The sequence below is a fragment of the Wyeomyia smithii genome, chromosome 3 (genome assembly GCF_029784165.1).
Source record: "Wyeomyia smithii strain HCP4-BCI-WySm-NY-G18 chromosome 3, ASM2978416v1, whole genome shotgun sequence".
Lineage (NCBI taxonomy): Eukaryota > Metazoa > Arthropoda > Insecta > Diptera > Culicidae > Wyeomyia > Wyeomyia smithii.
The window spans coordinates 4,555,542-5,132,257 of record NC_073696.1 but is presented as its reverse complement, the minus strand read 5'-3'; the positions used below and the strand labels follow the sequence as shown (position 1 = coordinate 5,132,257).

General features: G+C 39.3%; 15 protein-coding genes across 26 annotated transcripts in view; 8 read left to right on the top strand and 7 right to left on the bottom strand.

The window, feature by feature from the left end:
• LOC129733354 (probable serine/threonine-protein kinase DDB_G0267686) overlaps positions 1-150,100 on the top strand; it is a 507,381-nt gene extending 357,281 nt beyond the window's left edge. Inside the window, exons 4-9 of the mRNA XM_055695171.1 lie at positions 141,069-141,653; positions 141,714-142,266; positions 142,329-142,450; positions 142,508-143,135; positions 143,216-143,361; positions 143,490-150,100. Of these exons, the coding sequence (XP_055551146.1) occupies positions 141,069-141,653; positions 141,714-142,266; positions 142,329-142,450; positions 142,508-143,135; positions 143,216-143,361; positions 143,490-143,648 (2,193 nt within the window). The 3' untranslated portion in view covers positions 143,649-150,100. The remainder of the gene's footprint in view (positions 1-141,068; positions 141,654-141,713; positions 142,267-142,328; positions 142,451-142,507; positions 143,136-143,215; positions 143,362-143,489) is intronic.
• A 3,740-nt stretch (positions 150,101-153,840) lies between these two features.
• LOC129731444 (serine/threonine-protein kinase 40-like) lies at positions 153,841-157,244 on the top strand. Its single transcript, XM_055691451.1, has 4 exons — positions 153,841-154,494; positions 154,594-154,731; positions 154,969-155,522; positions 155,859-157,244. The coding sequence occupies exons 1-4, from the start codon at positions 154,135-154,137 to the stop codon at positions 157,027-157,029; spliced, it is 2,223 nt and encodes a 740-aa protein (XP_055547426.1). The 5' UTR covers positions 153,841-154,134; the 3' UTR covers positions 157,030-157,244.
• A 2,452-nt stretch (positions 157,245-159,696) lies between these two features.
• Positions 159,697-161,152, bottom strand: LOC129731297 (uncharacterized). The gene is made up of 2 exons (XM_055691161.1): positions 161,018-161,152; positions 159,697-160,959 (listed from the first exon to the last, which is right to left on the bottom strand). Exons 1-2 carry the CDS (start codon positions 161,144-161,146, stop codon positions 159,901-159,903), a joined length of 1,188 nt encoding a protein of 395 aa, XP_055547136.1. The 5' UTR covers positions 161,147-161,152; the 3' UTR covers positions 159,697-159,900.
• An 8-nt stretch (positions 161,153-161,160) lies between these two features.
• On the bottom strand, positions 161,161-163,632 carry LOC129731298 (bolA-like protein 2). Its single transcript, XM_055691162.1, has 3 exons — positions 163,483-163,632; positions 161,357-161,451; positions 161,161-161,298 (listed from the first exon to the last, which is right to left on the bottom strand). The coding sequence occupies exons 1-3, from the start codon at positions 163,546-163,548 to the stop codon at positions 161,202-161,204; spliced, it is 258 nt and encodes an 85-aa protein (XP_055547137.1). The 5' UTR covers positions 163,549-163,632; the 3' UTR covers positions 161,161-161,201.
• On the bottom strand, positions 161,555-163,467 carry LOC129731296 (probable dolichyl pyrophosphate Man9GlcNAc2 alpha-1,3-glucosyltransferase). The gene is made up of 2 exons (XM_055691159.1): positions 162,311-163,467; positions 161,555-162,246 (listed from the first exon to the last, which is right to left on the bottom strand). The coding sequence occupies exons 1-2, from the start codon at positions 163,201-163,203 to the stop codon at positions 161,571-161,573; spliced, it is 1,569 nt and encodes a 522-aa protein (XP_055547134.1). The 5' UTR covers positions 163,204-163,467; the 3' UTR covers positions 161,555-161,570.
• Positions 163,633-169,737: 6,105 nt separating the features above from the next.
• LOC129727446 (dnaJ homolog subfamily C member 21) lies at positions 169,738-171,759 on the top strand. The gene is made up of 2 exons (XM_055685301.1): positions 169,738-170,714; positions 170,777-171,759. Exons 1-2 carry the CDS (start codon positions 169,906-169,908, stop codon positions 171,570-171,572), a joined length of 1,605 nt encoding a protein of 534 aa, XP_055541276.1. The 5' UTR covers positions 169,738-169,905; the 3' UTR covers positions 171,573-171,759.
• Positions 171,760-171,767: 8 nt separating this feature from the next.
• LOC129727447 (proteasome subunit beta type-6) lies at positions 171,768-172,783 on the bottom strand. The gene is made up of 3 exons (XM_055685302.1): positions 172,580-172,783; positions 172,309-172,508; positions 171,768-172,256 (listed from the first exon to the last, which is right to left on the bottom strand). Exons 1-3 carry the CDS (start codon positions 172,622-172,624, stop codon positions 171,821-171,823), a joined length of 681 nt encoding a protein of 226 aa, XP_055541277.1. The 5' UTR covers positions 172,625-172,783; the 3' UTR covers positions 171,768-171,820.
• Positions 172,784-185,656: 12,873 nt separating this feature from the next.
• LOC129733305 (facilitated trehalose transporter Tret1-like) lies at positions 185,657-421,168 on the top strand. 4 transcript variants are annotated; one of them, XM_055695073.1, is made up of 10 exons: positions 185,716-185,753; positions 185,923-186,824; positions 213,473-214,414; positions 333,803-333,862; positions 380,223-381,245; positions 408,131-408,305; positions 408,406-408,826; positions 408,887-409,242; positions 409,299-409,765; positions 409,827-421,168. In XM_055695073.1, the coding sequence occupies exons 3-10, from the start codon at positions 214,337-214,339 to the stop codon at positions 409,977-409,979; spliced, it is 2,733 nt and encodes a 910-aa protein (XP_055551048.1). In that variant the 5' UTR covers positions 185,716-185,753; positions 185,923-186,824; positions 213,473-214,336; the 3' UTR covers positions 409,980-421,168. The 4 variants fall into 4 exon arrangements, with proteins under 4 accessions (XP_055551047.1, XP_055551050.1, XP_055551048.1 ...); XM_055695072.1 differs by lacking the exon at positions 185,923-186,824 and having other exon boundaries at positions 185,657-185,753; XM_055695075.1 differs by lacking the exons at positions 185,923-186,824; positions 333,803-333,862 and having other exon boundaries at positions 185,657-185,753.
• Positions 421,169-421,678: 510 nt separating this feature from the next.
• LOC129733307 (GATA zinc finger domain-containing protein 14-like) lies at positions 421,679-429,419 on the top strand (the record flags this gene model as incomplete). Its single annotated transcript, XM_055695076.1, has 2 exons — positions 421,679-421,867; positions 428,670-429,419. Coding segments are annotated over 2 exons (939 nt in total), but the record flags the coding sequence as incomplete, so codon positions are not given.
• A 16,655-nt stretch (positions 429,420-446,074) lies between these two features.
• LOC129732844 (uncharacterized) lies at positions 446,075-446,902 on the top strand. The gene has a single exon (XM_055694171.1). The coding sequence runs from the start codon at positions 446,141-446,143 to the stop codon at positions 446,573-446,575; it is 435 nt and encodes a 144-aa protein (XP_055550146.1). The 5' UTR covers positions 446,075-446,140; the 3' UTR covers positions 446,576-446,902.
• LOC129732843 (piezo-type mechanosensitive ion channel component) lies at positions 446,840-523,987 on the bottom strand. 2 transcript variants are annotated; one of them, XM_055694170.1, is made up of 33 exons: positions 523,377-523,987; positions 518,677-519,027; positions 493,403-493,497; positions 483,261-483,356; positions 482,672-483,185; positions 482,328-482,616; positions 475,249-475,365; positions 474,871-474,964; positions 474,442-474,566; positions 474,189-474,386; positions 473,712-474,122; positions 473,502-473,650; positions 473,299-473,442; positions 471,751-473,241; positions 471,355-471,693; positions 471,133-471,293; positions 470,542-470,717; positions 470,321-470,470; positions 470,078-470,260; positions 469,681-470,008; positions 468,796-468,852; positions 467,269-467,408; positions 466,657-466,881; positions 453,766-454,077; positions 453,626-453,708; positions 453,160-453,453; positions 451,651-451,725; positions 450,812-450,986; positions 450,333-450,754; positions 449,380-449,701; positions 448,133-449,315; positions 447,758-447,983; positions 446,840-447,700 (listed from the first exon to the last, which is right to left on the bottom strand). In XM_055694170.1, exons 3-33 carry the CDS (start codon positions 493,464-493,466, stop codon positions 447,385-447,387), a joined length of 8,859 nt encoding a protein of 2,952 aa, XP_055550145.1. In that variant the 5' UTR covers positions 493,467-493,497; positions 518,677-519,027; positions 523,377-523,987; the 3' UTR covers positions 446,840-447,384. The 2 variants fall into 2 exon arrangements, with proteins under 2 accessions (XP_055550145.1, XP_055550143.1); XM_055694168.1 differs by lacking the exon at positions 475,249-475,365 and adding an exon at positions 481,861-482,010 and having other exon boundaries at positions 469,681-470,470.
• A 3,812-nt stretch (positions 523,988-527,799) lies between these two features.
• Positions 527,800-552,970, top strand: LOC129726783 (probable phosphorylase b kinase regulatory subunit beta). Of its 8 annotated transcripts, none has more exons than XM_055683868.1 (12): positions 527,800-527,965; positions 528,048-528,166; positions 528,322-528,457; positions 528,517-529,418; positions 529,479-529,690; positions 530,053-530,067; positions 530,711-530,728; positions 531,182-531,313; positions 550,689-550,793; positions 550,854-550,979; positions 551,036-552,102; positions 552,168-552,970. In XM_055683868.1, exons 1-12 carry the CDS (start codon positions 527,940-527,942, stop codon positions 552,682-552,684), a joined length of 3,375 nt encoding a protein of 1,124 aa, XP_055539843.1. In that variant the 5' UTR covers positions 527,800-527,939; the 3' UTR covers positions 552,685-552,970. The 8 variants fall into 8 exon arrangements, with proteins under 8 accessions (XP_055539843.1, XP_055539842.1, XP_055539844.1 ...); XM_055683867.1 differs by having other exon boundaries at positions 528,045-528,166; XM_055683869.1 differs by lacking the exon at positions 530,053-530,067 and having other exon boundaries at positions 528,045-528,166.
• LOC129726785 (phosphatidylinositol-glycan biosynthesis class W protein-like) lies at positions 552,391-554,835 on the bottom strand. The gene has a single exon (XM_055683876.1). The coding sequence runs from the start codon at positions 554,671-554,673 to the stop codon at positions 553,267-553,269; it is 1,407 nt and encodes a 468-aa protein (XP_055539851.1). The 5' UTR covers positions 554,674-554,835; the 3' UTR covers positions 552,391-553,266.
• Positions 554,836-566,402: 11,567 nt separating this feature from the next.
• On the top strand, positions 566,403-574,695 carry LOC129733352 (uncharacterized). Its single transcript, XM_055695166.1, has 7 exons — positions 566,403-568,084; positions 568,141-568,202; positions 568,258-568,341; positions 568,397-568,671; positions 571,885-572,067; positions 572,135-573,054; positions 573,110-574,695. The coding sequence occupies exons 1-7, from the start codon at positions 566,520-566,522 to the stop codon at positions 574,611-574,613; spliced, it is 4,593 nt and encodes a 1,530-aa protein (XP_055551141.1). The 5' UTR covers positions 566,403-566,519; the 3' UTR covers positions 574,614-574,695.
• On the bottom strand, positions 568,822-571,736 carry LOC129729956 (zinc finger protein 892-like). Its single transcript, XM_055688886.1, has 4 exons — positions 571,468-571,736; positions 571,274-571,416; positions 570,844-570,993; positions 568,822-570,518 (listed from the first exon to the last, which is right to left on the bottom strand). Exons 1-4 carry the CDS (start codon positions 571,670-571,672, stop codon positions 568,878-568,880), a joined length of 2,139 nt encoding a protein of 712 aa, XP_055544861.1. The 5' UTR covers positions 571,673-571,736; the 3' UTR covers positions 568,822-568,877.
• Positions 574,696-576,716: the final 2,021 nt, after the last annotated feature.

The following is a 576,716-nucleotide window of genomic DNA, read 5'->3' as shown; positions in this document are numbered from 1 at the left end:
AAATAACAAGTCGTAGTCTCATACCAACACTGTGGTCGTATCTCAGATAAAACTCTTTTATTCTTATATTTTTTGTTCTGACATGTTGATGGATTCTACTAATTTTTAGCTTCATTTCTCTTTGATTTATTCTCGATTTAATTCCGCAGTTTTTTCAGCTTTTTATTACATTTCAAAACCTCCAATTTTTTGCATTCTAAGACTGTCATAAAGTTGCCCAAAAATTGGACTTTTCCAAAACTCTCGGTTTTCAAAAATTTATAACTTTTGAGCCGTTTAATCGATTTTCAATCCTTTGACATCCAATTGAAGGTAATGACTGGATCTTTAAGGAAACATATAAAACTGCCCTTTGAATAACAAAAACCATGCGAAAACTATGATTCAAACCATTAGTTGCCGTTTTGGAGGATTTGAAATCAAGAAGACCTTGTCGTATGATTTTTTTTTCGATTTCTCAGAAATTTTTACATAAATTATCAAATTTTCACGGAGGTGTATTTCCTTGTTTTGAGGAAAATTTTTTTAATCTATTGTGTTCACCATAACCCCCATGCATCTCAGTTGAAAAAAGCAATTGCAGTATCATGATACAAACCGTATTTGGCTGTTTTGGAAAGTTTAAGATCCAGGAGATCTAATCATTTGATATTTTTCCATGTCAGCAGCTTTTTTGTAATGGAGACGCATGGTGGTTATGGGAGACATTGAAGATTAAAAAATTCTATTTCTAGAATTAAAATTAAAACTTCTTTGTCTCAATTATAGTGTCCTAAATTTTATATAAAAATTAACAAGATATAAAAAAGTACATCAAATTGGGTCTGCCAATTTTTGCATGGTTATTATTATTTAAAGTACAGTTTGTATTTAAAGTACAGAGTTGATTCAATGTGATACCAAAAGAATCAAAATCGGCTAAGCGTCTCAAGAGTTAAAAATTTTGCGTTGATTTCTATCAGCTCATCTTCGACGTTTCGGTCCTTTTATGGAAACATCATCAGGGCCTACAATATGTTAGCCGAATTTTCAGACAACCACATGACAAAAAGCGGGTCTAATTCATTTCAATAAAGAACAACCATAGCGATTTCGAGTATAATTGGGGCAAACAGATTTTTGCAGAGGTCTTTTTTCCATGGAATTGCTGAATTATGAGAAAATTTTTGTAATAACTTCACATTGGTTACACCTAATATGATGTGACTTCTATTAAGTATGCTGAAAAAATATTTGAACATTTAAAAAAATTTCATTTTGTTGCCGCTTAGAATTCTCTTTTATCTCAAAATTTAGTATCAAAATGTGTAACAGATTCTGTTATAATTTCCAGCTGTCCATTTGGAATAAATTTACAATCCATTGTCATTGTCATTGTTAAGTGTATAGCCCGTGCTTTCCGCTAAGTCAGCATATCTAGGGACTAACCCCCTGATCTATACACCTATTGTTTTCCTTCCCGTTGCACGTGTCGGCATGTGCGATACTCTAGACTCACATGGGTGGTCGTATCCGGGTCCTCCCCTGGGTAGGCGCAATGACCGGCCAGGTTCTGGTATATTAACTTACTAACCCGATTCCCATTTTGTTTCATTCAAAGATTAGTCAATATAATGATAAAATAGTAATGTTCAAAATATGATTGATCGTTACGAGTTTATGGTAACAATCAATAATACTTACGATAATAGTTATAATTATAGATTTCAAAGAAATATAGATAATAAATAATAATTGGCTTATCTGTTTGCGAATACGATGCTCGATTCCTGGCTATCCCTCTTTTTATTCTAACGTGTATTTGTGGGGATCGTGGAAATGCTTGTGAAAGCTGTTCTTCCTTCGGTGCGCGATGTTGTGCTTTCTATTGGTGCCGTCTCCGTTGTTCCCTGTTATTTGTTGTCATGTGCATGTGCTCGGGTGTGTTTCAAATTATGATGGGTGCGGAAACGAGAAGAAGGAAAGAAATGGAATTGAAGTATTAAATTTTAAATAGTTTATTTGACACGGCACGATACAATTTATGTTTAACTGAGCCAAGTACATTTTTTTTTAAATTCTAAATTAGCAGGGAAAAGAGGGGGGCCTTTTCTTTATTCTCGCGGCCGACTACGAGCTAGTGGGGATTTAAGGTGAGAGGAGGGGTGTTACAATTTTGTTTTTAATTATTTTATATTACAGAATGTATTCATTTGTACGTGGCTAACCAGTGATGTTCTGTTTGAGCAGTTTTGGTCTGAGGTGTCTGCGTAAACATAGAGATGCCGAGTCTTCATTTTAGTGTCTCCAGCCGGGTGTATCATTCTCTTTCAGTTTGTGACAGAAATTGTATTCTAGCAAATAGATAAAAGAAATCAAATTTTAATGCCAGCATTTTTTATAAACCCGTATGGTTGTGTCATGTACTGGAGATCACCGCTTCCCAGAATGTCTCTAACGGGTACGTTCGGTTGTTTTCCTTGGGCCCGAAGGGAATCTATAAGCTCAGACCTAACACCACAGTATTCGGTACACGACCAAACAACATGCTCGATGTCATGGTAGCCATCGCCACAAACGCAGTGATTACTGTCTACAAGCCCTATACGAAAGAGATGCGTGTTTAACGTATAGTGATTGGACATAAGTCTGGACATCACGCGAATGAAGTCCCGACCTACATCCAACCCCTTGAACCATGCTTTCGTCGATACCTTAAGAAAAATGGAATGTAGCCACCGTCCCAGTTCATCTGAGTTCCATGATGATTGCCAACTGTTGAGTGTTCTCTGACGCAAAATGCTATAAAATTCATCATAAGCAAATGGTCTTTCATAAATATCGCCGTCAATAGCACCCACCTTAGCTAAAGAGTCAGCCTTTTCGTTACCCGGAATCGAGCAATGAGAAGGGACCCACGCTAAGGTAACCCGGTAATTTTTATCTGTTAAAGCACTTAAAAACCGCCGTATTTTCCCCAGGAAATACGGGGTGTGCTTCACAGGCTTCATTGATCGCAGAGCCTCAATGGCACTGAGACTATCTGTGAAGATGAAGTAGTGGTCTATGGGTAGGGTTTCGATGATTCCAAGAGAGTACTGAATAGCAGCAAGTTCTGCGACGTACACGGAAGCAGGAGCATCGAGTTTGTAGGAGGCGGTAAAATTTTCGTGGAAAACACCGAAGCCAGTGGACTCATCTAGATTAGATCCGTCAGTGTAAAACCTTTTATCATAACTAACATGTTTAAACTTATTGGAAAAAATCTTAGGGATCTCTTGGGGTCGCAATTGATCCGGGATACCAGAAATGTCTTGTTTCATGGTGGTGTCGAAGAATATAGCATTATTAGAAGTAGCTAAAAGTGCGACATTGGAGGAATCGTATGAAGAAGGATTAATATCTTGAGCCATATAGTCAAAATATAAAGTCATAAATCTGGATTGAGATTGAAGGTCGACCAACCTCTCGAAATTTTCAATTACTAATGGGTTCATAACTGTGCATCGAATTAGCAACCGGTAAGAGAGATTCCAAAAACGATGTTTCAACGGAAGAATACCCGTTAACACTTCAAGACTCATCGTATGGGTCGACTGCATGCAACCCAAGGCAATACGCAAACAACGATATTGTATTCTCTCTAATTTTATAATGTGCGTGTTCGCGGCGGAGCGAAAGCAGAAACAGCCGTACTCAAGAACTGACAATATCGTTGTTTGGTATAACCTTAGAAGGTCTCCTGGGTGAGCACCCCACCAAGTTCCGGTAATCGTACGAAGAAAATTAATCCTCTGTTGGCATTTTTGTGTCAGATACCTAATATGACAAGCCCAGGTGCATTTAGAGTCGAACCAGACCCCGAGATATTTAGCGACTAAAACCTGAGAGATCGTTTTACCCGTTAGTAGGAGCTGCAGCTGAGCTGGGTTATGCTTCCTAGAAAAAACGACCAGCTCAGTTTTCTCCGGAGAGAATTCGATACCCAGCTTAAGAGCCCATTCAGACAAATTGTCTAAGGTATCTTGCAATGGTCCTTGCAGATCGCTAGCCTTGCCACCAGTAATGGATACAACGCTATCGTCTGCTAGTTGCCTTAGCGTGCATGAATTTGCAAGACATTCATCGATGTCATTGACGTAAAAATTATATAAGAGAGGACTTAAACATGAGCCCTGGGGGAGGCCCATGTAACTAATTCGGGAAGTTGTCGAATCGCCATGTGAGAAATACATATGCTTTTCTGACAACAAATTGAGCAAAAAGTTATTCAAATTTGGTGAAAGTCCCTGCGAATGAAGTTTCGCGCTTAAAACTTCTACAGAGACAGAGTCAAAAGCCCCCTTAATATCCATGAACGCAGAAGCCATTTGCTCTTTTCGAGCAAAGGCAAGTTGAATTTCAGTAGAAAGCAACGCTAGGCAATCGTTCGTCCCTTTGCCCCGGCGAAAGCCAAATTGAGTATCTGAAAGTAACCCGTTTGTTTCGACCCATTTGTCTAACCGTAAGAGGATCATTTTCTCCATTAATTTCCGGAGGCAAGAGAGCATCGCAATCGGCCTATATGAATTGTGATCAGAGGCAGGTTTCCCGGGTTTCCGAATAGCAATGACTTTTACCTCCCTCCAGTCATGCGGAACAATATTTAGCTCAAGAAACTTGTTGAACAAATTCAACAAGCGTCTTTTTGCAGAGTCGGGTAGATTCTTCAACAGGTTGAATTTTATTCTATCTAACCCTGGAGCCTTATTGTTGCACGACAGGAGAGCCATTGAAAATTCCAACATCGAAAATGGAGGCTCTTCCGTAGTTACTAATAACGCGTCGCGAAAGGTTTTCTGTTCCGGTACAGAGTCCGGACAGACCTTTTTGGCAAAATCGAGTATCCAGCGATCTGAATACTCCTCGCTTTCATTCGAAACGTCACGGTTCCGCATGCGCCTAGCGGTATCCCAAAGAGTGCTCATCGCTGTTTCCCTGGACAACGCGTTTACGAACCGCCGCCAGTACCCGCGTTTTTTCGCCTTTACTAAGCTCTTCATCTGCCTGCCCAGTGCCTCGTACTTTCGAAGCAGGTTGACAGTGCCGTACTCCCGGTAGTCCTTATACGCCGCGGACCTTCGCGCGTACAGCTCAGAGCACTCTTTGTCCCACCATTTGTTGGGAGGGCGCTGTCTAATCGTTACCCCGGGTATCGGTTTCGTCTGAGCTTGAGTCGCGGCGTCGATTATCAAGCCAGCTAAGAACGCGTATTCTTCCTCCGGAGGAAGTTCCTCGTGAGTCTCGATAGATTGCGCTATAATAGACTCATAACACTTCCAATCAATATTACGTGTAAGGTCGTAGGAAATATTGATTGTGTTCGGGGAAGTTGAACCATTAGCAATTGATATAACGATTGGAAGATGATCACTACCGTGGGGATCGTTGATTACTTTCCACCGGCAATCTAACGCTAGTGATGTCGAGCAAAGGGATAGGTCAAGCACGCTTTCACGTGCTGGAGGATTAGGTACACGTGTCGCTTCCCCAGTATTCAAAACTGTCATATTGAAGTCGTCGATCAAGTTACAGATTAAAGAAGATCGGTTGTCGTCGTACAGCGACCCCCATAGCGAACAGTGAGAATTAAAATCTCCCAATATCAAAAAAGGCGCGGGAAGCAACTCTGCTATATCAGTGAGATGCTTCTGTTCAATCCGCGCGGATGGAGGCAGATATAACGAAACAAGGCATAGGTCTTTTCCATTCATATTCGTTTGAATGGCAACGACTTCAATATTCGAGATCGAGGGGAGGTCGATTCGGAAGAAGGAATAGCACTTTTTAATCCCTAAAAGTACCCCTCCACCGTGTGAGTCTCGATCTCGACGAATAATGTTAAAATCGTGGAAATTGAGTTGATCGTTTGAATTGAGAAAGGTTTCACAGAGCGCAAATGCGTCACAATTGTATGTATTTATTAAATGAGAAAATAGATCGAATTTGGGGATGATACTTCTGCAATTCCACTGTAATACAGTGATAAAATTCCTAACCTCTTTCGCCGTATTAGTCATCGAAAGATATGATAGCTGAAATGAGGGGCCAAGTTGCTGCTAGTTGCATCAAAAAGGTTTTCACTGTAGGAAGAAGGGCAAGAAGAATATTTTGTAGGGGATCTGGTATGTTGAATGTTTTAAATATCCAGTCCACAATATCAGAAAATTTTATGAACCCTGTTTCTTTTTTATCTTCTGATCGAGAAATGGGTGCACGAGGGGTTTTTGGTGCCCCAGGAAGCGGTGGGTACTCCTGGTTTGATTTAAAATTAAAACCGGGAGGTACTTGCTTCGGTTTTTCTTCACCGCTTCCTTTTTGTGTTGGCTTATTGGTCATTCCGCTAGGGGTTATCTTGCGACCTTTGCGAGAAAGATTAGGAGAGTTGATCATTCTCCTCTTCCTAGATCCTTCTGGCATGGCATAAGAACACCCTTCGAGGGGATCGTCAGATGTACCCTCATCGGTTGGCAAAAAGGAAAAGATGTTTCCTGTCGAGGGTGGCTCAGCGCTCTTCAGCATTTCTGCGAAAGAGCGCTTTGATCGTTCCTTGAGGGAACGCTTTATTTTTTCCTCGCGCTGTTTGTACGCGGGACACGCCGAAAGGTCATGCCGAGTTCCCTCGCAGTAAAGACACTTTTCAGTATCCTCACTGCAAGCGGTCTCAGCATGATTGCCTCCGCACTTGCTGCAGCGTGCCTTGTTGCAGCAGTAGGTGGCTGTATGACCTAACTGCTTGCAGTTTTGGCAATGCATGACCCGCGGTACGAACAGGCGTACAGGCAGACGAACCCTGTCCAAAGAGATGTAGTTCGGCAGTGCGGATCCGGCGAATGTTACACGGAAGGAATCCGAAGGGAAGAATTTCTTCTTCCCTTCTTCGATGGATACTGAATGCAATTGCTTGACATCCAGTATCTTTACATCTTGAATCAGGGGGTTCTTGAAGCAGCCAACCCCGTGACGCAAAATGTCATCGACCGTGAGGCTTCCTTCGGTAACCACACCGTCGATCTCCACGTCCTTGGCAGGGATGTACACGCGGTACTCTCTCGTGAAGAGCTCGTAGCTAGCAATTGCGTTTGCTTGCTTCAAGCTACTCACAACAACTCGCAGTTTGTTCGGTCTAACCTTTGTAATTTCGGTTACGTCCGAAAACTGTTTTGCCAGGTCCTTGCCGATTTGAATTATATTTAGAGGCTTCTTTATGGGCCTGAAGTAAACTACGAACGGACCTTTCGAAGCATCTGGGTAAGCTTTCACCCGTGTTGCCGGTACCCTTGGTACGGGGCTAGGTAGCGGGGAAGGTAGAGGGGAATTGATGGGGGAGATCTCAATCTCTTCCCCAGTTGTTTCCACATCCAGGAATAGTTGCACCTGCATGTCGTCCATTTTGCGGGAGCGTTACGCTCTACCGCACACAAACGATAAATATTCGAATGTGAGGGGGGGTCAAGTAGTTGCTATTAAATTTTAAAAACAATTTTTCAAACTACAATGGATCAAAATAAAAAAAAGGCAGTAATACTAATACTAATAACAATAGTAATAATAATAATAATAATAATAATAATAATAATAATAATAATGATAATAATAATAATAATAGTAATAATAATTATAATAATAACAATAATAATAATACTATTAATAATAATGATAAAAATTCTAAAGTGAATACTTCACCGAACGTCTAAGTCACGACCTCACGGCTGATAGTAGGATTAATCGAGCGTCTCCGCAGAACAAACAATGACGATCCAGCTTCGTGTTGTGACACAGTGGCCGTATCCTACACGCTACCTTGTAGATGCCACTTGTAGTTGACTTCCACTCGCTCGATCGTATGGTGGTCCGTGCTGCTAGCGGGGTAACAGCGGTGCGGGAGAATTATTCTTGCTGATATATCAGCTGCGTATCGGATCACTGGCGGGGTAGCCTGCCCCTACCAGTGTGCAGAAGATGTTTCTGCCGATATATTGCAGGCTATTGTTATCGCACACAAGAACTAATCGAAAAAAAAAAACACCCGTACGATAACTCGTGTATTGTTATTTTGCGAATCAAACGGAGATAAACAATTTGCGTCTAATCAAGACGAAAGCAAAACAACGAATGAATTGAAGTATTAGTAAAGGGTAAAAAAAAATAAAAAAATAAAAAAAAAATTCAAAAAAATAAAAAAAAATTTAAAAAAAATAAAAAAAAAGATTGGATAATTTGATGATCGATTTGTGAAGAAGCAGCAGAGTATCCCCAATCCAGCGGAAGATTCCGGTGAGGCTCCCCTGGCACACCTTTCCGTTGTCTTATCGTTTAGCGCCACCCAGGGGGGACTTGGCCCTGTATCCAATGCGCTCAATATCTCTCCATCGCCCATCTATTTGCAATTGCTTGTGATACAGTGGACGAAATATCATTATTAGAGATAGTTTGCAGACGTCTTCCAGTTAGGAAGATCGACAGGTATTTGGTGGGTGTTCACCTGGCTCTCCGTAGTATGTGCTACGGAGAGGGCCGGAAGTTAGGATGAGCTTTGCCCCCCCCCCCCCCCCCAATTCTCTTTTATCACAAAATTTAGTGTCAAAATGTGTTACAGACTCTGTTATAATTTCCAGTTGTCCATTTGGAATAAATTTACAATTCATGTACCAATTCCAAAGCAGTGATTTCCAGTCCCAATTCGTTTGAGGTATTTTCACCGTGGAGTTGAACGTTATTCATAAGATATCGCACTCCGAAAACCCCTCTTCTGTAGTGCCTAAGTAACCTAAGGCTACAGCAGATTTAAATGCTGTAAAATTACCAGAGCACGGTTTTATTTTATTTTTTTCTCCCAATGCGATACGATCTTGTCATGGCGCGGCCGCTAATCAATGTTCGAAAATAATAAATCTCTTTACTGTTAATTTTCGCCTGTGTTTCTCCGTATCCAAACATCGGACCCGTCATCCGTGGAACCCCGTGCTGGAGCTTGAATCGGGTCCGATTCGAAAACGATAGGCGCAGCTCGAAGCAACAGCGCCATATCGTCATTAACAGTTAATCTATATTTAAATCAGAAGCGGATCCCATAAATCATTGATTATATGTGTATGAATACATTATTAGATACATACACGCTCTCTTTCTCTCCTGCTCGTATGTGTAACCCATTTGCTCGAGGGGGGAAAAGCCGTAGTTGAAAGAACGCTGTTGCTGTATAGATATAACCGGCCTCTTCCTGCTCCGTTTCGAGGATGAATATTAAGTTGAAAAAAAAAAAAACACAAGCATGAAAATCTCGGAGCATATCGTTGTCGTAGGAGGTTTTGGATTAGCCATAGAACTTAAATCACTTGCCAGCTGGTGCTCTGCTGGGGCCCGGCTACCGATGCGATGCGATGCGGTTCATACTAATCTGGAAAAAGTTCTCTCGTTATGAAACGGTCAACCGACCGACCGGTGGTTGGCCAAGTGCCCGGGAGCGATCGTAAAAGTAGTTAATGTAAGCATGTGCAAATGCTACCCACTAAAAGAGCAGATAGCGGAAAGCATTTCATAAGTAACGGGGGTGGTTTTCCGAATACTGTGAAATTTACTCTTTCTGGTGGCCATTCGTGTAGTATTAATGTTGCGCGCGGGATGGCCTTTGAATATTAAGTTTATCGGATTTTTCATGGTTTTTTTTTACCGTTTTAAAACGATTATTATGTTATATTGCCATTAAGTGTCGACTATACGAGTTTTGTGCATCACCAGCAGCAGAGTAGGTAATTCTGCCGTGGAACATAGCAGTAAAAATGAATACAACATCAACTAATTTCACATTTATAGCTCGCAAAAGCCCGAAACATGAAAACACGGTTATTTCGTTCACTTTCAGCCGATCTGTTGCTTGTGGCGCTACGAGTCAAACGCTCTGTTAAAGGAATGAAAAACTGCAGCGCCCTCTTCTTGTGTGTCCTCCTCCTCGCTCGCTTACATAGTGCATGTAAGTTAGCGGCTGCCGAGTGACAGCAGGTCCAATGGGTCACAACCATATTCACCGTCCGTTGTGCCAGAAGCGCAAAGCGCATGATATGAAGATTAAGAAACTTCGTAAATCATGCATGACTGTAGTACACACTACAATACACAGCCACAGAACGGAGCTTCGATGCTGGTCTACCAGGAGGAGGCAAAACTGGCAGCAGTAAAATCAATCCCACACATATGGCGCGGCACGGGTGGACGCAAAAACCAACAAAACTAAGCGGGAAAGTGCAGCAAAAGTTAGCCAACCCGGAGCGAAAATTGATAAATTACTTTGCGAGTAGAAAATGTCACTGCAAGAACCAGGTCGATAAGAACCAGGCCTCCGGTGGCGAGTGCCAAAACGTAGTCCACCTACTCAGCCGTCGCCTTTTCCTCCAACAAACACTCTAAAGTCGATGGGGTTACTACGAAGCACATTTCTCCGCCCCTCTCTTCTTCTTTTTCTTCCACATCAAATTCACTCCCCACAATCATCCATCAACCGACCCTACAGGTCTCTTCAGCACCTTCACAAAGTCATATGCCGGTGTGTTCTCTCAACCTAAATCAACTTACTGGCTGGTGCGCGCATCTCGGATGTCAAGAGAAGATGCACCATTGCACCCGCAGTAGCAGCGTCCGCCCTGATTGTCCGGCTACCCTTTCTGGCCACCCACCGTCATACCGCAGCTGTCCTACCCTCAGCCATTTCTTCTGATTCTGACAAAGAAAGACACTACTCTGGATTCATACCGCTGCTGCTGACTCGATGAGTATCTCGTTATACCGTGAAATGTGAGTCTAACTGCACCTCGCAGCCCTTCTTTATTCGCCGCACATGCAAATCTACACGCCGTTGGCCGCCCCACAGCAACGAGACTGATAAATTGCAATCCAGATGTTTGGAATCTATTTAAAGAACAGTTTTATACTCCAGCTAGTACTTTTTATCCTTCCCTGCTGCATTTGCCCTTTGGATCCCGGGTGAGTGCGTGCGATGCGATTGCAAATGCAATATCATCACGCGTTGTGGATCTTCGCGCGATAATAATTTCAAATGTTGGCGCATCTTTGTTAGTGCCGTTTTATGACGGAGAGGAGGTCAGAGGTTTTACTACAGCTCGGGTTTGTTTTTCGCGCCGATTTACTGAGAGGATGCTTTCTTAATCGTCAAAGGGTGCGTCATGATGTGCTCCTTGGCAATTTTTCCTATCGTAGTTAACTTCTAATTTTTTTAGTTGATAGTGAACTACAATCTTGAAACAAAAACATTTGGGATTTTCTAGTTCTAACTTTAAATTGTTGATATGAACCACGAAACGAATTTCATTTGTGTCCTACGGAACGTTTCAACGAAATTCCTTTGTTTTGCAGCAATCGACTGAAAAATCATTACGCATTCACCCAAATGCAGAAAATTGTAATTTGGTTATGCGAACTATTGCATTATTGACAATATTCAAGCCATGTTCAAATGTAAATTTCGACCTATGATTAGTTATTAAAGGTTGTTTCCGCTAGCACGGTCGACAGCATATCATATCTAGTTATTCGGGAATGCACTCATTGGGTTTTATAGGAGCCTGCCGCTGGTCAAACTAATCATTTTACTAGTGGATGGTGAGCAGGACGACCTCAACTTAGTAGCAGCAGGCAGCAGTAGCAACAGACTTGTTGAGTCTGCTTTCGGTTTCATAAATCATTTTACTAGCAGATGGTGTAACACAAACGGCCCCTTCCTCCAGTGAAGCCTTGACTTGTTCTGGCAACAACAAGCATTCTGAATCCTGCCAATCAAAAATTGCCGGCTGTGTGGCACTGTGACGTCAGAGTACCTTGTTCCCCCTATCCGGGTAACAAAGAGATCACATCCGATTTTAAGTTGCACAGCAAATCGTACTTTTAAGGGCAAAGCAAATGAATAAAAGAAGGTTTAATATTTTCTCGTTTTGCGCCTAATTTAAAAGGGAACATTTCCCTTTTATTTTTAATCTGCATGAACTCTGATTATTAGTCAGTTAGTCAGTTAGGAACAAAGCCGCACAGTGTTTGCTCCTTTCCTGTTCAGTGATGTCCTATTTATATGTGCAAATTAAAATTCGATAGCACAAAATATTCAAAATATTACCAAAATATTATATTAAATATTCATTACACTTGATTCAAAATGTTCGAATGTCCCAACAAAGACAGTTGAAAATTCTACTAAACAGCAACAGTTTAAATTCCATTCTCATGTCTGTTCGCACGAATGGATTTTAGTTGTTTTCCAGTCGCATAGCTGCAATATGCAACACGGAACAGTGTAATAAACTGTTGCGTAACTAATAATGCGTAGTATCTTCTGGATGTCACAAAGTTAAGAATAACAAGAATATCGAATTTGATAAAAAAAGAAAATACCAAAACAACCAGAAAATCATAAAACATGTCTAAAATATCTAAACTGTCAAAAAATTTAAAAAAAGCGTGCAAAATATCAAAAGCATCGTTAGTGTCAAAGAAGAATTTTTTTGGTAGAAAAAATTTGTTCTCATTGTGGAATGTACTGATTCTTCCGATATACTGGCTAAATTATTGTTCTAGAGCAAATTTGTGGCATTCCTGTTTGCCTAATCTACAGCAACAATGCCAGCCCGGCCAAAAAATGTAAATTTTTCAGTATTACTTTCGAAAAAAGTGCTCCCGAGGTGACACAATTTAAAACTTTCAAAGTTATAAATTCCCCATTGAGACAGAAAAAAAAACAGCCCCGAAAGAATGTGCCCTTGCTCGGAGCCATCCTACTGAGCTCGGCATGCTTCTATCACCCCGGACTGCGCGCTTGGTGCAAATTGCCTTCGCGTTATGGAATGCAAGTTTACACGTTTTTATGCATTTTTTTTTTGTCCAGCAACCAGAGCAGTGAATGTAGCGAACGGCGGCAAGCACAGGAAATGTGCGCTACCGAGTTTCCATCACGAACGGTTCGCTTCACATGGGCCACGGGCAGGCAGTGCACGCAATAGAGAAGCGGGAGGGAAAATTCTCAACCTCAAGGAAAATCGCGTCAGGAAAAAAGTACTCGTTTCGGAATGCGGTCACTTTCGGGACTGCTTGCATGCAAGCAACCAAAGAAGCCGGAGGGAATACGACACAGGAAAATAGCGGCCAGTGATTCGTAGAATGTTGGTGTTGCTATTCTCGGCATTCCGGGAATGTGTGCAAAATGAATCGTGATAATGTATCGGATGTGTGTCTGTGCACTTTTTCTAGCTCCGGGGAAAACCTGAAAATATATAGCAGCAGTTTGTTTTTGATAACGGTTGCCAATGTGGTCTGGTGCATGCAGCAGCTTCAGCCATTGTGAAGCAATAATAATCGAAACAAAAAGTCAGCTGCATTCTTTCGCTATCGAAGCGTAAAATTGAAAGTTTATTCTGCTGTTCTCTATCACTATTTATGGAAACTGCTAATAGCACTAATGTCCTCAATTTAATCGTTCTCGTTCGTTCGTCCGTTGTTTTATCTCAATAATCGGAAAGCCTGGCAAGAAGTCCAACTTGAAACTCATTCTGGTGCGTAGGCGTAAGGCAGATCTCGCGTGCGAGTGGTGCGCTTACCTCCTCCTGTGCGTTCACCTTGTACTTGTTTATCGTTCCAGCAGCGTTGTTAACGTTATCGACTCGCTCTGCCCGTTAAAGTCAACCCAGCGTGGGTTTCACTAGAATAATGATGGTGGCTTTTCATATGCCCACCGGTGTAATTGCCTCCGCACGCTCGCGGGATTAGGTGTATAATTTGTCACTACAACCGGACGGCCAAATGTCCACCAGGTAGTGTACCTACTACATACCATAGCGAATCCGTCCGACTGATTTGTGTCACCACAGAGTGACAGTCAGGTTTCGATTCAGTTTGGCGAGTCGTTGGCCGCGCGAATTACCAGAGCATCCGGAGGTGCGCACAACACCGGTACCGGCTGGTTATCATCGTGTGCATATCGACGAACAGACGCGGTGAATTTTTAATTAAAATTCAAATCAGCTTCGTCACCATGAACCGGGTGTGCAACTGATAATCTTCCCCCTGGGCGTGCAATGTAAGTGAAAAGGCAAACAATCGCTCTTGATTGTGTGACTGCGAGAGTCCGGCCGAACCGGGGAAACAGACTGGAACTAATTTCGATGGAATCGCGACGACTGCCACTCGATAAATTTCATTTCTCAGAATCATTCTCGGGTTAGCTGCGCGGCGCGGTCGAATTGCCTTTCAGCCGGAGAAGTGAATATTCCCAGTTGTGCAAATTTATCGCTCGCCTCTGGTTGGATTCGAATGATGATAACAGGCGTTTTAAAATAGTATGGCAAACGATCATCAATCAATCATTCGCTCTCGCTTGCTGCGTTATAGCCTAGCCCAGTGGAGTTTGGCTTAATTCATTGACTGCGAAACATTTGTCACACATTCAGTTCGACGACGACGACGACGAAGTATAAACTGCTTGAAAATTTATTTTACGCACAAATTACGTGATTTATCTGTTTTTTCAGCTTCATGAATGATGGAGCGTTCCAACTTTTCTCGTGCACCGCGATTAACCAGCGCGACGCAAGCAGCAATGGCAGATTGCTTTATTTATAATTTACTGCTCATTGATTCATTAAAACTATGATTCACACCCACTTGGCTTCGGGTCCGCGCTCCGGTTGGTGGATGTTGTTTGTTAGGGCCTATCAGTGGAATAGCGGATTCGAGAACAGATTTGCATTTTTAATGATATCGGATTTCCTTGATGTCACGAGTTTGATCGATTGAGCTAGGGAATGTTAATTTGGAATGCTGCAACAAGATCATATTTGCATCGGCTCAACATTAGTGTTTATAAGTTGAGCTATCTATTCACTGTTATATTACTTTTTTTTTTAATAGAAACAACTTTAGGAAATATTTTTCAGAATCTTACAACAAAAAATCTTGAAAATCGAAGTAAAAAATACAAATATTAGTTCCGTCATCCGCTTATTTAAGTCAGAATTGGTAAACCGAAACAGAAGAAAAAAATTTTAGTTCTGGGATTTTATTGGCAAATTTTCTCACAGAAATAATAACTGTTAGAGGAGGCTCAGTTCACATAAACAAACTGGCCAAGAAAAATCTGCACAAATAAAAACATATCATTTTGAGTCTCCTGCGCTCAAAGTTGTGTGATCATTTTACTACATGATATAACAAACGAATAAAGAGCAACCAGGCCAAAATGTGGACATCCGGTCTCCGAGAAACAGATTTATAATTGTAGCGTTTTTCGATTATTTTTTTAAAATTACACTGAAGTCGCGAGTAAACGTAACACGTAGAAGATTCCAAGACTCCAGCAACCTGCGCAAAAAAAAACTAAACGTGCAAAAATTTTTTAGTCGCGTCTGACAAATACTTTCGAAAAAGGGTTAACCCTTGGAAATCAAGGTGAAAATCAGGAATTTTTTTGTTTCTGGCGAGGTAAAATCAAAGAAAACTGTTTTGAAAACTTAACCGACACTCTGAATAAGTGAATGTTTTTCGTGGGAGAATACCGACTGATAGTTTTGATCACATGCCGATCATAGATAATTTAGTTCAATGATGGCAATTCTGGTCACGGGTTGCGCTACGAACAGTTTAAAGCTTCAAATACTGAGCGGGACGTGAGAGATGACGAGTTTAAAAAGACCGCGTTAATGAAGCATGCAATAGGAGAAAATCATAGTTTTGACATAGCCAATACCAAAATACTAACTTCAGACGACAGGACTCATGCACTACAAGTATTAGAGATGTGCCACATCGCATGTAAGAGATCCGCAGTAAACTATAGAACGGACACGAATAATTTAAGCATTGCTTACTCCGGCATGCTACGGTCTCTTACACGCTGAATAGGTGACTACTACAGTCTCTGGCACACTCTAGCTCTGTATTGCAACCCTTTCTCCCGTTTTGACGCAACATTTCTCCGAAGGCTTTAATCGTATGTAATGTGTGTTGGAAGATACTGTGTAAGTTTTGAGGCTCATCCGTTGATTCAAATTTTAAAAGCTTAAATTAACAACTTGCTATTTGTACATCCACAGTGTAGTTCAGTATATATTTGTGACGAAATTTAACTCCCACCACTTGACGAAAACTTGTTGTAATTGTTTGTAAGTGTTTAAATACTGAAATAATTTATGTAACTAATTATTGTGATCTGTACACTGTAAATCGTAGTTGCCCTGATGACGAGGAAATATATCTTCGAAACGCTGGCCTAGACAAAAAATTACCTTGTTTGAAAGCAACCCGTGACCAAAATTGCCATCATTGAACCGAATTACCAATTGGTCAAAACACCGCTAGATAGATAAGTTAGAACTTCGCTAATATTCTATGCATCTGAGGAGAAACTCCTTCTCAGTCACAAAAGTAACTCCCGCAAGGCAGTATGTATAGTGTATAGTGCTAAGAACGGGACACAATACCACCATGCCGAAGACTTCGGAAATCGCGGGTTCGAGTCCCGCCTAGATGAGGATACTTTTGTCTAAGCCTAAGTCACACCTTCAATTCTCGTTCATTATTCGCATCTTCGTTAAATTACATATATCGCCAGCTCGAATATACTGAAAGTTGCCATCTGGGAATTTGTATTGGCGTCGGATACTAATTTTAGGTGTTATTGCGTTTTCCCGAGTCTGGAAATACAATTATTGGAGAATATTTCATACAGCTTCTCAAAAACCAGATGTGGAAGTGGATCTAAAAATGGTGTCGAACATTATGTTCCGGTCAACTCTTTTTAGCCTCAAGAGATGACCGATGGTCTGAAAATACAATCATTGCGTTCTTCCAACTCGCACAACTGTTCTTGGTGAAAGATACATGTAAAAACATGTAAGATGATACTTCCCGGACGAACCCATAAGTTTCGCATAGATTACCTAGGATTCCACACAATAAAATAGTGGGCGTTATCGATAAGGAATCCTAGAAAAGAAATCCTCAAGACTGTGCAATCTATGGGACTAGGACTTTTGAATGAGAACCGTGTATAACCTTTTACTTAACCGTTATGTGCTCGACTATTTAAAAAGTATCTCACAATTATTGGTTCAAAGTTCATAAAATCATTTCCACGTGCCATTTTCGAGTATTATGGTGATATGCCCTCGAAATTGTCCTTCCGGAACAGTTTCCACTGGAGTTTCTAGGCACTTAAAAGCTTTTAAATAAAACAAGGTCGAAAACTGTTTTCTGAATCCGAGTGACGTCCAGAGATGACTTGTATGCAATTTTGGATTGAAAAAGATGAGTTCCGTTTTTTTATGAAGCAATCTAACATAGCCGAATATTACCTAGAATGACATTTCCGAAATCGAAATGATGCCCAGATATCGAAAACGACCCCACACGCAATTCCATTGTGAGGAATCCTAGGGAACCTACTTACTTTACTTTGTTGGCTAACGGACCGTTCACCGGTCTAGGACCGGTCTTGAGCAGCCGTTCCCCAGTCTCCTCGTACAGCAGCAGATCGTGCATCTTCTTCCACCGCGTGCGAGGTCTACCACGGAGTCAACGACCTCTTCCTGGTTCTCTACTGAAGATAATTTTGGCGGCTCTTTCGTCAGGCATTCTGGCTACATGTCCAGCCCTCTAAAGCCTGCCCCGCTGTATTACTTTCACTATATCAGCATGTTTGTATACCTGGTAGAACTCGTGATTCATGCGTCTGCGCCACACTCCATTTTCCAGTTTATCGCCAAGTAAAAACTCCGAGCACTCGTCGATCAGCTTTCTTCAGCGTCCATGCTTCATGTCCGTAAAGGGCCACCGAGAGTATCAGCGTCCTATACAGCGCTTGTTTTGTGCGAGTTTACAAACTACGAGACCTTAGGTGGTTACGTAGTCCATAGAAGGCCCTGTTCTCAGCTGCAACTCGTCGTTTCACTTCACGGCACATATCGTTGTCACATGTCACGAGCGTACCAAGATAAACGAATTTGTCAACCACTTGAAATCGTTGTCCATCTACTACGGGAACTCCCACGCTCCCTGTCAGCCGCCATGTACTTCATTTTGGCAGAGTTAATGACAAGTCCCAATCTCGCTGCTACGGAACGACGGCTTTCTCCGCGGCCCTACGGTTGATACCGATGATATCGATGTCGTTCGCAAAACCATGAAGCATGTGAAATTTCGTGATGATCGTATTGTTTCTTTCTAAGTTTGCTCTTTGTACTGCACCTTCAAGGGTGATGCTTAATAGTAAGTTAGAGCGCATCCCCTTGCTTCAGTCCATCCAACGTTACGAATCCGTACGCATGATTTCGATCCCTCCAGCGTCATACGACTTAGCTTAATTGGTTTCGTCGGGAAACCGTGTTCCAGTATGCTTTGCCACAGCTAGTTTCTTTTCACTGAGTCGTATGCCGCCTTTAAATCCACAAATAGATAGTGAGTCGGTAAGTTGCACTCCCGGAACTTATCGAGGATCTGTCTCAGGGTGAAGATTTGATCCGTCGTGGAACGCCCCTGTGGAAAAACAACCTGGTATTTGCCAACAAAGGATTCCGTTGACGGTCTCAATCTGAAGAACAGGGTACAGTAGAGCACTTTATATGCGGAGTTGAGCAACGTAAGGCCTCGGTAGTGCACAATCCAGTCGATGAATGTAGATGAATTTATTCTAACTGAGACCACAGTCATGTCGAGTACATTAAAGTCCTTTTTACACGGTTTTTTTACGCACGTTGCTTTTCTTAATTACTCAAAAACGGTACAAGATATCGACCTCATTTCAATCACGTTTTCCGTTTTAGGCCAAAGGGAATCATATATCTGTTTTTAAAAAAAATCACAATTTTTGGTGTATATACTGAAAATTTTAAATGTTGAATTTTGGTCTCTAGATTGACCACTATCATATTCAAACGAAATTCAAACATTTTGAAACGGTTTTCTTCGTTATATTTGCAACTCAAAAAAGTATTTTTTACGCGATCCTATACAAATTTGGGACGCATCCATCGTGTAAAAAAGTCTGTTCTTTGTTAATTGTTGGAATTTATAGTTCGTTTTTTCATCATTTTTATTCACCAGTTACTGAAGTGTTTGGCCAATATTACTTCTATAGGTTCTTTATACGTTTAGAGCTTAAATAACTAGCTACAGGATCAAACCAGAAAGCAAAACCTTTTGAGAATGAAATAACTAAGCCAAAATCTGTGTTTCCTCAATCAGATCCACCATTTTTTCAGAAACACAAATCCAGGTTAGTTTTCGTCAAACAATATATACTGTTGGCCTGGAGACGAAATTGTGAAACCGCGATGTGTTGAACCACAATAATTAGCACTTTTTTAGAAAACATACCTATTCACAGTACAAATCGGATCGGTTACAGATGCGGGTATGAGAATCCGAAAGATTTTTTAAAATGAATGCGAGCAAGATCGCGCGAAATGACCTATGGTCGAATATCGACCATTTTTGATTTGAATGAAACTTTGCACACGTATTTGGCTTAGCAAACTGAGCATTTTTCACAGATGGAGAGATTTTTTACACCCATGAGTTACATTCTAAAAGGGCGTATGCCTTTTGGCATAGGTTTTATTCGAAGCATTGTAGCCCAGAAACCGTTGGTTGTAAAGAAAAACTGTCTGAGAATGAGTTGTAGGGAATTAAAAATGCACAATAAAAAAATATACACTGTACAAAAAAAAATTTTTTTTGACCAACAAAAATTAAAAATAAACATTAAAATTCAATTTAAAAAAAAAAGAGTTGAATTTTTTTTTTAAAGAAACTTGACGTTAATACGCAACTTCTAAAAAAAAGTCCAGGGTGGAGAAATGAAAAATATTTTTTTTATGGTAGATTAATTTTTTTATTAAAATTCTAATTTAAACATTTTTCAAAATATTTGTATTCTGATGTTTTTAAAACATGAAGAAAGTCATTTTGAATCAAAAAGCTCTTGGTAGTAAACATTCTAAAGGCATCGGTTTTCGAGTTATTTTAAATTTAAGCTCAATAAATTATTAATATTTCGGAAAATACACGTTTTTCTTAATTTGTCCATGGTTCTCCAGCAAAAACCATCAGTTCATTGAAAAGCTTGATCAAAAATATACAATTCATTCTTTGACAACAAAACGATTGGTTAAATAACTCAAGCGCTAAACCTTAGCATATCTACACGTTCCCCCTTGCCGAATGTTTTATAAAAAATATTTTTGTCGTGCAACACTACCTACTTGTTTACTAATATGTAATAACTGTTTGTAAAGTACGCAACCAATAACTACTGGGTTACCTATAATATCTGTTTTCGTATATAAATACGATTGCACTACTCCAGATGTGTTAGTAACAGTTTGCATTTTGTGAAGATGAATAAAGTAAAAATGGAATACACCAAGCCCAAATGCTGTAAACCCTTTCCTGATCATCGGTGCTCATCAAGCTTACGCAAATTAAACGATAACGTTATTGCAAAACTAAAAATATTGAACAGTCAAGCTCATTTTAATACGTCTTTATCAATTTGTGATTCGTGTAGTTATTGGAATGATAGTCAAGCCACCATTCATCCCTTCGTTGTTTACTATTTAGAATCTGGAACACTGAAGAATATTAGCTTCATCATAATATCGGAAGTACTCCATTGTGATACTGTTGCGGTTCAGGTGTCCATTGCCAAATTAATGAGTTTTTTGAAAACAACAATAGAGTTGAAAAAAGCGATATTAATGTCTGATGGAGCTGCCTCACAATATAAAAATAGAAAAAGCTTTGCAAGTCTTTGCAAGTTCGAAACAAAATATAACGTCGATGCAGAGTGGCATTTTTTTGCGACTTCTCATGGTAAAGGCCCATGCGATGCAATTGGTGGCATATTAAAACGAATGGCAGGAAATGCAAGTTTAGCTAAAGAACATGAACATCCCATTACAAGCGCAAAAGAATTGTATAATTGTAATTAAATTTCATCAAAAATGTCATTTAATTGGGTATCATATGAAGAATATGAGTATAGTAACAGAATGAAGCAATATTTTCAAAAAATCTATAATACACTAAAGTAGCTTTTTACGCGGGGGATACGTGCCGCGTAAAAAGAAACCGCGTAAAAAAACCCGTAAATTCCGGAATCCGCGTAAAAAAAACGCGTAAATTCCGGAATCCGCGTAAAAAAAGCCGCGTAAAAAAATCCGCGTAAAAAAACGCGTAAAAGCGACCTTAGTGTAATAGCTGCCACACAAAAGATTTACTCTTTTGTTCCGATTTCAGAAAATACGATACAAACGAAGCTGTTTTCAAAAGATGACGAATCATTTACTTATGATGTATATAAAATATAAGGTGAAACTAGTTCTGTAAAGTATCTATGTCATAAAAAAATATGTTCCTAAGATAATAAAACTCGAAAATAAATATTTGATTCTTATATATATTTATATCACTTAGAACATTTAACTCTTTTCTTGAGAACCGTTCGCCCAATCGTTTTGTTGTCAAAGAATGAATTGTATATTTTTGATCAAGGATTCCAATGAACGTATGGTTTTTGCTGGAGAACCATGGACGAATTAAGAAAAACGTGTATTTTCCTAAATAAATATAATTTTCCGAGCTTAAATTAGAAATAGCTCGAAAACCGATGCCTTTGGAATGTTTACTACCAAGAGCTTTTTGATTCAAAATGACTCTTTGCATGATTTTAAAAATCATCAGAATACAAATATTTTGAAAAATGTTTAAATTAGAATTTTCATACAAAAATTAATCTACCATAAAAAAAAATATTTTTCATTTCTCCATCCTGGACTTTTTTAAGAAGTTGCGTATTAACGTCAAGTTTCTTTAAAAAAAATAAAAAAATTCAACTCTTTTTTTTTAAATTGAAATTTAATGTTTATTTTTAATTCTTTTTGGTCAAAAAAATTTTTGTTTGTACAGTGTATATTTTTTTTATTGTGCATTTAATTCCCTACAACTCATTCTCAGACAGTTTTTCTATACAACCAACGGTTTCTGGGCTACAATGCTTGGAGTAAAACCTATGCCAAAAGGCATACGCCCTTTTAGAATGTAACTCATGGGTGTAAAAAATCTCTCCACCTGTGAAAAATGCTCAGTTTGCTAAGCCAAATACGTGTGCAAAGTTTCATTCAAATCAAAAATGGTCGATAAAATTCTCGCGTATTTCCAGGCGATTTGAAATGATTTTGCTCATGCTAAGAATTCCAACATTCTTGAGGAATAAATTAGTAGGTTTTCCATATTCCGATATCCCATTCAAACAGATTCTATCCGAATTGCAGAAATGATTTTTCTCACGATTACGTGTATTCTGAGGATTCTCTTTGTGTTAGGATTGTGCTGGTAAACATTTTGTAATTTTAGTGATATTTTTCGACCAAAATACATTCGTTATCTAGGTTCCAAACCTAAGCTTGAAATGCACAAAAATTCTTGTTTTCCTTATCAATTAGGACCTTCTCTCTTTTCAAAAATTGGTCCTTTCCTCTTCCAAAACATTATGTTTAACTCTTTGGTAGAAGGAGGAATACGTATGCTGAGCTGGGTGGAATGACGGATTTGTTAGATTATATTTTTATTCCTGACATAAAACAATGAAAAATAGAAATACATTTCTTACTATTCGTCTCTGATGTGTTGAAAAATCGCCATTTGTGATTGACCACGCAAAATGATTAGTCTCTCATTGACAGAACAGGTTTTCATGGTTATCAAAAATGTTATTTTTGGGCCGAAGGGTATTAGGATTTTCTGTATACATATGAACAGAGTGATACAAACATAAGCAATAAAATTTATGAAATTGCTTTATTGCTGTCACAAAACCATTCTAGGAATGCGGGTATAGGGATTCACGTTATAGCTCCAGCAAGCTAGTTTTACGACTTTCAGCTGATTTGGTTGCAGGCGGAAAATTGCGGATGCAGGCACGTTTCACTCACATCATTAGATATATCACCAAATTGTCTAAAAACCATATATTACTATGGTTTTATGGGACTACTTCTGTGGCCTTTGTAAGCCACTGATAAATTTCTCTTTGATCGGATTTTTCAACTTGTGATTTTTGTTGAATACGCCCTTCGAAGGTTTTGTGCTTGTGAATTTTCCTTATTATTTTAGAGCAGGTTTCAGTAACCAAATTGTAGGTTATGAAACAAAAATAATCAATTAGCAGTTCTGGAAATTTATAATGCTTTTGACCTCAAGAACGAATTCCATTGCATTCTTTATTTCAATATCTAATTTTCCAAACAGCAATTTTTGGAAAACCTTTTATTAAGTATTGGAGTATGGCGCATCTCCATCATTAAAAATGACTCCGTCGTTTCGGAATAACCCCTTAGCAAACACACTGTGTAATGACCTGCAAGATTCCGTATAAATTGATACCAAACTGGAGCGGTTATGCGGATCACCAGCAGAAATATCGTAACAGCAGGAAGACAACAGCAGTTCTGCGCAGCAGCTGTGGCGATTTAATATCGTTCTAATAAATAAAATATCTACGCAAATAGGATGGGTACACTAAATAAACATCTTGCAAGCCACAGCCACAGTAGCAGTAGCCGTCCTCTCTGGACTGGAGTCGGATCTTTATTCATATAACCTCAACAGTTTACAGCAGGAATCGATTACTAGGGGGCTGAGGGAAGGGCTCCCGTGGGGAGCGACGACAGGAAGGAAACCGATGCCTGCATGTATGTGTGTGTTTGTATGGATTTTCCAGATCATTGACTTCTGATCCGATGAACTAACTCTGCTACTACCTGGTGGCAGCACTTGTGTGTGCCATCATATTGAACTTTGCGCATAAAATTTCCCCATCGTTAGCGTGCAGCAAACTGCCAGACGCATCGGCCAACCTACCGAGCGACCGACCGTTGCATCGACAGGTGCATCCATCATACTTTTTTATCGTTTCATTGAAATCAGTTCTTCCCGTTCGGCGTTTTTCGCTTATTTTTAGGCGTTTTTTTGTGTACAATCGATGAAAGATTATACTCTTTGTTCTGCGCTTTGGTTATGTATTTTTTAACTAAATCATTTTTTTCTCTCTTTTTCCTCCACAGGTGAGCGAGTTTTAATCCAATAGTTGACTACAGCTTAGCGAGGTTCTTTTTTTTGTTTGTAAGTAACTCTTGTAAGATTATCAAACAGCTGCTCCCCTAAAGCTGAAACTTGCTATTGACCGTGAAACCAGCTTCTATCGACCAACAATAAACTTCTAAACATCACATCACTGCAACCAGCAACCGAGCCGCAGCAGCGCGTCATGACGCCATACACTTCCGCTGCAAATTTAGTCTATCGAGAGTAGATATAGATAGAGTTCAGCAGAAACCCGAAAATAACGATGGTATCATCTTTCTTCACTGAACACAACAGTGCAGTGGGGAAGACAAACTTTCTCAGACCTTGGCCAGCCAGCCAAGTCGAATCTAGCCAAGCTAAGCCAAGCCAAGAGTGATAAGGAAAAATACATTAAATCCGTCTGTCTGCGAGGGGAATTCGAATGGCTGGTGGCAGCGGAAGTTGTGTGGGTATTTCGGTTTGTTGTCTGGCTATCAGTGTGGCCATGAGCCGCACTCCAATCGATGCGGAAACGGCAAGAAGAAGGAAGTTCTGTGTATGAAAAGCAACGACGGCGCAACATATTGGCGCTAATGGAACTGGTTGAGGATTGATTCTAGAGACACCGGGGAAGGAGTAAAGAAAGGAGAAAAGTTTTTGCCATCATATTTTATCCATTGCATTACACAGATTGTAATCCGAGTGCTCTGTTTTGGGTGGCGTGGTGCAGTCCAGTGGAAGGGTGGGGTGGTGAGGGAGGGGAGCTCCAGACGCGTTTGTGTTGAACTGTTGCAAGAAGGATGACAACAGCAGCAGCCAACCAGTCGGGGTAGATTTATTGATGGGTAAACAAACTAAGCATCATCGTATCATCGAGTGTACGAGAACGGGATAAAATCCGTGCTGGAATGGTTCACGAGATGCGTTTGCACGAGTGGCAAACAATTGTTGAAGTGCCGCGGCGGTTATCCATGAAGTAGGAATTTATGGCACTGGACGTTGTTGTTTTATCTTTTGTGCTGGGAAAATTCTTATATTAAAAATAATGTTTTAAAACTTGCGTAACTTCTTTGAATTGGAATTTGTTACGGATTTGTAAAAGTTCTAACAAACATTGTTTTACTCATCGAAAACGAGAAAATCTGAGAGCATTATAAAAAATTCTGATAACTGGTGTAGAAATTAATAAATCAACTCAGCTTAAATAGTAACAGAAACTTCCATTTCAATTGAAAAATCGTTTGTTCAGCAAATTGATAAAAAGTTTTAATTGCCAACATGCCACTCAACGGAGGTAAAGCAGAAAAAAAATAATCAAACATTCAAACCAAAACAAAGTTCGACAGACAATTCTCACCTCAGGTGTCTGTGCAGCGTTGAAAACAGAACATTTTCAGCAAACAGTGACCCCACCTTTAATTGTTTCCAACCAAAGAGGCTAGGAAGGGAATGCACGAAACTAGACAGGCAACCGTAGTCAACCGACGACGACCGGTCCTGTGCACACGGAGAGCGAAACACTGCACTGCAAAGCACCGCCCGCACCACTCGAAGTGTCTGTTCAATAATTCAATAATCATTAAATTGTCATTTTACGATCACGGAGACGATAACTTCACTTCACCGTTTCCTCTGCTAGAGCTTTATCAATAATTCATGACGCTATCTTTGAAAATAAAAACGTAAACTTTTTTCCCCCTTTTACTTGTATCAACCACGCCACGCCGATGATGCTGCCTGTCAGAGTTTTACCCCAGACTTCTACCGGTCGGTCGAAACTACATTTCAATTCGTACAGGACGCCTGTATCTCGTGCTTCCTGCTATCCTCCAGCAGTGTTCCAGCAGTGTACAAGTTCAACATCCTGCATGTACCGCGAGTGCTCGATCTTCGATCCATTTTCCGCATTGCTAAGCAGAAAAAAACACCCACTCCCGGGATGCGGCAAAGCTTTGTACTGTACAGCAGATTCTCCCCTCACGTGCAGTCAAGGTTGGGCAAAATCCGAATGGCGCCTTCTGTGCAGCAGTGCCAAAAATAACCCTCGCACAAATACGATTGCATTGAGCCACAAGGAATAAACTCCGTAGCAGCGTAGCTCCCGGTTCCGGAACCGAACGAACTAACTTGCACCAGTCAGCCACAACCAGCCAGTGGCAGTCAGCTAAAATTTAAACCGTCTAGACGTCGTAAAAGGAACTCATCTCCTCTACACGCGCCGGTCTCCCCCTGTACGCCCTTCGACTTACGAATTCGTGCACCAATTTCCGAATGTTCTTGCTCTGATGATATCGTATCGGAGAAAGAGGCCGAACTTCAACTCCCCGGAAATCAGCGGAATCGAGCCGAACTGGACTGGCTTCGGGCAGAGGGGACGCAACAAAGCATTTTTTGTCAGTTAGGTTTTTCGTTCTGGGATGACGAATTTCGATTCTTGAAATCAGTTTTAACCGTATCATATAATGTTCCACCCTGCCGGTTATTATCGCCGGTGTGGGTCAGTCAATAGCGCCGGTTTAATTGCTTTTGGAAGTTCTAATCATAACGCATGTGCAGGAATTTCCCCCTTGTCGGTGAAAAAAATGATGATGCAGTGGAACAGAACCACCAATTTACACACCAACTTGACAGTAATCGATTATGAGCGATTTAATTTCAATACACTCTTCTGAATTTCTATGAAACTTTGTAAGTTTTGTGAAAATTTGCCATTTCCTAGGACGAATTTGCGTGAAATCATCCCTTGAAAGTGTCGTGGTGACACTCTTCTTGTTTACACGCGCAAATTGTTATCACATATACCTTTATTGTCTCGACGCCAAAGCGAGAGTTTCCGTCGGTTGTCACCGGAACCGCACCGTTACCGGTGGTGGTGCTCGTGGGTGTCGGAAACAGGATCACCACGTGGTTTCACTAATCATTGTTCCTGCGTTGTGTTCATGCACGGTCACGACTCGCGGGTCTCGTCTAAGGTGGAGAGGGGTGGGAAACGTAGAGAAGTACTCAACAAAATTACCCCGGCAGTCTTTTCGCTTCAGTGCGTTGTATGTAAATTTTGTCAACAGCTCTTGTGGATAATATAGCATAAATAGTCGAAGTAAACAACTAACGTCGCACGTTCACGGAGTGTCATCATCCACTGTTGGCTGAATCAGCCGGAATTGTCGAGAATTGATGCAATCGTTACAAGAGCGCGCTGCTCGTTTGGGACTCCCACATCAGCTACAAGGTCTGGGACCCATTCAAATTTTATCATGTTCATATACAGAGCAAAGGAACATACATCTTCGTGAAGTAAAATGCGAAGGTACAGATAGAATAAAAACGATAACAGAGAAGAGCTGAAACCGTGACAGAGTGCTAAACTGTACGGCTAGATGCACAGTTCAATGATAGTATCAGTTCTCCCCGAGCAACAGAACATGTTGAGGCAGAGAAACTGCAGACAATGATAATGACGGAGCTGCTACTGATGATGGTGACGTTGATGACGTTCACTTGATGATGACAAACAGATGGATACTCTTCGTACGGTTAATGTGTTTGTTTACTTTTCTTCTACGGCTACGGGCTAGGGGTCCGGATCGAACGTTTATTCTGCGCTGGTGGGTAAATGTTTATCGCAGCTCCATAGTTTTATCACAAGAGCTCGGGAATGACATATGAGTGGGGCAAAACCACTTTTGGAATGAAAATGCTAGCGCACACACACTGTCTCGCACAGAAGGTACGGCTTCGATGCTCAAACAATGAAGCATTATCCTTTTCATGAGATGTTGCGGAAATAATGATTAGGGGAGAACCGTACAAGACGCACCAGTTGGGTAAGATGGCCCACGCTATTAATTCCCCAAAATACTTACACATGTGGCTTTTTATGACGAAATTCATCGCTTTTCTCATAAAAACCCAGCTTCTCTACAGTTCTTAATGAAAAAGTGTGCCATAATGACTAAAATACTCGAAAAACTGTGCAATTGGCTGTGGCTCTGTCCAACATGTAACTATTCATGAATTTTATTTAAGCATTTATGATTAACTGACTAGTAAATAATACAAAAAACTATGGTTCCCCTAGCCTTTACACTTTTGGAGTTTATAATGCTATGAGTATTTCAAATTATTTCACTAACTTTCATCAACTTTTACCTAAAAACAAACAAAATTAAAATTGGGGCAGAATGCACTATGAAGAGCTTGCAGGAGATTGCTTGACAACTGAGAGCATGTTCCATTATTTATGATTTTACTTTCGAGACTTCAAGTGCTTCTCGCTTCGCGTGCTGATATCTGCTAGTGGCATATTAGCCTACTGCTTTGGAGCATACTGACCTTTGTTGTGGTGCGTTTTGGTCACGGGTTTGTTTGGCGGCAGTGGTAATTTTTACCAAAAAAAGACAATGAAATCGAGTATCCTACAATCTTCCTACTCGTACAATGTCGCTTTGGAATGATTTGAAGCGCGGTAATTCGCACAAATGCTTAACTGGTGCGTTTTGTACAATCCTCCCCTACCAAAGTTGTGCATGTTGTTATCTGGCCGGGGAAAAGGAACGCACATTGCAAGCGATGAAGGAAATCCTGCGGTGATGGTTTTCGTGATGTATCATAACCAGTGCTTGAGAAGGGATCGAAATTTGATTGTGACTGTGATGAATGCACATGCATTTTTCGTTTGATTTGAACGGTAGAAACGATCGGTTGAACGAAAAAAAGTTTTTCTCTTTCTCTCGTGTGACGATTTTTTTCCTAACGATAGCGACCGCAGTTTCGGAGAAGCCGATTTTAAAACTCTCTCGCTCGATCATTTACATGTAATAATCGAGTTTTAAATTATATATAATAGAATCATATACATATAATCGAATCAATATATAATCGAGTCTCTATATAATCGAATCCGACCTTTATATCATCGGCCTAACAGATAGATACTTTTGAATTCGATAGTTATCAGGAGGCTAATTTTTCAAGTCAATTTGTATGCGGGAAATTCTTTTTCGTTATATTTTAATAGTGTTCTCCATACATTGTTGATGATCCTCTTCATGCAACAAACCGCCTGCTTCGCCTTCGCCTTAATCCGCTCCTGGGTACCAGAAACAACTAACAACTCACAACTAAAATTGAACTAGTTTCAATAATTCAATTTAGGTGGCCTCTAATGTTTCTGCTGATTTTCAATCTACCTTTATTTATTTTTTTGCATCTAAAAAAACACAGTTTGTAAGACGGTTATCAACCAATACATCACAAAACTATCAACTCAATTGTAGAACGTGATTTGTCAGGGCATAAGGATTGACATTTTCCACTATTTATGCATAACAAATCAGAAAAAAATTGACTGAAAAATTAGCCTACTGATAACGATAGATATAAAAAGAATAGAGTATATATCGGCCTATCTGTTGGGCCAATGATATAAGCGAAGCAAGAATCTGAATAAGCTTCGGAAAAAGATAAACTACAGCCGCGCGCAACGCAACATATGGTATAATGCTAGCCGCCTTGGCAGAAGTAAAAACGCTACTTGTGCCTGTCGGCCCTTTGCGACGTATAACTACGACGGACTTCAGCATTTCGCATGAAGAAATATTCAAACTATATCTCCCTCCACCTCATTTGTCCTCAAGCAATAATCGGTAAACATCAACAACAACAACAACAAACTTCTCCACCAAAAAATAACGTGCACCTTCATCGACCGTATTTTGACCGTTCAGACAGCCAGTCAAGAACCAGTCAAGAACGAGAGAAACGAAAATAAAACACGCCACATGCTGCCGATCATACTCCAGTTTGCTCCGTTCAACATACATTGTAAATGATCGAGCGAGAGAGTTTTAAAATCGGCTTCTCCGAAACTGCGGTCGATATCGTTAGAAAAAATCTTCACACGAGAGAAAGAGAAAAACTTTTTTTCGTTCGCCCGATCGTTTCTGCCGTTTAATTCAAACGAAAAAAGCATGTGCATTCATCGCAGTCACAATCAAATTTCGATCCCTTCTCAAGCACTGGCCCCAAGAGTAACTTGAATCTTGATGACGTCTAAGTAAAAGTTGTCTTTAAAATAGTGGAGAATAAATCCTCATCATTGGATAATGTATAATCCTCATCATTGGATAATGTATATATGTATAAATTGACGGAACCAAAAAATTACGTATTTCTTGCATAAAACAGCGTTTAAAGTTTAGACGGCAGGGTTTGGCACTATTAGCACTAGTTTTAAAAGATAGCTTGGAAAAAATGCCTTAAAACGCATCTAGTCCGATCTTGCGCAGAGTTGCGCAGAGTACCTTTCTTTCGAAGAGAAACAACGAGTGTTCGGCGCATGTCGGATTTCAAAAATGTAAATTTGGATTGCACACTGCAAACCGTCTACATAATAACAATTGGCTCATATTAGTCTGATAATAACAACGTTTTCAAACAAGTTTCAGTATAATTAATCACACTATTTGCATATTTACAAGTTTAACTGATCTATGTTTCGATAATTAACGAAGTATCAAAAACTAGTCATTGTTTATGTTTTGGATCACCAGCACTGATTACCAAAATCATGTTGTAAGTTTATATCATACCAGTCACATGTAAAAACAATCGTGTAAACATAAACCATGACATAATACATCGCCTGCTAATTTCTACAAAGCAAATAGTGAATAATTATTTTGACGTTAGAAACTGCATTTCGAAAACCCTTCTTGAAGATATTTTTCAACACGAAGCATATTTTTCAATTTTTTTTTCTTTTTCTTAATAACTGATTAATATTTTATGTTTTTTATGGCATTTGAAAATCTTTCAAGCATCATGCATTTTATTTTCCAAAAGATTAAACCGACGTAAAATTTTCCTCATATAATGTATATAAAAAACATGAAATTTTCCCTGGCATCAAAAATACGCATTTTCATGCAATAATAATATCAAATTCGGACTCAGCGTCCCAAAATTATATAAAAACCATGTATTTTCCATGATTTGAAGATATTTTTTCGATTTGTTATTTGTTATTTATTTGTTATTTATTGGTAAATTATCTGACACATTGGTGGTCTTAATGATAATATATATTACTAACTAAATGCTAATTTATATTTACAAACGATAAGAAACACTTTAAAAACAATTGAAACACGCTTCAAAAACAATTAAACCTGTCGTCTACGAAGAATTTGTTTGAATGTTGTTACTGAGATGTTAAAATCGAATGAATCTGCTACGACGTTGAAGCTAGCTGACATGAAACGAACGGGGTCGTGTTGCCCATATGATGCAGTGCGATGCGGTAGCGATAGAAAGTTTCTCCGCCTTGAAGTCCTTTCCGGAGCATACAAATTTAACTGCTGCAGAATTTTCGGGGCGTCGATTTCACCGGTTAAAATTTTGAAGACAAACACAGCCTGTGTATCGAAACGTCTTTGCTGCAGTGTTTCCATGCCCAAAAGCTGGCAGCGATCCGAGTACGCCGGTAGCTGCTGCGGGTCTCGCCACGGAAGAAAACGTAAAGCGTACCGTACAAATTTCCTTTGCACGGATTCAATTCTTGCAATCCAGTTTGCGTTGAATGGACACCACACTACGGAGTTTGTTTCAAGGACAGATCGCACCAGAGAGTAGAATAATGATCGGAGGCACAGTGGATCATGAAAATCCTAGGCTACCTTGAAAATAAAACCGAGTTGTCGGTTCGCCTTTGCTATGATCTCATTATAGTGTGGTCTTGAACAACTTTACATCGTCTGCAAAAAACATTCGGCAATTTTCTGGCAACACTAACGATACATCATTTATGTACAAGGCAAAGAGCAGTGGTCCTAAATTACTGCCCTGCGGAACGCCTGATACATTTGAAAAATGAGCAGAATGTTGCGATCCAATCTTCACGTAGAGTGTACGATTTACCAAATAGGACCTCAGCCATTGTACCAGAGCGGGGGCCATTCCAAGTTTCTCCATCTTAGCGAGCAGGATACCATGGTCGACGCAGTCAAATGCAGCTTTCAAATCAGTATAAACCGCATCAATTTGGGCTCCTTCGGTCATATTCTGCAGGCACGTTGCCGATTGGCCAGCATTTGCATGAAGCCGCCCCACTGTGCACCGCGCGACGCGAGCTGCGCAACATAAAGTGCTAGCCGCGTTGGCAGATGTAACTACACTACTCATGTCCAAACGCGATGCTTTGATTTCCATGGATGCTTTGAGAGATGTATGAAGAAATGATCAAACAGCTTCAACACCTTACTTTTCCATAATCGCTAAACATTAACAACAACAGCAACAACAACAAAAACAAGCGTCTCCAGCCACTAAAACGCTGTAACAGAATATACGCATCAGAAGCATACAGCGACTGCCGGTCAAATGAATTTTTCCGGTCGTTCATTGCCACTAAACATCAATGGATATTGAACAAAAGGAAAATACGAAAAAAAAATCGTCATAAAGTAGTGCGAACAGGATTGCGAGGATTCTACACTAGAGAGGAAAAGAGATGATCGTAATGCCCGTTCGTTTTATTTTGCAATCGGAAAACGAAATTGAACGCGATAGCTCGGAGAGGCGAACGGTGTACGAAGTCTCGCACAAAACGGATAAGATGGAATTGAATGACTGATATTTTTGTGTGCGGTAGAAAAAAGGATTGATCAGAGCATTGATCATAACCAGTGATGGAACCGAAACGAATATGATGCAATCGTCGTTTATTCATCATATGTGCACTTCACGATGTGTACAGGCCGGGACTAAACTCGAATCCTCTCAACCTATAATGAAATGATGATAGGGTGCTTAGGTTTCTGGGAGAAAACAAACACATGACTAGACTACATCAGCTCTGAGAAGCGATTCGATCGTTGCGTTTGTCTCTCCATAGGCCGGTAGTTACGGGAATAAAGGATAGCAACAGGAGAAAATCATGTCGCCTGAACAGCAGCAGAGGTGTGATGCGGTGAGAGGAATGTGTGGGGGAAGGAACTACCTTGGCAGCGGTTGAGTTTAAGCGAGAGTAGGAGAGCATACACTGTCATTTTCTTTCTTTTTCTGACAAAAAATCATATTCATGAGTCAAAAGAAAAAGGATATAACAAGATCACTCTCTGTAACAGAGACGAATAACTTCATATACCGAGTTGTGCACATTGAGAACCACGTATTGTGGTGTACACTAATGAATAGAAATAAATCGTAAAGATAATCGTAATTGACGGAACCAAAAAATTACGTATTTCTTGCATAAAACAGCGTTTAAAGTTTAGACGGCAGGGTTTGGCACTATTAGCACTAGTTTTAAAAGATAGCTTGGAAAAAATGCCTTAAAACGCATCTAGTCCGATCTTGCGCAGAGTTGCGCAGAGTACCTTTCTTTCGAAGAGAAACAACGAGTGTTCGGCGCATGTCGGATTTCAAAAATGTAAATTTGGATTGCACACTGCAAACCGTCTACATAATAACAATTGGCTCATATTAGTCTGATAATAACAACGTTTTCAAACAAGTTTCAGTATAATTAATCACACTATTTGCATATTTACAAGTTTAACTGATCTATGTTTCGATAATTAACGAAGTATCAAAAACTAGTCATTGTTTATGTTTTGGATCACCAGCACTGATTACCAAAATCATGTTGTAAGTTTATATCATACCAGTCACATGTAAAAACAATCGTGTAAACATAAACCATGACATAATACATCGCCTGCTAATTTCTACAAAGCAAATAGTGAATAATTATTTTGACGTTAGAAACTGCATTTCGAAAACCCTTCTTGAAGATATTTTTCAACACGAAGCATATTTTTCAATTTTTTTTTCTTTTTCTTAATAACTGATTAATATTTTATGTTTTTTATGGCATTTGAAAATCTTTCAAGCATCATGCATTTTATTTTCCAAAAGATTAAACCGACGTAAAATTTTCCTCATATAATGTATATAAAAAACATGAAATTTTCCCTGGCATCAAAAATACGCATTTTCATGCAATAATAATATCAAATTCGGACTCAGCGTCCCAAAATTATATAAAAACCATGTATTTTCCATGATTTGAAGATATTTTTTCGATTTGTTATTTGTTATTTATTTGTTATTTATTGGTAAATTATCTGACACATTGGTGGTCTTAATGATAATATATATTACTAACTAAATGCTAATTTATATTTACAAACGATAAGAAACACTTTAAAAACAATTGAAACACGCTTCAAAAACAATTAAACCTGTCGTCTACGAAGAATTTGTTTGAATGTTGTTACTGAGATGTTAAAATCGAATGAATCTGCTACGACGTTGAAGCTAGCTGACATGAAACGAACGGGGTCGTGTTGCCCATATGATGCAGTGCGATGCGGTAGCGATAGAAAGTTTCTCCGCCTTGAAGTCCTTTCCGGAGCATACAAATTTAACTGCTGCAGAATTTTCGGGGCGTCGATTTCACCGGTTAAAATTTTGAAGACAAACACAGCCTGTGTATCGAAACGTCTTTGCTGCAGTGTTTCCATGCCCAAAAGCTGGCAGCGATCCGAGTACGCCGGTAGCTGCTGCGGGTCTCGCCACGGAAGAAAACGTAAAGCGTACCGTACAAATTTCCTTTGCACGGATTCAATTCTTGCAATCCAGTTTGCGTTGAATGGACACCACACTACGGAGTTTGTTTCAAGGACAGATCGCACCAGAGAGTAGAATAATGATCGGAGGCACAGTGGATCATGAAAATCCTAGGCTACCTTGAAAATAAAACCGAGTTGTCGGTTCGCCTTTGCTATGATCTCATTATAGTGTGGTCTTGAACAACTTTACATCGTCTGCAAAAAACATTCGGCAATTTTCTGGCAACACTAACGATACATCATTTATGTACAAGGCAAAGAGCAGTGGTCCTAAATTACTGCCCTGCGGAACGCCTGATACATTTGAAAAATGAGCAGAATGTTGCGATCCAATCTTCACGTAGAGTGTACGATTTACCAAATAGGACCTCAGCCATTGTACCAGAGCGGGGGCCATTCCAAGTTTCTCCATCTTAGCGAGCAGGATACCATGGTCGACGCAGTCAAATGCAGCTTTCAAATCAGTATAAACCGCATCAATTTGGGCTCCTTCGGTCATATTCTGCAGGCACGTTGCCGATTGGCCAGCATTTGCATGAAGCCGCCCCACTGTGCACCGCGCGACGCGAGCTGCGCAACATAAAGTGCTAGCCGCGTTGGCAGATGTAACTACACTACTCATGTCCAAACGCGATGCTTTGATTTCCATGGATGCTTTGAGAGATGTATGAAGAAATGATCAAACAGCTTCAACACCTTACTTTTCCATAATCGCTAAACATTAACAACAACAGCAACAACAACAAAAACAAGCGTCTCCAGCCACTAAAACGCTGTAACAGAATATACGCATCAGAAGCATACAGCGACTGCCGGTCAAATGAATTTTTCCGGTCGTTCATTGCCACTAAACATCAATGGATATTGAACAAAAGGAAAATACGAAAAAAAAATCGTCATAAAGTAGTGCGAACAGGATTGCGAGGATTCTACACTAGAGAGGAAAAGAGATGATCGTAATGCCCGTTCGTTTTATTTTGCAATCGGAAAACGAAATTGAACGCGATAGCTCGGAGAGGCGAACGGTGTACGAAGTCTCGCACAAAACGGATAAGATGGAATTGAATGACTGATATTTTTGTGTGCGGTAGAAAAAAGGATTGATCAGAGCATTGATCATAACCAGTGATGGAACCGAAACGAATATGATGCAATCGTCGTTTATTCATCATATGTGCACTTCACGATGTGTACAGGCCGGGACTAAACTCGAATCCTCTCAACCTATAATGAAATGATGATAGGGTGCTTAGGTTTCTGGGAGAAAACAAACACATGACTAGACTACATCAGCTCTGAGAAGCGATTCGATCGTTGCGTTTGTCTCTCCATAGGCCGGTAGTTACGGGAATAAAGGATAGCAACAGGAGAAAATCATGTCGCCTGAACAGCAGCAGAGGTGTGATGCGGTGAGAGGAATGTGTGGGGGAAGGAACTACCTTGGCAGCGGTTGAGTTTAAGCGAGAGTAGGAGAGCATACACTGTCATTTTCTTTCTTTTTCTGACAAAAAATCATATTCATGAGTCAAAAGAAAAAGGATATAACAAGATCACTCTCTGTAACAGAGACGAATAACTTCATATACCGAGTTGTGCACATTGAGAACCACGTATTGTGGTGTACACTAATGAATAGAAATAAATCGTAAAGAGAAAAACAAAAAGAGTGCACCAGCACCGATACTTTGTTTTTCGCATACTGACGACGATGTCAACGCATCCTAGGCTTGTTTTATATGTATTCATTAATCGCTAGAGGTGATTTTTTTCCTTCGCTGATCATAACTAAGCTTTAGCGAATGCGTTACAAGAATGAATCCTTGTTGGTCTGCTGGCGATGAGTTTTGTTATAGATGTAGGATTTTCATCTCTTCCCTATTTTATCACCAAAAAAAAAAAAAACTAATTGGAAAAGGATTCAGATTTTTACGTTTCATGCATTTCTGTGCCCTTTGTTTGATAATATCCGATTGATTCTGTATTTTGATGTTATGACATGACGACCGTGGCAAAATGAGAAAAAACGCTTTTAATCCATTTAGCATCGTTAATGTGCATTTCAATTATGTTGTATGCGTCAACGATGCTACGTGCCGGTTGAGCCAAAATGTTTCTTATTCGGTAAGCACGAAACACAAGAAGACAAATAATGGTATGATAGTTATGAAACAGTCTAGTACCGTTATGGTATGGTGACCGTGACATGAAGGAGTTACCAAAAAAATAAGAGCTACCGTATAAAACCTACAACCCTTAGCAAAGCAAAGATTTTTTTTTCAATATTTATAATTAACAACAAACTTAGAAACCGAAGGATCCAAATCCCATTTTTGAAAAAAGCAAGAAAACTCTTAAAATTTTTAATGATGCAGAAGAGTTTAATAGAAAATTTTGAAGAATCTTAAATGATTTGATTTCTTAAGGATGGTAAAAATCAAAAATTTAAGGTACATTAAACGTTTTTCAAAAGAAAGTTATTGAAAAAGCTTCAAAAATACCAATTAATCCTCGAAAAATGTTGATATCCTAAAAAATGTTACTCTAAAACATAACTATTAACTCCAAAAAATTCCTAAAAGGAATTTTGAACATGAAAATGTGAGTTTATCAAAAATTCTATTGAAATGAAAACAAAAGAAATTATATTATTAGTATTAAATGAAAACAAAAGAAATTATTACCGACCAATATTTTTCAAAAACTTCAACTGTGTATGAACTTGATCCTCAAATGGTCTTTTTAACAAAAAATTGTTGTTTTTATAGAAAAGAAAAACATGTAGGTAAGATTTTCTTTTTTTACGTGAATTCAGTTCATTTAGCATCGAAACTACGGATTTCATACATAAATTATAATGTAGGCGTCATCGATGTTACGTGCCGATTAAGTTAAAGTGTTTTTTTAATCGGTAAGCACGGAACACAAGTAGACAAATACTTTGTTGGTATTATAATCATGGAAACAGTCTAGTACCCATACGGTATGGCGACCATGTCATGAAGGGTTTTCCAACAAAAAGAGAGCTATATCGTAAATCCTACAATCCTTAGCAATCAAAGAAATTTTTTCAAGACGGTTTTTCCGAATATCTTCAACACAATCCAGATGGTTTCACAGATCACTAAAAAAAATGATAAAAGCTTCTTAATGTTGCTTAAATCCCACCCAAATTTTTTTAATAGGACAGAATTTTGTGGGATTCTTGAAAATTTTGGATGAATAAAAATAAATCTTATAAAATAAAAAACAAACTGAGAAACCGAAGAATTCCAAATACCATTTTTGAAAAAAAAAAAAGCAAAAGAACCTGAAGAATTTATTAGAATAATATGAATTCTGAAGAATCATAAACGATTTTAAATATCTTAAGGATGTTAAACATCAAACATTTAAAGTAGATTAAACGTATTTCATAAGAAAGCTTTAGAAAGAGCTCCAAAGATTCCAAATAATCCTGGAAAAATCTTTCAATCCTAAAAGTATTACTCCAAAACCTGAATGTTAAACCAAAACGAATCTTAAAAGGTATTTGTGGCATGAAAATGTGGGTTTATCAATATTTTGAATTAATGAAAACAGGAATCGTTATTTTGTTACCGAGTAACATTTTTCAAAAATTCTCAACTTGGTAATAACGTGATCCTCAAATGGACTTTTCAACAAAAAAATGTTGTTTTTTTAGCAAAATACGTAGGCAAGAACGTTATATTTTTCGAGAGTTTAATCCGTTTAGAAAATACGGATTTCATACATAAATTATGATGTAGGTGTCATCAATGTATGGATGGAACACAAGGAGACAAATACTTCGTTAGTATAATAATCATGGAATTGTCTAGTACTATTATGGTATGGCGACCGTGATATGGAGGAGTTTCCAATAAAACAAGTGTTACCTCATTACCCATTCCGACCGAGCCCACACAATTGTGTAGGTAAAAAATGACGGATAACGAAACCTAAATCGAAGCAATTCCTATATAAAAACACTTGCTTGTCGCGGTTTTTTATTTTTTGTAGCGATGTTGACACTAGCGTTGTGAATAATAAACAATGAATATGTCGTTCAAAAAGCGAGAGAGAAGGTTTTGTTTAAGTCACCGTCTACCTACGCAATTATATGGGCCCGGTCGGAAAGGGCTAAATCCTACAACCCATGGCAAGCAGGGAAACTTTTTCAAGACAATTTTTCTGAATAATCTGAACAAACCAGCTAAATGGTTTCGCAGATTAAAAAAAATGCTAAAAGTTTCTTACCGCTGCTCGAAAAATGCAAAAATAATTTCAAAAACAAAAACAATCTATTTGGCAACATTTTCGGTCAAAAACAATGTTTTTTTCTGGATTCCTAGGCTTATTTTCTTCAAAATTTACCTATCAATATTTTTCGGGTGTCTTACGTCTATAAATTATAGAATAAAATAATTACGAGGTTCACAACTTTTTTCGTAAAAATGTTATATCCCGAGATTGGTGCATATTACCTCGGGATGATAGTTGTTTCTTATGTGAAATTTTCCTAGGAACACGATGAAATAATCAAATTTAAAATAAAAATGGCTGCATTTGCCGAAATGTAAATTTAGTTTTCAAATACAAAAATTATTTATCTGGCAACACTTCCGGTCAAAAGTTATATTTTTTCTGGATTCCTTGGTTTATTTTCTTCAAAAATCATTTATCAGTAGTTTTCGGACATCTTAAGTCTATGAATTGTAAGAAAAATAAAAAGAGATTTTTGCCAAAAAATGCGTGACTTTGCAATAAAGAGGGGGGCTATTCCAATCGACACCAAAACTGGGATTTTTCCAAAGAGACAGTAGATGAATAATTCCCCCAACTTTGAGCCAAATCTGTGATGGTCGTGTCCAACTGGCATGTACACTTCGTACATATCTACTTCGTACTTCGTAGAATTTTTGAACAAGTAAAAGTGAGCTTATCAAACAATCCGTTACTATTGAAACAAATTTTTTTTAAATTGCACCTTTAAATTGACTCTATTCTACAAATGGTGATTGCAAAATTTTTTTGGTGGAAAACATCTTTTCGGATTACGTAAAACCTTTGTATATTATGCTTTTCCAATCCATATGGCTTTAAAAACGGGTTTTGAACTGAAATTATCATTATCAGGTTGACATCATTACTTTTATGTACTATACGTTATGGTTCGTCTGCCTTCGTGGGTAATCTAATGTAAATAGTCTAAGTCATTATCGCATGGCGACCGTGACATGATGAAGAAAGTGTTGCCAACAAAATGAGAACTACTTTATGAAGCCTTTAAATCGAAAGAAGTAGGGGAAGACTTCTAAATATGACAAGAATTTTCTCACATAATTTGAAAAAAAATCGCGTGCAGAGCATTGAGATTCGGGACAGTTATATGTAGATCTTATAGAATCGAAAACAAGCTGCGAAAAATGCTACGAAAACCTCTAAAATCTAATCAATTCTGAAGAGTTTCACAGAATAAATCATGAATCAAAAACGATCTAAAATATCTCAAGCATATCATAAAAAGACTTTAAAAAAAACTCAATATATCTGTTACGATTCCGGCGTAGCAGTCAAAAAACTGGATTAGGTCTTCCCAACGTTTCGACGCTTGGTTTGCGTCTTATTCAAGGGAAACTGATTAAGAGGATTCCATTTAAAATTAATAACGAAAAACTATAATACCGATTCGACTTTACTCGCCTCTTAGAGTACTATATAAAAGCAGTTTATAGTTTTTTATTTTAATTATGTTTTTTTTATAATAATTTGTTTTTCGATATAATTAGTGAATGTTACTGATACTGACTAATGTAAACGATCGATGACCACTTGTTCAGGGAACAAACCGCTTGACCTAGTTCGACCAAAAATATTGTAAGTTTGTATCCAAATAATGTTTATTCAAGGTTAATTTTAAATAAAATCCACAAAATCAGTTTTCCTTGAAAAAGACACAAACCAAGCGTCGAACCGTCGGGACGAATAAAAGTCGATATTAATCAGTTTTTTGACTGCTAAGCCGGAATCACCACAGATTACAATCTCTACAATTGATCTCTGAACGAACATGAACTCAATTAATCCTGTTAAGAATCAAGAACCAAAAAACTTGCGAACCCACAAACTCGTATTCCATTATCCAAAAAAAATAAATTCGGAAAAAAGAAGGCTTTCAATAATTCACTATTTTTTGAAATTTTTTGAAACGGATTTTGTATATAAATTATAATTAACCGGGTCCCATCACCAGCTTTTGTTATGGTTTCTCTACCTAAAATTAACTTAAAAACACAGGAGCCTGATGGAAGCATACTCGTGCAGTAGTCTAGTATCATTATGACATGGCGACCTTGACATAATGGATAAAAAGTTGCCAACAAACTGAGAGTTGCCTTTTTCTTCTCTGTGTGGACTCATCACTGCGATCAGAGACATTTGATCTTTTGTGATATTACCCACGTGATTTCTGTACTCCGCACTTAATATTATAGGCAGCATTATTATTGAAGTAAATGATACGCTTTTCATTTAAATCCGTGCTTGTGTGTGATGTTTTACCTTTTCGTGTCAAGCTTACCGAGCCTATTTTGATTTTACCAATATTACCAAATTACGAGACTTATTATGTCAAGCGGAAAGGAGTCTTATCGAAACCTCGTTCCTCGTACCAATATCGCCAATTGCAATTCCCTGGAGAGGATCAATAATCCTCTGGTTAGTTTTATTATATGGATTTATTTTGTCAAGAAAAAAGAGTCTTAAAGAAACCTCGTTCCTCCAGCCAAGATCGTGCTATAATTACAATTCCCTGAAGATAAATATTACATATCACTCAGACCAGTTTTATTATAAGAGGGACTTATTTTTGTTAGGAGGGAAGCCAACGTCAACAACAGAAGCACGTGTAAAAATATTAGATAGGACATATTTCTCACACGCGCATCTTACACATCTACAGAAATGACATCATCGGTACTAATTTGCTTTGGAGGATGCGAAACTGATGGCACTGGGAGTATTTTTCTGTTGGAATTTATTTGATAAATATTGACGGAACGAGTATGATTTCACAAGATTTCTCTCCTTCTCTCTCTGATTGACGAAGAAAACTAAATATTGATGAGAATATAAACTACGATAATAGAATTTCACAGTGCATTTATAAGCTCGGCAAAACTTGTTGTAGCTTTTCTCAATGAAATTAACAAGATCACCAGCAGAAAAGTATGATAAAATTTAATTTAATTTGAAACATAACCACTGTCTAAACTACTGAGAACTGTTGAAATACTCTATCAGTACCACGATAGTCAAAGTCTGAAGTACTTAAAAGACAAAGTTGCTTAAAATTCATACTCCCTTAGTTTTTTGATAAAAATTCCCAGGTTCATTCTGAATGAACTGTGAACTGTGTGTATTCTTGACTCGCAATTTTTTTAAGAAAAAGGAAGACAAACTGTGTTTTGGTTATTTACTTTGAGCAACACGTAAATTTTAATGCATTTTTAGGTTCTTTAATTTTTGTTATATAAGTTCCAATGTCAAAAGTAGTAATCCCAAATAGAATATTTTTGCTCTTCAAAACTATGTAGAATCGGGTAATTTTCGTAAAATTTTTCCATAATTTGATTTGTAGTTTTCAAAAATACGGCATTTTGACCAAAAAGTCAATCAAATTTTGAATATAGGTAATGCCAAGGCAAAATGGCACTTTTAACTGGAGATGCTTTACTGTATTGAAAATAATTGATCACTATCTGTTTGCAATCTAACGAACTACTTTACCACTCAACAAGAGGTAAAATAATTACAGTAGCGCAACGAACGACTTCCAGTAGCAGAAGTGTCATCCCTCGGAGCTGATTGCTAGGAGCTAATTATAAAAAGTTTCACATTTTGCTTGTCTGTAACCACCCACTCGCAGACGCACAACCGGGTCTAGCTTAGCTAGCTGCTGCAAGTACGAGTAGCACAAGGAGTAAACACAGAAAAAAAATTAAATCATCCCACCAGCGCGGGCGGATCTGTGTGTTCTTCTTCTGCAAAGTCAGTATAAGAAAATATAACGAAACGCAAAACATCCGTGCTCGCAGACCGGAGTGTCAGCAATCAGAAATATTTTCGCTGTAAATGTCATAAAATTTATTGTGCATCCAACGTTTATCTGAAACGCATTTCTCCCGTACGCGGAGCAGCCAGACAAGCGTGCGCGCGCCTGAACGCGAGCGGCGGGTGTACATTTATTAGGATCAATGGTGATGGTTTATGGCATCCGCAGACAAGACAGTCCTTTTATCGGGTCGTGTTTGTTTCCGAGCCAACCGGACAAAGACCGTTGCTGCTGCTGCTGGTGCTGCGGTTGTAGTTATTATTGTTCGATGCTGAGCTGAAATACGGCATCGTTGATGCCTTTATCGACTTCTTTCCGCGCCATGTCCTACGCGTAGGAAGAGCTGAACTGATTGCGTGCTTCGGTCTTAGCGGAGAACTGAGGTGAGATTTAGTACGAGTAACTTAGATCAATAAAGTGACTGATTTCATTTTTTTGTGTTCATTTGTTGGAAATCGCAGCCTGCGGCTATCTCGAACTTATCATCATATGCATAATGCATGTATAACAGGAAATGCTCAGGAATGAGTTTCGTCGAATCATTTTGAAGATAATATGAAATAACATATTCGCTCAGGTTTATCGCGCCACTAAGACAGATCCTTGATATGTTCTGTCGTACGGAAAAGCTGCCTGTACACGGCCGTACAGTAAACCCAGTCCGTGCGCCACTGATAGAGGGGAAAATTTGCATTTCACAACATGATTTTCCTCTCCGCGGTCTGGTCTGGTTGCGGTGCATCGCGATGATGATGATGATGATGATGACAACGACGACGACTATAGGGTCGACCCGACGTGTGGAGGCGTATCCGGCGTATCCAAGTTGAGCTGCGCTGAGCGCTCTGAATGGAGGGAGTTGTGATCAACACGGGCAACGGCGGAAAGTGATTTCATCTTGACTGCGCTGCAACGAAATGCATTTCGAACTTTATCTGATTTCTAGAACACATTTGCCGTTTCAGAGTTTTGAAATGTGTTCGTTTGTGTTTTTTTTATCAATTGCCTAGGCACAACACCACACTAAGCACCGAACACCTTTGGTGCGATAAGTGCCTCACAGTAGATATTAGCGTGTTTGTGTGTGTGCAACGGCGGGAGAAAAATATGGCAAAAATAGACGAACCACTCATCGTCCCACCGGATCGGATCGGGCTGATGTAAACGGGGAGCGGATCCCATTTTCATTCTACATGGCACCGAGAAAGACATAAATATTCATTAATTTGCTTAGAAAAGGCGATTATCAACGTTTTCTTGGAACTTGTAACGTCGATTTGTTTGCTCTCTCGATCGGTGGAGGAGGAGGAAAAATAAAAAGTAGGCAGTCTGTCGCGCTGTGTGAGTTCCGCGATACTCGGCCGGTTGCCCTGCGAGAGGCCGCCGGTCGCGGCCTGGCGATAATTGCCCTCTGATATCATTCGGGCTTGGTAATCGTTGCAGTTAATTAAAATTGTAACTGCGCACACTCACCGTCTGAGAAACGTGCGCGGATGTGATGCAGAAAGGGGTCCCGGGAGGTGGCGATTTGGAAACTCGGTGCGCGGGTGGTTGAGGAATCGGTGTCCCACGGATGTGTGGAAACGCAGAGTAAGAGCAGACATTCACTTAACAGCTCGTTTAGCTAGGAAAGGGAGATATTTGATTTCTGCTATTTACCTAGCGTCGATTGGGATTATTTAATTAGCTTAATGATTCGATGGAAACCAAACGTAACATTTGAGCCGAGTGCCAAGCTTGAAGGCAGTAAACATTTGACGTAAATGTTTGACCTTTTGAATTTTGTAACAATTTAACAACCGGAAGATTAACCTCTTCATCTAGGGATTTCACGTCAATTGCATCCAGCTGTTTGAGTGAAACTTTGTGCATTCACAGTACCTAACTGAAAAGCAAATCTCTCTACAATGAAACAGAGAGTTAGCAGGAAAAAATTAATTCCGATTATGCACTAACTACTCTACTCCAAGGTTAAGAGAAGGTACTTTGGTAAGCAAAACCATTTTTTTCTCTGCGTACTGAAGCTACCGTATATCCGTGAATTTCCACTCAACTCTAGAGAAAAAGCTTACAGCTTCCATTCCATTTTCAGAAAGCGTGATAATTGTATACTGCTGTATATACACACTATAGGTATAAATCTTGCATCGCGGAGCAAGTTAGTAGCCAAATCTTGAACCAAAGAACAGAAAAACCCACTCAACGTTCCACTTTTAAATTATAATTAATGCTCTTCTGCTGTTCTCGCCTTTGCTTCCAGCGGAAGTAAAGCAGATTTTCTGGGAAGTTATTCAGGTTTTTTTTCTCCTGTTTGCACTGCTTTCGATCCTGTTGGAGAATTTAAGCCTAGTGCACAGACAGATGCATTAGGTGAAAGAATGATGTGAACAAACGAGAGCCAACCAGCCACCAAGTGGCTACCACGGCTGCTACTTTGGCATTTGCAAGTATGTAGTCAGATCATAAAAAACATGCCAATTTTCCACTCTACTCTTATGACGAACCTCCCGGCCCAGCCAACCTGTCGGCTGTTACCGTCGTCGTCGTCGCTGTGACGAAACCGGCCGCGAGACGACTTCTAAACGGAACGGAACGATACAGAGCAACAAGGTTCCACGTTGCACAAGAAAAAGTATCCCGAATGCAGCGGCACATGAGCCTGGGCCGAAGTAAATAAAGGTGGAACAGATTATGTAATTATCATAAATGCGTCAATGATTTCCATGCTTTAATTATGCAAATTACAAGCCATGTAATCATACACATTAGCACATCAACCAGGTCTCGGCATAGGCCGACACTCGGGGTTGCTTCATCAGCAGTATACATCGATCGGGTCGGGAGATGGAAATTGATGAGTTAGTGTCTTGGGCGTGTTGATTGCGATGTCCAATGTGATGTTTTTTCTTTTGCTTCCTCCCCAAGGGCTGCTACCTCGCTTTGCTCGGCTCTGCTGGCGACGTTTTTAATGTGGTGAGGAAAATCAATCATTATTAAGTTGATGGTGATGTCTTCTGGATGAAGATGACAGAAGTGTGGGAACGCTCCAATTTATGAGAGTCCTTTGAGTTGATTTTTGTGCGCTGATTGTAATCTTTTTTAAACGATTAGTAGAATAGCGCTTTTTAGTGGGTTTTGCTGACACCTTCAAAAACTTCAAAAAGCAACAAAAGTGCTGATGAAATCGCCTATAATTGATAACATTGATCAACACAGGAGGGGCCCTAATGTTCACATTGGAAACAATAAAAGATTATAGCTTTTTAATCATTCCTGTGAATTTTGGTGATCCCAGCCATCAACATTTTTTCAGAGACTTAAATGAGTTTTCACAAGAACATAACGTTGAAGTGACGTACCCAGTGAACAAGTACTATGCGACAATTTGACGTAAGTTCACGCGTTTCGACAATGGCTAGAGGCGCCAAATTTTACAGGAATGATTAAAAGCTATAATTTTTTAGGGCAACTATTTTGAGCTTTTGGGCAGCATTTTTTTGCTTTTGTATTTGAAGGTAACTTCCAATCAATTCATATGTAGACTAGTTGATAATGGTTCATGGTACGAAAAATGTCGTCTAAAGTTAGTTGAACAAATTACGGTTGAGAGAAAAAAGAATTCAAAACTTTTGACATTTTTTTTATCTTGATTTTCTGAACAAACTCTGAAGCATTTATATGTAACTCATGTAAATGAAGAATATATTACCCAAAAAAAAATGCTAAAGAAATTGAATGTTTTTCGCGAACATTTTTCACAATGAAAAACAAAAACAACTGTAAAAAACTATAGAAATACTTAGATTTTTTCACTTTTTTGAGAAAATTCAACTGTTTCAACATCGGAATATATTGAAGATACGATGTTCGCTAAACATTTTACAAAAATTTGTTGAATTTGCTGAATTTTGTGCTGGAAACGAGAACTTTTTTTCTTGAGATCGACGAATTCAAAAATTCTGTGATATTTTAAAGTTTGTCCTGCTTTTAAGTACACGGAATATATAATATTTGATAGTTGGTTTGATATGAAAAAATGATGATACCTTTTTTAAAAATAAGGGAAAGGCAAAATCCTCTTCTTCTCGTACTTGGCTCCAATTTCGCCGATAAATCTAATTTATCGTCTGCAACACGAAGGAAATGCATTAACGCGTTGGTTCCAATGGCACTTTTTAGCGCCCCAAATTATTGAATTTAAGTAGTTATTATTTTTCTGCCATTCGCCGAAACGCCGTTTGCTCATTTTTCTAATAAAGTATAAAACTATTATAGTCCTACGTTAACCACGCGGTCGTGTCTTGGATATTACCGCGTCCTACTATTTGTGGCGAAGAGGTACTCTATTTTTTACGGTGAAGCAGTGCTCTCCTTACAACTGTGTTTCAGCAGCTTTCGACATTATTTTCGAATGACTTCAGCCAATTCAACAACGCTTCTATTCTAGGTTACCAGTTATTCAAAATAAGGTAAAATTGAAAAAGAATTATTACTGAAATTTACTGCTTCGCACCATTAATCAACCCCAATTGAGTGTATTCCTTAACCTGTTGTAAGAATTACGTTGACATAAGACAGGCTGCCGTAATTCTACGTTAATTTTGCGGTCGTGTCCTATGCACAATCCATTAAACTACTTTTATTGGAAATTTAGTTTTCGAGATTCCTAAGGAATACAGTTTTAGCAATTCCTTATTGAGATTTTCGTGAATTCCTAACTTTATATTTGAAACCCATTTTTGCCTATGTCTTATCAGTAGGATTTTTCCCGAAGAATCAGAACTATTGTGAGATTTTGGGGAATTCTCGTTATATCTCAGGAACAGAAATTCTTTGCAACTGTTTCATTTCTTCTATTTTAAATTTTTCGGCAGGATCCAGAACTCTGAAGTAGAGTTCACAATCATGTAAAAAAATTATTAGCTTTTCTGACTACCGGGTACATTACGTTAGTGAACTTATTCGGCAACACGGTGCTCCCACAGACCGCTATTATAAAACAAAAAATGAGCTAAAGGATCTGAGTACAACATTTGATGCGGTATGACGTCCAGAATCTCTGGTCAAGATTTCAAAATCGTCGTACGGTACATTTTTGAGTAATGTCCTTTTAAAGGTCGTAAAGTACAAAAAAGTGATATAAAAACAACTAAACACTGATTGTAAAGCACGTTTTTCAATCACCATTTCATGAAATAACTTCCAAAACAGTTTCTACGTATTCCAAGTACCGTAAAAGCGGCAAACTTTGATAGCTTTTTTAAGTATTACTCAAATATATGACACTTCAACAAATTTACTCCGGGTTTCGTATTTTTAAAATAAGTACTAGGTATACGACAATGCATGTACAACATCGAAATTCATCAGTATTGTTTCAACGACGCTATTGTTCTTTTGTTGTAACCTATGACTAGTTTTTCGTTTTCGGGTAACTTTGATAATGCTGGAATAATTAGGGAAATGTTAGAAAGGTCCACGTTTATGGACCACGTAGACTCATTTTGTTCAGTTTAGGCCTCTCGCATCGTTAGACTTTAGTCCATACAAGCATAAATAAGAAGCATAGACTTTCACCTGAGGTTAGTTCATGATTTTTTAGTTTACAACAGTGTTGCATGAATAACTCTCAATATGCAAAAGGAATCAATTATATTCGGGTTTTGTATAACCATGTTTATTTGTCTCGATTTATATAATAACTTGCTACGGGTGGTAGAGATATGGTTGCTTGCTACTTCCTGTTGGTTATATTTTTCAACGGACGACGGTTTCGAGCTGCTAGCATCGAACCCTTCTTGGTGGATTTCGCTTCGCCTTCAACTTTCGGAGGGTTCACGACATTGGTATCATCGTCAACTTCTGTTTCAACTTTAATCTTCTTGACCAATAAATGTTGAGCTTGCTGTTCACTAACACTGGAACCTGGCTGAACATCAATCAACCGGCGCTTACGTGGAATGGTTCGTTCCTGCGCTAATCCGAACCGCTCTTTCTTCATCATTATAATCAGCTGTTCTGAAAACGAAGATGTGACTGCAGTTTCTCCGGTTTTAGGCTCATCAGCATTGCCGGGAAGGTTCTTGAGCACTGCCTTCTCATTCAATGGGTAAATTCCAGATGCTCTAAACCCAGCTTTCATATTGGTTTCACTATTCTCCATAATTTTCACCAAAGACTTCTTCAGAAGTCGAGGAAAGATGTGTTTTGGAATGCATCCTTTGTTTTGTTTCTTCCATTCGCTCAATGTATCTTTCCAGGCTTTTTTGAGAGGTCGAAAATAGGCAACATCGAGAGGCTGGCATAGGTGAGTAGCGTTAGGCGGCAGCAGAACAAAGCTGATATTGCTGGCCATGCAGGATTGTAGAACACGGAAGCTTAAATGTGAAGCAACATTATCGCCGATGATAATACGTTTTTTATCGTTACGTAGTCCGTTGAAGTATGGCAGTGCTATCGTGAAGAACCAGTCTTCGAACACCATAGAGTCGAACCAGCCTAATAATGCATTATGATTAAGAAAATGGAATTCATACTTATATTTCACATGTTACCAGATTTTGTGCGGTTGTATCTACAACCATCTGGTCCCCCTTCAGTCCAAGTTGGATACATGTGGAGAGCTGCATAAACGACATACGGTGGCAGCATTTTTCCATTGGCTGCCCCCGCAAACATTACAGAAAACGAGGATTTAGAATGGTCCATTACTGTGTCTACGTGTTTTTGGCCTCTTTGCACTACGACGCGCTTCGATCCCGGATCATCGCTGAAGTTGGTTTCGTCGTAGTTTATGATGTTTGTGCATCGGTTAGAACGGTTGGTGAACCAGGTTTCTTGCTGTACAAACCGTGTATTTTATGATACAACGTACCGTACGGTATGCTGAAGCTCCGGGAAGCCGCAAATATAGATGACCTTTTCCACTGCACTTCAGCTACAGCTGCCTGTAATTTTTCGGACGTGTAGTCTAAATAGGCCCTTTTCTTGTTTTCACACGACATTTCAGAGGTACAAATGCACTACTGTTTTTAGAAAACCAAAAAGAATATGAAAATCTCGAATTTGCACTACCGGAGGAACTGGTGGTGAATGATTTGTTTACACTGAAAATATATTTTAGTTTATTCCACGAAAACGTATGTTTTATATACAAAACCTTTTGTTATTTTCTGCAACGAAACCAATGTGTAATAAATATGAAGGTACTTTCGACAGAACTGTCAAAACTGTTACAGATTTATATTCGTATACGTAACGAAAGGTTTCAAAAATAAACGCAATCAATCGTACAAACAAAGGCTGCATAATGTAAAGTACGAAAAATTAGTAAGTTCACGCAAGTAATTCGTACTAAGAACGCCGCATTATGTAAATAGTACGAAAAATCAATAAGTTCACGCAAATAATTCGTACAAAGAACGCTGCATAATGTAAATAGTACGAAAAATTAGTAAGCTCACGCAAATAATTCGTACACAGAACGCTGCATAATGTAAATAGTACGAAAAATTAGTATTATACGAAATCAAAAATAAAAGAGAGAAAGATTGATCATCACCGGTTTTTGCCACAACGCGATTCTAGTTCTATCGATTGCGAGAGAGCGACGACGCGCGCCTTCCCAACTTAACTTTCAGTGTATAAACAATGTGTTGGTCGTTATGGTTACGGTAGTGTATGGTAGCTCATGCGTTCAAAGGCCGTCTGATTCTAATAAATGGAGCAACCAGAATGAACACACCATGGTCAGATTTTGATCATTTTGGGATATTATTTTCAAAAGTGCAAGTTTAAGGGACACATTCACATTTTTATGAATGGATGTTTGTGAAAAATTTGACACTAATATGTCACTGACTCTAGAAACTTTATTCAAATATTGCTTCTTGGGACAGTTATATAAGAAAAATATGATTGTTTGAGCACCTTATAAGATAGTTCTAAATCAGAAAACTGTTTTTTTTTCAGTTTATTGCAAAATGTATCACGCAAACAACACAAAATCCAAACTGTATACAAACAGTAACACCTCAAGTATGAAATAGTAGTAGAACAACTATTGTAAATATAATGTCTCATAGGTAATAGGTAGTTATGCACAGGATATCACGCGCTATCAATGTTACCCGCACTATCAAAGTTTGCCGCGTTTACGGTACTATATTTCATGACATTTACAATTGCTGAAAAAATTTATCTGAAAATCCCACAGTGCACAGGCCAATGAACAAAATGTACATGGTCGGTTTTCGGAATTCAATGATAATTTTTTTCCATACTGTCATTGTCACCCTTATTAGCGTGTATAGGGAAGGGCAAAAGTATTAAAATCTGTCACTTTCCACGTTGACAAAGTAACCTTCGTTTCCGTTATAGTCGTTAGAGATGCAGAGATAAAATCGGTCTTTTGTAACAACGATTTAACACTTCCTGCCCAATACGACCCAATGTGGTCCCCGTGGCTCTGTGGTTAGCGATGTCGGTCGGCTAGCTCTCCCACACGGTTGTGATATCGGGTTCGATTCCCGATCGAGTCCGAGAATCTTTTCAAGCTGGAAATTTTCTCGACTCAGCACTGGGGCACGGCGTATCCTTGTACTCATCCTACACATACAAATTGTGCCAAAAACCCTACACATAGAAAATGTGCCAAAAACAATATCGACAACGAATTCTCTCAACTAATCTAGTTGATCGAGACCGCTATTAGCCCCAAGGCTAAGCGTGCGATATTTTTTTTTCCCAATACGACCTACGGCCCTACGTAACTAACGCCGTTATCGATCTATATAAAGCGGAAGCTACTAAATTGTTGAACATAGAAGATGGTAAATCAATCCCAAATTAGACCCCTCACTAGCTCAGATACATCACGGAGGAGCAACTACGAAAATTGTGGTCGTTCGTGCTCAAGCTCAACAAATTAAGATTCTGCATGGTGTTACGATTTTTTGGACTCTTTAATATATCTTTTAGGGATCAAGATTTCCTGTATTCGTTTTGATTCATTGAAATTTTTGTTCAAATTTTTAAGCTAGAATTTGAAATTACTGCTTAGAACATCAAATGAAAGTTAAGAACCTCAATAGATTTTGTTAAATTTTTTCAATGATTTTTTTCAAATTTTCAGACCCTCCTTTTTTTTGTTAGGGAATTAGGATTACGTTGTCCATTGATGTGAACTTTTGTAATATATCCCAGTCAATTGCTTTACGCGTCCCTTTGCAAAATACAATGACCACTATTGTTGTGAGTGATCAGGTACCTGCACCGACACGCTCCCAATCAGGTAAAATATGGTTCCTGAAGCCAATAACCTTTCCAGGATTCAAAGACCAAATCTCTTTGGGCTGTAAGAAGCCACTGCCAAGAAGCCTTTATCTGCGTTTAAATAATGCACCACAACTGCAAAGCAGATGTTCCGATGTATCGCGTTCCGTATTACAAAAGCGACAGATATCATCCTGAACCCGGCCAATGTTCTTTAAATGATATCTACTCGGACAGTGCCCCGTTACTAGGCCAACATATGTACAAAGAGCTCTTTTGTTGAGCTCTAGGAGCTTTTTTGAATGGTTTTCGTTTGGTGTTATAAATCATTTAGATTGGGAACACTTTTTGACATCCAACCAATTGGTTGTCATCCCAGCGTTTAAGCTCCATTTTCACTGCACAGTTTGATATACCACAGAAAGGTTCTGGGCCGATAAACTGTGCGTTAGATCCTTGTTTTGCAAGTTCGTCTGCCCTTTCATTCCCACCAATGCCACAATGTCCTGGAACCCAATACAAATTTACTGAGTTTGTTTGACACAGCTGTCGCAATGTGAGAATACATTCCCAGACAATCTTGGATGTGCATTTATAAGCATCAAGTGCTTTTAGCGCTGCTTGACTGTCAGAGAAAATACAAATATTTGCATGTTTGTATTTTCTAGTCAGACAAACATACGCACATTCAAGGATTGCCAAAATCTCTGCTTGAAACACTGTTGGCCAGTGTCCCATTGCCACTGAAATATTAATTCCAGGGCCAAAGATTCATGCACCAGTTTTTGTACCTATTTTTGAGCCATCTGTGAAAAATATCGTTGAACCGGGACGGACATCAGGAACTCCGACTTCCCAGTCTGTACGCGACGTTTCGCATACCTTGTAGGGAATATCATGGTTATCCTGAGGTGCCATCCAGTCTCCATTCATACTCATCACTGGCCCTCTTTTGAAAAAGTCCATTATAGTCAGGTGACCCACAAGATCACCTGACAAGATAGTTTTTGTTCGTTTGAGCCTCAATGCACTCTTTTCTGCTTCTAGTTGCACGTATTCGTACAATGGCAACAGATGAAGAATTGCTTCAAGAGCTTTTGATGGGGTGCTGCTCATTGCTCCTGTTATAGCAATGCACGCCAGTCGTTGAACTTTATCTAGCTTTGTTCTGGCGGTGGATTCTTTAGTTTTCGGCCACCATACTAACGAAGCGTAGGTCAGTTTTGGACGTATAATCGATGTGAATACCCACATCATCATTTTTGGTCTCAAGCCCCACTTTCTTCCAACGGTTTTGGAGCACAACCATAATGCACTGACCGCCTTGTTGATTGCATAGTCAAGATGTGCATTCCAGTTTAGCTTGGTGTCAAGGATAACTCCTAAGTATTTAACCTGTTCACTGAATGGAATTTCTACTCCTCCAAGCTTGAGAGTTTTTAGATTGAATTTCCTCTTTCTAGTGAAAGGTACGATTACAGCTTTTGACGGATTAATGCTGAGACCCTCCTTTATACACCAAGACTGGGTATACTCCAGAGCCCAGTCTGAAGTACGTTTTGCTTTATTAAAAAGTTTCCGACTATTTTTTCGAAGACTTTCAAGCTTCTTGTTCCACCATGGCACGTCCCTACTTGATGACGATTGTTTGGCGGGACAACTATTATTGTATGCATTTATCACCATTTCATTTAGCTGAATTGTCATAGATTCCAATTCTGAAACTGTTTCAATTCTGCTACAATTTAAAGGTGAATCTTTTCGCAAATATTGTGCATATTTATCCCAGTCTGTTTTTTTAGGATTCCACTCCAGAGCCTCCTGCATTCTTTCCGAAACTATGTTGTCGAACTTTCCTCTTACCAAGATGACTATGTCATCTGCAAAGCTCACAATTTCGAAACCTTTTGCTTCTAAGCTTTTGAGAAGATCGTCCACCACCAAAGACCACAAAAGTGGCGAAAGAACACCTCCTTGCGGACATCCCTTCGTTGCCCTTACCGTAATAGACGAACCTCCCAACTCAGAAGTGATTTCACTTTTTGCAAGCATGGTATGAATCCAGTTAACAATGCTCGTGTGAAATCCTTTGTTCTTCATTGCACTGGACATTGAAGAATAGGACGCATTATCAAAAGCACTTTCAATATCCAAGAAAGAGCACAGAGCAATTTCTTCATTTATTTTTTTTTTCTCGCTTATTTTCCGTCGGTCTAGTTCCGCCACTGTTGTGGCCAATCACCGACGCCCAGGGAGGCGACTCCACACCCAGGACCCTAACTCACGACCCGTTTATTAACGGACCGGCGCCAACGGCTTTACTTCTTCATGCGATGGAAGGCGTGATCCCAGAGATTTTTCGCCTCAGAAAATCTCCCGGTGTCGGCTAGGATTTAATCTAGACCAGTTGGGTTGGTTGTGAGTGGATCACGCCACCTCACAACCATCGACACCTATGTCGGCGGTGGGATACGAACCCAGGCGTCGAGCGTGGTTGGCGGAGACGTTACCAACCACACTAGGCCCCTGCTCAGAGCAATTTCTTTAGCTGAAAGTGATTTTTCGATTTTAATGACCAGCGTATGAAGCGCTGTTATAGTGGATTTTCCAGTTTGATAGGCAAACTGGAACTTTGAAAGCGGTTTTGTTTGCATGTAAGATGTATGAATGAAATCATTCAGCACTTTTTCCATTGTCTTCAACAAAACCGAAGAAAGACTAATGGGTCTGAATGATTTAGGATGCGTCTTATCACGCTTCCCAGTTTTAGGTATAAAGATCACTCTTACTACCCTCCATTTTGATGGAATATGATTCAACCTTAAACTGGCCTTGAAAATCTCATTGAGTGAAGGAATTAGTATTGCTTCACCTTTTTGAAGCAATGCTGGAAATATTCCATCTACACTTGCAGAATTGAAAGGCGCAAAGGATCTCATAGCACTTTCCACCCTGGTTCTCGTAAAAATTTCATCCGCCACATCTGATACAGTACTTTCTGTTCTAGTAGACCCAGAGCTAGTCTGCGTAGAACAAATTTCAACTAAATCCGAGATGGCTGAATCCGTCTTTTCAATAGAACCGGGAAAATGCGTTTTCATCATTAGATTTAAGGTATCACGAGGACCACTAGTATAGATTCCGTCATGACGCTTTAGATTGTCAAGATCAACGGTATGATCTTTGGCAAGAGTCTTTTGTAATCTGGAAACAACTGGAGTTCTTTCTATAGATTCACACATTTGAACCCAAGACCTCCTTTTAGATTTCCGGATTTCATTGCTATATTCAGTTAAGGCTCTTCTATATTGAGCCCAGTCTGAAGTACGTTTTGCTTTATTAAAAAGTTTCCGACTATTTTTTCGAAGACTTTCAAGCTTCTTGTTCCACCATGGCACGTCTCTACTTGATGACGATTGTTTGGCGGGACAACTATTATTGTATGCATTTATCACCATTTCATTTAGCTGAATTGTCATAGATTCCAATTCTGAAACTGTTTCAATTATGCTACAATTTAAAGGTGAATCTTTTCGCAAATATTGTGCATATTTATCCCAGTCTGTTTTTTTAGGATCTCTGTAAGTAACAGATGATGGTTTCCCACCAATCCATTCAAACAAAATGTGCTTGTGATCAGATAGTGAGGTTTCATCCGATTCATGCCAGTTAGCAATTTTCTCAGAAATTGCTGGACTGCATAGCGTCAGATCCAAAACTTCACCTCTGATAGCATTTGTAAATGTTGGTTTGTTACCTTTATTGCAAATATCTATTTTATTCGACGAGAGAAACTCCAATAGACCCTCCATACTGTTGAAGCCAAAAAAATCAGGCATTCGGCAACGAATATTGTTCTTTGAAATCTTTTTGAATCCTGTTGAATCTTGTTTAATGAATATCAAATTAATTCAAATTGTTTTATTTTAAATTTTTTGACAGTTTACTTTGCTGCACCTTTTAATGATTTTTCGATATTTTTCGTGATTTTTTGAACTCTTTAAAAAGTTTGAAAGTCTGATTGTATAATCTCAGTCGTTAACAAACAATTCTTCTAATTTTGCTCGCATTCCTGTCTTCAGTTTTAGCTATTTCAAAAAACTTTTAATATATTCGTAATACTTACTTCTATTTTTACTAGATATGTTTAACAGTTTCTACATTTTCTTATAAAAATGAGATTTTTTAAATGCCTGAGTTTAGATGCGTGATAAAAGTTGTGCTCAATCTTCTGGCTAATATTTCTAGGATTTAAGAATTCTGTGAAATCTCAAATTTTGCCCAACTTTTGAATACACTTTTTACGCGTATTTTACGTGAAACTCGGATTCTACGCAGTTTTTTACGCGGATTTGGGAATTTATACGGGTTTTTTTCATGCGGATTTTTCAAAAAGGTCGTTTTTACGTGGCATGTTTTTATTGGTTCTTCGTGTTCAAATCGGTTATTCAGAGTGTCCGATGAGGTTACTTAATCCAATAACTAAATATTCACTGATTTGACCTAAGCTTTTTACATTTTTCCTTGATATTCAGCTCGATTCGCATGCGAAAATAACACTGCTATTAATTCTTAGCAAAAATGATTAAAAACGTTTTGCAAATGAAGTTTTTTTACGCGGATTTAGAAATTTACGCGTTTTTCTACGCGCTACGTACCCTCGCGTAAAAAAAAACTTTAGTGTTCATGCGCTTCATACGTCAATACGGTTGGCGATAGTGCTTAAAAATGCTTGTTATTGAAAATTGTGGACAGATGCGTAGAGACTTATTAGAATGCCAGCTGCACTCAAGGAAGAAGTTTTCAAAATTTTGCAAGATGTTCAGATTTTTTATCATCATTTAAAAAGCAAAGCCTTGGTGTTACATTCTGATTCGAAACTCGACCTTCTGTTTATTATACACAGACTTCGCAGTCAACTGTTGAGTGTACGACCCTACTGTCACTAACAGTCTCACCGAGCCTAGACTCAAACCTATGACGACTCGCTTGTTAGGCCAGCATCGTACCTCGAGACCAGCTGGGAGGGTATCATCATTTACTCATATCAAAAAAAAAATTTTGGAAACTCCGTGCCGTATCTCTCTCAAGTCCTGAAATTTAAAATGGTCATCAAGATAATGGTTTGTCAAGTTTCGAATGAATTGAAATTGTTTAGAATTTTTGAATTAATTTTTAAAAACAACTCGGTTTTTCAGTTTGCTTGTTTGAGATTCTACATTATGCTACCTCTCATGAAAGTAATATTTTCGCGAATTCCTAATTGTGGATCTACGATAAATCCCTTGTTTCAGCATTTTGTGATTCCCTAATTTATCTCGGAGATGAAAATTCTTCGCTATTGTTTCTTCAAACTCGTTTTTCGGCAGCATTTAGTACCTAAAAAAATCGAAATTTCAGAGGATCCCGTAAATTTCCGAAAACTTGGCATTTGGTAAATTTTGAAAATTGATATTGAAAATTGATAATTTTTAAAATTGGTTGCGATTTATTTTACCTTTTGTGGAGTTCCTAAAGATTTTTTTTTGCAAATGTTTTTGTATTCTCGAACATTTATGGTACCCAAAGTGTAAGAATGTTCACAATTGACCTCATCCTTGCTTCTTTTCGGTTCATAATTCTAATCGTAAGAAACCAAATTTCCTCAAGGGAATTCTTTGTACTAGCAATAAATTTTGGAGCTGTTTCTTACTTTGTGAAGCAGACCAACTAAACATCATTCCTCTTGATATAATGCACCAGATACATCGTCAGTAATCAATATTATAAATGAATGGCGAAAAATAGACTCTATAAAAACTTGTAAAAATTCAATAGACCCAAAACGCCATATTCTCCATCGAAGATCAAGAATCATTCAGAACTTTATAGTTGACATTAATTCGTTGAGACACTGGCATCTTTTAACAAAACTGAAAACTATTGCCACTTTACGATGACTGCCACGAAAAACCATTACTTGTCATGCAAAAAGACGAGAGAAAAAACCCGTGCAGGTTACGGACACTTACCTCGCGCCAAGTATTTCCGTGAATTTTCACCTTTAAGCTAGTGCTATCTGTTAGTGCCCTGGCCGAGGATGACCGAACACCGAACCCGACAGGTTCGCCGTGCGATACCACGAGCGACGGCAAAAACACGTTGGTCGTCGTCCTACTCGCACTCCTCTACATAGGTGGAGAAGATAATTTATAATTTTTACCTCGTTTTCACAGTTTATTTTTGGCCCGTGAACCATCATCTGGTTTTTACGGCTATCTCACACACTAAGGGAGCGTTTTTCACCGGTTTGCTAAACTGCAGATATACCCCCAGATATGAGATGAGATGATTTCATGTGACGACGGGTTGTTGGTCCGAGGTCGGGTACAGTTTACGAGTATTCTAAGTGGAGACACTTAGCGAACTGTGAAAAATCGGCTCCTTTTGAAACCATGCTCGGCTGCTGTTGTAAGAAGCGCGAAACATCCGCCTGGACGCGGGAGGCATGTGACACTGATTAAAATACCTTCCATCCCCGAGATTCGGAATCATTCAGAGCGGAACAATAATTTTTGGCCCCGGCCGTCTGGCCGACTGGCAGCGCATGTCGCTTCGATTCTTCCCGGCGCACTAATGGGTTGATGAATGATTTCATATTTGTCGTCCTGCTGGGCGCAGAACCTTGGACCTATCGTCGTGTGCACCGCTGCGTCACACGGTGGTGGCAACACAAAACCGATGGCGTTTTAACGATCTGTTAAAACCAGTCATGAGTGACCACATAAAATTATGATTAACGAAGTACAACTGAGCGGCTGCGGTTTTTCGAGAAGACTATTATTATAAACTTAGACCGTCGTTTTCAGCGTTTATTACCAATCAACCGAAATTCGAAGGCGTGCATTTATTCTAGTGAATTGTGGTTGAACTTATGGACTGGTAGCAAACTAATTTCAAATTGTTGATAACAAATGAAAACAACTCAAACAGTCTAATCATCGTGCAACATTGTAACAAGCGACGGTTTATTGATGACCGCCTCTCTCTAAACTGGCTGTTGGATTACCCCGACCAGTCAGTAATCGTCCTCGAATTGTGTCAACGACTGCAGTTTGCGTATTGTACAAGGTGGAACCTGTTTATAGTTAGTAGGTACTTGTGCTGTGTGCATGATGGTGTGCAAAACGGATGATCACTAATTGCGTTTACCGTACCTTTCTACCTTTCGAACAGTTCCGCCGTAATGGTTTCTCCGTCAAAGCGAAAGCTCTGACATTTGGAGATCTCTTCAACAGGGAAACATTGTTTCACAAAACACTGCGCTCATGCTCTACTTATCTTGTTGTCCTTTGTCGGAAACCTAGTTACTTGCGTTTGACATTTCTCACGCGATGCACTACTCTCTGCTTGATAAAGGTGCTCTTTAAGGTCTGCATTGTAATAATTAAAATTGCTTACCAGCCCAAAGCCATATGAGCTATGGCTTTAATTAATCGCTGTCGCTGTGCAAAATAACACACACAAAATGGGCGAAATGATTCTAATTGGTGACATTAGAGATAGGAGTTATCGCGCATCACACATCGGCCTGAGCAAGAAACTGAAATGTCAAACTATCACTTTCCGTCCTTGGTTTTTATTTTAATATATTTTACTGAAGCGGCAAACGTTGTCTAATCAACCGAGCGCTAAACGAACGAGACAGGTGATACTAACCTAATTATTTTTAAACTCATCAAAGATGATTTTCTTTGACTTTGACAACTATCAAACAGGAAGTCTTGTTAGTTTGTTGCGAATTTTGGCATTTTTATCGAGCTACAAAAAAAAACACTCATAATAGTGACCAGTCTAACGTGTAGGCCTGAACGTTGGAATAACGCCAGTGTCGGTCTTGTTTGAAAGTCAGTGCCAAATTGCAATGATAAATCGAATTGGGTGGTGGGATGCTCAGTCACGTGCAGCTAGTGTCCCGGTTTAATTTTCCTAAACCATGAAACCTTATGCCGTAGCACAATTTTTCACGGTGTTTGCTTTCTATTATGCAATCGGATCACACGTATCCGAAAGATTCTGAACGAAACCCGTCGACAGTTGCTCTAAGAAGCAATTATCGTGCCGAACGTTTTGCGGAAACAACCGTCACTTAGTGTTGAGAATTTTTTTTTTATCAAGCAGCGGATATTGTTTTCATATCAACATTTAGACATGTTTTGTTAAAAAATAACAATAAGAGAACTTCAAAACACTCAATTCAACCGTTCAATTTAAAAAACTATAATTTATGACGGTTACTCTAATTTTTCTCCTGTAGCTTGCTACTTTTCCATTTTGACAAAAGAATAAAACATATATTATCAATCAAGCTCGCATTTTCTCCCCTGTATCGTCCAACACCAACATCGACCAACAAACATTGTTCCTGCCTTACCAAAATTTCCTAGAACAAAAACTCTGCTATCGACACTATGAACCATTCCTCTTAATCAATACCGGAGAAAAGTCAAATAAGCAAGTCACTGTCGGCCCTCGCCAACATCGCAAACATTCATGCCATCTTTCCTATTAGGAGGGGTGACAATGTTCACGGTACAAAACCTATTTCTTCCTTCCCCCCTGGTCCCGTCCGTCATTTAGCTCGCTTCGTTACTGTTTCACTTTCGCGTAGTGTTGTAAAAGATCATAATTAGCACAATTAGATGCTAATGTACTCTCCAGGCAGATGACTTCCTCTCAGCCTCTCATCTCCCTCGAGTCTGTATATGCTGCTGCTACGAAACTTAACTAAACATTCATCCCCCACTGGATGGTACTTTCAGACAGATAGTATAGCCGAAAAAATAAACTCTTGGAAGAAGCGACTATTTGGCGTTAACTCGGTCGTGTTTTAGTCACTTTCAGTAAATTGAAACATCAGCTAATTACGCCGGTTTTTAGGCCCTGTTCTGTGTGTTGCTTCTAGCTAGAGGCAAGCAACAGCGGCGGTGAAGGAAATCATTAATCTTTCTATTCTTGCGGGAAAATTTTTCCCGAAATAATCGCTGTCGTTTCGGCTTAAAAATTAGGTGAATTTAAAGTATTCCAGCGGCTTTATATTATAGCGAAGTCTCGAGACCAAGCTGTAGCGAAACGTTTGTTGTGATTCTGAAGTGGATAAATTTGCTTCGCAAAACACTCCAAGCAAATTGAACAGTTGTTCTTTGGTTGATGTTGTACGAAACGCTCCGTTGCATTGTACGGTCCGAATTCGCCATCCGCCTGTGGGACCAACGGATCGAAAATGGCAGAAGCGGGTGATTCGAAACGTGTTAAGGTGCTTGTTGCACTGTTTTTTTTTTGTTTCCCTACGGGTACATATTCTTTCCTTGACCCGCGTCCTGTCCTGCATCTGCGTTTGCTTGCACACAGTTGTACAACATTTGTTCCTTGTTCGGAAGGTTTGGTGCGGAGTAAGAACAGCCGGCAAGGAATACAAATTTTAGGAAGGTGTGGAGAACGATCGTCGACCAAATAGGGGGGCCACGGGGGGAAAATGAACTGCGATTTTTATGCTGGTACAAATCGTTATGCTCTCTTCCTGACAGTCCCTGAGGTGAAGTGGGAAAACTATGCCAAACATTACATTTGAATAAATCAACTGCGTGTGCGAAACGAGATGGCGTGTTGTTATTTTTTTGTCTTGTAGCATTGTTTTATCATCTGCTCCAGTTCGTCGTGGTTTGTTTTATCTCGAATCATAAAACAAACCACGACGAACCTCAGAAAAAAAGCTCCAATTCATCACAAGTATCCTCCGATTCGTGATAACTTTACAATTAATTGTAAACTAAGTGGCTAGTCGAAGGCTATCCTTGCTTGAAATCAGACCCCTGGATCACAGCGCTCGTATAGCCCCCCTTTGAGTTCGATTTGTGTTTGTGATTTCAGCATCTTCCCATCGCCCGAGAAACGGCTGCAAAACAGCGGAAATCAGATACTTAGGAAGATTGCGCCGGCATGTGTTGAAGCGGCAATGTTTTGGGAAAGAAACACGAGAAACCGCTCTCGGCCCAAACTGGGAACGACGACGACGACGACGATGCTCTCTGGCGGGGCTTCTCCCGGGGGTTCGTCCCTCCCCCCGTATGCCGTTGTAACCAATTGGTCACGTGTGACTGTGAAATAATGTAGAGCTGTCGGGGAGAATCGCGAAGCGCGACAACACAAACAAGAAAAACATACTGAAAAACCTGGAAAAGGTGGACGGAGACCAGCTGTGCATAATGTAATATGGAGGATTTTTTTTTCCTTTATCACCATTTTCCACCGGCTTCTTCACTACCGGGCGACGGATGGTCTGCTTTGTAATGTTGACTTTGCACCGGGTTTTTGCTCCTTTGAGTTAAGTTGACACTGACGGTAGCGAACTTGATGATAAAGTAGCTATCCGCTGTGAATGATAGCAGGACATACCCAACAGACTTTGAGGGTTTTCTATCAATTCTCAGGCGGAATGGATTTTTTTCTCTGCTTTCATTATTTCATCATTATTACCTAAATATTGAAGCGTTTTTTGTCGTTCAATTTTTATGCATTATTCTTTCCTTGTTAGAAACCAATAATCGTGGGATTACTTCATCAGTTCTTTTTTTCTTTTTTCCCTCGGGACCTTAAACTTTCACTGCTTTGTAATGACATTCTTCGTGAAATAAGCTGGAAACGTTAAAAAAATGCCTAAAATGTCGCAATCTATTCTAAGAAGAGAAATAAAAGTATGTATAAATGAGTTTTTCCACTTCGCTTACGCCAGTAAATTTGTTAATACAGTACAGCTTAGTTCTGTTCAAAATGGCGTCGAAACAAGAAGCTTTACGGAAACCTATTGTACAATTCTAAATGAACTACTCAGAAATCCGGCAAAAAACTTACGGTAAATTATTTTAAACGCGAAAATGTTCTGGTTTCGAATGTGTATAGTATCCAGCAAACGTCAACCATAATTCGCAGTGGAAGACCGGCCATAGTAATGAACAAAAAAGGACTCCGTTATTCTTGTCAAAATCAAGGTCCAATCCCAGTGGTTTGGCTATCATTCAAGAAGTGAGTAAGAATGAGTTTTACGGTGTAAAAAGTAGAAGGTTATATCTGACGCACAACCGCATAATTGATGTAGGACAACGATGAGCTATCATTCATTAACACACAACACAGTGAGCAAGAGGGTAGAAAACTAAAATTACCACGTCCTTAATTGTTACTTGCCAAAGTCATTTATTTTAATTCATCACCGCTTAAATATTATCAGGTCTCATTTATTTCCCTACCCCCTCGCGGCGAACGGAAATGTTGGCATCGTGTATGTCTCGTTATGTCATAAATTGAATTTTATAATGAGCATGAGCATGAGCATGATTGACCGCCCGCGGTTGCCACTCCGTTATCGCCAGATCAGCTGTAGTTACACAGAGAACCAACAGATGATGTTTGGAACTAACATTCATCCTCAATGTGTAAAAACTGGTGACCTTAATCTTTTTATTAGGCAATACCGGCGCCGGCCGCATCCGGATGCAGGTCAATGAAGGAGTTTGTATAGGAATATGTTGACGTGATACTCGCTTAATCGGAAGCCGAGAACACCTCTGCACTTCCACGAGAAATCACTGGGATGTTGGAGAAAAGGGCAGGGTTTTCAGTAGGGTTCGTTCTGGTAAACGATGCGCTGAGTTCAAGTACCGGGTTCATAATAACAAAATCGCGCGTACGAGTTTATTATATCTTCCACGGAAATCATAACGCGATCATTTCTTTTTGATGATGTAGCACCGCAAAATTGAAGCGCACACAAGGTCCGGTATCCTTATTATGACTTATATAAACTGATCCGAATATTCGTACATCATTAAAACTATAACGCGTTGAAAATCTATCTGTGAAAAATTCGAAGGTATCGATGCGAAGTTTCTAGATCAAATCGAATAGTGACGTTTCTCGTATGATGTTCGTCTGTTGTTATGAAACGAATTTCTGATTTGAGACGTTTTTAGAGCAGAAAGCCAATAGAATGCCGGGCCACGCACAGGTGTGTGTGGTGTATATGATTGTAATGAAAAATATTATACTACACGATGTGGACGATTTAAACCGATGTATAGGGTTGCGGCCACTCCATATGTGTATGATTTAGTCGAAAGAAATTCGAGAGTTATTATATTTTCATTTCTGAAACCGAGCTTCGCAAACGCAACACATATAACTTTTAAATATCATGCGAAAGAGTTCGTAAATATTATGACTACCGTAAAACACCTACTGAGTATAAAAATTGGCAGAGTTACATGCGTTCAAAGCCTAAAAACTGAAAATAAAATGCAAATATGCATATGAAGCAAAGTTCGGTCAAGTATTTTTTCACACAAGGGATACGTACAAGGGATAAGTACGCGTTATTTATAAAAACGTCGTAAAGAGTCGTGTAAAAATGTAACTGTGTAAAAAAACACCTCTTTGTAGTCTGTTGTCGCTCTTGTTACTTAGTGTACTTAGTGTAGTGTAAACCGTGTAAAAAAACCGCGTTATTTATAAAAAAAGACGTATAAAAACTGCGTTACTAGGAAGACCGTCATAAAAAAACGTGTAAAATAAAATCGTATAAAAAAATCTTACCGTACAAACAAAGTTTATTTATAAAAAGCCAAACCCGTCAAAATCCAAATATAGTAGACAAGAACTCATGTCAAGTCCACTTACAAGTTTTAACATGATCAAATGAAAAAATATGAATATTCGACAATTGTTCAAAAGCTAGAGAAATCATGAATTGCAATAAACAAGAAAACAAATATATGTTCTCTATACCCGCGCGCGACAAATTATTGTTTCACTATATACTTAAACTATCGCTATATAAGTAAAGCGGATTATCCAACTAACAAAATTAAATGTGTTCGTAGGCATTTCCTCATCTCTTTCATTAGCAGTTTTATTGGTTAATTTGTCTACCCGCCGGCGAACGGCGGTAGCGCTGCGAGCGTGTCTAGTTTTACTTCACTGTTGGTATTTTTTTTGTGGCTAGTCCAGCTGATCTCAAAACAAATCGGAAATATAACGATACTTATCCTGTCTAGAGCGATTCGGTGATTCGCTTCTTCACTATTCAGGTTTAACAGGAGAGCTCGAACTGTTTCATTTCACTAATTACACCATTTAATTTCGTGGGAAAGAGCTTCTAGGGCCAAAAATTTTTACATAGAAGCAGTACGCGCAGTTTGCCTTCAGCTCTTCCTTCCTAATTAAACTTATCTCTAGGATTGTAGGTTATTCTTTTCACTTTCAGTATTTATCAACACCATGCACACACATATTAAAAAAAAAAGCTAAATAAAAAGCTACCGGTGGCGTAGCGCCATGCCAGTTTTCACTATTGGCATACTCCTGAACCGTGTGAAATAACACTTCAATTATTCGCACACTAACATTCTTTATGTAAACCTCCGCAAGCTTACAATAAATTCCAATAAAATTCACGGTAATTTACACAGGATTTAACAGCATTTCATCGTTTACATTACTCTGATATCCCGGCACTATAGAGGCAAACATGATCCCGTTTGTTTGGATGATTCACGTTACCATTTCCTAAATTTGAGCAAAAATTTGCACGCGGAAACTATTTTTCTCATAAATTGAATTTTATAATAGAGGACAAACAGTGTGCCCAAATTCGAGCTATCACAACCATATATTAGGGCACTTTTCTTCAAGCATTTCTAAATTTTGGCTATAACGGCATATATTATCAAAAGGAGAAAATCATTTTCTCAATTTTCGATTCTATTTGTCCTGTAGAGGACAGTGTGCCAGTACTCAAGCTATTACCACCACAAAAGAAAGAATATTTTTTCGAGTTTGTGTCAATTTGGTATATACCTATCACTATGTGTATAACCAAAAGAGAAAATTTATTATCTTTTCAGTTGTAGATTTGTTTGTCCTGAGAAGGACAGTGTTTGTATTGAAGAAGTTGTTCCCAATCATTTAACAAAAACCAAATTTCGTTTCGGTTAGTAGGTAGTGAGCACCTTTTCTGCTGGTTTCACAGCAACCCACCATCCACTTTTTGTTTCTATAGTCGGAAATTGTCTTCTGTACTGCAAGAATTGAACCGAAAAAAATCAGGCACAATCCGATCAGGTTGCCTTTCGCTTCTTTCGCCCTCTGCAAATCTGATGCTTATTTTTTCTTTTCTCAATTGAAATGTTGGTAGGGGAATATATAGTCACCAGGGATGTCATGTAGAAAACCTCATGTAGCTTTCGACGAGTTTTCTACGTAGAATACCTCTGGTGGAATTCCTAACCAAAAACGAATATTCTACGAAAACCTGCAAAGAGATTTTTGTGGTGAATTATATCAAGAATAAACGAAATTTAAGTTTAAAAATATTTTTTATTTTTAACTGTGATGATTATTTTGTATGAATTGAGAACGAATTTGACATTGAAAATCGTTGCTTTTAATCTCCATCGATTGAATTTGTTTCCATAAGTTGTCTGATTAGAATTACCTCCCGTTTGCAAAATACTCTAGGGCTTTCTAGCCAGTACAAACAACAAACCTAGGTATGTTTAATTTTATCTTCGGAGCTTTATATAAATTTGTAAATTAAATTAAGTAGCAATTCAGAACCCAAAAAATGAGTAATTACTTAACTCAAAACTGAGTAATACTGTACCCAAGAAGTGAGTAACAATCACTCAATTTTTAAAAACGCCTTGTTTATCAATTATGCGTATTTAAGGAGTTACTTAGTTTATTAGTTGTTCCATTTTTTACGAATAAGCGTTAAATCTTACTTATTTTAGAGTTATTTTTCCCGAGGGTGTAAAGAATTCTTCCTGCAACCGTTAAGAATTGTATGGAAATTTTGGTGGGCCTGTTTATATATGCCAGAGGAACCATGAACCATCGAGATGTTGGGTACGCTCTAAATATATGAGATTTGCCAGCGATAGCATAGTTCTGTAGAAATCAGACCTTAGATGCGCCTTTACTGTTGCACTGATTTCGTATGTGACGTATATTATGCGATTTTGCTTTTATTAGCATTTTTGGATGACAACAAATATGTTGTTGAACCGTGAATTACAATTGAAATTATTGAGTGAAAACTTTGTTTGCTGTTTGAGTTTCTTTATCACTGCGTGTTTCGTCATAATTAAAAAATGGTCCGGAAAAACACTTTCTTGCTTCTTCGTGTTTCTTTTTTTTTTGTTATAGTAATTCTCCCGTTACTTAAATACACCTAAACAGTGCAGCGAATGGCATTTTATGACTCATACTGTGAATTTCCGAGTGTTTGAGAATTTTCTACTTGCAAGAGGTTCTCTTCCGCAGATAACGTAGAATACAGTTTTCTACGTAGATTACATACGAGTCCCGAAAAATCACGAAGAATACCATCCCTGATAGTCACAAAATTTCTTCATGCATGAAAGCAGTACAGACATACGGCGCGCGCTTTTTTCCAATCTAGTTTCTGAAACAGAAAAACCAGCAACAGTACTTAAATGTCATCCGAGAGATGATGCATATTTTTCAAGTTCCGTCATTCTCGCTTCTGCATTTACGATGCGGCATATGACTGTACAACTTTTTCAAGTTCCGTCATTCTCGCTCTTGCGTTTACGGAACCAGACGTTTTCATTGCCTTAGAAAAAAAAGACCAGCTTCGCAAACGCGAATGACGGAATCAGAAAAATTTGTTTACTTATACATATGTGCTTCATAAGTCATACTTGAAATTAAAAAAAAATACTATTATATACAATATCGAGTCGAAAATTATAAATAGTCGAATAATGTATAATCGAGTCTATAGTCCCACCTGTTTATATTTTTTCCGTAATGGACATTTCTTTAGGAAAGAAGGTTTAGCCAAATCAATGAAAACTAAAAAATATTGAATATAAATATATATAATATAAATGAATGTGTCCCAATTTTTATGGAATCGTCCTGTTGAAAAAAAAATTGATTCAAAATATGAATTTATTACTATCTTTGAATAATAGTTTGGAAATAAATGCTAATAGGGCAAGGAACGGCTTAAGCAGTGGCGCCTATTTCAATCAGTCGAAGAAAACGGCCCTCAAACATCTGAATTTTTATCATTATTGACAATTTCAATGACTAGAACGAACACTCCGATTAACTAGCTGTCTAACGATTACATAAAATACCGGTAAAACATGAAATAAGTAAAATAATATCAAAACAAATAAATAGAATCAGACAAAAAAGGCATTTTTACTCAAATTTTCAGAGGAAGACGCACAAATTTGACCCTAACGTTTGCGGGAGAAAAGCGACTTTCCTCGAGTGATGTAAAAACATAACTAAGACAAACAATTGACTTTAATAAATTTACCATGAAAGGTAATTATGTTAGCTTACTTGCAAAAAAATTCTACGCCCTAGCGAGCACATGCGTGTAGGGATGTTTTTGAGTTCTTTATTCGTTTTATTTATCAAATTCCTCCTCAGTTTTCGCGACAAAACTGTAGGAGTAGATCTCACGCTCCAGGTTTGCCCATAAATCCTCGATGGGACGCAACTCGGGTACCACAACGATATTCAGCCGCTCCATCTCTTCCAACGATTGCTTGCAATAATGGGCCGACGCCAGATCAGGCCAAAACACCACGTCTTCGGCATTATGATATTTCTTGATGAACTTTCGGCAGGCACTTCGTGGCCGTTTCCCCGATATCGGCCACTCCGGAGCGAAAGAAGATGCTGATTGTGAGCCACAAAATTTAAGTTTAAAAATATTTTTTATTTTTAACTGTGATGATTATTTTGTATGAATTGAGAACGAATTTGACATTGAAAATCGTTGCTTTTAATCTCCATCGATTGAATTTGTTTCCATAAGTTGTCTGATTAGAATTACCTCCCGTTTGCAAAATACTCTAGGGCTTTCTAGCCAGTACAAACAACAAACCTAGGTATGTTTAATTTTATCTTCGGAGCTTTATATAAATTTGTAAATTAAATTAAGTAGCAATTCAGAACCCAAAAAATGAGTAATTACTTAACTCAAAACTGAGTAATACTGTACCCAAGAAGTGAGTAACAATCACTCAATTTTTAAAAACGCCTTGTTTATCAATTATGCGTATTTAAGGAGTTACTTAGTTTATTAGTTGTTCCATTTTTTACGAATAAGCGTTAAATCTTACTTATTTTAGAGTTATTTTTCCCGAGGGTGTAAAGAATTCTTCCTGCAACCGTTAAGAATTGTATGGAAATTTTGGTGGGCCTGTTTATATATGCCAGAGGAACCATGAACCATCGAGATGTTGGGTACGCTCTAAATATATGAGATTTGCCAGCGATAGCATAGTTCTGTAGAAATCAGACCTTAGATGCGCCTTTACTGTTGCACTGATTTCGTATGTGACGTATATTATGCGATTTTGCTTTTATTAGCATTTTTGGATGACAACAAATATGTTGTTGAACCGTGAATTACAATTGAAATTATTGAGTGAAAACTTTGTTTGCTGTTTGAGTTTCTTTATCACTGCGTGTTTCGTCATAATTAAAAAATGGTCCGGAAAAACACTTTCTTGCTTCTTCGTGTTTCTTTTTTTTTGTTATAGTAATTCTCCCGTTACTTAAATACACCTAAACAGTGCAGCGAATGGCATTTTATGACTCATACTGTGAATTTCCGAGTGTTTGAGAATTTTCTACTTGCAAGAGGTTCTCTTCCGCAGATAACGTAGAATACAGTTTTCTACGTAGATTACATACGAGTCCCGAAAAATCACGAAGAATACCATCCCTGATAGTCACAAAATTTCTTCATGCATGAAAGCAGTACAGACATACGGCGCGCGCTTTTTTCCAATCTAGTTTCTGAAACAGAAAAACCAGCAACAGTACTTAAATGTCATCCGAGAGATGATGCATATTTTTCAAGTTCCGTCATTCTCGCTTCTGCATTTACGATGCGGCATATGACTGTACAACTTTTTCAAGTTCCGTCATTCTCGCTCTTGCGTTTACGGAACCAGACGTTTTCATTGCCTTAGAAAAAAAAGACCAGCTTCGCAAACGCGAATGACGGAATCAGAAAAATTTGTTTACTTATACATATGTGCTTCATAAGTCATACTTGAAATTAAAAAAAAATACTATTATATACAATATCGAGTCGAAAATTATAAATAGTCGAATAATGTATAATCGAGTCTATAGTCCCACCTGTTTATATTTTTTCCGTAATGGACATTTCTTTAGGAAAGAAGGTTTAGCCAAATCAATGAAAACTAAAAAATATTGAATATAAATATATATAATATAAATGAATGTGTCCCAATTTTTATGGAATCGTCCTGTTGAAAAAAAAATTTATTCAAAATATGAATTTATTACTATCTTTGAATAATAGTTTGGAAATAAATGCTAATAGGGCAAGGAACGGCTTAAGCAGTGGCGCCTATTTCAATCAGTCGAAGAAAAAGGCCCTCAAACATCTGAATTTTTATCATTATTGACAATTTCAATGACTAGAACGAACACTCCGATTAACTAGCTGTCTAACGATTACATAAAATACCGGTAAAACATGAAATAAGTAAAATAATATCAAAACAAATAAATAGAATCAGACAAAAAAGGCATTTTTACTCAAATTTTCAGAGGAAGACGCACAAATTTGACCCTAACGTTTGCGGGAGAAAAGCGACTTTCCTCGAGTGATGTAAAAACATAACTAAGACAAACAATTGACTTTAATAAATTTACCATGAAAGGTAATTATGTTAGCTTACTTGCAAAAAAATTCTACGCCCTAGCGAGCACATGCGTGTAGGGATGTTTTTGAGTTCTTTATTCGTTTTATTTATCAAATTCCTCCTCAGTTTTCGCGACAAAACTGTAGGAGTAGATCTCACGCTCCAGGTTTGCCCATAAATCCTCGATGGGACGCAACTCGGGTACCACAACGATATTCAGCCGCTCCATCTCTTCCAACGATTGCTTGCAATAATGGGCCGACGCCAGATCAGGCCAAAACACCACGTCTTCGGCATTATGATATTTCTTGATGAACTTTCGGCAGGCACTTCGTGGCCGTTTCCCCGATATCGGCCACTCCGGAGCGAAAGAAGATGCTGATTGTGAGCCACAGCAGCACCTTCTCGGGGAACTTGGTGAGTGAAATAAACTTCACCTCGGTGCTCACTTTCTTCGTGGGGGCAGTAAAATACGAAGTGCCCTGCCAGTCGTTGCCATCCAGGGTGAGATGGGTCTCGTCGTCCATCACCACCGCCACGTTGCGATTTGCCGGAAAAATCATCTTGACCATCTTATGTATGTCCATTAGGCTGTCCTAAAAAATCGATGTTGAAAAAGTCAAGGTGCTCTGCCCTAAATTGAAAGATAATGTTATTTATAGAATTTTTGTAGAACATTTCGACTTTCTAAAAAATCGTTTTCAGGTTGCCCAAACGTGATTTATGAAAAAATGACTTTGCACTTTTTTCAAATCTATTCGATTCCTAAATTTTTCCATATAATTTTTTTATTTTTGTGGGGTTGTTTTTGAATATTTTGCATGGTTTGATTCATTCATCCGCATTCAATTATTTGACTCACAGAGCCCATTGAACATCACAAAAAAGTGAATTTTCCTTATAATTTTCAGATAAAACCCTTCAAAATAAATATAAATTTTTTTTTTTTTTGATCAAGAACTGAAATGTTTGGCAGCGGGATTCTAGACGAAAATTTACATGAAAAAAGATCCTTGATATCTTATCGGGGGGCTGAGATAAGATATCAAGGATCTTTGGCTCTTGGCGTTTTTACATGTGATGGAAAACTATGCATTTTGTCAAAAATGCCACTAAAGCTCATTATCTCCATTGCACAGCGTTTTATTTTACCGTTTGGGCGTATAATTTCCTAAATAGTGATTCAAATGTTGATTATAGACATGAGGTATTTTATCGGAGAAGTATCAGGATATTCAAAAATGCATCTTTTAACGTAGAAAGATGGGTGGTTAATCCACCAATAAGTGAGATAAAAAATTTACTTTTTAATCAGAATAAGATAGACGCAAGGTGTCTTCGACAAAATTTTAGGTTATCTTAAAACAAGAAACTTTACCGAAGACTTCATGTTTCTATCTCTTACATGTTACGTGCAACATTGCGTTTTCTATTAGAAGGCACTAAAAACCTCAATTTTCGTTCTAACTTTTTTCGCAGATTTTTCCGAATTTTCAAACCTTCTACTAAAGTAATCAGCCATCCAAAAATGCATTTGTTTTCTGAACATTGTTATTTTTTATCTCCCAAAATAAAACAGTAATTTAACATATTTGTTCAAATGCATAGTTTTCCATCACATAAAAAAATGCCAATATCTCAGCTCCTCGATAAGATATCAAGTATCTTTTTTTCATGTAAATTTTCGTCGTAAATCCCGCTTTGCAATGAAAATATCAGTTCATAATCAAAAAAAAATTTATTTGTGTTTTGAAGGGTTTTGTCTAAAAATTATTAGAAAAATTAATTTTTTTGTGATGTTTTATGGGCTCTGTGGGGTCAAAAAACTGAATGAAATGCTGAACTGAACCATGCAAAATACTCAAAAACAACCCCACAAAAATAAAAAAATATATGGAAAAATTTAGATTCGAACAGAATGCAAAAGAGTGGGTTTGTAGCTTAAAAAAGTCATTCATTCATAAATCACGTTTGGGCAACCTGAAAACGATTTTTTAGAAAGTTGAAATGTTCTACATAAATGCTATAAATAACATTATCTTTCAATTTAGGGCTGAGCACCATGACTTTTTCAGCATCGATTTTTTTGGGACACCATAATGTCCATGTTCGCCAGGTACTTTTTCACTGTTTGGCCGGTTGCACCGACCTCCCGGTCAAGAGCACGCAGCGAAGTAGCCACTTTTTCATTGTTATTTCTCTACAGCATCCTTTTGACCTTATTGTCACTCAGGGTCGTCGGCCGTCCGGAACCAGGCTTTCTCTTGATGCTCTGATTGTTGTCCAATAGTGCCAAGATGTTGCGTACTCGACGCGGCGGGGTACCATTCTTTGAACGCGCACACTTCTGAACGAAGTAGTTTCACTGTTTTCGCCGTCACGGTGAGAGTTCGACTGATAGAGTTGTCATTTTTTTCTGACTCATGGGTTACTATGATTGATGCTGTTTCGTCAGTACGTGTGAAGGTAAACCCATGAAAAATCGGCAATTTTTGTCCATGTTTTTTACCGCAAACGTTAAAACAAAAACGGAAATCGCTTTCAAAATTCACCAAGTTCATTGAGCTGCACGCAAATATTATTTTTTGACGTAGAACAACGTCTCTAGGGAGGTTGTTTTTTGAATATAATAAAAAGCGCGTAACGAAATCATGTCCAATTTCATATGCTTATAATTCGACATTTTTAAACCGAGTTTTTTACATTCTTGAAGCAATCGATAGGAAAATTAACTACGCGTCCGCTCAAAGGCAGACAATTGTAATTTAATGTTGTTAACTCTTGTATAGTTGAAAAAGGTCAAGCCTTTTAGAAACACGGATTTCAACCAATCAAAGTTGAAAGGCTGTTGGAAGTTGATCGCCAGTGTTGCCCGTGTAGCTTTTGGATAATGTTGAAAAATTTTAAATATTGTTTTGGATAAAAATCCAGATAAATATGTGTGCATGATTGTTATCTAGATTTTGTGTAAAATTTAGAATTTAGCTATTGTTACCTTCCTTTCTGAAGTGCATTTGACTGTAGAACGCTTAAATACCAATCAATATGGGTATTTCCGGAATCGGGATCATATTCCAGAGATCAATTTGTCAATTTTTGGTTTCTTTGAAACAGCCTAAAATATTCTAATGTCATTCCATACGGGTATTTCCCGCATGAATCGGGCCAACCTTATCAAACCCAACTTCTCTACTCAGCAAGTTGTGTAGAAAAGATAGAGCCTTAGTCCAGTCACTGTCAAGTCAAGCAAAATGTCGTAATAAGGAAGTCGATTGAAACTCGTTTGATCAACAAATTTTAAGCACTCGTCTCAGTCGAGGTACTCCATTGAAATTCAATCGATTCAACTAATGTTATTCTAAAGTTGGCCAGTCGAGTAGAGTGACTTTTATTACAAACTTTGATTGATGGATTTACGATCTTTTAGCAGGTTCATACGCAGGAATTTCATCCTCGTAAAACAAACTAGACAATACAGTCGAGTTACAGAATATATTCCAGTGATTTTAATCTTCTTCGTGAATAGGCTAATATAGCAACCTTGAGTGGCAAATATAGGAATGCTATGGCCAACATTGGAATCCAGAGGATTTTCTTGAATTGGAAAGTATATAACATCTCTAATTTATTTAACCATGATTTTCGTAAAAAGTATGAATAAAATGACCTGATTTCTTCGTTTAAATTATTCAGTTATATATTTTTAAAACAGTAACTACACTCGTCAACACAGGTTTTTCCTTAGAGCTCAAACTGAAATAAAAAAATTAAATAATAAGTAAAGTAATAAGTTCGCCAGGTTCGTCGCTTTTACGGTTACTTACGGGAAAGTTTATTAAAGTCTCTAAAGACTTCACGCACTTCCGACTTGGCTAGGAGCACCAAAAATCATAGGAAAAGTTAAAAAATCATAATCTTAAAATTGAAATTGCTCTTGAAAATTGAAAGAAATGACGAGCAAACCGCTTTTCGGCGGGTGATGCCACATGGCATCACCTGACATTCAAACTTTGATTTTAGTTTAACAATTATACTTGAAAATTTGCGTGATTAACTATTCAGTATGGTTAAAGAACAGATTAATCTTTAATATGCAATACAGTTTGTGTCAATTGTGCATATATTTGATGAGTAATAAGAGTTTGAAGTTCATTTTTTCACGATGGTTGGTTATAATTTCGGCTGAGCAGTCTTGAATAAGTAGAACGATCTGGTCTGGTAGGTCACAGACAACTCAACCACAGACAACTAGCTAAACTCTTACCAATTGTAAACAAATTTAAGAATTAAAACAGACACTAATCGCTAATAAACACCAACAGTTTCCCCTGAAGATGTCACTGATCAATAACGAAACGTCGGACAGTAAAAAACCAGATCGTTCTACTTATTCAAGACTGCTCAGTCGAAATTATAACCAACCATCGTACAATTTCCGGCAGTCGAACTATCATACAACATTCATTTTTTCAGGTAAATACTGATTTCTCCCCGCCGGGTTTGGGTTAATAGTCAAAATAAGATTTGTTGAAAAACCTATGACGATTTATATAATTCAAAATATATATGAATTGACTGGCAGCGAAAAGTAAACCAAGGAAAGCTAACTCTACATTTGCTAGTGCCCTGTACTGTAAACGAGCCTCCGATTGAAAATGTCGATATTCCATTAGAAAAATCTATGTTTACTAATAAGTTTAACTACATACTCTAAAAAGCTTCATACCCCCCATCTGTAAATTATCGGGAGAAAAAGTGACTCGGGTTCAGGCAGCCAAAGTGATGCAAAGTTAAATATTCCAACTATAAATTTAATGCCATTCGGAGCACCGTTTACGTTCAGAAACAATAAAGACGCCTGGGGATGCTGCTGCTGAGTACCTCCTGTCTCCCGTCATACCTTTCGCCGTAACTAGCGTTCACCACAAGCCACCACAGGATCGCCAGATTCCTCGTGTGAAATGTTGTAATGTTAGCTTTTTCTCTACATATATTTTTTTCTGCTGACTCTCCAACTTCGGCTGTTTTGCGATATGTTCGCATAACATACCATACCGGAGGGGGCGGAACCAACACGATGCGTATAACTAGTGTAATTAATTGCTAATTAACACTTTATTTCCATTAAGGAACATGAATCTTACACCTGGCCGTACACCGACGGACGGTCCAATGGTTGAGTGCGCATCTTCACCCTTGTCGCTATCGACACGGTTGAACGTCTTCAAGTTCAGGAAAAAGGGAGAACTGACTAATTGATGACAAAAAGCTCCCGGCGTGAAACTGGTTTCCAGTCGTTCAGAATCAAGCATGATCAGGTTTTAACCCCGAACGGCTGTTTTCGCGTGATCAGTTCTTTTCTTCTTTCGGTGATTCTGTTTGGCCCGAATTGTGGAATTCCTCATCATCACCCATCGCCGGTTACGAGGCGGGACATGGTCGGCCTTGAAGGCCGTGAACACATGACGAAAAAAAAAGAAGCACAATGAAAACCAAGAAGCGATGCAAATAATTGCATTGAAGGCAGTCGGGCGTTGCGGTTATGCAAACAGTCAAATTAGATTGATTTTCGATTAGACTGTGGTGCTGCTCACGGTCAGCTGGTGCGCGGTTGTTGCGTGAAGTTTTTCCATTTTTCGGTGGAAAATGAAGCAAAAGATGAACAAGAAACAACACAATCGCAGAAATATATCTTTATAATTATTTGGACCAAAGCAATTTTTTTCGATTAACATCGGTTGCTCTTTGCTCCACCCCGCGGTTGCGGCTCCCCTGGATTTAGACTTAGACGGTCTAGATCACGATGCTGTAATCGTAGTTATGGTTCGATTGCCGAAACGCGATGCGATATGGAATAATTTCCTAAAAGTGCCACTAGATAATAACAGCATGTGGATGTAGAAAGCTTACGGGACAAAGCTACATCCATCACCCTGCTAGATGAACGAATCCGAGCGGGGCTATTTTTTCGGTGGTAGAAAGTTAAGAAACCGACCCGCGCTGGCGCTATTTGATAATAACACTTTCGAAAACGAAGGTGATTTTTTGGCGGCCGCGCAACCAATCGCGCGCCGTTTGTTAAATCCGAAAAACAATTTTTCAATTATCGCGCATTTTTTCTTCGGAGCGCTTTTCATCGCCCAGTTGCTGCTATTGTTCTTTTGCTTCAATCGCGATTACGCGCGGTATCACGTATATATATGTGCGTATTTTTTTCTCAATTTCAACAAACAGCCCACCGGGGGTAATTTCTAAGATAAAAAAAAAATAATTAAACTCTGAGAAACAGGCAGGAAAATTGCTAATTGATTAAGATCAATCAAATTGGAAATAATTTCCTTAATCAACTGCATGTTTACTCGCCTCCGTTTTTTCCCCTCAGCCAAATTATCTGAATTGAGTTTCCTACGCCGCCACCGGTTTGGAAGATCTTCCAGATCTTGCCTGCCTCTGCCTCTGCCGGACATTGCAACTGTTTGTATTTTTGATTTATAATTAACATCAATCACATATCGCTCCAACGGCAAGCAGCAGCAACAGCAGCAGCTTGGCTTCACGGGTCGGTAGATAAAAACCGATCTAATGGTGAAGCGTGATCCGATCTTTTGTGCCACCGTTGATGGCTGATCTTCACCCAACGATTCCCGATCCTGGGAAATGCCGCGCTTGTTGCGCCAATCGATCGCAAACCGCTGAGTGACGGATTGTTTATAATTGCACATGACCGAGATGTATATCCCGATGATGATGATGGCGACGACGACGGCTGGCAATCGCAAAATTGGAGAAAAACAGCAAACTCCAATTTCTTCACAGATACGTTGGATACGTTGCGGATTCTTTGTTTTGTCGTGAATACTACACAATCGGAGAGTGCCACCCAACGGGAGTTCCAGGCAGCGAGCCGGATAGATAGAAGATCGTGTCGTTGAACGGGCGCTAATTTTACACCGCGCGCTCTCTAGCTGCTGACGGTGGCGTCTATTTAGTAGCAGCGTGCAATATGAAGCGTTTCCTGTGGGAATATATATATGCGCCACAAATGCCGCCGTCTGCCAGCTTGCCTTGTCTGTATGTGATGGGCGCCTGTCAGAGGAGTAGAAATGTTCCGTTGCAGTAATTGGAGTTAGATGCTGAATGAGTTTCGAACGGGGGATTGCTTTGTTTGTTGGTCTGTTTTTTATTCAAAGAACTTTTTGTTAACTCTTTTGGAAAGCAAAATCCTACAAATTCTCGAAATATCTTTATTTTTAATTAAAGATCAAGCAAAAAATATAAAAAAAGAAAGTAATGAATGTTTAAAAAGAAAGCAATGAAAGAATGTTGAAATCATTAGAAATTTTTAAAACAACAAAGCCTGTACCGTCTGCCAAGGTGAGATTGTGCCAAAAAAAGGATACGTTTCTGTCCCTTGTAATGCACACATTTGAGCAATGAATTTGATCCAGAATACGTCAATGCATACTCAAAGGTTTAGTTAACAACTGCCGCAAATGTGGTTCAGTTACAATAAACTATAATTTTACTGAAAATATAAAAGTATAGGGCCGACCATAAACAACGTGGGCTATTGAGGGGCTGAAAAGGGTAACCAGAAACTACGTTTCATACAAATTACAAAAAAAAATGTATGACTGTATTAGTACTTGGTTTATAGACAGCCTCTATACACATAGTGGCGTCCCCAGGTTTCTTAAAAGGGGAAAACGTTGGGGCATAAAGCCCCAGAAGACTTTTCTTTTCAATTACTAATTGTTATTTACCTACCACTGTAGATTCCATTGGAGATCTCAAAGCCGCTGGGCTTGTACCCACAACCCGCTTCCCTTTCTTTGAAAGTCATCAGTTTATATGAATGCATGATTGATTTATTGTAATTTTTCATTTGGAAACCTACAGTTCTCCAGTTTTTAGTCAATATTTTGAATAATAACATGGCTAGAATACCTACTCTATGAAAACCATGCAAATGTTGTGGTGTACACTGATAAAATTTTGTGATAAAATGAGAATTCCGCACACTGCACCGACCAGTACAGCTTGGCACAAAGTCACCCAAAAAGAGCCCGAAAAGTGTACAGCTTGAGAAAATATTATTTTCTGAATCAAGCCAGGCTTAAAACATAATATCTCTTCAAGACATTGAAGATGACATCCCAACGTACCATCTGAGCAGTAAATTGATATGATTTTATGATCGGGTTGGATTGTATGGTACATTTTCTGTTAACGTTATTTGTGCGTGTTTTTCACCCTGTACTTTGAAACATTATTAAAGTAAAACAGTTCACTAATATTATCTATATTCCATTTAAGGTTGTGAATAAATATGTCGTGTTTCATATAGTATCGAATTTGAGGTATTAGTTTCTATAGATCTCAAGTAATTTCGCATACAAACATAAACATCTCACCCCCGTGGCTTAACGTGGCAGACGTTATCACAATTCTTCCTTCAATCTGAATTCTAAAATACTTCTGTTGACTCTATCAAAACAAAGTCCATATCATAATAAAACTGGTGTGAAAGTTCTCTACAGGGAATTTGTAACTAGGCGATATTGTTAGGATGGACAGAGGCTCGCTATAGTATAGCAGTAAGCTTGAAACGGAAAAGTAAAAAGCTTACACACAAGCACGGATATGAATGATAAGCGTATCACTTACTTCAATAGTGATACTGCCAATATATAAAGTGCGGAGTACAGAAAACACCTGGGCAATATTACAATAGATCTAAGCTCTGGTCGCAGTGATGAGTCCACACAGAAAAAAAAATCACAATGGTAAAATCTGTTAAAACCCAAAATTATTTAATAAAGAAAAACCGGGTGAAACTTTAAACCAAAAGTGATTTAACGACGACACTCGCAAAATTCAGTTTCGAAAGTTAGAAATGACTTCAGAAGTCCTCCCTTTTTAAAGTGGTTTTCTTAAGGGAACATTTATAAATGACGTAGCTTTTGTTCAGGTTTTTTCGACCCCTCCCCCTTCCCCATTGTAACATTTAGTCACAAAGTCAGGCCCCCCTGGACAATTACGCAGCCTCATAACAACCCCCCTCCCCTCATGATATTTTTTTTTGCAAAATTTATTATCTAAAAAAAACATACCTTGTGTCATAATTGAACAAGAAAAGACAAGGAATAAATAAAAATGACCCTAAATAGACAAAACAGTGATAAAAAAAACAATTAGAAAAATCCAATTTTTTTTCCTAGTTTCATATTTACTACATAGCTTGGCTTGTCCCCCAACTCTCACCCTCGTCACACCCCCCCTCACCCTTGAATGCTACGTCATTTATGAAGGGGGGGGGGGGAATCATTTATGAAGGGAAGGGCAAAAATAATGAATTTTCATGATTTTTTTCGGATGTTTAGAATAAAATGAAGTGCTCGAGTATTTTGGTTATTGATTAAGGTATATTTGAAGATGTATATTGCATGTCGTGGATGCAGTAAATCAACCTCTTGTAACAGTGATTAGATTACTGCTGTTGCTACCCACTGCTACTTAGCTAAGACCGTCTTAGTTGCAATCCACCAGTAAACTGTTTGGTTTAGGTCTTTTGTAGTCTAAAGAGTGCATTCCCGGCTAACTAGGTATAAAATTCTGTCGACCGTGTTAGGGAAAGTGAGCTTTAACGAGCAATTTGATCACTTTTACTATGAAAATTTTTCTGCCGACAGATTGTGATTTTTTTTTCTCCCCTGTAGGGCCGAAACACAACTGCGTCCATTAGTAAGGACTATTGTTGTATGACCCATGTTTGATTTGGTATTAGTCGATTATCCTATCACAACTAAGGTGTGTTGGACACTGGTTGACATAATACCCGATCCCAGTTAGGGTCGACTCGTTTTATGAAGTCTAATACCTTACCAGGATCACAATGCCAAATTTCATGGGGCTCTAGTAGCCCTTTTCCAAATATTGACATCCTTTGATTGAACAAGGCTCCACAGATGCAGAGTATATGTTCAGCAGTTTCGGTTTCAAATTGGCAAAAACGACATTCTGTAGATCGAGTTTTTCCAATTTTGTTTAGGTGATACCTACTCGGGCAGTGACCGGTCAACAGACCCGTTAGTACCCGAAGATCTTTTTTATTCAGATTTAGTAAGATCCGAGCTTTCACAGCACTCGGTGTGATAAATCTTCTAGCTTGTCTGGATGTATCCGTGGCGTTCCAGCTTGATTCTACCGTGGAAATTTCCCAAGTTCTAAATTCAGTCCTCAGAGCGCATTCTGGGACTCCGCAGAATGGTTCCGGACCAATAAAATTTGATGCTGAGCCTTCTCTTGCTAGGCTGTCGGCTTTTTCATTTCCTTCAATGCCGCAATGGCCAGGCACCCAGTAAAGAGTAACTTCGTTCCTACTGGCCAATTGTGAACACTAGCCTCGATTTACATGTGAAAGCTTTTAGTGCATTTAAAGCTGCTTGGCTGTCAGAAAATATGCAGATTTTCGCAAATCTGTAATTTTTTTTTAAACAGATATCCACACATTCAATAATAGCATGAATTTCTGCTTGAAATACCGTTGGACTGTGGCCCATTGGTATAGCTCTACTGATTCCAGGGCCAAACACCCCGGCTCCAGTATTTTCACCCATTTTTGATCCATCGGTGTAAAACACAACAGAACCTGGACGTAGACTCGGCCCTCCTGACTCCCATTCATAGCGGCTTGATTCAACTACTTTGAAGGGGATGTCATAGTTTGTCTTCGTTGTCATCCAATCTTCTATTGTTTTAACATCAGAATTCAGTCTGAAATCCTTAAGGATTCGTAAGTGTCCCACAAGGTCACCATCTGAGATCTCATTATAACGTTTAAATGTCAGAGCACTTTTTGCAGCCTGCTGCTTTACATATTTGTGCAAAGGTAGCATACAAAGGAGGGCTTCCAAAGCAACTGATGGTGTGCTTTTCATTGCCCCAGTTATTGATATACAGGCAAGCCTCTGCAGTTTACCAAGCTTCGCTTGAGCGGTTACCTCATTAATTTTAGGCCACCATACAAGTGAAGCGTATGTAACCTTCGGACGAACAATTGCCGAATAGATCCAATGGACTGTTTTTGGTCGTAGTCCCCATGTTTTTCCCACGGCTCTGCTACAAACCCAAAGGGCATTTGTACCCTTAGAGATAGTCTTGTCTAGATGAGAATTCCAATTCAGTTTTTTGTCTAAAGTTACTCCGAGGTATTTAACTTCTTCTGCAAGCTGAATTTGAACACCATCTAGAATAGGCCGTTTTAAATTTAGCTTTTTTCTTTTGGTAAAAGGTACTATAACAGTTTTGGAGGGATTTACATTCAAACCCTCTTCTCTACACCATTTTAAAGTAGATTTGAGCGCAGTTTGTAGCCGATTAGAGATCGTGTCATCGAACCTCCCACGAACTATTATGGCTACATCGTCTGCGTATCCAATTACTTCATATCCTAGTTCTGTTAGCCTTTTAAGGAGTTCGTCTACAACTAAGGACCACAATAAGGGTGAAAGTACTCCTCCCTGGGGACATCCCTTATTAGATCTGATATTTAGCTGCGCACCTCCAAGATCAGCAGAAATTTCTCGATCTCTTAGCATCGCCATTGTCCATTCAATAATACAGTTATCCAGGCCCCTTGCTTCCGGACCGCATTGAGCTATAGGATGCGTTATCGAATGCCCCCTCTATATCGAGAAAAGCAACCAGAGCTATTTCTTTGCCTTGAAAGGACTCAATTTTGTTAACTAACGCTTGTAGCGCTGTTATTGTAGATTTACCTGATTGGTAAGCAAATTGGTTTTCGCTCAATGGAAACTTCACCAAGACTGTTGACTTGATAAAGTCGTCCAAATTTTTTTCCATTGTCTTTAATAGAACAGAAGAGAGACTGATGGGCCTAAAGGCTTTGGGAGCCGTTTTGTCTCTTTTCCCCACTTTAGGAGTAAAGACAACTCGAACCTTTCTCAAGGCTTTTGGTATGTAACTCATGGTAACACTGGCTCTGTAGAGCTCGGTTAACTGGGCAATAAGAGCTTCTTTTCCCTGTTGGAGTAGTGCTGGGAATACTTATTCTTTTCCAGCAGATTTGTAAGGTTGAAAAAAACAGATTGTGATTGCTAACACACCCGTTCGTGTGTTGCCAAATACGGCAACTGTTTGCTGGAGGAAGTGGCGATCAATTTAGCTTAGCTACCGTTGCTGCACAGAGGTAGCCTTTTGCAAGAAGAAGTAATACCGCTGCCGCTACCGCACAAAAGTAGCTTTATACTAGCGAAATTAGTGCCGCGGCACCACTATCGCTGACACTACCGTTGCTGGTACCCGCTGCAGCCACCGCTACTGGTATCCGCTTATGCTGCAGCTGCTACCCGCTGCTACTTGATTAGGGCTGTGCTAGTGACCATTCACTAGTAAAATGATCTGTTTGAGCAAAAGCAGGCTGAGGCTATAGCCCAAATAGTGCATTTTCGGTTAACTAAGTATAATACTTTGTCGACCGTGTTAGGGAAAACAAGCAAGAAGCGACCAATCAGAGGTCAAAATCGGCGTTTCAACAATTTTTTGCATTTGGTCTGGTAAATAGATGATTTTCCAATCGATTGCTATAAGAAATAAAGTGAATCGGTTGGAAATTGACTGAGTTTTGAAAATTTGAAAGCGAACAATTTTCGTGACGCTTCCGATGTTTTCGGTTTTGTAATTTGAACTCCTATTTATATGCTGCCGTAAGAATCATTTTAAAATTACATTCGCTATAATGATAATTAAAAGGCGCAACTCAATTTTCTTAATACTATCTTGCAAGAAACGTTCAGAACGTTTCTAAATACATATTTTTCATAATTATATTTAGACAGATTTCGACAAAAGTATTTGCGGGAGACTTCATCGAACATGAAAAATCTTCCACTTTTTTTTGGGTCAGCTCTGGATTGGATTCTAATTGAACCTGGATTGTATTTGGATATAAACAAGAATGAAATTCGGTTGGATTCAGTTTAGGTTTCAGTGGAAATTAAACTGTATTCAGATTTGATCTGGATTAAATCTGGACCTCACTATTATCAACTTTTGTTTATCTACATTTCATTTAATTTGTTTTGCTGTGTAAGAATTGTTGCTTCATCTTTTATTTTATTTCAGTAGGGTAGAAGCACCAGTTTTGGCAATAGTACCAGTTTTGGCCATGATAGAATAAAATTGATAATTGTGAAAAAGTATCTTAGATTACGCCTAATTCGATGTCTCCTATTGAACCTTCTGATACTATTCAACAAAACTATTACAAACTTAAGCAAATAAATATGCGTATTTTAGTTTTAATAAAGAAACTCACTATGCTTTCTCCAGGTCACTATACAGCCTAACGTTTAGGTAGTTTGTAAGCTATTTTTCATAGAGCATAACTTTGTTTGAATTTGCCCATTTCTATAACAAATCTTGTTACCAGTATCAGACACAACTTACTACAGCACATGGATAGAAAAAAGTAGACATTTTGATTTGATTTTTCTCTGCAATATCAATATTACCTACAGTTCCAAAAACGTTCATTGATCCATTCTTGGCCACATATTAATGCAATTCCATGATTCATAATCCTGATATTGGCCATATGTAAACAAAACCATGGTAACGTATTGATGTTTTACAAAACAGGAAATGTATGGAGTTTTTCGGGCTGATATTTTATTCGAATGAGATATGTGAAACTACAAAACTGGTTTGGGATTAGAAAGTCTCCGTTTGTTCAGATTAATCACAAATCTGTCACTTCATTTGCATTTACCAAAACTAACGCTTCGGATTCTCAACCTTAACCTGACTATAATAAATGGCACTTGAGTTACCGAAGTTGATATTAGCAAATAATACGAAAAAGTTTCTATATGAAAAGGGAATGAGCGGAAGCTTTTTAATGTAGATTAAAAATTAATATAGGTCAATGATGTGATGTCAGTGTTATTAAACATCCTACTAAGTTTAAACAAATTCTAACTTTGCCCTGCTAGCTATGTGTGAATATACTATCATTATTTAGTTTGATTATTATATATACTGGCCCTTTGGTTGGTCCAAAAACGAGGATTTTCTGCTGTGAAAGTATATCTATATGATAAAGTCAAAATATAAAATAAATTCGCGTGACTTCAGCTTTTTCGCGAATTGGCCACAATAGGAGACCTAAGTGGCCAATTTAGAAATGCTATGGCCAAAACAGGAGCCTATAGAAGTTTTTTGATTGTAAAATAAGCAAACAATACAACATAATTTGATTATTTAAACTCATTGTTAGTGCAGAATATAGGCGATTTCATCCGATTTTTCCGTTGAAATTATTCAATTACATATTTTTCGAAGAAAAAAGGACAAATATCTCTCATACATAACATACTATGGCCAAAACCGGTGCTCTTACCCTATTTGTTGTTATCCTTTTCCAAGTTTTTTGACACTGTCGAACGGTTGCGCAAAAATCGTCTATTTAAGCAAAATTTTTTCACTTTATATTCCTCTTCAAATACAGTCAAATATTATTTTACACGATTATACATACTGTGCAAAAAAAACTGTGTAAAATACCGCGTTATTTGGAAAAACATCGTCAAAAAATCGTGTAAAAAACCGTGTAAAACTGTATGTAATGACAAAAGTCTGTTACCGTTACTGTTACTTACTGTAACAGTTCTAGTTCTAGCTCAGTTTTTCGTTTCGTTTTCGTTTCGACCTAGGTTTGACGTTTTCTAGCCAATCATTTTAAGCTGACATTCAAGCTGTTCAGTTTATTTTGTACTTTCATGAACCATTTTATCATTTCGTCATTTTTTGCAACAACTTTTTGCATTTTTGATGTTGTAAAAATTATTGAATTGTTTGACTATTTTTTACCAATTTTTGACATTTTTCGGAGATTTCATATATTTTTATATGTTGTTGATATTTATGATAGGTATATTCCACATTTGTCGACATTAGTTTTTTTATTGGAGCTGGCTGGTATTTAGATTTCATCTGGATTGTATTTGAACTGGCTTTGGATTGGATAGACCTGGATCTAGGTCTACATTTGGTCTAGATCGGGTCACGATTGGTTCTGGACTGGATTTTGATATGGACGGAATTCAATCTGCATTGGACTTAAATAGAACTGGATTGTATCTAGAATCTAGATAGGTTATGGATTTGATTTACATTAGATTTTGATTGGATGTGAGTTTAGTTTGGACTAGATTTGGATTTGATCTTGATGGAATCTGGATTTGGTTGGGAATAAATAGGAAAAGGATTAAAATTGGATATGGACTGGATTGGATCCAGTTTTAATCTCATTTGGAACTGGATAAACTGTGTATTGGATCTGGATGAGATTTGGATTGGATCTGGATTGGATTCAGATTGTTTTTTCATTGCATCTGGATATGATAAGGTGTGGATCTATGGATTGGTTCTGGATAGGTTTTTTATTGAATCTTAATTTCGTCGGGATTGAATTAAAATAGGATCAGCATGGACTGGATGACTGGATGGGAAAACATGGCAGCTCAAGACGCACTGAAACGGTTGGATTGTGATTGTATCTGGACTGGATTAAAATGGGATCTGGAGAGATTTGGATTTGATTTACTTAAGTTTTTCATTGGATCTGGATTGTATTTAGATTTGATCTGGATCGGAGCTTGATCAATCACACATGATCAATTGATCAATACTGGGTTTGGATATGCTCGGGATTAAATCTGAATTAAATCCAATTCCAATCATGATCCAAATTAGTTTGGATCATGATTGGAATTGGATGAAATCTAGATTGGATCCAAATTTTATCTGGATTGGATCTGGAGTACATATAGATTGGATTTTAATTATTTTTTTGGATCTGGAGGGAATCAGAAATCATATGGTCGGGATTGGAATTGGAGTGGATCTGGATTGAACCTGAACTGTCTGATAAATTATGATGAATCTCAATAGGTCTGAATTTGATCTGGAGTGGGAGTCGAATAAGATTGAGGTTAAAACTGGATTAAATCTATATTGAATCTGGATTGGATCTAAACGGATATGATAGAAATGTAATGCCTGTTCCATTCCATTTTCTACCATTTTTTTAAATGCATTTGTAGTGCATTATACTAAAACTATATTAGGAAAATTTTGGGATCGGACATTTGTGTCTTAAAAATGGTTGAAAAAGCGCAAATCGCCGCTAGCGATAATCGCCACTAGTGATAAATCCTTTGATTCATTCCGGTTACATCGTCTGGTCACTGCTCCAAGGGACGAGAGGGGATTGTAAAATTGAAAATCACGCCCCATCCCCATCGGTCACACACAATGTTCGATTGTCCATCTAATTCGCCCTTTCAGCGTTGCTCTAATCCGATAACTCGAATGCCGGCTACGTTTTTCAACAATTTCATTAGCCCTAATGGCAACTACCGACCTATCTACCTTCCTGCGTTGGCCGTGCGGGATTCAGAAAGCAAACGGATTACTTCGTCCAACCAACCAGCGACTGATCCAACCTTGTCGATAATAACATTACCAATCGAACGATATTGAATAGCCGAGTCGAGTCGAGCCGAGCCGTGTCGCTTACAACAGTGAAGCTATTTCGCAACGCCGCTGCCGCCGTCGCCGCATCGCAGTACAGCAGCATCGTACGAGGACGGGTTCCGTGGTGGCACATCTCCCACACAGAAACCGGCGCAACCGCTGCTGCTGCTGCCGATGGGTACGGTACGGTTGGTGCAACATTTTCGTTTTCCCATAATGCAATTTAAATATGTAGTTTATGTTCATATCAAGCTTGGTGCCAAAAAAATGAATAAAATCCGCAGACAGTAGTGGAGACCTGCTCTAGTTGGTTGCTCTCTTCTAGCAGAAGTAACCCGAAACAACGAAACAGTGCACTGTGTGTCAAAGATATGCATATACAGAGCCAGAGGGAACTCGAAATCGATCCACAGTTGACTCTAATGAAACCTTTTCCCACAGTCCAAGGGGATCCGGAGGCGCCGATACCACCGGACTCCCGGGTATGATTTATTCGAACAAGATCACCTGCAATTGGCTTTGCGTGTTGCCGTGTGTGTATGTGTCTTTTTGTCCCAAAGTGCTGTGCTTTAGTCTAGTTAAGTCTACTTCATGTAAATTGTCGTTCTGACTGACGCATCTCTTCATAGCCGTGCGCATGGGAAAGGATTTTAAGGTAGCAGTTCTTTCCAGGGAAAAAAGAAAACTTATTAAAATATCCAAACTGATGACATAGGAACATAGAATTACAAAAATTTTTTTTACATTTTTCGCCAATTTTTATATTCAAAAACTTTAACTTAACCCAGAACCCCTCTCTTGCGGAAATCCTCCGCACGGCTCTGCACGGTACTTATATCTTCCACTGTGTTACATCCCAAATAAGCCTGACCAAACTCAGACTCCCTGATGGTCAATCGTTTGTCGCTTATTGGGTAATTTTCAAATTGGTCCAATTCATTCGAATCGAGTGTGATTGGAAAACAATCACTTCGATTGAGAGCAGCGTGATGGCTCTTCTGATTCTGACAGTGCAGGGCCGTGTTAATCCTCCTTGAAGTAAGTGAACTGGCCTTACATTCAGCCACTCCGGGGTTTACGGTGACCGTGGCGAGGGGGTAGCGGTCAGCTTATGGAAATTATCCAGATTTCCTTCCAATGAGTAAAATTGATTTAAAATCTCATTACAGAGTGTAATAAACATTTGACTATGAATTGCTTCAGATTTGTGCACTCGTGGTTGGTGTTGGAGGTTGAACACAGGTGGAAGGAGGTTAGGTGAAATGAAACGTTCGAAGCTCTCTTTCGGATGAGGCCTCGGGGTATCGATGAGAAGTCGGTCGGCAGTCGATCAAATAATTGATACAGTATGTGAGTAAGGTGAAGCCGATTAGCCTTCGGAGCGTGCAGTCGTGTGTCTCTATGTGTGTCTGTATGCAACTTAATCCGATTTGGAGCAGTTTTCAGAAGTGTAATTACGCTTCGTTATTCAATGGGCACGGAGCGAATGCAGCTATGGGTTACTTGAAAAGAATTTCGTATTGATTGATGGAGAATTGTAGGTGATTACACTTAGTCGGGTGCGGGTAGCGTGCAATCCTTGGTGCTCTGTGTGAAGTGCGCTGTTTACGAAATGCACATGTTGCCTGCTTTTCAAAAATTTACCGCTTCATGGAGGGCTTTGCACACCATTTCCAAAACCACCTCACAAAGAGAGAGTGGTTACAATTATTTGGCAACTGCAAAACCATCTGTTCCCATCGATTTTCCGCAAAGAGCATCAACTATAATTTAATCATATTAGTACATCTCGCAAAACTTCTCGGGAGCTGTTTCCCAAGCTCGCTTACAAATCCGAGCCATAGTTATTCAATTAATTATCGTCATCAATTTCGCGGGTTTCTCGGCCGTTTAACCACAGCAGCAGATGGCGACGCTGCTTCCCTATATTGTTCCTTTCTAGAGAAAAGAAAAACACTGTGGCAATTCGAACCGATTAACTGTTTGAGGCAATTGGAGGAGGCGCGGGAAATTACATGCGAACGTTTTCCCGCTCTAGAGTAGAGCCGCACGTAAAATATCAATATCATACCCCACAAGATCTTTTTTTTGTTCAATTCGCGGGAGAAGTAGGGGGCGCCAAACTGCGGTCCGTAGTTAACTCGAATTAATAACTTTCTCGCGATCTTATATCGGGAATCTTTGCCAACCGCGATCGAATCAGATCGAGTGTATAAAAAAAAAATAAGAGAAACGTTAGCCACACGTGGGAAGAAATTCGAACACACTCCAGAGCGGATCAGAAGTTAAATGTCACCTGCCTGCCCGCCTGGTGACTAGGGCACACAAAGGCGCGCGATGAAGTAACTTTCCGCGCGCAGGTTTATCCGCTCAGAGTCTCCTAAATCTTGCGCCGCTCAAACTCCATTCATTGTTTTCGCTTCAAATGTACCTCGGGGGGACAAGTTTGCCGGGCATTCGTGTGTCCCGGTATCGCATCCGTGTCATCAAGGCGTAGAAAGATCACGAGCAAAGTATCGACCAGCTGAGGGGGAATCTCGAGGAGTCGAGGATACGCTTCACAGTCGAAACGGTCATGCGACACACAGCTTTGTTTGGATGGCACGAAGCGGAGGGGTATTTTCCCACGACAGTGATGCTCCTAGAGCCAGTGCAAAAAGTGCAACTTTTACACGTTCCGCATTAGGCCACATTATCGATAGCACCCGGTCTAACAGTGGAGCAGTAACTGATCGTTCAATATGGAATCTCTGTCTGCCATTCAAGTCTCGCGGTCAGTGGTGAACAATGCACGATACACGAGACCCGGTAATGGGGCACAGGGTACTTGCGTAAGGGCTATTATTTATGGCTAATTTTTCTGGCTGTTCTTTGGGTTGGAAATAGTTTTAGATTTTGTTTTACCAAACTAGATGCGAAGATAGAAAGTGAACTACTTTTTTACTAATAGCTGTTTTTTTTCTCTATCATTTCAGGTGAGCATTCATTTGAGTTTTTTAGAATGCTGAGCAGGTGAATGTACGAGGGTGAAACACTGCAGATTTCACTTTTTAGCTGTCACTCAAGTACCCAAATTCAGCATTTCACGCAAGTTTTAAACTGATTTTAAATAAATTTTTAGAACGATTCACATGTAGGAAAAAGTTCATGACTATTTGCGGCTGAAACCAACTTTAGAAGGTTGTGATGGCGTTTTCTTTCAAACAGTTATTGATTTAAGTATAAAAACTTATAAATTTATTGAGTTAACATTATTATTTTTTCGGAATTTATCGAAATGGCTTTATGTCATTGGTATAAATTGCATTTTCGGTAAAACCGTGAAAATGTTCTGTTGAAACAGTATTTAGAATGATTACCTATGTTTTCGAATTGAGAAGTAAAGGAAATTCTTAAAAAATAAATCATGCACTACAGATATTAATATTCAGTATGAAAAGTTTTAAACAAAATTGTCTTAACATGACGCTAGAAAAAAAAACTTTTTTTTTCAGTACCAGTTTATTTTTGCATTTTGTGTTTTTTGTCATTCTTTTATCTGTCTTTTGTTGTTTTTTTTTCAATCATCGCATTTATTTACCACGGCTCAGAATCCCTAAATTTTTACGGAGCCAATAATCTTCACCATCATCATCGATGTCACGTCCTGTCTTCCAGTATTGTTGTATTTATTTCGTTTCCATTATTCTCGCTATTTACTTTCAAAAGAGTGCTCACTGTTTTTCTCTCACTTGCAAAAAAAATCTAATCAATTTTTTTTACTACGCTCATGCTCATCACTATAATTGGTCTTTATTAAAAAAATTTCAACCCGTTTTCTTTTGTTTGGTCCTTTGGGTAACACTGCCTAAAATAGGGTGGCGCAAAAATCAAATCTTTTTTTAATTTAAAATTTTCAAAAACTTCCTCAATGTGGTATCACGATACTTACCGTATTTTGCCGTTCTGGAGGTTTCAAGATCCAGGAGACACTAAGCAACGCAATGCCTTGGTGCTACATTCCGATTCGGAACTCGACCTTCTGTTTATTATTCACAGACTTCGCAGCCAACTGTTAAGTGTACATGACAATTGCGGGGCTAGCGCTACGATCCTTCTGACACCAATAGACTCTCCCGAGCCGAGACTCGACCCTACGACGACTGGCTTGTTAGGCCAGCATCGTACCTCGAGACCATTTGGAGACACTATTGTTTGATATTTTTGCATTGAGGAAGTTTTTTCAATGGAGACACATGGTGGTTCATATGGTGGATATTAAAGACTAAAAAAAATTTAAAAAAAATATACTTCTCTGAAAATTCGATATTTCATGTGAAATTTCCTGATAAATCTATTAAAAATATCAAAGGATAGGCTTTCCTCAGTCTCGAATTCACCAAAACGGCAGAACACGATTTATATCATGATTTTTGCCTAGCTATTGTGATTTAAAGCATAGTTTGGTACTTTTTTTGGAAGGCACACTAATTACCTTCAATTTGACGCCAAAAGATCCAAATTCGGTTAAACGGCGTAAAAGTTACAAAGTTTTGAAAATTGAAGATTTTGAAACAAGTCGGTTTTTTGCACCACCCTATTTCTGGAAGCATTACTGAGAGGGCTGAACAGGTTAATACAAATCTAAAATGTTAGAATGAAGAGCAACTGTAGAGATTTTGAGCATGAACGGGAAAAACATTTTGTCAGGTTTTTTTTTTTTTCACGCGGGGATGCGTTCCAAATTTGTATGGAACCGCGTAAAAAAAGACTAAGTTGAGTTTAAAAAATGACTTAAGAAACCATCCCAAAACGTTTTAACTTTGACTGATTAAGATAGTGGTTAGTCTAAAGGTTAAAATGCAATATTATACCAAGAATTATAATTTTTTTTGGCAACTGATATATGATTACTTTTGTTCTAAAATGTAAAACGTGATTGAAATGAGGTCGAAATCTTGCACCGTTTTTGAGTTATTGAAGAAAGCACTTCGCGTAAAAAAATCGTAAAAAACCTGAATGTATTTTTAGCATGAAGATGCTGATTTTTTTTATTATTTATCATTTTTTTGATTTACATTTTTTTCGATTTACATTCTTTGTTTCCCCTCATTTTTCTTTTCACGGTTTGTTCATTTTCAGTTTTCCGATTGTATTACTGTGCTGTAATAATTTGTATTTCAGTTTTCTTTATTCTTTTTTAATTACTTGTTTTTTTAATCACTTAATTTTATCAGTCGTTTCGCTCCGGTTCATCGTCCTTATCTGCCCATTTTGTCGTTAAATTGAAACTTTCTTCTTTTGTCTATGAAGAATTCTATATTATTTTACATTATATTTTTATGCTATTTCAATTAATCATTAACCGCATTCTTCTTTTGTTCTTTTCATTTTTTTTTTCATTTTTCTAGTGTTTTTTAAATTAATCTGTGCTGTTTACTTTTCTCTTTCCCTTGTGCTGTAAGTCTTTCGTCTTATCTTCCATTTTCTGTGTTTAAAGAACGTTTCAGTAGTTTTACCTTTCTTTTGGTCACTTCACTATTTGTGGCCTTTTTTGCTTACTTTTTACATAAGTTTTATTCCGCTACTTTTTTTTGTAAATATATCAATTTTCCTAAAAGTCTCATTCTCTTTTTGGAATGGTGGCTTCAAGCTTTTTTCCTCATTGCCAGTCGATCGCCAATTGTATTGATTTCTCTGCACTTATTTCTTTCCATTTCGACTTTTTAAATTAACTTATAATTTCAATGTTTTATTTCTGTTTTAATTTATTTTTTGTATATCAGCCAATTTCTGTTGCGCTTCCTTCTTTATTTATATTTTATTCACATTCAAGATGGCATTCTTCCTATTTATATGTCTTTTTGATCTTTTTTACTGCTCTCTTCACCTTTATTTTGCTCTCCTTTTTCTTTGTCGCTTTCTCTTTCGACTTGCTTTTCAGTTGTTTGTTTTGTTTTGCTTTTCTTTTTATTTACAAGTTTATTGCCTCTAAAACATTCTCATGTCAAATTTGTTTTTTTCACTTAGTTCTTGAATATTGCAGGAATTTGTGTTTCATTTGTATGAGAGCTTTTCCTTCCAGGAAAGGAAGGGGTTGTTGAACTACCATAGAAATATTTCTTGCTCTCAAAAACCTCCACATGCCAAATTTGGTTCCATTTGTTTGGTAAGTTCTTGATTTATGCAGAAATATGTGTTTCATTTGTTTGGGCGCCTCTCCCTTCCAGAGGAGCGAAGAGTGTCAAACACCACACAATTTTTGCTCCCAAAAACATCCACTATTATTTCCACTCCCCCCTAGAATAGGGAGGGGTGCCAAACTATCACTGAAATATTTCTTGCTCCTAAAAACCTCTACATGCAAAATTTGGTTTCATTTGATTGGTTAGTGCTCGAGTTGTGCAGAAATTTGTGTTTCATTTATATGAGAGCCCTCCCTTGCAGAGAAGGGAGCGGTGTCAAACTACCACAGAAATATTTTTGCTCTCCAAAACCTCTACTTTCGAAATTCGATTCGATTTGTTTGATTAGTTCTTCAGTTATGCAGAAATTTGTGTTTCATTTGTAAGGACCCCTCCCTTCCAGAGTAGAAAGGGGTGCCAATCTATCACAGAAATATTTCTTGATCCTGGAAACCTTCACATGCCAAATTTGGTTAGTGCCCGAGTTTTGCGACATTTGTGTTTCATTTGTATGGGACCCCTCCCTTCCAAAAGAGGGCGGGGTCTTATACCATCATGGGAACTTTCCCGGGCCCCAAAAACCCCTACACACAAATTTTCACGTCAATCGGCTCAGTATTTTCCAAGTCTATATGGATCAGACAGACAGAAAGACAGACAGGACTGCCCGCAGGGTCTGACAAGAAAGATACTCATCGTTCGTATTCGCAACGAGTTAACTTCACGCGCAACACTTTTCGACTCAATCACATACCATGGTGACACAACCCTTTTTTTCGTCGCATTCGTGGAAATGCAGAGGTTAACTCGGTTTCCGACAGCAGCGACTGTTACATCACCTTCCTTATAACATCCTTCCTCACCATAACCGTATGGACCGTATAGACGAGGCCGGCGCCGTTATCGATCCATACAAAGCATCAGCTACTGAATTGTTGTACACTGAAGATGGCAAACTAATCCCAAGTAGCCATATTCGAGGTTCTTTGTGCAGCTTTATTGGCAAAGATCGATCCCGGAGGAGCAACTACGAAATGTGCGCTCGACAAGCTCAAGCTCGTTTCCCCTGATTTTTATACTAATTTAATCTAATTTCTTTTATAAAAGCAAAGCCTTGGTGCTACATTCCGATTCGGAACTCGACCTGCTGTTTATTATACACAGACTTCGGTGCCAACTGTTAAGTGTACAGGACAATTGCAGGGCCAGCGCAACGATCCTACTAACACTAACAGTCTCTCCCGAGCCGAGACTCGAACGTACGGCAATTGGCTTGTTAGGCTAGCATCGTACCAGCTGGGAGGGTGCTTTCTTTTATGTTTTGCTCTATTTTCGTCTTTATAATTCCTGTTACTATTTCTTGGTTTTTTTTATTCTAGGTGATTTATGAAATTTATCAATTCTAGAAATGTGAGATCACTGATTTTCGAATCGAAACAAATTTTATGATTAAGATCCAACAACTTATTTAGCAAAAATATAATAAACTTGAACTAAAAAATAGTTCGAATAAATTTCCCGATGTCAATCAATGTTAATAAATTATTTAGTAATATGTTTATACCATAAAACATTGGCAATCGATATAAGTATTTATAACATTTACAGGTTTTAGTTTGATTAATGTCGACTTAATATTTTGTACGCCTTCCAAGCCGAAAATCGCACTAACTGTGCCACAAATTTCACACCGCCTCAAAACTTTAGTACCTAGAGAAAGTACTATTTACAGGGCGAAATTGCTTCCATTACAGCGCGCTGGCAAATGAGCAGTAATGTTTCGTTGGTACTGCTGGACTGCTGCAGTAGCAAAACTTTCTAACGTTAACAATGAACCAAATTTGGACCCCACCAAAATGCTGCTATAAAGAGTGGTTCACATCAGCACATAATCATCATCATATCGATAGCGTAGCGAAGGCACAGGGAAACGAAACAAAAGCTCTGGACGCGCGCGCTCGAATTTAATGGAGGCCAAAAAGAAGTTCACTTTAAACGCTGGCGTGTGCTATTGAAAATTTAATTAAGCTACAGTCAAAAATGATACCCCGGTAGAGTAAGCTCGAAGCAGTTACCGAAAAATTAAACGAACGCTGCTCATCGGAGCCTGAAGCGTCGTTTTGCGTACGTACGAATTTTGCCCGTAGGGGAACCGGGGTCTTACGCCAGTGCATAAAACAAAGAAGAAAAGACAGCTTTGTTACTAAATCCTACAGATCATATGAGCGGTAAAATGTCGATTTTGTTTGTGTGCATGCACACGAATGGGTGGAAAATGAACTTTTAATAAAAACCAAAATAAGTGAGAATGCTACGGCGGCTTAAAAGCGTCATTCACTTCGACCCGCCGCAACACAATTCCGAGTGTGCGACTGTCGGCTATTAAAACGAGATTAAACCTTAATTCAGGTGATTAAGGACCTGATGAAATCGCACTGAGTGTGGATTCCTGTTTGGGTGTGCCTTGGTTTTTTTTTTTCTGGTTAGTGGACAGCTGGATTTGGGGGTTCAAACTGGGCAAATTGTTCGTTTCGTGGACCGCTCTGTGGTCAGCAATAAATTATGTTCATGAACTCAAACGTGCGCCAGGTATGTTCTGCAATTACTTGCCATTTTTGCGCTGGGATTGTGTCAGACCATATGTGCTCTGCTTGAATGATGACCGTCTGACGGCGGTTTTGAAGTCGGTGAAATCGACTGTTGTTAGAGTTGAAACATTTGTGGTCAAGAGCAAGCTCGATCTAGATTTCATCAATTACCAGATGAAAGGATTTTGCTTTCATCAGGTGGAAATGGTCAGTTGACTGCTTTCTTCCTCAGGAAGAAGCACTTTTTCGAGCGCGAACTTGAAGCTGATGTCCACCGGAAGCATTTAGCTAAAAGCCTTGTGTAATAAACCCCTTTGGGGCATTTCGTTTCCCATCCCATCATCGGGTCGGTCGTCAGCCACGAAACCATAGCTGCAATTTCGATCAACGAGTCGATAATTGCAATGTTTCCAATCGACAGACAGTTTGTCGGAGTAGATGGTTGGCTCGAAAGCACCCAGCAACTAAAAGTCTGAATCGTAAGCCCACCAAATACTCCGGATATTCCTCGTTACAGCCATTGATCACGACCATCATCATCACTTCTCCCGGGCTGGGTCTTCGCTCCTCTTTTTCGACCCGAGTCCGAACCACAAAACTATTCCACCGCAGTGGGCATGGCGATATTGAAAATGTGGTGATGAATCGATATGACCGGAAGACGGATCCCGTTTTTGGGCCGTTTGTTGAGAGTTTCCAACCCTTCCCGCGCCATCGTTTGACGCTTCTGCATGCGTCTAAAACGTACCGTCATTCGATGGAACCAGCCTTCTCGAACGTTTGACCCGCGTCCCTTCGTAGCTGCCGCTACTGGGTTTCCGAAATTCAAATGCAGCCAACGTATCGATCGTATTTTTTCGGTATAGATGAACCAAAACCGATCGGCTCATTTCCCGCGCGCATTGAGACTTAAAAGTGCTCATAATTTTTAATACTACCTCGAGCACATGTAATGGGCGATTTGAGTAATTGAAAACTATTATCATACCGGGTACGATACCGAGTGGGCTTTCAGTCCTTCAGATTGGAGTACAGCAGCGATGATGAAAGGTTAGCGTTTTTTATTTTCATGAATGAACTTCGCCACTGCGTTCGGTGAGCATTGACCATCATTGAGCAACCATTTAAATGATATGCGGAGTGATGAAGCTCTTATGCCATCTGCTGATGAGGCGAAAAAAACCAAGCCAAAGCCACACACGATGAAATTTGACCGCTTGAGCCGCTGGAGACGGGAAGAAATTAACATACTTAGAGCTTGAAGCATGAAGTGCCCAGAGCTCAGCGCACAAACAGTTACGGTAAGGTACCGCAAGTCTTGCAATCGTTAAGATCTCTGGAACCCGTGCGGATGACGAACCGTTATCCCAGCCCCGATCGATAATCCTGTTTACCTTGCTTCACGAGGAATCTATTTACTCGAAGCAGAGCGAAACTCGTAAAAGCTCCACGTGAAGAAACTTCAATTTCAGCTTGTACTTTAGTAGTGTGTGTGTGTGTTTGTGTCTGTGTAAATACCAACGACAAACTTTGCTTTGCTTGGTGCGATATTAATCCTCTTAGGAAACCACTTAGTTTCCGCAGACAGACGAACGCACCGGAGTGTAATTGCAGGGCTCTTGTTCCGCCCAGCCTGGCTTTCAGAATCATTCTGCTTCATTGCTGTCCCCTGTGCACAGCTGTGGTGAGAAAACAACACATTTAAATCAGACCCGCCCGGCCTGCTGCTGCTGCGGCATGCAAATATCAATTATGAAATTTGTTGACCTAAAAGCTTCCATGTTCCTCCTTCCCGTGGGGCTACTTTTTAGTCCACACCAGATGTGCACGCACAGTGAGGGCGGACGCGATGGGAATCGAATTCAGTTTAGGAAATCGGCCCGCAACAATAGCAGCAGCAGCAGCCGCAGCGATTAGCGGAAGTGACCCGGATTGGCTCTAATCCGCCAGACAGGGCTGGTTTCCCACACCACCGTCACCGCTAGTAGTTCGAGAGACTTCCGGGTGGTTATTGAATTTGGGTTGAGGTTTGATACTGTTTGGAATTAGGGACAACAAGCGATCCATAATCTGCGGAAGGTGTGGGGTGGATTTTATTTAGATTTTATAATACGAAAATTAAGAATGTTCAAAATATTTGAGGCAGTTTTGTGTTATGTCTTGCATATATTTTTTGTTTTATTTATACTCATCTTTAGCAAAGTTCGTAGAATGAAGTTTCGCCCTCTTATTTACTTTAATGTACGGGTTTCTTTTGTTTAATTAAATAGATGTGTTTGAAGGTTATAAAAATAGATAAAAATATATGAAGAAAAAGATTTTAGAACAAATTGAAAAGAGATTTTAATCGCAGCTCGAAAATTTTCTGTTTATTTTTTTCACCTTATCTCTTAACGATAGAAATATTTCTAGCAGCAGTAAAGAAAAATGTAATAGTAATGTAATAATGATTGTAGAGAGAATGTAATGTAATAATGACTATAAAGCGAAGTTGAGATAACTATTAGAGAGCCACTATGAACTATTACACTCTAGTATCAGCCTTTGTATTCCTAAAAACGCTGGTCGACAAAAAGTTGCCAAAAGCTCAAACAAGTAACCCTAAAAAGATTATAACTTTTCAACTATTCCTGTGATTTTTGGTACCCCTAGTGAATGCAGAAGTGCGTCAATAGGCCACATAGTAATTGCTCGCCGGGTTCGTCACTTCTACGTAATCAAGCCAAAGTAGAATTATAATAAAACAGAAAACTCATTATGGCAAAATAGAGAATAATACGCAAGTCTTAAAAAAACAGAAACATAGACGAAAAAATGAGTGCTCAAAAGAAACGATGGAACTCAAAATAGATAAAGAAAACACAATAAAGAATAAGAAAATAATAAAAATACGTAGGAAGTAAACCAAACAAAAGAAGAAATAAAAAAAAATGGGGAGAGAAAAATGGATAAAAACCAAGAGAAACATAAGGAAACAAAAACCGATGGAAGAAAAGGAAAGGAAGAGAAATGAGACCGAAAGAAAAATAATAAAATAAAAAGGGAAAAGTACAAAAAAGACGAAATTAAGAAAGAAATAATCTTCAACAGAAATAAAATTAGTAGAAAAGTATGCCAACAAATAATTAGAAAAAAATTTAAAACAGAAATAAGCTGAAAAAATATGAAAGAAATCAAAAGATGAAGCAAGATAAAACAAAGTAATGTTAGTAATTATCGACCCAACATCAGAGAAACAGAAATGTGAAAACGATTTGAAAGAGAAAATACTTTTGAGGGAGAAAAAAATATTGTTACACAAAACAGAGAGAATTGAAGAAAAAATGAACTGGCATACAATTAGGAACAGAAGTACAACAAACAAGATTAGAAAAAAAACAAATCGACAGAACAAAAACAAGAAAAACGAGGAACGTGTTATGAAAAATTGGAACAAGTGAACAGTCAGTATCATAAAAGAACTGAAAATGGAAGAAATTACGAGCGTCAAATTAATAAGATAAACATGGGCACGGTGCTTCCACAGACCGTTATTATAAAAAAAAATGCACCAAAGAATATGAGTCCACCATTCGATTCGTTATGACGCACAGTGCGTTGGCCCATAGACAAAAGTCGAAAATTTGATGATTTTTTTCGTCATTTTAAACTATGTTTTTATGTTACTGCGACCTTCTACCATCGTATGAGTGTATTTGTGCAAGTTTCTAACGTCACTGTCACGCGTAGTAAGTGGAAACAGAAACAAAGGTTAGTGAGTGAAAAAGCACGTGTTTCAAAAGACTGAAATTGGCGCACGACGCTTTCTCTCTGATACACAAAAACCAAGTGACTTCTAATCGAAACTTGGCATGGATTACATGAAAAATGATTTGTATAATCCATTTATATACAATTTAGAGTGATTGTTATTGAGAAACATCGTGAATCAGTTGGTAAACATAAAGTTATTAACAAAAAAAAAACTGGAAAACATCAAAATTTTCAAACAAGCCGTGGAAAAATTTACGAAATTTTACCATTTTGAGATTTATGTTAAAAGTTACTATGAAAGGCAAAGAAACAATAGACATTAACTTCAACTGCCAATTTGTGCGAATTTTAGACTTTTTTGCATTTTTGTAGGTCAACTTGCGCGCCAGACATACAAAACCTTATTTGAGAAGTGGCATCAGCAATCAATTGGCAGTAAAAATGATGCAGTTTTCTCGACAACGGTGGAAGTATTTGGATTGATAGATGCTTCTAAAGCCAGTGAGCCAGCTGTGAATCTACAGGGTGCTGCGTAGCCGCAAGGTTACAGAGTTCGCTTTGTCAATAGGATGGTCATAGGTTCGAATCTTAGTAGAATCAGGCCATTCGATGTCAAAAAGGACTTTTGAGCATGGGTTTATTCTCAGGCTTCCCACTAGTTACCCTTCCTTTACGCTGAAATCTACAATACCTTTGCGTGTCTTCCTTTTAACAAAAATAGGTTCCTTTTATCGATAAAACTGGCCAGAAGGACGCAAGACGAAACTTTTCCAGGGAATTATCATTGGTGATATTTGGCAGGAGGAACGAGGCTCGGTATAGGAGAAACAGTAAGCGTGTAGAAGAAAGAGTAGCACATTACACACAAGCACTGATAAAAAATAATAATAAGCATGCCACTTCTCAATAGCGGTATTGCTAATAATAGAAGTGCGGGATACAGCAGACACCCGGGCATATCTCACAATAGATCAACGATTCTGGTCGCAGTGAGGAAGTCCATACAGAAAAAAAAATCGATCGAATCAACACAATGATCGCAGTTTGGTAATACTAATACTGTAATACTGTTCAAACTCTCTATAATCCATAGTCCATAATATTATCAAACTATATCACATAATAAAATTTTTCACTAGTACCATAATTGGTTCACTTAGCCTAGGAGATAAACCAAGTTTTGGTCTTTTGTATAGTACTTTTCTTTAAAAAATCGTTTGAATAGAAATTGTGCTGAAATAAAGCCTTATACGAAGGATTTTGACTTTTGTCCAAGCTTTCCCTATGTTCAACGCACTGTGTGACGTCGAATCTCTGGTCAAAACTTCAAATTATCGTACGGTACATTTTTGAGTAATGCCCTTTTGAAGGTCGTAAAGTACAAATATGATATAAAAACAACGAAATAATTATTGTAAAGCACGTTTTTCAACCACCATTTTATGAAATAACTTCCAAAATAGTTTCTACACATTCCAAGGGTTATATTTCAAGACATTACACAATTGGTGGAAAGATTTATTTGAAAATCCAACAGTGCACAGTGGTTTAAACTGGAAAAATCGTGATCGTTCTAGATTTGAGTGTGAAAAACTGATTTTATGTACTCAATGTCTTGAGCAAAATTGTTTCATAGAACAAGGCCTTACTTTTGGCGTTTTTAGTTTTTCGATCAATCCACCTAGCAGTTAAATAAAAAAAAAATATTTTTTCTAGTTTTCAATATACCAGATATCTTCCTTCGGAAGTTGTGGAAAATTTCAAAAGAAAAAAAATTGCTGAATGCTGCGATGTCCTATCTGTACGTTGGACACGACAAAGTAGAGTTTTTTGTGGAACCCCCTCCTTAAAATCAGTTTTTTGTCTATAATTTTGTCTGTAATGGTCAGAGATTCTGAACGTCATAACGAATCGAATGGTGTATTCAGATTCTTTGGTGCATTTTTGAAGTAGAATACTTCTCTCAGGAAGTTCGGCTACATAGGGATGTGAAATGAAAATCTAAAACCGAAAAAAGTGAAAAATATGTCCAATTTCAAATGCTAATAAATCGGTTAGTTTTCGATGGATTTCCTTCGTTCTTGCGGCAATAGATTGAAAAATCTTCTAAGATTCTTCCCAAAAGAAGATAATTGTAATTTTATTATTCACACTATTGTACTATTGAAAATAGTCAAGCCTTGTCAAAACGAAAAATTCGACCTCTGATTGGTCGTTATATGATTGCTTCCCAAGCACGGTCGACAGAATCATATACCTTGCAATTTAAAACATGCTATTTGGCCTATATTAGAGCCTGTTTCAGTCGAAGCCGCTCATAATAGTTCTAGACAGCGACAACAGCAGTCGTCCTCCCTTAGCAGCAGCACTAGCAGTGCAGTGGATACCAGCGATGGCGGAAAGCGGCCACAACTGTGGCATGGCTATGGATAGCGCACTAGTTGCAGCGGATCTCAGCATCGATAGCGGCTGATGCAGTGAGGCACTTTAGTGAAATGCAGTCTCTGTGCGATAGTGGGCACTAGTAAATGCATTCAATGAAAAGTTGACTCATTTTGACAACACGTGAGCCGTCTAGTTTTGAGTGTTAAATCAGCTTTTCACTGTTTATTTTATCACAAGGAATATTTTAATTCACATGGTCAGTGATAACGCAAAGATGTGATCGGCATCTTATCCGATACTAAAATGAACAACAAATTGTCCTTTTCAGGACGAAATAAACACTTGATTGAAGAGTTAATATTTTCTAATGAGTTAATTCACATTTTTAAATTTGTAAAAGTTATAAATTTTACTTTATCTCCGTGTCTCAGAACGTACTGAATTATCTTTTCGTTCAGTCATGAGCACGACATCCAAAAAAATTTCATCTAAAAATTTGAAAAGTGTCAAGCCCCAACCATGACAAGCAACTTACTATATAATTGAAAATGGTCAATCCTTGTTGAATGGCGAAATTCGATTGATCCGATTAGTCAACGTTTATTTACTAGAAAAAATGACTGACACGCAAGCAGCCGGGTTATCTTTCTTGTAAAAGTATTCTACTTCAACCTTGCAGTCGTGGCTTTGTACACAACTCTCCTGTTATTTTACAATAACGGTCTGTGGGAGCACCGAGATGGGGAAAGCTGCAAACATAAATCACGGTGAATAAAATAACAAAAAAAAATGCGAAGAAAAGCTAAGAAAATTTAAGTTGTTATTCATCTCAATCTTTCAATATTGTCTCAATAAAATCAAAAAAATGGTGGGGAAAAGAAAAAAAATTATCGGGAAAAGAACAAAACAGAGAGAAAGGAGGAAGTAAAAACAAAACACAAACAATGAAACGCACAAAAAAGACAAACAAAAACAATAAAAATCATTCCAGACAAAAATAAAAGAAGAGAAGTAAAATTATAAAAATTTAAGAAATAAAATAGGAACAAATGGGAAGGATATACTAACAGAAAGATGAAACAAGGAAAATATGAAGAGTTGTGATTCAATGGCAGAAACGAAAATTATACAGGTCGGACTCGATTATCCGGAGTTTCAAAAAAAATTTCATTCCGGATAATCGAGTTTTCCGGATAATCGAATCACAGAAAAAATATTAAAATTTGCTATTAACGAACATGAAATAAGTTTTTCCTCTTTCTTATTGTACTTTTTTGATTCAGTGGCATAACCAGAAATTATTTCTGAGGCGAAAAGTGGTAAAATCTTGAGAAGCAAAAAAAATAAATTGGACATCGATTATTTTCACATGAATTTGAAATTGAACATGTCCCAAACATGCCGGAAGTGACATAAATGGTCTCAAGTATGCAAGAAGGGATGGTAAAGGTAAAATTTCGTAGTAAAAATTAAAAACCAACACCAAAAAAATAAAATTCCGGATAACCGAGTCTAAAATTCCGGATAATCGAATTCCAGATAATCGAGTTTCCGGATAATCGAGTCTCCGGATAATCGAGTCCGACCTGTATAAGAAACAGCGGAAAGATTTAGGAAAGAATAAAAAATCTTATTCGGAATGTGAAAAAGGAAACAATCTTAAACAGAAATAAAAATTAAAAGACAAGTGAAACGAACAAAAATGAAAAAAATAAATAAATAAATCAAAAATAAATGGGAAACAAAAATGCGTTTAGAATTTGGGAGATGAGAGATGAAAAAGCGGAAAGAATTGAGGAAGAAACAGAACAAAAAGGAATGAAACAAAGAAAGAAAAGTACATGAAGAAATAATCTTGAACAGAAATAAAAATAAACAGAAAAGTAGTTCGAAAAAACTTAGATAAACAAAACAGAATTGAAAAGGAAAATAGGAAGAGAAAAAATGGAAAGAGATAAATATAGAGAAACCTAATAAAAATAACGACGATAGGAAAAGAAACAAAGAATGAGACAGCGAGAAAAAAGAAAGTTAGAAGGAGAAAGAGAGAGTGAAACGTATAGAAAAGATGACATAAAGAATAAAATATTCTTAAACAGAAATAAAAATTAAAAGAAAGGTGAAACAAAAAAAGGAAGAAAACTTGAAAAATAGGATTGAGTTGAAAAAATGTGTAGGAAATCAAAAGATGAAGATAAAAACAGAGAAATGATAATAATACCGACCCGCCGGTAGATAAACAAGAATCTTAAAACGATGGGAACAGAAAGTAAAACAAAGAGGAAAACAGAAAAAAATGGCAGCAGAAAATGGTGATGCATAATAGAAAGAAAAGAAGGAAAGTGTTATGAACAAAAATTTGAACACCCAATAACCACCGCGGCACAGTCGACATCATTTTTGTGTTGAGCACAATTCATGGGTTGAAATTAAAAAATTTTCGTGAGTTATCAGGGTCAACATTGGGATTGATAAGTCAACATAATCTACGAATCTCATCAGCCGATAAAAATTGGATACAAATATTATATCTCTAACTTTTCACTCTGCAGGCCAACAACAATTCTGCATTCGCTACTGCTTGAAGTTTAACTGCTCACAAAGATTGTTGATATTGTTAAAAAAATTGCCCAGCTATAAATTCATCGTATGGAAGCTCAATAAAATCTTCCTTCTAAAGTTCAGATTAGACCGTTGCTTGACTCTCGCAAATTAGTAACAATCACGAATTAATCCTGGATATTTTCTATATGTGTGAAGCGATTTTTAAAAACAAAGGTTAGAAAAAATATTCTAACAAATTTTATTTCGCATTTCTTCAGAAAAATGCGAATCTAAATTGTTAAATTAAGCCCTTACATTAAATAATTGATTTCGCCAAAACCACAAAGTAACAGCAACGCAACCAGATTTCGTTTCCCATACCTTCGCTGTAACCGTAGGCTCAAGCAGGTTGATTTTGTGTTTTTTTCTCTTCAATCGTCCCAAAGCGAAGGTCTAATCTGATTTCTCCAAACCACGAAAGCCCCAAACCGTGGTGAATCCTAATTCTATTTATCAAACTCGCTTGAGCGTATACGTTAGGAAGAAACGAGAGAGAAAAAAAAGCGATTAAGAACAACCCGAATAGCCCCATCACTAATCCCATTAATCCTTGAATCAGTGTTTTCCCACAAAGCTTTACACTTACATTTCAGAGTGACCACTCTTTTACTCTTCTTCCTCGTCACTCGTGCTGCTCCAGTGGGGAATCGAGTAACGCACCGACCGGTGTGCAAAACCACACCCCCTCTGCATCCCTCCTAAACTGGCCATGCCTGACTAAACAAACTGTATGTTGAATGCTCTCGAAAACTTCACTGTCGTCGGTTTCTCGATGCTTAGCTGGAGATTAGGCTGGCCCTGGGAGTGAGAGAGGATCGATCACAAATCTTGCAAATTTATTTGTTCATCATGGTGGCCAAAATCCGAAATTTGCGGAGGGGGACGGAAAACGAATAGAGATAGATAGTCCACACTAATGACCAATAAAAAGATGGAAATCGTTGCACGTTGGTCATAGTCGCAACGAATCCACAGCAAGAGGAAGATTTAATACCTATTGGCTTCCTTCTTTTTTTTTTTGCTCTGATCTAACTCTCTATTGGGGTGGGGGTTCTGCGCGGAGGCTACCGCTGCCGCCGCGGTTGTAACAATGCGCGGTAGCGAAGCGCGGTCCTATGCGGTGGTGAAGATGATGCGTCGTACGAACGCGCCATTTAGTCTTCCTTATGTCCGCTGATGTTGTTGTTGTTGTGGTACGATACGGTACACGACCAACGCACTCTGCGCTGCCACAACTGGCACACCGTATATACCTTCAGGCAGGGTAGCCGGTCGTACTTAAAAGCCGGGAGAGGCCCCGGGGTGGCGAAACGTGATCAATGAATGGATGAATGAAACGAACGAACGAACGAATTTTCGGTTGTAGACTTTTTTCTTCTTCGGTTTTGTCTTCGATAGTTTGTATGCTGTATTTATGTTCGGTTATTCTTAGAGGCGGTGGCAAGTGGTGCCAGTATGTGTTGAATTTTTTTTATTAATTAATTGAGTGGTTAACAATGTTGGCTCACGTTCCTCTAGAATTAGGCATGAGATAATGGCTTCTTACTTATTGTCAAAACAATTCATTTTAATCCCCTGCATCGGTTAAAATGAAAAAATCTATCTATGACGAATATCATCGCACATTTATTTTGTCATTAGGATTCTTCAATAACATGAATAATGGAAAACTTCAGAAAAAAGACATATGTTTAAATGAAGCCTTTTATAACCTTTATAATTGAAGTTTTGAAACTTTTGGTGGGATGCTTAAAAAAATCATGAGAAAAATTGGGGGGAAAAAGCGATATTCCAGGTTAAAATTCATTCAATTTGGCCTTCGAGACGCAATTTAATTTCGCTCTCGTTTGATCAACATTTAAATTGTTCAATTAAATTTAATTGAGTTTTGAAGAAGTTTCAATGTTATTCCTTTTTATTTGGAGTTAGTGTGCAAACAATTTTTTTTTCGCATCCCAAAAACTGATGATGGTAACTTTTGGGTCAATTTCGTCCCATTACCGAGGTATCAACTTTTCATCACTCGCTGGTCTTTCGTTTTGAGTTTCAAGAATTTCATAAATAAACAAATGAATTCTAAATTGCAGTTCTTATTGAATTTTTTTCTAAAAAGAATAATTCCAAATAAACTGAATTGTTGCACATAAACTGTAGTGCTGAAGTATCATATCACACTTTAATCCAAGTCCTCGTCTTCGAAAAATAGAAATGATTGAAATCATTTTTATTTTAAATGGGAAACGAAATAGTTGCTATACATTTACATATTTTAATTTTCTTTTTATTTTATAGTGTATAATACGGGTTGAAAGGATCTACTTATTTAGTTCAACATTAAGTTCAACATTAAGAAAATTGCCTTAGAAAAAACTCTTTGAAATGATGAGTTATAATAATAATAAAAACACATTTTCATTTAGAAGAGTGTTTACTGAAGAAATCTGTATATTGTTGGAATTCCAATTTACTGACTTCGGAAACTTCAGTAAGTCTGTTTCTGCAAAGTCAGTTTTTTTTTCAAATTGAATGAATTGAAATGAATAAAAATATCTCTGTCTCCATTTAACAATTTTCATAGGAAAGTATTTAAACATCGAAAACTCCATCGCATTCACACCCCTTTTCCTGGCAACCGGGCCGTTCTCAATGACTCGATTTTCCTCCGCAGTTGTTATTACTAGACACTATTTTTTATCCTCTTTTCCCCTCGGGGCCCGAAACCGAAATACGATCGCCATCAATCTCGTTCTCTCATCAAACATTATAATGTCTCTCGCCGTCGTCGTCGTCGTGATCTTGCCTTTTTTTTTCTCTACCCAACCAACCAAACACACTCTCTTTCTGTCTGCCGTAAAATGCCGTACGTGTGCAGTGCGACTCGATCTAACTTCTCACCGTCACCACCGCCACCCTTCCACTTCTCGCTCCTCCCTGAACGATTTGAGCTATTACAGTTTGCTTGGTTCAGAAGTGTGTTGTTATGTTTTTAGGAGGTTTTGATCTCCGAATGATCTCCTTCAGCAGCAGCAACAGCAGCAGCAGTCACTACCACCACCCCCGCCAACAACCCTGCTGCACAACACGCAGGTAGCTCTCCTAATGCTGCTCAACGCTCATACAGTTCGAATCGATCCATGTGTTTTGTCTGTATGATCTCTTTAAACCTTCAGTTAAACTTTGGACTCCGCAACGGACGCGCGCGCGTGTGTGCTGTTTCTCTCGATTGATGTGTGGATTTTTTTTTGCCTTCGCTCGTGAACGAGATCTCTTCGATCGAGACTTCCTCGACGACGTTTGATGGAGTCCTTACGAGCCACATAGTGTAAGGCCCAGTGAGTTCCGTGAACATTCTCCTATCGGTGGAGCCGTTCGTAGAGGCGAGAAAAAAAGTGCTAGATTTGCAGGACTGAGGGTGCCTGGGATTTGTTTATCCATACCGTACGTGCTCAAGTGGACCGCCGAACCGTTTTATTTGCCAAGGCAAATAGCATACCAATCACGGATGCAACAACGAAACCATTCCACAGTTGTAATCATCGACGGGTGCAGTGCAATCAGGAAAATCTTAATCGCGCAATAAAATGCAATTATCAGCACTGCATTCGAATCCGGGATGTTGCTCGCCGCCGTTGTTGTGCTTTTCCTGAAAGATAGAGAGCAGCAGCAGCAGCAGCAACAACAACAACAACCCTCTTGGAACCGATCGCCCACCGCAGCCGGTTGTGGGTGCTGCTCCTCAAGGGAAATAAGGCTAACCTAGTGCGGTACAGTGCAGTATCAGTCAGTTGTGTATGTGTTGTGTGTCGGTTGGTCGGTCGGTTTTTGCACTATTTGCAGTTTGTTGGGAATCAAGATCTCCTTTTTCCTGGCCGGTTGCATTTGCGTTTCGTACGTGCGATTCTCGGCGATTGCACGCTGCAGCTGCAATAAAAAAATAAACAGTGGTACCAAGTGTGAGACGAAGACCTCCGCTTTTTCCCGATAAGCCGCCACCCATTAGTAGTAGCAGCGAGAACAAGGCAGTTTTATGATCCCTGCATGTGACCATGGATGTGTGTTGTGTTAAAAGAGAAAGAGAGCTTAAGCAGTAGGATTGGAGGCCCTCCCCCAAAGCCGTGCGATTACCGTAGAAAAGCCATAAAGTAAGAGTTAGTGCTCAACAGAGGGTTTGTTTGTGTAAGTGTTTGCATGCGAAACGAGCGGGGAGAAGAAAATCCCTTCTTCGTTGCCAGTTGCGTTGCGTTGCGTTGCCAGTTGCGGGTTGGGTTGGGTTTGGGTCCGGTAGTGCACCAGATGGATGCATGGGTGGAATAATATCTGCAACCTATACCGGTGCAGTACAGCTCGTAGTGTGAGAAATCCAAGTGCAAAACCGCCGTCATACCGTGAACAGCACCCGTGTACGCGGGCGAATCCGGCCCCGAATCGGAGCTATGACGACTTCAGCGACCGGCCGAGAGAGAGAGGATTGTGCAGTGCGCGCTGTCTTGTTCTAAGCTGCAAGTTTTATCGTTGTTTGCCAGCAGTCGGACGATGTTTATGATGATTGCGGCACGACAACGGATTTCACTGTGAAAAAGGGAGAGAGACGGACCTAGAGATTGGCCAAACGGCAGGCAGAAAGGATTTGCTGTTTGTGGATATCCCAAGTCGCACCAACTGGGATAACGGAGCGTCTTTTACTGGTGAGGCCGAAAGCCCCCGTAGCCCGTGGCTCAATGTGTTTATACTGCTATTGGAAATTATGGATACAGCACTATAGGATTCTAGTAAGTAGCACAAAGAAGAGGACTGTTCTTACTCTGGGAGGATAGCATAGTTGAGACTTTAGAACAGTACGACAAACTTATAAACAAACGGTCTTGTGAAAGGTGTCGGAAATGTGTGTTGTTTCATGTTTGGCGTCTACATAATTTGCACTTGTTGTCGGGGAATCTTTATTTGCCGCCGCCGCCGCCGGTCCGAACGCGGTGACGAAGGGAATGTTGTTTCATCAGACTTTATAAACAACTGCATGGTAATCAATTCACAATGTCCGACACAATGTTTCTAGTTCTCTGCATCAGAGGGTATTGAAAAAGTTTATCGTTGAGGAATTTTCGTGTGAAATCTACTCCTAAAGAAGGACTCAACACTGGTTTGTTTTACAAATTTTACCTTTGTAACTAATACCAAAACTTTACACTAACAATGAAATATATATTTTGAAAGTCTCTACAAACAAGGTGAAGTGCATGAGAATCTTCTTCGCAAACTTTAAAACATCATTCAACATCAACCTTCGCAAACTAGGGTGATGTGTCGTGAGTGGACCAATTTTGCCATGCTTGAGTACGATCCATTTGATGCTGTCAGGAAAGGTTTCATTGTTCCTGATTAATTTAATTTTAATTTCAATTTATAAATATTGTAGAATATAATCTTTTCAACAGAGACATCTCACCAGCAAATTAAAGCAAACAGTCTTGCAAATTTTAAGTAGTTCAATGCCATGGAATATTTTAAATATAAACGTTAAAGATCAGATCTATCCCAAATTTTACCAAAAATTTATTGATTGAATAGAATACGAAAAAGATGATATTTAAATTTGCAATGTCATGAACAGTGTGTCGAACAATTGACATTTTTGCATGACACCGTATCGAAAAGTACTGTTTCCTCTCTTGAAGACTGCGACAGCAGCGTTGAACTGTACGCTTCTCTATTTGAGAGAATCGTGTGACTAGAAGCCAACACGGATGGTTAACGATTCTCTTTTGTGCCGATCTCCGGCCGCTTCGATATCTCGACTGTCGCATTGTGTGAATGACAATAATAAGCAATCATGCGACAGTGTAGTACAGTATAAGATGGAAAATAAATAATTTCTACAAATGTACTGCCAAAAAATATCATCAATCGTGTACCCCAGAAGATTTGAATCCCAACTTCTAAATTTTTTCATTCGAAAATACCTAGTTCGCTGCAGCGAAAGTCTCATCCAAATTTAGCATATTTAAGCAAAAACTGGACAATAAAAGCATGAATCTTACAAATTCAATTAACGTCCTCGGACCCAAATAAAAATCGATGCTAAGAAAATTCATTTTACTTCAATTTGTAATAAATGCAATAAATAGCACACAGCTACAGTCAATAACACTCGAGCCAGAGATTGTCTATACAATGATAACAATATAAAAAGAAGTGAGCGAGAGTATTGTTGTTCATATTGAATTCGTGACAAAAAGCAAGAGATAAAGCAGATCGTATAAAACTTCGGTAGCGGCTACTGTCGCGTAGTGTTTCATACCACAGAGGTAATCACAAAAATCTTGCTGCTGTCGTGTGAATACTGTAGCGTACCAGTACATTTCCCTACCCTGGTCATGAATGCCGTATAGTCAATAAACGAATGGAATTTAGTTTATTATTAAATTAAATTTTTTATTAAACTGTTTCAAGCAAAATTATCAAAACTGAAGAGTGATGAAAAATTTTGACGAATACCGAAAAGTATTACCCAAAAAATTGAGCATGAAACAACTTCAGAAATAATTATTCGAATCAGAAATAAAAATGTATAAAATGATGCCAGCGTAGAGATTTAAAACCAAATTGAAAAGGTTAAATCAGCACCTAGGGAAATCCGCCTTTTTTCTGTCTTAACGATGGATTGAAACGCTACTTTTTTTATGTCCGACCCACCTCAAACCACTAGAAAAACGACACTTGCTAGTCGAATGGTTTTTTCTGCAAAGTTGGGCAAAATTTTATTACAAAACTGTTTGCTGAATATCTCGAACCTCTAAATATTGAGGTTTGTTTTAGATTTTTTTTTGTAAAAGATGCTGTATCTCTGAAATCTTAATTTCTAGAGGTTCGAGTTACTCGTTTGTAATAAAATTTTGCACAACTTTGCAGAAAAAACTATTCGACTGGCAAGTCACGTTCAAAAGTTAGGTGTGGCGCCCTCTATATGGTGAAAATTGAAGCGGGTTGCATTGGGGCATATAAAGGACAACAGTAAACGAAACAACTTTCTAGAAGATACTGATAACATTGGACTTCAAAATTTCCTATTTCCGTCCTTTCTAGATTTAGCCCCATATTGTGGTGTCTGTTCGTTGGGCATAGAAACGGAAATGTAGTGTACGCGCCGGCCTTTGTGCTATAAAGAGCGCACAAATGCATGTAAAATCGGTAACTTCAGTTGGCCATACATCAAAAACTACAAATAACCCACTGCAGTTTTGGGTTTTTCTGTTAGTCAGAAAGGATTCGTTTGCGCCTTTTCGTGTTTCAACTCAAATAAAAAAAGCCTCTAGAACACTTTTTTCCAGTTTTTATTCATGAATACTGTATATAATAACCAATATATTACTAGAAGTTGTTCATCTTGATTTACCACGTCACTCTCAATTATATACAGTCATGTTTTAGGCCTTGGAGTTGAACATATGGATGAAAAACTGCTTTTTAAAAGCCTCTTTAGAAAACGTCTCAATTTCTAGAGGTTTGAGGTATTCAGCAAACAGTTTTGTAATCAAATTTTACACAACTTTGCAGAAGAAACTATTCGTCTAGCAAGTCACCTCTACGAGTTAGGTATGGCACCCTCTATACGGCGAAATTTGTAACTAATTCCAATAAAGTATATGAAGGACAGCAGTAAACGAAGCAACTTTCTAGAAGATTTGGATAACATAGGACTTGAAAAAATTGTTTTGCCGTCCGTTTCTCGATTTGGACACACTGTGCGACGTTTCGGCCTTTGGACTTGAGTTCATCTTGGTGTCATCAGAAGTGTAATAAAAAGCTCGAGAAAACGAGTTAAATTCATCGGCGCCTCGTGCTTTTTGATGTGGTATTTTGAAGGAGATCCTGTTGGTAGCTATGACAACCGATCGTAAGGCTTTGTACACTTAACGAAAAACGGAACAATATTATATCCCCTGAAAAAGGCCAAGTCCAAAGGCCGGAACGTCGGACATAAATTATAGTAGATACAATTCTTCATGTATAAAATTCAGTCTTAAGAAAAATGCGGTACAAAAAATCTAGACATGAAGAATCGTATTTCTATTTATATGAAGTTGTAACCAAAACATTTAGTAAAATCGAAAAATAGCCGAAATCCAGGGGCACACATATTTTGTAGCCGGCCACTGATGAACCAACTTCGTGCATCGAAACCAATTTGGCCAAGAATTTTTTGTCGATTTTCATTGGAAAAAATAAAAGTTTTAAGCAACGATTTCCTGCAGATTTTCTCGTGAATAGATTAAATAAATAATTATGCATTCAAAGTATTTGGTATGCATTTTAAAATTACACAAGTCCAAAAGAACCGAAGCGAACAAAAAGTAAAATTATTTTTTTTGGAAACCTGTGAAAATCAGGGATTTTTTAATTAAGGTTTCTACTGTATTCTAAGTTTTTACTGTATTGAAAGTTGCAAAGTCAAAACGCAATATCAAAATTGATGCGAGTAGAAATGTCCGTCAAACTGGTCCACTAATGATACATCACCCTATCAAAAAGAATGCCAACAAATGATCGAAGTAACCACCGCATCGACCGGACGCCGGGTGAACGTCGTAAAACTTTCTTAAGAGAGAAGAAAAGGAGGAAACTTTTCCCACATTACGTACCGCAGGGATATTCTCGGACCAGCAAAAAAATGACATAAATTCTTGCGGTTGAAGGCGATGAATGAAATGCTGAAACTCCAACGTGGCTCATACTCTGCCCGTTGCTATCCTGACCTTAAACTGATAATGTTGATTTTTTCACATCCCTCACTGCTGGGAAAGATTTTTAGTCTGTGAAGGTTATGGTTTTTCTTCCACGTTTTCAACCTTTTTTTTTTTCAATTATGTAACACAAACTAGGCGTGATTGATTCGAATTGAATACATTTTTTTTGAAGCGTGAAAGATGAAAAAGGCACGAATATTTCCATCAAAACCAATCTGGCTCTTAAAATTGTCAAAAAAAAAACACATCAAAAAGAATTTTGAACTTGTGCATCGCCGGATTTGATGATGCTACAAGTGATGCAAAATTTATGAACGCAGAGGATTAAATCACTACTGCACGCTGTTCGTGTCGGCATAACGATAAAAGTTAACGGGCCAATGACTGAAAGTTCGTTTGTTTATTATGCAAATTGAATTTTTGCCGACACGGTGTAATGTGAAATTACGCTCGATTTTTGACAGCACCCGTGCATATGTTGTGTTTCTGTTATAAAGTGAAATTGTGTTTGCAAACAGGTTTTAAATTAGTCAGAAACATTTCAATATTCTAAAAAGTTTTATTTAGATTGTCGAAATCATGGTTAATGTTTTTTAAAACAGATTCACAAATATTAAGCAGGTGAAAAGGAACATCGAAATTGTGCACGCCGTTTGAGTTGTTAGCCATTTTGTTTTATTTTTCAAGTAAATGCATGTGTCGGTTTTTTCACCTCGGAAAAAAAAAATTTCTCCGACGCATGACAACACCATTTAACCCCTAATTGTAGGGTTCAATGCACCTGGAATCAAATTAAAATCCTATATGAGTTCAACTCTAAACGGGCCCAAAATCCAATCACAAATAAACCTAATCCCAATCTAATCTAAATTTAATCCTAAATTTCAATTCAAATTGAAACCCTATCCAATCAATCCAAATCCAAATCCTACCCCATTTCAATCCAATCCAAATCAAATCCAATCCAAATCCGATCCGAATCCGATTCAAATCCAATTCAAATCCAATCTAAGCCAAATTAAAATTGATACTAAGCAAAGCGATCGATTCCGATTTCACTGAAACTTCGTGTAGACTCACGACTGTTGTTTCAAAAGAGCCTATCTAAAAATGTGACTTGCTTGATTTAAAAGGTGTCTTCAGCAAAGTTATAGGTAATGAAATTGCGGTTCTAGAAAAAATATATACACTGTATATTTTTTTTCGGCCAAATTTTCCAAATTGTCACAAAATATTGAAAATTTGAAAAATCTGAATTTTTTTCAAAAAAAAAAAAAAAAATACATTATTGTCTATACATTGATGCTTTTAAAATATGATAGAATGAAAACTAAAAAAGTTTTATTTTGAAAAAAGAAAAATTTTTTTACGGTGTATTTTTCATAGAAGAATAAAATTACTATCTCGCCTGCGCTGAGTGTCTATAACTGATGAAAAATATTTTTGTGTTCAAACGGTTTGTTCGATCGGTATAGTGTCTTCGGCAAAAATGTAGATAATAATTGTGGCCTCCAAAAAAAAAAACACTATTAAAAAAATATTTGAAAAAAAAATTTTTTTCTTTGTTTTTTTTTTCAAAAAAATATAAGTTTGTTAATTTTTGTTCTACCATATTCCAAACAGACAATAAAGTGTAGTTTTTGTGAAAAAATTCAGATATTTAAAAAGCAGACTTTTGTATATGTTCAATTTATAATATTTTTACATTTTTTTAAGAAGGAATTTTCTTTTCTTGAGGGATATATTTTTTCTGTGATGATAATCAAATTATTCACATTTTTGGATAGACACGGAGTAGTGAGTCTACTTGTAGAACTGACATCATAAATTGGCTTCTTTATCAAAAAGGAATAACTGTACAGAGTTTCACTGAAATCGGAAATAACATGCTGAAAGAAATATTTGTTCAAATTTGTTTTCCTTAGAATTGCTCTACTGCCGCTACTTTTAAACTTCGGTTTGTACAAATTTTAAGCTTATATGAACAGTTGAAAAAAATGTTCTGGATTTTTTATTCATAAAGTCATTCCCAAATTGTTACTTAATGTTAGTTTTTGTTACTACAATAAAAAAAAGCATTTTCGTAATTTTTTGCACTTCAATTCTCAAGTTTTTTTATGAGAGAAGTATATCATCCATCTATTGCTAGTCTTCCCAAAACTCTCCTTCTTTACGTGAGATGACGTGAAATTCCGTTACAAACGCACGTAAAAATCAACACCAGCGCAGATTACCGCGGCACTTGTCCGTGTCAACCTGATATCCCACGTTCCCAATCTCGACCAAAAATAATTGTCAATGCCCGAGCCGCGCCGCTCGAAAGGATGGAAAGATAGTGCCGCCAGTGATGCAAACAAGCGAACACAAACAGCAGACAAACAATCAGGAAAGGGTTTCATTTTTTCTTTTATCAAAAGTCAACCCAAAACCGTGGGAAAAATCCGTGCAGCTTTTCTTATCAATTCGAGCAAACAACACAACACCACTGCACCGTCGTCGTCGTTGTCGTTTTGCATTTCAGTTCAACGTTCGGCTCTCAACAAGAAGAATTCCTTTTCTTTATTTTTTGTTATTGTTGTTTAATAGCTTTGCGCTGCTTTTGGCAAATATTTACATGAGCAAATATCAGGCATCTCCCATGATGCCGGCCGACGATGGTGACGGGGCTTGTGCTCTATCTCTCCTGCCTTCTCTTTCTCTGTCGTGCAATAAAAAATTGTTTGATTTATGATAAGCGAGGTCGGGGTTTTTTTTTTAATGGCGTACTGTTTATGAGATTTGAACGGCATAAATCCTGGTCTTTATCTTAAATGTTAATTTCGCAACCGATCCACAATCCGCGTCGTCCACAAGTGAAACAATGTTGTAGCGTGAAGCATTATTTGAATAGTGCTCTGAGTGCTTTTGTAATGGCAAATATTTCAACATTCCCGTCTGGCGTCTGTAAGAGTAAGCCTTCGAGAGCGTGGCTAGTAATTATGATTGGGAACTGAATCAGCCGCCGGCTTTGAGTGAAAAGTGCTGAGTACGGCGATGATGACGGCGTCATATAATTCCATTCCAGCACAACACGAACTAATTCGTCACTTCCTGACGACGACGGCTGCGACCGTCACAATCAGGAATGGCTCCCTCGTGATTATACTATTATGGGGAGGCCAGAGCACAGAGAGAGAGAGAGAGACAGAGATCCAAACATGCGTCATTGTGTCGTATCAAAAGCTCGTAAAGTAGGAGAAAATTAAATCCCATTTGTCAAACCTTTTGTTTTCTCTGTTTGCCTTGGCGTGGCGTGGGCTTTCCTTTCGAGCTAGGCTAGGGTTAATGGGTTGCCATACATATACAAGATTGTAGGGTTTGCAATGTTTGGTTACAGCGGTGTTTTGCTGTTGTTTTGCTGCCACCAGCCAGCGCGATGTTTTTTGTCGCAGAGGAGAAAACCCATTTACGGTTTGAATGGATTCTTGATTTGAAATGGAACGGTGCTATAATGGAGGGCAATAAACAAAACGCATTCGAGGAGAAAATATGTTTTGCGAATTTTACGGCACTTTTTGCTGAAGACTTTTAAAATGAGTCTTTATCAAGTGTCGAGAAGGCTAAAAAGCAGCTAATAATTGTACCAACTAGATTCTATCCAGCGAAACACAGACCAAGGAAAGCAGCAAGGATCAAACGATTCAACTTTGTCTATCACACAGAAACCTTATGCGCTTTTACGTTAGGGGTCATTCCTAAACCACGTGGTCACCACACCCACAATGATTCGAAAAATTCTACAATGGTACTACCAGCCTCTTTTTGATTAGGAGATTAGAATAACGTTGTCCATCGATGTTAACTTATGTGCTCCTTAGTCGAGTAAGCGCGAAATACTTCCATAGTGATTTTTTGATAAGTATGCAATTTCGAATTTTTTGAAATTTACTTATAAGATCATCTATAGGGTAAAAGTGTCCTCTAGTATTTTAATCAAATTTACCACGTGGTACAGGAACGGCCCCTTAGTATTCAGAACGGATGGAGACACAAATGCGTCCCGTTTTTTCACTAGAGCGCTTGATGAAGCCCTGTCGCAGTACGTTCTTCACTTTTTTGTCGCTCCTTCTTCGATGTTGCAATGTTGCCCTGATGATAAAGTGTGCGAAAAAAAGCTCTTTTCAATTAAAATCCTGCATTGGCCCCGAGCATTGGATGCGTGCCACTCTGCGTCACTTCTTGTGCGCACACTGAAACTTGCAACAGTTTGTGATAACGATGTTGCCATTTTAGAGTGTTTGAAGCGCCCAAGGGGGTGTCTACTTACTGTTCTAGAATCATGTTTGAAAGTACCAATTTCCACTTTCTTGTAGCTTTCGTTCGACGTCAGCATGAGTTTAACGGTTCATGGCTGCTGTAAATTACAAACCGTAGTTCATACACTCGAAAGAGTCGCGCGTCTCGTAGCAGAAAATTGTTTTTCCTGGAAAATATTGCTTATCTGTTTGCTCTAGCAGACAGAATGAATAAATATTCTACCATCATCGAGTGCTGAACTCACCAGCACCGGTAACTAGAAGGATCCACGTTTCAAGCTAACGAAGTTCATTAATCCAAAGCAAACCTACGCAATTGTCCCCATAAAACAGCAGCAGCCCTCCCGAGCGTCGTTCGTTCGTTCGTTCGTTCGTATGCAAATGAAAAGATCATATCGAGAAAGACTTTGATTGCACCTAATCGTCTGTCTCCGGACCGCAAACATTCCACCCGCAACTCGCCATCCATCGCCAGCCAGCCACAGAGTATCGAACCGCATATCTATTTAAAAATGCATTCCTTTTGCTCCATCGCAGCCACAGGTCGACTTTCATTTCTGCCCATACAACACATACCCGGGCGAAGTGAGGCAGGCCCCAGCCGTTATCGTTCTCGACTTGGCGTCGTCATCGCCACTGCCGTCGGTCGGACCGAGCCGAGAGATCACGATACGAACGGTGGTGCATTACGCGGAATTGCATCGCTCTGCACTCCGGCTGCTATTGGTTTGATAGCATTTTCTGCACTCTGAATGCGGATGGGATGGGACGGTGGTCGGGGGAGTGCAATGGGAAACAAATGTGTGGTGTCACGCAGCAGTCAGCTTGAATCATTATCACTCCAATGTGATCGAAGGAATGGTTGCTATTTTGACTTGTCTTTCATTTCCTTCCCCTCCTGGGTTGGCACTCACGGATAGTAAATACCAACATCGGAGTTTGCAAATCTTGCACGGGTACAGCAAAATTATTCCGAGACGAGTGAGGAGTTTTATGAGTGAAATGCCGTAAGTATATTCACGCATCATAGGAGGAGGAATGCCAGCCACAACATCGGCCTTTTTACAGCTGGAAATGGTGGCATATCCTCGAACGCTGCGTGATATCTTCAACCTGATTGGTGGATATTCCCTCAGCTATCTGGAATTGCTCGCTTACCAATTGTCTGCTCATTAGTTATTTTATGCGTTAGCAGGGCAATTATACAGTTTCAATAACAGGCATTAACTTGCAAGCTATTTTATTTGGTAATAGAAAATGTCTAGCAGGCACATTTTTCCTAGACGAACTGACCGAAATGTTTGCAGTGGAAAGGCAATATCCTTACTATAGTTTCGAAAAGAGCTTGTTTCCGGGACGTCCCGGAGTTAAATTCCAAATCCCGGAATGGCGGAAAATATTTTCTATACAATAGAAATTATTAGAAAATCGGTTTCAAATTACAGACCCTTGTAAAATTCTGTACATTTTTTTGGCAATGTTGAGTAATGTTGTAACTTTTATAAATGACTTTTATTCATCTTTCTCGTTATTTGATTCGTAATCTTGGGCAAGCAAACACGGCCTTGAACAGTGTAAATCAGCTCATTCACATGTTGTCTATGAATGTGTTTCTGTTTGTAAATGACGTTCCTCCAAGAGTGCTTTTGATTCATATCATCCATTCTGCATTTTTTATAGGAAAATGTCCCTTTTCTTACCCTCGCGTCGTAGCTTTTTGAGGTTTTCGTTCGTAAACAAACAGTACCCACTTCTGCTTCTGTCTAGCAAATTGCTGACCTGCTCCAACCCATAGGTGATGAACTATTTTAAAGAAGGAAGGTTCGAGTTCGAAAGAATCAGCACCACGCAAGGATGAGCACCACGCAAGGAAAGAGCTTTAAAACGCCATCCGACAGAACTTAACAACACCTCAATTGATTCAGTGGGTCGCGAAAAGAATTTTCATAACGGGACAAAATTATTACAGAATCTAACATCTATAAAATCTAGCTTCACAAACCCTGTTAAATTCTGCAGCAGGAAACGTTTTATTTCCTTGAAGTCATGTTTTAATATAAATTGCTAGAATTACCTATTTTGTTATCTTTTTCGAATGTAGATGAATCAGCATAAAAAGATATTGTTTGGTACTTTTTTATCAATTAGAATCATTTTTGTTTTTATTCTGTATAACAAAACAAAATACCAACCAAATAATTCGCAAATCCGCTGACCACACGCGTACACCCTCTGTGAATACATGATAATATGGTGTATATTGAAAAGTATCACTCATTGCACAGTGGTCCAGGAATGCAATCTAGCTTGAGCTTGAGCTTGATTGATCACCACCGGTTGCCACTTCGTTACTGACCAGGATCGATTGGAGTTGTAAATCGAATTTAGTGATTACTGCTTGGGATTTTCGATGTGCATCTCCAATAATCCCTGCATTCTGATCAGTACCGACGCCTGCCGGTCCAGAACGTAGATCAAAGGAAGGAAGGAAAGGGGTGTTAGTTCGATACTTGTTGTTACTAGAGGCCGGATATACTCCTGCACACTCCACAAGCACCACGGGTATTGGAATTTTGTGTTAGTTGTCTGTCGCGTTTCTTCTCTACATAAGATAAAACTCTTGGCGGTATTTATGGGCACTCGTCCACCAAGATATTTTTCGCGAACCTATCTTTTATGTTTCTAAGACGTTTCATTTCATTGATTAAGGATTTTAGGAGGACGACGGGAATAACGAGTTTTGTACTATTAGAGGAACTGACCGACTCTTCCGATTTTGAACCCGACTTGCACGCACTTCCCCGAGGTAAGTGGTGCGATCTTCGATATATGAACTCACGAAAGCGCGCCAGGTGCATGTGCATGTTTGAAACCTTATCATATTTGCAGTGACGGGATACAAGCGAATCGTGGAGGTTAAGTGATTTCGGTTACCTTACGTATCGTACGACTCTACGCGTTTCTGCTCATGAACACCTTAATTTACCCATTCACGAATCAATGAGTAGCTTTATTTCGTAAAACGTTAAACTTTATTCGGAAACTGTAAGCCGACCGCAATTTTAGAGGATATAATATCTACAACGCGTTTTTTCTCTTGTAATATAATTTTTCGAGAGTTGGTGCTAGATAGAAAACTCGGACGGAATCTCTAAGACCTCCGGAACATCTCACTGTTACACCGTGCGATCATTAAAAGGTAAAGCCGTCGTACTCGAAGAGCAATACTGTGCACAACCACGAGAGTGCGCGCGAAATCCCCGACAGACCGCCTATTGCGAAAATAAGCTCGACGCGTTCGCTACTGTAATGAACAAGCTATGTCCCTCATCTAATCTGTAAAATGGCAAAGTTGCATGAATTCGAAGCCTGTGAAACTTGTACAAATGGAACATATGCTAGTTCCAAATTTAATCACAAAACGCCGAACTAATCACGATAAAGATAATGTCGTTGAGGTCGTCACTTCGCCATACATGATTTCAGCGCAACTGAATAACGTTTTTGTATAGCAATATTTGTCAAAAGCTAGGGGATTTGTTAGAAAAAAATTGAAATAAATATATTAACGGCATGCCAAATATTACCGATGCCGGAAGTTTTGGTGATGTCATTTTTAAGTATCACATATCATACGCAGAGAAATGGCAAGTCAGTTTGAGCTAAGTTTGATTCTTTGATCTTTATGTTAGGTGCGTGCCACATGCTAACAATAAAAAATTCGATATTTTTCATTAACCACTAAGTATGAGCATGAGCAAAACCACATTATTTGAAAAAAAACGACGTGAAAAAAAAGAAAAAAGAAAAAAAACCGCGGTATTTGAAAGCCCGTTGTAAAAACCGTGTAAAAAAAGATCTTACTGTACAAACAAAGTTTATTTAAAAAAAGCCAAACCATTCAAAATCCGAATATATAGTAGAACTCGTGTCAAGTCCACTTATGAATTTCAACATGATCAAATAAAAAAATGTGAATATTTAACAGTTGTTCAAAAGCTAGAGAAATCATGAATTGTAATAATATAGGAAGCGAATATATATATTTCTTTAACTCACGCTGATAAATGTTTGACTATATACTTAAACTTTCTCTATACAAGCGAAACGGCGTATTCTACTAACAGATTTCATTTCGTTCGTATGCATCTCCCCATCTATTTCATGGGCAGCTTTTTTTGGTTAGTTTGTCTACCCGCCAGCGACCGGCGGTGGCGCTGCGAGCGTGAAAAATTAAACTTCACGGTTGGTTTTTTTATGTCTGGTTCAGCCGATCTCAAAACTAACAAATAGCTTTAAAAATGTAACGGTACTTATCCTGCTAAGAGCGATCGGATGATCTCCTTCTTCAGAGTTCATTCAGAGTTAACAAGAGAAACCAAACTTTGCCATTTCACCAATTACACTATTTTATTTCATGGGAGATGCTTTCTACGCGCACAGCACTAAGTTTGCTTTGTTATCAGCTCCACCAACCCTATATGATTTACATTGCAGTGGCGTGACTGGCATCGTCACTTTCGAGAATACATCACACAAACACCATATGATGCAAAAGAATGAGTAGGGATACTTCCAAGTATGATGACAGTTCTACAAGGTATGCTACATTTTTGTCTATCCACGCACACAAACAAATCTCGTTATGAAAAATTTCGCGTTTTGTATGGAATTCAGAACATTTTTGGAAATTTCTCGTTTTATGTTGTTTTATATCTGATTTTTTTGATTGGAGAGTGAATCTGCAGTTGAAACACACTAGAAATTGATATTAATTTAGATTTAGCGTGAGAAATTGCGACAATATATCTGAATAAAATATATAATACTGCTATATTTCCAATAGTTGGAGCATAATCTTAGTTATTGTCATAGCTCACGACTTTTGTTACTGTATGAAACATAAGCGACTCTATTTAGAAGGGCTATTAGAGTACAAGAAAAAAACGAAAAGTGCAAAAAGGTTACCGGCAAAATGATGAAAAACAGCATATTTTACCTAAACCGCAGCATGTTTATGTATTCCCCACCAATAAAACATGTTTCAACATCATTTCTATAACTTTTCAGGAAAGTATGTTTTATAAGTTTAGTTTAAAATGCAAAATCATTTCAAATTTCATACAAAATTGGAAAAAGTTCATAACGATCACTAATACTAATGCATCGACGTGAATAGCATACCTTGTAGAACTGTCATCATACTTGGGGGATACTTAGCTGGTGTTGTCTCTTTCACGTTACTTTTATTTTCTCGTTTGACCGCGTTGTCCGTGTCAAACCAAAAGAAAGCGTTCTTCACTAGCTTTTTCGATGAACGATAACTTGTGTCATCCTGCTCACACTTTAGACACATTTTACACGACCGAAGATTTTCAATGTTCATTTTAACGATTTTTCACTAAACGATGCACTCAAACCTAATTATTTTTTCACTTCCGTACAAACCGCGCACCAGTTTAACGTTTCTAAGAACTTATGCTGTTTAAGCTTATAAAAAACACTAATAATTTGAAGATTAACATAGAGCAAGCAGAACTGCGTGTTGATTGTTGGCCGTGCTGCCAGTTCTCCTCAGTGGTCCAGGAATGCAATCTAGCGAAATAAAATTAACAACTCCGGATCGTGTTGGTTTTTTGAGATAGTGATTTCGGCAATGTTTATTAGAATTATCAAGGAATATTTTGTATGAAAATATTTGTACTAAACGTGTACTAAATTAGTACTAATTTTTTTGTCTTAATTTTTTCAATTTAGAAGGATGGTTTCTTCTACAAAGTTGTTCGTTAGCTAATAATATGAAAGTCTTCTAAAGTCACAACTATTCAAGAAGCCATCGTGTATGAGATATTGTTTTTTTTTTGACAAAATGGACAAAAAACTGTTATTTTCATTTCATTTTTTTTTCTAAGTGTACTAACAAACTTTATGAGTTTCTTATCACAAATCCTTTAAACTTTGATCTTTGCCGCAAAAATAGGATGGCTATGGGATGTACTTTTTGAGATATTTTAAAAAACCGAAATTTTTTGATTTTCTCCAAAATGTCATATCTCCATTAGCGCACGAAAGCGCAACCTGAAACTCTCAGGGCTGAAAGAATATTAAACTAGGTGTCTGTATACAAAATTTTAGCCCGGAACTCCTTGGAGCTTTTACTCTGTGAGTAATTTCATAAAATTCTTCAGAATTAGAAAAAAATGCTGTTTTGTTTCCAATATTATGCCCAATGTCTTCGGAGATGTTAAAGAGAATTGAATATGAACTCTTTTGGTCTAAAAATATTAAGTTCAATATTTAAAATAACTAGCATTTCATAAGACTTCATTAGTTCATTATTAATATTGAACTAAATATTTTTAGACTAAAAGAGTTCATATTTATTTCTCTTTAACATATCCGTAGACATTGGGGATAACATTGGAAACAAAAAAGCACGTTTATTCCTAATTTTGTAGAATTTTACAAAATTACTCACAGAATAAAAGCTCCAAGGAGTCCCGGGCTGAAATTTTATCTACAGACGCCTAAAAATTAATATTCTTTCAGCCCTGAGATTTTCAGGTTGCGCTTTTGTACGCTAATGGAAATTTGACATTTAAAAAAAAATCATCGAAATTTTAGTATCTTAAAAACTACAGGCCATAGGTATCCTATTTCTGCGGTAAAGTTCAAAGTTTGAAAAATTTATAATTAGAGACTCATAGAGTTCGTTAGTACACTTAAAAAATAAAAAAAAAGTCCATTTTGTCCAAAAAAATCAATATCTCATACACTATGGCTTCTTAAATTGATATGACTTTGGAAGAGTTTCATATTATTGGCTAATGAACAACTTTGTAAAAGATACCATCCTTCTAAATTGAAAAAATGAAGACAAACAAATTTAGTACTAGATTAGTACACGTTTAGTACAAATATTTTCATACAAAAATATTCCTTGATGATTGAACATTGCCGAAAACACTGTCTCAAAAAACCAACACGATCGGGAGTTATTAATTTTGTTCCGTTAGATTGCATTCCTGACAGTGACAGTCGATTTGGGGTTCGAAAACCTGAACCTTTACCATTTTTACAGAACACTTCCCTGAAAAATTTCTCGAGAAACATCGACAAAAACTCGTTGAATATTTTCTTGTTGTGTTGCATCAGACATCGTCGTTGTAAAACAAACAGGCAAAACAAAGATTGAAGTCTTCTCAACATTACCCTTATTCATTCTATGCTTATTTATTGGGTTTCGTTTTTGTTGAAACTGTCAATTATATGTGTATTTATGTTTATGTGTGTTTTTGTTTTTTTTTTTGTATCTAGTCTATTTTGTTTAATTCGTTTAGATTTGTACTGTAGATCGATCCACTTTTTCCGATTCACAATGTTTAATTTTTTAACTACTGTATTACTTGATTTTTGTGGTTGTTTTCATGCATTTTGACTCATGTTTGTGTTGTAAAATTTTATCATCATAACTTATCATTTCAAACATATCATTTCAAAAGCCTGTTCTAAAATATTCTACATTAGGACCTCAATAGCCCAACTGAGATTGAATTCCAAAAGATTCGATTTTCTGCGATTTTTTTTTTTTTTTTGAGATAACATCAGATCTCGACGTTAGCACAGGAGCACATGAAATTGAAAAGTATCGATGTATTTTTCGATGCCAACTGACAAGAAAGCATAAAACGTCGAGATCTGTTGTTATCTAAAAAAAAAACATTGGGAGTTTTTCGAGGGTGAAAAAATCACAACCTTGAGTACTTTGAGGCATCCCAAAACCATGTCCGATTTAGCTTGAAATTTTCAGAGGTTTTTTTGGGTCACTAAACAAGATGTACATGGTCGGTTATTGAAGTTTGACACGACCCTTTCTGTTGTCACCCAACTGGGCATAGAATAACTTTATACTTTACATTACACTTGCAATCCTCTTCACTTCCTAATTCTGTAAATTTTCCCCTTTTTGGCGATGCCTTGAAAAGTGTTAATGTTTCGAACCCTTCTCTTCCTTGAACAAAGGGCCTTCTAAAAGTACAGAAAACGGGTAATAAAATGAGGAAAAATGTTTTGGCTGAAACAGAAAACAGAAAAATTGGCAAAATGACTGGTCAAGAAATTTCAATCAATGCAGAACAAACTTCCTAATCAGTCTATTAAGAGCACAGAAGATTTTGTTGAAAATTCAAGATCCTCCGGAGTCCGGAGGAATCAATCAGGACTAGATAATGGTTTATTTTATTGTCACAGCGCTCTACCCGAGTGTCCCGCTGAAAGAAGCCATTAATCTTTTGGAAGATTGGCTTCGGCTTCTCTCCTGACGATGTGACAGTACTTGGAGAGCTAAAGTATGCAGTTATTTGAAATAACTTCAGCTTCGTGCTGAAGTCAATTATTTTACATTTCGAGGGAAATTTCACAAACAAACAAAAGGAGCGCCTATGGGAAACCCTCTTTCTTTCTTTCTATGCGAGTTTTGAAGTAGAATTCTCTCTCAGGAAGTTCGGCTACATAGAGATGTGAAATGAAAATCTAAAACCGAAAAAAGTGAAAAATATGTCCAATTTCAAATGCTAATAAATCGGTTAGTATTCGATGGATTTCCTTCGTTCTTGCAGAAAATCTTCTAAGATTCTTCCCAAAAGAAGATAATTGTTATTTTATTATTCACACTATTGTACTATTGAAAATAGTCAAGCCTTGTCAAAACGAAAAATTCGACCTCTGATTGGTCGTTATATGATTGCTTCTCAAGCACGGTCGACAGAATCATATACCTTGCAATTGAAAACATGCTATTTGGCCTATATAAGAGCCTGTTCCAGCCGAAGCCGCTCATAATAGTTCTAGACAGCGACAACAGCAGTCGTCCTCCCTTAGCAGCAGCACTAGCAGTGCAGTGGGTACCAGCGATGGAAAGAGGCCACAGCTGTGGCGTAGCAATGGATAGCGCACTAGTTGCAGCGGATTCCAGCAACGATAGCGGCTGATGCAGTGAGGCACTTTAGTGAAATGCTGTCTCTGTGCGATAGTGGGCACTAGTAAATGCCTTCAATGAAAATTTGACTCATTTTGACAACACGTGAGCCGTCTAGTTTTGAGTGTTAAATCAGCTTTTCACTGTTTATTCTATCACAAGGAATACTTTATTCGCACTGTCAGTGATAACGCAAAGATGTGATCTGTATCTTATCCGATACTAAAATGAACAACAAATTATCCTTTTCAGGATGAAATAAAAACTTGATTGGAGAGTTAATATTTCCTAATTAGTTGATTCACATTTTTAAATTTGTAAAAGTTATAAATTTTACTTCATCTCCGTGTCTCAGAACGTACTGTATTTTTTTTCCTTGAGTCATGAGCACGACATCCGAAAAAATGTCATCTCAAAATTTAAAACCATGACAAGCAAATGAAAATGGTCAATCCTCGTTGAAGCGCAAAATTCGATTGATCTGATTATTCAACGTTTATTTACTAGAAAAAATGACTGACACGCAAGCTGCCGGGTTATCTTTCTTGTAAAAATAATCTACTTCAACCTTGCGGTCTTGGCTTTGCACACAACCCTCCTGTTATTTTATTGTGAACTTGGAAAATAAACTAAAAAAAGAGTTTCCTCAGTTGGTGTAGATACGTGGATAATTTGAAAATTGAACAAAACAACAGGCTTCCATTTTTGGATGTATTTTCTGGTAAGAAATCCAACCACTTTGAATTCGAAATTTTTAAGAAACCAAGGCACTCAAAATGGGTAATACCTAACACTTCTAACTACTGCTTTCATCATTAAAACGCTGCTTTTTACTATATGATCTACAATATCAATTGCATTCAAATGTCCTAATCCATTGTCCTAATAATCATCTGATAATCATTTAATAATCGCAATATCGTTAAAATTGTCAAAATATCAATGAGAAAATCGAAGATCTTAAACAAGGTCAGAGAATTTTATACATGGTGAAAATGTGAACAAAAAAAAAAAGACATAATAAAGCTGAAGGGTGCTATCCTAAACACGACCGCATGGCTGACGTAGGACTACAATGGTTTACCTGCTGGTTCCAAAGTACTAGTATCATTGCAAGCTATTTGTCTGACTGTCTGCATCGTACAGAGATGACACATAAGAGATATTTAATTTAATTTAATTTAGGTTTTTATTAAATTTAATTAAATTTAGGTTAATTTGAATATTTTATCTGTATTTAAATTTAAATTTATTTAAAACAACGAAGATCCCAAATTTGAAAGGCATCTGTCTGTTAACTTCAAATAATCAGTGATAAACAATGTTGGACTCTGTAATTTCGCATGTTTGCAATTATTCTTCGTGCAGATACTGACGTACATATATTTGCAATGAACCATACAACTATAATTTTGGCATCTCTATTGCCAAGAATTTGGTTTGTACCGTAGCCGAAGGATGCAACTAAGATTTCCTTATTTATTTATGTTCATTTAGCGAAAAAAAAAAACAATTATCAGTACAACTCTGTAAAATATCTGTTCCATGGCATGTACAGAGAAAATTGGCTTCCTGTTGTATCTAAGTTACCTCATATTAAGTCAACAAGTCATGGCCATTAAAACGAAATGAGCGATTGAAGTTGTACGAATCGTACTAGGTTTTTTCTCAGCCTCTTTCCAAAGATCTTCTGGGTACATGTATGAACTTCCCTGGGAAAAGGTCCCAAAAACCGGCAGAAACGTCGGGGGATTTACACTGATTGTTGTTGAAAATCTTTGAGAAGAAGAGGTTGTTGTTTTTCTTTCGATAGATTTTCACCGTGGTCATTCGTCCTAATGTCCTAATGAGCGATTGATTTTGTAATTGGTTAAATGTGCACGATTTTCAACTCAACTTTCAACAAGTTTAGTAATAGGAAATATTTCAGTTATTACACCACACCAGTGGTAGCAACACTGCGAGCATTTGAAAATGATATTACAACATCTGTTACTGCCACAGTATGCGAACAAAACGAATGATTGATTTTCGCACATTCTTTCTATAGAGCAAGCCAAAACGCAGCAGAAAGCGAGCAAAAGGCAAGCGAACTTGTAATCAGTTGGATATGCACGATTTTTAACTAAACTTTTGATATGTTTAGTATTGAAAAGATATTCCAATTACTACACCATAAGCATGGGCTCCATTGAGTTCATACAGTGGCACTCGAAGAGGGTACATTTTCGTTACACTTTTCACAGCATGACACCCTATTAAAGTAAGACGTAGTCCTACGTCAAAAAATCATGAAAAAAAATAATTCAGTCAAACATGTTATGTATTCTATTTTTATTTATTGAGTCTCGGTTTTATAAAAAATTAAAATTAGGCCAATTCAATGTCCACTGTTCAATGTCTTGAAATTGTGTCAATAGGGTCCTAAAGCTATACCGGTTTTTATATATCATTCGAAAAAGCCGCGTTTTCTGAGCAAAACGTGATTTTTAAAAAACGTTTATCGTTTTCCTTCGATTTTTAAATGAATAATAAAAAAACTGCTCGAAAGGTCTAAGATGACGTTTCGCCCATGTACGGTATATGAGAGAACTGTCATTTTAGGCATTTCGAGCAGATTTTTATCCTTCATTTAAAAATCAAAGGAAAATGCTAAACATTTTTTAAAAATCACGTTTTGCTCAGAAAATTGCACTCTTTCATCTGATATATAAAAATCAGAAAACCGTTTAAAATTTTAGGACCCCATTGTATATTCGTTGTTTTATCGTTAATCTCATTCCCGTGTCGCAATTTTTAATTCGAGTTTTATCCAATTTTATAATTTTGTTCCGAATTGCGAAGTTAATTGAGTGGAAATTGGTTTTATCTCTGAATAATTTTGGTTTAAAACATGGAAAATGGTATAACTTCAAATAACAAAATAACACAAGATGTTAAATGATATGAGTACGATCAAAATGTTGAAACTAGTTGAATTGACATAAATGTTGAAAATGAAACTTTTGTAACAAAAATCACATTGTTTTAAATGTGTATGTCAAAAATATTTAAAATAGATGTTTCTTTTAAAAATAGCTCAATGCCTAAACAGCACACCGGAAAAAAACTATTGAATTATGTTTTTAAACCGTAGTATTTACCATTAGGGTCATATTTCAAATTTTAGGCTTCCACGAAGAAACTGCATTCAATTTGCCCAGTTACTATGTCGTCATTGGACATAAAAATATTGGATTTTTACGATACAATAGCAAAAATCACAGTCAATTGCGTCTAATTAAGCAACCCATTCGACAACTCGTGATCCAATAGACGGGCCCGCGGTGTTCATTAGAAGTGCCAATATTGTATACTTTTAATCATCTAATCTGTTAAATTGGCGGTCGACCCACCGCCTGTCGAGGCAAAGCAAGAAGTATCCTACACCGAAACAGAAGACATTCGAATATTGGCCACAGTTAGCGAAACTGTTCAGTTAAACGCAACAATATCAATTGGTTCACTTTTCGTGTGCACACAGTCTGTTCGAACTCATTGCCACGATATTGATAAAGTAACGGCACAGTCTATCGCACTGCAGGCAAATGCAGAGAAACGGGAATAGAAAAAAATCTCGGAGGCTTATTGATGACCAATAATAAACGTATAATGTTCATTGATTTCAATCCAGCCTCCACGGTGCTTTACGTCTGGGTGTCTGGGCCCGCTCTATCCAGCTATTTCCCGATAGCTTAATATCAGCTGGCTGTGCAATATTAATAGCTCCATATTTATTGCTAATAATATTTGCATCAATTAAACCCTCAATTGCTGTACTTGCTCGCAGAATGGAATAGAAAATCTATATCTATAGGAAAAATCTCACGCAGAAAAAAAAATTTTCTACTTGCCTCCACCTACGGTTCTGTCCGAGATGATGCCCTCTGGCGATTGTCGTATTCTGTTACGAGCTATTTACGCAGTCAGGCCGTTTTTTCTGGTTTTTCTATTTTCTATATTTAACTTGATAATCACCAGGTGGGCGATTCTATTTAATTTTCATTTTAAAAGAGTGAATTGGATACAAATAAATTCACACAAACTAAGCCTCTAAATTGGAGGCAATTTAATCAACGTCACGTGAAATACGCCTCAGTCAGTCGTGATCAACACGTGCCACCTCTTCATAACAGTTTCCCTAACTCTAACCGCCAGTTTCACGTCACTTCTCGACTCCTTTAGTTTCCCGCTCGGAGCAGGACCGCCCAAGAGGCGGAAAATTCAAGCGAGGAAGCTCTAATTCAATAAACGCTCTTTTCTGCATTCATGTTCGGACAAATGCCGCAGTCTCTTCGCTCTGGCCATGAGCTCTGGTGGTAACTTCTGCTGCTGCTGCTGCTTCCCCGCTAAGATGTCGTGATGATGAGTTGCATTGCAATGCACATGCCTTCTTTCGGGTGGTGGTATGACGCAAACGGGAAGCTGCTGCAGTGCATGAGAATGAGAATGAGGATGGAGAGTCCATTGATGTGACGAGTGGGAATCAGCTGACGACGTGACTCGATATGATAGTTTCCTCCGGCACAGGGTAGGACATGACGTGTGGTACCAGTACCAAGCACAAACAGCGACACGACGACTAAACGATGAGGATTCGGGAACATGCCCCGGGATGGGCAGTTCTCCGCGGGAGCCTTTGAACTCGGCGTGCAGTGCATGTATTATCCACTGCGGTGCCTGCAACTGCGGACTGAAGCGGCGCTAAGTGCTTTGATCTCCCGTTTTACCTTGTTATACGTTGTTGTTCGGTCTCGTTTGGCACGGTTTTCGATGCTCGCGTGCTCTCCACCAATAGGAAATGAGATTTACGGAAAGGAAATTAAAAAAATCATACACACACACACGAGTGGTGTTTCAGGATGAAGTTCAGGGGAGAAAAAAGTTGCAACCCATTTAACGCATCATCCTTTTGCAAGAATTGCAACTGAGTGATAACTCTGTTTCCGGAATCCAGAACACTAGCAATTTATTGTCTGTTGTGTTCACGATTTAATGCTGAACGGAAACTGAATTAAATTCATACTTTCATGATATTTTGAAGGCAGAACTGGATTTACTCGAACCATAGCCGTGGGCAGGATTTTAGCTAACGAGAGATCATTGAGCATTTGAATAATCTGTATATGTTATTTTACGTTTACCTGAATTCTGTAACAAAATTTGTAATTTTTAAATTTTTTGTCCACTCATTTTGGATGATAGAAGGTAACGTTTTTTTTTTGTATTTTGAAGTATCCTTTGCATTGCTTAATCTAAGCCAAATTAAAAAAAAAACTAAGAATATTTCTCTACTTCCATTTTTTTGTATTTCTTACTGTTAGCGGGCTGATGAAATTTGGCAAACTTTTGCTTGTTACATTTCGGTTTATTCCCAAGTGTTCTTCGAGATCAGAAATATTTGCAAACTTTTCCTATATTCTCTAAGATTGATTTAAACCCCTTAAAACTCCTCCCGTACGCACGGCTATGACTCAACCGTAATGAACAAAAGCTTTCATTCCTCCACCACGCTCGAAATACAGAAAACTTTACCTTCATAAATTTGGTAGACAGTGACCGAACCCCGAACCACATTCCATAAATCCATCAGCCGGCGTAAATCTGATCGCCGCAATTCGTCATAATATTTTTATCATTACTTCTCCCATCGGGTTTTGGTTTGGTCTGGCCTGGGCGCATTAATAAACTCTCGTCATTTAAATCTGTTCTCATTTCCTTCCCACACAGAAACACAGAGAGCCGGGTCGGGCAAGTTCGCCCCTGCAATCCCCTGGCGAAGGAAGGGGAGGGAGCTTTCGGGCTCATGGGATATTATCATCATTATCATGATGTTCAAGGCTGTCGAAGGCTCTGAAAGCCAAGAGTTAAAAAAGTATTTCCATACCATACACTTCGCCGCCGCAGAACGGAGAAGGAAGACAATATCGACGGCACACAAAAAACCATCGTAAAAGTCGAAGATTTGATTTTTCGTTCCACTGCGCGCACCTTTTGCTGACTGGGTTCTGCTCTTTTTTTTTGTATGTGCGGTTGATTTCTTGCACGTAAATGATGAATTATCTACGGTTTGAAGGTAGTTTTTATCGCTTATCCAGGAAGACGGTCGGTCGTTCTTTCGGCGGTTGGCATTAAAGATCACATTGTATTTCATATTAAGACCTCGGCCGGCCGGTATGACTGACTACGGGTTTGGCGGTGAGATTTTGTATCACGTGTATCCGTACCGACTTGTTTCTCTATTTTTAGAGTACGAGACAGACGCGGATGATGCGTTTTTAATCAACCACGACGGATGTTTTGTGGGAAAAAAGGAGGAAAACCATTCGTTCGGTGCTCAAATTGGTTCGGTTGAAGCCAAAGTGTGGTGAACATAGAATGGAATGTGAATATCAACCTTATTTCTGGTAATATATGTATAGCTTATGATACTGTACAGATTAAGTAACAAAAGGGTTGATCATTCAAATTGCATGCAGGCGTTTTTTGAAATATTTTTGGAATGAAATGATTCAGCAGATCAGCAGATAGTCAAGAAAAAAATCCCTAACATTTATTTCTATTAACCAAAACTATACGGCTTAAATTGTATGAAAAGTCGTCGGAGTTTGTTCATAAATGCATGCAGATTTTGGGTTATGTTCTCAAAACCAGTTTCTCTTGGACAGCTTACGAAGGTTACGATTTCTTTTGAAATAGATTGAATTGACGCAAACTCTATGCTTGACGATAGCTAGAGCCAAAATCACGCTGAGTAATCTGCGGTATTTCCGTGCAGTCTAATCCGGAAGGAGCTAGCCTTCTAGAAGCAACTTTATATTTTCTACTAACGCAAATTCGATATTGCCTCATTTGACGTCAATCCGCGTGACCGTCGGCACATGTCGATCGTTTTGCATATGCAAACTTTTAAACTGTTCAGAGTATGAAAACAAAATCTGTATTTCTAGTACAGTCTAAAAAAATAGTTAGATAATGAATGATTGTTGTTCATTTGGATTCTGATTCTGAGAAAAAAAAACAATTTGTTAAAGCTTGCTTTTTCCGTTGTTTGTTTTTTTAGGCTCTCTTATATCTCTGTCTTAAAAAGTCAGTGTTAGATAAATATAGCCCCGATACTGTCATTTTTAATTTATTAGATTTCATTTTAAACTCTGTGGTTCTACATTTTGGTACTATTTTCTGTATGCATGGATTTAATCATATTTTATCATAATTGAACCTAATTCTGATTGGGCTTTTGATCTGGATGAACCTTTGCACAGATGTTTTTCTAGCATTAAGGTGTCATATCGAGTTATTAGTATTTTTTTTTTAATCCGGACTAATTTTTGGAAAAAGGTTCTTGTAAAATGATGTTGAAGATTACAAATCCTCTTAGAGTCAGAACGGTTTGATCGGTGGGATGTAGACAATAATTTTGTCTTTCTAAAAAAAGGATACATCGTAGTAAAAAATGTTCTACGGTGTATACTTTTTTTGAAAGACAAAATTATTATCTAGAAGAAAAAGAAAAAAGTTAAAATATAAAAAAAAAAATATCTATAAAGCTCATTTTTGTAAAATTATTGAAGGTGAGCGTTGAATTTGGATTGCCATTTACCGATGGCACGGGATGATTCTAGTTCTCTTGTTGTTCTTCGCTCCACACACACTGCAAGCAAGCAAACAAGACACAACGATCATACACACAGGCTACCGGCACACTCACAGCTATTAATAGTGGCCAGAATAGCTGAAAGTAAACGCGATCCCGACAAATCCCGACAAAACTACTAACATGTCCGGACATATTCAACAATGCTGTGCAGTGCTGTGCTACCGTGAGATGACAAAGTGACGTAAGTGCCACTTTCCCGAATATGAGTTTTTCATGCCAATTTGTTCATTATTTGAGGCCTATCTTTTGGTATCTTCCTTTTCGTTGTTACTTATTCGTACGTTGCATAAAATCAAAAAAACAAAGTGACGTTTGCACACATTGCCATACAAAAGTTACGAAGAATTCTTTCGTTTTTGGGCCGTACTGAAAAACTGTTCACTTGTATCTACGTCACAATGTCATCTCACGGCAGTGTGGTCCACCGGTTGGCCCGTTTGCTGTGGAATGCTGCGACCGAATGAGTCGCCTGCTCAGCTTCAACTGCTGCAAAAATCAATAGCTGCTGCGTCGGCTGCGGGTCAGGCCAGTTTCCAGTAAGAGACAACCGTCCTCTTATCGCAGTGATTGGTTATTCAATGAAGACTAAATTTCTGCATGCTAGTTTTTACACGTGACTACTGAGAGTTAAAATTCCGGTTGGCATGACTTTGTGGACTAGGGCGAATATAACAACAACAACAAATTGGTTATAAAGTCAAAACGTTTGTTAAAGTATACGTGCTGCGGAAGATGGTCATGTTTCAGCTCTGATCGGTCGAAACATACGTTCAACAAGTCTACATTTTCCAAATAGTACTTTACGGTTTTTCAATTTGTACAGGGTGACAAAAAAGTCCGGTCACACAGAAAAATCTCAATATTTCAAAGAATAAAAAGAAAATCTGAATCTGGCTTTCATAGCTTTATTCAGTAACTCATAAAGATACTTCACAGACGATATCTCGGAATTACACCACCTTTCTCTGATCGAACCAGCTTTCAGACGTCTCTGAAAGTCGTCGCAAGCGGCGCGCACGTGCTCCATCGGCATCTCGTCCCAGATTTTCGTGATAACTTGCTTGAATTGCTCCAAATTTGTTATTTTATAGTCGTGCAGCTTCGACATCATGTTTCCCCACACAAATAATCCAGTGGATTCAGATCCGGAGACGACGGAGGCCATTCATTCTTCGAAATGAAATCGGTCAAGTTTTCCCCACACCACGCCTGAACAACCTTTGCGGTGTGGGATGGGGCGCCATCTTTCTGGAAGCAGTAGTAATCGTCTTCAAACAATAGTTCAGCTTGAGGTAGAACATTTTTATTCAAAACCGTGTACAGGTAGTACGCTGCGTTGATTTTGACCCCTTAATCGATAAAAATAAGAGGTAGTTTACCTCTCTTGCAAATGGCTCCCCAAACCATCACTGACGTCTTATTTTGGAACCGGGAAACGTTCAGCTTGTCCGCAGGAGCTTGCTGGAGGCTCACACTCCAAACTCGATCATTTTGGCGATTGACTGTTTGCTCCAAAACGAACAGCTTCTCGTTCGAAAAAATAATCTCGTCATCTGCGCGCCAACCGAGCAACTCCCGCGACCGTTGGTTCCTCTTGTCCTTTGTAGCTTTGGTAACCCCATGAACCGCCTGTTTTTTGTACGGTGTAAGTTTTAAATCCTTGCGCAGAAGCAGGCGGATTGATTCTCGGTTCATTTTAAGGTTTCTGGCCAGTTTCCGTGCAGATTGGGCGGGATTCCGGCGAATCCGGTCTCGTATAATCTTTTTCAGCCTTGGAGTTCTCACAGACCTTCGTTGTCCAGATTGTGCCTTGTCCTTGGTGCCTCCGGTCTCTAGGTACCGATTTATGGTCCGGTATACGAATTTCCGGTTGATTCCGAGCGGTTTTAGGTGTTTGAATACACATATTTTCACATATTCAGCGATAACAGCTGCTCTTAACTCTGCCATGGCTCACAACCAGGGATGTCATGTAGAAAACCTCATGTAGTTTTCGACGAGTTTTCTACGTAAAATACCTCTGGTAGAATACCTAACCCAGAACGAGTATTCTACGAGTATTCTACGAAAACCTGCTAAAAGATATTTGTGGTGAATTATATGAATAAACGAAATTTAAGTTTGAAATTATTATTTATTTTTAATTGTGATGATTATTTTGTGTGAATTGAGAACGAATATGACATTCAAAATCGTTGCTTTTACTCTCCATCGGTTGAATTTGTTTTTGATGTGTTTCATAAGTTTTCGGATTAGTAATACCTCCCGTTTGTAAAATATTCTAGGGCTTTCTAGCCAGTTCAAACAACAAACCCAGGTATGTTTAATTTTATCTTTGAAACTTTATATAAATTTGTAAAATAAATTAAGTAGCAAATCAGAATCCAAAAAATGAGTAATTGCTTAAAACGCCTTGTTTCTCAATTATGCGTATTTACGGAGTTACTCAGTTTATGAGTTGTTCCACTCTTTATGAAAATGCGTCAAATCATACTCATTTTAGAGGTATTTTTCCCGAGGGTGTAAAGAATTCTTCCTGCAACCGTTTAAAGTTGCATGGAATTTGTGGTGGTCTTTTTATATATACCAGGAGAACCATGAACCATTGAGATGTTGGGTACGCTCCAAATATATGAGATTTGACAGCGATAGCATAGTTCTGTAGAATTCAGACCTCAGATGTGCCTTTGCAGTTGCACTGATTTTGTATGTGACGTATATTATGCGATTTTGCTTCCATTAGCATTTTTGGATGACAACAAATATGTTGTTGAACCGTGAAATACGATTTTAATTATTGAGTGAAAATTTTGTTTGCTTTTTTGGGTTTCTTTATCATTACTTGTTTCGCCATAACCACAAAATAGTCCGGAAAAACACTTTCTTGCTTCTTCGTTTTCCTTTTTTTTGTGGTATTAATTCTCCCGTTACTTAAGTACACCTAATCAGCGCAGCGAATGGCAATTAAATACTCATACTGTGAATTTTCGAGTGCTTGAGAGCTTTCTACTTGCAAGAGGTTTTCTACCGTAGAAAACGTAAAATACAGTTTTCTACGTAGATAACTTACGAGTCCTGAAAAATCGCGTAGAATACCATCCCTGCTCACAACTCAAGGTAAACAAACTGCACAGAAACGAAACTCTGCCACTTTGGGCAGCAAAACTAACCCTTTCATTTGACATATAGATGGCACCAGAGAGATGCAACGTGTAGGCTACAGGCGACCCCAAAAAAGTGTGATCGGATTTTTTTATCACCGTGTATATATGTCGCCGTAAAACGTTATTCTACGTCAAAATCTAAACAAATAAATATGAATAAAATATTCCAGAAACTCACTTTTAAGTGATTCGATTTTTTTTAAAAAAAAACTTTTTTTTTCTTTATAGGGCATATTTTTTTGGAAGGACAAAAGTATTACTTACAATTTTGCCGAAAGCACTATACCGATCAAACAAACCGGTTAAAAGCTAAAAATATTCTTTATCATTTTATCATTCAAACTACGTGCTACGTATCACCCGCGTAGAAAAGAAGTAAGTGTATTTCCCGGCTTAAGGTTCTATTAATGATAAGAAATATTTCTAGCATCTAAACGGTTTGTTTGAACGGTATGGTTCTTCGGCAAAGTTAAAGTTAGTAAATTGTCCTCAAAAAAAAAAAAAAAAAAAAAATATACACAGTACGTGTATTCATGTCAAGCTCGTATACAAATACCCAGCCCTAAAAATACTCACTTTCACTGACGAGTTATAAAAGATGCATAGTTTTCGGCTGGACATGTGTAGAGCTCGACGTAAAGATCCCTAGCGAAAAGAAAATTTTAAAATTGTTTTTTTTTTAAATTATAGCTTTTTAGTTTTCATTTCTCTAAGTTCTACTTGAATCAATATTCAGCTAATAATAGGTGGTTTTTGTAAAGCAAAACAGATTCTTAAAAAGTGAGTTTTTTGAGGTAATCAATCTCTAATATTTTTCTTCGAGAAATTTTTTTCTTGCTGTGTATATTTTTCAGAAACAAATGATGCTCAGTTACAAAGGTTACAGAGTTTTTTATTCTTTCCCCTAAATTTTTTTAGACATGTGTTCAGCAACACTCGAAAGAATTTCTTTTATACTTGGCGCTATTGTGCCTGAAGTGTTTTTTTTTTGTTCCAGCAACATTTGTTTGATAAGGCACAAGCGTATCGTTGTTTTCGAACAAGCACCAATAATTTCTCCTTATGCGTTTAAATTAAAATTAATTCTGTTTTCTCGAAAAATAGATCTCTCAAATCCAACAACGCGTACGTTGTCATGATGAATGGTTTTGTTCTATTTAACTCTGAAATAACTATTTTTATTTAGTATACGAATCTTACTCAGAAAATAATTTCGAAGCCGTTACATAGGTTCACTAACTTTTGATATTATGCCGGACATCCGTTGATATTATGCCATACAACCGTTGCAAAAATGTTCAATTCTTGTTTAGTAGTTTATGGTTTTTAAGGTAACTATATTCATAAGATAAACTGTTAATCACCATCAGCAATAGCATTGCAGCTTTTCCCTGATTGCACAAGAATAGAAATAGTGTACCGCTGCAATGATAAACCAACGGCATTCTGCTCCACATATACTGTACAGTTGCCTGTACCAGCATGTTTTTTTCCCAAGACATCAGTATTTATTAGGTTCTAACGGCAGGTTAATGAATTGTTTAAGAAAGAGGGCTGTTCAAAACTTTTCGAAAAATCTTTACCTCGAGAGATCAAACTAGTCTAAGTTCATAGAATTCATAATTGATCTTTTGGGTTGGGGAGACTCTGTTAATTTTTTTCATGCTGATATAGAGAATGTCAAAGGAAATGGTTGGTGTCTATTTATGACGTCTGTGCTAGGAATGCTTGAGATTAATTGTTCACGTAAATTTGCCCTTGAACCTTATCAATTTCTACCGCTGAGCAATGAAATAAAAATGATAACTAGCGTATTACAAAATTGTCTAACGTTCTATCTATTCAACAACATATTGGTTATCTATTCAACAACATATTTCCCCAGCTGGTCTCGAGGTACGATGCTGGCCTAACAAGCCAGTCGTCGTAGGTTCGAGTCCTGACTCGGGAGAGACTGTTAGTGTCAGTAGGATCGTAGCGCCTAGCCCCGAAGTTGTCCTGTACACTAGAAAGTCGGCTGCGAAGTCTGTGTATAAAAAACAGAAGGTAGATTTCCGAATCGGAATGTAGCAGGAAGGCTTTGCTTTCCTTTTTGGTTACTGTTATCCACCATGCTGTTATGCTGTTATTATCGTTTGAAATCTGACAAAACATTTACCAGTTTCAGTTCCAATTTTACAAAATATATCCCAGTGTAGAAAACAAAGACGAAGTCCCGAAAAACTTATACTTAAAAAATTAATCAGGGTGAAACTGAATAACTTAACTAAAACCTGTTCAAATTGGTAAAACCTGAGGCGACACTTCTGAATTGAAATAAAACAAAGTAACAGAATTTATCAAACTACTGCAAAACATAACCTCGAGTAACATAACCAACAGCGCATCAAATTTGCAATTTCTGTATAGCCTTACACTCTAACCCTTTCCGAGTTGCAAGTAGGTAGGAAATAATTTAAATTTTCTACCGGAGAAAACTTCATCCCAACTCTTTTGTTTTTTGGGATACAGTTTTTTTTGTGTTCTCCCTCTATCGGGATAACGAACCGTGATTGGTAATCGGACCGGTATTGAAATTATCCGCCCCGCCGGTTACCGATTATTCATCGTTCCTTGCCAACTTAACTCAAAAAACAACCCACGAACGGAGCGAGAGCTGTCGCCGTCATTCGTGAGCCGATCCATCGTACGTATCTATAGAAGTAGTAGTGTACGTACGGACGTGCGGGGGTTAAATGACGAATGGTACTTGATTATTCCATTACTCTTGTCTTTTGTATGCCATTTTTCGGAGCGAGTTGAATGAATTTCAAAAGACCATGTAGGAATGTTGAGGGGCAATTCTCGATTCGATTCTTTATTATTTTGTTCTCCGGCTGACTGACGGTTATTTCCTCTTCTTCGTGGTTGAGGGGGAAACGAGCAAAAGAAATATTGAATGATAAAAACTATTCTTGGAAATGGAATCGACCCAAAACGAGAGATGAGTTGCAAGCAAGGTGTACAGAAGTAAAATCGTATTCGTGCCTATGCTTTGTTGAGTCAGGGGTTTAGGAACCGATTTTTCTTTTCTTTCGTACGATAGATACGTGATACGGAGGAAGGTTGCAGGGTATTATCACTCCAATATAACACTATTCTTAAGGGTTGTTCTGTTGATACATACATTTTGCCTACAAGAAAACTAAATCTTTCGGAATTCTTTTTCAATTGTAGGAAATACTCTCGCAATCGTCCGAGAAGCTGGAACACCTGATCGCCTCTTCACCCGCCTCGTTAGCCGCAAAAGCCTCCGCAGAACAGGATGCGATAGCAGCGTTGCAAGCATTACGCAACAATAACAATCATACAAAATCAGTTACCTCAGTACTTAGTAAAACGCATCTACAAAACCTGGAAGCAAATTCAGTATCTGTGATCCCGATTGAGAGCATGAAAATATCATCCTCCAATCAGCAGCAGCCGTCGATAATCCACCAAACGATACACCTGCATCCGACTCATCTCCAGCAGCAGCAGCAGCAGCAGCAACAACCAAAACAGCCCCTGATTCAAGTCAAGAATTTGACACAGCTCCAGCAGGAACATCTCGAAACCGCAGCGGTATTAATGGACATTAGCAAAAAAGTGATAATCTCACCACCCAGCTCGAATCCTCAATCGCCCAGCCTAATTGCCGAACAACAACAGCAGCAACTGCAGCAGCAGAAGCAGCAACAGTTACAACAATCGCACCAGTATCAAACCATCAACAATAACAATCAGTCGCAACTACAAAGTATTAAATCTTCTGTGATAAAGGTTAGTATAACTTATTTCCCTTTACTCTAAAAAAACTGAACCGATTTCTACCCTCTCCAGCAGCCTCACGAGTTTCTGCTGAACAACCTGAAGCGATCCCCCAGCAGCGAAGAGATGGATCTCACGATGAAACGCCTGAAGGTGGAACCGAACATCCTTTCGCCAACCCTGCCCGCCACGACGCTGGTGAAGAAGAATGTCATTAAGCGGGAAAGCTTGCCGGAAATAATCGCCGACGATCAAACCAGCCAGCACAGTGACAGCGCTGACAGTAGCGACTCCGGTCGGCTGCAAATGGACATCTCCTCCCAGGATGCCGGTTCGGAATGCACCACGGATGAAATCAAGCGGTCAAACAACAATAATAACAACAATAACAATCATCATCATCACCACCATCACCACCACCACCAGCAACACCAGCAGCAGCACCATAATAGCAGTAGTCAGGTTGACCACATGGGACGAGAAACGCCAGACAGTTTAAACTCAATTGAGGAACAGCAACACCTGCAACAGGTTCAGGTTCATCTCGGGCAGCAATTTGGTGTGCTGGCTGATGGTGCAGATCCGGCAACGACCCAGCTGTGGCAGGCATTGGCGCAAAATACGAGTAAGTAACTGAAACACTCATCCCTGTATGATTGAACTATCACAAACGGATTTCAATTGCAGATCTCATTAACGGTGCTGGTAACGAAGCAACTCAACTCCTCCGCAAAATGATCAACGCCCGAGCACTTGGACTGCAGTTCTCGCCCTCAATCCAGATCACTCCCGGCGTGTCGCTGATCAAGGTAAGCTTTTTCCGCTTTCAATTTTAGTTTTCAATTACTAAATTGCATTTCCCGCAGGCTGAAACCAATCGTGGCAGCGGCCAGGGCCGCCGGAAGCAAACGTGCCCGAGCAGAACACCGGTGGAGGAGAACTCGCCAAACACACCCATGGAAGCCCTGAAGCTAACAACATCCGGAAAATCGGGCGGTGCAATGACCAGCAACAGTGGCAGCAGTCCGATACATTTGGATGCTGCCGCCATCAGTCATTTGAACCGTGCCAATTCAGCTAACATCCTATTTCGAACGAAGCAGCACGATGCATCCTCCCAGGGGATGGCGAGTTCTATTGAGTCGAACAGCGGCAGTGTAAGTCCACAGCTTTTGGCCGCGGGTAAAAATGCTGCCCAACTGGCAGCTCAACAGCTAGCAGCGCAATCCGCTCAGCAGCAGCAGCAGCAACAACAGCAATCACAGCAGCAACAGGGCCAGCCGCAGCAAAACTCCCAACAGAAAGATATGTCCTGTACGAACTGTGGAACAACCACGACAACCATTTGGCGGAGAAACATACGTGGCGAGATGGTCTGCAATGCCTGCGGGTTGTACTTCAAGCTGCACGGCGTCAATCGTCCGCATACTATGCGACGGGATACCATTCACACCCGTCGGCGTCGCCCGAAGGGGGACAAATCGACCAGAAGGAGTGAGTATTTTTTCCTGTTCCGATTCAGTCAAGTTATAACGAGCATAAATTTTCAATGAATATTGTTCTTCCTTTCACAGAATCCATCAAGCAGGAGAGCAGTGAACCCTTGGACAATGGCGTAGTGGAAGGAGCGGCCGATTTGCAAGCTCTGCAAAATCACAACCTGCTGATTGCCCTGAGGGATGCAGCCCGCGCGACGCCGCCGAACTTTTCGATGCCACCTGTGAGTACCAATTAGTTACATATAACTCAATACGGCATGAAAATTTCACATGCCCAGAACAAGTTTGTCGTGAGCGCGAATTAGCGAGCGAATTAGCGTTAAACAAAATGAATCTTCTCTTCCCACAGGCCTTCCAGCACTACCTGCGTGTAACCCAAAATTTCGACCCAACCGGTGCCGACATGGAGGCCGGCGACGACAGCGGTCCCGAGAACGACATCGACTCGTGCAACCTGCCGCTGAATCTGGTCGCCACTCAGCTCGGCAGTGATTCTTCGCAGCACTGACTGCGTCGGAAACCCGTCAAGGCCAGCTAGGGCAAGCGGAAACCACCGGCGAGGAAACGCCGCCGACGCCGGAGAAAGAAAACCGACGGCAAAAAAGGAGGCAAACTGTGCAGCAGTCGCAATCGTCATCAGCGGCAGCAGCAGCAACATCAGCCCTAGAACTTATACAATCTTCCTCGAGTATTCATTTGATTTTATTTTAGATTGCTGTGGGGAAGTCTAGTAAGAATGGTTACTACTTCCGCCGCAGCTACTAATACTAAACTACTAAAGCTAATTAATTCTACTACTAGTGCTACCATAACTGCGACTACAGCAGGTCAGCAAGCGTGAGCAACTGAATGAACCAAAACACGGTAGAAGCATCTCTACAATTTTCAGCTCTAATTTTGGCCCTAATAGGAGAGTAGGCAGAAGATGATTCTAAAAGCTTAGAAAAAAAGGCCACAGAATAATACTAATACTCAGTAGATACGAACAAAGTAATTGCAAGACAAAAATCTTACGCCTCTCATGGCGATTGAACGGCAAAGGAAATACTCTTAGTTTTTATATATGAATACTGTATAAACAACTGAAAATCGATTTTATAGAATCCCGCGTAGCGTCGAACCTTTATTCGAACACCCGCAAAAGCATGAAGCGCATACTAAAGCAATAAAATTATCCGCAAAAAAAGAAACGATAAAGAATGAAGATTAGAATGTTGTTGTCGCTATAAGCCGAACCTGCTTGATATTACTAAAGTATTTTTAATCGTTAACTTACAATCGAACAAACAAAAAATCAAATTTTAAACTTGCTTCTTCTTCCGTAAAACTTTAACTACCGTTTGACAAAGTTTTTCTTTTACGTTTGACGTTGAACCATTTTGAACATTTTTTGTTGAAAAAAAAAACAAAACAAACAAACAAGCACATACTTTGCCTAGAGGCAGCAGCCGAGAGACGTCAATGCTAGGAAAGCGAACACAAAAAAACCGGAAGAAACATGTGATAAAAGTTGTTGGTTGATATTCTTAAACGATACTAAGAACGAGAACAAATGTAAACAGAGAATAATGAAGAGAAAAAAAAACGAATCAAAATTAATTTGTAGAGATGCAATAAGGCACAGAACACAGAAGTTTTAAACTGTAAATACTCAAATCTTCCCGCTAGGAGGTCTCTAGCTGCTGACAGTGAGACTGCTGAAGCTACATTCAATATTCAACTGAGAACTCCCAGTAGTACGCCTTTGGTTGGACGTAACTTACTTAGTTTTTTGCTGGTAGCGTTCTTTTACTTAAAAATTTAGACACCATGCACCGTGATCATCGTTAGTAGTCACAATACTTAATTTACACGCCTACTTTGATAAGAATTGTTCCTTCGTTCAGCTGAGTAGCCATGAGTAAACTAGCTCTCTTAAAAAAAAAAAACAAATTCCATCCAAACACTAATCTGACTTAAGCATAGTTCCCCCAATATCAGAAAAAAACAACAGTGCTCGCCATTTCGCGCCATCGGAACACACGCCAACAGAAAAATGTACAGTATTAAGCTTAACAAATTATCCTTCCCATTTCGTATCAGCTTGCCGTCCTTAAGCTTCCGTGAAAGATTTCATTTTAATACCTAATAATCGCAGAATCTCGTTTGTTGATCTGATCTATTATGCAGAAGTTAAAGCAAAACAGTAAGCGCAAGCCATCGAACTAAGCAAACAAAAACAATACAAAAACAGAAGCAGCAGCATCCGAATGAACAACATTGTTAAAATCTAGTCATTTCACCACACGTCCGCGTCAAGTCAGTCACGTACGAGCAGCAGCAAATCGCGAGCGCAGAATCTAATATATTCCTCCGCCTCCTTCTGCCCTCCCCCAGTACTTACACATACATGTTTATCCTCGCGCACAATCATTAATCTACCATGCATGCAATCGTCATGACAATGTCGAATCGAGTCGGAAGGATTCATTCGTTTGCCAGTTGGAACAAACAATTCAGTAGTTTTTTAAAGGACAGACCTAACGAGCAAGCGAAACGCGTTGTATACCAGTTGTTTACCAGTTTAGTTGTAAGAGAAATATTCCTTGCTCCAAAAAAAAAAAAGAAAACAGAAGGAAGAAAAAATTAATTTTTTGGTAGAGTTAAGTTAAGCCCGTGTCCTTTCCAGTTAATTCCTGCAGCTTTCTCGCAGCTACTAAAACTACTTCTACTACCCTTCAGGAGTGCTATCTTCTTTTTAAACTTGTGTATAAGATGAAGTACTAAAATTGCAGATCTGATATTTTGGATTTTAGACCTTTAACATATGCACTAACTCAACACAAACACACAGACACATACTTGCTGAAACAAGTTAGACTTACTTCTCATTGTATCACCATTTTGTTTTGAATAGCCCCTTTGAGCAGCTCTTGGCTTTCTGGCTATTCAGATGTTATTTATTTTTCAGTTTTTTACGCCACCTTTATGACAAGGTGGGGTATATGCGCGAAAAAATGGTGCAGTAGGCATGCTTCATAATTTTTTGTCACCGTTGTTATGGCAACGGACCAAATAGTTTTCAATGTTATTATATTATTTGCCCTGAAAGCCGAAAACGATTTTCTCTGAAAACGCGATCTCTGTTCCTAACGTTAACTAAGCAATATATAAACTAAAAAAAATATGGTGGAATTCAGTTCAATCGGAAGCCCATCCGTACAGACGCAAGAAAAAGTCTAAGATAATTCGAAACAATGCAGTATTTTTGCGTGGCTTAGCAAAAGAAAACAAGCAAAGAAGGAAAAAACGGTATGTTATTAAAATGACCCATTTTCCTGATTTTTTTGATACTACCAATTCGCAATCGCGGCTCAGCTTGCGAACAACTTCCGGGTTTAAGTTTTAGTAGGTACGATAGAGGAAGAGGCATCCATTTTGCGCTAGCGCAAAGAGTAAAGAACGAAACGTGATTTTTAGATACAAACCCAATCCCACACTCATACTTACATGTATACAACACACACATATGCATGCATTCATGTATTTATTTCATTTTCGTGCTGAACACACGAGCCTCTGCCGGAAGCCTCAGCCTTCTTACCTTTAGTGTGTAGCAACAACCCATTCGATATCGTTTAGGCTTTACTTAGGCTAAGGTAATATACACACACGAACACTCACTCACCTTTTAACGGCGGCATTAAACTCATACTCACTAACTTCGTTTTGTAGAAATATTATTGTCGATACATTCAGCCCTTTGTTGCGTGTTTCTTCATTTTCTGCTGATCTATTTCATTGTGTAGTTGTGTTAGTACACCACTACGGACCTTAGTTTTAATCGCAAGCATTTTAACCCTCCAGCTATTGCGCGCTAACCAACTTCGAAAGTAAGGAAAACAATATGAATAAAAAAAAAAACAATGACAGATACCATTTTTCATACCAACTAATTTATTGCATCCCACTCTTGATGTTTTTAGCAAAAAAATAATAAAGAAGAAAGTGAATGAGAGCACTTAAAAATTGTGAAATGTTATACCAGTACTTTATGACAGGGTTTTTTTTTTAATAATTCACCTAGTTTTAATGTTAGTGCTTAGAGATATTGAATTTTAGCTCGATGTATTGCTTTCCTACTTCTAGTTGTACAGAACCTTGCCCGAACAAGAAAGATTTCTTTGAATCTCACCTCCCTCCCCTCGTCACCTGTTCCCTTTTCCCCTTCCCTGAAAAAAACGGTAACGTCTCTAGTTTTAAAATGCTTTTATTTTATCTTATTTAAACACACGAGCAGCTCTTTCGGTTAATACATGTTAATAAATCTACTTATATGCGAATACGCCCACTTACACAAACACATACACACATACATTTGTATACTTAAGAAGAGACGAACCCTATTTGCATAGCAACAGCAGCGTGGGGACGCAAACGCTAATTGACCAACTGGTCCGTATATATGTAGGACCCTATGTGTATAGTTGTATTAGAAAGCAAAAATTGTATTATTCATTCAAACTCACGAACACACACAAACATAAATACACTGAACCGTTTACTTCCACCCCTCTGCCTCCCCAGCATAAGTTGTGTCATTCGTCGTCCCATTATCGCACTCTCGTCTCTGCCGGAATATTTGCAGCAATCAATCATACTCAAAAGGTAGAGCGCAACAGCAAACAAATTGACGATCATTTTTTCACGATGTAAATGAGGGCAGAGTGAAAAACTTAACAAGAGCAATACAAAAGGGAGAGCGAAACAAACAAAGAAGCAAACATAAAAAAATGGAACGCTAGAAATTATTATACTGTAATAAGGGAGGAAATAAACAAACAAAAAAGCTAAAGAATGAACAAAAGTACGGACCGACCCGGAGCGAACGATGGAATGAGGGATCGTTACGCCTGGAAAAGATACCCACACAAATTCGATTATTTTTAATTAATATTATTATTATTGTAACATGATGATACCCTATTACGATTACTTTATTAATTTTTTTTTATTAAGCAAACGTATTTTTTTTTTCAAAAATATAAACATGTTTTTAATTGAAATACTCCAAAAACACTTTTAAGTTTAATCTCTTGCTAAGTTATCAATTATCACAAATCTTCCTTTTAATCTTACGTTTATTATTGGAACTGCGGATTTTGCGCCAACTCGGGTCTACGGGATTGGATTACTACTCTGGGTGTAAAGCTATAAGTAATTGGGCAACTTTGTTTCTTCAAAGCCAATCTAGACTAAGTTTTGAAAGAATTGAATTTGTTATAAATTGAAAGAAAAAGCGCTTCAATAACTTTTAGTATATGTTTTCAAATGCTATCTCCTAGCTCGCTAATTTATTTTCAATGTGTGAAAAAAATCAAGAAAGTTACCTGAGTAGCTTTTGAATATTACACAACTTTTGCATTACGTTTTTTTCTGTCTACCCCATACAAACAAGCAAAGTAGTACATATAAAACTATTAAATTTGCTTAACAAAGGCTTCACCGATTTAACCTATAAAAAATGGAATTGTAGGGTTTTGTTGAGGAGCTAATTTTTTCTAATACCTTTTTTGAATCAAAAACTTTGTTAAAAAGTTAGGTAGCGCAAAATGTCGCAGATGGTTTTTCGTTTAAAAATTTGGAGAAATTCGTGAAAATTTTCGCAGATTTCTTTCAGATTTGTATTTTACATTTCTAAAAATAACCTAAAATTAGGTACTTTAACCCTTAAAATTGAAGTTTGGATGGTGACTAGAACTACGAGTTGGCTTTAAATCTGTCTCAACTGGAATCCATTTAATTCGTGGCGCCGGCTATTACATTAATCTCCATCAAACGGCGCGGGACTCATTTTTGGTTTATATTAATATATATGCTCGAAAGGCAAAGTCATGTGATTGTAGGTTTGCTTTCACACTGCACTCACCCCCACACAGCAGGGTTATCCTATTTAGCGCTCGTTAAAGTTGTAAGCATTATTAACTAATTACAAGAGAAAGGTATCGAATATTTTTACCGCCAGTAATAATCCAGTACGCAAACTGAAAAACAATACTATCTAGTTACTCTGCAGCAGTAATTTTGAAACTAACAGATAATCGCGTTTATAAAACAGATCTACTAAAAAAATAGAGTATAAGAATAGCAATTAGTGACACAGCTACTAGAATTCTCTAGTAGCCGAGTAAGTTGAACGTTTGAAAATTTGCTTCAATTTTGCACGAATGCCTTATGTAAATAGTGACGAAATTCAAAATACCAATCAGAGAGAAAGAGAGGGAGAGAGAAATAAAGAAGGTAAAGGAGCTCAAGCAAACCGTTAGAAACGCGTGAGGGCGTGATTTTTAAAGTAGAACCCCGGAAACACTTCCACACTTGTTAAAGTAATTCCCCGCTCCTTCTCCTTATTTAAGTCAGAAGAGAACGAACACCAAAGCAATAGACGATTGAAACTAATTTGAAGTAATTGATAATATCCTTTTAATTATAGATTAGCATGCGCGCAAATTCACCGCTTTTCGATGACAAAAAAAATGCGAAATCAATTATTATTAGTAACACCCCTCTCCTGAGCGTAGGACGTAGAAATTAGAGACCCCCTCCATCCCAATGTAGAACGGGATTCAGGACAGATCGCAAGTACAAGGTGGTGGATAGGGTCCGGAACAGCAACGCAGTGCCGAGCTATGTAAGAGCAGCAGGAGCTCGATCTAATCGGGCCTTCCTGGGGTTGCAATATGAAATAATCGCGAGGGCGCTAAATCACCATTAACAATAACAAAAACTATGAAACGATTGCAATTGATACAATTACGAGCGCGAGCGGTAGCGAGAACCGAGAGACGAAACCGTATAAGATAATCTTATAGAAATAGTGATACAAGGAAGGAAAAATATTATATATTAAAAGTATATATATATTTGCTAAAGTTAGAACTTAACAATATTTTTTTACGAATAAAACGTCTTGAAATTCAACTGACGCGGTGTCGCTGCTTGATTTTCCATCACATTCAGAGGATCGGACGAGATCCTGAGGCATGGTTTAATATGCCCATTTTTTTTTATTTCATTTCAGAATTACGAATTTTGGCTGATTATGTTATTTCCTAGGTGCTAATTATTCTTATTCTGGATTTTCTATTTTGATTTTTTAGGCCCTTATTCATTTATTCGAGACATGTTTTTCTGCACTGGTTGTGGTTACAATCATTTCTATTTTCAGTCTTTTCTGGTCTTTAACAGTATTTGTTTTGGGATTTCAAGGTCAAACGGGACGGAATCCTTGCATGAGATGACCGATGGCTTCCTCATGCCTACTAACACATATCGGGAATATTACATGAAATATCGTTACAATGAGGGGCAAAATAGAGTGCCTACTTATTATTTTTCTTTTCTTCCATTTTTCTGGTTTATTTATTTTTTTACTTAGATTACATCATTTTTTCACCCTCCCAGCTGGTCTCGAGGTACGACACTGGCCTAACAAGTAGGGTTACCATTTCATCGGAGTTAAAAATCAGGACAATTTTTTTCCAGCAAAAATTTATTCTAAGCTATTGTTATATTTTATAAATAAAACACGTAATTTGAGATTTGCGTTTCAAAATACGCCAAAAACCTCATATTTAACGTATTTCTCGAACGATTCAATTTTGCAACTTTGATTTATTAGGCGTTAGTAGATACCTTAAAAAATGCAACACTAGTAAACTGTTTGAAATAAACTTAACTCTCGACTACTTTGTGATAAGGTCGTATGTCTAAACGTAAATAAAACGAGTGAGAGTTATATCCCTTGTACTCCACAAGCATAAATCATCTCTCACTCGTTTTGTTTACGTTTAGACATGCGACCTTATCACAAAGTAGTCGAGAATTGCCAAAAAACGTTTAACGATTTCAACGACTAGACAATTTCTCTCATTAAGATTCAACCAAAGAAAAAAATCGTTCGAAATAAGTTCGTTTCTTCCTGGAGTCAAGATGAAAGTACTGAGCAATTTTTTCCCTTTTTGAATATCCGGCATCATTCAGAAAAATCAGGACAAATGCTAAAATATGAAAACTAAATCAGGACGCTCCAAATGGTTCTAAAAATCAGGACATGTCCTGCTAAATCAGGACGAATGGTATCCCTACTAACAAGCCAGTTGTCCTAGGTTCGAGTCTCGGCTCGGGAGAGACTGTTAGTGTTAGTAGGATCGTAGCGCCGCTAGCCCCACAATTGTCCTGTATACCTCGCAGTTGGCTGCGAAGTCTGTGTATAATAAACAGAAGGTCGAGTTCCGAATCGGAATGTAGCACCAAAGCATTTTTTAAAATAATAGTCAGATCTACTGTGTCTACCTAAGAAGCACAAAAGCTAAGAATCAACCAAAACAGCAAAATATTGAAAACAATCCTATGTTGACGTTTTTGTATCAGGTTTGACGTTTCCGTATCTTCGATGTTATACTCTGTCAAATGTACATCGAGAGATAGGAAAAGGCATTCCCTCGGTTTAACCCTTTAACGGGCCGAGGATAAAAAAATGTGATTAAATTTTATCGTTTATTTCTGATCACTGAATTATGAAGCAGAAAAAAAAGAAAGTTGTTGGTGGCAATATAGTTGCAACTGCCTTATAAAGGGTTAACTAAACAATGGAGAACAGTGGCATCGCGTGAAAACACGAAAAAATACTCTTTACTGCACTCTTAAAGCCATTTTTTGGAAGAGCAGGTAACCTAATCATTTTTATCATTTAAAACTACATGAGATAATACCATTTATTATCACAAATTTTATACAGTCAAACCTCCATGAGTCGATGTTCTAGGAGTCGATATTTTCCTATACTCGATGATATTTTCAGTCCCATCGATTTCCCATACAAACTCACTCCCAGTAGTCGATATTTCTATTACTCGATGCCTCCTTCGCTCGATGGTCCCTTATTGTAACTATGCTAGTTGTTTGGTTTCTATGAGCCGATGTTGTTTTCAAATTCTGGTGTGAAAGAGTGAAGAAGAAAAGAAGAAGAAAACTGAGAAATGAAGGAATAATGTGCTGACTGTCTGTTAAAATGTGATAGCGATCGGATTTTGATGATTTTTGTTAGCGAAACTAGATGAAACAACAATCTCTAGGGTAATAATAGTGGAAGCTATACATCTAGCAAAAAAATCTTGCTTCAACATTATCTAACTAAAATTATGATCCAGCAAGAAATCATTTAATAGCAGAGGCAAATCACCTAAAAGTCTCTATAATAAAGAAATATTATGAAATGCTCATAACTCTTAAGCCTGTAGTACACTCTTTGACCGAGCGTCAAATATTTGTCACCTTTTGACAGATAAAAATTTGGTCAAAGATAATTATTTGTCACTCTTCAATTTTAACATGGGGCAAACACGGGCAAACAACAACCATGATGTCAAATAAATTTGACCATTATGTCAGAAGGTCAAATATTTGACCATTAGACAAAGAGTGTACTACAGGCTTTATTTTTCTCATTTTAACATTTGCAAATTTCGACACTTGCTTTCAAAAAATTTTAGATTTATAGTATAAAAATTCAACGGACATATAAAAATACCCTCACTTCTTATACTTATTTTAACTTTTGCTATCAAAGGAAAAGTTACTTTTACATGATATATTTTTTCTGCAATTAACTTAATTATAACATTGTCGATTACAGTATTTCAATAAAACATGTCATTTTCTAGTATATTATATTTTACACATTGATATTTTTGAGTTATTTTTTCAGAATTGTGATTTTAAATGATCAATCAATGTCATAGAATAAAATCTCAATCAATATCAAACAAATTCGCAGGTATATCGGAAACAATCGGCCGGATCGATTCGCGAAGCAACATTTATTGACTCTATTAAACACCAATTTGAGAAGAAATCCCCCAAAGTATTGTGCCGTGTCAAATAAATGTTGTGTGAACAAAAAAATATGTATTGACTCTAGACACCTGTTGCTACTAAAATTGAATATCTTGAGTTTAAAATGACAAAAAATAGTGTACACAGCTTTATGCAATCTATTGTATGAATAATTGACGTCTTCAAAAATTTATTCTATGAGTCGATGGTCCCTTCGATGTCGACTCCTGGAGGTTTCACTGTAATTTGTTTCATGATTATTGGGAAATTTGTAGAATAATATGACATCAAGAAAAAATAAACATATTGCAATCAAGAACTGTTCTAGCATTTCAATGATTGTACTGAATATTAAGATTCTCAAGAAGTTTACGTTTAAAATACGGCGTCAAACCAAGATTTGGTTTTATTTTGGCTAATCACAGATATCTAAAAAAATCCATTTAAGCGTCTATGAAGCTGAAAATTATTAAAATTTTACTTCATCGTCAACATTGACTCTAAAAATATACTCGATTGTCTGAAACATTGCCTTTAATACTATATTGATTTGATTTATAGTACACGAGCTATATTTTTTTTTCTAACAATAATTTAGTCCTTAAAAATCAGTGGTGGAAGAAAATAGTATGGAACTCAACAACACACCACTACAAGCAACCATAATAGCAACCCATACCCTAGTTTCCACGCGTTCCTTATCAACCGGTAAAAAAAGCTCGCACGCAGGGAACTTCACCCAACAAAGAGAAACGTCAAAACGTTGTTCCATTTTGTGTACCAAATTTACAATCAAGAGCCTTTGTTTACATCAGCAGTTTCACCTTCCACCATCCTACTAGCCCAGCACCCACTCGCGTCTTGCGCCTTTGCCAGCAGCAGCAGAATCTTATTACGCTACATTTTTTTTTCCATAATCGCATAATCAGTGGGGTGAAGTGCTCGCGTCGTAGTGATTTTTCTTTCTCGCAGCGAAACTCTCTCTTCCTCATCGAAAATTCGTACGTGGTATCAGCTTCAGGGCTTTACCTATCGTGTTACGGATTAAGTGGTGGAAAAACGGTACCGTTTTGCAGTGCAAGGTTTCACTTACTAGAGCGTAATTAAGCTACAGAACAATGCAACGTAGAAGAGTTCTAGGAAAGCGCATCTATGGCGAATTCACTGCCAGTGGTTTTAGTGCCAAGCGGAACCGATCGGACCAGGAAGTTCCGACGATGGAGGATAACGCAACCGCTTCTTCGTCGTCGTCAGCTGCCGCGGTGGCTAGTGCTGCTGGCAGCGGGGGCGTCTTGCGACGGCCAAGCAAAGAAATTCTTGCCCAGGTTCCCCGTTTCGGTACTCCTGTTGAGCGAAGAAATCGAGTGCGAACAGCAGGACCCTACGTGATCGGGCATGAGCTGGGTACCAGCCCGGGTGTTCCGCAGACACAGTACCTGGCCAGGAAGGAAAATAGCAACGAGTTTTACTTGCTGAAGGTGGGCATTGTGAATCAATGGTGGAATCACCATTTTTAGCAGCAAGCATATTGTAATGGCTGCTCGTGCATGACAATGGTCTGATGATTTTGTTTACAGATTCTTAGCTACGATATCGAAACCGAAATGGTCAATAAAGAAACGCAGCAGGGAAAAACGCTTCTGCATACTGAATATACGTTGCTTTCACTGCTGGCCGATCTCGACGGGGTCATTCACCATCACGGATTATTTTGTGTGAGTATTGTTTTTTCTGTATTTGAGCTGAGCTGTGAAAGGTTCAAGAACGTTCTGTTAAAACTATTATGCGCTTTACGAAACTATTGCATCACTCGTCCTCGGGCCGCCTAGATTAGGATACACGTAGTTGTTAATTTTTGAAACTACGCCGCAGATTGCAATGTTACGCAAAGTTGCACCATATGACGGAACAGAAAATAAAAATATTGCTTATCTGTGTGTTTTTTTTTCTAGGATTACGCATTAGAGGAGAAGCAAATCGAGACGGCAGATCGCACCGTCCAGTGGATTTACACGGGGCGGGTGAAGCGTCGACTGATTCTTGTGCTGGATTGTGTTCATGCGCATGAGTTTTGTGAGCGTTCGGCAGCGTACGTGAATCTCCAGAAGTACGTCCAGACGCACAAGTTTTCCGAACTTGAAGCGCTGATGGTGTTCTACGAAATCGTTAAGGTTGTCGAGCAGTTGCACCAGCGCAACATCATCCACCGGGATCTGAAGCTGAACAACATTGTGCTGAACAGACGCACCAATGAAATTGTGATAACGAACTTCTTCCTAGCGAAGCACCTGAACAGCGAGGACGACAATTTGTTCGATCAACGGGGAAGTCCGGCCTACATTTCGCCCGACGTACTTGGTGGAAAGCCGTACAAGGGCAAACCGTCCGATGTGTGGGCCCTTGGAGTGATCCTGTACACGATTACCTACGGGAAGTTTCCGTTTCTGGACACCACGCCTTCGGCTTTGTTCAAAAAAATCCGCCAAGCGGATTACGTGATTCCAATGTAAGTATGATTATGATTACTTTAATAAGAAATTGAAACGAGTTTGTGCAAGATCGCTCCAGTGCAGTTTACTATTTTGTTTGATGAGTTGATCTTGGACAGTGTGTCCGCCATAAAGGTTAAGACGTAGTCTTGAAAAAGAAAAGGTTAACATAATGATAAAAGCAATGTTTGCATTGCATGTGATTAAAAGTACGTACACGCAGCCGAAAATCGCACAGCGATTTTCGCACATTGTCATGCTTTATCAAACTCGCATATCACTTAGTCATTATAGATTGGAACCTGTTTTCCGTTGAATAGAATTGAAAAATTCAACTTTTATTCTTTTTCTAGCGAAACCAAAACCAGTTCGCTGACGATTCAGTTGATCAAATCGATGCTGACATTGAATCCAGCGGAACGTTTCACTGCCACCGAAGTACGCATCGAGCTCGAACGAACGATCGCTAGTCTCCGTGGACCAAGGATCGAAATCGATCAAATCGTCCCGGAAGTGGAAGATTTCGAGCAGAGTGCCGAAGAGCGGAACAAAAACACTCGCCAAAGTACCACCGATAGTAAACCGACCTATCCCAGCCATGAGCTGTCGCGAGAATCGTTCACACGATTGCTGGAATCGGGTGTTCATCGACGAGAGAACGAAAGCTTTCTGCGGCCACGATCGCTGGGAACTCGAGTCGGCTCGCTGAGAGGCAATTCAACTATCATTCGTAGCTTCACTGCCGGAAACAATCGCCTGCCAGTGTTCGGTAGTGTTTCCAGAGCAACGACCACAAATAGTATCCCCTTCGGCAGAAACAGACCAACCACCACAAACGAGGCATTTGTTGTACGGACCCCTAATAATAGACCCGAACTGGTGCAGGTACGTTTGGCACCGATAAGCACCCCGAACGGAGACAACTTTGTTCAAGTAGCGACAACACAAGGTCAACAACAACAACAACAGCAACAATCCCTAAATCCATCTCAAGCTCAGCAGCGCTCCCTTCTCGTACAGGTAGATGCCCAGGCACTGAATCACATCATCAACTTCCAAAATTCGGGTGGAATTTCTCTCCCACCAGTACAATTGTCCAGTCCACAGCCAATCACTGCAACAGCGCCAACTGTCGGCGCCGCCCCATCATTCCAAAGTCCAGGCATTCAAAATCTATTTTCGGCGATGAACGACATGTTTGCACGTGGCCGCATGCCTCCGCCCAGCCGAGAGGATTCGCCCGATTTTCAGGGCATTATCACGCTCGAAATGGCCAGTAAAATCGTAACCTGGCTACTGACCAACTTCCGGAACCATGCAGTGATTCGGGAAATCTTCGGTAGCACTTCCGGCAACAAGGTGAACAACGTACTAGAGCTGCTTCGCCGATTTGGCGTCCAGATGGAGTCACGGGGTGGAAATGCGGTGATTAAAGTAGAGCAAACCATCGATATTCTGATGTTCATGACGTACCTGCTGCAGGTAGCCGGTATGAATAACAATTATTTTCTGAATTCTTACTGATTGCAGAAAGTTCTGCTTGTCCGTTGGACGGTTTAGTTTTGCAATCACAGTACCAAGAGGTGAAATTTGACGGAAAAAAGAGGTACTGTGTGTACGTTACGGATCTAGCGTAATTTGTAATTGGTGAGAAGATAATCTATTCGTAATCAATGCGCAGGGCATTTTGTGGTGGAATCGCTTCCACATTGGAATAAAAACTAATAACTGATCATAAATTACTTGCAGATAATTTTAATATATCACAGTCAAAAATATTTTTTTGCAATTCAAGTGGAATTACGTTTTTTCTAGTATTTTAGTAAATTAAGCAACGTGTTTGAAGCGATTGGGGTGCGATTTTGTGCACATAATTCTCACATTTAATTTCACGTGATTCAAATATTGCGGCTTAGGTTTTTTTCAGAAATATATTTTTTACAAATATGAAATGATTATTGTCTTGCATAATTAAAAAATTAATAAAAAAAATGTAGGTACTTACCACCGTGAAGAGATGTAGACGCCTTGAGTGCTGAAACACCGCGTAAAAATAGTAGTGGTATCTGGGATACGACCGCATAGTTGACGTAGGACTACAATAGTTTTAAATTTCCCTTTGAGGCTCTGTTTGATTTGAGCTCGTTTTACTTTTGTCACGGTTCGATTTTGGCACAGATGTGCCAAAACGAGCGATTATGTCTAAACACATTTCTTAGTCTTCTTGTTTATTTCAACCAATTTAAGCTCAACATCCTCCAAAAGAAATGTATTTTGGTTCTTTATGTTGCCGAAGCGAATGACCGAAATCGGTAAAACGGTTCCTGGAACATGACCGGAACTTGTGCCGGTGATATGTATAATGATCATGATCTAAGCTGTACTAAGCCTCTAATTACTCGGGTAGTAATATCAAGTATCTAGGTCATCAGCCTCAATTCATCAAGCGACACCTCAAACGACTTGGAACTAAAACTAGTTCATTGGTGAAAATATCTATGAAAAAACGTCATGAAAACCGTTCATTTTTGGCAAATTCTGCCATGTCGTGTTTGGCAAAATCGAACGGGGTCTGTATTTTGATTATTTATTTGCAGCACTCTATTCTAGAAGAAAAAATATTCTCTTCAGCATTGATGAATACCTTTCATTCTAATACAGTCAATTTTCTTCAATACGCGAAAGGGCAAGCTTCTGTACAGACCTAAATTGAGTACGATTTAGTATAAATTAAACAATATTTATTTGTCTTGTGAAGGATGGCTCACTCTCCGATCACCAAGCGGCAAAGATGTTATAAAATTTTCCTGCAGTTACAAGTTCGTGGAAAAAATAACGATAAAAAACTACAGTTTTTGAACAAAAATGTATATTCACAGAAAATTCAAAATGGACATGAGAAAAACAGAGTGTAGAGTTCAAAAATAAACAACACATTTTATCTGTTATTTATATAATAGAGGCAGATAGCAGGGTATATAATTTATATACCCTGCTATCTGCGTCTACCGACACGTACAGAATTTCGTTGTTCCCGGTAGCGCAGTGTATTTTGCGGCACCCGAATAATCATATTGAATTCTGATATTTGCTACTACATATACGAAACAAGAATAAGAAGACAATTCAAACGGCAATTCGATTGTGTTCCAGATTGCAAAACGATACCTACGCGTTAACCCAACACGCCCCACTATGCGTCGACAACGGCAATGTAGTCTTCACTTGGCTTGGTTGCACACAATTAAATATCGAGTTCTACTGCACTGATAGACGACGAGTGACCAGTATTCATACATTGCTCGGTGCAGTACTGTTGCCTGTGCCAGCATGTTTACCATCAAGACATCAGTTTTGATAACATTCTAAGAGCAGGACGTGAAACTGTCTGATAGTGGAGGTGGTTACGAACTTTCCGAAAAAGCTTCACCTTCAAGACATCAATATAGTCTAGGCTCATAGAAGCAAACGTTAGTTGACCTATTGGGACGGGGAGATTCTGTCAAATTTTTTTTTGCCACTGCTATACAGGATATCACAGCAGACAATTGGTGTCTATTCATGAAGTCTGTGCCAGGGGTGCCCGCATGTGATTGGTACATTGTTCGTGAAAATTCGACCTTGAAACTTTTATTCAATTCTCACTGTTAAACAATGAAATGATAATGATAACTGAGAAATCACAAAATTGTCCATAATTTTATCAATCCAACGACATATTGATTATTGTAATCCATCATGTGGTTACATCAGCATTACCGTTTGAAATCTTTCATTCCAACGTTACACCTTGGTTTTAGTTTCCGCAGAATGTATCTCGATATAGTGCGGTTAGACGTAGTCCTACGTCAAAAAATCCTAACTTCATACTTGCTTCTGTAACGCATAAAAAATCTTGATTACCAATCGTAGCATCACTTATTTTGTCTTTTTTCGTTCACTAAACAACGAGTTATAAAACTTCGAAAATCAAAAAAAGGTGTTGCACTTTAAAACAAACACGTGGTAATGAAAATGTTTTATCAGATTGCGCGCAATGTTTGCTTTGATCACATTTGTGTGTTTTAAAAGTCTTTTTTATGAGACCTTTCAATCTGTAGCATTTTTCAAGTTACAAACGAAAAGGCTTTGAACACAAAATGCGACTGGAGATTCGGATATTGTTACTGTACTCAAAATTTCATGTTCATGTTAGGTAATACTTTTTGCAACCTAGCGTTTCCAAGTTCTTTACTGTTATGAAACTAGAATAAATAATGCCCCGCGAACCAATACTGATTAATCTATCAACAATACGAAAACGAAATTAGACACAATTTTGAACAATATTTTTTTGATCAATCCCTACACCACTTGTTTCGAGAAATCGGCCGAATATTTGCGCTTACCTGAGCGTCATCCGAGCGTTCTAAATTTCACTCCTTCGCCGCCCATCGTTGTTTGAATCGAGTGAAAACCAGCTTCTTGCAGTTTGTTTGTCAACTGGGTAAACTCCTGCTTGGTTTCGTAGTTCTCAGGAAGAAACACTAGCGCACAACCGCCACCACCAGCACCTGTTAACTTAGCGTGGAATCCCCCGGCTTCGGCAAGCTGAAAAATCACCTCTAAAGACGGATGACTGACACCGATGGCTCGTAGTAAGTTATTGTTGACCGAGACCAGTGTGGAAAGCTCCTGAAACCGATCTGCTTCATCTTCCAGAATCGAGACGACATCATCTACTAAGTGACCCATCGCGTCCAGAATGGAATCCATCATCTTGAAGTATTTTTCCTTCATCGTAACAACGTTTGCTACCATTTTGGAGGTCGAACGACTGACGCCAGTATCCACAACCAACAGGTGGATTCGTTGCCGGAGAGCAACCGTCTCGAAAGGAGCGCCACGTGTGAACTTGATGAGATTACCGTAGGTGCATATGGTGTTATCGATTCCGGAGGGACGCTCGTGCATCACAATCTCCGAATCGAAAGCCCACTGAGAGATTTTCTCCAGCACCGACGGATCGCCGTGCTGGAATGAAAAGCTGCCGACATTAGCAGCATTCAGCTCTTGTTTAGCAATTTTCGAGAGAACGAAGCTAGCGGCAGAAACGCAAACACCGTAACCCGCGGAACTACCCAGTCCGGCGCCGATACTCATGACCGATTTAAGCGTGAATCGGAACCCGAACGGTAGCGATTTAATTCCTTCGGCTTGCAGTACGCGGTTCAGCATATAGAGAGCGGTACCAAGAGCGAATCGTTCCTTCACGGAATCACCCGCCGGCTGGGTGGATACGTATTGTGCGAAGAAGAAGGACTCTGTGTGTTTCATTTTCTGGAGAAAATCGAACGGTGCCAGATCTGTTCCGCAGTTGAGTTCCTCCAGGAAACAGTTGAATGATTCGAGCGATAGCGATGATACAAATGGTATCGAGGCGAAATCGAGTATTATTTCTGGTTGTTCTAATTTCTGAAGCATTAAAAAATATATTACTGACCAAGTCGAGGATTACTTTAATCGTTCCTACCGTGAACGTGAGGTAGGTTCTGAGTCCAATGGGACCCGCAATAGCAGGTTTGCCATAGACAACAGAGTGTTCCCCGTGAAGAATCACCTTTCCAGGGGCTGATATTTCAAAGGCATCTAACGTGGACATGGCGAAACGCTAGGTTGCAAAAGGACACCGACGGTTTTGGTAAGTTGTAGTTTTGCTAATGACCTTCTGCAGCCCACTGTTCGGGTGTGTAGGTCTTTTGCGAGAATGCGTGAATGGTTTTGAGTTCTTCAGCCAAAGCAGCGTTCACTAATCTAAGGATTAAATTACATTAGGATAGAAACCACTTGAAATAGCGTTGGATCGGTATACCTATGCCGTTGTAGGATTGCTTTGCCTTGGAACTGCGGGGACACGATAACGGTGCTGAACTTTCCACCGCAACCGTCTGATTCATCAATTACTTCCTGCAACGAAAAAAAAAAATCGGTAGTTTGACAGCAAACAGTCGTTAGTTTCAGCTGCATGGTTCAATTCTTCAAACAGATTAACATAACAAAAAGAACGCTGTAATTTGCTACTCCATTTATTTTACTTTTCTTTTGTCACTCTTTCTACTTCTAACCATGAATAATTTATCATCCGGAGAGAACTGTAGATAGTTGTAGTAAACAAAAAATAGTACAAAGTGTGCACAGCTGTACGCCGAGATGAGAAGCGGCCAAAGAAACGGTAGATGCTGTGGAGGTTGAATATAAACGAAACAAATTAACAATATCGCTTGCCCTATCAGAGAGCAGTAGAAACTGTATATCCATATTGGACTGATGTACCAAAGGCCTTGAGTCAATGAACTCATTTTGAGATAATCTATAATGTGGTATTTCCTCACTGACTGAAATCTATTCAGTGCAAATAGAGCAACTTTAAGCATTATTAATGTCATAATTGTTAGAGCAATGTAAGCATTTAGCAAATTATCTTTGTGAAGAAGAGGTATCATACTAAAGGTGGCTACTAGCAGAAACCAAAAACTTTGAAGGGGACGTAGTTGAAAGAGTAGCATAACCGGCAATGAAACCAGCAGGATCGATTTTTCATGAACTTGAAAACTAAACAAAAAGAAACCAAGGGACGAATTAACTAAAGCAAGAAGAAAATTTTGCTTTGATGGTTTGATGAGAAGCGCTAAGCTGCTTGGCAAAACGGCGCACAATGTACAACACAAACAGATGACAGCCATCCTGGAGTTTTCGAAGTTCCTGGAATTGGGAGAAAACATGCTTGAAACAACTTCTCAAAGTAAAATGTACCTACTAAACTTACTTTAGTTTGATAAAAACATTAACAACACACCAGACATTCGCAACTTTGTCCTCAAAAACTCCTCTTGCTATCGGAAATACTCGATGAATGACTTGGACAGTCGATTCGAGTGATTCTAACCAAGGACTCCAAATAGTAGCAAATGTAAGAACTACTACCGTTCCCAACATAATCAGATTTACGACGCCTTTCTTGAAGTCGAATCTCATCGAATGTTGAAAGCTCCATTGTAACAGATAAAAGAAAAACGGCAAGGCATGGTACAACTCCATCTGCTTGTAATTCAGAGCAGCGACAAACAGAACTGATCCAAGGAAATTTCTATCGGCCAGCAAAGCAGCGATTGCCAAGGCGGCCAAACCTAGCGACACGTTGTTGTATTGGAAGTGTCCATTGTCAATCAATATTTGACCGGGATACAGCACTGCGATCATCATCCCGAGCAGATCTTTACCGGTAACATCACCGCCGATAACTTTCCGTCGCACCACACTACTAGCCAATAAAATAGCTGGTATGTACAGCAAGCTATCCACCAGCAGGACTGTATTCCTCATGAAATTTTTATGTTCCACCTCCGTGAAACCACGCGACTCATGTAACCTCACAAAAGCCGGATCCCTCGCCATGGCCCATTTTCCAACTAGCAAACTATGATAGGCTGTCAACGGGGGATAGTCTAGTCCCCAATATAGAAGATCATTATCGGTGCTGTTCTCGTACCACTCTCGGATAGGAAGATTCACGGTAATTTCCTGCCAATGTCGTTGAGCTTCAAAATCACCAAACATCGGTGGCTTTCCTTCACCCGAGTAAGAATGCAACGATATTGTGGCACGCAGCAACATTCCGGCGGCCACCAGAGTGACCAAACTAACGCTATCTATGGCCATCGCTAAATTCCGATGCCGGCACAACAGATCAACACTCCACGTAGCGCAACTTTAAAGACTCTGTTGTTGTCGTTTGTTACGAACGGTGTTATTCTACGAACTTTCATTTGAACAAAATGTATGTAATGAATTTAACGATCTAGCCCTGAGTAGCAGTTAGTCGAAATTTGCCTTGATTTTGGCACACCGTCTGTGTTTTTGACAGCCGGAGCGATTCTTCAAACCTTCCACAAGGAATATATATTACACAAACTATGCATACGTGTCCAGCTTACTTACCACATGAGTAGCTTGCAGCTTCTCGATTAGCTTCTGCTTCAGATACTCCTCTGTGTATCCAGACATTTTGCAAAAGAACGGGAAGTAAGCACAAGGAATAAATTACAAAATTATATTAACACGTTCTCAGGATGGGAAGCCGCAAGTAATGTTTACCTTTGTTTAGCAAGAATGAAACAAAAAATGTCCTGCAAACAGAGAACGAACTTTTTGTTGCTGTGTTTCCTAGAGCTTCGCTCTCTCGTTTTGCTTCGCAGAATTTACGCGCTCTCGTTTAGGACGATGAATCTCCGCCGCCATATGACTTCTAGCAGGTCTTTTCGACATGTAGTTGGCGCTGCGGTAAAACTGAAATGCATATTTAATTTGTTCGAGTTTGTTTCACTAAAATTGCAACAACGTCCACAATTTGTATATTAAACGACATAAATCAGGAGAACAGGTAGAATGTGTTTACCTGAAAGCATAGTATTTCAAAGCACCTTTTTTGTGCCAAAAATATTAAAAACTTATTTCCATCAGTATTTGTCACTCGATTTGTTGAGGTGATTGAATTATCGATTGATTATCAGATTTTATTATTAGAGTAAAATAAAAAAGTGTCAATCGCAAAGGGAAAACTTGCAGTATGTACTGGCAAACTTTAGTGAGTATTTTAAGTTTCAAAAATATCTTCTTCTTAGGGTGGGTTGTCTAGCTGGTCGCCGTAAGCGAATTACTTCTGCACTAGGCCCAGATTATAATGTCAAAACCTCCAGGGGCAATTCATGACGCAACAGCCGCTGGCGGCCAATAAGGCACATGTGAGCGAATTTACTCTGGACTGAAGGTTTCAACGGCAGTTATGTGTTGTAAATGGGGAACGTACCTGTTGTTACCGGTTTATATCACCTTACTCACCACAGAGTTGACTATACCTTTGTTGTTCCAAGGCCTCATTGCATCGATATCAATGCCGGCAGTCTTACTTGTGGTCGTTGCGTCGGTTGCTCTCATTTATGCCGTGTTCTCATCCTCGGTCGCACCTTTCGACATATCCCATGCAAGTCCGTCCGCGTTAATGCTATGCTTGCCATGGTTCTTTCGGTTGTTCTGGTGATCTGTTAAGCATTTTGTCTCGCAACCGCAAAAAAAAAGAGAAAAAAAAGAATGGGAATGGTTAATGGCAAAGCCGAAAAGTGCTGTCACATACATCCACATTCAGACCGTCAACATATACCACCACCCAATGAAATTCATTCTACCAAAAACGTATAACTGATAGCGAATTTATCCACTCCACTGGGTCAGTGCCAACACCTGGAATAATGAAACGATACTGCGACTCACGACGTAATCTAAAGAGATGCTAGGCAGTTGTCTACATTCAGAGCTCATGTATTGGTGCGCCAAAACTGGCTCCACATTCGCTGCGCAACTATCCATTTCATGGTGCCAACTGCATAATAATGGGTCGAATCAAATCGAAATAGAATCGTTCTGACAGCAGTTAAAGCAAATTTTTAAAATTTTTATTCCACAGGGTCAGTGCAAGTCTACCCAAGAGTAAAGAAATGGCATCACGATTTAGAACGCAAGTAAGAAAGAGATACCAGATAATTGTTTATGAACTAAGCACGTGCGACGGTGGATTGAAACTGACAAATTTACGGTGCGCTTTGGGCAACACGCCGGGTCGATACTGCGTCAAAATCAAGCGAAAGTGGGTGAGCTGGGTGGAATAAAGGAATTGCCATTAGATCGCAACTGGGATTGACACTGGGAACAAATAAATTCGCGAAATAATAATTATAATGAAACATATGCATACACACATGTATATATAGAAAAATAATAATAATGAGAGTAATAGAAGTAGTAGTTGTCAGAGAAGTGAGAAGGGTTAGTAATGCTACATTATATGAGTGCAATGGGTGGTCGTTAGTTACGAGGTTTTGTTAGTGGTTTGAGGGTTAGTATAAACCTCGATTAAGCCCTACAGACCCCGCCAGTATTTAGTTTTGTTAGGTCATGCGAAACTAAAACCGGCGGTGTGATAAGTCAAGCGTAATAAAAAAAAGCGAATTGCAATTATTGTGTTGATCTCAATAAATTGTTAAATTGTTACTATTATGTTATTATTATAATGTTATTTATATTGTAATTTTAATTAAGCTTTGTGTTTGGAAATACGCTTGACGAATCACCGTCAAGTCCTCCACCCATGTGTAGGGATTTTAAGTTTCAAAAATATCAAAGTTAAATTAATTCTCAAATTTACTTTTACTGTGAAGAGAACACATTAGACTCAAAAGCATCTGAAAAGCAATGACGTTGTCAACTTCAATTCCACATATCAAACTATGCGCATTATCAATAAAATTCACGTGGCATCTAAGCATCAGACAGATGTTTTTGGTAACGTGCTAACCAGAATGATTCCGGTATGTACGATATTATGCTGACAACCAAAGTAAATTTTTTTTTGTGAATTTAGACAAAACCAGATGTTGATTGAAATTAAAAACGGTTCCTTAAACGTTTTCGTTAATGTATGCGCTATAAGGCATATTCCTGTTTTTCTAAAGCAAAGTGAAGCAATATTAAACGGTAGGTAAAATTATCTAATTAATAGGCTGACCAGACGTACCGTTTTGAACGGGACAGTACGGTTTTTTCAACTATTTTTAACCGTCCCGTCTTTTTGCTATTTTGTACTGTTTTTGGATACTCCTCGAAAAATTCTTAAATAAAGCTTTGCGTTGAAATTTTTCTTAATGAAATATAAGTTTCCAATCAGCCAGAATTTAATCAATATTACTGAGTACATTCTGTGCCTTCCTGACAGTACCGCACCACTGGAAAGGACATACCCTATCGTGAACCAACTAAAAAGTAGCGATTGAAGATGAGACCATGATAATTATAAGTCAAAATCTCGTCATGCAAGTGACAAATTTACGGAACCTGTTGCAAAAAATCACACTCTTCTACGAAAAATTCATCAAACGTACAGGATCCGGTAGGTTCATCAGGGCCTGCCACAAAAGATAATTAATATGATGGTCGCAGTGGCTCTTTAGGTCCCAATGTCCTTCAGGCATACAAAAAAAAAGGTTCATCAACAAATAATTGTTTGCATGCTTTTGTTAGTGAAAGTTTCCAAAAATCAGTATTATCATGTGTCCCGTTTTTTGACCACATTTGTCCCGTTTTTTTCCCAAGAAAATCTGGTCAGCCTACTAATTAACGATATCCTCCAAAATGACACTTCTGCATCCCATTGTTAAGTTTTATTATTGCCCCTTGCATGACTATTTGGACTTCTGTGATAATCATTCATTGCCCAATTTCTTATTTCGCTCTATCAAATTGACACCTCAGTAGCGCAGTGGCAGTTTTTTTGGGTTCATTGTTTGTTTTGTTTTTCATTTGAAACATTAGGTATATATTTTTGAGCAGCTCTAGTTGAAAATTAGGTTGAATATCGAAACAAAACTAATAGCGAATTTCTTTATTCCACTGTGTGCGGGCAAAACTGCCGTGGGATAATAAAACGTCATCGCCATTTAAGACGCAAGTAAGAAATAGATGCCAAATAATGTTTACGAACTTAGCACGTGCAGTAGTGGGTTGAAGCTGACAAATTTGACAGTGCGCTTCGGGCAGCACGGCAGGTCAAAACTGGGTCAAAATCGAGCGAATAAAGAAGGGTTTTGACAGCAAATAGTGCGCTTCCAGGTCAAAACGAGGTGAGCTGGTGGAATAAAGAAATTCGCTATAAGTGTTACATGATTGATTGGGTGATACTGAGTATCGATACTTTCTCAATTGTCATTGTATCGATACCAGACCTCACGGTTTCAAGTATACTTTATTAATATATATAGGTATCAAGCGCTGACCATTGCTGGTAGTGATGTCCGATTTTTTCAACTAATCGATTAATTGGTAATCGATTATTTTGTTCGTGTCCGCTAATCGGACTTGATTAGCTGATGCAAGATATTCGATTGATCGAGATAATCGATTACCTGATTGCGTGACTCCTACGTTCAAAAATAAAATGTTAGTGCTGACCAACAGTCAGTTACCAATAAACTTGATCTCTAGATTTTACTAACAAATCTGGCAGAAAGCTCTAGAAATATTCCATGGCCTACCTCTTGATTTCAATGTACGAAGTTGGTTCATCAAACAAGCCTATGATCGAATCTCTACTGCAAATTCTGTGTAAAATAGTGTTACACCTGAACTTTGCTTTTTTGCAGCAAAAAATATTGTACAATTTTACAACATATTAAAACTTTCTTCAAGACACTTTTTGACTATTCGGTTTGAAATCACATTATTTAATACATTTATTAATTCAATTAGCCTAATTCTTTATGAATCTTCGAGAAAGTATTTGTCCGATTCAATTAGTTCTTCAGTTTTGCAATTGTGCATTCGTTTGTAAGTGATTTTGCTGTACAAAAAACTTTACACTAGATTTAAGTGATCGAATCCTATATCCTAAACATTAGTCAAACGAATCAATAAATAGGAACCACTATATAAATTTACTTAATAACGTTTGAAAGTGAGAAAAGAAACATTTATTTCAAAAATGCTAAACATTCGAATGACAATGAATGGCTCTAGACACCCTGTGACGTGAGAAGGTGCCGTCAGTGGAACCATGCATCCTCTCCTATCGACTGTTAGATTAGGAACATTTCTAGGTGGGGTCTTGGGAGCCGATTTCGCAGCTTTGTAATAGTTTGACCGGCTTTGCTGAAAAGACTTTTGAAGGAACGGATGTTCCTAAAACTGGCATGTATTTCATCGGTATTTTATAAAGCGTTGGAATCTGTCCTTGAATTCGGTTCCATACTGGGTCAGAATTTCTTGGTGCCAAATCGCCATGCAAATACTGCCGTAAACCCCCGGATAATCCAACATATGGTTGATGTTTTTGTATCTTGATGCTTCTCTAGCAAGAGTACCGTGGGCAGCCCACAGGTCAGTACTTAGTTCGATGTTGACTGGTTCAGGTTGCTCCTCTCTACACTGCCTAGTGATTTTTTGCATCATATTAACTAAAATTGTATTAAATGTGACATATGTTTATACAAAGAAAAGCAACATTTTTCGTCATACTCACCAATCCAAGAAGTCGTTTTAGATGTATCCAGTGTTCAGCTCTCCAAATCTGCCAGAGATAATTGGCATACTTTGTTGGCCTGACTTGCTTCATGTTGTTGTACCTCTGCGTGATAACAAAAGCGAAAATATTCCATTTCTTCATTTTCGCATGCAAAAGAAACAAAATATCAGCAACACCGTCAACACGAATTCGTTCGGTTCTTGCATGCGAAAAAGAGGGAAGGAAATATTTTAGCTCTGGCACTCACACATATTTTAACAATCGCTTATGTGAGTTCGTGTAAGTGCAAACAGCCCTTAAAATCTTTTTTAACTTCGTAATCGCGACGCCAAGAGTTTTGTTTGTGAACACGCAAAAAAAGAAGTTTAGTTTTCGTTCGTGCGCGCCTTTTTATAATTTTGAATGAAATATTAACGTCGCAGCACTAAATCGAAACGCGACTTCTGGTGCGCGCGACTTTTCGCTGCGACTTTAAATATCCTTAAGTGGGAAGTAGTACGCTGTATAGCGCTATACAGCGCACTATTTGCGACGTAAGGTATAATGTGCGGCATGAGAGTAAAATCAATTGTCGCCAGTCGACAACTACAATTTTCAACTAAATTGATAATATAAAATAAGTGAGAACAGAGGTTTAGAAATCTCTTGTGTTTTCGTTACCGCTGGCATAACCAATTATCCCATTTTTGGACAAAGTTGAACTATAATCGAACAATAATCGGGGTCAACTATTCGATTATTCAATAATCGAAAAGTCGGTTAATCGATTGACAATGAATCGAATATTTTTGCAAATATTCGATAAACTCGATTAATCGAGAAGTAATCGGACATCACTAATTGCTGGAGTGATTTTTCATTAACCTACCAAGGTAGCAGTCATGATAGAGATTTTGTTTGTCTATATAAAAAAATATTTCTGTCAAGCGTTTCGATAACGCTAGTATCGATACCCATCACCCAAACTGCGAAATCGTGTGCGAAATTCGACTGTGATAATCGTGTATTTCGGGGTAGTCCAATTTGGCGTAAAAGTCGCAATAATTCGTGACAGTTCTATTTTTCACATCCTAATGCCGCACGGAACCTGTGTTTGGCAACCCTATAACCGCTGTCAACAAGACCAAAACAAAGAGCTAACAGCATGCTTGTTTCTTTTCGATTTTTCTTCGCACATTTTTCGCTTCATCGTTTGCGCTGCCTTGCTTGCTTGCTGCAGGCAACTAATCCGTCAGTCAGCGAACTTTCGTCACTTCGGTGGATTTAGAAAGCGCGTCTAGATTTTTCCGTTCGCGATGAAGTGCCACTACGAAGTGCTGGGAGTTAGCCGTACGGCCGACGATGACGAAATCAAAAAAGCGTATCGAAAGTTGGCTTTACGCTGGCATCCCGACAAGAACCTGGACAACCCGGAGGAGGCCAATCAGCAGTTTTTGTTGGTGCAGGCTGCTTACGATGTGCTGTCCGATATGCAGGAACGTGCGTGGTACGATAATCACCGAGAACAGATTCTACGCGGTGGCCACACCAATTACGAAGATAACTCGTTGGATTTGTTCCAGTACTTTACGACTGCTTGCTACAAAGGATTCGGTGACGATAAGGGAGGATTTTATGCCGTTTATGGTGAGGTGTTCAATACCATCGCTTCGGAAGAGATTGAATTCCTTGACGATGAGGAAGAGTTTGATGCGATACCAAAGTTTGGTAATTCTAAGAGTGACTACGATACGGAAGTCCGACAGTTCTACGGCTATTGGGAGGGATTTTGTACGAAGAAAAGTTACGCCTGGCTGAATCCACACAACATAAACGAGATTCGGGATCGACGAATTTTAAAAGTGATTGAAAAGGATAACAAAAAAGTACAGCAGAAAGCTAGGAAAGAAAGGAACGAAGAGATTCGATCGCTTGTCATGTTCGTTAAAAAGCGCGATAAGCGGGTGCAGGCCTACAAAAAGCTGTTGGAAGAACGGGCGGAACAGAACCGGATAAAATCTCAACAGAATCGATTAGAGCAAATTAGGAGAAAGCAGAAGGAGATCGAGGAGCAGCAGAAAAACTCGTCCAACGTTTTCAATGAAGCATACGAAGAGCAGCTGAGGTACATTTGAACCGAACTTAGTATTAATTTCGAGTAATTCTATTGTACTCTATATTTTATAGAAAATTGGAAGATTCATATGCAGCTGTTTCGGATCAGTCCGCTGATAAAGAGGATAAACCACCACAGTCGGTGGCAGATGCCATGGCCGGCTTGATTATCAGTCAAAATGAGAACGGAGAAGAAAACTTTTACGTAGATGATCTCTATTGTGTAGCGTGCGATAAAATGTTCAACAATAGGAAATCATTCGAGAACCACGAGTCTTCTAAGAAACACAAACAGAACATACAACTTCTCCGAGAACAAATGAGGAAGGAAGATGACGATTTGGCATCCAAGATACAACCAGAAGAAAAAAGTGACCCTGAAGTTAGTGAGGCAGAGTCACTAGAAGTTGAGTCCAAACGCAAGAAGGGCAAAAACAAGAAGAAAGTTTTGAAAAAAGTGCAAAATTCGGAAGATAGTAGCGAAGAGCTTGCACATGATATCCCCTTACCGGGTGCTTCGAAGGAACTTGACAGTGGCGACGACTGGTCTGATTTGAAGAAAAGTAATAAAAAGGGAAAATCCAAACCTAAGGATAATGCCCAGAATAAGTCCAAATTGAGCAAGACGGTAGCAGAAGAAGTTGCAGAACAGCAACCTAAGGCGCAACAGATTGAATCGGACGACAATACACCCAATGGCGATAGTCGACCAACAGAACATAAATGCGTTACTTGTAACGATAAATTTGGTTCTAAAAATAAGCTATTTAATCACTTGAAGCAGACTGGCCACAGTGTATATATTGACAAATTGAAGGCGCAGAAAGCCGACGCGGATAAGAGCAAAGGCAGCAAAAAGCGAAAGTAGTGATACTAATGTAAAATAGTTTGTACATAAATCATAGTTCATACGATAGCTCTGGCGTTACGTTAGTTTCGCCTTGGAAAGGTGAAAACATGTAAATGCACTGCACTGGTTTGCAATAAATTAACCAACGGTATGTCAGTGAAATCACCTCATATCTCCGTTTACCTAATTTCTCAACAATGTAACACGTAGAAATAATATTTAATATTTTTATTTATTAAATTGAGAAATTACCTTGGTTTTGCCAATTAGGCCTTCACAAAAACTGATGGACCGGCTTGTACTGCAGCGATGTTTTCATATTCTCTTGGAGCAAAGAAAACTTGCCGTTCGACGCCATCCTTGTTAATGATTCCAATACGACAAACACCTCCCGAGCTTCCATCGTGATACATTGCGTGGAAGATTGATTTCTTCACAAATTCAACGCATTCATCCTTAGCCATTCCCTCGCGGTAGTGCTCTTTAACGAAGCCATATATATAAGAACTTCCAGATCCGCCAATGGTGACACTCTGTCGGATATGCATTCCTCCCAAGGGAATGGAATAGACCTGTCCGCCGAGCTTTTTGTCCCAACCGGCTACGATGATACCAGCAACTAGTGAATCACGATAGTTATAACAATACTGACGGAACTCGTTAGCAGCATCCGCCACTAGAGACTGTTCTCCAGTTTGATTCCTAACAAATGAAAGGTTAGTTTTGTAAACACAAGAAAACAACTTTATCATACTCATGATAATAGAGAGAATATGCCACTATATCAGCAATCGCTTGCGTGTCAGCAGCGGACCCGGAACGGCAACAGTAAATGTTATTGGTCAACTTTGTTAGTTTGTCCGTAACACGGTTCGCGACGTAGGTCCCAGTGCTGGTGCGAGAATCTGCCCCAACGACGACTCCTCCGTCGAATTCCACTGCCATAATTGTGGTCTGAAAAGAATGAGACGACAGTTTCTTCGTTTGATAACCTAACATAACGAGAACTCTCCCGGCATACTTACACCAGTGCTGTGGGGTGCGTTTCTCCAATCGTTAGCGCCGTCCATGTTTTATTCTCAATAGAAGAATTGTATTTTGGGAAATAAGAGATAATTTACGTCGATTGCTTACAGGAAAACGAAACTAAACACGAAAAATGTTTACTGAATTCGCGTTAACACGACTATGTACGAGGAAAATGACAAAGCGAGTTTGAAACAAAAATGCTTTTTGACATTGACAGTATACAGTAGTGTGGTTCATGTTTATTTCTGGTCTTCATGAATGGGGACCATCGAATGACTACGTTACAACTTTCTAACGAATGGAATTTATTTTTTACAAGTTTTCGGATAATATATTTAAGAGAATTTAACGAGGAGATTTCCAGACTTATTGGTTCATGGTAGATCGATTTAGTTTATTAAATATTCATCGATATGTCAGGATGTTCAAAGCAAATCAGTATTTTAGTTTTTGTGCGTAAACCATGGATAAAAATTGCACACTCAGAAATTATCACCGAATACGGTAAAATAAATTACCGAGATTTTAACAGCGGAGATCACGATAAAAATCTCGATAATACATCAAAACACCTTGATTGTGTAAAACCAACAATTGGCAACTTGTTAAATTTTAACGTGATTCTCGGCAATATTTTACCGGGATATTCATGAAATAATGCCGAAGCTCATTTAAATTTACTGAACACTTTCAATTGTCAAATTATTACAAACACTTCGGTAAAATTTATTGAAGTACGTATTTGGCGATTTTCCAGATAAATCAAGAAAATGATCAAAACGATTGATTATCCGTATATTTTTAAATTACTAAGTCAAATGATTCAACTAATTACAGCATCGGTAGAAACGGGAGAGTTGTGTTGCTTCCTGGAATTAAAACAACATCCTTCATTCTGCCACTTCCATCCTGCGGAGCGAGTCGTCTACTCACAAAATTGAGTAAAGAAAGAATTAATCGGTTTTCTTTTAGTGTTATTTGCAATAAACACAAACAAGATCTGAGAAAAATAGTATATCCAGCTTTTTACGCGCCATAATGGCGGACGCAATAATGCAAAGTTCGTGATAAATTACCAACCCTTTTGACAACTCTGCTCACGTCAGTTTGAAGCCTTCATATATTTTATCAAAGGAAAATATATCTGGCAACATTTGTGTTGCCAATTTTTCAGAAATTCCAAATCTGACATAAGCAGAGAAGTTCGCATATTACGAACACGCATTATAGCGACTGCCATTATGGTGCGTAAAAAACTGGATACTCACTCAATATTTTAGGTTAATCTGAATATTTCAGATTTCTCCGTAATGATATTGAACCGCAACATCGGCTCCTTTCATATCTAAACCGAAACACGAACAAAACTGATAGTAAAGCTTTCGTTACACACTTAATTTGTCTCGGCAAACTTCCCAACAGCTGATCGAATTCGTCGATTCTGTTGCGGATGTCAGCAATATATTTCGACGAACATTCGGTAAATATATCAATCTACCGTAAACCAGCAAACATTGACATTTCATTTGCCGATGTTCTTAAATATTTTGCCGAAAACTTGTAGAATATTTCGCTGAATTTATCAGCTGTTGAGTTCTCGGCAATAAAATCTAAGTGTGTATTTTGACAGTTCTATTTTCCGGTATCTCAGTAGGAGCTTTTTTGGTTCAACAAGATCTCGGTTAAATGATGTTAGGGTTCCGAGATTCGGTATTGTAGTTTGCTAAACTCAGAAAGTTGCTGTTTTGCGGTTTTTTCAAGTCATTTTTGCATGTCTCCATAAGACAGAACTCAGCCAGACTATGTGCCATCGTAATAATATCCAGCCCTGTCTAAACTCTACACGTTTGTCGCCCACATATCGTGGCTTTATTTAAAATAAAAACTCGAGGCAGAAATCCCAGCAAAAATCCTATTTACCTACCAGTTTAGTCAGGAAGACTCTTCACTCAAATAGAGAGGTAATATCGGACGGTGCAATATTTGGGGAATATGGTGGATGAGGTAGGAGGAAGTACCGCTGCTGCTACTTTTTTACTCGCTGCTGCTGAATTATGTCCGACGGTCGCGTCCAGCGTTGCAAATCGAGCGAGAAGCAAAACCTTTCTTCTCCTATCTGCTTGAGAACGAGACATATGCTACGCTTCTCAAGTCTTTTGCACACACGCTTTGGAGATACTCTTTCTTCTTCATGCATTCCCCTGAGTGGCAGCAAGCACGTACCGACACGAACAAACTCTTTCGTATTGCTTCTCAGCTACCGTAAAAGAGTACGCGAGTTCCTGCTAGTGAGTAGGAGTACTCGACTAAAATTGCTTGACTAGGAGGAGTGCTTGAAAAACTGTGCTCGAAAACGAAAATGCTTTCTTCCCGACATGCACCGACAGCCGACAGTGGGGCAACGTGTAGGGTATCGGACTGCTTCGGTAAGTTTTTTACAGCAGTCTAATGCAAAACCAGCCGAAGCGAACCGCTGCCGAAGTAGTCCGATACCCTATCATCGCAAAGCATCTTGAATCATGTCTTCGGCTGGTCGTTCTCGCGAGTTGGGGAGTAGGTATACACGAGTACACACGAGAAGAGTAGACGGGAGTGTGTGCATATGATCTCGGGAGTAAGAAAGAAAGCAGGAAAGAACGAGAAATAGCTTGAATGGAGAATTCTCTACTGTGTGAAAGCGGCGACACCGAGAACCTCACATGAGGTGTTGTATGCTGCTTGCGAGCGAGACTAACAACACTGGGTCGCGTCTGTGTACTGAAATGAATCAATTTTTTGTAACATTCCAGAATGCGATGAGAAAAACCCTACTTTTTTGCCACTACCCAAAAAAAATTCGTTGAATGACGGCTTGTTAAGCTATAGTTCAGCCAAAATCCACTGAATTATTAAGATGTAAACCAACAAAATTGTTTGTTGGGTGGTGCAGTTGTTCTCGGGCAAAAACGAGACTAAACGTCCCTTGACTTTAAATCATGAGGAATCCAAGTTTCTTGTTATTTAATTATTCCCAAAGCATGTAATCGCTTGAAAATGGCTTAACGGGAAACCCCTCATACCGAACAAGCTTTACTTGCGTTTGGTTCTTGCATGGATCAAGATCGAGCAATTTCTCAAATTCAATGTCTTCGAAGGGTTTTGGTCTCCCTTCACTCTGACGATTCTCCAATCGTCAACATCGAAATTACCTTCTTTAAAGTGACAGTATCAATCACGATACGTTGTTTCACGAAGAGCAGCATTTTAATAAACCTTTTTTTGACGTAGAGCTGTGCCTCTCATACGTTCCGCTACAAAGGAGTGTGAAATGATAATCTAAAAACGGCAAATGTGGCTTTTGAATGTTGGTTAGTTTTCCACATAAATATGATAAAATTCATTCCTTGTTAAATGCTTACAAGTCGGTTATTTTTTCACGAATTTTCTTCGGTCTTGCAGTCATCGATTGGAAAATTATTCTCGTATTTGCCCAAATGCAGAGACATGTAATTTGATTATGCGAACTTTTGTACTATTGAAAATTGTCAAGCCTTGTTGAAACGCAGATATCGATCTCTGATGCTTACTTTCTCTCACAGAATATTATACCTAGTTAACCGAGAATGCATTGTTTTGGCTGAATAAGAGCCGGTTTCTGCTCAAACATTTCATTTTACTATTGGATGCTGCGATCGTCGTATATAAGCAGCAGCTGTTAGCAGCTATGGTCACAGCAGCAGTTGCGGCAGTGGCACTTGCTTTAGTGAAGCTCTGCCTTGTTTTTGTAAAAATACCTGCATTCTGGATTTTGGCAATTAATTAATTAATTAATTCTCGAAAAAAGTAACACTTCCCGAGATTTTTTTTGCACGATTATTTGGCACAAAATCAAAAAATAGAAGTACAGTCGAATTTCGCTCGTTGGGTTGCGTTTTAGTCATCGAAGTCAAACATCATTTCTGACAACGCTGATCCTCGTTTGCGGAGTTTGTGGATGTATTTCTTTAAGAAAGCAGTATTTTTTCAAATAAGAAAATCAAATGAAACTGAATGCGTACATTTATGAAAACAACATTGGAACCAATGGTTTGCGAAATAGTATAAGTTAATAAAAACAACCCAACAAACAATTATGTTGGATAATGGCTTGTTAAGCTATATTTCAGCCGAGATCCACTGAATAATAGCTTATTAAGCTGTAAATCGACAAAACTGTTTGTTGGGAACATTGGAATCAATTGTTTGTGAAATAGTATAAGTTTTTCTAGAGTAATAATTCAACGTCAGACATTCCACTCGATGACGATTTCTTCGATCAGAAAAAAGCAATTATTTTAAAATTTTGCTTAGTAGGCATTGATGCCGCTGGTGTCACTATAAGCAAGCGTGCACATTCATTATCGAAGACAAAAACCGTTAGTAATGCCGCTGTTGTTGCTCTGAGCGAGCGTGCACAACCCAAAGACACAAGCCGTTTTTACGAAAATAAGTTATTAGCAAAAACATCATATCTCGATATGATGTTTTGTTGTGCTCACATGGTGGCGCATGAGTGTAACGTTTCAAATAAGGACGTAGATCTTCTCCAAAGAGGCACGTCTGTTTGTCTGTGCGTAGAGCTATTGTAATTTTTTGAAGTATTTGATACACTTTATTGTTGAGCATTTGGGTTGTTTAGCTATATCAGTTTTTTATATCATCTGCGGCCGAATTCCGAGTATATGAAGAAATTTTCTTCTCTTCGAAGAAATGTGTACTCGGAATTCGGCCGCTGGAAGATCTTTTTTTAAGTAAAACGTTTTTAAAACTGCTGGAAATCTGCTCGAAATCGCTCGAGTTTGCCCATATACCAACTGTCATTGGAGCGAATTTTTATTCTTCATTTAAAAATCGATATCATTATATAAAGATAAAAAAAAACACGTTTTGCTCAGGAAATCACACTTTTTCAGATGATATATAAAAATCGGAAATCCGTGAATAGCTGAACAACCCATTTGTTTGACATGAAATGATCACACAGCCAAGCTGTAGCAATCATGTTGGTAAATTTAAGCTGCATAATTATTCTTCGTCAATTTTTCGAATTTAAGCTGCATAATTATTCTTCGTCAATTTTTCGAATTTATAGCTGATCTACTATAAGGATCATGGATAGTTGGCTAACCAGCGCAATTACACCTTGCGTACGAGTTAGCCGTTTGAATATTTGCTCTTTTTTCAGCCTCTCATTCGCGGTGACGCAACCCAAAATCTCAAGCACGAATCTGCGACTTACTTGCTTGTTCTCAGGGGCCGTTCCTAAACCACGTGGACATATTTTGATCACTTTTTATACCCCCCGTACCCCCCCGTGGTCTTTCGTGGTCTTTTGGCCAACCCCCCTCCCCCATTGCGACTTTAACCACGTGGTCTTTTTATTTGTCAAGTGCCGAAAATTCGCTTAATTTTTTAACATTTTTATTGTTATACTTTCAGTACCTACATTCATATTTCTAAAATGCAAAAGTTTAATTCTTGACTAAGTGGCAATAATAAATTATAAGTCAGAAAAGACCACGTGGTCATTTCGTCAACCCCCCCACCCCCGTGCGTGGTCTTTCGTGGTCTTTTGACAAACCCCCCCGTCCCCCTCTTTATGACCACGTGGTTTAGTAACGGCCCCTTATTGGTAAAATCCCTGCCAGCGCAGGTCATTAAACTCGGGAAATGAAATGGTTAGATGCATGAATCTAATGGGAAAGGGAGATATAAACTCGGGTTTGAATTTGCCGTGGAAGTTCGTTGTAAAATTTCCGGTTTCAAACTAAATGTCTCGTTTGATCTGAGGGGCAAACCAATCTCGCTTCGATCATTTATAATCGAACGGCGAAAGAAGCCAGAGTGTGTGATTTGTGTTGTTCGCGAGTTTGTTCGAGGTTTGTGATAGCGTGAGGTTGTCTTAGATTAGCTAGTTGTATTAAGTGTTGTTTCTTTGATAGGATTAGCGCATGTTAGGAGTAGCTATAATTTTAGTGGAGACTTTGCCAGCAAGTGTGGTGAAAACAAAAGGTAAAGTTTGTCTGGGTTTGGCTGTAACTGTGTAACCTAACCGCGTCGAACAGCCGTTCGACGGCTTTTTACGTTTTATTTAAAAGTGCTTGGCGAAGCCATAAACCCACCGCCAGCAAAGTACATCCACCCTCCTACCGCACACTTCTGGGACGCACCGTCAGCCAGGACAAGGCCCGTTCCGCCAGCCGCCGCACACTTAGGCGGCCTATGCTGATTCGCTGATCGGACTGATCGGCGCGTGCTGTAGCAGTTATCGACACCATTGCAGAAACCACGACCGTACCTGGATGGTGCGGTGATTGCAGATTGAACCGATTGCTGTCGGATGCTGAATAAGTAGAAAGGAGAGGTAGTAGCCGCCGATCGAGTGAGTACGAACTATAAAAATCCCTGCGCAGGTTGATATAAACAAGTTAAGCCAAGACCCCCACCTTGAGAGAAGCTTTATGGCGTAGCCATTAGACACTCCACCCACTCACTATAGGTTAGTGAGCTAGTTATAGATGGCCAGAATTTAGTTAGTAGTGAAACGAAGCATGCTTGTAAATATAATTGTAAAAGTATTATAGTGCGTTTCCCTGTTGTTGAAGTGATGTTTTTTATGATTTAGATATTTCAAGGTGTCTCACGTCTCGCGTTCGTTCTAGTTTGTTTGTTTTGGTACTCCAGGTGGACTGCCTGGGAAAACAGTCCCCGCACTCTGGTTACGCTGAACTGGGCAGCAATCTGATTGCTCAGAATTGGTCCAGTGAGGAGAATCACGAGTTCGGTGTTTGAGGTTTTAGGATTATTTTCGCGAATTTCTGCGGTATTGAAACGCATGAGAGTGAGTACCTTAGTGAAGTGCATCTGCCTTTTCGTTTTCCCTCAGTTTATTACCCTGACCCGCCCTGAGGCGGAGTTTCTGGCCGGGCAAGCCAAGACAGGCAAGTGGTCCTCTTTGAGGTGGCGCTTAAGCCACTTGCTTGAAGATACGGGGAGCGGAACCGTGGATTTGAGAGTGTGGCTTTCCGGCCCGCTCAAAATCAATCTTTAATGATCAATAACTTTATACAATAACTAATTGTAAATAATTGTGATCTAATCTATGCGGGCACAGTTTATAACACCAGTGATACATTTTTATGTTGTTTCAAAAGTTATTTTTTTACAGTTAATTTTTTTTTGCAATGGGGTTTTTAGCTATTCACGGGTTTCTGATATTGATATATCTACTAAAACAGTGTATTTTTCTCAGTATAATGTGATTTTTTGAAATTTTATATCGTTGTCATTCGATTCTTAAATGAAGAATAAAAATCACTCTAAATCGCTTGAATGAAAGTTGGTACATGGGTAAACTGTCTTTAAAGCCATTTTGAGCGAACTTCGAGCAGTTACAATTTGTTATTTAAAACCCAAAGGACAACGATATAATATTTTTGAAAATCTCGTTTTGCTTAGAAAATGCAGCTCTTTCAGATGATTCAAGAAACTGTTGTAGCTAAACAACCTAATTGTCATTATTTAACTAATACATACATAGACAGACTATTTGCGTTGGCTCGTGCCACAGCAATAAATTAGGTACTAAAGCAGAGAAAAACCGGGAATCGCGTAAGGAAGTTAGAAAGATAGGCAGTGAATTATTTCTAGCGAATTGTACTCTGAGGCTAGCGTTCTGGTTAAAAAAATTATCATTGGTCAACAAAAGCTATAGGTTATAGCTTTTAAACCATTGCTATGAATTTTGGAGTCCCTTTTGTATACAAAAGAGCGTCAAAATGTTGCACATTCAATGCTCGACGGGTTCGTCGCTTCTACGTTGGCTTACGGGGAAACTCATTCTCTGAAAAAGTTCTTTTTGCTTTGGGCACCAATATTCACAGGAATGATTAAAAAGCTATAATCTTTCCTTTTTTAGTTTGAGCTCTAGGGTGAAACCTGTATTTACCAGAGTAATGTTTCATGTGAAGCTATTCCGTGACTCCTTCCTCTTGTAGTATCACAAGTCCTGACAGAGTCTACATGGGTAAGCTCTGCATGTGTATAACTGTAATAAAGTCAACTTAGTTCAAAACTAGATACTTTTGCTTTTCCATGTAAAAACGTTGATTACACTTGCAATAATTATTGTGTTTTATTTGTTTTGAACAAAAAAACTGAACTTTTTAGAAGATTTTGACTTGCAGGAATATTGCGTGAAACCTATTTTGAGATTTAGATATACATATAATTTGATGACGGTAAATATATTATTAAAACCTTTAAGTTAAAAAAAAACTATTCGCAACCAAATGCTAAAAAATAAAAAAAAAAAATCACAGCAGGGTTGTGCGCAAAGTCACGACCGCAAGGTTGAAGTAGAATACTTTTACAAGAAAGATAACCCGGCTGCTTGCGTGTCAGTCATTTTTTCTAGTAAATAAATTTTGACTAATCAGATCAATCGAATTTTGCGCTTCAACAAGGATTGACCATTTTTAATAATATAGAAAGTTGCTTGTCATGGTTGGGGCTTGACCGCTTGACTATTTTTAAATTTTGAGATGAAATTTTTTCGGATGTCGTGCTCATGACTGAAGGAAAACATAATTCAGTACGTTTTGAGACACGGAGATGAAGTGAAATTTATTACTTTCACAAATTTAAAAATGTGAATTAACTCATTAGAAAATATTAACTCTTCAATCAAGTTTTTATTTCATCCTGAAAAGGACAATTTGTTGTTCATTTTAGTATCGGATAAGATGCCGATCACATCTTTGCGTTATCACTGACAGTGCGACTAAAGTATTCCTTGTGATAAAATAAACAATGAAAAGCTGATTTAACACTCAAAACTAGACGGCTCACGTGTTGTCAAAATGAGTCAACTTTTCATTGAATGCATTTACTAGTGCCCACTATCGCACAGAGACTGCATAGTTTGTTTCCAAAACGTATGTCATCCAGAAAAAAAAAACATTTATTTACATTCATACAGACTTTTTATTAAAACTGCTTTTTTCCTTCTCGTTGTTATGTATTTTTTGGTCCGATGAATAAAAACCAAGAATATCTGCTTACGGGTTGACAACTTTTTCAATAATTTCCTCGTCCTTCAGGAATTCGGAATCTGCATTTTCTTCATTGCATTTAAATATGACCGTTTGAACTAACTTTTTTTTACACATAAGTGTGGCCTAAAGTTGCACTTTGTACACTGGTTTAAAACGTGAAAAACGTGATCGTGAACCTTTTGACCGTAAAAATGCTTTTGAATTGCTATAGTGTATTCGACAAAGTTTCTGTTTATCTTAAGGCGAAACTTTTAATACGAATAGATTTTTGATTAATCTGCCTGAAAGTGAAATGTAATTATTTTCTTTAATTACTTATCAAAGCAAAGTGAAGTTTTTAACAAAATTGTAGGTAATCTTTTGCAGGAAAATTTTGCTGAAGACGCTTTGGTTCTATCCCTTGAATATTGACCACATACAAGTGGTTTTATAGAAACATTTTTAAAATGTTTGAAAATTAAAAAAATACCAATCAACTTTTTTGGGTGTGATTTCAGAGGCCTACTATATTGTGTACATTTTTTCATATTTGAGAAATACACCATTCTGCCGAACATACCCTAAGGCATCGTACACAAATTACGTAACGCTAAAAATCTAGATTTCAGACACCCTCCCTCCCCCCTAGCGATAGGTATCGTTCGGCATGACTCCTCCCTCTAAAATTACGTAACACTGATCAGCTTGACCCCTCTACGAAGTTTTCAATTTCGAGCAAACATCACAGTTACGTAAATGTCTCTACCACCCCCTTCCTCCCCCCCTACGTAACAACAATTAATGCAAACTCAACCCCCCTACCCCCCCCCCATGCGTTACGTAGTTTTTGTACGACACCTAAGCATATTTACAACTTTTTCATAAGTTTTATAATGTTTTTGATGAAAAAATGCACTTTTTTAAACATCTCTAGCAATTCGAGTTTTAATAAAATTTTGTCTTTTAAAATTTCAAACAAATCTTCAGAGATCAAACTTTAAGTTAATTTATTCTATCAGCTCCTCCGTTCCCATCCATGTTAAACCACGCTCTATCATGTTTTTCGAACGGGTTCCGTTGAGTGTGGAGTATTTTATGGACACTTCCCAAATGATCAATAGTAACCAGAGACGTTGACAGGATAACCAATATATTATTTATAGGAGTTTCCATACCAATTTCGGAGTTATTTGTAACATAATAAAAATATGTACCTTATATCGAGGTAAAATGTACCTTATATCGAGTGACGCTTTATCGAAGGTACTTTATATCGAGGGTTCCTTATATCGAAGTTCGCCTGTAGCATGTTTTGAATTGCAAGGTATATCCCAGTCCGCACAAATGACATGTTGGTGACCTTAAAGAGAGGATTCATATTCGTATGAAGAATATGTTCTGTAAATGGTCAGGAATGCTGAAAAAGCGTCGAAAAGGCGTGGCTTAGAGCCTTATACAAACTTTTAGTAATTGTCACAAAGTGGTTTGTTAGAAATTTTCTACATTTACATATTTTTAACTTGGTGATATTTATAGGAAAAACCAGAAACATTTCTATTTTTTTTAATTGTCACCGTGAGACATATTTTTATTAACACATTCATGAATATTTCTCGTGACAAAGTTCTAAAATAAAACATACTATTCGTGACTAACTCACGAACTATTTTAGTGTTTTTTTTTTATTTCGCCGATGAAATTTAGAAATGATTTAGTGTCTGTATATAAGTAATAACATAGAACAAGTGGAAATTTCGATAAATGCCAAGAGCTATTTACAAATGCAATCCCATTTTCATGGAGAAAGTATATCGCCTACCCCTTCAAATTTCCACGCGCCTTCAAAAAAATTAGGTTTTAGATAGTATTCGTGAAATTTTTAATATTTTAGAAATACGAAAAAATAATTTCGTTGATCTCTTAAGGCAAATGTCTGTTTATAAGTGACTACTGTTGTAATCTTGCTACAGAATACATGAAAATTTTCGAGGAAAACGTCTAAATCATATTATGGTTTAATTTTTTAATGGACTACTTTCGCCGCTTTTAGTAAGTATTTCCCCCATTTTAGTGAGCCAACAAACTTCAGGTGTTCGTCACAAATTATTCTTGGTGACTTTTGTAAACAAGAAGCATTCCTCCGGTTATAGATACGGGGACTCATTTGAGACAATACCAATCGAACGTTAGTTTCAGGGAATATGCAACCTTATTAAATTGAACTTTTTTTTGTTATTTGGTTAAAAAAGGATAGTTACTAAAATCCCGCGGAACTTTCAGAAAGATCACATATTCTTCAATGGCAACAGTTGGCATATGTTTCCTTACAAAAGTCACGGTAACATTTGTTGGTCAAAGCCCGATGTTTACTTTTTCTGATTTTTACTTAAACCAAAAAAGATGATTACCAAAATCACTGTGACAATGTTAATAACTTATAAGTTCTTTCAAAAGGTCACGAACTCTATTAAACAAAACTTTTGTCAAATATTTTCTTACAAAAGTCACAGTGACTAACTGGGGAAACTATTTCTATAAAAAGTCACTGTGCATTTGTCAGAAAAATTTAAATGTACCTCTTAATTTCTTGGTGACTATTCTAAGACAAAAAGCCATTTGTACTTCAATTTATCACCGTGACTACATAATGGAACAAATACTTTCGTTTAACAAGTGAAATGATTTCGTCTGTGACTCTTCAGAGAAAAATTAATAAATTGTAGTTCAATGATCACGGAAACAAAATAAAAGAAATATTTGTTTTTTGATCATAGCTTTAGTGTCTTTTGTAGGAAAATAAACACAAGTTTTTTTATAAAAGGTAATGGTTTCTCGATTACAAAAACTATTTCCATATTGTTTTCAAAACGTTCGGGGGACAACTGTAAGAAAAAAGTCCTATTTTATTTGTGACTCTCATGCGGATTGGGATGATTCTGTCGACCGTGCTTGGGAAGCAATCATATAACGACCAATCAGAGGTCGAATTTTTCGTTTTGACAAAGCTTGACTATTTCCAATAGTACAATAGTGTGAATAATAAAATTACAATTATCTTCTTTTGGGAAGAATCTTAGAAGATTTTCCATTCTATTGCTGCAAGAACGGAGGAAATCCATCGAATACTAACTGATTTATTAGCATTTAAAATTGGACATATTTTTCGATTTTAGATTTTCATTTCACATCCCTAAGTAGCCGTACTTCCTGAGAGAAGTATTCTACTTCAAAAAAACAAAAATATAATTAAATATAATTTGAGAAAATCAATAAACATACTCATGTTTTACAGGACTCAAAATTTATAGTTTCAATACTTGCGTTGCAGTTTTATGTTATTTAATTAAGGTTGAAAAATGATTAAAAACCTAAAGACTGTTAAAAAATGTGCAAAATTTATCGAAAGATAAAATAAGAAGCAAACTTATCTTATGGCAAAATGAGAAAACCCATCTGTGGCATTACAGTGTTGCGCTTGAATCGAATTTGACGACCAACGCGAGTCAGTTACAAAAGAAAAAGCTGGCACAGCTGGGAAGAGAAAAGCCACATTCTTATCTCATTCTCTGTTATCGTTGTTGCTGTTGTTCTCCCGGGGAAAGTTCCAACCATATCAATGGTCCCCATCGGAATGTCATTTTCTGACCTTACTCAAAGCGAAATCGCTGAGTTGCTTTTCTCGAGAAAGCAGCTGAAACCTATGAAACGGCACCCGGTCACTGCACTCGTGTTGTCTCTCGCGCGGATTTAGCGAACTCACGTGCAGCGGCGCTGAATGAAACTCCGCAGAAGTGCGAGCGAGACGGAGCGTGAGCTAGGCTGCAAATGTTATTGTTCTGTCTCGTTTCGCCTACCCGGGAAATTCTGGGAAAATCATGCGTTTTCACCAACACAGCAGCATGCCAGCAATGTGACCGAGGCGAATCACAGCCGTTTTCGCCTGCTGGTGCTGCTACACGAGCGACATTGCGCTGATATTCCGATAGTGTATAGAGTCAAGCGAAAGACAAGAGCTCTCTTTGCTGCGGCTAGAGCTGATGGCTGCTCGATGCTCTTAGTTGTGATGCGGGTTGCAAAGGCAATAGGCGCGTGGATAGTTCGTTCACGTTGTAGAGTGGTAAATATTTTCAGGATGTGTTTCTTTTTTTGTGTTGTTCTGGTTGGGATAATTTCCTGTGTGTGTATGCTTGTTGTATAGATGGCTATTCCCGTATATTTTTCTAAAATAATCGAGTTTTCAGACCATCTAAATTTCATTTCCTATTTTTTCAACCGGTACGGTCTAGAAGTCGTGTAGCGAAAATCGGATTCACAGTAAAGCAGCTTATAGGGAATGTGTTTGTGGATGTTACGACCAGTGCGAAAATACAGTGAAAAGTGAGGTAGAACCATGTGATTGGCCTTTGCAGCCGAGGATTGCAGTTTTTTCCCAAATATCTGCAGGCTGAGCTTTTCGTAGGGAATATAATATTTCGGCGGTGTTGCTGTTTTCACACGCATATCTTGTGGCCTCTCTTCCGGTAGCCCACTAAGGTGGTGGGACGCAAGCAAGAGTGATGCAGTAAAATGGGATTTCTTTTTGCACATCTGTTCTGTGATGGCTTGTGCTGGTGTGCGAGCGCAAAAACCATCGATTGTGCAGCGAGGATAGCGAAACACACGCGTTGAAATGGCCTGAATGATTAGTGGGTACGGCAGCATCCAGCGGGGGCTCGCTGGAGGCTTGCCAGGACAGCCTCCGAAAAGTGGAGCGATCTCTAATTGGAATGAAATTTGTTTCGAGCTAAACTGCGACAAAAATCGATTAATGGATTAAAAATCTCTGTCCTGCTGCATACGTTCGTCCGAGTGCTCAGGAAAGTGCACACGGAACACTGCTGATACATCTAATTCTGCATTGAATGGTTTTGGTTGCATTTGCGGGTTGAGGGATTTGTGGTTTCTGTGGTTCTCGTATCATAGCTGGGTGACAGAAACTATAAATACTGAATAGGACGTGAGTGCTGCTACCAACAATTGTAAAAAAACAAGATTTGTTCAGATTTGGAAATGCTTTTTATTGGGAAAAAAATATAATGCAACGTTTAAAGGTTAGATATATTGACAGGTTCCGGTAATCGATAATTTCACTAGTGCTTCTAAAGCAATAATACCAGTGTCCAAGTTGAAGCTAGTATCAGCATACCAGGTCAGCATTTATTACATCTTATTTTTTATTGATCATTTAAGCAAAATAGTTTTAAAATATGCAATTAAAAAATTGATTCTGTGAAATTAAACCTTAGAAACAAGTTTATAATTACTGGGGAAAGGCGATATTCTGTATATATTTGGCTGTAGAATTTGATTGAAACTTTAGGGCAAATAATGCTAAATATTTTCAACACATTAAATGCATCAAATATTTGCAGTTTAATAAATACTGCAAGGTACTCAGTCCTAGAAGGAGTGGTGACGTAGGACTAAACACTGTAATTAGAGGGATTTTAGTTACAAAGATTACAGTGTCCGCAGACTTCTCAGCCTTCCTTTATTTTTTTTTTTCAAATACATTCAACAACACTCGTTGTATTTAGTGTACACTTGACGATATTGTTCCTGTAAGTTTTTTTTTTCAAACAACATTCATTTGACACGGCAAAAGCGTATCGTTGTTGTTGAACAAGCACCAAGAATGTCTATGAAAGCGTCTAAATCAGATTTAATTCTATTACAGGTCGGACTCGATTATCCGGAACATCAAAAAAAATTTCATTCCGGATATTCGAGTTTTCCGGATAATCGAATCACACAAAAAATACTGAAATTTTGCAATTAACGAACGTAAAATAAGTATTTCTTTTCTTTATTTTACTTGTATGATGCAGTGGCGTAACCAGAATTTACTTTTGAGGCGAAAGGGGGTAAAATCTTAAGAAGTAAAAAAAAAATTGGACATTGATTATTTTCACTCAATTCTAACTTGTCCAAAACACGCCGGAAGTGACTTAAATGGTAACAAATATGCCAGAAGGGATGGTAAAGGCAAAATTTCGGAATAAAAATTGAAAACAGACACCAAAAAAATAAAATTCCGGATAATCGAGTCTAAAATTCCGGATAATCGAGTTTCCGGATAATCGAGTCTCCGGATAATCGAGTCCGACCTGTATCTCGAAAATCAAGAGTTTTATCTCTCACATCCAACAATACGTTATCAAGATGAAATGTCTTATTTAGTTCTGATCAAATTCATTTTTTATAGGAATTTTACTCTAAAAATGATTTTATGAGATGAGTTCAACTTGAATGTGCTTCTTCACAACAGTTTGAGTTTTAGTTGCAAGGCACACTCTGATCGATTGAGTTTAATTGCATGTAGTTCATTTAACGAGGCGGGCGATTGAATTGATGCGATGAGTTTTGTTTTTGCGGCAAAAAAGTTGACTTTTTTTGGATGGTGATGAAAAAAACTAAGCCAGATAATTGAGTTTGTTAAATTTCCTGGTAAAGGTAATTATTTTAGCCTATTCTCCAAAAAATCTAGGCACTTGCTAGCGGCCTTCTCGCTAAATGTCAGCCACCGCAACACCTTCTTGGGGAACTTGGTGTGTGAGAGGAATTTCGCCTCGGAACTCACGTCCTTCGTGGGGGAAGTAAATTACGAAGTGCTCTACCAGTCGCCTTAAAATCGACTTGACCATCTTATTCAGCCACTGCCGTTGCATCATTGTCTGCAGTGGACGGGACTGCCACTTCCTGACATGTATGTTCATGTTCGCCAAGTACTTTTTTACTGTTTTGCCGCATGCACCATCCTCCTGGCCAAGCGCACGCAGGGATGTAGCCTCTTTTCCTTCGGTCTTCCTCTTCAGTATCCTTTGGTGCTTTGTTCAGGGTCGTTGGCCGTCCGGAACCAGGCTTTCTTTCGATGCTATAATTGTTGTTCAATAGTGCCAAGATGTTGTAGATGCCGGAACGGGCGTATCCGGAGTCCACAAATCGCCGCACGATGTCCGTATTTGACGCTGCGGGGTACTGTTCTTTGAACGCGCACACTTGTGAACGAAGTAGCTTCACTTTTTTCGCCATCACGGCTAGAGATCGACTGATAGAGCTGTCAATTTTTTTTTTTGCTAACTCTTGGGTTACTATGACTTACTTGGGTTGCATGGGTAGTTTCGTCAGTACGTGTGAAGGTAATCCCATGAAAAATCGACAATTTTTGTCCATTTATTTTTACCGCAAACGTTATGTGCAACCGATAATAGATGTGCCAGTAAGTTTTAAAACTCATCTGATTGAAGAGTGGATAAAGACCTACTCGGGATATTTCCCGAAAAAAAATAACATTAACAAAACATTAAAAAAACCTTAAAAATTGCTGTAACTGTACATTGTTATACCATAATTTAACTATGTTTTTCATTGTAGATACATCAATTTTACATTAAATATCATTGTCCAGAACAATAAAAAACATCGTTTTTGCCATTTTTACAATGAAAAAGAGGGGTCGTTATGTATCTTAACAGCATTTTTTCAGGCATTTTTCCCATACATTTAGAAGTCACTGACAATGTTTTTCATGGTAAAATTATTGTCGGTGGTAGATTCAACAACAAAACATACAGTAAAAATACCGTGTTTTTATGAACCATAAAAAACACGATATTTTTACTGTAAGCTTGTAAACGATTGTTGTCATTACCATGTTTTAACAACGTTTTTTGTTGTTGAATCTACCACCGACAATAATTTTACCATGAAAAACATTGTCAGTGACTTCTAAATGAATGGGAAATATGCCTGAAAAAATGCTGTTAAGACGTATCTACAATGAAAAACATAGTTGAATTATGGTATAACTATGTACAGTTACAGCAATTTTTAAGGTTTGGACCAACGATGAACAACACAAATCAAATGAAATATACTCGGAATATCCATTATTCGTATATTTTATTTACGAAATTTGCTCTTGGAATATCGTGGGTGAATGTGATGTAAAAAGATGGAGAGAAAGAAGGAGCTGATTCTTTTCTCATTCTCGCATCGACGAGTTGCGTCAAATCAAGTTCATGATATCTCATTCTCTCCAACCTGGCAATTAGATCGGGAAAACGAGCGGCTGAAAACCGGAACAGAAAATGTATTGCATTTGAGATTTATATTTCGGAATTCTAGAGTTCCAACACTGAGGTATACTATTAATCACCATCGTATTTCCACCGACAAACAGACGTGCCACTCGATAGCTATAATCTTCTTTTGCCGGTTTGAGCTTTTAGAATGCATTTTTTTTTATTTTGTCGACCAGTGTTTTTTTTTAAGAAAGACGGTTGTTTCAAACTTTTCCAAAAACCTTTACCTTTGAGACATCAAACTATGCCTATGTTCATAAAAACTAACATAATTGACCTGCTGGGACAGGGAGACTGCCATTTTTGACGTAGAATTACGTTTTACGGCAACATAGTCAGTATTCACGGATTTTTTTTATTATTACAGCAAGCGATTTTCAAATTAGTAGTGCGTCCACCAAAATGCGGAATTGTGTCGTTGCATGTAACAGTTGGTTTAATCTGTTTTACATATTACCAAATTGCTCCATCACAAATTTCTAATTTATCAACTTTGCTTCAAGAATGTGTTCGTGGCCCTAAGAAAGACCGGTTGTAATTTGTACTTGGCAGAAGAAATTAAGTAATTTATTTCGTATTTCGTAGTTCAACTTTAGTTTCGGAACTAGTGTGCTTGGCTAGCTATCCTGGTAACAGCAAACGTACGGAAGTCTGAAGTTAGATGCTTTGCCGCTTGTCTTTAGTGCCATCTTAACGACATGCTTATTGATAGTTATAGCGCAGACAAGCAGACGTGCCTCTTCGAACAAAAAACCTGAAAAATCTTCGTCCTTATTCGAAAAATTACATTCATGCGCCACCATGTGAGCTTATTGCCTACTAACTTATTTTCGTAAAATGGTTTTTGTCTATGCTAATGGGTGCGCACGCTTGCTTAAATCAACACAAGCGACATTACTGATGGTTTTTGTTTTTGATAATGAATGTGCACGCTTACTTATAGCGACACTAGCGGCATTAATGCTCACTAAGCAAAATTTCAAGATTATCGTTATTTTTCAGGTCGATGAAATCGTCATCGAGTGGCTCGTCTGTTTGTCTGTGGTTATAGATTTGCCGAAGAAAAAAATGTACTTCACGCACAACGCCCGTTTGCATACCAACAGCGCAGTCCGTCCTCTTTTTCGAATTCCCTTTTTCTGTCACCCACGCCTATTGTATTAGTTCTCTCCATAGGTATTTTATCTTATTAGTCCTCTCCATAAGTATTTAAGACAATCACACAGGTTTTTTCATGATTCAGGTAGCAGTTTCCTTCATTGTCATATCACTATTGTTTTCGATCGTTTTGCTGGTTAAGTACATTGTCTGGTCGTGGAAAAGGAGTCAAAGTCGAGGGAAAGACAAAGTCCCGTTCATTTCGTGCTGGACTTTGCTTCGCGGTAGGTCGAATGTATCGTCCGCTGCGTAATGGGAATTATTCGTATTGGTACTGGAGTACCTGTTGATCGTTGCAGAAGTGTTGGAATTGCGAGAACGCGCCATCTGCAGTTGAAAATCCCCCATGATGAGGAATTGGAGGTGTTTTGCCAAACATTTAGCTGTTCTGCTCCCGAAGAAAACGGGAAAGAAGGCATATTTCGATTAAATTCCAGCTTTGTAAAAACTAAACCAACTGTTCTTTTGAGGACGGTAACATAATTTTAATAGAAGCAGTAAAATGAATTAGAGGCAAAAGCCTCTAATTTATATTTTGAAATTTAACAAAGCATTTCTATCGAGTAGGTTTCAATTTTATACCTGCAACTGTGTTCCAGGATTCTATCACTCAACTATTTGATACTGATATAGAGAATATCACAGTAATCGGTTGGTGTATAGTTACGTCGCCCGCGCTAGTCGTACTTGCATGCGGAAATTTGTCCTTGAAAATTTTCGGCAATCTTCGACGCTAAACGATGAAATAATAATGATAATTAGCGTATTACAAGATTGTGGGAGCTCCGTAGCCGCAAGGTTACAGAGTCCGCCTTGGTAAGCGGGTGGTCGTGGGTTCGAATCTTAGTAGAATCAGGCCATTGTGTTGTCAAAGGACTTTCAGCATGAGTTTATTCTCAGGCTCCCCACCACGTACCCTTCCTTCAATCTGAATTCTACAGTATTCCTGTTGACTATCCTCCTAACAAAAATGAAAGTTCTCTCCAGGGAATTGTAACTAGGCGATATTGTTAGGATGGACAGAGGCTCGGTATAATAGAGCAGTAAGCTTGAAACGGAAAGGTAACTACACACAAGCACTGATATGAACGATAAGCGTATCACTTACTTCAATAGTGTAACTGCTAATAATATGAAGTGCGGAGTACAGAAAACACCTGGGCAATATCACAATAGATCTAAGCTCTGGTCGCAAAGATGAGTCCACACAGAAAAAAAATACAAGATTGTCCAACATTTTATCCGTCCAACAATATATTACCAATTTTATTTTCAATTTCCAATAACTTACCCTAGTTTAGAAAAGAAAGACGTAGTTCTACGTCAGAAAACGGGAACTATTTTAATCGTTCATATATGATCTGACTAAAACTTTGGGCTAGAGATATTGCGCATTGATGGTTATAAATATTTTCAGAGCAAGAAAGTTTTGTTTGATCGGCGTGACATTTTCGGTAAAGTTTTAGGTAATTATTTTGTCTTTTCAAAAATATATACACTGTGAAAAATAAATTTTTAAAAGAAAAATTCAAAAAAAAATTAATTTTTTTATGAAAACTATAAAAGGTTAGCTAAAGGCTGCTCATGGAGAAATTAGAACTAGAAACGTCAAAATTTGTTAAAGAAAAGGCAAAAAATGAAGCGATCCGGAATATTTTTTTTATGTTTGTTCCCAATTTTAATTTTCAGTTACCATCTCGATTCTTTCAAGCATGTAAGGCACATGTCCGAATAAAGTAAAATCAATCAATGTCTAATTAATATTTTTGCTTTCTCGTTTTCCCATGGAAATAATTTCTAGCTGCACCACTGCATCACAAATTAAAAAACACAAAAAAATTGTTCGTTGATTACAAATTTGAATATTTTTTTGTGATTCGATTATCCGGAAAATTCGATTATCGGGATCGGATTTTTTTTGATTCTCCGGATAATCGAGCCCGACCTGTTTTTAAAAAATTCACTTTTGAAAATTTGTATTTTTCACTACAAAAACAACATAATGTTAACCTTCGCTAGTTGTTTGAGAAATAGAAGAGATAAAATCTTCAAAATATTTTTTTAAATTTTTTTGTAGAAGCGCAAAACTGTAATCTACAACTATGCCGAAGACACTAAGCCGATCAAACAAGCCAGAACTCTAAAAATATTTTTATTATTAATAGGCAATAATATCATTAGAATATTTTCAGAGTTGAAACCGTTGGTTAGGTAAAAATGTCATTAATTTTAGTACTATCAAAAATACAAAACATATAAAATTGTTAAAAATGTCAAATATGTTAAAAATGTCACAAACGTCAAATATATTAAAAATATAAAGCAAACTAGGTAAAATTTACATCTTTCTTAGCTGACATAACTGCACAAAGTTACGTTACTTTCCTGATTTTCTATCGGTTCACGTCCTACATTGGCCCGAAAAAAGGTTCTTTATTCCCGTCTCGCAATCCGTACGGGAAAACACATGCTTCCGTCAAACCTTTCGTCCGACAGGCTGACCCGTAACATTCGGATGGAATTAGTATGTATACGCAACCAATTTTTACGCTTTCATTAAAATCGCACATCAACAAGCTGACTGTTTTTTTTGCCTGCTCCTCTCACAGAACAGGAAGCCGATGCGGACCGACCGTGTTATTTTCACTCCGACATGGTCGTTTCCATTCCGAACCGACACATGTGTAGCTTTTCAGCTTTGGCATTCTTCCGCTTCTCATCAACAACGTTCCGAGTGACGGCCTGCTGTGCCTAACTATATGCAACCACAGTGGGTGTCCCCACCTTGGGCTGGGTGCCTTCCGATCCTAGTTTAACGGGAAAAACAATTCCACTCCCAACCAGCATAATTTCAGCCCACCTCAGACCCACCCAGGCAGGGTGGAATTCTGTGGCAAATGGCGAGAAGGTTAGCCTGCAGCAGCTGTAAACGCAACTCAACTTTCTTCTCTAATGTGAAAAGTATGACTATACGAGTTCGGTGTAAAGTTAACACAGACGAGGTCCGAAACTGGAGTTAACTTTATTCTTTTCACCTTTTGATTTTACTGGATTTTGCTGGAATTTGGTGCGCCCGTAAAATTCGCGTATAATATTTCAGATCGATAATGGTTCTTAAACTTTTACTCTCAGTGTGTATTATTTGTAATATTTACTGGATCGAGAAACTGCCAAACAAAAATTACAATTTATTGTATCCACTTTCCACTCCTCTAGAGATGTGAGCAGAGATTTTCACTTCAATGGGACAAAAGTCCTACAGCATGTCCGCAAAGTCACACGAAAGTGCCATGGCATACCACGGGCAAGAAAGACAGAACGGAATGAAGGGCTTCACTATGTTTATGTGCTCCTTCCCTGGCAATTTTAGCATACGCTGATAAAGATCGCTATTTTCTCCACAACACACAGCATCCTCCCCAGCTGCTTAGCTTCCCACGGGTGGCGGGGGTACATCTTTTGCGGTGAGGGCGAGCTTATCGGTGGCGAATAAAAGGCCATCTCTTTCCTGATTCGAGTGTCAAAGCTTTTCAGATTTTCCCCGCTGCCGCCTCGGAAACCCGACGGGGCCGATCGATGATGGTGGAATGCCGAGCTGCGTGTATTCATATACTTTTTGTCATGAAATGTTGTTTTTGGTATTGGGGATCAATCGCACAGTAGGTTTTAATCTTGTATTTTTGTTTGCAATAACAAAAGATTAAGATAGGAAACGGAGTCCATTACAATTTCAATTTACTTGTTCTCAGTGAATTTTATTTAAAAAAAATTAATATTGGCTTTGATGCTTTTGTGTTTACTTCAGGGCGACCCACTGTGAGTACAAGGGCAAACAACGCGGAAAATCCCGCTATTTATCCAAGCTTTATGGTTTTCCATCTGGGAAAATCTTACTGCGCGGCCGTAGGCTAGCTCTAACGACTGCCTTCGGAATATTGATTGCCCATTGGTACTGAATGTTGCTTCAGATGGGGAGGGTTTATGGTGTTATTCTGAGAGCCAGGATGTGCTGGGTTTTGCAAATTATCACACACTCACCAACTAACAACAAGTTGAATCAGAGGATGAAAAGTCATGTTGTGATTGAAAAAAAAAATGTTGGTTGGGACCATTTCAGAACTATAGGAGCAAATTCGTAGCAAGTCATTTAATCGTTTTAGACACTTCGAGGAGAATCAAATCAAAACTTTGGCCAGCTGGCATAAAATTGCTCCAGTATTCTGACTTGCACAAATTTCTCACGCAGAACCCGTGCCATAAATTTGCTTCGTTGGAATAATCGTTAACTGCAAGCGGTCGCAATGCAATACGTTAATTTATGATCTAGATTGAGACTCTGTTTCCTTTTTTTCGCTTCGTATTCTAATCTTGCCTAAACGGCTACTGAAAAAACTTACGGAGCAACAACGAGGTATTTGACCCTTACGGTCCGTTTTTTGGTTATTTTTTCCGATTCATCCACCGCTCTAACAAAAGGTCACAAGCATCGCGTTCGCTTTCATTCAATTTTCGGTTGAGCTTTTCCAGCGAAAACAATTAATTACTACCCGTCCCGCGCAGTTGCAGCGCTAGCAGTGGAAGCTATTTTTAACGCCCCGGGGAATTAGTTTCAGGGGAACTCAGCGGCACAGTCCATTCTTGGTTACGACAATCATCCGGAATGGTTATTATAATTATTATGATTAAGAATTTGAATTCGCAGGCTGGTGGGCAGAGAAGGCCGGGTCGGGCTCCAAGGAAACGGATTATAGCTTGCTTGATGGATCAATTATTAAATTAAGTATTTGTTTTTATTAGGTTGACTTTCTGCTCCGGGAGTTCAGTTCAAACCAAGATAAGAAGGCAATGGGGATTTTTACGATCGTTCAAAACGGTACGATGGGTCTAAAAATTGTATATTTTTTCAAGGAATCGGGATTGTAAATTTTTCCGGAAAATTTAAAGTAAAAACTATACAAACAAATATATAAATATAAAACAAATTTTAAAAAACAATAGCTTTTTTTAACCGTACGAGTACGCCGAACCAAACTCAGTGAACGGATTCGCTGTGAGCAGCAGTTGTTTAAAAAATCATAACTGGGATTTTTTTTTTGAAAACCTGGAAAATCAATTTTCGACTTTTTCCGACCTTTTTTGGAAGAGCAACGCCATTAGATCGGATTACTATGATATAAGAATTCGTGCAGTAGGCACAGATACAGTCTGAAGTAGAGTCGTTTTCAAGACGGTTGTCAAGTAAATAAAAACGTGTTAATGACAGAAGTTTTCAAAACTAGAAGTTATCAACGCATTTTAGAGATGATTTTTGTGATGCTCCTAATTGGTTTCTGTTACTTTTTACGTTGAATTAAGTTGCTTTTACTGTATTCTTACTGTAATTGTGCTGATTTCAAGCGGTGTTACGCCAAATAATAAAACAACTAGAGCATCCATTTCCCGACTGTTTGTGGCTTCCCGGGATTCGGGAAATATAAATATGATTTCCCGGGAAATCCCGGAATCCCGGGATGTAAAAGAAATTTTGAAAGAAACGTAAAATAACTGCGATTTATTTAATTTGGAATTTATTTTTGTCACATAAAATGAGAAAAGGAATCAAATTCCTAAAACAATATAAAAAGATGATCATTTCTCGAAAAAATTAATAAAGTTCATTAGTTTGGCTGGTAATTTTTGTTTCACAAACTGCATCAACGAAGATCCTGTAGGAGGACTACTTAGCTCCGACACTCTACGAGGACTTGGGTTTGTAGTTACCGCTTCTTCAGAGGATGGTCGTTTTACGGTGATTTTGTGTTTGTTCTGCAAGTGTTGTAAAAGGCCACTGGTAGATGAGCCCTTGCACGAGAGTTGCTGTGGACATTTCAAGGATTGCGCTTCGTTATCGCCGGGCACAATAATGAATAGTTAACTCTAATAATAGATTCGAAACTGCTGCTGGATGACAGACCAACCTTTTTCAATATGATTATTCTCGACTTGTTGTTTACGGCGGCGACAAACTAATAACTGTTTTCATACTGTGCGGAATCTCTAATTAGAAGTTCTGTTTGTTCCCTTGTTTGTGTACTTCGTCTGCTGCAATCAAACTTATAAACTACAATCGCTTGTGTACGTCCTTTTATATGCGCTGATCCTATTTTCCCCAGTCTCGTCCTCGCGTGGTGATACAATGGCGATCTTTTAATTGTGCAAGGAATTCACTTACTTGTTGCGTCTTCGCGCGAGGATGAAATGATGAATGAAAAGTGTGCGTTGGTGTAGGGTATATTGCTCTTCTCAATCGCATTTCTTATGAACTACGATCACTTGTGCAAATCCCTTCATATTCTACTTTCCCGCGCAAGCATTTCTGCTACTCCTTGCGTGATGATGAATTGCTGAGTAATGAGTGTGCGTTGGAATGGAATATTCCTTTCCTCAATCGCATTTCTTAAAAACTACGATCACTTGTAAAAGTCCTTTCATATTCTACTTTCTCTAATCTAGTCTTTGTGTTTTGGAAGAATGGTATTTTTCGAATCGTCGCATGATGATGAAATAAATGTGCGTTAAATGTCAACTAATGAGCAAATCGCATTTTTTACACGAATCAAAATATATTAAAGGAAAATAAAAGTCATTCATGAGCACATGGCTATACAATTTCATTCACCATTGCACAACAGTGTACAGAGTCTGTAATTTTATATCGATTTTCCAATATTTCTTATTGAAGAAAATACTTCCCGGGATTTGAATAACTGTTTCCCGGGATTCGGGAATTCCGGGAAATTGAAATTTCCCGGGAAATCCATCCCGGGACGTCCCGGGTAAGACGCTCTAAAAACAACCTCTGTTTATGCAAACGTGCGGTTCTGGCTGCCTAAAATAAAGATGTTGATGAATTGAGTTGATGGACAATAACATTCGACTCTTACTCTTATTCCGAAGCTCGTTCTAAAAATTTCATTTTTTCGTGGTACTGAAATGAATCTAAATTTTGCTGTGGAAATGGTTACAGCCGGCTATAGACTGTGAAATGTGCCGATATTTGCTCATAACTTTTCCTTGGTTTGTATACCTACTTTTCAAGCGTGAGTACTGTCGCACATAAGAAAAAAAAACTAATTTTAAGAAACTTTACTTAGCAAACCGTATTATAAAACGCACCTGTTTCACCCTTTTTCATTAAGCATTCTACCGGAAGCATAAAAATCGGAAGACCTCTAGACCTACGCTATACGAATATTCGGGTCACGCACCTGCTCAAAAGACGACAATGGTTTATAGTCCAGCTGTGACCTAGTATATATTGACACTGCTGCTGAACCCAAAATAGTAACACACGACAGAGAGCAATCTAATAAAACAACGGTGTCCCTCAGGCCTCTTTCCGGGTGACACCTGAACTGATAATAAATTGTTCTGGTGATTTTATTGTTTATTTTTTAGGCCTACCTCGATTGTTACTCACTCAGAGCAGCTTGCTTGCTTCTCAGCAGAGGATTGATGGTTAACCTTCAGATTCCCAATAGGATTGAGTCCTGAAAATATTAATCAGTCATCGTAACTCCTATGAAACGGAACTCAGATTACCGCAAACCGCAAGTTTGGCACTGAACCACTTCCAAACATGCTTGCATAGCAGTATATTCAGAGCCTAGAACTGTGAAACGAAAAAAAAGACACTAACTCGTAAATACTTCCTATTAATGTTGACGCAGCGTATGAAAACGATGGATAAATACCACGCAGCTCCATCAAAGCAATAGTTTGTGATTTGTTTTCTTTTACCTTATATTCTAGCCGTGTTGTAGCTAACTACTAACTAACTACTGCAGAACAAAACCACACACACGCTAGCACAGGCCAATTTACGTAAATCCACGTTCTTAATTATTACACCGATTGCAAACCGGGTCGGTCCCAATGGAACCGTTCTAGACTGCCCTCCGGTGGTGCACAAGTCGCGAGGGTTTTGCAGAAGAATAAGGCTGGGATCACGAGTACATATTTACCCACCACCAACCAGTACGACTGTAGGCCATGTGACTGCGCTTTATTGCTTTTGGCATAAGTTGCTCTCGACAGGAGAAGAAAGCATAAAAAGAAAGTGGGCTTTTTGTAACCCTTTAGCTGTCGAGCGGCTTTCTCTGTTACAGCGCTGGGGTGATAAATGAGAAAAATGTTATAAATGAATTCATTTTTGTTTTCAGAATGACCATTTCGGACTGAAGTTGTTATGATAACCTGTTGTGTAGAGTTGAAAACAAAATCTCTTCTGTAGAAGCACAATTAGTGTTTTCAGTAGTTTCGAACCAGAAGAATTAATCTAGTTATCTCGTACTCTTTCATTGAATTCGTCGAAAACTCAGTTGAGGAGTTTCCCAAGCAAAAAGTCGATAAAAGCTTTGCCGTGTTTTTGTCGGCCGCAGAACGTGTTTGCAACTAAATTGCCTCAAATAGCTATAGAAACTCTTTCTTTTGTGCCAAAGGAATTGACGATGGTTCTGGGACTGAAAATGTAGCCAGATAGCACTGTTTTTAAAACTGCCAAAGCGATTGTGTGTAAAAGGGTTTCGACATAAATTGTGATTTAGACGTTGCGTAGCACCTTAAGAAGTTGATGGTGTTATCGAAAACAATTAACGGACATACTCGTGAAATTGTCTTAACTATCCGTTGGATGTCTCTTTATCAGATGTCGTTTTCTATACGTAGTTATAGTTCTAATTGCAGAAAGGAATCGAAGCCGAGAGAACAGAAAATATATGGGAGGGTACAAACTTGAGTTAAACTTATAAGTTTTTGGTATATAACTCTAAATTGTGTATTGCTTTAAAAACATCGTTAATTTCTTCTGTGACTATAAAATTAATAGAGTAATCGCTCCATTATTCATCTCATATCTCTTATTTGTCCATCTTATTTCTCTTATTTGTCCAATTCACCGTCAAATTTCTACAAATTTTTGAAAGTAAATCTATTTGCTTCTCGATTTTGTCAAGTGGTTGAAAGTTTTACGTTGAAATTATGGTAAAATTTGATGATAAATTGATCAAAATGGCGTGATGAGATGATTAGGTACTGAGATGAATATAGGAGCGATTATCCTACATATTATCTTTATCGTTGTGAGCCATCACATAGTTAGTGTGATATAAATAATTTATTATCAAACGAATATTTCATTATGTAGGCTGCTAAAGTTCTGGAAGCATGTCATCATACCGGATGAGTCATGTTTGAGCTGATTACCAAGAAACGGTGACTAATAGTATGGCGATGGAGCGTTAAGGGACAGACATTTGCAACCAATCATGAAACACGACGGAGGAAATGTAATGGATTGGTGCTTTTTCTCATTGGTTGGCGTAAAAAAATTACCCAAATCAATGGGATTATGACGGCAGACGGGTATATCGTTATTCTATGTGAAAACCAGAAAGATTCGATAAAAAAGAAAATTTCTCATAATCTTCAGAGTATCAATAATCAAACAATGTTAAATGATAACCTCCTTTGCTAACTCATTTTCAACCTCATGCTAAGAAAATACGAACAGTTGAAGAGGTTGTGCATAAGACACGAGCCCAAGGTTAATGTAGAATTACGACAGCCTGGTTTATGTCATGTATTTCTTGCTCGTTTGAGGTTAATCAATTTGATTGCCGGAAGCGGTACAGCCAGTAATAATTATTTTTCAACTTTCTTCAACGATGTGAGTGAAACTGAATCGTGCTCGATGAAAGTGTTATGTCACACTTAAAATTTTAATTAGAGGCAGAAACTCATTTTTGCTGTCTCGTCGTCCTTAAAAGAACGGTTGGTTTCAATTTTTTTTAACCTTCCAGTTGGTCTCGAGGTACGGTGCTGGTCCAACAAGCCAGTCGTCGTAGGTTCGAGTCTCGGCTCGGGATAGACTGTTAGTGTCAGTAGGATCGTAGCGCTAGCTCCGCAATTGTCCTGCACATCAAACAGTTGGCTACGAAGTCTGTGTATAATAAACAGAAGGTCAAGTTCCGAATTGGAATGTAGCACTAAGGCTATGCTTTGCTTTGGTTTCAATTTTTACAAAGCTGGGAATTAATCGAGTTAAGCCTTCTTTCCCGTTTCCAGAGCTCGAAGCGGCTAGGCAATGCAATGGTAGTGACTTTAGTGACCAAAATATAAAAAATAGTGACCAAACAGTGACTTTATATCAATTGAAAAATGACCAAATAATGACTACAAAGTCGTCAAACAGATAGCATAAAATGCTAGTTGTTACGTTTTTTCATAAAAGAGCCAGTGGTTTTTTTTTGTAGAAGACTGAACCACTGCGACCTTTTCTTGATCTATTGTGGTATTGTGGTATATTTTTTTCTCCACTGTTTGTCGTACTTCATCAGCAGCACACTTTTGTGTAAATTGTTCCTTCGAACTATCGACACACCTTCTAACGTTGCCTGAGCAAGCTCGACCTCCGCCATATCATGTTTTTCAATGGCTTTTTTAAGGCGACCATTAGCTTTCAAAAACAATCTGGATTGTATAAAAATACATTATTATTATAAATACAATAATTTTCATGCTTATCGAAACATACTTATCCGCAGTTCGCCTTTTCTCGTCCTCATCCTTGCGCGGAAACCTTAGTTCTCCCTCATGTCTTTCAATTGTTATTTTCAGATATTTTGTTTCGTGCTTTTTTTCTTCCATTTCTTATCATAAACGGAACTTCTTTTTTCTTTAAAAAACAGAAAAGTTCAATAGAAAAAAAAAACGCGAGCTTGCAAATTCATCTGGATCAATAAAACGACGAAAAAAAGAGTACCGGAAACAAAGAACACGAGCAGAGATGTCAGATGTTTTTGAAGAGCTTCTGAAACTGCGCGAAAAACTGAAAATTGCTTGAAATCTGGAATAAATTCAGCTATAACTTGAAAAAATTTCGCTTTGCAAATGCGACAGTTTGCACGGTCCGTTCCGTTGACGGTGGCAGATGGTACGGGTAAATTAGGCTTGACCCTTCTCTCACGCTTTCGATTCGTATCAACATTAACACGCTCAATTTGAATTACTGTCTCTTAAAAAAAAATCTTGAGAAATTGAATATTGTAAACTGCTTCATTCGCGCTGAGAGCTGTATCCGACAAATATCTTTGAAAAAGTGACTTTAGCGACCTTTTGATGAAAAAAGCGACTTTTAAGTGACTTGCCTGAAAATAGAGACCAAGTCACTGAAAGGGACCAGCTTCGAGCCCTGCGTTTCCTCGGTAGCAGAACAGCTTGGATATTCGGTAGAACACCTCGCTGGGCGATAGTGACACCCGATAGAAGTTTGTTAAATTTCGCGTCATTGCGAATTGCCAACTGGCAGCGTTCCCCGCCAATTACAACACTTTTACAGCATGGTACTCCATTACAGCCGATAGCCACAGCACGATGTGACGATGAACAAACCTGCTACTTGTATGATGAAAAACTCGAATGATTGTCTTAAATACCTACGGAGAGAATTTATGTCGCAACGTAGGCGGTGCGGCGTAGGTGATAGAATGAAGGAATTTGCACAATGGGCTTTGGGTTATTTCAAATTTTAGTTTCGCGTAAAATATAGGGGAGGAGTACCAGTTATGGCAATACCTAAAAAATGTACCAGTTATGGCATGAACCAGTTATGGCCTATGGAGTTTAAATGGTGTATTGCCATAACTGGTACCATAACTGGTGCACTTGCCATAACTGGCTCACCTACCCTAGCATCATTTACCAAAAAGTGACTAGAGTTTAGCACTTGATACTGTGATATTCGTCTTTAAATAAAACGAGCATCACCATCTCTTTCCTTACCTGGTAGTACAGTCTTCCGATCGTGGCAGGCGTCAGTAAGTGGTAAAAGTATTATGAACAAGTAAATTCTGCACAATGAGAATGTAATGCTAGTCCCAAGCACTTATCTGATTCATTTTGCAATTATGTTGGTTCGACGAATCACGGGGTGCAACTACTGGCAGTCTACTCAAGCTAAGCTAAGCTAGCGGTATAACCGTTAACAAGTACATCGTGAAGATGGCACCGAAGACAAATGACAAAGTGGCTAAAAGTCCTTGTAATAGAATTGTTTTCCACTAAATGCGATAATATTTTTAATATCGCGCTAGTTTTAATGATGTAAGTTAGAAATTTGTGATTAGGTCATTCAGTAATATGTAATATGGATGTAACTGTCAGTTGCATGCACAACACCACTCGACATAACTCGGCAGAATCGTTTGACTGGAAAGAAATGCTACCTGAAATCGCAAGGACACGAGAGTCATCCCGTGTCATATGCAAGTGGTAATTCTCAATGACCAATAACTAATAATAGTTACTAATAATAACTTCTTCAACTGAATAATTTTGATCTGGAATGACTAACATGTTCGGACATGTTCAGCAGTGCAACTGACATGTCTGTACGACGGTGCTTCCTGCACAGACGAGTGGTCCAAAATCTAGCGCTGTGAAAAGTTATCTCCAATCATCGGTGTGGTCCGCCGGTTTCCTCTGCTGGTCCGTCCGCCATAGAGAGCTGGGATCGAATGAGCGAGTGTTGCAGAAAAAAAAACATACAAACATATTATATTTGAAATCGTCGCCTGCTACGCTGCGACTTGCCGCAATTCTGCTTGCTGCTGGTCTTTCCCTTTCCCAGTAAATCATCCTCTTGCAACAGTGTTTGACTTGGATTTAATTTGATTTTTGTTGGTGAAACTTAATCGGATCGGATAGACAATGAGGACTAAATTTATGCATGCTAGCTATTATGCGCAACTACTGAGAGTTATACTTCCGGTGGGCATATTGTTGTGCACTCGAGCGAGCAAAACAATAATAACAACAACGAATCGTTTATTTGTATACTTCAATGTCGGCTGGGCTGGAAAGTAAGATAGTGATTGGTTGTTTAGTTTGATTTAGGCTAAAATCAGGCCTTGTTTTCAACTCTGACTGGTCGAAATTTGAGTTTGGCAAGGCTTCATTGTTTTCCATAATACAATAGTTAGAGTTACAAAGTAGCATTTTTTCAGGCCGACGTTTATTTATGGGAGCCAAAAAAATCAAAGTTTACCACGCATGTGCCACGAAAATGGGAAATCTTGTAATTTTGAGATGCTACCTCTATTTGCTATCTTTGTATTATTGAAAAATTTCGAGCTTTGTTGAACGCAAATTTTGACCAATCCGAGCAAACAAACAAGGCCTAATACCAATGTGGATCCAATGTGGATATTTCCGGAATCGAGAGGATGCTTACTACGTTCGACTAGTACTAGTACTCACTGGAAAAGTGGGTTGCAAATGTGTTCAGGGAGATATTTAATTAACATGGTTTAAATTTCTTTTGCAGGTGAAAATTGCTGGGTAAAATTTGGAAAGTAGTTGGACTCACAAACTCAAATTCAATTTACGAACACACTAATACTATTGAGCAAATGTTTGAGATATTTGTTCATTTGTTACAAGAAAAAGACGTCTCTAATCTAGCAGATCCGCTTCAAGCTGTTCAAGCCACCTAGCACGTTGAGCCTCTCTTTTTCTGGTGCCGACTGAGTCCGATTTTACCGCACTGTCGTCCGGTATCCTCGTGACATGTCCGGCCCATCTCAGCCTCCCCACCCGACGTGCACATGACAAAGCACAATGGGCATCTCTCCAAGTAGTGCCTGAAGCGGGTGATTCATACATTTGCAATGAATAAAAAATCACCATAAACAGTTTTTGAAAGAAACATGAGAGCGTTGATATTGACGATGCTGCCTATATTTAGTGCTGTATTTTTGTTTACCGGCGTTTTTAGTTGATACATACATACTTACTTCAGCAGCCTATAGCCGTGGTGGCTCGTGTCGTATCAAGAATTTTTCTTCACTTTCCTCGGTCTTGGGCCAATTTCCTACAAGCTGGTCGAGCCACCTAGCACGTTGAGCCCCTCTGTTTCTGGTGCCGATGTGGTCCCTGAAGAGAAGCGACTTTACCACACTATCGTTCGGCGTCCTCGCGATATTCCTGGCCCACCTCGTCCTCCAGACCCGACGTGCACTTGATGAAGCACAACGGGAATCTCCCCAAGTAGTGCCTGCAGTTCGTCATTCGTGCATCTGCGCCACTTTCCGCTTTCGGTTTATACTCCATCAAATATTGTCCGCAACACTTTCGTGTGCGCGTATGTTCTGGATCGAAGCGTCCTGCGAAGGCAAAGGCCCGATTTTCAGTTTGAATACGTCGTTGAATTTCCTTACTTGTGGTAAAATCGGCAGTTACCGTGCTGGATCGAAATCCGTACACCTAAGCACATGATAATCTTCGACGGTCAATAGAAAATCAAGAAATCACATATTGCTTTAAACTGACATGTTTACTTATAGATCTACTTATATTTTTTATGACTGTTTTCAAGCAAAATGATTAAAATCACTCCGAAACTCGAAAAAAATATGTTTAAATAGAACATGTTTTTAATCGAAATCCGTACACAGTTTTTTGTCTGAATCAAAACCCGTACACTTTTGAATCGAAATCCGCACACACGCGATATAGACTGAATCTAAGTCCATACAGCAATGAATTGAAATCCGTATAGATATAGAAGTACAAAAATGTACATCTTTTATTTATAAATTATCTTTAATTCTAAGGAAATATATATTTTGAGGATTAATTGGTTCCAAAAGTTTAACACGGTTTTCTATTTTTCTATCAGCTGTAATAGTGCAATTTTCGTAGCGTTTCGTTGCGGTACGCCTTGTCGTAATAATCGGAACGCCGGAACCTTTCGAAGCTTCCCGGTACGACTTTATCTTGCGCACCTCAGTCACAGCTCTTTCGAAATTGATTGCCGTATATTTATACTTGTTTTCTTCCATTAAATGCTGAAAACAAGAAGAAAGTTCAACAATATAGGCATGATACACACAAAAAAACAATATCGCACGCTTAGCCTTAGTCTCGATCAACTATATTAGTTGAGAGAATTCGTTATCGATATTGTTTTTGGCACATTTTGTATGTGTAGGATAATTACAACGATACACCGTGCCCCAGTGCTGAGCAGTGATGGAAACGAAACGAATATGATGCAATCGTCGTTTATTCATCATATGTGCACTTCACGAAGTGTACAGGCCGGGACTAAACTCAAATCCTCTCAACTCATAATGAAATGATGATAGGGCGCATAGGTTTCTGGGAGAAAACAAACACATGACTAGACTACATCAGCTCTGAGAAGCGATTCGATCGTTGCGTTTGTCTCTCCATAGGCCGGTAGTTACGGGAAGAAAGGATAGCAACAGGAGAAAATCAAGTCGCCTGAACAGCAGCAGAGGTGTGGTGCGGTGAGAGGGAATGTGTGGGGGAAGGAACTACTTCGGCAGCGGTTGAGTTTAAGCAAGAGTAGGAGAGCATACACTGTAATTTTCTTTCTTTTTCTGACAAAAAATCATATTCATGAGTCGAAAGAATAAGGATATAACAAGTTCTGATCGCTCTCTGTAATAGAGACGAATGACTTCATATACCGAGTTGTGCACATTGAGAACCACGTATTGTGGTGTACACTAATGAATAGAAATATATCGTAAAGAGGAAAGCAAAAAGAGTGCACCAGCACCGATACTTTGTTTTTCGCATACTGACGACGATGTCGACGCATCCTAGGCTTGTTTTATATGTATTCATTAATCGCTAGAGGTGATTTTTTTCCTTCGCTGGTGCTGAGTCGAGAAAATTTCCAGCTCGAAAAGATCCTCGACCCGATCGGGAATCGAACCCGATATCACAACCGTGTGGGAGAGCTAGCCGACCGACATCGCTAACCACAGAGCCACGGGGACCACACAAGGCATGATACACACGCTGTACGGATTTCGATTCAAGCAATTAACAAGGATCACAATCCGTACGGCACAGTTTTTGTTGAACACTATTTACCAGACAATATACAGCCCGAAAATGACAAAGACTTACCTTTTCCATCAATTTCAAAAAGATTCACAGAGTAGAACACTTATATCCCACTTGAAAAACGTTTTTATCTGAAGAACGTTTCCTTAGTAAATTCTCTAACGAGACAACGAATTGACAACTGAAACCGATACACGATTGATTTTTCATTTCTAATATTTTTATTTCATGGCCTACTGGCGCATAGTTTAATTTAACAGGAGGTCAACAGCTCAACGGACATGTACATGTAACTATCATATGACTTTTCATTTTTATAATGCTTAAAACTGAAGAAAAACATCAAGATGCACGGATTTCGATACTGTACGGGTTTCGATCCAGCACGGTACCAGAGATTTCAATCCATACGAACTCAACTATCACTTCGAGTTCATCGCCGCCCGTGATCACCGTCTGTGGGAGGCGAATGTTAGTTTCTCTACAGTCTTTTCGTTAGTATCTCTAGAGCTTTTTTCTTAGTTTCCTAGAGGTTTTTCCTTAGTTTTCGACGTAATAATTTCAAGTGCGAAGCCTATGAGTTGACCTTTGCTAAAAATCGTGGCTCTCGTTTCCGCTCGTCGGATTACAGCCTCAAGAGCAATGTTGAACAGCGTGCAGGATAGTCCATAAGCTTTTCACAACTCTCTACGCGGCTCGAAAGGATTCGAGAGTGTCCTCGATACGCACACGTAACAAATCACTCGATCCAAGGTAACTTTGATAAGTCGTGTCAGTTTATCTGGGAAACCGTAGTCGTGCCATAGTTGGTATCAATCGACTGTATCATACGCTGCCTTCAAGTCCACGAAGACGTGATGTGTGGTCACGTTGTGGTCCCGGTATTTTTGAAGGATCTACTGTTATCGTTTGTAGGCACTCCAAGGTTAATTTCCTTTTCGCGGTGATCACCGAAAAACTGCTTCCAACTATCGACCACCTGGCGCTTGCTTATGATCAGGTTTCCCTCCTCGTCCTTACACATATTTAAACTCGGTGCGTTACTTACTTTTACTTTTAAGGCGACAGGCCGATTATCGATCCAGTGCCGAATCCAGAATACATCGCCATGTCCCTCGGTCTTGGGCTGCTATCCTCCAATCGCCCCTAACACCTATTTCGCGTGCATCCTCGTCGACAGCACACATCCAACGAGTGCGGGGTCTACCCCGAAGTCGACGACCTCTATCGGGACTCCTGCTAAATATAGCCTTCGCTTGACGCTCATCCGGCATTCTCGCTACATGCCCAGCCCACTGAAGCCTGCCGTGTTTTATCAGCTTGACTATATCCGCCGATTTGTATGCCTGGTACACTTCATGGTTCATGCGTCTGCGCCAAACACCATTTTCTAGTTTGCCGCCAAGAATTGAACGCAAGATCCTACGCTCAAAAACACCAAGAGCTCGCCGATCAGCCTCTTTCAGCGTCCATGATTCATGGCCGTAGAGAGCCACCGGAAGAATCAGTGTTTTATAGAGTGCAAGTTTAGTACGGATTTCCAGACTGCGGGACCTTAGCTGGTTACGTAATCCATAAAAGGCCCTGTTTGCGGCTGGTGGGAAGCCATGTTCGATCATAATCTGCCATAACTCATTTCTCTTATAGTTATGCCCCGATAATTGCTACAGTCCAGGCGATGACCTTTTTTGTTTTTGTACTCGGTGTGTAGCCGTTACGAAATTGGTTTACGTTCTCGGGAAACTTGCGTGTGTCATTAACCCGAAACAGTAGTTCCAGCTCTTCATGATCTCTGTCCTCTTGCTGGCGTTTCTTCTTGCTCTGAATCGTGGTCAACTCATTTCGAGCTCTCCAATATTTAGCCGCGTTCTTTCTTGTGGCTTTTTCAAGCTAGGTTCCCCGTGAAACCAGTCATTATGAAGGCTCGACGTTACCTCTCCGATGGCTCCATGATAAGTAATAAATGTATGTATGCATCTTTTCAGTTAAATACTAAACACTGTACTTGTAATCTTTAACTGTGTCGAACAGCAAAAGGCAATTGCCGCTACGGCCAGTTTGATGCCTGATACAAACGTTGAAAGTTCATTTTTTGAAATATTAAATTCGGAATTTGTCCCGCTTTTCCACACATTCATGCAGTTTGTGAGGCACTGCATTTCAAACTAATACAATTTTATTTAGAATAGTGAGGGGCAACAGTACGCACGGGTTGAAAGTACACATTGGCATTTTCGAATATATGAGCTGCTATGAGCTAAATAAACTGGCAACATTGTATGAATTTGCTGCATTCTAACATTAGGTAGACACGTGTAAACACATAAGATTCCGTTTAAATGGTGTGAAGTTATGAGAAAAGTTGTGTTTTGAGTTGTTTTGATCTAATTTTCTTAACGGGTTTATCGGCTTAATCAGTCCGTGTATACTACCAAAAACGATTTGTTTTTTCTTATTCCGACAATTTCGGTGACTTTATTTCGAAACTGTCGGAATAAGAAAAAACAAATCGTTTTTGCTAGTATACACGGACTGATTAAGCCGATAAACCCGTTAAATTAACCATTTCAGTCGTTATATAAACTAATTTTCTTAGTTTTGGGAGCTACAATTTATTTATTCGAACACTAAAGAAACTCGGAAACAACAGAACCTAAGAATCTTTTGTATAATTGTTGTTTGTAAGGATAGTTTGTGTCGCCGAAAATATGTTGGTGTTTGTCATAAAAATCAAATTAGTTGGAAAACTTATTGTGGGGCAAAAGTACGCATAAATCGCGAGACAAAAGTACGCCTTAAATTTCTGTAATCGTAAGGAAAAAATGTGTTTAACTCTGGAAAAATAATTTTATTCTGGCATTAAATTTACGCATGAATTTTAAATCTTTTAAAATGCCAGTTTTTTTTTAAACTAAATAATGAATTATCATTAAGGTGATAATGCATCGATACATAACAAATACCAGAAGTCAGTTTTCTGAAAAGCGAGGACGAATTCGCACTATTTAGAAAAGAAGAGGGCAATGTCACAGTCAAATTAACGCAGACTATCTTTCAAGGGTTAATAACGATGTTTTCGTACAGAAATTTCCCGAGGATAACTAGTGATATAAAGAAAAGTTTCTTCAAAGTTATTTTTCTTATTCCCGGAAATCCGGTTTTCACGGCTATGCTCCGAAACTAAGGAATTTTATGGTTTAATGATTTTTTTAACAGAATCTTGCAATTATTGGTTCAAAGCTAATAAAATAACTTCCACAGGCCATTTTAATGGTTTGATTGATATGCTATCGAACTCTTCCTTCCGGAATAGATTTCCCTGGGGCTTCTAGTGGTCATAGAAACAATTAGAAAACTAAGATTAAATACAGTCATGGAGACAATAATAAATACACTTGCAGTGTTGGATCATTTTTCATATTTGCGCAGTGATTTTAATTGTTGTATGATGTTATGTTACGTCATTATGATCTGCAGACACTCTTTTTAAAAGAGGAACGGAGAAATAACTGGAGAAATTTCTGTGTCGGTGATTCCGATTTTTTTTTGCGTGAGTTAGTGTTTTTAAAAAAAAAATTGCGTGAGTTAGTGTTTTTTTAAGTGGCAAAAAAAATAAATATACTATTGAAATATATATATATATATATATATATATATATATATATATATATATATATATATATATATATATATATATATACATACATATATATATATATATATATATATATATATATATATATATATATATATATATATATATATATATATATATATACAAAACAATCCAAATTAGCTTTATTTCTCTACATATCGTTAGCAAACTGACCTTTTACATTACAAAACTCACTTTCAATATTTGGTGGCTTGTCCTTTGTTTTGTGAAACCATATTCAATCTTCGTGGTATGTTTACCACCTGGTTTTCACGAGTAGGGGCTGGATTAGCATTTCACGCTGCCTGTACGACGTTCTATAAGTCATTTTTATTCTTTGGATGATGCTTTGCAACGTAGGACTTAACAATCTTCCATAGATTTTTGATACGGTTTAAGTTAGGAGACTATGCTGGCCAATCCAACAATATTATATTTTCCCCTGGAAATCTTCAAATCTTCAAGTTTTCAATGCTGTATGTTTAGGATCACGTTTGGGCAACCTGAAAACAATTTTTAGAAAGTCGAAATGTTCTACAAAAATGCTATAAATAACATTATCTTTCAATTTAGAGTTGACTTTTTCAACATCGTTTTTTCAGGGATACCCTACTCTGCACGTGTTCTGTACGTAAACTTTACTCTACACGTGTTCGACGAGGTACGTAAATATAAAACTGAACCTCAAGGGATCTCTGTCCCACTTGTCAGCGGAACGAGATTATTCTCAGTGCGCCGACTGGCAAATAACAACCTGCCCTACAAGTGTGAAAATATGACCGAAAACAGAAATAAAAGTATTAATAACAATATATTTCACAGTTAAGCTGGGCATAATTGAAATATGATTGATAACCTGCAAAGGTTCAAACAAGCACGGAACGAGATTATTTAAAGTCGCTCGCGGAGATGCGGAGCCCACTTTCTTTGATAAATAGAACAATTTAACTCACGGTTCAAATGCGGCACTAACTAACAAATAGGCAACGGGGATAGTGGCGGCACAGAAATCGAACCTGCAGGCACTTTTCGAATACGAACGGCCAGCTGGCCGTTTGGTCATCACTCCCTGTCCCACTGGGTTGGTTGAACAAATGGCTAATAAAATTGTGGTAATTCGATTTTATCTATGTAAATTGAATAGCGTTGTTCACAATGATGATTATTATCGTACGTTTCCTTCTCCTCTGGTAGATTTATTCAATACATTCATTTCACCGGGAACGGAACAAGATTAGATTATTGAATGTGCATTCATTCGTTGTGGATTGAGTAATGAGTCGTCTCGTTCCAATTTTCCTGTGATGGGGTTTCAGCAGTGGTGGGCACCATTCCGCTAATTCGCTAATTCGCTAATTAGCGATGCTAAAATTAAGTTGGCGATTTAGCGATTTCGCTAATTTTTGAGCTGGTTAGCGAAACTGTTAGCGTCGCTAAAATTTTGGCCTTCGAAACGCTAATCGCTAATTCGCTAAATTTTGTGGAGAAGCGACAATAGAAATATTTAGAAAACTGTGAGTTGCTGATGGCGTACGTAAATTGCTTCGAAAGATGAACATACTTTACTGCGAAAGTGACTTCTTTCAATTTTTTTACCCTAGAATGGAGTTCAAGTTATCGTACAAGCCACAGGAGCATTTTGAAGAACAAGCACAAGGTCTAGATTGATTTTTTGGCACACCAAGAACTTTGGTAAATTGCAATGCGCTTGAAATTATGACAACTTTGGTTCTAATTTTTTGATTCAGATAATAATTGAATTTTCATGAAAACATTCCTAAGAGTATCTATTTTCAATGCAAGCTAAATAACTTTTGTTATTCTTGTTTTTACAAAATCAAATATGAATACCGTTTCGTGAAACTCTTACTGTAAATAGCTTTAAGAAGTAATTGTTTTCGTTTGTTTTACCAAAACAGATCAAAGTGGTCCAAATCTTACAAAACACGAGCAATAAATATTGCGATATGACTATTATTAAAAAGTTAGCGATTAGCGATTAGCGAAAGTTCCGCTAATGTGAGTTTAGCGTTTAGCGTTTAGCGTTTAGTGATTATCGAGCTTAATTTTCCGGTTAGCGACTTAGCGATTAGCGTCGCTAAATTTTCGGTTAGCGGTGCCCACCACTGGGTTTCAGTTTTGGTTAAGCAGTTTCACAGGTTTGGCATCATATTGAAACTTTTTGACTGAATGTTTATCTTTAGACAAAAATTGTACTGCTCTATTCTACTTGATGTACCTTTTTGCTACAATATGCTTAGCCCTGAGAACTGATCTGAATCACTTGAAACTCATAATCAGTGAGATCCTTTTTCCTGTGTGCCCCACCCTGGACTAGCGAACCTATACATTAGAGAAATGACAAGACACTCACCGTTAAGGCAACTGTCAACATCAAAACGGGCGAGCAGTATAAATTTTCATTGCCGTTATTCGTTTTGATGTTGACAGTTGCCTTAACGGTGAGTGGCTTGTCTTTTCTCTAATGTATAGGTTCGCTACCCTGGACACGCTTGGGCTGGCAAAAAACCAAATCGATGAAAAATTTCCCCGACAGTCGAAGACAAAGTATGCCTTGGAAATCTTGCAAGTCTTTCCCCCCATGGTGGGAAGTGTTTAACAGTTGTCCGTTAACGAGACGAAATGAAAAAAGAGGCACTAAAAACCAAGCAACCAGGAAATTCCGTCGTCTTTTGTAGCATAAGGAAGCCAACATAAAAACAACCAGGAACAGCGCTAGATTTGAAAATCAATACACCAACTACCGCGCGGTGCTCAAAGCAGGAACCGACCAGGAAGACGAAAGATATTGCGAAAATAGCCATCGAGCCGTGAATGGCGAGAAAAATGTTAAAAATTAATTCTCGCATTTTTCCTTCCGGGTGCTCTCTGGGGGTGGGTGTGGGTGGTGGGTTACTTTTCTTTCAATGTTGTATATAGCAGTAACCCGGAAAGTGGACTTATTTATTTATCTCGTTTCAGACAGTGACCGTGTGCAAGGGAGAGAGCGAGAGAAAGGACGAGCGAATAACAACAACAACACATGCTTATCAATAACCGGCATGCATCGTCACCGTTTATCCGGCAGGAAGTAGCGAGCGAAAAAAAAAAGAGTCAAACCACAGCCGCTAAATTATAAGACTGAATGTCAAGGCTAAGGTCTTCGAAGTGACGAGAAAGTGTTCAACAATAACATAATAGAGATTCTATTTAGGCGCAGTGAATAGAACTGACTGAGTGAGTGCAAGCGACGACGAAAGCAGAGTAATCAACGATGTAGTAATCCCCAGCTCGAACATAAATAGTGAAAAGTGTACTATCCTACCTCCAGACAGAAAAAAAGGATTTTTATGAAGAAACCTAAGGTCCTGATCATCATTAAAGTTCATATTAGCTGTCACGTTTAGTATAATTTAAAGATTTATCGCCGCGGTAACCGAGCGTGATCCAAAAACAATACTTGTTTTATATATGTGGTTAACCCGTGACTTGAATCCCGTTCAGGCTTGTGTGTTTGAAAGTTATTGAAATCAGCACGTAGGAGGGAGTCATAAAAATGAAAAAAATTCAAATGTAATTTATTACACTCTCAAGTAAGTTGCTTCGAAAAAGGATACGAAAAAGGGATGCTGGAAGCTCGAAGTTCAAGTGCGGTGTCCTTTCCGTCACAGCTGGGATAGGCGAAGGAAGATAAAGCGTGTTTTAATGCAAGCATTTCTGGGCTCACAATGGAAAGATTTGCGATAAGTTGGTGTTTGTGATAGGAAGAAAGAATATATTCTAAACGTAATTTTTGCGCGAAAAGCTGTTCGCTGAGGAGTGTTTGATTAGTGTCCGCCAAGAGCAATGGAAATGTACGCCGATTACGGAACCCGTATGATCAACGAACGGGATGCGATGATGGTGGCAGGCGGCAGGTTTTCGGTAAGTCATTACAACCGTCAACATTAAATGGTTCAGCTTATGAAGTGATGAAATTCTGTGAATCAGAAGGGGAATTTTTTGCTACTAAAAATCAGTTCCAATTCTCCGAAACGCACGCATGGTTGCAGCTTTTTAATCTTAAACATTCAAAACACGTCCCCAAAATAGCCGTCGTAAACGTTGTGGGTGACGGAGTGACCAACAATGACTGATTAGAATGGCGGGTTATTTTCGGACGGGACTTTTTATAGCTTGGGTTGAATAGAAATTGCGCTAAATAAGACACTCTGAAGTGGGTTTTACGTTCTATGACATCTAACTGATTGAATAATAATTATTCCAGTGTCCTAGCTAGACATTACGCAACACGACAATATCGAATGCGTCTCGAAACTTAGCCTAAAGAAATATTTTGGGAACAGTGACTTAAATCATAGTTAGCCGGAGAGAAATAATATGTTTCTTATCAGTGGAAATATTTCGTGAAATATTTCCATTATATTGTAGAAATATTTTGGTAATGGTTAATAGCGAATCATCAGGAATGAATAAAAAAAAACGAATTAAATTAGGGTGGAAATTATTCCAAATCCTCAATTTTAATCTACTGTTTCAAGCAAAATTGTCCCGGCTACTATTAGGTTCGCGTAGAATTAATTTTTGACGTAGGACTACGTCTATCTGGAATTTAGGTGCCTGAATTTGAAAATCAAGAAATTCAACCATGGAAAAGGTGGTCAGGGTTTGAGCACGTAGATTTCAGTCACTTTTCATCAGATTATCGAGGTTTTGGCATCTATCGATCAGGTTTTTTTGAGTTGTTGTAACAAAAACAACCAATGAATTGAGACACTATTGAAAAATTGGTGAATTAGTAAATAACAGTGGCAAAAATGGCGGAAAATTTTGCCCGAAATAACTAAAAAATGTTGATGATAGCGGTAAAAGCCATTAAAATAAGCTTATAATCGAATTCTCTCTTTTTTTCTTATTATTAAGTTTCTGATCACGGCCGGTGCAGTTTTCGAAAATGTTTTACTTTCCTTGCCATTTCCTATTCTGCTGCGCTCCGCCCTTTTTCCAAGTAACTGACAAAACCAAAAGGTACCATTCAAACATTTCATCATCATTTCCATTCCAAGACCGTACCGGTGACATACGGACGCCAGATTTTTGTATTACAGTTTTACAGCGATAGAAGTTTGCAGAGCAGTTTCGTTTAGTGAATAAACGAGTATATTGAGAACTTCAACGACCAATTCCCGCAACCAAACAAATCTTGACATTGAAATTACAAATTTCTAATAGTGTTGAGAAGTCACCATTTGTGATTGGACACACATACTCATTATTTACTAATATTTATCATGAATACCTAAGCTACTAACAACCCCCCACACCCTTAAAAAAAACCAAATTTATCCACCTAGCTTCTCATTCAAACTTATTATTTGCTCAAACAGATTTACACTAACACTTCAATTTTCAGAAAAAAAAACACCTTGATAGTGTTTGTTGGATTTATTTTTCATCCTCAATAACAAATTTTTGGTAGCCAACAGTGAAACTATACCTAACATTTAAAGAATCACATTCAAACACATACGAACAAACATTTACACATGCGAATAACATGAAATAAATATGTTTCAAATATGTGATGCAATATGATACTCATGTTTAGGTTGGACTCGATTATATTTCATTCGACCAGATATCATTCTAGATTCGATTATTTATAGTAGGATTTTTCTTCTGTTTCAAATATAACATTCTTTTCAATCACGAGCAATACTGGGAATAGCACAATACAAAATTTAAATTTTGTTGAGGCCAAATAATTTGCTCAAAGCAGCTACAGTTTTAAATAGTCTTTGAATTTTGTTTCTTTTCATAACTTTTGAACAGCATATCAAATTGCTATGAAATTTGTTACTTGTACATTTGAGAGACAATCCGTTCGTATGACACTAGTTATGTTCATATAATCGTGTAATCTTTGACATAATAAACTTTCGTTGCTTTTATATATTGAAACATTGAATGAAATGGGAACCTAGAGGGAAGCCAAACTTTGTCATCGGAACATGTTTCTTTTTACAACTTTTGAACCACGTGTCTGATCATCATAAAATTCATTAGTTAACCTTTACTTAGCCCGTTCATTTGATATCAATATTGTTCAAATCGGTAGTTTAGTTTCTGAGATAATAAAGTTTCGTGATTGTCACATTTTGATTCATTACAGACAAAGTTACAATCCGATTACAGTGAAATTGAATAGGGTGATAAGAGGCAGCTAGACCTTTCATTTGACACTAATTTTGTGGAAATCGGTTCAGCCATCTCTGAGAAAAGTAAGTGAGTTTGAGTAGTCTTCGGAATATGTTTCTTTTCATAGCTTGATTTCACATGTTTAAACATAACAGGCAAAGTAATAGTCCGATTGCAAAAAAAATCAAAAGAGTCTTATGGGGTAACTAGACCTTCCATATGACACTGATTTTGTGAAAATCGGTTCAGCCATCTCTGAGAAACATGAATGAGATTAAACAGTCTCTAGAACACGTTTCTTTAAACAACTTGTGAACCACATGATCAACCTTTATGAAATTCAAAAGTTAAGGGTTTTTAGGTAGCCCGTTCATTTGAAACTAATTTTGTTCAAATCTGTTGTGTAGTTTCTGAGATAATGATGTTTCGTAATTTTTACATTTTGATACATAACCTCTAAACTTAAAATCCGATTACAATAAAATTCAATAGGGTCTTATGGGGCAACTAGACCTTTCATTTGCAATTAATTTCATGAAAATCGGTCCAGCCATCTCTGAGAAAATCGAGTGAGATTGGAAGAGCGTTACACACACACATACACACACATACACACACGCACACATATACAGAAATTGCTCAGCTCGTCGAACTGAGTCGAGTGATATACGACATTCGGCTCTTTCGAGCACTTTTATACCATTAGTTTTTGCAGTGATTACTATACCTTCCTAGGAGAAAGGCAAAAACAAAGTACTTTTCTATATTCTCTTGGTGCTATGATATTTTGAATTTATTAGCTCTGCTCAGAGCCATTTACAGCTAAAATAGCGAATCGGTTTGTCGCTACTGTTTAAATTGAAATGAAATTTTGCTGATGTATTGAAACATTTCTCGAGGAACATTTCAAAAGGTCCTATCTGACATTTGTAAACAAAACCTATTTTATGTTTATTCGCATAAAAGAGCTTCTTGTCTATAAGTTTCTTTGAGAAAAAAATAGATTTTTGATATCCATTAAAATTCCAGAGCTTGCAAGAAAACGTCCAATTTGAATAATAATACAATATCACACAGCTCTCTGATTGGACGTTTGTCTACTAGTAGGCCAATCTGTTATACGAACAAAAACTTTGACAGTTGCAGATTGGACCTCGAGCTTGAAAAATTTGTGTGATATTCTTTACCGGTTAAAGAAAGTGAAAAAAAAGTAAAAATAAAGTCGCAATCGAGGTCCCCAGAAGACGCCGAAAACGTAGCGGTACGGACGACTAGCGTGCGCCTGGTAAATCTTAGATAAAATAAGGTAAAGCTTAGATATTACATTATTACCTCTAATATGATTCACAGATCTCGAACATCTCCTCGTCATCGTTGTTGGATTCCCTCACGAAGTCGCATATAGTCGTTCACGTCGCGATTATTTGTTCATGAAGAATGTTCTAGATGGAAACAGACGTTTCATGGACTCATTCGAGTAGAAGCAAAATTTACATAACGTTCGCACACTGTCATAGGGGTTTATTGAATCATTCCTATGCCAGGAACACTGATTCTATGAAGAACATTGCTGTTAATTCTGACTATTCAGAAAATTTTCAACGTGACACCATATATGTTGGTTGTAACTATGGCACCTCTCTTCTCCGAGGCTGCTACCTTAACTCCACGGGCAGAGCGGCCCCCCTCCCCTGGTCCATCTGACGAGTTCCAAGTGCTAGATTTTGCGATTCAGGATTCCCACGAGAATGATTCAGACGACAGCTGTATATTGCCAGCAAATTCAGAAGGCCTCTTGGTAAACGACGACCTGACGAAAGACGGCCTTATGTTTTCAAACACACATTTCTGCCCTATGTTCTATGTTCTATCTGGATCCCGAAGAAAATGATGCGCATAGTAAATTATTTTGATAATAAGAAAATGAAATAAATAATAATAATCATTGTAACAAAACAAAAAAATCATTCAATTACTTAACTGTGTTATATATTTACGTATTTTCAATGTTCTTGCATAACCTTCAACATGACATATTTCTTTTTAATCGAGTTTATCATTGTCATTTCCCTTTGATCTCCCGCTTCATCTTGAGCGACCGTTTCACAAACCACTACACCCCGGATGCCTCACTGAAAAATCATGTGAATAATTGATTACTATTAATTTTGATTTACAAAAGAGAATTAAATAAAAATATGCTGGTTTGAAAAACCAAACTTTCATAAGAAATGATAGACAATATTTTTATGGAAATTAATCTCGAATTCGGATATCAAACGTTAATCATAATGATATACTGTTCCATATAAAGCCTTTGAAGCCATTTAAATCAAAGGTCCAATGTGTCATCAATAGTTACTAAGAGACCAATCAGATAGGTTCTATGTGATAACGAAAACAACATAGGTCCTATGTAACAAAACCATCAATAAAAACTGGAAAAAAGAATTAAAACGATTAAGACAGCACTGGAAGTTCAGATGACGATCTTTTATTTCATTTGAGATAATAAAGTGGGTGGAATCTTATTTCGGTTTTAATTGGCAATTAAAAAGGATTTACAAAACTTCAAGTTCGTTTTTCTCTGATAAGCATCGATGTCAGATAGGACCTTTTGAAATGTTCCTCTAGATTTTTATTTTATGTTTTTTCGTCAAGTTTCTAAAAGCGCGTATTGGGAATTGTATTGTTGATTGAATTATTCGAAAAAAAAATAGCATATAACTTGGCACAGTTTATATAATTGGTACAGAGCAAAATCATTTCAAATCGCCTGGAAATACGCGAAAATTTAATCGACCATTTTTGATTTGAATGAAACTTTGCACACGTATTTGGCTTAGCAAACTGAGCATTTTTCACAGGTGGAGAGATTTTTTACACCCATGAGTTACATTCTAAAAGGGCGTATGCCTTTTGGCATAGGTTTTATTCGAAGCATTGTGGCCCAGAAACCGTTGGTTGTATAGAAAAACTGTCTGAAAATGAGTTGTGGGGAATTAAAAATTCACCATAAAAAAATATACACTGTACAAAAAAAAATATTTTTGACCAAAATAATTAAAAATAAACATTGAATTTCAATTTAAAAAAAAAGAGTTGAATTTTTTTTTATTTTTTCTAAAAAAACTTGATGTTAATGCGCAACTTTTAAAAAAAAAGTCCAGGATGGAGAAATGAAAAATAATTTTTTTATGGTAGATAAATTTTTTTATGAAAATTCTAATTCAAACATTTTTCAAAATATTTGTATTCTGATGATTTTAAAAGATGCAGAGATTCATTTTGAATCAAAAAATTTTTGGTAGTAAACATTTTAAAGGCATTGGAGGAGCCAATTATGTTCCTCTGCAGCTTAGAAAAATATATCCAAATGTTTCCAAGTAGTTTTCATGAACTGCCTGAAACCTCTCCGTTTCTGTACAAAATATTTATAATAGCACAGTTAATTTGTATTTCAACAGATGCTGAACTGGCAACTCTCATCCTTGACAATACAAATCGAACAGATTCCCAATTCAAATCCCTTTTCAGTCACTGCGCAAGTGAACAAAGAGATCTAAGCACATTAGCACCCAATCAACCCTAGTGACGAGCAACCCTAATTAAGTTCCCGAAAAACGGCTGAACTTTGCGAAAAGGGACTGCTATGCGTGGGATGTGCGCGGCTAATGTTTTAACTTTTAATCTGATTTATCGACATTCCATTAATTTAACACCCCATTCCGCAACGATGAGTTTCAAAGGGACAACTACACTGTCATCGTTCGCGGTAGGGGAGTCATTTTCTCTTCAATCACCAGCACCACCACAGCAGCTGTCGTCGTCGGTAGGAGCAATCACATCTCACAATCTAATTATGGAAGTGAGAGAGTCCTAGCACTGTCTAGAGTCAGCGAAATGACACCCAGTAGCGGAAATCATTTCACTTTTCTGCGGAAGGATGTAGAAATTAATTTCGGTTGATTGTGCGGCCTACCTGGGATCACGATTACCCACAGCTTCTAGGCTAGCTAGCGACTGATTTTCTTGATCCACTCGACGTTTGGTACCACGTTGTTATTGTAGGGTTTTTGCTTAGGTATGTGTGTAGGAGATTATGTATATATTTGCAGTAAAAATAGACGGTCCCATTCAGCCGGAGCCCTGAACGCTTCAATTGAACAACGCGAACAGAACGAAAGCAACGGATACACCGGGTGCCGGTGATGGCAGATAAGGGAAATCGTATCCTGAGCTTGTTGTTAATGTAAACACGTCATCCGTGTCCTGGTTTTTCTCTGGCTTTGCGGGTATAGCGACGAAGATTTTTTTTACCCCCCGTCACAACCATGAAGGGAGCGAAATTACGCAATGAAATGCCGTGAAGAGAAAAGCGCCATCTACTTACGGAGACTCGTTAGCGTGGGACTTTTTTCCGTTACCTTTGTTATACGTACTTGATTAAGGGTATAAAAGTTGGACGAAAAATGTGAAACCGATTCGATAGTTTCCACTTTGGTTTGATGTTAGAGAATCTTCTAAAAAATTTTGAAGGTCAACTGCACTACTTTTTCACCATTAGGTGAATTAAAGTGGGTTTTTACCAATATTGAAAGCACTAGTATTCTTTGTTTGAGCTGTAGGCAAACATACTGTACAAATGAAAGATTTGATGCTGCGGTGCAACGGAAAGACAAAAGCAGTTGGAAAAGTTCAAAGTAATTTTCCGAGTTGGCGTAATTTTCCACTTCTCCGTACTTGCAGCTTCGTTCGTGGCATCGTCAAGCGTGAAATTTACTGCCCGCTTCACTGCCGGTAACCGCAAGTCAGTCCCATCTGTAAAAATGTTAAATCGAGAAAACAGCTTCGAAGATATTTTATTCACGGTCAGTTATCACTTATTTAAGATGACTTATTTTGACAATATTCATGCTAAAATATAGTTTGCATACTAGCCTGCACTAATTACGTTGTGAAAACCACTGAAATCATTGATTTTATGATGAAAACCTTGAGTGTGACTGACTTGCCGTTACATTCTATTCGTTGCCGTGGAAAACTGTCAAGTCAATCCTTCGCTGTTAGGAAGTGTATGTCCATGAGAACCGTTAAAAAAATGTCGACGTTGGAAAATCTCATGATGTACGGAACCGATGAAAGCTTATCCGGTGAGGACTCGGATAAAGAAACTGAAACCGAGACTGCAGTTGGTTTATCCGACAACTAATGTCAAGATGATCCAAATCCATTTGAGGTTCGAGCATCACCTTTTGAGATTTCTTGGAACAGGGATTCTGATAGAAGTTTTTTCGATACTCAAGATTTTCCGGATAGGTCCACGAAGAAGCGAACCAAGAAAAAAAATTGACTTGAATTCGTTTTAGCAGAAAATTGCTCCACATAAATTCATCACCAATTCAAACTAAAAAATAATCCCAATAATTGATAATTGTTATAAGATACTTATTTTCACCTAGACGGTAATATCGAACTTCTTTTCTTCACTCCCCATCCATCTTACTGTTGTATTATACATGTTTTTTTTTGTAAATCGGTACAGACTTTCGGTTTTTTTTTCTTCTGGGACTGACTTGTGGTTACTTTGCATAATGGGACAATTCGACTTGGTATTGATTTCCACTTTCGTTGAACAAAGCACTTTTTTTATCGTTACATCTGAAAATATACCCAAAGCTAGGCCAAAATCCGATGCTAACTCAAAATTGACAAAATTACAGATGGGACTGACTTGCGGTTACCGGCAGTTCAAGTGTTGTGAATTGAATTATTCGAGATGCCAGACTGGCCTGGACAATGTCACTGTCATGAATTTGGGATAAGGATCTGTCTACGTGATGACTTTCGAGTAGGTATGTTTTCTTCGGCCTAATAAACTGAAGTTTTATTTTTCAAAACTTATTGTTTCTATGGTGAATTTTTTGATACGATCGTATTTCGAGAATTGTGGGAAATATGTAATAGTTAGAAATGTTTGAATGACTAAATAACTTATTTTCCTAAAAAAAATTATACCCTAAATGTCTAAAATTAAAGTAACATCGTACTAAAAGATTTTCTTTAGCCTGAATGGCTATTTTATCGTTTTAGAATGGAGCAGTCAGAAATGATGCCAAGAGGCCTTTAAACGAGCCATGATGCCATTTTTAAATCCAAAATGGCGGCTTGCGGTTTCTGGGTAACAGTTAAAGATGGATAAATCCCTTTGCATACTAAGAGAGGGAGGGATCAGAATCAATACCGTGCATTAAAAATTATTTATTAATTCAAACCAATTATTTTTAGCACAGTTAGAATAGTTCAAATCAAAAGAACTTAATTGATAAAAAAGAACAAAAAACTGATATTACAAAAAACAAAAGAGCCACGTCCAGAAGATATTAAACTAACGCAACAATCAACAGTAAGCAATTCGGCTGACTCTTTTCGACCAGCTCGAACAGCTTCCAGCGATGGAGGGATGCTGGGAAACTAGCAAAGAGACTATGCTAAAGAAATGATTATTCCAGGAAATTGTTTTTTTTTTCTCTTATTTTGTTGCTTCGCTCATCCCAGCGTACCTATTCCTACATTGTATTTGACCATTTCAGAGTGAATGGCAGTTTAGTCGAGTGGAAAAAGGCAATCTACCTTGTACTAGCGTTGTGCCGGTGTTGTAGCTGGCAATCAGAGCAGGACCTGGGATACAACATAATGCCCCCTGTCCTGGCGGGGCTAAAATGGCACGACGTCGTTGGCTTTAGATGTCAGGTCCGATGCGGTGTGTTTCATTGTGTGATGGTAGCGGAATTGGTAAGCTTGTAGTCGAGCTGTTTTTATATGGTCGAAATTGCTTCACTAAGCTGGGAAAATTAATACATGAATATGTTTATTTCATGTGTAATAGTATTATTTTACTAACAACTACAACCATCAACAATTCCCTATTTCATAACTCAACTGGCAGCATGATTTTCCGATTAGCCAAAACCTGGATTGACTGAAATCTGAGCTTGTGTGGTGATTATCTAAATGTTTCCACTTAGCCGGTCGTTTCTACGAGCCAACCCAGAAGGCCCCTGAAACATATAATTGTCTAGTACTGATAGTGCCTAAGAGCTAATAGTGCCATCCAATATCCCATCTGGAAGCCGCCCCAGTAGTTTGAAGTTTCTTTTGCTTTTCCCCTTTCTCCATTGACATTTGTATGGGTTTCGAAATCGTACGGAAAGGTTTCTGGTGTGTGGTCAACGCTATTTGTGACTAGACCCACTTAATGGTTTGAAAACGGCTCAATTCCAGCCGAAGCACAACTAGCGGCCAAGAATGTTGTAACAGAAATTAGTTTCAAATTATAGCTACACTTTCGGGTCGGTCCGTTGTCCGGTGGATGTTTTTCATCATGTACGAAAAGCATCCTTGGTGCTATAAGTTACTGTTTATGTCGCAAATAAAATACAACAAAAACGGAATGCAGCATAAAACCACCAACATAACTGTTTGTTAGACAGTCAAAAGACGGTTGACAGTAGAGATTATAGAGAGAAGGCAAGTTATTTACAGCGGCAATAAAAATGCTCAATTAATCCTTAACAGCAGTAATAAATTAACCGAGTGAATGGAGAAACTTTGAATGTTTGAGAATGTCACGGGTTTGACGAGGATGTCTGACCTGCAGTAGCGACCCAGGAACTTCGCACACTGGGAAACTGAGAATTAACTCGTAGTCGGCGAACAGCTCAAATGAAAAACTCTCATCAAAGCATTTGACCTACTTCCAGAAGAAAACGGGTTTATCCGCACATTGTTCCGCAAAATCCACACTTCACAGCGATTGTTTTATACGATTGTCTATCCTGAGAGTCTTCCACAATTGGATTTCTTACTTGTAAGCAAATTTTCATTCATTCTATAAAAAATAATCAGAAATTAAAATCAACGACGCTAACTGTACTGGCAATAAATGACGTTTGTATTGCTTGCTTTCGGTAAACATGGTTTGCGTATGGTTCATCGATCCAGTGCCGTCTTTGATTGCAAAACGATATTTGTCTAGTGTGTACAATAGATTGTACATTGACGCTTACTTCTTGTGAATTAATTATGGTAAAACAGACAATCCTGCTAAGCGATGGGAAGTTTTGTAAATAACATGTGTATTTTATTTTGTTCACGATTCCAAACTTGTGGCGCCTAAATAAATTAACAAGTTCATTTTGTCCACTGTGCAGTGCTTTCTTGCAGCAGCACCCTCGTGGCCAGCACACGCCAGATGTTGGTTTTCCGTCCCAGTAGTTAGATTAGCCAGTTTTGTACGTTCGATACCATTTGCCCGGGGAAAAAGTTTTAACGATAATCCTGTTAATACTATTGAAGGTTTCAAAAGGACTTTCTATCTTTACGCAATTCCTATCGAAGTTCAGCCCGCGTTATGGTCCAACTAACTTGAAGCCTCTACCTACGTGTGCTGGTTCTGTATCGCTGCTCTAGTGAGTGTGCTTTCGCTATTTATCTTGTTGATTGTCCCCTCTTCTGAGCGTGTGGCCCCGATGATGGATAGAAGTTTTCCCAAAGTTCGTGATAGGTTTTTGTTTGCGATGCTAAACTTGCTTCTGATGATGGTTTGCAGGGTGGGGAAACGCCAAACTCACAATACTGGTCATCCTTAGGGTAGCTTGCTCCGGGCAGAGTATTTGTCAAAATATTAGCCCAAATTGATTATGGGTTTCTTCGATAGGCATAATGGAAAAGTTCGTTTGCTGATTGATCAATACTTTGATCGGAATGGTTTGGTTATACAGGATTCGGATTCGATTGAGATTCTGACATTCCTTCCTAATGAAATTATCCAAATTATCCATGCAGATATAAATTGAGTCAAGTTCTCTCGGTCTTTAATTTACGGAGCCTGAAAATTATACTTGTGACATGACGAGGGTTGGACATGTGGCTAGCATTGATTGTCACAGCCCGAATCCATAAAAAGTGCTAGAAGAAAAATTTATGAGCTATTCTAAACCGTTGCACAGCATTTTTTCGTCCAACGAGCAGAACTGTCACCGTCAAGTGTTTCTTCATTCAGATAATGTAAATGTCCATTTTTATGACGATGCAAATCATAAACGAGTTTGAGCGCATACTCTTAAAGAGTATTTAAAGTTGATGATTTCGTAAAATATTGAAATAAAGTTCATAACCACAATCGTCAATTATTGTCGCTGCCTTTCCAGCTAGGAGATAGATAGTTTACGTAATTTGAAACGTACCAACTAATTTATTGATATTATCACCGAAATCCAGAGCCTTCGTTCTTCTCTTGCGTCGCGTGGTTTTTCCCGTACTTTCGCTATGTGGCTCCCACTTGGCTTTGGGATTTATGTTTCCTGCACGTAAATATATGCAGCAACTTTCCCGTCCCCTGCTGCACTGCACATCTCTGCCGGCTGTTCACGACTCTGCTCGAGAATAAGTATGGCAGCAGAGTCGTGTATAACCGCGTGCTCGCCGTGTACCACTTGAGAGAATCGAGGAAAATAAATTACGTAGCTTCCCGTCAGTCAGTCAGCCCAAAATCCCTTCGCAGAGTATTTGGGTGAAAAAAAAAGAAGCAAAGTGCAGAAAAGGGTTTCAATTTTCATTTGCTGTCGGCAGTTACAGTGTGTGGAATGCTGGTGAAAAATGGAAGGCAACCATTTACATTGTTAGACAGCTCCGGAGTTCATAACCGAAATGGGACCGTCACTGCATAGTGCAGTTAATTCACGTACCGGGCGCCGCGGCCAGGAATAATAATTGCATATGAAGTTCAGCTCAGTAAACTTGATGGCATGTGATGATTTAGCGCCGAGTTGTTTTCGCATCGAATGTTCGGGATGTTTTCCGCTGTTGTCCTGTAAATTTTATTCTATCGCTGCAGCTATAAAAAATTGAGGAAGAATGATGCCGTCATCACTGAAGGACGTTTTATGAAATGTTTCTAACTTTTTATCACCTTACTTTGAAAGATCAGTGTTTCTGGTCGCAGTGAGGAGTCCACACAGGAGATAACATTTAAGTTGACAATGTAAGAAGTAAATAAATTGGACCTTGTCCAATGACCTAGGCCTTGAATAAAACCTCAAATATTTGTTTAAACCAATGTTTTCTGGGTGGAGATTGATCCAGTTCGAAATGGATTTAGTGAGTTTATTTAGATAAACACAAGATTTGCTTTCGCCAATGTCAAATTCATACCCAATACAAAAAACTTTGGACTTTCTCCTGAGCACCGACGATGGAGATATGAACGCTTCAATGTATTTTAAATGACCGATTGAGAGTTTTCGCCGTACAATTACGTATTTCTAGCAGAGCGTGAAATGATAATGTCAAATAGAATTTTGCAAAGAAATTTGTTTGATTTCAAATGCTTATAACTCGGTCAGTTTTCAACGGATTACGTTCCTTTCTGCAGCAATCGATTGGAAAAATGGTAGTTCTAGGATGCTAGTTTTTATACTATTGATATACTATGCCTATAAAAGGTAATAATATTAGCTTACTTGCAAAAACATATTCTACGCCCTTGTGAGCCGAAATATTCGCCATTGCGGACGAAAATATGCGCGTAGAAATTTATCAATTACTCCTAAAATAAAATTGTTGGTTGGAATAATGGATAAAATTGTTGAAGTACGTCTTACTCTTCAGGTGTGCCCAGAAAATCTCGATTGTACGCAGCTGGGGGATGTTGGGCGGGTTCGCAACCACATCGATATTCAGCCGCTCCATCTCCTCCGACGTCAGATCCGGCCAGAACACCGCGTCTTTGCCTTCATGCCTTATGGTATTTCTTGATGAACGACGCAAATTCCGAGCTCTATAAATTCCCTATAAACAAATTTCCCCGTTCACGGTCAGTCCAGAGCGAAAAAAGAATGGCTTTGACATGATTGTCAGCCACAGCAGAACCTTCTTGGGGAACTTGGTGTGTGGAATAAACTTCACTTCGGAGCTCATTTCCTTTGTGGGGGAAGTAAAGTGTGAAGTGCCCTGCCAGTCGTTACCATCCAGGGTGGGATAGGTTTCGTCGTCCATCACCCCCGCTACATCGCGATTCGCCGGGAAAACCGACTTGACCATCTCATTCAGCTACTGCCGCTGCGTCACTAGTGGACGGGATTGCCGCTTTCTGGCATGTGCCTCCATGTTCGTCAGGTTCTATTTCACTGTCTGGCCGGTTGCACCAACCTCCCGGCCAAGCGCACGCAGCGATGTAGCCACTTTTACCTCGGTCTTTCTTTTCAGCATGGTTTGAAGCTTCCTGTCGCTGAGTGTCGTCGCTCATTCACAACCGGGCTTTTTTTGATTGTTTTTCAATAATGCCAAGATGTTGTTGATGCCGGAACGGGCGTATCTGGTGTCCACAAAGCGCCGTATGATGTGATGTGAGTAGTTTCACTTTTTACGCCATCATGGTCAGACCTTGACTGATTACGCTGTCAATTTTTTTCTGATGACTCACGGGTTACTATAACTGATGCTGCATGGGTGGTTTCGTCAGTGCATTTGAAGGTAAACCCACGCAAAATCGGCAATTTTTGTTCATTTTTTATTTTTAGTTTTATTTTTATTTTCATTTTTATTTTTATTTTTGTTTGATTAATTCCATCTGATCAACAACGATCTACATGAAATGTAATGTGGATGGGAAAAAGCTCATTGGAGGTGGTCACAAGTTAACTTTCCTCAAATTTGCGTGAAAACCTAATCTTCTTTTGGTAAGTACAATAATAACAGTCAGTATCTTTGACAATCACATATCACTTCATAAGATTCTACGGAGAAACACAGAGGAAGGTATATTAAAATCAAATAGATCACTGTATTGATTAAACTCGTGTGTAATAGATGAAACTGGAGCATGAGCAGCATATTGCGTCGACTGATATTCAATTTGCAGCATAGTTCTCGATCGTAGGACTCTTGAAGGTGCATAGAATTGAATTTGTGATAATAATTCGGGCGCATCGGCATCAGGAGTAATCAACTTCACAATAAATACAGCTTGTGTTGTGCGTCTACGTTGGGCTAGCACAATAAATGTGTGAAACGCATAACGCAACAGTTGTACTGCGAATACATTGACATAGAATGAAATCAGAATATGTATCATACACCGACACTTTATTTCTCACGTCGAGTGTATTAGTGACTGCACGCGCTTTTTTCTCAAGCGACGAGAGAAATTTCTCTCTCGCTCGTAGAATTTCAGACACGTGACATACAATTTGCAGGTTGCTCTTTCGCTTCTCTTTCGGTTCGGATTGCGACGCGCAAGGCGATATCTCGTTGCTTCACGAAATGAGCGAGACACCCGTGCTGCACATACTTGATACCAGTGTTGTTAGTCTCTCACTCATACTGTCGGTGCGTGCTTGCTGCTATTCAGAGGAATGCATGAAGAAGAAAAAGTATCTCGAAAGCGTGTATGCAAAAGACTTCAAAAGCGTAGCATATGTCTTGTCCTCAAGCAGAAAGGAGGAGAATGGTTTTGCTTCTCGCTCGCTTTGCAATGCTGCTTGATACCAGTTGAAACTGTTTAGGTGTAGTAGTTTGGAGCTGCCAAATACATTTAAGAAACCATAGAGCATTAATTGCGTTATGCCCAACACGCAATGATTGTACTGGTTCCGAATTACATCAACAATTGCGCAAAAAACGCACAATTTTGTACTGGTTTCGCACCATCCAACTTTTGCGTGCACAAGCAATTTTTAATATGAATCCCAGCTGTCGGCTTATAACATCAATTGTCGAAGATAGATGAGGCTTAAACGATAGCTTCTCATCCAGTATCACTCCCAAATCCTTAACTTGCTTGACTCTGGTTAACTAAGTTCCAGCTATATCATAGTCATATGGGACTACGTTCTGAGTGCGGCGGTAACTAATAACGAGGCATTTATCAATACTTAGCATCATTCGATTTTTCATACACCAATTGTAAAACATATTCAATAGGTTCTGCAATTCTCTGCAGTCTTCGAGTCGGCGGAGAACCAGAAATATTGTTAAATTATCGGCAAAAAACAATTTGCCGCCGCGATTGAGAACAATTGCCGCATCGTTGAAAAATATTGAGAACAATAATGGGCCTATGTTACTACCCTGTGGTACGCCAGATGAATTAGTAAATTCGGCGGAGTTGTCTGCCTACTAAGTAGGATTCCAACCATTTGCAAAACCTTTGAATACATCCAAGCTTTTCCAACTTGATTATTAGAATAGTATGGTTAACGGTGTCGAAGGCGGCTTTCAGATCAGTGTATATCGTATCTACTTGGGCTTTGGCACTCATATTATTAGTACAGAAGGACACGAAGTTCACAAGATTTGTTTCAACGGATCGACATTCCGTGTTGTGTAGTACTTATATAATTCCGGCTGACAGCAAACAAGGTCTCATTGATAACACCTGGTACATTTAATGGTTCATTTTCTAGCTTGCTACCGTGGATTGAATGTAAGATTCTACGCTCAAAAACACCAAAAACTCGCCGATCAGCCAATTTCGGGGTCGGGGCTGATGACAAGTCCAATTCTCGCAGCTCCTCTTTTGAGAGGTCCAAAGGCCTCTTCCACCGCTCTACGGTTAATACCAATGATGTCGATATCGTTCGCAAAACCGTCGATATCGTCCGCAAGACATCGTCATGATGGTGTTACTCCTCTGCACAGCTGAACCTTCCAATGCGATAATGTACAGGGTGTTTGACAGCCCATCACCCTACTTTGAACCATCTAACGTTACGAAAGCCTCCGATAACTCACCGGCTACCCTGGCGCATGAGGCGGAAGGCGGTTTTGTGACCTCTGAAAAGCGCCGACCATCGATCAGAACTTGATCAATTTGAGAGCAGGTCACACCATTTGGGTGAATCCTGCTGTACTTTAGAATATTTCGTGCTCTGGCTGTAGCGACTTCGAGTGGAGTGGAAACCTTCTCAACACATTACAAGGACGAAGAAGTCTTGCTGCACGACCTGCATACTGGCATCTCCGGTGACGATCTTGATGTCATGTCCTGGGCACTCACGGTGCGTCTTTTCAAGAAGATCATAGAACTCTTCCTTCTCGTCATTGGGGTTATCATTGGTCAGAGCGTACACATTGATTAGGCTGTAATTGAAGCATCTGCTCTTAATTCTCATCACGTATATATGGTCAATGGTCGGCCTCCGTCTAATGAGACGCATTTTATGATTCAGTCGCTCGCTTCAAGTCAGACGCTCTTGTAAGCTGCTCCTAACATGGGGCCACAATCGCGTACGACCTTTCTTCTCAGTCAACATTCGAATAAAGTTTCTACCGGAGGTAGGTTAGGCGGCATCCATAAATTACGTAACGCTCATAGGGGAGAAAGGGGTATCCTTGAGCGTTACGATTTGTTACATAGGGGAGGTAAGATCAACGTTACGTAACACAAAAACTCTTGAGTGCCTTTCCAGAAACGAGCATTTTAATCAAGCAAACTCTTCTACAGCGTTACGTATTTTTTATGGGGGGGATAGGTGTTGGCGTTACATTTCGTTACAAAAGGGCGAGGGAGGGGGGGGGTGTTGGTCCAAAATTGGGTTTTTTGCGTAATTTATGGATGTCGTCTTACCCGATCTTCGCTAGGGTCCGCACATCGTAGAAGTTGGAATAGGAGTTACTGAACAGAGATGGATGACCACGAAAGGGTCTCAAGTGACACGTGCCCTGCAATTTACCAACCCGAAATCGACACCGTACATCAATTTGAACGACATCTGGTCCTGGCCATTTCGCTAAAATGACCAAATACCACCCAATATTAATATTTTCGAACCCGGAGCCCGGAGCCGGATATCATTTACAGATGTCATTTTGAAATCCAAGTGACTTTGAGCTCATAATAACACGAAAATTATGAGTCTCGAGTCGTCTTAAGAGGGATTAGTATGAAACCATCGACAAATATAGGGAACAAACTGGGATTAAATGTAATGAAATAATGATGATTTGTAAATAAACGCTAATTGAAACCATGATAATCAATGCTACTAATCATTCTTGCAGTTCAGTAGTAAATGTGTTGTGTTACACTAACGCACTATTCAAAGAAATCGACAGAAGAAACAGGTCGATGTTTAGATTAAAGATGTACTGCGCGGACAGATTTAGGAATCTCTTGGTTTGATTCTGGAGAAAAATTCTATCATTCTGGAGAGGAAGCTCACCCAATCATTCTTAAATTGAAACTCTGAGTCGGAGTGTAATTGTGGTTTCTAGTGTAAATCTCTTACACAATAATTTGTATAAAAACAAACCTCCGCATACACACTTTCGTTGGTTCAATTTTCGATTATATTAACTATAAATATGGTTCTAATTTACTCCTTATTTATTGGACAACAAACTACGTTAGAGCCCATTAAAGTAGAATCACTCTCTATGCAAATGCTATTTGCATTTTTATGCCTCTCGTGTAGTAATGCTATTTGCAGCCACCTCAACCAAACCGCTCCGAGCCGGTTCAAATATCTATTAAAGAAGTTTTCATGACCCCTGCCTCTGTCAGTGTTGAACCACCAACCTACAAAAGTGAAGCTAATATTTTAACCAAATTCAATTACTTTGGAAACCAGTTCTCTAAACCATCCCCATCAGGTTAGAGTGTTATACTATGCACAGTGCGGTGTAAAAGCTCCACACCTACGGTTTGATGTTTTATTAGACACAATTTTGAATTAGTGAAAACCGGGGGAAATAAACTAATTACCAACAGGAAAGTGTTACGAGCTAATACTGGTAACAATTGTCGTTTGCAAACGCTCACTTTGGGATGCCACCAACCACAGTGTCAGAAAAGGAACTTTCGCACTACAGCATCCTTTATGTGACGCTCTTCCGCGTGCACTGCATTATGCTGCACACTGTCATGCTCCCGGAGGGAAAATAAAATAGCGAATAATTGTACCCGCTCAATAAACTCCCAAGTACCGCCAGATAAACTCATACGGAGTGAGGATTATCATCTTTATGACGTACCTTACGATGGATAGTAATAAAAAACCACGAATAGCGCGACTTGGTAGCATTACTACCTCGAGCTAGTGACGGAAAATGCAAACCGGAGAATGCGCCACCGTGGATAATAATAAGCAGGAAGTAATCCTGAAAATGAGACTACAGAACTGCGTTGGCTGTCTCCTGGTAATGGAGCGTAAGTCAGCTTATTTTCTCAATTGGAAAATTGCTTAATAATGATTTTTTATTTCATAGCAATCTAGAACGATGTCAATTTTGGTTTCATATTCGACACTCGAACGAATTGAAGATAGAATTAGGACAAGTTGAAAAAGCATGCATGCATCTCAAGAATGAATGCAATTTGAATGCCGGTAGGGTCAGAAAAGCAGCAGAGCGTTGAGAAACGTGCCAGAACGTGCTTTGCAGAACATCCGTGTGTTCGAATTTATTTCTCTACACAAATGATAGCCATTATCTGTCGACAAATGAATCCCGTTCTGTTTACGACTTCTTGATTCGAAGCTGTAGGTTTGCTTTCTGCCTCCCACGCTTTTTTATACTGGCTTACCGCCTTGCATAACTGATTAGTGATGCAACATTTTATCGGAATTGCTTCCTATTGCATGTGGTGATGAATGGGTATGATGATAAATCTGAAGCACAGCGCAATCACATCAACTGGTTTAAGGACCGTGAGTAAATCGATTCTTCAAACTAGAAAACAAAATGATAAGTGCCAAGAGACTAATTATGCAGAATGTAGACTTCTTTTTCTGCAGCCATCACTGTCGTCCCATTTGATCTGATTCCCACCTATTTAACGTCAAGTAGTTTCGTTTCGCGTAGACTTTGATTCGCTCATTACTGGCTTCCAGCTTTACTGACTGCCCAGCCCAGTCTCTCACAGCTAGTGCCAGCCAAATCGATTAGCATTCTGTTCTTCTAAGCCAACAGTTCGGACATGTTCAACAGAGTCAGAACTACTGAGCACTACAGAGACAGACTGACAGACACACTTAGTTAGTTCTTAATGATTTAGCGGCAATGGGAAATAATCGAACCCGACCTGTTGTGCTGGTTCTTCCAGCTGCCTGTTCTTGTGCATCAGGGATGGAGTCTGTCATTTGGTTGGACAAATTGATTATGATTGACAGACCTAGCACGATGGGAACGCTTGATAAATGACTGGTTTCTGAGAAAGTGATTTGTAAAACTAGAACAAAAAGCATTTACATCTCTCGGTGGTAGGTACGCCCGATAAATTCTTGCTCAGTGCAAAATGCGTTTCGAAGCTGCAACCGAAGGGGGTCAATGTTTGTCAACCGAGCGCCATCTGAACCTGAAATAAATGGGGGGCGACTCTATGCCAATCTTTCATATACTCAGCAATTGAACAATCTGCTGATCGGTAATTGTACCAATTGGAGTGCAATTAAATAGACTGTCGTAATATTTCGATGCACTTCGTTGCGTCACGAACGGATCGTACGAGTTTCTTCTGGTGAAGTAAAAAAAAAAATTATTCCTTGCGCTCTGTCGTGGGAGTTAAACTGGAATTGGTACTTGGTTTAAATATGCTGTACACGCTGTCACAGGTGTGATACATGCATTATTGATCGCAATGTTGCATTCAAATAAGTATGTTATTTTCTCAATGACTGATTTTTTCAATTAGGATATCGTCTCTATTATCTTCATGTTTTACCTATTATCGTTCGGGGAGTTAATGATATCCTAGAGCGTTAATTTCTTACATGATGGTTCTTCATAATGCACACCATCTTCCTGCAAAAGATTAGCTCTCTATGACTTTATTACCCCCCCCCCCCTCCCCCCCGACGATAATTGGACAAACTTGACGATAATAGAGCCGATACCCTATATGAAAAAACTTCTTTAAATATTGAACCAACGTAAGTTGAAATAAAAATACTACAAGGTATACAGCCCTAGGGTTGTATGAAATGGTGACGTGGGACTAAACACTGTAATTAGGGGATTTTTTGCTACAAAATATACAGAGTCTGCATACAGAATCAATGTGTTTGCTCAGCGACTGTAGGTATTTTTATTTTCAGCCTCCCCTGGAAATCAATTTTTGATATATATTCAACAACACTCGAAAGAATATCGTTTATACCTGACGATATTATGCCTGTAGTATTTTTGTGTGCAAACAACTTGTATTTGACAAGGCACAAGCATATCGTGCTTGTTGAAGAAGCACCAAGAATTTCTCATAATGCGTCAACGTCAGAATTAACTCTATATCCTCAAAAACCAAATCCAATAATACTTACGTTATCATAATGAATGGTTTTGTCTTATTTAACTCTAATTAAATCAAATCTTTAATATGGATCTTACTTTCAAAATAATATGGAAGCCCTTACAAAGGTTCATTAATTGGCAAACATAAAAAGATACACCCAAAACTTTTCCTTATTACTTTAGAAGCAATAGCGCAAAATTGCCTTTTGGGTAACAAACCTATTACTTAAAAGGCAATAAAATTCTTCCCCAGTCAAGTAACAACACATACTGCCATATATTTAGCACGTGTTACGGGAGTACGACTATCTAATAGTGGTCGTTTCAACTACATGCAAGATTTTGTCTGGCGAAAACTGCTCCCTTTCCATCTCAAGCAAAAAAAACCACACACCGTCGCATATGTTGCACATGTTACAAGTTTCTTCAATCTCCAATTCATTCGGTGAACTATACACGCATACGGAGAATACGGAGAAGAGAAAAAATATGACATCACGATCTCTAAACTGCGTTAGAGAAAAACAAAAACATTCGCTTTCCTGCAAGATATCTAAAACACATACTCATTGGTTCATGTAAACTTATTTGCACCTGTTTGAAAATACAATACTCGTGCCTATCCAGACAATATTCGCAGCTTCGGCAACTCTGGTCAGACAGTATTACATATTTCCATTTCAAGTAAACACTGGGGGACGAAACGAAAGTGTTTCTAATTAGACATTTGAGGTTGACGGTTGAGATTCTGATTATGTGTGGATGAAGGGGACAAAAATGAACCTGATCGTTGCATCAATACAAATGCAGCGAGTGAAGTCTTGCTAACACATGCATTGCGGTTCTTGGCTGTATGTTCTCCTCCAGAAACACATACAAGCGTGTGGCCGTCATAATTTTTATTACTTTTTGTTTGTTACTCTTTGTGTATAATGCGCAGTCATAAGACACAATAAGTAATAAAAAATTGCCCTAAAGTAATAAAATGTTCCCCGTTTGCGTTGGGTGTATGTTAAACAAAATTATTAACAAGTTCCAGCAAAAAATCGTAGCAATCTACATGTCCCTTATATACGTTTTCCTGAAATCCATCCACCCCCTAGTCTAGTCCTGTTCCCTTCCGCCTACATCCAACCAAACGACAAGAACACCTTAAGACTTCGGATCCGGAAACAGCAACCAGACCCGCACGATACTCTCAGGGCCCGAGGGAGACAACCCAATATGCCAGTCCGTAACATCTTGGCCCAGTAGTGGGACATATTACATATGCTGCTTACCAATGGCAATGGAAAACCATCAAACAACAAACCAGTGCTTTTAATGCAAAACATTCTAGCTTTAAGTTAGATTTAGTTTCAGCTCGTAGTCGGCAGCGAGGATAAATAATTTGCTTTTAGTTATTAAGATACTTTAGAAAGTAAGCTACCAGATATAATTGGCGTCGTTAAACATTAATTTGTGTTTGTGCCGTGTCAAATAAATTATAGATAAAAAAAAATCGTAGCAATCCACAATTACATTTTTATTTTTTGCTTGACAATTTTTTTCATTTGCCTTCAACTACATTCGCTGTATTACGAAGACAGGTAACATACGTTTGTTATGGTAAAGCTTAAAATAATAATATATCATCTGACAATTTTGAAATGTAAAAAGAGATTCTGAATGAATCTTAGTAAATAAACAAAATAATCACAAGCATTCGCAGGCTCTTACTCTTCCATAAATGTATATATTTAGGAACTCACTCTTTCGATACTATCCGGTGACGATTATTTAGTGAATATCGAAGATAAAATTAAATAGATATCCGTTGCAAAAATTTACAATTCTCGTTGAGTAATTTTTTATGGTTATCATATCTATGAGACAAACTTTCCATCACCATCAACAGCAGCATTGCAGTTTTTCATCAATTGCACACAAATAGAAATGTACGAACAAAAGTGTACCACTGCAATACGAATAGTACCGCTTCAGTACGAATAGAAGTGTACCGCTGAAATATACGAATAGAAGAGTACCACTGCAATCATAGACGACGAGAGACGGTTCTTTACTCCACTGGTACTAGTACTGCTTTTACCGGCATGTTTTCTTTCAAGACATCAGTTTTAATTAGGTTCTTCAGAAATTAACACGCAGGTTTGGAAATTGTTCAAGGATGGGTATTGTTTCAAACTTTTAGGAAAACGTTTACCTTCGAGACATCATATTAGTCTAAGCTCATGGAAGCAAAAATAAATTGACCTATTGGGACGAGGAGACTCTGTCAATTTTTATTTCGATATTGATACAGAGAATATCGCAGGGAACGGATGGTGTCCATGCATGTCGTCTGTGCTAGGAACGCTGAAACTTTTTATCAATTTTCCGCTTAGCAATGAAATTAGAGTGATAATTAGCATATTACAAAATTGCTATACATTTTATCTATCCAACGACATATTGGTTATTGTTATCCATCGTGTGGTTATGCTGTTATTAACGTTTGAAATCTGACGCTACATTTGCCCGTTTCATTTACAATTTTACAGAATGCATCCCAGTATAGTAAACAAAGACGTAGTCCCACGTCAAAAAGTATGTAAGAATAAAGAATAAAGTAAGAATTTAATAATTTCATTAGGTTGTTTGAGATCATTTAAAGCTTCTATAAACGTGCACAGAAAACTGCTTGATAATAGTAATAATAATTTCAATCTTCTGAATAAATTGATAATTTTTGTCAGTGCAACTCCTGTGAAGAATGAGTACCGCTACTAACAAGAAATAAATAATGGAGGGCAACAGATTGGGCTGACTATCGCGTTCGATGGCATTTGACTAATCGTCTCCCCATAATTCATAACACCTAGGCCGATCGGTTGGCCAAGTCTGGTATCTCGGTTGTTCCCACGGGGCGTACATTGCATAATGGGGTTTGGATTTCTTCGCGTAATAGATCAGTTGCACCGCATATATCGGTAAAAGGTGCAAAAGCTAAATGGACAAGTTGTAAATCATTTTCTCAACTCGCACAGCATCCCTTGGTTGGAGCCCGGGGCCAAGACGAGCAGACAACCACGGGTATTTAGCATCGTTTTCAATTATAACTTCCATTAACTGACTTCTTGCGGTTGTGAGTGGTAAGTTTTACGACTACGAGGTGTTATAATGATAATTTAAATTCTCGAGTACAAGTACAAGTTCGTGACGAGGGGAGATTATACTTGCTGGTAGCAAGAACTGCTACTGCTACAGCTTTTGGTAAATATATAATCGAAAATGCAAACACGTTTCATTATCATTATTACAGTCACTCATACAACTTTCAACCAAATGATATAATTTATCAGTAGAAACGGTTTCTGTCACTGCAATGATACCTCAAGCAAATATGAATCATTTCTGCCACTGTTGTTTATTCTCTGTCAAGCAAAGAACCGACGATATCGATGAGAACCTCAGCTGCAGCAACGGCGCAGCCATCCAGTTTGGCTGATTGAAGTTTTCGATAAGAACTCGCGCCTGCAATCGGCACTTTTCCACGGTTTACTTTTTGTATGTATCTTTTTGTCGCTGCCGGGCGCAAACACAGTTTTGTATTTGCTCGTACATTGTATTACATCTGATTTGTACACATATTTGGGCAAGAAGCGAAACGGTGCAAACAAGCAATGAATCCGCGGACGTAAAAAAACGAAAAGTATCGCCTCGATTGGTAATTAATTGCCTAAAATACAACTGACAGCTTAATAATGGAGCATACGCGACAGTTCGACAGCATTATTTATTCTCACCAGCTGCTTTTTGTTATTTTCAATACCCCCACGGGGTATTATAACCTTGTTTGTATTGTGGTGTAATCTACTAACCAATTTATAACTTCTTGGAATTGATACACATTACCGCTTAAGTCTGATAAAACTCGTTTTCGTTTTGGGCAGTTAACTTAATTAAATTTCGTTCAATATAAGAAAAAGCTGATAATGAAAAAATCGTGTTAGAGTTCATTTTATTTTGGTTCTTTCTCTCTCTACATTATAAATCATCCTTTGCATTACCTACTTTACCACATGGTTGAAGCGAGGTCGATATCTTGTACCGTTTTGACGTGGGACTACGTCTTTGTTTTCCGCATAAATTTTCGCGAATAATGAACCAATCACATGCGAGTATTCCTAGCACAGACTTGAAGGTAAAGGTTTTCCGAAAAGTTTGAAACGATCCTTTTTTAGAGCGTAATAAAAACCGCTGTTTGAAAGAAAACATGCTGGTAGAAGCAACAGTACCGTACAGTATATATGGAGCAGAGCGTCGCTGCACAGTAGTCCAATAAGGCAAAAAGTAGAAACGTCTAATTTCCCGCGCAAAGTGCACCTTGTACAAAACGCTTATTAGACCGGTTGTTCTCTAGGGGCATGAGACGTGGACAATGCTTGAAGAGGACCTGCGAGTGCTCGGAGTTTTCGAACGACGGGTGCTAAGAACCATCTTTGGCGGTGTACAGGAGAACGAAATGTGGAGACGGAGAATGAACCATGAGCTTCGCAACTCTACGGTGAAAGCCAGAAAGTGGCCAAATCTGGACGGATACGTTGGGAAGGGCACGTGGCGGGAACAACGGACAATTACCCTGCAAAATTGGTTCTCACCTCGAATCCGGTTGGTACGAGACGAGAGGAGCACAAAGAGCAAGATGGTTAGACCAGGTGAAGCATGATCTGGCAAGTACGGAGTGCCCGCGGGATTGGAAGCGGGCAGCCATGGACCGATCAAGTTGGGGGAATTATGTTGTGCAGGCCATGTCTTAGGACGTACGGCCATTTAAGTAAGTAAGTAAAAAACTCACTCTAATGTGTTAAGAGATAGAGGTTTGTTCAGAAAAGTTGTAGGATTTTCAAAAATATAAAAATAAAAATCCTATCTTCATTAGGTACAAAGTTATAAAGTAGGAAAAGGGGTGATAAAATGGACACCCTAAGCGATTTGTCGATTTTCTCCACAGTTAAACACCACAACCTTCAATCAATCACACACATTCACTGAGCAACTAATGGTTGTTGAAGAAAATGAATATAAATACTCGACCTTTTTTTTTCAACCTTTTTGCCTTTCTCCTAGAAAGGTATAGCATTCACTGAAAAAACCAAAGGTATAAATGTGCAAAAGGTCGAATCTCGTATATCAATCGACTTAGTTCGACGAGCTGAGCATTTTCTCTCTGTGTGTGTGTGTGTGTGTGTGTGTGTGTGTGTGTGTGTGTGTGTGTGTGTGTGTGTGTGTGTGTGTGTGTGTGTGTGTGTGTGTGTGTGTGTAACGGTCTCTCAATCTCACTCGATTTTCTCATAGATGGCTGGACCGATTTTCATAAAACTAATTGCAAATAAAAGGTCTAGTTGCGCCATATGACCCTATTGAATTTTATTGTAATCGGATTTTTAGTTTCAAGGTTATGTATCGAAATGTGAAAATAACAAAACTTCATTATCTCAGAAACTACACAACCAATTTGAACAAAATTGGTATCAAAAGAACAGGCTTATTTTTTGAACCGTTTGAAAAATAAATTTATAATGATTGGACATGTAGTTCAAAAGTTATGTAAAGAAACGTGTTTCAAAGACTATTTAAACTCACTCACTTTTCTCAGAGATAGCTAGACCGATTTTCACAAAATTAGTGTCATATGGAAGGTCTTGCTGCCCCATAAGACCCTACTGAATTTTATTGTTATTGGACTCTAGCTTTGTCCGTTATGTATAATAATGGGAAATCAGCCTATGACAAGAAACATGTTTCAAAGACTGCTTGAACTCACCCACTTTTCTCAGAGATAAATGGACCGATTTTCACAAAATAAGCTGCAATAGAAAGGTCTAGTTGCCTGATAAGACTCTATTGAATTTTATTATAATCGGACTGTAACTTTGTCTGTTATGTATCAAAATGTAAAAGTTATGAAACTCCATTTTCTCAGAAACTACACAACTGATTTGAACAAAATAGGACTGTCTTCAAAACCCCCTAATAACGATTTGTATGATGATTGAACATGTAGTTCGAAGAGTATGAAAAGGAACGTGTTCAGTATGTGTTAAATTGTAAAAATATTGAAAGTCTATTCAAAGATTACACGACTTATTCAAAGAAAACAGGTGTCAAAAGAACAGGTTGTTCCTCAAACTTACAAAGAATCAAAACCCAAAGGGTATTTGAAACTAGCTGCTTTGGCCAAAGTTCGAAATTAGGAGTCATTATGATAGAAAAACTATTTATTTAGTACAAATATTACGTCAAAATTCAAATACAATGCTCCAATTATTCCTTCAAATACAACATCAATATTCTAAAATCCAAAGATACCTTTATTGGATTATATTTGACAATTGGAGGATGTTTTCTAGAAACCGGAAGTCGCAAATTCGGATTTCAAAATGAAGTAAGGAGTTGATTCCTGGCCTCTGAGCATCATCCCAGGTACTGAAAAACTCACATTGCGTAATGTTTGTCCCTTCTAGGCTAGTTTCCAGAAATCTGAAGCTACTGTCTAGTAATTTAAAATGACATCTGAAGATGATTTCTGGCCTCCGGGTATCATACCGCTACCCCAAATCGTATTGGATAATATTTGTCACTTTAGGCTGTTGATCGGAAACTGTCGCCATCTTCGCCATAGAAATACCCAGATTAGGCAGTTCGGCAATTTTATGATGGATTTATCAGGCAACCAGAAGTGGTCATCTAGATTAAAAATGGGGTTTGAGGTCAGATTCTGGCCACTGGGTGTAGTCCAGGTTTCAAGAACCCATATTGATTGGCATTCGCCCATTCATTGGATGCCCCTCAGAAACGATCAGTGATATCAACTGCGTTGAAGAATTTTATTTTCACTGATAAGATTTTATTAAATTTATGGATAAGGAACAACATTTGATTATACATTTTTTGTAATCTACTGACTAAAGTTGACATAAACAATCTGAATATTTATACGCTCTAAATATTTAATAAACGCTCTAAATATTTATTAATATTACAAATCGATTAAACCACAATCAAAACAAAATCGCATCATATATTTGAAAGAATTGAATGTCATTTGCATGTATATGTGTAAATATATGTTTATATGTGTAAGAATGTTATATTTTAAATGTTCGGTTGTGCTGTTGGCTACCAAAAATTTGATGTTTAGATTGAATAACAAATCCAGCAGAAATTATCAAGGTGTGTTTTTTAAGTGTTGGAGTAAATCTATTTTAACAAATAATGAGTTCGAATGAGAAAGGCTGGGTTTCACCGCTAGGTGGATTAATTTAGGTTTTGAAAACATACGAATTTAAAATGTGTTTGAAAAAAGTGTGCGAGAAATCGAGGTAAATTGTGCGTAAAATCGAAGTACGTAAAATCGAGGGTGCGTATAATCGAGGGTGTGTATAATCGAGGTATAACTGTACATCATCGCAAATCTCATCTAGTTTCTGCTTCTTCGAACGCTTTTTTGATGTTGGCTTACATCCTTTACGTTTTTCGGAGCTTTCGAAATGGCTAGCTCCTGACGATAGTTTTCACTAGTGATCTGCCCATAAATACATAGCAGTCCCATGTGAATTTCCATCACTTTTGAGATAAACCTCAGAAACTTTTTTACATTACGTGTGCTCTCGAACAATCATAGGAATAAGCTATGTTTATTGCTGAAATGATGAAAAACAATATAAATTATCGTCAGTCCCATGTTACAAATAAATGAGCAACCTTATCATGCGATGGTTGAATAACTATTGGTTAATCAGCGTACTCTGGTTGGTCGGTTACATCAGCAGGAGCAAAGTCTTAAGCCTGTAGTACACTCTTTGTCTAATGGCCAAATATTTGACCTTCTGACATAATGGTCAAATTTATTTGACATCATGGTTGTTGTTTGCTCGTGTTTGCCCCATGTTAAAATTGGAGAGTGACAAATAATTATCTTTGACCAAATTTTTATCTGTCAAAAAAAGACAAATATTTGACGCTCGGTCAAAGGGTGTACTACAGGCTTTAGTCAGTGAAGACTTTGCATTGAGCGGCCAAATTCCAATTTCGGTTGATGTTATGCTTCAACCCGTTCTTCTCCGCCATCTCGAAAGCGAAACGTCGGACATCCTTAATGGTCAAGCCATATAATCTGGCTTCGAAACCGAGAATATGTTCAACCAATTCTTGTTCCTGGGCTGGTGAAATAATCGGGTTCTTCGAACCAAGTCGTTTTTTCTTTTGCGGCGATCTAATCCACCTGATTAAAGTTGTCCTAAGAAAAAAGAAATTTTCGGAAGCTCCATTCACGGACATCCCGCATTTAGTGGCATGTTTAGCCGCGGCCATCTGCTAATTAGTCCAGGTTTGTCTTTGCGTTGTTCTCACGTAAGTACGAGGCATCTGGCAAGTAAAAATGGAAATTCATACTGTTCGTTTTACCACCGCCATGAGGTGTTCATTTTACCCGCACAGTGCGTATGATAGAAATTATCTCAATACACTGAAAAAAATATTGAAAAAGTTACTAACCTCTGATGATTTCTGCTGGTTAGTAGTCTAACTACAGATATTTGCACAAAAACAATGACGAAATGCGATTCTACACAGAAAAAAACCTTATTATACGCACAAAATAATATCACTACCTCGACAATGCACGTGTCTTTTGTTTTTGTCTATTATTTTCGATGTTTGACAGTTGAATGTTGCACAGGTTGCTTCGATTAGCTTGTAATGCTTCCAAGATAAGGTGTCTATAAAGTTTTTACTAATTTTCAACGAAATATTCGAGATTTTAATAGGTGTCCATTTTACCACCCCTGTCCGTTTTACCCACAATTCCCATACTAGCTGACTCGGCAAACTTCGTCCCGCCTATTTTTGTGTTTAATCAAATAATTTTAAACATTGTAAATTCATTGATTCCTTGCAATTTGTTTATATCGTTTGAAATGATTGGTTTTATCGAAATGACAACGTCCTCGACTTTTGGACTTTTAACTCATTGCATCATTCTGGTTCCGGTGATACTCATATCACTTAAGGCTATTTTTCAGAAACCGGAAGTCGCCATCTTGGATTTTAAAACGGTATTTAGAAACAATTTCTGGCCCTTGAGTGTCGTTCTGGTTTAATAAACACTCATATTGGGTGTTATTTGGTCATTTTCGGCTGTTTTCCAGAAACGGGAAGAGGCCATCTTGGATTTCAAAACGGTATTTGGAGACCTTTTCCGGATAGAAACCAAAAGTTTACATTATAAATTTAACAATTGCGAGTTTTGACTCCTGTGCATCGACCCGATCATTTTAGGCTGTTTCTCGGAAAACCTGGTTGAAATATTTGTTTAGTTTGTATGAGAGAGAAATGAGAATTTGTGAGAAATTTGTGTTTGATTTGTATAAGAGTCCTCCATCCAGAAGTGGGAGAGGTGTCGAACCACAAAGAAAATATTTTTTGCTCTTAAATTCCTCCACATGCCAAATTCGGCTCCATTTACTTGATTAGTTCTTGAGTTGTGAAGAAATTTGAGTTTGATTTATATGAGCCTTCTCTTCCAGAAAAGGGAGGGGTGCCGAACCACCATGAAACTTTTTCTTGCTTTCAAAATCCTCAACATATTAAATTTGGTTTCATTTATTTGGTTAGTTTTCGAGATGTGCATAAATTTGTGTTTAATTTTTTTGGAACCCCTCCCTCACAAAAGAGGGAGGGAACCATTATGGATATATTTGTTACCTCTGAAAACATTCACATGCAAATTTGGTTGTATTTGGTTGATTGGTTCTCAAGCTGTGCGAAATTTGTGTTTCATTTGTATGAGACCCCTCCCTCATAGAAGAGAGAGGGGTTTCAAACCATAATGGATATATTTGTTACTCGTAAAAACATCCACCTGTCAAATTTGGTTCCATTTGCTTGGTTAGTTTCCGAGAAGTGCAGAAATTTGTGTTTCATTTGTATGGGACCCTTCCATAAGAGGGAGGGGTCTCGAACTATCTTAGTCACCTTTCCCGACCTATATACAAAATTTCACGCCGATCGGTTCAGTAGTTTCCAAGCCTATAAGGATCAGACAGACAGACAGACAGAGCTGCATTTTTATATGTTTAGAAAATGTTATATAGAACTTACTTAAAATTTTGCTTTTTGTACTTAACTTTTGTTAGTTGCATTTTACCCGAAAGTGTTGTTCGGAGCAATTGTTAGAGCACAAAAAACACACATTTTTTTCAAAAGACCAGGACTTTTCCTCAAAAAGTTATATCATATTTTAGTTTATATTTAAAGAATGTATAGGTTAAAAAGGGGTGAGTAGAATCATGATTCAATACTTTTCCTTCAAATTAAGTTGAAGTACTAGAAACTCTTGTAGGTTCCATTTGTCCCAGTTCACCCATATTAGAGTACGGCGAGCATATGCTACAGTAGGTTTTCATATATTAAAAATACTAACTTTTTTGTGTTAAGAGATAGAGGAATAGTTTGTTTGGCAAAACTTGAGAACGTGTAAAAATATGAAACTTTGATGAACAAACAAAATTCCTATCTACATTGGGTACAGAGTTACAAAGTATTTCAAATAAAAGTTACTTAAAAGTTAGTTTTTTCCACTTAACTTTTGTTAGTTACATTTTACTACAAAACGTTGTTCTAAATTAGTATTTTTGCATACAAAACACACGTTTTTGTTGAAGACCACAAAGAAAAAGTCTCTTTTGAAGTTATAACATATTTTAGCTTATTTTTTCGATAACTTTAACAAAATATAGAATCAAGAGTGGGTAGATTGGGACAGATAAAATTTATAACAGTTTTGAGTACTCGAACTTAGAGAAAAAGAATTGACAGCATGATTCCACTTACCCCTTTTTACTTTATACGTTCTTAAAATTATCGAAAAAATAAGCAAAAACATGCTTTAACTTTGTAAGGAGAAGTCCTGGAGATATGTGGTCCTTGAGAAAAAATGTGTGTTTTGTGTGCCCTAACAATTACTCCAAACAACACTTTTGTGTAAAATGTAACCAACAAAAGTGAAGTACAAAAAACTAAATTTTAAGTAAGTTCCATGTAATTTGCTTCATAACTCTGTACCGAATGAAGATAGAATTTTCATTTGTTCAACAAAGTTACATATTTTTGAATCTCCTCTAAATTCCTGAATAAACCACCCCGCTCTATCTCTTAACACAAAAAAGTTAGTATTTTTAGTATAGTAAACTTTTCATAATTTTTGATAATTTGCGATTATGCGGGTCATTCATAAAAACAATTGTTTCGAAGTCACTATCACTCTGGAATTAAGTTCCACTTTTTGCCTTAATAGATCACTGTGCGCAGGTCATTCGTCGTTTTTCTTTGCAGCGGTACACGACTGCTATTCACGTGCAATCAAGGAACCAAAAACCATAAAATACGCAACAAGAATTGAACATGTTTACAATGGTTATAAGTTATATTTGTTTCATTTTATCTTCGATATTCACTAAACGATCGTGGCGATTTAACGCCAGAATAAGATTATTTTTCCAGTGTTAAAATTATTGCGTATTTGACAAACAAAAAATTAGGCAAAAATTAGAAGCTAATCTAACGTCGTTCTTTGTAGTACTCGAATATTTACTTTCGTTTTTTCTTTGTTCATATTGAAATTTGGTATAAGCAAATGACAGTAAATGGATTTCAGTGTGTTAAGGCATATAAAATGTTTGAAGAGTCTTTAAGCGTAACATCCTGTGTTCAATATTTGGTGAACAACTGAAAAATGGAGCGTGGTGTATGCACAGGGGGATATCATTAAGCTGGTAAAACACGGTAGGCTACAGCGGGCTGACCATGTGGCGTGAATGTCGGAAGATAATACTGAGCAGAGATTGGCGACTCCGTGGTAGACCCTCGTTGGATGTGTGTTGTGGATGAGGACAAAATAAAAAACCAAAATCACCTTTGCGTGCTAATCAAGTTCTAAAACTGATAAGAACCTGGAGAAATAATTTGCCATATACAAGAGAGGTATTGAGTTTGAGAAACAAAAAACTGACTAAAAAATACGAAGAAGTAAAATTTAAATTTTTTACATTATTGTTTATTGTATCGGACGTCTTCGGCAGGCTTTCTACTACAGTCTCATGCAAAAACCTGCCAAAGACATTTGAATTTCAACAGGAATTTCCAATTGGAACGTAAATTCCGAACTATCAGATTGACGAAACAAAATCAGCACACATTCAGAATCGTTAAAGCCGTAGAAGTCTGAAACCAATCATTTTTTTTTGTGACACCAGCATAAATCTGGCATTCTGAATGCCTATCCAGCAATAAGACATAATCCAACGTCGAAAGTATCGCCGAAACGTTTGCTGACAAATTCGACTCGTACCGACCAACCGGCAAATCGATCTATCAAACTCTCGTCTCTGGTGGGGTGTCAACGTTTTTGTTATTCACCAACGGCAAACACGATTCATGTGTCTTGTCCGTGGGTAAACCGTGTCGCTCGGTCTCGGCAGACTAATTTATTCCCTACTAATCAAGACCCATGAATTTATGATTTATGCTATTCGCAAGTCTCACTCCCTGGTAGTATCTATCTCCTGTTCTGTTGGGTCAGTCTGTCATGAGTTGATACTATTCGTTGGAAATTTACATATTCGGCTTGGCAGTCTCTGGGGAACTCGTAAGAATCATTCCTTCCCGGGGCATTTATTCAGTTCACGCTGCCAAAGTATGTGCCTAGGATAGACATGAAGACGTATAAATGCAATAACGATGCTGCCCGAGTCATACTTTAGCACGCATCCTTGCCAGACGCGACATGAGCTTTACGTGTTAGGATTAATGACCAGAACGTGTCCATTCAGAATACAACTAGAGACTTTTTTGTAAATGCAATTGTTGTTGAATTATTGGACTGTCCAAAGAGAGACATAATTTTTCACACACTCCAATTCACATTTCAAACTGTCACGATGCATTCCGCGGAGTTTGCTCAACATCTTTGTGAACAGGCAAAACAAATGTCAATAAAAATATTAGCCTAACTGTGGCCTGCGGGGGTGCGGGACAGAAGAAGCTCAACCTGCTCATTATGAGGAAATGATTTTTCCAACTGGACGCACGGAAACTGGTCGGCCCATATACCTACTGCTCACGATACGGTTGGCGAAGTGTGGCATGTCTGAGAACGATAAATCAACTCAACTGTCGCTACGAACAACGATGACCGCCCGGGATCGGAACCTACGCAACTAAACGGTAGTACGTACCTATGTATGTACGTACGGGGATCACTCGTGGACCCCGGCAATGGCGACGACATGTTTATCCAGCGTTACCGGAGAGCGAAAGCGGGGTAATATTTATATTGTATTATTTTTTATCGTCCTCCGGATTTGATTGCAGCGGGACAAAGGCTCTGAAGAAGGCGATTCAATAAAATCCTCTGTGGCGAACGTGCATCCATAACCTACCCGAATGAATTCTTAATTGTCTGCACTGGCGACGACGGCGGCGGCGGTGGCCGGCGTCGACGCGAGACATCCAAACTCTGGTAGAATATGGAATAGCAGCGGCTCTACAAATATGGTTCTCACTTGTTATTTATGATGTCTGAATTTGATGTACTGACTGTGCTGTGCTGTACTGAACAAGGAGTTATGGTTTCTGGTGAAATGGTTCTAGTAGGCCCCGGCGCACTGTGCACTCTGTCGTTTGGGTCGTTTGGCGGAAGTCCAAATCCGTGCTATAAATAAACGAAAGCTTCGAGAGGATTTTATACTGAAACAGCTGAGTGTGGCGGTGATAAAAATGTGTTATCATTTGTGCTGTATAGAAAATTTTGCGTAAAGCTTACACAGTATCGATTGCAAATGTAACCAGCAGGACAAACAATCTCACAAAGCAAACAAACTTCTGATTACTGGACTAGTCATACCTACCCAACTGGAAGAGTAAAATAAAAGAAACCAGTCACAAGCAGTACAACAGCATGAGAGCAGACGCAGCAGACCGTACAGTAAAATATTGATTTCATTTTCATTAGCATCAGCACAATGCTAATTTATCTTCCTCTGGGGCTGAGAACAACCCATTAAGTCTTGAGCTTTGTGCCCGCGATTCTGCACCTCAATGTTCTGGCTGGCGGGGGCATACTTCCCGGCAATCTTTCAGCCGTGATCGGCACGAAATCACACCCGTCCAATCGGACGGAACGGAACCGACCAGCGGAGACGGTGAAGCGCATTTGCATGCCTTATTACGGCGCGAGCACGCCGCGCCGTCCGCCGGGTTATTGATGCACTGTCCTAATCGAAGACTTGGCGCTGGGAAGTGCATAAATTAAACACAGATCGGCTCGGTTTCATGGAAGGGAAGCCAAGAGGTGTCGAGACCAACCGAGTGGCAGCTGCTCTCTATAATGTTTGAAAAGTAATTCATCTTGAACAACAACTATTCAGTGCCGTGTCGTCCGCATTGTAATCCTCTCAGCGTCATCCTGGCCGTTCAGGGTCAGAGGCGTAGCAGTGATGAGGTGATTAGAAAATGAGACAAATAAGTTCGTCGCTAGACCATACCTACTTTCTCCTATTTTTTCTGATCGTATTTTAACTAATAGTACCAAAATATGATTTTTCCAATTTTTCGAAATTTTATTACTATCATATACTAGAAATGGTCGGATATGGGAATTTTTGTACCCGTACTCGACCTATTGAAATTTTTTAATCCCGTACCCGACCCGAACCCGAAATCTGATTTCTTCAGATACCCGAGAGTAAAGCTGTAAACTGTTGACCAGATAAATTTTGAATAAAATACTACAAGGTATACAGCTCTAGGATTGTATGAAATGGTGACGTGGGACTAAACACTGTAATTAGGGGATTTTTTATTACAAAATATACAGAGCCTGCAGACAGAATCAAAGTATTTGCTCAGCGACTGTACGTATTTTTATTTTCAGCCTCCCCTGGAAATCAACTTTTTGTAATATATTCAACTACACTCGAAAGAATATCGTATATATTTGGCGATATTAGTATTAGCTTGTAGTATTTTTTGTGCAGACAACATGTATTTGACAAGGCACAAGCATATCATTCTTGTTGAAGAAGCAGCAAGAATTTCTCGTAATGCGTCAAAGTCTGAATTAACTCTATATCCTCGAAAACCAAATCCAATAATACTTACGTTATTATAATAAATGATTTTGTCTTATTTAACTCTGATCAAATCAAATCTATAATATGGTTCTTACTTTCAAAATAATATAGAAGCCCTTACAGAGGTTCATTAATTGGCAAACACAAGAAAATATATCTCTCAAAATTATTAACAAGTTCCAGCACAAAACCGTAGCAATCAACAATTCCATTTTTGTTTTTCGCTTGACAATTTTCTACACAACTACATTCGCTGTATTACGAAGACTGCTAATATACATACGTTTATTATGGTAAAGCTTTGAATAATAATATATCTCCTAACAATTTTGAAATGTTAAAAGAGATTCTAATGAATCTTAGTAAATAAACCAAAAATTCACAAGCATTTGCAGGCTCTTAAACAATATCGCACGCTAGCCTGGGGGCTAATGCGGTCTCGATCAACTAGATTAGTTGAGAGAATTCGTTATCGATATTGTTTTCGGCACATTTTGCATGTTGTAGGATAAGTACAACGATACACCGTGCCCCAGTGCTGAGTGGAGAATATTTCCAGCTCGAAAAGTTCCTCGACCTGATCGGGAATCGAACCCGATATCACAACCATGTGGGAGAGCTAGCCGACCGACATCGCTAACCACAGAACCACGGGGACCACTCGCAGGCTCTTACTCTTCTATAAATGTGTGTATGTGGAATTTACTCCTTCGATACTATCTGGTCACGATTATTCAGAGAATATCGAAGATAAAATTAAATAAATATCCGTTGCAAAAATTTACAATTCTTGTTGAATAATCTATGGTAATTTATGAGATTAACTTTCAATCACCATCAACAGCAGCATTGCAGTTTTTCCTTGAAATGTACGAATTGAAGAGTACCGCTGCAATCATAGACGACGAGAGACGGTTCTTTACTCCACTGGTACTAGTACTGCTTTTACCGGCATGTTTTCTTTCAAGACATCAGTTTTTATTAGGTTTTGAAAGCAGGTTTAGAAGTTGTTTAAGAATGGGGATTGTTTCAAACTTTTCAAAAAACTTTTACTTTCGAGACATCATATTAGTCTAAGCTCATGGAAGCAAAAATTAATTGGCCTATTGGCTCGTTATTTTAATGCAGAGAATATCACAGGAAACGGATGGTGTCCATTCACGTCGTCTGTGCTAGGAATGCAATTGGTTCATTATTCGCGTAAATTTGTCATTGAAACTTATTATCAATTTTACCGCTTAGCAATGAATAAAAGTGATGACTAGCATATTACAAAATTGTTATACATTTTATCTATCCAACAACATATTGGTTATTGTTATCCATCATGTGGTTATGCTGTTATTAACGTTTGAAATCTGACGCAACTTATGCCAGTTTCATTTCCAATTTTACAGAATGCATCCCAGTATAGTAAACAAAGGCGTAGTCCCACGTCAATTTGTGTACAGAGAAAGACTTAGAATGGATTAGTAAATTTAGAAGCTGAAGAAACCTTTCGCAATCGAATCGATTTGTACACTAAATTTTACTGAGTCGAGCTTAGCCCAAAGCCCGAATTATGTTACCCCAAACCAAAAATTATTATAATATGGAAAACAGACAGAAAACTGAAATGAACAAACAAGAATGTTGGGCAATCATCGAACAATATACCGACTCAGAATCCTAGATAAAATCAAATAATCCAAAAGAATAAGTTCGATATTGATTTAGGATTTGAAATCGACATTAAATTTGCTATTATATCAAATTTAAGTCTCTGAGCAATAACATAATAAATTAGGCATTGTCTTGATCTCTTCGCATTAGTAAACCTAAATTTTTGTTTTATCTTGATAATTTTTTAAATTTTGATTGAATTTTTAATATTTTTTTTTACTTGGTTAGATTGAACTCATCCCCTCAATTATAATCTGCTTTTCGCAATGCACGGAGTTACAGTTGCTTTAAACAGTTATTTTTTTTAATCAAACAGCGAGGATACAGGAGAAAGCTTAATCGAAAAACTGCCATTGAAAAAAGCGTTTTCTGGTGGAGATCATACTGAGACAGAAAAAACAGGATGTGAAGAAATTAGAAAATTGATGAATTATTTTGAAAATCGATTTAATTGGTAGATAAAACTTGATTTAAAGGAATTGAACCTAAGCCCAAATTATGTCAACCCGAGGATAATATTTTATACAATTAGGAAAAATGAAGAAGGAAATTTTCATGAATAATAAATAGTTGACGAGGTTGTTCATGAGACACGACCGCAAGGTTACGTAGAATTACGAATTACAGCAATTCTTGCTACAGGTTTGAGAAGTCACTAGTCAAGATTTTTCTGCCACTGGCGAGCATTCTGTTTTCCATCTACTAGTTGTTATGGACAACCTAGTAACAACAGAACGAGAGTCATATACCTCGAATTAGCTTCTTAGTGCCCCAACATGATTCGATAGAACGTGCAGGAGGTACATGGGTTGTACAAATTTTGACCGAAAATGACGATATGCCAATTTTGTGACATATTGTTAGTCAAAGTTACTGAAACCAATCACAGGTGCTGGATTTTTTTACTATGATGCTTACTAGGGTGGGGAATCGTTATATGGAAAAAACGAAACTTGATAGCAGAAAGCCAGAACCAAGTTTTTTTGTTCTATTTGGAGCTCCAAACAATCCTAAATTTATCGAAAGTCGAGTGGTTTAGTCTCCGCTTGGCGCATTGCATTTCAAATTTATATGAAGATTTGCATGGAAAAACAAATTTTTATGCATTTTCCATTCTAAAGAGCTCAAAATGGCTCAAACCATAGGTTTCATAACTACCTATGGTAGGTTTTTTGATGCCCAACAACTTGGCCGAAGACACTAAAGAGCTAGGATGTCCCAAAAAAAATACTAGCGCTGCTCAAAGTTGATAATGTCGAAATTTATGTTGCAAATCATTTTTTCTGCCAACACTGCCAGTGTACCGGCGTCAGTCAGCTTTCCATCAGAAGTAACCTCTGAAACACGTTGTAGATTCTTCCTACACCTAGAATATTGACCTAAATTTGTTTGCTTGATCCAGCTGAGTGTACAAACTCGTAACGACAAGTTACTTCTGATGGGAATCCTACTGACGCCGGTACATTGGTAATGTTGGCAGGAAACAAGATTTTCTGCATTTAAATCGACATATTCAACTTTGAACAGCAATAACTCTTCTTAGAGACATTCTAGCTCTTCAGTGTCCTCTGCAAAGTTGTAAGGCATCTAGAATACTATACTTTAACATAATGTAGTGCTTTATTAGAGCATTATTGAGCTCTCTAGAAAGGTAAATGCAAAAAAGTAGGTTTTCCCATATAAAATTCCATACAAATTTGAAATGCAATGCGCCAAGCGGAGACAAAACCAATCGACTTCAGGTAGGTTTAGGGTTGTTTGGTGACCCAAAAGGAATCGATCACTTTTTCCCACCCTAATGCTTCCAGTTCTCAGCAGTAAATCTTACTCCGTTTCTTGATAGTAAACTAACGATTACTACTCAGAAGTGGAAAATTCATTTTTACTACTTCAGTTGAAAATATTTGGTTTTCCTTAATAGGACCGTCCTTGTTGACTCCTAAATTAGGTATATTATCTTGTTCTCAAGACGACAGTTTATTGTTCAATACCATATGATGCTATCCGCATGTCTGTGCTGTTATCGACAGTGGGAATAAAACACAGTGGAAAGATGTTTTTACACTGAAAATTCTACGACTGACAGATTTTTATTACCAATTCCCCCGTTTGTGTGTCGCCAAAATACGGCAACTTTTCTCGGGAGGAAGTGCCGGCCAATGTAACTCCACTGATGCTGCCGCTTTTTACTAGAGGAAGTAGTGCCGCTGCACCTACAGCTGACACTGCTACCATTCTGGCTGCTGATACCCGCTGCAGGCACCACTACTGGTATCCACTGCCGATACTACTGCTACCCGCTGGCCATCCTCTGGTGAACTGATTGGTTCGAGCAGTAGCAGGCTCCTATATAGTCCAAATATATAATATTCTGTCGATCGTGTTGGGGAAAGCAAACAATAAGCGACAACACAAGGCTTGACATTTTTCAATAGAACAGTAGTTTATATAATCAAACTTATAATTTTCTGCATTTCCGAACGATTGCTATAAGAAAGAATGAAACCGGTTGGAATTTTACTGAGTCTGAAACATTTGAAAGTGGATAATTTTCGTTACGTTCTAAATGTTTTCGGTTTTTCAATTTGTACTTCTATATAAGTTGTCGTTAGACGTAATTCTACGTCGAAAATTTTACAATATTCGAATGATATTTAGAATCCCGAATAAAATAGAAAAAAAAACACAGATAAAGAAGGCTAGCGTGCTTGCATCCGATAAATTCTCTCGCTGTTTAAGGAAAATCAAGCAGGAGGGAGAAAACAAGTGAGCAACGACCACCAACATCACACTAAAACGTTAACTCTTATGCCTTACTCTCGTGCTCGCCTCAAAAAAAAAAAAAGCGCTAGTGAACGACAACAGTAGTTTTCTCATTGTTTTGTATTTGGCACCGTTAAGCTAAACTATGTTGTGCCGATTCAAATAAATAAACAAATTATAAAAAAGACGAGCTTCGAAGTTGATGAATGTCGAATAGGCGTGCAACTAACCTTCACATTTATTCAAATCAAATTTTTCAAAATTGTTTCCAACTTTCAAAGAGTTGTCCAGTATGCCAGATAAATCTAGATTTTGCCAGATTTCTGTTTGCGAGCCAGATAAACAGATAAACCTCAGAATCTGCCAGATAATTGAAAATAAGCCAGATATTTGCCAGATTTCAACCGCGTCGTCTCGCAAAAAGGTCATTGCTGCTAGATGGGCCGTGGTTGGCCTTTACCTACCTACGCCCGGCGAGATAAAAAAAAAGGTGTTCATTTTTAATTCTGCAAGGAGTTTTATCCAAAACTAAGTGCCAGATTTTTGCCAGACTTTTTATTTTCGTTTTGCCGGAATTTATTTAAAACATAGTGGCAACGCTGCATCAAATTAAAACTTTAATTCACGAGCTTCAGTTTTAACGACATTTCGTAGTTACTTCTCTGTGATAGACCTTAGTTAGTAATGCTGCCCAGAGAACCACCGGGAGATGGCTAATTTGGGATTAATTGACCACCTTTAATGTACAACAATTCAGTAGCTTTCGCTCTCTATAGGTCGGCGACAGCGCCGAAGGAAAGAAGGAAGTGTTACAATCGTTGTTGCCAGATACCGATTTTACCTCTGCAGCTCCAACGACTGTTACGGAAAGGAAGGGTGCCACCATGGTAATTGACGGATTTTCATAATTTTACCCTACCCTCTACGCTCAACTCTATTGGTCGTCTTTGCCGAGCCTTGTTGAGTACTCCTACTAAGTATCGCAAATTATAATTACCTGGAGAGGTGTCTATTCATTCAACTGTGCGTCCGGTCGAACTTTATTTAGCTTGAGTAAAGAACCAAAGTGGGTGTGAGAGCCTGAAAACAAACACATCAAATAAAAACTCCAATTTACGTCAAGAAAATGTTGAAATCGAGTTGTTGTAGAGAATAAAATAGACATTTACCGGAACAGGAAGGAAACAGAAGAGCAATATATAAAGATGAGATTGAGAGCAGCACCTCTGCATGGAAATTAATTTGTGCGTTAAGTCTCCTTCTCTTCAAAGTCTCAATTCCCAATAACAAGCAGCGGTACTTATAGGAAGGCAGCCTCGTAGCATCATGCCAAGGAAGATACCTAAGTGCCACTGAAAGCATTAAGCATCTTTTATAGTTCCAGACAGTCTCCAAGGCAGGCTATAATCAAACAGATTTTTATATCGTCTGCGAAAAGGAACATCGCGGTAAAATAATAGCAACGTCATTAATAAATAGTAAGAATAAAAGTGGTCCCAGATTGCCTCCTTGCGGCACTCCAGAAGAAGTTGTAAATGGCTCAGAATGTGATGACCCAAGACTGACAAATACAACTCTGCTGGTCAGGTACGAACGAAATCATCTCACGAGCATAGCAGAGAGCCCTAGTTTATCCAGCTTTTGTAGAAGGATGTCATGATTTACACGATCGAACGCAGCCTTGAAGTCTTTGTACACGGCATCCACTTGCAATCCCGCATCCAATTAGCGAGAACACAACGAATAGAACTGCTACAGATTGTTTGTGACGGATCTCTTATATAGAATAAAAACCATGTTGGTCACTAGAAATGTAGTTTTTGCACAATGCAAACAGCACTGTTCTGATGACTATTTCGAAAACTTTGGAACAAACAGATAATGATGTTATTCCACGATGTTGCACTTGTCTTCTTTTTCGTGTATCGGTGAGAGCAATAAATTTTCCCAACAAACAGGAAACAATCCTTGTTGCAGAGAAAGATTAAACAGTTCCACAGAAAGTTTCTTACGAATTTCTATCCCGTTTGGTGTTCATTTCAAATTAAACTGTTTCTATTGACGGTAGGGACACCAGATGTGCTGTGCAGATTTGTCTGCAAAATGCTTAATGTTAGAATCGTTGTGCAGACTTTATTTTTTTTTTGTTCAGAGTTCAAGCATTTTTTTTCTATTTGAACTTTTATTGATAACATCTGTCACCTTGCAGCCTCTCAGTGTTTTGAGACTGGTAAAAATCTCTTTCGCTATAAAGTATATAATAAAAAGATTAGGAACAAAAAATTAACTATACCACTTTCCTAATCAATCGTTATTTTCAAACATATTTTATGTCACGTCATAAAATGTTAACCCTACTTTTCTATTACGGCACATATTATAGTCCTGATTTTCTTAATTCTTTCTGCCCTCTATATTCGTGAAGTACTGTATGGAAGCCCCCTGTATCCGTCAGCGCTCAAAGTCATTTTCAGCTGACAATCGTTAGAAGATAGTGACGCAGTTAACATTCGTTTTCTTTTGCCCTTCACCTGTCAAACGCAAAAACTTTCGATCAGTTTCCATGTGACTCTCAGAGTGCACAAATGTTTTTCAATAGAAAGCGACGGTTGACAGCGTCATTAACACCTGACGATTGTCGATTGACTTTGTCAGACTCAGAGGTGGATTTTCATAACTTATTTTGAAGTGAAAAAAGAAAGTTACTAATGATCTTGCGTACTGCATTGGCGTTTAAAATTACAAAAAAACTACTTGGGCTGTTCACACAAAACGCATTAGTTACGACGATAATTTGAATATGAAACTATCTCACCACAATTTTTAAAACAGGGTTTTTTTCTTCATTTTTTCAACGCTTCTCTTGAGAGTAGCGAAAATAGAGCATTTTTGATTAAACATTTTTCCTATAATTAGTTTTGGACGGAGTTTGATAGAAGTGCATGATTACATGCGAAAGACTTCTCCGGACATGAAAAAAAAGTTCATTGTGTGTTACAGGGTAAAAGGAAAGCCGTGCACGTGACGATCTGCCGTGCTTATTTGTTAATAAAGCTCCCCTTTAGATAAGTGCAAAGATTATATCTTTGCATTGCTTTTTACATCTCGAATAACATATTAGGAAGTATCTACTCGTTTCAAAGCAACTGATAAGCACATTCTCGTAAGAGTGCTTAACAAAATTTGGAAAACCAGCATAAATGTATTCATATATTGGATTATGATGAAACCTTCCGCAAAATCTCGTAAAAATCTTGCTAACTAATGGCCAAATATTGCAGTTAAAATTAGTATAACGTATATTGCCAATAACATCAAAATGAACAGCTTATACCGTATTAGAAAAGTTTGAAAAAAAGTAGACTGTAACAAGCAGAAGCGCAAGCACAAAACCAAATGAAATCACTTCTGTCATAAAATACTATGATTACAGCCTATTTAAAACAAGTTCTACAATTAATCATAAATTTCACCCGAAACATTGTTTTGCTGCCCCTTTCGCTCAGCAATATTTGCATAGAATAACCAGCCACCCCCACGTTCGAAGTTGCGTTCTCAGCTGCGCCACTGCAACCGAAAGGAGGTGCAAAGGTCACTCGACTGACAGGCTGAGGGCTGGTCTCCGTACGATTCTGCATCAGGAAGCAGAGTAAGAAGGCAGGGCAGCGAAAATCGATTGGACAATGCACGAACACACAGCATGATGTCTGTTATAATCTGGGCCGGTGCGGTTGACTGGTAAGAAGAGCATGCCCTCCAAGATGCAAATTAGTTTCAATCGAGAGGATAAAAGCAATCTAGATCGTGACGTCTTCGGACCGAATGACATTGCTCTGGTCACCAGAGGTCATTGGTAAATTAGCAGCAAATGTTTGGCACTGGCTCAGCATCAAGATAGTTATTCTTTTGCTCCAATCTCTTAGCTGATAATCACATGAAATAGGCAAAAGTGAAAACTGCATACCGAGGCTGGAATTCATAACGAAATCTGGACACGTTGCCTTGACCCGCACACATACCGCGACTGTGATGTGACTGGAAGATATAATAGAGTATTCTGGTCGGTTTAGAACCGAGGTTGGTATTTCTAGCAAATACCACAAACATTTTACATAAGCCTGGACTGCATACGGAATGTAATGTTTGCTATTCAATTCCAGTAGTGTTTACCGCAACGTCACAACTTCCTCCGGCATGCGCATGGCTCTTCTGGTACTTGAGTCCTTTTCTTGTTCTTCTTTGGTCATATTGCCATGGGGTCCTGCTTGTCGTTGTATCTGTTGTCAGAATGCATTTGTTGAACCAACATATGGTCAGTGTTGAAAAAATGTCGATCTGTTGAGTTGGGAGTGGAGGGTTTCTGTTGTTAGTTTTATTCCGCTTGAAAACCCGTTGAACTTGAGCTTGGATGGACTTTGTTCAATGGTATTCTGGAAAATGCATGACATTTGATTATTCTTTCTCTGGATTCAATGGTTTCACTGTATGGTAGTTTTAAGAAGCATTTTCTGAGGTTGAAGAGTTTACAAAATTGAGCAAAATTTTCTCAACTTAAATTTTGATTCCATTGCTTACGTGATTTTATGACAGATTGCATTTACATAAATGCTTAAACATAAACGAAGAAAATAACGTGATTTTTCTCATTAAGTTCGACTGCGAAATATAACGCCTAGACTTCGCTTTGCTTTGGTTATTTATATAAAACCGAATAAATGTGAAAATTTCTGCAGAAAAGGAACAATTAAAAACAACAGCGACAATAACCGCAAACCGGAAACGTTAGGCACCCGCAGTCCTGATGCTGAACTCGCTGACAGGGTGAATATCAACCCAAATGCTCACTGTTCAACATTTTCCGATACATCCGTGGAAGGCCATAATTATTTGCGGTTTCCGAATGGATTGTATTTTTTCGTAAATCATTCCATTTGTGTCGCAATTATTTTTTTTTAAATTACCCAGCTGTACAAAAAAAATTTGCTCTTGGCGGGAAGGGAAGTCCTTATTATTAAACAAAATAAACCATTGGATGCAGGTTATTCAATAAAATAATTGCGTAGAATTTAGAATTGAAAAATGGGCTCACTAACTGTTTTTAAAATCATTACCCAAATTTTAACTATAAACGTGAAATTGCAAGCACATGCTTTCGAGAAAAACATAGTTTTAAAAATCCGTTTGGTTGTCGAAAATTGTAAAGAAACACTAGAAAATCTATACGAAAATAAAAACAAGAATATAACGACAAAAATTAGGGTATCGAACGTCTTCATCAGTTATTTTCTTCGACAGGTTTTTGCAGAAGATTGCTGAAGAAAACATGCCGAAATCGTTCTATATCCTGTATAATCAAAAAGAGCTCCAATTTCTCACATTTATTTATATGTACTCAACTGTCATCTGTGCTAATAGTGAAATGACAAGGCCTATTTACATCTACGATATTGATCAACTAAGTGCAGTTCTATTGTTGGTGGTTGCACTGCTAATCAACGAGAACAGTTTTGATAGCAAACGAATTTTCGCTTACTTATAGAAAGAACTTCTTTCAGTAATATACTACTTTTTGGAAGCACGTTGAGTCAAAAATACTTACGTGAACTTGCACTTCTATGGGCAAGCATCTGCAAACTTCCTTCAAAATCGAGTAGGTAGATTCGAACTTAATTTAACACGTTCCTTCACAGCACTGCTAGAAGAAAACTTCCCCCAAACAAAAACGACCATAAAACATTTGTTCATTATGCATCCAATCCAAGCACAACGAACCACTCTAAAATTCATAATATATTCACCTTCGTATATGGGAAAAAATCTTGTGAATCTGATCACGACAGCATATTTTTTCCACCTCTCACGCCGTTGTGTGGGGGGGAGAAAAACAGCTTTGTGCTCTGATTTCATCCTTCAGCAATCGTCCGTCGACCGACAAGGTTGTTTGTTTTATCCCGGGCTCGCGCGGTGGAAAGAAACTCTCTGAAGCGGGCAAACAATCGACTGATCAATATTTTTGATTTACGGCTAAACTTGTTTTCAGTGCTGCGTTGCTTCTTTTTTTCGTTGATCCGCGTTTAAAGTTGAGCGGAAAATTTCCCTCGGACTCATCTAAGAATATTAAACCGTACGATGAGTACAAGTAGCAGTGCACCGGCGGGGTAGAAAACACACCGCCATATATAGGCAACTTTGAAATCCTGATGCCGGCGCGCAGATTCCTTCTTCCACCGTATGGCAGAGAGCTTCGAGTGTAGAAATTGGAGCAAAAGCAGACGTGTGTGGGATGTTCTGCCGAGAGCTGGAGATAGGTTTTCGGTACATGATGATCGTAAATTTCCCTTTATTGTTCAGCCTCTTTCTTCGGCTAGTGGTGCTTCAGGAAAACACTTGTGCCCCGTTTCGATTAATTGAAACGAAAAATGCGCTGCCGTTGCCATCACACCGCCTAGGCTTGGCTGGGGGTAACGTCCATAGCGTTCACAGCATCGCTGTTCTGCCAAGTGAAGCTCAAAATGCGGTGCTCTTGTGGTTTCAGTTTTCGATTATTTATGAATGCTCAAAAATGGTGATGATGGAACCAGCAAGATGCATCATCATCCTACATGCGATTTTGAATTATTGGTATGAATGCAATCGAACAAGCGAAGAAGGTTTCCATATAATGTTCAGCTCGCGGGTAATCGCTGGATTTGGTAAATATCGAACAAACAAACGACTGTGTATCGATTATTGTCACTCATCATGGTAATTATTAATTTACCTCCTGCATTGGTGTTGATGCTAAAAATGAAATTAGAACCGAAGCAACTTACTGATTTATTTCCCGACTGAAGCACAACTGTCGTGTAATTAATTCCATGGTTGATAATCTTCGCCCGCCAAGCAGAAGCAAACAATAACGGCAGCTCACCGGGTAATTGCCACAAACAGAAACCGGTATTCACGGGACGTGGCTTGGCGCTTCCTCGGGAATCTGATAACAACAAAGTTGCTTACCTGTAAACACAAAGCGAAGCGGAAAAGCAGTGTATAGAAAAAAAAAACATTAATTTCCGAGTGTCACCGGCAGAATTGAGTGGTTGGTTGGTGGTCGCCGTTTGACAGCTAAGTTATTTATTTGGATCAAAAAAATTGTGCGCCTGTTTTATGGTTCGTTTCTGTTTACTTCCACTCGCTATACAGACCCTACATCAGCAGCAAAATACGATGTTATAACAAGGCTTATCGCACAGAAAATCTGCGGTACCTAAGAAAATATTCTATTAAGTTACGGCGCTGGCCACACACCAATATTTATGAACAGCGAGCAATGATGTTTTACTAATGCAAATAGTTTCTTTTCCGAAGCAAGGGATCATAAAGGTGCTAAAACAAGCAGACAGCCAGGCGTGAATATCGCTCCGCTGATAAAACCTGCTCGGCACTAATAAATCAGAGCGCTCTGGGTTGCAACGCAACAACGAACGGCGTGGTGGAATGTTTGCTCGCAAGAACTCGATCTTTTTTATCGTATCGTGTTTAAAAATTTAACCTGTAGTAAAAATGACCCGATTGGGGTTTCGTTCTCAAGGCTGTTAGAATAATGTTGCGAAAGTCAACACCACGTGCATTCCAAAGCAGCCAGAGAGAATTTCTTCAAGTAAGTATTTAAAACGAATCTGAAGTTAACCCTTAAAGGCGCACGACGTTAAAAAATTATCTGAAAACATAAAATCTATGTTTAACAGGTTTACTGCCTTAAAACTAACCAATATGCATAAAAAAATTGAAAGATTTACTTTTTAATGTGCAAATATTATCATGTTGTTTTAAAAACAACACTGTGACTTTATCGCAGTATAAAGTCTAAACAATTACTTTTGTTAACAGTAACTTTAAACTTGGCCTTTTGTTAGTATAATTACTGATAATTCAGACATTTTCACTAACCCTTAACCTTATTTTAAAATTAATTTTCAAAGACAATCACCACCAGTCGGGAATCTCGCCATGTTTTTTTCGTTTCCGAGATTTTGACAGCAAAAATAAAAACAAAACATTCAAATACAGTACTTCCAGCTGTTAAGTTTTCTTCGTTAGAGTCTAGAGAGCTGTTCTAATGAATTATATTTCTGAAAAATACTAAAATACGTATATTTTAAAACGTTTTTAGTAGTGTTGTTTTAAAACAACATTGCGCATTTAAGGGTTAATGTGTTGTTTAGTTTATGCTGTTTGCTTCTGTAATACGGCGTGTTTTCCTATACTCGGAAAAATATTGCGAATAATAATGGGAGGGCTCGAAGATTAATGAAAGGCTTCTCTTAGGATTAATGAGCATTTCGAAAACAAATTAAGAGTTTATGATTGAACTAAAACGTGCTTAAGGGGGGACCCTACTCTGGAGAGCTGAAAAATAGTAGTTTTGTGTCATTTGTTTTTCAGATGTTTAGGGTTAGGTAAAGTAATCGGGTGTTTTAGCTATTGATTGAGGTACATTTGAAGATGTATTTTGCATGTTGTGAGTGCAAATATAGTGAGTGTTACACAGTTGGCAGCGTTTTTCTCGAAACCATGTTTTTTCAACTGGTGGTAAATTTTTCTCAGCATCTACTGAACCGATTTTGCTGAATTTTTTTTTAACATGTAAAAATGGATTATCTAACTTGTTACGTAGTCGTTTTTGATATCTGAGTTTTTCAATGTTTTTATGATTTTTTAAATAGTGATTTTTCATGAAAAAAAAACAATTTTTTACCTTTGTTTACTAAAATGGCCGCCATTTTGGCAACTTTTGGAATTTTCAAAAACGGCTACGTAACAAGATAGATAATATGTTTCTATATACTGAAAAACAATTTCAGCCTGAGAAAAACTTACCACCAGTTAGCTACTGATTTAGAGAGAGCATCCACGTTCCCAGCTGCCAACAGTGTAACACTCACTATATTTACATTCACGAAATGGAAAATACATCTTCAAATATACCTTAATCAATAGCCTAAATAGCCAAACTTTACTCTAGACAGCCAAAAAAAAATATGAAAATTCATGATTTTTCGACCTTCTAGAGTAGGGTCCCCCCTTAAAAGAGGGAGTCTCGGAAGTCTCGCTAACAGTTAACTTAACAACGGATCAGTAAGAGACAAATATTTGCTATGGAGCTGCTGTATCACATTATTTCCTATGAAAAATAATCAAGAATTACAATGATAATAAAAAAAAATATCAACAATCTCAATACATCTCCTCCTTCTCTAGTCCTTCTTCTCCTCCTCTTCACTCCACTAATCATTCCATCCTACACATCATTCCTATCAGCATCCTCACCATAATTAACATTTTGATCCTGTTCATCGCCGTTATCGTTGTCGACCATCATCCCTAAGAGCTTCAAGGACCGCTTGGAGGCAATAGTGCACCCAGAAGCACTAATCGACGCTTCCTGTTACGATTCGTGTTCCCCGTGGCTCTATGGTTAGCGAGGTCGGTCGGCTAGCTCCCTCACACGATTGTGATATCGGGTTCGATTCCCGATCGAGTCGAGGATCTTTTCGAGCTGGAAATTCTCTCGACTCAGCACTGGGGCACGGTGTATCGTTGTACTTATCCTACACATGCAAAATGTGCCTAAAAACAATATCGATAACGAATTCTCTCAACTAATCTAGTTGATCGGGACCGCTATTAGCCCTAGGGCTAAGGAAATGTTTTTGTTACGATTCACAGTTGTTCACTACGATAACCTACGTCTTATGGTGCGCAGTACTCTAGGACTCCGAAGCGCGTAGGTTCCAGATGACGCTTTTGAACTCGTTTTTCCACGTCAAGTGTGATGATTGCGCAATAGTGTATGACCCTTCTTTTACGCTGGAGTGCCACCTCGGCCGTCTTAATGACGGAGGGAGAGAGCATCTACCCGATTTGGTTGTTTGCTTGAGAGGATTACCCTCTCAAGCACCTTGCCCGCTGTGTCTAGCAAACAGATTTGTCTATATGCCGATAGGTAACCTGGTGGTTTCTCGGCCTTCGATAGTAATAACAGCCTCTGTCACGTCTACTTGTCCGAAAAGAGACAGTCGTCCAAGCTTTTCTGAATGACCGCCTTGAACAACCCGGGGCTACCTTTATGCTTCGGAATTCCATCTGGTCCCGGAGCCTTGCTCACCTTCAGGGAGTTAACGATCTACGTCGTCGTCTTCCCTCCAGTTCGTGATCATTTGTGGGCTGTCGAACGTCAAGTCGATGATCGATTTCGCGGCGTTTTTACCGTAGGTGCTTTTAACGTCGAAATTGGCCAGATCTAAGTTGAGCTTCGCCAAAGCTTCCAACCAAATCTGGCCCCTATGTTTAGTGCGGTCACAGCCCAAACGTTAGAGTCACCCGCCACCACTAATGGCGTTAGGCCTGTTAGTTCCACGGTTACACGATCGATCATTTGAGCGAACCTTCCTGTAGAACACCGCGTGGAGCATAGCAACTGCAGTAGAATACTCCGTCCACCTTGGCAACCACGTAGCTTTCGTTCGAGGTCGACATAATCTTCTGAACCGAGAACACGCCACCATCCCGGACTTATCCGCTGCCCACATACCGTTTCCAGGAGAGAGCCGGATATTTGGGACCTCCCGTGACGTTCCAAGCGTCCCGTTTATCGGTGCATACCAAACACTTGTGAAGCGCCCCGCAGTCCCGCGCTTTGTGGCCTGCACCACCGCAACGTCGGCACAAACTAGACCTGTCAAGCCCTTTATACGACCAGGATTTATGTCCCCTCTCGAAAGACCTAGAGCGTACGGATGTAAGGCTGTTGGAGGATGCCCAGCGGGCATAGCGACCAACTGAGCTTCAGGGTTTTGCTTCCCTCGGCCGATGTGAGCTTCATGGTGGCTACCTTGGCTCCAGGAGGACCATACCGGAGGCGAATCCGCGGCCACCACTACTCCACACTCTTTTTTTAAGGCTTGTGAAATAAAGTACCCTTCGGTGGTTTCATCCAGGGTTTTAGGCTGGAGAGTAACCTCTGGAGTGGGGGCCCAAACTTGCACGTCTACCTTCTACACTTTTGAGCTACCTCTTTATACGTAGCTCCCTTACCCTTCGCATTTCTGCGAAGTACTAGGATCATTTCACCGGTGCGAGACGAAAGGTCCGAACGTGCCCCCCGACTCCCCACCGTGCACTAGGCGAGCTCCCGCTGCTGATCCGAGACTATTCGTTCGCTATCAGTGGTCACGCACCCCCGAGCACCGACTCGTGAGGGGATGCAGCTCTGCCCGTTTTTGGCACGCCTCGATCAACCACACACACTACCTTGAGAGAATTATTTTTGTAACTGAGAAAGAGAGTGTCTCTTCACACGCAGAGAATAGCCACTTACTAACGTTTCTCAGATGTCATTAATGCGTGGTCTTTCCGAGGCCCAAACGTCGACTCAGACCACCATCTCGTGGTAGGAACGATTCGCGCTCGGCTGGCCAACGTATACAAATCGAGCACTTCGAGGAGGATACGGTCTGACATCCATAGGTTGTCAGCTGACGGAGTAGTACACTCGGAAGGTTGACGAGCGGATTGGTGAACCGGTTGGAGATCTGAATGAACAGTGGAAGCACGTCCAGGACACGGTCAGCTACACAGCGCGAGAGGTGTTGGGTACGACTGCAGGAACCACACGTAACACGTGGTTCGATGCGGAGTGCCAAGAGGTGACAGATGAGAAAAATCGAGCTCGTGCTCGCACGATGGTGGCAGCAAATCGTGTGACACGCCAGATGAGGGAGAGTCATCGAGGGGCTAGAGCGACCGAAAAAAAAACTCCACCAACGCAAGAAACGCGAGCACTGCGAACGATTTCTTGCGGAGGCGAAAGTTTGCTTCTCCAGGCACGACACAAGAAGTTTCTATAAGGTGGTAAACGGAATCAGGAACCGGACTGTGTCAATCCCTGCCATATCTGCCCTGACAGGGAAGGGAACCTGATAACCGATGAGAAATTGGTGGGCATGCGTTGGAAGTAACATTTCGAGACTTTATTGACGGCGAAGCTCTCCCAGCTGGTATCGAGGTACGATGCTGGCCTAACAAGCCAGTCGTCGTCGGTTCGAGTCTCGACTCGGGAGAGGCTGTTAGTGTCAGTAGGATCGTAGTGCTAGCCCCCTGTGCACTAAACAGTTGGCTGCGAAGTCTGTGTATAACAAACAGAAGGTCAAGTTACAAATCGGAATGTAGCACCAAGGCTTTGCTTTTATTGAACGTTGAAGATGATAGAGAAGGCGACAGAAACAGGAGAGAACTAGAGGAGGATGGACAAGCTGTGGATCCGGCAAACTTAGACGAGGTGAGGGAAGCTTTTAAAGAGCTAAAAGACACAAAGCTGCTGGAAAGGACGGCCTCCCAGCTGAACTTTTCAAAACCGGGAGTGAGCAGCTGTTGCGTGCTACCCATCAGCTCAGTTTACAAAAGGTCCCTTCGACTCGACTGCAGTAACTATCGAGGTATAACACTCCTCAATTCTGCGTATAGGATTCTCTCCCTGAGGCCGTTGCAGGAAACCTTTGTTGGAAATTACCAGTGCGGTTTCCGGGAAGGGCGATCTACAACGGACCAAGTGCAGAGAAGTAAACTTGCAGACTCAGCATCTGTTTATAGACTTCAAGGTGGCGTACGATTTAGTTAAGCGCAACGAGTTATGGCAGATTATGCTTGGACACGGTTTCCCAAGTAAACTGATTAAGCTGATTCGTGCCACCCTTGACGGTTTTTCATCATGCGTCAGGATAGCGGGCTTATTCTCGGACCCGTTCGTGACGTTGGACGGTCTGAAGCATGGTGACGGGCTCTCGAATCTGTTGTTTAATATTGCTTTGGAGGGTGCAGTACGAAGATCTGGCGTGCAACTCATATGATCCTTGGCTTTGCGGATGATATTGATATCATCGGTATTAACCGCAGAGCAGTGGAAGAGGCATTCGTGCCTTTTAAAAGGGGAGCAGCGAGAATTGGACTTATCATCAACTCTGTCAAAACAAAGTACATGGTGGCTGGTAGAGAGCGTGAAAGTTTGTCGAGTTTTGGTATTGAGATTGTGATAGATGGGAGCATTTATGAAGTAGTCGACGAATTTGTGTACCTTGGTACTCTCGTGACATGTGACAACGATGTTGGCCGCGAAGTGAATAGACGGATAGCAGCCTCAAATAGGACTTTTTACGGTTTTCGTAGCCAGCTGAGGTTCGGCAGCATGCATGTCCGCACGAAATTCGCGTTCTACAGGACGCTGATCCTCCCGGTGCTCGACGGCCTCAAGTGTGGGTCGATGAAAGAGGCCGACCGGCGAGCACTTGGAGTCTTTGAACGTAGGATCCTGCGCTCCATACTTGGCGGAAAATTGCAGAATGGTGTGTGGCGCAGGCACATGAACCTCGAGTTGTACTGAGCATGCCAGCATGTGGATATCATCAATCTGATAAAACACGGCAGGCTACAGTGGGCTGGCCACGTGGCGCGCATGCCGGAGGAGCGACCGGCGAAAATAATATTCAGCGGAGAGCCCGATAGAGGTCGGCGACTCCTTGGTAGATTCCGTACACGTTGGATGTGTGGTGTGGAGGAGGACACCCAATGAGTAGGTGTTAGGGGCGATTGGAGAAGACTAGCCCAAGACCGAGTGATGTGGAGACGTATTCTAGATTCTGCAGTAAAGTAAAGAAAGTAACGTTGCGGTAAAAAACAGACAAATTTGCCGATTAAGATGACCAAATTTTTTGAAGCAATCAACTATCTAACTTTTTTATCTTTGTAGATAGAAGAAAAATTTGTTCTACAATGTTAAAGCTCCGATAATTTTAAGTAACTTTGTAAAAAAAAGTTTTTCTCTTTCTTTGAAAAAAGCTTTTTAAGAGAAACAATTTGCAATGCTGATATCGTAAATATCTCAATTCTACTCAAAGTTATTAATGTTTCTCTTCAAAAAACATGCGTTTTTCATTTGTTTGTCATTCTTTTTGGGGTAAACATAAAAAATATCTCTTGGTCTCATTTTGAAGGGCATACTTAACTCTATAAATGGGGGAATTTTTGGAAATATGTTATTTTTTTAATTTGAGTAAATTCAATTTAAAAACATGACAAAAATTTCAATAAATCTATATATTACGCATATAAAAGTACGCAGATTTATTTTTCTGGTATTTTTTGTTATAACTAGAAATAATTACCTTTAATTTGATCCCAAAAGATTGAAAAGCGATCAACTGGTTCAAAAGTTATGTTTTTTTTTTTAAATTAAGTACATCGAACACAGTCGTTTTTTTATGGTCACCCTATTTCGAAGTTGGTCACGCAAAGTGCTTCAATTGTACTAAGAATCGCAGGGATGAATCTATATTGAAAAAAATCAAACCCGTATTTTTTCGTTGGGTTGTTAGGGGGACTAGCTCCGATATAGGGTGACCATAAAAACGGCTATATTCGATGTATTTTATTTCAAAAAAATCATAACTTTTGATCCAGTTGATCGATTTTCGATCTTTTTGAATCAAATTAAAGGTAATTACTTCTAGTTGTCAGAAAAAATACCAGAAAAATAAATCTGCGTGCTTTTATATGCGTATTAAATTAAAATATTGTAATTTTTATCATGTTTTTAAATTGAACTAATTCAAATTTGAAAAATAACATATTTCCAAAAATTTCTCTATTTATAGAGTCAAGTATGCCCTTCAAAATGAGACCAAGAAATATTTTTCATGTTTGCCCCAAAAAGAATGACAAACAAATGAAAAACGCATGTTTTTTGAAGAGAAACATTAATAACTTTGAGTAGAATTGAGATATTTACGATATCAGCATTGCAAATTGTTTCTCTTAAAAAGCTCTAAAAGTCGTTTAAAGACAGTTTTAGGGTGAAACTTGAAATAAAGAAGTTAGGGCGTAAATTGTGTTTTTTAATATAAATCGGTTGTTTTCAAAGATAGAGAGAAACTTTTTTTACAAAGTTACTTAGAATTATTGGAGCTATAACATTGTAGAAAAAGTTTTTCTTCTATCTACAAAGATAAAAATGTTAGATAGTTGATTGCATCGAAAATTTTGATCACCCTATTTTTTGATAATTTTTCAATAAACGCATTATCATATGTACCAACATTGTAGAAGAAAGTTTTTCTCTAAAACATAGCTATAGAGCCCTAGACCTAAATTTCCCCCTAAATTTGGTTTTTGGACCATTGTGCACTGGTCTCGGAGCTACAGGCAATAACGTAGCGGCAGCCGTTTCCCGGCAAATCGCGACGTGGTAGTGGCGATGGACAACGAAACATGTCTCGCCCTGGATGGCAACAACCGGCAGGGTACTTTATATTTTACTTCCCCCACGAAGAAACTGAGCACCGGGTTGAAGTTCATTACACACACCACGAAGTGCTTGCCGGAAGTTGCGTCGCACGGTGTGTCCGAAGTGCCGGATTATCGTACTTTAATGTACCTCGGATTTTCTTTCAACAAAAGTTAGTTTTGGTCCTAACCTTTCAAAATCGGCTGGTTTTAAAAAATCCATCAGGGGAAATTTGAAAAAAAAAAATGATTTGAATTTTTAGTCTTTTTTCCTAAATTTTTCGATTTTATTAGTGATCTATACAAATCGTGTAACATCAACATGTAGAAAATTGAGTTCCATTTCAACTACCTGCGTTTCTTTAATGAAAATTTTTTACTTTTAACCGAATCGCTTGCAATAATTTATAATTATTACAGTCCCTCCACAATTATGGATCACTTAAAAAGATGTATGAATTCAAAAAAATCATTTCTAGCCAATTTAATTGTATATAAGTAATCTATAAATGTTTCCAGTTACAGAAATATGTAATCTTTCACTTGATTGAGTATTTGTTTCCATGTTTTATAAACGTTTCTCAGAAAATATATTGATTTTATTACAACTCATCAAATACAAAATTATGGATCACTTTTCAGAGCGGTCCCAATTACGAAACAATTTGCATCATATTAAACAGTTTTCGGCAATGAATTTGTTTAATGAACCTTATTCAAATTATGTAATATGAAGAATTGCCATTTTTCATATCGTTTTAAAGATCTCACATGGCCTGGTCACATTTTATGTGACTCTCGAGGTTGCAGTAAGAATGAGAGGTATGTCGCTCCCGAAGGTAGCGATGAACCGTTCCATATGGTACATCATAACTTTTTGCCGCTTGAACAATATTATACGCTTATAAAAAACGTATCTATCTTGGGATAAAAACGATGTTTTTTGTGTTCAAAGCTAGAAGAGTTGGTATGTTTTACTGCAAAAATGCTACATGTCTTCCAACAGTTTTTTAACTGAGTCAAATAACATAAAACACAAAAGAGATCCGTAATTGTGGGAGATCCATAATTGTTGGGGGAGTGTATACATGATAAAATACTTCAAAAGTTGTAAATTGTTTTTAATCTGTCTGATTTCATATTTTTGTTACAAAAGTTAATAAAAACTCAAATGTTTTATTACTGGTTTATTTTTTCTAGGTGGTTAAAACATACTATAGTATACAATATAGCAGCTTCCACAAAGAACTTTGGGATACATTCAATCTTTGTTGCATTCGAGAATGAAGCACTGTTTATGATTTTTGTCAACGTATTATGTATCAATTTAGGTTGTTCAACTATTTTGAAACACAAAAGACATATTTTAGGCCGATTTTGTTCATGTGTTTTCTTCATTCTGTACAATCTACCGAAAACAACTAGACGAGCCGTCGTTTATTTTAATATTGTCGAAATAATTTGCTCAAATCACTGTTTAACATGTGTTGTAAATCATAGCAAGCACTGATTTTTTTCACATGCACCATAGCAACCAAAGTTACTTTGCAGTGAGTGAATAACAAATGCATATCAACCACTAGTATTTAAATGTGTTCGGGTTTTTTCGTAATGTTTTTTTCAATACCTGTGTATACATCTCATTTTTTTTTCAACATGTAATCTAAAAATCTACTAGGAAAGCTATTTTAAGCTTAAGGTTGTGATGGAATTATTTATTTTGAACGTTATCAGTGTATTTAACATTAAAAATTAGTATAATTCAAAAAAAAAAATACTTAAAAAATTTAAATCAATTTTATTCAATTTTCCCCCGATGGATTTTTTTAAAACCGGTTGATTTTTAAAAATATGGACCCAAACTAACTTTTGGTGAAAAAAAAATCCGAGGTACATTAATGTATGAGAAACCGGCATTTCGGACACACCGTGCGTCGTTCATCAAGAAATAAGGTAGAAGACGCAGTGTTTTGGCTGAATCTGGCGTTGGCCCATTGCCGAGGCGATCGTTGGAGGAGATGGAGCGGCTGAATATCGATGTGAAACGTCCTCAAAGTTCGTCCCACCGAGGATTTCTAACATGCCTACACACATGTTTTCGTCCGCTATGACATATGCTCAGGTTAACTGTCGAGAGGCCACTCTCAAGAGCGTAGAATTTTTTGTATGTAAGCTGACACAATTACCTTTTATGGGAAATTGATCAAACTCAAGTAGGTATCTATTTTAGTTATTTCTACCACCATCCGAGAAAAGTCCATTTTTTTATTTTTTTTACCGCTAACGTTATATCTTCAGTTCATATGTGATTGAACGTCGGTACGACAACGCCTATCGAGCGTCTTGAGTAGTTGCGTCCAACCTTTTCATGTAGCTCACGAGACGAAATTGATTTATTTTACTCTCAGTCGATCATTGTTCGACCGATTTAATTAAGAAATTTACTTGAATTTTTTTAAAACATATACAACTACTCCGGTGATTTGAGGTTAACTTTGACAGGTACGTGATTCTTGTAAAAGTTGTATTTGAGGATTCGTAAACATGACGTAGTGTTGTAAAATCACCTTTTATTCCGTTTTATTAGGTAATCAATTTCACCCCATTTCACGGTCCAATTTTGGACTCAAAAATTTTTTATAGATACGAATATCGGAAAATTCCAATCCAAAAGGTATTAATGTTTCTAGTATTTTTTCATAATAACCACTGGTAAAGGTGAAATCACTCTCGATTTTGCACCGTTCATTGTATTAATACGTCCATGGAAATAACAACGCATATTTTACTCGTCGTCGCTAACAACTCGAACGGTGTGTACAATTTTGGCCTTCCTTTTCACCTGTAACAAACACACAAGATAAATATATATATATATATATATATATATATATATATATATATATATATATATATATATATATATATATATATCAATATATAGGAACTTTCCTCAAAAATTCAAGAAATTACTTTCTTTTCCGTACGCTCTCTGATCAACTAATAACCGTTAGCGCAGTGTTTCAAAAAATCTATAAAGAAAGCAAACTTCCATAATTTAACCAAAAAACGGCAGAAATCGGTTTTTTCTTGGTTCGACTTAGTTTTATTTTTTTGGCCTTATCTTCATACAAATGAAAGACTTTCGATCTGACTTTTCTTTGCATACAGTTTACCCCAAACTAAATGCCCTCGAAAATAGTTCCCCCTCCTGTGGAAGGGTGCCATATGTAAATGTATTTAGAAAGATGATCTAAAACAAGTCAAACAAATGGTCTAACATGTTTTTACGCTCTAACTGACTTTAATTTTGCAAAATTCAGTTGAATCTATGTACTATGATTTTCTTTAATTGATAATAACGAAATGCGAATGTGAAAAATGTTTTCCCTATTTGTTGAATTTCTGTAAGTCTTTTTGTCCATGAATAATTCAGAGAGTATTTTTTCTTGTTTTTGAATTTAAAATACATGATTAACGATCGATCGCAGGGCAACGTACTTGACAGCCCCACGCTTTACACCATACCACGCAGCTAAAAAATGACTGATTTTCGTGAAAATAGAAAAGTTTAATGATTAATGGCATCTGGAAACGTACCACTGAAGTATCTACATATATTCACACATATTGTACAAATTGTGGCACTGCCTTCGAAATTACACTTAAATATACAGTCATAGAGAAACCATACTGAGCACAGACAGCATCTTACAGAGTGACGTCTTTGTGACCGAACGCTTCACGTTATATGCCGTATCACAATCATGAATTATGGCTAACCACAGCACGGCAGCCGCACGTTCACGCCTATGATTAATTATGTTTACCGAGCCAAAATTGAAGCCATTTATGAAATTTTCAAAGACTTGCACAAAGAAAAAGTTATGGCTTGTGCGGGGCTCGAACTGCGAATTTCAGTCAATCTGGATCGCAGCATTTTTCATTCAAAATTTTATTTCCTCTTCTTTCGAAAATATTGCAGATTCGTACTGGTGTTTAACGGCTCGCTTATGGCTTCCTGGAACTTGACCCTCGTAAGCTGCAGGTTTACCGGGCTTACGATTCGTATTCATGTCGGTGCAGACAATACATTGCCTAATAGGCAGTGCGCGGTAAGGCAAAGTCGTTCGTCACCCTTCTTGCGTGTTTCGTGTCCGTTTGTGCATATTGATGACGACAACGATGATGATGATGATGCGTTCGCGAATTGTGGGTTGTTGCAAATGTTGCTTTGACTATCCCTCGTGCATTGCGCACCCTTTAATCCAACAGGAGTTGCGTACCATCTGCAACTCTAACCGTGAATCGCTAACGGTTTTTTATTAACATATGATGTCATGACTTTTTATCGTAATAACATTTACTTTAAACTTTATTAACCGAGCCGTCCATCATACTTATGCTGCGGATATGAATTAGTTTCTACTTTTACAACCAAAACAACTCTCCGCCAGCCGCCGGTGGCGGAGACGCCCCGTCGGAAATCAATTCTCCCGCTGGCAGACACCCGTCAGCGACAGGCAGCAGCAGCGTCGGGTTTGCGTCGGCGGATGGTTAGTAGGGCCTTTCTAGTTCCGCCGCCGCCGTCGCCGCTCGTCGCTCGCCGAGGACTCCGGAATGAAGGATTTATTAGACGTTTATGAATTTTTACGGCGTGCAGAATCGTGATAAACCTGTCAGTCGGTTGTCGTGCGGCGGCGGCTGTCAACAATGAGCGCGACCAGAAGTTTCAGCCCCGTTGTTGACTGGAGCAACAGCCACGATTAAAAACTGGCAACAATTAGAGCGGAATATAATTTAGTTGCTTATTTACCCCACCACACACGCGTACTCATCCTTTCCAGACTGATGTGGTGGCTCAATTGGCCCGACATTCAACGGGAATAATCTGTCTATTTTGCGATGTGACATAAAGTTAATTACCTGTCTCGGTGATGATTGTTGCATCGGCCACGCTGGGGAGCGCTAGAAAATGAACCAATTTGATTTGTCGGGATGATGTGCATAACAATGCTATTAGAGGCTTTTGTTACATGATGAGTTTAGCCTTACTCGTGACGAGTCTGCTCAGTCTGGAAAAACCGAATGAACATCGCTTTTGTATTGTTTCGTAGAAAACTAAAAAAAAAATCACAAGAAGGTTGTATGCAAAGCCACGATCGCAAGGTTGAAGTAGAATACTTTTACAAGAAAGATAACCTGGCTGCTTGCGTGTCAGTCATTTTTTCTAGTAAATAAACGTTGACCGTTCATTGGCAGTATTGTAATTTCTTTTTGTCTGATATTTTGAATGAAGTTCATTGGATTTTTTAAAATTTTGTGCAAATGAGAAGTTAAAGTGCTGCCGAATTGTAATATGCACATTTAATACGACATCATTAAACGGGAACGGAACAAAGGCTACGGTTATGCAGAACGCGAATGCCGGCGCGATGCGATCCGCCTTACCGTGGTGAAATGTACAGCTCTTTTTAAGGCGAAGTAGAGCTATACATTTCAACAGATTTCGTCTTGCCGAATCGCATCGCGCCGTTATTTGCGTTCTGCATGACCGTAGCCAAATACTAAGCGACGCAAACACGTAATATTAGTCAGAGTATGCATGTAGATGAAGATAATTAACTTTGGATTATAGCGCAAAAAGAGAAAATATTAACTCTTCAAATAATCATTTGTGTTCTTCAAATTTCAGTTGTTCAAATGTTTATTATCTGATGAAGCTCTTATATAGGCCAAATGATGCATTCCCAATTTACTAGGTCCATAACTCTGCCGACCGTGCTTGGGAAAGCGCGGTATAACGACCAATCAGAGGTCGAATTTTGTGTTTTGACAAGGCTTAAGAGTTTTCAATAGTACAATAGTTCGAATGATAAAATTGCAATTTCATGCATTTGGTAGGAATTTGGTAGAAGATTTTCTAATCGATTGCTGCAAAAACGAAGGAAATCCATCGAAAACTAACCGATTTATTAGCATTTGAAATTTTTCTCACTTTTTTCAGTTTTAGATTTTCATTTTACATCCCTATGTAGCCGAACTTTCTGAGAGAAGTATTCTAATTCAAAGTTAAATCTTCATTAATTCATTTGTTGTCCTTATTAGGACAATTGTTCAATTTATCATAGGATGTAGTGTTTATCTTACATCTCTGTGTTACCTTGATAGTGAGGACTAAGGCGCACGGTCAACACAATGAGAAAGGTGTTTTCACATTGAAAACTAGACACGGCTTTACTGGAGGAAGTGTTGGCAAATGCATCTACCGCTAATACTACCGCTATCATACGAAAGCGCGTCGTTTCATGTGGGGAATATCAAGAACGAAAAATGACGCGCGTCTAAGCATAACCCGAACTGTTTCGCCGTGCTGCTCCCATTTACCTTTACATCGGCCTCAGGGAAGTACCGGCTGCATCTGCATCTACCGCTGAGGCTGTCACTATACTGCTATTGGTACCAAAAGCTATTAATTCTTCAAATAAGTGTGTTATTTGTTCTCAAAAGAACAATTGTTCAATTCAAAATCGGATTTACGCAATCGCATCTCTGTGATATTACCGACAATAATATTCTTCTGAACAAACTGATGCAACTTTCCCATTAGGCCTCTGCCATAATAGACGCGAAAAGCGACGCGAACCGATTCGCTCAGCTGTAGGTTAATGTACAGCCATCAGTAGAGCTGTACATCAACCTACGGCCGAGCGAATCGGTTCGCGCCGCTTTTCGCGTCTACTATGGCAGAGGCCTTAGAGAAAGTTGCTGGCTGATGTATTCACTTCATGCAAGCCTGCTGCTGATGCTTCCCGCTACCACACTGAAACAGCATTTTAGTGAAGGGAGTGTCGTTGCATCAGCTGACCCTGCTACTATCGATGCTGATATACCCGCTGCAACAGCTACGCTATGCATAGCCATGCCACAGTTGTGGCCGCTATACGCTGGCCCAACTGCTGAGCACCTGCAACGCTATCCGTAGCCATGCCACAGTTGTGGCGCCATTGGTATCCGCTGTACCTGCATCTGCTGGCCCTGCTGCTATCGATGGTGAGATCCGCTGAAACTGCTACGCTTTTTCGCAGCCATGCCACAGTTGTGGCCGCTATCCGCTATCGATGGTACCCACTGCTCGCTCCCGCTGCTGCTAAGGGAGGACTGCTGTCGTCGCTGTTCAGAACTACTATGAGCGGCTTCGATTAAAACAGGCTCTTATATAGGGAAGAAAATAGGAATGAATTATTTTACGTACGAGTTGGAATGATATAACTTGAAAAATATGTGTGACTTTATTCTGGCTCAGAGCGATCATTTGGTAAGCTCCACCTCTTTTTTCAGTTTCTAAAGTTTTTCCTCAGTTTCGTAGCACGGATGCACAAAAATGATTTCTTATGAACATTCTGTCGAGCCGGACCGATAGCACTCTCATTAAAGCAACAAAATAACATGTTTTGTGTCGTGCTGTGCAGCTTGGTTGAAGAAAATGTTCCCGTCCCCATGTCGCATGTAAGCAGATTATTGCGTTCAGTAGACAGTAGATAGTGTATCCAGCGAATAAACACCGATGGTGCTCTCACACACGCAACGGTTTTAACCCGTATCTTATTGCGGTTTGTAACATCAAGCGATTTCGTTTGCTCGCTGTTGCGTGTTGCATCATGTTGCAACTTGGCAGCTGGGAGACGACGAAATTCTGTTTATGCTGATTGATTGAATCGACTTCATATTAGCTCTGCATAGTCGAACTAACTGCTTTTGTGAATGCGTACTAACAGGGCAGTTCATTACTCAACGCGGTTATGCTGATCGCAGCCTTTACGCTGCTCATACAGTGGGGGGTTTACTAAATAAAGTGAAAATTAGACAACTACAACAGAATTTGATTGCATCCCGCACAGAATTTCTGCTTGTGTTGATGCCAGAAAACTATTAACCTTCAAATATTTTTTTATTTGCCTTGAAAAAAGCATGTTGCGGTTTAAAAGCGGTTGCTAATTACAACCTTAGAGCTGCCCTAACATTGGGGGAATTAAGATACACGGACAACATGCACTGTGGAAGCTATTTCACATCCAGTAAATTAGACAGGTGCGTCAAACTTAAATTGTTAGGATGCAACACAGAATGCTTGCTTGCGTTGACAAAAATTATTAACTTTCAATGACTTGTTTATTTGCCCTTAAAAAGGCATTTTGATTTCCAAAATTGGATTTCCTGATGGCAATCTTCATGCTGCGCCAACACGGGGGGAATAATGGCTGTCTGGCGACACACGCTGAGAAAAACAGCGCTGCTCCTGAGACGTGGTGACCAACCACAGAGCTAGTGCTACTGCTAAGGAAGAACGACTGCTGTTGTCGCTGTCTAGAACTATTATGAGCGGCTCCGGCTGAAACAGGCTCTTATATAGGCTAAATAGCATGTCTTCAATTGCAAGGTATATGATCCTGTCGACCGTGCTTGGGAAGCAAGCATATAACGACCAATCAGAGGTCGAATTTTTCGTTTTGACAAGGCTTGACTATTTTCAATAGTACAATAGTGTGAATAATAAAATTACAATTATGTTATTTTGGGAAGAATCTTAGAAGATTTTCCAATCTATTGCTGCAAGAACGAAGGAAATCCATCGAATACTAACCGATTTATTAGCATTTGAAATTGGACATATTTTTCACTTTTTTCGGTTTTAGATTTTCATTTCACATCCCTATGTAGCCGAACTTCCTGAGAGAAGTATTCTACTTAAAAAAAATTGATGCAAAAAAAGAGATTCGAATTCTGCTGTCATAGCGCATCCTTGATTGAAGAATGTAGCACTAGTTTTTATTTTCAATCATATTCACGTAGATACCGTTAGACAGTGCCAATGAAGTTAAATGAAAGTGAACGCACAAATAAATTTGCACATTCCCTTAGGAAGGCCAAGTCTAAAGACCGAAACGTCGGAGGTACAGGTGATTGAGAATAATCATGACACAACAACTGCACATTGCACGTTCGACTTTGAAACTCAGAAAATTTATCAAAATGGTTTAGTAAAATAAAAATAAGCATCAATGACTCTGTACCGATCAAGCTAATATCCAAATTGTGTAAACAGAATGGCCTCTGACCAGCAAAAAGCAAACAAATCATTGCTAAGAAGATTACAATGATATCATGCAGTGCACCGGAGGTAGACCCGAGGTTAGTTTAACTGTCGTGCGGTCGTGGGACAACATACGTGAATATGAGCAGTTCGGATATCTCACAACTCCTTCGGCTCAATGTAATCGTTTGATCCTAACAGTGGCTGCTATACCGCACGCCTACTCAGAGGCTTAGCCTCTGCAAATAAATACCGGATTCCAAAGAAGGGTTAGCTTCGGCTATTCAAAACAGCTTAAGTCTGTAAGTCCCCAATGGCAAGCTCTCGGCAGGTCTGCAGCAGAACAGGTAGCGCTTGAGTTAATTCTTGATCAGCTAGTGCACACTGTCAATTATCGGTTGTTATGATTCACTTCAGATTAGACTAACTAGGTATATGTAGGATAATACTGCGAAATGGATTATTTTCCGTGTTGAGTATTTAGCGTTTTATTACAGCTAATCAACATTGAATGGTGAACATAACCTCTACAGCTTTCTGGAATGCAGCTCACGAAAATGTTCGTTTACAAAAATAGTTTCGGACCTAGCGTATTTGACCGTAAGTTGGACTAAATTCTACTAAATTATTAACCAACCATCCGTCGAACAGATTTTAGCCGTCACGTGATAAAACCCAAACTTAGTAGGTACCCTACTGTAGGACAAGTTTAGTTGTTAGGTGCCAAATAACCGCCTGCTGCCACCTGCTTTTAACTACTATTACGTAGCAGCGAACGTTGGCGATTCAGTGCACGTGCACCTCTGGGTTTCTCAAGCGCGTTTATTTGTGCATATTTTTAGCGAAACTATAAAACGTGCAATTGAAAAGCAATATCGTTCAATAGAAATCACAGCTGCTTTGTTTCGAAATTTCGAACAATTTTATCGTTCCTGGCAAAAGCAACAAGGAAATCAGCAGAAACCAGAGCTGCAACCAGTCAAGTTCAAGTGCAACTTTTCCTGTTGTTTTCTTTTTCGCGTTCTCTGGAAGGAATGCAATTTGAGATAATGCTACATGAAACATCTGCTACGCAGTTTGGTCGATTATTCCCTGAGATGAAATGGAATTATTCAATTTTATTTCTATAGACAATGAAAACTAACTATTCATTGAAGAGACCAGGCTGCTTTTGATGGCAAATGACGCCAGCTAGTTTACATTTCAAGACCTAATTTAGGACAGATATATTTTTTTTGTATATTCTATGATAGCAGAAACTTTGACGTTGAGATTATTTTATTGATTCGAGAATACAAAGCAGTATAACAACCGACACCAACTGGATGAGTTTGCATAAGACTCTCCAGTATTCTTTTAGTTTCAACCACTCTCCTAGTAACAGTGGCCGCAGGTTTTTCCTAAGTGGCATCCATCGATTCCATCATTATATAATTATCATTTTCTTAAAAGCTTTTCAACCGATCGGTTGCTGTCAATTCCTGCTTCTGGATGCAGTCGAACTCGACGCCAGCAGCAACGGGCCAACATCATCGGCAAATAGTCTTCAAAATAAATATCCAGAAGAAAGCCGAGGGAAGAAAAAGGCGTTGAGTGGCGTCTATCAAGTGTCTCTTGCTTAACTTTTTTTGTGTTGTTTATCTGCCCGTACCGGAGCGCATGCACAAGCCAGAAAAGTACCAATTTTCCGTCCGTTTCGCTTAGTTGCCACCGCATACGCACAGATGCTCGCTAATGCACACGCACGCATCGATGATCTCCGTGCCATGCGTATGTTCAGCATATTTATGCTAGGGCAGACACCGTCAACGAAATTGGGAATGAATGAAGTTCGATGTTTATGTTCAGCAAAAGCAGGAGAGAAAGAGAACCTGAGTGACTTTCATTCATTCAAACAGAAAGCATCGAACGTCCAATGTTTTTTGCTGTCAAACAAATTGTTGAAATTGTCGGGTTTACCGTCTGCGTAGCCCGATCGGACAGAAAGAAGATCGCCTATTGTCTAGTGGCAGCTGCCGGCCTTTTGGGTGGCGATGAGAGGGCGAGACGAACGAACAACAACATCGCTATTGAATATAAACAAACCCGAATGCGGGAGGTAAACAGAGAGTAAACGAAGTGAGAGAGCAAAGGGGAACTCAATCTCTCGATGTTTGCTCAGGACTCTGCGATGTTTTTCTCCTACTCCTTTTGCGCGAACGGCTTTTCGGCATGCTGCGATGGATCTGCATGCGCTATGCGTCGTCCGTCGTCAGTTCAAATCTCGATGTTCACGAGTGTGATAGCGAGCGGAGAGTTGGAATCGAATCCGAATCGGTTTGGACTGGTGCGATCGCGTCGTGCGTTCGTCGTCTGTTTTTGTTGGATCGCGTTTCATTCCGCGAGTTGTCGCGAGATCGATGATCTCTTTTTAAATAGTCCGTAATTCACGACTGCGAACGCAGTCACTGTTTGGTACGGCATCCGGTGGGTTCAATTACTGCTAGCAAGTGCGAAGTTGATTTGTTTAAGCCGGAAAGTGCAATTGATTATTTTTTGCTCAAAGTGCAACAATAAAACAATTTAATTTTGCGAAGCTCCCGAAATTTCCTAATTGGAGCTGTTCAGTGTCGTGTGAAAGAAACGGGAGAAGCTGCCGGGCGCTGGTGATGATGACTGGCGGATGATTAATAGGGCAATTTTCGATTTTTTGCTTCCTTTTTCCGCTGGTTCTTTGCCGTGTTGCAACAGCATTAGTGAATATCGCGTGCAGCCGGGTGATCCCAACAGACTGGATGCTGTGGTGCCGGAAAAGAAGATTCGCACTGGTGCATCAGAAGAAGTAGGAGGAGGAGAAGAAGTGTGTGTTCTGGGAGAACTGCGGTGCCGATCGTGCATCATCAAGTTGACTAGTCTAGCGTGTAAACACACAGTTTGCATCTGTTTTATTTGCGCTGGTGGTGATTTCGGTCCTGTCCTGTCGGTTTAATCAAGTTGTAATAAAAGTCTTGATGACTTTCGGTTCAGTGGAAGAGTTTCATTAATGCTGTTTTTATTGGTTTTCATTATCTTTTACGAAAAGGAACCGGAATGGGCGTTTGACGAAACTGTGAATGAAACCGTTGGTAATGACAATAAAACGATTCAACGATTGCGTGTATAGATTGAGCTATTAAGGCATCAGCTGTTTTTTGTGAAACTGAAGTGAAATCCCTTGCGGCTCGTGGCATATACATACATATTTGTTTCGTGAACAAAAGCTTCTAGTGCACCCAGTGGACCTGTTCGACTTTCGTAAGTAATTTTTATTGATGCAATGGGTTTTGAAACCTTCAAAACGTTTAACAGTGACATTCAAAGAAACCCACTCAACGGTAAAGCCAATTTAGAATTATCTATTACTCACCTGTGGTGCCGTCACTGTTCTCAAACCGGCCTGGCCGGTTGCAAGGAAAGGAACCGCTGAATTATTTTAAATCCTAACTGAATCTAGTGCGAACTGCAATGTGCAGTTGAATATGTTTCTTGTTTAAACCAGTAGCTCATGAATAAATGACTCGTTTCTTATCCAAAAGTCATCTCGGATATCTAAAGAATAACAATTTGAAAAACCGGTTATTAAAACATTAAAAATATATTTCATCGAGATAACTGAAAAAAAAACAATAGTGTTTCCTATTTCAACTAATAATAAAACTAGTCGGATATAGCGCCACCCTGGATAGCCCAAACGTTTTAATTGTTACTAAAAATTTTACTTAGTGATGGTTCATTACTTTTTTAACGTATTTAAACTGCACATTAGGGTGCCAATGGAATGTATGGGAGAAATTTGGCCTTCAAATTTTGTTTGGCGGTAGGGCTCAAAAGTTTCGTCATCTCAAAATAAGTCCCTGTGCAAAATTTGAGCTGAATCGGAAAGTGCTTCGGAAAGTGGAGCTTGAGAGCGTTCAAAGCTTCACCGGTGAAAAAACTTAGCTGATAAAATTTTCGAAATGAAAACTGAGCGCTTTGAGTCTCTACTTTTTTCGACAAGCCGAAATTAAAAACCCCAAAAAGTTGATAAAAAGAAAATAAAATTATTGAGTCATTTGGCATGAACAACGTCAATTTAAAAAATGTTGAGCTTCCAACCTGTTAATTTTTTTTATCCACCAAAAAATTGAAACATAGGATGTAACGGAGTAAAAACAAGAAAAAAAATAAGTGCGTAACTAAGCTCTCACTATATTTTTTTTCTAATAAATATTTATATTTATTTATTTAAAAAAAAAAAACAAGTTACCTATGAATCATTTACAACATTGCCCCTCGGTAGCTAGAATTTTGTTTTATATTTCTGGCAGAACTAGAATACTGTGTTACAATAAAGTGTTCGTCTTTTGAGGCTATCCACGAATCAAGCCATTTCTTCGATGTTTTTATATTAGCAGATTTGCTGATCAGCCAGACCATGTGCCATTGAACGGAACAAGTCGGAGAAATGGCAGCGTAAACTAAAGTAGGAATTCCCATTTGAGAATTTTTTTGTAAAAATCAACGACTTTGGCAGTATGAGGCCGAGCATTGTCATGCAGTAAAATCACATATCGTGTCTCTGCTCGTACTGTGGCCGTTTTTCGCGCAGTGTTCAGCTTGATCGCATCAATTGAAGTCCATATCGTTCCCTGGAGATGGTTTCATTTGATTTCAATAGCTCATAAGAAAAAAACTGGTCTCACCAAATACACATTAATCTTTGCATTGAAAAATGGACTCTTTTAGGATGGTGTTAAAAAAAGAAACTATGACATATAATGGAGTTTGATAAATTTCCCATGGAAATTTCCATTCGGTTCAAGTAGTGAGCTAACGCCAGATCTGGCCAGGACACCACGTCTTCACCCTTATGGTATTTCTTGATGAACAACGCTACTCTCGGCAGGCACTTTGCATTATGGATTTTCCCGTTCACGGCCAGTCCCGAGCGACAGAAGAACGGCTCGCTGATTGTGAGCCATAGTAGCTCCTTCTTGGGGAATTCGGTGTGTGAAATGAACTTCACCTCGAAGCTCAATTCTTTCGCGGAGGGAATAAAATACGAAGTGCCCTGCCAGCCGTTGCCATCCAGCGTGAGATAGGTTTTGTCGTCCATCACCACCTACACGTCGTGATTCGCCAGGAAAATCAACTTGACCACGACTCAGCCGCTGCCGCTGTCTTCTTTCATCAATCATCTAACTGTTCCCGTGAAAAAGATGGTTTCATTTCCATGCATAAAAGCAACACAGACGTGCACAGACTCGCGTTAATTTCCAATCTGGTTTCTGAAACAGAAGCATCAGTAACAGTTTTTAAATATCTTCCGAGAGATGATACATATGAAGCACATACAGCTGTACAACTTTTTCGACCAGCTTCATAAACGCAGAAGCGAGAATGACAGAACTTTTAAAAAAGTTGTATAGTTGTACGTGCTTCATATGCATAAGCTTTCGGAAGATATTTAAGAACTGCTGCTGGTGCTTTGGTTTCAGAAGCCCGATTAGAAATGAACGTGCATGTCTGTACTTATGCACAAAAAGAATCTTGCGACTATGCTCCCTCACAAACATTCCAATTAAGAAAAAAAAAGTGAGCATCAGATTCCATTTGTGATGTTGGGGGGGGACCGTGATGCAGAGGACAGAAGAAGCGAAAGGCAACCGGATCAGATTTTGCCAGATTTTTTGGGGATGATGGGTGCTGTGAAAGCAGGAGGAAAAGTGCTCATTAGCTACTAACCGAAACGAAATTCGTTTTTTTTTTTTTCATTGATTGGGGGTAATTGTTCTAATACAACCACAAACAAATCTACAATTGAAAAGTTATAGATTTTAAGTGGTAGGTACTGACACGAGCTTGAAGAAATATTCTTTGTTTAGTGATGGTAATAGCCCGAGAACTGGCACACTGTCCTCTACAGAACGAATAGGATTGAAATAATATATGCCGTTATAGCCAAAATGCAGAAAAGCTCATAAGCTTGAAAAAAATAGCTCTAATATTTGGTGGTGATAGCTCGAGTATTGGCACACTGTATGTCTTCTACTTTACAGGATAAAACTCAATTTATCTAGTGCAAGACAATGCAACAATTTTTCGCCTTGGTTTTATGTGCGATTTTTTGCTGTATTTTAATGTAAAAATACATTTTCCCAAGTTTCAACACACTTCACTTTAAGGGGCGCCAGTTTGACTTTTTGAAGAATCGGAAATTTTCGATGTTTTTCGACGCCATTTCGTTTTAAAGTTTTTCGACGCCATTTTGTTTTAAAGCCTGTCTTATTACTGAAGTGAGATTTTCATGTTTTGACCTATCGTGGCCAAAAAAGCGACCCCTTCCCGCAAAAAGGGAAGGATCATGTCAAGACAAATTGTTATTTTATCTTCACATTAAATAGATTTCTTATATAGGGTGTAGACAAAATGATTGAGACAGACAAAATTTTGTCAATTTTTAAATAGCAACAACTTCAAGAAAAATGAATCAATTTCGATGAAACGGGTTTTTATTTACTGGACAGCTAACCTAGTTTTCTAGTATTATTTCCGAACTTGACGTGACCAACGGACACCGGAAATGTTCCGGATTCTATAAGTGTGTGTAAAAATGTACATTTTTGCAGCTTAGCTTAGCTTAGTTCTGAATGTATGTACATATCAATGATTGCTACTCCGTGATGGGTCCGAGCCACTCAACGACTGGGAGTGGTAATTCCTTCTCACTGTGCATCATTCAATGACCCAATTTTTTAGACCAATAACGGCGCCGGCCACGTCCTTACAGTCATCCATTTCGTGCAACACCGGCACAACCCAATTTTTTCAATTTTGAAATTTTTATGTCAAACGATGCCAAATACGGTTAAGTTTTATTTCACAAAGACTTGTTTTTGAAATTCACAAAAAACTTGATTCATAAGCTGATGTGTCTTTGGAGTTCAAATCAAAAACACGCTTCAAAAAGGTAAAAAAGAGGTTGTAACTTGCTCATAGTTTTCGTGGACGTGATAAAGCTAATTTTTCAATGCCGTTTCTCTTGGAACTATGAATGTATCTTCCTGCGGCTGATTCATGATTCATGTTGAAATAAGATATTACAACAACATTGCAGCGGTTGCACAGACGTGTCGCTCCTTTCTACAACCATTCACCGCATAAAGTCCAAACAGATCAACATGAAAAACCGGGAAAAAAAACTCGTTATTGCAATCTACATACGCGACAATTTCCTGCACTTTCGGTGCGGCGTAAGGTAGGGCGTTGAATATTTCTTACTGGGTATAAGCCCGAATATCAACATATAACAAAATCGAAACAATAATTTTTACTTATCTTACTGAATCCATTGAGACGAAAAAACACTTGAAATGTAAAATTTTACTAAGCAAAGAATTCACACGTGCTGGCGATAGTCGTGCTGCCAGCGGCTCTCTCGAGCTAACTAAAATAACAATTTTGTGTATAAAAACAAATGTTTTGCGAGCTGAAGATAACACATTGAACAATATTTTGAAACTTTCAACTTTTAAACTTTTGATAATAGGGTCAAATAAGAACAGAGAATAAATCACTTCACATTAAGGATAAAATCTAAAAAGCATCATCGAAAAATGCTTCCTATGTTTAAACCGATTGAATGGAAACCAGAAAAGAAATAAATTGACAGTAAAACAAATAACAATTAACAAGAAACGGGCAAGAATAATAATTGGTAATTGTTGAATTTTTCACTATAAGGGAGGAAAAGAAAAAAATAAAGTCGCTGAACTCTGAGATATTTATGAAGTGGCTAACTAAATTAACACATACACTGGGAGATAAAAGCAAGAAAGTGCTGTTCTAAAGCTCAAAATAGATGCAGATCAAAAAGATTAAAGCTTTTTAATCATTTCCGTTAAATTTGATACCTCTAGGCAGTGTAAAAATGCGTCAACTTACGTCAAAGTGCTGCGTAGTAATTGTTCGCCTTTGGAGGGTTTGGTGCGAAAATAACAAAAATCTACGGACAGAATTTCAACAGAAGTGATAGTTTCCTGCATCAGTACTTCGCGGGAAAAAATAATAATCAATTACTCCGATTGATGACGATTCATCATTTGGTACCTTATTTATTTTTGCTATCATGTTTTCGCGTCAAGTCGTTTATAACCAAAATAAAAACTAGCATGAGCTGTATTATAATAAGTGAATGCAATGTTTGTTGCAACGAAAGCAAGAAACTGTGTCAAATTATTTTTTACCACTCTCAGACTGCTGTGTTATTTTGTTTTTATGCACTTTTAACCTTCTTCACTGCGTGCAAGTGAAGTAGGCCGATGCATTTTGCCGTCTCTAATTGCACTCACACGATGATGATTTGGCAATTTCCATGCAAACCAACTTTTACTGTCAACGAAGTTCAACGTACAAAGCAAGTATTTTGCACACATATATGCCAAAACATGCAAACATTTTGGTAACGAACACGTTTTTGCGAAACGTGTAGAATGAACACTGGAAAGTCGTTCTAAAGAGCTTCAAAGTAAAACATTTGTTTGCAAATGGTTATGCCCTTAGAACTGATATATCTTGAAATTATCAGTCTGATTGATTTTGAACAGTTAAATTTAAAATAATTGAATTAATGAAATATTGTGATAAATAATGTGGAATTTTATATACCTAATTTCAGACAAAACAAAACGACGAAAATATTCCCAGCAAACATTCCCAATTTCAAACGGGGAGCATTTGTCATCAATTTAAAATAATACAGCACCGAACAATCATCCCTGTGTGATATTTCAGAGACGCACGTCCGTATTCCATCAATCATATCAAATGAATTCCATAATACGCAGCTTCACCGGTCGGTCTCCAATGATGATGGATATATATTCAAATTTCCCCAAATTGAGGACTGCCACCCGGTCCGCTCGTCATGGTTTCGCTGAGTGCGCCGTCATGCCGTGCTCTCCACAGGAGTGGAGTTCCCCACTTCCCGAAAGTGTTGTAATCAGACACGTGTCATATGCAGCATTTCGAAACATCCGTCGGTCGCTGGCGCGCATGATCTGCGTGTCCGTTCAACTGGTTCTGAATTCGTTCTTGCCAACCAACTGTCATAACAAGGCTAACATGCCGCGGCGTAGATAGCAATATCTATAAATGACGACCGTGTTACGTGCCAACTTGTTTCGAGCGACCAAATTGTTCGGCCGAAATGGCTTTCTCCTGTTCACGGTGTGTTGCGGTTGATATCCGCCTGTCTTCCAGATACCACCAAAGAGAAAAAAGAAACGACTCATCCCAGTTGGATCGAAACACCTCACGGACGACGTTACAATGACAGAAGCGAAACAGCAAATACAATGTAATGTGGATGCTGGGTCTGGCATCGGGACAAAGCGGAAGTGAGGTTTCTCACCAATTTGTCAGCCGCACAGGTTTTCTTCATTTGTGATGTTTTCTATTGTTTTAGTCTTTCTTAGTAAATTTTGGGGTTTGCTCGCTCACACCCGCATGCTAGTCAAGGCTACACTCTCATTAAGCTTAATGTGGGCACCTCGATAAATTTGACTGCCTCAAAGTTAAGATTGACTGTCAGTAACGTTGCGGTTTCATTTACATAATTGATTTGATTGGTGATCGTCCGCAGCAATCTGCCAAACTGACACATAAAGTGGAATTTACAACACCTTTCAACGCAGTCGGAAGTCCGCGCCCGAGGAGAAGGATTTACTGCACCAGTACAATATTTTTTCGCCGATCGAAAAAGACATCGTGATAAAAAGGGGGGCCCTCTGCAATAAAAAAAAATATAAATTCCAAACAAACCTCGTAGCAGACAGGCAGCGCCATAACCGTAAGATAGTTAATCCCCCGGAACGGTTATTTCACGCTGATTTTTCGGCGCTGTTTGCTGTCGATCGAACGATTGACTCCTCCGTTTGGGTGGTGCTCCCCGGATAGGGCCATTATATGAATATTGGCCATGACGAGCGCAGATTATGGCACTGCTGCCACCGGCAACCATGGACGGAGAGCAGCGCCGCTTCGCGAATATGTCGAACAAGATGATGAGGTGACGTTTATGGTTTACCATTCTGGCTTTACTAGCTGAGATTGGATTGCTGCTTTCTTTTTTTTGTGTTAGACAAACGGTGCGTATGGTAGTGAGTATTGCTAGGAAAAATGTTATTCGGTTCCAAACTCCATTTTGTAATTTAATTTAAGTTGTAGTTGTTCGGAAATTACGCTGATTTTCATATATTTTTCTACTGTTTAAGCACTCCAGGACTACATGGAAAATAACGCCGAAATACGATGGATAATGGAATGAGATGGAATGTGAAGAATTGAGTAAAGTGTGATATAGTATTATCGAAACTTGTAACGATCTAGCCTTACGGATGAACCTGCTATTAAAATAACACCAAATTACGACCTTTTAACCTAATTTTGTCCTTTTTATCCCAACCAGTAAATATTACAGCTTATTGCATATCCTAATGGTTTTCAAAGCTAATGTTTTCACAATCATCCCATATTTCCATCACATCCTGACAACACGTCCAAAAATCCATCCAATCCTATCAGCTCTCTTTTGAAAACAGAAACAAATCAGCGAAGAAACTTTACGACCCCTCCAGCTTCACCGGCCAAGTTGGGTGCACCTTTCCTGTCGAGTCGCAAAATTTTTTTATCACTGTTTACAAAAACATACAAATGGGACAACGTGTCAAGGCGGTAGCATCCCTCACGTTTTCGTTGCCGCAGTTGTGAACTTCTTAATGCTGACCCACGCTTATCACGTTTCGGCTTCCGGATAACGGCACGATGCTCTGCTGCTGGTTGTACATGCTTTAGCCACAATTCCTACACCAGAACTTTTCACGACGATTCTGTCGCAGTATGTTAGCTTCTACGGCGGCAAACAAATGACAGACGGAGCGAATCGAATAAACATTTCTCCCCGCACCCCTTCTTGTGGTAAGGTTGTTTCTTCGTTCGCGTTCCCATGCCTTGCCTTGCCTAGCAAAACGGAACGACCTTCGTGCCCGATCCCGAAATCAAATCGAATCCATTTTCCATCCGGGAGCGGAAAGCTTTTGTCGTCGGTGAAGCTCGAACGTGACCGAGATTGTAATGGCAGCATTATTATCAGTTCAGCAGTTCGACTCGCTGCTCGGCTCGCCGCGACCTTTTCGGTTCAAATGAAAGCGTAATTTGTTCGAACGAATTATTGCGCTACGGGTCACGGAAGAAATCAATCACGGTGCATCGAGGGAGCACAGCATTTTGGGACTTGTAGGTAAAGGAATTCAACTTTGCTTAAAGTCTTATGAGTTGTTTGTTATTCGGGTTTAAAGCAGCGCGAATTGAAACAATCGGAGACATCCATCCATACTATTTACCAAAATAATGAAGATTAGATTAACCCTAATCGACCGATCGATCACAATGTATCCAATCGGTTAAGGGTACCGTTTCTTCGCCGCTCATAATCGGTGTCATTTCTAGTTCGGCGAAAGCGTAAATAAACAATGCAATCTACTTCTACCCTAACGTTCCCAGATCATTCAACGATGACTATGACGATGACGACGACGACGGACGGTTTCAATTGGTTTGTGTACGGACGCGGTCACACCCGAACCGATAAATCACCCTATTTACCAGGCCATCCCCGGCAGTATGCGTGCCGACACGTCTGGCTGGCTGGATGGACAGCGCCGGGCCGCGGTCGAGTCGGTCGGCCGATCGCTGGCTGAGAAACACGCGAAAAGACACATGGTACTAATAAATGCAATAAATTACTTCAACGGTGAAGAGTAATCTAATCTGCGTGGTGGAGCGATGAATGGCACGCAGTTCGTCTTCTTCAGTCCCTAACGGGCGGCATCTTCCCTCCCCAAGCTGGGCGGAAAATATTCAAAGTTTCAGCAGAGAAAAACTGTCGTGCTATTACTTTTGATCCCTACAATCCAAGAAGCACGTGTTGCCCTCCTGATTCCCCTGATTGGTGAGTTTGGTGGCCCCCGCTCTAAGGCAAAGTTTACAATTAGAGGATAATTTATGACACTCATAATGCAAATAAATATTCTTCTGAAGCGTGAATGTTCGTACGCACACGCGTGGGTTAAGGCATAGACCCTGGTGGCTGTCAACCTCTCCACATGAACGAATTTTTTTTCATCATCATCATAGAGTCCCCCCTTAGCAGTTCATCCCACAGCTGCTCGAACTACTTGCAGTGATCTACGTAGGGAAGAAAGGGGGAGCAGAGAAATGCAAACGGAGGCATTATGAGATTTCATTGGAAGCTATTCACTGCATACATGTACTGCGGCCGGGAGTTTGGATAAGCTAAGTGTTTAGCTGAAACCAACATAATGTATACAGACTTGCAAAGTGATATGCATGGCATCCGCTGGTAAACATGGATCGTGCTGACATGGATGCAACGGTCCAGTGTTTGCATTGCCGCAATAAAGTGGTTAACCCATTGAAAACATCATCCGCTTGCTGCACGTGCAATGTGGTCAATATCTGAGCACGTAATGACGTGCGATGAAATTCAGAACTAGATAAAAGTTTGATTATGTTTGCCAGTGCGAGTCTGCTGATGCAATCAACACGACAGTCCCTGGGTTATTTGCTTTTGCTCGAATTATGAAATTTACAAATCATTTCGTAACGTTAATAACATTAAACAAAAGTAAACGTGAGAGTTTTGGACCACCAAAATGTTACTCTCACTTTTTTCGTTGGCCGAGCGTGTTTGTTATGGAACAACAATGAACGTATTCAATGCTGGTTTGAATTTGAATGTAGTGGCATGGAATCCACGCCGGAAAAGACATGTTTCAATCATCATAAAAATAGTAATTTTAGCGTGCTTTTCGGACACTATCTTATAGGCACAGTGTGTCTAATAGGGTGGGAAAAAAAAATTAATCTTAGCTCCCATGCACTTTTCGTGTTCCTTATGGGTCCCATAACAACTGTGTAACTTTTCAGATTGATCGGTGAAACGCCCGATTTGCGCCCGATTTTTAAAGTTTCCGTACGATTTTATATGGGAAAATCCACCTTTTCAAAACTTGTTCTCTAGAAATTCCCAGTTGGCTCCTAAAAATATATCGACACATGATATTTGTAGGAAATTTTCCTGGGAAAAACTCTTCTGAAGACCGTAAGGCGCTACGATGCTTGTAAAAACAGCTATTCACCCCAAACTGATTGAATGTCTGACGGACGGCTCACCATTGAAATTTTCCAGCAACACTGCTACAGCATGCTACTATTGCAGACTTGCATAAGTATGAGAAATAATTTCGCGTGGAATCAATTTTCAAAGTGTGATTTTTGCTCAGAGTATCTTCGGGGAAGCTTCCCTTGCGGTCTTCAAAAGAGTTATTCCTAGGAAAATTTCCTATTAATATCATGTATTGATATATTTTTAGGAGCCAACTGGACATCTCTATAGAAAAAGTTTTGAAAAAGTGGTTTTTCCCATATAAAATCGTGAGGAAGTTTTAAAAATCGGAAGAAAATCGGGCGTTTCACCGATCGATCAGGAAAGTTACACAGTTGTTATAGGACCCATAAGGAACACGAAAAGTGCATGGGAGCGAAAAAATAACACTATCGCTTTTTTCCCATATAACCGTGTCCCAGTCTAGTGTCTAATAGAGTGTATAATGTTAAAAACGAGCTTTTTTCACACCTATTCACCAATGTATGTTCAATGCTAAAAATGTCGGAAATAACACAGATGTAGAACATGTCAAAAACGTCAAATATATCAAAAGCTTTTGTCAAAGTGTTAAAAAAGTTAAAATAAGAAATCCTCGTTATTACTTTATATTTTCGTGCAAATCAGAAAATCGAATAGTTTAACTTACCGTACAATGGAAAGCGTGTATTTGATTTGCTGAGTTACACTAGAATTTTATCAGAACTTGAGTAATCAAAAAGAAGTTTGTGTTCATATATCACGACATATCTCGAAATTATCGGATTCGAATGATTTATTTCATTTTCGTTTCGTTGTGTTTTGCGTTAGGTTAATATGCCATTGAAATAATACAAATCAGCGCTGCAAACTTTCACTGTCATGAAAGGATTTTAAGTTGAAATTGAAATCTTTGAATTTAAATTTTCAACGAACGAACTGGGAATGAAAGAGACTTTCAGCTGCAATCAGCTGACAGTGATTGTTGAGCTAGCAGCATTTCTGTGATTTTCGCACACGCTGTGTTGCTTTAGCGAATGTTACGCGGTTGAGAATGTAGATGCTTATATGGTCTGTCGACTTCATCCAATGAATTGGCTTAAATCAAATAATTTAGATATTAAATCAGACATCTCATTTTTTTCAATGACTGGACTTTCAATGACAATTGTCACGCGCTGACACTGAGGGTAGCTACAACTTGAGACAGTGAAGATGCGGTTTTTGCCATTTTCGTTTGCAGGCCTGCGAAATTAAGCGACGTGTAGCGTCGTTGTCAAGATGGATGTCAAGTAAGCAAAAACGTGTTTATGACTTACAAATAATCGGCGTGCCGCCAAATCGAACCAAGCGCCTTAAATATTATCTCGAGTAATCGGTGTTATTAGGGGTTATTAACTATACTTTAAAAAAAATGGTGCTTAGTTCGGTCTGGTCGCACGCCGACCAAATAATGTCGAATTCGTTTTCGTTTCGCAGCGAAAATAAAACAGTGTAGATTATAAAATTAATAAAATAAAATATCTGTGATTTCGATTCTCACAGCCAAATTATGTAAATATTTTGATCAGCGCTGATAAAAATTATTTTCACTTGGGAAATTCTTCGAAAATTACAACCAATCTTTTTCAACACCTGTAGATACACTCAATATTTGACCCTTGTAACGAGCTGTCATACTCTGATGAAATATTTCACGCGCATCATTCACAGTCACGCAATAATACTTGCTGAAAATCCAATCAAATGATCTTCACCGTTCCTTTAGTAAAGCAAAACTAAATATCAAACATCAAGCTTTATCAAAATGAAACGTCAAAATTGTTCTAAGAGCGGACGTTTTGGAGCCGGTTTCTTTTGGGCTAGTGTTTTCCCAATCCTCACTAGTCGCGTAATGCCACTGTAAGGTATTCAAACCGAATTTACAAGACTATAGTTCACACAACAAAACTCAGAGTAATAAATTTTCAGTACATTTGACGCAATGAAAATCAAACGGTTTCCTAGTACGAGAAGTAACGTTTAAAATAAAGATAGATAGTTGAGTTTGATATATTTCCCATGGACAGTGATTGTATTAGTTTACTTGTCAAAAAATTCTACACCCTTGCGAGCAGCCTTCCGGCTGTTAACCAAAACATCCGCCATGGCGCTCGACAATATGCGTGAAGGCATGTTTTAAAGTTCTTTCATCGTTTCAATTATCAATTCCTCCCCAGTTTCCGCAACAAAATTATTGAAGTAGATCTTACCCTTCAGGTTTGCCCAAAAGTTCTCGGTGGGATGCAGCTGGGGGATGTTGGGTGGGCTCGCCGACTTGGATACCACATCGATATTTAGCCACGCTATCTCCTCTAACAATCGTTTCGAGTAGTTGGCCAGATCCGGGCAGAACACCGCGTCTTCGCCCTTATGGAATTTCTTGATGAGCAACGCAACTTCCGGCAAGCATTTCGTACTATAAACTTCCCCCTTCATGGCCAGTTCGGAACGAAAGCAGAGCGGCTTTGATATCCCCTTGTCGCCGATTGTAAGCCACAGAAGCACCCTGTGGGAAACTTGGTGTGTGAAATGAACTTCGCTTCGGAGCTAAATTCCTTCGCCGGGGGAAGTAAAATACGAACTGCCCTGCCAGTCGTTGCCATCCATAGCTCCGATTCCTGACATGTATGTCCATGTTCGCCAGGTACTTTTTCACTATTTGGCCAGTTGCACCGACCTCCCGGTCAAGCGCACGGAGGGATGTAGCCACTTTTTTCCTCGGTCTTCCACTTAAGCATCCGGAACCGGGCTTTCATTCGATGCTCTGAATGTTGTCCAATAGCGCCAAGATGATGTAGATGCTGGAACGGGCGTATTCGGTGTCCACAAAGAGCCACACGATGGCCGTTTTCGACGCGGCAGGGTACCGTTCATGGAACAAGTGAACGGAGTAGCTTCACCGTTTTCTCCACCACGGTTAAAGTTCGACTGATATAGCTGTCAGTTTTTTTCTGCTGACTCATGGGTTACTATGATTGACGCTGCATAGGTAATTACGTCAGTGCGTGTGAAGTTAAACCCATGAAAAATCGGCAATTTTTGTCCATTTTTTAAATGCAAACGTTAGTTACATTTTTCGCTGTTTTTGTTTTCATTAGAATGCACTTATGAAAAACCAAAATCACCACCACAACTGATAACTGAAAAATTTGGATTCTTTTTTCTACTACTGTCAAAAATGGTGCATGAGCTTGAATAAAAACTGATATATTTCTCATAAAGATACGGCCTTCCGACGAGGCTTTCTCATGATGCGGGAACAAGAGCGGTGTACGGCCTTCAAGTCCGCTTTTTCAATGCATCTTTTGATTCTACCAATTAACTGTTAACAATTTCTTGATTTCCAGTTATTTTCGCCCCGAAGGAACTAAAAATCCCAAAGAATTCTTCGATTATATGACAGTAAAGTAGATTCGTTGAGTTGCGTATTTGTGGTACAAATTGAGTTGAGTGGTTGTATGGTATACAATTTGATTGATAGCCATACCATTAGGCTTTAACCATGCTTTAGACAAAAAGAAAAAAGTCCTTTTCTGCCCACTATTCTTGCCAGTCTTCTATTACCTTCCAGGCGATTTATAGATATAGAGGTTTGCCGGAAATCTCAGTCGAAACCGGAAGATTTTGCTTTCAAGAAGGTTTACCGTGAACTTTTTGCTTAAACTGTTGTGCAGTTCATAGTTAGCGCTGGGACTATCCGGATTAAAATATCCGACAGGATATCCAGATTTTGTATCCGAACATATTTTAAAGAGAATTACGTAAATAATTACTTACGAGGAGGTGGGAGATTGTGAAAAAAAAAACATTTTTCGTGTTACGTTTATTAGACGGGGCTTCAAAAGACAGAACAAAACTTGCGGATATCCGGATAGTAAATATCCGAATACCCGAATATCCGACTAATATTTTATCAGTATCCGGATATCCGAGTATCCAGATAGTATTCGTTTACCCATCCGTAATCCGAGCTTCGGATAACCGGATCACGAGTATATACGGTTAAAAGTCCCAGCACTAGTATAAGCGATTTGTACAATGCGCTTGCGGAATTCTCCTTGTTTCGACGCCATTTTGAACAGAACTGGGAATGCATAAACCAAACAAAAAATACTGGCATAAAGAGGAGAGAGAGAGAGAAAGCTTTCATATATATACCCTCATTTCTCTCTGAGCGTGTTTGTTGTGGAGTAAGAGAGCCTCTAAAAAATCCAAATATTTAGTTGTCACCCGTTATTTGTCAGCCTCATGAAAACGCGTTTCTTCTCGATATAACACACATCTAAAACCTCTAAAATTCAAGTACATTACTATTTTCAGTGGCCAAAAAGTACTTCGATTTAACGCAGGTTTTTTTTTTCATCAAAACAAATGGTTGTATCGTTATGTGGTTATGCGCTTGTGGAATGCGAGCCAGAAAGATATGTTTCATTCATTCTGCTGCTTTCAAACAGCGCGGTGAGAGTGAGCTAAATCGGTTTTATGATGGCAATTTTAGTCATGAATTGCTTATAAAAACGTTTATCGAGGCAACTCGGGACCAAAATTGCCATCATATAACCGAATGACGAACTGGTCAAAACAACGCTAGATGATAGAACTAATGATATCTGCAGTTTTGGTTTCAACTTCGACAGTTACCCTTCTACCATCAAACCGAAGAGTATGAAATTTAAGAATGCAGCGAAGAATTTTACAATTTGCACAGAGGAAGACTATAATACAAATTATTTCGATATGCAGTCTAGGTAAAAATGGTAGTGGAGTTATTTTAAGGTAATGCCGAGATTGATTAATTTTCCATAAAATTAAATTAGTTTGATTGAAATACAAATAAATTTTGGCGAGTTTGTAGCCTCAAGGTTACAGAGTCCGCTGGTCATGAGTTCGAGTCTTAGTAGAATCAGACTGTTCGGTGTCAGAAAGACTTTTAAGCACCAGTTTATTTCCAGGTTCTTCCCATCCCACCATTTTAAACCTTCCCTAGCGCTTAATTCAAACGAAAAATAATATCAATACTTGGCTGGGTGATTACCGAGCCTCGATAAAGAAGAGCAATAGTGCCAAGGGAAGGGTAAAAACTAAAAAAAACCCGCACTTACCACGGTGTAGAAAAGTACCTTCCTTTTCCGTAACAATCGTTAGAGATGCAGAAGTGAATTCGATCTCTGGCAACAACGGTTAGTACACTTGCTTCCTATTCATTAATCTGACCGTAAGGACGTAGCCATAAGTGGTAAAATAGTCCCAAATCGGCCGGTGATTCTCTGTGCAATTTCAAAGCAAAGCAAGCAAATCACAAGTAAAGTTTAGAATATATTCATCAAAAATATTCCAGTTCCTCAATCATAATTATGTTTATAACTGCGCGAGTTAATCTGTCAATACATAGCCAAATCATATGTCAAAGCAGTCAACATCTCCTTCAAATACAGTTCCCAAATTTCAAAGTAGTTTTAAACCCGAAAAGTAAAAAGACAATAAACAAAATAAAGGGTCCAGCGAGTGAACTGCTACATTACTATGTTCTGAACTGGAAAACGGGAAAAGGACATAGTTCGTGAGATAAACTTCAAACCAAACCCCACAAAAGACAAAAAGAGCGAAGGTGCTGATAAAGAGGCCGCGAAAAGAAGGGTGGAGAATACCGACGAGAATCTCTTAACCGTACAACTGTTCTTGAATAGCAGAACGACAGAGTTTGATTATCAGAAAGATCACGAAAACGATGTCGATGTCGACCTACTAACAGCCACCAAGCGACAGAAAACAACATCGGTGCTGGTTTGAGCCAGAATCACCCGTCATCAGGGCTGATAAAAATAATTTTAACTACCGGAATTCAATAAAAATTACAGCGCAGCGTTAGAAAGGGCACACACTGCAATTTCATTCTTGAAATGAACTGTCATACTCCGGTGAAATAATTCACGCGCATCGTTCACGGTCACGACATAAAATCTTCTGAAAACCCAACCAAATGATACTCACCGTTCCTTCGGTAAAGCGAAAATGACGTTATCAACGTGACGCTTGCTGTCGTTATCGAAATGAAACGCTAAAATTTCTTTTCGTAGCAGTATTTTTTGTATCAAGCATAATGCGACTATATGCTAATGTACAGCACACAAACTGAGTTTACAACATTATAGTTCACACAATGAAATTCAGAGAAATAAATTTTCAGAAAATCTGAAACAGCGAAAATTAAACGAACACGTTTTCACTGCGCCTGACGGATCAGTTGACTTTCATTATTTTACGAATGACGAAAAAAACGGAGGAAGAGAGAGTGAAAATTGCATGAAAGCGAAATATTTTCTTGTGATGGTAAAATAGCTCTTACGTTTATGGTGGCTATTTTTCACTTTCATTCAAATGCGCTGGAATTTTTCAGCCCTGCAGGGTAATGGCAGGACTTCGCTGCTTTTTGTCCCTGAAGAAGTGAAGATCAGTCAAAATACATAACGACGAGTTCACCGAGTCTGAACCCTATCGACTTCGCCGACGAGCACTTCAATTGTCGGTCCCTGTACAAGAATAAAATAAAAAGAAACCCCTAGGTAATGCAAAGTGCAAAAAGGGATTTTTCAAATGAGATTTTGTTCAGTTGAAATATTGTCAAATTGGAATTGGGAAATGATAATTACTAGAATTATAACAAAAACATTATGCCTATTTTTTGGTATTTCAAATAGAATACTGTTTCTCAAAAACGGGAAACATTTTTCATAGTTGAGCGTCATAGTTGAATCCTGTGTAAAATGATTATTTTCCTGCTACAACCTCTCATTCTAAGGTTCTAACTCTCGTTCTCGTGCGAACTTGTCATACGAACCATTTTTACGGAATAGAAAAAAGAACAAATATTTATGTGTAACAGTTTTGCGAACTCAATTTGTTTTCTCATTTTTCTGGATAGGGCAATCAGTGTCAAATTTGTTACAATTTATTTATGTCAGAATTTTGTGAAAAATTTAATCATGAGCTTATTTTATTTATAGAGCAAAAATTGTTATGAGTATTTTTCAACGCTTCTTTAATTTCAACCGAGCTTTAGTTCAACTTTCGGCAATACACAGTTTGCCAGTTCGGCTAGTAATAAATAAAGATTGTGCAGCTTAATGTCGATAACAGGAATTTATTTCCGTACAACTAGTTTTGTGTTAAGGTGAAACGGGACGTGGTCGCGATCAACTCGAATTTTGCAATCTAATTTTCTGTTGATTTATGAAGACTACGTACATGAAACTTTTATTAATTGTTTTCACAACTGTTGCATGCCTGAAGTAGCAATATGAGTGCTGTTTATTTAGTGGAAGCCGTTTTTTGTTTACGCTCAAACTACAAAACTAGAAAAAACTCTAACCTCAAAATTGTATAGGAAAAGACCACAATCCCGTTTCACCTTAATATCGGTAAAAATCTAAGCGAAAAGCCTACCCACACGTGAACAGATAAGCAAACCCGTAGCGAACGCGGATTGAAGATCTATTTTGGTAACGGAAAACAAAACCCAGACTCAAGAAAAAATCGCCTGCATTATATATGATTCTTCAGATGTGTTTTCAACAACAAGCACAAAGCCGATGATTGTGAAGTGTTTGAATATAAATTTTGACAATGAATATCATTAGAATCTATAGAGCAAAGCTGCTGTGAGTTACAATCAAGATTAGGACAAAATTTAATAAATAACCAGTCTATCTGGAATCAAACAAACGATCTTTTATCGCTGCAGGTGTTACCGGCCACCGTAGCTCAAGTTGATATTTTATTAGATTGCTTTCCTTTGTGTTACCTATTTCAGTCCAGAGGGTAATATAAACATATTCGGTCATGGCTAAATCATTGTCGTTTTGAACAGCTGCGTGACCTGCATATTCGCATATTCGAACTGACCTCACGTCTGGTAGTTTGGATTGAAGGTTCAGAATGTGTCCACGATGCTCTCTATAAATAACTCACAAATTTACGCACACGATTTTTTTTCCTCATTATCAAATTGTGTACAAGTTTGTGTAAAGTTCAGCTTAAGAGAGGAATGTCATATGAAAAGAGGTATTTACTGCTTTTTCTGAAGCGCATTATTTGGTGTTGTTCAAATTTAAGAGCAGAAAGTGTCTAAGTTGACAAATATTTATTAGATAACAGCAGTGTCTTTGCAGCTCAGACAGACAAATACAACGTGAAGAAATGTGCCAACAAACAACCTGCAGCATAGCATCATAAATCTTTTCAATGCTCTGTCATCGTTTTAGGAAAAAAAAACAGACGAGTAACATTTTCCATAACAAACTCAACCATTCAGTATTCATTCGTCTTTCGTCGGGGTGCAGCGGAATGGTATAGCCATCGGCCAAGTAGTCGATTTATTTTAAGTAGTTCCCGGAACTGACCGTCACAAAGTGTCCGTCATCGAATTTCCCCGGTTTTGAGTTCAAAGAAAAATATGATTGTCATGTGTTGTGAGGAAAAAATCAAACTACCCATCACGTACATCGTAAACAAAACTGTTATTGTTGTTCTACCACCCACTAACTAAATGTCTGTAGCGAATGGCGCATTCATTGCGACGAATGATAATTCTAATCAAGCGCTAGCGATAAATTTAAACTGCTTCCATGTGCGCGGGGTGTGAATATAGAGATTTCGACTAGCTTAGCGCCGTCATTCGGCCAACTGGGAAAGTCACGGCCAATGAACTGAAAATTCCTCCTTCAATAGCAATACGTGAAGGCTAACGATGCAGTCAGTGATGATGGAAATTTTTACCATCAAAGTTAGCCGCGCTGGCGACGTCGGCATCGACAACAGTGGTGGCAGCGTCTTTCTGGAACTAAAAGCGGAGGTAATATTTCATCAGGATTTTCGAGAGGGCCAGCGAGGGGGCAGTGAGAGTGTGTGTGTACGGTTGTTTGCCTACCGGAAGTCGATAAAACGATGTTTACACTGAGTGTGGAAGCCCGGCGGCACTGGGGAACCGGTCGGTACGACTGGCGTTCGATTCTTTTGTCTACCGCCAGTTACGGAGGCTTTTAGAAAATAGATGTGTCAATTGAACAAATGAATGTCATTTGTTTGCCTTTTCCCAGAGTTGATGGCTGCGCTGGAATAGACGGGGAATAGTAGTGAGTTTTGTTTTCGTTTGTGAGTGAGTTCGACTTAATGTTTGAGCGTAAAATTTGTGATTGTATCAGGTATTCTATTGTTTTTTTTTTTTTCTACAAGTGTGCCACAAGCTCCGTAGAAAGAAATTTCATGAATACCAGTGAAATAAATTGCATTCCACAGATGCGCAAATGGAAACATCATTAACAAATGCCGCCGGCTAAGACCCCTTAGTTGACGTAATCGTCTAACAAGTGGGTCCCGTTTCATTTCGTCACATAATTAGTGTAAAATTTTACAACCCATTTCACACAACCTTGCTTGGGTCGGACTAGCGAACCTATACTTTAGAGAAATGACAAGACACTCACCGTTAAGGCAACTGTCAATATCAAAACGGGCGAGTTGTATCATTTTGCATTGCCGTTATTCGTTTTGATGTTGACAGTTGCCTTAACGGTGAGTGTCTTGTCATTTCTCTAATGTATAGGTTCGCTAGGTCGGACGGAGCTCCGCTATCGTCACCTGACATGTGGGAGCTCAGCAATACCCTGGCTATTAACGCCTACCCGAATGCGAAATATGCTTCTCCTTTGCTCTTTTCACACATCGCCGCTTACTATGCGATCCTTTTGCTGCTCTGCAATAAATTTCGCGAATGTTTCGCAACAGTATGACTTTGTCGAACACCGGAAAGAGTGGTTCGAACGAAATAGTGGCAATTATATTGGAAAAGTGTTCATAAGTCTACCAAGCTTCGTTTATTGACTTTATTCTGTTGAAAAAGTTCGAGAAAATTTTGAGATTTCAATGCTTTCAAATCGAATAAATTTTCTGAAGCCGTGGTTTTCGAGTATATGATAGATGTTACGTATTCATTTCACTGACAAACTATGTTGGATATATCGTCTGAGGGAATGATGAATGTAGATACATAAAATCTCTCAAAACATATAGACACTGCTTAAAATAAATAACTTTGAGTTGAAGTTACACCTCGGACTGTAGTGCTTTGGGCCAATTAGGCCCAACGTAGGAGTAAATTTTTGAACAACTGTTACATCTAGGTTGGATAAACATCGTATGCAAATAAGTTGTCACATCATCGCATCGGTAAGTTTTATTTCTGCGAGACACCGGGGATGTCACATGCCATCAGCAGTGCTCGTGAAATTCACAGAAAACCGACACCGAGAAAGTGGAACCGAATGTGGAAGGCGAAGGTTTGACTAATGTGCGGAACAGATGTCATATCCAACCAGTTGCCTCAGGCTAAATGATTTATTCCTAAATTATCCAGAACGAACGTATTCCGTCTGGTTCGGGAGTGACTTATCCTTCCATGACGATTAATCATACAAGCGAGGAATTTTTGTGAAAAAAATGAATTTTATAGCGCCATTGTTTTAACGTATGGAATCCATCAAATTCTCCGTAATCATAAGCTTTTATTCTCTTTTTATTTCAGGTAAGTTATTGCCAAACAATTTCCCATCCCAACCGTCTGCAATCTGCGCTCGAAAGAAAATACTGCAGGGTAAGCAAAATCATAAATTCATGCAGGTAGCGACCAAAAAAATAGCAGCTGACGTTGGTACCAGTAGCAACGTTTTTTTTTTTTACCAGCACTTCCGAATCACATTTCCTTCGCAGGATCGCATCGCGATTTGACTCCCGTCGAATTATTCGCGGAATGTGTCACTCTAGAGCGCAAAATACCAAGCGCACATATGGTGAAAACTCTTGAAGGGTAATCCTCCTACCAGAATGACGATGCATTCGTCGGAATCATTTCAATTTGGCTCGACGGATCAAACGTAAGAGCTTCATTAGTGTCACCGTGTTTACTTCCTATTTGAGCAGAAATTTAAATGTCTTTCTTTAGCTTTGTTACAGTCAGCGTCTGTCGCCGCAATTTACTGCGACAGATCAATTTTCTCCAAACAAACATATATCACCGTCAGCCAGTGTAGACATAGACAGCGTTCCGTGATTTCCAGCTCGCCTGGCCTACACTGAGCACGCGACTTGGATTCCCATGGTTTCATTTAGTGTATTTATAAAAATGCACGTCTAAAATGGTTGCATTCTTAGGCATCGGGACCGTTCGACGGTAGACACGTGATGCAAGGCGTCGATGAAGAGAAAAAAAAACTGACGACGCGATGAAATCTCGAGACTTCCTGGGAGGTGACTCTGGGTTACACTTTTCTAGGTTAAGCCGTGCGTGACTAGACCGATCGTCTGATAGCCGTAGGGACCAGTGCGTTGTCTGTAACCCACGGAGGCAGGGGTTGAAACATTTGTGCTAAGGAGAATTGAGTAGTGGTCAAATTATAAAATTGCTTTCATTCATACCACTTACCGGCTAGTCCCGATAAGATGGGTACGTGAGATAATTCTGTTTATGCAAATAATTTGCGGAATATTTTAATTCTTTTGCTGTACATCGTGTCGTTATTGAACATCGAACGGTGGGGTTTATTTACTGGACAGAATGTATGTTTCCTAACTAAGCTTAGTGTTGTCTTTATTTAAAGTGGACGCTTAGTCGTTATCTTATTTCGAGTTATCATATCGTGCATTGAGTAATTTTTCTAGCTTAGACTGCATTATCTAATTTTGTCTCGGTCACCATTTTTTTTCAATTTTTGTGCAGTGATTTTGCGAAAAAAATATAATATGGCGTGTCAAAAGTTCTTTTCATTTTTGTATAGTACTGTGCTCGAAATTTTATAAACAAAACTAAACAATTCAAAATGAAGATAGCTTAAAAATCGGCCCAGAAATAAGGAATCTACGCGATCCAAAATAAAACAAATGAAACTAGAAATTTGAAAAATAATAGATGTAAATATGGAAATATTGAGAACAGAAGACGAATTGAAACATATAGGGTATCGGCTTAATTATCGTCAGGTTTTACCTATTATCTTCCGGGGGGTTAAGGAGTTCATAGAGAACTAATATTTTGCAGGGAGGTACTCTGCATTATGAAGAAACATTGTGCAAGAAATTAACGATCTTCGGCATCATTTACCCCCTGTCGATAATAGGTAAAACCTGACGATAAGAGAGCCGATAGCCTACCACATGTTAATCCTACTCAGAATTTGAATGAATTTCAGTACCTTTCCAATTTCAAAATATTGGGAAATAAGCCAGTCCTCTAAAAGGTTTAAGGTTTCATTCACTGGAACGCTAGGAAATAAGGCCGTAACGTCAAATGAAACCATTATCGGAAACCCACGAATACAAAACGGGTAATACCTAACACTTCAAACCATCCCTTCCAGCATAAAATGGCATCCTTCCATCATATGATCCACCGCATGGAAACTGTACCTCTAAGTGAAGTAGCCAAGCAAAAGGAACTGGAATATATTTTCGAAATTGCTAAACTTAATGGCTACAATGAAAGTATCATTCAAGCCATTGTTGATAAAAAGAAGCGTGCTCAAATTCGGAAATCTTTTACAACACTCACCCCAATAACAGAAGATCTGAAAAGGGTAGCCGTTGAATATGACGTTAACTTGACACGCCCACTTCGTTCAAAATTTAGAAAATTTGGGATGGATATTGTCTACACTAGTAGAAATACTTAACTCAAAACAAAATTAGGGTCTACCAAAGACCCTATTGATACCCTGAACAAAGCTGGAATTTATAAAATTGCATGCAGTCACTGTGACATGGTTTACATTGGACAAACTAAACGTAACCTAGGGATACGTTTCAAAGAACATTTCGCAGAAGTGACCAAAGCAAGTAAAGTTTCAACAAATGCCCCACCACACCATTTCAAATCAAAAGTGGCTGAACATATTTTTAACGAGGAACATCCACTAACTTCGGATAACATTCACCTCCTCCGCCCCGTTAATAATTTATGGAAATTAGACGTAGCTGAAAGTTTAGAAATTTATAAACAACACTCATGCACGCTTCTCAATAAAGACGCAGGTAATCACCCCTCATGGCTATTCAATCTGCTTCCCAAAAACCCCAGACATGGTACGGTAAACAATCGACCGCATAATTCCCTACCTAACTCCAATTAAGGGTGCTAAATTTTCATTTTTACCTACTACAAATAAAAAAACAGGATTTACGCTTTGCTCTTTACCAGTCCACATAAGCACTGAGGAAGACTGTACGTCACAGTCGAAATATATATTTGCGGACTGAATTTCAATATTTATTTCCAAAAAATTTAGTAGAGTATAACGGAAACCGATAACTATTTCTTTGATTGATTTTGTACCCTGTCAAAAAGTGATTGAAATAGTTTAATAAATTGATCAGTAAGTAATAAATTATTTAGTAAACTCATTGAACCCCAAGCTTTGTAAACATGAAAAATAAAATTAAAACCAAAAAGAAGGAGAGAAAAAGACAGAAGCAAACGTAACAGGGAATTGTCACAGGAAGACGCAGAGGACAAAGGAAGAAAAACTGAAATGGAAATAAAAGATGTACCATATTATAGAGCATACAATACGAATAAGAGTAAAATAAATTTAAGATAAAAGTAGTTATTCACGATGAAATGAGAAATAAAAGAAGAAAAGTACACAAAACATCTAATGTGAGAAACGTAAAACAATGAACGAAGATAACAAGTCGACAAAGATACATAGTGAGGAAAGAGAGAATAAAAAAAGGAACAGAGATTGAAAAGAAAGAAAGTTTAATGAGAAAATCTATGTCAGGATATCAGTGGTAGAAATTCAGTACGATTTATGAAAATGATAACTAAGAAAAAGAGAAAAGAGGAGAGAGAGAAAAGAGGAGATAGAGAGAGAAAAGAGGAGATAGAGAGAGAAAAGAGGAGAGAGAGAAGAGAGGTGAGAGAATGAAGAGAGAAGAGAGGAGAGAGAGAAGAGAGGAGAGAGAGAGAGAAGAGAGGAGAGGAGAAAGAGAAGAGAGGAAGGAGAGGAGAGAGAGAGAAAGAGAGAGGAGAAAGAGCAAATGAGAAGGAAAGAGGGAAGGGAAAATAGGAGAGAGAAGGAAAGAGAGAGAGAGAGAGAAGAAAAAAAAGAGAAGGAAAGAAAAAGAGAGATAAAAGGAGAGAGAGAGAGATAGACAGAGAGAGATGAGGAGAGAAAAGGAGAGAGGGGTAAGGGGAGAGAGAGAGAGAAGGAGAGAGAGATAAAAGCGAGATTGAAGAGGCAAATTTATCTAACACTTTTTTTATTGCTTTATTAAGGTGGCTTTCAGCCACAGACTGGTTCGCCACCATATTTATAAAAAAACTAGCTGTCCCGACAAACTTTGTTCCGCCCGTTTTTTCGTTTCAACTCAAAATAAAAGTCATTTGAAATGATTGGTTTTATCGAACATCCTTGCCTTTTAGCTTTTATATGTCACCTCGATTCTAAAAATCAGTCTTGTCCAGTCACTCATCATTGTGCATTTATCAACACATGAATTGCATCACATCAGTTGTTTAGTAGGCATTGTGATGAGCAGAAAAAATGCACAACCTTATTGAGCGGTGCCTTTACGCGTATGAAGCGTGGAATATAACTACACATTTGAGTAGGCGAGCCAAAGCGGTGTGCTGTTCAATAAATCAACTGTGTCTGGGCTGAATTTATCATAGACCTACACCGTGATAATAAAAAAAACTCAGTGAGCATAACACAGTGTTCATAGCACAGAGCCCTACGTAAACGCTACAAAATACTTTATTAAGGAAACAGCCAGATAAGTTTTCAACTAGCTAGAATTTTCATCAAAGTGCCCTTATCAATGAGCAATAAATGTGCGCTATCTATATTTCATCAGTTGCAATCCAGAAAGTCTCTTTGCGGGAGCTTTATGCGCTTACTCTTCACAATACAAGCTTTCTGATGTTGCGTATTTTGCTTTCTTTACACAATGTGCATTTTCTCCCAGCGTGCGAAAAAAATAATCAACTCATCCGTTTTTTTTTTTCAACATGCTTCGGTGTTCTGAGCAAATTATATGATCCTCTTTGTTACACACGATGAGTATGCCAAGACTGCTAAAAATACCCATCTTGGATGATATTCGGTCATTTTCAGATGATTTCCAGAAAAGGAAGCCGTCAACTTGGATTTCAAAATGGCGTGTGGAGTAAATTTCTGGCCTCTGAACATCGGTCTGATACCGGAAATACACATATTGGGTGGTACTTAGTCAATTTTCACTGTTTTTCAGCATCCGGATGTCACCATCACTTTCAAAGTGACACGTGAAGTTAAATCCTGGCATCTGGCCTCCAGAAACCAGAAGTCGCTATTTGAAAATTCAAAAAAGTATCTGAGGTAAATTTTTGGTGGTATTTGGTCACTTTCGGACGTTTTCCACCCTCCCTCTTCCAAAGTAGGGAGGGATGTCAAACCATCATGAAAACATCAAAAACCTTCACATGCCAAATTTGGTTCCATTTGATTGTTTAGTTCTCGAGTTTTGCAGAAATTTGTGTTTTATATGTATGGTACCCCTCTTTTTCTGAAGAGGGAAGAGTGCCGAACCATCATGAAAGTATTTTTCGCCCCCAAAAATCTTCTCATGCCGAATTTGGTTTCATTTGCTCTATTAGTTCATGAGTTGTGCAGTGATTTGAGTTTTATTTGTATAGGACCCCTCCCTTCCAGAAGAGGGAAGGGTGTCGAACCACCACAGAAACACTTTTTACTCTCAAAAACCTCCACATGCTGAATTTGGTTCCATTTACTTTATTAGTTTGTTAGTTATTCTGAAATTTGTGTTTCATTTGTATGGGAGTCCCCCTTCCAGAGTAAGAAGGGGTGTCAAACTACCACAGAAATATTTCTTGCTTCCTAATACATTATCGTGCCAAGTTTGGCTTCATTTGCCCTAGTAGTTTTTGAGTTATGCAAAAATTTGTGTTTCATTTATATGAGGGCCCTCCATCTCAGAAGAGGGATGGGTTTAATACTATCATAAAAACCTTCCACGGCCCCAAAAACCACTACATACAAATTTTCATGTCTATCGGTTCAGTAGTTTCCAAGTCTATATGGATCAGACAGACAGACAGACAGAACTCCATTTTTATATGTATAGATAAAGTAATGTGAACCTCGATGACGCAAGAGCCCCGCAAAAGGAAAACAAATAAGAAACAGAAAATGGATTTAACAGGACGAAAGAGAATAACAGAAAGAAGTAGAGTTGAGAGAGTAAAGATGAGCAGCCTTCATTAGGCTTATAAATTTATTTAAAAAAAAGGAGCAAGACTGCCAAACAATCGAAAATAATCAGAACACAATTGCTAACATCATTGGAAAAAAATTAAAAAAAAAAAGTATAGAGTTGTATCTGAGACACAAACGCATTATTAACGCAAGTATTATTCAGAAAAAATCTTTAGTAATATTTAACTATCCATTTACATAAATGATTGCTCTGAAAAAAACAATTTTGTGATGTTCATTGAGAATATCCGTGTAGTTTTATGCTATTAATTCATTCCTCGGATTCTTGAAAAAGTACGATCTGTTCTCAGCTACATTATGAGAGAGTGAATTTAAAGATTCGTGAATCGTTGAATTTTGCTCAAACTGAATTTAGGCTCAAATTTTCATTGGTTTCTTATTGAATATATTAACATATCTAACAGTTAGGGTATCTGTAATTGTGCACAAAGTTCATTAAACGCCGATACTGTGCACAATATATTCAAATCCAAACTCGATCGAAAAAATGTATATTCGGCCAAATTTGACCGATTCATTCAATTTCATCAGAAAAATTCAATCACCTTATAAAAACCGTCTTTTTTATAGACCTCAAAGCATCATTGGAGACGCTCAGCTCTAACCGGCTGCACCTCACGGCTGCCAACACGAAATGATGATTTTTGCTAAATTGTTAAAGTTAGATAAATTAAAGTTGTGATTGGTTGAAAACTTTTGTAAAGATTTCGTGACCTATTTTTCCTAGATTGCTATTGGAAATATGGATTTCAAAATGGCAATTTCTTATTACGCTTTTCACAGCATGCCCTTCTACTAAAGTAAGACCTAGTTCTACGTCAAAAATATCTTCTCTTGTTTTTAATCATTTTCCCATATTTTGTCTGAATTTGTCGTGAAGCTTATCTTCTGGCTTCACTAGCTTCGCTTGAGATTTTTCCTCTATTCAAAGAGATGAAAAAAAATCATCTCGAATGTTAATTTACGGTGAATGATGCAAACTTAACAACTATTTTATGTATTCGTGAGACAGCAAATTAATCGGAGTGTTCGTTCTAGTCATTGAAATTGTCGATAATTATCAAAATTCATGTGTTTGGCCGTTTTCTTTGAGTGATTAAAATAGGCGCCGTTCCTTACCCTATAATGCAGAAAAATGTACAAAAAAATGTACGTTCCAAACTCTATGAACCTTCAAGACAGACTTACAAACTAAGACATATCATGATTCGAATAATTATATTAGTTATGGAAACCCATGTTTACTCTTCATGAGATACATTAAAAGAATTTTATGGCTGAAAACCGAATTTGAAACCATTTGAAAAGAGGATTTCACGGTTCATAAACAAACGTTGCATTCTAAGCATTTCAAATACTTGGGCGGATGCAAAAATCCACTCTGAGTGGCTACAAATTATCTTCGATGCAAGTAAGACTCTTAAAAGGGAGACGATCAATACGCCCATTGTTACTGATGTTCAGATTTTCAGAACATAAATTGTATTTTTTTAAACACACAAGATTGTCCACACTTTTGTGCATCCGAAATTTATTTATTTGCTTTGAAAAGTGATGCTTAAAACTGGAACACTCTTTTAAATCTTCCCGCCGCAAATCCCACAGTGCCAAGCACCACTGCTACCACAAATCGAATGTGCGGCCCAGACAAAGTGCATAAATTTCTAAAATACGTCCCTATCGCTTGTTTACAATCTTGCTCACGAGTTTCACGGACCGTCCATCCGTCGTCCGTTGTTCGGCTAGGGTCGTGCCAAAAAAAACGGGGACAAAGATGCCCCCGTTGGCACTCGTGTTGGCCATCGCGTTTGAAAACACACGCATCTCACTAGAGAGTTTCGGCTCAACCCACAGGGCTGCTAATGCTGAACCCTTCGTGCGCGCATACGACAAGACAACAAACAAACGCCTGAGAATGCAATCTGGTCAAATCTGAACAAATAAATCCACTAAGTGATCGGCGGTCGCAGTTTCGCTTCTGCAGCGGGCGTGTTGACCGATGTTGAAATCACACTCCCGCTCGCACATAAACAGCGATGCCGGACGACCATTCATCGAATATCGCTAGCTTTTCCAAATTGTGCTCTTCTCGGGAACCCCAAGCCGGGATCACATGCATATTTTGTACCGAAATGAGTCACGAAAAAAATCACGGTGCAAAGAAGGAGCGCCAAATTTATAGCGGCCATTAAAATCATTAACCACAGATTAGATCATTGCTTTTGCTGTGGCTTCCGCAATTGGGGCATATTTTATTATGCGAAAGCGTGCGACGAAACGGCATGGGATATTGTGTTCACAAATTTGCAACATCTCGTTTGTCGTTCGGCGGCTGTCGGCACAGCAGCCATAGTATCAATTTATTGCCAGTTAGGGAAATAGATTTAAAATTCATTTTCTATCTCCCCCCCGTGGGGGCGGCGTGGGTGGCTCAACAACAAACGATTCTTCAAAAAATCAATACACAAGCTAATGTTCAATCTAATATTGAAAATTATATACACTTCCATTGATGGTTCACAAATTACTTCGACACAGTGTAGTAAACGATGCAACTGTGAGCTCATTCATTAACAGACAATAAACCGGTCGGGGCCAGTTGATTGATTGACATTTAAAAATAAACAATATCACTTCACGGCCTTCATCGTTAGGTTGTAACAAACCATTCTAGTAGTCATCTTCGGTGAATAAAGTTGTGCATTATCTGCTACGACCCGCAGACGAAAACTGCAGCAGTCTCACACGCTGGAAAGACTGAAGACTTCCAAACAGGTCCATTTTTTGAATAAACAAAATATGAAGACTGACACTGATTAAAAGTCGCATCGGTTTCCTTGAGTTAAAGAAGGGCAACGGCAGCTTACAAGCCCAGTATTTCCCCCTTCTACCACCGGAACCCCATTTCAGCCGAATCGAAAAGACCCGCTCGTGTAATCTATGTTTACATGATTTGTATTAATAAACTTGATTCCTAATATGAATAATTTAAAAACTCCGACTTTGAGCGCCCGACGGCAAGCAGCTTGTGGCACTCTGTTGAAGTTCCCTAGCCGCTCGGTGCTCGATGGAGAGGCAAGAAGTTTATAAACAGCTTATTCATATATTTACGCGAACGAACGGTTTGTCGGCTTCTTGCCGACAGCGGAGTTTGGCTCTGAAATGCGTGTAGAAAAATTATGCTGCCTGGTGGATTTCTGCATCGGAAGCAGCCCCGATAAAGTGCCGGGAAGAGAGAAGTTTTACAACTTAACTCGATCACTGCTGGGGCGTTGCCAGGGGATTGTGAAACAGAAACCAGAAGCACTGGCCCCTGTTCGGGTTTTTTCATACTTTGTAGCGGTGATATCATCCACTTCAGAGAAGTTTCCTATTGACCTGTTGTGATCTTTTCCTATCAGCTGACCTAATTTCTTGGGGCGGTCGATTTTAAATGGAAAACGCTAATTTCGTTCCGTTTTCAATTATGAGGATTAAATATGTTTTGGGTATTGTTTTATCGGGTTTTGGTCGGGGTGAACTGAAACTGGACTATAAATAAACGGAACCTGGAATCGTAATGGAATTAGATAGAAATTAGTCTGAACATTAATTCAACTTTAACTGGAAACGTGACAAGAACAGAACCTAATTTAAACTAGAACTAGGCTGGAGCTGAATTTAAATTTTTTTTTGTCGCGAACCGCATTGAGAACGTAATAACAGAAAAATGAACTGGATTGAAACTATGCTAGAACTGAGCAATTTAACAAAAAAAACTTGAATTAATACACCTAGTGGTGCAGAAACCTTTGTTATACTAACTATTACTTTATACTTATTAGGCCAGTATACCGTACACCAACGTAGGTCCAATTTCAATAATGAATGAAATGAATTTAAAAGATAATTTTCAGAACGTTAACCAAAGACGATCATTGAATTAAAGCTTGACGTGGTTTTCGCAAATATTTTGAATGTAAGACATGAGTCTTATTTTTTCGATCACAAACCAATTTTTGAATGCTGGCTAGAGCATGAGCATGAGCATGAGCATGATTCCAATTTTTAAATGCTGGCTAGAAGCAATTATTTTTTTTTTTGAGATAATCGAACAGCAAGCATGTATGTTAGTTTAATGCGGTTCTACTTCGCTTTATTTTCAGAAATCGCAGGACCTAGATTTATGAATCAGCATCAAGTTTTTTTTTAAGAATTGGAGCAAACTTCTACAAATTTGCTCTCGAAATATAGTTCAGAATTATACAGGAAAAAATATAGCTATTGATGAAAGTTGTCAATTTGATTCTATCTCAAATGCATTATCTGAAAATGAAGGCTCTTCACGATCATTGAGAATTTTGGATTTTCAGAGTGTAGGCGAGAACATTATTCTTTTCGAAGGCCTAGGCTGTATGAAAAAATCCGGAATGAAGACTTTTTAAATCTTGCTGCGATAACGAGAAGTGGAATAACATGGATACTCTGTTTGCACTAAGTCTTAAATTAGAAAGCAAGATTTATATCTTCCATGAGCATATTGTATCATTCATAGAGATAAGTGACTTTTCACCTGCGCACACTAGTAAACGTGTAGAGCCACGTAGAGTTGCTTCAACACTTTTTCCTTATTTTGCCGATTACGTTCATACTACTACATGCTACTTTAGATTCTCGGTCACAAATTTAAAACATAAAATAAGTGTTCAACTGAAAAATTTTCCAGCTGTTCAAAACGTAGCATTGCAAAAAAACAGCGATTTATTTGTGTTTTTCTCAATGGGTGGCACTGACACATTCGTACGTAAATAGGTCTATACATCTTTGGTAAAGCTTTTCAAAATATCTGCATCGCTAACTGTTTTACATTTGCACACAGATTTTACTACAATGCTTGGCTCCCGAAAGCTGTAAATGTTTCTTACTCTTCGCAAATCTAGGTTCAACGTACAATTTAGTATATATTTTATAAGAAGTGAGCACGGAAGCTTTGGAAGATAAAGAGCTAAGTAAGCATTGCAGTTTCTTCTAAAATCTGGTTCAAATTTTCAAGAAAAAGCTAAAGGGTAATGTATTTACACCAGTTAAGACGCACTACGAAGAGTGTAAAGATTATGAAAAGTTGTCGATGATTGTTTTTTTCCTTTGCGAAATAAATAGCGATACGAAAAAAGAGGGATAGATAAGAGGAAAGAGCAGTGAGAGAGAAAAATTATCCAGATAGTAAAATATGCCAATTTATAAAATATACTTTGGTCAAAACTCTACAGTTCAAGCAACTAATAAAAGATCGCACTCAGTATGATTTTCAAAGAGCTCTGGGGCTTTTATTTGAGAATGCGAACATCAAAATCGGAATAAGCGTTCTGTAAAAAGAGTGTTTTTTATTATATTTCTTTTTTGGGTCGATTTTAATATACTACACATATAAACAACATATTTACACATACTTACGTACAGGCACACATACACAAACATACATAAATTGTACAATTCGTCGATCTGAGTAAATTGGTATACAACACATGGCTCTCCATGCCATTAATTTTGCCTCAAAAGATAAATGTCTCATATAAAAAATACTCTTTGATCAATATTTTAAAATCTAAGCCACTTATCAAAAATCCATTCGGTAGCATTCTTGGGGAGCACAGTAGCTTCCGTTTGCGTATAAGATCATTCAAATCGGATATTGCGTTCTGTAAGAAAGGTGCGTTAGTATTTTGCGGCACATACATACAGACAACATACATGCACACACACACATACACACGAACAGACATTGCTCAGTTCGTCGAGCTGAAAGCTGTAAATGTTTCTTACTCTTGGTTGGATGGTATATACGATTCGGTCCTCCGGATCATGGATCTATTTTGCGTTTTCCGACCGATTTTATAACCTTTGTTTATTATAACAAAGGTAATATAACAAAGGTAATATTATAACAAAGGTAAAACGGGCAACCATTTCAATCGACCATTTTTGTATTGACTGAATCTTTGCATAGATGTTTCTATGAGCAAAAAATTCATTTTGTGCTGTTGTTTTTTTATTCACGACTCACTGCTCAAAGCAGCTTGGTAAAAAAAAAGTTTCGATAATTACGAATATTTTTAGAGTCAAAATGGTTTGTTTAATGGGTGTCATGTCTTTGGCAAAGTTCTAGACAATAATGTTCTCTTCAAGGAAAAATATGCACCGTGAGACAATAAGATTTTTTTGGGGAAAAACTACAAGTTACCTATAATAAACCGTTTATAAAAAAAATGTTACCCATTGCTAATTACAACTTTTTCCCATCTTTCTGGCAGAGCTCGAAAACCGAACCGAAAAAACATGTTTTATGTTTTCTTATGAGCATAACTGCTGATCAGCCAAACCATGTGTCGTCGAAGGGAAAAAGTAAGTGAGGCAGCATTTCTCATTGAAGCGTTTCTATGAAAGTTTTAACGCCTTCGGCAGCATGAGATCGAGCATTGTCATCCAATAGAATCCCTTTCTCGTACCTCTGCTCGTATGACGGTCTTTTTCGCGCAATGTTCAACTTAATCGTATCAATTGAAGTCGATAACGTTTCCCAGTGATGATTTCGTTCGGTTCCAAAACCTCACTTCTAGATTACATATACATCGACCTGGTCCCATCAAACAAACAGCATTATCCTTGCAGCATGTATATTCGGTCGAGCCGATGACGTAGAAGCATAACTGGGCATTCTCCATAATTTTCCTTTTTTGGGTTTTTTGTAATGAATCCATTTTTCATCACTCGTCACGATGCGATGAGGGTTTCCTTCATCTTTTTGTCCCTCGAGCAGATGTTCACAGGTATAATAAACGACGCTCCACATCTCTTAGCTCCAGATCATCCTCAGTTTCTTCTTTCTCAATCATTCCCAAAGCATGCAATTGTCTGGAAATGGCTTGGCTGCTAACACCTAATACCGACGCAAGCTGTTCCTGCGTTTGGCATAAATCCTCATCAAGCAATAACACTAATTCGGCGTTTTTGAAGGTTACTGCTCTTACTCTACTCCATTGGTTCCCAACCGTGGTTTTCAGTTGGTAAGCAGGCCTTAAGCTCATCCAAGGGGGCGCGAAGGCCTTTGTGAATTTGACAGGCAATTAATTTTTTTCCATATACCTCTGTGAGAGCGGATTTTCAACCAGGCTTCAGAATACTCCTCTTCGTTGAAATGTGTGGATGTAAAATATTGCTCTTGATACTAGTAGGCAGCAAACACATGCAACATATGCATTCAACTCATAGTTTTGCTTGATTTGATACAGTTCTTAAGTAAAAAACATCAAAGATAGCCATTTTCACAACCACGAACTTTTATAAACGCAAACCAAGAAAGAGCACTGTGAATCATGGTGCAAATAAAAACATTAATTTACACATCTCCGATTGAGTGAGCACTGATTTTAGCTGCTCATTTCTCGACGGAGTAAAAATTTAAAATCCAATTGTGGTTTCAAACGAATCCTTTATAGAATTAAATTGCTCTCGGGTTTTGTAGGATTTTTTCTGCTTTGCCTAAAAATGCAGTTGACATAGCTTGGCCACTAATAAACATTGATATTAATGCGTTTCGCGTTGACGGTGTTAAAAAACTTTAAAGGTTGATCTCATCTAAGCGAACTTTCATATGTAATAATCAAAATGTGCGTGATGGGAGGAGCGAAAATATTTCCTTCTTTCTTGTTCGCCTGCAAAAATAAAACAAATACCAGCAACGCCATCAACGCGAATATTGAAAAACAGACTACATTACCTCATGGTTAGCACAGTAGCTGGCAGAGCTAGAAATGACACTACACAGTTGTGAGCAGAGCAAACCCACCCGGTCGGCACAAATTGTTAATCAGATGTTACTCTGATCGGTTCTTTCTACCTCCGTTCAAAAAGAGCATATATAACACTGTGCTACAGCGATTTAGAACTTCTGAGATGATCTGGTGGAGGTTGTAGGTCTTGTTGAGTGTAACATTCGCTCATACTAGAAATTTTCCAAACACCCCCAAAATCTGAAATTATGGTCAAAATACGGTTTTTTGAACCTCAGGGCATACATTTTCTATTAACTCAGTCATTTCTAAATTCTAAATATTTAGGCAGTTTTGGAAAGAAGATAAACAGTGCTTTCAAAACATTTACAGGTTTGTACTAATATCACTAAAACATGTTGAGTTATTTGAGTTTAAATATAATTTTTTAGACTTTTACATGCTATTTTTCAACATAACTTGAAATTTTTCACCTATTTTTGTAAGAAAGATACTACAAATACAATAAAATTTTGAAATAATGTTCAATGACGAATCAAACAAAAGTTGTTTTGTGAAAATCGGTGAATATTTGGCTGAGTTATAGGGTTTTTAAGAAAACCAGATTTTTTGGCATCTAACGCACAATTGTTTCACGGTGCTACAAATTGTAAAAAATGCAAGAGCTTTTGATATGACCTAGTGTGGGTAATAGCTCTAGTCAAGTGTTAATAGCGCGCATACTTAAAGTTTTTCGAATACCCCTAAAATTTGAAGTTATGATCAAAACCCAGTTCTCAGACCTCACATAGAAAAATTGTGTGAAAAAATCTAAAAAATTATATTTAAACTCAAACAACTCAATATGTTTTAGTGTTATTAGTACAAACCAGTAGATGTTTTGAAAGCTCTGTTTATCTTCTTTCCAAAATTGCCTCAATATTGAAAATCGGTTGAGAAATGACTGAGTTAAAAAAAATGTATGCCTTGAGGTCCAAAAAACCGTATTTGGAAAATTTCTAGTATGAGCGAATGTTACACTCAACAAGACCTACAACCTACAAAGTTCTTGCCTTTTTTTTTTTCATTTGTAGCACAGTGTAATAGCGAACCAAGGAATAATGCAGCAAAACAGCGTAGTAAAACATTGAGCACAGAACAGGATTCCCCAACGAACGATTGCAATATTTTCACCAGCTAACTTGATCGCTCTAGCATATTATTTTATCAGGGGAAAATGATAGAAGAGTCGGTGTATTCGAAAGCCTGTTTGCAACTCTTCTATAAATCAAAACCAAGACATAAAACAAATTATAAGTGCAGAACGATGTGAGACTAACAAGCACAGTTTTACAAAATTTGTATCTGAATTTCATTCAATGGGCCGCGAAACTTTTTATGCTTCACAAAGTGCGTGCTTAACAAAAGAAATCGCGAAGGCAAAAATGTTGGGAATCACTGCTCTACGCGAGTAACCGTCAATGTCGAAAATACCGTCTTCAAAGTGACGAAACGGCACGCTGTTTCATTTAGAGTAGCATTTCTGTAAACTTTTTTAACTCTCGATGCATTAACACTTCCCGGAAATGACGATTACTTGGCACAAAATTGAAGATTTTCACACAGGTAAAAATAGGGTATCGAACGTCTTTGGTAGTGGTTATCTTTGTCAGTCTATGCATAAGACTGCTGCAGGAAACCTTCCGAAAAAAACCACTTCCGAAGAGATTCGAAACACTATATGACGCCACAATAAAATCTCTAGCGTGTCAAAGCAGTACCAGCTTGGTTCATCACGTTTTAGACATGTCGAAATCAACCAGCTCTTACTGTTGGAGCCGTATATTAACGGATAGCGAGAACTTTTTTGTGCACCTAATATTTTCGACATTTGAATTTCGTCAACTGTACCCGAAAAATCGAACTCGACCGAAATTCGATTCGTCGCATGTAGAGCCTCTGATTGTTGCCTCATTGCATTCAAATTCGCGCATCATTCCCGAATTGCATCGAAGCTAACAATTGTGTACAACGCCTTTGTAAAAGTAATCCGATGCGAGCAGTTTGCATGCAAGGTTGCGGGTACAAGTGCCACATCTCATTCTTCAGGCTTGTATGCAACTAGCTACTCTTGAGTCGTCATACGAGAACCAAATACGTGACACAGCATCATCTGAAATCAACTAATTATTTGTCAAGCGCACCGATCGAAGTTGAGAACTGATACTAACAGACACAACTCTAATAAAAAAATAATAATACGATTCTTAGCTTTATTTTCGTTTGAATTGTTATTACCACCGACTCTTACGATTCCAAGACGTTCCCTTAAAGAAACTGTTGATGTAATTTCACGAAAGGTAAGCTTCGTAGTTGTAAGGTTCTAGATACCTATATATTTATACATTTGGGGTTCGGATTGTAGCTATAATTGTTGAACACGTTCGATGATAACATTGGTCAACAAAAACAAAAATAAAATGTTGCCCAAAAGCTCAAAATAGTTGTCCTTAAATGATTATAGCTTTTCAACCACTCCAGCGAATTCCGGTGCCCCTAGAGTATGTAGATGTACGTAGGAGCTTATGACCACTGCTACCATTAGTTAGATATATTGTGGTATAATTGTATAATTGTGCAAATCATGATTTAACTCATGAATGGATCAGCGGATCGACATGAAAATTGGTATGCAAGGGTTTCTGGGGCGAATAAAGGTTAATATTCTGGTTTGAAACCCCTCTCTCCTCTAGAAAGAAGTGCTGTCATACAAATGAACTATTCCTATCATGGTTCGACACCTCTCTCTTCTCCTGAAGGGAGGGATCTCTTACAACTGAAACACAGATTTCTGCATAACTCGAGAACTAATCGAACAATTGGTAACAAAATTTGTCATTGGGGGACAAGAAATATTTTCATGGTGGTTCGACACCCCTCCCTTTTCTGGTAGGGACCATCCAATATCGGTATTTTTGAAACCAGAATAATGTCTAGAGGTCGGAAGTTCCGGTCCGGCGCATTCCGGTTTCGGAAAAATAGGCCAACATGACCAAATATCACCCAATATGAGTATTTTCAGAATTAGAATGACGCTGAGGCCAGAAAATGACTTCACATGCCATATTGAAATCCGAGATGGCGACTACCGGTTACTGAAAAACAGTCGAAGTCCAAAGTCGGGATGCTGCGCAAAAGCAAAAAATCGACCCTAAACACCATTTTAAATTCTAGAGTGGCGACTTTCGGTGTCTGAAAAACAGCCAAGAATGACTGAATAGCACTCAAAATGGGCGTTTTCGGAATCAGAATGATGCTCAGAGGCTGGCAATTGACATGCCATTTTGAAATCCAAGAATCCAGTTTCTGGAAATCCAGTTTCTGGAAAACAGCTGAAAATTCTCGAATACTACACAATATGGGAATTCACAAAATCGAGGTGATACAGAAGTCAATCCATCGCGTCATCCATTTGCATACTTTAAATTGATGTATGTGAAAACAATCTAGATTGTTGAAAATTATTTGAATAAATAAAAAAATGGTCGGGATGAAGTTTGATGGCTACGGAAGCCAAATAAAAAATGAGCTGGGATCAGCAAGGATTTTTTGTAAGGCTGCAAAACAGATCTGTGTCAAGAGTTGAAAAACCTATACCTCTTTATTTTGTGAGTCATTCAAAATGTGTTGATATTTCTACATTTTGCGTAAATTTTATTGCAGTGACTCACTTCATATCAGTTTTAAACTTCCATCTCGCTGCTTTTTCGAAAATTTTTGAATTGCAATATTGCGTTTACTGTAACATTTTATGCTTATTATGAAATATTGTTTTATACCGCCAAACGATTGCAGAGAAATAAGGTAAGGTTGAACAAGATATTGAATACGTGCGAATCTGCTCAGAAAAAAAATTAAAAAATATACTGAATACTCTAAAAAACTGTAAAACCTGTGAGATATTGTCAAAATTAAGATAGGTAAAAATCTTTTTCAAAAATTACCGAAAAAGGTCTTGAGAACAAAAACAGAAACGAGAACATTTTCGAGTAGTCCCAAGATTCCCATTCTAGAGGTCACAAAATGTACACAAATGTAATTTCCATTTTGGTCTAAAACCGCTAAACGACACTAAAACAAGCAAAATATGATTCCAATTTTTTTATTTAAACCAAATTTGAATGGATTTTGTACAAGCCTGCAACAAAAAGCGCTGAGGTTGAGTTTTTTTCGATTATTGTACAATTGAATTATGATGAATGTTATATTACAAAGAGATCGTGTAAAATCCATATATTGTGAACTCAGAACAAGCAATGCCTGCCTTAAGGAATCTTGTCCCTGAAATTTGTTTCTTATCAAGAAATAATCACATTTTTTTCTAATTTTTCTAACAATGTAGACTTATTAATATAAAAAAAGATATGTTGAGCCCAGTATTAGATTAAAATAAAGATTTAATTAAATTAGTTTAGTTTTGATCAGATTGAAGAAAATAAGATTAGATCCACGAGCGTGTATAAATCATCTCAAATTGAATTCTGCGTAGAACAATATCATGAGTTGAATCTACAATTACTTTCGCCTGCATGCCTAATTCGCCCGGAGCAATAATGAATCCTCCGAAAGACACTAGAGAACACCTACTATACACTCTGCCTGCGTTCTAATCTCCATCGCACCCAGAATTAGCCTGCCAGCCGCGATGTGCAGTGCAGTGCAGTGAGTGCTAATGTATTCCCGCGCACGGTGGTGCACGTATAATGTTTACAAATTAATTCCACCTGTTGTGAATTCTCCAATTTAGTAAATGTAAATCGAGATGGTGAGCAGATAAATGGCCTCTTTCGCCATTACAGCTCGACCCGCAGAGCGATAGTTCGCGGGATGCGTGCCCCAGATTGCGGGAAGTTTAAATCAGGGTTGTAGCGAAAACTCTAAAACATTCCCCTAAAAGAGTAGCTAATCTGTAGCTGCTATTAAGATTTTATTTAGTGAATAGAATTTATTCATCTACACTAACCCAAAATCCAGCAGACAACCCTGCAGGTATCACTTTCCCCTTATGCTGCTGATTCGAGCACATGCTGCCCAAGTTGATATCTCCACTTTTGCGGGCTGGCAAAACACCCGCAGTGCGGTGCAGCATGCACGGCATTTCCAATATGTATGGCGAGTTTATGTTAATTTTATAGTTTTTAGATGATCACTTATGAGAACCGAGTGCGGCAGATCGAGCTTTATGCTGCCTGTGGCAGTCCTCAGACGAACTACTCCACAGCTGACGAGTGCTATTTCATCACATCTTGCGCGGAACGAGAAAAAACAATCGCCTTGATTGTTGTTTGGCGTTCGAAGAGATTTGTTTTAGTCCGACGGAAACATTTCTAATAATAATACCACTCGAGGGTTCCACTGAAAAGCATTTCGGGAATTTATTGTGATTGCGAAGGGATAACAATGTGACTGTTTACCGCACCACTAATTCAACAGTTGATATAGCTTCAGATTAATTCTGTGGTTTGGAATTTATCTAAAGCACAGAAATAACAAGACAAACCGATAACGTTGGTACACAAGAATTGAAAAGAAACGAGCGAACTAGTTTTGCATTGACAAATGCACGAGTCAATGTTCGAGACCCTAACCGTCACGCACCGATGATCCAGATCCAGATTCTGCGATGGATCGTTTTTTTCTTGCTTCTCTTTCAATGCAGCAGTACCTTCATCACTATTTGCACAAATTGCATCCATCTGTGCCGATGCTGTCGCACTGATGCAATTTGCTGATGCTTCCGTGCTTTCTGCTGGAAAAGCTGGTCCCTTAGAATTGATTCTATGCAGGTTTAGTTTTGAATGACAGGCACCCACTAGGGTGACCGACTCTTGCAGATCGTTGTTCAGATGGAAACGTGTGTTGGTGTGACTCACATTTTGGTCACCCTATCCCCCACGCGTTCGAGTAGAGGGCACGAGACTTGGTCTATTCAGAAATTTGTCAACGGTCGCAGCGGCTAGCAATCAACTGAATCGAAAAGAATCGGATAAAAACAGACCCGTGCGTATCCAACCGTGATCGCTAATTGAATCACTCCCTTATATGGATTTTGCCGCCGGGTAAGGTATGGCCGAGGGCTTATCGCATACACTCGACATGACACACCTTTCGGTTGGAATTAAAATCGCAGCACTGATTAGGAAAGCGGATCGATTTCGGTTACTGTCAGTGCTCTCTGTGTGTGGGAAAAATTGCCCTTTTAGTTTTAAATTTATTTTAAGCTTTTTTCGTACGTATGGATTTGTTATTATGGTTGATCTATAGAAACGAATTTCTGATCGCGACTAGTCTGTTGACTTAATGTCATTCAAAATGTAAAACTAATCAAAAAGGAGAGTTCTGCATGATATTTGTTACTTATTTTAATATATTATTGCTTACTTTTAACATGTTGCTCGTTTTCGATATTTCTGTTTCTATGTTCCGTTTTCCTTGCTGTTGAAATTAAAATGTAACAGCTTGTTGAATCTCATTGAAAATCTGTCTTGATTTGCTTAAGTTAGTAAAAAAGGCGTAAAAAAGGGGAATTCTTTCGACAAGTAGCACTAATGTGCTGTGATGCTACTACATACGACCATTGCCTTGCCGCCCTATGTAACGGGAAATGCATCCCATCACAGAAACGGTTCCGTCAACCGAGCAAATCCCGCGAGCTACATTCTAATGATGCGTAGGATTTAAGCTAAATTAGGTCAGACAGACGAACAGAAACAATTCGCGTGTGTTGACTGGCTCGACTAGTCCTAGTGCTGGTCCGGCGCCGGGAGCAGGGTGGTGAATGACTACTAATGAATCTTCCCCTGCGGACACGTATTCAAGCATGTTTTTTTCCTTGCCCACAAAAGTCAGCTGTAGGCCAGAAACAGCGCACCAGGAAAATGGAAAATTGAATAAAGAATTGCGTGTCGGGCTTAGTGTGTATGTGACAACAGGAGGGCGTTGTACATCTAGATTAGCTTTCACGATGGACGACGGCTTAGTTAAAAATGAGCTAAAACCTCCGAACAGGATACTACCACGGGGCGGGTTATGGATGAGCGCAAGTTGCAAAACCGGGCGGACCAAGTCGAAAGTGTGATCTGCATCCTACAATTTGTTTCAATTTATCCTTAATTGAAAACAAATGTTTAATTAATAGTCTGCTTTTATGTTTTAATTAGAGCCCCGCATGGTATGATGGAGGTTGAGAAAGAAGACTTAAACGCTAGACTGTCGTTTCGCTACTTTCACGCAGTGGCACTCAAACGGAGTCAAATCTATGCTCAATAAATCGCCAATAATTGCTATTGAATTGTAACAGTAAACTTTGCTTCCTAGTCTCACGACTGAGTGAATGTATTAAATTTTGCGCTGTTTGGCACAATCGATTAAGATTTACCGTTACAGTGGATTGATTTTAAGCAAACTCGGAAAGACTGCACCGTTGACGCAAATACAGAGTGTCATTTTATATTGGCCAGGGCCGCTTGGCCATTGCGCCACGACAAGTATTGCGATAAATCAATTACAGCGCGCCACTCGAAACGCGGAATTGTATCGGCCGAGGGCAATTCAGTCGTTTCGAATACTTGCCGCTGTCTGAGAGATGAAGAAAAAACGCATGACACGCGGGCGGCTGCAGTTCCAAACCATTTCCCTAACCATTTTTGATAGGTAAGCAATGTGAATATGTATGTTAATTTATCTTTCTTATCTCGAGTGCCCCAACAAGCATCGCAGCCAATTTGATTGCCAGTCTCCGGCGCCCCGGTGTGGAGTCTCTGACGTCTTTTGCGTCGTTGTCGTCGTCGTCTTCGATTGGATCTTGTGTTTGGAGAGGAAAATAAAAAAAAACTAACTCGAATCACGTCCCTCCACCTCGCACCCAGTAGCGTTGCAGCAGCTGCAAGTTTATGCACTAGACAAGAGACTTCGATCGCATCTGTTTTCTCTTGATTCGACGCTGACTACTATGCTGCTATCTTGCAGTCTCTTGGTTTTTATGATGAACAGCTTCAGTGCAGTAGTCGTAGCGTAGATGGAGAGCAAAGTTTGACCGATTGCGATGTGGTTGAATGTGGAGAAAATTGACTTTAAAAAATCGAACAACTTTTCTTAAGTTGCAATTAATGAATATGATTCTTTTGGTAAACTGTACCGATAGAATATTTTATAAGTCCTAACTGCACCACAGCCGAGTAGGGCGGCAGCGATAAAAATCTTTTCACTCCTGGGAAGCACTGGACTCTTCTCGTTAATGATGTTAATAAAAACCAATAACAAGACCTTGAGCATAGTCTCTTGTCGGGGCTGCTGTCAGACGCATCTTTTGGTGGCAGGCAAGACGAGCAGCACCAACTCCACCATCCGAGTAAACACCAACCGGGTTCGGCTGAGATGGGGTAATGAAGTTGTTTGTCAGATAGTGGACGCTTTTATGGCGATTACGACACGATGCCGGCGGCAATTGCTTATCACAGTTAGAGGAATTAAAAAGTGAATGGCTTCTGAAGACAGCCATTAATTGGGTAATCTAAATATCGCGAGGCAGATGTGCGTTGGAGTCGTTCTGGTTTGGCACTCCACCAGATTGGGTGCTCCAGTGTGAAGGTGGTCGACATCATAATCTGAGTCTGAAGCCGTTAGCAAGGAGGATAAAAATCGTTTTTGATAAGAGTTGGAAAAATAACTGACAGCTGAATGAATTATATAATCGCGACAATATCATGAAATGTGGCGTTACTGGCTCAGCATTGCAGATTTTATTGCTTACAGGTGGAAATTAAATACTAGGAATTATGATTACAGTGCGTGAGCAATCATGAATCTATTGAGCATTGCTTAAAATGCTAGTATTGGGGAGTATTTGAATATTTTCTTCAACTTCAAATTTGAAAGGTTTCGGTATCTGGACACCAACTTACGCTCTACAGATATGACAAATCATTTCAATACATTTCTGAATACATTTCTGAATCATTTCAATACATTTCTGAAAATAAACAGTCATTCTTTTAAATATTCTGAAGAAAATAATTACATTATTTTCTCAATTATTCAAAAGCTTGGCTTAATGCAAATATAGTAATACCCTTCTGCCTGGCCAATCTCACTGGAACAGATTTTATAAAAAACTTCAGAATTCTAAATAATTCAAGCTTAAAATTCGGAATATACGAAACATGTGAAAGTGGTCAAGGCGGTCCTAGCCACTAAATTCTATATATTCCACAATGTAGGGGTCAGGGTCACGTGAATATGCGACATAGAGCTGTCCATGTGAGAAGCCTGAATACTCGGAGTTTATGCCACAAATTTTCAGTGACTGTCCTTGAGTTTTATCAATAGTCATTGCGAATGCGTGACGCACAGGAAATTGCAGACGTTTAAAATTTAACGGCAAATCGGTAGGAGTAATCGAGATACGCGGGATTATTACGACTTCTCCTTTGTAGTTTCCTGTCAGAATTGTCGCTTCAAGGACATTTGCCATCGGGTAGTGGCAGCAATGCATCTGTTCGGTGGTAAATTTGACCTTGAACCTATAAAGTAGTTGTATTTGAAAATATTTGATTAGCATTTTTCTCTCAATTGAGTGTTTAGTTACTATACTTTATTCTTCTTTTGTTCAAGACTCGTTTGAAGACTATGGAAACTAAGTGTGTAACTGACGATTCTGAGATATATGGGGTGTCGAACGTCGGCGCATTTCGAGCTCGTCTTGTTCTTAACCGATCAACTTCCCTTCGGGACTCGTATATTTCCTGACTCTCTAATATTCTATCTTCAGTGTTGCGAAGCCTGACACTTTTATTGACCTGCTACTACTCGTGTCTTAATTCGCAAAACTGGAACAAAAACAACGAATTTAATTTTAATTCAACGGCATGTTAAGTATTTGAACATTCCACTTACAACAACTTCATCTGAACAACAAACACTTCGACCACAGCAGAAATTTGTCAAAGTCAACTGGAAGATATGCAAGAATCAGTTTGATCATGTAGATTAGGGAACATTCCTTTTATAAAATACCCTTAGCGGCATCTTCGTTAGGAAGCATTCCCACCGCATGTGGAAGAAAATTAATCGAAACCAACTGAAATCAGTATGAATACTCCTCAGAATTCTTGCAAAAACACATTATTATTTTTAATCTATTATGTTTATTACGAACCGACAGTGTATTCTTCTTTCTTGGCAAACAGTCGTTGAATTTAAGTGGCATCAACAGAATCCAATACGAAAATCGCATAGAGCTATTCCATAAATATTAAAAAAAAAATGAAGGCTATCGTTTAAGTACGCCCCGGTGATGAAAACTTGTTTCGAATTTTTCCGTTCAAAGGCAACAAAAAATCGTTACTTACTAAAACTCACAGAAAACCTCTAAGAATCTTAGAAGGGCGGGAAATATCAAGGGTTGGTTTTTAACGTTTTATAACTTTTTCAGTTGATTTTCGTTATTGCCATGGTATAGTGACAATATGGTTTTGTCCTGAACAAAAATTCTCGCAAAACCAAATGGCCAACCATTTTTCGGGTATCTTTTTTTTCAAACATACATGATACCAATTGTTTTTCACGTGACCATGTGACATAAAGCTGTTTATGCGAGAATATGCATGTTTTAGGTTTAATGCCACCAGTTATCAGAGCTTTGGGCATTATCAAATTTCATGCAACTGCGGAGCGCGAAGGTACATACATACGTTTGAAATTAAATGGTAAATTGGTAGGTACACGACGCATCGAAATTTTCGCTTCAATGACATTAATATTTCATCTGCTTTTTGAGGCAGATCTGCTGCCTAAGCACAGTGCAATTGAAATTTCGCAACATTATAGTTTTCATTTCAACATTCAACAATTAATTGTAAATCCAGAGATTTGTAGGAATGCAATAGTGCCTATTTAACGAAACATGAACAGAAATCAATGTTTTTTGAGAAGCAAAAACTACACGTTTATTGTACCAGCTAACAGAATCATTGCAGCATGAGAAAATGTCAATGATCTAAGTCAGTGTGCATTTTAGAGAAAATGGAATAGATTGATTAGATCTGAGCAATGGTAAATTAAATCATCGCACATGTAGTGTTATTCTTGTTCTTTCTTTTCATTTATTAGATAAATAAAACGATCATATGCAACTCTGCTCAAATAAGCCAGAAATTTAATTTATATTATCAAGTATATGCCCTTGAATAAAATCAAAGCCACGTTGAGAGTATTCACATGCATGTCGAGTTTGCTGCTACCCCGCTATAGCTCTTTTGCATAGAAAAGGTGCAGTAGGCAGCGAAAACGAATATCACTTTATATGTGAACTATTAACAGGTGCTTGTTTACTCAACTACGACGCCTCAATAACGACGCTACAACAACTTGTCTACCGGTCATAGCCTACAATCGTAGTAATCTAATGACGTTGTTCTTGGAGTAAAAGGCGGGAAAAGGCGAAAATGTATTCCAATTTTTTTTAAACTTTATCAGTTGATTATTGTTATTTTTATGGCCTATTAACTCGTCGAAGATGAAGACGAAACAAACACAAAAAGAATCATTCAAATCCGTTGATTCTACTTCGAGTGAAACGCCGTTATACAGACACCAACTTATTTTTATTTAATAGAAGATTTGGACCCTCTTCTTTTTTAGAAGTGGGCCTCGTCCCCTTTCCCATACGTTTATGACTGTTCTCTTTGTATGAGAAACAAATATGCTAATCTTAATGAAAATCTGTTCTGATATTCCTCACTAATTTTTCAATAAAAATGCTACTTAATATGGAAAAACATGCAATTTCATAGAGATGACTTGGTTATTGATAACCATATCGAAGCGAGCTGTTCCTGCATTTGGCATGGATCTTCATCGGACGATAAATCCAATTTAGCGTCTTCGAAAGTTTTTCGCCTTCCCGTACGGGGACAGTCGCAAACATCGAAATTACTCAAGCCAGGACTTATGGTTTCTTTACCATGAGTCCTGGCTCGGTTTATCACACTTCAGATAGGTCAAAATCGACTAGTACTTACTGCTAGCGCCATCTGTAGACAAACAGCGAAAATTTAGTCGAGCACATAGATGCATTGACAAACATTGACTTTTATATAAATAAGTTTAAAAATAATAAGCGTTTAGCGAGTTTTTGACAGTCAGTTAATTTCACGCGGGGATACGTTCCGTTGTGTATAAAAATAACGTAGAAAACCGTCCCAAAAAAATTGAGCTTTGTAGTGGTCTAAAGACCAAAATGCAATATTATAAAGTACAGTATTTACATCAAAAATCGTGATTTTGTTCTGGAAACTGATAGGGTATCGGCTCTATTTGCGTCAGGTTTGTTCTATTAACGTCTGGAGGGTTAATGAAGTAAAAGAGAACTAATTTTTTGAAGGCAAATGCTCTGCAATGTAAAGAACCATCATGCATGAAATTAACGCTCTACGACATCATTTACCCCCCTGACGATAATAGGACAAACCTGACGATAAAAGAGCCGATAGCTTATATGATTACTTGAGTCCTAAAACGGAAAACGTGATTGGAATGAGGTCAGTATCTTGTATTGTTGAGTTATTCTAAAAAGGCAATGCGCGTAAAAAACAGTTTCAAAAATTAGAACACAGTCATACCTCGATATAAGGCAACGTCGATATAACGTAACTTGATATAACGTAGCCTTTTCAGATATCTTAAAATAATGTACAGCAATTGTTTTGGGGGTATAATATACTTCCACTATATTTTTATCGACTGTTAGTCTACTCAGAGGAGTTTCTTTCGCCTTCCGCAGTCTTTAAAATGTGAAAAGAAAACGATATTTTTCTCTTGCACCGACGTTTCGTATAATCTATATTCTTTATCAAGGCTGTGGAGAGGACCATTTTCCTGTAAAGTGATTCTTCGGCTAGAGCAATAATTGTCAAAACAGATAAACATCAACCCAACAGAAACATCCAAAGATACAATAAATTAGCTCAACTTGATATCAAATACAATTTTAACTTCTTACATTATGAAAATTAAAACTAGACACTTTAACGAAGCGAAACTCGTAGCATTCTCAATCATTCTAAACAATTATTTCCGTAAACAGAAACTTGCATGCAAACTCTATTGCGCACAAGTTATGCTGTGTAACACTCGGTGGAAGCTGTCAGCGACCGTTGACGTTTACTGTTGTTTATTTCTATACTCCGCTTGACGTGTTGCATGATTGCTGTATTTGTTGTGATCAGGCATGAATGACATTGCTGCGATCTAATGTTGCGATACGATCTTTGGTGTTCGTGAATAAATCATTTATGGTGTGCTCATTACGTGTAGCAAAGGTAATTTCTGGGAAATCTATACGCAGTAATTTCTTTATGCGCGCCGTCAGTCTATCGATGTACGTTCCTTTTAATTAGTCTGTTTTAAGATGTTTGTCTATGATGTCGTTGATAGCTTTTGGGGGGAGGTTTGTGCTGAGTTTTCGTACTCTCATGATAAAGTTGGCAGCCACATTTATTTTCATATGCAACGGGTCCTAATCCACTTGTAGAGCCTTGATAAAGAACATAGATTATTCGACACGTCGGTTTAAGAGAAAAATATCGTTTTCTTTTCACATTATAAAGACTGCGAAGCCGAAAGAAATTCCTCTAATATGTTTCAAATAATTGTTTACAAAAAGTTTTTAAACCAATAAGTACCGTATAATGGGTTAAAATTGATCTTCTTTCTTCAATGTTTCATGACTGATTATGTTTGTCTATGAGAATTGTCTTAAAGGAGCATAGAAATAGTTTATAAATACTGCTAGGTGCTAAAAAAATAAGTTTTCGCGCACTTTTGAGCAATCATCAACAATTTTGCATCAATGGAAAAAAGTCTGGAAGGTGAGGGTATGGGAGACGGGACACGAGGCATATGGATGTTAGGCATACAGATGCGGGGCATAGTGGATGTGAGGCATAATGGATACGAGGCCGAATGGATGCAAGGCCGAATGGACGCAAAGCCGAAAAGACGCAAGGCCGAAAAGACGCAAGGCCGAAAAGACGCGAGGCCGAAAAGACGCAAGGCCGAAAATACGCAAGGCCGAAAATAAGCAAGGCCGAATTAACGCAGTCTATCCAGCCTCGCGTCCATATGCCTCGTGTCCGTATGCCTACCTTCCATTATGTCGTACTATGCCTCGTGTCTGTATGTTTAACGGGGTGTCATCGGGGAAAAGAAAGTTAAAAAAATCAAAACCATCAATTGTTCCAGAAAATCCTAGTTATTTCATTCGATTCACGTATAAAGTCTTTGTTGTTTGTTTACCCCGCGGCGTCGAAGTAAAGACTTTCGTGGCACGTAGGTCAGGATTTCGTATTTCTAATGAGAAACTCTTTGTCTTGCTATAGCCGCAAAATGTCCAAAATGATCGTACGTGAGCACCGACGTTGGCCAGCAATCTCCTGTAATGGTGATGATGGGCCCCCATTGGTGTTTATCGAGGAAAACGTGGAAATCAACGCCGCGTACTGTAAGACCGAATATCACCCAAGAGTGTTGTCGGAAGAATTTGACTGTTTTCTCGAAGAGACGTTGTTGCTCCCCAGCTCCCCGGATCTTAATCCCCTAGCCTTTATATATGGTCGTACATGCTTGCCGAGCAGTGCGAACACAAAGTGAGCACCATGGACAAATTTAAGATGACCAGGTGCGTGCCACGTAAGATTCTTTTGAGAAACGTTTCAAGTTCGTCATACAGCACAAAAGGGAGGTGCTTTCAGCTAATATGTCGTGAAGGTCCTTGAGAAATACTGCCTAAAGAAAAAATGACTTAGAAAAGAATATCGTGTGTTTTCACTTTTAACACATTTTTATAGTGTATTCGAAGTTATTGAACACCCTGTAAATTTTCTGTGAAATACTTATAAAAATTCTAAAATATGTTTCCATAATAACCTTCATGACGAGGGATATTGCATAAAAAAAAATCAGAAACTCTATCCCCAAGATTTTGAAAAATTTAATAATTTTAAAGTAGAGGGTTGTATCTGAGACAAGACCGTGTTATTTACGAAGGACTGCACAAAGTCTTATTTAACAAATTTTTCAGTAATATTTGTGGGAGGCTTGGAAAAGATCGAACGATTTCGATCAAATTGAGCATATTCTGCAGAATTTGTATGGAGAATCATGTTACTGCATTCAAAAAATTCATTGGTCTGGAAAAAAGGGTTTATCTGTCATTTTTTTTTTTGAATTTATTTTCAGAACTTTTACTTCATTTCTTTTTTTTTTCTTTCGGCATTTATGTTGTTGATTTGTGGTTTGACTCTTCCGATGGACTTTTACTTTACCAGGAAAAAAATTTTTTTTTCAATTTTTCTAAGCATTTTTTTCTTTTTTTTTCATTTGTGCAACATTTTTGACATGTTAGATATTCTTGACTTCACCTTTACTATTTTCCGCTTATTGGCTCCTTAAGATATAGTTTCATCTTGTTCAACAAGTTTTAGATCTGGGAAAGGATTGAAATATTGAATATCAAGAAATATTGAATGTCGTGTAAATAAACTTTTACAATTTTGGTGGTAATATTGTCGTGGGATGTGTTAGAAACCGGTAGAAAATCGAGAATTTTTAGTCAGAACTGACTTTTTCACAGAAGAAAATGAGAGAAACCTATTAGAAACTGTTATAAAATCAAATTTGCTGTAACAAATACAATATCTAATGATGTTTTGAAAGTTCAGTTCATCAAAGGTATAGTGGTATTAAATAAAACTTTTAAAAGCAAAAAACTTTTTTTCAAAGATGTAACCGAAAATAATCAGATTGCTCAGCAAGATTAACCCTCTAGTGCCCAAATTAGTTTTGAGACGGACCTTTTAGAGGTTCAACTAAAGACCGTCTAAAGGCGGCACTGGGCACTAGAGGGATAAGAAGTGAAGGTAACTAGTGCCTTTAGCAAAGTTTTTGGTAATGTTATTTTGGAGAACTTTGCCAGAAATCTCCCATTCTGGTGGAATGATCACAGATCTGTTACTGTTACAATAAGGGTCTTTTTTCACTCTAAAACTTTCACGAAGACACCATGAAATGTAACGTTCGCAAGAATAATCACCTAATTGATCTTTCAAGGTTATTGCATACATTAAAACGATTTTAATGAATATTCTATTACCTAACAAATTAAAACTACAATTTGGAGGTGCGCAGTGGTGCTGCTGAACTCTTATGACAAAATCTTCCACTTATATCACAACAAAAGTTTAATCGTCTTCAAAGATACGGCTTGCTTGTAGACTTCAAAGCAGCATTGTTGAGAGCTCTCTCCTCTAACCGTCAGCACCTCTTGGCTGGCAACAGTTTGATTGTGCTCCAAACTGCATTATGATGCAATACAAAAAAAAAAAAACAAATTTTATTACAAAGTAATAGACAGTGCTTTGCTTTGGCAATCTGCATCTCGCTAGAAGCTGCATTTGAAAATGACACTTTTTCGTTACACTTTTCACATCATGCCCTCCTTGTAAGACGGAATGCTACGTCAAACATCCAACTTAAATATAGGAGTTGATGAAAACAGCTTCATATATATTTTTTAAATAGAGCTTGAAGGGTACTAAAAAGTTGGTCCCCGTGGTTCTGCGGTTAGCGATGTCGGTCGGCTATCTCTCAACCACGGTTGATCCACGGTGATATTAGGTTCGATTCCCGATTAGGTCGATCTTTTCGATCTGGAAATATTCTCAACCCAGTATTGGGGCACGGAGTATCGTTGTACCTATCCTAAAACATGCAAAATGTACCAAAACAATATCGATAACGAACTCTCTCAACTAATCTAGTTGATCGAGACCGCTAATTGGCCCTCCAAATAGTGCGGTATTGTTGTTTGAAGGGTACTAATAAAAAAAAATGAAAGGATTGAAATAAACAATATTGAAAAACGGTTTTGCAGAGTGTCAGTGGTCGGATTTTTGCAGGCTATAAACATTGAAGCATCTAATTTTTAAACAGTTGATTGTGAAATATTGCAAACAAAACATTGTAAAATTTCTTTTTATCAGAGTTAAAGAACAAAACTACTGGTCTCGAATGCAAAAAATCGTTTTAAAGACGTTCAAAACTATAATAACTGAAGCTGAGACGGCGAAAACAGTTATAGTTAAGCGAAGTCTTCATAAAAAAAAAACATATATGTACACTCTTTCTCTCTCAAATGAAAATCCTAAGCTCGACTATGAACTAAATTTACCACGAGAGATAAAAACAATCGCAGTGGTCCAAATCTTAACAATGAAAAAAACTAAACTATTATTGTGTTTTGAAAGGGATATTTTGGTCGTTAAGTTTTCAGAATATCGTTAATGAACATTATTCAATATCAAATCTCTAACAAGCAACTGGTAGAGTAGCATCTAATGATTATTTCCTTCTTTTTTTCTTTCAGGTACGTCCTATCGATCATTCTAATCTGACCACACGCACACAAGTCCGACCAGAATTGCAGGTATAATCGGCGTAATTTAAAATGATTAATGTTTTCGAAACATCCTAAATATCAATATCAAATCGTAACAGTATCGTCTAGAACACTGCCAAAAAGGCTGTCAAATCGAACCGAAAAAATACTCCATCAAAAGTCACTATCATTATCCGAGACTCTTCAATCGCGTTTTGCGTACAACGTCTCCCTGGCACGGCAATGTCCGGCAGCAGCCAGCGCAGACCCAAACCCAAGTAGCGAACGAGAATGGATTCTGAAATCTACCTCCATCGCAATCACCCCCGAGGGAGTGTTATTATTGTCATATAATTCTATTATCCTGCCATCTTAAATTCTTCCCCTGTCCGGTCTGGTGTGGGCTACCGTACCCGACTGCCAGGAGGCACGGCGGGCGGAACGAACGTTGAAGCGAACAAGTGGTACTACAGTAACTGGAGATTCTGCACAAAACGTACCCACGCTTTGGCACTGGGTGGGCTGCCGACCGTGGTCCCCTAGCATGCGCGTAGAGGTTCCTGGCAAACGATTAATATTTTCGGTCTTTCTAGAAATATGTAAACTAGGGTAAGCCCTTCTCTAGATGTGGAAAATAAACGGTCAGCTTGGGTCTTCCACTATTAACTGTGGTAAGAGCCAAAAACTGGAAAGGTTTTTTTTTTTGGGAAATTACGGTAGCAGAGCGAGTATTTTCCTAACCAATTTAACGCTAGAAAAGATAGCAATGGAATGTTTCACGACGGTCGGGAATTTTTGTTGAAACTCGAAGTAAGGAACGTTATCCGAAGTACTTGCAAATATGAATTCTCAAAAGTTTTGGCATTAGTGAATTATCTGTGCACATCAGTGTTCAAAAATGTACTATTCAACAGATGCTGCGAACTGAATGGACTGTTTCTATTCTTGTTCAAATGAATTATCCTAACACAGCAATTACGCAGCCGTTCGTTCCCTGATATGAATTATTCAACATCTCAACACAACTAATGAATTCTTTGCTAAGGACTGCCCCTACGCAACAGCGAACCATTTAATCATTGGCACCTGTTTGTTTGGGCCAGATTTCTTTCATTCGGGTTCTTTTTCCGGTCAAATCACTCAATATCATTGGTGGGAATGACTCGGATGAATCGAACCCCGCCATAGGGGTTTTTCGCATTTTCCGAGCTCTGATTGGCACCTAACACTTGTGCACCCTACTCTTGTATAAAGAATAGGGTGATTGATCGTGGTTCGCACCTGTCGCACTGTTTTCCATGGCATCCTAGGAATGAATGCAAGATTTTTCTAAAATTGCAAAACTTTTTAACTAAAATTAAGATTGAATAGAAAGAGCAACTGTACACGATTTAATTTATTGACTTTAAAAACACCTGATGTCTAGTAAATATTAATTGTATGAGTTTCAATGCAAGCGCAATTTTGATCCTGGTTCGTGCCATGTTGATCGTGGTTCGCGCCATTTCTGATCTTGGTTCGTTCTGATGAAAAATAGAATTGCAGCATTGCAAATTGAGGGAATACACGTAATATAAACGCAATATTGTGTCAAATACAGTTATATTCTCCAGTATCTACTTAGCAGTTTGAAAGAAACTTGTACATAATTGGTATTCACACTATTTCGAATAATATAAAAGCAGACATTTTTTTTCAACAGAAATTTACTTAGAGGGTTTCACACTTTTTCTGCATGAACTTTCTCACCGCGCTCAGAATTGTTGATCTATTGTGAGATATACCCGGGTGTCTGCTTTACCCGCACTTTTATTATTAACAATACCGCTATTAAAAAGTGGCATGCTTATTATTATTTTATTCATGCTAGTGTGTGATATGATTTTATTTTTCCTTTTTCACTTTTACTGCTCTACTTTACAGAGTTTTGTTCCTTCTGCCAAATATCGTCACTTATAATTTCCTGGAGAAGGGAAGTGGGGCGTTTTTCTGGCCAGTTTTATTATAAGAGGGACTTATATATTTTAATGGCCAGAAAATCAATATCAACTTGCTTTGTTATTTAAATTATTTTTTTTTAATTCTTGATATCAATAATAGTAGTAGGCCCAATCGCAAAAAGCATAGCGGGGCCGAAAATTCTGTTGGAGTAGGGAAAAGCCTGTTTGAGTAGAATAAGTATAGTTATTCCTCCTCAAACAGGCATAAAAACCCTCTCATCTTTTCATACAAATAAATACAATTATAAAGATATTACAAATCAAAATGTTTTATATCCAATTCCTGTGTTTTATAGAAAAATTCGACTGTTTGTTTCGATTTCGCGACGTTTTTCCAGAGCGGTTGACTGAAGCTCTCAGGTTTATAATAAATAATGCGCACTGCCTCTAGCGGTGAGTTGCGGAAGCTGTTAGGACGAACCACGAACATTATTATTATTATTATTTATTTAAAAAAATATTATTATTTATTAGTATTATTTAAAAAAAATCACAATCAGAGACTTATTTCTATGAAAAAAGTTTTAATTCTGGTAAAATATAGATGGATCGACGTTTTGAAATTAATTTGAAGTTTTACATCAGGAGCTAAAATACTGTAGAGAAGTTTAAACAGACTGCTTCGGTGAAGACATTGGCAGCCAAATTAACATGTTTCACTAGCTTAGCTATCAGGGCTAGTTGAAGTGGTTTCCTTCAAAATAAATCAAAGTTATGTATTGTTAAAATATGAAAGCAGTTTTTAAAATTAATTTAATTAAAAATCTTTGACTATTAAATGGTCTATCGATAATTTAGTTAATAGCACGAACCAGGATCAGTTTTTGCATAGTGCGAACCACGATCAATCACCCTACCTTTTTAGAATGGATGAATTCTGTGTTTCTGGGGCAAAATCTGGTGGAAAGAGTAAAAAAAAGAAACCCATGTTGCGGAAATATACAAGTCACGTTGTGACCTTCACATTACATTGCCTTTCTGAAGGCGGTCTATTTTGAGGCAACACGAGATATTCGACTTGATATTGGGTAGAGAAAAACTATTTCTTTTTACACCGCCCGATTGTTGCATTGCTCGGTGGAACGGTTGTAATTTTTGGTGACCTGCAAAAATACTCATCTGATTTGTATGCATTCACTCTAGCCTACAAGTAAAAGGCATTTGATTGGAAAGCAGAAACTTGTTCTGATATCAGATCCTGTTGTTGTGGAAGTCATAAGGGGCCATCCACATACCACGTGGACAGATTTTTAACGATTTTGACCACCCCCCTCCCCCTCCGTGGACAACTGTCCATATAAATTCTAAAAAAATTGTATGGACCGTGGACTTTCCAACCCCCCCCCCCCAAAGTTGTCCACGTGATATGTGGATGGCCCCTAACGCTTTTCATGGATATTTATTGTTAAAATAAGAGAAAAATTTACCAGCTGCTGAAGCTTTGACAGAACAAGGCTTCTATGGTCATTTGTCATAAAACCTAATCAGGATATACAAGAGTTAATTAAATTAGGCGATACCAGTAGAACGAAATCGGTAAAGCAGTTAAATAAGCTAAAAAGAAAAGGTAAACCCAGATATGTTTTCCCGCGAGAATAATTTGAAGCTTGATTCGTTTAGAATTCGGAATCACAAAACCAGTTGTATCTCAAGTTTGGTAAAAGGCACAAGGAATATTTTAATATCATAATGCAGATGATTGTTTATTTCAGAAAAAATATTGAAATAATTGCTCCTTACAGTTTTGATAACTTTGCATATACTCTCCAATAAAGTTTGGACTCTCCGTTGGTCAACCTTAGCGGCGATTTCACATTGATGTCTGCAGCATCCCGAGTCACTTTGGGACTCCTTTTTAATTTTTGCTTGACAATTGCCCAATATTTGTCGATGGTATTTTTCATTGTAATCGACCTCATTGTCACGGTACCACTAAAGCACTTCTCGACTGTAGTGGCAGCTTGCTAAATGTTTTCGGATGTTGAAATATTATGTATGTTGGTTGTGTTTTCGGCTGAGCAGTCACAAAAAAGTAGAACGACTTATTCTATACTGTCCGACGTTTCGTCACTGATAAGTGACATCTTGAAGGGGAAAAAAAATTCTTGTTCGTTCCTTGTTCAGATGCTTTTTCAAGCTAATCGTCTTATCAAATTCTCGAACGAACACACGTCAGCGCATGTTGTCTTTTTCAATTGAGAATCGTCATGTGAGAGTGATGCTGATAATCTCCGCTTTCAATTGAAAATCATTGCTATCCTTTTCAAGCCCTTCAGCTGCCAATATCAAAGCATGAGCTTTCGAGTAGGTAGTTTTCATATGACTCACAAAGAGTGTAGAGTCGGGGACTCCGTAATGCCGTAATTGATCTTAATGACTTCAACGGCGGCTTTCGATCGAATTGCTCTACGAGGCGTCCTCTGAACCATCCGAATAACTGTTGTACGATCACGAAAATGTTTCAGCACATCATACACGATAGATTCAGCCATTTCGGGTCGGGTTTGGGTTTAATTTTTTTTTTAAATACCGGGTACGGGTCGGGTTCGGGTTTGGTGAAAAAAAAATTTTCGGATTCGGGTTTGAAAGCCCATATTAGCATATCATATAAGCATATTTATAAAATAATGATGTCTAATACCACGCAACAGTAAAAATCACTAACATTTCAATACCATTCGAGGCTTAAAGCTCCAGGGCAGCCTCAATTTTGTCTAAAAAATCGACCCAAAAAAAAAGTCTCGAATTCTGGTTTAACAGTTTCGGGTTCGGGTTTCAAACCGACAAAAAATTTAAATGACTGAAACGAAAACTTTGATTGTCTAACTGTCTTACGAATATAAGAAATACCGTTGAACACAAAGAATTCTGTGCACAAACAAAAATCGAAACAAATCGACCTATCCCTTTCCGATCGGGCCTATATAATTGCGTAGGTAAAAGGTGACTTAAACAAAACCTTCTCTCTCGCTTTTTGAACGTCCTATTCGTTGTTTTATTTTTCACACCGCTAGTGTCAACATCGCAGTTGCTACGAAAAATAAAAACCGGAGCAAGCAAGTGTTTTTATATAGGACTTGCTTCGATTTAGGATTTGTTATCAGTCATTTTTTACCTACACAATTGTGTGGGCTCGGGCGGAAAGCAGCCATTTAGGAGCTACTTCGGGTGCTGAAAAACAAACGCCTGCAAAACAGATGGAAACTGCTTAAAATAGGTTCGGGGTGATTGGAATGGTGTCCCTCGTTTGTTAACTTTAATTGATTATTGTTGAAGTTTGCTAACTTAGTTTCACAATCTGAAAACAAGTTCTGACAGAGAAAAAACTAGAGAGCACTTATCCTCTATTCTCTTTCCTCTGTCCTCTCTCCTCTCTCCTCTATCCTCTATCCTCTATCATCTATCTTCTATCCTCTATCCTCTATCCTCTATCCTCTATCCTCTATCCTCTATCCTCTATTCTCTATCCTCTAAACTTTACATTTTATCCTCTATCCTCTATCCTTTACATTTTATCCTCTCACCTCTTTCTTCTTTCCTCTTTCTTCTTTTCTCTATCCTCTATCCTCTATCCTCTATCCGCTATCCTCTATCCTCTATCCTCTATCCTCTATCCACTATCCTCTATCCTCTATCCTTTATCCTCTATCCTTTATCCTCTATCGTCTATCCTCTATCCTCTATCTTCTATCCCCTATCCTCTATCCTCTATCCTCTATCCTTTCTTCTCTTTCTTTTATCCCTTACATTTTATCCTCTTTTCTTTTTCCTCTTTCCTCTTTCCTCTTTCCTCTTTCCTATTTCCTCTATCATCTATCCTTTATCCTCTATCCTCTATCCTCTATCTTCTATCCTCTATCCTCTATCCTCTATCCTCTATCCTCTATCCTCTATCCTTTACATTTTATCCTCTCTCCTCTTTCCTCTTTTCTCTATCCTCTATCCTCTATCCTCTATCCTCTATCCTTTATCTTCTATCCTCTATCCTCTATCCTCTATCCTCTATCCTCTATCCTCTATCCTCTATCCTCTATCCTCTATCCTCTATCCTCTATCCTCTATCGTCTATTCTCTATCCTCTATCCTCTATCCTCTCTTCTCTTTCCTCTATCCCTTACATTTTATTCTCTTTCCTCTTTCCTCTATCCTCTATCCTCTATCCTCTATCCTCTATCCTCTATCCTCTATCCTCTGTCCTCTATCCACTATCCTCTATCATCTATCCTCTATCCTCTATCCTCTATCCTCTATCCTCTATCCTCTATCCTCTATCCTCTATCCTCTATCCTCTATCCTCTATCCTCTATCCGCTATCCTCTATCCTCCATCCTCTCTTCTTTTTCCTCTATCCCTAACATTTTATCCTCTTTCCTCTTTCCTCTATCGTTTGTCCTCTATCCTCTATCCTCTATCCTCTGTCCTCTATCCACTATCCTCTATCCTCTTTCCTCTTTTCTCTATCCTCTATCCTCTATCCTCTATCCTCTATCCTCTATCCTCTATCCTCTATCCTCTATCCTCTATCCTCTATCCTCTATCCTCTATCTTCTATCCGCTATCCTCTATCCTCCATCCTCTCTTCTTTTTCCTCTATCCCTAACATTTTATCCTCTTTCCTCTTTCCTCTATCGTTTGTCCTCTATCCTCTATCCTCTATCCTCTATCCTCTATCCTCTATCCTCTATCCTCTATCCTCTATCCTCTATCCTCTATCCTCTATCCTCTTTCCTCTTTTCTCTATCCTCTATCCTCTATCCTCTATCCTCTATCCTCTATCCTCTATCCTCTATCCTCTACCCTTTATCCTCTATCCTCTATCCTATATCCTCTATCCTCTATCCTATATCCTCTATCCTCTATCCTCTATCCTCTATCCTCTATCCTCTATCCTCTATCCTCTATCCTCTATCCTCTATCCTCTATCCTCTATCCTCTATCCTCTATCCTCTATCCTCTATCCTCTATCCTCTACCCTCTATCATCTATCCTCTCTTCTCTTTACTCTATCCCTTACATTTTATCCTCTTTCCTCTTTCCTCTATCCTCTATCCTCTATCCTCTATCCTCTATCCTCTATCCTCTATCCTCTATCGTCTATCCTCTATCCTCTATCCTCTATCCTCTATCCTCTATCCTCTATCCTCTATCCGCTATCCTCTATCCTCTATCATCCATTCTCTTTCCTCTATCCTCTATCATCCATCCTCTATCCTCTATCCTCTATCCTCTATCCTCTATCCTCTATCCTCTATCCCCTATCCTCTATCCTCTATCCTCTATCCTCTATCCTCTATCCTCTATCCTCTATCCTCTATCATCTATCCTCTATCCTCTATCCTCTATCCTCTATCCTCTATCCTCTATCCTCTATCCTCTATCCTCTATCCTCTATCCTCTATCCTCTATCCTCTATCCTCTATCCTCTATCCTCTATCCTCTATCCTCTATCCTCTATCCTCTATCCTCTATCCTCTATCCTCTATCCTCTATCCTCTATCCTCTATCCTCTATCCTCTATCCTCTATCCTCTATCCTCTTTCCTCTATCCCTTACATTTTATCCTCTTTCCTCTTTCCTCTTTCCTCTATCCTCTATCCTCTATCCTCTATCCTCTATCCTCTATCCTCTATCCTCTATCCTCTATCCTCTATCCTCTGTCCTCTATCCTCTATCCTCTATCATCTATCCTCTATCCTCTATCCTCTATCCTCTATCTTCTATCCTCTATCCTCTATCCTCTATCCTCTATCCTCTATCCTCTATCCTCTATCCTCTATCCTCTATCCTCTATCCTCTATCCTCTATCCTCTATCCTCTATCCTCTATCCTCTATCCTCTATCCTCTATCCTCTATCCTCTATCCTCTATCCTCTATCCTCTATCCTCTATCCTCTATCCTCTATCCTCTTTCCTCTATCCTCTATCCTCTATCCTCTATCCTCTATCCTCTATCCTCTATCCTCTATCCTCTATCCTCTATCCTCTATCCTCTATCCTCTATCCTCTATCCTCTATCCTCTATCCTCTATCCTCTATCCTCTATCCTCTATCCTCTATCCTCTATCCTCTATCCTCTATCCTCTATCCTCTATCCTCTACCATCTATCCTTTATCCTCTATCCTCTATCCTCTATCCTCTATCTTCTATCCTTTATCCTCTATCCTCTGTCCTCTATCCTCTATCCTTTATCCTCTATCCTCTATCTTCAATTCTCTAAATTTCAATCTTCAAACCTTCATATTCATACTCTAGCCTGCATGTTCTAGCCTTCATTTTTTAGTCTTCATCTTCTAACCTTTGTCTTTAGCCTTCAACCGTTGCTATTATTTTTCAGCCACAGTGTATCGAAAAAAGGTTAAAATATTTATGTACGACATAAAAAGGTGTAGCGATACGCCGCAAGGTTAACATAGAATTATGAGAGCCTGTCTTATGTCAATGTATTTCTCCCAATAGGCTAAGGAATACACTTTTTACATAATAGCATACTTTACACGTCAGTGACATAGCCAGAAATTCCTTCTGGGGGGGTTTTGATAACAAATGGGATTTTTGAGAATATTGAAGAGAGACTAACCTAAATTAATGACTATCACGTAGCAAAACGGGATTAGAACAGACTGTGGTTTGGTGCGCTCACATCACTTACTCTGAGTACGGGTTGTATTGTAGTGATACTGGACACCTTGTTTCCCGTGGGAGAAACAACGACGTCCGCATGGCAGCCAACAAAAAAAGAGTAACGATATAGTTTTCTTTCTTGGTAACTGTAGGTGACAAAAATTAGAGAAGAAGCAAAGAATTAAAATGCTAGAGGATAACAGGAAGTAAAATTTGCTTAACAAAACAAATCTAGTAACCGACTTTATTCCGGGCGGTCGTTATTTTCTCCGCACGTACGAGAACTTATGTATTACAAGTCTCTCACAAAGGTCTCGAAGATTAACATAGCCTTTCTAATCGGATTTCCGGAAGTCGGGCCCCAAAACCGTCAACGTTTCACTTTTTTGATCGACGAAAGAATGCATAAAATTTCCGAAATCGATATTTGTTGTATTCGAAATGTCTTAGAAATGCATAGATTGACTCGGGATGATATCCAGAGGTTGGAAATCGAACCCAGAAGTCATTATAAACTCAAAAACTCGATGGATGCGCTTCAGACCATCAGATTTGTATGTTCAAACCCCTTTCCTCCAGACCCCCCCCCCCCTCAAGAGCCTTCGATCCTTTTTTTAATATTAGGGGTCTAGATTACTGTTTAGTAGAGTGCCAATGGAATGTATGAAAGCTTCGTTTTCTAGAGAAAAGTCCTCGTGCTAGATTTCAGCTCAATAGGACTTCGAGTTGAGGAGCCTCAAAACAGTAAGAGTTTCATTTTTTGACCGATGAAAAAATGCACAGAAATTGTCGATATGAAACTGTCGGAATCCGTTATTTTTCAAACTAAGTGTCTTAGAAATGCTTAAAAGTTCGACATCTGGTGCTGTCTCTAAACAATTTTTTCCAAGAATCGACTTTTTAGGTGTCAGAAATTTTTTTTCGAGAATAATGTTTTGAGACAACACCAGATGTCGAAGTTTAAAGCATTTCAACAAACGTTTCCAATAAACTTCTTCTACAACATTTTATTCTTTTTTGTTAGTGTTAAGTAAAATTACACGAAAAACAAATTAAATTTGATCAAAATTGGCCAGATCAAAACCGAGATAATCTTCAACGGCATACGCGTAACAAGCGAGTATCAGATCTAACGAGGACATTTTGCTTAAGATTAAATAATGTTTTCACACTTTCAAAATGATTCATTTCAAGGGAAACAAATAACTTTGATAACTGTGAACAATAATTTCATTCAGTCTCAATGGTTATAAAGACTGGGACTAATTGACGATTATTTCACAAGCTGTAGTACACAATAATCGCATATCAGTTCCACTATCATTTATTTCATAGGTTCGAATTGACTTTTTTTGAAAAAAATAGTATTAGAATTATTAAATATAACGATATCGGAAGCGGGCCTTATTTTATTGAGTTAAACATTTTAGTTCTTCTATTGCTGTTTACTCCGTTCGATGGTTTCGCAGATGGGACTGATATGCGTTTCACAGTAGTACAATAGTTGACATTGAAAAAAGCGATTTTCTGTATTTTGAAGAACGCCTCACCAATCTTCCAATCGACTACTGCAAGATTGAATGAAATCCGTTAGAAACTGACTGAGTTATAAGCATTTGAAATTTTTCGAGACGCTCTTGATTTTTTTTCATATGTTTTTTTCCCATTCAAAGTTCAGATCTTTCATAAAGCATATACTTCGAAGGATATATTTTAAAAACTTCCTCGTAATTGAAAGACCAGTACCGAAATAATTAAAATTTTGAGCGCCCACATGCTTACTCGTAATGAAGCTTCAAAGTCTATTTTTTCTGTATTGGGATTTTCTAAAACCTCTAACTTCTGAAAGTGCTCAACATTTTTTTAAACAACTTTTCATTGCAATCGAAGGTTATTTACATTTTTATGAACATATGCACTCACTTAAAATATAATCCCATGTCATTTGTATTGAAGACTTGTTGAAAGATTTCTTTATATCGAAAAGGGTTGGTTACATAAGTTATGGCTATCACACACAGTACCAAAATATGAAATTTACAACTAATACAAATGAAAGCACATAACGATTTCTAGCACATAAAGTGAAAAACATATACATTTTCACACCGTTAATAATGTACAATACAGAATCGTTTTAAGCCATGTAAATTTGTACGTTAATTGATATAAAATTAAAGCTTCGAATATAAATATGCATGCAAATTCACAATATATTCATTTACTTTGCATGTGAATATAATGACACACGGAATATTACGTGGTTTCCAATGCTCCATTTATGTGCATTTAAAGTAATGTAAATTTTTTTTTACTGTGCAGAGCGCTATTTGTGATCTTTCATACCCGATATAAACCACGTGTTTGAAATATCACAACGAATGCAGCATCGACTTAGAACTTCTCGCATCTGCGTTATCTTCGCGTGTGTGAAAGTTGTACCATTCAATCTGGTGCAGATAAGATACAGAGCTAAGCTAATAGCATGCCATGAAGTGCTCTACACATGGCCCAGACTCTAACGCGCAGTGCAACCAAAAAGCGCAACCGTGCACCAAGCGAGATATTGATGGCGCTTTCGAAGCTACAGTAGACTTTGAAAACCGTTACCTTAGCTAGGCACATATGGTTGGGGACTAGCGGGGACCGATAGTCCCTGGCGCTTCGAAACGTTGCGTTTGCGTTTCTCCTCAACCAATGTTACTAGTTGCTAGCCTGCTGAGGGCTTTCACAGCAGCCGCACAGCGTGATTAATTCGCAGCCTACTGGTTTGGGATCGCTTGTCGGCAAACAAGCGCGAGGGGTTTCGAAAGCTTTGAATTTTTCTCTGTTTTCTGTTTTTTCATATCTTCACCCAGTGATATTGGGGAGAAACTTGTATCATGCGTGAAATAATCGTTTCCGATAATCGGCTTCACGATGCGAGATTTATCTCCTGCCCCCGCGGGCTGGCGAGTTTCTGGTGGCACTATTTACATCACCTCCCCCGCATTGCCGGTGGATGTCGTACAAAATAAGACATTACGCTAGAGGACAGGCAAAAAACAGGTATCGTAACGATTAGATTACGCGCTGGCTATGAACTAGACCTGTGTGCCACTACCGGTGATTTTAGTTTCCAAAAACAGTTTACTGCCAAAAATCGGTGATTTTCAGTATTAATAGACTTTTATTATCTCGTTATCAGTACCCTGATATTTATTTTTATTACTTTCTGCTATGATCGCTGGTCAAATATGGTAGTTTGTCGTCATAAATTGGGATGTTTTGAATTTCTCAATTTTTAGTTGAGTTACTGCCATACTAAATATTGTTTTATTATGCAGATTTATTCCCGCATACTTGCAAAAACTGAAGAAACTTCCCACCAAAAGACGCGTGATTCATCGCGCTAATCGTTTTTCTTCTCGTTCCGCGTCTGCTGCTTCAGTCGATGATGGTTATAATAATCAAAAATCACCCTGCGGGTTCAAATGTTTCTTTCTTTCTTTCTTTTTCTTTGACTCGATGAAAACGATCGCAAATAAAAATTATAATACTAAGGTGCGGCACTCGGTTTCACGGTTATACACGTTTACAAACAGAGTGCTTTGTTTTCTTCGCGCACTTTTATCATCGCTTATTATCGCCGATTTGTTTACTCTTTGCACCGCCGTCTGTAGAGTTTTTTTTTTTGCACGGGCGTTGGCTGTTTGAACAAAAAGATTCTGATCTTGCCCTCTGCGAAAGTGTATCGCATCGCAAGCTCTCGGACAAGTGCTCCTCTATTGGGAAACCAGAAACGGGTAGTTCGCACTTACTTTGTGTTAAGAAGTGATGGTCTTTTTATTACCTAAAAGTGAACCGCAAAAAAAGGGAATACCGAACCCGGGAGTTAATAATGGTGATTATTCGTTATAAATATTCGCTCATTTTGGCGGCTAGCGGCCCTTTGAAAGTATCGCTGTCCCGGTCGATTGAGGTGCGATGATAAAGTAAATGATGGGATTGGTGCACTGTGGCAATAAATTAGCGTGGCAATGTCCCCCGTTTTGAGAATTTCCAACAGTTATTAGCCGCTTATTGCGCGGTCGGGTCTCTTTCTCTGAAACTTTCATCAAAAGTATCCTTCCGAGCTATTGATGGAATCGATCTTCAACTAATTAGGTACTGAATGACGTAAATCAGTGTGAGTTGTAATTTGAAAAACCAATATAAAAACGCAGAGCCATACACTGGATTTTCTTTCGTGAGGAAGATAAGGATTCTCAAATTAAGGGTCGGAGATAATGTAATTCGAACAACTTGCCGAAAACTAATATTCTTTTATTTTTAAACGAATTTCACAAAATTCTTTGTTTTGATGCTGACATTTTGTAAAAAGTATGATGAAATCGAAACGTTGACCATGCTAATGGCAAGCGTAAATTCGGCGCACAGTTCGATGAATTACAAATTGTAATCGTTATGATCAGTTTGCGAAAAAAGCTGTTCCTTCTCGTATCGAATGCGTTTTTTTCTAACGCCTCCAGGAGAGTGGGGCTGATCCCCAAAAACCTCCTCGTGTCCACGGAATGCATAAAAACATAAAAAAAAATCAAAAGTTACAGCCCAACTTCAGTTGCAGCTCCAGGACAGCTACGGGCCCTGCGGCGTTGGTCGTTTCCCATTTGATGTTCCGCTCTGCTCGGCAAAGGGTGTATGTATAGCAATATCGAATGACCACTCCCTTCGGCGCTGGCTGCGACCGTAACAAATGCAACAGCGCGTAAACGACTCTCGAGGAACAGTAAACTAATTTAGGATTCCTCATAAAGTACCACCACTGTCGAGCTTGATTTCCAAGGTCATAAAATCCGAAAACCTTCAGCACCCATTCGAATCGCTAATAGCCGCTGAGCCTAACGATATTCGATATTTATATTTAGATTAATAGCCGTACAACTCATATATCAATTACGGTGTGACAAATCGAGAAGCACATTTCCAGCCATTCGAGCGGCTATATTTTGATTGTACTTGAACCCCAAGCGTGCAGTTACTGTGTACATGGCCCCATAAGTAGGCCCATGTGATGTTTTCCGTACTGTTGAACGCCGGGCAGATTTGGTCACACCCAACGTCATGCCAGTCGGCAAGAAAGCAGCGCTATAAAGCGTTTAAAAAAAGTAACATATCAAATTTCACTCTCATAAAATTAATGCACTAAAAATAACAATGACTCTATTCGAGAGGAGGAAAGGATGCTATCTCTCGGGTGCGATGATTTGATACAATCAATCACAGCTCTAATCGGATCCTTTTCTCCCATTCGTGTGTTCCAATTAAAAATGTACACTTCAGCGGCAAAGGGAGAATGTCATTTCCAAACGCATTGGGTATCGATTTCATGTTACCGCGCCACTATTCCTAGATACATTCTCGTTCAGCATCCCCCTCACTCCCCTCTCACTATCGGACTCTCAAGGTCGATAGCGCAAAACTGACATCGATGGCACTCGTTATCGGCAGCCTTTTTTTCTGTATCACGATTCAATTGAAACGACGATGCCTGGATGGCATGGCAGGAAGCGACCGGGTTCAGGGTTTCGTGTACACTGTTCTAGATTCTACAACACACAGGCAAAAGTTTGTTTTGATTTTACTCTTCCCCATGTTTTCCTTTCTGCTTTGTCGAAAGGATGATGATTTCCTGCGATAGCACGGGTGACACGGGTTTGCGATAGTGAATGGAGAGCAGAGAAGAAAAAAAAAATCCCGCTTGTCTGTCCTGCGGCGCAACGTCAGACCAGGACGTTCCGAATGCATTTTACGCCCCTCGGCCGTGACATTTATTTGATTTTATAACTTTTAGTAGAGTATTTCATTGAGCGGAGAATAAAGTGGCGGAGAGTTCAAACAGTCTGCCAAACAGCTGAGTTTAAAATAGTTTTAAATTCGAACCTACAACTGGTTTCATAATGGTTTGTACAGCATTCGAAACTGTCACTGAAGCGCCGCAATGCTTGAAATGTAAAACTACAAAAATAATTCAAAATTGAAAATTGTTCTAGACACTTAAAAAAAACCTTATGAAGGCTCTTCTAGTTGTTCAACACACTTGAAAAAAATCGAAAAACTGGAATAGATTCAATATTTAGGAGTCTTGAACAAAATTTTATTTTTTACAGATCTTCACTACAGAAGAAAAAACATTTAGATACACTTACAATAACAGTGAAAACCCGATTATCTTGGATTACAAGAGTTCTCGCGTAACTTCCCAAAACGACCTAAGTAACAATGAACGATTCTTTCCTCTCACCATGTCCATTATACACAGCGTCACGATAAAAGTATTCAACGATCTCTTGCCAATAATCCATAGATTTTAATATATAATATTTTGTTTCTGACTTTCGCAAGGCTTACAGGCTAAATTCGTTCTTGTACAAACCTTTCAAACAAGTACTTATCACTACGAAGTTTTTTTCCCTAAGCGTATCTTGACTTTTTAATTCTAGAAATAATAATTACGCATGTTGTGTGCGGAGATTTTGGAAACTCTTCCTATCTCTTTGATAGGCGCGAATGCTATTCTACCATTTGTATTGAGCGCGCGAGCCGACCGGTCGTTCTACATTTACATTAGTGTGCGAAGCGTTTACAACCCTGATCGTAACTTTCAATTAAAAACTTTAAAAAAAAGTTTGCTTCATATTTATTCTTGAATTAAAATTGAATACAAATTTCCATAATTTTCATTCAATCCCAAAAATTTTTTTGTTTACCAGTGAAAAAAAGAAGATCACCAGGAATTGTACACTGAAAATGGCTCGCTACTCCTAGGCACCATTGTGACGGTACTTTGTGCAATTTCAGCTAGTTCTGGTCAATCGCGGGCAACACACGGCGATCAAATATGCTATGCTAATTCCAAGCATTTTTTGTTTTTTTTTCTTCTTGTTTTTTTTTTATACCCGCGTTGCCCGCAACACCTTCACAACGGTTAGTGCTGCCATCTGATCACTCAAATGTGCATAAAAGTGTGATTAATAGCAAAATAGATTTATCGTGCATAATCCTCCAAATAAAAATGAAAACTAGTTGGCAGCACCGTATAAGGATATTGAAAATTGGATGACCGCATCGTGTAGGGATATTGAAAATTAGATGGCAGCACCATACGAGGATATTGAAAAAAAAGCTTCACCTCTCACCATCTTTTCGACATCAGCAAATTAACAGTATACGAATTTGTTCGACTTCCCTTCACGCGCATTCGTGTCCGCTACATACTGCACGAGTCAGGTATCTTGTACTAGTCATCTTTGGTGGTATGCTGTAAAAAATGTAACGAAAATGTGCTATCTTAGAATGCATATGATGTTACTATCACTGAGCTATTTTAAACGTCAATGTCTTGATCGAAAAGTGAAGGTTCCCTTAAACGTTAGGTGTAATAGTTGACACATAAAAAGTTATGTTGAAAATCAATCATTTTTAGTGTAGTTTCGCAGTATTTAACCAATCACCATCTTGTTTTTCGAAACTTCTATACGATGATAAAATGTTAAATTGTTTGTAGGTAATACGAATGCTCGAAAAATGAATCTCATTTCGTGTTGGCAAACAGCGAATCTGTTGGTGTTGTTCGTGCTGACGTTGACTAATGGCAGACGTGAGAATAGAGTTCGAAATGGTGCAGGGAAGTCGAATTAACCGTCCTCTTTAGGACGTCACAACGTTTTGGTTGTTCGAGTCCCGGCTCGGGAGAGATTGGTAGTTGTCAGTAGGATCGTAGCGTAGGCCCGCAATTGTCCTGTACACTTAACAGTTGGCTGCGAAGTCTGTGTAGAACCATCAGAAGGTCGAGTTCTGAATCGGAATGTAGCACCAAGGCTTGCTTGCTTGCTTAAGAGTCGTCTCCACTCGGTTCTTGCAGTTCGCCAGCTCTGTGGGTCCGTAGGTCACCTTCCACCTGATTGATCTACCTTGCCCGCTGTGCACCTCTCCTTCCCGTCCCTAACGGATTGGTTTTAAGGAGTATCTTTATTGTGTTGCCGTCCGATATCCTGACGATATGCCCAGCCATTCGCCGCCAATCCAGTCATTTCTATGATTTGGGACCCTTGTACCTAGTCGCGCTACAGCAGTGCTACCTATGGCGGATCGGATGCTCCTCCAGCAATCTTTAAGAGTAGCTGTGCCCATCTGTTCTTCCGTGGGCAGCGCTGCCTTCAGCTACTGCGCGTATTGCTGGGTAACTCCAGCGCCGCTTTAGCGGAGGGTATAAAACTGACATGTTTCTAATGAACGCAGTTTATCAGACCATAAACATATCAGATTTGACATCGAGGCTACACCTCTTAGATAAGAACACTTCAGGAATCCCAAATCAACTGGAACTTTTCTAAGGAACATTTGGTTTCAAGGACATCCCTTTCACGTCAAACTGTCCATGAATGAAACGAACAGTCTGCCGTGATCAGCAACCTTCGTCGATGAGCTAGACACTTGTACAACAGTGTTGAAATCACGTCCAAATGGGACGTCCAGAGTTCGATTGTGTCAGACTCTGCCTGAGGCAATGCGACTGCAAAAAGCGATGTCCAAAGAAACACTTGATGTTTTTATGAACATTCACTTTCCTGGTACGACAGTGACCTCCAGGCCCGTATGTTGAAGAGCTACAGAGAGTCTCGGATCCAGACGCATGACGTCACGTGACTCCGCAGTGCTCGGTCGTCGACTATTCACGGGGACTTCTATCAACTGTGTACTAAGCTCTTTCGAGCCTACTTATCAGGACCGAATTGCATTCTACTATCATATAAGACCTATAAGCTTGACGTCAACTCTTCTCAAGTTTATGGTAAAAATTACTTATAAGCAGGGCTGGACCTCAGTGCAGACAGAACCACACAAATTTGTACACAACACATCTGCCATCAAACCGTGCGTGCCACTCCCGATATTTCGTTTGTGTTCTCTTCTCCCCATTCGCTCTTTTGTTTTTCCTTCGCACCGAAAAAATGCGACTGAGTACACTTTGTGCATTTGCCAAAAAGTGCGACACCACACATTGTATCTTACTTTGTGTGTTGCTTGGGGCAATGATTATCGGATTCGACAAACGAACCATTATAGTATTAATTTTTTTTTTTTTGGTTTTTGCACTTCATTTGACTCCTACTGAAATAATTTAGGAGCTAATTTTCAGTGCTGCTCAATGGGATTTATTTCAAAACTAAAAATGGTTTCTTCCCGAAGATAGCCGCAATATGTCACGAACATGAACAGTAGGGTGGCAATAGAAATTGACTTTTCGAATTTCGTTTAAAAGTAGGGCTCAATAGTTTCGTTTTCGAAAAAAGTTCCCATACTAAACTTCAGCTTAATCTGACTTCGGGAACACGAAAGCATTATTTTGTGACCAGTGAAAAAATGCACAGGTAGTTCATAAATTTCTGAATATCAAAAAATTCTGATGCCAAATGTCTTAAAAATGCATGAAACATCGAGATCTGGTGATATCCAAAAACAAAAAAATGAAAGAATCGATCGGTAAAAGTTTTACTTTTTGACTGAACGAACTTCTAAATGCGACGGAGGACAATTTTTTCCATACAAGTCATTACCACCCTAATAAACGGTGTCAGTAGTGAATGCATGTAGCGACTGAATATGAATACCGGTACAGAAACATGTCTGGACGTGCGTAATATGTCTTAAGAAACACGTCCACGCCATTGAACTGCTCAAACTGAAGCTCTTTGTTCTCACGCAATTTGTCACAAAAAGCAGCACAAAGTGTTGTTCCGTTCTCCTTCTCATGAAATATTTCTCACTTGGTGATATCTTTCATAGTCATTTCGTTTTCGCTCTTTCTCTTTGTGCCTGGTGGTTGTCAAAATGTGGAGGTACCGTTCTCGTTGTGCCTTGACGTAAAATTAACACACTGAGCGCAATGAGTGTGCGAATGACGGCCCTGCTTATAAGTATATCCACAGCGAGGTGAGCTCCGTAGCCGCAAGGTTACTGAGTCCACTTTGGTAAGCGGGTGGTCGTGGGTTCGAATCTTAGTAGAATTAGGCCATTTGGTTGTCACTTTAGCATGGGTTTATTCTCAGGCTTCCCATCACGTACCCTTCCTTCAATCAGGCTTCTACAGTACTCCTGTTGATTCTGATTCTAACAAAAATAGGTATGAAATGTCTCTCCAGAGAATTGTAATTAGGCGATATTGTTAGGATGGACAGAGGCTCGGTATAGTAGAGCAGTAAGCGAAACGAAGAGGTAAAAAAAACTTACACACAAGCACGGATATGAATGATAAGCGTATCACTTACCCCGTAGTGCTACTGCCAATAATATGATATGCAGTACAGAAAACACCTGGCCAATGTCACAATAGATCGCAGTGATGAGTCCACACAGAAAAAAATATCCTACTGAAATCTACTGAAACCAGTGACGAAGACTGAGAAGTCACTAAAATGTGAAGAGACAGCGATCCGCGCTTTTCTTAATATTGAGGGAGCTTTCGACACCGCGTATTTTGTATCAATTTACATGGCTCTACTATATAAACAAAGGAGTTGAAAATACGGCAATGAGTTGGATCCAAGCAATGCTTCCGAGCAGAAAAATCACAGTTGCATTGGTCACAGTAGAAGCAGTGAAAGGGTGTCCTCAGGAGGTAGTGCTTTCTCCACTGTTATGGTCACTGGTGGTCAGGGCTGTCATTCGCACACTCATTGCGCTCAGTGTGTTAATTTTACGTCAAGGCACAACGAGAACGGTACCTACACATTTTGACAACCAACAGGCACAAAGAGAAAGAGCGAAATGACTATGAAAGATATCACCAAGTGAGAAATATTTCAAGAGAGGGAGAACGGAACAACACTTTGTGCTGCTTTTTGTGACACATTGCGTGAGAACAAAGAGCTTCAGTTTGAGCAGTTTGCGTTGCGTTTGCGGGTGGAAAAATAGCAGAGAAAAGGAACCAGGAAAGGACCATATAGATTCTCAATGGCGTGGACGTGTTTCTTAAGACATATTACGCACGTCCAGAAATGTTTCTGTCCCGGCATTCATATACAATCGCTACATGCATTCACTACTGATACTGTTCATTAGGGTGGTAATGACTTGTATGGAAAAATTGTCCTTCATCGTAAGGGGCCGTTCCTAAACCACGTGGTCATAAAGAGGGGGACGGGGGGGTTTGTTAAAAGACCACGAAAGACCACGCACGGGGGTGGGGGGTTAACGAAATAACCACGTGGTCTTTTTTCCTAACGTATAATTTATTGTTGCCACCAAGTCAAGAGCAAAAGCTTTTGCATTTTAGTAATATAGAATGTAAAAAATTTAAGCAAATTTTTGGCACTTGACACATGAAAAGACCACGTGGTCAAGGTCGCAAGGGGGGGGGGGTTGGTCACAAGACCACGAAAGACCATGGGGGGGTACGGGGGGTATAAAAAGTGATCCTAATATGACCACGTGGTTTAGGAACGGCCCCTAATTAGAAGTTCGTTCAGTCGAAAGTGAAACTTTAACCGATCGATTTTTTCATTTTTTGTTTTTGGATAACACCAGATCTCGATGTTTCATGCATTTTTAAGACATTTGGAATCAGAATTTGTTGATATTCAGAAATTTCTGAACTACCTGTGCATTTTTTTCATTGATCACAAAATAATGCTTCCGTGTTCCCGAAGTTAGATTGAGCTGAAGTTTAGTATGGGAACTTTTTTCGAAAACGGAACTATCTAGCCCTACTTCTAAACAAAATACGAAAAGTCGATTTCTATCGCCGCCCTACTGTTCATGTACGAGACATATTGCGGCTATCTCCGGGAAGAAACCATTTTTAGTTTTGAAACAAAACCCATTCAGCAGCACTGAAAATTAGCTCCTAAATTATTTCAGTAGGAATCAAATGAAGTGCAAAAACCAAAAAAAAAATTAATACTACAATCGTTCGTTTGTCAAATCCGATAATCATTGCCCCAGGCAACACACAAAGTAAGACACAATGTGTGGTGTCGCACATTTTGGCAAATACACAAAGAGTACTCAGTCGCATTTTTTCGGTGCGAAAGAAATACAAAAGAGCGAATGGGAAGAAGAGAACACAATCGAAATATCGGGAGTGGCACGCACGGTTTGATGGCAAATGTGTTGTGTACAAATTTGTGTGGTTCTGTCTGCACTGAGGTGAATTCCAACCCTGGGTGGTAGACGTTCTCCTAACCAAGCTATCGCAGCTAGGCTACAAAGTCATTGGTTATGCCGATGACTTAGTCCTTATTATTCGGGGAAAATGTGATGCAAATCTGTTTAGTCGTATGCAAACGAGTCTTAACACCTCCTCCCAGTGGTGCTTTGAAGAAGGTCTGAACATTGGCCCCGTTAAACAGTTATACCCTTTTCCAAGTGAAGGATGCATTCAATCACTCCCCCGCTATTGAATGCGGTAAGGCTAAGTTTCAGCAATGAGACCAAACATCTTGGAATCATTCTGGGTAAGAAGCTCAACTAGACTACACTATCAAGAAAACGTTTTCGGCGATCTGGGCTTGCAGTACACTGTTCGGCAAGCCCAGGAGGCTAAAACCAAAATCAGCGCTCTGGTCTTTCATAACCGTTGCTCGGCCACGTATAACCTAGGCAGCCCTCGTATGGTGACCTAAGATAAGTCAAACGACAGTTCAAAACATACCAAAATTCAACTACTGGCATGTCTTTCAGTTGCCAGTGCCCTGCGCACAACCCCAACTGCAGCCATGGAAGCCATACACTGCTTACAGCCTCTACATCTCCATGTGAAAAAGGAAGCAGAGCTTGACGCACTCGAGAAATACTGCGATGGTCGAAGGTGACCTAACGGGTCGCTTAAGCATCCTGGAGGAATTCAAGCTAACTCCTTTAGTAACAACAGTCTCGGACTGGATGAAAGCGAAGCCAAACATGGATGATTGACACAGATAGCTTAGTATGGAGTAATGGAGGACCGATTCTTTCATCGGGCACTATCCGTTTCTGCACGGATGGCTTAAACATCGCTTCCCAGACTGGATCAGGGATCTAAGAACCAAGTATAAAGGCCACTATCTCTTTGGGTATTTGGCCAACCGTCTTTCTTTTTCTATATGCCTACGCAGGAAATACAGACACCCAAACATTTGCATGATGTCCGCCAGTCAAGCAGCGTTGAAGGCTTTGAAGTCTGCGACATGCACATCAAAACTAGTTTGGGAGTGTGTTCAATCACTCCAAACACTGGGTTGTAATAATCAAGTAGACTTATACTGGGTTCCTGGTCACTGTGGAATAGATGGGAACGAAAGAGCCGATGAACTGGAAAGACTTGGATCGTCTCATCAGTTCATAGGACCAGAACCCTTCTGTGGTCTATCCGCTTGTTCCCTTATAATGGAACTAAAAGCATGGGAAACTCTTAAAGTGGAATCCAACTGGACAAACACCTTTATCGGTAGGCAGTCGAAATGTTTCATCACTCCGAACGTTTCTATGACTCGTAAAATACTGGATCTTTCAAAAAAAGATCTAAGCACATATACTGGTTTAATAACAGGGCATTGTTCGAGCCGTTATCATTTGAAGGTTATGAAAAAACTTCAAGATGATACATGTCGAGTATGTGGCATGGAAAAAGAAGACTCGGAACATCTGTTATGCCGATGTCCGGCAATTTTTATCAAAAGATATAAGTTCTTCGAGAGAGGTCTTCTGGAACCCTCTGAAATCTGGAGAACAAATCCCAGTACGGTTGTGCGCTTCATACGAAGTATAATACCGGACTGGACTAATGCTATTGGGACTAAGCAAAATTAAAAAGGGGGAATATGTCACAAAATATCAAAAAATTGGTCGCAGTGACGAAAATACCCAACACGAAAAAAAAACCGTCTTTCAACAGAGGTATACGCAATATACATCTGTGCAACGATATGTCTAAAGCGCAACTACAGACATGCCAAAATAGGAATCTTTTCAGACAGTCAGGCTGCACTACTGGCATTAAAGTTTACCACATGTGTGTCTAGCAAGACAAGGATCTGCACAGCAATTCATAAGACCTGAACAGTCCTTGGGTACCTCACATCCGCCATTCAAGGCTAACTAAGTACATGTGTATAGCTAAAGTGAGCATTTCATTGGCAACATGCGCAGGGTTGCAGAAAGGCTAATCATTTTATCTACCCTAGTCTAGCAGTTACCAAAAGATTACTTAGTTTAAGGTGGAAGTGTGTTGAAGCCATAAATGGCCGACTTCGAACCACCACGTGGTCAACTTCGAATTTTCAAATGCTTACCACTCGGTAATAGTTGATACGTCACTTGTGAAAACATATCATCATGTTTGTTATGATGATGAAAACATTAGATAGTGTTTTCATTGGTAAGGCATTAACTGTTCCCGAGTCTTGTGGCACTGGAAATTCGTTGGCGACCACGTGGTCACCACGTGGTGGTTTCTACACGCTACCACCTTAACTCGTAGTGAACTACGCATCATCACGGGACTCCTCACTGGACACTGTCCTGCTTTTTATCATTTAAAGGAAATCGATTGGCAAAGTTCCGACCAACAATTGCCGCTTTTGCAACGCTGAACCTGAGAGCTCAACGCATTTGCTTTACTTCAGCCGGGCTCTTGCTTCATTGAGGTTCAACTTCTTAAGAGCATGTAATTGCGTCCTGATCAATTTTTAGCTTCAAAGTTTTAGTCGTTTCAGTTTTTTTTGTCTTTGAAAGTTTTATTCCTTTTTTGATAGTATTTTAGTTAATTTTACCTGTTTCATGCTGATATTTTTATTTATTTTTTGTACTCTAATGAATTTTATTCAACACCTACCAATTTTGAATTTTTCAAATGTACATTCAAAATTATCTTTTTTTTTTTTGGAAAAGCTATGAAGATAAGAAATTATATTTGCTTTGTCGAAATTCATGGTTTCTGATACGAAAAATTCATGGTTTCTGATACGTTTTTTGTCACGCGAAATGAATGATAGTTAACGCCAATATTCCCGGTGTAAGCAGACGAAAGGAGTAAAGTTGCTGGACCAAGTTCCAATGCGCTTTCTTAAGGCAAGTCAGGGTAAACACATTTCGAAGTCAAATCATATCCTTCTTAACTGATTTACTGGTAACTCTTACGCTTCCGGAGCCAAAATGTAGTTCAAACTTCATGATGGTAAATCCAGATAGTTTGAAAATTAGTATGTTTAAATCGACAAAAGCGTTTTACATGAAACTTTCCAGATTTTTTCGTGTTTTTCGTAAAATCATTTTGTGATTTTTCAATAAAACTTATTTTGGAATTCTGGCGATGCTTCAAAAATAACGATCTTTGATTTTTGACATTAGTTATTAGACAGTAGTTATAAAATAATTCTTAGATGATTTTAAAATATCATTTGAAGATGATGGACGATTGATTTTTATAATTTTATGAGACGAATTATCTTCAGAACTAATGGTAAAAAAAATCGAATTCCATAAATAAACAAATACAGTAGTGTCGCTTACGCCGTCAATAATTGTCAACTTCAAGAAATCTTACATTGTAATTCAGACCAATAACGAGCAAACTTCCATCAAGATAGATTTGAAGTAGCACATCAATAAAAACATTACGCCGGAGACAAATGGCATCCCATCAAGTAATCATCATCATCATATCGTCATCTCCAGACGTCAGCGCAACCGGGAAAAGCATAATTTGAACTTCATACAATCTCGAGCGTCCGAATTGTCGTCGTCGTCTGGATGGTGAAAAACTGGTGGCCAGCAGTGCAGTGACACATAAAACGAACCAACAGAAGAGAAAGGCACTAAAATTAATCGTGGTAATTCAGAGAAACTTCCCACCATTTATCATTTCTCGATAGAATCACACACATGCCCGGATCAGCGAGAATTTCCCGTTACGAATATGTCGTTCCGTGGTACTACATTATTAGCAGAGTTTGGCCTTCGTTTGGTCCTTATCTTTATCCTTTTTAAGTTTTTTTTTCCTTGGGCCATCGCGTTGAGACCATAATCCAAAAGCTGTTGATTTTTTATCTGATAGTCCCTTTCCGGTACGGAGTAACGTGCCGCGTCGGCCAGTGGGTGAAAAACTTGTAAGAAAAAAAACGAGATATCCGTAGATTTAGAGTGATAAACGCTTCCCAGACGGTCTCCGTCGGTCGCCCGGTGTTTTCTTGGTGGTGAACGACTTTGTGGAAGGATGACTTGCCGTGTATGATTTCCTGCTTTGATAGTGTTCCATTTGGTCACACTTTTGCGCTTCATTTTTTATACGTGCGTCGTAAAAGAATTCTCGGATTTCTGCTTACTATTATACGAAGTCAGAAGACCGCCACCGTTGTGGTTTTTTCTGTTGTTGTCTAGCCAGCCAGTGATCCATCGTGAGTGATAAACGGGACGACTGGAGTGATACTGATTGGATGTCATTTTTCTCCATTCAGAAAACGGTAGTGAAATTGATAACCGGACCAATTTGGGTTTGAAATGTCGGCATTTTTGTTTGATTCGCTGTTGGATCATAATTCAATAAGTTTTCTTTTCTGTTCGACCGAACAAACATCAAACTTAATAGTTTTTTAAGTTATTCAAAACTCATTTGATTCAGTCGAAAACAGATGTGACCGTCAGTTTTAGTTTTGTTCTACTCGTTTTTCAGGTCAAAAAGGAGGCTTATAAAAAATACGCCAATTATTTACAGCAAAAAGAGAGGAAAGCAAATATTTCCTACCCGAGGAAAAAGTTTCTTGTACACAAAGTTGTGCATATCGAAAAAAAACTTGACAGCAAAACCGTCCAGGCCCATCCGGACTGTTTCGCACGATGGCCCGTGAACCAGAACTTGCGGTCAAAGAGTTGACCAAAGTCTTATTTCGGCAAGTCCGGCAAATGGGAAAGTTTACTGCCCGGCGCTTTGGTTAGTTTGAAACAATTTGTCTAGGAGGCACAGGGCACGGACACTACGAGAAAGGCTTCTTCACTTTGAAGAAACGGTTCGATGAAAAGTATGAGGCAAGTTGGCCTCATACCGTTTTAAAATTTAAATTAGTTTATTTGACACGGCACGATACATTTTCTGTTTTACTGAGCCAAGTACAATTCGTATTAATTCTACGTTAGCAGGGAAAAGAGGGAGGCCTTTTCTTTATTCTCGCGGCCGACTACGAGCTAGTGGGGATTTAAGGTGAGAGGAGGGGAGATACAATTTTGACTTGACTATTTTGGAACTTTGTTTTTCAACTGGTAGAGCAATTGTATTCTTGTTTGTTGTGGGTTCAAAATATTTGTGTAAGCATAGATGCGGGCTCTTCGTTTCCGTGTCTTCAGCATAGCATATTTGTATCCTTAATCTGACAAATAGACAAAGAAAATTTTAAATTTTAATGTCAGCGTTTTCCAGAAAGCAGTATAGCTGTGTCATGTACTGGAGATCACCGCTTCCCAGAATGTCTCTAACGGGTACGTTCGGTTGTTTTCCTCGGGCCCGAAGGGAATCTATAAGCTCGGACCTAACACCACAGTATTCGGTACACGACCAAACAACATGCTCGATGTCATGGTAGCCATCGCCACAAACGCAGTGATTACTGTCTACAAGCCCTATACGAAAGAGATGCGTGTTTAACGTGTAGTGATTGGACATAAGTCTGGACATCACGCGAATGAAGTCCCGACCTACATCCAACCCCTTGAACCATGCTTTCGTCGATACCTTAGGAAAAATGGAATGTAGCCACCGTCCCAGTTCATCTGAGTTCCATGATGATTGCCAACTGTTGAGTGTTCTCTGACGCAAAATGCTATAAAATTCATCATAAGCAATTGGTCTTTCATAAATATCGCCATCAATAGCACCCACCTTAGCAAAAGAGTCAGCCTTTTCATTACCCGGAATCGAGCAATGAGAAGGGACCCACGCTAAGGTAACCCGGTAATTTTTATCTGTTAAAGCACTTAAAAACCGCCGTACTTTCCCCAGGAAATACGGGGTGTGCTTCACAGGCTTCATCGATCGCAGAGCCTCAATGGCACTGAGACTATCTGTGAAGATGAAGTAGTGGTCTGTGGGTAGGGTTTCGATGATTCCAAGAGAGTACTGAATAGCAGCAAGTTCTGCGACGTACACGGAAGCAGGAGCATCGAGTTTGTAGGAGGCGGTAAAATTTTCGTGGAAAACACCGAAGCCAGTGGACTCATCTAGATTAGATCCGTCAGTGTAAAACCTTTTATCATAACTAACATGTTTAAACTTATTCGAAAAAATCTTAGGGATCTCTTGGGGTCGCAATTGATCCGGGATACCAGAAATGTCTTGTTTCATGGTGGTGTCGAAGAATATAGCATTATTAGAAGTAGCTAAAAGTGCGACATTGGAGGAATCGTATGAAGAAGGATTAATATCTTGAGCCATATAGTCAAAATATAAAGTCATAAATCTGGATTGAGATTGAAGGTCGACCAACCTCTCGAAATTTTCAATTACTAATGGGTTCATAACTGTGCATCGAATTAGCAACCGGTAAGAGAGATTCCAAAAACGATGTTTCAACGGAAGAATACCCGCTAACACTTCAAGACTCATCGTATGGGTCGACTGCATGCAACCCAAGGCAATACGCAAACAACGATATTGTATTCTCTCTAATTTTATAATGTGCGTGTTCGCGGCGGAGCGAAAGCAGAAACAGCCGTACTCAAGAACTGACAATATCGTTGTTTGGTATAACCTTAGAAGGTCTCCTGGGTGAGCACCCCACCAAGTTCCGGTAATCGTACGAAGAAAATTAATCCTCTGTTGGCATTTTTGTGTCAGATACCTAATATGACAAGCCCAGGTGCATTTGGAGTCGAACCAGACCCCGAGATATTTAGCGACTAAAACCTGAGAGATCGTTTTACTCGTTAGTAGGAGCTGCAGCTGAGCTGGGTTATGCTTCCTAGAAAAAACGACCAACTCAGTTTTCTCCGGAGAGAATTCGATACCCAGCTTAAGAGCCCATTCAGACAAATTGTCTAAGGTATCTTGCAATGGTCCTTGCAGATCGCTAGCCTCGCTACCAGTAATGGATACAACGCTATCGTCTGCAAGTTGCCTTAGCGTGCATGAATTTGCAAGACATTCATCGATGTCATTGACGTAAAAATTATTTAAGAGAGGACTTAAACATGAGCCCTGGGGAAGGCCCATGTAACTAATTCGGGAAGTTGTCGAATCGCCATGTGAGAAATACATATGCTTTTCTGACAACAAATTGAGCAAAAAGTTATTCAGATTTAGTGAAAGTCCCTGCGAATGAAGTTTCGCGCTTAAAACTTCTACAGAGACAGAGTCAAAAGCCCCCTTAATATCCAAGAACGCAGAAGCCATTTGCTCTTTTCGAGCAAAGGCTAGTTGAATTTCAGTAGAAAGCAACGCTAGGCAATCGTTCGTCCCTTTGCCCCGGCGAAAGCCAAATTGAGTATCTGAAAGTAAACCGTTAGTTTCGACCCATTTGTCTAACCGTAAGAGGATCATTTTCTCCATTAATTTCCGGAGGCAAGAGAGCATCGCAATCGGCCTATATGAATTGTGATCAGAGGCAGGTTTCCCGGGTTTCCGAATAGCAATGACTTTTACCTCCCTCCAGTCATGCGGAACAATATTTAGCTCAAGAAACTTGTTGAACAAGTCCAACAAGCGTCTTTTTGCAGAGTCGGGTAGATTCTTCAACAGGTTGAATTTTATTCTATCTAACCCTGGAGCCTTATTGTTGCACGACAGGAGAGCCATTGAAAATTCCAACATCGAAAATGGAGGCTCTTCCGTAGTTACTATAAACGCGTCGCGAAAGGTTTTCTGTTCCGGTACAGAATCCGGACAGACCTTTTTGGCAAAATCGAGTATCCAGCGATCTGAATACTCCTCATTCTCATTCGAAACGTCACGGTTCCGCATGCGCCTGGCGGTATCCCAAAGAGTGCTCATCGCTGTTTCCCTCGACAACGCGTTTACGAACCGCCGCCAGTACCCGCGTTTTTTCGCCTTTACTAAGCTCTTCATCTGCCTGCCCAGTGCCTCGTACTTTCGTAGTAGGTTGACAGTGCCGTACTCCCGGTAGTCCTTATACGCCGCGGACCTTCGCGCGTACAGCTCAGAGCACTCTTTGTCCCACCATTTGTTGGGAGGGCGTTGTCTAATCGTTACCCCGGGTATCGGTTTCGTCTGAGCTTGCGTCGCGGCGTCGATTATCAAGCCAGCTAAGAACGCGTATTCTTCCTCCGGAGGAAGTTCCTCGTGAGTCTCGATAGATTCCGCTGTAATAGACTCATAACGCTTCCAATCAATATTACGTGTAAGGTCGTAGGAAATATTGATTGGGTTCGGGGGAGTTGAACCATTAGCGATTGATATAACGATTGGAAGATGATCACTACCGTGGGGATCGTTGATTACTTTCCACTGGCAATCTAACGCAAGTGATGTCGAGCAGAGGGATAGGTCAAGCACGCTTTCACGTGCTGGAGGATTAGGTACACGTGTCGCTTCCCCAGTATTCAAAAGTGTCATATTGAAGTCGTCGATCAAGGTACAAATTAAAGAAGATCGGTTGTCGTCGTACAGCGACCCCCATAGCGAACAGTGAGAGTTAAAATCTCCCAAAATCAAAAAAGGTGCGGGAAGCAATTCTGCTATATCAAGGAGTTGCTTCTGTTCAATCCGCGCGGATGGGGGAATATATAACGAAACAAGGCAAAGGTCTTTTCCATTCATATTCGTTTGAATGGCAACAACTTCAATATTCGAGATCGAGGGGAGGTCGATTCTGAAAAAAGAATAGCACTTTTTGATCCCTAAAAGTACCCCTCCACCGTGTCTCGATCTCGACGAATGATGTTAAAATCGTGGAAATTAAGTTGGTCATTTGAATTGAGAAAAGTTTCACAAAGCGCGAACGCATCACAATTGTATGTGTTTATCAAATGTGAAAAAAAATCAAATTTGGGGATGATACTTCTGCAGTTCCACTGTAACACAGTGACAAAATTCCTAACCTCTTTCAACGTATTAGTCATCGAAAGATACGATAGCTGAAATGAGGGGCCAAGTTGCTGTGAGTTGCTTCAAAAAGGTTTTCACTGTTGGGAGAAGGGCAAGAAGAATGTTTTGAAGGGGATCTGGTATGTTGAATGTTTTAAATATCCAGTCCACAATATCAGAGAATTTTATGAACCCTGTTTCTTTTATGTCTTCTGATCGAGAAATGGGTGCACGAGGGGTTTTTGGTGCCCCAGGAAGCGGTGGGTACTCCTGGTTTGATTTGAAATTAAAACCGGGGGGTACTTGCTTCGGTTTTTCTTCATCGCTTCCTTTTTGTGTTGTCTTATTGGTCATTCCGCTAGGGGTTATCTTACGACCTTTACGAGAAAGATTAGGAGAGTTGAGCATTCTCCTCTTCCTAGATCCCTCTGGCAAGGCATAGAAACACCCTTCGACGGGATCGTCAGATGTACCCTCATCGGTTGGCAAAAAGGAAAAGATGTTTCCTGTCGAGGGTGGCTCAGCCCTCTTAAGCATTTCTGCAAAAGAGCGCTTTGATCGTTCCTTAAGGGAACGCTTAATTTTTTCCTCGCGCTGTTTGTACGCGGGACATGCCGGAAGGTCATGCCGAGTTCCCTCGCAATAAAGACACTTTTCAGTATCCCCACTGCAAGCGTTCTCAGCATGATTGCCTCCGCACTTGCTACAGCGTGCCTTGTTGCAGCAGTAGGTGGCTGTGTGACCTAACTGCTTACAGTTTTGGCAATGCATGACCCGCGGTACGAACAGGCGTACAGGTAGACGAACCCTGTCCAAGCGGACGTAGTTCGGCAGCGCGGATCCGTCGAATGTTACTCGGAAGGAATCCGAAGGGAGGAATTTCTTCTTCCCTTCTTCGATGGATACTGAATGCAATTGCTTGCAATCCAGTATCTTTACACTTTGCATCAAGGGGTTTTTAAAACAGCCAACTCCATGACGCAAAATGTCATCGACAGTGAGATTCCCCTCGGTAACCACACCGTCGATTTCTACATCCTTGGCAGGGATGTACACGCGATACTCTCTCGTAAAGAGCTCGTAGCCAGCAATTTCGTTTGCTTGCTTCAAGCTACTCACGACAACTCGCAGTTTGTTCGGCCTCACCTTCGTAATCTCAGTTACGGCCGAAAAATGTTTTGCCAGGTCTTTGCCAATTTGAATAATATTCAATGGCTTCTTTATGGGCCGGAAAAAAACAACGTAGGGACCGCCAGCGGCATCTGGGTAAGCTTTTACCCGTACTTCCGGTACTCTTGGTACAGGACTTGGCAAAGGGGAGGGCACAGGGGAAGGTAGGGGTGAGCTGATGGGAGAAATTTCAATTTCTTCCCCGTTTGTTTCCACCTCCAGGAAAAGTTGCACCTGCATGTCGTCCATTTTGCGGGAGCGTTACGCTCTACCGCACACAAACGATAAATATTCGAATATGGGGGGGGGGGGTTCAAGTAGTTGGTGTTAAATTTTGAAAACAATTTTTCAATCTACAATGGATCAAATAAAAAAAAGACAGTAATACTAATTCTAATAACAATAGTAATAATAATAATAATAATAATAATTATAGTAATAATATTAATAATAACAATAATAATATCAATAATAATATTAATAATAATATTATAACATAGTAATAATATTGATAATAATAGTAAAAATTCTAAAGGTAATACGTCACCGAACGTCTAAGTCACGACCTCACGGCTGATAGTAGAATTAATCGAGCGTCTCCGCAGAACAAACAATGACGCTCCAGCTTCGTGTTGAGACGCAGTGGCCGTGTCCTACACGCGACCTTGTAGATGCCACTTGTAGTTGACTTCCACTCGCTCGATCGTATGATGGTCCGTGCTGCTAGCGGGGTAACAGCGGTGCGGGAGAATTATTCTTGCTGATATATCAGCTGCGTATCGAATCACTGGCGGGGTAGCCTGCCCCTACCAGTGTGCAGATGTTTCTGCCGATATATAACAGGCTATTGTTATCGCGCAGCACAAGAACTAATCGACAAAAAAACACCCGTACGATAACTCGTGTATTGTTATTTTGCGAACTCAAACGGAGATAAACAATTTGCGTCTAATCGAGACGAAAGCAAAACAACGAATCATACCGTTTTCCTTTTGGATATAAACCAACATTGCTAACCGAAACACAGATATACGGTTACTATTGGAAAGGGGCACAGATAAACATTAAAATGATTTATCACGAACGAGAATCGAAATTAAAATTAATTCCCTATTTCCGTTGCTACTCGAAGTTGGACTTCAACAATTTCTGCACACTTCCAGTAATTTGAGAAAGACCAACTGATGCATTATCTAAATGCTAATCCTGCAGCAAATAGATCATCCATAGAAACGCTCTTGTGGATCTGCATTGGATATTGTGTTAGTAACATTAATTAAGAAAATAGGGAATTGAGAATCATTTTTAAATTTTGTTCGACTTTTGGTCGAAGAGCCTCCACTGTGAGATGTAAAAAAAGAGGTAAGATCATCATCATTGAATCCAGAATTCCGTTTCGAGCGTCCACATCACAACTCGCAACAACTGTAGCCTTTTTGCCTTTCTCCTAGAAAGGTATAGCAATCACTTGCAAAACCGAAAGTATAAAAGTGCTCCAAAGGATTGTGCAGATTTTTATTCTCACTCACTTTTCTCAGAGATGGCTGAACCGATTCTCATGAAATTAATTGCAAATGAAAGGTCTAGTTGCCCCATAAAACCCTATTAAATTTCATTGTGATCGGATTTTAGTTTCGAGGTTATGTATCAAAATGTAAAAATCATTAATCATCATTATCTCAAAAACTACACAACCGATTTGAACAAAATTGGTTTCGAATGAACGGGCTACCTGAAATACCCTTAACTTTTGAATTTTATGAAGATTGAACTTATGGTTCAAAAGTTACGAAAAGAAACGTGTTTTGAAGACTGTTTAATCTCACTCATGTTTCTTAGAGATGTCTGGACCTATTCTCATAAAATCAGTGTCAAATGGAAGGTCTAGTTGCCCCATAAGACCCTATTGATTTGTTTTGCCACCGGACTATTACTTTGCCTGTTATGTTTGAAAATGTGAAATCCAGCTATGAAAAGTAACATATTTCGGAGACTACTTGGACTCACTCAATTTTCTCAGAGATGGCTGACCCGATTTCCACAAAATTAGTGTAAAATTTAAAGTCTAACTGCCTCGTAACACCCTATTGAATTTTACTGTAATCTGACTGTAACTTCGTCTGTAAAGTACCAAAATGAAAAAATCACGAAACTTCATTATCTCAGAAACTACACAACCGATTTGATCAATATTATTATCAGATGAGCGGGCTAGTTAAGTGTTAACTGATGAATTATGATTGAACACGTGGTTTCAAAGTTTGACCGCCCTATACGTTCCCATTTGATTTGATTATAATTGAACTTAAGCCACCGTTATGTATTAAATTGTAAAAAAAAAACAACGAAAGTCTATTATTTCAAAGATTACATAACTTATTTGAACATAACTAGTGTCATACGAACGAGTCATCTCTCAAACTTACAAATAACAAACTTCATGACAATTTGATATGTGGCTCAAAAGTTATGGAAAGAAAAGAAATTCAAAGGCTATTTAAAACTATACCTGCTTTGATTGACATATGTGGTCTCCAAATAATTTAAATGTGGTTTTGTACTATTTGAACGTTCCAAATTCATTGATTTCTTGCGATGTGTTTAAAGTCTGCAAATGCACGACAAATCGGCCATAGGATATGATCAAAGTCAAAAGACAAATCGTTTGAAATGATTGGTTTTATCGAAATGACAACATCCTCGACTTTTGGCTTCTGTACATCGTCCTAATTCTGAATATATTCATATTGGGTGGTATTCGGTCATTTTCTGCAAATTTTCTGGTATCAATCTGACACCGGAAATACTCATATTGGGAGGTATTTAGTTATTTTGGTTGTTTTCCAGAAATTAACAGTGGTCATCTTCAAACTCAAAATGGTGTCAAGGGTCAATGATTGGTTCCTATGCATCATCTCGATTACGGAAATATCCATGTTGAGTATTATTTGGTCATTTGTTATTGTTAGCTCATTGCATCATTCTGGTTCCAGGGATACTCATATTGGATGGTATTTGGTTATTTTAGGCTGTTTTTCACAAACCGGAATTCGCCATCTTGGATTTCAAAATGGTATTTAAGATAATTTCTGGCCTCTGAGCTTCATTCTGGTTGAAGAAAAACCCATATTGGGTGTAATTCGATCATTTTCCGCTGTTTCCCAGGAACCGGTAGTCGCCAATCTAGAATCCAAAATGGGGTCTTTGGTCGATTTCAGCTGCTGTGTATCATTCTAGATCCGGGGATACTCATGTTGGACGGAAATCGGCCATTTTTGGCTGTTTTCCAGAAACCATAAGTTGCCGTCCTACAATTCATAATGGTGTTTGAAGTCGATTTGTGGCTCCAGTGCATCATTACGATTCCGAAAATACCCATATTGGGTGGTATTTGGTCGTTTGCCGCTGTTTTTACGAAACCGGAAGTCACCATCTTAGAATTCAAAATGGTATCTGTGGTCGAATCTAGCTCCTGTGTATCTTTCTTTATCCAGATATTATTATATTGGGTGGAAATCGTCCATTTTTGGCTGTTTTCCAGAAACCGGAAGTAGCTATCTTACAATCCAAAATGTTGCCTGAGGTCGATTATCGAACATATTTGTTACCACTAAAAACATTTACCTGCCAAATATAGTTCCATTTAGTTGATTAGTTCGCGAGATGTGCAGAAATTTGTGCAGAAACATGTGCTTCTATAAGAGGGAGGGGCGTCGAATCATTATGGACATATTTATTACCCTTTAAAACCTCCACATGCCAAATTCGGTTTCATTTGCTTGGTTTCTTCTTGAGTTGTTCAGAAATGTATGTTTATTTGTATAGGACCTCTCCTTTCCAGAAGAGGGAGGGGTCTCAAACTATCATAGGACCAAAAAACCCTACATACAAATTTTCACGTCGATCGGCTCGGTAGTTTTCGAGCCTATTTGGATCAAACAGACAGACAGACCGGACTGCATTTTTATATGTATAGATTACAACATCAATATTTTAGAACCTAAAGAGTGAATATACATTTATTGGATTGAAGCGTTCATGTAAATCTATTTTCACAAATAAAAGTTTGAATGAGAAAGGCTGGGTCTGGCCGCTAGGTGGATAAATTTAGGTTTTATCTTTAATTCAATCTGCTGAAGTATTAATTGCACCACAGCAATTCAGTCAATGCTTCAACTTGCTTCTAGCCAGCCAACCTCCCGTCGTACATGGTGCGACAAAAGTCACTCCTGACAACTTAATCCTCTCATGCATTACCCTACCTCACTCCATCCTGACTCTCGCTGCGAACTGCTTAACTGCTTTTATTGCTGCTCCAATTTCATTATTCTACGAAACAAACCGACATCATATGCATTCAGGTCCTGCACCTCAATGACGGCGGTAGATTTCTGTAATTCAACTCTACAACATCGGGATTGTTAAAACATCAACTGCAGCAGGTTCGGTTACCAGCCACATTGGCGACTGTCTCCTGGAATACCCACCACGAAATGCGGCGCGAACCGGAGTAGGGCTTCTTTATGTGAAAATGGTCTCGAAAAAAAAATCGCAACCAAACATGGCTTAGTTTCCGATCACGCAATAACAAAACAGCATTTAAGCAGTAAAAAATCAAATACGAGCTTACGAAAAAGGTCGATCAGACTGTTTTTATCCTCGTTACAGCCCTGCGACCGTCGCATCAGCAATGATAAACTGTTGTTTCTACAAATAATGCAATAAAATGTGATAAATTTCCACTGCAACTGAATTTTGTGTATATGTGTGTGTCCACACATTTACCCCCTGTCATGTGCCCGTTTGTCTACGAGGAAACGTTCTCTGACTCACACGGCCCGTCTCGCTTGATCTCCCTCTTACCTACTTCTCTAAAATTGATGGCCAGAAGAAGATTCTCGTTTGGGTATTTATTGCCATCGCTCCGCGTTTTATGCATTTGATTTATGCGCAATTGCACAACTCGGTTGGGACCACAGTGTTGAACAGATTAGCACTGTTTGGTATTAATTCTGGCGATGATTCTTCACCTACTAACTCCACTTTGACTGAAATTCCTTCATCACGAAGTGTATCGTATGTTCAACTCTGTCTGCTCTCCGTTCGTTTCTGCCGCTGCATGGCTGCTAGAATCATGCCCCATTTGACACTAGTTTAGGCAAAACTTGCCAATTCGCCTGCTCTTCACCTGCCTTGCTCCGCCGTGAACTCCGCCACATTCCGGACAGGACAAATGTAGGCATGTCGTCAGTACCGCCTGCCTGTTGGCGTAAGTGAGTGTGAAAAAGATACTTGTTCAAGTGGTGCTCGCCCCAAACAACTATCTGCAACGTATGTAGTAGCGCGAGTAGTGCAAAACCTCAACTTCCTTCCCCGTGGCGCGGCACGGTGGTGTCAAGCACCTCAACAGTTGTTGCCGAACTTGGCGCGGACTTTACCCCGGAAAACAAATTGTATTGATTTTTTTTTCGGATTTTTCACCTGTGCACTTATTATTCTGAAGAGAGAATTTTACCAAACCGAGGAGGTCATTCAGCTTGAAGTGGTAAACTAAGTGCACTTCACAAAAGCTACTGCATACGTGACGATAAACAAGCAAATATGCAGAGAAGGACTGTCTATGGGCTCTCACGTTAGAAGAGACCGTTTTAAGTGTTGATCTCAGAAGTTACGGGGGTAACGGAATATTCATGCTCGACAGCAATAAAATGCAAACTTTCTGTTCTAGGGGTTTGCTTTGCAGAAAATCCGCACTGCATACCTACCACCTAATAAAGCTAATGTAAGAGTAATAAATTATTGAGAAAGGTCAAGGATTATCACAACGAGTCGATAATTTATCATTTAAAGTGCGATTGAGTATCATGTTGCTCAACGACCTTCAGATAATAGACTATAATAAATAACAAAATTGAAAGTTTTACTGAGTAAGTTTTTTGGTTGCTATGTATCGTGTTTCGCAGTTTCTTTATGAACTCTTAGCTTACCCAACTGGACAAAACTCAAAATCTCGTTTCTGACTTTTCAAATTTTTCGATATTTTGACATTTTTTTATTAGAATTACATTTTTGATTATTTTGATGTTTTTGACATTTAACATTTAACATTTTTAAATCTGCAGTATTTTAACCATTGTTGACATTTCACATTTTCACACAATTCAAAGTATATGACACCACGATAAAATCACTGTCATGTCAAAGCGATCTATTTACCATATGTCTCAGCTTGGTTCATCACGTTTTGGATATGTCAAAATCAACCAGCACTTACGACTGGCGCCATCTTTTGACAAACCGCGAGAACTTAATAGATTATAATAATATTAAAACTTAATAGATATTTTTGAAATTTTTGCAATATAATTAATTTTGGCTATTTTAGTATTTTTTGCCATTTATGTAATTTTTTATTATTTTTACCTCTGTTGACATGTTTGCATTTTTTTAATCATTTGACATTTTTGACACTTTCGGCATCTGCGAGATTTTTGATATTATTAACATATTTTGATGTTGGTTACATTTTTAACTAAAGCGTTGCTGAATATGATTGGGTGGGAGCGATAATATACGCTACTAGCAATATATATACAACTTCCTGGGAACTTGCGGTCTTCAGCAAACTTGTTCACAAGGTCAAGAGCCTCTGGAAGGTAAACAGTCCATGCCGCTAGCGACCACGAAATTCGTCATATTTCCATCTTAATTCATCTCACGACTCCGGCCCCTTAGAAAGCTACGGTCTTTGTTCAGAAGATGAAGAGCCTTCAGTTGGTGGAAAGCATGCAGTGCAGCTGCTGCTAAGTGGCACTATAGTGAACGAAATTCTTCGAATTTCAACCCTAACATACCTCATGGTTTCGACTTCCTAGAAAGTCTTCACGAAAGTTGTTCAGAAAGTTACGGTACACACACGTATTTTTTCGTGTACTTACCTTAACCTATGGCAGAATTCTTTCTTCCTACAGAGAAGCTGTCTTTGGTTAGTGCCATCAGTGCATAATGTTCCAGAAACTGAATGTAGGGGGAATTTTGGATATAGAATCCGATAGCAGTATTTTATAGAAAACCTTTTTCTCACAAAGTTTGCATAAAAGACGTAGCTTTTTCAGGTTCCGATTAACCCTCTCTCCCCATCGTGGCATTTCGTCACAAACTAACAGACCCCCTTCTAGTTAACAACGTGATGACGAAGATGACTCTAAACAGACAAAACAGCATTTGAATAAAACAATTAGAACAAATCCGTTACAGTATCAGCAAGAATTCGAGCATAAAATCTTCAACTTATGAAGAAGTTGGTATATAAAGAACCATTCAAATATTAAATAACGCGGAATTTGGCAATTTTCAATACCCACCCACCCCCACGTAACGCAATTTTACATGTTTGCCACACGCAGGGTAACGCTTCGCTTAGTCCTGTGCGCCGCCACGGCGCGCCGCTGCCGTCGACACTTTTACGCGCGCCGTCGCCGCCGATGATTTTGAGTCGGCGCGCAGCCGAGGATATTTTTATCGCGCCGATGGTCATTTCTTTGCCGGTTGTTAAATTGTTTGTCTACTTGATTTCTTACCATTCATATCGCGTTTTCGACATCCTGTCAACCCGGATGAACATATTTCAATTTATTTATGTTGAAATTTAAAACCAAACGTGAGAGTGTACACATCATACGCAATATTTTAGAAATGGTAATAAGTGTCACGCCGGTACACGCCGCCGTCGCCGCCGATAAATATCAACGGTGTCACGCCGGCGCGCCGATCGCCGCCGAGGTGAAATGTTTTTTAAGCCGCCGCCGCCGATGATATGGTCGGCGCACAGGTTTAGCTTCACTAAATACGTGTGCATCAAAACTCGTGCACATGGACGTGAGTTGAAGGAAAAAAATTAACATTTATTTATCTTAGCTTCATATTTACTACGAAGCTTGACTTACACCTCGTCACATTTCGGCACAAAACTGCCAACACCATCCCCCTCCCCACTCGAATGTTGCATCATTTATGAATGTTCCCTTGCCAAAAAATTTTTGATAATCTTAATTTTCGATGAAAATCAAAATCCTACAGGGTGCGCCAAAATTATTGCAACAAGAAACAAAGGACCGGTTACCATTTTCTTGGGAAGTATGAGAAAACATTTGAAAAGAGAATAATTTAATAATTTATTTAGTAAAAACAACAACATCTGTTTCCATACAAACACCAGCAGAAACAGACTCTTTCCGACATACGACAAAAAGGCTCGTGCGATGCAAGGATCTTCTTGCCCGAGGAAACTCTTTACCTTTAAGCAAGCCCACAACCCGCAAAACGACCGAATGCTAGCACGGGATGCTGATACAGTTGGAAGAACGAACCCTCGCTCGGCTTCTGTAATGGTTTTTGCAGGAGTGACGACCGATTCGCAAACCGAGCTGCTTATCGTCGAAAAAGAAGTTAAAATCGATAAGGTAGTGATGGATGTGATATCAAAAAAGAATGTGACGGGTTGGGTCCAGAAAACGAATAACAATCAAAACTGGACCTTCTTGCAAGACGGTGCCCCGGCTCACACAAGTAAACCCGTTCAAGACTGGTGCAAGTCCAACTTTCCCTCTGTCATGGCCTCTCCGCCAAATGTCAACCTGATGGACTTTTTGATTTGAGGGATGTTAGGAGCAAAAGCTTGTTCACGAAAACAAACAAGGTTGGACGAGTTGAAAAAGTTTTTGTTCAAAGCTTGAAAGCAAATTTCTCAAAATGACATTCGGTCCGTTGTCGAGTCTTATCCGAAGCGTCTCCGAGCTGTTCCTTGTTGCAATAATAATGGTGCACCCTGTAATTTTTTTTCATATCTGTTAATAGAGAAAAAAGTAGTCGAAAATGTTCATTTTAAGCAACTTTGTGATTTTATTTTTATTTAAAAACACCAGATTTATATTGAAAAAAAAACAACTTTTTTGATCTAAATTTTTCTAAGCCAAACATAAAAAAATAAAAAAAAAATAAAAGGTAACACCAAAAAATTAAACGTAACACGAAACAATCCCCCATTCCCTCGTAAGTAATTTTTTAAATAATTCTCTTTAAATTATGTTCGGATACAAAGTCCGGATATCCGGATATCCGACTATCCGAAAATCCGGATGTCCTGTCGGATAATATCCGGATATCCGTTTGACCCGGATTTTGGATATTCGTCGGATATCCGATGCCGGATATCCGGATATTTTAATCCGGATAGCCCCAGTACTACTGATCAGGCATTGATCTCTATCGACCACCGACCAGAATTATTTTGTTTGATCATTATGTTGACCAGTTCCGAAGCAGGGTCACCATAAAACTCGTTTTTTTTTTATTTCAATTGAATTATTCTATTTGTTTTTTGATAGACATAGATTTTACAGTACGGGAACTTTAAAGAAACGAACTTGCGCCCTGTAGAATTCTCCCTCTTTTCAGTGGTCTTTTCCAAGGACAACTTGATATAGTGTAGAAAGTTAGTAATAATCGCGTAAAACGTAAGATAGTCTCTTACTTAAGTTCTGTCTTATTTGTCTAAAATGTTCTTTTCCAACGGTCGGATGTGTTTTAGTGTAGTGATCTAGTTTTAGGTTTGGCTGTGATAAGTCTTGTATCGTTTATCGAAAGCTACCTTCTTTAATCACTATGAAATAAGTTGTAAATATGCTACATGCTACTAAGGGTGGTTTGATTGTGTTGAGTGTTGCTTCAAATGCGGGTTTTGTTTTTGGTTTTTGATTGTGTGTAGAATACCAGCGTAAGCAGTATTGATACCGTCGATACAGTTCGATGGTTCACAGTGTTGTTCGTATTGGCATTATGGGGCACATATCTAGCACTGGTAGTGCCCAGGTAATAATTCTAAGTTTGGTACAAAATAGCACTTTCTGGGGCTCAGATAGCGCCTAGAACTTCTTTGTTAATGATAAATTTTTTCTTCGTGATTTTTGAGTAATCTGTCAATTATCCCGCTTTTAGCACCAAGATTACATGGCATTACTCTGTCACTTCCAGCGATAAAAACATTTGGCAGCTTGATGCTTCAAAAAATGTCTTTGGTTTCTCCGTTTACTTCCGTTTTATTGATTTAAAGATGTATGTTCTTGTTCTGTTATGTCATACTGCGTATAAACATGTACTAATAACAGAAAATATGCGACGTTGCCTATATTTTACAGATCTATGTAAATTTGATCGCTTTAAACCTAAGAATTGTTCTACTGGTTACCTTCTGCTAGATAGATTTTCTCTGCTCTATCTTCCAGAAAAAAATAGCTCATAAAGGTACCTTCAAATATCAACACTGTATTAAACGGATACCCAGCTCCCAGCTGGTCTCGACGTATGATGCTGGCCTTCCAAACCAGTCGTCGTGGGTTCGAGTCCGACTCGGGAGAAACTGTTAGTGTCCCGCAATTGTCCTGAACACTTCACAGTTGGCTGCGAAGTCTGTATATATTAAACAGAAGGTTGAGTTCCGAATCGGAATGTAGCACCAAGGCTTTGCTTTAATAAAACGGATAGATTCATAGAAGAAAGTTTTTTCTAACATATTGTTATCGAAACATAACCGATGGATGGACGATGGATGACGCCGTTATTCTTATGGCTACAAAATCTATGAGTCATTTCGGATCGGCCTAAACACTAATAAAGTTCCATGCAATATTCTGCATCCTGCACAAATGAAGCACTTTTTCAAATCAAATCTAAAAATTGAAAACAAACTTATTGGTTGGGTTTCAGTTACTCAGTCATCTTGAATTTAAAACGGGTCTTCTCTACTACCCGACGTTTCGGCCAGGAGTTTCGGCCTTTGTCAAGGGAAACTATTGAAAAGCATTTATTATGAATTTAGTATGGAAAGTACAATGTAATGTAAGTTTAAGCGGCTATCTGCATTTAAATTAACATAATTCAAATTCATTTTACAAACTCAACTAATTTGGAAACTTACAACAATTGAATTCTTAATTTTGAATTTCAGAACGATTATGCACTAATCACTGCCGTACCGCACTGCACTGTCTGTAATTATCCGCAATTTGCTTCGTTAACTCTTTGACAATTATAGGACTTGTTCTCAACTTACAAAAAAAATGTCTTCTGAGCCATTACAATAGGTGAGTTGCTAAATATTGTGACTTTCTAAGTAGTTGGATTCTGGATATAAATTAAGATAGATTATAGAGACAAATAAAGTTCATAATACTCAAAACTCAACACGCACACGCACAACGTAGTAGTCTTATTTTCAACCAAACTGTCCGTGAACCAAAAGCTTATGGCCTTTTGAACAAATTACCTGAAGATCGCAGCTTTCTAAAGGGATTCACTAATTATGTTCAAAATATTAAAAACGCTTTCCTCACTAGCACCGCGTAGCGACTTAAGCAGGCATTAGACGAAGCAAATATTAACTATTTGTGCAAATAAAATTCGCACTAAAAATATTTGCTCCGTCTGATGCCTGCTTCAGTTTGGTGTACTGGGCACCAAATAAAAACTCTTTGATTTCTAAACAAATTTGCTGAAGACGGCAACTTTTTTTATTGGTCAGATTCCCGAGATGGATTCAGTTCTAAATATTCAAAACTACATACACACTAGCACCGCCTTTAATCTTCTGAACAACTTTGCTGAAGACGAGTTGTAATCTTCGGTAGTCGGAATCACGAGATAGAGTTGCATAACTTTTCATAATTTTTTGTGATGTTGAACTTTTGGGTGTTGTCCAATATTCAAACTGGGTGTTTTACGATGGTTGGTTGTAATTTCGGCTGAGTATTCTTGAATAAATAGAACGATTTGGTTTTTTTACTGTCCGACGTTTCGTCACTGATCAGTGACATCTTCAGGTGAGTGTTTATCAACGGTTGGTGGTTGTTTTGATTTTTAAAGTTATCAACAATTAGTAAGAGTCTAGCTAGTTATCTGTGGTTGATGTGTCTGTGACTTGTGAATAATTTTTGTTTGTTCCTTGTCTAGATGCTTTTTAGAGCTTATGCTCAATATTAATTGGGGCGATTCGGGGTACATTCTACATTGGTGTTCATAAAAGTCTGTGGCAGAATTTTTAACTTATAAATATTTTAAATAAACTTACAAATCTCTTCGCTGTGGACCTGTTGCGATGGCGGATTGTGACGGTAAGGGGAGTAGTTGGGATGCGGGGGCTAAGATATCTGTGTTACTCGTGGTGAGATTCAAAAGACAGTGAAGGAACTAATTGGCTAGTGCATTGGTATTAGGTATGAGACTAAACAGAACAGCTGCGTAAGCTGTGTTCAGTCCATTGATATTGACTCGCTTGTTGACAGTATTAGGCGTTTTGTGAATATGAGACATTTCTAAGAATGGAAGGATATGGGTGCGGTTGCTACGATCGACAATAGTGATTCGACTGAAGTCAAAACTGTGTTTGTGTTGAACACAGTGGTTAATGAGTGTCGTTTTTTCTCTTAACTCGTCCAGCTCTCGTTTAGTGTTAGTGCTGGCACTGAGTATCTGGTGTAGCTTGGTTACGTCGGTTTTGAGTCCTGCTAATCTGATTGATGTTACTGCTAAGTGACGGAACACCGGACAGTAAAAAACCAGATCGTTCTACTTATTCAAGACTGCTCAGCCGAAGTTACAACCAACTATTGTAAAATTCCCAACAGTCAAATACTCATACAACAATCAAACTGGGTGTAACAAAACTCAGAGCACGCATTCTAAATCTATGGCGGGTAGCAGTGGGGTAGCCAAGATTTCCTTCTGGAAGAGTTTTGATAAAAAAGTGAGTTTTGAAAATATTGCAAAGAGAGGCAGATTGAGAGTGTAACCTAAATCAATGACTATCATTCAGCAATAAGAAAGCTTCGTAGCCGCAAGGTTAAATAGTCCGCTTTGATAAGCGAGTGGCCGTGGGTTCGAATCTTAGTAGAATCAGGCCATTTGGTTGTCAAAGGACTTTTACATGGGTTCATTCTCAGGCTCTCCACCACATACTCTTCCTTCAAACTGAATTCTATAGTACCCTTGCCTAACAAAAAAGTCCCTCTTATAATAAAACTGTTCAGAGTAACGTATAATAGTTCTCTTCAGGGAATTGTAATTATGACGCGGTCTTGGCTGGAGGAACGAGGTTTTGATAAGACTCCTTCCTCTTGACAAAAATATAAGTCCTACTTATAATAAACCTGACCAGAGGTGAAGCATTGATCGCCTCTTCAGGGAATTGTGATTGTGACGCGGTGTTGGTAGGAGGAACAAGGTTCGACAAGACTCCTTCCTCTTGATAAAATAAGTCGTTCTTATAATAAAACTGATTTCAGAAATATTTACCCTCTACAGGGAATTGTAATTGGCGATATTGGCACGAGGAACGAGGTTTCGATAAGACTCCTTCCTCTTGACATAATAAGTCCCTCTTAGAATAAACCTGGCCAGAGAGGAACGTTAGGTGTAGCCTCAGCTCAGGGAATTGTAATTTGGCGATATTGGTAGGATAGAAAAGAGGCTCGGTATAGTAGAGCAGTAAGCTTGAAATGAAAGGGTGTCTCACACACAAGCACGGATATAAATAAAAAAAAAGCGTATCATTCATTTCAATAGTGATACTGCCAATAATATGAAGTGCGGAGTACAGAAAACACCTGGGCAATATCACAATAGATCAAAAATGTCTCTGGTCGCAGTGATGAGTCCACACAGAGGAAAAAAAAACTTGCGGCTGCGTAGCTGATACTAGACACCTTGTTTCCCATAGGAAAAACAATGACGGCGAAATAAGCAGGTAACAAAAAAAAAACAGATGCGATAAAGTTCTTTGTAACTATAGGTGATAGGAACAAAACCATGAATCAAAAAGCTAGAAAAGGATAGGGAGAAACATTGAAAAAAGATTTGTTTCTCTCCGGGGTTTGAGGAGGTAAGGTTTGAGAAGATCAATTTAGCAACAGACTTGATTCCGGGCGGTCGTAATTTTTATCGCACGTAAGGCGTCGTACACAAATTACGTAACGCATGAAGGGGGGGGGGATGTTGAATCTGCGTTACTTATTGTTACGTAGAAGGGAGGGAGGGAGGGGTAGTAGAGACAGTTACGTAACTGTGATGTTTGCTCGAAATTGACAATTTCGGAGGGGGGTCAAGCCTATCAGCGTTACGGAATTTTAGGGGGGGAAGACATGCCGAACGTTACCTATCGTTACATAGGGAGGGAGGGGGTCTGAAATCTAAATTTTTAGCGTTACGTAATTTGTGTACGACGCCTAAAGTGCTCATACATCCCTGACAAAGTTCTAAAAAGTTTTGGTTTCCTCTTTGCTGCGCCGCTGGTACAACGGGTAACAACTCAAAATTTGGAATTTTTCGTCTCTCACTCAAAAAGTTCACGGTAAACAATTTTGAAAGCGAAACTCTTCCGGTTTGTACTGTGTATAATTTCCATAATGAATATATCTTCATGAGGTATCAATCTGTTTTTTCTTAAGTTCATCCACATTTTTTGACAGCAGTTTCCAAGCAACTTGAAAGCTCACGATATTGATTACAAAACTTTGTGTTTCACCAATGTCGTGTCAAAATTAGTTTCACAAAATATTTATTTTCACAACAGCAACAAGTATCAATCCCAACCATACTTCAAGTACCATTAAATAATGCCAATCAAGCATATAATGAACGATTTGTATTTCAAAGCAAACAGCAAAAGGCGACACTTGAATAGCACACAAAAAGTATCATCTTAACTCCAGCTATTGTTGCCAAGTCCACCCGTAGTTGGAGTGCGACACCTCAATAGTATCGCGCACGCTAAACATACTCATTTAACGATCAATTATGCAAATGATTTATTTGTGCCCAGTGCAATGCAATATGGGCGTGTCAATTCAAGAGTGCTTATGCTGCTCTTGTACTGGGCATTAGGGTGAAGAGGGCAATGTTGGTTCCGAAACGTTGTCTCTAAGCTTGCAGCCATCAATTTTTAGCCACAGCTGGCAGGGTACCAGTCTCAGTGATTACAAATTGTCCTGCGTGTAAAATACACTGTGGCTGTGTATTTTTGAATGCAGCAAACCACGTACACTCGATTGCACAGCCGAGTCCGAGTCTATAATTTCATGTTGATTCCAGCTGTTGGAAACAACGTGTCATTTCGTGACTTGCACTGTCCGGTTTTTCGGACCGTCCAGCCCCTGAAACGTTTGCTCTAGGTCTTGTGCTTGATTGGCCAACGAATGCTTGCTGGCCCAGTTGCATTTAACGGGCGGGTGAAAGATTTACGAATTTCGTAATTTATATGCCTTTCACGGCATTTCACTCAATCAGCATAATTTATAGAATACACTGGAAGTGAGATGCGGGATGGTTATAGCAATTGACAAATGGTGCTTTAGGGGAATGTTTGCTGCATATTTGTGGATTAGAGGCCACGTAGATAGTTCCATCAATTACTAAGTTGATAAATTGCTCAACTTGATTTATGTTACAATTGTTTGTTTTTGTTTTTATTCGAACGCGGAAGTATAACATCTAACTATTTTTTTCTATTCGTTACAGGTTTCACAGGTACAACGGCCTATACAGTACGTGCAGTATCCTTTAGAGCCTTCGGAGCCACAAAACTTTCCATCGATAGCGCAACGAACTCCCAAATTGTTGTCGGGAAAGCACGTGAAACTAAAACCATCGAATCTGGGGGTCAGCCCGAACGTTGCACGGGACTACAACAACTACTATTCGACGTATCAGCCTAGATTGAAACCTAAACCGTTAGACTATCAAAATCAGCTGTTAAATAATCACGCCGGTCCAACAGGGATACTGAAAAACAACACCAATGTTAGCAGCACAAGCGGCTATTTTAAACGACGTCCATCGAATCACGAGTTGAAACACTATGAGTACTACAACAACGCCACCCGAAACAACAACACCAACAACAAACTTCAACCGACCGGCATCAAGAACACCAACAGTGTCCTACAGCAACACTACAACGGCCACAACTATAATATCAATTACAGTTTAAATTATACGAAAAATCAATACAACATACTGATATCGCCTGCAACGACAACGACAGCAACGCCCGGGTTTCAATCCGGTGTAGTGCCACCATACGACGAGAACAATCAGTTTGACAACCACTATCAGTATCGCAGCGGTGGTACTGGGGGTGGTGGAAAGTACAAGAACAAGAACGTCAGTGCCACCAATCACCGCTATAGCAACTACAATCAGTATTACGACCAACAACAACAGCAGCATTACCAATATCAGCAGCAGCAGCAACAACACACGACCAAGTCCTTCTATCTGGACGAAAAGCCACCCTTGGTAGGCCCGGGTGAGTTTGCTACATTCGTACCGGTGGACGGTGGCGGAACGGGCAAGATGCAGCGGGAGGAGATTATCATCGAACAAAGTCAGCTGGTTGGAGACGGAAGTGGACCAGGCGCTGTCATGCTTCCTGCCGGGGGTCCTGCTGGACAGGACCCGCTCGCGGGACGGCAGCCACTATTACGCGGCGGCAAGGGTGGCAAACTAACGGCCATCAACCGGTCGCACCATTTCACGCAGGTAGGTTTTGCTAAAAAAAATTTTATTCGCTGGTTCTGGTTCATTAATTGACATTGCCATTATCTGACATGACCTTCGTAATGTCTGGTGTGGGAATCGGGAAGGAATACATTTGAATTCTTTCACTCTTATTCGGAATGTTATCACCACATGGCCGTGTGCACAGGAGGGGTTCTGGAGGTAAATACAAAAATTATTCATCACTATCAGCCACAAATTTAATTGAAAACGTGGAAAAAGTCGAGAGGGCAAGCAAGTGGGTTGCCAAACTTCAACAATAAAAATGTTATTCGTATATCTAGGCTCTAATCGAAAAGAACTAAAAAATCACAAGAAGGTGGTAAGCAAAGCCACGACCGCAAGATTGAAGTAGAATACTTTTACAAGAAGGATAACCCGGCTGCTTGGGTGTCAGTAATTTTTTCTAGTAAATAAACGTTGACCGTTCATTGGCAGTATTGTAATTTCTTTTTGTCTGATATTTTTCATGAAGTTCATTGAATATTTTTAAATTTTGTGCAAATGAGAAGTTGAAGTGCTGCCGAATTGAAATATGCACATTTAATACGACATCATTAAACGGGAACGGAACAAAGGCTACGGTTATGCAGAACGCGAATGCCGGCGCGATGCGATTCGGCTTACCGTGGTGAAATGTACAGCTCTTTTTAAGGCGTAGTAGAGCTATACATTTCAACAGATTTCGTCTTGCCGAATCGCATCGCGCCGTTATTTGCGTTTTGCATGACCGTAGCCAAACACTAAGCGACGCAAACACGTAATAACAATCAGAGTATGCATGTAGATGAAGATAATTAACTTTGGATTATAGCGCAAAACGTGATAATATTAACTCTTCAAATTATCATTTGTGTTCTTCAAACTTCAGTTGTTCAATTTAATATCCGATGGAATGTTTGTTTATTATCTGATGAAGCTCTTATATAGGCCAAATGATGCATTCCCAATTTACTAGGTCCATAACTCTGCCGACCGTGCTTGGGAAAGCACTTTTTTCAGTTTTAGATTTTCATTTCACATCCCTATGTAGCCGAACTTCCTGAGAGAAGTATTCTAATTCAAAATTAAACCTTCATTAATTCATTTGTTGTCCTTATAAGGACAATTGTTCAATTTATCATAGGATGTAGTGTTTATCTTACATCTCTGTGTTACCTTGATAGTGAGGACTATCGAGGAGACGCACGGTCAACACAATGAGAAAGGTGTTTTCACATTGAAAACTAGACACGGCTTTACTGGAGGAAGTGTTGGCAAATGCATCTACCGCTAATACCACCGTTATCATACGAAAGCGCGTCGTTTCATGTGGGGAATATCAACAACGAAAATTGACGCGCGTCTAGGCATAACCCGAACTGTTTCGCCGTGCTGCTCCCGTTTACCTTTACATCGGCCTCAGGGATGTACCGGCTGCATCTGCATCTACCGCTGAGGCTGTCACTGGTACCAAAAGCTATTAACTCTTCAAATAAGTGTTTTATTTGTTCTCAAAAGAACAATTGTTCAATTCAAAATCGGATTTACGCTATCGCATCTCTGTAATATTACCGACAATAATATTCTTCTGAACAAAATGATGCAACTTTCCCATTAGGCCTCTGCCATAATAGACGCGAAAAGCGACGCGAACCGATTCGCTCGGCTGTAGGTTAATGTACAGCCATCAGTACAGCTGTACATTAACCTACGGCCGAGCGAATCGGTTCGCGCCGCTTTTCGCGTCTACTATGGCAGAGGCCTTAGAGGAAGTTGCTGGCTGATTTATTCACTTCATGCAAGCCTGCTGCTGATGCTTCCCGCTACCACACTGAAACAGCATTTTAGTGAAGAGAGTGTCGTTGCATCAGCTGACCCTGCTACTATCGATGCTGATATACCCGCTGCAACAGCTACCCTATGCATAGCCATGCCACAGTTGTGGCCGCTATACGCTGGCCCAACTGCTGAGTAACTGCAACGCTATCCGTAGCCATGCCACAGTTGTGGCCGCCATTGGTATCCGCTGTACCTGCATCTGCAGGCCCTGCTGCTATCGATGGTGAGATCCGCTGAAACTGTTACGCTTATCCGCAGCCATGCCACAGTTGTGGCCGCTATCCGCTATCGATGGTACCCACTGCTCGCTCCCGCTGCTGTTAAGGGAGGACTGCTGTCGTCGCTGTTCAGAACTATTATGAGCGGCTTCGACTAAAACAGGCTCTTATATAGGGATGAAAATAGGAATGAATTATTTTTCGTACAAGGTGGAATGATATAACTTGAAAAATATGTGTGACTTCATTCTGGCTCAGAGCGATCATTTGATAAGCTCCACCTCTTTTGCAGTTTCTAAAGTTTTTCCTCAGTTTCGTAGCACGGATGCACAAAAATGATTTCTTGTGAACATTCTGTCGAGCCGGACCGATAGCACTCTCATTGAAACAACAAAATAACATGTTTTGTGTCGTGATTAGTGATGGGAAATATCGCCCAAAGCGGACATCGATAACAATCGATAATTCCGGGGTGTTTATCGATATTATTGATAAGTATCGATAATTTGACAGCTAACGTTTGCGGTAAAAAAATGGACTTTTTTCCAGGAGGGTGACATCTACTAGAAATCATGTATCGAACATCGTTAGCAATATGGCGGCATTTGTGTACAAACATTTATATACTGTTTCATCGTTCTTACATTTTATCTAAAATACTAGAATTCACTTCTGTTATTGGAAAGAATACAGCTGAAACAAATGTATGTAGAACAAAAGTTATTACACATTATTTGTTTTTATACTACAGCCTGTGCATTAAAAAAAGCAGTATAATTAACAGTGCACTTATTGAATACCGTTCCATACACATTACGTGATGAAATTGATAAATTTGATTGCTTTTAGTTTTATTTTGTCATCAATAGATAGGGACAACATATGGAGCAGTTGCCCGAAAATTCTTCCCTTTAGAGTAAACTGCCCATTTTAAGGGTACCGCTAGTGTCAGCGGACCATTGAGATGTTGGGTACACTGCAAATATATGAGATTTGACAGCGATAGCATACTCCTGCTTTTTTCAGATGGTGATGAAAAAAAACTAAGACAAATAATTGAGTTGGATAAATTTCCCGTGGAAGGTAATCATGTTAGCTTCCTCGCATGGGTTGACTGTCAAATTACCGCAAACGCAGCCGCAACGTATCCATTGTGTTAAGGTTTAAACACAATTGATACGTTGCGGTTGCGTTTGCGGAAATTTGACAGTTAGCCCATACATTTCCTGTCAAATTAACGTCAACGCAACGAAAACGTATCCATTTTGCTTGGACCTTTAGGGCCTTGAATGACAAATCTTATACCGAATTTCTTTATTCCACCGTGTGCGGGCAAAACTGTCGAGGAATAATGAAACGTCATCGCCATTTAAGACGCAAGTAAGAAAGAGATGCCAGATAATTGTTTACGAACTTAGCACGTGCGGTGGTGGGTTGAAGCTGACAAATTTTACATTGCGCTTCGGGCAGCACGGCAGGTCAAAACTGGGTCAAAATGAAGCGAACAAAGAAGGGTTTTGACAGCAGTTACTGCGCTTCCAGGTCAAAACGAGGTGAGCTGGTGGAATATAGAAATTCGCTTTTACTGCGAATGAAAACTCAAACAACCGGACGAGTTTAACAGTTTGTTTTGGAAAGCCTTCGGGTTTTACGCCGGGAGTGCTTTCTACGGAGTAGTTTCAAGCCGAAGTTCATTTTGAAGGTTGTATAATAAGGGAAATAATTGAAGCAGACAAAATTCTGTCAATTTTTCAATGGCCAAAACTACACGAAATGAATCAATTTTGACAAAACAGGTTTCATTTTACTGGAAAACTTTCCTAGTTTCCTAGTATTACTTGAAAACTGGAGGTGACCAAGGGTCACTGGAAATGTTTCGGATTTCCGGAGTGTGTGCCAAAGTGTACATTTTTGCAACGCGTAGAGCTTTTTCTGACTTCTTGTTTTACTTAGGGTTTATATGTTGTCAATGAATCAGAATTGATTTCGAGTTTATTGGCAGCCAAAGATTGAAAATTCGCCAAGGAATCATCGAGGTATGAATTTATTAAGTATGGGTGTTGATTTTGGCGGGTTTTTCCCTGTTAGGTACTAATTTTCTTTGAGCTTGCAGCACTCTAGCAGAATTCAATCGAACATTGTGGGTGTGTAGGTCTTATTAAACTAAGCAACTTTGCAAACTTGCGTTTGAAAGTTTGTCTGGATTAACATTTAAAAAGGTCAGATAATTTAAAGCGGATTTTGTCTAAAATGTTATTTGTGCAGATTTTCAAATTAACGTGGTTTTCTTATAAATCAATATATCTTAGTAAAAATTATGACCTTTCCTTCAAAAATTTTAAAAAAAAGTTTAAGATCCTACTCTGAAAAAAATATAATTTTAAAAACAAAAAATGATTTCAGAAAATATCGGTGATCTCAGATTTTTTGAAGTATTTTAGATAGACAGTTAAGTTGCCTAAAACTTTCTATGCGTTGCAAAAATGTACACTTTGACATACACTCTTGAAATCCGAAACATTTTCGGTGTAGGCTGGTCACGCCAAGTTCCTAAGTAATACTAGGAAACAAGAATAGTTTTCCAGTAAAATGAAACCGGTCATCAAAATTGTTTTATTGTTTTAATTTTTTCTCAGAAACTCAACGACACCCGGGGCGAACCTTTACACCACCCCCAACAATGCTAAAACTTGTCGAATAGCAGCACCCAACAAATAGGGGAGAACCGTACAAGACGCACCAGTTGGGTAAGATGGCCCATGCTATTAATTTCCCAAAATACTTACACATGTGGTTTTTTATGACGATATTCTTCGCTTTTCTCATAAAAACCCAGCTTCTCTACAGTTCTCATATAAAAAAGTGTGCCATAATGACCAAAATACTCAAAAAACTGTGCAATTGGCTGTGGCTTTGTCCAGCATGTAATTATTCATGAATTTTGTTTAAGCTTTTATGATTACCTGACTTGTAAATAATACGAAAAACTATGGTTCCCCTAACCTTTACACTTTTGGAGTTTATAATACGATGAGTGTTTTAAATTATTTCACTAACATTCGTCAGCTTTTACCTAAAAACAATCAAAATTAAAATTGGGGCAAAATGCACTATGAAGAGCTTGCTGGAGATTGCTTGACAATTTAGAGCATGTTCCATTATTTTTTATTTTACTTTCGAGACTTCAAGCGCTTCTCACTTCGCGTGCTGATTTCTGCTACTGGCATATTAGCCTACTGCTTTGGAGCATACTGACCTTTGTTGTGGTGCGTTTTGTTCACGGGCTTGTTTGGCGGCAATGATAATTTTTACCAAAAAAGGCATTGAAATCGAGTATTTTATAATAAACTTCGTCATAAACATATGATAAATAGATCCTACAATCATCCTACACGTTCAATGTCTCTTTGAAATGATTTGAAGCGCTGTAAATCGCGCAAATGCTTAACTGGTGCGTTTTGTACAATCCTCCCCTACCTAGCGGCAAAAGCAACTCCTGGGGTAGGGTAGATGAGGTCTCCTTCTTTTGGGTCTCCTCCAGAAACCAGCCGCACTGACTTGTGCTCACCCTTATAATATCGATAATTATCGTTATCGTCGAAAAATAACGATAATATCGGTAACCAGCGATTATCGGTATTATCGATAGGTATCGATAAGTTTCCCATCACTAGTCGTGATGTGCAGCTTGGTTGAAGAAAATGTTCCCGTCCCCGTGTCGCATGTAAGCAGATTATTGCGTTCAGTAGACAGTAGATAGTGTATCCAGCGAATAAACACCGATGGTGCTCTCACACACGCAACGGGTTTAACCCGTATCTTATTGCGGTTTGTAACATCAAGCGATTTCGTTTGCTCGCTGTTGCGTGTTGCATCATGTTGCAACTTGGCAGCTGGGAGACGACGAAATTCTGTTTACGCTGATTGATTGAATCGACTTCATATTAGCTCTGCATAGTCGAACTAACTGCTTTTGTGAATGCGTTCTAACAGGGCAATTTATTATTCAATGTCGGTTATGCTGATCGCAGCCTTTGCGCTGCCCCTACAGTGGGGGGTTTACTAAATAAAGTGAAAATTAGACAACTACAAAAGAATTTGATTGCATCCCGCACAGAATGTCTGCTTGTGTTGATGCCAGAAAATTATCAACCTTCAATTATTTTTTATTTGCCTTGAAAAAAGCATGTTGCGGTTCAAAATCGGTTGCTAATTACAACCTTTGAGCTGCCCTAACATTGGGGGAATTAAGATACACGGACAACATGCACTATGGAAGCTATTTCACATTCAGTAAATTAGACGGGTGCGACAAATTTAAATTGCTAGGATGCAACACAGAATGCTTGCTGCGTTGACACAAATTATTAACTTTCAATGACTTGTTTATTTGCCTTGTAAAAGGCATTTTGATTTCCGAAATTGGATTTCCTGATGGCAATCTTCATGCTGCCCCAACACGGGAGGAATAATGGCTGTCTGGTGACACACGCCGAGAAAAACCGCGTTGCTCCTGAGACGTGGTGTCCAATCACAGGGCTAGTGCTGCTGTTAAGGAAGGACGACTGCTGTTGTCGCTGTCTAGAACTATTATGAGCGGCTACGGCTGAAACAGGCTTTTATATAGGCCAAATAGCATGTCTTCAATTGCAAGGTATATGATCCTGTCGACCGTGCTTAGGAAGCAAGCATATAACGACCAATCAGAGGTCGAATTTTTCGTTTTGACAAGGCTTGACTATTTTCAATAGTACAACAGTGTGAATAATAAAATTACAATTATCTTATTTTGGGAAGAATCTTAGAAGATTTTTCAATCTATTGCTGTAAGAACGAAGGAAATCCATCGAATACTAACCGATTTATTAGCATTTGAAATTGGACATGTTTTTCACTTTTTTCGGTTTTAGATTTTCATTTCACATCCCTATGTAGCCGAACTTCCTGAGAGAAGTATTCTACTTCAAAAAATAAGAATACTGAGAAATTTCAAAAGTCCTAAAAGCACCGGTTTCGTATACAATTGACATAATGTTGAAGAACTTGAATTATACAAAAATAATAATTATTTTAACTTTTCAAAAACTTTTCAAAAACTGTCACTGGCCAAATGTTAACGTTATTCGAACGTCATTGAAAAAATTAGTTTCAACCGAAACTGGAAAAATAAGATAGACTATAGCTTGTGAACCATTTTTGTGAATTATGGTGCCAAAAGCGAGATCGGAAGTGCGTAAAAAGCCCCAAAGTAATTGCTCGTCGGGTTTGTCGCTTCTTTGCTTACGGGAAAACTTTATTTAAGTCTCACTTAAACCCGAACTTAATTCTTGCCAATTGTGCATATAGTTGATGAATGATAAGAGTTTGAGGGTCATTTTTCGTGGTAAAAATTGATTTTTTTACGCGGGAATAGGGAAAGGTACTCGAAGCGCTGCATAAAAGTTTATAAAGTTTAAAAATATCAAAGTTTATAAATTCCATTCATTCAGTGCTAATTCGTGCTGCTCCGTTCTCATCTTTTTCAAACTAGAATGTAGCTAAGGCCCCTCCCGAATAGAAAACCTGCGCACGATTATGCGTCATGCCATTCGACATGTTGAAGGAAAACCGCTGTTCTATAATGATTAATGCAGTTGTTGTTGCCGTTGAATCCGCGACGGGACTTAACAGAATAATGGCCCCGATAATCAACAATCGTGTTTCAGGTCAATGTAAGATAAATGGCTGTTTGACAGTTCACATTCAAATGCCTGACGGGAACGTGATCCGTGGAGCGACACGAGTGCCACGATCAATTTCCCTCTCTAAGCTGAATAAATGTAGTGATTCATATCCTGCAACAAAAAAAGAGAAGGTTTGAATTACAACATCAACACCTAGAAAAGCAAATCAACTCCGCCCTTCTAACGGCTGGAACAAATTTTAATCCCAAATTATGACTTCCGTCGTGTACGTAATTTGTTCCAATTAGCACCCGTCGAGGTAAGTCCAGCCTAGAATACAACCTAAACGCGGGTAAATCACTACAACGTGCAATTTAGGAGGGTGGTCGAACAAACTGAACATTGATTTGGCGTGCTGCGGGATTAACCGTTTAACTCAATCAGCAATCAATTTGTCGAATCGTTTTCGTTTCTACGTCTACTAAATGCTTGCACAACGGAAGGTCAATTACTATGCGAGCAGATCGCGTGCCACACACTATGCTTGAATATTTACATGAGTATGAGACGAAACCGATTTCAATCCCATAACCGGAACGCCGCGGCGCGGGTTGTTATGAAATATGCTACCATCAGTCGCGACTCGTGTTTGGGTTCTCAGTCCTACTTTTGGTTAAAGTTAATTCGACAAGAGATTAATTGGGCGTTGCAATCAGAAAAGTTGTAGCCAATTTGTTGCATTAGTTATGCAGGGCAACGATTTGATGCGTGGCGCGTAGTGGATTTGGCGACAAAAATCTAGAAAATTGCTTCACATTCTTTCGATTTACGGTGATTTAGTTTTGTGCATCCAAATCGATGCTCAAATTCGAAATGGAAACCTTCTTGACTTTTCCCTTTTGAATTGTGATTTCATCAGGAGTCTCTCTTTTTTGTTTCATTCTTGACCTGAAACCAATAAAGTGTTGGGCTACACTTTGCAGCCAGAGCTCGCCTGTGGGCACCATTCATTAAGCAATCCAACGTTAAACCTAGCGGTTTTTTTATTTGCAAATAAATTGAATTGCAAGTGGTGAGGCAGGCGCCGTCGACACCTGTGGCGTTTTATCCGCGTTTTTTGTAGTGTACGCGTACTACTCTGAAAGCTCTGGCTTGCATTAATCGACAGACATATTTTAGCGCATTAGCTATTCAATGTATGCTAATTGCTGGAGATTATGTGGCTGGCTAGTAATCACTCGGTTGAATTTTAATTGAACGTGGGAAATAGCATACAGAACCAGAGTTATAACTCCTATTAGGACAGCAAAGCTGTCGACCAAGAGCTTGAATCTAAACATCCTTGAGTGGTGCTTATGTTTCCGAGCCGTGGTCAATTGTAGTGGGAACAATTCCACCTAAAATGGTTGGCAGTTTAATCGACCCAGTTTCACGTAATAACAGTTGCAAACAGTGCAGGGAAAGCTCGACTAGCAGGTTGTGCATCGTTCAGAACCAGAACAGAAGAAAGGATGCGCCGGTATAGGCATCAGACGTCACGCTGAATGACGGTTGACAAACAATGGCATTGATATCGTTATTACACACCTCATTCCTGTTCGCTAATGCATGTTTTTATCCCGAAATAATGACAGGTAAGTTACCCCATAATCCCGATGGCGCCTCATTTCCTTCTCTCATTTTATGCATGTCGCACAATAATTTCGCATCCATATAGCGATGGATATGCACCTTTTCAAACGATTCGATGATTCGTGCTGTATCCTCTCTATCCATGGAGAGCGAGAAAGAGAGCTGTCTATCACTCGTTTAAGCTTTCTCTACCTCGAGCATAACAAAAGAATTATTGTCATCCGTTTCGTTGCGAGGTTATTGAACACAGGGGGTTTTATGGCACATTCTGTGCCGATTCGGAGCGGACATAAAACATGTCGGATTAATTGCTGCTCACATTAAACTGATTATACGATGCCATCAATTGAATCGTAAATGTTGACGCAACCTCTCCCAATTTTCTCCTCCTTTGGTTATTCTAAAAAAAAAACAACGTTGAAGCCATAGCCGTGCGAAGGGACAAATGGGGTTCGCTGTGTAAAAATAATAATAATTAAACATAAAAAAATTAAAACTGAAAAAGTTGAAATTTTTTATAAAATATCTACAAAACCAGACCGGTTGTCAGTTGTCCATCAAAACAATATATGCCAATAAAAAAAAATTCAAAAAATAACCGGAGGGTTGTATGCAAAGCCACGACCGCAAGGTTAACGTATGTATTTATGGAACCAGAATGATATTAAATCGCCGCATTATTTGCAGAGATTCACACTGATAAATAGTGTTGGATAAGAGTAATTAATCATTCTGTGCCGAACACGCATCAGTATCGGACGTGTGATCGGTGATCGCTCCGATAGAATATAAAACAAAAGACGTGTGAACAAGTGTTGGCGTTGTTTGCCTGGTCGAGTGAAATAAATCCGGGTTCAAGGTCGCGCCTTTGTGCAACTGTTTCGCATCGTGACTACCAGCTGGTGCGTAAGCCGATTTGGCTGCTGGCAGAATTTTGCTACAGCAGTGGACGAGACACAAAAGAGGAAAAAGAAGAAGCCATCAGTTGACAGTGAGTTGTATCGCTGTGTGGAGTGATCTCACACCTGGCTCGCTGCTGGTGGCTGTTTGGTGCTGCTGTATTGATGCTGCTGGCTGTAACGGCTGCAACTTCGAACGATCGGACAACCAACCTTTCTGGAAGGGAGAAGTAAAAAGGTACGTGCTCTTGTCGGCGCTAGTGCGCTAGACTTAGCGGGATGGATGTAGATCCCTCGCGTCCCGCGCCACCATCCCCGAGCCCCTCTGACCCTGACCCTTCTGTTACCCCCTCCCCTGTTCATTCTTCAGTTCCCCCTCGCCCCAGGCTTTACCCAGACGGAGCCCAGGGCAGCTATACTGTCTTTTTTCGGCCAAAGGCGGGACCGAAATCGAAACAGTTGAACCTCTTGCAGATTTCTAAAGACCTGACGAAGGAGTACAAGGGCGTGACCAAGGTCCGGCCTAACAAGCTCCGTGTCGTGGTCAGTAACCTGAAAGAGGCCAACGATATAGCTTGCTCTGAGCTCTTCACACGCGAGTATCGCGTTTACATACCCGCACGAGACGTGGAGATCGACGGTGTCATAACCGATTCGAGTCTGTCCGTCGTGTGTATACTGGCAAGTGCCAAAGGGTGCTTTAAAAACAAAACCTGTCCCGATGTAATGGTGCTCGACTGCAAGCAATTGCGGTCAGCATCGATCATCGGTGGCAAAACAGTATACACCCCGTCAGACTCGTTTCGAGTTACGTTCGCCGGGTCAGCGCTACCAAGCCACGTCTCGATCCACCGGGTTCGTCTCCCTGTGCGATTATATGTGCCTCGCGTCATGAACTGCCTGAATTGTAAGCAGTTAGGCCACACCGCCGCCTACTGCTGCAATAAGGCACGTTGTGGCAAGTGTGGGGAGAATCATGCGGATGATTCCTGCAGTAGAAATGCTGAAAAATGCATTAACTGTGGGGAGAGTCAGCATGAGCTCTCGACATGTGCGGTGTACATGCAGCGCAGGGATAAAATATAGAGGTCTCTCAAAGAGCGTTCGAAGCGTTCTTACGCTGAGATGCTGAAAAAGACCGTGACCACTTCTACCATAACATCGAACCCCTTTGATCTGTTGTCCTCTGATGAAACCGATTCTGACGATTCATCAGCGGGAACATCTTACGCCAATCCTGGGGAGTCTAGAAAGAGGAAAAATATTGCCTCTCCTAAACTCCCCAGAAAAGGTCCTAAGATTTCTCAAAGTGAAATGAAAGTTACAAGCAAACCAAACAGTGCTGCGGAAAAACCGAAGCAAACTCTTCCTGGGCTTGCAAATTTAAAGTCCCAGAAGGAGTTCCCAGCACTGCCAGGAACATCTAAAACCCCAGTTGCTCCTTTTGTACATCCAGTTGATGAAACAAACTCTGGATTAGTGAAATTTTCTGACATTGTGGACTAGATTTTTGAAACTTTCAATGTACCCGATCCAATTAAAATTTTTCTTACAGCATTTCTCCCAACAGTTAGATCATTTTTGAAGCAGTTGACTGCCCAATGGCCCCTCCTTGCAGCGATTGTATCCTTCGATGCCTAATTCATCTGCTTATGTGAAGGATTCTATCTCCGTCTTACAGTGGAATTGTAGAAGTATTTTACCAAAAATTGATTCGTTTAAAGTTTTGATAAATAAAAACAAATGCGATGCATTTTCCCTTTGTGAAACTTGGCTTACTTCAAATATTGATCTCAACTTCCATGATTTTAATATTATTCGCCTTAATCGAGACACCCCATATGGAGGAGTACTTCTAGGGATTAAAAAGTGCTATTCTTTCTATCGTATTAACCTCCCCTCGATTCCAGGCATCGAAGTTGTCGCATGTCAAATGACAATACAAGGTAAAGAGCTTTGTATTGCCTCAATATATATTCCTCCCAGAGCACAGGTTGGGCAACGGCTGCTCTTTGATTTAATAGAACTTCTTCCCTCGCCACGTTTTATTTTGGGAGACTTCAACTCTCATGGCGTGGCTTGGGGTTCCCCATACAATGATAACCGCTCCTCTTTAATCTATAACTTTTGCGATGACTTCGACATGACTATTTTAAACAACGGTGAAATGACACGTATCCCGAAACCTCCAGCGCGCCCAAGCGCTTTGGATCTATCCTTATGTTCGACGTCGCTACGGTTGGATTGCACATGGAAGGTAATCCTTGATCCTCACGGTAGCGACCATTTGCCTATTCTTATTTCAATTAATAACGGGTCGACTCGCATGCGACCAATTGACATTCCGTATGACCTCACACGAAATGTCGATTGGAAGTTATACGAGGAAATGATTTCAAAAGCGGTCGATTCGATTCAACATCATCCACCCCTTGAAGAATACAACCTCCTCGCGGGCTTGATTCTCGACGCCACGTTGCATGCCCAAACGAAGAAATATCCCGGCGTAACGATTAAAGAACGGCCTCCCACTCCGTGGTGGGACCAAGAGTGCCCCGATGTCTACACGCAAAGATCCGACGCGTTTTTGGCCTACCAGTAGGGAGGTATACCTGGCGACTATTTACGGTATTTGGAGCTTAATACCAAGCTTAAAAGCCTGGCTAAAGCAAAGAAACGCGGATATTGGCGTCGGTTCGTGAACGAGACGTCGAGGGAGACATCGATGAGCACTCTTTGGAACACAGCCCGAAGAATGCGGAATCGCGTAACGGTCAACGAAAGCGAGGAGTCTTCAAGTAGGTGGATATTTGATTTTGCCAGGAAAGTATGTCCGGACTCTGTTCCTGAGCAAACTATTGTTCGTGATGCGTCTCCGGGCCACGACGCGATAGAATCACCTTTTACGATGGCAGAATTTTAAGTTGCCCTCCTGTCCTGTAACAATAACGCACCTGGGTTAGATAGAATCAAATTCAACTTGTTGAAGAATCTACCCGGCAATGCCAAGAGGCGCTTGTTGAACTTGTTCAATAAGTTCCTGGAGCAAAACATTGTACCGCAGGATTGGAGGCAAGTGAAGGTGATCGCCATCCAAAAACCAGGTAAACCAGCTTCTGATCACAACTCTTATAGGCCGATTGCAATGCTATCCTGTATCCGGAAATTGATGGAAAAAATGATACTCCGTCGTTTAGACCATTGGGTCGAATCAAATGGCCTACTATCGGATACTCAATTTGGCTTCCGCCGTGCCAAAGTGACGAATGATTGTCTTGCGCTGCTTTCAACAGATATTCAGCTGGCGTATGCTCACAAAGAACAATTGGTGTCTGCGTTCTTGGACATTAAGGGGGCTTTTGATTCCGTTTCTATTGACATTTTTTCGGGCAAACTTCACCGACAAGGATTTTCTCCAATTTTAAACAATTTTTTGCACAATTTGTTGTCCGAAAAGTACATGCATTCTACGCACGGCGATTTGGCAACTTTTCGCATTAGCTACATGGGTCTTCCCCAGGGCTCATGTTTAAGACCCCTTCTTTACTACTTTTATGTAAATGACATCGACGAATGTCTGGCAAATTCATGCACGATAAGACAACTTGCAGACGACAGTGTAATCTCTGTTACAGGAGCCAAAGCTGCCGATTTGCAAGGACCATTGCAAGATACCTTGGACAATTTGTCTGCTTGGGCTTTACAGCTAGGTATCGAATTCTCTCCGGAGAAGACTGAGATAGTAGTTTTTTCTAGGAAGCATGAACATGAGGAAGCATGAGCCTTAGGTTGCATGCAGTCGACCCATACGATGAGTTTGGAGGTCTTAGCTGGAGTACTACCATTGAAAAACCGCTTCTGGAGCCTGTCTTCTCGTATTCTTATCAAATGTGAGGTCTTGAACCGTCCCGTGATTGAAAATTTTGAAAGGTTAATCGAATTTGATTCTCAAACCCGTTTTATGACATTGTATTTCAATCACATGTCCCAAAATATTAACCCTTCTTCGAATATTCCAAATCGTGTCGACTTATCAAATACTTCTGATTCTACTGTGTTTTTCGATACATCCATGATAGAAGAAACTCGTGGAATCCCGGATCATTTACGCGTGCAGCAGATCCCCAAAATTTTTTCCAATAAATATCGAAACATCAACTGCAACAATATGTTCTACACTGACGGATCGCTTCTTGATGGGTCCACTGGCTTCGGTATTTTCAATAACAATTTAACCGTCTCCCATAAGCTCGATATTCCTGCTTCTGTTTACGTCGCAGAATTGGCTGCAATTAAGTACACCCTAGGGATTATCGAAAAAATGCCCACGGACCATTATTTCATCTTTACGGACAGTCTCAGTTCCATTGAGGCTCTCCGATCGATGAAGGATGTTAAGCACTCTCCGTATTTCCTGGGGAAAATACGGGAACATCTGAGTGCTTCATCCGAAAAATCGTTTCAGATTACCTTAGCGTGGGTCCCTTCTCACTGGTCGATACCGGGCAATGAGAAAGCGGACTCTTTGGCTAAGGTGGGCGCAACAAACGGTGATATTTATGAAAGACCAATTGCTTTTAATGAATTTTTCGCACTTGTACGTCAGAATACGATCATCAGTTGGCAAAATGCTTGGACCAGAGGGGAATTGGGAAGGTGGTTACATTCCATAATCCCCAAAGTATCGACGAACCCGTGGTTCAAGGGGTTGGATGTAGGTCGGGATTTCATTTGCGTGATGTCTCGGCTTATGTCCAGCCACTATAGATTTGACGCGCATCTCCGTCGTGTTGGGCTCGGGGAGAGTGGTATCTGTGCCTGTGGTGAGGGTTATCACGACATAGAGCATGTGGTTTGGTCATGCCCTGTACACCGTGACGCCAGGTCTAAATTAATAGCTTCCCTGCAGGCCGAAAGTAGGCAGCCGGCTGTTCCTGTTCGTGATGTCTTGGCGAGCCGTGACCTATCCTACATGTCCCTTATACACGTTTTCCTGAAATCCATCCACGCCCCAGTTTAATCCTATTCCCTTCCGCCTACATCCAACCAAACGACAAGAACACGTTAAGACCCCGGATCCGGAAACAGCAACTAGACCCGAACGATACTCTCAGGTCCCGAGGGAGACAACCCTATATGCCAGTTCGTAATATCTTGGCCCAGCAGCGGAACATATTCAATATACTGCTTACCTATGGCGATGGAAAACCATCAAACAACAAATCAGTGCTTTTAATGCAAAACATTCTAGCTTTAAGTTAGATTTAGTTTAAGCTCGTAGTCGGCAGCGAGGATAAAAAATTTGCTTTTAGTTATTAAGATACTTTAGAAAGTAAGCTACCAGATGTAATTGGCGCCGTTAAACATTAAATTGTATTTGTGCCGTGTCAAATAAATTATAGATGAAGAAAAAAAAAGTAATTAATATTGAAATGATAATCTATCGTAGTCTTAGCGTATAACATTCAAAGAATTCGCGATCACTTCCGATTGCAACAATCGGAGTGTTGCAACGAACAGCTCTATGTAGTTTTATGTCAGCCTTGCGATCGTGGCTTTGCATAGAACCCTTCTGTTATTCAAACTAGAAATTGGGCGGCAGGCAGAGTTCACCGAAGGGACGACCGTCCATCCTATCATTCGATAATAAAATTGTTCAAACCAATAGCCGATACGAAAAGATCGCATCTCTGTGATACCTACGACAGTAGGAATCAGGTACAATTCTGATAACACAGTGGAAAGCTGTGTTCACACTGAAAATATGACGACCGAAAAAATTTGATTGCCAGCACCCTGAATACGGCAGCTTTAAGCTAGAGGAAGTAGGGCCAATATAGCAACCCCTGATACTGCCACTACTCCACAAAGGTATATAGCTTTCTACTAGAGGAAGTAATGCCGCTGCACCTACCACTGCCATTGCTAGCACTACCGCTGCTGCTGCTACCCACTGCCGCTACTGTTACTACTTATTTAGGACCATTCTAGTGGCCTGTGGCCACCCACTTGTAAACTGATTGGCAGGCCAAATTATATAGCCCAAATAGTGCATTCCTGTCTAACTAGGTATGATATTCTGTCGACCGTGTTAGGGGAAGCAAGCATTGAGCGATCAATCAGAGGTCGAAATCGGTTTTCTCAAGGTTTAAGGCTTGAAAATTTCTTATCGCACCGTGGAATGGGGTGAAATTGATCACCTGAGAATTCGTGATAAAAATACTAATCAAAAGATATTGCTCTTACAACATTAGGCAATGTTAACGTGTCCTTAAACGCAACTTTTGCATGATTCACATACCTGTCAAAGTTAACCCTTGCATGCCCGGTGCAATTTTTCATATTTTAAAAAAAATCTTCTAACTCAGTCAAAACTTAATCAAATTTAATCAAACAAGTTTCCAAATGACAAAAAAAAGTATTGAATTTTCTTAAAGTAATCTTAGTCGTAAAGTTTGATAAAAGCTCAAAAAATGTAATTTTCAACAATGATCATTCCATACCATTAAAGAAATACTGATGAATTCGTGGGAAACCACAAAGATTTTAATTTCAGAGCTAGTATTCGAGCTTTTGCAACAAACCGAATTGAAATCGGTCTAACGACGATCAAATAAGAGCAAATTTAACAACAAGCAGCTCGTGAACCAAAATAAACAAATTTTAACCTGAAATATCGTTACTTTCGTTACCAAACTAGCCGTAAATGATATTTTTCAGTACAGAAATTATCATTTATCTTTAGCATATCGAAAAAAAGCACATTGCTGGAAGAATGTATGGATTTCAATGGTGATCTATTTCACCCCAATTTACCTCATAGTACCTTACAGAATTATTGAATTTATTTCATGACGAGTAGACGATAGGAATTCCACCATTAGCCAAAAAGGTTCACTGGAGCACATACCAGTACTTGTTTTAAAATTATACTATTTCGGGAAAAATGTACATGAAGCTAGTTAATTGGAAATTGTTATAAAAATTGATCAATTTCACCCCGTTCCATGGTACATTCGAATAAATGAACTACAATTTTCTGTATTTGGACGGGTGCAAAGATGATTTTCAATCGATTGCTGTAAGAATAAAGGAAATCGGTTCGGAGAATGACTGAGTTTAAAACATTTGAAAGTGGAAATTTTCGTGACGGTTGATTTTTGAATTTGTACCCCTATATATTGGGGTGACAATAAAATTAGAATCTTTCGATTTTTTTTCTATTTTTTCCCGATAATACCAGATCTTGACGTTTCATGCTTTTCTAAGACATAAAGGCATGAAGAAAAAATTTCTATATCGATAATTTCATGCACTTGTTTTATCGATATTTTCCGTGAAATTTCGATCGCTCTGAGGCACGTGTTTCCTAAGTCCAATTAACCTGAAATTTTGCGTTGGTACTTTTTCCGATAAGAGAAAAGGTTTAGGCTCCTTCTAAGCGAAGTTCGAAAGTCAATTTTTTTTTGGCTTCAAGGGCGCAAATTTTTTAAGCCCCAGAAAATCGAATTTAAAAAAAATATTCTAGATAACACCATTTCTCCACGTTTCATGCACTTCTAAGACATTTGGCATACAAAAAAATTTCGATATCGATGATTTTATGATCTATCTTAGCTTTTTTTTCATCGATATCTTTCGTGAAACTTTGACCGCTTCGAGGCAGGTGCTCCCGAAGTCCGATTGAGCTGAAATTGGGCATGGAGGCTTTTTTCGAGAAGACGAAACTTTTGAGCACTACTTCCAAGCGATAGTCGGTCAATTTTTTTTCATACCACTCGTTGTCGCGCTACTAAATAGGTTGGCAAAATTTTGCAAAAAAAAAATTATGTTTTTTTGTTAGTGTATTTTTTTTTCAAGAACACATTTATTATCTAGAACTACTTCAAAGACACCATAACCATTTTGGGTCCAAAAATATACCATCAATAGATACATATAAAATGCGCAACTAAGTTCTCGCTGTTTTTCTTAATGCAACTACAATTTTTTCAAAAAGTGTGTAAATCGGTTTAAAGTGGCTTTATGGGTAACTTCTAATACCAAAAAAGCTGTTACCGCATTTGGCATGAATCCTTGTCGAATAATTCCTTCGTCTTCGGAGGTTTTTCGAATTTCTTCATGTGGACATCAATATCGAAAATACCGTCTTGAAAGGGAAGAAACTAATTACGACACGTTATTTAATTTAGAGCTGCATTTTCGTAAACTCTTTTTAACTCTCAATGCACCTCATTCGTCGTTTTTCTAATGAAATGAAAAAAATAACACTTCAACAAATGAAGATTACTTTACTTTACTTTGTTGGTTAACGGACCAACAAAGGGGTCTAGGGCCGAACGAATTAGAGATGTCCAGCTTCTTCTGTCTTGAGCAGCCGTTCTCCAGTCTCCTCGTACACCAGCAGATCGTGCATCTTCTTCCACCGCGCACATCAACCGCGTGCGAGGCCTACCACGGTGTCGACGGCCTCTTCCTGGTTCTCTATTGAAGATAGTTTTGGCGGCTCTCTCATCAGGCATTCTGGCCACATGTCCAGCCCACTGAAGCCTGCCCCACTGTATTACCTTCACTATATCAGCATGTTTGTATACCTGGTACAACTCGTGGTTCATGCGCCTGTGCCACATTCCATTTTCTAGTTTACCGCCAAGTACCGATTTCAGAACTTTACGCTCAAAAACTCCGAGCACTCGTCGATCAGCTCCCTTCAGCGTCCATGCTTCATGTCTGTAAAGGGCCACCGGGAGTATCAGCGTCCTATACAGCGCTAGTTTTGTGCGAGTTTGCAAACTACGGGACCTTAGCTGGTTACGTAGTCCGTAGAAGGCCCTGTTCACAGCTGCAACTCGTCGTTTCACTTCACGGCTCATATCGTTGTCACATGTCACAAGCGTACCAAGATAAACGAATTCGTCAACCTCTTCAAATCGTTCCCCATCTATCTCTACTTCAGCACCAAAACCACGGGGACTGCCACGCTCTCTGCCAGCTACCATGTACTTCGTTTTGGCAGAGTTAATGACAAGTCCAGATCTCGCTGCTTCCCTCTTAAAAGGTACGAAGGCCTCCTCCAAGGCCTTACGGTTGATACCGATGATATCGATTTCGTCCGCAAAACCAAGAAGCATGTGAGATTTCGTGATGATCGTACCGGTTCTTTCCACGTTTGCCCTTCGTACTGCACCTTCAAGAGCGATGTTGAACAGCAAGTTGGAGAGCGCATTCCCCTGCTTCGGTTCATCCAACATTACGAACGCGGCTGATGTTTCGCCAGCTACCCGCACGCACAATTTCGATCCCTCCAGCGTCATACGACTCAGATTAATTAGTTTCGTAGGGAAACCGCATGATCTGCCACAGCTCGTTTCTTTTCACTGAGTCGTATGCCGCCCTGAAGTCCACAAACAGATGGTGAGTCGGTAAGTTGTACTCCCGGAACTTATCGAGGATCTGTCGCAGGGTGAAAATTTGATCCGTCGTGGAACGCCCCTGTCGAAAACCAGCCTGGTACCAACGAAGGATTCCGTTAACAGTCTCAATCTGAAGAACAGGATACGGGAGAGCACTTTATATGCCGAGTTGAGCAACGTTATGCCTCGATAGTTGCCACAATCCAATCGATGGCCCTTCTTATAGATAGGGCATATGAGGCCTTCCAACCAGTCTTTCAGCATTTCTTCATCCGCCCAGATCCTTAGTATTATCTGGTGGATCGCATAGTACAGCCGCTCGCTTCCCGCTTTTAGAAGTTCGACCGGGATACCGTCCTTCCCAGCGGCCTTGTCGTTTTTCAGCTCACTAATCGCCTTTTTCACCTACTCCTGTGTTGGTGGCTCCACAGCTTGTTCGTCACTCATAATCGTCATCCTGTTCCTGCTCTGCTCATCTGGCTCCTCAAGGTTCAATAGCGCCTGAAAATGCTCCTTCCACCTGGCTGCAACCGTCGGTTTATCAGTGAGCAGGTGACCGTCCTTGTCATTACACATGACCGGCACAGGGAAATTTCTGCATCTGACTCTGTTGACAGTTCTATAGATTCTCCGCACGTCGTTTTGAGCATAGCTGTCCTCTGCGCTGGCGAGCACCTGCTCCTCGTACTCGCGCTTCTTCCGACGGTGGGTTCTATTTTCGGCAGCTCTTGCCTCTCTCTCTGTTCTGACGCGTAGCCGCAGTAAGCATGCGGCTCCTGGCACGGTTCTTCTCATATGTTGCTCTCTGGAACTCGGCATCGAACCAACCATTAGGCTGTCTTCCACGCGTCGTACCTACCACCTCTCTCGCAGTCGTTTCCATGGCGCCGTGGATACTGCTTCACAGCCCATTTATGTTTCCCACTCCTTCCTCCTGCTGTTCTGCGATCCGTTGATCCAGCTCTCTGGCATATTCTGCTGCCACGCCATCAGCTTTCAACCGCTGAATGTTGAAACGCGTCGTCCTCTCTGTGCGAGATTTCAGCACGTTCGACACACGTGCGCGGATCTTACAAGCGAATGGTCAGAGTCCATGTTTGGTCCCCGAAAAGACCTAACATCAGTAACATCCGAAAATTGCCGACCGTCAATCAGTACGTGATCGATCTGGGAGCAGGCTTCTCCATTTGGATGCCTCCAGGTGTGTTTCCGAATATTCAAACGTGGAAAAAAGGAGCTACATATGGCCATTCCTCTGGCCGCGGCAAAGTTCATCAGCCTCTGGCCGTTTTTATTGGTTGACGAGTGGAAGCTATGCCTTCCAATGACCGGACGGAAGAATTCCTCCCTCCCAACCTGTGCGTTTGCGTCTCTGATGACGACTTTTACGTCGTGTTTTGGACACTCGTCATAGATTCGCTCAAGCTTGTCATAGAACTCATCTTTGACTTCATCGGGTTTATCGTTTGTCGGTGCGTAGGTGTTGATTAAACTGTAGTTGAGAAATTTGCCCGCCCCGTTCCGCTGCTTTGCCGCCACTGTAGATGTGGTACTGGAAAGAAGTTGCGTGCTATAGGGTCTACTGCACGGAATTCCCTTTCTCCGGAATTTGGCCACCGAACCTCCTGAATCGCTGCGATTTCGACTCCCTGCCGCTGTAGTACTCGAGCAAGCAAGCCAGTCCGCGCCGGTTCATTGAGAGATCGGACGTTTCAAGTACCCAATTTCCAATCGTTTACCTTAATCTTTTTCCGTGTTCATAGCCTAGGTCTTTGTCGAATGATCCGTTCCTGATTTTTATTTTCGTTGTTTGTGGTTGAAAAAAAAAGTTTCGGTATGTTACCTTACCAGGGTCGCGATACCTGCATCCTGAAGATTATTTGGCACAAAATCAGACATTTACAGACGGCTAAGGTAGGGTAGAGAAACTATTTTAAACAGCTTATTGAGCCTTCTGTGTATTGAGACGAAATACTCGAAAGGCGTGAAGTGAAATACAAACATAATTATATCCACTTGTTCACTATCTTTTTCTCCATCGGCACTTGTTTTCAGATTATAAAACAGAAGTTCCAAATAGAGGGAAACTACCTCAATCACCCCGAACCTATTTTTAGCAATACGCATCTGATTTGTCAACAAAGGCCAAAAATGCTGCCCCAAAGCTCAAAACAGTTGCTCTAGAAAGATAATAATTTTTTAACCATTCCTGTGAAATTTGGTGCCTCTAGCTCCTATCAAAACGTCAACTTACGCTCGCCAGGTTTATCGCCTCGACGTTATGTTTACACGGTGACCAATGTAATCAGAGTTTTTGTTTCCGTCATTGGAATTGTCGATACTTATTGGAATTCATGAGTTTGAGGCCCGTTTTTTTTATTGATTTAAAAAGCGCCCTTAGGCCGTAACATACCCTTTATGACGCTACAATAAAATCACTAACGTGTCAAAGCGGCACTTGCAGCACAGTTGCGCATTTAGTAGATTCAAATAGTAGGAGGGTGGTAACCAAGACACGACCGCATAGTTGACGTAGGACTACAATAATTTTATAATTTTATTTTGAAGCTATGTTTGATTTGAGCTCGTTTTACTTTTGTAGTTTGCTTGATTTATTTTAACCAACTTAAGCTCAACATCTTCCAAAAGGAAGGTGTTTTGGTTCCGGTGGTAATATCAAGTATCTAGGTCGTCAGCCCTAATTCATCAAGCGACACCTCAAACGACTTGGAACTAAAACTAGTTCATTGGTGGCCATTTCTACTGTTAAGGTCGTCTTTGACCATTTAAAAGTCAAAAAAGTCATGAAAAAAACCGTTCATTATTGGCATGGTTCGATTTTGGCAACAGAAAAAATTCTGAGCTGTTGCCAGAATCGAACGGGGTCTGTATTTTGATTATTTCTTTGCAGCACTCTATCTTAGAAGAAAAAATATTCTCTTTAACATTCACAATGGTCCAGAAACCAAATTTAGGAGAAAATTTGGGTCTACAGCTCTATAGCAATGTTTTAGAAAAAAAACTTTATTTTACAAAGTTACTTAAAATTATTGGAGCTATAAAATTGTAAAACAAGGTTTTCTATCTACAAAAATAAAAAAGTTAGATACTTGATTTTCCCCTAAATTTGGTTTCTGGACCATTGATGAATACCTTTCATTCTAATACAGCGAATTTTCTTTAATGCGCGAAAAGGCAACCTTCTATAAAATATTTAATTGAGTACGATTTAGTAGAAATTTAACTTCCTTCTATATCTATTTGTCTTGTTGAAGTTGCCTCACTCACCGATCACAAAGCGGCAAAGATGTCACATAAATTTTTTTCCTGTAATTACAAGCTCGTGGAAAAAATATCGATAACGAATTACAGTTTTAGTAGAAAATGTATATTCACAGAAAATTTGAAATTGACATAGAATTTTATGAACATGTTAACATTCAATTCAGGTCAATTTAAACATTTTATCAGTATACAGAATCAATCAGAAAAAAATTTGATCAGTTTCAAGATACCAAAGAACAACGAAGATACCATATTCGAAAGTTATATGCCCGTTATCTGCGAAAATAAACTGGGCTAGAGTGATGCACAACATTAGCCTCAGCAATTAATGTTTGCATAGCGTTGTTCAATTACAAGTAAGGTTATGGAAAGTAAAATTTTCTTGCAAATGCTAATTCAAAAAAATTTCAATTGAAAAATACAAACACTAACGTCGGAACTCCAATATCAAGATGAAATGAATTTGGTTTTTCTCTAAACCGCCACCGCGTGATGCAACTAGTATTGTCATATTGGACTAAATTCATTTAGCTAGTAAAATATAATCATCAGTACAGCTCGTTTAACTACCTATTCAAAGATCTGTACGGAGCATTTTGGTTTTCTATTGTCTTTTAAATACCAAAAAGGCAGAGTGTAGAGTTCAAAAATAAACAACGCATTTTGTTGTCCCGGGCGGCGCAGCCTATTTTGCGACATCCGAAAAATCATATTGAATTCTGATATTTGCTGCTATACGAAACAAGAAGAAGAAGACAATTCAAACGGCAATTCGATTGTGTTCCACGCCCCACTGTGCGTCAACAGTGGCAATGTAGTTTTCACTTGGCTTGGCATCATATTCTCCTTCAAGACATCAGTTTTATTAACATTAACATATTTGTTAACAGCAGAACGTAAAACTGTCTGGTAGTGGAGGTGGTTACGAACTTTCCGAAAAAGCTTTACCTTCGAGACATCAATTTAGTCTAGGCTGATGGAAGCTAACATTAGTTGACCTATTGGGACGGGGAGATTCTGTCAAATTTTTTTTTGCCACTGCTATACAGGATATCACTGCAGGCAGTTGGTGTTTATTCATGAAGTCTGTGCTAGGCGTGCTCGCATATGATTGGTACATTGTTGGTGAGAATTCGACCTTGAAACTTTTATTCAATTTTCACTGTTTAACAATGAAGTGATAATGAAAATTGAAGAATCACAAAATTGTCCATCATTTTATCAATCCAACGACATATCGATTATTGTGGTCCATCATGTGGTTACATCAGTATAACCGTTTGAAATCTTTCATTCCGTCGTTACATCTTGGTTTTAGTTTTCGCGGAATGTATCTCGGTATAGTGCGGTTAGACGTAGTCCTACGTCAAAAAATGACAATTTTGAGGTGTTTAGTTCATAATTTTCCTTTTTTTCCTCGATAAGATTTTTTTTTTTCAGCAGTGTATATTTTTTTGGAAAGACAAAACTACTTAACAGGGTGGCAACATAAATATATATTTCTGGATAAGGTTGTACGTCTGAACGTAAACAAAACGAGTGAGAGATGATTTGTGCTTGTGAAGTACAAGGGATATAACTCTCACTCGTTTTGTTTACGTTTTTACCTACGAGCTTATCACAAAGTACTCTAGATTTTTTCGACCTACCGGGAATTGCAGCTCGACCTGGAGATGAACGAGATTTCACCTCTCTTTCCCATCGCCGTGGCCAAACTTTACCGTCCGTATGGTATCGTCTCAGGACTGAAAATAAAGATGAAATTTCTGTTTGCTATTTTTTATACCAGGCTTTCGAGGGAAACTCTCAGTCGTGGAGGAGCCTCGTAGACTAAGAAATGTTATAGAAAATATCTGTCGCAAAATTGTTCCTAAGTAGTCAAACCGTTTGTATGCTTTAGTGTCGGCTGTTTTAGAGAAGAAAGGCAGTGATTAGTGGTTTAGTTTGATTTCGACTAAGACTGAGAGTATGGCCTGATATTGTTTTCAGGGCTGATTGATCGAAATATGCACTCAACATGGCTCTACATTTTTCAGTAGTACAATAGTTATATCAAATTCAAAATTTTCCGCTTTTTGGTGGACGCATATCTAATTTTCCGAACGATTGCTGCAAGTATGAAGGAAATCCATTTAAAACTGATTAAGTTTTAAGCATTTAAAAGTAGACAATTTCCGGGATGATCTCGATGTTTTCGGTTTTTTAATTTGCACCCCCATAATGTGGCCGTGAAACGGAATTCTACGTCAAAACTAGTTCATAGGTAATTATCTGGAAGATTTGAGGTTTGTTTGTTTGTATGGCGCGATTTATCTTACAAAATGGTAACCTCACGTAAAGATGTGAACTGCCTTCGAAAAGAAATTAATTTGTAATGTTCTTACGACATGAAAGTCGAAATCTCATCATCGGTACAATCCCTTACAATTGTGTGATGGAATCAAAGGCAAAAATCGGAACTAATTCACTAAGAAACCAGACTTATGGAATATGACCCCTGGGATTTAGTTACAATCGGCTTTCGCATATGAGTAATTCGCGCTGAAACCTTGCCGCTAGTTGCATAAGGTCCTTAATCTGTTCAATTGATTGAAACTATTTGAAAAATGATTACACAAATATTTTATTCAAATTAATAGATTCGATCAGTAGGGCGCGAAACAATTTTCTAAAAAGGTTATTTTTATCAAATCTCAGTGTTTTAATGAAGAAAAATCTCTGAAAAATGTTTTAAAACCTCCTTTGAACAGCGTTTTAATATAAAGAAGAAAAAAAGGACCTTCATGGAACGTGATCGAACATTCTGTCGCCACCTTGGATCAAGTGAACGCGTTTTTGATTATTTTTTCAACCACTGATTTCCAAACAAAGACCATTGAAAAGTTTGGAAATAATTTTGTAATTGCAATTGCAATCAGATGAGCATTATTGTTAAGCTATTAATAAATTATTTATTTGTAGCGCAGACAGCATAAAATTATCTTCAAACTTCAAAGCCTGACATTCTGATTTTGTCGTAAGCGGGTCAAAGTTTTTTTTTTTTTTTTTGCAAATGAAATAAGCTTAGAATTTGTTGATCAGATGAGTTAAAAACACTGAGGCTTGGTACCAATATGTAAATCAGTCTTAGGTTTGAAATCGGCTTAGGCAACTCCACGTTTATTTAATAAAATTCAATACGGCGCCCAAAGTGTTGAATACTTCAAATAAAAGCGTTGTCATACATTTCTATAACAATGTGCTATTCGAAAAAGGTTTCATACGACAATTTAAAAGATTATCTATTGACATATCAGAAATTACTAAAAATTCAACTTTTCTAAAAACTGTTTACCAACTTGGTGATCGAATGGTCTACAAATTCGAACAAACATAAAATTGTGTAACCGTTTTCTCAATATTTTCAGTCAATTAAGCAAATTCCGAAGATCTTGTGCAACTACTGGCCCACTTTTAGTGAGTATTTTTGTTCGCCGTCGATCAAGACTCATCCATCACGTTTCGTCAGCTACTGTTTCTTGTTTATTGCTTCGTTTGGGTTGTCTAGTTGATCGATGGCATCTACTGCCGTTCCATATTCATCGTACAGTGTACAGCGAACAGCACTCATTTTTTTTGCTATGTCATAATCCGACAATTCAATCAACCTTGACATTTCGAATGATCTTCAACCGTGGTGGGTTCACACAATTCTTCTACAATCCATAATTTTTAACAGTTTTCGCGATGCCCGTAACCTGTAACATGAACCACGTAGTTTTAAACAATGAAAAAAAAAACAAACGAAGTAAACCCGCCCAAATGAAAACCCTGCGCACGACTATGACATGGAAGCTTCAATCTACAAACGAATCGAAATGAAGAAAATAATTTCTTCTGACAGCGACATCGCCAACAATTCCTTCCACTCACCATTCTGCTTTTCCTCATTTCCAGATAATCGCAGCCTTAGCAGTATCGATCGGACCGTTGGCAGCTGGCCTGGGGAAGGGTTACTCCAGTCCTGCCATTGCCAGTCTGCAAGAGCTGCAGATACGTCAGCGTGGCAATTTTAGCTCCTTCTCGGTAAACGACCAACAGGCAAGCTGGATTGCCAGTCTTTCGTTGCTCGGTAGGTGCCCCCGCCCGGGCCCAGACGTGCTAATCTAAAAAGGAAATTAAACTCCAGTAGCTGATATCAATCCCACCATCTGTGTTTTCTGTGATTGCAGGTGCCCTTTTCGGCGGCATGTTCGGAGGCGTCGCTATGCAGTATGGCCGGAAGCGGGTGCTGGCACTGATGGCGCTCCCATTTTCGCTGTCCTGGATTTTAACGGTGTTTGCCAAATCGGTGGAAACGATGTTTTTCACCGCCTTCATCGGGGGCTTCTGCTGTGCCATCGTGTCGACCGTGACCCAGGTGTATATTAGTGAGATATCATCACCGGACATACGGGGCTTCCTGAGTGCGATTCAGAAAATTGCCGGACATCTAGGGATGCTGATATCGTACCTGCTGGGAGCGTATCTGGACTGGCGGCAGCTGGCAATGCTGGTTTCGGTGGCACCGATTATGCTCTTCATATCTGTGATCTATATACCGGAAACGCCGAGCTTCTTAGTGTTAAGAGGTTGCGACGATGAAGCTCATCGGTGAGTTTAATTAATCCTCAATTCAATCCAGAGTTTCTGAAAAATTAATTTCATTTTCAGCGCACTACAATGGCTTCGCGGTCCACACAAAAACGTAGAGATAGAACTCGACACCATCCGATCGAACGTACGTTCGTCGAGAATTAATCTTCTGAATCGGATGTCCTCACTGGCAACTACGACGACCGCAACGGTTTCCAGCAACGGGGGTCAACCCCTTCCCTCCCATCATCAACAGCAGCAGCAGCAACAGAAATCGATGACGGGTCAATTGGCTGGAATAATCCGCTCCTGGCAATTACCACGCGTATCATTCGATGCCGTCGCAACGAACGTGAAAGCCGTCATGCGCAATGCCCGCTTAGTCAAGCCTGTCTCCATCACCTGTGGCCTTATGATCTTCCAACGATTCACCGGTACGTGTCTCTGGTTAGAGGTGACTTACCGACTCTAATTTAAACTTTCGTTTCAGGTGCCAATTCGTTCAACTTCTACGCGGTAACAATTTTCAGCAAAACATTCGCCGGTATGAACCCCCACGGTGCGGCCATAGCGGTCGGTTTCGTGCAGCTCTTGGCCTCGATGCTGTCCGGTCTGCTGATCGACACCGTAGGTCGCATTCCGCTGCTCATCGTAAGCAGTGTGTTCATGTCACTTGCCCTGGCCAGCTTCGGTTCGTTCGTTTACTATGGTCACACGAATAAACTGCTCGCGAGCGTCAACTACGATCTGGATGCACCGGTCGGCAACAACGACTGGATCCCTTTGCTGTGTGTTCTGGTGTTCACGGTAGCCTTCTCGCTGGGAATCTCGCCCATCTCGTGGCTTCTGGTCGGTGAGCTATTTCCACTTGAGTATCGGGGCATCGGTAGCTCGATCGCTACCAGCTTCAGCTATTTCTGCGCCTTCCTCGGGGTGAAAACATTCATGGATTTCCAGGTGAGTAGAGTGGAATTCTGACTAACTGGGTAAAGTTTTCTAATAAATCCATGATTTTCAGAGTCTCTTCGGATTGCACGGGACGTTCTGGCTGTATGCGTGCATATCCTGTGCCGGGCTGTTCTTCGTGATCATGGTCGTGCCGGAAACCAAGGGCCGCGACCTGGAGGAGATGGACCCGAAGTACGTGCGAACGCTCACGATAAATCGATGAGATATGGGAACGCACGTAGAGTATCTAGTATAGTATTTAATGGGCCCTGGCGCTACCTTGCTTTGCCGATATTTGCTTACCTAGCAGCAGCTGCGTGGCGTTTGCAATTTCCCCCTTAAACGATTACTTATGTAGGTATCTAGACCGTACATTATTCCGGGTGCTTATCGTAGAAGAATGCTGGCGAGTGCGAGAGAGAGAGTTGATGATGTGTGCGTAAAACGTTTAAATGTTCCTAAGTAAGTTTATGGCGCGTTTAGATGACGAATGCAACCGAGTGATGATGTTTACGCTATAAACGAAATTGTTGCTTAAAATTTATTTTGTTTGACACTTGTACATACGTTTGAAATCGAAAGGAAACCGTACTTACACGACAGCAAACAATTGCTATTTAATTGATACTAAATCTACCTAGAAAGTAAACCCGCTTCCCACACGGAGATGTGCAAGAGCGCGGTCGAGTGAGCTGAATTTTAAGTTCGAAACTATTCAATATTAGGGAGAAGAAAAAACAAACAAACGAAAAAAAAAACACTGTACATATAGATCCGTTAAACGCACAAAGGAGTATTGATTAAAGAATAGGATGATGCAGTTATACAGGTTAGGAGAAAGAAAAACGAAAATTTAAGCAAGATTGGCGTAGCTTCGTCTTTGCTTGTTCGCGAGTAGAGGCTTTCGGATAGCTTAACAACCAGCTGAACCTCAGAGAAAGGATGGAATTCAGTGTCTGACGGAACTGTTTGTTCGATATTATAGTTTGTCTCAGCTATAACACAACTGTTGTCAAGTTTGAAATTATTATTTTCCGAGATTGACGACAACAAAATAATAGGGGTCTTCACATCGAGCTTGTATACAAATAACCAGCCGTAAACTGTGTATCTTCAATTACTCGTCAATGCAGGAGAGTATTTTTACGGCTGGGTATTTGTATACGAGCTCGACATAAACACCCATAATGACATCAAAGGTATTGCATCGCTTCAAAAAACGATCAACGATCGAAATTTCCAGTCAAATAACAGTCGTCGCGTGACAACTCACCGCTGCATACAATTTCACACATTTTTTGTAAGGACTGTTCATTTTATCAAACGGACACTTTGTTTTGGTGATATCTTTATTATTTTTCAAGCAATTTCTAGACGGCTTTTTGCAAAATGAAGGTTTATTTTTCAACAAAAAGTACAAAATGTAAAACCTAACTCAGTTCATCTAACTATAAAACTGGTGAACTTTCCCTCGAACTCCACTCATAAGCCTCTTTACAGTTTCTGGCTTAACTTTTCGGCTTGCAGATGACCACATTTTCTTGAACTCATCAATTGACTGTGCTTCTCTACCATCCTTTCGAAGATACCGCTTGATAATTACCCAATAGCGTTCAACCGGACGTAGCTCTGGACAATTTGGTGGATTATTCGCCTCTTCGACGAATTTAATCGTATATTTCTTCAGCATTTCAAGAGTGGCAGCAGCGTAGTGGGCGGATGCAAGGTCTGGCCAGAACATTGGTGGGGTCTTGTGTTGACGATACACAGCAACAAGACGTTTTTGAATGCACTCCTTCCGGTAATTCTGAGCGCTTATGGTTCCTATTGTGAAATATGGCAAACTTTTTTTTCCACAAGAACAAAAAGCTTGTCATACAAGCACTTTCTTACCAAACTTGTCCATTCTAATCGATCGTTTTACATCTGGTACTTCCCTACCTACAATAGAATTGAAAAATTGTGGCCCCGGAAGTGTTGTTGCGTCCAGTTTTCAGTATGTCTCGTCATCCATTAAAATGCAACAGTTTCATTGCTTTTTCAGTATCCTATCAAACCTCTGACATCGTTCCTTTGCCCGTTCATGCTGTTCCTCGGTCCGTTTCGGTGTCTTCTGTTTTTTGTAGGTTCTGATATTATTCCTTCGTTTGATATTTTGAACCGTTCCTATACTAACTCTGAGTTTTTAAGCAATTTTTCGCACAGAGTCACATTCATTGGACAGTAAAAGCTCCACACACTTCTGCTCGATTTGTGGAATAGCCGCACCTTTTCTGGTTTTGGATCTTGGCAAATCTTCAAGAGAATCGTGTTCTCCAAACTTTCTGATGATCTGGTACACAGTAGACTTAGACCTTTTCACAAGTTTTGCAATATTTCTACAGGATAGTCCCTCGGAACAGTACTTTTGAACAATCAAAAAACGAGTATCTTGATCGATTCGTGCCATTTTCCGAAACTTAACCGTTCCGACACCAAAACCAAAACACCGGCACAATGTCAACAAACTCAACTACACGATAAAGGAAGATTCATCAAATTTGGAGTTAATGTTTAGTTTTTATCGTCTATTCAAAATGTCCGTTTTATAAAATGAACATTCCTTAGTTCCCAACTTGACACATGCATGTACACTGGCGCTGCTGTCGACGATGAATATTGAAATGCCATAACCGTACGCTCGCACCTTATGTTTAACTCCACACACTAGGTTTTGTACATCTGGCTGCAGCTTTTTCTGTACGTAAACCCGTTTTTCTTCATATCATTCACAGATTTGACCTCCTAGGGATGCTTTCATAATGCTCACTTCATCTTGGTGCTTATTACGGGAGTCACTTCACGGTGAAATCAGAGTGAAGTGAACAAAATCCTATTACGGGACTCACGTAAGTGAGAAAAACGTCGCAAAGTGACATCTGCCGCGGAATCTGGGTTATTATGGGTGTCATATCAGTGAAGTGAGAACGGGAACGGGAACGTTTCACGTGGAATTATTTCACGACCATTTTGAACGGTGAAATGATTCCACGAAGATGCCATAAGTCTTAAAGTTGATTGATTTGTGATCTAATGGTAAATATTGGATTTATTCTTCAGTAACGAAACGAATCAGAATTTGATCCGTGCCTTAAAGCGGTCAAATTTTCATTTTTTGCCCGATGAAAAAAATGCAAACTAGTTCAGGAAATTTTCGATACCAAAAAAAAAACATTTTTTTTGATGCCAAATGTCTTAGAAATGCAGAACACGTCAAGATTTGGTGTTATCTTAAAAAAAAAACACTTTCTGGGACTTACAGATTTTTGAGCTGGGAAACAATCTCATTTCACTTGTTCTATTCTCAATTTCACTTCACTGTCAATCTCACTCCACAGAGGTGATTTGAGGTGGATTCGGGAATAGGTCTAAAAAAGTGAAGTGAGCGTGAGAGTGAAATATATTTCACCGTGAAGTGACTCCCGTAATAAGCACCCTTAGCCTTAGTTCTGGTGCACTCCTTGGGTACGAAAGTGACCACGTTGGCCTCGTACCACTCCATGACATAATTCGAATAGTGGCACGAAGCTAGACCCGGCCGGAAGATCCTAGGTCATTCGTGTTGCTTCAACAGAGAATGCAAACGCTTCTGTAGACACTCCTTTAGGTAGATCTCCCCGATTACAGTCCCGGTAGTCACGTACGGCGCACTCGTTTTGCCACATTAGCGATCTGCTTGCCAAATCAGGTTTTTATTGGGAAACTTTGAATGTTACTGCCCGCCTATTTCCTCCGGAACATCAAACTTGTGCTTGGCAGCCAAGAACAGTAGCCCCGGGAGCTACAGGAAGTTCGCCTTGACGTAAGTCTCATCATCCATGAGCTTCGTTAGCATCTGTGTGTACAGTTTCCGGGCTCGTGACTTTCCCACCGTCAGGACTTGGAGCCTTCTGCACTTCGTATGAGTAATCTCTCGTGATCCTTGGCTCTCTGAACGAAAAAATTGGACAGATTCAATTTTCTGGCCACTCTCTGCCCGAAGCATTGGGATTCGGCGTAAACACTTCCACAACAGGCTTGTGATCCTGATCACTAATAGAACATCCATTCTGACCCCATTTCTCCTTCCGGTCTATGCTCACAGCTTCGTAGTAACGTTTATTCACCCGACTTACCGTTGATTGTACGAGTCCGAGTTGTTTCCCGATGTCCCGATGAGAGCGTTGACGATTTTTCAGGTGCTTGCGCAAACCAATTCGCGTTACTTTCCGGATAACGGCATAAACAATACACTTCAAACTGTTTCTACCCAAATTTTTAAGACAAACTCATTTTCTGAGATCAATTTTTATTCTTTTTTTTTGCCTGTAGAATCACTTTCCGGCGATTCTGAGCTCAACTTAAGATCATTTTCTATTTTGGCTTCTTCTGGCTTTTATAAGCACTTTTAGGTGATTCTGAGCTCAACTTAAAATCATTTCCTATTTTGATTTTTCTGATCTTCTGAAGCACTTTTCAACGCTTTTGAGCTCAATTTCTGACTATTTTCGGAGCTCAATTTTGTCTTTTTTGCCTTTAGAAGCATTTCACGGAGATCGTGAGCTCAATTCGGAAGCATTTTCTATTTTGGCTTTCTGTAGGTCTAAGAAGCATTTTTCGACGTTTCTGAGCTTGTTTATCTACATTTTTTGGTTTTCAGTAGCAGTTTCCAGCAATTCTGTGTTAAATTTGGAACCATTTTTTGGATTTTCTGGCCTCCTGAAGCACTTTTCGACGCTTTTGAGCTCAATTCGTGAGCTCAATATTATTTTTTCTAACCTTTAGAAGCACTTTCCGGAGATTCTGAGCTTAATTGGGTTGCTATTCACGGGTTTACAATTTTTATATATCATCTGAAAGAGTGTGATTTTCTGATCAAAACGTGATATTTTTAAACTTTATATCATTATCCTTCGATTTTTAAATGAAGAATAAAAATTCGCTCTAAATCGTTACAATGACAGTTGGTATATGGACGAAATGTCATTGTAGCGATTTCGAGCAGATTTCGAACAGTTTTAAACCGTGATTTAAAAGGCGAAGGACTACGATAGAAAAAAAATTTAAATCACGTTTTTCTTAGAAAATGCAGATCTTTTAGATGATATTAAAAACTTATATAGCTGAACGGCTGAGCTTTTTTGGCCTTAAAAGCATTTATCTCAGAGCTCAAGTTTGTTTTATGTGGCCTTCAGAAGCACTGCTTGGCGATTCTGTACTATTCTGCGATTCTTTGTTCAATTTCGGATCATTTTCTAGTTTGGCTTTTACTCATCTTTAGAAGCACTTTACGATGCTATTGAGCTCAATTTGGGATCATTTTCTGAGCTCAATTTCATTTTTTCCGAACTTTACAAGCTTTTCGGCGATTCTGAGCTCAACTCGAAATCATTTTCTATTGTGGTTATATCTGGCATTTTGCACACTATTCGACGCTTTTGAGCTCAATTTGGGATCATTTTCTTAGCTCGGATTTTTTCTGTCGATTGTAGTTCAATATTGCATAATTTTCAAATTTTTGCTTTGCCCGGCTTCAGAAGCACTTTTCGGTGATTTTGAACTTAATTTTGGACCTGTGGCCACACGTGTCATTTCTCCTAAGAGAATCACTAGCGTGTAGGAGAATATCTTCCACTGCGGAAACAACTGCGCTCACACTGGTGGGCGAAGCGACGCGCTTGCTCGAAGAGAGCAGCGAATCGTGTGTATCTGAGTAGATCGCAAAAAACGTGGCAGTGGAATCTGAAATATCTCTCGAAAGGAAGAATAATCTGGCGTGAGCTGTCTCACACTAACTGCAGTGCTTTAACTGTGTGTCTTTTAAGCATATATCAAATGAGGAGAGTATCTAAGTAGGAAAGTAGATTGCGTTGTTTGATTTGTATCTTGGAACTGAAAAAAAAAATAATCCAACCGCCCGTCACGTATGTTTGCTCTTTGAATGGTGACGCATTAACCTCTCTTCAATGCTAAATTTATCTAATAGATATGGTCGCGGTGGCTAAAACCCAACAAAAAAAACCTTTCTTCACAGTTAGAAAAAAAGCAAAAAGAATATTAAAAATTGCTTCCATCGATTATGATACAAAATTCCATAATATTTCACACAAGTTTGAATGATAAAGCAAAGCTTTGGTGCTACATTCCGATTCGGAACTTGACCTTCTGTTTATTTATACACAGACTTCGCAGCCGACTTATTAGTGTACATGACAATTGCGGGGCTAGTGCTACGATCCTACTGACACTAACAGTCTTTCCCGAGCGGAGACTTGATCCAACGACGACTGGCTCGTAAGGCCAGCATCGTAGCTCGAGACCATCTGGGATTTGAATGATGTTGCACGTAAATTCCAAACAAAATCGTAGTTTACATCAGAAGCAACTGAAGTTTAAATGAGAAAATAATGTACGTAACGTGTAATGTTTAGAGTTTTTTACCATGTTGCTTTGCTCAGCTGTGCAATGTAAGCAGCAAGTGTATTAATTTTTCTGCGAGCGGCAGAAAATTAGCACAAAGCAGAATTAAAAAAGTGTGATGCAAAAAATTGTAACACGCAGCGCTCATGCTGGGAAAGAAGTGAGCGTTGAATATTCACTCTGCTTTTCCACATTTTGAGGAGAATAACAAACCTGTCAAAGAGCTCAACAACGACTTGAGCTCAACATTTTTTCAAGAGATTATAAAAACCGCTTATAGATCGTGTAGATTACTTCGAAAACAAATAATAGCAGCTTTATTCTCATTCTTGAAAGTGCTGCCACACGAAGCAAGAAAACTATGACATAGTTCCCTTTGACACCTATGGCTCAAAAGCATGCACTATAACGGTATAGCGCGGGATTGTACTGTCAAAAGCTATAACATAGAGACTCTGAACTAATCCGTCATGACCAGGGGGTAGAAGTGGCTGTCAGATTGCCTATTAAACCAGCGTACCCAACATCGCCTACTATTGGCACCAACCGTTGGTGCTTTGACGTTTCCTCGCATGCGCAAGCAATAGAGTTGATAACCGCGTTAGCAGCTAGATTTTCGAGTTTGTTTGTTAAGTTATTGTTTCTGAGTATTGAACATGTTTTGTGATCTGAAGAAAAATGCGCTTTTTAGTTCATCCGTTCATTTTGCGTGGAGTCAAGGTTAAATTTAAACTCACAGGTGAATAAAACAGTCGCAATTTTGCATATAGTAAAGGTGGATTCTCAACTCACATGTGAATAATGCAGCTCGTATTGTGTAAAAAACATACTAATAGTTTAATTTCCAAGATTCCCCACGATTGAACAAAAAAACGTCGGTGGTGCAGGATTATCTCCATCTGCAAATTATTAAATCTGCTCGCTTCTGGAAGCCAAACAAAAGCAGGAATCAGTGTTCTCGCCGCTTTTGCACATCTGATTGTAAATTACAAATATGCTGTTCCAAGTTTGTAGTTTGAAGAAAACATCGCTGAGTTGGATGTATCGAGTAGAATATTCAAAATTACAACAGATAGCTGCTCTCTCCTTATTATCGTAAACAAACGACGCCATATTGAGTTACGATAAAGGTGCTTGACTTCACCCCCTTGGTCATGACCGAATAGTTCATAGCCAACTATTCCGTGATGAAAAAAAGCTGCATAGCTTTATAGCTTTGTGTTTAATGGTATACTTGCAGCCTTAGCACTCTTCTCACACTATGTTTTCACTTATATTCACCTCACTAGGCAAAATTCACTACTGACAGTTCCTAAAAGTGTGCCGAAGGGTGAGAGGAAAAAAGTTAAAATGTATTAAATTTGTGTTTGTATCAGTTTTCATAATAATAAAAACATCGTTTGGGTGAATGAAGTTTTTTAACGTGAAACCTCTATTAAAGTTAAACTTCGGTTAATGATACGAGAGGAAAAGTAATCATTAGTAAGAAATTCATAATCTTTGTATTGAAGCACGATTCTCGTCTATAATTTGATGTCGGTCATGAGTAAAACCAAACAGAGCAAGTAGTAAATCTTGTTTTAAGTCCAACCGATAGTAAAGCATTTCTACTTTAGTCTTGCCTTCCAAACTGTTACAAAGCTACATTTCCGAATTTTTTTACTATCCCTCTTACTAAACATGGTAATGAAAATGTTCAATTTTTTACAAAAAATAATCTGCAGAAACTTACCTGTAAAATCCAGGCCTCAAAGTCATAGTTGTGACCACATTTTATATTAATTTCACCAGCTTCTCGTTTGAAGAAATTTTCTGAACTAGGCCTGAGAAGTACTTTGCAATTTGTTTTGAAGTATTCGACTGCTTCCTAGGTGTAATTTCATTTTCCACAACATGTAACGCAGAGCACCACTCAATATCTTCAGTGAAAACACTTTGGAGGTACTTTTATGTTTGATGGATCAACAGATCTTCATCTAAATTTATCTTACAAATAAAATTCGACATCACTGAACAACTTATGTTTATCAACAGAGCCAACGGTTGCTTCGATTCATATCATTCTGAACTGTCGGAATCGATCCATTGATTTTCTGTCGGAATTCGAAAGCGTTTATTTTCTTAAGTGTTTACAAGCAAGAACAATTCCTTGACACGAATTTCAGCCTTTTTCCGAGATATAAAGAAAAACGAATCAGAAAAAAAAAACATAGACAACATCGAATTTTCTCTTCTAAATAAAACTGTAACCCGATTTCATTAAAGTCTATTTGTGCTTGTTTAGCCTAGTAGTGTACATTCGGTTCCCACATTGCTAGCAGCCTTTAACGTACATTTTAGCCCATTAAATACTAAAGTAGTGCCATAGCGTGCCGTCAGCAATGGCGCAAAAACTTTGAAACAAGTTATTACGAACACATTCTGTGAATAAACGAAAGAAGAAAAAACGGTAAAACCAGTCAAATTAAAGGCAATTTTTATTAGGCGAGGAAAACAAATACTATGAAAATCAAAATAAGCAAACTATCCTTTTCTTAGTGACAATAAATTATTGAGCAGCTGTCAAGTAGCCTAACATCAAGTCTAAAATTTCAAAGGCAACTTTGTTGACAGTCCAGTGCGTGTGTAACAATTATTTATTTATTTTAACAAAAGCAAAACTATAATCAACTATAACTAGCTCGTAAGCAATTGATTAAACTAGCATCAACCAGCAGTGAGTAGAGAACTTTTTTTTACAAGCCATACTATAGTAGTATAGACGAATTAACAAAAAAAAATAGAGTAACGAGCATTTCATGGTCGTGAGGCCAATCAAAGTTGACTGACGATTGTTTCTTTTTCTTCCGACATTAGTAAAAATCAAAATAAAATATTTCAAACCTGTATAGTCAAACTTGACATATCGAATGGGATGTATATCTAGTTTCGAAAATCCGATCGAAAAAAGTACAAAATTCAAACCGTATCAGCTGTTTTTCCACTACTTATCTTCTTGGCAGAAATCGGACATATCCCGAAGTATTATTTTGTACTGTTCTAAAATTTTTTAGTGTTCGAATGTAAATCCAACGCTATGTACTTATGCACTGTAGAGTGATTGCGAAGCCGAGTCGACTAAAAAAGGAAACATAAAACGACAATAATAGGTGTAATTTAGAGATAATTATTCAAGGAAGATGAACAAAAAAAAACACTGTCATATCACGACAATAAGTAGTGTTTACTCGATTATATGGAGGAGAGAATGACAGTACACAGTGTAAACAAGAACACTTATACAGCAGTAAAATGTAACAATGTATAATAACTGTTTTATAAAGTTTAAAATAGAAGCTAAAAAATAAACATAAATCAATTAGGCATCGCGACGAAGTCATTTGTGCGCTTTAATAACGCTAAGATAAATTTTGCTAGGAAATAAAAAAACAAAAACGTGAAATTATATACTCTTTAGCTCTGCTGGAAACCACTCTAGCCAACTCAGATTGAGAAAATGTTTGCATATTACCGAAAATATGCTATTTAATGGTAGATGTGAAAATAAAACAACAGCAGCAGACAAAAAAGCATACACACTGACTTAGCGAAAGTTCTATTTTTTATCTTTAGCACTATTTAACAAACACTAGTTCTTGTTGATCATTTCAGATTTTATTCACAAAAAAATACTCAAAACGTCTTGAAACTAGACAGATTTTAAACTCTAGAAAATACTGTATATTTTCTCGCACGTTAGCAGTTCTTGGAGCAGCAGTAAAAAAATTAGAAATCAATACCAATTATTACTTAAATTGTCGAATCATACAGGAAAACGTGAATGGCGTAGTTATTACCAGCAAAAAAAACTTTTCATTGCTCTCGAATCACTCCATCCTTCCCGAATGCCGGATTATAGCGGTGTACTTTTTTCAATTCCCCAATTTTTACTGGTTCATTTTTACGTTCAAACCCATTTATAGTATTAAATTGCCGTGCAAATCTATGATTTTTCAGTTTTGAAAGAAATCTTCCTTTTTTAATTCATTTTTATTTCTCCCCAAAATTCTGTGCCTTTTTGTTAATGGTTTAAAACAAATGGAGATCGTCTATACCATGTTAAAAACATTGAATTTTTAAAAGATAGAATTTTTTAAAATAGAGCCCTTCAGAGTAGTATTTTGTTGTTATCAAACTTAAAAAAATTCTAAACTTTTCGATAAAAAAAAACCTACTAACGAGAGAGAACAAAAACCAACAATAATATAAGAATCAGCAAAAAGAACCAGAAATGAACAGAAACGTGTAGCGTTAAATCATCCAGTTTACTGAAAACTCCAAAAAAGTGTAGCTTTAAATGTGGACAATAAAATGATAGCGATTTGATGACAACCAAGCGACATTTGATCAAACAACAGACGAAAAAATACACATAGAGGAAAAAAACACTAAGTAGAAAATGATAGAAACAAACAAAACTAAACCCTAAGAGGAAAAAAATAGAATAGATCGAAAGAGAATATAGTTTATCCTAGTTTCAGATATCGTCAAATAGTGAAAACAGACAAAATTACATACCCACTCACGCATACATCCAAACGTAGCAAAAAACGGTCGGTCCGACACGTGAAAGGGAATTTCGTCTCCCGTTTTTAAGGATAATCCGGCCGAACGTCGAATGTAAATGTGTATAACTGGCGTTTTCTGTTTTGCGATAAACCCATATCAAAGTGTTCAAATTAATTAGTACGAATTAACGCGAAGAGAAGGAAATACACTCAATAATCAATCGATTTGATTTTCGTTTTCGAATGTGGTAGAAAAATTCGGTTATAATCCACGATTGCTTGACGAAACATTTAAAAAACAACTTTTAATAGTATTTTGCAGACCATAGTATAATAGCGTTTAACCGGGCGGGAACCGCAGTGATGTCGCTTCAGCTAACTTTGTAAGAGCAGAGAGAATAAATCTTATTTGCAATATTATTCCGAAGTTGAAGTTTTATTATGATACCTAGTATGTACTGGTTCCGTTTATTGAGGGTTTTCTTTAGGTGGAGGATATTCATCTCCAGCGGGAGGCTGTCGATGCATTTCGGCGCGTTTGACAGCTTCCTCCAGCTGTCGAGTGAGAGAATCTTGCAGACTCAGAAGGCCGGAGATGTCTGCTTTCAACTTTCTGTTGGTTTCACGCTCACTCTCAAGTTCTGCGTCTAACGTTTTGATGTGGTTTTGGAACTGTGGATAGCAAAAATGATTGCATTTGTTGAGAAGAAACATGAAAATGGGAATGTCACTGAAAAAAAATGAGGATGATGACAAGAATAATAATAAGGACGAGAATGAGAATGACACCTAGAATGAGACAGAGAATGAGAATGAGAGTGAGAATGAGATCGAGAATAAGGATGAGAATATGATGGAGAATGAGAATGAAAATGAGAATGAGAACAAGAACAAGAACAAGAAAAAGAACAATAACAATAACAATAACAATAACAATAACAATAACAATAACAATAACAATAACAATAACAATAACAATAACAATAACAATAACAATAACAATAACAATAACAATAACAATAACAATAACAATAACAATAACAATAACAATAACAATAACAATAACAATAACAATAACAATAACAATAACAATAACAATAACAATAACAATAACAATAACAATAACAATAACAATAACAATAACAATAACAATAACAATAACAATAACAATAACAATAACAATAACAATAACAATAACAATAACAATAACAATAACAATAACAATAACCATTCGAGTTCGGGATAAGGTTGCTTATAAAACAATCGTGTGCGTACTTATCTCCAATTTCGCGATATTAGATTGTTCTCGCAGGTATAATCGATCGAATAGTCATTGAGTTGCTAATTGGTTACCAATAGTTAATGCTTCTAACGAAAGTCCGCTGAAAATCGCTAGAAAATAGCAGAAACAGTGTGAAAAGTGTGTGCCACAGCCGGTACAGCAGCTGCTGTAACCGTCATCGCGGCGGATAAACAGTGCGATTTAAATAATTTATTGTGAAAATTTTCATGCTCGAAAAGCCATCTGCTGACTAATTCATTGATACTTATGATATTTTAAAGTGAAAATCGCTTCATACCAAAGCAGAAAAACCGATAGAAGTGTGTCAAAGAGCGATATTAGTACTAATTCGTTCAGCTGTAGTGTATTGTTTACACCGGTATCGCCAGCGCAGGCATTGTTCATTGTGTACACACTGCACGCGGTTCATTAATTCTTCGGTTGTACGTGACCCGAGTGGCAAGCGATACTCGGCAAAAGAAAAAGATATTTTAAACAAAGATCAGAAAAGTTTCTCGAACATACGAAATCGCACGGATAGCGTGCATAAGTGGTTGTGTGTATTGGGTGCGTGCATCAAACCCACCTGGAGTGTGGAAAAACGTTCACTACGCGGAAAACCCAACTATATCGGTAGCTTGTCGCCAACTTGTTGTGAGTAAAGACGACACGGATCGAATCGAAAAAAGGGTATGTGTGGTGGATTTGCGTAGGCAATTCACCTAGAAGTGTGTCACTGCTCGTCTTAACGTTGAGAAAACAGAAGGTAGGAAAATCCTTTTTCTATTTTTTCGTATCTGGGTTTAACAACGGGTGACCGTTGTTACTTGTCTTCGGACTTACTTCCAACGTTCTGTGGTCTGTGTGAGTGTGCGTGAGGAGTAGGACAGTTGGGCGGCTATGGCCGCCACCAGTAGCGGCGATCCTGGAGGATCAGCCAAAGGTAGAAGGCTACCGGTGTTTATGGACCCGACGAACGTATTTGGTCAACTGACATATCTGCAGTTAATTGGAAAAGATGATACCCCTTTGCCAAAAAATCCGTTTGTAATCGGTAAATCTGTAGAACAGTTTCTTGGAGGATCAATCGAAGGCGCAACATCGGAAGCCCAAGGAACCCGTTACACATTGAAAGTTCGCAATCCTACTCAGGTAGAGAAACTGTTGTCGATGACCATGTTGCTCGATGGTACCGAAATCGTCATCCAACCTCATCCAAGCCTGAATATTAGTCGATGTGTAATCTCGTGCTTTGACCTCATCCCCTTGGGAGAGGAAGAAATCCTGTATGGTCTACAGAGTCAAGGTTTTATAAAGGTACAACGAATTACACGTAACGAAAATGGGGAACGGGTAAATACAGCTGCTCTTATTCTGACGTATAATAAATGTTCGTATCCATCCCACGTCAAAATCGGTCTTCTACGTATCGCCACGCGACCATACTACCCGAATCCTCTGCTGTGTTACAACTGTTTCTGCTTCGGTCATCCTCGTATGCGCTGCCCCGGCCCACAGCGTTGCCGCCGCTGCTCTGGGGAGTACCATGGCGAAGAATGTGGGAAAACAGCTCACTGTCACAACTGCAACGATACACACTCTCCCTCCAGTCGCGAATGCCCCCTATATCAAAAAGAGAAGGCAGTTATCAAACTCAAGGTAGACCACAATCTATCATACCCCGAAGCACGGAAAAGAATTGGAAATGACGTAGGTAGTTATGCCGCTGCAATAAACCAACAAAATAAAGATCGGTTGATGCTGGATAAACTCGAAAAACAGATGAAGGAGAAAGACATACAGATTGCCCAATTATTAGACTCGACGAAGAAAAAAGACGAGCAAATTGAAAAGATGATGACTTACATTAAAAATATAAGAACACAACATACAACTGCATTTACAGAAAACCACCAACCGAAAACACAGCTAGAAAAACCGCAAACGAATATCCAACCACCAAGAAACTTGCGAGCGACACAAATAACAGCAACTAACATGCAGCTTAGAAACCGACCCCCGTCATCGCTAAGACCGAAGCGTGGTGAAGCCAGCAAAAAATCTAAACGTAATACGAACAGCGAAAACGTACATATAGATATTTCTCCCGACCGACAAAGCCCGCCTTTAAAGAAAACGAACACAGCAGAAGAAACAGAAAGCGCTGATGAAGTGGAACTAAGTGACGAATGTGAGATCGACGAAACGCCCCCTAGCCAGCACATTCGACGATCTTCTCTCCTCTGACCGTTCAACGACCACCATCACCAACTCCACCAGCGAAACGAATAACCGAGATACTCGACTTGGAGGGTGGGAAAGTGTAGTACCTCCTCAACTCTCAGAAATAGGAGCGCACCAGGCTGGAGGATCTGTCCGGGACGTCTCACCCCAACCCGTTGATAGAGAATCCCCCTGTGCGGTCGGCATTGGAACGAACAGCCTAACTACAGAACTTCCTCGCAACATATCGCACACAAACACGCCACCCAACAACAACACACACACAGTATGGAAAATGCCAACACTACAGTCGTCGTCATACTACACACAACATATCGCACAGCGAACGAGCGACAATCGACGAGGGGAGGGAGAGCATGGAGTAACCTCCCCCCTTCCAACTATGGAAGTGGATATCCGGGGAAAAGAGAGTGGGACCAGTCACGAATGTCTTGCACCCTCTAGCTTTTCCTGGAATCCGGTCGACAGCCGAAGAGAAACGCAAACGATACCACGTAGAACATCTATCTGCTCGTCAACAACCATATCGCCTCCTCCAAAATCAAATCGTGGCAAAACTTTCGCCCTTCAATGGAACATACGAGGCCTGCGTCACAACGTGAACGAACTTAAACAGCTCATTGCCGAATACGAACCAAGTGTAGTGGCTCTACAGGAAACGAAGGCTGACAACCGAATCATTGCTGCGGACTTCGTTGGTAAGGGCTACACGCTGCTACTGAAAACAGGCTGTCGCAACCGCTGGCAACATGGAGTTGGTCTTGCGATTCGAGATGGAGTACCTTTCGAGAGGCTCGCAACTGACTGTGAATTACAAATCATCGCTGTACGTGTCTTTTTACCAGTACCTGTCACTGTAGTATCTGTATACATCCCCCCGAGCCAGCAAGACTGCAGCACTGCTTTAAACAGTCTGCTCGAACAGTTAACCGATCCCATTTTGTTACTAGGTGACTTCAACGCACACCATCTCGCGTGGGGTTCAAACACATCTAATGCTCTTGGTCGATGGTTAGCCGAAGAAACGCTATCTAGAAACCTCATCGTGCTGAATAATGGCACACACACACGTATTGATCCAGTCACTGGATCAACGTCTGCGATTGATCTAACCATCTGCTCCGAATCAATAGCCTCGAAATTCGATTGGCGTGTACTTCCGGATACGCACAATAGTGACCATTTTCCGATTACAGTTTCAACAACCAATTGGTCGCAATCATACACAAAACGGCGTAAATGGCAATACGACAATGCAAACTGGCAGTTGTATGAACATCTGACTGCCAACTCCATCCGCCCCGGTGAGGAAATCGATGTAGAGTCGTTTACCCAGAGAATAATTGCAGCGGCTACAGCGTGTATTCCACGTACAAGCGGAAAGAGCGGGCCAAAATCCGTGCCTTGGTGGTGCCCTGAAATAGAGACAGTGATTAAACGGAGAAGAAAAACACTACGTGCGCTACGGCGATTAGAAAACTCCGATCCAAGAAAAGCGGAAGCACTAAAAGAATTCCAGGAGGCACGAGCAATAGCGAGAAAAGCGATTCTACAAGCTAAACAAACGTCATGGGAGGGACTCATCGAGAAGATTGCACCAAATAGTACTTCTTCTGAACTGTGGCAAAAAACAAATGCACTGCGTGGCAAACGCTATAACCGAAAAATGGTGATGGAATTAGGAACTGGCTTCACCGACGATCCATCAACGATAGCGGAAGAATTAGCGCAGCACTACGAGGAGAGGTCTGCTACCTCATCGTATTCCCTTTCCTTTCGAAAAATAAAAGAGAAGGCGGAGAAAAACCACATCGAAACATCTAATGACACGGAGGACTTGTATAACAGCGACTTCTCACTAACCGAACTTTTGTGGGCACTCGACAAAGGGCGTAGTATGTCGACCGGCCCTGACAACATCGGGTATCCCATGATTCAGCGACTCCCGTTCTCCGTTAAATCAGCTTTGCTGGAGCTCCTAAACAGAGTGTGGCGAAATAGTGAGTTTCCTATTAGCTGGCGGACCGGCACTATCGTACCCATCCCAAAACCGAACACGCATGACTCGGGTCCCGCAGCTTTCCGACCTATTATGCTGACAAGCTGCTTGGCAAAAATATTTGAGCGAATGGTGAATCGTCGTTTAACCACCGAACTCGAACAAAAAAATTGCCTCGATAGGCGACAACACGCATTCCGTGCCGGATGCGGCACAGATACATACTTTGCAGAGCTGGAGAGATCACTGCCAAACAACGATGAACACTGTCTGATGGCATCTCTAGACCTATCCAAAGCCTATGACACCACATGGCGATACGGCATCCTGCGTACGCTGAAAAAATGGCGGATCCGAGGACGAATGCTGAATATGATGCGAAGCTTTTTATCTCAAAGGTCATTCCAAGTAACCGTAGAAGGACAGCTGTCCCGTGTACATAACCTAGAAAATGGAGTTCCCCAGGGCTCGGTGTTATCTGTTACGCTGTTTCTCGTTGCTATGCAACCCGTCTTCCGAGTAATACCTTCTGGGGTCACTGTTCTCTTGTACGCAGACGATATCCTGCTCGTGGTGAAAGCGCATAAAGACCGGCCATTATACAGGAAGTTGCAAGCAGCTGTGAAAGCCGTCGATAAATGGGCGAAAAGTGTCGGCTTCACAATCTCTGCAGCCAAATCCAGCACCTTCTACGGAAGTCCAAATGTGCGAAGAGAACCCGTCAGCGATATCACCATTGAGCGAGTACCTATACCAAAAACAAACGTGCTGAAAATTCTTGGCGTTATGTTAGATCGAAGCTTCAGATTCAGTACACAATGTAGGCTTACTAAAAAGATGTGCGATCTAAGGCTTAGAATCCTGAAAATTCTCGGAGCAAAACTTAACCGTGGACACCGTATCTCGCTGCTGAAAATTGGATCAGCTATCGTCACATCCAGGCTTCTCTATGGTGTGGGCCTAATAACAAGAGGTAACCAAACTGCAATACAGACACTAGCGCCAGTATACAATCGCATGATAAGACTCGCGTCGGGGGCATTCGTTACCAGTCCTATTCATTCAATTTTGGCAGAAGCAGGTACTTTACCATTCAACCTGCTTGTGTTGCAAAGCACAGTTCGAACCGCAATACGCATCCTAGAGAAGGACTCCAGAAATACAGATCTACCTTTAGTTGAGCGAGCTAGAGAACAACTGCTAGATACGACCGGGGAAACAATCCCAACGATATGTCTGCGAGAGAGATTAAATACCCGTGCATGGAATACCCCTCCCCCATCTGTTGTGTGGGACATCAAGCGAAGAGTAAGAGCTGGAGCCTCTTCCAGTACAGTACGTCCCCTAGTACAAGAGCTGCTGTCAAACCGTTTCCAACGATATACGGCCCTTTACACGGATGGTTCAAAGTGCAGCGAGACAGTAGGCGCAGGACTTTTTGGCAACGATCTGATGCTCTCAGCTAGCCTTCCTCCACAGTACAGTGTTTTTTCGGCAGAGGCCTATGCCATCACAATGGCACTGACACAGCATACTGGTACAAATCGTATAGTAGTTCTATCTGACTCTGCGAGCTGTCTGTCGGCACTCGAAGCTGGCAAATCAACGCACCCGTGGATTCAGAAAATAGAAAGATTAGCACAGAATAAACCGATTGAATTTTGCTGGATCCCGGGTCACGCTGGAGTCTACGGCAATATTGAAGCAGACCGATTAGCTGGTGAAGCAAGAAACAGCGAACCACTACCACTATCGATCCCAGCAGACGATGCAACAAGAGAAATTAAACGTACAATTCGACAACACTGGAACAGCCAGTGGTTCTCTATGCGCGATACTAAACTACGACGAATCAAATTTGAAACTGAAAAATGGAAAGATCGTGACAACCCTGGCGACCAACGTGTCCTGACTCGACTCAGGATCGGACACACGAGACTGACCCACAGCTTTCTCCTAGAAAAAACAGAACCACCAACATGCGAATGCTGTGGAACTATGCTCGACATCCAACACATTCTCTTAGACTGCAGAAGGTATGATGACGCAAGGCGAAAACATGAGATGGATGGAATGACGCTTAGAAGAGCCCTCAATAATGACAGCGCAACAGAAGAAAAAGTGATCAAATACATGAAAGACTGTAATTTGTATAACAAAGTGTAAGCGGCGATGAAATCAAAAGAAGCCTTTTTCAATGAAAAACAGTGCAAGAACGTCATAGTACATCAATGAAAAGAGAAGAAAAAAAAAAAAAAAAAAAAAAAAAAAAAAAAATGAGGAGAGAAATGAAGAAAAAAAAAATGAAATGTATATATCAAAGGTAATAAACGGTTTATGGGTTGAATGACTGCTTAGCAGTTAAAAACCCCTCAACAAAAAAAAAAAAAAAAAAAAAAATAAAAAAATAACAATAACAATAACAATAACAATAACAATAACAATAACAATAACAATAACAATAACAATAACAATAACAATAACAATAACAATAACAATAACAATAACAATAACAATAACAATAACAATAACAATAACAATAACAATAACAATAACAATAACAATAACAATAACAATAACAATAACAATAACAATAACAATAACAATAACAATAACAATAACAATAACAATAACAATAACAATAACAATAACAATAACAATAACAATAACAATAACAATAACAATAACAATAACAATAACAATAACAATAACAATAACAATAACAATGACAATAACAATAACAATAACAATAACAATAACAATAACAATAACAATAACAATAACAATAACAATAACAATAACAATAACAATAACAATAACAATAACAATAACAATAACAATAACAATAACAATAACAATAACAATAACAATAACAATAACAATAACAATAACAATAACAATAACAATAACAATAACAATAACAATAACAATAACAATAACAATAACAATAACAATAACAATAATAATAACAATAACAATAACAATAACAATAACAATAACAATAACAATAACAATAACAATAACAATAACAATAACAATAACAATAACAATAACAATAACAATAACAATAACAATAACAATAACAATAACAATAACAATAACAATAACAATAACAATAACAATAACAATAACAATAACAATAACAATAACAATAACAATAACAATAACAATAACAAGAACAAGAACAAGAACAAGAACAAGAACAATAACAATAACAATAACAATAACGATAACAATAACAATAACAAGAACAAGAACAAGAACAAGAACAAGAACAAGAACAAGAACAAGAACAAGAACAAGAACAAGAACAAGAACAAGAACAAGAACAAGAACAAGAACAAGAACAAGAACAAGAACAAGAACAAAAACAAAAACAAAAACAAGAACAAGAACAAGAACAAGAACAAGAACACGAACAAGAACAAGAACAAGAACAAGAACAAGAACAAGAACAGGAACAGGAACAGGAACAGGAACAGGAACAGGAACAGGAACAGGAACAGGAACAGGAATAGGAACAGGAACAAGAATCAGAATCAGAGTGAGGATGAGAATGAGAATGAGAATGAGAATGAGCCTGAGAATGTGAATGAGAATGAGAATGAGAACGAGAATGAGGATGAGAATGAGAATGAGAATGAGAATGAGAATGAGAATGAAAATGAGAATGAGAATGAGAATGAGAATGAGAATGAGAATGAGAATGAGAATGAGAATGAGAATGAGAATGAGAATGAGAATGAGAATGAGAATGAGAATGAGAATGGGAATGAGAATGAGAATGGGAATGAGAATGAGAATGAGAATGAGAATGAGAATGAGAATGAGAATGAGAATGAGAATGAGAATGAGAATAAGAATAAGAATGAGAATGAGAATGAGAATGAGAATGAGAATGAGAATGAGAATGAGAATGAGAATGAGAATGAGAATGAGAATGAGAATGAGAATGAGAATGGGAATGAGAATGAGAATGAGAATGAGAATGAGAATGAGAATGAGAATGAGAATGAGAATGAGAATGAGAATGAGAATGAGAATGAGAATGAGAATGAGAATGAGAATGAGAATGAGAATGAGAATGAGAATGAGAATGGGAATGAGAATGAGAATGAGAATGAGAATGAGAATGAGAATGAGAATGAAAATGAGAATGAGAATGAGGATGAGGATGAGGATGAGAATGAGAATGAGAATGAGAATCAGAATGAGAATGAGAATGAGAATCAGAATGAGAATGAGAATGAGAATGAGAATGAGAATGAGAATGAGAATGGGAATGAGAATGAGAATGAGAATCAGAATGAGAATGAGAATGAGAATCAGAATGAGAATGAGAATGAGAATGAGAATGAGAATGAGAATGAGAATGAGAATGGGAATGAGAATGAGAATGAGAATGAAAATGAAAATGAAAATGAGAATACGAATAAGAATGAGAATGAGAATGCGAATGGGAATGAGAATGGGAATGAGAATGAAAATGAGAATGAGAATGAGAATGAGAATGAGAATGAGAATAAGAATGAGAATGAGAATGAGAATGAAAATGAGAATGAAAATGAGAATGAGAATGAGAATGAAAATGAAAATGAGGAGAGTGAGAATGAGAATGGAAATGAAAATGAGGAGAGTGAGAATGAAAATGAGAATAAGAATTTGAATGAGAATGTGAATGGCAATGAGAATAGGAAAGGGAATGAGAATAAGAACAAGAATGAGAATGACAATCAGAACGAGAATGACAATAAGAAGACAAGTGATAATGGTGCTTTTTACGGGAGTCACCTCACGGTGAAATCAGAGTGAAGTGAACAAAATCCTATTACGGGACTCACGTAAGTGAGACAAACGTCGCAAAGTGACATCTGCCGCGGAATCGGGGTTATTATGAGTGTCATATCAGTGAAGTGAGAACGGAAAAAGCGACGTTTCGCGTGGAATTATTTGACGGCCATTTTGAACGGTGAAATGATTCCACGAAGATGCCATAAGTCTAAAAGTTGATTGATTTGTGACCTAATGATAAATATTGGATTTACGATGGTAACGAAACGAATCAGAATTTGAACCGTGCCTTAAAGCGGTCAAATTTTCATTTTTTGCCCGATAAAAAAAATGCAAACGGGAAATTTTCGATACCGAAAAAAAAAATTTTTTTTATGCCGAATGTCTTAGAAATGCAGAACACTTCAAGATCTGGTGTTATCTGAAAAAACGGAACAAACGACTTTCTGGGACTTAGAGATTTTTGAGCTGGAAAACAATCTCATTTCACTTGTCCTATTCTCAATTTCACTTCACTGTCAATCTCACTCCACGCAGGTGATTTTTGTCACCTCACTTGAGGTGGAATCGGGAATAGGTCTAAAAAAGTGAAGTGAGCGTGAGAGTGAAATATTTTTCACCGTGAAGTGACTCCCGTAATAAGCACCAATATAAATCAGAATAAAAATGAAACTATTCAAAAGTGAGAATGTTGAAAGTGAGAATGAGAATGAGGATGGCGATAAGGGCGAAATGGAGTAAAATCTTATGCTTAACGGAAATTATAATGTATAACTTTTATCAAGTAACATGAAGTGTGACAAGGGACTAAGATAGTAAAACCATCTTGTTGAGGATGAAAGAGTTAATGAAACCAATATTTTTAAATACCTTTTCATCTATTTCCTGCTCATGGACTGGCGCATCCCGCTGCGTTGATTTCATTGAGATTAAACTTGCTGCGAAATATGAAAAAACTGACTATTATACCTTTGATTCAGAACAATTTTCAATAGAATAGAAGATCAGAAGAACCTTTAAATTTGTTTCTTTTTATGTCTCGAATATTTTTAAGAAAATTAGAAAATTTACATTGAGATAATTTTTAAAAACATCCCCTTAATCAACAATCAAAATTTTTTAACAAAATGTAGGCTGCATTTTTAAAATGTTTGGCATTTGAAACAGACAAATCAAGTCAAATATACCTAACATTACCTTTCAAATCCAAAACTTGCTGTTCGAGGGCACGGTTCTTCTCCTGCGTCATTGATAACTCGTTCCTGGACTTACTGATCGCAAGAGCTGCTTCCGCAGCAATTTTATTGGACGATTCAGCCGTTTGTGTGAGCACTACGTGTTCTGCCTCTAGCTTCTGCAGATGTCTATATAACACCAAACAGCATTCGAATCAATGATTCGCCAATCATACCCCGTGTTTATGCTTACCCATTCAAGGTGTCCATCGCCTTCCAGATCCGATCGACATTTTCGACCGGCTGATTGCGAGAGGTTTGCAACACTTTTATCTGCTCCTGAAGTTTGTTGTTTTCACGAGTTAGCTCCATGATTTTAGTTTGACTGGATTGAAGCTTCGCTTTCAATCGTTCGTGATCATTTGTCTGAAAAAAAAACAAAACAAAACAATGAGGTTAAGTTCAAAACTGTCACACGCTCACATACAAGCGCTTCCAGCTGCACGTTCTGCCTGGCTGCATTCTCCAGCACCCCGGTCCGAACGGAATCCTTCTGGCTGAGAGCACTCAGTGCAATTTTAAGCTGATCCCGCAGATCGGAGGTCTCTCGTTGGAAAGTTTTCACATCTTGCTCCAAGCCTAGCCGTGCCTGGCTGCATTCGTCCAGTGAAGATTTCAGTTGGGTAACCTCATTCTTGCGTTTGAAAACAGGCAAATTTGATTGTAATTAAACGAAAAATGGGAAGAGAACGATTACTTACGCGTTTCGTTTGCAGCTCAAAAATGCACTTTATCAATCGGCTGCGAATATTTTCCAAATCGAAATCGTTTTTCGCTAGCAAAAATTCCTGGCTGTTCATCGTGGCACGTGTAATGAATACTTTCCTTCAAGTGACACTGCAATGAAAACATTCCCGTGGGGAACGTTAATCCAAGATGGCTTTGAGGTAAAAAGTGTTCCATCCAGTAATGTGTAAACCGTCTGACACAGATAATCACACGTAGTGTTACGAGTGTAATCTATTGTGACCATTGTGACCGAATCTGTCGAAAGTAAGCATGGGGTAGGTGTGTTTAAACGTTTCTGGTCGATAGGCTTACTGTAACACTGCAGTCGTGGGGAACAATGAGGTTAAAATGGAAATGGCTGCAAATAAAGGAAACATCAAAGAACTACGGTGAAGGGTGTTAGTTCCGGTAAGAAGCCCTATCCGTAACCTAGCTGAATAACATGCCTCGGAAACAGAATGCGATTTAACCGTTGTGCTCGATTTTCATAAGGTTTATTGGAAACGCTTTTAGGTAGAAATAAGCTGTCTATTTTTTATTCATGAAATCAAATTTAGTTTATATAATTAAACGCAGTTAATGGCGACGTGAGGTTGTCTACCTTTATTAAATAGAATAAAAACAGCATCTTTTAAAATTATCTAGTAGGTACTCTAAATAAGAATTGGTTGCATTTTGGCGACGCATAAACAGCACTAGAGCAGCTCTTAAGCGGATGACTTCACACGGAACTATACTCTTCAAGAACGCGCACCACATCACTATGAAAGAAAAAAATATTATGCTGCTATTAGCTAATGTCCACGTTGAATAACAGCCCGTTATTCAATGCAGCAATTATCTAACATCCGCGTAAACTCTTCTCCTTGGTGTAATTTATGCACAACACACTCTTTCGCTCTCGCTTCTCCATTCGGTTGCACATAAATATAGCAAACCTCCAGGAATGCTTTTCGTTTGAAGTTCTCCACATAGAACGCAGTTCTTGTCATATAAAAGCCGTCGGTTGGCGAAGGACACCCTTCAGTGTTTCGTCGTGTGTACCACCGAGCGGTGCGAAGTTGAATAATGGAAACACCCACCCGGGCTATGCGATTAGCGAAGGAAAAAAGTCAACAGTTTTTCGCCTGCGAGTCGGAAAAATTCTCCTACAAAATCGAAAAGTTTCTCACCGTCTACCACGGATACAATCAAATCAAGCCACGCATTTTTCCCAAACGACTGTCGACCATGTTTTCCGCCGATATCGTGCCCACCGAAGAGGATCATAAGAGTGAATTCTTCTCGCACAACTCGACATCTTCGTTGCGGCGACATCAGCGCGAAAAGGGCATCCCAACGGGGGATTTTCGTTCGGTGGACACAAGCAGCAAAATTAGAGTTATCCTTCCGGCGGCACAAAAGACTGACAAGACGACGGGTCAACCGATCGTACGATTGCTCGCGTCACCCCGCACAAAACGAACCGGCAGTGGTGGCGGCTCGAGGACCCCAACGCGGGTCCTGTTGACCACGCCGGGTGCGAACGGTAACGCGAAGGACGCTATTTTGTGCTCCAGTGTGATGTTGACTTACCGGGAGGGACTTTTCTTTCCGGAGAAGGATATGGTTCGCAAGGAAAGCGATGTGTAGGGTGTAGCTCGTAATTTCTAAGTGTAGTAATAATTAGTGAATAGAATAAGATTATTAATTGAGACTGTTAACTGTGATGAGATGCCGGTAATGTTTTTTCTTCGTAGTGTTACTCACATTCTCCATTAGTTGTCGGAAAGAAATAAATAGAAATATGGTTCATCTGTGATAAATTATTCGCCTGGGTGAACGAATTCAGTTTTTTTGCCAACCGATGATTGCTAGCTTATTTTGTTCCGTTTCTATATCAACCAAATTTTAATACTTTTTCAAGCTTCTTCAATTCGCAATTTGTTTTATGCGCACTTTATTTGCTTTTAATAATTTTACAAGAATCAAGAATTAACAGAAAGTTGGGGGGATGCTTGCATTAAAAGTCTCAGTTTGTTCCCATGAAAAAGATCGATTTTTCCAATTTACTCCGATTATAAAAATTAAAACGACGTTCAAAATAACGATGCAATATGTTTAGCAGCTTCATACCACTTGAACTTAGAAGTAAGTTTATAGACAGTTTAAACTCATTTCACGCAAAGAAAACTTGGTTTGTTCCCCAAAACTCACTCAAACTCTTTTTTTATGTTCGTATGAAAGGTGTTTTGAATGAAAAATCGATCAAATTATATAATTGCTGCTTTCAGGCAAAAGCCTGAAAAAATCTGCACACACGTTTTAAAAATCGGTAGAAATCTATCTGTATCCCTCATGGCTATACATATCTCTTCCTCTGTATGCCTGAAGGGCACTGGGTACTGAAATGCCACTGCGACATTCTTGCTGATTGTCTCTTGTGGCGGGCCCCGATTGCTGTGCACAGGTTACGGATTGTTCGTACTCATTGATGGAGTAGAACTGTTTTGTTGTAAACCTGTACCCCAATTAGGTACAACATAGTTGATGAAACTAATGACCTGCTTGGGATTGGAGCTCCATGCTTGGTATGGAGTTAAAAGGTAACTTCCTAAGAAGTTGTACCTAGAGGAAGCAAGAGCTTCGCAAGAGCAAAGCAAATGCTCTGAACTCTCTGGTTCAGATTTGCAGAATCGGCAGGTGTCGTTCAACACTACGCCGATTTTCTTTAAATGATAAAAAGCGGGACAGTGTCCGGTGAGGAGTCCCGTGATTATCCGTAGGTCACTACGATTTAGACTAAGTAGCTTTCTGGCGGTTCCAGGGTTCGGATAGATAAACTGTTTGCCTTGTCTACAACCCTGTGCCTGTTGCCATTGGGATACTATTTCTAGCCTTTCCCAAGTTAATAGTTCGCTTTTGATAGCGGAAATGGACGTACCCAGAAACGGCTCGGGACCAATAAACCGCTGAGCTGATCCCTGTCTTGCTAGGTAGTCAGCGTGTTCATTACCCTCGACTCCGCAGTGTCCGGGCACCCAAAACAGAAAAACTGAATTCTGTCGGGAAAGTTCCCGTAGAGTTTCAATGCATTCCCAAACAAGTTTGGAAGCGCATTTGACGGACTTAAGTGCTAGTAGTGCTGCTTGACTGTCCGAGAATATACCGATTTTCGCATGTCTGTAGTTGCGTTGCAGACATATTTTTGCGCAGATATATATGGCATATACCTCTGCTTGAAAAACGGTGGGCCATTTTCCCAGGGAAAACGTTTCCCTGATACCGGGTCCGTATATACCAGATCCCGTTAGCGATCCCATTTTCGAGCCGTCCGTATAAAAATTGACGATGCCAGGTGGAAGATTAGGCCCTCCATTGTTCCACATAGAGCGGTTTGTTTCAATCACTCTATATGGAATATCCATGTTGGACCTAACGTCCATCCAGTCGGAGACTGTGGTTAATAGCGGAGTTAGTTTGAACTCCCTAAGTATGCGAAGGTGGCCGATTTGGTCCCCTTCAAGTATGGTTTTCCTCCTTTGCAACCTTAGAGCGCCAAGCTCTGCTTCCTTTTTCACATGAAGATGTAGAGGTAGTAGGCAAAGCATAGCTTCCATGGCTGCAGTTGGAGTTGTTCGCATAGCGCTGGTACCCGAAAGACATGCAAGTCTTTGAACTTTTTTGAGTTTGGCTTGCGCAGTCACTTCGTTCACCTTAGGCCACCACACTAGAGCAGCATAGGTGATTCTTGGTCGGGCAATGGTCTTGTAAGACCAGAGTGCCAAGTCTGGTTTCAGTCCCCAGGTCTTACCGAAGAGAGTTCTGCAGGCCCAGATTGCTGAGATCGCTTTCTTAGCGGCATGATCCAGTTGTGCAGACCAGTTCAGTTTCTTGTCCAGAATAATTCCGAGATATTTGACTTCATTGCTGAAGCCCAGTCTAACTCCACTCAGTATTGGAGGAGTGATGGAGATCGTCCTTCGTCTGCCGAATGGAATTAGGACTGTTTTTAAGGGGTTTATGTTTAGACCCTCCTGTAAACACCATGACATGGTGGTATTCAGAGCCGTTTGCATTCGGCTCGACAGAGTTGCGTCATCTTTACCTCTGACGATGAGGACGATGTCATCGGCGTATCCAATGACCTCGTAACCAAGCTGTGAAAGCTTGTTGAGAAGTGCGTCGACAACTAGTGACCATAACAAGGGCGAGAGAACTCCTCCTTGCGGACACCCCTTGATCACTGACATTGTTACAGACGAATCTCCCAAGGTTGCTGTGATCACTCTGCTAGAGAGCATTGCGTGTATCCAGTTCCTTGAAGTTTGGTCGATTCCCTTATGAGAAAGAGCCGTATCGATTGATGCAAAGGACGTGTTATCGAAGGCCCCTTCAATATCAAGAAAGGCACATAGCGCCGTCTCCTGATAACTTAGGGACTTTTCAATCAACGTCACTAAGCTGTGAAGAGCAGTTTCTGTTGACTTGCCGCTTTGATAGGCATGTTGGTTCCTGTTCAGCGGGGAGTCTTTAAGAAACTCATCACGGATATATTTATCCATTATTTTCTCCATCAACTTGAGAAGCGATGAAGTCAGACTTATGGGTCTGAAAGTTTTAGGTAGGGTTTTGTCCTTTCTTCCAACTTTGGGGATAAACACTACCTTCACCTTCAGCCAGTTATCCGGAATATGGCCCAGGATAAAGCTGGCTCTGAAGAGGTTGATGAGTTCGGACATGATAACTGCGGCCGATTTTTGTAGAAAGATGGGTAGTATGCCGTCTGGACCAGGAGACTTCATAGGGTCGAATGAGCTTAGAGCCCAACCTATTGAAGCTTCCGTGAACAGTCGACGGGCCAGCAGGATGGACTCCCGAGACGCCATATGTCTCGAATTGTCCTGCCGCGACCCATCACTATTCAGTTCTTCGGTCTCTGTCGATCCAGGAAAGTGGGTGTTTATAAGAACCTCCAGCGTTTCCTTGGTAGTGACAGTGAGGCATCCATCCTCTTTCCTCACCTGTCCTAAACCGTTAGTATGGTCTTTGGACATCGCCTTTTGGAGCCGCGTAGCTTCCGGCAGAGTTTGGATTCTTTCACAGAAACTAACTCTGGATTTCCGTTTAGCCTTGCGTAGCTCGGCGTTGTATTTAGTGAGGGACGCCCTGTAGTCGTCCCAGTTAGACGTGACTTTTGCCCTGTTGAACAACCGCCTAGTTTCCCGACGAAGGTCACTAAGTTGATCATTCCACCAGGGTACGTCACGGCATACTGACCGCTGTGTTAGTGGACAGTTAGCGTCGAAAGCATCCATGATTTTGTTTTGTAGATCATTTGCTGCCGAATTCAGGTCAACAGAATTTCGAATGTTGCTGTAACTGAAAGTTCGTGAATCGATCAGGCGTTCCTTAAAGGATTCCCAATCTGTATTCTTAGGATTTCTGAACAGCTCTCTTTTCAGAGGGTTAGCCTCTATATTAAAAACGATGTGTCTGTGGTCCGACAAACTAGTTTCATCGGAGACATGCCAATTTTTAATCCTTTCAGAAATAGAGGCGCTACACAGAGTGAGATCAAGGACCTCCTGTCTAATAGCGTTGATGAACGTGGGGTTATTCCCTACATTACATACATTGACATCGTTAGAAGTAAGGTACTCAAGTAGGTACTCACCCCTGGTGTTGGTGTCCGAGCTGCTCCAGATCGTGTGGTGAGCGTTGGCATCGCAGCCGATCAGAAACGGCTTGTTGATGGCCTTGCAGTACCGCACGAGCGCAGCAACTTCGGGTGGCGGTATATCACCTTGGTCGCCCGGGAAGTAGGCCGACGCGACAACCATTTCCTGCTTTCCTCTGGTTGTCGGTACTTCAACCGTGACGGCAACGACGTCGCGTTGGATAAATTCTGTAATAGGTAAAAATTTTAGTTCTCTATTTAGCAGAATTGCAGTCCTTGGTTTGGACTGCGTGTCACAGTAGATTAACCTACCGTTAGGAGCGTTAAGTCCGAGAACTTTGGATTCGTTGATCCACGGCTCCTGGATGAAAGCAGCCGCTAGCTGCTCTTTGGCGAATCTCCTGCAAAGAACACCCGAGGCGCCTTTTGCGTGATGGAGATTCGCTTGCACGCAGCGAAGGCTGCTCACTTTGCAGTGAAGTTGCCGTCTTTGTCCGGATCGGAAGATGATCCTGGTATTGGCTGACGGCTGCCAACAGCGGTTTGGCTGGTTGATGGAAGTTGCTCTTCCTCACTGTTCGGCTTCGGTTGCAGCAGTCGATTGGCAACAGAAGGTCGTCGCGCACACTGTGGCGGTTTTTGACTCCGGGGGGTGCGACTTTTCGGTGGTTGATGCTTCACACTCTTGCGAGTCTTCGGCGGAACCGTCCGAGCAGCCGCGGGGTTGCGTTTTTTGGGTGGTGACAGGGCACTCACGGGGGAGCATCCTGCGCGTACCTTCCCAATCGCAGGGTTGCGTTTGGGTGGTTGTGGGGCACTCCCGGAGGAGTTTCCCACGCGAACCTTTAGCCCATTCGCAGGATCGTTTTGCCTGGGTGGTGGCAGAGTACTCCCGGAGGAGTTATCCGCACGTACCTTCCCTGACATTGCGACGGAGTCTTTCCCGCCTGTGACGTTCGGCCTTCCGCTTACCTTTCGGATGCGTGCTTTGCCGAAACCGTAGTGCAGTTCATAATTTCTACTCTCAACGAGTTTGGCCGATTCTTCGTCAATATCCAGAACTAGTTCGACCAAGGTCTTTACCAATTTGCGGTTACAGACTCGCCACATTTTGGTAGAGAGATGGTCGTTCTGATTCTGGAGTGAACGAAGAATCTTCTCGTCCGGAGAGTTCGCACTGTCCGCGAAGTAACCGACATACCGTCTGGCCTTCGGCAGATCCTTCATGTGGTATACACGAAGTTGTGCTCCCTCCCATGGTACGAGAGAAGGTACCTCCCTTTCCAACCACTGCACTGTGTCGTTGTCGGCACAGGCAAGTTGCAGGAAGCCATTTTTTTAGATGGCAACCGTTAAACTTGGGCTTGGTGGTTGGATTTTCCTGGTCCGCAATGTGATCGAGGATGGAGGTCCGGACAGCCTGAAGCTGGTCCGTTGTGAGTAGGGAGCTGGGGTGGGTAGCAGAAGTAACCGCAAGGCTTATAGCTCCCACCATGTCCCTATATGTGGCCTTCGGGAGCGGCTTCGAACCCGATGACCCCAAACCAGTGCCGTTCCGCAGTTTTTTAGGCTGTGGACACTTAGTACTGGTGTTTGGTGACACCAAGTCGTCCGACCGCTGTCGCTTGACGGCAACTTGGTTCGATTGAGCAGGCTGCTCTGTTGGAAGGAGGGCCATAACATGAAACTATAACTATACATAACATGAAGTGTCTAGTCGACCATTAAAGCGAAAGTCACAACATTTTTGCACATATCGCATAAATTATTAAATAGAGATTAATATTGGAAATCCAATGCGCAGCACCTAATGATCAAATTATTTTTGACATTTCCCCCAAACACTGGGCTTTGTGTTATTTTCGTTATTTTTTTTAAAGCATCGGTCGAGCTTTTTAAAAAATGTTAGTAAGTAACGAAATGAATTTTTACTACTTTACTTACTTTACATTCATGGCGACATGTCGTTAACTACCGAATCCAGGAAACGTCTCTACATCACTCGATCTTTGGTTAGTTTTCTCCAATCGCCGCTAAAAGCCAACGGGCGGGTGTCCCTTCTATCGGGTTCGTTGGCGAATAGTATCTCCGCTGGTCGCTCCTCCGTCATTCGTGCCACACGACCAGCCCACTGTAGTTTGCAATACTTCATTAGCTTAATGATATCCGCGTGTTGGTACTTTGTTTTGGTAAAGTTGGCCATAACAATGGAGAGGGAACTCGTCCCTGAGGACACCCTTTCACTACCTCTACTGTGACAGACGTATCTCCTATGGCAGCTGTGATCTTCCTGCTCGAAAGCATTGCTTGAATTCAGCTCTTTGTAGTATGTGTTGTCTACTACTTTATTTTTTAGAGCCGTGTAAATTGATGCAAAGGACGTGTTATCGAAAGCTCCCTCAATATTAAAAAAAGCGTAGACCGCTGTCTTTTTATATTTCAGTGATTTCTCGATCTTCGTCACTAGGCAATGTAAAGCGGTTTCAGTAAATTTACCCTGTTGATAAGCATATTGATGCTTATGCGGGTAACTTCTTCAGAAACTCGCTGCGAACGTAGTTGTTCATATTTTTTACATTGACTTGAGATGACCTATAGGTCTGAAGGCTTTGGGCAATGTTTTATCTTTTTTGCCCGGCTTCGGTATAAACATCACCTAAACATTCCGCCAGCTGACGAGTTCAGACTCCCTCTGATTTTTGCGGAAGAAATTGGTAGAGTGCCATCCGGTCCTGGTGACTTCATAGGCTCAAAAGAGCTTAATACCCAGTCGATAGAAGTCTCCGTGAACAGTCGACGAGCGAGCACTACGGAGTCACAGACGCCATACGTCTGGATCAGAGGCTTTGTAGCTCTTCAACATTCAACGCGGATTCTTTGGTAGTGACAGTCATACTTCCATCTTCACAAAGTCAAATTCGAACGTTGGCTTTGCGTAGCTCAGCGTTGTATTTTGCGGGGGATACTCAATAGGCTCCCCAGTTGGATGTGATTTTAGCTCTGTTGAAGAAGCGTCTACCTCCCCAACGAAGGTTACTGAGAGTTTCGTTCCACTAGGGTACAACACGACAGACTGTCCACTTCATTAACGGACAGTTCGACGCAAAAGCTTCCGTGATCCTGTGTTGCGATGTTAAACTGGAGTTCGATTATTTTTGTGGCAGCATGTTCTCGAGTTGACCAAATGTTCCTTAAAAGAGTTTCAGTTGGTTTTCTTTGGAATCCAGAAGTCTTCTTTTCTCAGGGGTAGCCTCGACGTCAAATCTGATGTGTCTACGGTCTGATTAACTAGGTTCATCAGAAACATGCCGGTTTTTGATTTTCTCCATTATCGAGGCGCTACATAGAGTGAGTTAGAAGTGAGGTATTCAAGCAGATGCTAACTTTGTCTGTTGCCATCCGAGGTGCCCCAGACTGCGTGGTGCGCGTTGGCATCGCAGCCGACAATAAGTGGCTTGTAGATGATTCGGCAGTTCAGCACAAGTACTTCGTATGGCGATATGTCGTCCATGTCCCCCGGGAATTAAGCGGAGGCAACGACCATTTCTTGTGTGCCGTTAGTCCACTTCCCCCGCAATGGCAACCAAACCCCTTTGGATGAACTCTGTAATGGGACCGAATTTATTATTTCTGCTCAACAGAGTTGTAGTCCTAGGATTTGACTGTTGGTTGCAATATAAACTTACCGTTTGCGTTGGTCAAGCCGAGGATCCTGGTGTCGTGGACCCATGGTTCCTGGATCAGCGCTACGAATAGCTAATTCTTAGTGAACCTCCTGCAAAAAACACTAGAAGGGAGTGAATCGTGCAGGTGCTATCCGTACACCCCCTGATGGAATCTCCGAACGTATCTGCCTTTGCACCAGTCTTTCACGCTACGGCAAAGAACGCATGCGGCAGGTTGGCAGACTGTTGGTCCAGCTCCACCATCAGCTTGATACTCGCCATGTAGCCAAGCATGCCAAGTTCCGGACCTTTAGCGCTCGTGTTTGGCGACACTCTCTCAGTCGACTGTTCTCACTTGGTTGCGACCTGGTCTGAGCGGTCAGTATGGTCCACTGGTTAACAGACTGAGCTAGCGGCCTCCTCGCCTCTGCATCACCGGATCGGGAAGACAGTCTGTCGGGCTCTCCTCTTTCCCGCTGGGCGAAACAAGAATCAGTGATGAAACCGAAGGCCCTCCATCCAACAATTCACTGTCGAGGTTGAAGGTTCTGCCTGTTTCGTTCGGCCTTGTAGGACCACAAGCCATGGAACTATTAAACTCCATTTGTTCCGGCAGAGTAAGGTCGCCGGGGCCCGGGCTTGAAAATGTTTTTTTTTGTGTTAGAAATCATTTTTGATATCACGAGTTTGCCACAAAAGAAGGGGGTCCTCTGCATGTTACGGTAACCTGATGCAGAAGACTAGAATACTGTAGAAGGCCTCAGGTTCTCCACAGGTTCCGATAGCGGCTGGAAATTTTTTGAACCATCCTCCCTACCCTTCCCCTCTACCATACATGTATCGACACGGGTCGCATTACATCTTAGCTTAGAAGTTTAACCATTAGGTTGCGTTTACCACTTTATACAAACTTCTCGTGTCCCTACAGAAGCACACCTCCGCCACCGCAAGAGATCGTTCATAGTGTTCGAGGTCGTTGCGTTGATGGAGTCTCTTTTCGGTAGCTCTAGACTCTCGATAACTCTCCCTCATCTGAGAGTTTTGATCAAATCTCGAATTTGCCTTTGAATGCCATATTCTGGACACTACGTTGGTTAACCTGAGCGACCATTTTGTTTCATCATTTCTCCACTCTTTCATATCCCGAAATACCTTTTCACTTTGCTTCAACTTATGTTTTACTATCAATACTGTTACTGTCAATATTTTTCGAAGAAGGTCATCCCGTTGTCTGTAGTAGCAGCTTACCAAATCATGGCAAAACTTCACAAGTCCATGGTGCATTTGGAATGAATATAGGGGAACTGCTCCATTATTCATCTCAGCCCATATATTCATTTCATACAACATGAAAACACAATTGAAAACAGGAAAAAAACGCGTTATAACTAAACCAATCTGCTAATCCATGGAATGAATTCTTCTTAGTTCACTTCAGATTTCTCATAAAGTAGAATCCTCAAAAACTCACCTAAAAGCTCTAAATTTGATATTATAGTCGAGCATCTGCACTCGAAAACTCATTTAATTCAATCACCTACCTCATAAAACAAAATCCGCGCATCGTTCTATACGGCTACAACGGGACTCGTTCAGCGTTTATTTTATTCACTAACATTCACCTCAAATTTCCTAAAACAAGCTTGAATTAGCAGAAATATATGAGATGAATTTCTGCAATTTCTAATTTTCAATTGTAAGTATTTTTATCTGTTTTCGCTGCGTTGAAGAAAATCAAAAGTTACCAAATCAGTTTCTGTTAATACGAAAAAATCATACTGAAAATGTTGAATTATTCCGACATAATTGACATAAATCGAGAGCACTGCAGTAATCAATTTTGCACGTAAACAACTACAGCGGATATCTAGGTAACCTACTACGACGGTCTGCGGCTACGTTCATTCATGATCATGCGATTCATTCATGATTAACAGTGTGATGAAATTGGGGGCGTCGTGAGATGGATAATTGAGTAGTAATTCAAGTTTTGAGATGGATATGGAAGCGTTGTGAAAAACGGTTTGTTTTACCAAATTCAGGATAAGTTTACTAAACATACAATGCTAAGTTCACTAAACATACAATGCTGAACGATTCCATAAGAGCACGTAAGCGTATTTTGTTTATTTGTTCAATGATTTCGTGAAAATTTGGTAATGGTAATTTAATAATGGAGCAATTCCTCTAGTTCCCCTAGATTTTTTTTTGTCCGCAGATAGCAAGCTTTTTAACCATTCCTGTGAATTTTGGTGCCTCCAGCTTTTTTTTTTCAGAGACTTAAATAAGTTTTCTCGTGAACAAAACGTTGAAGCGACGAACCCGGCGAACAATTACTAGGCGAACTTTTAACTTTTAACTTAACTATCACTTATTCACATTGACCATTTTTCACTTTTGTAGACACATGAACGTATTCAGGTTTATACTTTATGTGACTCTCGTTAAAACACTGCTTAAAACAAGGGTGCTTATTACGGGAGTCACTTCACGGTGAAATCAAAGTGAAGTGAATAAAGTCCTGTTACGGGACTCACGTAAGTGAGAAAAACGTCGCAAAGTGACATCTGCCGCGGAATCTGGGTTATTATGAGTGTCATCTCCGTGAAGTGAGAACGGAAAAAGCGACGATTCGCGTGGAATTATTTCACGACCATTTTGCATGGTGAAATGATTCCACGAAGATGCCATAAGTCTTATAGTTGATTGATTTGTGATCTAATGGTAAATATTGGATTTATTCTTCAGTAACGAAACGAATCAGAATTTGAACCGTGCCTTAAAGCGGTCAAATTTTCATTTTTTTGCCCGATAAAAAAAATGCAAACTAGTTCAGGAAATTTTCGATACCGAAAAAAACTTTTTTTTTTGATGCCGAATGTTTTAAAAATGCAGAACACGTCAAGATCTGGTGTTATCTGAAAAAACGGAAAAAACGACTTTCTGGGACTTAGACGTTTTTGAGCTGGGAAACAATCTCATTTCACTTGTCCTATTCTCAATTTCACTTCACTGTCAATCTCACTCCACGGAGGTGATTTTTGTCACCTCACTTGAGGTGGAATCGGGAATAGGTCTAAAAAAGTTAAGTGAGCGTGAGAGTGAAATATATTTCACCATGAAGTGACTCCCGTAATAAGCACCAAGACTTTCTGTTTATCTATCAACGGTTTTTGTACGAGGCGTAATCATAATTTGACAATTAAAAAACTGAACTTAAGGTTATGCGCAGTCTACTTCGATCTATAATACTTTTTGTGAATCTGTAGTTATAACTCGTACGTCACGAATAAATCTGTGAAAAAAAACTCATCACTTAGTTTTTTCTACGCGACAAGAATTTTTAACAGTTTCTAAGAAATATGTCATTTTCAATGAAAACTTGAATACGCATTTCTGCATAAATTGCTGATACAATTTGCCTTGGCTAATCAAGTAAAAGAAAGTTCACCGTGAAGACCAATCCCCTTTCATCGTCGTCGAAGCCGCCAAAGCTTATTTTTATCGATAGGAGCAAACACATCATAATCTAAAATGACACTAATTCAATTTTGTTCATCATTTTGCTTGGCAGCAAAAAAAAAGAAAAGAAAACGATGCACGCAGAATTTTAAATCCTTTGCTGCATCCCGCCCACGATTTTGCACCCTAATATCAGCATAAAAAATACACAGTAATTGAATCCCGCCAAGAAGCACACTGGCGAACACGGCCTGTATAAATTAATGATGTGGTTCCGATCAACAAGTCAGTACCGCTTGTTGATCGGAAGCAGCAACATCCGACGCTGCCAGAATGACTCGTCTAACGGTATCCATTGTGGTCACCCTGATAATCTATTTTGCTTACCACCTGATGGCCAGTGAGGCTCTTAAGACCAGTGGAATCGCGAGTTCCCCGGAAATCCCCGGAGATAATCTGCCAAGTGACGAAAATCTGGTGAAAAGTGTTAACAAGTGGCTAAAGAGTGCATACAATCAACGGCAGAGAGCATCAGCGACACTAAACGGTGGCCGCTTTGGACCCTTGACCCTGCTACGAAGATCTCAACCGGTGGAACCCGTTAGGTTGGGTGGAAAAAATCCCTACAACTACCTGTCAGATGTACGCTTGTTCGAGGACGACGATATAGAAAAACGGTTCGACGATTACGGCCACATGCGCTTCGGCAAACGAGGTGGCGAAGGAGAACAGTTTGACGATTACGGCCACATGCGATTCGGCCGGTAAAGAGTGTGTATGTGTGTGCGTTGAATTCGGCTTCTCGCTGTTTGCAAATGCCCCTCTAGGTACTCGTGGTGGCTGGTAACTTCTCTTCGCTTGGTCCATATTGGTTGATGCCGATTGTATAAAAGATAGTGTAGAATAATGCGATTAAAACTAACACCTTAGAATGTGCTGAACCAGAACGGTGCGCTTGTGCAACGTGAAAGAAAATCCCTTTCATCAGTCAGTCACTTTCCACGTTCGGATAGTTCGATAACTCTACTGTGCTTCTCAGATCGTTTACAAATTGTATTTCACTTAAACTACAAAAATAGATTGCTATAAATTTTTTATCGGATTTTTTTTTCTCAAAGGTATATCGTTTCCGAATCGTGCACGAGTTTGATTTTTTAAATGACTGCTCGGTCGTCGCACCGAAGCTGAAAATTGGATATGCGCAACGAATGTCAATTTTTTTCTACCAATTCGCCACAGTTTTTTTAGTTTTTCAATGAGAGACTAGATTTATGACGCGAAAAAAATTTCATGTTCACCCTAACTTTTCGAGAGGCTATACGCACTAGAATGTGTTCTAAGATTATTTACATCATTTGAATTTCATAATCAAAATATTTTAATTCAATCTTACAATCAATCTATAACTCAACAAAATATCCAAAATTAATAACATAAGCTAACTAACTATACCAGTGGGTTCATGTTTAAAACAGAACAGTGATTGCGCTTGATCTAACAGTGGTACAATAAATAGGCAATTATTCCTTACAAAGTAATATCACCGGCAATAATTGAGAGTAAAATTAGATTAAACCTTAGTCATTCTTTTTGCGCGACTTTGAGCTAGTACTCATGGAATCGCTGTCATCGTCCCCTTCCTCATTTTTGGGCCTAGTCCATTTGATCATCGTCTCCGGTGACCGATAGAGGAAGATCAGTTTGGCGAATAGGTCTTCCTCTAGCGTAAATTCGAGCGATTCTCGCACCAGGTAAATGTCCAAACAAAGCTGCAACACACGATCCACGTACGGCAAATCCTCGAACATGATTTTCGAGCTTGCGCCGGAAAAGATGCTGGTTCGCAGCATTCGCGAAAAGACCAGGATCAACGTGGAATAGATACCGATGATGCTGAAAAGAAACGGATTAATTTGCAGTGGCTTGCAATTGTTGATTCTTACGACTTACCCGCCGGCAGCAATGGAACTGATCGTACTCGGAAAGATCTTATCGTTGAACATGTACATCACCAGATGGGAAAAGCAATCAGCGTATGGCATGTTGATAAACATGGCAGACGTTGGATCCGAGCAGTTCTCTTTGACCTCCCACCAGAACAGAGGGATCGTGTTGTTCATGTGTGTTTGGAACAGTCGCAACGATATGTTACGATAGTTGCGTTCGCTGTCGTCAGCTAGGAGATTGAAAATTCAGAAAAAAAGGACAATGAGAAATATTTGGTAAACATTCAAATATTATGGAGACGCATAGTGATGTACATGATCAACCAACACCGTGCGTCTCCATCGAACTAATACACGCAATCATAAGAAAAAAACTCACTGTCTGCAGCCGGAATCAACTGATGAATCGGTCTCACTGTTCCACTATTTTTCACCTTCAAAAACTTTGGCATCATGTACGGCAACGAGACGGTCATGTTGGTGTCGGTGGACAGCATCTTCACCAGTGCCGCTCGGGCCGGATCATCCGGTTCAAGCTCGTACGATTTTTCCTCGGACACCGTACCGGGATTTTCCTTGGAATGTGACTTGCGGCTGATGGTGTATCGGAAGCGGCACGTCAGTGTTGCGGTGGTATTCAGGTCATTCAATAGCCGGGCCTTATCCGGTGGGGAAATGTTCCAAATTGAGGTAGAATTCGCTCCCAGCTTGACAGCCGCCACATCCACCGGTTCGTAATTCGAAAGGAATGTTAGTGCTGTTTTATCTTTCGCATACGGCAGCATGAATTTCTCCCATTGTGGATCATTAAGGCCGTGGATGTTATTGTCCTGGGCGGACATCATGTACACTGGTTCATACGGACCAATGCGAAGGGAGACAGACACGTCATAAGGTAGATTAGGCTCTCCAACAGCATTACTGAAGGCGAATAAAGCCAACGGGAACCAAATTAGCAAAATTATGCCGAACATCATACCTCCGCCCATCAAATATTTCACGAGTGACCCCTTTTTCTGACCACGGGGTGCTGGTAAATCTTCCTCCAACTGACGCATACACTTCAGCTGATAAACGTTCGTGAATATATCCTCCATTTTTAGCCAATCAAACAGCGTCATGGAGGTATCGGTCCAAATCCAATCCATCAACGTACGAAGCTCAAACAGGAACGGAATTGTCATGAAAAGTTTGAACCCAGTAAAATTGATCATGGTGAAACCCTTGGTAACAAAATTGCCCAAAATTCTTGCCGGATACCCACAACGAATTTGATAGGCTGAAAACAGCAGATAGAAACATTTGATGAGATAGTAGTAAACCGGTGGATTTGTAGCGTTGAAGCTTCGCTCAGTTGTCGCCGGCAGCACAAAGAACATCCATATGTGCAGTCCAATGATGAGGAAAAACTGAAACAAAATCTTTCCAACAATGTACTTTCGCAGGTAGAGTGCTCTGTCAACCACGATCAGGAAGAACTGGATTATTAACATCAACAAAAAGGTCATTGGCACTTTGTTCTCCTCAAAATAGGATAGCACACCACCGTCACCTTCCTGGGTCTGTAAATAACATCGCACAGATTAAAACTTTTATGTTCAAGCTAATCAGACAACTAATACTCACTCCGAAGGCGGAAAATCCGAAAAGAATCACAAAAAAGTTAATAAAATCGCACAAAAAGAGATAACCGTACACATCGGCCGTCTTCCGGGACTGCCGATCCAACAGCTGGCTGAAAAAAGCCTTCACATTGGCGGTGTACTTTAGGAACGAATGCTTCACAATCTGCGGAAAATAATCGCCCGAGTCTTCACTGTGATGCGTAATGCACACCAGCGCGGTTCCGTTGCCCGTGTCATCCGACACGTGGCGTTCGGCACCCTCCTCCACCTTAACCATGGTCAACTCGGTGGCAATGTCCTGCCGGATGATGAACGTTTCGCGTCTGTGGAATAGAGAAAAAGGCTGTTAGTTATTTCAGATTAAGAGTTTTAGAACATGAGAATGAGTTGAAAGGGTCAGAATCAGAAATATAGTGTAGACAACCATGAGTATTTTTTCATTCTTGCGAATTTTAACATTTTAGATACATAAGAATCTGCGCTACAGAAAAAAAAAACTACCACAGAAAAGAAGGAAGTTAAACAAAATTTTTACCCAAACCGATCTACAACTTTCGAAACCACAGCCGTCTTGTAAGTTAAACTTTGAAAGCTTTGCAGCACCGTAGGAATGTTCAACCTGATTCCGGAGGATTTCCTCGACCGAAACAGGGGAACGTGATCCGAAATGAATCGCCGAATCGTTGATCGGCGAGAGGCTGTTTCTTGAGACTGGGACGTATCTGCGATGTGTTAGTTTAGGAAATGGTTAGCGTGCATTTAGGGGCTGTGTTAAACTAAAAATAGGGTAGGAATTGAACGTATACCAATCACATCCATTAAGTCCAAATCGGAAATAATGGAGCCATGCAGGAAAGCTTCTTCAAGGCGGGTTAGAAATCGGAACCTGTTGAATCTTTGACGGGATTATTAGGATTAGGGTTAGTTGAAATCATTTTAGTTAAAACGACTTACTGTTTCTCTGCTTCCTCAGCGGCACTGATTAGAGCTTTGGTTTTTTCATCGTTGATGTCCATCTTATACAGACCCTCCTCAAGATCTGGTTCTTCGACAAAATCAGACTTCCAAAGGCCCAACGATTTCAGAATGAAGCGGTGACAGAACAACACCAGCAGCAAGGCCAGATCGTACGTCGCATAACCTTTCTTCTGTTCGATTCCGATGAGCCTCGCCGGGCTGAAGGGTTGATTCGGAGGGATCGGATTCTGATTCCACCAAAGCATTTCGAACTGACAGATACATTTCAGTATGACTACCGTTTGTGTGTAAGCGATGAGGGTCACCCAGAAGTTTTTCGATGGCCTAGGGAAGGTTAAAGTACCCCAAAGTGTAACCATTAGCGGGAGAGGCAGCGACAGGAGACTTGATGATTTGATCTAAAACGAAAAAACAATTGTTAAATTTTATGCTTGAAAGTTTACGCAACAGATTACTTGATTTAAAAACACCAAGAAGTAACAGATGAAGTCTGTATGCGACAGTACAGCGTACCAAGCTGCTTGTAGAAACTCCACCACTACGGTATGTTCCTGACTCGCGAAATCCTCTTCCGAAATGTCGTCTTCTCCGGGAAATTTGTTGATAGTATCGACAGAATCCACCGATTTGCTGCTCAAAAAAACAAGGCATTATTTGGTTGAACACTCTAATGCAGATCAAGAGTCAAGAATGAAGTTAGTAAAAAGTTAAAAATATCAATGGTGCTTCGAACTATATACATACAGTGCAACCCATGATGAAAACAGAAAACATGTTCCAAATTTGCGACAACTTATACAGATAGGGACGGAAAGAAAGAAACACTATGGCGATGGATGAATTGTGCGGCTACAAAACATTCATCACCGTAGATCTTGCTGTGGTTCTGGCATATACTGTACTACCTGTCCAGCGTATCACTGGAGACAAACTTGTAACGAATTCCATCGTCTAGTCCACGTTCAAGCGAGGGAGCCAAGATTAAAATCTCTGGCAGGATACTGCTACTGCGTCTACATTACACATCATCGTCATGTTTTGATAGGGGTGATGAGGGGTGAGAAGCGAGATATATACGGAAAGAAAAATACTACAATTTGCATCTATGGAATCTAGCGAATCTACCATGCCGCGGAAATAAAAAAAGAATGTTTCTATTTATCGGGTAAAATGTGAGCTATCAGTTCGGAAACAACGCCATCGCTAGTCGCCTTGCGGTGAATCCTGTCGCTTGACTATGCTTGGCAAACGCAACTATCTAACGCACTGCTAGGATAACAATGGAACAACTCACTCTTCCTTCACCTGGTGATCCCGTCGGGCCATCATCGCTAGGGCAGCTCCGAGTCCACTCACCTGGTGGAGCCGGCTGGGAAGGCGTGCAATGAATCGGAGCGATATGAGATCACTAACATCATTCAGTCATAAAAGTTGCGATAGTGAATCGTGTGCATAGATCTCGTCACATTTATAACCAGAGCCGGATTTACGATTGTGGGGGCCCGGGGCCCAGTTTACAGTGGGGGCCCCAGAATAAAACAAACCCGTTTTTTTATCGTACGAGTTAAAAACACTTATTTCTCATTGAAAAGTTACCAAAAATTTGCTAGAATTTTTTCTTACGAGTTTTTTTTTGCAGAGAACTTATTGATTGAATAATCAACATTCAGCTCCTTCAGAATATTGTACTTTCAACTTAACAATGCTAAGTTTGACAGCCTTTTACTCTTCATAGTCGTACGCAACCTATTTTCAATCAGTTTCATCTTCGATAAAGACCTTTCTCCAGTTGCGTTCGAGATCATTAGGCTCAAATAAATGAATGTATGCAACTGCTCGAAATCCGGAATTTTTTTCTAGATATCTGAAAAATAAAAACCTACCGCAATTCGAAAAAAATGCGATCCGCAAGCAAAAATTTGCACACAATTTGAGAAAGACTGCGCAAATATAAGGCTACGCTGGCAAAAATCTACAGAACCTAGGAAAAAACTACACATTTCTGCAGGTCAATAAAATCTGCACACGGACTCTGAAAATCTGCATTTTGCAACGCAAATCTAGTATCCCTGATTCGGACAGGTAAACTTATTTTCGGAATCAACAGCAATGTATTAAAAAAACTTGTGGATTATCTTCTTTCCTGCTTGATCTCCCATGCGGGCTGGTTCGATTCAAATGGTGTGTTAATGTGTGTCATTCCAAGAGAATCGAAGGTGAAATCTTATGGATGTGGTTGCGAAAAAATAACACTGAAGGAAAGTTTCAGATTGAAATGGTCTGTTCAAATTTTCATACTGTAAATTGAACTTTTGATTGAATCTAATTTTTGATAGAGAAAAGAACTTTTTCTCGTTTTGTGGGGGCCCCAAAAATGTGGGGGCCCGGGCCCCCTGCCCCCCCCCTTAAATCCGGCCCTGTTATAACATTGATAACTCACAAAAATAAGCATTCGAATACAACGCTCTTAAAAGGGTTCAATAGTTTTTTTTTATTCTATGCAAGCTAGGGAAGCGCGTATTGGGTTTGTACTAATATCATCCATGCCTGCACCAACATAACAATTGTAAACTGAGGGACTTTACGCAAACTCGTCTCTGAAGATGGTAAGATCCTCTTGCATGTCAGTTAAATTTAGTAAGTTTGGTGCTGGCGTAAAATCCCTCAGAAGTATTATAACTAAACTCATTTTCGACTGCCCCCACCAATCAATCCGCTGACTGTACGTACGACGCAATGTGTTAGTATGCGCAAGGTGCACTCTCAAATGTCTTGATGGGATGTGCAAATTAAAAACATTTACCCTTCTTCCGCTGGACCGTACGGGTCAGCGTGTATGGCTGGGGATGACAGTTCATGGCTGCTTGCAATAGTGACAGCTTTGGATGAACCAATTGATGATATTTGTTGCTGTGTTGGTGGTGGTGCAGGAGCTAAAGATTGTTGCTGTTGTTGTTGTTGATGTGGTTGCGGATCGGTAGATAAACGCAATGATGTTCTACTGTTGCTTACACTACGGGAGAAAGCGACTCTACTGGGAATCGGCGTTCCAGTAATGGACTTGCCACTACTAGTGCTAGCACCTGAGCGCGAACTACTAAAATGAAATCAAGATTCACATCCGTCAATAACAGCAATGAGCAAGGCGGCTACATATTTTATAAACCTATGGGTAGGGTTATGTACATGGCGAGGATTAAAATGGATTGTTAGGTAGTCTACCAGCTTTGTACCAAGCCATGTCATCAATGATAAGCATAACTACATACCCTCCGGATCTGATAGATCCCTGAACAGGAGTCCACACCATACTGGAACCAGTTCTCATTCCAGCTCCAAAACCAGGAGTTTCCTAAAATAAAATAAAACTGATTAACCAACTTTCCTTTTTTTTTAATATAAAACCCACCTTTAAGCTTTTCTTCTCCTTCGCCAATACCTTCATCACGTACCGATAGCTTCGCGATACGCGATGCAAGCGTAGCGTCAGAGAACCTAGGGCTCCCGCCAGGAATGCCGTAACCAGATGCAACCCAGAGAACGAAAACTTGGACTTCTTCGCCTTGCCAGAATGCTGCGTGTCACCCTCTTCATCGTCGTCGTCACTGATAAGGCGAGCCTCCTCATCCAGCGAACTTTGGCCATGCTGCTTGGTATCTTTGCTTGTACTCGGTTTTTGACCGTCAGGTTCTTCGTCCTCAACTTTAAACGTTGCCGGTTCCTGATGATACCAAAAATGAAAAATGAATGCATATTCCAAGAACAACATCTAAGGTAGCAACACATAACCAAAGCCAATGTCAAATCGATTCTCAATAATCCAAAGGGTGATATCATTACAGCCTTATGCAGCTGCAATTGTTTGTGAGAAAAGCTATGTGCACTCCAAGCGGCAGCTGTACTAACTGCCTTTTTTACGTTCCAAACCACCAAAAGGAATTATCTACACTGTACAGAAGAAAAATGCAACGCTAGACGATGTAGGATTTCATAATGGAATTATTTACAAAAGCTTTTAATGTCAGGGCGTAAAACTGTATATCTACTCACACAAAAAAGTCAAATTTTCGCTAAGATTTCATAATGAAGTTATTTACAAAAGTTTATATGATAGAATGGTGGAAAAACAATGCATGCCATCTACGTTGGTTGTAAAACTGTATTTCTATTCAATTCTGTAGGGAAGAGTACCCATGTACCCATACTGGAAATTAGGGCGTCCTGAGATGTTATTTAAGAATTAATATAGATTTTTGATTCTGGAATTCAAAACTTGAATCTGTGGCTTTGATCTCATTACTGTTTTCGTGGATTTTGCGACCTAGATTTTGGACATTAAACATGGGGTTTAAGGATTAGAACTTAGACATTTTGATTTCAGACATGAAGCTGTTATTTTTGAAAACCAGTCTCATGACATGATTTGTCACATGAGTGGAAAACTTGAATCTTACGAACAACAAGCTTTGTGGTGTTGGTAAAACGAGATTTACGATTAATTGAGATCAAAATCAGGAATCATGAACTGAAAATTAATAATTTGAAACTAAGGACTTCCAACTTAGGGTTCAGGAGTTAAATGTCAGGAGTAAAAGGTTTAAGATTATTCAATCTGGGACTTGCAGTTAATGTTGTTAGAACTTCGAATTCGAGTGTCAAAACTTGTAACTTCATACTTGAAAGTCAAGTCTTAACTCAAAACGCGATTTGTAAATTGCACACAACTTTTTAAACAAATCTTTGATTAGGTTTGGATTTTTTGTAATTAATATCTTAGTACTAGAGACTGAAATTTTCAACATAGAACAGGAGTTTCAAACCTTAAATTTAGGTATCAATATTTAAGATTTCAAAATTAAGATTATAACATTTAGAAACTAAACTTAAAGAGATTGAGGTAAGTTCAGGAACAAATTATGACTAATTTCATTCTATTGGTCCTTTCGATAGAATAAAATTTAGTCTTCGGAAAAGTCTAAGTACAGCAGTCGAATTATCAGTCGGAAGGAATAATCTGTGCCAATTTCATGTAACAGATTAATGGCCAGAAAATGGAACAAACACAATCAGTTTAGAATTCTAAAATGAGCTTAAACTAGGTTACTTCACAAATTTCCTTGGGAAATACCCAACATTTAAAAAAAAATGATGAAAACTACAAATGGTTTAGCTTAACATTGATGACTATCCAATCATGGTGAAATGAGCAAAAAAGGTAAAATTTTCTGAAACAAGAAAATAAATTTAAAATCGCAATAGTTTGTTGGATTAGTATGATGTCTTTGGAAAAGTTATAGACAGTTATTTTGTTCTCCCAGAAAAAAATATACACCACAAGACAAAAAAATAACACAAAAGTATTTTGATTAATTAAATTACTCAAAAACTCACTTTTGAAAAACTGATTTTTACGAAGAATATGTTAGTTAAACATTGTTAACTAAACTTGGAGTAACAAAAAATGAAAGAGAAAATTTTTTTGAAAAAACTTTCCTGGCCCGGCAAACTTCGTTACGCCCATTTTTTTTTATTTAAATAATTTTAAACATTTTTAATTGATTACATCCAAAGATTGACTTTGCGATTTGTTTATAGTCTACAAATGCATGACGAATCGGATATTGGATACGTTAAAACTCAAAAGACAAGGACATTTGAAATAATTTGTTTGAACGGAATGACATTTGCTTCGTCTTTTGTGTGCATAATCTTGATTCTGGAAAATATTGGGTGGTATTTGGGTATTTTCAGCAGTCTTCCAGAAACAGGAAGTCGACATCTTGAATTTCAGAATGGCATGAGGAGTCAAGTTCTGGCTTCTGTGCATCATCCTTGTCTTGGAAATACCCATTTTGCGTGGTATTCAGCCATTTTGGCTGTTTTCCTGAAACCGGAAGTCGCTATCTTAGAATTTAAAATGGTTTCTGAGATCGATTGTTGGTAATAAACAGAAGGTCGAGTTCCGAATCGGAATATAGCACTGTACCCATATTAAGTGGTCTTATGTCACTTTCGACTGTATGCCAGAAACCAGAAATCGCCATTTTGGATTTCGAAATGGCATATGAAGTCCATTTCTGGCATAAAGGCGTTATTCTGGTTCAAGAAGTATCGATATTGAGTGGCATTCGACCATTTTCGGCTGTTTTTCATAAACCAGAAGTTTCCATTTTGGATTCAAAAAGTATTTGTAGTCGATATTTAGCTGCTGTGCATCATCCCGATCATTTAGGCTGTTTTTCGGAAAAATTGGTTGAAATATCTGTCGAACCACCAAGTAAAAATTTATTACTCTTAAACATCCGTTTTTCAAATTTGGTTCTGTTTAGTTAATTAGTTCTTCAATGATGCAGAATTATGTGTTTCATTTGTATGAGAGAGAGCCCTCCTATCCAGAAGTGGGAAGGGTGTCAAACTTACATAGAAATATTTCTTGATACTAAAAACTCCACTTGCCAAATTTGGTTTCATCTGCCTGATTAGTTTTTGAATTATGCAGGAATTTGTGTTTCACTTGTATAAAAAGGTTCTCTTCCAGAGAAGGCAGGGCAAGGGTGTCAAACTACCACAGATTTTTTTTTCCACAAAAACCTTTACATGCCAAATTTGGTTCCATTTGCTAGATTAGATCTTGCGTTACATAGAAGTTTGTTTTTCAATTGTATGGGAGCCCTTCTTCCCAGAGAAAAAAGAGGCGTTAAACTATCACAGAAACCTTTTTTTGCTTCCACAAACATCCACAAACCAAATTTAATTTTTAGCAGAAATTTGTGTTTCATTTGTATGCCATCAAACCATCATAAATGCATTGCACATTGCCTGCAAGGATCATTTTCAACATTGCATGCACATTGCCTGCAAGGATCATTTTCAACAGATCAATATCAGAGGGAAGCTTTCCCAGCGCATGGAAATCAGCGGCAATTGTTCCCGTTCATAAAGCAGGTAGTATTCACGACGTTAAAAATTATCGGGCTATTTGCATACTGAGCTGCTTACCGAAAGTGTTCGAAAGCCTGGTTCACGATTCGCTCTACCCAAAAGTTCACCACATTATTTCCGAATGGCAGCATGGCTTTGTCAAAAAACGATCGACGACTACTAACCTGATGGCATATGTTTCGTTGCTTATTAGCGCATTGGAAAAGCGCCAACAAGTCGATGCTATTTACGTTGACTTTGCCAAAGCGTTCGATAAAGTGCCCCACCTTCTGCTGGTAACAAAGCTACGAAAAATGGGTCTGCCGGACTGGCTCACGAAGTGGATATCGTCGTACCTCAACGAGCGCAGCGCATACGTACGTATCGGTGGAACGTGTTCTTTGCCGTTTACGTTACACTCGGGTGTGCCTCAAGGAAGCCACCTTGGACCTCTGTTGTTCATTCTTTTTGTGAACGACTTATGTTCAACCATACAATCTCCCAAATACATGTTTGCCGATGATCTCAAATTTTTTCGAGTAGTAACATCTGCTCTTGACTGCTGTGCTATTCAAGCTGATATCGACACCTTGTTAAGCTGGTGCACTCTTAATGGAATGGAAGTAAACGTGCGAAAGTGTAATGTGGTTTCGTTCTGCAGAAAAAGGCATGTCATGATGTACGACTACAGGATGTCACAAGCCAGTATCAACCGAGTCAATACTGTGAAGGATTTAGGCATTCTTCTTGATGCCAAGTTAAGTTTTGCTCAGCATATTTCAGCTACAACCGCAAAGGCCTATGCTGTACTTGGGTTCATCAAGAGAAACACGCAACAATTCAACGATATATACTGTCTGAAATCACTGTTCAGTGCTCTTGTGCGCAGCATTCTGGAGTATGGGGCGATTGTGTGGGCACCTTATCATGCTGTACATATCAACCGAATTGAACGTATTCAGCGTCAGTTTCTTCGATTCGCTTTACGTATGCTGCCGTGGAATGATCCAGTACGACTGCCACGCTATGAACATCGTTGCTCTCTTATACAACTACAAACTCTAACAAGTAGGAGGACCATGCTTCAACGTCTCTTCGTTTTCGACCAGTTAGAAAACAACTTAGACAGCCCAGAGCTGCTCAGTAAATTTCAGTTCAACGCACCACAATGGCTTACTCGACGAAGCGATTTTTTCCGGATTTACAGATACCACACTAACTTTGCTCAAAACAATCTATTCGAAGTGTGTTGTCGTAAGTTTAATATTGTTTCTGACGTGTACGATTTTAATATGACCAAATCAATGTTTAGACTTAGAATAAGTAGTTATTAGAAATGTCTGTGCGATTTTTTTTTCGAAGACTTATGAATAAATAAAAAAAAAATAAAAATAAAAAATAAAAAGCTTTCCCGCCCCCACAAAACGCTAAATACAAAAGTTCACGTTGATCTTAGTAGTTTCCAAGTAGTTTCATTATGATCTTAGTAGTTTCATTATGGATCATACAGAAAAATAGATAGACAGACAGGACTGCGTTTTATATGTTTAGATTTTTTTCTGGATGGAAAAAATAATTATCTAAAACTTTACCGAAGACATTATACAAGTCGCGCCCACTCAGCCAGAATTCAATAAAACTTTGTGGGTGTGTAAGCCTTACTACCCTAAGCAACTCTGCATATTGTTTTCTGATAACTTGTATGTACCAACATTTGAAAAGGGCTGAAATTATTTTTTTTTACATAGATATATCCTGAAGATAACAAGAGATAGAGAAAAGTTGTCAAGGGATGACTTCTAGAGAATTGTCTGAACTTGCATTTAAAGATATTGAATTTGGAATGCTACATTCATTATATTCATTTCAAAAACAAAAAGTGATTGAAAAAAAACGGTCATCTCAGTTTTTTTCAAAATGAGTTTTTTAGAAAATTAGTTGCTTAAAACTCTTCAGAACAATTCAGAATGGCCACTTTTGAGAAAAAATAATCTTACTCTTGTCATTACCATACTTCAAGGAGAATAAAAAAAGTAACTTTTTTATATTTACCTTTTGTTTATAAAATCAATTTTTTGAGTGAAGGATCTCAAATTCAATTTTTCAATATTTTAACTGAAAGTTCAGACAATTCCCTAGAAGTAATCCTTTAACAACTTTTCTCTAGCAAGTGTCATTATTCAGATATATAGATTTATCACAGACAAACAGACGTGCCTCTTCGAAGAAAAATCCTGAAAATTTTTCGTCCTTATTCGAAACGTTACACTCATGCGCCACCATGTGAGCTTATTGCCTACTATCTTATTCTCGGTTTTTGTCTTTGCTAATGGGTGTGCACGCTTGCTTGAATCAACACCAGCGGCATTACTGACTGTCTTTGATAATAAATGTACACGCTTGCTTATAGCGACACTAGCGGCATTATTGCCCACTAAGCAAAATTACAAAATAATCGTTATTTTTCTGGTCGATGAAATCGTCATCGAGTGGCACGTCTGTTTGTCTGTGGATTTATTAAAATAACTTTAGTCCTTTTCAAATGTTAGTACAGACATTTTTTGAATAACAAGGCCTGCACACCCACAAAGTTTCACTGGATTCTGAGAGGGTGCTGCCAGTCCCTCAGTCGAGCCGACGCTAAATACTTGCAAACTGATCAAACAAACCGTTCTGGCATCAAGAATAATTCTATCATCAATAGACACTCTGCTCATAAACTTGAAATCGCTTTAGAATGGCATGAAGAGTCAATTTTTTTAATCGCTGAGTGTTGCAACATCCAATTTGAATATTGCAGCAACTCGAGAAAATATGGACAGATTTATATAACTCTAGCTCGTGATACCTAGACAACCTAGAGAATTGTGATCTTCAGAAAAGTTGTTCAGAAAGTTTTAAAGGCTTTTATTTGGTTGGGTTTGGTAGTTTGTTTCGAAGTTTGAGCACAACGCGGCGCTGGTGTGCATGTAGTTTTAAATATTTCGAACCTTGTTCACCTCGTGAATCGAACCATTTAGAAAGTTATCGTCTTCAGTTCAGGACGCAACGCGGCACTTGTGTGCATATATTTTTCAGAATATTGAACATTACTCATCTTGTGAATCCGAATAGTTAAAAGTTTGAGGATTTTAGCCAAGTAGTTCAGGAGGAGAGGGGTTTCTGGTTGTTATACAGTTTGGTATGGAATTTGCCGGTACATGGCACTAATATGCATGTAGATCTGAGTATTTTGAATTTGAAAGTTTAACTCGTAAATCCAACTATTAAAAAAGTTGCGATCTTCAGGAAATTTGTTCAGAAGGACCTGTGGAAAACTTTGCTGAAGGCCACAGCTTTCTAGGAGGTTGTAATCGTGACATAGGTTAATCAAGGTCAAAATACGAAGAATTGCCTACTTACTGACACCACATAGTGGTTGAATTCGATACTTAACTTTCCACCATCCAGCTTTCGAACAACTTTGCTGAAGACGGCAACTTTCTAGAGAGTAAGAATCGCGGAATGAATTAAGGTCAAAATAGAAAAAAATGAACTGAAATTTTGCTGAAGATCGCAGCTTCTCTGAAAGTGAGAAGCACGGGATAAGATAAGTTTAAAATATGTAGAATTGCGCTCACGATGACGCCAGAAGCCATTGACCTTCTAAAGAAGTTTGCTGAAGGCCGTAACTTTCCAGGATATCGGAAAAACAAGATATCTACCTATTACTACAGGTAATGCTAAACTTTCTGGAAAGTGCTGCAATATTCGAACTGGGTTCTGCTATACTCAGTTAAACGTTTCCAAACTTATGGCGGGTAGTATATCTGTCGACAGAAAGTTCCAACTGTGAGAGTATCTCTTGATTTCTTATTTCTCCATGATCAGACAACCGTCAATGTTTATCTAACCGTTTGTAATTTTCATAAAAAGTTTTTTCAAAAAATGAGGATACCAGTTCTGTTTTCGTCAGGTTTGTCCTATTCTCGTCAGAGAGGTATTGAAGTCATAGAGAACTAGACTGTTACAGGAAGAAGCGTTGTAATATGAAGAACCATAATGAAGACATTCTTTATAATTAGACAAACATGACGATAATAGAACTGATACCCTAATTTCTTTTTTCTTGAAAAAAATTTTGACGGTGTATATTTTTTTTTAAAAGACAAAATAATTACATATTTTACACAGGACATTTCTCATTAAATTGTTCAAAAATAACAGATCACTGGTATATAACCAAAATGTTCGTGGACTTTGGCGAGAAACAATTCGGTAACTTCCGACTGTTATTGAGTCATTATTGTACACAGTAATGTTATTTTTACACGGTTTTATTTAACACGTTTTCTTACGACGTTTTTTCTGAATTACACGGTTTCTACGTCGTTTTTTTATCAAATAACGCGGTTTCTTTGCCCGATAATCGTAATCGTTAGAATAACTACGAGAAGAAAATAAAAACAAAATAAAAACAAGAAATATTGCTAGTCAGAAGCAATAGAAGATGGAAAAGAAAACAGAAATATTAGACATTTTTTTTTTAAAGGAACCAGTTTTAATTTTTTTTCATTCGCTTTTTGAACTACAAGACAATTTTTTAAATACTAGGATGACTTAAGAATGAACAGTATTTTTTATTATCAATCTGTTTGTCATACTTTCCTACTGCAAATAATAAACTGAGCTTTCAAATTTAGTTTTAAAAAGTTGCTCACTTAGATCTATTATCGTTTACCCTATTTATATTCTTGCCAGTATTTGGATTCCATCAACGGGAAATGGAAAAAAAGGACTTGTGAAATCGTACTCATTTCGTCTACAAAAAATAAGTTTCCTTTAGCTCTGGCAAATAAAATATTAATAATTTGCTGATTCGCAGAATGTCTAGAGAGTGTTTGAAGCTAACTTTTAGTTCAGTTTTCATCACGCAGTGTTTAAAGCATCTGTACTTTTTTTAAATTGATAAATATCTCGGATATCAAAGATGTCAATCCGCAAAGGTTTTCTCCGGAAGCATAAAATATTTGAACATGTTGAAGTTGGACTAAGAACTAAGAACATTAAATCCTCGCTTTGAGATTTAAAATCAGCGACTTTAGATTTAGTGCTCAAGTTAAAATAACTCGGATTTTAGAATTCAGAATTTTAACTCATCACATGGAATATTAGTTGAGATTCAATTGTATATTTTCAGAAAAAAAGGTGATAGTCTCAAGTATCAAGGATGTTTTTGGCAAAGGTTTTCATCGGCAGGATAGAAAATCTGTATAAGTTGTAGTTGGAATGAATTTCTGGTTCAACTGAAATGATTCGTTCATGCAAACCAGAAAACTTTAGGGTTTGAGGTGAAATAAATTACATCCAGTTTTTAAGTGTAATAAAATCAGAATAGCAGAATCGGCCAAGAAGGCATGCAACCTAACCCTCTCCCGATCACGAGGTTTTTCATGATTTAAAAATACTTAACGGGTTAATTTGGGCAAAATACTTTGTAGACTTATTTAAATTACTGAAAAATGTTATATTTTGAAGTGAGAAGTGAAATTTGAAATGGTACTCCAGAGCACCTATAAGCATACAAGGGACTTATTTTTAATACACGAGATTTTTTTTTTGCAAAATTTAACTATTTAAAGCAGTTATTTTAAAATTAATAAAAATAAAAGAGAAACAATGTACCCAAGTAACACACAAAACATGTTAGAAAATAATTCACAATGACAGTAGTCATATAAGAATACTATAAGCGCAACTCAAAACTTGTGTTGTTATATTCTTGTTCTCGAGATGTTATTTCATAGCATAAGTGTATTTAATAGATTATCGAATATAAACTGCTGCTGCTTATCTGTAACCTGTGTTTATGATGTTATCAAAACAGTACAGAATGCAACTTAAAATACAACATTTGTGAGAAGATGTTTTTCATCAGTAATTCAACCACATTTCGAACACAAACTTATTTTTCCTGGTTTTGGAGATGTTTTTCAATAACATGAGTTGAACAAACAACAATTATGACACAAATGACACTTGTCTTAAAGTTGTCCTTCAAATGTTTTCACTATGTATTAGATAAACTGTGTATGAAATGCCCAGCCGGGGCAGACGCGCGCGTACAATATTATACGCCTAAAAACAATACTACGTACCTGTAAAGTACTTTTCCTATTATTGGTATTCGAAAACCAACGTAAAACTACTTAATGAAATTATTTAAACGATTTTAATAAACCTATTCGAGGTGGGTCAAAATGCGCCATGAAAAGGTACACAAAACGCTTACAGTGCAACCAATATCACTCTAATTTATGTTACCGTATATCTAACAACGTTTTCTAGTTTTGAATTATTTTATATCTAGATAACGTTGAAACTATGCGAAAACAATTTCAATATTCAAGCGACAGAAACAATTAATTTTGAAAGGTTGAACATTTATTTTCATCATCAATTTATAGTTGATCAAAATTGCCACTGACAAAAACGATCATCGAACTGGTTGCACTGCGCGTAACAATACATTTGCGCATGCGCTGGGTAAATGTTGTCATAGCAACGCATTTGCGCATGCGCTTTGTTATGGCGAATTCTGACCCACGAAAGCGCGAATTTCTTCATTGCACTGGGTCAGTGCAGATCTACCCAAGGAAAAAAAAAACATTGCGATTCACTACGCAAGTAAGAAAGAGATGCCAAATAGATGTTTACGAACTAAGCCCATGCGGTGGTGGGGTAAATTGACTCTTCGCAATGAAATAAATCAGTGAACATTCTGTAATGCATAATCTATTTTCCACTGATTGACAAATAGAAAACAATATCCAATGAATGGCGCATAATTTTTTCAGAAGTAAAACGTAATGTTTCACCATGAAATTTGACGCGCACGTAAAACTTTGTATTAAAAGCATCAAATGGTTGATTTATTATTGTTTCTTATTTGGTTATTCGAAACGCCATAATCACTAATTTTTTCCATTATTGATCCTGATATAAATCAGTGTCGTTCTGCGATATTTTTATTTTGAAGTGTTACGCTTGCGTCAACGATGTGTTGATTAGTTAGCAATCAATCTTAAAAATGACCTATTTTCAACATATTTCTACCGTATTGGTATTCGAGATGTATTTTACAGCTTCGGTCTAACAAATTGGCTTGCTTTCATGAAGTTTTACAATACTTGTTCTAGTAGCCTTTAATTTTTGCGCTTTTCTGGTGATAGAGATGTCATGAAAAAGGTAATGTCAACTAAAATCTATAACTGCAGGTTGTATTAGAGGAGTTAGCTCAACTGCTCTATAACAACGTGTGTTACTTGGGTAGTTTTCGATTTGATGGAAAATGAAAAAAATTCTCGCTTCCATTATGCAAAACGAACATTACACTTCGAACACCTAAAGAGTGTGAAGTGATCACGATGATTGCGTTAGAAATGCTGGCCAATACGATATTCCATCGTAACGGATATTTATAGCCAGCATACGTTGTAAATTTTTGTCTTCTGTATGCCCAGTGGTGCTCTGGGGCACCATATACAAATTTATGGAACAAGCGAATAAGAATGAAAAGTGCTAATTCAATGGATTGTTACACTCAATAAACAATAGATCTACGTAAAGTTGATTTTTGTTATGAAATCGATTGATTAATGTTATATAAAACGGTATGCCAAGTTAAAAGTGTATTACAAATGCAACATTTTGTAGAAAAAAAAAACTAACTATTTTCTGCCAAGATATGGTCAATACAACTCATGGTGCTCTAGAGTCACCATGAGCGGGAAAGGGTTTAGTAAGCCGTCAATTACACTGTTTGACTTGAGATTTGAAAGATTTAGGATATGAGATGAAGAACTGAAGCTTAGGGGCTAGGAATAAAATTAAAAAAAAAAAACTAAGAACATTGAGTCTTCGCTTTGAACCTTAAAATCAGCAACTTTAGATTCACTTCTTAAGACTTGAGGTTTACGATACATGGAACTTCAGATAACAGATTAATACTAAAATCTAAAAATGGATTATGTTGATGTTGTACAGATTCAACTCTAGGCGATCAAAAAATATGAATATATTTATTGTGCGTTTGCTGTAATAATTTACTTTCAATGAAGCAAGGAAGAAGTGCGTCTAGTCTAGTTATGGTAACCCGGACGAACACATACGATTCGCATAGATTCTCTAGGATTCCTCACATTGGATTCGTGAGCGTCATTGAAAAGGATTCCTGAAAAAAGAATCCTCAGGAATGCCCTGTATATAGCTCTAGGATTCTTGAATAAGAATCCTGAGTGGGAATCCTCCGGATCGTGTTTGCGATTCCTTCCACGATTCCTTCACCGAGTTGAAGGTATCCTGGGGATTCAAACTCAGGATTCTCTGCGTGTTGGTAAGGGAACTTAGGTATCAAAACCTAACTCCTTGAGATTAGAAATGTAATACCTTGAGCCTGAGGGGGGCTGAGAACTTGAGATTTTGAAGGCTGAATAAAGCTGAGTGAAAAATTTGGTTCGGTTCAAATCACGAAGAGGCATACTATTGAAGATTCTATTCTCAGGAGTAAGTTAATGTCTGAACCGTGAAATCTTATCTGAATATCGGGATGTTTAGTCAGAATGTACGTGGATTTCGAATTGAAATTCCAATAGCTACCGAAAAATTGCTATGACATTATAATCATTCATTCTCTTACAATTCGATAAGTCTTTTCTGATGTTTGCTGTGCACGAGAACAAAAGCAAACATCGTTTGTTAAATTACAGAAAAAATGAGTCCATTTGTGCAGGTTCTAAGCAATTAGAATCATGTTCATATGAGATTTATATGAGTAAAGGATAATTTTAGGTGAGACTCGCAAAGATGTGCTCCACAAGCAAGTGCCTAGGACTCCCCTTTTTTTCGTGTTTCTAGTCTTTGTTGTTATTCTGCTAGAAAAGTAGGCTCAAATTTAAAATATATGGCTAAGATGTAAAATGTTTCAAGTGGCTTTGGCATAAACAGTGAAATGACTGAAATTATTTACATTTGATGAAAAGTAGAACACCTTCAATCCATACAGTGAAGTAAGCGTAAAAGCAAAGTGACCGAATTGAAAGAGCGTCTTGTGTGCTCGATTGAGTAATTTTAAGAAGGAAAAAAGCAGTGCCAAAAAACAAACTACAAGTGAAAAATAGCGGAAAACAGTCTGATGAGAAAAGAGCAAACTTCAAAACCACGTGACAGCCCAAAAAAGAGTTCCAGCAGTTCGATTGATCGCAAAATGTTAACAACCGTATATGATGATAAAAGGAAACATAGATCGGTGTGTAATGTTTCGGTAATTAGCTCGATGCACTAGCCGGGAAAACAGAGAAAAAAACGGAAAAAGTCGAATCTACCAAAAAACAAAACTCACAAAATGAGTATGGCGTGGAATTGGTTCGGAAATGGCGGAACGATCCGTTGCCGTGGTCCCGGTGCGGTCTGTCGTTCCAGCAGGTTCACTATCGCGTATGAATGAGGCCCGCCGCAGAACCGATGTCGAACTGCGTCTGGCCGCCCTGATCGGGCACTCCGGCGATGGCTCTTCGCCGGCGGTTTGTGCGTCCCGTACGTTTTGCTCTCGGATTTTCGCTATCAACTACGCGGGGATTGTGTGTGGTGGGTGGATGTGGTGCAAGGAGGAGCGGGATGGGTGCGAGAAATCGTGTTTTTGGGACGAACCGTCAAAAAATGGGATATTTGCGTAGAGGGGTTGCGTCAACGGAGTTGGTTTTCGTTGTGTTGAAAAAAAAAAAAACGGAAGCCGAAATCGTGCACGTGAGCATATATGTGATATTGTATGTTCGAAAAAATAATATTGATTTAAAATTTAGAATTCAATCATATAAAAGGCAGGTCATAAAAAAAAACCAAGAATGAAAATCATCTGAGAGAAAACGTTTTTGTACAAGTAAAAAATCAACCGCAAAAAAGAAACGAACGAACGCCTTGAACCTGCACGGGGGATCGGGAAGTCATACCATACCTTTCCGAGGGTTAGATGTTTACGGCTTAGGCGACGCTCCTTCTTATCGGACTCCTCGTCGGAATCCCGCGCCTGCATCAGGTCCAGCTCGAACTCATGCTCGGTGTCCTCGAACATGTAATAGTCACCGGAGCGAATAGCTAAATGAATGGTAAAAAAACGATCCGTTAATGTCCGTTATAATGGGTAAGTTTCTTTCCGCAAATGGCCAACCTCAACCATCCGGTCGAGTTGAAAAATATTATTTATTGACGAAGATTACACGGTGGGTGTATATGACAGTTGGTTGCTTTTTGTGCAGACACAACATCTAGGTTTAAATTTTTTTTTGTATTTCTATGGAAAAGTTGTGCAAATTTTGTAAACTGTGAAATTGATGTTAGAAACTTAAAAAGTTAGAAGTTAGAAGTGCAACTGAAATATAATTTTTCCGTTCACCGGTTGCTTACTTAAATTATTACCTACTAGTTAATGTTAATTCTATAGTTCAGTCTCTAGTTCAGGACATAAACATAGCCAACAAGCACGGTTAAATCTGAGCTCAAAGTCATTGATTTATCAATTAATTTTAAAATTGCTCTCCGACGTTTCGGCCTGGGTGTGCTTCTCCAGGGTTACAAAAAAGCAATAAAAATGTTTCAAAATTGTTTTCCTGCTTTTCACTAATACGATTTTTCTAACAATTGTAAAAAAGCGTAAATCCATTTTATTTTCTATTGAACATAGCAAAAGTAGATTATGATGAATGAAAATGAAGTAAAATTTAACAGAAATACAACAAGCCAATCAATAGCAGTAGAATAGAGCTCGCCTGGGCAGAACTCCGATCTAAGTAATTTTGTTAGTAGCAAAAAGCTTTGCAACGAAACAACGAGTGCATCCGAGAAGGAGAAACGGAAATCATACTTGAACTCGAAATCGAACTGCTTTCGATTCCCGACACATTAGTTACAGATGAACTTCGATGAGAACAGTCAGACTCGGCTGGAAAAAGAGTAGTTGAAAGAAAATCACCTCTCCCACAAGTAAAAACAAAACGAGAAATGTGCTGTTATCACAGGAAGCTTATCGAAACGGCGACTCAGAATTTTTTCATCGTTAACCCGACTGAAGTGAGCGTGGCAGTGTTTTCCGGTGGATAAACTGTTGAAGGTGTGGTTTCGACCGAACAATCCTTTTCTAATAATTGTTAATTTAAAAGTTGAAAATAAACGCTCAAATTATTTCATATTTATGAAAACAGAGAGTTCTTACCTTTCCATTAAATACATTATTTCTAGCCACAACCTTCAGAGTTAAACATCGGAATCGGTATGCCACGATCACCTCAATCCGAGGGTCCGAACAACAACCACCAAAAATACCCTCTTTCTCTTGGGAACAGCGAACGGACTGTAAGGAAGCGTTATTATTATACTTGGTTATGTACCACAACAGGCGAGAATATGGTGCTTGAGAAAGTGAGGCGGAAGTTTTTTTTTCGTTAGACTATTGAACGAATAAAACAGTTTATGCTGTGTTCTTTACCCGCTGATCTGTTCTCCGAAATTCGGCGCCATAGACTCGGTCGATGCGAACGGGAATCTAAATCAGAGAAATAATGCACACAAGTTTTAGAGAAAATCAATTGTTTAAGAAACTGAATGTCGGGTGTAGAAATAAAAGTTAGCATAATTAGAGTAGTTCGGAGGATTAGAAAACGACGGATGTGTCAATAAGCTGGAAGCATGAGTGTAATTTTCGTTGTGCTTGAGTACGTCGCAGAAGCTGCTCTTGTGGAGGGGTGCAGGGATTTTCGGAGATACGACGGGTGTTTTCCGATCTCGATACCGCAAACCTAAGAGGGAGCACATTAAACGATTATTTTATGGAAACTTGTATACTTTTTTATTTCCAGTCTGTTATTTACACTTCCTTCAATTGTTACCTACCGCTGCCAGGTGAATTATATCTAAAATAGAAAGCGCACTTTTCTGGTGGAGTTCAGGTAACTTGTGATTAAGAAATTATTTACATATTAGTCGTTGTTGGATAAACGCAAAGATGCTTCCAAACAGTTTCACGATGGCATGTATTCAAAATTTTCCGATCCCCGAATTTGGATTAATGATATTTAATGGACAGATCGAAATGAGGGTTGCACTCATTGCGTAGTGGTTTGAACTGTACAATCGGGTATAAGCCAAATTAATGTCTTTGTAATGTTACAAAAAACATCATAGTTATAGTAAAAAGCCACTGTGCAACAAGGCACCGATGATGTCCTACCATACATGTCTGTTTAGAAGCTGCTATCCGAACAGAGCATATTTACAACAAGCCAAGAAATGAGTCGGTAAAGGTTCAAATTGCATTTTTTCTGTGTTCGAAGCAGACAACATTGAATTAACGAACTAAGTTTGAAATAGTTACACTCGTGATGGGAAACCGGTGACCGCGAGGTAGCAGACCGAATCGAATCGCGCAAACCGGCTTCACCGACCGGACCCCAGAAGCTGCGACCTCGCGAACGTTTTCTGCCTCCTCCTCCTCCTCCTCCACCGGCCATATCATCATACCGGGTGATATCGTCATCTACGAAGAGGGAAGCCAGAAAACTCGACCGACGCCGGCTGGGGTCCACGGTCAGCTCGTCCGGTGCCACCGAGGTGCCCATACTGGACTTTCGGCGGTGCTGCTGTCGATAGATGGAACGCGGGGAACGTGGCGAACGGGGTGATGCAGCCGTATCTACATTATCCTGGAAAGGGAGCTTGGATTGACTGTTTTGAAAAATAAACGATTCAGGAAAAGAATAGTTATGAATTACTTCGGCCGGGGTGAGAGTATTAGACAGACGGCGTGCTCTCGGACTAACGGTAAGTTCATTGGGATTTGGCCAAGACACAGCATTGAAACTGGACTGTCTACGGTGCTGACGAGTTTGCATTGCGGTTTTACTCGGAAGGTTTAAAGTGTTTGTTGTTTGAATCACTAGAGCGGGTTGTTCTTTCTGGAAATATTGAAAAGACGGTAATAGAGTTGGTTCCAGCAACAAAACTGGAAACATTACTTCGCATGGAGGTGGTGAAAACACAGGAAACGTTTCATCTGGACTACAGACTCTTCCCAGCATCTCGTTCGGTGACTCAAATGACATTCGTTGTGGGTCCAAATAGGCGTCCAATGAAACTGTCATTAGGGCAGAACTTGGAGATGGTGCCTGAAATAAATTTTCAAGCAAATTGCTTTCTCCAAGAAAAGTTATTTATTGTTATGGCTATAAACACGAACCTGCGTATGGTAAGACCCTCTCGCGATGGCTAATCCCCCATTGTCGGAGGGAATATCAGATATCCCCTCGCCTTCAATAATCATTGAACCTCCGGCGCCATCATCTTCAATTGGCGTATGATATCCTGCATATGACGACAAACTATGAATGCGTGTCACTTGTTCACCGTCTTGATCTGAGCAAGATCGAACCGAAAAGAAAATGGAACGGAAAATCTTTCTCGTTAGTGATACTTTTGGGTGCTCAAAACTGTACTCGTACTACTCTAGTAGATGTGTTACACTACCATGTGATGTGCGCTGGCCGCATTAAGCCACTACCGGCTACGAGGTGAGATCCTACGGTTTCTATCCAATTTCAACTCAAGTAAAATCAAACCAAAAACAACCGCGTTGGTTCTTGTACTTACGGCACTTGCTAACATAAGAAAAATACTTACTCATTCGTGTATGCACCCCAACCAAAGAACCAAAAACAAAAATTCATTCTATTGACTTTTCACTTTCCCGTAACTCGCGAGGAAACAGAAGAAAACTTTGCACAAACGTACGAATTGGATAGGAAACACGATTCGTGAAACTGAAAATTACCTTTAGCATGCGTAGTCGGCTCGTGAACTGGTTCTAGAATCTTCTGCTGCGTTGCCTTGATGCGATCCATCTTCATCTTTATTTTCTGCAATATCTGACTCTCCCGCTCAATTTCCTGCTTCACATCTTTGATACGAAGCTCTTCGATTAGCTCCGCACCTCTGGCGTGCATAAAAATATTTTCAATAGCTGGAATAAATCGGTTTGATTACAACCTCTTACCTGGAAGCCAGAATAGTGCTCGCTTTCGTTTCATTGATAATATGGCAGAAATAATGACTCGATAAAACACGCCGTTGCAGCAGCAAAAACGCGAAGCAAACTCCATCCCAAAATAGGCCGGAATCGTCATAAGGCACATTGCACTGGGCGGCATCTGGATCGGGTTCGACATTACTAGGAACTGGTGGTTCCACTTGTGCGGACAGGCACGATATTCCCAGCAGCTGAACCAACCAACAGGCGTTGGCGGTCAACTGCGTGAGGCACAGGCAGCCCAACATCTGCAGCAACGTTTTTGTCGTTATTACAAACACGTTGTAGCCGATAAGCATGTTCCACCTGATGAAAAATGAAATGTTTCACGTAATTTACAGAAAATAAATTTAAACTACTTACGATTTTATTATTGCTTTGATCGGACGGAGATAGAAATCTGTCCCCTGCCACAGGAAGGTAAATGACCCTATCAGATATCCGATCGAAAACAAAGTTACTCGACTGGAACCAGTCAAAAATACAATCGCCAGTGTAAACCAGAAAAACACGAGGAAAACACCCCGCTTTACTATATCAAGCCAGTTGCGGATCTTGGCGATGAAATCGGGCGTTGGATTGACGAATGGAACCGTACCCAACTGGTCGATGTCCTTCAGAACCGATTGATTGCTTCCACCGCCAAAGTCATCCGGACAGGAGGAGTAACGTGACTCGATGCGGAAGACCAGCGTCTGTCGGCAGAGGAACATCAGCAGCAGAAAGTCGGCAACCATTTTCGAAGCTTGCGCTCGAAACTCCTCGGTGTTTTCCGGCAGCATTGCCCATATTCGAAAGTGGTCCAAAAATGGTATGTGCCACGGATAATCTACGCATAACGCAGGCGGGAGACCGATAAAAATCACGTACTGTACCGGTATCAGCGTAACGGTGAACCAGGTTATGATTTGCCACACCTTTCGGACACTCTCCCGCGTCATGTGGAACATTATGCAAACCCAACAGGCATAGAAGCAGGAGAAAACATCCATCCGTAAGGCAATCACTACAATCAAAGACACTAGCGTGATTTCTACTCCAAACTTGTAAAATCCATAGTTAAACAGATATTTGATCATTCGAGGAATATCCTTGTCTGCGTCCGCCCGCGATACTCTCGGGAACATCAGATGAGGCGTTCGCGGAGACTGACCTAGTCTGATTCGTCGAATAGTTTGCCTCAGCACTATAACGGCGTGAATCGTAACGACTATGATGTAGATCAAATAGGGTCGCAGTAGCGTCGCCAAACTACGAACGGCTCCGGTCTTCTGAAATCCGAACCACTTAGCATTGTTCAGCTCAACGTGGGTCGTATTGACGTCGATACTCGGACATTCGCTAATGTAGTTGTTTTCGTTTATATAATCCACCTGATACATCATGGTGGTAATCAGCAAAATTGACGATATAAGTGACATTATCCGGGTGATTAGAACTAGCGAGGTGGTGTGCGATTTAACCGCAAACACTGTCATGAAGATGTACAGCAAATGCAACAAACTAACCGTTTCTACGCCAAGCGAAAATGCAATTATCAATACGATTTTCAGTAGGTGAATTTCGAAGAACAGCCACACGATTTCAGCCAGTTCTGATATCCGATTGATTAGTTTTTGAGCGAATCCTTTGATCTCCTGCTTGGACAGCTTCCGGAATCGTAAGTCGTCCAATATTTCAGACGTATTGTCACCCTCGTCATTCTTTTTCGATGGTTTACCGGTGTCTTCCTCTTTGGGCTCCGGATCTTTCTCGATCGGTGGAGCTTCGTTTGTACTGCTCAGTTTTTTCCGCTTCGAAAAGGTGCCGTAGGCGGAGCTGGTTTCCGATATCACGGGGATGTCGGACTCTTGGCTGGAATTGTCGAATGGATTGGATTATATTTTTATTGTCAGTTTTGAAGCAACTTACATGACTGGGATTTCCGAGATTTCCAAAAACTTTTTATGGCAATAGTGCAGCTGAATGACTGTGATGATGACGATCATGGTTGGGTTTACCAGATGAAGGAAGAGCTGTTTGGTCTCGTACGTTTCTAAGCCGATATCTTTTTGCCTGAGTGGGAAGCTTTGTAAATTTTGGGACGAGAAAATTGGTAAACAACAGTTACTCACAAGGTAGAAGATATCTTGAGGTATTCCGTCCAGTAAAGTGGAAACTTATCAAACTGATAGGTATAGACTAGCACTAGGATGGACATGGAGTATACGATCACAGTCAGCCAAAATGCGTACATCATTTTACGCCAAACTTTGAATGAAAACTGGAATAGTAGCACGTATAAAAATTACTGAATCGTTGTTTGTAACGTTCAAAAACCCTACCTGGAATGTGAGTACGAATATCAAAAATAATGCCATGTACACTATCCGAAAACCGGTCATTCTGTTCCCCGTCATGCCGGATAGGAACAACGTGATCGCCACCACCCAGATCCAGAACTTGATCAGGAACGAGTTGATCATTGTGCCGGCATGGGTGATGAAGGCGGAAGATTTCTTCTCCGGTACAATCCCCGAAGTGGACGCAGCCGTCGTGGCGGCACCCACGGTTACCTGTAACGGGGCAGCCATATCGGCAATCGCAGAGGTACGTCGCTCCAGCTGCTTCTCCTGGATCATCTGCCGCAGCGAAATCCAGAACATGGTGGTGAAAATTGACTTCAGCATCAGCGGCAAACATGGATAGTCCGGATACTTGATCAGTCCGATTTGGGCGAGATTGATGCCGGTAATCTGTATAATAAATGAATTTTATATTAATAACGTAAAAATCTTTTCAGTAATTGGATAACAACAAACATTGACAGTGGACGGCAGTTCATCGTCGGTGAGCTTCATTCCGTACAGATATTGAGCCAACAGTAACAGTTCTGCGTAGATGACTAGGAAGGGACTAGAGTTAAGCATATTTTTTCGCTGATTTGGCATGATCCAGATCAAATTGGCCCAGATGAGCAACACGAAGGTTAGCCAACTGTGGAACATTATGCTCCATGTCTATAATGAAAAAAATTAATTTTTTTTTTTCTCATCAGATGAACAAAAAACTTACCATCATTATCACGTTGGTGAAAATGTAACTGTTCTTGTAAATGAAACCGGCCACATTACCTACTGCAAGCATGATTTGCTCGAAGAAGCTTGTCGAGTCTTCCTCGTCTGGAATATTTTTACGGCCTTCGGTTAGATGAATTTTGCAGAAGACAGTTAATACAGTCACGAACAACAAGAGAACACAACGCCAGTTTGAATCATGCGTAGCATTTGGGCATTTCAGTGTTTTAGAGATTGCAACAGAGATGCAAATATTTATTTACAATAGATGAGGCATATGAGCAACATGTCGATGTTAGTTGGATTGTATGTTTGTAGTTCATGTGCCACACCGAATGAAAGAAAAAAGAAAAAATAAATCATAAACGACAATTTAAATTTTCAATCATTCAGCAAGACGTAGAAAAAAAATCGAAAGCAAACTTACCGATCATTTGCATTGCTATACTATCATTTTGTTGCGAATTTTGCGCTTCGGACGAGGAGGCATCGCGCACCCTTCGCGTTCCGCCGCGCATCAGCTGTAAAAATGGTTAACATATTAGCATCGGCATTTATCCCGGGAAGTCGGTGATGACAAACAGCTCGAAAACCTTTACCTGTCGCACATTGTACAAAACGCTTAAATGACAAACAGAAGCCAATCGTTGTTACGGGAGGTAAAGAATCTCGTTAATCGCGTGGTTCGCGGTAACTATTCAAAGTCACATACAAACACACACTTACACATAGTAACAGTAAGAGTTAAAGACACATTTAGCGAAAAGCACAAAAGACAAAAGGAAATAAAGAATTTCATACGTACAGGTGTCCTCTCGTCCGGCGGTGCATCGGACGGTGCAGGTTGAGAGAGCGGAACGATCGGCAAGACCCTCCTAGATTTGCCAGCCTGGCGAATGGTTCGTCTCGAGGGTAATTCGTGCTAGTGAATTGACGCATCAGATTGTGTACACGCGCGATATTCGTTGCATATTACATAGAGTGTCGTGTTCGTCACGTCGTCAGTTGCAGTGATTAACAGTGACGATGGGAGGTAAAAAAGGCAGTGATGAATGATGAATATGATGATTACAATGATGGATTGGTGTGGATGTTGCAAAAATGTATTATCACGAAAAAGTTTTCGTGAGTACAAATATAGTAAAAACAACAGTCAAACGAAAGTGGTGGTTTTTGATAAACAGATCGAGATTAAGGTTTTGAACATAGAAATAAAAGAAAAGAAAAAGAACATATACTTAACTTATAATAAGCTGGAGATGAATTAACTTATTATGACATAATGCTAAATTTTGTTAAGGTTTACGAAACCAGCGTTATGATGTCTATCGTCTATGTCTACAAACTACTACAAAGTGTGTTGATACAAATACCACGATCTACTGCAGATATTGTAGAAAGACGAAATCAATCTGTGTTACAGAGGATTGGAAACATCATACCCCTGTTGGTTCTAAAAAGGTTTACCCCCTTGGTATCATTAAAACTTGTTTGTTTATTGGCTATATGGTTTCAAAATGACTTTTTCACTTAGGCTATCAAATTGAATTATGCTAGCCATTTCTTCAGAACAACTAAACTAAAAAACATTACTTGATACGCAAAAGTTCAAGCCTCAATCAAGTAATGTGTTCTTTCATTTCTCACAACAGTTTGGATGTAAAATAGCCATGAGTTGCTCTCAAAAAAACGGGAATACGAAAATCTTTTTATGATTTTCAAGTAACTATTAAACCAGGGAAAAAAAATTCTTCATTCATAACTTTGGCTGGAAGATCAAATTGAACAAGAAATGGGTTTTAATCAAATTCTGCTTGAGAATTCAAAAAAAAGTTTTCTTCAATTTAAAAACAAAAAAAAACAAAACGACTATCGCTTAAAAGCAAAAAATCAGAAGGGTTTATGCAAAGCCACGACCACAAGATTGACATTAGAGCGTCCTTACCGGAACGTCCCGGGAATTTCGACTATCAGGATTTTTAATGCAAATCCCGGAATCCCGGATAATATTTTCCGCAATAAAAATTATTAGTAAATCGAGTTAAAATTTTAGACCCTTCCGAAATTGTGTACACTTCTTTGCAATGTTGAGCGAGAATACTAGAGTGCTAAAACAATGTATGGGAAAATTTTGACCTTTGGAAGTGGAGCCTCAAAGCGGTTATGGTTGCACTTTTTTGACCGACAAAAGTAGTCACAGAAAATTGTTGAAATCGAAACCTTGTTTTTTGATGCTAACAAATACACCCAGTCAACATTTTCATATGTATATTCGTGCTCCGATTGAAATATCCGTGCCCATTTGCATCAAACGCAAATCAACATATAAACGCAAAATCAACATATAAGTACTGTTTTGGAGGCGATATACGTTCTGAGGAATAATAGTACGCAATTTATCGATATAAGTATCGATGAAAGTTTATATCCGACTGAAAGTGATTTATTTCATACTGTCTTACGATTTTAAGCCTAAAATCGTAAATCAGTTCCCTCATGATATACGAACCTAACTTCTGCTCATAATAATTAGCGCTGCATACGATTTCGATTTGGTTGAGATATATTCAGGATAATTTTCACTCATTTTTATACGATTTGGTGTTGACTGGGCATGGGACGTCGTAATCACCATTTTGAGCTCATTTTTTGTCCGATTTAAGATCTGTTTTTTTAAAGATGGATAAGAAAATGCTTATATGTGGACAAACTCTTAGAATTTTGATATTTGGCTTCAAAACAAAATGGCGTCGAAAAAACATTGAGAAATTCCAATTTCTTAAAAATTCAAAATGGCGCCTCTGTTGCCCCCTTAAGGTGAAATGTGTTCAAACTCGAGGAAATTTGTGTTTGCGTCAAAATACATGAAAAAATTATACACAGAAGCCAAGGCAAAAAAATTGTTGCACTGTGTAATTTCTCCGAAGCATCGAAACATGGAAAAATACCGTAGTCCTACGTTATGCGGTCGTGCCTTTGATACAACCCTTCTACTATTTATTTTTCTTTGGAATTTTTCTTATTTTCCGGGATTCTGGGATTTCCCGGGAAATCAAATTTTTATCATCGACAGAAGACGATTTCTCCGAGCATCTAAATATAGAAAAATACCGTAGTCTTATGTCGTGCGGTCGTGCCTTAGATACCAACCTCCTGCTATTTTTTTCTAATTTTTCTTATTTCCCGGGATTCTGGGATTTCCCGGGAACTCAAATTGTTATTATCCGAATCCCGGAAAACTGTATGTTAAATTACTTGAATTGTTGCATTCGAGAGTGATCGCAAGTTCGAAGCAAACTTCTTTTTTAACGTAGGACTACGTCTTTCTCTAGTAGGATGCCATGCTATGGGATGTGTAACGAAAATTTGCCCTCCTAAACTGCATATTATGAGACTACCACTGAACGAATTTTGAACGCCAATGTCTTGATCGAAAGCTGTGAGTTGCTCGATACTTGGGGTCTAATACTAAACACATCTTTTCAATAGTAAATTAATTAAAGTTGAGTTGAAAAATCAATTATTTTTCGTTTAGGCATTCGCCAGCAATCACCAGCTCAATTCTAGAACTGAGAACCAGGCTTGTCATTTATCCTTAGAGAATCACCAGCGTGTAGGAGAATATCTTCAACTTCGGAAACAACTGCTCTTACAATGGTGGGCAAAGCGACGCGACTTGCTTGAAGAGAGCAACTAATTGTGTGTATATGGGTAGCTTGCAAAAAACAACTCGATGGAATCTGAAATATCTCTCCAGAGAATTTATAAACTGATGACTTTCTCACACGAAAATATGTTTCTCAAGCATATATTAAATGAGGAAAAAAATCCAGCCGCGTATCAAGCTCTTTGAATGCTATCGAATTTATCTCAGCAGTGCTCACTGCGATGTATTTCTGTGTACCACTCTTGTTTCACTCAGCTGGGGTGTAAACAGCAAATGTAATTTTTTTTTCTGCGAGCGGCAGAAGCACAGCACAAAGCAGAATAAAGAAAAGTGGTGAGAAAAAAATGCTATACGCAGCGCTCATACTGGAAAATAAGTGAGCGGTAAATACTCATTCTACTTTCCACATATTGAATAACAAGCCTGCTGAGAACAAGATTGTATAGTATAGAATCGTAAATGCCATATCAATAGGTGAGATTTTCATCGAACCAAGGTCGCATATTCAATTTTCAAGTGGCAACTCCATTCAATTGGTCGCGTGCCGATAATTCGCTCCACGAGTACAATTTTGAAACACGATGTATGACAAACTGGCAGTCCTTAAGTAATGGTACAAGTTTATCAAAGAAAGCAGTGCACAGTGGTCCAATAAGGCAAAAAGTGGAACTTAATTCCATAGCTCCTTTTACCTTCATCCTAGCCTAAAAGTGTCTTCGGAACAATTGTTGGTATGAATGACCCGCATAATTGCAAATTGTCAGAAATTATGAAAATTCTACTTAACTTATAATAAAAAAATTAACTTTTTTGTGTTAAGAGATAGAAGAATAGTTTGTTCAGCAAAGTTGTAGAAAATTCAAAAATATGAAACTTTGTTGAACAAATGAAAAACCTATCTTCTTTCGGTACAAAGTTATAAAATGTATTACATGGAACTTACTTAAAAGTTTTTGCTAAAGGTCATATATCTCCAGGACTTTTCCTTACAAAGGTATGTCATATTTTAGCTTATTTTTTCGATAACATCAAGAACGTATAAAGTAAAAAGGGGCAAGTAGAATCATGATGTTAATACTTTTTCTCGAAGTTTAGCTCGAGTGCGCGAACTTGTTATAAGTTCCATCTGTCCCAATCCACCTAATCTTAATTCTATACGTTGTTAAAGTTATCGAAAAAATAAGCTGAAATGTGCTATAACTTTGTAAGGAAAAGTCCTGGAGATGTGTGGTCTTCAACAAAAACGTGTGTTTTGTATGCCCAAATGCTTGTTTATAACACCGTTCTCTTGTAAAATGTAGCTAACAAAAGTTAAGTGCAAAAAATTAACTTTTAAGTAACTTTTACAGAAAATACTCTACAACTCTGTACCCAATGAAAATAGAAATTTTGTTTGTTCAGCAAAGATTCATATTTTTGCACGTTCTAAAACTTTGCCGAATCAACCATTCCTCTATCTCTTAACACAAAAAAGTTCGTATTTTTTATATATGAAAACCTACTGTAACATATGCTCGCCGTACTCTAATATAGGTGGATTGGGACAAATGGAACCTAAAGGAGTTTATAATACTTCAGCCTGACCTCAAAGAAAAGTATTGACATCATGATTCCACTTGCCCCTTTTTAACTTATACGTTCTTGAAGTTATCAAAAAAAAAGCTAAAATATGATATAACTTTGTAAGGAAAAGTCCTGGAGATATATGACCTTTGGCAAAAATGTATGTTTTGTGTGCCCTAATAATTCCTCCGAACAATACTTTCGTGTAAAATGCAACTAACAAAAGTTAAGTACAAAAAACTAACTTTATAACTTTGTACCGAAAGAAGATAGGATTTTCATTTGTTCAACAAAGTTTCATATTTTTGAATTTTCTACAACTTTGCTGAACAAACTATTCGTCTATCTCTTAACACAAAAGAGTAAATTTTTTTATTTTCAGTATAGTAAACTTTTCAAACTTTTTGACAATTTGCAATTATGCGGGTCATTCATACCAACAATTGTTCCGAAGACACTTTCAAACTAGGATGAAGGTAAAAGGCTCTATGGAATTAAGTTCCACTTTTTGCCTTATTGGACCACTGTGCAGTGCTCTAACTATTATGCCTAAAGCGTGAGAGCTCATATTCAGTGGGGTATTCAGCCAATATTCGCGATGAATATCACTGCGAATAGTTTTTATAAAATTAAATTAGATTTTTTAAAAACAAGCTTTTTTAGATAATTGATTTTTAATTTTTCTTTTAGCTTTTTTTCTAAAAAAAATTTTTTTCTCAGAGTATATTTTTTCGGAAAGACAAAACTTTTATCTACAACTTCGTTGGAGACGTCACACCGATCAAACAAACTGTTTGGCCCTTAAAATATTCGTAATCATCAATTACTTCCCAAAATAACATTTGTCCATAGCTTCTCAAAAATAAATCGTGTTCCAAAAAAATTGAATCAATCGCACAAAATGGAATCTTTTGCCTAGAGAAACGTCTATGCAAAGTTTCAGCCAAATCAAAAATGACAATTTAAAAAACAATATTAAAACTGGGAAATTTTTCGTGGAACTGCTCTTTTCTTTTATAAGAAAATCCATAATAGATATTACATAAGATCAACACCATGATCACAGTCACTCGAGGCTGTTTACAAACGTTCTTCGGCTGCCTTGTTTAATTACAAAAATAATTTCAATTCACCTAATGAAAATTTAGGATAGCTTTCAAAACACGCTTAGTCAAATATCCAAGTCGAATGTTGAAATTTCTTATCAGGTGGATGCCTCAGGTGAGGTACCTTATAAGCACTTGATTATGAATGTCACTCTTTTAGTAAACAAGTTGTCTAGCTGGTAATGTTTCTTATCAATGATTTGTTTATTTATATATTGGTACATGTTCATAATGTTCATAACGAGTGCATCGACAGAGTTTACAGGCTGCACTATTATCATAAAAATTCGTTCAAAAGATAACCGAAATAAGCCAGAAACCAGATTTTAATCAATCTGATGAGCAACAAACGTGCTTTGCTTGACCAATAACGTAAAGGTGCAAATAATGAAAAAAATCGAAATGCTCGATTCAATCACCCATTGTCGAACCGGTGCAACATTGTCTTAATTCTCGTTTCGCTCAACCGCATTTCTGGGCTGGCAGAGTGCTGTTCGTGTCGCGTCAATCAAGCTCTGGTAGAGTATTGACGTGATTCACCTTTCTCGACGGAGAAAAAAAGCGACCGATGGAAAGCCCTACCTTAAATGTGCTACGTTGATCCCAAGCCAATACCGGGTTAACGAGGAGGCTAAAACTAAACTAAACTACGACTGGATGCAAATTTACGTAAAAGCCAAAAATCGATAGAACTTGAATCACAACTAATCCATTAGCATGCGGTTTTATTTTTACTTACTACTGCTACTGTAGGGACACAGCTATCAAAAATTCCAAGCAAGTTATGCAATTGCTAATCAAAAGATATAATCCAACAAGGGCAATTGGTTCGATGTGGATTTGGCTTCTATTTTTTCTATATTTTCATTTTTTCTTTTTGTTACAATAAAAAAATCAAACGCTTTGAAAAATATCAGTATGTTAACACGTTCCAGCAGTTAACCTTCAGTTTCGCCACGCACGATGGATCAACATTGAACCAGTAACCCTGGCCGGCTACGAGCAAACAACTAAGAAGAAAAAAAAGACAAACTGCAAACTAGTGGGCCCGCGGGCAAACCAGGAAGCAAAACTATCACACCTTACGCGCAGCTCCACGCCACCGGTCGCTGGTTAGCGTCTTGCGGAGGATATTCTTTCTATGCATGCGAAACGAAATCTGCCGCTGCAGACGGACTCCACTTTCGAGCTGGTAGAAGAGCTCCTGTCGCTTGAGCTCCTTCTCCGTCAACTGTTTCGTTTGTGGGACAAAAGCAGCAACAGCAGAGCAGCGCGAGCAGGGTTCGAGCCAATGTGAGGGTTTTCAATTTTCAAGTGGGTTTTGGTAGCGGTAAACAGCCACATTAGCGTATCGTTAACAATTTAAGTTAAAAAGGGTATTAGTCATAATAAGATTGGCAGCGGCTTTCTAACTAGCGATTTTAGTTACAATCCTAAGGATTAAAGAAAAACTAGGAACTGTTGAGTTAGTTATTGGTTAGTCTAGCCTTAAAAATCCCAGTTAGCATATCACGAAAGGTAAAATCATCAAACAGGTTTCATACTTACTCTTGGTTTCATAAGAAGTGATGAAGTGATTGATATACAATAGTAACACAGCATCAGTACAACCGGATTGAAATAATAATCTGACCCTAGATCGCTATCGAAGTTCACGTAACGGATGTCAGTCAAATTGTCACAGGACGAGCTCAAGATAGGCGTTAGAGCGAAAATCCGCGCCAGCGTTTCGTTCGCCGGTAGAAGCTGCTGAGGCCACGGGTTCTGGTAGGCCAGAAAACCAGTGATGTGTATAAATAAAAACACTAGTGTTATCCTTAAAACTATTCCAAATGCTCTGTAAAAAAGAAGTCTCAAAATATACAATGAAATATTACATTTTAAAGAGTTACCTATTCAATTCTTTGTAGCATGCCCACCAAGTGGCGGATCCCAAAAAAATTACAAAATAGATCCCACTGGGGACGGACGGTTGCAAAACGGCTGCCAGGCAGAGCATTGCCACGCTGAGCAGGACGCCAAACTTTGTGAGGAAGGCCAGCTTTTCCCGACTGACTGGATTAGAATCGTATCGCAAGGACTGCATCTCGGGTGCTTCCAGCGAGCTAGGACTAGCCGGCCCCTGCCCTGATCCGATATTTTCGGCTGACAGTTTCCGGAGTATCACAAACACAATCACCGCCGTGAAGCTCATAATTATCTCTGGAGAGATCCAGTAGACGACCATCGACGCATCGAGATCCCCGAACTTCACCAGCCCGATGTGTCGCAGCAGCATTTCCAGAAACTGACATGATTCGATCAGCTCGTAGCCTAGCACTATAAACACTATCTGAAAGGTGATCTGCCCTACTAGAAGCAAAATGCTGAGTGCGATGTATATCTTAAAATAGATCCCGGTGGAACCTGAAAGTGAAAGTAAACAGCCAGTAGTAAATCTTCCTGAATACATACATAGAAGGGGATAACAAATGTGTTTACCTTTTATACTTCTTGGCGTTGCTACTGGCACAAACGGTAGAAAAAGGAGGAAGAACAAATACGGAAGTGATAGTCCTACCGGCCTCATCAGGCAACCTAGAATGAAAAAAATCGTCAATAAACTGGTTGAAAATCTATATAATGACGGCAATCTCAAGCGAGTTTATACGATTTCTTAATGTATTTGATATAAAATTGATGTTTTGCGATATTTTTTTTTAAAAGGCAAGCTTTTCCAGCAAGAACGAGAAAGACATGACTACAGATTTAGAAACGAAAATAATGGTATAGATGCAGGAAAAAATGAGAATGAAACGCGACACCGTCGCCCAGAGCATATATCTTCTGAAACTCGAAAACATTTAAAATTCACATTTTTCAAAAAACTTTTTGTTGACTAAGCGTGAAAAGACATCTTTGAAAATCAACGGAAAATTCACTAGTTGTTCTCTTTAATTTGGATTCTATCTACCCTGCATTCCCTTTTCAATTTTCACCCCCTTAATTTTCACTTCTTGCTTCTGTGTTCTTACCTACCTTTCTGAATTTCCTTCTCGCCGGAATCTTTCCGTTTTCTTTTTTTATGTTTTTTTCTATGTTCTTTGTTTTCTTTTATTTAGTCACTTTTATTTAGTCATTTAGTCATTTCTCTATTTTCTATCCCTCTATATTTCTCTTTTTAGTATGTCCTATTTTTATTATGTCTCTTTCAATTTCATCTTACTCTAACTCTGACATTTCTTCTAACTATGTATTAATCTTATTAGGGTTTCTATTTCTATCTTTTAAAATTAAATTTTTCACTCTCTCTCTCTCCTTTTTTGAAAATGTTTCTTACTTTTTTCTCTCCAATTCCCATCCAACTCCCATTCAATTCAATTTTCTCACACTTTGTTTTTTTATCATTATCATTTTTTTAAATTTTGTTTTCCAATTTCTCTCACTCTCTTTTTCTAATTTGGTTGAGTATAACAGCCACTATTTTTTTTTGTTTTTCTTGATAATTGTTCTTTTTTCGATTACATCCTATTTGATAATCTCACAATTTATTTTTTTTATTATGTTTATTGATCTTTTAAATTTAAATTCTCAATTTCTTTCTTTTTTTCCAATTTCTCTTTTTTTATTATGCATCTCTTGAACTTTCCATTTTGTTAATTTCTACCTTTTAAACTTTATTTTTTTCATTATCATTTTTAAATTTTGTTCTCCGTTTTCTTCAATTTCTGAGTATAACTCCCACCATTTTTTTTTCTTTATAATTGATTTCTTTCCGTTTTCCTCCTATTTGATGATCTCACAATTGATTATTTTTTTCATTATTATTATTGATCTCCTAAGTTTTATTATTCAATTTCTTTCTCTTCTTTTTTTCCTTTCAATTACGCATCCCTCAAATTCTCGCCTTTGTTAGTCTCTACCCTTAAAAGTGTTTTTTGTTTTTATTTTCTTTCGCTGTTATATTCCTTTTTTTTTAAATTCTCTTATTTTCTTACTATTCTGGTTTGATTTTTTCCTTTTCATTCGTTTTTATTGTGCCATTTTTTCTTGTTGATTCTCTTTCAGTTTTGGTTTCTATATCTTCTTTTCGAGTATTTTTTCTAAGTTGTCTCTCTCTCTCCTTTTTTTCTCTCATTTTACTTGATTTGCGATTTCTCTCTCCAATTTCTTTTCTCATACATTATAATCGTTTTTAATCATTATGAATTTTAAAAATTTTATATTTCAATCTCTCTTTCTTTTTTTTAAGTTTACCTTCGCTTAATTTTTTGTTCTATATTTTTACGTGTTTTTCTCCCTTCAATTTTTTCCTCTAAAGGATTGCGATTATCACGACGTTTTTTTTTTTGCTCATCATTATATGCATCCCTAAAATTTCCTCTGTGGTTAGTTTTCACGCCCTCAATTTTTCTTTCTCTATTTTTCCTTTGTACGCTTCTTTTCCTCAACAAGTTACTTTTATCATTCCGCGTCGAACACTCGACAGAAACGGACGTGCAAAGTGGTCGTTCTATTACAATCCGGTCCGTGTGTACGAATAGCCAAACAAAAGAGTGTATTATTTGCGCTAAAGGCCAACTAGATTGTGAGTTGTGTCGCTACGTTCTGTACCCGGCTCGCAACTTTGGCTGTATTGGTGCGAAATACCAGGTGCAGTTTTGATCTGTGCACAGTGAATAGATCTTTCTAATTCAAGGCCATCATTTGACAGTCGAGTCGTGTCGCTGTGCTGAGTGATCTCACACCCGGCTCACTGCTGGTGGCTGTATTGGTGCTGCTGTACTGGTGCTGCTGGCTGCTTTGGGTGCAGCTTCGAACGATCGGACAACCACTGCTGGAAGGAAGAAGTAAATAGGTACGTGTTCTTGTCGGCGCTAGTGCACTACATTTAGCGCGATGGATATAGTTCCCTCGCCTCCCGTGCCACCATCCCCGAGCCCCCCTGACCCTGAGCCTTTTGTTACCCCCTCCCCTGTTCATTCTCTAGTCCCCTCTCGCCCCAGGCTTTACCCGGACGGATCTCAACAGGGCAGCTATACTGTTTATTTTCGTCCAAAGGCAGGAGTGAATTCAAAGCGATTAAACATACTGCAAATTTCTAAAGACCTGACGAAGGGGTACAAGGCCGTGACCGAAATTTCCAAGGTCCGACCTAACAAGCTCCGTGTCGTGGTCAGTGATCTGACACAGGCCAATGCTATCGCTTGCTCTGAGCTCTTCACACGCGAGTATCGCGTTTACATACCCGCACGAGACGTGGAGATCGACGGTGTCATAACCGATTCGAGTCTGTCTGTCGAGTGTATCCTAAAAAAACGCAACCGGTTGCTTAAAAAATACCGAAACACAGGCGAAGATTTTGGATTGTAAGCAATTGCGGTCCATGTCTCTCGTCGGCGGTAAAAAAGTTTACACTCCGTCGGACTCGTTTCGTGTTACGTTTGCCGGATCTGCACTCCCTAGCCACGTCTCGATCGACCGGGTTCGTCTGCCTGTGCGATTGTATGTACCCCGTGTTATGAATTGCACCAATTGCAAGCAGTTAGGCCACACAGCCGCCTACTGCTGCAATAAGGCACGATGTAGCAAGTGTGGGGAGACTCATGCGGAAGATTATTGCAGTGTTAATGCTGAAAAATGTATTCACTGTGGGGAAAACCAGCATGAGCTCTCCACATGCCCGGTGTACATGCAGCGCAGAGATAAAATCAAGCGGTCACTTAAGGAGCGTTCAAAGCGTTCTTCTGCTGAGATGCTGAAGAAGACCGTGACCACTTCTACCATAACATCGAACCCCTTTGATCTGTTGTCCTCTGATGAAACCGATTCTGACGATTCATCAGCGGGAACATCTTATGCCAATCCTGGGGAGTCTAGGAAGAGGAAAAATGTTTCTTCTCCTAAACTTCCCCGTAAAGGTCCTAAGATTTCCCAAAGTGTAATGAAAAGTACGAACAAACCAAACAGTGCTGCGGAAAAACCGAAGCAAACTCCTCCTGGGCTTGCAAATTTAAAGTCCCAGAAGGAGTTCCCAGCACTGCCAGAAACATCTAAAGCCCCAGTTGTTCCTGTTGCACATCCAGTTGATGAAACAAACTCTGGATTAGTGAAATTTTCTGACATTGTGGACTGGATTTTTGAAAATTTCAATGTACCCGATCCAATTAAAATTTTTACTTACAGCATTCCTCCCAACAGTTAGATCATTTTTGGAGCAGTTGACTGCCCAATGGCCCCTCCTTGCAGCGATTGTATCCTTCGATGCCTAATTCAACTGCGTATATGAAGGATTCTATCTCTGTCTTACAGTGGAATTGTAGAAGTATTTTACCAAAAATTGATTCGTTTAAAGTTTTGATAAATAAAAACAGATGCGATGCATTTTCCCTTTGTGAAACTTGGCTTACTTCAAATATTGATCTCAACTTCCATGATTTTAATATTATTCGCCTTGATCGAGACACCCCATATGGAGGAGTACTTTTAGGGATTAAAAAGTGCTATTCTTTCTATCGTATTAACCTCCCCTCGATTCCAGGCATCGAAGTTGTCGCATGTCAAATGACAATACAAGGTAAAGAGCTTTGTATTGCCTCAATATATATTCCCCCCAGAGCACAGGTTGGGCAACGGCTGCTCTTTGATTTAATAGAACTTCTTCCCTCGCGACGTTTGATTTTGGGAGACTTCAACTCTCATGGCGTGGCTTGCGGTTCCCCTTACAATGACAACCGCTCCTCTTTAATCTATAACCTTTGCGATGACTTCGACATGACTATTTTAAACAACGGCGAAATGACACGTATCCCGAAACCTCCAGCGCGCCCAAGCGCTTTGGATCTATCCTTATGTTCGACGTCGCTACGGTTGGATTGCACATGGAAGGTAATCCTCGATCCTCACGGTAGCGACCATCTGCCTATTCTTATTTCAATTACAAACGGGTCAACTCGCATGCGACCAATTGACATTCCGTATGACCTCACACGGAATGTCGATTGGAAGTTATACGAGGAAATGATTTCAAAAGCGGTCGAGTCGATTCAACATCATCCACCACTTGAAGAATACAACCTCCTCGCGGGCTTGATTTTCGACGCCGCGTTGCAAGCCCAAACGAAGAAATATCCTGGCGTAACAATCAAAGAACGGCCTCCCACTCCGTGGTGGGACCAAGAGTGCTCCGATGTCTACACGCAAAGATCCGACGCGTTTTTGGCCTTCCAGAAGGGAGGTATACCCGACGACTATATACGGTATTCGGAACTTAATACCAAGCTTAAAAGCCTGGCTAAAGCAAAGAAACGCGGATATTGGCGTCGGTTCGTGAACGAGACGTCGAGGGAGACATCGATGAGCACTCTTTGGAACACAGCCCGAAGAATGCGGAATCGCGTAACGGTCAATGAAAGCGAGGAGTCTTCAAGTCGGTGGATATTTGATTTTGCCAGAAAAGTATGTCCGGACTCTGTTCCTGAGCAAAATATTGTTCGTGATGCGTCTCCGGGCCACGACGCGATAGAATCACCTTTTACGATGGCAGAATTTTCAGTTGCCCTCCTGTCCTGTAGCAATAACGCGCCTGGGTTAGATAGAATCAAATTCAACTTGTTGAAGAATCCACCCGGCAATGCTAAGAGGCGCTTGTTGAACTTGTTCAATAAGTTCCTGGAGCAAAACATTGTACCGCAGGATTGGAGGCAAGTGAAGGTGATCGCCATCCAAAAACCAGGGAAACCAGCTTCTGATCACAACTCTTATAGGCCGATTGCAATGCTATCCTGTATCCGTAAATTGATGGAAAAAATGATACTCCGTCGTTTAGACCATTGGGTCGAATCAAATGGTCTACTATCAGATACTCAGATTGGCTTCCGCCGTGCCAAAGGGACGAATGATTGTCTTGCGTTGCTTTCAACAGATATTCAGCTGGCGTATGCTCGCAAAGAACAAATGGCGTCTGCGTTCTTGGACATTAAGGGGGCTTTTGATTCCGTTTCTATTGACATTCTTTCGGGTAAACTTCACCGACAAGGATTTTCTCCAATTTTGAACAATTTTTTGCACAATTTGTTGTCCGAAAAGCACATGCATTTTACGCACGGCGATTTGGCAACTTTTCGCATTAGCTACATGGGTCTTCCCCAGGGCTCATGTTTGAGCCCCCTTCTTTACAACTTTTATGTAAATGACATCGACGAATGTCTGGCAAATTCATGCACGATAAGACAACTTGCAGACGACAGTGTAATCTCTGTTACAGGAGCCAAAGCTGCCGATTTGCAAGGACCATTGCAAGATACCTTGGCCAATTTGTCTGCTTGGGCTATAGCTAGGTATCGAATTCTCTCCGGAGAAGACTGAGATAGTAGTTTTTTCTAGGAAGCATGAACCTGCTCAGCTTCAAACACAATTAATGGGTGAAACGATTTCTCAGGTTTTTGTACACAAATATCTTGGTGTCTGGTTCGACTCTAAAGGCACCTGGGGTTGTCACGTGAGGTATCTGATGAAAAAATGTCAACAAAGAGTGAATTTTCTTCGTACAATAACTGGACAATGGTGGGGAACCCACCCAGGAGACCTTATAAGGCTTTACCAAACAACGATACTGTCTGTTATTGAGTACGGGTGTTTCTGCTTCCGCTCCGCAGCAAACACACATTTGATCAAACTGGAGCTAATACAATATCGTTGTTTGCGTATCGCCTTGGGTTGCATGCAATCGACCCATACGATGAGTTTGGAGATCTTAGCTGGAGTACTACCATTGAAAAACCGCTTCTGGAGCCTGTCTTCTCGTATTCTAATCAAATGTGAGGTCTTGAACCGTCCCGTGATTGAAAATTTTGAAAGGTTAATCGAACTTAATTCTCAAACCCGTTTTATGACATTGAATTTCAATCACATGTCCCAAAATATTAACCCTTCTTCGAATATTCCAAATCGTGTCGACTTATCAAATACTTCTGATTCTACTGTGTTTTTCGATACATCCATGATAGAAGAAACTCGTGGGATCCCGGATCATTTACGCGTGCAGCAGATCCCTAAAATTTTTTCCAATAAATATCGAAACATCAACTGCGACAATATGTACTACACTGACGGATCACTTCTTGATGGGTCCACTGGCTTCGGTATTTTCAATAACAATTTAACCGTCTCCCATAAGCTCGATAATCCTGCTTCTGTTTACGTCGCAGAATTAGCTGCAATTCAGTACACCCTAGGGATTATCGAAAAAATGCCCACGGACCATTATTTGAAAGATGTTAAGCACTCTCCGTATTTCCTGGGGAAAATACGGGAACATCTGAGTGCTTTATCCGAAAAATCTACTCAGATTACCTTAGCGTGGGTCCCTTCTCACTGCTCGATACCGGGTAATGAGAAAGCGGACTCTTTGGCTAAGGTGGGCGCAACGAACGGTGATATTTATGAAAGACCAATTGCCTTTAATGAATTTTTTGCATTTGTACGTCAGAATACGATCAGCAGTTGGCAAAATTCTTGGACCAAGGGGGGACTGGGAAGGTGGTTACATTCCATAATCCCCAAGGTGTCGACGAACCCGTGGTTCAAGGGGTTGGATGTAGGTCGGGATTTCATTTGCGTGATGTCCCGGCTTATGTCCAATCACTATAGATTTAACGCGCATCTCCGTCGTGTTGGGCTCGGGGAGAGTGGTATCTGTGCCTGTGGTGAAGGTTATCACGACATAGAGCACGTTGTTTGGTCATGCCCTGTACACCGTGACGCCAGGTCTAGATTAATAGCTTCCCTGCAGGCCGAAGGTAGGCAGCCGGCTGTTCCTGTTCGTGATGTCTTGGCGAGCCGTGACCTATCCTACATGTCCCTTATATACGTTTTCCTGAAATCCATCCACGCCCCAGTTTAGTCCTATCCCCTTCCGCCTACATCCAACCAAACGACAAGAACACGTTAAGACCCCGGATCCGGAAACAGCAATTAGACCCGCACGATACTCTCAAGGCCCGATGGAAACAACCCAATATGCCAGTCCGTAATATCTTGGCCCAGCAGCGGAACAAATTTAATATGCTGCTTACCTATGGCAATGAAAATCATGAAACAGCAAACCTGTGCTTTTAATGCAAAATATTCTAGCTTTAAGTTAGATTTAGTTTCAGCTCGTAGTCGGCAGCGAGGATAAAAAATTTGCTTTTAGTTATTAAGATACTTTAGAAAGTAAGCAACCAGATATAATTGGCGCCGTTAAACATTGAATTGTATTTGTGCCGTGTCAAATAAACTATAGATGAAGAAAAAAAAAGTTACTTTTATACATTTTATTTTGCACACTGTCATAATTTCTTTCTATGATTATATTTCGTTTTTTTTTTTAATATTTTTTTCTCCAATTTTTTTTCTGTAATTTTCTTTTTCTGACTTATTTTTCCCATCTAATTCCATCCTTTTTTCTCTCTTCATCTGTCTATCTCTCTCTTAGCCTCTCCATTTCTCTCTAATTTTCTTCATCTCTCTCTTTTTCTCTTCATTTCTCTCTCATTTCATTCTCTCTATCTTCATCTTTCTCTCATTTCATTCTCTCTATCTTCATCTCTCTCTCATTTCTCTCTCTTCCTATATACCTCTTCATCTCTCTGTCTTCAACTCTCTTTCTCTCTATCTCTCTTCCTCTATTTGTTTTATCTCTCTTTTTCTCTCTCTTCATTTTTCTCTCTCTCTCTCTCCTCATCTCTCTTTCTCTCTCTTTTACCTCTTTGTTCCTCTCTCTTTCTCTCTTTTTCCCTCTCTCTATTTTTCTCCCTTTCTTTTTCTTTTTCTCGTTTTTTCTCTCTTTCTCTTCATCATTATTACTTTCTTTATCTCTGTATCTCTCTCGTCATCACTTTCTCATCAACTCTCTCTCTCTTTTCAACTCTCTCACTCTCTCTCTCTCTTTCTTATCCTCTCTCTTTTTTAATCTCCTTCTTGCTCTTTTTATCTCTCTCTCTCTCTCTCTCTCTCTTGATCTCTCTCTCTCCAACAAGCTGCTTAAGGACCTAGAAGCTTACTGAAGCGTTAGACTTCTGATTTTTTTTCTTCTGTTTTCTGTTGATGCTGACAGCAGAAAAAATTTACATAAAATCTCAAAACCGTCAAAATCGCGAATCAAATGTGTTACAACAACGTCAAACAGCATTTGGGCGGCACAATCGTAAAAGGTTAAGAACCTTTCAGTCAGTGGATCCACGAAACCTCCAAAGTACAAGTACAGTCACATAATTTGGCTGTCAGTAACACTGGAAAATCATCCTGTACCAAAAAAAATAAAACACGACAATTTGGTTAAAATTTACATTATTTACTTTTTTTTCATTATGAGAAACATGTTCCCGTTGAAAAAATACAACACAATCCGATTTAGGGTTTGTGATTCATCAATGATATTCTGCAAATATCAATCCCGGTAATGAAATAGTTTGAGATAGTTAGAAGCAGATAGCAAACCCTTCAGTTTTACGCAACCCTATGGTCACGAACAGTTGCTCGAAGCATCCAAAGCGTAATAATTAGCGATGCTGCACGTGCCCCATATGTTCAACAGATTTATGATCTTGTTTCACGTCAAAAGACATTCACGCACAAGATGTGATTAATCATTTATCGATTGCAGAACTGGCCACCAGGCAGGCAGGCCGTCAGCAACTGTTTGTGTGTCGCTCGGCGCTCATTCAATTATCAGATGGGCTTGTCTACGGGGACGATGAGCATTCAATGGAACGACGATAGTGCACAGGCCGGCCCTCCATTCATGGTTCTTTCAACCAGTGCGCCCCGCATTCAAGGCGAAGAAAGTGGGAAAAGGTCAGTCGGGCGGTAATCCTTTCCTGGGTTTTTCCCTTACTTGCAGCGAACGAAAATTGCTTCAGCGGAAACAGGTGATAGAGGATAGAACGGTAGTGACATAGATATGCATCAGTAGCGACTGGAACTCGATACTAAAAGCTTTAAACTAATCTTAGTACGGTCTAGCTTAGAAAAATTTCAAAACATTCTAGAGCATATTAGTACACCTCATCAATCGGGATGGAGCGGTAATATGACGAGTCCTAAGACAATGGAAACCAGAAACGACGCGCGCCAGCACCGGGAAGCTAAAATCACTGCCACGTTGGAAAGGATAACAAAGTGAATAAATAAACCACGTGAAACCGTCCATTATGTAAGGAAAAACAAGGTAGGAAAGGTAACGCGTGGTGCCTCCGACGGCTGGTTATATTGTCGACTTTTATTTTATTTGCTACGATTATTTCACACCGACCGGCCGACGACGGCGTGTCACGATCTATTTCCCACGCACACCGTCGGGTTTGCTGAGCTTTGCTGTCCGCCGTTCCTGTCTTTTTGTCTTCCCGGTTAAGCATAAATGGCTATCCTTCATAGCAGAGGGAAGAAACGGATGCTACATAACAATTCCATCAAATATTTGTGATTGGGGAGACCTAGCCTTACCGTTGTCTTACCGTGACGATGGTTATGTTTTTTTTTTTTTTTTTTTGTAAGCCGAGTTCCTATAGCTCAGCTGACCTATTTTTCTTTCTTTCGCTACCATAATTGGTCTATAAACTCAACAAAATAAACATTTCGCTTAACCCTCCATTAATACTCACATATTGCCAGAATCAGCGGTAGTACCAATCGCTGGATCACCAAACAGGCGAAGTAGTTGGCCATTTTGGGGGCGATGTCCAGCCTCACTGTACTTCTGTAAGGAAAAAAACGAGAGCCAAAGAGAAACATAATTTAATTAGACGGTCGCGTATAACATGTACTTATTTATAGTAACGACAGCTTTTTACACCTTAACTACATACTCGCATATAAGCGACAGCTAGGTGAAAAATAATACCAGTTTGCGAGGCGAGAGAGAGAGAGAGAGAGAGAGAGAGAGAAAGTAAAATGGGTTGTCCTCGCGTCCAGCAAACTCGGCGATTAGGTTTTAATTAATTAATGCACACTAAGGTGCCCATTTATAATAACAGGTATGATGAACACTCCACATAATTATCATGAATGCGCAAACGACCTTCCCTATAACAAGAACAGTAGCAAAAAAACTCTTGACACTCGTGACGGTGATAAATGCGAATATGAAGGCTTGGTCAAGCAGACCAATGGTTGACGTACTACAATTGGGGTAACATTTTAACGTACAAGACTATGACATGATTAATATTTTGACAAATTTTGCTGCACGGAAATTCATAACGTATACTCACTAACAATATTATGCACAGGTTTACAATTATACAACCTTTGGAAAAAATATAGCTTTCTAGTTTCTAGAAACGATAATCGATTTAATATTCAAAGTAAAATAATGATGATAAAGTTTGCATGATGATTTCAGCGTTTTTTGGCAAAGTTATATACTTTCCCGCAACTATTCTTCTCCTGTACTTACAAGTAATCAACAATGGTTATGTCCTGAAAACAGAGGGCATTACTTGCTTGGCTGAGCGTTGGTCTTTAGGCTAGATTAGTCAACTTTCGTGGCTTTCCAACTACCGCACCGATTACCCACTGTTTGATGAATACATCGTGATTCTTTTCTAATACTGTTTACTTCAGTCATTTAGAACTCAAAAACCTGATATCAAATCAAAGTTAATATAAATAATATTCAGAAAAGTTATAATCAGTAATTCGGAAAAATATAGTCTGAAAATATTTCACAAAATATGACACAATGTAAAATTTGAAATAAAAATTCCGCCCATAACGAAAAGTTAAAAAACTGGATTGTAAATTTTACAAAGTGCACCGTAAAAAAGATACACTTTATTTATGCCACATAATTAAAACAGATCAATATTTTTTAGTGTTATGACTATGCATAAATTATGATCCATTTTTCTTGCCGACCGACCTGGATTTCGCCGGATACGTTCTTTAACCACTTTGATAACCGCTGCACGGTGCTCCCACAGACCGTTATTATAAAAAAAAATGCACCAAAGAATCTGCGGACACCATTCGATTCGTTATGACGTCCTGAATCTCTGGTCAAAATTTCAAAATTATCGTACGGTACATTTTTGAGTAATGCCCTTTTGAAGGTCGTAAAGTACAAAAAAGTGATATAAAAACGACGAAATACTTATTGTAAAGCACGGTTTTCAACCACCATTTTATGAAATAACTTCCAAAATAGTTTGTACACATTCCAAGGGTTATATTTCAAGACATGAACAATTGGTGAAAAGATTTATTTGAAAATCCCACAGTGCACAGTGGTCTAAATTCTTAAAATCATGATCACTTAGATTTGACTGTGCAAAATTGATTTTATGTACTCAATGTCTTCAGCAAAATTGTTTCATTGAACAAGGCCTTACTTTTGGCGTTTTTAGTTTTTCGATCGATCCACCTAACAGTTAGATAAAAAAAATATTTTTTCCAATTTTCAATATACCAGATAGCTTTCTTCAGCAAAGTTGTGGAAAATTTTAAAAGAAAAACAATTGCTGAATACTACGATGTCCTTTCTGTACGTTGGACACTACGAAATAGAGTTTTTTGTAGAACACTTCTCCTTAAAATAAGTTTTTTGTCTATAACTTTATTTTATTATTGTCAAAACAATAAATTTCATAGAGTCTTGAGAGAATCTTAGTTGAATGAATGAAATCTTAAAACATTTTGCATTGTTTTGACCATTACAGACAAAATTATAGACAAAAAACTAATTTTGAAGAGAGGTGTTCCACGAAAAACTCTATTTTGTCGTGTCCATCGTACAGATAGCAATTGTTTTTCTTTTGAAGTTTTTCACAACTTTGCTAAAGGAAGTTATCTGGTATATTGAAAATTAGAAAAAATATTTTTTTTATCTAACTGTTATGTGGATCGATCGAAAAACTAAAAACGCCAAAAGTAAGGCCTTGTTCTATGAAACAATTTTGCTGAAGACATTGAGTACATAAAATCAATTTTGCACAGTCAAATCTAAGTGATCACGATTTTAAGAATTTAGACCACTGTGCACTGTGGGATTTTAAAATAAATCTTTTCACCAATTATAAATGTCTTGAAATATAACCCTTGGAATGTGTACAAACTATTTTGGAAGGTATTTCATAAAATGATTGTTAAATACGTGCTTTATAATCAGTATTTCGTCGTTTTTATATCACTTTTTTGTATTTTACGACCTTCAAAAGGGCATTACTCAAAAATGTACCGTACGATGATTTTGAAATTTTGACCAGAGATTCTGGACGTAATACCGAATCGATTGGTGTACTCAGATTGTTTGGTGCATTTTATTTTATAATAACGGTCTGTGGGAGCACCGTGGGTTGCTTAAGTTTGATTACAATCAAATGAAAAGGGAACGTATGGGGAACCAAACTTTGAAACCACGTGTTCAATCATAATTCATCAGCTAACCCTTAACTATCCCGTTCATTCGATATCAATATTGTTCAAATCTGTTGTGTAGTTTCTAAGATAATGAAGTTTAGTGATTTTCACAGTTTTCACAGATTAAAGAGTCTCCAGAACACGTTTCTTTCTGTAACTTCTGAACCATATGTTCAATCTTCATAAAATTAAAAAGTTGAGGGTTTTTAGGTCGCCCGTTCATTTGAAACCAATTTCGTTCAAATCGGTTGTGTAGTTTCTGAGATATTGATGTTTCGTGATTTTCACATTTTGATACATAACCTCTAAACTAGAAATTAGATTACAAAAAAATTCAATAGGGTCTTATAGGGCAACTAGACCTTTCATTTGCAGTTGATTTCATTGAAATCGATTCTGCCATCTGTGAGAAAATCGAGTGAGATTGGGAGAGCGTTACACACACACATGCAAAAAATGCTCAGCTCGGCGAACTGAGTCGAGTGGCATACGACATTCGGCCCTTTTGAGCACTTTTATACCTTTAGTTTTTGCAGTGATTGCTATACCTTTCTAGGAGAAAGGCAAAAAGTGAAATGAAAGAAATGACTTTTAATTTCAACTAAATTCCCGAGCAAGGCCGCAAACATTGAAATAGTAAAACATTGAATTTAAATGATGTTGAGGCCACATATTTTGATCGTAGCTATAGTTTTAAACAGCCTGCGGGTTTCGTTTCTTTCTATAACTTTCAAACCACATGTTTAAACATTATGAAATTCATTGTTTAAGGGTTTAAAAGCCCATTTATTTGAATTCAACTATGTTCATAGCTTCTGAGATATAAGAGCGTTTTTCACATTCTGACGCAGCGCCAAAACTAAAAGTTTGATTACAATGAAATTCAATAGCAACCTAAGTGGCAAATAGACCCTTCTTTTGACACCAAGATAGAAAGAATCGGTCAGACCATCTCTGAGAAAAGTGAGTGCGAAAGAAAGGTGCACATACACACGTAAACACCCACACACAAACATATACACCTACCACCACCATTTTCTACCTTTTAATTAGCCAGTGATCGTTAGGAGAAAGTCAATATGTTTACTTTCATTATGTGATTTCACATTTTTATGAATAACGGACACAGTTACAATCCGATTGCAATTAAATTCAATACCAACCTATGGGGCAACTAGACCTTTCATTTGACACCAATTTTGTGAAAATCGGTTCAGCCATCACTGAGAAAAATGAGTGAGTTCAAACAACCTCAGGATAACTTTTCTTTATATAACTTTTGAACCATATGTTCAATCATAACGAAATTCAAAAGTTAAGGGTTTTGAAGACATCCCGAACATTTGCAACCAGTTTTATTGAAATCGGTTGTGTGGTTTCTGAGATATTGATGTTTCGTGATTTTTACATTTTGATACATAACCTCTAAACTAAAAATCCGATTACAACGAAATTCAATAGCAACCTATGGCCATCTCTGAGAAAAGTGAGTGAGAAAAAAAAGTTGCACATACACACACACACACACACACACACACATACACACATACATACATACATACAGAAAATGCTCAGTTCGTCGAAAGAAGTCGAGTGGTATATGACATTCGGCCATTGAGACCACTTTTATACCTTCGGTTTTTCCAGTGATTGCTATACCTTTCTAGGAGAAAGGCAAAAAGCCTTTATCGTGACACAATTTCGACAGTTTATAAGTGATCATTTTGTAGTATCAGTGGAAACTTCACTGTGCTAATCAGTGCCAATTTCGCCAAAAGTTGCAATAATCCAAACATTTCCAGTTCACTCTAATCATACACTGATAGGTTATTACCATTTCGGGTGCAAAGATCACTTGTTATGATTCGCTCGAACCGGCGAAATGCGTTTGTGCATTGGAAATAGTTTACACAGACCGGAGATTTACACTCACTGCTTCACGAGGAAACGATAATCAGTTTCATTCCCATGTGCCTAGCCTTTATTGTATTGGCTGGAAGAATCGTTGAAAGTATGACATCAGCACACATGCGGCACGCTGACTGTCAGGAATGTTATAAATAAATCATCGCCGGTCGGATATGTACCATTAAACAACTGACAAATAAAAATTGGTTTTCGGTTGTCGCTTTATTTATTCTCATAATTGAAAATTCTAGAATGTTTGAATAAAACAAGCTAGTAGAATGCTAAAAAAAGTAACATGAAAAGTAAATAGTTGCTTGATTCGTACGAGACATCAAAAGCAAACCCGGGAGTCGAGTGGCATCAAACAAACAGAATAAAATTAATCTCATTTCACTGGAGCATGTCCGTTACACGGCTCAACATTTAGAAAGAAAAAAAAGTTACATTTGTAACAAAAACGCGAAGGGCTAGTTGCGAATATGGGTAATCAATTTGAATTGCTAATCTTCTGTGCTAGCGGTTACTGGCGGGGAAGCAACGGAAGCGATAAGCTTGGGTTCGTGATCATTCATAACCTTCCGCATGCAGAGCGACAGGAATTTGCCGAACGTTATTCCGATTAGCATTTCCACTTTTTTCCCAGCATAAAGCACTTGTCAAATCTAACTAATTGAAGTGAATTTTGCGTGCTTTTACACTAGACACACCTTTGACCAAATATTCTTGTACGGTAGTATGAGATGTGTACCGATAGCTAAAATTCCGAAGTAGTCAACTTCCTCGCTCTCTATCTGTCGCTCCTCGTTTCGAAGTTCGCCAGTTCGGTGTTCATTTTCGTTAGTTAGATTATGACATCATCAGTTTGAATTAATGTTCTTGACAAGCCGGACACGCGTTTTTTTCGCACGATGAAGAAGCACCATAAAATGAATTCTTACAACATCATCGCCGTAAAATTTAAACTCAGAAGACTAGCTAACATGAGTTTTGAAAAAGAAAAAATAATGAACATCCGGAATCGCCTAATTGAATGTTTTCCTGAGAGGTCTTTAAAACACTATTCCCTCTCGAAAGTACCGGCCTCACCTTATTGTCAATGTCATGTCCCCCGGCTAATTGGTAGCGATTTTTAGTCTACGAATATCTCTGCCCGCTATTGTTGATCGTTGATCGCATCGTTGCTCATGTTTGCACTAGGTGAGTGGAATGCTGCTTGCGTGTAGATAATGCAATGATGGTACTTCATAATGATTCATCGTTACTGTGTGCGGAACAAAGAAAGCCACAATCATATTCGGTATAAATAATGCAACGGAAAAATTACTCAGGGTAGCAGTAGTGATCGTGATCGCGGAAATTCTGGTGGTATTTTCCAATAGAGGTGGGCATTTCAAACATAGGACATAAATGGCCCGATTTGAGAAACTCGAATGGAAATCTGCCGAAGCCACACGTTATTTTTAGCAAAAATACAATAATTTTAACGACATAAAACTTTTTTCACCTAGGGCTCAAGTAGTATTAAGACCAAGTGATTATGTAATCCACCGATTGTGATTTCATTTAAGATTATGGTAAACAACTTGGTATTGTTTAAAATAATTGACGCATCACGAGGTAATAAGAATGGCAAAAATAAAATTCCTCAAAACAAATTACAATATTAATGTTAAAATATAATTTAAAATAGAATTGCTGTACCGAAAATTGATCCATACTATCGGATGTAGATCATTGAATGTTAGAGAAGATTCTAACAAAAGAATAAAGTTTCAATAATCTAATTAAACTTTATAATTTATTACGACATACGAATTGATTGGGGAGATGACTATCAGAAAATTTTTGTTTTTTTTTTGTCAAAATGTCATCAACATTAACGTGTTCGAAAAAAGCATATATCAACCTGTCGAAAAAAAAGTAGAAGGTTATATCTGACACACAACCGCATTATTGACGTAGGACTACTCCGAGTAATCGTTCATTGACACACAACACAGTGAGCAAGAGGAAAGAAAACTAGAATTACCACATCTTTGATTTTTACATGCTCAAATCATTGATTTTAATTTCTTCACAGCTCTATTTTCATGAGGTTTCATTGCAACGACATATCCAGCACAAAGCTTCTCCCTACCCTCACCCAGCGAATGACAATACTGGCTCGTTCTAGTCTTGTTAAAAAAATAACAGGTTCGTTTTGCTTCAGAAACGGTGCGCTTGCTTGTTTCAACCGGCAGCAATACTGTTGTAATGTAAGATCAAAATCGAATTTCATGGCTATTAGTGTTTTAAAATCGTTTCTGGGGGTTCTGACGAGCAGTGGCAAGCCGTCATAAATCAAAACTTAAATTGAATTCATTTGTCCCGCCGCAGATTGCTTGAGATAATTTCTCATTGCGTGTGATTGCGGGAACATATGCAGCTAAGGAAATGAAAGAAAAATTAAACCGGGCGGAGCTTATCAGTTGCCAGTGTGCGAGTATAAAACGAAAAGAACCGTCCGCGCGTTCAGTCATTTCGCATTTTGAGCTAGACCTGTGCGCGTCGCGGTCGCAGCATTTCTGTTTGCAGTTGGCGGACTCCCGATGTTCCTGTTTGGACAACTTTAACACGCAGTTTACAAACAGTCTTTTTCAAGACTTTTATTAAATTTATAAAGAAAGTTAATTCAATTTTACTCAACGATGGGAATTTCGAGCCCAGTGAATGGACAGTGAATAATAACAGGTTCGTTTTGCTTCAGAAACGGTGCGCTAGCTTGTTTTAACGGGCAGCATTACTGTTGTAATGTAAGACCAAAATCGAATTCCATGGCGGTCGCAGCATTTTTCAAGACTTTTATTAAATTTATAAAGAAAGTTAATTCAATTTTATTTCAAGACTTTTATTAAATTTATAAAGAAAGTTAATTTAATTTTACTCAACGATGGGAATTTACATGCGCCATGGTTTGTGTCTACTCATGAAGTCTGTGCCAGGCATGCTCGCACGTGATTGGTTCATTGTAGGGGAAATTCGATCTTGAAAGTTTTCACTAATTTTCACTGTTGAACAATTAAGTAATAATGATCACTGAAGTATCACAAAAATGTCCATCATTTTATCAATCCAACGACATATTGATCATTGTAATCCATCATGTGGTTACACAAGTATTACCGTTTGAAATCTTTCATTCCGGCGTTACACCTTGGTTTTTAGTTTTCTCAGAATGTATCTCAATATAGTGCGGTTAGACGTAGTCCTACGTCAAAAAAAAAAAACACTTCCGGACTTTCACAGTGCAATCAGATACGATTCAGTTCAACGCAGGGTAGTCCTTCACTTTTGTTAAAATCAATCCGTCTGGTCATGATTTTTATACTCTTAGTCCGATAAAATCAGTCTTAAGCGCTCTTGTCTCAACGATACGCGTTAATGTCCAGGAGGAGACATAATTAGGCTACCGGTTGGTTGACAACTTTTAGCGAACAAGCCGCAAAAAACTGTTCCAAAGCCAAGCACGTATCAAAAAGGCAATACAACAACAACCTCTTCAAAAGTGTAGGCATTTTTGGGCTCACAAGCATGCCCACATTGGGAACGAACGTTCACGTGACACAGATTGCACACAGCGGTTCACCTGAGACCGGTAGTGATATAATAAAAGTCTTTGTTTACAATAAGTTACTGCTTTGCACTACTCAGGAAGCCGGCATTTCCCACAACTATTGCTGTAGCACAAGTTTGCCCTTCGATGCGATATGAGCATCAATTGCAAACGCACCCACATCTTTTTGCAATCGCAATGCGACCGTGCACTTCAGTGTCTTCCGAGAACTACGCCGTAAGGCTAATGACGTGCTGTACGGCAGTATCGTATTCCTCGATCGCCAGACGACGCGTCCGTGCTCAGGGTCGTTTGTGCTCCTCGAAAAGTAAGCGGGTTCTCACATATAGATATACCACACTCAATGGTTTAGAAAAAATAATCAAGACGGACAAAGTAAAAGAGGTCAGTAGTAAACCAGCGAATAAAATCTAAATATAATACTTATTGTTGCATTCCGCGATTAGTTCAATGCCAATATTTTCCCCGCCATGTAGAGTTAATTAAATCATCCAAGTGCCGCTAGGGAAAGTTCGTCGAACTAAAGAAGCCCTAGTAAAAAATTCCTCCCGTGACCGACCGCACAACGACAAACACAGTGCGACATTCTCCGCCTTTTCGAACCGGCTTATGCCTATATTCAACGAATAAATTATCATGTGAAACAGCGAAGAAGCACCCAGCGATGCCGGTTTTCACATGTAAATCTGTCGGTTAAACATGCTCTCTGCAATGACAAAAATTCACCGAGGACGAAATAATTTGCTTGCACAAATGCAAAACAATTGCGTCATGCAGGCACACTAGGGAGGGCAATATGTGACCGCGAATATTCTTTCGCGGCGTCAGTTAGCTGGGTAGTCAGTGGCAGGCAGACAGTGACCTCACACAACTGTTCGACCTAATGTGTTACACTCTCTGATAACGTTTAATGTGTATCGAAAACGTACAAACCGCGTCGAATTAGGACTATTGAAAGCAATTTTCACAATTCGACACAATTGTGTTGATACACAAAACTCATTAATTCTGAAATTGTTTCCGAAATCACAAAGCACAACTAATCGCAATGACATGGTCAAGTTGAGTGGGTTTTAAGTTGTAACAATAGTGATTGTAGTAATACCAATAGTTGCTAGACACATGTGAACGTATCCGGTAAAAAGCCAAGTAAGATAACAAATAAATTGGCGAAATTGCGCTTCGCCTAAATTATCCGCAGTGATAACAGATTACACTGTGCTACAGCGATTTAGAACTTCTGAAGTGACCTAGCGTTAGTTGTAGGTCTTGTTGAGTGTAACATTCGCTCATACTAGAAATTTTCCAAACACCCCCAAAGTCTGAAGTTATGGTCAAAATACGGTTTTTTTGGATCTCAACTCTGTCATTTCTCAACCGATTTTCAATATTGAGGCAGTTTTGGAAAGAAGATAAACAGAGCTTTCAAAAAATCTACTAGTTTGTACTAATATCACTAAAACATGTTGAGTTATTTGAGTTTAAATACAATTTTTTAGTTTTTTTTTAATTTTTAATTTAATTTGAAATTTTTAATTTAATTTGAAATTTGCCACCTGTTTTTGTGAGAAAGATACTACAAATACACTAAACTTTTGAAGTTATATTCAATGACGAATCAAACAAAAGTGGTTTTATGAAAATCGGTGAATATTTGACTGAGTAATAGCTTTTTTAAGAAAACCAGAATTTTTGGCTTCTATACCACAATTATTTCGCGGAGCTACAAATGGTGAAAAAACACAAGAACTTCTGAAGTGATCTAGTGGAGGTTGTAGGTCTTGTTGAGTGTAACATTCGCTCATACTAGAAATTTTCCAAACACCCCCAAAATCTGAAGTTATAGTCAAAATACGGTTTTTTGGACCTCAGGGCATACATTTTTTTTAACTCAGTCATTTCTCAACCGATTTTCAATATTGAGGCAGTTTTGGAAAGAAGATAAACAGAGCTTTCAAAACATTCACAGGTTTGTACTAATATCTTTTACTTTTACATGCTATTTTTCAACATAACTTGAAATTTTCCACCTATTTTTGTAAGAAAGATACTACAAATACAATAAAATTTTGAAATAATATTCAATGACGAATAAAACAAAAGTGGTTTTGTGAAAATCGGTGAATATTTGGCTGAGTTATAGGGTTTTTAAGAAAACCAGATTTTTTGGCATCTAACGCACAATTGTTTCACGGTGCTACAAATGGTAAAAAATGCAAGAGCTTTTGATGTGACCTAGTGTGGGTAATAGCTCTAGTCAAGTGTTAATAGCGCGCATACTTAAAGTTTTTCGAATACCCCTAAAATTTGAAGTTATGATCAAAACCTAGTTCTCAGACCTCACATTGAAAAATTGCGTGAAAAAAACTAAAAAATTAGATTTAAACTCAAATAACTCAACATGTTTTAGTTATATTAGTACAAACCAGTAGATTTTTTGAAAGCTCTGTTTATCTTCTTTCCAAAACTGCCTCAATAATGAAAATCGGTTGAGAAATGACTGAGTTAAAAAAATTGTATGCACTGAGGTCCAAAAAACCGTATTTTGACCAGAACTTCAGATTTTGGGGGTGTTTGGAAAATTTCTAGTATGAGCGAATGTTACACTCAACAAGACCTACAACCTACACTAGGTCACTTCAGAAGTTCTTGCATTTTTTTTTCATTTGTAGCACAGTGTTATAGATTGAATAGAAATACAGTGCATCTAATATTTTTTTGCACGAGACACAGCATGATTGTTGTAAATTTCAAAATGTAATAAACTGTTTTCAATAAATCTAGTTGAGTACACTGGTAAACACAGGTTTAACCCTAGAGCACAAGTTGGAAAAAAGAAAGATTATAGCTTTTTAACCATTCCTGTGATTGTATTGGTGCCCCTAGGGAATATAACTTTTTCAGAAACATAAATGAGTTTTCTCGTAAGCAAACGTAGGAGCGACGAACTTGGCGAGTAACTTCTCTGCGGCCTTCTGACGCACTTCTGCATTTACTAAGGACACATAAAAATTCACAGAAATGGTTACATTCTTTAAAGGGCAACTTTATTCAACTCTTTTTTTACAAAAATAACCACCGGGACAATAACGCCGAGTTGCAATTAAATAGTCAAAAGCATATAGCAACTGTTATTAAAAGACCAATTAAATTCCACCCATCCATAAAACAGCAATTAACTACACATTTTGCCCCTTAAAGTATGCTGCCGTACAGAAAAACCCAAACTCATGCATGTTTACGAATTTTGTTTTATTTTTCGTTTAAATCAACAGAAAGGACATAATGCTACGAAGCCACTGTTTAACTGCATGCAATCTGTACTCATCTGTACGTTTTTGCTAGTGATTGCGCCGGTATACCTTTCTAGGAAACTTATGTGTTTGCTCGGAAAGAGTTGGGATGAAGTGCCGAAGGAAAACACGATCATCACATTAACGAATCTACCTCAGTGTAGCCTAAAAGCGCAATGTCACGAGAGTGCCAAGATAAACAAATTCGTCGACCACTTCGAAAGTATCCCCAACCATGGCAGCACTAACACCCGCAGAACTAGCACGCTCTCTGCCAGCCACCATGTACTTCGTTTTGGCCGTGTTTATGGTCCAATGCTCGCAGCTTCCTTTTTTAAGCCGTAAAGGCCTCCTCAACAGCTCTACGGTTAACACCAATTATATCAATGTCGTCCGCGAAGCTTAGAAGCATGTGAGACTTCGCGATGATGGAACCGCTCCTTTGCACCTTCTAAAGCTATGTTGTACAGCAAGTTCGAGAGCCCGTCACCTTGCTTCAGACCATCTAACGTCACAAACGCGTACGAAAATTCTTCCGCTGTCTTGACGCACGAGGTGACACCGTCAAGCGTCGCACGTAACAGGTTAATTAGTTTTGTTGAAAAACCATATTCTAGCATTATTTGGCACAGCTCGTTGCGTTTCACTGTATCGTACGCCGTCTTAAAGTCAATAAACAGATGATGTGTCTGAAAGTTGTGTTCTCGAAGGAAACTTGTCGAGGATCTGTCGCAAGGTGAACATCTGCTTCGTTGTAGATCGCCCCACTTGAAAGCCGCCTCGGTATTCTCCAACAAAGGCTTCATGCAACGGCCTTAGTCGCTGAAACAGGATACGGGAAAGAATTTTGTAAGCGAAATTGAGGAAGGTTATGCCTCGATAATTACTACAATCGAGTCAATGTACCTTCTTGTAGATAGGGCATATGAGACCTTCCAACGAGTCCGCAGGTAGTTGTTCCTCAGACCATACCCTTAGGATGATCTGGTGAATTGCACTACACAGCCGCTCGCTTCCGACTTTGAAAAGTTCGGTCGGTAAATCGTCCTTACCAGCGGCTTTGAGGTTTTTTAGCTCTTTGCAAGCATTCTTCACCTCGTCCAATGTTGGTGGGTCCACAGCCTGTCCGTCCTCCCCAATTTCTATTCTGTTCCCCTCTACGACTCTCCTACCTTCCTCACCGTTCAACACCACTTCAAAATGTTGCTTCCAACGCCTGGGCACCTGCGATTTATCGGTACCGTAGAACGGGGTAACATTGATCGTTTTTTTCACTTTTCCGTGAGTATTTATATATTTTACAACTGAAATTGCAGGTTTCATATTTTTAAAACCAGTACTGGCATCCTTAAAACTTGAGAAGTTAGTTTTCAAAGCCCTTCCAAAATCCTAAACATTAAAAACATTTATTTTTCGTCGTTGTTTCAATTTTCCTTATTTGGGGTAGCTTTGATCAGTTTCAATTTTGAATAGTTTTAAAACCTTTTTGAACTATTGATAACGTGTTTAGAGACGCTTCCCGTTCTCCTTGACTGCTTTTACTGCGGAGTCCTGTCCTTGCATTTAGCCGCGGTATGTACTGCGAGGCATTTTTATGCCATATGTAATTTTACCTTTCGATGATGAAAAACGTAATCGTTGGTCGCGAAAGTTGCTAGAAGTATTTTGTAAGTCAACAATCGTTGTAAAATTTTTGTATTCAGAAAACGTATGTTGATCTTATATGCAAGGCCTTTTCAACAACGGAAGTATCAATAGGCCAGCTCTAGCCTCTTACGTTCTATGCTCTAGCCAAGACAACATCCTGGCGTAGGGAAGGATGTTGTCTTGGCTAGAGCATAAAACTGGACTTTCTTAACAAATATAAACTAATTAACATTGAATGTAATAAATTTGACTAAAATTTTTTCTGGGTGATTGAGAAAATTTAATAATGAATTCGGAAAACATGTCAATGAATACGAAATGTTTAATATTCGACGTTTGGTTATCAAAAGTTTGGTCATCAAAACAATAAAAAATTTCAACCAATACAATATTGTTCAGACCTCGAATGACACAAGACTAAGATGTTATACTCAATTTTAGCAAAAGTAATCACGGAGCAGTTTTATTTCAACTTTTCATGAGAAGGGTAAAACTAATCAATGTTACCCCGCTGATCAATGATACCCCGTTTTACGGTAATCAAGTTCCCCTCCCTATCATTACACATGGCAGGCACTGGCACGGTCCAGCTCCTGATTCCGTTGATCGTTCTATAAAAGCTCCTCGTGTCGTGCCTGGTGAAGCAATTCTCCGCCTCCGCGAGGACGCGATCAGCTCTTGCCTTCCGGTATTTCTCCCGCATCTGACGCGTCACACGATTAGCTGTTACTAAAGTGTTGACGTAGGCTCGGTTCATCTCCTCCGTCACCTCTAGACACTCAGCATTGAACCACCCACTACGCGTGGTTCTCGTTGTCAATCCAATCTATTACCGAGCATAAAAATCGGAATAATAGTTATTTTTTCCGGACTGATTGCCGTAACTAAAGAGATAAGTTGAAAAACCAAAATAAAGGTTTTATGAAAGCTGAAGCTAAATTTTTGATAAGTGAAAGTCGATATTCATCTGGCCCTGCACCTTTTGATGCATCCAGTTTTCTAGTGTTGCGAGGATCGTTTGAAAAGTTGCTTAATCTACAGAAACGTTGTTTATTTGTTTATGTAAGTGCGAAAAGTCTCCCAGCTGGTCTCGAGGTACGATGCTGGCCTAACAAGCCAATCGTCGTAGGTTCGAGTCTCGGCTCGGGAGAGACTGTTAGTGTCAGTAGGATCGTAGCGCTAGCCCCGCAATTGTCCTGTACACTCAACAGTTGGCTGCGAAGTCTGTGTATGATAAACAGAAGGTCGAGTTCCGATACGGAATGTAGCACCAAGGCCTTGCCCCCCAAGTGCGAAAAGTACTCAAAGTCACTTGATTTGATGCTATTACAGTTAAGTTCGCTAACTTGTTGCAGATTTGCTTTGAGTCAGAGCTGGCGAAGTCTTTATATTGCATGCGAGATGAGAAATTATTAGACTTCATTTCATCAATTATAAGTTTAAAACAATTTAGATTTAATATTATATCTGTTCTTGTTACGATTCCCATAAGTTCAAGATATTTTGGTATCCCATTCATTGCATATAGTCAAATATCTATCTAAACTGTCTTGGGTATTTTCGCTGGTTTTGTGAGCTCTTTGTTTTCTATTCTTTGAGTTGTTATGTTCCCAAAACCAAACTAGATCTTTGGAACTAGCCGTTTTCTTTTATGATTAAGGTATAATAGCGTCCGTAAAACAAGAAATCACGGTTTAGGTAGGTTTTAGGATGGCTCAGGTCCAATGAATTCAATCAAAGAAATAGTTATCGGTTTCCGTTATACTCTACTAAATTTTTTGGAAATAAATATTGAAATTCAGTCCGCAAATATATATTTCGACTGTGACGTACAGTCTGTACGTCACAGTCGAAATATATATTTGCGGACTGAATTTCAATATTTATTTCCAAAAAATTTAGTAGAGTATAACGGAAACCGATAACTATTTCTTTGATTGATCTCAATCACTCTGCTAAGACGCTCGTTATAGATTTTTTAGATTTGTCCAATGAATTGCTGAGCAGATTCTTGTCTTGCTAGGCTGTCGGCATGTCTATTTCGTACGATTCCGGAGTAACCGGGTACCCAAAGTAGCATAACTTTGTTGAGGTAGGAATGTTCCCTGATTGTTACAATGCACTCACAGACTAGTCTGGAAACACATGTGGCATACTTTAATGCCAGTAGTGCAGCCTGACTGTATGAAAAGATTCTGATTTTAGCGTGTCTATTGTTGCGCTTTAGACATATCGTAGCACAGATGTATATTGCCACTTTTCTAAAGAGATAGTGGACTTAATTCCGGGTCCGTAGATCCCTGATCCCGTCTGGGACTCCGTTTTTGGGCCATCCGTGTAGAATCGGATGATGCACGATGGAAGACTCGGCCCTCCATTTTTCCGAACCGAAGGATCTGTGTAAATCACCCTATATGATACGTCCATGTTGGGTTTTGCTTCGATCCATTCTGAGACTGTTGTTACTTTGCTTCGATCCATTCTGAGACTGTTGTTACTAAAGGTGTTAGCTTGAACTCCTTTAGGATGCTTAGGTGCTTGGCCGAGCTGCAGGCCACCACGGGTCGGCGCTTGGCGACCGTCGAGGCCATGCACGCGCTGTGTGACCACCGATGGATGTGCGATAACATCGATTAGTCCCGTAGTGGGGTTTCGGGCATTGGGCAGTCGATTCCCCGTAAAAGCCACGGCCACCCGTAAGCAGCTTTGACGGAGCGAGTAGTGCCGCTCCCATCACCCAAATGCACTAACCTGCCTATTGGGACTGATACCAGTAAGGTCCCAATTATGGTGTACTGGTCGCTGTGTTTTTAGGTTTTTGAGAGGGAATACGATTTCATACCACGACGTTGGGCTGGCACCTGCACCGAGTTCCCTTAGTAAAGTCGTGTGACAACGGCTTGAAACGGCGAGGTGGCATACGGCTGCAGGGGTCTCCGTCCCGTAAAACCTGGCAGGCCTTCCAGTACGTTCCGCGGTCATTGCCTGATGTAAATCAGGCAGGAGTGGGATCAGATGCCCTTTCCTGACTTACGCCGGTCGGGAGGCGTCATAGTTGCTCATGAGGGGCTATGGCGACCTTCACTAGCCATGACCTCACTGCTCCGGCATAGGCCACCATGGGACCATATAGACGACCACTCCACCATGACCAAGGATAGCGACTGGAAGGGGGACCCTTTTAACCAAAATGTTTTCTTATAAAATCGACGAACAGGCGAAGGTAGTGGATGGGGCGGACGGGCTAGTAAACCCGTTTGCCAGGCGGGGCATCGCCCGGTCTCCACCGAGACTGGCCGATGCTGGTAAAGGCGGCGCACAGGTTGGTACACCTTTTACGACACCGACAGGGGAATTCCGAGTTGGGGCAAAGGCGGGCACGCCTAAGCCAGCACCAACCGGAACGGCGAAGACTGGTGGCAAGGTGGAAACACCTAAAACCGCCAAGGAGCGGGAACAGATATCTGGGGCTATGCTACTCTATGCGGTAGAAAGCCACATGAACAAGTTCCCGAGCGTGGAGGCGGTGTCCGTACAACTTGATGAAATACTCAAGTTCACGGACGAACGTAGCAACATATCAAAAGACCTGAAACAATGTCTTCTGTTGTTACGTATGAACGTTTGCAGCGCGAAGTCTGAGCTTTCACAAGCCCTTAAACGGGCTAACGATGCCGAAAGCAAGGCACTCGCGCTAGAGGCGAGGCCCAACCAGCCTAAAAAAGGGAGTGCTGCAGCTGTGTCTAAATACACACAAACAGCTGCAGCATCGTTTGCCGAAGTCTGTTCAACTGAACCGACTGGCAAACGTGCGAGGGGCTCTCCGGGGGAAACGGCCCCCAGGACGCAACGAAGGCGGTTGTTCAGTGACAGCCAGGAAGCTGGCTCGTCGGTCCAGCCGAGCAAAGAACCGGCAAACGGCGAAGCCACGGATTGGACCACCGTGGTAAATAAGAAGCGGCAGAAGCGGGAACGACGCGCGAAGCGCGGCGACCGCAATAAGAAGCCGCAAGGGGCGAGTAGGCGGAGCAAGGGTGACGCACTCTTTTTAAAGACCGATGCGTCTAAGTACGCCGAAGTCTTGAAGGCCATGAGAGGCGAACCCAAACTCAAAGACCTCGGCACGGACGTCAGGTCAATTCGTCGGTCACGCACCGGCGAGATGATCCTCGAACTCCGCAAAGAGGCGAAGGGCAAGGGCTGTGCCTATAAAAAGACGGCCCAGGAAGTGCTAGGCGAGGAGGTTCAAATCCGAGCCCTCACTCCTGAAGTGACTCTCCAGCTTAAAAACCTGGACGAGATCACCGAAGGGTGCGACATAGCACAAGCCTTCGAACGAGAGTGTGGAGTGGTAGTGACCGCAGAGGCAGTTCGTCTCCGCAGGGGCCCGGCCGGCACCCAGGTTGCTACCATAAAGCTTCCACTAGCGGAGGGTAACAAGGCCCTTAAGAAGGCCACGTTGAAGGTGGGTTGGTCGGTCTGCCCTCTGGGCACCTTCCAACAGCCGGACGTTTGCTTCAGGTGCTTTGAGCGGGGGCATAAATCCTGGTCGTGCAAAGGGCCCGACAGGTCCAATTTATGCCGCCGCTGCGGTGGCGCAGGCCACAAGGCACGGGACTGCGGTGCACCTCTCAAGTGTCTGGTATGCACCGGTAAACGGGACGCCAAACACGCCATGGGAGGCCCCAAGTGTCCGGCTGCACGGCCGGCTACTTAGCCGCAGGCCTGAGGGTGATACAGTTAAACCTGAACCACTGCTATGCGGCGCAGCAGTTGCTACACCAAGCGGCTGCTGAGTCGTTGTCGGACGTGGCCATCGTCTCGGACCCATACCGCATCCCAACCGGAAACGGTAACTGGGTATCGGACAAGTCTGAGAAGACGGCCATTTGCACGACAGGCAAGTCCCCGGTTCAGGAGATTGTTTCGACCTCCAGAGAGGGGTACGTTATAGCCAAAGTGGATGGAGTATTCTACTGCAGTTGCTATGCTCCGCCAAGTTGGTCTACCGAAACGTTCGCGCAGATGGTCGATCAAGCAACCGTGGAACTGACGGGCCTACGGCCGTTGGTGGTTGCGGGTGACTTCAACGCTTGGGCTGTCGAGTGGGGAAGTCGCTGTACAAACCAGAGGGGCCAGGTCTTGTTGCAAGCTTTGGCAAAGCTCAACTTAGACTTGGCTAACGTTAGTACAAAATGCACCTACAGTAGAAACGGTGCCGAATCGATTATCGATGTGACGTTCTGCAGCCCGGGACTGATCACGAACTGGAGGGTAGACGACAGCTACACGAATAGCGATCACCAATCGATCCGCTATGAGGTAGGCGTGCGGAAGCAAGCAGCGAGTAGGGCCAATATTCCATCCTTCTACGGCTGGAAAACATTGCATTTCGATGCAGATGTTTTTAGGCAGGCAATTAGATGGAAGCACGAAGGGGGTGAACTGCTCCCGGATGTGGACCATCTAAATTCGATGCTGTCATGAGCGTGCGACGCCACGATGCCTAGGTCTCGTCCGCCTAGAGAGGGTAGGCCACCGACATACTGGTGGAGCGATACGATAGCAGGCCTGCGCAATGCATGCCTCCGTGAAAGACGGAGGATGCAACGCGCACGTTCCGACGAGCAAAGAGCGGAACGCGGTGGGGCATTCAGATCCGCTAAGGCAACGCTTAAGAGCGCAATCAGAGCCAGCAAACGAGCCTGTTTCGAACGACTCTGCGCCAGTGCCAATTCGAACCCGTGGGGTGACGCCTACAGGATCGTTATGACCAAGACTAGAGGTGTGCTAGCCCCGGCCGAACAATCACCAGCGATGCTAGAAACGATCATTCAGGGCCTCTTCCCAAGCCACGAACCAAGTCGCTGGCCTCCGGCTGACGAGTCACCACCTACCGTGAGTGACGGCAGCCGTGCAGAGGCTGACGATGCGGTAAGGGTGACGGAAGATGAATTGATCGAGATCGCAAACTCCCTGAAGGTAGGCAAGGCTCCGGGACCAGACGGAATCCCGAACTTGGCCATCAAAACGGCCATCAAAGAAGCCCCCGGGTTGTTCAGGGCGGTCATGCAGAAATGCCTTGACGACTGCCTCTTCCCGGACGTGTGGAAGCGCCAGAGGCTGGTGCTGTTGCCGAAGGTAGGGAAACCACCAGCTGACCCATCGGCATACAGACCAATCTGCCTGCTGGACACGGCGGGCAAGGTGCTTGAGAGGGTAATCCTCAATAGACTGGTGAAATATACAGAAAGTGAGAACGGTCTATCAAGCAACCAGTTCGGTTTTCGAAAAGGTAGGTCCACGGTGGATGCAATTCTCTCCGTCACCAGAACGGCTGAGGTTGCAATCCAACGCAAGAGGAGGGGCATTCGTTACTGCGCGATCGTCACGCTTGACGTGAAGAACGCGTTTAACAGTGCCAGCTGGGACTCCATAGCCTTAGCGCTACAGTCTTAGAGTGCCGACGCCGCTGTACAAGATTCTGGGCAACTACTTTCAGAATCGAGTGCTAGTGTATAACACAAACGAGGGTCAGAAGAGCGTTCCGGTTACCGCAGGTGTACCGCAAGGTTCCATCCTGGGTCCGGTACTGTGGAACGCTATGTATGACGGCGTGTTAAAACTAACACTCCCTCCAGGGGTGGTGATCGTGGGCTTCGCCGACGACATAACTCTTGAGGTCTATGGCGAGTCTATTAGAGAGGTAGAGTTAAAGGCCGCGCTATCAATACGCGTAGTGGAAGACTGGATGCACTCTAGGAAACTGGAGCTAGCGCACCATAAGACTGAAGTTATTGTTGTAAATAACAGAAAGTCTGAGCAGGAGGCATCGATTAGTGCCGGCACATGCACTATCGCCTCAAAACGCTCGTTGAAGCTTCTGGGGGTTATGATCGACGACAAGCTCACGTTCGGGAGCCACGTCGATTATACCTGCAAGAAAGCTTCCATGGCTGTGGCAGCGCTATCTCGCATGATGGCAAACAGCTCGGCGGTTCGTAGCAGCAGGCGCAAAGTCCTTGCTAGCGTGACCACGTCCATACTCAGGTATGGAGGACCAGTGTGGTCCAAGGTATTGAGTACCTCGTGCCATCGCGGCAAACTCGAGAGTACGTACAGGCTAATGTGCCTAAGGGTCGCGTGCGCATACCGAACAGTGTCGTACGAGGCGGTTTGCGTCCTGGCTGGCATGATGCCCATCAGCATCATCGTCAAAGAGGATGTAGAGTGCTTCGACCAACGCGACACGAGGGGTATTCGCAACACCATACGGTCATCCTCAATGGCCAGGTGGCAGTGGGAATGGTCCAACACTACAAAAGGTAGATGGACACACCGACTCATTCCAGAGTTAGCAGGCTGGATGAATAGGCGCCATGGGGAAGTAACCTTTCCATCTGACACAGATCCTGTCAGGCCATGGCTGCTTTAGGCAGTACCTGCATAGGTTCGGGTACGTCGAGTCCCCTATGTGCCCCGCTTGTACGGGTGCGGAAGAAAGCGCAGAGCATGTGTTCTTCACATGTCCGCGCTTCGAGCGGGTACGGTACGAAATGTTGGCAATAAGTGGGATGGACACCACGCCAAAGAATATAGTGCGTAGGATGTGCGAAAATAGGGAAATCTGGGATGCGGTCATCACGGCAGTATCACAGATCGTTAGTATTTTGCAGGGCACCAATCGACGGGAAACCATCGACGTACCCCAGTGAGTTAACGGTTAACTAACTGGCCTGTATAGGCCTCTCCCTGAAGTAATGCCTAACGGCGGTCCCGGGTAGACCAAGGTCTTTAGCTGTTCAGCTTAGGTTGCTCAGCATGGGTAAAAGCAGGATGCTTAGGTGTCCAGTTAGGTCACCTTCGAGCATCGTTGTATTTCTTCGCAGCCTTAGTGCGCCAAGCTCTGCCTCCTACATTGAGATGTAGAGGCAGTAAGTTGAGCATGGCTTCTATAGCTGCAGTCGGCGTTGTGCGCAGGGCACTGGTAACTGGAAGACACCAGAACTTTGGTAATTTTCGCCCGGGCTGTCGTTTCATTTACCTTGGGCCACCATACGAGGGCTGTGTAGATTATACGTGGCCGAACAATGGTGATGTAAGACCAGAGCGCTAATAGTGGTTTTAAGCCCCAGGCCTTTTTGAACAGTGTACTGCAAGCCCAGATGGCTGAAGTTGCTTTATTATAGCGTAGTCTAGTTGATCCAGAATAATTTCAAGATGTTTGGTCTCATTTGTGAAACTTAGTCTTACCCCATTTAATAGCGGAGGAGTGATTGAATGCATTTTTCGGTTGGTAAACGGTATAATGACTGTTTTAGCGGGGTTAATGTTCAGCCTTTCTTCTAAGCACCAGTGAAAGGTGATGTTAAGAGCCGTTTATAAACACCACCTTAACGCTGACCGGGATATGTCCCAGAGTGAAGATAGCTCGAAAAAGGCTGATGAGCTCGGACGTGATGAGTCCGTCCGATTTTTGCAGGAAAATTAGTAGAATGCCTTCAAAAGAAGGCCAGAAGAACTTAGTACCCAGTTGAAAGAAGTCTCCGTAAACAGTCTATGAGCGAGCACTGCGGAGCAGGCTTCGTTTTGCTCATCTTCATCTTAAAGAGAAAGAGTTTTCTTCCCTCTTAACAACAGCGAGCTTACATTCAATGTGCATCACACCATCTGCTGTAGAGAGAGCGCAGAGTAATAGTTTCTCTGACGAAAAAACGCTCCTCATTTTACAGAGCAAAAATCCAGTGAAACTCTTGTAAATTGCTCATCCGCGCACGCAAGAAAAATGAAATAAATTGCTCGGCGACCAACTGAGCATTGCGTTACCGTTCTCATCGCTCTGGAAAAAACAGTATAAAATCGAACTATCTGCAGAATACGCACCCATGGTGAGTTGTGAATCTTCCTATAATATTAAATTCGAAAACGGTTGGGATGTGGCTTCAATGTAAACCTAAATGTTTTGATATTTGGCCAACTTCTCTTTTAGTAAAGGAGAAGCTAACGACAACTACTCCCTCTTAAACTGAGAGAGCAAATGTTTATCCCTAACACGTGATGATAAAGAGTGAAAAGGAACTCTGCGACTGAAATACTCTACGCTTAAATGTGGATAATTACTCACTCTGTGTGAGAGAAAGTCTAGTTCTCCAAGGGGTTTGGCAGGTAGAAAAGGAAATTTGGGCAAAAATCAAGAGAACGGAAGAAGCCTGCTGCGGAGTCACGCGACGTCATGCGTCTGAATCTGTAGCCCATCAGCGTTCGACTCGGAGGTCACTGTTGTGCCAGCATACTTCCATCTCCCTTATTTATTTGCCCAAGACCATACGCATGATCTTTGGAAATCGCTTTTTCCCTCAGGCAGATTCTGAATGTCCTCACAGAATCGAACCCTGGACGTACCCGTGATTTTAGCTCTGTTGATCAAGCGTTTGGTTTCCCGACGAAGGATGCTGAGTTTCGTTCCACCACGGCACATCACGACAGACTGTCCGTTCAGTTAGTTTGAATTAGTTTGACGTAAAAGCTTCCGTGATCCTGTACTGTAGGTCACTTGCTGCGATATCCAGTTCAATTGGAGGTCGAATATTTTTGTGACAGAATGTCCTCGAGTTAACCGAATGTACCTTAAATATATTCATATATATTCATCTCATTAATCTCTGACACTTAATTTAATGAGCATGAGCATGAGCATGAGCATGATTGACCGCCCGCGGTTGCAACTCCGTTATTGCCAGATCAGCTGTAATTACACAGAGAACCAACGGATGATGCTTGGGACTAACATTCATCCTCGATGTGTAAAAACTGGTGACCTTAACCTTTATATTTGGCAATACCAGCGCCGACCGCATCCGAATGCAGGTCAAAGGAGGAATGTGTATAGGAATATGTTGACGTGACATTCGCTTGATTGGAAGCCGAGAACACCTCTGCACTTCCACGAGAAATCACTGGGATGTTGGAGAAAAGGGTAGGGTTTGCAGCAGGTTTCGTTTTGGTAAACGATGCGCTGAGTTCGAGTACCGGGTTCATAATAACAAATATCGCGCCTATAAGTTCAAAATAACCTCCGCGAAAATTATTACGCGATCCGAACTCATTCTGTTTGATATACCACGGTAAAAAAAGCATGCGAGGAATCCGTACCTGCGACAAAATTGAGACAGACTAAAATATTCGAATATTTCCTTAGCAAATCATTTAGTAAGTACCGAAAAGAATATCCCATTGATTTATCTCAGCCGACTACACAATGTTACGAATGCTACAAAAGTTCTATCTACGTTAACGTCTCGCCACTTTCGTTTTCTCGGTGAGATTATACCGACAACTATATCGCGTTGATAATCTATCTGTATAAAACACGAACTCATGGAAGGTATCGACGCGAAGTCTCTAGATACTCGGTCACCCGGACATCTGGCTTTCTGCTTAACAGATCGACTAACGACGTTCGTTTGTTCTTAAGAAGCGATTTCCTGATTTGAGACCAATTCATGCACGACCGCTCTATTCCTTCCTACCAATGTGGACGCGTAGGGACGCGGCGTTTTAGGTCGATTAATTTTATTTGTTATAATTACTTAATTTAATGCAAAAAAAACTCATATTTTCTAACTTAATCAGACTGTCAATCCATTCCAATTGGTTTACTTCAGGTTTTTTTTATAAAAAAGAATCTTGAAAGCTCACTTAGAAGCTTTGAATTTGGTAACATTAACACTTAAAAAATTAATAATCTCAATCTCAATCCCTCCTGCATTGGGCAATCTAAATAACATTGATTTTACGTTTGCTCATTTCCTTTTTTTTTGTTCACAAAACATTTATTAGACACAGTGCAATCTAAATTAATGTTTTATGAAGCCAGTTATATGCATTTAGCAAAGATTTTTTTTCATCATTTTTTCTATTCAACCTCCTTCGCGAGACTTTATCATACGATAATCAAGGTAATACTCATCCCACAAAGCTTAGGATATGCTTCCAACGATAAAAGTTTTGAAATTATCAAACATTTGTTTACTACTGTTTGAGAACGATATTATTCTAAGATTAAAACACCGCCCTATTAATAACGAAACCCAACTGTGTCTGACTAACCAATATTTATTTGACTAGTACCAACAGCCGCCACCAATTCTAAAAATGACGGCTCTATCTGTCATCGCCGCCACGCCAACGCCACCCATAAGCACTTGTTTATGCACGTGGTTGGTTGCACATTTCACGCTCTGCTTGCAATCACAAAGATATTGCACTTTCACTCCGCAGCCGTAAATTCAGCCCTCATCACCTCTAAGCGATTCTTCCGCAGCTCTTGCTCACCTTTCTCGCCACAAATTTCGCAATAAAGAGACGGAAACAATTTTCCCTTTTCCAATGCAAACAACAACCGGGCGCATCGCGAGTTCTATTTTTGTAGAAGCCCATATGGAGAACACCCGGCTGAATGGCACAATTCGTTATGAGTATACAATATGATTATAGACACAAATTATCCATGATGATCAATTATTCAGTTCAACCGACAAGCCTTTCTTACAGCCTTAAGTCAAAAGAGCTCATATCGAATATTACCCATGTTTGACCCAGTTGGCCTTGTTGAATATTGGATAACCCTACCTCTTAGCTGTGGTTTGAATCATTTGGATCAAACGAGCTTAAAAAGTACTATGATTGTTTGTACTACCGTAAACATAGCGATATGTTGTAGATTTTTTGTTTCTGGTGAGAAAATGATTCTTCTGATTTTGAGTCAAACCAATAAATCTACTATACGTTAGCAGAGCACCGATATAAACAGAGCCGAGAGAACCTAGGCCGTTTCAGTGAGTAAAGGTTAATTTAATTGTCGGCGTAAATATTTGCACAAAACCATTCATCCGTAGCAGCCTTCGCTTCTAACAACAACCAGCGGAGTGAAGTTTGAATTTCTGAAACCCATCAATTCGTCAGTTCAAACCGCGGTAATGTTTCTCCGGAAGTGTAAACCAGTGTCTGAGTACAAAAAGTATATCAGTCCAAAAATCTAGTTCGATAAGACACTTACCTAATCGGTAAGAAACGATAGTTGAGGTTAATCCATTCGGCACTGATAGATCCGCATGTCGCGCATACGCGTGAGACACTTTATCACTGATTTAATACCACAAAAGGACACTTTTTACTTCTAAATCTATTGGCCACAATGGTACTAGTAGTTGTTTTAATATCTTTTAACACACTGTCTACGCAATAATCGCCTAGTGATCATTACTCTCGTTTTTCACACATTCTGATCCATCCATCTTTGTAATTTGCACAATCTGGAAGCTGTAAAAAAACCTCTGGCGGAATAGTACACCAGGCGGGGTTATGTTGATTTTCCTAGGTACAAGAGACCACTCATGAACTTGTTATTCTGTGGAAATAAAGAAAAAGAAAAGATTTTGTTATTTTTTATCAAACCCAATTTTTACTGTTACATTGTTCGGAGCTACATCCTGCTGTATGTGTCTCTTGTACGAAAACGGTTAGCATGCGAAGCACAAGTTGACGCCCACAGAATAATAACGATAAACATTGACTTTGGTTCAACAGAGTAGAGTCATCAGTGAGACAATACTACCAAGGAAAAATCCGACGCGACGGTAATCAAATGTAGGAAGGAACCAGCCGCATCCCGTGTGCAAAATGATGCACGGCTTCGTGGGAAATTATTCATCAACATAGTATTTTCGTATGATTAATTTGCCACTTGACCGCGCATTCGGTGCCAAGCGTCTCGTGTTGTTTTTTTTTTATTTGGAAATCAAAATTTATGGGTTGTTACTATTGAGAATTGGTTTTTCTCAGTTACAACCAAGCTGCGAAAAAATACTTCGCTGGAACGTTTCACAAAACAAGTCTCCTTCGCGTGCTTGTTTGTTACCTTAGAAGTAAAAAGTAGGAGGGTGGTATTCAAGACACGACCGCATGACGTTGACTACCGTATTCTTAAAAAAAAATATTCCATTGAAGCAAATAGTAGAGGGAATTGCAACGCTTCTTTTACAAAACTTCTGTAACAAAATTTCGAGGCTTCAAAAGGTACCAGTTTCCGATTATTCTCGTCCAGAATTCCAGCCATTTTAGTATTTTGCAGTAGCCATTTATTACTAACAGCCACCAGCATAACGGGTGAAACCGGCACGAGATGACCGGTACTATTTTGTCTTTCCTCCTTTCAGCTGCTAACACCCAGCGCTGTCGTGAAATAAACATCAACATAAACATGCATTTTTGCAAGGTTTTTTCCGCTAGCAACAGCAATTGTAAAACATAAAATTCAACTAACCGCTTCTATTATAAAACTGCGAGGCACCAAAAGGTGCCAGTTGCCGATTTCTTGTTTACTGGTTTCCGTCCAGAATTCCAGCCATTTTAGTATTTTGCAGTAGCCACCAGCATCACGGGTCAAACCGGCACGAGATGACCGGTACTATTTTGTTTTTCCTCCTTCTAGCTGCTAACACCGAGCGTCCGTATGTATCCGGTACGGTTTAATAATGAAACTGATGGGGTGAAATGTTCGAACGATACGTTTTATACCAAGGCTTCGTCAGATAATTAGAAAGAGGGAGGGGCTACATAGATGATGGAATGGTAGAGACAAATGTTTCTTGAAAGCTGCGCCGGCCGCTGTCATAATATTAACACCAACACAAACATGCATTTTTGCAAGGTTTTTTCCGCTAGCAACAGCATTTGGTAAAACAGAAAATTCAATTTGCCGCTTCTGTAACAAAATTTCGAGGCACCAAAAGGTGCCAGTTGCCGATTACATTGTTGTTTTCTGGTTAATCTACTAAAAGCCACCAGCATAACGGGCGAAACCGGCACGAGATGACCGGTACTATTCTGTCTTTCCTCCTTTCAGCTGCTAGCACCTAGCGCTGTCGTGAAATTAACATCAACATAAACATGCATTTTTGCAAGGTTTTTTCCGCTTGCAACAGCAAATGTAAAACATAAAATTCAACTAACCGCTTCTATTATAAAACTGCTAGGTACCAAAAGGTGCCAGTTGCCGATTTCTTGTTTACTGGTTTTCGTCCAGAATTCCAGCCATTTTAGTATTTTGCAGTAGCCACCAGCATCACGGGTCAAACCGGCACGAGATGACCGGTACTATTTTGATTTTCCTCCTTTTAGCTGCTAACACCGAGCGTCCGTATGTACCCGGTACGGTTTAATAATGAAACTGATGGGGTGAAATGTTCGAATGATACGTTTTATACCAAGGCTTCGTCAGATAATTAGAAAAAGGAAGGGGCTACATAGATGATGGAATGGTAGAGACAAATGTTTCTTGAAAGCTGCGCCGGCCGCTGTCGTAATATTAACACCAACACAAACATGCATTTTTGCAAGGTTTTTTCCGCTAGCAGCAGCATTTGGTAAAACAGAAAATTCAATTTGCCGCTTCTGTAACAAAATTTCGAGGCACCAAAAGGTGCCAGTTGCCGATTACATTGTTGTTTTCTGGTTAATCTACTAAAAGCCACCAGCATAACGGGTGAAACCGGCACGAGATGACCGGTACTATTTTGTCTTTCCTCCTTTCAGCTGCTAGCACCTAGCGCTGTCGTGAAATTAACATTAACATAAACATGCATTTTTGCAAGTTTTTTTCCGCTAGCAACAGCAATTGTAAAACATAAAATTCAACTAACCGCTTCTATTATAAAACTGCTAGGCACCAAAAGGTGCCAGTTGCCGATTTCTTGTTTACTGGTTTCCGTCCAGAATTCCAGTCATTTTAGTATTTTGCAGTAGCCACCAGCATCACGGGTCAAACCGGCACGAGATGACCGGTACTATTTTGTTTTTCCTCCTTCTAGCTGCTAACACCGAGCGTCCGTATGTATCCGGTACGGTTTAATAATAAAACTGATGGGGTGAAATGTTCGAACGATACGTTTTATACCAAGGCTTCGTCAGATAATTAGAAAGAGGGAGGGGCTACATAGATGATGGAATGGTAGAGACAAATGTTTCTTGAAAGCTGCGCCGGCCGCTGTCGTAATATTAACACCAACACAAACATGCATTTTTGCAAGGTTTTTTCCGCTAGCAGCAGCATTTGGTAAAACAGAAAATTCAATTAGCCGCTTCTGTACCAAAATTTCAAGGCACCAAAAGGTGCCAGTTGCCGATTATAGTTTCCTGGTTAGTCCGTCCAGAATTCCAGCCATTTAAGTGTTTTGCAGTAGCCATTTACTACTAAAGCCACCAGCATTACGGGTGAAACCGGCACGAGATGACCGGTACTATTTTGTATTTCCTCCTTTCAGCTGCTATCACCTAGCGTCCGCATGTCACTGGTGCGGTTTTGGAATCAGAATGATGGGGCGCCGGCCGCTGTCGTAAAATTAATACCAACAAAAAGATGCATATTTGCAAGGTTTTTTCCGCTAGCAGCAGCATAAACATCGGAAACAGAAAGTGCCAACAACAATAACAACAAAGTCAGATCGATTGTATCCGTTAGTGTCGACTGTGCTTGGGAAGAGAGGTAGTGATTGGCTGCGCGGTATGATTTAGACAAACGATATTAATTACCAATTTTTCAAAAGTGTATCTCAAACAATAGTTTGTTTTTGTCACATAAATTTAACCGTAAAAGAATTTCTGATCGATTGATGCCAAAACCTCGAAAACCTGATTATAGATGACTGCAAAATAAGCGCTCAAAACCTGACCACTTTTCTCTGGTTTTCCCTGGTTGAATTACTAGGTTTTCAAATTCAGGGGCCTAACTTCGATATAGACGTTAGTCAACGTCAAAACTCTGCCTGTTTAATAACAAGTGTAGCGTATTCGGCTTCTAAACAATTTTGCAAAAAAAAAACGCAAAAAACCGTTGTCAGTACTCAGACACTTTATTTCTTTTTACATCTTCCCAATTTCCACGTACAACTAAGGTCAAAATTTCGTCCCCTTCAGACACGATCGCCAGAAAATTCAGTAACTTTAATAACAGATGCTAAGTTTCGTTAAAGCTTACGATGGAAATCCTTCGTTTTACTACTCAATCATCATCTTTTAATTTTCAGGTCACTCAACAATTAAAACCTGGCAAAAAATCAACAAGGGATTAAGAGAAAAATCAAGCGACTTTGGCAATGAAAGATTGTCTGTAACATAAAAAGGTTTTTTGTTAATTTCTCCGTCCTTTGGTACAAAAATATGTGAAAATTGTGTGATTGACGAACAAATAAACCTTGTAACATATTCTCATACACCGGGCAGACACTTATCTAAACAACACTCCACCAGTCAATTTCAAATAGAAATGGTGTGTCATAAACCTTCCAAACATAAAGCGTTGAGTGACGAGTGAAAACGGATCCCTACACTTGCTATAGCTATAGTTCACCGGTCAATCCTTTCTTTCGCCATCCACCCACTAAAAGTAGGAAAATTCTCTACACTTTTGTTTATGATGTCTCGAAAAACGTTCTTCCTACAGAGGATTCGATATTAATATGTTCGCTAGTCGTCGTTAAAAGAGATTGTGATTCAGACACCTAGTAAAATCATTCATCATAGTCAACAATTGAACGCGGTTGACAAAACAAGTATTTTTTCATCTACGCTCGGACCGTTGGATAACCCGGTGCGGCCAACCATGAAGAAAAACCTGCTGTGTGCTGAGAGGTTACCTTGAGTGTGACATAAACATGTCATTTCAACTGTTTGATATCAATATTGCTTCATTACACTTACCTACTCTACTTTCCAACGGATAATCCTTGTGCTATAAATATGCCTTTCCATCAAGTAAACCAGCCTAATAGACAAATTTAACTATTAATACAACACTTGCAGCTATCCCAGCAAACTGTCAGAAATAATTTTCGTACACTTCATCAAATCGTCATAAATTTTCACACTTTGGCAGTAAGCCGCAGCACACACCCACAAATTATTCTTCTTCGCATCTCTACATTCTTTCAATAAGGCACCACACCGGCGACACGAGAAACGCCGATTAAAGTTATTCCCCAAAACTAACCACACCGCATCACCACCAGCTGATTTTGTCCCCCACGGGTTACCGCGATCTGATTGCGCACAATTTTTATCGCCACCTTTGTTTTGGATGCCGCCACCCCCGCCGCCGTCGTTCTCTGTGTTATCAACCGTACTCCGGCGCGGGTATGGATACAATATGAATACCTTCCGTTAGCCTCTCTTCCTTCCGCTGTATTTACTAGCCGTGCTTTGTGTATGTGTGTATATGAAGCTATGCTAGCAGGTGCCACACCATTTACCTCGTACCAGCGAGCGCAAAAACACGTCTTTACCGCACAAAGAACGACTCGGTTATGACAGCTGAGCAGCTGATTTGGTTCAGTTTTACTGCTCGCGTCGAATGAACACTGGAAGCGCAGTGTAAACATTGAGGCTCGAGCTAAGGGTGTGCCAAATTATTTTAAATTGAAGCTGAAAACAACATGAAAACTATATTATGTATTTATATTTTAGATATAAAAATTTCCAATTTTGCGAGGGTGATTTTATTTCAAGTCTGCTTTGTGTAGTACAGTTTTACGTTGGTAAGGTGTCGTACACAAATTACGTAATGCATGAAGGGGCGAGGGGGATTAAGTCTGCATTACTTACTGTTGCATATGGTGGAGGTCGGTAGTAGAAACATAAGACAAGACGCGACAGCTGGCTTCTTATTTTTCTTTTCGTAACGGCCCTCATCCCCGTCGAAAATTTTTTGAACGTTCCATACCGTTGATGCCAGAATGATTATTTTTAACAACTTCTGCAGGTCAATGAAAATAAAACAAATTGAAGCTGCAATATATAGGCGAATTATACTCAATTTTTATTTATTATTTTATGTTCAATAAAGCATACATCTACTATCAAATTTTTTTCTTCCTAAGTTTCTTGGTACCCAATTTTTTTCTTCCTAAGTTTCTTGGACTTCAACCGAAATAGTATAGAACGATTAATCAATGCATTTTTAGAGTTATAACAGTGAAATACATTACTCGGTAATATCATGTACCTTGCATACTTTTGCATCATTATTTATGACCAATTATAATAGCTAAATTATGACTCTCCAGCATCACTGCTTTACAGTGAAAAGTAACCTCGTTGTATTTTCTATGTGACGATTGCGTTATCGGATTCAGCCAATCAGCAGCCGGTTCGAATTGGTTGAATGTAATTGGTTGAATTGAAATAATGACCAGCTGTCGCGTCTTGTCTTAGGTAGAAACAATAACGTAACTGTGATGTTTGCTCGAAATTAAAATGTTGGAAGGGGGTCAAGTTGTTCAGCGTTACGTAATTTTAAAGGGGGGGGAATCATATCGAACATTATATATCGTTACATAGGGGGGGGAGGGGGGAAGGTATGTAATCTAGATTTTGAGTGTCACGTAATTTGTTTATAATATAAAAAACTCTGTAAATTTCTGTGTCAGTGTGTCAGAAATTTTTTTGCAGTATGGTGTTCACTTATTTAGTAGTGTGCATGTTGGCAGTTGGCATCTACCTGTTGGTTTATACAATTCGCCATAGCATCGTTAGCTTCACGTTGAGCTTGTATTCATGCACTTACACAAAAAAACAAACACTTTTTTGTAATACGACAATTTTTTTTGTAATACGACAAATTTTATTGTCTTTAAGAGGAACGTTAGTTTTGTTAGTTCTTAAAAAGCTTCACAAGTGTTGCCTAACCGATGCCTAGAAAATCTGGTAATTTGACAATGAGAAATTATCAATTATTCATTGAGTTCAATGAATAGTGGAAATGCAACAATGGGAAAAATAGGGAAAATAGTTGAATTTCCCTTAATTTTTTTTATTGAAACTTGACAGTCTTAAAACTTTTAGTTAAAAGTTCAGATTTTTGTCAATTTCACCTTTTAAATGAATAAATAAAATTTTAATTATGCAATATGGTTTAAATAGTAACTTCCAATCATAAAGCTCTTTGTGACTAACTTTCTAAATGTCATGTCCGTTTACGAGATATTACAAAATTAGCTTTGGAAAATTTATTTCTACTTCTGAGTAGGTTGGCACTGAACCAGTGGAGTAACTGAATAAAAGGATCTGAACGGTTTCCATCCGCATAATAAAAAAACACGATACCCGGCAGTATGAATGATCAGCCATATATGGTTTCTGTTTATTAGGGTAGTCATATCATAACTCGGATCTCTATAAAGCTATGAATAGCTTTATACCGCTTAGATTCTGGATAAGATAATGAAAAAATCAATAATCAGTGAGGGGAAATTGCAATTGAGTTGTTTAGCTACTCACGGATTTCCGTTTATTATATATCTTTTAAAATAGAGTAATATTCTAAGCAAAACGTGATTTCTTAAAACTTTATATCATTATCCTTCGATTTTTAAATGAAGAATAAAATTTCGCTCTAAATCGCTACAATGACAGTTGGTATATGGACGAACCACATTCATAAGACATACGTAACACTCAGGAAGAAATCTTCCAAAAAAGTTGGTACAAAATGAACTACTCGAAAGTACCAACCTCTGTAAAAAAACTTCTGTTTGAGTAGTTTATGGAGGTTGTGTACCTGCGCAACCCTGCATTTGTCTCGTTCCCACTCGAAAAATGCAGCATTGATTTTGTTAACAACTTTTTGAAAGTTTCTTAGGGGATTTTGTTATGGGCTTGAGTAGAGCCGCGATGAAGAAAATTCATTCCGTTCATTTTCAAACTTGGTACCGGGTGATGTGGGGCAAAGAGTACTAAAAAAAATCGCCAGTGTCACGTATGTCTAAGTATGTGGACGAACTGTCATCACATACATAAGACATACGTAACACTCAGGAAGATATCTTTCAAAAAAGTTGGTACAAAATGAACTACTCGAAAGTACCAACCTCTGTAAAAAAAAACCTCTGTTTGAGTAGTTTATGGAGGTTGTGTACCTGCGCAGCCCTGCATTTGTCTCGTTCCCACTAGAAAAATGCATCATTGATTTTGTAAACCAATTTTTGACAGTTTCTTAGGGGATTTTGTTATGGGCTCGAGTAGAGGAGCAATGAAGAAAATTCATTCTGTTCATTTTCGTCGAGCAGTTCAAACTGGTGTTGGTACCGGGTGATGTGGAGCAAAGAGTACCAAAAAAAAATCGCCAGTGTTACGTATGTCTAAGTATGTGCTGTCCAGGGGGGATCTATCTGTCAAAAATCGTGTAACCAACATATTCGGCAACATGGTGTTTGTTTTGGTTTTTGTTCCTTTTGGTCATGAAATTGATCGATGTGAAATATTATAGAATTGGAATGTTTTTCATCAAAACTCGAGAAACCGTGGAAAACTTTCATGAATGTTGTTTAGCTATTCACATTTTTCCCCCATTATTGTTCATAGTTACAAACATCATGGACCAACAAATGTCATGGACCAACAAACGTCATGGACCGGAGTTGATCTGCGATAACACACACATATATGAAATTTGACAGCAGTGAATCCCCTCTGGTGCTGTCATTGTAGCGATTTCGAGCAGTTTTAAATCGTGATTTAAAAGCGAAGGACAATGATAGAAAATTTCTTGAAATCACGTTTTATTTAGAAAATGCAGATCTCTCAGATGATATGAAAAACTGGCTAAACAACCCAATTGTTTGGTCTGTGAATCATCGGATTACTGTACACAAGAGTATTTTTTACGTGAGTGATACGTGTGAACTACGAAATCCACGTGGAAAAATACGTAAATTCCGAAAAAACGCATGAAAACAAGGTTTGTGAGCGTTTCTGCAAAACACAACAAACAATGTTGTTGATTTACAGTTTGTCAACCTGCTAATAGGCGTATCTCAACTGAACTACAGGGTTTAATAAGCCTTTTAACCACAAAATTCTTTGTTGGGAATACTTTCGAGCTCAAAATCAAAAAATCAATCTTTCTGAGAAATCCGCGTAAATTTCGAAATCCGTGTAATAAAATCGCGTGCTGTTTTTATACCCATAATTCAGTAGAATAATTTAGCAATGCATGCATCGTATTCATTGCGCTTCCAGTTATCAGCAGGCCTCCTGTGGCTGAGCTTTCGTAAAGAAACGAGGAAATCGCTTGTTTACCTCGCTAGTACCAGACGGATTACGCCAGAGGCGTTGCTGTGCATGACATTGAAACGTCAACTGTGTCATTCAGGAAGATAATTTTCTGTGCTAGCTCCGGTGGGAAAGGTTGGAGCAAATTTTCAAAATTTTCCCCTGAAGCGCTTTTAATTGGCCTCGCAGATCCAAACCACACAACCAACCACAGCTATGGCCAGCTTGAAGCGGCCTATTTCGTAAGTTTGTTTTTTTTTTCTCTAGGAGATGTAGTGCTGTTTGTTGGGTGGAATCTTGTAAGTATATTTTTCTTCTCAGCAGGAGTTCGATCTCGTCGGTTGCTCGCCAGCCCAGTTTGGACGATATAAACCTGGATCAGTTCCTGAAAATCTCCAACTACGAGGACACCGTCAAGCAGCTGGATATCTACTACGGAATTGGTAAGTGCCAGCTACGTTGGATTATTGCTCGATTTCACTTTCATTCCTTGTGCTGATTGATTCGTCCTTGACTGATGTTGATGATATTTCTATATACGATTATCTTTTACGCTGTTACACTTGTGTCATCAGGTTTCTCTGTTTTGATTTTGCAGTGAAGAGACAACTGCTGCAATTTCAAAGTCCAATTTCCGGACTGTTTCCAGTGCTTAGCACTGACCGCGAAGTGGGCAGCATTCGTGATAGTGTTTACTGTGCGGCATCAATTTGGAGCCTCTATCAAGCATACCGGTAAAATGATTTGGAGTCTTTCGTCAAGACCCTTATTAAAAATCATTTCTAAATTGCAGGCGTATTGATGATGATCGTGGAAAATCCTACGAGTTGGGTCAATCGGCAGTGAAGTGCATGCGCGGTGTTCTGGAGTGTTGGATCAAGCAAGCGCATCGGGTGGAAAAGTTCAAATCTCGCCAATGCGCGGTTAATGCGCTGCACTGCAAATTTCACCTGCACACAGGAGAGGAGATCTATTCCGATGATAAGTACAACCATTTGCAGATCGATGTCGTTTCGATCTATCTGATATTTCTGGTACAGATGATATCCTCGGGACTGCAGATCATCTACACCCAGGATGAGGTAGCATTCGTGCAAAATCTGGTGTACTACGTTGAGCGAGCTTATCGTACGCCGGATTATGGTATGTGGGAGCGGGGCTCGAAATATAATGATGGAACGCCGGAAATACATGCCTCCTCGATTGGTATGGCCAAATCGGCACTGGAAGCTATCAATGGTTGCAATTTGTTCGGTGAGAAGGGAGCTTCCTGGAGTGTCGTCTACGTCGATATCGATGCGCACAACCGCAATCGCAGCATTTTTGAAACCATGCTACCTCGCGAATCAAGCTCGAAGGGAGTTGATGCTTCGCTGATACCTACGCTGTCTTTTCCGGCGTTCGCTTCCCACGAAGAACGGCTAGTTGATTTGACTAAAAACAACGTGGTGATGCGGTTAAAGGGAAAGAAGGGCTTCAAACGGTTTAGCCGCGACGGTTATTTGTCCCGGTTGGAGGACAAAACGAGAAGATATTACCATAAGGGGGAAATCAAAGATTTCGATGGATACGAGTGCGAGTGGCCGATGTTTTACACGTACATGATCATCGATGGTGTGTTCAAGAACAACTTGGAGCAAATCGAGGAGTATCAGATGGAGTTAAGAAAATGCATGCACTCGGATCAGAATGGAGGTTTGTATTTGTATAGTATACTTGTATGAGTTCGAAACGTAAAAAACGACTTTAATGCAGATCCTGTTGTTTCGATGTGTTACGCCCCGGACGGCGGTGGCATGTATACTCGTGCTTCGTCGCAAGCATTATTCCTATGGGGCCAATCGGTTTTCATAATTGCACAACTGCTAACAGCTGGTTTACTGCACATCAACGAATTGGATCCAATCCGTCGGTATCTGCCGTCCTACAATCGACCCCGCAAGGGTGGCCGCTACTCTGCTTTTCAGGTGAGCATCTGATCAATGATCTATCATAAGCATTATATAACCGATCGAACATCCACCCCATAATTGGAAAGAGGAACATTGAAAAGGTTTTACAAGAGGGAGTACCAAATCCTAGCCCTGCTGCTTTAAATTTAATTTAATTTTATTTTTTCTCCGTGGAACAAAAGGTGATAAGATTAACGCAATTTTTATTCTTTTTCTCACCTGAACACACATGCTGCCTTACTCGAACAAAACATAACGCACGGTTTTTCGGCAAATGTAAATGAACTTTTCTCCAATCATTTGATCACACGCTCTCTTCTACCCTGTAACATCACCACTACTACCACCACCACCACCACAAAAAATATAACCCACAGGCTAAGCCGGGAATTGTAAGTAAAATGTGCTGGTTCGGTTCGACCGATTCCGTGTTTTTTTTCTCCTTCTGTTACGTTCCGTAGTGTAGAGTGAACAAAATGAAAGCTCTGCGAATGAGTTGTCTTCTGTTCGATTTCTCTTTATTTTTTTAGTATTTTGTTTTTCTTCTTAGTAACCAATAAGCTCCGTTTTCATCTGCTCCGAATTCGGTTTCTGTTCGTTTTCTGTTTCGTGTGATCTAACCCCGTAATATTTTTCAAAAAATAGTCATTCTAATGTTTGTTAGCACAATAGCCAGTTAGAATAGTAGTGTGACGTACAACTACGCTTTATCATTTATTTTTTTAAACACAATTATAATGTAGACAACATCAGTGAAGCCTGTCATGCAGTGCTCTTCTGCAAAAGCATCCTGTTTAGACAAGCTAATACTAAAATTGACAAACGAAATCACCACAAAAGAAAAGGGTTTACAATAGTGAATCTGCGAATGGTTCGTATCCTCTTTATACAGATTATATTCTTGGAACTGAACCTGAATTGTAGACCATATTGTATAAAAAACATGGTGTCGAGTTTTGTGGTAAATTTAAACCGAGTTTCTTCTTTTCTCTATTCAACTGCTTAACGTCACACTTTTCTGCATCGCAATTTCAGCGTACGAAAATAGGAAGTGTAAGTACTGCTTTATTTTCTCTCTAGAAATTCTGATGAATTGTTTGGATGTCGCTAGTTGTAGTTCATTAGTTATTTAATTTTTAGATCTTTTTTTTATTCTGTATTTTCCGTTTCACACCTGTTGAAGACCCGAATATTTCTTTTCGTAAGTTTTATCTCGTATCCCTGAGCGGGTTCTTTATTTTATGGCACCCTCGAATATTCTGTCTTCTAGCTCAAAAACTGAATCAAAATTTTCTATCTCTATTTCTTTTTCTGTCTTCCACTCGATCTGCATTCCGTCGTCTGGACGTACGTCACGTGTTTTGTGTATGAATGACCCCGCCGAATGAAACGATTGCATTGATTAAACCAAATACTATTGCAAATCGCACGCACACATATATACACACACACGCATACTTGCATACGGGTTTTGCTATCGCACTCTAACGTAACGTGGTGGTAAAGGCATTGGCAGTGATGCACCGTCCACTGGCCCTGTCGAAAGTGGTCGAAGTCGAGCCGGTAACAGACGATAGCAAGGATACGGACATCGAGCAGGATCAGCAGTCTGTGACGTCCGAAACGCTGGAGAAACGCGTAAATAGATTTTCCCTAAGCAGTCAAGTAGTGGTGGTTTCCTTATTGCCTTTTAGTCCCTAGAAGTAGCGATTGATCGATATTTCCTTTCAGTAATGTTCATTACTAGTTTTTTTTTGTACATATTTTGCAAGCGTTTTTGTTTTGTTCTTTTTTGTTCAAGCTCCAAACTTTTTGCTCTAATGGATCATGAATTCTTAGCTGGATTTTGGGTGAATATAAATTCCTCGGACAAATATTTACCGTTTATTTCTAAGAAACGACGAAATCTCTTCTGTATAGCTGTAAAATGAATTGTACTTTATATCTTAATTTTTGGGCGCTATTGAGCTCATGCTACGTGACAACCAATTTTTCAAGACTTGTCTTGATTGTTTAAATTTGGCTTAAAACTGTTTAAATCTTAATCCTAAAAATTAAAAAAATAAATAAAAATTTTAATTTTAGGAAGTCTAAAAATGACAATAACTTATGAATATTTTTTTTTTCGCCACGAACAGTCATCGGGCGCGGACGCGTTTTCATTTCGCTCCGCAATTTAACTTGTATTTTAATTTTTTTTTACACCTTGACGGCGTCGCGAGTGCACGTAAGCAACAGTTTATTTATTTATAAACAATCTTTGACCGTCGCGCTACCGCGTGTATCTAACCTTTTCTCGACAATTCGTACTCGCCGCGTAACAATTTTTAATCAGTGCTATGGAAAAGTGTGGCATAACCAACTGTACTTCGACCGACAACCGTTTCCTGTGGAAATGCGAAGGAATATGCAAAAGGCACTTCCACGCTGCCTGCGTAGGAACCCGTAGAAACCAAGAAGAACTACTGCGTTCATTTATGCTGCCCTTATGCATAGAATGCCAGGAACAGTTCATGGACCAACTCCAACTGAAGAAGCTCATCCAGCACCAGAAAATTTTAACAGAAAGTATTGAATCACAAATCAAATCAAATCATTCAATAATCAGTCAACTTCCTAAACTGACTGTAACGCACGACACACTGGACAGTATCAATACACTGCTTTCTGAATTGAAGACGGAAATTAAAAAAGTAAATATCAATACAAACAATGTGTCGGCAAAAACCATAAATCGCATTTCGACGCTGTTCGGCGAACTTGGCCATGACTCCATATCGGACATATCGGACATTAGCAAAGAAAACCGGCAGCACACAAAGAACATACAACAGCACCTGGAAAAAGCATTTACTAATATAGAATCAAAAATTGACAATATGGAACACCAATTAGAAGCTATACAAAATAAGAAAACAAACTGCAGTACAACGGCGCAGGAACTAATTAATGAATTAAAAGCGCTCAAAGAATCGAATTCACTCCAGCCAAAAACAGACAATCATCCCAGTCTGGCTGAAGAACTTCGCCTTTCATTGCCACTTCCAGAATCGGACTCAGAAGAACACCGTACTCCAAATTTCACATCAGGCTGGCGCCTAATTGGCAATAAAAAAGAATGGAAACGCGACTGGACTGAATATGACGCCAGACAGCGTAAAAGACGCATGCAGGAAAAGCAAGCAGAAAAGGCCGCTCGTAAACGTATGCAGCAACGCAAACGTCAGCAGAAAAACTCAAACCCTTTCAGCATAAGTAACACCTATAAACACGGAATAAACCATTTCGCCTGCAACTCAAAGAAAACTCAAATTGCTGAAATGCCAAAACAACCACTACCCTCGGACAAAGACCTCCTGGCAGCTGCACGCGTTCAATTTGCTGGGCCGCCGAATTCAGACATAACATCAAAATTTATAAATTTCCAAAAAGACGAAACTATCAACCCATATCGGACAGAAAAAAATGCAACTAACAATGAAAATTCTGCACCGGCTCCTGCCAGCAACGCCAGCATACAATCAGCACCGCAAGACAGCCAATTTGAACTTGACCCCATGCGTCCACCAATCGTCCGACTTACGCAGCAATCATCGAATGGCGACGAGCGCTTTTTGAAGGCTAGACTCCGCGACCCAAAAGTAATGCATATTACACGCCTATATCTCGCATACATGAAGGACCAACCATCATCTGTATGCGTAGAAGGAATGACACCAACCAGTATAAGAATGCTTCTCGCATCCGAAGGACTGCCGACATCTCCAGAACAACTCCAACGCGTCTTTGTTGAAGTCCATCAGGAATATGGACTCACGCCAGCCGAAGCAGTAGCCGACCTTCAATCATATCGTCATTTTTTATCAAATGAACGCACGCACCGTCTTCAACAACTTCGCGAAAGTGTAAATAAATTTAGTACAAATTTTCGCAAGTAAGGACGCCCTCTTCTGAGGCAGAACCATTATATTTAAACATAAGTAATAACTTGACTAACACTTCTTCGCTTCCTCGACAGAATGCGACTGAAATTCTTATCTATTGTCAGAATTTCAATCGCATGAAAAGCCCAAGCAAAATGAAAGAAATTCAACAAAATCTATTGTCGTCATCTTTTAAAATAATTTTAGGAACTGAAAGTAGCTGGGACGAAAGCGTAAGAAGCGAAGAAGTATTTGGAAACAATTACAATGTATTCCGGCACGATCGGAATTTGTCTACCAGTCAAAAAAAGTCAGGCGGTGGAGTCCTCATTGCCAATAATGTAGACTTTACTTCTGAAGAAATAATATCCGACAAATATAAAGAATTTGAACACGTATGGGCAAAGCATTTATTGCTGGCGAAGAACATATCTTCTGTTCCGTGTACTTTCCACCGGAACATGCTCATAAACATTCGTATGAATTATTTTTCAAAACTCTAGAATCTATTATGTCTAACATGAAACCAGAAGTAAAACTGCATGTCTATGGCGACTTCAACCAACGTAATGCAGACTTTATTGTAGACATTGAAAATGAATCTATCTTACTCCCAGTCGTAGGCGAAAACGAAACACTGCAGTATCTTTTTGGCAAATCCTCAGAACTCGGTCTATATCAAATCAATCATGTCAAAAACAAACAAAATGCTTATTTAGACCTATTATTCACAAACTGCACTGAAGACTTCTGTGTAGATGCATCATTGACTCCCATCTGGAAAAATGAAGCATTCCACACAGCAATTGAGTATTCAATAGTAATGAATAACACTTCGTACCCCAGCGACTGCGAGTACGAGGATGTACCGGAATACCACAAAACTGACTTCGAACAAGTCAAACGTAGACTTCGCATAATAAATTGGCGTAGTATAATTTGTAAAGAAGGAAATGTCAACGAAGAAGTAACAAAATTTTATGGAATAATTAATCAAATTATATCAGAAAATGTACCTCTAAAAAAAAGAAGACGAACGAACACCAACAAATATCCAGTGTGGTTCAATCCACAATTGAAGAACCTAAAAAATAGAAAACAAAAAGCACATAAAATATACAAAAAAGACAACAATAGCGAAAATCTTCAAAATTACCAAGAAATTTGCTGTCAACTTGACGCAGCCATTAAAATTGCACATGAAGAACATAATCGTAAAATCGAACATCAAATCAAGTCTTGCCCTAAGAACTTCTTTAATTACGTAAAAACCAAACTAAAAAGTAACAACTTTCCATCACGAATGCATCTTGACAGTAATGTAGGACAAACTAGTAATGAAATATGTAGTCTTTTTGCCACTTTTTCTCAAGAAATTTACACCACATATGAAGAAACAGATCGCGACCGCGAATACTTCTCGTATTTTCCTGAATTTTCGAATTCTTTATCTGTCAATCAAATATCTGGATTCGAAATTCAAAACGCACTTAAAAATTTAGACGCTACGAAAGGTCCTGGACCTGACAATAGCCCCAATTTTTCTCAAAAATTTGGCAGAAGAACTATCTACACCCTTACAACACCTTTTTAACATGTCCCTGAAGAATGGAATTTTCCCAGAACTCTGGAAAACCTCATATTTAGTGCCAATTTTCAAATCTGGCGCTAAATCTGACATTCGTAATTATCGTGGAATTGCCATTATTTCATGCATTCCAAAATTATTTGAATCAATAATTAATGAAAAAATCTTTCAACAAGTAAAACACCAAATTACAACTCAACAGCACGGCTTTTACAAAGGCCGATCAACTACCACAAATCTTTTGGAATTCATAACTTTCACTTTGACTGTAATGGACAACGGTAACCACGTAGAAGCTCTTTATACGGACTTTAGCAAGGCATTTGACAGAATCGACATACCATTATTACTCTTCAAGCTCGAAAAATACGGAACTGAAACAACATTTTTGGAATGGCTGCAGTCATACTTAACAAAACGAACACAAATAGTCCGCTTTCAAAATTCCTTTTCAAACCCAATAGAAGTAACTTCTGGGGTTCCTCAAGGTTCCCACCTGGGCCCTCTTCTTTTTATATTATACGTAAATGACATTTCCTTTCTTCTTAAGTCAATACGTGTGCTTGTATATGCTGATGACATGAAGCTCTTTATAGAAATAAGCAATGCAGAAGACTTCGAAATATTCCAGAATGAAATTAATGTATTCTACACTCGGTGCAACAAAAGCCTATTACAACTCAACATTAAAAAATGTAATTCAATAGCCTTTAGCAGAAAAACAGTAACACCACCAACAAACATTTTCTTAGGAAACCAACCAGTAGAAAAATGCAAAATCGTTAGGGACCTAGGCGTAATCTTAGACTCCAAACTTACATTCATAGAACATTATAATACAATTATCAACAAAGCAAATAGTATGCTGGGCTTTATAAAACGCTTCGGCCACAATTTTCAAGACCCATATACAATCAAACTATTATATATTACATACGTCCGACCAATTCTGGAATATTGTAGCATTGTATGGAATCCCTATATTGCCACACATGAAGAACGCATTGAATCTGTCCAAAAACAATTTCTTTTGTACGCGCTTCGTAAGCTAAATTGGACATCATTTCCCTTACCATCATATGAAGCACGCTGCATGCTTATAGACATACAAGCACTTAAAGAACGCCGCGATCTTTCAATGCTTTATTTTATCAATGACATTATTTCTCAACGCGTGCAATCTACTCAATTATTATCACAACTAAATTTTTATGCACCCAGTCGTCAATTAAGAAATCGTAATATATTTTCGGAAAATTCTCACAGAACAAACTACTCAAAAAATGGCCCAATAAATCGCATGATGCGTCACTATAACCAGCACTGCGAAAATATCGACATCACCATGGGCAGAAATCAAATAAAAAAAACGACTAACTACTGGAAATAATGTATAGAATATAAGAAAACATCGTATTATTATCACTGTAGTCTACATTTGCTTGACGAAATAAATAAATAATGAATACTAAATCCCTAAAATTTGTTTTATAAAAATCTTTGCTTATTATAAATAATAATCCACCCAAAATTTTTTTAACAACGTTCAAAATCTTTTAAATAAACAAATTTATTCGTTGAAAAAAAAATACAAACATTTAAAATCTGAGAAGAATAAAAACTTTAAACGTTTCCAGAAGTCTAAAAATCGCAAAAATCTCAATACATAACATAATCTAAAAAAGGTTTAAAACTTGAAAATTGTGAAAAATTATAAACGCGAAATATCATATTTCTTGAAATTTTTATACCTTTTGAGATATCGAAGTTTTAAAAATTTCTAGAACTTTGAAGATTTTAAGTCCTTATAAAATCACCTTGCCTTAAATCTTCCCGAGTTTCGAAGGGGCTCGAGAGGGCCCCCGATACTCGAACTAAACACATCATCACTCGAGTGACCATGCTTTGACCAATCGCGTTAGTTTGTCCGGAAATAATCTGCCGTAGCTGGTCTCGATCGATTGTGTCGTGTGCCGATTTGAAATCGATGAATAGATGATGTGTGGGCACTTTGTATTCGCGGCATTTCTGCATCACCTGGCGAACCGCGAATATCGGTTCCATGGAGTGCGGGTACCCATAAATCCCGTCTGACAGTGCCACATGAACTGCTTTGCGAATGGTTGACGGCAGAGTATTTGGAAGAGTACCTTATAGGCGGCGTTCAGTAGAGTGATCCTCCATCTCAAGTAGATCAGAGCCTGGAATCCTTTTGTCTCCTGCTCGTGCACTAAGATCAAATGCCATACCGTTCTCGCGCTCTACTGCAGCGCCATTCAGATGCTCATCAAAGGGCTGCTTCCGCCTTTCGATCACCTCACACTCGTCCGTAAAGCTTCGTGGTATCTTTGCAGAAATCTTTTAACTTCTCGTAGAGTGTCGCTAGGTTGATACAGCTTTTCCATCGCTACGCGATCTCGGCGCTTGTTTCTTCAGAGAACTGAGTTTTGGCTGTTCCACGCTCGTAGATATCGTTTCGTATTTGCTCTTGCGTGAAGACAGTAACTTATAAATTTGAATCCATAAAATCGGTTCTATGAAAATCTTTGTTTATTATACAAAATAGGTTCTTGAACCTAGTAGTGCTACGGCAGTGCGGCGGAAGGAATGCTCCTTAGACAGTTTCGCTGCTTTTCCATGGGTAGCGCTGCCTCCAGCTGCATCCCCGGCATTCCGCAGTTGTTCAACATTTGGTCGAGGCGTATTATACCTACACCGTCGAGAGTTTTGAGCACATGCAGGTAGTGGTTCGAGTAGGTAGATAGGTGCGAAAGCTTCTTCCAGGTTGCCAAAACACAAGTGAAGGCAAGTTAAAAACAAATTACACTCAAATGTCAGTATTTGTGTAAGTACCCGATCAGGAAGAAAAAACAAAAATGTAACAGAAGCTGATAATTTGTTACGGGAAAAACCTTACAGGCTGTGTTTTCAATTTGATTTCGTTAGGTGTTAAAATAACAGAAATTATAACAGAAATGATTCTACTAGTACCAAACACATATCAAAATTTGTTACTAATGTATCAGCTTTCTAACAAAATAAGATAGTATACTGCCGCTATTCGCATAACAGTCCTATGTAAAAGTCCTATGTTTTCTTGTTTTTGGAAATGGATCCATTCTGGCATGCTCTACAAGAGTAGCCATTAAAATCGAGGTTGTGGGAATCAAACCTCACTTTTTTAATGGCTTTTCTTGAAAAACATGCCAAAATGGACCCATATTCGCAAAATTTACACAGGACTCGCAATTTTTACATAGGATTATTATGCGAATAGCGGCTGTATATAGAACAATATAATAACAAACATTGTTAGAAACGACAGGTTTTGATAAAAACGAAAAATTAATTAAACTTGTTTCAGAACTACTTCATTTCAGGTTTTGTTATTATAACTCATTCATATTCAATTTTGTTATCAAAATTATTAGAAAAAAAAATTGTATCAAAATATGTTATTTGTATCTCGCGTTGATAGAATTTTGTAATTTTTTAGTTATACTCTTTTGATCGGGTAGCGTGAGACTATCATAGGTGAAAATGTTTCGCAGGCGTACAATAATACGTAGGTATTTAACGCCAAATGTTTCGTAGATTAAAGGCACCTCTGGCCTTCCTGATCCGTGTGATTTCATCAGCTTTGGTATTACCATCAGGCGTTGGCTGGCTACCAAGGTATTGATAAACATCCACCTGCTCAACCTGTTGTTCCGCTACTGTGAAGGTGGAGGGATTTCCAGTGTTCACTACCATAGACTTAGTTTTTGCCACATTGACTGAGAGACCTGCTGCCTGAGAGCACTCGGAAAGATCATCTATCTTGCTCCGCATATCGTTTCGGCGTTGTGTCATCAAGACAATGTAGTCACCTAGATTGAGGTAGTTAAGGTGCTCCATTGTTAGAGGATTCCAAGGCAATCCTCGATTTGGTCTACTATCAATCCAACTGATATCTCGTCCATAACGAAGAGAAACAATAGCAGTGATAAAATGCAAGCCTTTCTCACACCAGCAGTACAGGGTCAGACAAGACGCCATGATGCAACACCTTGCACGGAAACGCCTCGTACTGAGCCTCGATGAGATGGACTAGCTTATCTGGAGCTCCTCTGCGCATAAGTGCGCCCTAAATGTTTTCGTGGTTGAGTTGGTCGAAAGCTTTTCCAATGTCAACGAACACTAGTAGAAGAGAGTCCTAAAATTCGTTGATCTGCTCCAACATAATGAAGAGCGTTGTGGTATGGTCTACATATGATCGGCCAGTACGGAATCCAGCTTGCTAACGCTGGAGAGTAGCGTCGATCTTCTCCTGGATCCAATTTTGGATTACCTTAAAGAGTACTTTGAGAGTAATACAAAGGAACGTGATGCGACGCCAGTTACTGCATTTGGTTAAGTCTTCTTTTTTGGAAACTTTGACCAATATGCCTTTCATCCAGTCCACTGGGAAAGTTGCGGTTTCCTGGGCTGACAAAGATGGGAGCATTGAGCATCTGGGCTGAAATGCAGTCTATTTCAGGCGTTCAATGCCGCTTCAATTTCATCTAACGATGTCGCTTCGGAGTTGACGCGAATGATGCGCCGAACTGTTGGCGTCATGTAATGCTGGTTTTGTTGGTCACTGACATTCGATACTCGGAAGAGCTGTTCGTAATGTTCAGTCCATCACTTAAGCTGTTCAGTACGGTCAGTCAGTAGCTTACCAGCTCTGCCTTTTAGCGGCATCTTTGTACTCATCCTGGAACCACTAAGGCAGCGAGAAATATCGTACAACAAGCGGACATCACCATTAGCGGCGACAGTTTCTCCTTCGGTTAGGGAGTCAGTCCAGGCTATCACGTCCCGTCTCCTCGCTTTTTTACAGCCCTTACCAGTTCAACGTATCGTTGACGGGCATTTGTCTTAGTTGCTATTGTTCGCGATCGCTCAAGGCCGGCTTTCGCCTCTTTCCGGTCGTCGATCTTCTTCCAAGTTTCATCCGAAATCTACTCCCTCGCTCGCTGCGCACTTTGCCAAGGTTTTCATCACATGTCGCGATGAAGACGTTCTTGATGCCGTTGTCCTTCGATGGTTCCACTAGCAGCAACCATTTTCCATTCTCGGTTGATACAGATGTGGTCAATTTGGTTTTCTGTTTGGCCATCGCGGGAAAAAGCGATCCACCAATGACCATGTTGTTATTAACACAAAACGCTGTAAACAACTCTCCGTTTTCGCTCATCTCTTTTAGGCCATGGCGTCTCATGACGTGCTCAAGGTCTGCGTTGTTTGAGCCAATCTTCGCGTTGAAGCCGCCGTAGATTTGAAAGTCCCCCTCGGGGATTTTCTCAACCTCACTGTTCAGTTGGCTGTAGAAACTCTCTTTCTCCTGCAGGTCGGCAGTAATTGCTGGCGCATAGCACTGGATTGCAACAAGATTTCTAAACCGTGTTCTAAATCTGGCGTCTAAGCCGATCATTAGTTCCCACTTCATCAGGGCCGCATGTTCCCCTGGGCTCAGAAGTAATCCGACTACTCTTCCTCGAGTACCATTTCAGCCCCGATGATGTCTTGTGTTCGCCGGTACCCGACCAACGGACTTCGCTCAGTTCCAGGATTTCAAGCTGCAGGCGGCTAGCTTCCCTTGCAAGTTGGGCCAGCTTACTCTGCTGGGCAAGGGTCAGTATATTCCATGTTCCGATTCGTGTCCGTGTTTTCATGCAATAGGTCGTTGCTAACGATCCAGAACAATTTCTTTTCCCATTTTCTGTAACCTTTACAAGTTTTCGGGTACAGCAGGTTGGTAGCCTGAGGTCCCTGTTCCGCTGACGGGGCTGCCAGCCCAAAATGTGCGGGATCCACTTTTCCTCCTTTTCTATTGATGTTGGCAACCAAAGTTGCGTACTCTAGCCGACACCACGTGGAGGAAGGGTTAGGAGTTAGCGACCAGAGGTGATAGAATTGCACATGTTCACTCTTTGCCAGTTCTCATTCAACGATTTGATAAAATAATAATAATTTGATGGCAATTGCTCCAATATATGTTAAGCGACTAAAGCTGAACTATTATTTACTTTATTTTGTTGGCCGACGGACCGTTTGCCCGTCTAGGACCGAACGAATTAGAAAGAAAGCTTCTACTATCTTGGGCAGCCGTTCTCCAGTCACCTCGTAAACTCTATCAATCAATTTCCTCCAACATCCATGTTTTAAATCCGTAAAGGGCCACCGGGACAATCAGCGTCCTAGTTCGTTAAAGGCCCTGTTCGCAGCCACGACTCGTTGTTTCACTTCACGGCTCATACCGTTGTCACATGTCACAAACGTACCAAGATAGACGAATTCATCAACCACTTCAAATCGTTCCCCATCAATCTCCACTTCAGCACCAACACCACCGGAACTCCCACGCTCCCTGTACTTTGTTTTGGCAGAGTTGATGCTTGGTCCCAACTATGCCGCTTCCCTCTTGAAAAGCATGAAGGCCTGCTCCACGGCCCTACGGTCGTTACCGATGATATCAATGTCATCCGCAAAACGAAGGATCATGTGAGGTTTCGTGATGATCGAACCGTTTCGTTGCACGTTAGCTCTTCGTACTGCGCCTGCGGCGCTGTTAAATAGTTAGTTAGAGAGCGCATCCCTCTGTTTCAGCCCGTCTTACGTTACGAACGCTTTCCGCACGCATGATTTCGATTCCTCCAGTGTCGTACGATTCAGCATAAATAATTTCGTCCGAAAGCCGTGTTCCAGTATTCTCTGCCACAACTCGTTTCTTTTCACTGAGTCGTATGCCGCCTTAAAATCGGTAAACCGATGAAGAATTCCGTTAACGATCTCAATCTGAAGAACAGGATACGGGAGACCCTTTTTGTATGCGAAATTGAAAACAATGCCTAAATAGTTGCATATGAGACCTTCAAACCAGACCTTCGGCATTTGTTTATCCACCTAGATCTTCAGCATGATCTGGTGGATCGGATTCCTACACAGCAGCCTTGCCGTTTGTCAGCTCACTAATAGCCTTTTTGGAGCTGGTGGCTCTACAGTTCAGTTCATTACTCATAATCTGGCTGCAACCGTCGGTTTATCCGTAAGCAGGTTGCCGTCGTTGTCATTATACATCACCAGCACAGGCAAATTCCTGCTTCTGGCTCTTTCGAACTGTTCTATAGAAGCCCCGTACGTCGTTTCTAGCAAAGGTGTCCTCTGCGCTGGTGAGCTTCTGCTCCTTGTGCTCGCGCTTCTTCCGACGGTGGACTCTATTTTCGGCAGCTCTCGCTACCCGTCTGTTCTGACATGTGAGCATGCGACTCCTTGCACGTGTATTCAGTCGTCACACTGTTTTTCACGCGTCGTACCTATCACCCCAAGCAACAATTGAAACATAATAAAAAAATAAATTGTGATCATTTGTTGCACTAATGAAATTCCGAGGTTTTAGGAAACGTTTTTTATTACTACGATGAAATTTTAAAGAAACAAGTAACAACTAAAGTTGCATCGCTGCTTCAAAAATTTTCACACCAACAACGTAATCCGCGAGGTTGGATTTGTTGTTGAAACGTGTAAACGGCATTTGAAAACCTAACCATCACTGAATAGAACTAGTGGGTGGAGCATATAGGTTGCCAACGTGATGCTTGCGAGATACAAAAAACAAACACACAAAAATACTACTAAAAGTTGCTGTCATGTTCTGAAGCCATGTAACAGCAACTTTTGCTCGATTGTTCGCCTTATATTTGTTTTTGAGATGAGGTTATTTACTGCGTTGTAACTTTTGGGTACTTGAACTAGAAGTCGTTCAAAAAGTGTGGGTCTCTAAAACGAAATGTGATAAATTGCTTTGAATTTCAGTTCACGCTGAGGTACTGATGAATTGAAGAGGCAAAATTAAAACTTGTAATGACCATTAGCATGATAAGGGAAGCAATATTTAAAACTGAGTCATGAACTTGCAAGTGTTTCTACAGCAAATGACGTAAATAGTACAAACGAGAAAAGTAAATAGAAATTGATAACTGGAGTTGTATCCTCAAATTTCTGGAAATAATCAAAGATAAATCGCTATACAGACAGTCTCTTTCCATTCTGACCATTTGCCCTTTTACAATCTTACCACAACGCCACGAAGTTTCTATTGCGCCCTAGTTGCTGCTACGGTGCATCTTCGTAGCTGAAATTTTACCATGCAGCATCATTTACCATGTTGTTATCAAATTCCATGCATTAGTTCATACACATTGCGGTTTCATTCTTGAAACTTGTGTTGAAACAACGAAAATGTTGCAATTGGCTCCACCGCCTGCGCTTTTTGCCTTTCTCCTAGAAAGGTATAGCAATCACTGGAAAAACCAAAGGTATAAAAGTGGTCCCAATGGCCGAATGTCATATACCACTCGACTTCTTTCGACGAACTGAGCATTTTCTGTATGTATGTATGTATGTGTGTATGTGTGTGTGTGTATGTATGTGCAACTTTTTTTTCTCACTCACTTTTCTTAGAGATGGCTGGACCGATTTTTATAAAATTAATTGCAAATGAAAGGTCTAGTTGCGCCATAGGTTGCTATTGAATTTCATTGTAATCGGATTTTTAGTTTAGAGGTTATGTATCAAAATGTAAAAATCACGAAACATCAATATCTCAGAAACCACACAACCGATTTTAATAAAATTGGTTTCAAATGATCGGGCTGTCTCCAGAACCCTTAACTTTTGAATTTCGTAATGATTGAACATATGGTTCAAAAGTTATGTAAAGAAAAGTTATCCTGAGGTTGTTTAAACTCACTCATTTTCCTCAGAGATGGCTGAACCGATTTTCACAAAATTAGTGTCAAATGAAAGGTCTAGTTGCCCCATAGGTTGCTATTGAATTTCATTGCAATCGGATTGTAACTTTGTCCGTTGTTCATGAAAATGTGAAATCACATAATGAAAGTTAACATATTGACTTCCTCCTAACGATCACTGGCTAATTAAAAGGTAGAAAAGTGATCCAAATGGCCGAATGTCATATACTACTCGACTCAGTTAGACGAATCGAGCATTTTCTGCATATAAGCATGTATAGGTGTATATGTTTGTGTGTGGGTGTGTACGTGTGTATGTGCACCTTTTTTCGCACTCACTATTCACAGAGATGGTCGGACCGAACAGATTTCAATGAAATTAATTGCAAATGTAAGGTCTAGTTGCCCTATAAGACCCTATTGAATTTTATTGTAATCTGATTTCTAGTTTAGAGGTTATGTATCAAAGTGTAAAAATCACGAAACATCAATATCTCAGAAACCACACATCTGATTTGATTAAAATTAGTTTCAAATGAACGGGCTACCATAAAAACCCTTAACTTTCGAATTTTATGAAGATTGAACATGTGGTTCAGGAGTTATGGAAAGAAACGTGTTCTGGAGACTATTTAATCTCACTCATGTTTCTCAGAGATGGCTGGCCCGATTTTTATAAAATTAGTGTCATATGAAAGGTCTTGTTGCCCCATAAGACCCTAATGATTTTTTTTTTCAAACGGATTATTACTTTGCCTGTTATGTTTAAAAATGTGAAATCCAGCTATGAAAAGAAACATATTCCAAGACAACTTACTTGGACTCACTCATATTTCTCAGAGATGGTTGACCCGATTTCCACAGAATTAGTATCAAATGAAAGGTCTACCTACCTCATAACTCCCTATTGAATTTTGCAGTAATCGGACTGTAACTTCGTCTGTAATGTATCGAAATGTGAAAACCACGAAACTTCATTATCTTAGAAACTACACAACCGATTTGAACAATATTGATATCAGATGAACGGGCTAGTTAAGGGTTAACTGATGAATTATGATTGAACACGTGGTTTCAAAGTTTGGCTGCCCCATACGTTACCTTTTCATTTGATTGTAACCAAACTTAAGCAAGCGTTATGTTTTAATTTGTAAAACAACGAAAGTCTATTATCTCAAGTATTACACGACTTATTTGAACATAACTAGTGTCATACAAATGAGTCATCTCTCAAACTTACAAATAACAAACTTCATAACAATTTGATATGCTGTTTAAAAGTTTTAGAAAGAACAGAAATTCAATGACTATTCAACACTTTACCTGCTTCGATCAATATATATGGCCTCAACATGATTTAAATGTGGTATCGTACTATCTAAACGTTCCCGGCATCGCTCGTGATTAAATTGTTCGAAATTAAGAGTCATTGCTTTTATTTCGCTATTTCTTAAGTACTAACATTACGTCAAATTTCATATTTTATACTTTAATTACAACATCAATATTTTAGAACCCAAAGAGTGGATAAACATTTATTGGATTTAAGCATTCATGTAAATCTATTTTTACAAATAATAAGTTTGAATGAGAAAGGCTGAGTCTGACCGCTAGGTGGATTAATTAAGTTTTTTTGTTATTGTATAAGAAACTGAGATGTAACTGCAACTTAATTCCGCATAAGAATTTGTTACTGGGATGCACAAAGTTCATAATCGAAACAAATTTTGCTGCTTGGGACCTCTCTCGCAGTTATTTTAATGGTACCGTGATCACTACTCCACAGCCCATTTATGTCTTCCACTCGTTACTTCTGCTTTTCTGCGGCCCGTTGATTCAGCTCTCTGCCCTATTCTTCTGCCACGCCATCAGCCTTCTACCGCTGTGAGAGATAATTACCGGCCGGAAGAACTCGGTCATCTACGGGGCTCCACCGGATAACACTTGTTTTCTGGTTTCCCAGCACTACGAAAGCGACGCTCCGTTTCGCTGCTTTGCCGCCACAGTAGCTGATGTGGTACTTGAAAAACGGGTGTGCAATAGGGTCTACTGCACGGAATTCCCTTCCTCCGGAATTTGACTATTGAACCTCCTGAAACGCTGCGGTTTTGACTCCCTGCTGCTGTAGTTCTTGAGCAAGCAAGCCAGCTCGCGCCAGTTTATTAAGAGATCGGACGTTCCATGTATCTAATTTGCAACCGTTTACCGTTTCCTGTTTCCGTATCGGTAGCCTTTGCCGATTATTTCGTTCCGTATTTAGAATTCCGTTGTTCGTCGTATGGTCGCGATACCTACATTTTACTGATAGGGCTGCCAACTAAGGTGTAACTGGCGGAATACAGCATTTCAATGATTCAGCCGCGTGATCTAAGTCAGACGCTGTTGTACGCCGCTCCTGCCATGAAGACACAGCCGCGTACTACCACTCTTCTCAGGCAGCATGCGATCAAACTATTTGGATGTACGATCCAACATAACTCCGTAACAGCTAGATCTGCATCTTAAACGTATCTGGCTCGATGTTACAATTAGAATAGTTGCATATGGGGAAATTTCCCTAATTGTGACATAAGTAAATAAATCTCGTACCGTGATGACAAATTCAAAATTTTTTGGAAATCTCACTTATGTAAAAATGGTAATGTCAGAGATATCGGAAATGGTAAAATGGTAAAAATGTAATTCTGTAAGCTAAAAATGACAAAATTGAATAAAATCGTGAATACTGATTTCAAAAAACAGAAAATTTGAACTGAAATGTAAAAAGCTCAAAATCTCAAAATTCTTAAATTTTTAGAAATTAAAAATGTTTTTAAATCCCAAAGTTCTTAAATTTTTTAAAACCTTGACAATCTTGGCGACATCAAAAAATTTAAAATTTCTAAAAATAAACTCCAAAAGCAAAAACAAAAAAAAATCCAGATCTATAACATCTACAAAAAAACTTAAACAATCTAATAAGTCTTGAAAATCTTAATTTCCTACTATCTACTGAGATGTTAAACTTTCAAAAAATTAAAATCCCGGAAATCAAAAACTCCTCATATATAAGATAGTCTTGAAGTGATTGAACCAATCCCTCCTTAACTTCAATACTTTAACTCCGGTATTAAAAAACTAAAATTTACATTGTACAATAACTAAAATCATTTAAAAATAAATATCGCTCTAACGCCTTTCGGAGAGGCGACTTTCTTAGAGACAGAGACACTTTTTAGGTAGAAAAAACTAAGAATTTTGCTGGTTCCGTGATATTGTTCTAAGAAAAATATATGGCGTCTGAGGAATAGGTAGTAATTACCACACAAAAACACATTAAGTACTGACCGAGGAGGAGGAATTTCAGCAGCAGTTTTGCTATTGAGCAAAATCATTTCAAATCGCCTGGAAATACGCGAAAATTTAATCGACCATTTTTGATTTGAATGAAACTTTGCACACGTATTTGGCTTAGCAAACTGAGCATTTTTCACAGGTGGAGAGATTTTTTACACCCATGAGTTACATTCTAAAAGGGCGTATGCCTTTTGGCATAGGTTTTATTCGAAGCATTGTAGCCCAGAAACCGTTGGTTTTATAGAAAAACTGTCTGAGAATGAGTTGTAGGGAATTAAAAATGCACAATAAAAAATATACACTGTACAAAAAAAAATTTTTGTTGACCAAAAAAAATTAAAAATGAACATTAAATTTAAATTAAAAAAAAGAGTTGAGTTTTTTTTATTTTTTTTTTAAAGAAACTTGACGTTAATACGCAACTTTAAAAAAAAAGTCCAGGATGGAGAAATGAAAAATATTTTTTTATGGTAGATTAATTTTTTTATGAAAATTCTAATTCAAACATTTTTCAAAATATTTGTATTCTGATGATTTTGAAAGATGTAGAGAGTCATTTTGAATCAAAAAGCTCTTGGTAATAAACATTCTAAAGGCATTGGTTTTCGAGTTATTTCTAACTTAAGCTCGAAAAATTATAATTATTTAGAAAAATACACGTTTTTCTTAATTTGTTCATGGTTCTCCAGCGAAAACCATACGTTCATTGGAATGCTTGATCAAAAATATACAATTCATTCTTTGACAACAAAACGATACATATAAGAATCAAATATTTATTTTCGAGTTTTATTATCTTAGGAAAATATTTTTTTATGACATAGATACTTTACAGTACAGAACTAGTTTCACCTTATATTTTATAAACATCATAAGTAAATGATTCGTCATCTTTTGAAAACATTTTCGTTTGTATCTTATTTTTTGAAATCAGAACAAAAGAGTAATATTTTTGTGTGGCAGCTATTATTATAGATTTTTCGAAAATATTGCTCCATTCTGTTACTCCTTGTTCATATTCTTCATATGATACCCCACTTAATGACATTTTTGATGAATTTTTATTACAATCATACAATTCTTTTGCGCTGATAATGGGATGTTCATGTTCTTTAGCTAAACTTCTATTTCCTGCCATTCGTTTTAATATGCCACCGATTGCATCGCATGGGGCTTTACCTGGAATCGGTAAGCGTACCAAGAAGTCGAAAAAAATGCCACTCTGCATCGACGTTATATTTTGTTTCGAACTTGCAAAGACTTGCAAAGTTTTTTCTATTTTCATATTGTGAGGCAGCTCCATCCGACATTAATATCGCTTTTTTCAACTCTATTGTTGTTTTCAAAAAACTCATTAATTTGGCAATGGACACCTGAACCGCAACAGTATCACAATGGAGTACTTCCGATATTATGATGAAGCTGATATTCTTGAGTGTTCCAGCTTCTGAATAGTAAACAACGAAGGGATGAATGGTGACTTGACTATCATTCCAATAACTACACGAATCACAAATTGATAAAGACGTATTAAAATGAGCTTGACTGTTCAATATTTTTAATTTTGCAATAACGTTATCGTTTAATTTGCGTAAGCTTGATGAGCACCGATGATCAGGAAAGGGTTTATAGCATTTGAGCTTGGTGTATTCCATTTTCACTTTATTCATCTTCACAAAATGCAAACAGTTACTAAGACTTCTGGAGTAGTGCAATCGTATTTATATACGAAAACAGATATTATAGGTAACCCAGTAGTTATTGGTTGCGTACTTTACAAACAGTTATTATTAGTAAACAAGTAGGTAGTGTTGCACGACAAACATATTTTTTTATAAAACATTCGGCAAGGGGAAAAGTGTAGGTAGGCTAAGGTTTAGCGCTTGAGTTATTAATCCAATCGTTTTGTTGTCAAAGAATGAATTGTATATTTTTGATCAAGCATTCCAATGAACGTATGGTTCATTCACAAATTAAGAAAAACGTGTATTTTCCGAAATATTAATAATTTTTCGAGCTTAAATGAAAAATAACTCGAAAACCGATGGTTTTGAATGTTTACTACCAAGAGCTTTTTGATTCAAAATGACTCTCTACATCTTTTAAAATCATCAGAATACAAATATTTTGAAAAATGTTTGAATTTGAATTTTCATAAAAAAATTAATCTACCATAAAAAATTATTTTTCATTTCTCAATCCTGGACTTTTTTTTTAAAGTTGCGTATTAACGTCAAGTTTCTTTAAAAAAAAATAAAAAAAACAACTCTTTTTTTTAAATTGAAATTTGATGTTCATTTTTAACTTTTTTTTGGTCAACAAAAATTTTTTTTTGTACAGTGTATTTTTTTTATGGTGCATTTTTAAATCCTTACAACTCATTCTCAGACAGTTTTTCTATAAAACCAACGGTTTCTGGGCTACAATGCTTCGAATAAAACCTATGCCAAAAGGCATACGCCCTTTTAGAATGTAACTCATGGGTGTAAAAAATCTCTCCATCTGTGAAAAATGCTCAGTTTGCTAAGCCAAATACGTATGCAAAGTTTCATTCAAATCAAAAATGGTCGATATTCGACCATAGGTCATTTCGCGCGATCTTGCTCTATTTTAAGATTATATAGGGTATCGAACGTCGTCGGCAGAGGTTGTTGCGCAACGTTTTCTTCTTTTGTTTGGTATTAGCCTCATATTCGCTGCTTATTATTTTTACCATTTTTACCATAGGTCATTTCGCGCGATCTTGCTCTATTTTAAGATTATATAGGGTATCGAACGTCGTCGGCAGAGGTTTTCTTCGGGCACTGCCGAAGACGTTTGATACCCTAGGGATTTTTTTGTGTTTTTTTTTTATATATATTCTACACAGATTTTTGTGAGGTATACTGACAGTGATGTTTTTAAAAAATCTAGATTTTTCGTAGGCGCATGATTTAATTCGGTATATTTTTCAAAACTTTCTTACACTTGTAGTGTTTTTTTTTTCATACAAACTAATTCACCAAATTGCTATTTAAAAAAAAAAATCGCGCATGTCGAAAGTTTTATGATCAAACTTTTCATACACTGTAATTGAACAAATCCATATCTTTTGTATGTAGCACAACACTATCTGATGTAACAGAGAGCTCACGAACGACCCGTTATGGTATTCATTTTAGCGTTCACTAGATAATACCATTCGAACCCTTGTCTTGTGTGCACTTTTTTGAAGTTTTTACCTCGTATAACAAAACAGTCTTGTTTAGTCTAACTAATCACTCGATTTTGGAATGATTTTTCTATTATCTTGTTAATACTTCCGGCACAGGCAACCGATTTTGCACGCCCGTATTCAATTGCAAGTTTTCTTTTTTTTTCTAACCTTTTCATCCGTCCTCGATTGCTAGGGCACGGCCACCGATCTAGTGGTGCAGATCGTGCTGATCACGGAGTCGATGCGTCTGCAGGCTATGATGGCCACCTATGGTATTCAAACACAAACCCCTCATGAGGTAAGTTTTCTTTCGGTGATCAAAACAAGCACTCTTTCTTAACAATTCTCCCCCCTCAAGGTTGAACCGGTACAAATTTGGTCTTCAACGCAACTGATCCACGTCTACCAGCAGCTAGGTGTTAACGACAAAATTGGCCTCACCGGACGGCCTCCCCGTCCAGTTGGTTCCTTGGGTACCAGTAAGGTATGTCTGAACTTCTAACATTCAAACACTACATCTAAGAGCTTGTCAATCATCAGGTGTACCGAATCTGCGGTATGACGGTGCTGTGCTATCCGTTAATTTTCGAAGTGTCCGATTTCTACCTGTACCGCGATATGGCCTTGCTGATCGACGACATCAAAACGGAGCTGCAATTTGTGGGCAAATATTGGCGCTTGTCCGGCCGACCCACCGTGTGCTTGCTCATCCGTGAGGAGCATATGCGCGATCCGCAGTTCAAGGAAATGATCGATCTGCTGGCGATGCTGAAAAAGGGCTACTGCGACGGAATGAAAGTGCGCATCGGTCGATTGCAGAATTTGATTTCCAGCTCCTGTATCGAACATTTGGATTTCATGTCGCTATCGAATTTACCCGATTCTAGCGAATCAGCATTCTCCCAGGTTTATCACGATAACATCGGCTATCAAAGTTTAACTGATGTACCAAGAGCGCAATCCTATCGGGAGAAAAAAATCAGCGCCGCTGAATATCAGATAAAATCAACGCCTGACATAATTGATGGGTTGCGAAACACGGAATCGATATTTCTGCAGTGCCAGTTGCTGGGTATTCTACTTCACCGCGAAGGCGCAAACTACGAAATATCCGGCGAGTCAGTTCACACCAGATTGACCGAGTTGTACTACAGAGCTGGTTCCCTGCGCTACTGGCGTGCCGTGCGCTACTGCAGCTCTCTACTGCGGCACATTGTTGATTCAATTTCGCCCTTCATCACAACGGTGCTAGTCAACGGTAAGCAAATTACGGTTGGAGTGATCGGCCAGCGGGAAACCGTTTTCGATAAACCGATGACGCCTTCGGAAATCCAGAATGTTATGTATTCTACCGTGCAGCCGTACGATGTTATCCATGCTGTACTGCAGCAAGAAGTGGTGCTCTACATTGGCCGACTGATTGCCACGAATCCCGATATTTTTAAAGGTATTCTCAAGATCCGTGTCGGTTGGGTGCTGGAAGCTATGCGACTCTACCTGAACATGACGGGTGACGAAGGTGCTGACATCGAGAATCTTTCACCGTATCACATACGCAAACTGCTGCAAAGGGTGCTTTCTGTGAGCGAATATAAAACTGAAGACTCGTAAGTTGATTGCAGTGTTAGTGTAAAAAATTTATCATTCTATTTTTTTTTTTTTTTTCAAACAGCTTCAGTGCTCTACAACGACGCCAGCTCGAGGGGTGCCTGTTCCGTGTGCCACCAACCTTCTACAATCACGTGTGGGATGTGCTGGAACGCACTCCACTGGGCATCACGGTGCAGGGTCACAACCTGCCGGCAGCTACCACCCTATCCAACAAAAGTCGCAGCGAATTTTCCTTCGCTTTGCAGGTGGAAGAAATGTTGAACAAAATTAATCAACCCGAGCGGCGCCAGATTGCGGTTGAGTTGCTCTGCATCGTGGCCACAATTCTGCGCCGTAATCCGGAGCTGCGATTCAATCAGATTCTAGATTTAGATTTTCTGTTGGAGGATTCCTTCAACATGTACTGCAAAGATCACGGCTTACCGGCAACGAAAGATATTTCTCCGCTTTTCTCTCTTTCACAAACGCAAACCACCGGTTATTTGGCACGAGCGGCGGTCAATAGTGTGCTCCAGCGGTGTGCGCTCAGCTCTGAAGATTTCGCCGAAGACGTCGAAGATCACTGCCGGGTGCAGTAGAACTTTTCATTCTGTGTTGTTGCGCAACGTTTTCTTCTTTTGTTTGGTATTAGCCTCATATTCGCTGCTTATTATTTTTACCTATTTTATAACTCGCAGATTGAGTTTAAAATGTTTCGATTGATCTAAAATCCAAAGTTTTGAATGCTGATTCGGCCATCTCAACAAATTTTAATGAGCTTCTAAAGCAATATGTTAAGCGAAGTTTATATTTTATTGATAGACGTAACTAATCATGCAGAGTTTGTTACTAGCATTGTTAAATGTATGAACAAATTATTTTGTTTGTCTAATGGGTGGCACCTTGAAAGAATTTCCTTTTTCCCCATTGAACGGTACGTTCTCGCCGAGAATGTCATCAAATTATATTAATCTTTTGGAGATAAAGGCGAGTGAACAATTATTTATTCAAAAGCACAATAAAGCGTGCTCTTGCCTTTAAACCTTCTGAAAAGTTTATTGTTACAGTTAAGTACGTGAGCGTATGACATTTTTTATAATTCTACTCATAAGTATAACTTTATCAATATGCTGGGGACTTATCTATGACTAGAACGGATGCGAAAGCGAAGCCTCCATTGCTTACCAAATTTTAAGCTTGATTTTGTTAACTTGCATGAAAACAGTTACAACGCAAAGTATAAAAATATAGTAGCTGATAATGATGAGTGCCGCGGGTGCTTCCATTAGCAACGTTTGAAAAACCATGTTAATAAGACCTGTCAGCAAATTGGCACTGAGAAAAAACACCAGTCCGTTTCCGTTAATCGATTCAAATATCAGTGGAATGTAGCAAATGCAGAAATCGTCTCCCTTCATAATCTGATCCGGCGATTTTGGTTCCTCAAAGCGCACAAAGTAGATAAACACTTCGCAGAACATGAACAGCGCACACATGGTGGTACCGATCGACAGAATCCAAAACACGTAGCCCATGTTGGCCAACCGCCGGGAGACGCCGAACATATCCTCGCACACGTAAATCATTTTCCAACACACGCCCGCAATTACGCTCAGTTTGGTAGCCTGACGCAGGAACTTCTTTGCTGGTTGAATTTCCACCGAAGGTCTCATCACCGAGCCCACGTATGTAGAAGCCAAATACAGCGCAACGTATCCCGGTATAGACGCTAGCCCCTCGCGATTGGCATCCAGAAAATTTGACCTTCCAGTTTTCTCACTCAGCACATACCGAGAGACACCCAGGTGAAGCATCATCTCGTGTCCGCAAAGGACGGTTATTGCGATGAACTTAGCAATCTCAGGATCCCGAATCACGTCCATAATTAGAGTCCCAAATATTTTAACAATCGCCAGCGTGATGAAAAAGTTCCAATGAACCCCGTACTCGGAAACATGCTGCTGGTAATCGATTTCTTGCGTCACGAAAAATCTCGCCGCTCCAAGCACCAACAAGGGAACGCTTCCTAGCAGTACATTCCTTACTCGCAACCAATTCAGCTTCCGCCCGTCATCAACTCGATAAACGATCCCATTACTGAACACGTACAATCCAACACCGACATCCATCAGTCCAAACCCGAACGTCTCTGTTTTTGCCAAATGCCGTGGAAAAATTCGAAAGTCTACCGCTAAAATACACACCGCCGTCATCAAGTTTATGAGTGCCCGGGACGCAGTCATGAACTGGGGTTTCCTGCCCGGTATTTGTACGAACGGCATCAGGTGCATTTTGTTCCGCACTTGCTGGAGAGCCGACAGACCGCTAATCACCAGCAACGCCAGAGTGATGTTACTAACCAGTTCGCTTAGAACGGTGACCATCAGCACGAATGGCAGCACAATTAGGCAGAACTCCAGCAAAAAGCGGACCGGGATTTGCGTGACCGCCGTCACAGACATCAGTTGAATTGTGTGGAAGCTAGTGAAAAACGACGGAACGATGTGCAGGAAAACATTGAGCGCCGATGTGCCGTTGTTGTTCTGCATGGCGCGCTCGTGCAGGATTTTGTACTCGATGGGGTCCATAGTACAGTTGTAATATTCAACCGGGCAGGGCAAACACGATTTTTACTATACTTAAAACAAGAATTTTCAAAGATTGATAACTGTGTGTTGATAACATGAATAACATTGATAGAAGCAGTTTGTTTATAGTCTTGCAGTTGACTTGTGTGCCGCTAGGGGAGCTGAACTTTTGATGAGATTGGAAGGAGTGAATGCTCAGTCACAGGGTAGCGGAAATGAACAATACACGTGAACCTAAATTTATATAATTCAAAATTCTAGCGTGAGTTTTCAAATAGACGTATGTAACATCAGGCAGGAACTGAGAAAATTAAGTAACAAATTTCTGTTTGTATGAATAAATGCAATTTAAAATTGTATGTTCTTTATTCCGGTTTGATTTTGGCAAGTGTTAAGTAAAACAATAATGTTTTGATTGTATGTTTCTGTTTTTTGTTGTTTTCCTAACAAAATTGTTAAAAACTAGTTTTACGTCGTTTTGTCGCGTAATTTTCACATACACCCTAATGATTCGTCGTCGTGGCAGTTCTATGTTTACATACGCCCTATACGATTCGTCACTCGGACAAATTATTTGCACTTACGTCAAGTCGGATACGTCAGTATTTATCAGCTCATTGCAGATACGTCGGTTTGATAATCATTCAAATTTGATGGAAAAACATTGAAAGTAAGTTGATTTTTATCATTTTTTCTGAATAATACAAGACTAGTGATACATTTTTCTAGGAATTGGATCAGCGAGTGTATTATATTGAAGTAGCGATCGAATTTAATTCGTTAATATGAAATTTTGTACAGTTAACTTAAAATGAACCTACTATGAAGTGTGCTTCTGCACAAATTACAACATATCTATTTTGATAAATAAACGTTACTAGTTTTTTCGAAAGCTCTGCAATATGGGATAAATATTCTCTAAACTAATCGATGATTTCCCGCTCGGATATGGCCCCGGTGAACACTATTTTACCATTAACGAATACTACACGTGGCTTCACCATTCGATAGATAAGCCCCGGGAAGAGCTCCGGCTTGTAAGAACTGAACTGTCCGTGGACTTGATGTAGGTTTTCCAGTCTAATCGGAAATCGTAGGTCTACTGTGGCAACCAAGTCTGGCACTTTAAAGTCCAGAAACCGCACTCTATAACCGATCTACTGGATGATACGGATGAACTTGCGTGCGGCAAGATTGGCATCATGCTCGTTACGAGCTATAATTGGAGGTCAGCATTATGAACAATAAATCATTGGCAATATTACAACAAAAACGTACCGATCAGCAACTGGAATCCATCGTAAACCATTTCACTTTACGTTTTAAACTCGAATAAACCTCTTCACAGGAAAGATGCAATACACGTAAATGACAAACAAACACGACGTATCTGCTGAACGATTTTTTTTTTGTTTATTTTTGTTACATTCGTCGGTTTACTACAATCCTATCTACAGTGTGCGCGATGTTAATTTGTTTTGACAGATAAGTCGGTTTACCGAGAAAAGGGTGTAACGAACAAATGCGAACACACTGAGAAAAGATGACATAGGACGTTGGCGTTATTTTGAATTTTGAAGTATAATTTAATATATTTTGGTACAAACGATTAATTCATACCAAGTGAATTAAAATTTGCTACATCATGAGAACATTAACTCCATTTGTTTACTTTTGCGACATACGTCTATTTGGAAACTCACGCTAAATGTTCAATTTCGTCTTGACCAAAATTTGCCATGCTCCCGTGTGTATAAATGTGTTGGGTACAGGTCCGTTACCTTCCGTTAACTCTTCGATAGCGTTGAGGGCCTCCAACCCAACACTCGTAGGAATGGCTTCGGTGGAAGACGTGGGAAATTGTATCCTGTTTGAGCGAGATCCAAAGTCTCACTCGGAAAATGTCCAATAAAATCACCAAACGCGCGTTATTTTATCACTACACCTTTATTAATTTAGTCTAGCTTCTAAGAAAATGCATGCCAATTAGATTTAAGAACACTTTATTTTAAGGAAACTACTGCATGCTTAATTTAGGTTTATTCTTAATTTTAGGTTACTACACTAGGTTTAATTTGATAAATTTTCAGCGAACCGTTCTGCTGGCGAGGTAGAATGCGACTCTCCTCAGATTTTTATTCGATCAGATTTATAGGTCCAACAGCAGCTGATTGCTTCTCCGGCGATGTTATCCGATCGTCGATTTTGGAGTTAAGAGTATCGGAATGATCTCTTATCAGCTCCCATCCTCTCCTATCAGCGATTGTTATCACTCCCACGGGCGTCTAACAGTTGGTCCTGATGATCGTGTTGCGATGACTCTCCTGTGGCCTAGCTGGGATGATAATCGGCTGCTTCGTTCTCGCGTACGGTTTCGGATGAGAGTTTGTGATATCTCTAAATTTGTCATCAGGGTTGAAGTTATGGGTGGCGTTACTACTCCCGAACAAAATGGATACATTTTATTTTAAATTCCGTTTAATTGAGAGAACAAGTAGGGTTTGTGCACTGATTCACGAGCATATTTTTTTTAAAAAGCATTAGTATGCAGTCTCTTAAAAGTTTGAAACATGCATTGTGGAATAATTTCAATATATCATTTTGAAATGCAATTCTAATATATATATATTTCACGTTAATAAACAAAAGTTTGGGAGAGACTCTTTTACTGTGAAGACACCAAATTGTTGTTAGAAGCCTCCATTTCAGTGCATATATTCCAAAATCCGAGAAGAAAAAGCGTAAATTCTAAAATCCTTTATTTGCTAAAAATTTTAATAATTTCGACTAAATACTTTCAAAAAAGAATCAAAAACAGGTGTAATTTCCACCTATAAATGAACCAACTGAAAATCAAGAAAGTATATGAAAAGTGTAGGCCACATTTGTGAATATCTAGAGATTGAATTAACTAAGTTCATCGGACACTCTTAATAAACGATTTGAAAATAAATAATCATTAAAAATATATCGTGTAAAAAAACGACTTTTCCACATAAATTCCAAAAAACCGCATGAATTCTTAAATCCCCGTTAAAAAACCGTCTCACAAGAAAAGATTTTAGCGTATTTTTGATAAACTTTACTCTATACCGTGCTGAATCGAAACCCGTACAGTATCGAAATCCGTACACCTTGATGTTTTTCTTCAAATTTAGGCATTATAGAAATTCAAATTCATTTAATAGTTACATGTACATGTCCGTTGAACTGTTGGCCTTCTGTTAGAATCAACTATGCGCAAGTAGGCCATGAAATAAAAATATTAAAAATAAAAAATCAATCGTGTATCGGTTTCAGTTGTCATTTCGTCGCATTGTTAGAGAATTTACTAAGGAAACATTTTTCAGATAAAAACCTTTTTCAAGTGGGATATAAGTGTTTTACTCTGTTAATCTTTTTGTATTCGATTGAAAAGGTAAGTCTTTGTCATTTTCCAGTTGCATATTGTCTGGTGAGTGTAAATTGTATTGTGCCGTACGGATTTTGATCCTTGTTAATCGCTTGAATCAAAATCCGTACAATGTGTGTATCATGCATATATTGTTGAACTTTCACTCTTGTTTTCAGCATATTATGGAAGAAAATCTGCATAAATATACAACAAACAATTTCGAAGAGCTGTGACTGAGGTGCGGGAAGTCGTTTCGGGAAGCTTCGAGAGGTTTCGTCGTTATGGTGACTACGATAAGGGATGCCATAACGAATCGCTACGAATCTCAATCAAAGAAAGCTCCACCAACCTTCACTCCTGGAGAGGAAGATAGGATCATAAAGTGGGTGCTATGCATTGGCATAGCAATCGGGGGCCCGGGGCATTTGCCTCCCCCCCCCCTTGAATCTGGGCCTGGAAGAAGGCGCCTTGTAGCTGGTTGTTGAGAAAACAATATGTTTTCTTTGGTCGAATCATTCACTTGGAATCAAAAACTATACCGGTTTTTATATATCATTTAAAAAAGCCGCATTTCCTGAGCAAAACGTTGTTTTCAAAAAAGTTTATCGTTTTTCTTCGATTTTTAAACGAAGAATAAAAAACTGATCGAAATGTCTTAGATGACAGTTTGCCCGTGTAAATCATGTCAAAATCAAAAAATCATCAAAAAATTGCACTATTTCCATGGGCGCAACTACGGGGGGGCTAGGGGGGCTGAAGCCCCCCCCTGGAACGTTTTTAGCCCCCCCTAGAATTTCCCAAGAATGATTGTATTCAATATATATACATTCCATACTACTTATCAGAGCATCAATATCCACACAAATTGAGATGTCGTCATTCATTGGCTAAGAACTAGTTCTGCACCCAGGATCGATTCTCAACCCTTGTTCTCTTACTCACCTTACCAGTCAGACGAGAGCTGTAGTAACTCGTGCTGTATCAAGTAGTCGCCAGTTTACTCGGTTTTGGGCTGTGTTTCACCAGTTCCCCAGACGTCTCATCACTCGCAAATCTCTTTCGATCTGGTCGAGCCATCATGCACGCTGCGCCCCTTAATTTCTTGTGCCGGTAGGGTTGCTGAAGAGAAGTGATTTCACATGGTTGTCGTCCGGCATTCTTACGATGTGACCGGCTCACCGCAACCTAATGTCTTTCGCCAGGTGTGCAATGAGGTTCTCTCCAAGCAGCGCTTGTAGCTCATGGTTCATGCGCTGTAGCCATTGTCCGTCGTCCGCTTGTGCTCCACCGTAGATAGTCACCTTCTGTTCGCCGATAGGCACCTTCTGTTCGAAAATATCAAAAGGACTTCCGTAGAGGACTACCGGTTATCAGGGTTTTGTAGTTTTTTGTATCGAAGTGGTCAAGTCCGATCATCACCGTGATTGGTGCGTACGTTTGTAATGTCTGAGAAGAACGTGCCGTCGTTGAGAACGTGGTCAATTTGTTTTGCTGTACGTTGGTCGAGGTAAGAAGGGACTTTGGACTGCTAATCCGCGGGAAGCTGCGAAGTTGGTGCATAGCAGGCTGTGCGGGCCGATAACCGGCTTATATTAGTCTATCCTTCCGTTCATGTCCCCAACGACGATCTTGATATCTCTACGCGAGCAGCTATCGTAGAGTTTCTCCAGGTGTGCGTAGAACGCTTCTTCCCCTGTATCAGGTCTTCCTTCGTGAGGGCAGTGCACATTGGGAATAGTGTAGTTGTGGAACCGGCCTTTAGTTCTCAACAAACACAACCTGTCGCTGATTGCCTGCCGCTTTGGTGGTACTGTGCCTTGCGGCCACAAATCCACCGTACCTTCTCTCTTTTCAGGCAAAGCTCCTGGAGTGCAACGATGTCGAAGTGGCGGGGTTCTAGCTGATCCAGCAGAATCCGGTCGACATCCGGGTCATTAAGCGATCTACTGTTACATGTACTGAGCTTCTAATCGTCGTCCTTATTTCGTCGGCTGGGTCATTGCCGATTGTTCCGGTTCGTTTTGAATTCTTGATTCTCCGTAGTATGTTTATTTCAGTATGCTACCTTACTAGGGCTGCGATGCCTAGTCTTGCGACGGAGCTGCCGCCATGGATGTAGCCGGCGAGACACCGCATTTCATAGTTCAACCGTCCTGTCCGGATCAGTCGCTGTTTGAGCCGCCCCTAGCCTGTGGGGTAGACGCGCAGACAACCTGCTCTCTAAGGAGAACAACTACCCCACCGGTTCACCGGTTTTTCCTTGGTTGCTCGTATCCCAGTCGGTACCACGTGGAGGTAGGAATAGGGCATTATGCCTTGAACCACAGTGGGGTCTATTTTATTCTAACTAGTACGGGTGAACTGTTAAAAAGCACTGCCCAGCCGTTTACCAAATCTAGCTCTCCTCAATATCGAATCATTGTTGCTGAAAGAGCTTGGCGTTGACGATGTGTTCAAGATATTCAGTACATCTTCGGAGATTCTATCCCGAAGTGATTTTTTCTGCTTTACGATACTATTTTAAGCGTCATTAAAAAAGCATATTCAAACTCTTTTGACGTTGACTAACGTCTATATCGAAGTTAGGCCCCTGAATTTGAAAATCTAGTAATTCAACCAGGGAAAACCAGAGAAAAATGGTCAGGTTTTGAGCGCTTATTTTGCAGTCATCTATAATCAGGTTTTCGAGGTTTTGGCATCAATCGATCAGAAATTCTTTTACGGTTAAATTTATGTAACAAAAACAAACTATTGTTTGAAATACACTATTGAAAAATTGGTAATTAATATCGGTTGTCTAAATCATACCGCGCAGCCAATCACTACCTCTCTTCCCAAGCACAGTCGACACTAACGGATACAATCGATCTGACTTTGTTGTTATTGTTGTTGTCACTTTCTGTTTCCGATGTTTATGCTGCTGCTAGCGGAAAAAACCTTGCAAATATGCATCTTTTTGTTGGTGTTAATTTTACGACAGCGGCCGGCGCCTCATCATTCTGATTCCAAAACCGCACCAGTGACATGCGGACGCTAGGTGATAGCAGCTGAAAGGAGGAAATACAAAATAGTACCGGTCATCTCGTGCCGGTTTCACCCGTAATGCTGGTGGCTTTAGTAGTAAATGGCTACTGCAAAACACTTAAATGGCTGGAATTCGGGACGGACTAACCAGGAAACTATAATCGGAAACTGGCACCTTTTGGTGCCTCGAAATTTTGGTACAGAAGCGGCTAATTGAATTTTCTGTTTTACCAAATGCTGCTGCTAGCGGAAAAAACCTTGCAAAAATGCATGTTTGTGTTGGTGTTAATATTACGACAGCGGCCGGCGCAGCTTTCAAGAAACATTTGTCTCTACCATTCCATCATCTATGTAGCCCCTCCCTTTTTCTAATTATCTGACGAAGCCTTGGTATAAAACGTATCGTTCGAACATTTCACCCCATCAGTTTCATTATTAAACCGTACCGGATACATACGGAAAAACAAAATAGTACCGGTCATCTCGTGCCGGTTTGACCCGTTATGCTGGTGGCTACTGCAAAATACTAAAATGGCTGGAATTCTGGACGGAAACCAGTAAACAAGAAATCGGCAACTGGCACCTTTTGGTGCCTAGCAGTTTTATAATAGAAGCGGTTAGTTGAATTTTATGTTTTACAATTGCTGTTGCTAGCGGAAAAAACCTTGAAAAAATGCATGTTTATGTTGATGTTAATTTCACGACAGCGCTAGGTGTTAGCAGCTGAAAGGAGGAAAGACAAAATAGTACCGGTCATCTCGTGCCGGTTTCACCCGTTATGCTGATGGCTTTTAGTAGATTAACCAGAAAACAACAATGTAATCGGCAACTGGCACCTTTTGGTGCCTCGAAATTTTGTTACAGAAGCGGCAAATTGAATTTTCTGTTTTACCAAATGCGGCTGCTAGCGGAAAAAACCTTGCAAAAATGCATGTTTGTGTTGGTGTTAATATTACGACAGCGGCCGGCGCAGCTTTCAAGAAACATTTGTCTCTACCATTCCATCATCTATGTAGCCCCTCCCTTTTTCTAATTATCTGACGAAGCCTTGGTATAAAACGTATCGTTCGAACATTTCACCCCATCAGTTTCATTATTAAACCGTACCGGGTACATACGGACGCTCGGTGCTAGCAGCTAAAAGGAGGAAAAACAAAATAGTACCGGTCATCTCGTGCCGGTTTGACCCGTGATGCTGGTGGCTACTGCAAAATACTAAAATGGCTGGAATTCTGGACGGAAACCAGTAAACAAGAAATCGGCAACTGGCACCTTTTGGTGCCTAGCAGTTTTATAATAGAAGCGGTTAGTTGAATTTTATGTTTTACAATTGCTGTTGCTAGCGGAAAAAAACCTTGCAAAAATGCATGTTTATGTTGATGTTAATTTCACGACAGCGCTAGGTGTTAGCAGCTGAAAGGAGGAAAGACAAAATAGTACCGGTCATCTCGTGCCGGTTTCACCCGTTATGCTGGTGGCTTTTAGTAGATTGACCAGAAAACAACAATGTAATCGGCAACTGGCACCTCTTGGTGCCTCGAAATTTTGTTACAGAAGCGGCAAATTGAATTTTCTGTTTTACCAAATGCTGCTGCTAGCGGAAAAAACCTTGCAAAAATGCATGTTTGTGTTGGTGTTAATATTACGACAGCGGCCGGCGCAGCTTTCAAGAAACATTTGTCTCTACCATTCCATCATCTATGTAGCCCCTCCCTTTTTCTAATTATCTGACGAAGCCTTGGTATAAAACGTATCGTTCGAACATTTCACCCCATCAGTTTCATTATTAAACCGTACCGGATACATACGGACGCTCGGTGTTAGCAGCTAGAAGGAGGAAAAACAAAATAGTACCGGTCATCTCGTGCCGGTTTGACCCGTGATGCTGGTGGCTACTGCAAAATACTAAAATGGCTGGAATTCTGGACGGAAACCAGTAAACAAGAAATCGGCAACTGGCACCTTTTGGTGCCTCGCAGTTTTATAATAGAAGCGGTTAGTTGAATTTTATGTTTTACAATTGCTGTTGCTAGCGGAAAAAACCTTGCAAAAATGCATGTTTATGTTGATGTTAATTTCACGACAGCGCTAGGTGTTAGCAGCTGAAAGGAGGAAAGACAAAATAGTACCGGTCATCTCGTGCCGGTTTCACCCGTTATGCTGGTGGCTGTTAGTAATAAATGGCTACTGCAAAATACTAAAATGGCTGGAATTCTGGACGAGAATAATCGGAAACTGGTACCTTTTGGAGCCTCGAAATTTTGTTACAGAAGTTTTGTAAAAGAAGCGTTGCAATTCCCTCTACTATTTGCTTCAATGGAATATTTTTTTTTTTTTAAGAATACGGTAGTCAACGTCATGCGGTCGTGTCTTGAATACCACCCTCCTACTTTTTTCTCTTTTTTAAAATGACATACATGGAAACTAGCCCCCCCCCCCTAGAAATTTTCTTTGGCTGCGCCCATGACTATTTCATATGAAAAATTGGAAAACCGTGTGAAGCTTTCGGAACCAATTGCCCTCAAAATATATTTATTCGTAAATTTAAGGATAAAAAGAACAATAAAATTCATTTTTGTACTTCTATATTCATACGGATTTCGATTCATTGCTGTACTGACTTCGATTCAGTCTATATAGCGTGCGTACGGATTTCGATTCAAAAGTGTACGGATTTTGATTCAGACGAAAAACTGCGTACGGATTTCGATTCAAAACATGTTCTATTCAAACATGATTTTTTCGAGTTTGAGAGTGATTTGAATCATTTTGCTTGAGAATAGTGATGAAATAAAGGTAGACTTTTAAGTAAACATGTCAGTTTAAAGCAATCCCAAGTAACCAAAAGTTCGGATAAAAGTAGAATTCATAGACTAATCAGCCAATCTAACGATCATGAATAGAATTCTATTCAGCTCAATTTTTAAGTAACTAACCGTACTTTCAAGTTCGCATTTGTTGAATAAACTCCGAGTAGCATGCAAAGCAGCTTCTAAACCGAACTAGAAAGTTCGCATTAAGTTCGGTTAGGTCGCTGAACAGAGCGCTATTCAGCTTCAAAAGAAAACTTTAAAATACTTAAATAAATTTTTTTTCAATTTTTCAATTCCCTCATTCATCATTCGTGTTGCTTCATCAACCCCATGATAATCATTTACTGAAGAAATCTAGATCAGAAGAATAATGTCTGGCTTCATTTACTATTAAATTTCATAATTTTTTTTGCAACTTACTACCTACACAAGCTTCGAACTCGAGTCCTCCCTCTTTGAAGCCTAGATTCATACCACTGCTCCGTTTCCGCTATATGAGATCAGCATCGATTTTACTCGATGTGCTGATTCCTCTTCATTAGCTACACGTCCATAGCTAGGAGCATACCTCTTTCAGCTTGAAAGTTCAGATAAAGTACAGGCGGAACCTCATGCGAACTAGGAAGTTAAGAAAAGGCTGACGCGGAACTTTTTCTGAACTTTCAAGATCAGAAGAAGTACGCGCGGAACGCAATGTGAACTTAAGTCTGACAGTTCTCTAGTTTGTTTTGATTTTGCTGCAGTTCGTTGGTAATGTAATTGAAAAAGGTTGTGTACGCAGTATTTTCCTTCCAAACGTTTACTGAAATTTTATTCTGGTAAGCAGTATATACAAAATATGATAAATGTTCAAAATCAATAAAAACTTTTTCGGTCAATAGATATGCTGTGTGCCGCAGTCGAAACAACCAACGCCTTGGAACACAGGGATCTCTCGATGGTGTTCGAGAAATGGATTCGGACCTCCAAAACCGGCAACATCATGCTGTGGCCTACATAAAAAACACTTAAGATTTGGGCAAATTGCTCAGGGATGAAAGCATCACGCACAGCAAATGTCTAACGGGAATTCACAGCTTACATCCGGTTTATTTTTTCTTTTGACCTGCACATTCATGTGTATCAGAACTCATAATTGATTTTCTGTAAGGTAACAAAAGAAAGTGTTTAGATAGAGAAACCTTCAAGCACCCAAATATTACCTATTGGAATCATAGCTCTGTTTTCTTTTTGCCATTAATTTAGATAATAAAATTCCGATGATAACAAAATAGACCACATTTTTTATTGTTTTTGAAAAACTCATTTTTTATCACTAATCCTGAAGCAAACTTCACTTTCGCCAAAGTAGAGTAAAGCACGAGTCAGAACCTAAGTTGAACTTAGAAGTGGAAATGGAGTACAACATAGACTTCTCCTGAACTTTCGTGCTGATTAAAGGTACGGATAAAATGCTAACCGAACTTCAATTTCCGGTTGCTTTGAGGTTCACGTGTGAACTTTGTGTGAACTTCAAGGTTCTAATGAAGAGGAGCAAACAGCTTCTCCTGAACCTTCGTGCTGATTAGAAGTACGGATAAAATGCTAACCGAACTTTAATTTCCGGGGGTTTTGAAATTCACGTGTGAACTTTATGTGAACCTTAAGGTTCCAATAAAGGGGAACAAGTAGCTTCTCATGAACTTTTAAGTTGCTTTCAGGTGTAGACGGTACTTTATTTAGAATGAAGTTCGGTTTGTGAGTAATGTGTCTTGTTGTTCAGCAAGAAAGTTCCGCGGAACCAAATCCGAACCTTATGTGAACTTCTAAGTTCGTTTGTTAAGTGAAATTCGAACTTCTGGTTGCTTGAGATATGTGATTCCTTGATTTTATATTGACCGTCGAAGATTATCATGTGCTTAGGTATACGGATTACGATCCAGCACGGTAGGGTTTTTTTTTAAATTTTTATAAAAGTCTCAAAATGCTTTTTTTACGCGCGTGAAAAACGCAAATTGTCAAGTTTCGTTTTGCATTTCGTGTAAACTATGCTTACGATAAATCTTCTTATTTGTTTTTATTATATCGATTAAATACAAAAAAACGCGATGCTTGGAAATCTCCTAGTTCCTTTCTGCGCAGTATTCACTCAAATGCGAAATACTTTTTGAAAACAGGGAGATTTGGAAAGCTTTTATTATCATTTCATGAATTATGATCATTTGATTGCACATTCGATTTTCACAAAATTTCAAAAATCTTCAACTGGTTGAGAAAGTTCATGACATTCCTAAAAATTTCAAGACAACGTTTCTATGGAAGCAAACAAAAAAATCTGATTTCGAAGACAATAAGTTTTACTGCTTTGTCATTTTTTCGCGTGGTATTGTTCAGCAAAATGCTTTTATCTTCATATGGTCTTTAAGTTTTTTTTAAGATTTTGTTTCACGTTTAAATTTAAATGTGAAAACGAATTACCAGCCGACGTATAACTTATCGACCAACCATCGTTCGCACTTGTGCCCGTTTGCCAACACTGCCAATAAAATCAACAAAACGTCGAAAGCAATTTTCATCACTCCGAAAAAAAGTTGGTCCCAAAATTTAATAATGTTTGCTAGCTATAATCTAAAAACATGAATATCTGTCGCATTTGTATGGCAAGTGGTGCCGACGGATTGGTGCCGATCTTCTCTAAACTGGAGGATGCCTTCATCGCGAACATTATTGTGGAATGTACGGCAGTGCAGATTCTGGAGGACGATGGCCTTCCGACAGCGATCTGCGAGTTGTGCATCGGTGACCTGAAGCGATTGATTGGTTTCATTAAGAAAGCTCGTGATTCGGATCGGAAACTGAGGAAGATCTTCTTGGAAACTAGTACAAAGACGATTAATCAACCGACCCTTGGTGAGAGAAGTTGGGAATCGAATGTGCAAACGCTGGCAGTTTTCGCAGACGAGATTAAAGCGGAGCTGGATTCTGATGCTGACCAGACGGTATTCAAGGAGTACGAGCCGAGCGAACGTGAGGAGGATGGGAACGGTAGCGAGTGGAAAACGGACGAATCATCGGATGCGAAACCAGTGAAAAAAAAAGGTCGAAAGATCAGAAAGAAAAGGTACGAAGAATCTGAGGACAGTAATTATGATTCGGAACGAGATTTCAAAAGGACGAGAAAAACTAAGAAACGTGGCAGAAAGTCCACATACAAGATAGAAGATGACGATGAGGAATATGATAAAGAAGACATTCTTGATGATAAAGAGTTAGCTACTTACACGATAATAACTGTTGATAAAAACCAGCTGATTTGTTGTGCTTGTCTTCAGGTGTTCGACAGCCAGGCCGATTTACAAGCCCACGGTGAGAAGAATCACGTGAAAAAACGGCGCGTGAATACCTCGAAAACGAACATCTGTGAAATATGCTTCCGGCGATACTCAACAATCTCGGCGTTGAAAACCCACTTGAAGCGGGTCGCAGAAGCTAGCAAAATTTACGATTGTAACAAATGTACGGCCAGATTTATAGATCAGACCCGACGTAGGCAGCATGCCCATCATCACCCACGGGATAAGGAAATCGTCCCGTCGAAAGTGATTGTGGCTCCCATTCCGGTAGTAGTGCATGAAGAGTACGGTCGAATATGCTGTGCCCAAGCGTGCTACCAATCGTTTGAAACGGAAGAGCTTCTGATTGCCCATGCCCATACTGCGCACAAGATGAACAAGGTTGAACAATCGCTGGACGAGAACCGGGACAAACCGATAGAATGTCCCGTTTGCTTCAAACGATTCTACGATGAGATATCCTTGCAAAGGCACCAACAGCGGAACTACAAACCTCTCAGCCATCAATGCTCGGTGTGTGGATTGAAGGTACGCGGCGGGGAAGCGCTTGCCACCCACGAACGGTCGCATCGAAACGAGAAGCCATTCGAGTGCGAAGTTTGTCATAAAAACTTCACAAGTAAGGGCAGCCTGAAGGCGCACATGATGGTGCACAGTGGCGAGAAGCCTTTTATTTGTTCTACCTGCGGGTGGAGCTTCCGGCGGAAGCGTAACCTGCAGGTGCATGTTTTGTCCCACACTAGCAATCAACCGTTTCAGTGTGAGATATGTCAAAAGGCGTTTAAATCCAAGGTTCATCTACAGTACCACATGCGGACTCATACGGGAGAGAAGCCCTATCCTTGCCGGTGAGTGATATTTTTCCTTGTTGAATTTCGTAAGATGTCCGTCATTTTTTTTGAAGGTATTGCGAAAAAGCCTTTGCAGATCACACCAACAGACAGCGGCATGAAATGTCGCATACTGGTAGGTGTTTGTTTATTTATTCAGGGTGTTTTATGAAACGTCTTTTTCACTGTAGGAATTAAACCGTACAAATGTTGCTACTGTGATAAGACCTTCATCCGGAAGCGATTCCAGGTTGATCACGAAAGCAGTCACACAGGTTAGTTATTCATAGTTATAACATCTAGTTATTTTAACTTGAGCTCCACTTGTAGGTATTAAGCCATATCGCTGCGAGATGTGCAATCGAACCTTCAGCCAGAAGACGGCTTTGCGACGACATCTGCAGTCCCATCCGTTGGCACCGGAAAATGAAATTGCCCTGGCTGCGCCCTCTCCCATGCCCGCAATGAGTTCTGTCTCGTTAAGTGCAGTGGAAGAAAATATGTCTGCCCCGGTGTCGCAGTCGACAACGCCAGGGATTGCCAATACCACCGGGGGTAGCTATTTCCAACATCCACAGAATCTAAGCGTTAGTCTGCACCCTACCGTCTGAGAGAAGGTTAGAATAGTGCAGGAGGTGTAGCTATCCTCTCATACTTTCCCTAGTATATTTCAATCGAGATTAAATGATTTTTATCTGCTTTAAACTGTTTTTTTTTTAACTGAAGCAAAGCATGTGATACTTAAAAAAGACATCTTCTAACCTTCTAAATAAAACTATAATGCTTTAAGATTCATTTTAAAATTCGCCCGTTATAAAGTATGCTCGTGCTTCTGGAAAGAGCGCTTATTGGTGAACGTGATACCGCAGACATCGCAGCTGTACGGCATAACTCCTTGATGAACAACACTTAGGTGTTCGGCCCGCTCGGTCAGCCGCATAAAGCGCTTCTCGCAGTAATCACAACCGTACGGTTTGACGCCCGTGTGGGAAACCATGTGCCGTTTGAGATTCGTACCGTCGGCGAAAGCCTTGCCACACTCAGGACACTTCACGTAGCTGTCCGGATCGTGGATCTTTTTGTGGGAAAACAGCGACGACGAGTGCCGGAAGTGTTTGTGACAAACGTTGCACTCGAACGGTTTTTCGTCACTGTGAATGCGGTAGTGGTTTTCGAGGAATGATTTCATCCGGAAAGTCATGCCACATATCTTACATTCTAGATGCTTTTCCAGGGTGTGAGTCAACCTGTGCTGCCTCATAACTGCGTTACTATAGTAACCTTTGTGGCAAATGTCACACTCGAACGGTTTATTTCCCGTATGGCGATTTTCGTGAGCTGTTAGATGTTCCGAAGATTGACAGATCTTACCACACTTGCTGCACTGATAATGGCTACTTCCGTTTATGTTGAAATATCGATGCACTTGATGACCGGTCAACTTTTCCATTGACTCGAAATACCGGAAGCAGAAAACACACTGAATCGGCTTAACGGTTACGTCCGCAGTGATGTCGGTTTTGAGCTTCGGATGATCATCCCTAATGTGCCGGAAAAGATCATCCTCGGTTTTTCGTGAGACTGTACAACCTCGTACGCAGCACATGAAACCGTGTTTTATTAATTTCTCGACTGGTACCGTGAAATACAAGGGCATCGGCATATCCATCTCAGTATGATTGTGTGCATGTTTCCGTCTCAACTGCGGATTGACGAATCGTTTCTGGCACAGTTTACACTTGTAGACCTTCTCGATTGACTCGTACGGTTTACGATGATTTTCACAGAGCTTTTTCCGCTCAAACCGTTTGTAGCAAAACTTACAAACCACGGGCTTGTTAAGATTGACCGTGTATTTTTTCCTCTTTGCCACTTGATGGAATGTTTCGCCATGATACTCCAACTCCTCAGCGGTATCAAACAGCTGAAAGCAGCCGCAGCAAATGATTTTCTCTCCCACATCGATAACGTCGACTCTTTCCAGCTCTTTCTCATCAAGTTCGTCTTCATTATCGTCCAGAAATGAAGCTTCGCTTTTCAACGAAGTTTTTCTTTTGCGTGATTTTCTCTGTCTAGGTTGCTTTTTTGCCGACTGTTTTGCTGTGCTACTGCTGCACGATTCATCCGAATCTGAATTAGCTTCTCCACAGTCGGATGGCTGAGGCTGTTCCTCGGTAGACTCTTCATTTTCGAAGTCTATTTGAATCGGTTCGGTTTGCTCTTCTAGCATGGCATATTGAAGATTCTCGTTCGCCATATCATCTTCGATGATGTAATCTACATCTTCAACAATGGGAGATATTTCGGTTTTGATCACCTTGATATCTGGTCCCAGTTTATGCCGTAGCTTCCGATCACATTCCTTAGTATTCTCAACAAACAGCGCTATGGACTTTATTGCTTCCACACAGGGTAAACATATTTCCTGTGGTAACCCATCATCTTCCTCAATCTGGAAGTAGAAAGTAAAATATCACCTGAATTAGGGCAGTTTTCTATCCTATCTTAGTGAGGTCTGTGCTTAGTACGTTAGAAGATATTTTCATGTTCAAACACTTTTACCGTTTTCTTACGAAAAAAATGTTATATAGGCGCTAACAGAACCCCTTCGACGGTTGAAGAGTGAATATCTATTGTTTCTAAAGACTAATTTTTTTGTAATTTTATTATGAAAAATGTTGTTCTTTGAATCGAAAGGCTCACTTCAGTCGCCAAATATTTACCATTTTGCTGGCGAGAACCGAAATTTTAAAATAAGTTGACTTTTTTCTACTCACCGAAACTCCAACCCACTGCGATAGGCACTCAGCGACGTAAACATTGTCATCGACCACGGAAAATATTGAGATAAAATCGTCTCCAACGGTGGCATCACCCCGCACGTTCATGCAGGTTCGACACAACTCCATCGGGGGCTTGCGGAAATACTGTATAAAATACAATTTTTTTTAAATTTCACTGAAAAAAAAACGATTAAAACTAATACAAAATTGTGACGATGCACAGAACCAAGCGCAAAACTTTCATCTGTCAAAATGGCAAACGTCCAGGGTCGAACTTTTCGGTTTGACTTTTTTACCTTTTTCAGCGTTGCACTCAAAAATTAACCTCACTTTTTTGACAGCTCAGAGCTTCTTTACAAGGGTTTGGGACTCAGTTTCAAGTTTGGATTTCAAAAAGTAACACAATAGTATATATGCTTGTCACCTGATGATCCGGATGGCTATCGGTCTCTTCAGCTGAGTCTGTACTTGAGTCGGAAGTTGTACTACGGACGTCATCTAGTGGGGGTAAGTTTCTCGAAGGGATCCAATCATCATCATTAACATCGGTGGTTTTCGCCGGTTTTCCTAAAGTCGCCAAATTAGAAATGTTTGTTTTTCGAATATCAACAGACTCACCGGAACAAAAATGTAGAGAACAAACATATTTAAACCTCCACCGAAAGTTTTCCTGCAGCTGGAGGACATCAATCCATAGTTTTCTTCGTTTGGCACTCAAATTGTTCAGGTACAGGTTGTGGTATTCGGCCGGAAACTGGTAAAAACTATAATTTTTAGGGTTTCTCTTGGAAAGGCAGTTCCTTAAAATACACGATCTCGTCATTTTTACTCGTATCGAAAATTTTCCAAGACCATGTAAACAAGCTCCCTGCACTATCAAATCTCTTTTTGTTTTCCCTTTTTTTGTTTAGTATTTCGACGCGGTGTGTACCGAGCTGAACAATCACGTCAAAAGTTGATATGCAAGTTTTAAAACAAGACAACAAACAGCGGAAACCTGTTTCTATTTTTTAAACTTATACAGTAAAATAGAAGTTTCACTGTTTGCCAATGGAAAACCTGTGCCGAATATGTGCCGGAAGCAGTCAAAAACAGTTCACGCTGGTGTGCATCTTCTCCACCCTCATCGATTACGATGAAGACGACGACGACGACCAATTAGCCTCCTGCACCGGTGAATCTGTAGCTCAAGCTATGATTTTTTGCTTGGGCGCCACTGTAAGTGGAAAGTTTACAATAAATTGAGTCAAACAAAGTTATTAACAAAGCAGCTGTGATGTTTCAGATTGAACGGAACGATGATCTCCCCCAGCAAATTTGCCGCGAGTGCTTGCGAAAACTGAAAGCCTCTTGGGCCCTTAGGAAAACGGCTAAATCAAGTGAAACACATCTGCGAAAGATGCTGAAGGATTCGGCGATCAAACCCGTTATCGAAGAGCAGAGTTATTTCGAAGAAGAAAAGGAACTAGAATTTGTACTGGGAATGGACGATGGTTATGCGAATGAAGAAATTTTAGAGGAAATTGTCTTAACGGAAGCAAAAGAGATACCGGCTAACCAGGAGGATCCTTTACATTCGGAGTTTGGATGGTACTCCTCAGATTTACCGCAGGGACACTACAAAATTCGCAAAGGGGAAGATGCTGGATGGAATTTAATCGAAATGAGCGGAATTCGTTGCTGTGCTTGCTTTCGAGTTTTTCCGGCCAAAATATTGCTAGAGGAGCATTGTAAGCAACAGCATCAGGAGGAACCCGTGGATGACAACCAAACTGAAAGCTACAAGTGCAGTGCATGCCACAAGTTGTTTCCCTGTACAGACAGCTTGAATTTTCATCAGAAAATAGCACGTTCTCGTCAGTTATTCCATTGCACGCGGTGCCAGTTGCTGTTGCCAAGCAAACGGCAGCTAAAGGCCCATGTGAAGGTACACGCTAGACCAGAACCGGAAACAGCGGCAGCGGTGACGATGGAAGAAAAAAATGAAGAGACAAAAGGATCGAAAAAACATCAACCCCCGCCCGCTGACAAATGTCGATCGATCAGAAATTTTATAACGTTCGACTATTTGACTTTTGATGGCTTTTGTTGCTGTGAGTGTTGGTTTTATTGCGACACAAAGCGTGAGATGAAACGACATGGTGAAAAGGAACATTTCAATAACAGTGGATTCGAAGAGAAAATGGTTTGCTTCGCCTGTTTAAGGTAATTCAATTAAGTAAAGATTTGCATCACTATAAATCATTTTTCATGATTCTAGATCTTTTACAAGCAAGGATGCTTTTGACTCACACATGACAGATTTGAACAGCAAGCATGTCTACTGGTGTAAACCATGTCAGCTGTTGTTTCGTTCATCAGACCAACTGCAAAAGCATCAGTTGACCAGTGAGGAACACGAAGGTTTCATTGAACTAGAAATGCTGGACATCAAAGAGGAGGTTGAATTTGAAGCAGACATTACTCCGTTTTCATTACGCACTGGATCAGCCGGAGCGAACTACGAATCTCCACTAGCAGAAGGCAGAGTGAAAAATTTACACAAGACTGACAAATTGTATGCGCCACAAATCAAGCGAAACGATCCTGATTTGGCGGAAATTACCGTGGTGAATGTTTTTAACCACGATATGGTCCGCTGCTGTGGTTGCTATCAAACTTTTTCCACCGAAGCAGATCTAGGGAAGCATTGCAGTCAACAGCATAGGCAGTATCAGCTGCGTGATGATAAGGACCGACCATATGAGTGCGAACGATGTTACCGGCGATTTGGTAAGGCCGTTTCGCTTCAAATTCATCAACATTTCGTGAAGACTGTTTTCATGTACGCTTGCAAGTTGTGCAATGAACAATTTACCTTTCACACTCTATTCCTGTTGCATTTTATTCAACACGAAAACGAATCCTGGAGGTATAAGGAAGACAAACGTGGTGCCAAAGCGAAGGTGACTAAGGAGGACACCAAATTTTACTGCTGCTTTAATTTCTGCACCCAGTCGTTTGACGAGTACAGCGAGTTGCTCGGTCACGTAGACGACAACCACGGGGTCAAGCGAAACCAGTTCAAACACTACAGAGACAGTGATGAGAATTGTTGCGAAATTTGCTTCCGAAGTTTCGGCAACTATCGTGCCCTGCTACGACATGTATCGCAACGGAAAAAAGGGCGGCCTGCCCATCGACACACGTGCAGCAGCTGTGGGATGCAGTTTAAGTCGCTAGCCTTACTCAAGGACCACGAGAACAAACACCTGGGTATCAAACCGTACGAATGTGAACTGTGCAGCAAAACGTTCGGATCGAAATCGATCCTCAAGAACCACATGACCGTGCACCAGGACAGCCGGCCGTTCAGCTGCGAGTTTTGCGGCAAAACGTTCGCCCGTAAGCGGAACTACAAAGATCACTCGATGACCCACACGGATGAGAAACCGTGGGAATGTGATATCTGTAAGTTAACCTTCCGGATTGAGTCACAATTTCTGACGCACAAGCGACGTCATACCGGTGTTCGGCCATACAAGTGCAGCTTTTGCGAGAAGGTTTTTTCGCATGCTACCGACCGGAAGCGCCACGAGATGGCGGCACACACTGGGGAAAAGCCGCATCACTGCAGTTTCTGCCCGCTCGCATTCATCCGTCGACGGCAGCTGGTGATTCACGAGCGAACGCATACCGGCGAGAAACCGTTCGAGTGTCAACACTGTGGGCAAGCGTTTATCCAGCAGAGCTATCTAACGCGTCATCTTGCCACGCACAAGTAAGTGGGAGGATTTTCGATGAATGTTATGGTCAACGGAAAATCGCCTGGCGATAATTAGATGACTGATAGTTGTGGTAAGTAAGATTATAATATAGAATTGATTATAAGAGAAGAAGGACTGATAGATTATCCGATTTTGTCCACTGAACCTGAATAACTATCGCTAATAGTTCTAGTTCCTATGAGGATCTATAAAATTAGCAGAAAAATTTCATTCTGAGGAGGGTTCCTGAATTTAAGAAATATTCGAAAATTGGGGTAGAACAATCACTGTTAAACGGGATTTTATTTCTCTAGTACGAATTTATGTATTCCTCATCGTTAGCAATGAAATTGCGAGGGTCCATTGAAACAATTGATTCTATTTTTTTCAACGCTATAAAGCGAGCGCTTCTCTTCAACGCATTTTTAATCCTAACGAACTATATTAATCCCCCTCAAAGGTCAAAAAACCTAGAAAGGTTAACTCTAAAATTTTCTACAACACTTCCAATATTTAGCACTCTGCAATTCAAATTATACGTAATAACTAAGCGTCTATCATGTTAAATATTACTTTTTCAAATACCGTCTGCCGGGGTGAGATTAAGCCACGGGGGTGAGATTGAGCCAAAACGGGAAATGTTTGTATGTTAAATTACTCGAGATTTACAAAACCTAATACCTCAAATTCAATACTTTATGAAACATGACATATTTATTCAAAAATTAAAATGGAATATAGATAATATCAGTGAACTGTTTCGCTTAAAGAATGTTTCAAAGTACAGGGTGAAAAACATGCGCAAATAACGTTATCCAAAAATGTCCCAGGAAAACCAACCCGATCAAGAAATCACATCAACTTACTGCTCAGTTGGTACGTTAGGATGTCGTCTCCAATGTGTTGAGGAAATATTATGCATTGAACCTGTGCCGGCTCAGAGAATAATGTTTTTTCCAAACTGTACACTTTTCGAGCCCTTTTGGGGTGAGATTGTGCCAAGCTATATTGAACGGCACAGTGTGCGGAATTCACATTCACGACAAAATTATATCAGTATACACCAAAACACTTGCATTGTTTACATAGGGTATGTTTTTTGTCCCCACAGCATAAGATATGTTGTTTAGCTATGGTATTCTTTGAAATAATGACTAAAAGCTTGAGAAGCTTACTGTTCTCAATAGTTAGATAGAAATTTTCAATTATTGATATTACTTATGGAATGTAACAAAATTTTGTACACCAATTCTATATAAACTGATGACTTTTAAAGAGAAGAAGTAGGGTTGTGGGTACGTTTCCAGAGGTTTTGACAGGAATATACAGTTGTCAATGACACATAATAATTGAAATGAAAAGTCTTCTCAAACTTCATGTCCTAACGTTTCCCCTTTTTAGGCTACCTGGAGACGCCACTATGTGTATAGAGACTGTCTATAAGCCACGTTCTCATAACTAATTACTCTTTGCATCAATTTGATCCAGCCATACATTTTTATATAATTCATATGATACATAGTTTCTGATCAACCCCCTAAAGCCCCTTAATAGTCCACGTTGTTTATGGTCGTCCCTTTACTTACTGTTTTATCATGTTAGTCATGTGGATTATTCGTAGACACACTACTGTTCATTTAACAGGTATTAAATTCAACTTTTTGTTTTTGGCACAATCTCACCCCATAGAAGGGGTGAGATTGAGCCAAAGTTCATGTATTTTTAGCGAAACTATAGTTTATTGTAACTCAACCATATTTGTTGTAGTTGATAACAAATCATTCTAGAATGCATTGGCGCATTTTGGATCGAATTCTTTGCTTAAATGTGTGCGTTAGAAGCTTGAGATAAAAAAAGCATCATTTTTTGGCACAATCTCATCCCAGATGACGGTATTTAAAAAAAAGTTAATGTTCAGTTTTTCGGTTTGAACTCGGTAACCTCTATTTCAGCGGTTCTCAACCTGGGGTACGCGTACCCCTGGGGGTACTCGAAAGCCTTCAGGGGGTACGCGAAAGAAAAATCAGTAATGGCGGACAAAGCATTTTTTCTCTAAAATACTTCATTTGTTTTTCAATCTTGCTCTTAAAACATTACTGTAGCAATCAACCGAACCATAGA

Bases quoted from the DNA above. Each gene is read 5' to 3' on its own strand.
- LOC129731444 (XM_055691451.1), top strand. From the start codon at position 154,135: ATGCAACGTAGAAGAGTTCTAGGAAAGCGCATCTATGGCGAATTCACT. The intron at 154,495-154,593 runs GTGGGCATTGTG...TTTTGTTTACAG, and splicing joins ACGAGTTTTACTTGCTGAAG to ATTCTTAGCTACGATATCGA. The intron at 155,523-155,858 runs GTAAGTATGATT...TTCTTTTTCTAG, and splicing joins GCGGATTACGTGATTCCAAT to CGAAACCAAAACCAGTTCGC.
- LOC129731297 (XM_055691161.1), bottom strand. From the start codon at position 161,146: ATGTCCACGTTAGATGCCTTTGAAATATCAGCCCCTGGAAAGGTGATT. The intron at 160,960-161,017 runs GTAGGAACGATT...TTAATGCTTCAG, and splicing joins GAACCTACCTCACGTTCACG to AAATTAGAACAACCAGAAAT.
- LOC129731296 (XM_055691159.1), bottom strand. From the start codon at position 163,203: ATGGCCATAGATAGCGTTAGTTTGGTCACTCTGGTGGCCGCCGGAATG. The intron at 162,247-162,310 runs GTAAGTTTAGTA...TCCCAATTCCAG, and splicing joins AATGTTTTTATCAAACTAAA to GAACTTCGAAAACTCCAGGA.
- LOC129731298 (XM_055691162.1), bottom strand. From the start codon at position 163,548: ATGTCTGGATACACAGAGGAGTATCTGAAGCAGAAGCTAATCGAGAAG. The intron at 161,452-163,482 runs GTAAGTAAGCTG...TTTTCGTTGCAG, and splicing joins AGCTGCAAGCTACTCATGTG to GAAGTAATTGATGAATCAGA. The intron at 161,299-161,356 runs GTATACCGATCC...TTTAATCCTTAG, and splicing joins GCAATCCTACAACGGCATAG to ATTAGTGAACGCTGCTTTGG.
- LOC129727446 (XM_055685301.1), top strand. From the start codon at position 169,906: ATGAAGTGCCACTACGAAGTGCTGGGAGTTAGCCGTACGGCCGACGAT. The intron at 170,715-170,776 runs GTACATTTGAAC...TATATTTTATAG, and splicing joins GCATACGAAGAGCAGCTGAG to AAAATTGGAAGATTCATATG.
- LOC129727447 (XM_055685302.1), bottom strand. From the start codon at position 172,624: ATGGACGGCGCTAACGATTGGAGAAACGCACCCCACAGCACTGGT. The intron at 172,509-172,579 runs GTAAGTATGCCG...CATTCTTTTCAG, and splicing joins ACGCACCCCACAGCACTGGT to ACCACAATTATGGCAGTGGA. The intron at 172,257-172,308 runs GTATGATAAAGT...TTCATTTGTTAG, and splicing joins TATTCTCTCTATTATCATGA to GAATCAAACTGGAGAACAGT.
- LOC129733305 (XM_055695072.1), top strand. From the start codon at position 214,337: ATGGAAATGTACGCCGATTACGGAACCCGTATGATCAACGAACGGGAT. The intron at 408,827-408,886 runs GTGAGTTTAATT...TTTCATTTTCAG, and splicing joins TGCGACGATGAAGCTCATCG to CGCACTACAATGGCTTCGCG. The intron at 409,243-409,298 runs GTACGTGTCTCT...CTTTCGTTTCAG, and splicing joins GATCTTCCAACGATTCACCG to GTGCCAATTCGTTCAACTTC.
- LOC129732844 (XM_055694171.1), top strand. From the start codon at position 446,141: ATGACTCGTCTAACGGTATCCATTGTGGTCACCCTGATAATCTATTTT.
- LOC129732843 (XM_055694168.1), bottom strand. From the start codon at position 493,466: ATGGCCAACTACTTCGCCTGTTTGGTGATCCAGCGATTGGTACTACCG. The intron at 474,123-474,188 runs GTTTGTTGTTAT...TTTATTATACAG, and splicing joins AACTGCCGTCCACTGTCAAT to ATTACCGGCATCAATCTCGC. The intron at 450,987-451,650 runs GTGAGTTGTTCC...TTTTTTGAGCAG, and splicing joins GATCACCAGGTGAAGGAAGA to CAAATCGGTGGATTCTGTCG.
- LOC129726783 (XM_055683867.1), top strand. From the start codon at position 527,940: ATGGCCAGCTTGAAGCGGCCTATTTC. The intron at 550,794-550,853 runs GTAAGTTTTCTT...TCCCCCCTCAAG, and splicing joins AAACACAAACCCCTCATGAG to GTTGAACCGGTACAAATTTG. The intron at 552,103-552,167 runs GTAAGTTGATTG...TTTTTCAAACAG, and splicing joins GAATATAAAACTGAAGACTC to CTTCAGTGCTCTACAACGAC.
- LOC129726785 (XM_055683876.1), bottom strand. From the start codon at position 554,673: ATGGACCCCATCGAGTACAAAATCCTGCACGAGCGCGCCATGCAGAAC.
- LOC129733352 (XM_055695166.1), top strand. From the start codon at position 566,520: ATGAATATCTGTCGCATTTGTATGGCAAGTGGTGCCGACGGATTGGTG. The intron at 572,068-572,134 runs GTAAGTGGAAAG...GTGATGTTTCAG, and splicing joins TTTTTTGCTTGGGCGCCACT to ATTGAACGGAACGATGATCT. The intron at 573,055-573,109 runs GTAATTCAATTA...TCATGATTCTAG, and splicing joins GTTTGCTTCGCCTGTTTAAG to ATCTTTTACAAGCAAGGATG.
- LOC129729956 (XM_055688886.1), bottom strand. From the start codon at position 571,672: ATGACGAGATCGTGTATTTTAAGGAACTGCCTTTCCAAGAGAAACCCT. The intron at 570,994-571,273 runs GTGACAAGCATA...TATTTTATACAG, and splicing joins ATAGCCATCCGGATCATCAG to TATTTCCGCAAGCCCCCGAT. The intron at 570,519-570,843 runs GTGAGTAGAAAA...TTCTACTTCCAG, and splicing joins CGCAGTGGGTTGGAGTTTCG to ATTGAGGAAGATGATGGGTT.